At 38.2% G+C, this 576,716-nt stretch overlaps 23 protein-coding genes and 2 non-coding genes across 53 annotated transcripts; 10 read left to right on the top strand and 15 right to left on the bottom strand.

The window, feature by feature from the left end:
* Window positions 1–1,976: 1,976 nt before the first annotated feature.
* Window positions 1,977–8,958, bottom strand: LOC117290002 (UDP-glucuronosyltransferase 2C1-like). The gene is made up of 4 exons (XM_033771213.1): window positions 7,190–8,958; window positions 6,346–6,565; window positions 3,369–3,588; window positions 1,977–2,655 (listed from the first exon to the last, which is right to left on the bottom strand). The coding sequence occupies exons 1-4, from the start codon at window positions 8,108–8,110 to the stop codon at window positions 2,373–2,375; spliced, it is 1,644 nt and encodes a 547-aa protein (XP_033627104.1). The 5' UTR covers window positions 8,111–8,958; the 3' UTR covers window positions 1,977–2,372.
* A 797-nt stretch (window positions 8,959–9,755) lies between these two features.
* LOC117289986 (5'-AMP-activated protein kinase subunit beta-2-like) lies at window positions 9,756–19,134 on the bottom strand. 2 transcript variants are annotated; one of them, XM_033771201.1, is made up of 9 exons: window positions 19,011–19,134; window positions 16,553–16,784; window positions 14,408–14,565; window positions 14,001–14,094; window positions 13,232–13,349; window positions 12,909–13,042; window positions 12,339–12,407; window positions 11,987–12,073; window positions 9,756–10,567 (listed from the first exon to the last, which is right to left on the bottom strand). In XM_033771201.1, the coding sequence occupies exons 2-8, from the start codon at window positions 16,709–16,711 to the stop codon at window positions 11,996–11,998; spliced, it is 810 nt and encodes a 269-aa protein (XP_033627092.1). In that variant the 5' UTR covers window positions 16,712–16,784; window positions 19,011–19,134; the 3' UTR covers window positions 9,756–10,567; window positions 11,987–11,995. The 2 variants fall into 2 exon arrangements, with proteins under 2 accessions (XP_033627092.1, XP_033627084.1); XM_033771193.1 differs by having other exon boundaries at window positions 9,756–12,073.
* Window positions 19,135–22,363: 3,229 nt separating this feature from the next.
* On the bottom strand, window positions 22,364–42,261 carry LOC117296776 (fibrous sheath CABYR-binding protein-like). Of its 12 annotated transcripts, XM_033780238.1 has the most exons (13): window positions 41,844–42,261; window positions 36,000–36,179; window positions 34,766–35,188; window positions 34,559–34,639; window positions 34,136–34,216; window positions 33,518–33,583; window positions 33,167–33,244; window positions 30,160–30,228; window positions 29,774–29,842; window positions 29,407–29,475; window positions 28,611–28,826; window positions 27,468–27,759; window positions 22,364–27,079 (listed from the first exon to the last, which is right to left on the bottom strand). In XM_033780238.1, the coding sequence occupies exons 1-12, from the start codon at window positions 41,958–41,960 to the stop codon at window positions 27,502–27,504; spliced, it is 1,707 nt and encodes a 568-aa protein (XP_033636129.1). In that variant the 5' UTR covers window positions 41,961–42,261; the 3' UTR covers window positions 22,364–27,079; window positions 27,468–27,501. The 12 variants fall into 12 exon arrangements, with proteins under 12 accessions (XP_033636129.1, XP_033635754.1, XP_033635835.1 ...); XM_033779863.1 differs by having other exon boundaries at window positions 34,559–35,188; XM_033779944.1 differs by lacking the exon at window positions 33,518–33,583 and having other exon boundaries at window positions 34,559–35,188; window positions 41,844–42,260.
* A 26,465-nt stretch (window positions 42,262–68,726) lies between these two features.
* Window positions 68,727–72,477, top strand: LOC117296684. Its single transcript, XM_033779749.1, has 4 exons — window positions 68,727–69,085; window positions 69,441–69,678; window positions 70,206–70,353; window positions 70,638–72,477. Exons 1-4 carry the CDS (start codon window positions 68,828–68,830, stop codon window positions 70,807–70,809), a joined length of 816 nt encoding a protein of 271 aa, XP_033635640.1. The 5' UTR covers window positions 68,727–68,827; the 3' UTR covers window positions 70,810–72,477.
* Window positions 71,784–92,809, bottom strand: LOC117296590 (C-1-tetrahydrofolate synthase, cytoplasmic-like). Its single transcript, XM_033779644.1, has 20 exons — window positions 92,609–92,809; window positions 90,004–90,088; window positions 89,651–89,710; window positions 88,714–88,767; window positions 87,868–88,004; window positions 87,208–87,308; window positions 86,692–86,828; window positions 86,168–86,279; window positions 85,591–85,760; window positions 81,798–82,027; window positions 80,670–80,853; window positions 79,546–79,728; window positions 78,913–79,015; window positions 78,240–78,526; window positions 77,635–77,746; window positions 77,098–77,237; window positions 74,941–75,083; window positions 74,581–74,758; window positions 73,887–74,147; window positions 71,784–72,712 (listed from the first exon to the last, which is right to left on the bottom strand). The coding sequence occupies exons 1-20, from the start codon at window positions 92,656–92,658 to the stop codon at window positions 72,623–72,625; spliced, it is 2,817 nt and encodes a 938-aa protein (XP_033635535.1). The 5' UTR covers window positions 92,659–92,809; the 3' UTR covers window positions 71,784–72,622.
* An 807-nt stretch (window positions 92,810–93,616) lies between these two features.
* On the bottom strand, window positions 93,617–126,872 carry LOC117289186. 3 transcript variants are annotated; one of them, XM_033770206.1, is made up of 23 exons: window positions 126,595–126,872; window positions 115,248–115,339; window positions 113,358–113,512; window positions 112,234–112,364; window positions 111,127–111,262; window positions 110,476–110,573; window positions 109,807–109,886; window positions 109,566–109,595; window positions 107,935–108,109; window positions 107,235–107,419; window positions 106,615–106,716; window positions 105,687–105,758; window positions 105,022–105,072; window positions 104,782–104,846; window positions 104,270–104,410; window positions 103,514–103,730; window positions 102,026–102,072; window positions 101,615–101,656; window positions 101,206–101,395; window positions 99,863–100,105; window positions 99,496–99,617; window positions 98,641–98,760; window positions 93,617–97,788 (listed from the first exon to the last, which is right to left on the bottom strand). In XM_033770206.1, the coding sequence occupies exons 1-23, from the start codon at window positions 126,698–126,700 to the stop codon at window positions 97,629–97,631; spliced, it is 2,760 nt and encodes a 919-aa protein (XP_033626097.1). In that variant the 5' UTR covers window positions 126,701–126,872; the 3' UTR covers window positions 93,617–97,628. The 3 variants fall into 3 exon arrangements, with proteins under 3 accessions (XP_033626097.1, XP_033626079.1, XP_033626087.1); XM_033770188.1 differs by lacking the exon at window positions 126,595–126,872 and adding an exon at window positions 120,345–120,709; XM_033770196.1 differs by lacking the exons at window positions 109,566–109,595; window positions 126,595–126,872 and adding an exon at window positions 120,345–120,709.
* A 205-nt stretch (window positions 126,873–127,077) lies between these two features.
* LOC117292869 (glutaredoxin-related protein 5, mitochondrial-like) lies at window positions 127,078–129,456 on the top strand. Its single transcript, XM_033775042.1, has 2 exons — window positions 127,078–127,411; window positions 128,294–129,456. The coding sequence occupies exons 1-2, from the start codon at window positions 127,141–127,143 to the stop codon at window positions 128,470–128,472; spliced, it is 450 nt and encodes a 149-aa protein (XP_033630933.1). The 5' UTR covers window positions 127,078–127,140; the 3' UTR covers window positions 128,473–129,456.
* Window positions 129,457–130,469: 1,013 nt separating this feature from the next.
* LOC117291200 (hyalin-like) lies at window positions 130,470–151,477 on the bottom strand. 2 transcript variants are annotated; one of them, XM_033772802.1, is made up of 16 exons: window positions 151,252–151,477; window positions 147,635–147,880; window positions 145,925–146,173; window positions 145,331–145,570; window positions 144,403–144,648; window positions 143,035–143,277; window positions 141,872–142,111; window positions 140,989–141,228; window positions 139,944–140,192; window positions 138,669–138,781; window positions 138,314–138,372; window positions 137,696–137,850; window positions 136,947–137,109; window positions 134,946–135,001; window positions 134,320–134,437; window positions 130,470–133,571 (listed from the first exon to the last, which is right to left on the bottom strand). In XM_033772802.1, exons 1-16 carry the CDS (start codon window positions 151,340–151,342, stop codon window positions 132,962–132,964), a joined length of 3,318 nt encoding a protein of 1,105 aa, XP_033628693.1. In that variant the 5' UTR covers window positions 151,343–151,477; the 3' UTR covers window positions 130,470–132,961. The 2 variants fall into 2 exon arrangements, with proteins under 2 accessions (XP_033628693.1, XP_033628700.1); XM_033772809.1 differs by having other exon boundaries at window positions 147,635–147,877.
* Window positions 151,478–155,105: 3,628 nt separating this feature from the next.
* Window positions 155,106–160,564, bottom strand: LOC117300998 (microtubule-associated protein 10-like). Its single transcript, XM_033784877.1, has 3 exons — window positions 158,475–160,564; window positions 157,289–157,480; window positions 155,106–156,091 (listed from the first exon to the last, which is right to left on the bottom strand). Exons 1-3 carry the CDS (start codon window positions 160,423–160,425, stop codon window positions 155,307–155,309), a joined length of 2,928 nt encoding a protein of 975 aa, XP_033640768.1. The 5' UTR covers window positions 160,426–160,564; the 3' UTR covers window positions 155,106–155,306.
* Window positions 160,565–173,379: 12,815 nt separating this feature from the next.
* LOC117301202 lies at window positions 173,380–180,268 on the bottom strand. The gene is made up of 4 exons (XM_033785109.1): window positions 180,049–180,268; window positions 177,252–177,356; window positions 175,792–175,995; window positions 173,380–173,777 (listed from the first exon to the last, which is right to left on the bottom strand). The coding sequence occupies exons 1-4, from the start codon at window positions 180,104–180,106 to the stop codon at window positions 173,524–173,526; spliced, it is 621 nt and encodes a 206-aa protein (XP_033641000.1). The 5' UTR covers window positions 180,107–180,268; the 3' UTR covers window positions 173,380–173,523.
* An 8,686-nt stretch (window positions 180,269–188,954) lies between these two features.
* On the bottom strand, window positions 188,955–189,314 carry LOC117298028 (protein yippee-like 5). The gene has a single exon (XM_033781256.1). It carries the CDS (start codon window positions 189,312–189,314, stop codon window positions 188,955–188,957), a length of 360 nt encoding a protein of 119 aa, XP_033637147.1.
* Window positions 189,315–194,164: 4,850 nt separating this feature from the next.
* LOC117295438 (probable ATP-dependent RNA helicase DDX28) lies at window positions 194,165–203,051 on the bottom strand. Its single transcript, XM_033778098.1, has 12 exons — window positions 202,916–203,051; window positions 201,786–202,058; window positions 201,144–201,269; window positions 200,628–200,828; window positions 199,896–200,046; window positions 199,043–199,149; window positions 198,405–198,515; window positions 197,984–198,080; window positions 197,643–197,794; window positions 196,119–196,211; window positions 195,374–195,526; window positions 194,165–194,568 (listed from the first exon to the last, which is right to left on the bottom strand). The coding sequence occupies exons 1-12, from the start codon at window positions 202,982–202,984 to the stop codon at window positions 194,461–194,463; spliced, it is 1,641 nt and encodes a 546-aa protein (XP_033633989.1). The 5' UTR covers window positions 202,985–203,051; the 3' UTR covers window positions 194,165–194,460.
* Window positions 203,052–204,635: 1,584 nt separating this feature from the next.
* Window positions 204,636–208,268, top strand: LOC117298006 (sphingomyelinase C-like). The gene is made up of 4 exons (XM_033781224.1): window positions 204,636–204,702; window positions 206,755–206,799; window positions 206,955–208,124; window positions 208,243–208,268. Exons 1-4 carry the CDS (start codon window positions 204,636–204,638, stop codon window positions 208,266–208,268), a joined length of 1,308 nt encoding a protein of 435 aa, XP_033637115.1.
* A 1,422-nt stretch (window positions 208,269–209,690) lies between these two features.
* On the bottom strand, window positions 209,691–212,938 carry LOC117296398 (protein CEBPZOS-like). 3 transcript variants are annotated; one of them, XM_033779313.1, is made up of 4 exons: window positions 212,851–212,938; window positions 211,019–211,173; window positions 210,772–210,816; window positions 209,691–210,293 (listed from the first exon to the last, which is right to left on the bottom strand). In XM_033779313.1, exons 2-4 carry the CDS (start codon window positions 211,125–211,127, stop codon window positions 210,181–210,183), a joined length of 267 nt encoding a protein of 88 aa, XP_033635204.1. In that variant the 5' UTR covers window positions 211,128–211,173; window positions 212,851–212,938; the 3' UTR covers window positions 209,691–210,180. The 3 variants fall into 3 exon arrangements, with proteins under 3 accessions (XP_033635204.1, XP_033635195.1, XP_033635209.1); XM_033779304.1 differs by having other exon boundaries at window positions 212,825–212,911; XM_033779318.1 differs by having other exon boundaries at window positions 212,841–212,911.
* A 6,027-nt stretch (window positions 212,939–218,965) lies between these two features.
* On the top strand, window positions 218,966–223,400 carry LOC117296328. The gene is made up of 5 exons (XM_033779194.1): window positions 218,966–219,225; window positions 219,818–219,848; window positions 220,543–220,617; window positions 222,498–222,590; window positions 223,055–223,400. Exons 1-5 carry the CDS (start codon window positions 219,106–219,108, stop codon window positions 223,270–223,272), a joined length of 537 nt encoding a protein of 178 aa, XP_033635085.1. The 5' UTR covers window positions 218,966–219,105; the 3' UTR covers window positions 223,273–223,400.
* Window positions 223,401–224,247: 847 nt separating this feature from the next.
* Window positions 224,248–230,299, top strand: LOC117297988. Its single transcript, XM_033781199.1, has 2 exons — window positions 224,248–224,454; window positions 224,663–230,299. Exon 2 carries the CDS (start codon window positions 224,675–224,677, stop codon window positions 230,297–230,299), a length of 5,625 nt encoding a protein of 1,874 aa, XP_033637090.1. The 5' UTR covers window positions 224,248–224,454; window positions 224,663–224,674.
* Window positions 230,300–233,024: 2,725 nt separating this feature from the next.
* Window positions 233,025–246,908, top strand: LOC117295723 (zinc transporter 6-A-like). The gene is made up of 10 exons (XM_033778444.1): window positions 233,025–233,302; window positions 237,386–237,522; window positions 238,667–238,751; window positions 239,055–239,163; window positions 240,165–240,245; window positions 240,931–241,110; window positions 241,468–241,587; window positions 243,147–243,297; window positions 244,329–244,442; window positions 245,055–246,908. The coding sequence occupies exons 1-10, from the start codon at window positions 233,050–233,052 to the stop codon at window positions 245,610–245,612; spliced, it is 1,788 nt and encodes a 595-aa protein (XP_033634335.1). The 5' UTR covers window positions 233,025–233,049; the 3' UTR covers window positions 245,613–246,908.
* Window positions 246,909–254,887: 7,979 nt separating this feature from the next.
* LOC117300249 (adipocyte plasma membrane-associated protein-like) lies at window positions 254,888–270,365 on the top strand. Of its 4 annotated transcripts, none has more exons than XM_033783980.1 (10): window positions 254,888–255,055; window positions 257,644–257,739; window positions 259,740–259,841; window positions 261,354–261,469; window positions 262,713–262,805; window positions 263,305–263,421; window positions 265,862–266,033; window positions 266,339–266,473; window positions 267,506–267,695; window positions 269,948–270,365. In XM_033783980.1, the coding sequence occupies exons 2-10, from the start codon at window positions 257,654–257,656 to the stop codon at window positions 270,152–270,154; spliced, it is 1,218 nt and encodes a 405-aa protein (XP_033639871.1). In that variant the 5' UTR covers window positions 254,888–255,055; window positions 257,644–257,653; the 3' UTR covers window positions 270,155–270,365. The 4 variants fall into 4 exon arrangements, with proteins under 4 accessions (XP_033639871.1, XP_033639894.1, XP_033639887.1 ...); XM_033783987.1 differs by lacking the exon at window positions 254,888–255,055 and adding an exon at window positions 255,761–255,791; XM_033784003.1 differs by lacking the exon at window positions 257,644–257,739.
* A 3,099-nt stretch (window positions 270,366–273,464) lies between these two features.
* Window positions 273,465–349,211, top strand: LOC117291346 (77 kDa echinoderm microtubule-associated protein-like). 6 transcript variants are annotated; one of them, XM_033772996.1, is made up of 23 exons: window positions 273,465–273,546; window positions 294,950–295,132; window positions 299,231–299,269; window positions 302,867–303,071; window positions 310,277–310,345; window positions 314,843–314,871; window positions 327,026–327,152; window positions 327,876–328,025; window positions 328,266–328,338; window positions 329,274–329,300; window positions 331,854–331,955; window positions 332,762–332,857; window positions 333,351–333,485; window positions 335,203–335,205; window positions 336,276–336,375; window positions 336,928–337,076; window positions 337,900–338,028; window positions 338,917–339,051; window positions 340,050–340,206; window positions 341,197–341,294; window positions 343,076–343,259; window positions 345,414–345,544; window positions 346,116–349,211. In XM_033772996.1, the coding sequence occupies exons 1-23, from the start codon at window positions 273,504–273,506 to the stop codon at window positions 346,239–346,241; spliced, it is 2,490 nt and encodes an 829-aa protein (XP_033628887.1). In that variant the 5' UTR covers window positions 273,465–273,503; the 3' UTR covers window positions 346,242–349,211. The 6 variants fall into 6 exon arrangements, with proteins under 6 accessions (XP_033628887.1, XP_033628893.1, XP_033628916.1 ...); XM_033773002.1 differs by lacking the exon at window positions 335,203–335,205; XM_033773025.1 differs by lacking the exon at window positions 299,231–299,269 and having other exon boundaries at window positions 273,466–273,546.
* An 8,394-nt stretch (window positions 349,212–357,605) lies between these two features.
* Window positions 357,606–370,688, bottom strand: LOC117291337 (TNF receptor-associated factor 3-like). Its single transcript, XM_033772983.1, has 9 exons — window positions 370,606–370,688; window positions 368,942–369,307; window positions 367,320–367,656; window positions 366,467–366,544; window positions 363,340–363,417; window positions 362,368–362,586; window positions 361,212–361,428; window positions 360,359–360,696; window positions 357,606–359,521 (listed from the first exon to the last, which is right to left on the bottom strand). The coding sequence occupies exons 2-9, from the start codon at window positions 369,196–369,198 to the stop codon at window positions 359,294–359,296; spliced, it is 1,752 nt and encodes a 583-aa protein (XP_033628874.1). The 5' UTR covers window positions 369,199–369,307; window positions 370,606–370,688; the 3' UTR covers window positions 357,606–359,293.
* A 91-nt stretch (window positions 370,689–370,779) lies between these two features.
* On the top strand, window positions 370,780–391,524 carry LOC117291327. The gene is made up of 6 exons (XM_033772973.1): window positions 370,780–370,914; window positions 379,276–379,367; window positions 384,119–384,169; window positions 385,102–385,168; window positions 390,924–390,983; window positions 391,096–391,524. Exons 2-6 carry the CDS (start codon window positions 379,282–379,284, stop codon window positions 391,237–391,239), a joined length of 408 nt encoding a protein of 135 aa, XP_033628864.1. The 5' UTR covers window positions 370,780–370,914; window positions 379,276–379,281; the 3' UTR covers window positions 391,240–391,524.
* LOC117297930 lies at window positions 375,080–376,415 on the bottom strand. The gene is made up of 2 exons (XM_033781122.1): window positions 376,244–376,415; window positions 375,080–376,194 (listed from the first exon to the last, which is right to left on the bottom strand). Exons 1-2 carry the CDS (start codon window positions 376,413–376,415, stop codon window positions 375,080–375,082), a joined length of 1,287 nt encoding a protein of 428 aa, XP_033637013.1.
* Window positions 391,525–400,238: 8,714 nt separating the features above from the next.
* Window positions 400,239–460,231, bottom strand: LOC117289430 (kinesin-like protein KIF26B). 4 transcript variants are annotated; one of them, XM_033770572.1, is made up of 13 exons: window positions 460,050–460,231; window positions 432,162–432,396; window positions 420,120–420,323; window positions 418,351–418,444; window positions 417,592–417,789; window positions 416,219–416,383; window positions 412,504–412,741; window positions 411,640–411,802; window positions 404,656–408,976; window positions 403,921–404,099; window positions 403,055–403,083; window positions 401,935–401,982; window positions 401,011–401,097 (listed from the first exon to the last, which is right to left on the bottom strand). In XM_033770572.1, exons 1-12 carry the CDS (start codon window positions 460,169–460,171, stop codon window positions 401,970–401,972), a joined length of 5,961 nt encoding a protein of 1,986 aa, XP_033626463.1. In that variant the 5' UTR covers window positions 460,172–460,231; the 3' UTR covers window positions 401,011–401,097; window positions 401,935–401,969. The 4 variants fall into 4 exon arrangements, with proteins under 4 accessions (XP_033626445.1, XP_033626454.1, XP_033626463.1 ...); XM_033770554.1 differs by lacking the exon at window positions 403,055–403,083 and having other exon boundaries at window positions 400,239–401,097; XM_033770563.1 differs by lacking the exons at window positions 403,055–403,083; window positions 460,050–460,231 and adding an exon at window positions 436,883–436,967 and having other exon boundaries at window positions 400,239–401,097.
* Window positions 440,946–441,018, bottom strand: Trnas-aga. Its single transcript has one exon. It is a non-coding gene; the product is annotated as a tRNA-Ser (tRNA).
* Trnas-aga lies at window positions 441,116–441,188 on the top strand. Its single transcript has one exon. It is a non-coding gene; the product is annotated as a tRNA-Ser (tRNA).
* Window positions 460,232–576,716: the final 116,485 nt, after the last annotated feature.

The raw sequence follows: 576,716 nt of genomic DNA, 5'->3' as shown, positions 1-576,716 counted from the left end.
TTTTATTATCATGGGAATCTGTTGACCCACGGTGGATGGTTCACATTGCTTTAGTGATCTGAAATTTTATACCATTAGCAGCTCCAGTATATGATTCATTCATATTTTATTTCACTTATTTTACCTATTCATTAAAATATTATGTTTCTCTTCAAAACATTCCATTAACATGATAGAGAAGGGACCAGTTTGTAGCATCAGTGAAACAAGGTTGAATGATACAAAATAACCATGTGGTAGTCACCATTATTAGAAACTCCAAAAGGTGTCAAATTCTTTTTATTTTTTTATTTTTTAAGTCATGATACATGTTTTGGGGAAGAGTTGTGAAGAACAAACTCATTTCTATCCTGTAGTTTGTAATAAACAGACCATAAAACAAGTGTGGAAAATGCTTAAATATTATTTTTATTATTATTACCAATACCAACCATGGATCTTGCGATAAATTACTAATCAAAATACAAACATACTCTTAATAAAACCATTTAAGTGAGATGCAACTAATTTAAAAGACACTGTAGGCATACCAGTAGAACAACCAATAGAAATAACGTACATTATGCAGAAATTGTAAATCACAAACAGAATTTGTCAGGGTACCCTTATATTTCAATGACGACTCACTTTATAGTCCCCCTGTAATTAAGAAGTAGAAGATGCAATTTTGAAAGAATTTTTGTACAAAAATGAATATTTATTGAATAGTAGCACGTGTAAATAGTTTTAATTGATGCAACTGGTACACATACATGTATATATTTTGTATTTGAACTAATTATGCAATTATTAAACAAATCATTTATAATTCTTTTTTATAATCCAAATGTTTATTTCAGATGATCATGTCAAATAATATTGTTTTAAAATGTGGAGAAGCAGATGGATAACGCTTATATTTTGCACACAGCACCTAAAATGTCAATTTAAAATGGAAGACAATGGTATGTTTGTATTTATGCTGATCTTTGTATATTTTTGTTATTTCTAAAGAAGTGTTTTTGTTTTTACTTTGTTTCGTCAAGGTGCCAACCCAAAGCTTACTGTGTTTTATATTTTGAACTTTATTTTGTAATCGCAGTATTTTGACAGTAAATTGTCATGCTGCTTTTTAATTATTAAATTCAGGATGAATATTCTGAACATTTTGCAAGTTCTGGTTAATATTAAAACGGTTTTATAAAATTGGAAAAAAAATTACTCTATTTGGGCCAAAATCACAAGCAGCAGTTTTATCCAATTCGGGCCAAAAATTGCAAAAATCACAAGGGGCAAGTCCAGCTAATTTATCGAATTCGGGCCAAAAATCACAACGGGGTAAGTCCAGCAGTTTTATCCAATTCAGGCAAAAAATTGCAAAAATCACAAGGGGTAAGTCCAGCAGTTTTATCCAATTCAGGCCAAAAAATTATCAAATTTGGGTCAAAAAATTGAAAAAATTACAAGGTCATCACATGGTCCAGCAGTTTGTGCCTAACTTGGGCAAAAAAAACAACAACAAAAACAACACAAGGTCCAGCAGCTTTAATCCAGAGCTTCAACATTGAAGCTAAACAAAACAACCCTTTATTTGCTTAAAGACTATCTTTCTACAAATGTAAACAAGAATAAACTGTACATAATAGTTAACTTAACTTAAGCAGCAGTTTTATCCAATTTGGGCCAAAATTAAAAAAATCACAAGAGGTAAGTCCAGCTGTATTATCCAATTCGGGCCAAAAATTGCAAAAATCACAAGGGGCAAGTCCAGCTAATTTATCGAATTCGGGCCAAAAATCACAACGGGGTAAGTCCAGCAGTTTTAACCAATTTGGGCCAAAAATTGCAAAAATCACAAGGGGTAAGTCCAGCAGTTTTATCCAATTCAGGCAAAAAATTGCAAAAATCACAAGGGGTAAGTCCAGCAGTTTTATCCAATTCAGGCAAAAAATTGCAAAAATCACAAGGGGTAAGTCCAGCAGTTTTATCCAATTCAGGCCAAAAAATTATCAAATTTGGGTCAAAAAATTGAAAAAATCACAAGGTCATCACATGGTCCAGCAGTTTGTGCCTAACTTGGGCAAAAAAAACAACAACAAAAACAACACAAGGTCCAGCAGCTTTAATCCAGAGCTTCAACATTGAAGCTAAACAAAACAACCCTTTATTTGCTTAAAGACTATCTTTCTACAAATGTAAACAAGAATAAACTGTACATAATAGTTAACTTGCGGGTACATCCATGACTTTTGTATTGAATCTCTTTTGAGGGAGTGCTGGCTCTGAAAAGAGCCGGTTGGGAAATGAGCCGGTTGGGTCTCAAGTAAAAAGTAAATAGTTGCACTAACTGAATGACATTCTTTTTCAAGTTGAGACGTCTGAGAGCGTGCAGTCTACTCACTCTTTAGTTTTCCAGTTTTATTTCTACAGCACATAAAACGACACATCGCCCTCATGACAAAAAATACCACGCAAACCAATACCAACAAAGCACTACAAAGGAAAGCAATGACATCAATGGAATTCAGCTGGAAAAAGTTCAAATCCAGTGATTTGGGTCTGAGATGGGCACCGCCATATTTGATGCTGACCTCTACCCAATCAGCAGCTCTGTCTCTCGGGGTTGATGGTTGGTCTTTGAAGATGCGTGACCACTTCTCAGCGTTTGCTTTATACCTGCATGAAAGATGAGGCACAGTATTCCAGAATTAGTAAACAATCAAAGGATATGTCATCATTGTGTTTGAAATATAGTTATTCTATTGCCAAGCTCTAGTCTCTCTTTATGTTTTGTTTTAATGTTATATCACATTGTGCTCCTTGGGGTTAAGTTGGCACCATGATGGCAATGACGCACAAGGGCCATAACAATGATTATAACACAACTCTTGCTTGTTCTGTATTCTGGTCGGCTGAAACGCAGTCACGTGGGGTGAACTAATGATAGTCTAGTGACTGCGCGCGCATATGTTTTGCAGGAATAATGCCCGCTGGGCACTAGTCTTTGAAAATGGTGCCTGGTTACAATAGTGCCTCTTGACGCGAACCATGAACACCAACTAAAAAACTTACTTTCTTTTCTAAATTTCTTTTCTTATTTCACATTCAAGACAGAGGTGTGTTATAAAAACACATATTGACTGGCATAATTTGGTAACAAGTGATGTCTTTTCCCCCTCGGGCCTGTGAGTGTCCAGAAGAGGGACCTTTTCCCCTTAGCCTTCGGCCTCGGGGGAATAAAGTCCCTCTTCTGGTCGCTCAAAGTCCCTCGGTAAAATAGACGTACACTAGTTACCCCATTGCCAGTCAATATGTGTATACTATCATCACACATTGATACAAAAACAAAACATCAGAATAAACGTTGGAATCATAGTGCAATCGCTCACCGTTTATCCTCCAACACCTCAACAATGGCCTCATGAAAGATATCCTCTGTGATGGTAGTTATGTCAACCCCTTTCCCCAACTTCCTCGCCTCGATCCTCACCAGTATGTCAAATTGATCCCCAACCATCGGCAGAGCGACGATCGGCACGCCATGGTAGATGGCCTCAAAGACACCATTCAGCCCAGCATGGGTGATCAGTGCCCTAGTTTTGGGATGAGCTGCAGCGGAGTGAAAAAACAGGATTCAAATTGAATTCAACATATTTTTTCAAAATGTACTGGTAGGCATAAAAAACTTACTACAGAAACTTTGTGCCTTGAAGGAATGCAAGTTGTACGGGAAATAGCCTAAGCAGCAATTTATGTGCCAAACAAATTTCAAGAAAACTGAACGAGATCAGTTTCTGCCGTTCATAAATCCTCTCTGAAGGTTAAATTATGCATGGGAATTTGACATATTTTTAAGGGTTTTTCTAAATTTGTTGAGAAAGGCTGTGGGACTCGTGTGGAAATTCTCATGCGCACATCAGCCCAGAGATACACCAATATTGCCTCCAAGTGAGAGTAGTCCAAACAGAGAGCCCAGATACTGTAGACCAAACATAGAGACTATTTAGGGTAGACCTTGTGAGGGTACCAGAGCCCAGTGGGAGTAGTCCAACCATAGAGCCTATTAAGGGTATGCCTACCATAGAACCAATCAAGGGTTGGCCAACAGTGAGCCAAGTGAGCATAGGCCAACACAGAGCCTATAGGGTAGACCTACCATATAGCCTGGTGAGGGTAGGCTAACCAGAGCCAAATGAGGGTAGACCAACTATGAGCCCAGTGAGGGTAGGCCTACCGTAGAGCCTAGTTATGGTAGGCCAACCATAGAGCCATTTGAGGGTAAACATACCATAGAGCCCATCAGGGAGGGTAGGCCTACCATAGAGCCTAGTGAGGGTTAGCTAACCAGATCCCAGTGTGGGTAGGCAAACCACAGAACCCAATGAGGGTAGGCCAACCGGAGAGACTAGTGAGGGTAAACATACAGAGCCCATCAGTGAGAGGGCCTACCATAGAGCCTAGTGAGGGTAAGCTAACCAGATCCCAGTGAGGGTAGGCAAACCACAGAACCCAATGAGGGTAGGCCAATCATAGAGCCTAGTGAGGGTAAACCTACAGAGCCCATCAGTGATAGGGCCTACCATAGAGCCTAGTGAGGGTAAGCTAACCAGATCCCAATGAGGGTAGACCTACCATAGAACCCAATGAGGGTAGGCCAACCATAGAGCCTAGTGAGGGTAAACCTACAGAGCCCATCAGTGAGAGGGCCAACCATAGAGACGTGTGATAGACCTACACCATAACACCCAGTGAGGGTAGGCCAAACGTAGAGCCTAGTGAGGGTAGACCTACCATAGAGCCCAATGAGGGTAGGCCAACCATAGAGCCTAGTGAGGGTAAACCTACAGAGCCCATCAATGAGAGGGCCTACCATAGAGCCGTGTGATAGACCTACACCATAACACCCAGTGAGGTTAGGCCAAACGTAGAGCCTAGTGAGGGTAGACCTACCATAGAGCCCAATGAGGGTAGGCCAACCATAGAGCCCAATGAGGGTAGGCCAACCATAGAGCCTAGTGAGGGTAAACCTACAGAGCCCATCAGTGAGAGGGCCAACCATAGAGACGTGTGATAGACCTACACCATAACACCCAGTGAGGTTAGGCCAAACGTAGAGCCTAGTGAGGGTAGACCTACAATAGAGCCCAATGAGGGTAGGCCAATCATAGAGCCTAGTGAGGGTAAACCTACAGAGCCCATCAGTGACAGGGCCAACCATAGAGCCGTGTGATAGACCTACACCATAACACCCAGTGAGGGTAGGCCAAACGTAGAGCCTAGTGAGGGTATGCCTACCATAGAACCCAATGAGGGTAGGCCAACCATAGAGCCTAGTGAGGGTAAACCTACAGAGCCCATCAGTGAGAGGGCCAACCATAGAGCCGTGTGATAGACCTACACCATAACACCCAATGAGGGTAGGCTAACCATAGAGCCTAGTGAGGGTCTACCATAGGACCCAATGAGGGTAGGCCAACCATAGAGCCTAGTGAGGGTAAACCTACAGAGCCCATCAGTGATAGGGCCTACCATAGAGCCGTGTGATAGACCTACACCATACCTCCCAGTGAGGGGTAGGCCAAACATAGAGCCTAGTGAGGGTCTACCATAGAGCCCAATGAGGGTAGGCTAACCATAGAGCCTAGCGAGGGTCTACCATAGAACCCAATGAGGGTAGGCTAACCATAGAGCCTAGTGAGGGTCTACCATAGGACCCAATGAGGGTAGGCTAACCATAGAGCCTAGTGAGGGTAAACCTACAAAGCCCATCAGTGATAGGGCCTACCATAGAGCCGTGTGATAGACCTACACCATACCTCCCAGTGAGGGTAGGCAAACCACAGTACCCAATGAGGGTAGACCAACCATAGAGCCTAATGAGGGTAAACCTACAGAGCCCATCAGTGATAGGGCCTACCATAGAGCCGTGTGATAGACCTACACCATACCTCCCAGTGAGGGTAGGCCAAACGTAGAGCCTAGTGAGGGTCTACCATAGAACCCAATGAGGGTAGGGCCAATGGTTAGCCCAGTGATCGAGGGTAGGCCAACCACAAAGCCTATTGAAGGTAGACCTACATTATACTTTTTATAGCTAAGTGACGGTAGGCCAACCATAGAGCCGAGTGTTCCTCCATGGGCCAACCATAGAGTACAATGAGGATATGTAGAGTTAAAGTTTATGTTAGGGCTTGGATTCAAATTCAGGTTCAAGTAACAGGATAAGAGTTGAGGGTTTTAATCAAAAATAAACTGAGTGACAACTTTCCTGTTTGAAATTTCAATTCACATGTTAACCTGCATCAACCATTATTAATAAGATACGGAAAGATCCCCTTCCCCCACCTCCACCCCACCCCGACTCACCCAGTAAGTCGTTTTGCGGTAGCCATTTAACCAGCTTGGTGTTGTTGGCCACATTAGCTGGTGGTTCTCCCTCGAACTTCCACACCACCCTCTGGGGTAAACGCGCAAAGGTAGCGGCCAGTGATGCACACTTGGTGGCGTTTATGGCGCTGAAGTATGAGCTAACTGTGAAAACCACAACACCATGCTCACCGGATCCATTCATGAAGTCTTCAAGCTCCTGTTTGTTAATGTTAACCAAAGGAAAAGAAGCCAGGGTTAACTATCCAGTGGATCAAGGACACCTTTAAGATGTTCCGCTGAAACTATAGGTTTTGAAAAGGAAACATTTTGTGTACAGAAAAGTTTCCTGGGATAGCGACAGTATACTTTTGTCTGCCAAGCTTTTAAACTATTTGTATTGCTTTGAATGCAGATTTAAAGGCACAAATGGGCACCATTTGGTAAATGTCAAAGATCAGACTCTCACTTGGTGTATCCCAACATACGCATAAAATAACAAATCTGTGAAAAATGTTTGGACTCAACAGTCATCAAAGTTGCAAGACAATATTGAAAGAAAAACACCTTTGTTGCAAAAATGTGTGTACTTTCAGATGCCTGATAAAAGGCCTCAGGCCTGAAGTCTAATATTTGAGTAAGAAGTAAGATTTTTTCTCAAAAACTCAGAGGGAGCCTTTTCTCACAATGTTTTATACTATCAACAGCTCTTCATTGCTTGTTACAAAGTAAATTTGTGTGCTAAAAAATGTAATTATCAATAGTGTCCATTGCATCATAAAGCTCATTTCATTAGACTATGGATTAAGTTTCTGAACAATACATTACATTTGATTTTACCTACCGGATCTAAAGGTTCCCCTGGTGACGTCGTGAGCCCGCCGACAAGTATAACATTCGGTGTTAGAGATCTTGGGAAATCAACCGAGAAGTCCGAGTTCATCAACCAGATCTCAGCCAGTCCAAACGATCTGAAAACACTCGTCTCAGGTCGGATCCCATGCAACCTCTTCAGACTCTCAAACGGTGCCAAGATGGTGTGGTCATACAGCAGGGAACTTACTCCATACGCAATGACATTTACGAATCGTTCGTAAATGTTCATTTTATCCGTGTACTGCGTGGCTATTTCGGGTATGAACGCAGGATTGCTTGGTAAGCCCGCAAGTCTTCCGTGCGCCATCGGCATGATTATCCCATTCATGACATTTACGTATCTCAAATTCAGTTTCTGGGCTATGAGTATGTAACATGGGTACACGACGTCCCCTACAATGATGTCGAAGTGGGCATTTCGCAGTCTACCCATCAAGGCATCATCGGATAGGGTGGCATTGCATTCACCTGCGAAGTATGAATTAACACTCAATGCTTTGGCGCCAGCCGTGACTGCCGTGTTTAACAGCCATAATTTCAACCAGCCCCACGTGCCGGTCAGCTCGCCTTTTACACTCGACGATCCGTACGCCGCCAAACTTTTCTGCATATCACTTATGGAAACCGTTGAAGAAAACGTCTCGAACGTGAAGATGTCGGCTAAGCTGCTGTTTGTCCGGTGGCCGAATACATCACTGATTAGGAAAGTCACACTATGGCCCCGTTTGACCAGCGTCTCGGCAATGATCGAGCCCGTGTAGAAATGACTGCCCGGGCCGCCCACTCCAGAAATGAACAAAATATTAGATGCCTCCGTAGAATAGGGAAAACAAAACATCGCTATGGCAAAGAGAGCCATTTTGCTCGACAAAGACGAGAGAGTAGCCATATTGACTTTGCTCAGATAATCTCAGCCGATGCAGTGAGCAACCTTTTGAAATGAGATGTCGCGTTACGCCTAGGAAACATCGGCATTAAACCCACTCGCCGTGTGAATGGGGTGATGAATATTTAACACGAACCACTATACTACCAGTATCCACACATTTCTACCGTGGTATCACCATGGAGCTATAAAAGGAACATCGCTCCATGGTATCACGTACCAGCATGTCTGACTGCTTCAGGAAGTTGCTATACATGTATCTAGTTTATTGCTCCAGATCATGATATATCTGACTTGGGTTTATTTTCTATAACATGACATGAACAAATGTGAACTGACATCAAACAGATACCCGTATGATTCACATCCACTCAAGCAAAACGGAAAACTATTTAAAATGGGCAACAATCTGCAAATTGTACAACATGAACTAACTCTGTACATATCTTTTTCAAAGACTGAACGACTCGTCATGAAAAATACACTGTTCAAGAAAGACAAAACAACGATTATTTTGTCATCAATACGAGACAGTTGCATGTGGAATTGAAAAGACCAAATAAAGCATGGTCATTCAGATTTGGGGAAACTTTTCGACAAGTTACACCATCAATTGTACAATCACTCCAACCAGCAGAAATGACACCTCGAAATTAATCATCACTCACCCAACGAACTTCGTGAATGTTTGTATAAATATCAGTGTATAGGCCTATATTTACATAACGCCATTTACTAAACGTTTATGTTAGTACCAGCAGATTCGAGATGATATTATCAATCTTACATTGGGTGCGTTCGTTTAGCTCCCCTGGGTCTACCCCGGTGCGTGGCGGTTTTTTTTCCCAGGACGCACGTGGGTAATTAACTGCACACATTCGTCCTGGGAAAAAAAACGCCACACGTCGAGGTCGACCCAGGGAAGCTAAACGAACGCACCCACTGATGATACTTGGAGGGAGGGAAACCCAATGCTGACCCCGCCCAGTTTTCAAAGGCAAGCCTTTTCAGAACCTCAAGCTTGAATAGCTTTGGTACCAGCCAATCTTTGATCATTAAAGCCATTGGACACTTTCGGTAAACAGAATTGTCCAAGGCTCACACTTCGTGTATCACAACTTCTACATAAAATAACAAACCTGTGAAAATTTAGGCTCAGTCGGTCATCGGAGTCGGGACAAAAAAAACGGAAAACCCACCCTTGTTTCCGCACGTTACGCCGTGTCATGACATGTGTTTAAAATAAATCCGTAATTCTCGATATCGAGAATTGATATTGTTTTAATGTTTTCTCAAAAGGTAAAGCATTTCATGGAATAATATTTCAAGAGAAGTCTTTCACCATTACCTTCTGTAAACCCTGTAAGTTATTTGTAAATCTGTGAAATTGTTTTTTCTGTACCTAAAGTGTCCAATGGCTTTAATCCACGGTCACAAATCCACTCAAAAAAATTCCATTTTGTTTTTTACAAGCTGCAAGCGAATGCTGCAGGAAAGTGTTGCTATAGTGACCTATTGTCTTCTGCATAAAAATTACCTTTGACATTATTCTCGAAAACCAAAAGGTTTGAACTGAGCACATGATTCAAACTCAAGTTGACTCTCTCACCAATGTTAAATGGAGGCAGTGTATATAGGAAACCCTCCATATGTCACACCAACTGCAAGATTTATTCACTTAAAATGTTGGCTCTGGACAACATATTAAAACATGATCTGTTCAAATATGAATATATTATAGAGTGCAAAAATCAAACAGAGACTTAGAATGGGTAGGAAGCTAACAATGAACTACACTGTATCACAAGAGTTAAACCACTTCAAGTCACTTAAGGACAACACATTTTATTTAGAGTGACTGGGAATAGGGCACTATGCTACATTGTTGACAGTAAACCCTCGTTTATAAAAAGCAATATTCTGCTTTCATATAAAGAATAGATTCTGAAGTCCCAAATCTAATTTTCTGCTGTATCTTTGTTTTGCTGTCCTCTTGTTACAATATATAGAGGTAATTTGGTCAGTCCAAACAATCTTGTTTATAACAAAGTTCGACTGTGTATACTTGCAGTTTAAACCACTGTTTTATTACACGAAGGTACTTGACAACAAAACTGAACAATCACTCAAACACATTGCCTTTGAAATTTGCATATAACGGAAAAGTATTTCAGCAAAGAAACAACTAAAAATGGTTATTAATTTTGTACGGATAAACGAGTTGGCACATCTGCAAACTATGGCAAACATTGGCAATGCATGTGACCCACATAAACGATTTGATAAACAACTATTCATAAATACCTCGGACAGTTTCGCTATTCCTATTTGTGGGGAGCGCGTCACGTGGGGGTGTTTAAACGGTTGATAATAACCAGCTGGAGCTGTTTATCCGGTTGTTTTCTGATACTACACGCTAGTCTTGAACGGGCGATGCGGGCGCTGTTGGTGAGTTGGCCGCTGTGTGTAAAAGGAAAAGAAAAAGCGTCTTGCTCCAAGACTATATGTGCACGAATGCATATCCGAAAAGCTGTCTCGAATGCACACCCTTTCAAAATAATGTAGACAGATTTTGGAAGTTATGGTTTCCTGGAAATAAGTTGTAACCCAGACCAGAGAACATCAAGTGAGAATATTTCATCCCCGCTTACAAAATGAAAAAAAGGAAATATTAGATTAAGTGCACAACATGATAGATCCAAGTAGAATCATGAGTAAAACTAGAAATTGATTTATTTACCCTTAACACCTAAAAATGATTTAAGTATAATTGCAGAATATAATGGTCACCAGAGTATTCCGACAAGATTTAGCCGACCTATAAATATTGCTTTTTTTTTTATCATCTGCAGTAAATCAGGATTCAATTGTGTACAAATACCTTATCTCAAACCACCTAAAACCCAAAACAACAATTCTTTTATAGAGCGAAATATATATACACTATTTATAATTTCATCAATCTATCTTGTCACTTGATGGAAAATCAGTGCTTCAATTTGATAACACATGAAAACTGCAATTTCTGTAACTGTCACAAAACAAATGCGACACAAAGACGATTTCAGGCAGATGAATTCAAGAAAAGTAGTCATTATTCAAATGGTCATTGCTGTTGACATTTTCAAAACGTTTCCGAACCTAACGCGCAACAGTTCTTGATAAACTAGTCTAGCAGATCACGGAATGTCTATTTCCAATATGGATTGTTACGCACACAGAACACTGCAGGCAGGGCTCTTTTCTTTTACTGTTTTTTTTTACCAAGTGGCCAATAAGTTTTGGAATTTGGAAGAACATTCTCAGACTGAAAGGTTTTGTAATCTCTCTCTCAATTGTTTGTACAACTGCCTGCCTGCATTTGATATAGACTTCTTATTCCAGATGAAACTACATGACGTCACTCTTCACGATATTAAGGGTTAAATTTTACATTCAAACAGCAAGTAAAGCACTTGCTATAAACTTCAGATTGTTTGTTTTCTTGAAAATGGCCAAGCCGGCCGAATATCCTGAATGAAACTATGACACTTTTCATCAAAGGTTAAGTAAAACAACTTATTCCCTCTTTGCCAAAAGATACTCAACTCTGCAGTCATTCAACACCAAAATACAAGAACTTAATCAAGATGCGAGGCTTAGGTATTTAAGCAATTGTCATTTAGATCTACTGTCCCACATCCTACAAAATCCTACATACATCTTCCTCAAAAGGATTTAAGGGGATTTCAAACAATAAAAATTATTTGACGTCACTGAAAGCACCATTAAAAAAACTGTGTGATCACTTTGAAAATAACCACCATTCTATAGTCTCTGTTAACAATGCTATGTTGATTTGACCTATTTTATTTATATATATACATAAAGCAAACATACTTTAGCTTTTTATATAGGCTTGTAGAGAAGGGTGGTGACGTATTTTTTCCGGTAACGATGAGTTGCACTAAGCACCATAACACCATCCTGGAGAAATCCAACAAAATAGAGGAGGAGAAACATGAAAAGCAGGGATCAATATCTTGCTTAGTTTTCTGCTTATGCTCACAGTGCTTAGAAACAGGGTCAAATTTCATAAAGCTGTTAAGCTGAAAATACTGTTTGACAAATTCCTTTGCTAAGCAAAAACTTAGTGGGGCACCAGCCACAACAGGCAAACTTACTGTGACCTGTTTCTGCTCGGCAAACATATTCTGTGCTTACAGGATTTATAATATAACTTTGAATTTACCTTTATTGACAACGCATACAGGTGATTTAACATGACATGATTAGGTTCAGGTAGAAGTGTCGGCTCGTACTGCAAAAGAAAAAGTCAAACAAATAACATCACATGTTTTAAAAAAAAGAGCAAAACTTGTTTCAACAAAGATTGAGCAATTTTTTTCTCTGATTTGGCTGAAACTGTTTGCTTAAATCCACAAATGCAACAAAAAAGGCAGAGTCTTTCTTAAAGGCTTACTCATTTAACCTTCAAGAAAGACTCTGCTAGGGTCGAAATATCCGGCCACTAACTACTTATTTGCATTTATACAGTAGGTCCTTTGGTCGGTATGCAGTTTCCAATATCTAAAGGTTTCTAATTTCTAACTAAATCCACACAAGCAATCTCTGTGGTCTCTTTGGTAAGACACTGGGCACTAGAATTGCAAATGTTGCGGGTTTGAATCCCACCTAAGTAATATGCCTGTGAATTTTTCACAGGACTCGGGAAAGTTCTGAGTATGCAGTGCTAACACACATTGGTGTATATGGGTAAAACCCCCAAAATATAAAATATGAATAATAACATTATTCGTACCTGAGCACCAACGTCTTTATTGAGTAATACGTTAAGTAAATGAGGAGGAAGGATGGGCGGGCCTCCAACACTGCTTTGCATCTCTCTGGTTGGTATCTCCTGACCGTATGTACCAGGTGGGGAGCCAGACAAATCTAGACAAAACAAAACTACACTTATTACTTTTACATTTTAAGGTTAATTTGAGGTTTTACAAGGTGAAAATACAATCAGTGGAGGGTTTGTGGTTAGCGCCATGGAAATTTTTTGTTGAAGATTGTATTAAATGGTGGATGCGCATTGTGCAGAGGTGCGTTCTGCGTCTACAACGGGTCAATACTCACTTCTGTGTTTTGTAGCACTTGTTGAGGAGTCAATGTCTAGCGCTTCAAACACCTCAAAGTCTGTATCTTGCACCTTGACCACATTATTCATTGCGCCAAACTCATTGGCTCTAGTTGGCTGCGGAAGAGAAACGATTTGAAATTACTGTCAGGTCAAACAAAATTTGAGATGTGTCCCCCCCCCCCTCCTGACTTTATTCATAATTAAGCACATATTCAAACACTTCTCAACGTGTTTATATCACATGTTTGAATGGCCACATGATTTCCTCTGAACCAATCAGAATGGATAAACTGTCTCAGGTATTTATGAATGACAGCTAGCTTGGCTAATAGAGTTTTGAGTGGCCCTGATTAGAGTTGAGTGGCCTGAAGAAAGTTTTAAATTATTATTAATATTATTAGTTTATTAAAAACAATCAAACTTGACAGCCAGAGGCTGAATTGCGTTTAAAATTACAGGGCATAAGAAAATATATACTATTTTTAAAATTACAGAAAAACATTACGAAATTTAAAAATATTTATTTAAGTACAATTTTAAAATACAAGATATTCAAAGACTAAAATATAATAATACTTTCCACCAGGGAGGCATAACACACTTCTAGCTACAAACTCTGTTAAGTTCTACTGTTATTTTAATATTTTTAAATTTAAATCTGATCAATTAATCAGGTAAACCTTTAAAAAGTTGTTCACACTGTACTACAAATTTCTCGCTGGGAGAGAAAAAAGTTTCCTTGAATGTAAATTGATGTTTTCTTACCTGTTTGGTATTGTGTTGCCATTGGCCATCTACAAAGTACTTATATTGATGTTCACCCTCTGGTAGGTCTATTATGGTAGTAAAATCTCCATGGCTGCACTCAAACAAACAAACAAACAAAAACAATACAACACATGAATTATAGATCACGTAATAATACACATCTGTAAGACCATAGAGGTGATCTGCTACTTAAAAAAAGTTACACTCAAACACTCTAAAATAAATTGACACAATTTAAAAAATGTATTATTCACAACTGAATGGAAGAAATGTGAACAGTTTTTAGTACCCCACATTGCAAGTTGGGAGGTGGTGTTTACTAGCCCTTAGCAATTTTTACTAGACAATGTACCCCGCGCTAGTGTTAAGGGCGAGACATACATGTAACTCTGGGTCCAACTTACCTTTTATTCAGAGGTATTTTTTTACTCCAATGATTAAAAGACCCTGAGATGAAGACATTCTTTCCTCCACCTTCCCACTTGAACACCACCGGTAAATGTTTATTGCTCATCTGGGACTGCTCCATCATAGGCACCTCCGACTTTCGGTTCAACATTTCCTGTGAAGACAACCATTCAAAATAGTCCATGACGGAGATTTACAAAAAGTGTCTGTTTCTTGTGGCAAAGAGAAACAAAATATCAATCCAAAGGGTTTCATAATTTGTGCTTGTCAGGGACAGATATTGATCCTTAACCCCCACATGACCAAACTTAGCATATATACAAAGGCCAACAGATTGGCTAATGCAAATAATCATGATAGGGAACATTTAAACTCACTGGACACTATTGGTACTCAAAATAATTGTTACCATAAAAATACTTGGTAACGAGCAATGGAGAGCTGTTGATAGTTTAACACATTGTAAGAAACGGCTTCCTCTGAAGTAACAGAGAAAGAGGTAATTTATCACTCAAATTAAAAGACTTCAGCTGAAGCCTTTTATGATGTATCTGAAAGCACACAAAGTAATGCAACAAGGGTGCTTTTTATTTCATTATTCTCTTGCAAATTCGATCGCCAATTGAGCCCAAATTTTCACAGGTTTGTTATTTAATAAATGTTTGGATACACCAAGTGAGATACTGGTCTTTGAAAATCACCAAATGTGTCCAGTGCCTTTAAAGGGCCTTGGTGCAAAGATAACCCCTAAGGCCAAATAAAACAAAATACCAGTTGATCGTCCGGATTTTACTATTTACTATTTACTATTTTTTTTTCAAGATGGCCTCTTAGTATTTCAAATCAAACATGCCACCAATTCTTCAGTTTGAACCCATTGCAAACTTATTTTATACCTATTTGTTGCATGAGGACCTGTGTTAACACTATTACTGTATATGTATTAACAGGGTCGGATTTGTATGAAACAGACGGTTACACATGTTTGAGAACATCACAGGTTTTTTTCCCCGTTTTGTTCCCCACAAAAATTGAAAAAAAAGAAATAGTAAAATAAAAGGATGCGGCCCAAAAAAGGATGCGGGCAGGGACGATCAACTGGTATTTTATTTTATTTGGCCTAATCTTTACATCATAAACAAATATAAACAAACTCATACTTCAATAGAACGGTAAACTTGAGGGATACTAGATTGAGAATGCTGATTGTTGTAATTACAATAATCCACAGTCATTGACTGTGAAGGTCTACGCCATAGTTGGATGTAATCTGCAGCTGCGACAATCATCAATTTGGGTGCAACAAAGTAACTTTATCACCAGACTCGCCACCATGGGCAGTGCAGCGCATCAGGCCTGTATGCTTCGTTTTTGAAAAGGGGAAGGGCACCAAGGCATGTTCTCCTTGGTGAAGGACACCCTATGAGGAAGTTGTTAATTTCTACAGGAGGGTTGCAAGGGCACCGAGAAAATTACCAGGGGGCATGGAGGCAATCGCCTTTGTTGCCTCCAGGAAGTATCAGGCTTGCCATCAATATATCTCATCACTAACCCCTGGAAGTGATGCACTGAATAACAAAATCCTGATTGGCTACTAAAAGTGAGTGCTCTCCTCTGCATGCAGCCTTTTAAATTAATATTTGCGAGCTTGTAGGGCGCTTAATACTAATGTTACTTAATACGCGCGTGTCTTTGGTTTTGACGCAATCAATTGAAAATGAATCACTAATTTACAAGGTCAGCCTAGGCTGCATACACTTAGAAATGTCACAAGAACTAACAAGAATGAAAGTGGACCCCTTGCTCTATGACTTGAGTTCATGCCCCTTTTTGCGGGCTACCACTGTGAGCGTACACTTAGAGTGATTTGTCCACGGGATTTATTAAAATATTCAATATACTTGAATACTTCCAAGTTCCAGTTCCACTTCCAGGGGTTATGATTGGGCAAGTTGTTCTGGGAAAGAATGGTGCAGCGAGATCATACACCACTGGGAACGTGGTTGCTTAATTTCTTGAACATTTAACAATTCAAGTTGAAATCACTGTCTTTGGGCCAATGCTCTTGATTGGATAAAGCATTTATAATCATATCCCTCAAACAGTCCAATCAGTCTTTTTAAGATACACTAAACACTCACATTTAATGATCCCGGCGGTAAGTCAAGACTATCATCTAATGATGACTGCTGAAGAATTCCCGTCTTGCTGGGAACAAAGTCAAAGGTATTTGGGGATTCCTTTGTTGGAGATAAGGGTCCGGCATCCTTGCCTTCCCTTTTAGTGCCGGTGTTCCCCATGGCGTTCTTAAGGCAATTCTTGGTTGCTTGACAATCTGATTATTCCACTTCTTTGAACTGTCTGGGTCTGAACCTGTGTTGAAAATAATGATGAACTGCATAGATCAGGTTACATCAAAACCAGTAAGGTTTACACGTCAGTGTATTAGAAAGCGATCTTTAAAAATCGTTGGGATACCTACTATTGAGATAAGCTTTTAATAGTGGTAAGACATAATTTCAGTAAAAACATGAACAATAAAGATGTCATGTCTAAATTTTGGTAGTATTTTTTGCTTTAAATAATAAGTTTTCCCGAGTACAACCTTCCGATGCCACAATCATAAAGAATTTTCTTATGACAAAATTCACCTAACGTTGTTGCCACATTTTACCTAACCTTGTTCTGCCATTTAGTTTTGATTATTTGGACCTTAAATAAAAGTTATTGCTCACTATTTTTAATTTCTGTTGAGTCTTTCCTTGTTTCTAAATTCTAGTATGCCTTGCAACATTGTCTTTCAAACCATGGTACACACACCTGGGCAAGTATGCGGGTGTATGCGTCATTCCAACCTTCCGATATCACAATCAAGGAGGTTTTTTCTTAGGACAAAACCCGGAGCGTTCTGTCGTCTACATGGATGTATTTTTTAAAGTATGGTCGGTACAATACCACTAACATTCCGCACACTGTGATTGGCTGTTGATTTGCAAACAAAATTCAGCCATAGTATATATAGCAAGGCTTTGAACATGCACCGCTTTATGGTCGCTTTATGTATCGGCTCCACCCACATCCCAGTCAACCATTTGCATCGTGATTGAATATGCATGACTGGGGTCAATCCAAAATGGCTGCCCTTTGTGCACACTATAGTGCACACCAAGGAAAGTAATTTTGAAGTTGAAAGTTATTTCTTCAGATATCTTTTTAAAATGTAATTTATTTCCATCCAAAAAAACACCCAAGTGGAACTGTTAAGATAAGAGCTTTGTGATCTGGTTTCTGGTTTAAAGCGATGAATTGCTTGTATAATTTTGTAAGGAGTGCGATTTGTCAAATGAATGGGGTCAACAAGCTGCACACAAGATGGATCCAGACGTACGTGTGGCCATGGAGCTCCATGGTGTGCCCACGGATTCAGAGAGTTGGCCATACACACAGGTGGGGCTAGCACTAAGTATCAGTGTGAAATGCTATATTAATCATAATTTTCGTGAGGATAGAGGGTTGTGATTATCGCAACTGGCATCCGTGCAAAGTGCTAATAATCATTTGGCTGTTGATTGTGTTTACTGACACAACCTTAACAAAAAGATAAAATCAGATCAGATCAGATCATCGTCCAACATTCCAATATCTGCTGAAATGAAGAAAGATTCCAAGCTAAATAATTCTGTAATTATTTGATTGAGCATGATGATTACTCCTAAAACTATGAGGTTCGTTCCGCTATCGTCTCCACTAAAGTAACAGAGACGTCAGCGGCCGGAACGAATCTCATCATTGTTTACTTCTAAAAAATATATTATAAGGCTCGGAAAAGTTTCCGTATGGCGCCACCACTTTTTCATTCGATATGAAATAATATAGTATCTAATTTACCTCAATGAGATATCCTTTTTTGTAAAAATTAGTGAAAAAGTGGTGGCGCCATACGGAATGTTATCCTAAGGCTCCCCCGTGGGAGCCTTATACTATAGTTATAGTTTCTAGAAGTAATCATTATTATGCATTCATATAGTTCTAGGACTGGAGTAAATGATGATGAGAGTGCTACTGCTGCTAGCCATTTCAGATTTTGGTTGACATGTTTATCCATCACTTATCATGTTTTGCCGTCAAGTAGTCGGAAAAGTTTCTGTATGGCGCCACCAGTTTTTCATTTGATATGAAATAATATAGTATCTTATTTACCTCAATGAGATATCCCTTTTTGTAAAAATGAGTGAAAAAGTGGTGGCGCCATACGGAAAGTTATCCAAGTAGTCTACTATCATGACTATAATCCGTTATTTTAATGAAACTATCGAAATGTGGGTCCAAAATTGTTGATCACCATCTTGGGAGACGCAAATTGTATGTGCCTTGATCAGGACAGAGGTCAGAGGTGGATGAGATGTTTACAAAAACAACTTGCTTGTTGTGCCACATTTTTACCTCCGACTACACTAGATTTTGTACTCATGGTACTCTTTCACGTTCCTTGCTCTGTGCGGTCACACACACCCACTCACACTCACAGACACAGGCACATTGTTCATACATTTTTACTGATTTATAAACTCAACAATACACAAATATAGTGAAATTTACCTGAGATTAGTTTAAAATGTTGAACATGGCCATGATCGCTTCCATTTTGATGTTGGCTTCGGTTGACCTTGCCCTTTATGTTTTAGGTGGTTTACGTTCGTTCTAGAGATCCAGTCGTTGTGCACAGATCACAAAGCATGCAGCATAGCAGCGCTACCAGCTAGATGAAGTCCCTTGACATATTAATGGACGAATCGCTTGTACCGATCAAACCATTTTTGTGATAGGGAAGCTATTAATTTTTGGTAAAACAGAATAAGGTTTAAACTTCCAAATACAAACTAAATTGACTTTTCCACGAGAAGAAGAAATAAGACAAGATGGCAAAAATAAATACGTGAAGTAATAATTGTTTTGAATGTATAACAAATTTAGTGACTGACCAAGTAAAATTAGTTTTCCCTCCAAAGCCATGATGAACTTGACCTGGGGTGCAAACCAGCAATGAACAAGTGCACACACCTACTTTTTAGCAAGAGAAAACATGGGAAGGGGACATTCAGTGGAGCAGAAAAGTTCTCAAATAATTGGAATCTACCGAGAGTAAATCGGAACGAGGTATTTGTTTTTTTTAAGGGTTTTTTTCTATAAAAATATATCAATCACGCTATCCATGCCATAAAACCGGACTGGACAAAATTGAGGCTAAATTTCCGCATCGGTCGGTGTAGAATTGAAGTGCGCCCTCTCCCGATCCCCATGCAACGTTGTTTACATTTTACCATGATTACAATCTTTCTTTCCTATATGTGCATTACAAAAACGTAACAATCCCCTGTCAAAAAAAATACAAATTAACAAATAGTTTTTGTAAACGTTTTCGTAGTAGATTCCCATTGGTACGGCTACATTCACTCTTTTTGGTTATTTGGCGCAATAGTTTGTACTGAAAATGGAGTGGATTCCTATGAGTTTGTAAAAAAGAATATACAACAATTCAAGTAGTCCTTTGATTTGCTTTTTCTTTTTTGTTATCATGCAAATACTTAACTTTGTAACAACTATCATGTCCACTGTATTTCAGGAATATTCCAGGTAAGTTTTATAAAACTTTAATCCACGTAATAAAAACTAGATAAAATGATTGAAAAAATCTCACATTCCAAAAACGTGGGCGGGGTATTTCACCATTTATCACCTCTTCACATATTTATTTATACAAGTGAGGCTTACTGCGTAAAGGGCCTGGTCCTTGTTCTATGATGCTTATAATAATTTAAAGGGGGTAGTAGTTGAATGTGGAGTCATTCAATTCTTGTATGGATCCGTTGACTAAATAAATTTTCAAATTCGAAAGAATTCCTCTTTGAGAAGCACTTTGGGGTCCTAAGGAGAACAATTCTGCCCACAAGGTTTAGTTTGAACCCATATATTTATTATTATGTAACTGGCATACAGATCCTTGTCATTTGATTGGTGGAACTTACTTCACGTGACATTCACTATTACTCCCATCCGCACCGGCGATCAAAAAGACCTATTCGCCCATGGGGAATAGCATTTCCCATTCAACAGTTAGGATCATCCTTGTTCCTAATGTTTTTGAGCAGTACAGTGCCGCCGCGGCTGCTAAAACAAAGGAGCACCTGTGCAAAAGGTTGTGATCCGATTTGTGCATTGTTGTCGCTATGCAGCGCTATATGATTTTTGGTTGTCAGTAATTTGTGTGATTTTTCATCATGTTATACATGTACTTTTAAAATACATCAAATGACAAGGATCTATATGTCAGTTTTATAAAACAAATATTGAGTGGCTCTAATTCGTGGAATGGAAGGAATATTATCGCTCGGTAAAATTTGGACTGTTCCATTTCACTCGGCTTCACCTCGTGAAATGGAACAGTCCAAATTCTACCTTGCGATAATATTCCTCCAATTCCACTCTGAGCCACTCAATATTTGTATACTATGGGCATGTAAGAAGGAAGATCCTTCATACTAAGCATGTAGGAAGGAAGCCTTCCTCCATGCTATGGGGTACCAAAAAACATTGTGGGAGCAGTTGTTCTCTATGACGCCAAAAGTGTGTGCAGGTAGTAAAAGGTATCAGCCAACCAAAGGCATTCTAAGCTAGGCTACAACATGGTTCCATCATATGTGCTCAAAGCTTAATATTGAAACTGAAATATAATAACCAATTAAAGACTGAAATATAACAAACAATATTTAGGCTTGTGTTGTGGATATGCCTGGTTTAATTTAATTGAAGACATGACAAATAAATTCAACATTTTTACTCAAAAATCTAATAAATGAAACGTTCTACCTAACTTTTGAATAATTCTTGGTGTGACAATATTGTTGGTATTTATAAGGCATGAGTGTTTATTGTTGACAAGCATTGTACAATAATGTGCTGGTTATCATGTCTTGTTGTCATAGAAACAAGGCGTCTAATGGATAATGGCCATAAGCCATAACATTGAAGGAGACTTAACTGAAATATACACCGGTCTCTAGGCCAGTGTTTTTAGTGCTTCCCCTTGCAAGGTAAAACTTCTAAGCCTGCATAAGGTCTGACCACATCACTCCGAAAAACAAGCATTTCTGCTGACAAAAACGTGTTTGAATGTTTCAAACTTATGAGGTGCTTTTAGAACCAGGCAAGACACATTAGAAATAGTCACATACATGATGTACCCTCCACTGACCCTTTCAGCCAAGCTCAGTAAAATCCACTTCATGTTAATAGTCATGTATTGGTACTGGTTGGTTAACAATTAAACTACTTTTAAAATAACCAGAGAGAGTGGAAACACAAGCAAGGTAAAAGGCATTTTGGAAAAAACAGCAAACCTGATGAAGTGTAAGGAAGTTGGTGCTGCAAGTTGCAGTGCATAGATGAACAACAAAAGTAGTTACATGAAGTCATGTACAACATAGAATAACAACAAAACGACCAACAGGGCCCATCTACATAGAGCTGCGTAAGCAGAGGATTATGCTCAGCAACGTTCCACTAAGCGAAAACAAGCAGGATACCAGTCACATTTTGTACATATTAAATGCTTTTTAGCTGGTAAACTTATTCTGGTAAGCATAATTTTGTGGTGCTTAGCAACCCTTTTGTGCTTAAGCAGCTTTATGAAATTTGGCCCTGATTGTAAACCATTTTGTTAAACCACAATATTGTATACTTTGAATGAAACTGTACCCTACAGTGAGTCACTCTGCTGTCATGCCTTGTAATCTTAACTAATTTCTACAATATAAATGATTGGTTGGACTCATTGTGCCACACAAACAGATTTTTTTTTTACAGTTGCAGTGAGATAGCTAAAGACACCATTAAATTTTAACTCGAAGCAGAAATTCAAAGCTACAAAAAATTACTGTATTAACAATGGAGGATATATTCTCCAGGATGCTTAGAAGGCAACCTTTATTCTTCAAATTTAATTACTCTTCAAATTTAATTATCCACAACAAAATCATGAAGGGGCAACACTGACAGTGTTTAGTGTGGTGCGTTTAATTTCCAATTTATATTGTAAATGCTTGACCTTGAATTTGTTTTCCTTTTCAAGAAGACAAATTGGATAATACATAGTGGGTTCAAGGCCAGGACACATCTTTTTTTCCCCTTTTTTCTTTTACAGTAGTGTGGCTTTACATTCTACAATACATGAAGGTGCTGTCTTAATTTTACATTTCAATTCATCTGATGTTTTAAAAACCCTGCAACCGTTCCAATGTCCAATAAATTACATTCATAAACCACAATTGTTCTTTAGCCATGTTAGTACTCAATTTATGTATTTCTCAAATCAAATCATGCATACATCATGAAAGGTGGCCTTTTTTTTTACCTCATAAGAATTTTTCTCAATATGCAATTAGCTGATGAATTTTAGTGCATACAAAAATTCAACTGGCTACATTCTACTTGAACTACCCAATTTTATAAACAAAAGAATCCTAGTACAAAGCTCAAATGAAGCTTAAAAACAGAACATGCAAAAAGAATAAACACAAATAAATAATTGTAATGACTTATTACATGGTTTAATTAACTTATCAACATAAAAATGTGATCTACTATTAGTGGCAAGACTAAAGATTATTCAGAGTACATTTTCACATTCAATTTTATTCATCACGAATCTCAAAGTGGGGGGAATCAAATAAGTTCAATTTATTCTCTTACCCAAGTGGTGTTTATTTTAGAATTTCATTTTTTTGGGGGTGTAAAGTCAGTACAATTACATTTTGTCCAGTACTGTGTACAAACAATTGAATTTGTCTTTGGCATTATAACGAGGAATATGCCTCATCAGAACCTTCAGTGAGAACTCAATTCAACAAATTGTTTGTTACCTCGCCCACTCTATTGTCAAGCATCAGGGCCCAATTTCATGGAGCTGCTTAAGCAGAAAATACAGCATACAAATTTAACGCTTAGCAAAATTATGTAGGATACCAGTCACAGATCGAATAACTGCCAAGGTATTTTAGCTGGTAGTCTTATTCTGGTAAGCATTTAATTAAGTGCTAAGCAATGCTATGAAATCAGACCCTGGTTGTGTTTAACTGTGCTGTAGGCCAATCTTTTTTTCTGTACATCAAAATTGCCAATGTTGTAGTGCTTTTCATTTGGGAATTTTTCTTCTTCTAAATTGATTCAAAAAAAGGGAATCCTAACAACAAAATTCAGAAAAATTGTTGAGGATGGCAATTCTATACTACACGAGAACAAATAGCATGATGTACTGAATCCAACAAGATCAGGTGACACTAGTGTGTGAAGGGTTAACGCATTGCACGACCATCTCTGAGAGTTTCAAAGAAGTGGATTTTTTGGTACATGAATTTTATACACTAAAGTAGACTGTGTGTAAAATTGTGAAACCAGCAATTCAAAATCGTTTCATGGTTGATAATGACAAAATCGGTAGCCATGGGTATTTGAATGATTAAACTTTAGCTCTAAACTGTATCAATTGAAAGATTTATAATTTAAATTATATATAAGTTCATGAAAATTGTCATCCTTAATAGGAAGTCTTGATCAAATTATGAAGTTTGGACATACTTCTAATATTTGTCCCCCGTCTTGTTAGTTCTATTAACCCTAGCAACATAGCCCATTAAACTGCAACACAAGGATTTGAGTGATTCCATGTTAGGCATGAGGGAGGGATACACTTCTATCCACAGGTTCTTTTCAGGAAGATTCAAAAGTTAAGAAGTTCAAGGTTTTTGCAAATTAAATGTAATTTTCTATTTTAGAGTGTTTTACAAATAATGCACACAAAGGCACAGTGGATACACAAACCCATCTAAACATTGTTTCATGTATTAAGCCTCGGCAGAATTTACAAATTAACATTAATGTATACATCATCAATTATTAAAGAATTTGGACAGGTGCAAAAAACATTATCATATCCCTGGTTGTTTAGTTTTAAATAAGGATTAGTTTCTTTAGCACACAATCTTTAAGTCACAATCAATATTTTATACATTAAAGGTTCAAATATTTGAGTATCTTTAAATAAAAGAAATCCTACTACAGAGACGAAGGCTTAAATAAAGAATTGATTTGTTCGATGCAACAGCAATAAAATTACAAACTACTTAACGTTATTCGTGAATGATTGCAAAAATTATGATGGTTACTTTTTTTTCATAAACAAAAAGTCATGAAAAACAATATGTGAAATACTAGTACTACATGTATAAAGTTCATTAATTACATGCAAAAAATAGATAATGGCTTGACGTTACGACCCTCGCAGAGTCTTTCTTGAAGGCTAAACAAAATTTATAAACAAATATTTGTTCCAAATTGCATGAACATTAATCAGTGTTGCACTGTGCCCATAACTTTCATTTGTTCATGAATATAATTTTGTTCTCTTTCCCTTGTTCGATATGGCTGTAACTTTGCCATTACTAAACCCAAACCTCATCCACTGCTAAAAGAAATGCTCAGCTGAGATTCCTGTTTCCGTTTTACAAACATGCAACATGTTCATTTAAAAAAAAAGAAGCTAAACCTATAGCAAATTATTTGTCTCATTGCTTCACTCAGAATTTGCAACAACTACACCATTCAAATTAAAGAAGTCAAATTTGGATGTAAACCCTTGGAAAAGGTTGAGGTACCAGGTGTTTGCAATTCTCTGAGGTGATGAAGAAATATTGCAACTTGTCATGCAACAATTTAATTGATTGCCAACTTTATTAGAACTAATTGCATAACTAAACCGTTCAAATAGCCCGACTGTGGACGGCTTCAATCACCTCTATTTTTAGCATTAATACCATTAATATTCAGCTCGTTAAAAGAATCTCATTACAAAAGAAGTTTATATGATGATTTGGAAGGCACTGGTAATGTGAGGATAAATAAACAAAATTGTAATTAACTATACTAGTTTTACTTGTTATAAATCTTTCTAAGATAATTAAGAGTAAATGACTTAATGCTGAGTTGCGAGTGTAAACTCAATTATGTGTTTGCTGCACTATTGGCCCAATACACCATTTTAGACCCTTATCATGCCGTCTCCTTCTTGGTCATGTTCCTTGTATCAAATAACAATAATGAACGCTAATAATCATTTTGGAACCAGACTATTTTGTTCTTCCAGCCTCGGTTTGGCTACATTGATATCATTGGGACAAAGTCAAGATGGCTGCACCATGATAAAGGTCTATAATAACCTTGGTTGCCCTATTAAGGGCCTTAATGTCCTTGTGTGTTATACAGTATGTGCTCATTTCAGGACGAGCAGAGTACGCTAACCCTATTTTTACGACCAACTGAACTCCCAAAATGGTGAGCCTAGCAGACAATCATGTGTCACTGGTGCATGGGGTCAATAGAAATTTCTACATATTAATGCATACTTTAACTGTACATATAAGGGCCTTGTCACACACAAGGCAAATTTTACAGGCAACTGCAGTGCATGCTACAGGACCACTTGGGTAGCACAGGAGTAAATATAAATGTAAATAGATTCTCTTCTTTGATATTGCCTGGAACAGGTTGCCTGTAAATTGCCTCGTCCGACATGGCCCTTAGGAAACTAGACCCGTTCTAACTTCATTTGTGTGTGAACAAGGTTTGAATCAAACTCTCTAAGAGATTTTAGTGGAAGTTCTGTATTTTACATTAGAGTACAAACTTGGTTTTATATCCTTACCAAATTGAGTCGATTAATTTATCTCATGCAAGGTATGTACAGTTAAACATGACTGATAGTAAACCAAATAATTTGTACGTGTAGCAGTCGCTCATCGGAACATTAAGTTTCAACGCTGTATGTACTGCAAAGGTAAACAACTATTCATTTCACCGAATGACCAGCAAGGAAAAGTTTGGTTCCGTCCCACAATGTGTAAATAAGCATAAATAAGTATATATTATGTCAGTTTCCCTGTTCTCAAGATGAAGTTTATGCTCATTTCTACCGAAGCATACAAAGATCCAAACTTTGTATTCATGTAGGCTTTGTTTGGCTAAACAGATTTTAAAATACTGGAGTACAGAACTGTTGGCATGTTTAAATGTTACTAGAGCTTCACAGAGGCAATTGCCTCCATGCCCCCTGGCCATTGCCTTTAAGTCCCTTGAAATATTCTGGCGCTTACAAAAAACAAAGAATCCAGCCTGATTGCATTTACACTAGAGATCAAAGATTCAACAACCCCATTCCCCCTTGTTCATATAATATGAAAACGGACATTGGCTTTACATGCTTATTGTACAGAGCAGCATTTAGATATACTGTAGGGGACAGGGATACCTACATCTACATAAATGACTGTTGTCATCTTGACTCAACCGACCAAATCCAAGCTCAGTAACTAAACAAGTGGCAACAGAAATAAACAGCAGTAAGACAAATTCACCGCTTAAATTTCCTCGCTCCCAAACCAGTCAAAACCCATTACAACATAACTTTATTTTTCTTCTTCTTCAGCAATTACACTGTTCCATATTGGGAGTTTCTCCATCACAGGGGAAGAGGGAAGTACTGTTTACAATTTTGTACATGTAGTTGGTGCATGCTTGCGTTAACTCAGCTTCAAGTACCTGTTTGATTCATCAGAGAACTGGGTACAAAAAGACAAAATGGAAAGAAACAAATCAGGAAATTACATCTAAACAAACTGGATAAACAAAATTTGGCGGTAGAGGTTAACTATGCTCAACTCTTCAACCAGTTAGCGATGCAGATCTTCAAATGTTTTTACTTCCTAACTAAAACTGACAGGACTCATTTCTTGTAATTGCCAGAATTATTTTTCCTTCAGTGTACCTCAGCCAACTGGGGCCATGTTCAGAACTTGGCTGGAGTCTCGTTACGTCCTGGATGAGTGTGCCCTATATAAAGCCACCTTCAAGGTTATCAACGATAAATTTATTTGTCTGAAAATAGTTTTCAATATCAACACACTTCCTCTTTAAGAGAGGACATAGAGAAGAATGCCGTTTATATACCTTTTTAAAATTTATAAAATGCTGATCGAAACATTTACTCTGCGACCTCTACTACATCGGTGCCGTTGGTCTCTGCTGCAGCTGCAGCCACCTCCTGTTTCAAAGAACTGCTTTCCTCTGCCTTGGTTTCCTCTTCAGCAGCCTCATCACCACCGGGTCCGATGCCATTGGTAACCTCTGCCTCAGGCTCGGCTGCTGCTGGTGCATCTCCAGCAGCGTCTACTTCGGGCTCCTCTGTCTTAGGCTCCTCAGCTGGTGGGCTGGGTTCAGCAGGTGTTTCTTCTGGTGCAGCCTGAGGGATCAGAACAAATTAGAACTCATATGAATACATTTTTGTATTGTTATTATTATTATGGGGGTGTGCTTTGGGCAACCTTATGTAATGCAGCCTGAGGGATCGAAACAAAATTAACTCTTTTGTATTTTGGGCAACTGAAGTAACTCGGTAGATAAATCCTTCATCAGTCAATCCTTTACAGTCGAGGGTCAGAAGGTTGCACATGCGATAACTTTAGGCTGTGATGGTTTAGTTTTCAGTCTAGTTGTAACGATTTTAATGGATTATACATTGGTATTTTTCTGCAGTTAATTTTTGGCAGATTCATATGTTCAAACAGACAGATCATCAAGGAATGGTTTAAATTGAAGCTGACCTATTTCATTTTTAATCAGTAACTCTTTCTGCTGCCTATATCTCCCCAAACTACTAACAATATAAAAATTAAACAATTAGAAGTTAATCATTATCATTACCGTTTATAGAGTTACAAAACTTGAATTGACTTGTCAAGTAAAAACAGAGCACCCACACTACATAGTGCTGTTTGGGCCGACATTTCTTCCTTTTCTCAATCTAATCAGATTGCTCTAGAATTGCAAAGGTTGTGGGTTCGAATCCCACCCGAAAACATGCCTGTGATGATGTTCACAGAGTTAGGTGAAAGTACTGATTATAGTATACAATGCTAACACACATCAGTTGGTAAATCCAAAATTAATAGTCCTTATTTCCGATGCACATTTCCATATACTAAAAGTTTACATTGTTCTGACTGGTCCCCCACTCAATTTTTGCTTAGCAAATGAATTTGTCAAGCAGTGTTTTTCTGCTGAACAGCTTTATGAACATAAGCCCTGCTATACCTCAGCCGGCGTCTCCTCAGCAGCTGGGGCTACATCATCAGCAGCGGGTGTCGGCTCTACTGCCTCCTCTTCCTTTGCCACCTCCTCTTCCTTGGTTTCATCAGCAGCAGCTGTGACCTCCTCGGGTGTCTTGGTTTCAGTCTCCGGCTCGACCTCGGCTGGGCTCTCTGTTTTCACCTGGGCCTCTGGTGCTGGTGTTTCATCCTTGGGTTCTTCCTGTTATAAAGACAAGGGATTGTGCTATAATGATCAGGGATCAAGGCTTCTAAGAGGAGATGATACATTTGGTGGTTGAGACGGTTGGTGGAGTTTTGTAGAGTACACTCCTTCCGATCATCAAGATACTGATCAGAAAATTATGTGAAATGTCATCAAAATCTGTGAATTTGTTGAAGCTTTGCTGTGTTAAAACTCAAAAGTAATTAAAAGAAGTCCACAGAAATATTCATTTGGTTGTGGAAGGGACAGAAACGTGTACATGTGCCGGTTTTCAGCTACTGCTAAAAGAGATAGAGCATAATTATTAGCATTTAGTGTGCACAATACATGTTGCTATCAAATTGCTCATTGAAATCATTCCCTGTATACCTATATGTAAACTATCCAAAATATTTTTTGAATTTCAATTCATTTATTTTACAAGGTTACTTACTAGAAATGTCTGCGCAGCAGATTATTATAAAAGCAAGTTAACTATTAAAGCATTGGAAGTAATGTGGTTAACATAATACTGGCAACATAACCCCTAGCTCTAAAACAGACAAACAGACAGAAGCAAAAAAAGAGCAACAAATACTTTGACAGCTTCAGGTTCGCTAGCTGGTGATGGCTCAACAGGGGCGGCTTCAACTTCTGGTTTCTCTTCCTGTTAAATGCAAGAATAAACAACGCAAACTGAAGGGCAATAACAATTAAAAAAGCCGAACTGCAAAGAAAACCAAAAGCAAAAAAAAAAGGAGAAAAACAAACAATCTTAAGGGAGAATTAATAGCTTACTTGATAAAACTGTACCTAAAAAAATATAAAAACAGTTTTTCTGTAATGTAAAAAAACATTGCAAAACTAACTACATGTACTTGTTATCCAATACTCTTACAGGCAGCAGAAAGAACCCCTAGCTCTAAAACCAACAACAAACATAAGCAAAAAAGAGCAACAAATACTTTGACAGCTTCAGGTTCACTAGCTGGAGACGACTCAACGGGGGCGGCTTCAGCTTCGGGTTTCTCTTCCTGTTAAATGCAAGAATAAAAAAATGCAAACTGAAGCGCAATTAAAACAAGGAAGCTGAACAGCAAAGAAAAACCCAAGCATAAAAGCAAACGCAAAAAAAAAAAAGGAACAAAAAGCAAACAAAAATTAACTGTACCTAAACAAATAAAAATATAAAAAAAAACAGTATTTCTGTGATGTAAAAAACCTTACAAAACTAACTACTTGTTTCTCCAATACCCTTATAATCAAACATAATACAGTGCCTGTGACAGGCAACAGAACCCCTATCTCTAAAACAGACAAACAGACAGAAGCAAAAAAGAGCAACAAATACTTTGACAGCTTCAGGTTCACTAGCTGGTGATGGCTCAACAGGGGCGGCTTCAACTTCTGGTTTCTCTTCCTGTTAAATGCAAGAATAAACAACGCAAACTGAAGCGCAAACAAGCCACATATAAAGCAAAATCAACCAGCAAAAAAACCCACAACACAACATTGAACAAAAGGGAGAATTAAAATGTACCTAAAAATAATGTAAAAACAGTTTTTTTTTAGTAATGTAGAAACTGAAAAACATTTACAAACTTACTCGTATTCAATACTCTTATATAATAAATACATGTTTTTGTTTTGTTTTTTTAAACTGATTATGATGAACAAAACGCTGATGATCAACAGTGTCCTCAGGGACTAGATACTGATGCCTCAGCGATTTCTATAAAAAAATTGTTTATGATCGCGGGTAATTTGTTTTAGTTGCGCAACCACCATGCTACCAACTATAAACCAACTTTTAGTGCTGCAACGCACACCCGTTCTCAAGGGTTTTGAGTTGCACAGCTTTGTATTAATTTATTAGATTCGTGGAGGCTCCCAATACAAATGCACAAAGTTGGGGCTCGTCATCTACCGACTTAAAAACTGTCTGGAAGTCATATCATGTATCTAACAGGAAGAACATTAATGCTAAAACCAAACAATGTAAGGGTCAGTTGAAACCATTACATCGAGAGTGAAACTGTATCATGTCCTGAACTAAAATAAATACAGATCAGGGGTCACTGGGGATCATGATCGAAACCAATTTGTATATATTTTCCCACAGACTTATCTTTACAAAAGCTTTGATTAAAACCAAATCAATCTGAAACTGTACCGAAACTTTATTCCCCAATTTTTTTTTAAGTGGATGGATAATACTTGATATAGTTCTTTTTACATCCCCTTAATTTAGAATGGCTGAATTTGTGATGATTGCGGAAGAAAATCAACATTGCTTTGGTGCACAGAACATTCCCATGTGCAAATTATTTTAAGTAACAAAATTCATCAACAAGTATTCATCGTGGCTGGGCAATCTCTGCCAACACAATAATGATGGGAACAGAGATTGTACGCAATTTAAACATGACCATAAAACTTAGCCCAGACCGCAAGAATCTTTAATGAAGGTCAGAGAATGTTAAGGTCTATTTTGATTCAGCCGAGGATGAAAGTTGTTTGCACATGAATGTTTCCCATCTGGATTAGAAGAATGTACATTATAACCTATAGAGAGAAAAACTATGTCATGCTGAAGTGATGAAATGTATAAAAAGGATTGCCTCGCTTAATTCAAGTGATTGGTTGACATTTGTGTTCAACTGTGTTGGTAGGGAGAGAGAACATGGTATTTTCATTTTACATTAACTTCCATTTTCCTTTTAAGGACATAGTGTAGGATCTGTTAAATATCAAAGTTAAAAAATACTGGTAATCTAATCATTTGTATTTTATCTGCTCTCATAAAAAATTTAAGCTCAAAGTGTCAACAAGTAAAAATTATACTTTAGCCCCCACCCCCCTAAAAATAATCCCCCAACAAGACCACCACAACAACATATTTCTGGGGGCAGGCTTCTTAAAATATGAACCTCATTTAAGGATGTTAACATCATGTTTGTATGATACATTCTTGAAAACTAGGGGGGTTGGAATAAAAAAGTCCTCTTCCTTAATCTACTGTCTCAACATCTCTTTAAAGCACAACAAGAAAATGGAAGTGGCTGAAAATTAAAGGAGGTAGTATTTGTGGGGGCTCGGAAGTATCTTGTGAAGCCTGCTCTTCCTCCACTGCCGTTTCCGCAGTGGCTTCCTTGGCCGCAGGCTTCTCGTCCTAGTAAACATACCAATACCAAAGCCTACTCATAAATCATGTATGATTAGGATCACATCCCATTCCACAGATGGACACCAGATCCCTTCGGGGTGGAAGCTGTTGGTTTGTAAATCCTACGCCTCGATGACAGCGAGAGATAGATAGAGAGCGAGGGAGCTAGCCGAGTTGGGCTGGCCAGTTTCTTTGTCGGAATGTAGAGGGATCAGATATGCAATCAGGAGATTGCCCGATTTGCTTCGTTTACTACGCAAGTTTAAAGGTCACGCAGTGGTGTTTTTATGGGAGAACTGCCAACAATTTGCATCTCACAATTAGCCAGAGAGGTTTTGTACAACATTATAGGAGATATTTGAAATACATCATCAAAAATAAGTTTCCATACAAGGGTTCTCCCAGGTTTTGTTTTTTTCTTTAAAAACTTTGGGGTATTTTGGACCCAAATGTTTGTCTTTGGAATATTTTTTACTTGGTGTATAGGAACCTATCTTGTACCAAGTAACATGAGATGACAATGTTGTGGTTCTCATTGAAGTTTTGTTGTGTTTATTTCAAATCTTATATCAATCACATGCTATTGATTATATTAGATTTTCATTTCTGACGCTTTGACAACTTCAGGGACCATGATTTTTTGGTTAGTCTCAGGGGATCAAAGTCTGCCAAAGATAACATATAAAACCTTCACAGTTTTTCAGTTATCGGTCAGCTAGATTGAAGAAAAAACACTAACTTTTGCTAATTGCCTAATATTCTAGCTTTCTTCTTAACTCTAAAAAAAAATGTGAAAAGGTAGTTTTGTTTGTAGCGTTTGTTTGACATTGATACGTCATGCAAACACTCACTACACATGACATGCCCATCAATGGGCTCACCCATTGGGAAATTAAATTGCCTCCAGTGGAATTGTTTTGAAGGCTATAGTTATATACGCTAATAAACAGCTAATCTTCAAGTAATTTAAAACTCTCAAATGGCAGAAAAACTACCTCCATGGCGGTGTCAGTCATTGATTAACCTAATCCAGACAGCTAACCATAGCCCACAAATATCTTTCATGTCAGTATTACTGAGTGACTAATTAACCAGGCAATCATTTCCAATTCCAAAATTTCATAAACCATGCAAGCAAATTAGAAGGTGATATAAAGCAAGCAAAGAAACAAAAAAAGGGTGTGTAATATACTTGTGTTGTGTCTGTAGTCTCCGCTGCAGCCGCTACTGGTTCCTCCTTGGGCTCAGTAACTGTCAAGGACTCGTCAGCCTGTGTGTAGCATTTGGCAAAAAGATGCAAATCATAAAGCAGTGCTAACAGCCAAATTAACTGATTGTTTATTAATTTCCAACAAGAGAAAAACAAGTAATTAAACTGCCTCAAAAACAGGTCTAAGTGGCACTGTTTTGTTTACTTTTTGTTGTGTGTTCGATCTTGGTTAGACATTTTAAAAACATGAACAAGTATAAACTGAAGAAGAAAAAAAACTGTTGAAGAAAAAATGTGTGAAAACCAGTCAAAAGCAACAAAAGGAGCATGTACTTGTTCTGGGGTTTGTTCATCTACTGTTTTGCTGGCTTCTGGCTCAGATTGCACTTCGGCTGGTTCCTTTGGGAATACAACAAAAAAGAACAAAACAATGAAGCAGAGAACCTGTTAGCAATCAGCCAATTAAGAGCAACACAAAAATCACTCATTGTAATTTTTTTGGAAAAAAAAAACCCAAGTTAACAAGAACAATGCAACAAATCATGCTTACAAATGGGATAGGATGCATGCTCTATGTAGCATTGTGACAAAATAATGTGAAAACTTGCCGAGTGTGACCCCACAGGGCTGTCTGCGTGTACTTTAGGCGCAACATATTTTTTGACGCCCCGATTACTTGTTTCGTTTCTCATTCACAGGTAAAAGTTTTGTAGTCAGCCTATTTTTAAGTTTGCTGCAAATTCGGACCCCTCGTATCCAGATCCCCTACAACAGCTAGGAAAGAAACATTCAGCCTATTGCTTGTCTTACTAAACTAAGGACTATAATTTATGACTGGGATCTGCTAAAAAATTCAATTTCAATTTGCAAAGGACCATTAAACCTGCTCTAACATAATCAAACGAACTCAACAAAGCAGGGCAAATCAAATCAAAAGAAAAAGTGCAGTACTTGTGGTGTTTCTTGGACCTCTTCTGTTTTAACTTCTTCTGGTGCAGGTGCTACCTCAGGACTCTCTATCGCCTTCTCTTCCTGTGATGGTGATATTAATAAATCAATTAACAAGCGTGCAGGTGCAAATAAAAGGAAGATAAAGTAACTTAAAACTGCCATGTTTTAATGTACATGTATGCATATTAAATTCAGAGCTGTGGGATTCTGAATAAACTTCTGCATTATGCAAAAAACTTCCATGGAACAGGACTTCAATAAGGCAAGATCTAACCTTTGTATTACAAAGAAGTTGTCCTATGAAATCGAGCAAGTGGTTAAAGCAACAAATGTATGCATGTTTCAAATGTATGTTTCTGTAAACAAATGATGTGACTTTCAACATTTGTAAGCATTGATCAATCCGAGGCTACATGTAATTACTTGTGGTGCTGCATCCTCTTGTCTGTTCTCTTCAGGTTCTGGGGCTGCTTCAACCTTGCTTTCTGCTGGTTCAGGGGCCACCTCTTCTTTGGTTTCTACTGGTTCTGGTTCAGGGGCCAATTCTTCTTTGCTTTCCACTGGTTCAGGGGCCACCTCTATTGGTACAGGGGCTGCCTCTTCCTTGCTTTCTACTGGTTCAGGGGCCACCTCTTCTTTGGTTTCTACTGGTTCTGGTTCAGGGGCCAATTCTTCTTTGCTTTCCACTGGTTCAGGGGCCACCTCTATTGGTACAGGGGCTGCCTCTTCCTTGCTTTCTACTGGTTCAGGAGCTGCTTCTTGTTTGTTTTCTACAGGTTCAGGGGCCACGTCTGCTTTTGTTTCTACTGGTTCAGGGGCAACCTCTTCTTTGTTTTCTACTACTGGTTCAGGGGCCACCTCTTCTTTGCTTTCTACAGGTTCAGGGGTCACCACTTCTTTGCTTTCTACAGGTTCAGGAGCAGCCTCTTCTTTGCTTTCCGCTGGTTCAGGAGCCACTTCTTTGCTTTCTACTGGTTCAGGGGCTACATTTTCTGTGCTTTCTACTGGCTCAGGGGCCTCTGTTGATTCTGTTTTGGGGGGTTCTACTTCAGACTGTAATTTGAGGTTAAAAATAAAATGCAACAAAACAAATTATTTTTTTCAGTCAAGCAAAGCAAACAAAAACAAAATATTCAACACATACACACAAAATAAAGCAAAACAAATGTGAAAGTGGGTGTCAAAAACCTAATCAATTTGAATTGTTGACAGCTTAAGGTTTTTTGACTTTATACAAAGAACATTTCTATTAGACAACTAGGTCTTGAAACTTAAACAAAATGAATATGCCATAATTACTTTGAAAAGACCAAATAAATTATTCCTCTTTTAAAATTACTGAACTTTGAGAATGACATTTGGACTTGGCAATCTGAAATATGCATCAGTAAATTTTAAGAGAGAAAAAAAGAGTTTACTGGCCAGGGGTCTATTGAGTATTCCAGCCCTTCTTATGTCCTTATTAAACATTCAGATGGGAATAGTGATATCACTATCCAATTTGTAAACATACATAAAAAAAGGATAGGTCTACCCACCACAGAGGATTCCGCCTCTTTTAGAAAGAAAACATAAACAAGTAACTCATCGTTTTGCCAAGAACTGAACTGGAAAATCACCACAGTTTTCATTTTCAAGAAACAGTTTCCTATTAATTAAATGGCTTTAAGTTGGAAGATGAAAACCTACAGTGGACTGTCTCACAATATCCTGACAAAATTTATTGCTCGCACAAAAATAATATTCAGATGCTGGGGAGTTTTCTTGTTGACATAAAAAACTTGAATAAAGCTATCCAGTGTAAATGCAAAGATATCTGTTGTTGCCAAACCAGAAGGCAACTTTGAAGACGCCATACATTTACCTGTGTTTCAGCTGCGGCCGGTTCCTCTGTTTGCCTAGTCTCTTCGCCAGTGGCTAATGTGGATTCAGCTGGAGTTGTGTCTTTACTTTCTTCAGTAGTGCCTTTAGTCTCTGCTGGAGTGGAGGCTACAGCAGCAGGTTCCTCTGTCTTGGTCTCTTCGGCTGCTGCCGGACTTTCACTCTGAAGATAACGAAAAAAATAATGAAATAATAAGTTCAGTGGGAAAAACAAATTGCAATCATGAACTAAGAAAGGTTTTTGGTAACACCATGTGAGTATCTCTTTGGAGTAATGTTGGTTCTGGAAAAAAAAACAGTGGTTAACGACTTAACGTTTGGATCAGTATGCTCTGATCCTCTTCAGACCGTCTTCAGATCATCTTCAGATTGTCTTGCAATCATGTTAAAACAGACATGGTAGTCTTCCCCTTGTTGCGATTTCAAAAAATTTAAATGGCCTCTCGGATTTTCCAGTGTACATAAGTGCACTTTTGAAAATAAAACCGCATTCCCCTTCTCATTCAAAGCTACAATGTCCCACCTGGGCCTTACAGTATTTCACAGAACTTCTGAACATCTTAACATCTTCTTAATTGTAGTGCTCACTACACAATTTCTATTCCATAAACCCTGCAGCAGTGTAAGTTTGGGGAAATGTGTGCTAACTTTCTGGCCCAATATCATAGAGATGGTCAACAGGAAACTGTGCTGAGTAAATTCCTGAAGCAAAAACAAAACAAAAAAAACACTGAAAAATTAAAGCTGGAAACCAGTCACACACAGTATTACCATTACGTTGTGTTTGACTGGCGGACTTATTCTAGTAAGTCAATAATATTTAATGCTTAAAAGCAGCTCTGAAACTGGTCATGAAAAGGAATAATCATACAATCACATAAAAATGCCGTCCTTTTCAGTGTACAGTCACACATTTTTTACAAATGTCTACAATTTTAAATTGCACTTAACAATAGTTTATAACCTACAAAAAGTACAAGAACTGATGCTTGATTCAAAAGTTGGATTTATTTAATTCATGAGTTGGAATTATTTCTCATAACAAGCTGGAATGCAATAAAGATAAAGTCAGCCATCAACTGGCTGTACACATGTACATTACAGAGCAAGGACCTCATTACCCCTTTAACAATGTGGATCTCCAGATATGACCTTATCAGTCAGCTTTGCTAATCACTTCACTTATTACCAGCAGTCCATGGGTTTTACTACATGTATGTAGCATCATCATAAAGTAAGCTAGCATCAAGGTCATCACATGTCCATTCTACTAGAATACATACCAGGATTTGCCCAGGTTTCTTTTTTTAGACTCCCAGAATTTTGTTGTTTAGACTCCAGGAGATTAGTATGGAGGTAGAATTGGACCTCCATGCTTAAAGCCATTGGACCCTTTCGGGCAAACAGAATTGTCCAAGGCCCACACTTTGTGTACCACAACTTCTATATCAAATAACAAACCTGTGAAAATTTAGGCTCAATCGGTCATTGGAGTCGGGAGAAAACAACGGAAAAACCCACCCTTGTTTCCGCGCGTTTCGCCGTGTCATGACATGTGTTTAGAATAAATCCGTAATTCTCGTTAACGAGAATTTATATTGTTTTGCTGTTTTCTCAAAAAGTAAAGCATTTCATGGAATAATATTTCAAGAGAAGTCTTTCACCATTGCCTTCTGTAAACCCTGTAAGTTATTTGTAAATCTGTGAACTTTTATTTGTTTTTCTGAACCGAAAGGGTCCAATGACTTTAAACTATGCAAGGTCATCCTACCTCCATGGTCATCCTAAACATGCAATCAAGCCACACCCTGTATAGCTCCTTACTCTGTGCATAGAACGGACCATGGACCTTTCTCTGTGCTCTAATATTAGCAGTGATATATCCCAAACACTTATTTCTGGTGAGAGTTCTAAAATAAAACAAAACAATTAACAAATTCATTTCCTTTTCCTTGTATTAGCATGGAGCAATAACATGGTATTAGTGAGCAGTTCGCAACAACTAATTCTATTTTCCCAGTTCTAAAATAAGTTTCGTTTTCCAACTGCTATTTTTATTGTCTCTGATCTGAGCCAGTGCCATAAAGCAACACCCAAACATCTGCTGCTATACACAACAAGACACAGCTAAAACTCATTTAGAAACATATCAGGAGGAGCAGGATTGTCAATAATATCTCTGGACACACTCTTGATTTGAAGAAACAGAGATGTCTTGGCAATCTTAATTGATGCCCCACCAAGATTACAGTTTAATTCAGGGTAGATTTACGTGGATCCGTTAGGTCCCATGGTTGGGTGTAGCACCGCTCACTGATGGCCACCTCAGGCGACTGGTATAAAGTCAAAGATCCTTGCCAGTTTACTTGTTAATTTTCTACAACATGTGTTACATTTAGTCACAGGTTGTACAGCTGCACCAAATGAAACAGATTTTAAATTTGAATACAAACCTAGAATCAATGCAATTTACACAAAACTGAAGCGATCTTAATTACATTACTGTCACGTGTAGCCCGTGGCTCTATTGTGCGCCTATGCAACATTAGAAAATCTAAATCTGGTGTAAGAAGAGAGCCAATTATTCCCTGGAATGTTGCTAAACCTGTTCTGACTGCTACTTAAAGACAGTGGACATTATTGGTAATTGTCAAAGACCAGTCGTCTCACTTGCTATATCTCAACATATGCATGAAATAACAAACCTGTGAAAATTTGAGCTCAATCGGTCATCGAAGTTGCGAGATAACAGTGAAAGAAAAAACACCCTTTTCACACGAAGTTGTGTGCTTTCTGATGCTTGATTTTGAGACCTCAAATTCTAAATCTGAGGTCTCGAAATCAAATTCATGGTAAACTACTTCGTTCTCGAAAACTACTCCACTTCAGAGGGAGCCGTTTCTCTTAGTGGTTTAAACTATCAACCTCTCCCCATTACTCATTACCAAGTAAGGTTTCATGCTAATAATTATTTTGAGTAATTACCAATAGTGTCCACTACCTTTAACATGACTAAGGGCTGCCATTACAGTATAACTACCATTTTTCTTGATTTTTAAAGCAATCAATTTATTTTCCAGTAACTTCCAAATTGAATTTTAGTTTAATTTATAGTTTACTATATGTTTGACAACACTGTTGTTCAGTGTAGGGCTACATATACTGTAGAGGTATGTAGCTTTTTAGCGTAAATACAACATTTTACACTAACATTCCCAAAGTTTGTTCAACATTCATGATTAAGCATAATGTGAGTGCATTTATGCAGGAGCTTTCGCCTAATATGAGGGAGAACTGTGAAATGACTTATTTCATACAACTTGGATCAGGGCTAAGAACATACCTCGGAGTTCCTTGTTAAAGATTTACAAAACACCACATTTTACGCATATCACAGATTTAAAAAAACAAATCAGATGACTTTGATCATAATTGTCTGAACGTGCAACTGTTGTAATAAAAATTCAAATTCTAATAAAAGCGACCTTGATGTTGTTTATCAATACAGATATTTAAACAAATAAAGGACCATTAAACCACAACATCTGTGTTTGAGTTTGACAATCATAAGGGCCACAGATGGGACAACAAAAGAATAATGTTGACATTACAAATGTAACTCTGTCACATAAAAGTGTTGAGAAATGTTTTCCCACCCTTGATATTGTCCGTTGGGTTTCTACATGTATCTTCTTGTGGTCAAACCAGCCCCTTCCCTCCATTCCAGGTCTGACAATTCAAGGAGGCAAAAAAGAAGGCGGTTGCCTCCATGCCCCCTGGTCAATGCCTGCATGCCCTGGACATGCTCTAGTAGTAGCAATTAGTTAACAATTTCCTCATAGGTTGCCCTTTACCAAGGAGGACATGCCTTCGTGCCCTTATCCTTTCAAAAACAAGCATACAGGCCTGCCACACCCCCCCCCCCCCCCCGATCTCCATTTTCGTTGTTGACCCACTAATAATATTAATATTCCCAAAGTTAACCCTTTTTCTTAATTAAGATAATTCTGTAAATCAAGACCTAAGAAAAAGAAGTCAACTCAAATTGACATTTGCACCAATTGATTAGAATTAGAAGTTGAAACACAAGTGTCCAGCAGCCACCATAGCCTCCAAGCACTGGACTAATTGGATTTGTATATTTTATTAAATCTGTCATGGAATTCACTGGTGACCTGACACCCTTCAGATTCACTACCTGCTGTCACAAAGGTGAAACGATCATGGGTACTTCGCTTCTTTCACATTTTAAAGTCTAGTGTAGGTTAGTCAACAGCTCTGTAAGGGTAATTATTTGATGACTGCCTGTTTTTATGCCACTTAAACATCGACTTTTTTGTTGAGCAAGTTAAGAGCCCTTTTTTGACATGATATCATAATAAAAGAAACTTTAATTAAATAAACCATTTTACTACAGTGAACTATTTCTCTAATAAGTTTTTTACATCTACTGTTTCCTCATCTAACATTTCCTCCGAAAAAAGAACCCCCCCCCCCCAAAGTTTTAAACTTTTAAGAACTTACTTTCCATTCTTTAAATGCCAATCTTAAACTTCTTCCTCCAAACCCAATTATATGTTTTTAACACATTTGATTCATCAAAGATCCATTCAAATAATATGTTCAGTTGTTAGGGTCAGAGGAGGATCCAAGGCAAGTCTCAACAGAAATAACTACTTGTTCACAGCGATACACATACTTGCCAATTAAAAATTCCTACTCAGTGAATCATTGTAAAGGTCAGTTTATGGTTTGCTTTTTGTCATTATCATGAGGTAATAGTTACCGAGTTTATTATTGTGGCATTGAAATTTTCTTATTTAACTTTTTGTTTTATCGTGAAGGTTTTTTCCCAAATCCTTTACATATTTTCATTTTAGTTTTTCAAAATGTTATAACATTGTTTTTTTTCTATCCAAAAGATATTTTCAACACGTCTTGGTCTGTTTACACACCACACCTGCCTATTATTTCTCTTGCCTCACCACAGCAATTGTCTTAAACAAGATTCCAACTCCTCAAAGATGGCAGTTTTGTAGCTGTTTTTTTTTCCTATTGTGTAGGCTAGATGTGGTATGGGGGGGGGGGGATAAATACAAAGTAGAGTTGGAATATAACTTTGCAAATTTTGATCAAAGGTAAGATTTTAGGTTATACTTTCTTAACTTGTTTCTTTTTTCACCTGATTTAAACAAATTTGAATTGTCATGTCTGTAACCGCAGTTCTTCTAGCTCAGACATAGTCATAGCAAAAGCTTAGGTATGCCAGCATTCTTGGTGCCTCACCGTAATAATATTATGACTACCGGGATGTAAAAGGAACCAGGCAACAGAAAGAGAACACTCTGACTTTAATTGGACAAATCCTAAAGAGTAAGACCTAAGATAAAATCTGGGGAGAACAATTGAAATAGCGTTATGGAGATCTTGTTCCACTTAATTGTTAATCAAGTCAATGGGTATGGATAATGGTCCCTATTATTTTGTATATTGGACGGGGGTGGGGCCAGGTTGGGGGATGTGTAGCATTCAAAAGTAGTTTTCAAGAAATGTCACAAATTTAACCAAACACTTTTCATCTTTCGTAAGTGAACTGAAAAACTAAACCAAAAGACAGGTTGGCTTTAAAGGTTGACACCCACTGCATGAGCAACATATTTTCATCGTTAATATTGGTGCAGTTCCATCCAAACCAAGGGACCACTCATTCAATATAAAAAAAATTACCAATCAATACAATCATCAACATTTATTCGAATTTCTGTTATTCAAAAGTGAACACATGGAGCCTAAAATGCACACCAGAACATGATCCAAAGAGACTTACATTTTGCTCCTCTTTCCTCTTGATCTTATCCTCCAACGTATCCACTCTTCGGTTCAAGGCAGCGATGGCGCCCCAGATAGCATTCAAAGTATCCTGAACTTTTGTATCAACCTCCATGACGACCCTTTTTTTTACAAAATACTCCTCGTCACGATGTCAATGAGCAAACTAAGACCGAGATGCAAGTCACAAACTTTATGTTTCGATGGAGAGTCTGCCGATACAAAAAGTCTCCTCAAAAAGTCACAAAGTTCCTCACCCAACGATGGTGTTGTCCTACTGATGACTTTCATCAAGTTAAACAATGCTTGGATCTGGGCCAGCTGTATACTGACTATAGACGACACCAGGAGCCAGTGCAGTCACATGACACTCACCTTACCAATGGGATGATGCACATGATGCTATTCATCAACTAATAGACCCACAATACATGCTGCTGCCAGCTGGTCTAGGAGTGGTCTCTTTATTTGGTATTTTATAACCTTTATTTCATTACCATTTTTTCCCCCTTTTTTTTTGTTTTTTTGGCGAGGGTGGTAATCAAATTCCCTTGCATCAGCTGGGTGCGGCTGATGATAAGAGATTTGCTTTGATGTGTTAATATTTACAGCATTTTTGGAGGTTTGGTTGTGGGTTTTTTTCTTCACAGATTGGTTCATGTGCTGGTTATTTGTGTAGTAGTCATCCACATACACAGTGAGGAGGCCAGGTTTGACAACAAGGGGTGACCAGGGAGAGAGGATGCGAGTTTCACATTCCAAGGAGCTGACTCAAGGAGGGGTTGACATGGTTTTTTTGTTGGATGGTGGCCAAGCATAGTGATGCAGGTTGTTTTGTAAGATCGTGAGCTGAAGGCTGTGGTTACGCAAGATGAAGGGAGCGCATATCATCTCCCTCATTTCATCATCGCTGACATTGATACATTCCCGCATGATGATGCCTTTGTGATATGTGCCTAGTCACAAGTGAGTCAAAAGTCAACTTGACAAATGCTTCAAAGTAGTAAAAATGACTACCAAATATAAATAGGAGACAACCAAAGAAGATTCACAAACATTTATGTGATCACAGGATGCCTAATTTACAATCAATGGCGATCCATTTTTCCTTCTCATATCTTGAGTGTACATGATTGAACCAAAGTTTAAACCCACAAACACTCAGAAACAAGTCATCATCAAGTCGAGGGCCATGTAGAAGTTTTAACCTGCCCAGTGATTTTTGTCCAGGTATTTTGATCCAGCATGCAGGAGCAAGTACTACTCTTATTATAGAAGTTTAATAATATGTATTGAACATTTTGTTTTTAATTTCTCTCTGAAGTAATAAATTGTAAATCCTGTATGGGTGGCTAAAGAAAGACATGTAAAGTGCATCATGCCTCATATTGGGAGTGGACTGGGAAATATTCATGCAGCATTTCAATTCATGAGTAAAACAAAAAATCCTAATTGGAAAATCATCTATCCAGTATTATTGTCATTTGATATTCCAATGTTAATGAAATTAAGTTCAAGACCAAGGCTGACTCAACAAACATCCAACCCACAAAATAACATCAAAAGACCACAAGTCTGGTAAACCAACCAAATAATCCACAAGAGACTCCAAATTCAAAGTATCTAAAAACCACAAAGTCTAGTACTCTTCAAGACAATTGAATACATTGTGAACCTACACATTAAAATATATTTAGGCTTAATCATGTGTTTCAGTATTGGGAAAAAGTTCATACAACAAATTTTCTGGAGGTTTTAAAATCTGTGAGCTTTCAGATTAAAACAATTCATGCACTTTAATCCTAAATGAAAAATACACTGTTAAAACTGATGATCTTTTTATACACAGCAAGAAGTTTAATGCAGACAAAGCCTAGTCACAAAACTGTGTTATTTCTGTCTGGTTTGTGACCTTTCAACAGTCTGTAGGATCTCTGTGTAAAATGTAGCTATTTGAATCCATAAATCTAACACTTACATTTAAATCTGAAATCCACAAATGAAACATACTTACATGATGTTTGACACCAAGCATTTTCAGATTCTTGTACGCTTATCTCGTCTTCAGAAGAAGAGTTAAAACAAAAAGCAAGATTGATGGTCTGTCCCAAAGAGTAAATTTTTCCAGCAATAAGTAGTTTCAAGAGCGGACCCATCTATTTAAGGCAACCTTGAGAAATATCCCATAATTTCTGCTCTTTTGAATAATCTCATTCAGGAATCACCACTGGCAAAAAAGTGAAGGTGGCGATGTGAGTTTGACGTACCGAAGGCACTTATTGAAACTATTTGTACCCTGACTTCATGCTGATTTAGCTTTTCTTTTCTAAACAGTCTCGAAATCAGCAATAATCATGTTTAGAAATTTAGCAATTAGACTCTAGGAGAGCTGTATATTGTATCAACAGGGGCCAATTTGACGAATCTAGTAAGCACACAATGATCTCCGATTAAAGTTTCTTAGCAGAGAAGGATCACTAATCACAACAACATGTGGTGAATACTGTTTGTGAAAGGGCTTGACGAACCTCTGGGCTAAGCGAATTATGTGTGCTCAAACCATACATCTGCTAAGCTGTTCTCTTAAATTGGACCCAGATCTCACGCAACGCACAGATTTCTTCCACCAATTTCCTTGGGTTTCTTTTAAAATGTCAAGAGATGTACGAATTATAACGTGAAAGAGGATTTAGCTGCACCAGTGTGCGCACACATTAGCACAGGGACTGGTGGGTTATTTTGGTGAGGACTGACAGGGGGCTTCAGATGTGTCATGGTCTCTGGACTAAGCTGGATAAAAAATAAAGTGCCAAAAAATTTGGCAGGAATGTTACCCACTGTGCAAGCTATTTGTGCATTTGTTCTGAAAAGAAAATGGTATTTCAAAAGGATTTTTAAACGATAAAACGTACATATTGTATCTCTATTGTAGGTTTTTCAAATGAGTACAGATCACCCAAAATATTGGGAAGTTCCTGCCGCCCCCCTGCCCCACGGCAACATGAAACTATTTACTCAGGTTTTGCACTCAGAACAAATATCCAAATTGGTTATTGAGGATTCAGGAAGGACCCCAAGCCCATGACATCCGGCTTTCTCATGTCACAACCACTCCACCGTAAAGAGCTTATTAAGTGCAGTGAATAATGAGAGGTCGAGTATGTCTTGGCTCATCTTCCTTTCTTCCAAGGAGGAAAGGATGTGAACATTAAAGTCACCTGGAAATATAATTTTTTTTCTTTCAAACATAAGAGTATATGCTTACGAACAATAAAACAATTTTTTTAGTAATTGTTTGTCACGATTTGTATGTTTAAAAAATATATAAAGTTGTTTGGGGGGTTGACTCCGCCTACCCCTTTTGTGACGTCAATCGAGGCAGACTTTGCCTGCAATGCGTATAGTAAACACACGTGCAAAGTACATGTACATCCAAGTCGTGAGTTGGTACATTTCAAAAAGGGTTTTTCTGCATTCAGCAGCAATACACCTGGTCGGCATTGCCGGAAAAAAACGTACAAACTCAAGACTTGGTCTGTACATGTACTTTGCAATTGTGTTTACTCTACACATTACAGGCAAAGTCTGCCTCGATTGACGTCACGAACAGCGCCCTCTCGAGTCGGGGTCTACTCTTAAATTTGTAAATAACATAAGAACTGATTTTTTAAAACCTTAGTTAACTGTTTATTCACATTCCACTCATCAAAACACATATATTAGTGACAAAAGCTTTATTTTGAAAAAATACCACTTCCAGGTGACTTTAAAGCTGAGCTCTCATTCTAACACAAGTGTGCACATCTAATCTGGCACCGCGGAAGGTCATCGGTTCGAATCCCACCCTTAAGCAAATTGCCTTTTTTTTTTTTTTTTTTTACAGGACTTGGGGAAATACTGAGTATATTTATAAAGTGCTTCATACACTTCCTGTATAAAATTAAAAAAACAAATAAAATTGTTGTCACCAATCCTTACAAAAAGGACATACCCAAAACAAGTCCATTATGTATGTACTCCTTCCTACATTACGTGTTAAAAAAGTAAATATGTTTCACACATTTTTCTAGATTGAATTAACCCCCTCCGATGAAAAAACTGAACAAGCTGGACTCTGACAACAATTGCTCACCTGAGTGCAATTTTTATAAATAACACCTTCACACCATAAGACTTAACCTTATTACAGAGACTGCTATCTGTTTGTTGTCAGTCAACATCAGTGAATATTATAAACACAGGGCCCATTCCTGAATGAACATGGCCCACAGTGTACAGGGCCCATTCCCGAATGAACATGGCCCACACACAGTGTACAGGGCCCATTCCCGAATGAACATGGCCCACACACAGTGTACAGGGCCCATTCCCGAATGAACATGGCCCACAGTGTACAGGGCCCATTCCCGAATGAACATGGCCCACAGTGTACAGGGCCCATTCCCGAATGAACATGGCCCACAGTGTACAGGGCCCATTCCCGAATGAACATGGCCCACAGTGTACAGGGCCCATTCCCGAATGAACATGGCCCACAGTGTACAGGGCCCATTCCCGAATGAACATGGCCCACAGTGTACAGGGCCCATTCCCGAATGAACATGGCCCACAGTGTACAGGGCCCATTCCCGAATGAACATGGCCCACAGTGTACAGGGCCCATTCCCGAATGAACATGGCCCACAGTCTACATTATGTACATTTTGTACCCTTAAAAAAAAAACATTCTCTCTTGTAACCTATTAACTTTGGAATAGTCTCCCTCCATCTCTGCACTCTGCTTGCTAGAGTCACTTTATTTTGTCAAGAAGCTGCGTTCAAAGTTCATAAAACTATTTGTAATGTAACAAGCAGTTAATGCAATGTAAAAAAAACTACTTAAAGTCACCTGGAAATAGAATTTCTTTTTCCTTCAAACATTAGAGTATATATGTTAATGAACAATAAAGTAATTTTTTGAGTAATTGTTTGTAATGATTTCTATGTTTAAAAAATAGAAAAAGTTGTTTGGGGGGTGACTCCGCCTACCCCTTTTGTGACGGCAATCGAGGCAGACTTTGCCTCTATCGAACACACGTATGTTCAAGTACATGCAAGTCCTAGTCGTGAGTTATCTTTTCGAAAAAAGGTTTATTTCTTGCATTTTTCCAGCAATGTCGACCAGGTGTATTGCTGCTAAAATGGGGGCAGTTTGCAAAGTGGTCCGGTCCGACGTCTTTTCCAGCGCTGTAGAGCAAACACTTTGAGCCGTCATGCTTCAAATATTGCGCCTCAGTTGACCTCATGAACAGCACCCTCTCGGGTCGGGCCTACTTTTAAATTTGTTAATAAAATGGAAACTAAATTTTTAGAACCTTAGTTAACTGTTTATTCATATTCTACCCATCAAAACACATATTTAAGTGACAAAAGCTTTATTTTGACAAAGTACCACTTCCAGGTGACTTTAATAATAAAAAATTACATGGATACAGATTTCCTGGCCTGCTTTTATGACTCTCTCCCCATCCCGATAAAAGAAAGAATAAGACAGGATGAACTGCTTTCCAATTAGTCATACAGCTAGCAAATAATTTGAAAGGATAGAAGATAAGTATTGTTTTTAGGCCTTCCAGTTTCTAGGACACTACAAACCAATAGTATGCAGAATAGGTTTCAGTTTCAAGTACATTGACCTCAACATGGTGACAGTTGGAAACATTCCCAGAAAGACACGAGAATAAGATTAAGTTTTTATTTACTTTAGTGATCAGTTTATTCCATTTCGTTTCACTTATTTAATTCTGCTTGTGAAGCCAATGATTCTCAGAAAAGTGAACTTTAATATCTAGACTAGCCAAGAAGCACATCAAAAGAAGACAAGGAAGGAAGTTTCAGTTTTAGATGTGGAAGGAAAACCCCAGAGATTTATTCCAAGGATCAACATAATCAAGTAGGGACTTAAGGACACTGGACACTATAGGTTATTGTCAAAGACCAGTCTTCTCACTTGGTGTATCTCAACATGTGCATAAAATAACAAACCTGTGAAAATTTGAGCTCAATTGATCGTCGAAGTTGCGAGATAACTATGAAAGAAAAAAACACCCTTGTCACACAAAGTCGTGTGCTTTCAGATGCTTGATTTCGAGACCTCAAATTATAAGTCTGGAACCCAAATTCGTGGAAAATTACTTCTTTCTTGAAAACTATGTTACTTCGGAGGGAGCAGTTTCTCACAATGTTTTATACTATCAACTTCTCCCCATTACTTGTTACCAAGTATGGTTTTATGCTAATAATTATTTTGAGTAATTACTAATAGTGTCCACATCCTCTAATACAGAATCAAAGATGTTATGTACAAAAGTGCACACTATTTAAAATTGTATGGAGGCATTTAAGAAGGAAGGTACATGTATACTCAATTTCCTTTCATCGATAGCACAAGTTTCCCCCTGATCACGTCTCTGTAAAGATATACTACAAAGAACTATACATTGTTTTCATTCGCCAAAAGAGGGCGCTGTTCACATTCAACAATTGAAATCCCTCAAAAAAATACACACAACAAGCCTAAACAGCTACCACCAACAAAGAGGTTTCAGATTGCAAATAAGTGTTGGCCAGGTAAAAATTTAATCACAAAATTAACTGTAACTTTCTCTATCATCATAAAAAAAAAATCACATTTGCAAACTGCTATCAATAAAGATTTTATTTTTATTTTTTTTACTACTGAACATAAATTTAAAATGAACAAATTATACCTCATTTAAAAGTACATACTCTTACTTGGCCGATGACATGTAGGCCTACATGTCTTCCATTACATGGAAGAAGTGATGTTATTAATGTGTATGGTCCCATGTGTAATGGTTTTGCCTCGCAAAACAAAAGTTGGTGTGTTCCTCTTAAAGGCAGTGGACACTATTGGTAATTGTCAAAGACTAGCCTTCACAGTTGATGTATCTCAACATATGCATAAAAAAACAAACCTGTGAAAATTTGAGCTCAATTGGTCATCCAAGTTGCGAGATAATAATGAAAGAAAAATAACCATTGTCACACGAAGTTGTGTGCGTTTAGATGGTTGATTTTGAGACCTCAAGTTCTAAACTTGAGGTCTCGAAATCAAATTCGCGGAAAATTACTTCTTTCTCGAAAACTACGCAACTTCAGAGGGAACCGTTTCTCACAATTATTTTAAGTAATTACCAATAGTGTCCACTGCCTTTAAAAAAGCCATTCTAAGAAGTATTTTTCTTAAAATAGTTTTCTACAGAAGAAACTGCAGTGTGGACCCGTCATGTGGCCAACCTCATTCGTTGAATCCAGACTATTAAACAAATGATTGTATTGATGTATGATTGCTAAGATTACGATGATTCTAATCCCACGAAACCTGGTTGAGTCTATCCATAGTCATCTTCCCATAAATGATTGAGGTACTTTTTGTAGAAAAACATAATGTCCACAGATTTACATTAAACCTACATGGTTTGAAGAATATGATGGTAGAAAGCTTCCCTAAAAATATTACTAACTGAGGTGCTATAGTTTTTGCAAAATAATTAAAACAATGTCACAAAAATACGTTTTACGAGCTAAAATAATTTTTGTCTCCTGCGACAACAATTATTTTTGTGACTAACTGACTTGTTTGACTCATTTCTCAAAAACTACAGCACCTCAGCCAGTTTTAAGGGAACCCTACTATTATCATTATCTTCAAACTGTGTAAGTTTAATGTGAATCAGTGGACATTGTGTTTTGTGTCCTACCAAAAGTAACCATCCCCTTTTTAAAAAGCATCGTGTGTGATAAGATATATTCATTAACTTGATGAATATGATACATCTTATCACACATGCTTTCAAGCCTAGCCATCAATCTAGAGAAATTAAATAACCTGTCCTGTCCCCATTCCAAAATAAAATCTGTGTCTAATGATTCATACAAACAGATATTTAATTACTCAAACAATCACTACACATTTATCCTTTAATGCATTAACAGCATTTTAAAATACATTTATTCGCCTCGTATATTATTTAAAGCAACGGCAATATATTTGATTAAAAGATGGCTGCATTAATACCACTTTATGTGTTTCATATATTATTTTAAAGCAAAGGCAATATAAGAAAGGGGTCAGTAAGCTTTACTAGCGAGGCGTGTGATCATGTGTCTCACAACGGTCACAGTGGGGCATCTTGTCTAGAGTAGATTCAATGACGAGATTGAATCCCACAAAAGCAAATAGCAGTCATTTTCAAGATGAGTTGGCTATGACACAGTCTAGCATCATGTAAATTATGCACATTTTGTATTCGATGTCTGCACATTGCTCACTGTAACATTATCTCCCAATACTAGTCTGATGCTTCAAGTTGCACCCTTGCTATTGATTTGAGGAGCTTTTTGTTGTGGCTCTGCACATATTTTAGTCCATGGATTTTAAAGTCATGGATATGGCCATATTTTTATTCTGTTGATTTAAAGACAGTGGACACTATTGGCAGTTGTCAAACACCAGTCTTCTCACTTGCTGTATCTCAACATATGCATAAAATAACAAACCTGTGTAAATTTGAGCTCAATCGGTCGTCGAAGGTGCGAGATAATAATTAAAGAAAAAAACACCCTTGTCACACAAAGTTTTGTGCTTTCAGATGCTTGATTTCGCGACCTCAAATTCTAAATCTGAGGTCTCGAAATCAAATTCATGGAAAATTACTTCTTTCTCGAAAACTACGTCACTTCAGAGGGAGCTGTTTCTCACAATGTTTTATACCATCAACCTCTCCCTTTTACTCCGAATCAAGAAAGGTTTATGCAAAAAATAATTTTGAGTAACTACCAATAGTGTCCACTGCCTTAAAGTCCCTTCCACAGATATCATAAAAATTACATTTAGTTACTGTACCAAGTTATTGGGTCTCTTATTGATTGAACCTTAGCCTCTCAAAGAAAAATGTTATTTTTGTTGTAAAAAGTGTTCAAAGGTCAAAGTTCAAGTTGTGATCTTTATTCAATTAACTAAATTAAAAAATAATGAATAAGCTGGAACTCCAGGATGTAAAGTGTTGTTTTTTAAGATGGAGTGAGAGTTGTTTTCCACCAATGTCATGCCAATACCAAACATTACATGGAGCTGATTCATTGAGAGTGACTATAGCAAAATCACAAATATCTCTCTTTGAAATTTGACTGCACTTCAGCCTTTGGCTGCCATGGTCTTTGTTTAAAAAAATCATTTCAAATCAAATCAAATCAAATCAAATCAAATCAATCCTCAGAGCCTGAAAATCCCAACATGTAGTTGCAGAGAATGAATTCACAAAGATAGTCCTAACTTAGTCCTAGGACTCTTTAGAAGTTATTAAAAACTTAAGGCTAGTCCTCAATTAGGACGGGATATCTCAAGATGAAATTATTCTTAACTCAGGCATGAGAATGGAGTTTCAGAAAAAAGAAGGAAAAGTATTTGGTAAAAAAAAAGAGACGAAATTGCGATGGCGAAGCCTGCGAGCGCAAAGCGCGAAGCCCTTACGGCGTGGGGTCCGGGGGCCCCGGAAATTTTTTAGGTTGTAGATGCTCTCTGGTGCATTCTAGGCCCTTTAAGAGACATTTTGATTCATTAAATTTATCTGGAATGGTAAAACAAAATGCAGTACATCACTATCTGTCCAATGTTTCAATTCCTTAAAAATGTAATAAAAATTCAAACAATTTTGAATTCTTACAAGGGCTTTGTTTTTATTACAGTTACCAATACTCAAAGTCAAGTAATGACACATCCATTTAATATTGATTCACCACAGTTTGTAACTTCAAGCAATTTACACTATTGGTAATAAACATCTTGAAAAGAGTTGGGAAAAAATAACAAAAGAAAAAGAAAAACACTCATTTTTTAATATTTATGGTCTCCTTCCTGGTGCCTTGTTCTTTGAAAGAGCTTCCAAAGCCTTCTTTCGGGCAAATGCCGCTGGTTGTGCAACAACATGTGTAGCAAATAGACTCGCACAAGTCGCAGTTAGTTATTTTGTTTAACACTAGCATTGTGATACACATCGCGCGCGCCAACCACACACATAAAACACACAGAGGACTTGTTCTTCACAGTCTACAGGATGTAGTGAGAATTTGGCTGACTGCACAGTGCCCCGCGTGTATGAAAGATTGTATTTTACGTATCACGTCTTGACAAATTCTCCATACATGCGCATTTCGGTGATGTAAACAGTGAGGATCCGAATATAAGAAACACTTCGACGTCTTTTTGTGTACACATATTAAACACGGACGAAACGAGAAAGCGCACTTCCTTTCCATCCGGCATCAATGAATTAAATATGCATTTTCTCGGGAAATTTTCACAATATTTTTCAACATTTGACCTTAACCCACCTGGACCTACCCCCCAAATTTTATATCAAATTCACATTGAACTCGGAGACCACATATTTTGAAGTGAAAAATCCGGAAATCAGGAAAAATCTGGAAGATTCTCATGCCTATTAACTCTTTGTGAAATCCACCCCAGGTTAGCCGAGTGTTTCACAGAAGTTTCTGTTGTTGCTGGCCAAAGAAAGAACAGAAAATGAAGAAATAAGAGTTGTCTCTTTAATTGTTGACTGGAAAATTGTAAAGCATACCTTGGTGAGCCAGCCACCAGACAATCAAAGTGGCAGGTGAACTTTAAGGGAATGTTCTCCTGAGGAGAATAATGAGTCAGGGATCAAAGGAGGGATGGGGGAGGATGACGCAAAGAGGCTTCAAGAAAATGTACAGAGAAGGCATTGAACACTATGATACTTGAAGAGGGTATAGTGCACAATGATGCACACCTTTGTAGAAATATGAGGGTTTAAGGAGAATTCTCATTTGCAACGAGTGCAAAAATTTTTCGGACATACAATATCACCTCAAATAGCTTTGTTTTTACACATAATAATAACAATTGGCATTTATAATGCACACAGACCACTCTTTGAGATGCTCTCGACGCAGCGACACGTCAGTAGAGGGCAATGTGTATGCAGTCCCCATTAGGTGAGTCTTGAAGGAAGTTTTGAACAAAGCCAATGATGGAGACCCTAAGTAAAACAGGCCCTTTCATTTATGTGGACAAAAGTTTGAGATCTATTAACAAAGGAATCTGGGTATTTTGACGCATGAATACAATAGGAGTGTTGATAAAAAGAAAAAATGGTCCAAACAATGTTTAGACCAAATCAACACTCCCATTGTATTGACAAGAGAAGTCATCAATTTACCAGGATGACAAAGTTATGGGTATTTGTGTGTGTGGGTAATTGAATAATTTATGGAACCTTCATGAACTATGGGTCAAGCTTCCTTCCTGCTTGACATGTATTACGTGCAATGTAGATGATGTACATGTTTACCTGGAAATGTCACATGGCACCCACATATTTTATAAAACATTCCAGAGTTTCGCTTTGATAACCAGATTGCAAAAAGCAATGTAGTTTGTTTTTCAGGACCCTGGTAAAATTGTGTAGAATAATTAAAAAATCATGCAATTCATTGTCAGGCAAACCATCATTATTGATTTTAACACTGCCTTTTGCAAGTTAGTTGTCAGTGGGTAAACAAACCAATGTGTGAACATAAAATAAGTGACATAAGCTAGTTTTGTTATGTTATTGTTAGCTATTTTTTTTAATAACTATTGTTTTTCCTTATTATTTTTTCCTCATTTCGGTTTTTGTTTTAAATTACAAAAAGTTGATCATTTTATACAAGCCAGTTGGGACCAGTTGGAGAGAATTTTGACTGGTCCTCGGGTGTTTTAACTGGCATTTGGCCAGTGGACCACAAGGAAGAATGCTGGTAACACCCGTGCAAGTTACAATATAATTTTTACAAAAAGTTTTTCTGATGAACACCAAAAACTAATCAACTTTTTGCATTTTCTGCTCTGACAGATACACCCCTTGTTAACAGGCTGGAAATTTGGTCACTGGTAAATGACAAAATGAGTTCAAGGACTGACCTACTTCTAAACATTTACCAAGGGCAAAAAATCGGAAATCGGACTGAAGCCCAGTTCATACTTCCTGCGAATGCGATACAAATTTTGCCGAAACAAATTGGCAACAAATAATTCACAACAGTTGAAATGTGCTCATTTGCTCACGAAACATTTGCAGCGAAAACAGCAATGTGACATTTAAATTCCCTTCGCATTCCCTTTTGCAGGAAATGAACCAGGCTTAAAGTTGGAAGAATATCATGCCTGTTCAAAGGACCATGGGTGTTTTCCTTTAAGATGTAATGAATAAATTCCTGCAATGATAAGGCAGGGACTCCCAGTTTGTTCTAATTCACTTTAACCTTGGGACTTCCCCAAGAAGCTATTTTACAGGGAAAAACAAAATTAAAGGTGCGTTTCCAGTTTCACAAGAAATTGTTAACCTCTATTTTACATTGACTTATGAACTGATATAAATGTACATTGTCCAGACATACAATTGCTTTTTCATTTACAATCACAGTCTTTCTGCTACCAAAAGCAATAATTTCTGTAACACAGAACATGATGTGTTTTAGGATTGCCATGATGTGTACAAAGCGACTTTATTTATTACTATTAGAATAGGACTACACATCTCCCATTTGCCACAGGGGATCTCATCAACTCAGCTGCAGCTCTTGTCAATGGCATGTAGCAGAGTGTCCACTAAAATCACACTTATCCCAGACAAGAACATTTTCCCAAGGACAAAGTACATGTACGTAGTAGTCCCTCCCCTTTATGTACCAGATAGAGCAAGGACCCAATACATTCAGCAGAGTTTTTAGATGGATTGAAAGTACTTTAAGGTTTTTTATCTACTGCCTGGAATGGTCATCATGTTGTACATTCTCAGAAACAATTGAGCATGCGAAATTTGTAAAACTAAATCATCCATCACACTTATTATTTGATCAGTTGGGTTCTTCAATGCATACAGAAAGTATGTGGGGCCTATCTGGGGGCCTAATGTTGACACTAATCTATATGTGCAGCATATTCAGACTTCAGACTAGAGTTCACTTCAATCTATGCATAATGTGAAGGACCATACAAACTTTCCATAAGAGTCATTTCAAGAGAAGGTTTAGGTCCTTATTGGCTGAAACATGATGACATACACATACAAGACGCCATGCCGACCTTACAATTTTGTATGTACTCCGTCATAAATTTGAAACAGGTCCAAATCATCCAGCTCAATTACACTAGGCAATGCTGTCATCGCAGAAGCATATGTTGGAATCTAAGCACTCTTGCAATTCAAATGGGCATCCGTGTATCATAAAACATATTGAAAGAATGCGCATAATATTGATGTAAATGTTTAGGCCTGCAGTTACATGTGTGCATGAAATTTTTCCTACAGCATACATGTACTTTTCCATTTTCTTTTGCACTTGGAAAGAAAAAAAGAGTTCCTAGAGCCTTCAAACACAGGTGTTCAATCATTAACATGTATTGTATTGTAGGTACCAATACTTCAACTTTATTTTCAAGGACCAAATAAAAAGATAATTTGTAACAGTAACAGTATTTATGGTTATTTTCTCTCTCTTGAAAATTCAATGTTGTACATCTCACCATAGTAGGCCTATGCCACAGATGATTTGTGTAATCCTAGAGTGAGAACCCATGCCCTTTGGAGAATTGTATTCTTTATCGTTGTTAATACTTGGCTTTAAATAGTTACTATTTGTTTTCTACACTGTCTGTGTGTACACCCACAATTGACCTCTATTCATCATCAGATGTGTGTCTGGTTCTAGCACTGTTACATAACAACCATGTTGGTCTGTGTGTAGTGGCACTGTCTGTGACCATTACCTCTGTAACAATTGTCTCGCTCACCAAGGTCCTAAGTATTTGTTATTTTTCAGCTGGTTTCCTGAGAGACAGAAAGTTCCTTGCATTTTTGAAATACCAACGTTTATTCCTATTGCACTGGGGGAAAGAAGAAAACTTACACTAGTCCACAAACTGCTCTTGTCCAATGTAAGACACTCCCTGCCCTACTAAAAAAAACAGGGCAGGGAGAATCATCCCCAAAGCTTATTTCAAAGTAAGGCCTAATGCAAAATAGCTTACATATTATGTACACACAAATATTCATTGTGGGTTTCCCACAATAATAAAAATGCTTAAATTCCCGCTAAAGAAAATTAATTTTCTTTGTTTCAACTTGGATTTGGACAAACAATAGGCCTTTTAAATACAAGATGAACAGATGACTTTAAAGCATTGAGGCGGTTCTCCAGACTAAGCTCCGAGGAATATATACCCAAACCCTTAGAACTAGACAAGTACCTGAATGATTTAACATACAAATGAGATTCTGTACCTGACCATAGGTTTGCAAATAACCTCTCATGGGAGTAAGTTGGTCAGAGAAATACTTTAAAGATTGACATGTGGGAGGTAATTTGTGCTTATCCCCATAGTGATTCCAAATATGGGTACACATATTTTATGATCAAGACTTTTATGTTGTTGAAATATTCCTACAAACTTAAAGCCATTGGACCCTTTCGGTTCAGAAAAAAAAAAAAAAGTTCACAGATTTACAAATAACTTACAGGGTTTACAGAAGGCAATGGTGAAAGACTTCTCTTGAAATATTATTCCATGAAATGCTTTACTTTTTGAAGAAAACAGCAAAACAATATAAATTCTCGTTAACGAGAATTACGGATTTATTTGAAACACATGTCATGACACGGCGAAACGCGCGGAAACAAGGGTGGGTTTTTCCGTTGTTTTCTCCCGACTCCGATGACCGATTGAGCCTAAATTTGTACAGGTTTGTTATTTGATATAGAAGTTGTGGTACACAAAGTGTGGGCCTTGGACAACACTGTTTACCGAAAGGGTCCAATGGCTTTAATCAAACATTAACTTCAGAAAGGACATTATTGTCAATAATAGCAAAATCATCTGTCAATCTTTGCATAGCAGTCAAGGTCTGGTATGCTGTAAATAATAAATAAATTTATGAGAAGTTGAATGCTATTTATGTACAGTAACACTCAATTCCATGTATCTTGTTTGCATTCGGCTTTATCCATATTTTTGGAAAGTATTTTCATTTTAAAGGACTGCTCGCTACCCATAACGCTCAATGCTTCAATCCAAATGTATCCCCAGGACGATGAATTTGTATACAGTCAACAAGGCCATCCAGCAAATTTGGAAACAGATGTAAAACTTGTTTTGCTTTCTCCGGCCATTTCTTTTGTTTTTCCTCTTTGCTGTGCCCAAATTTGGGGGCAGTTTCTCCCCCCCCCCCCCGACCCTTGTGTTTAACGCCTATGGAACTTCAAGGAACCGCACAGATTAATTTCCTTTCTCCATGGTTGAACTGATTAAATTTCTAGAAGAAGCGCCGGGCTGTCGCATTACTATGGCCATATTCAAATTGACACCTACATGTACAACCATGGCTACGACTGTTGCTAAGGGTGTTGCCAAGGATGCACTTATTCAACGTATCATGATATGGAAATCTAGCCATAGCCATAACTGTAAACCACCAATTCAGACACTGCCTACTATATGGGAGGGGGTAACACTGAGTAGAAGTTACAAAATCATCACCAACTTGTTCCCAATCCTTTTTACCACTTGGCAGCTTGCCCAATGTAAAAAGGTTCATGAGGACACCCCTTGATGAACTACTTGGACTGTATCGAAACAACCAAACATTGATATTGAAAAACCACTAAGGTTTCCCTTTGGCATTATATGAACTGATAGTGATATATGTAGAAACGATCTATTTATTTGATTATCACTTCCTTGCAAAAACTTTCCGGATCCTGTTACCAGACAAAGCCCAGGCACCCCCTCCAAAAAAAAGGGAAAAACTTTTTTTAAATTACGCGCTAAATTATTTTAAAGAAATTCAACAAATATAGTACACATAGCCTGGTTAATGTTTGAGCTTCTAGTGACTTCACAGAGATGCAAGTTTACGGCCATGCACTTCTTCCTGTAAACCGCCCTGGCCACTTTTTTACAAAACCCTGGTACAACAGGATATAAACCTGAGTAATCATTGTACTTGGTCCATAATACGAAAGTAACGTTTTCAAAGGTCCGGTGTCGCAGCATAAAGAAGTACCATGCATGTAGGCCTACATGGATCTTCCCAGACCAACTCTTTTTTTGTCGCAGGTACATCTGATGTGAGTTGCATTTTAAAACAAAAACAGGTGTAATCTTTTATTATTTGCTGAATTTAAAGTACGATGACTCTACTGCAAAATCAAAGTTGCAACTTTGTAATTGAAACAGAAGATACAGTTTTTGCCTGGGTGACCAATAACAATGGACAAGCTGCACAGACAAACATGTAGCAGACGATTTGTACTGAAAGGGGCCACTGAGTAATTTTTTTTCTTTCGGGTTTAACATTTTAAACAAATAAAATAATTTACTGTGAACTGAATTTTTATTTGAAGTTTTTTTGTTCAACCCCCCAAAATAAAAATAATGATTATTCTGAATGAACCGTCGGCAATATTTGTCAACTTTAGCACTAGCAGCTCATTAAAACTGGTTTCTAGTCCATTAACACACAGTGTATATTTAAGTCTCTGTTGATTATTACAGCCAGCAAAGTACTACAGTGTCCTAATCAGATGAATCTACTGCAAGTGCAAACCACACCTCACTGCAAGGTTGGGGACAGTCCAACCATTCCCTATGGTCAAACCATAGTCAAACCAACCCATCAACAACCCTAATCCAATCTAATCTTTAATCAATATTGTTATAATCCATGCACATAATCTTGTTATCACTAAACAGTACTCTAGAATACAGTCACTTCATTAGGAATGCAGGTATTATTACATGTAGGTGTTAATTTAGGGGATGAATACATAAATTGGGAATATTATTAATGTGTAATGTACTGTACTATTAATTTTATTAGAATTTCAATTCGCAATTTTAAGTGGTGGCATCACCGTGTAATTTTTCTTTGAAGAATTCAAAACAAAATATTTCAGATTTGAATCTCTTTAAAACACTGGAAATTCCAAACTTCATGAATTTACAATCAAAATTTCAACAATTGCAAACATTTGAATCAAGCAATAACCCACGGATGGCGCAACAAAAAGTGGCTGATTCAAATAAGTTTTTTAAATGTAATTCTTGTGGGAAAAAAAACACAAACTAGTAATTGTAAAACACCACTTCAATGCAAGTTCAGCTTCCTTAGGTTTACAATTAACAAAAGTAGAAATAAATGTGTAAATTATATAATAGATCTACTAAAAAGTATTCTACAAATATGTTCACTTCGTCCTGCATTTAATATCAAACTTCTTCTACTTTTGAAACTTTGACCTGTCATATTGTAACTGGGCTGCCTCATCAGAATCAAATTACACGGGTCGACGTTTCAAGGTGAAAAGCATAATAAAGTCCAGAATAATTTATGTTTGATTTAACCATGTGTACACTATGGGCAGCAATGAAAGCAAAGCAATCAATGCAGAAACAATAGACACTCTATTACTAGTCTATGTATTGCCTTTCTGTACGCATACATAATTTACATCCCCAAGTATTTAAATTGTACAAGGTAGTGTAGTAATTTGCTATTTAAAACTGTTAGCATAATGAATTGTAAAAACTTCAGGAGCTTGTTATCAGGATGTGACGGTTAAGATTTCAGTTGTACTACGTAAGATCACACTGTGCAGACTTTTCAGTGCAGACGGTATAAAAAACATACATAATTTACACATGTATGTTCACACAGTGTGTACAAACTTAACAATGAGAGGAATTTGGGACTGGGAGGGATTTTGTTTTGGAGGGATATGGTTTCTTAATATTTTTAAAAATAATAATTATCATTATATTTTGTTTTAATTAATTTTTATTTTTTAATACCTATTTTATTATTTATTTTATTGAATTTTATTTGTCTATCATTGGTCTGTTTTAGTTTGGTTACTATTGCCCATAAAATTTTTTTTTTTTTTTTTTCAATTCAAAGCACAATGCCTGTAGAAGAAATTAAAGGTTCGTAATTTATTGCACTTTTACTAGCATTAAGACTGTGCAGACTAGGCCTAGAGTGCAGAAAGAATAAAACAAAATAAGATTCTACTATACTTGGAGGGATTTGGGGAGGATTCTGTTTAAGAGGAATTTGGTCTTTAATTTATAATACTTATTGTTCTATTTTGTACATATTTGTTAAATTTTTTTTTTAATTAAATAAAATAATAAAAAATGTATACAGTAATACACATATTTTATTATTTATTTTATTTTATTATATTTATCTTATATCATTGGTCTGGTTTTGTTTTGTGATTGTTTTGGTGTTTTATTTAGCTTGGTAAAAAAATAGCTCAAATTCAAAGCACAATGCCTGTTTCTATAGAGAAGCGATGAAAGGTTCATCAATATATATTGCACTTTTGCTCGTGCACAAGACTGTCCTCAGAGAGAAAAGAAGGTAGCCATATGTGGAAAGGCGATCCCTAGACACAGCAGAAAAACTGGCCCCTGACTCTTCAAGAAAATAATCAAAGAGCAAGCAAAACATTTCTTCGGTGGTATAAATGCATTACAAGCTAAGCATACTCAACTGTCATCAAATGGTTGGGTTGATGATCAATCACACGCGAGTGTCATTTGAAATGTACACTCCCTACAAATGGTTCCACTGCAATTATTGTTCATCACAGCCATGGAGTGGTGGCTTTAACATGTACCTTTGGGAATACCATGCTCTCTTCTATCACTTGGAATCAGCTTTTACATTTGAATGGTCATGGGTGTTAATGCCATCAACCTCTAAAAGAGATGCCTTATAAATAATTAAATAGCAATAAGGCCAGGTAAAAGAAAAGAACACCATTTGATCGTCCTGTTTCTTTCACACAAAGAGAGGAAATGACCGCCCTGTTTTTCCAAGATGACTGTCAGATGGCCACCAAGCCTCTAAATTAAAATGGCCACCAACTTTTTAGTTCAGAATATTTAGCTGTTGCTATGTTGCTTTGGGCCAACTTCAACCGTTTGATTCGCCATTTCCTATAACGTATGCATAAAAAAGGATGCGCATCATGCACAACACGAAAAACACAAGCACCCAAACAACATGTAACATTGTACCGTTTTGTATAAAGAAGAAGGCAGGCTGTTAAAATAATTAGTGCAACGAGTTTGATCTATGGTTTGATGTTGGCCTACCCATTGACTTATTAGGTAATTAAGTTAATCATTGAAAGGAATGGTGAAGGGAAACTACATGAAAAATATTGTAACTTTTTAGGGGGGAACTTTATTGTTAAAGACGCAACTTCAAAACAAGGATGCAGGCAGGAACCTGTTTTGTTTTACTTGGCTTACTCTTTTCAAACATTGTGGCCACTATCTGTGAAAATATGCCTTCCAGTTCAAACAATAATTTGTTTTTCACCAAGTGTAAACAAAGGCAATAAAAGGATCAACATAGTACCATGCTTTATTGGTGGCATTATGTGGTTACCAAACACACTGGACAGTAACGGAGTCAGTGATTGAGCAAACTAATGACCATTAGTGAACTATTTGAATTTTTTTTTAAAACAATTTAGCCCAACAACTGAAAAAAGGGTTCCCGTGATACATCTCTGGCTTTACATTATCAAAATAAAATGTTTTATTTTACTTAATTGAAATTGTATTGTCCATGTAAGTGAGCATATATTAAGCTCTGGTTATATATTCTCAGCAAATTTGGGTCTGGTTTTCACATCCTGTCAACTAGCCCCTCCTGTTTTGCATGATGGTTGATAACAAAGAATCAGCATTAATATGCTGGAAAGTATAGTATTAGTAGACCAAAAGAAAATCGTGGAACAGCCTGTGAAACTTTAATATCACAGTTGCTCTCTCCCAGTCATTCTCAATTTAACGTGGATCAAAACCTATTCCCCCAGGCACTGGTCAAAAGATCACACTACAACAATCCCTACAATGAGCAGTAATAACCACCATGACATTAGACAAAAACTATCCTGACATAATTTGTCACCTCGTTGTTACCCATTATACATTACATGTTCCCTTAGGCTATGTGTGGATTCTGTTATAAATACAGTATAAAAAGCATTCTGGTGGCTGGTGTGACACTGACAGGATGTGAATTTCGCATTGGGGTATAAAGAATAGTATTTTTTTCCTTTCCTCTTTTACACTGATGTGTTTTAGAGCACTCTCTACTTCGTACAGTACAGGCATGATTGATATTTGGACCTGGGAAAAAAGTAGTACATTTTATTGATATCGAGTACAAGGGCAGACCTACCAGTACATGAACATGGTATTAGGCTTTAATAAATTTTCCAGGCTATTTGATCACAATTGTTTTATTTTTTTACTAGGTCAAAAATCAAAAATCAGACTACAGTAGGAAAAATATTATGCCTGTCCAAAACTCCCCCACCAGTCCTGTGAATCTAACCTGAGTGGTATCATTCTTGTTTGTCGTGTCATTTGCCAATATTATTACAAGTACCAGCAAGCTCCACTGTGTCTTCATCATTCACCAACAGATGAAGATTATTACGTAACTTATGATACTTAAAGGCAGTGGACACTATTGGTAATTGTCAAAGACTAGCCTTCACAGTTGGTGTATCTCAACATATGCATAAAATAATAAACCTGTGAAAATTTGAGCTCAATTGGTCAACGAACTTGCGAGATAATAATGAAAGAAAAAACACCCATGTCACACGAATTTGTGTGCGTTTAGATGGTTGATTTCGAGACCTCAAATTCTTAATCTGAGGTCTTGAAATCAAATTCAAGGGAAAATTACTTCTTTCTCGAAAACTATGGCACTTCAGAGAGAGCCGTTTCTCACATTGTTTTATACCATCAACCTCTCCCCATTACTCGTCACCAAGAAAGGTTTTATGCTAATAATTATTTTGAGTAATTACCAATAGTGTCCACTGCCTTTAATTGTTAATTTCCTTTTGTAGGTGTTCAACTAACGAGGTCGAACACCTTCTGTTTTCGTTCAGATTTGTCATTCTTCATCGTCTCATTTTTCCCAACAATCTCTTGTTTGCAAACTAACTCAAATTGAAAAGTGCTACAAGAAGAGAACAATGAAACTTACAACATTAACAGATAATAATGTTGAAATGATGCTCTGAAGTCATGGTTTTATGTAATCACATAGCCCAAGAAAGTATGTGGTGTCCTGCGACTTGTGGTGAAATGGAAGTAACAAAATTCAACGGAAATGCTGATCCTCTTTAAGGGAAGATTGTGGTTTAAAAAGTCAACTCTCTTATTAAAAAAAATAGTAATTTAGGCCTACATGTCATTTTAGCAATGATATGTGGAGCATCTTAAGTGTATGGTATTTATTATTTCACAATAAGTTTTAATGACACATTTTCTTAAAATTGGAACGAATCATTTCTGTAATCTTCTGAAAAAACGGATGGTGACTGAATGATGACTGATACTCCAAAGATAGAGTTATAAAATAAGAACTAGAGGGCGCAGCCTTTTTGTGCGGCCATTTTGTAAGTTGACACAACAGCATTGCCGAAAACGTTCAATAAACACAAACTCCAACGTGTACTTCATATTCAACGCGCGTACAGAATGACGTGCGTGTCTCCTTGCGGTCCCGTCACGTTTGTGCAAGCAGCATCACTCTAGTTCTTATATATAACTCTATGTTCGAAACCAACATGATCCATCTTCATACACTAGTCTGTCCTATGTCATTTCATGCACCTTGTCAAACAATTCTATTTCCTTCTCATTTCTGTGCCCTTCCTACAGATATGAGCTTCCTGTTATAAGCAAACCTAAACTTAGGAAAATATGGTTTTCCTATCCAACCACGGGTCCTTCCTCTATGGGTAGGGTCACACACTAGGAACACACAGGGTGAATCTTCACATATCATACATATGTAAGTTGGTTGAACCCTGAAATCCAGAGCAGGATTTTGTGGCGAGATCAGTTCCGGTGCAACACTTTGGAAACATTGTCATTGGAGGAGGCAAAGTGATATCATTAAAGCTGGTCCAAAGTCCTTGTTATAAACTGAGTATTGAGTACTCGTGTCAACATGCACAACTTGTGTGCAATCAGGGTACATTCACAGCGATCATAAGATCGACACCACAGCCCACCTTTAATTTTACAGCTCTGTTGTAGACCAAAGGGCTATAGGCCACGTAATTTACAACATTCACAAACGGTGATTCATAAATACTACTCTATCTTGCAGTCTTGAAGTTCAGGCTGCACCAAACAAAAACAGACCAGACTATCATACTAAATTATGATAGTAGCGCGGCAAACTTCAGCATGCATTTTTACACTTGATCTCTTGAAATCCAAACGGAATAACAGCTGCCCATGGGAAAGGCAAACAAATGTCTCCAAGAGTAAATTTTTGCTGTATGTTTACTCTGTCTGAATACCATCAATTCCAAATAGCAATACATAAAATTGTTACAAATAAATCAGATGTCCTTGCTCTATTGTATGATCAAACAAAAATTGTACAACTTACCCCCAAAATCGCAAAAGATTTGTAGTGTAGTGTATACTTTATTTCTTCATTTTGATAGGGGAAACAATTCAACTTTATAAGGAAATAATGTCAGAAGTCATAATAGTATTGCTTCAATTTATTTTAATATAATGTAATAACTTCATTTATAAGTGGAATGGCCTTATATAGAAATACTGGTATTATTGTTATTATGGTTCAATTCTAGACCGAACATCTGGCTGCAAAATAATAATAACACCTATCTGGGCACATCAAACATTTTAAAGGTACTGTCATACTTTGGAAATGAACCTGAGATTTCAAGTGGGTTGTATTTTGTCTGTTTGTTTGTTTGTTTATTTGTTTGTTTGTTTGTTTGTTTTGCTCTGTTTGTTTTCATTTTAGATTTAGTTTTTTTTCCCCATTACACATAGCCTTTAGTCAAGGCGCACGCGGCACACCGGATAGCACGCACAGCCCCAACAATTTAACGCACGAAAAAAGACTATCACCGCGAGCGGCGAAGCCGCGAAGTGCCTTCAACAACTCGTTTCGCGGGCCTTATGTTTTTCTTTACATTTGCCAACGATTTTGGCGGGAGAAAATGTAACGAATTTGCATCGAACGTTCTTGAGACGTCATGCAAATAATTGTGGCTTCTTACTGGCCAGCAACTCACCACGCTAATGCATCATGCATTACATTTTCTCCCACCAAAATCGTTGGCAAATGTAAAGAAAAACATAAGGCCCCAAAACGAGTTGGTAAAGGCGCTTGCGGAGATAGTCTTTTTACGTGCGTTACATTTTTGGGGTTGTGCGTGCCATCCTGTGTGCCACGTGCGCCTTGACTAAAGGCTACATTACACATTGATCATGGAGCTTAGCTTACCATTTCATTCATCAGTGATGTGAATGAATAATTATATTGTCATCATTTCTGAAATAGTGATCTTTGAATCACCAATACATTTCCAGCCTTCAGACATTTGTACTGTCATTGCTCTAATAAAATATGGACATTGTCAAGAGGGGCTCAAGCAGTTTTGATGAAGGTAGGATGTTTTTATCATCAAACGTATGGTAATCAACTACCAGGAGACATGACATCAAATGAGTCATTCAAGGTTTGATTACTATATTTTACTACAAGTCTTGACGAAAGATGGTAGAAGTGTCAGCCAAACGACAGATGGGCCTTCCAGGAAAATTTGCAAGAAAACTCTTGAGACCCAAGCCCTTTGTCTACTTTTTGATGTTGTAGCCTAGCAAGGAGCATAATTTCGTGTTGAGTAGAATAATATAAATACTGGATTTGATCATTTTTATAGGTTTGGATTTTTATCATGGGATTTGATTAACAGTCTGACCATGTAGGTACTACACTAGCCACTGGCAGAAGCAAACCTATACTATAGCCATCCAACCATGATGATGCCTCTAATGTACACAAATCTTTACACAATGGTCAGACAACAGACATGTCTACAAATTATGAACCTCTATTTTCCACACTGTTGAATGCTTTGTACAATATTGTGCAACATTGCAAATCTCCCACACATTACACACAAAGGGTAGTGATAAGCCAGTAGTACTAGTAGTAGTACTGTACTAGTGCTAATCTAACCCACTAATTCAATACACATACCCCTGAGCCCTGACATACATTTTATTAATGTATTGTCTGTCTGCTAAATACAAATTCACTCATTTGAAAAAAAATACTTAAATTCAAAACTTTGGGAAACCAATTACACTACATCCAATGTAAATTTTGTACACCATGTTTTGAGTTTTGAAGTTGGTACACAAACTTTACGCAAATTGAATTTGACACCCTTTTCAACCCACGCACCATCCCTGAACCCCCCCCCCCCTCCCTGAAATTGCCTGTTGAATCACTTAGGACTATGGACAGTAGGACCATATCATTACAATTGATTGAATTACAATACAAGTTGTAAACGGGATCACCCACCCAGTCAGGTCAGTGTTGCCCAACCATCCAGCCAGGTTGGGTTTTCTATATTATTATAATATTAGTTAGATAGGCCAACTTGTTGGGCTGTATATGGCTCTCATCTTAGTTGCCATTACATAATCATAATGGTGACTATTATTAAATAAGAGCACAGAGCCAAGGGCAGAGAATAAGAGTGATGTTAACAGAGAGCAAAAGGTTTTCCATAGCCCAACCTTGCTTGGAAGATTATTAAAAATATTAGCTTGGCCATGCTAACTTTATCATAAGGCCCAGACACATAGTTTCATTTGGAGGGGGATGACTTGTAAGCGCGTCTAATCCAATCGTTCATCACCGTTGCGCTACGGCCCAATCCCATGCTATAATAAAATTATCTGAAACAAATTGTTTGTATTATGAAGTGTGTAATTATCTGAAACAAATTGTTTGTATTATTTATGAAGTGTGTTTTTGTTTCTTGTCGTCCATATAAAATGAAACTGCTTTTCATGCGTATGAGCGTAGCGAAGTAGTATGAAATAGCACTGTTCCCAGAGCTACACACACAAAGGATATTTCCTGGAAGACTTGGCACAAATCAATACCTCAAATATGTTATTACAGTATTACACAGTCAATACTTAACGAAAAAGTAAATTGGCAACTTCAACAGTCCCATTTGTCCATTTATTTTTAATCATAGAAGGAACCTATTTATTAATATTAAATCCCAGTCTTGAGTCTGTCATCTATGTCTATTGAAATAAACCGGATTAACGGGTCCTAATAACTAAATTAAAGAAGCCAGTAATTTGAATACCCCAACTGTCGCAATACAATGAAAGACACACAATGACAATACATGGTCAAACACACAAACCATCAGGCTAAACACACTGACTTACCTGAGCGTTCTCCTCCACCGCCGCGGCCGGTGCTTCGCCCGTCTTTTTCAGCCCCGTGACCGTTACCTCACCCCCCGCCGGAGTCGAGCCATTTTCATCCACGGGCGATCCACCCCCTACTTCATCCTGGCCTCCGGTAGCCATATTGTAAGACTTGTTCTTTTTACTCATTTTCCCGCCCATCTTGAAAAATCTATCTGGGGTTTCTCCTCTAAATGTGAAGAATTTTGTCAATATTTACCAGTGAAATCTGTACAAATTTGAAAGACAGTACTGTCAAAATGTGTAGACGGTTCACGCACGTGGAATGTCTTTTCATACGGTCGTTTTACACATAGCCAACACGTACGTTGCGAAATATCAGCGTGTACTGTAACGTAATCAACTGCATGTACATGAAGCGTGCCAATGGCCGACGTCATGCATTGGAAATTCTTCTCCGCTTGCTTTAATGATGCTACCACCTATCCCAATTCTTCCAAAAACCACACACTTTCAGAAGACAGACCGCGTAGTTCAAACTCCTCTTATTTTGTGGTTTGTCGTCTGCAGCTGCCGGCCAAGATTATGGCCCTGTAGTAGTGTGGTACTGGTAGTGTGTACAATTTGAACAGGAAATATCCTGCTGCTGTGTGTGGGGTGAGCGCACGGAAACTAATCAACATAAAAAAGGAAGAAAGGGCGCAATTTTTTGTTGCCGTGTTTAGTCTTCCTCCATAGTTTTTACTCTCGGAGAGAACTATAACTAGAGACGTTGTGTTTGATCAGATGTGTTTGCTCGTTGATATCTGGACTTTTTTATTACGCTCAATGTGTGTTGATTTGGGCGGGTTCAAATGCTTTTGTTCGTGGACTTATAATATTGATGAAGATCATTCTCTGGCTTTATATAACGTACCCAACAAATTTATGTAGACAATTTAAGTTTATGAACTTCCATCCTGGAATTCTAGACGAACCGAGTATTGTTGTTGCAGTGAGAAAACTATAATATACAATACTTGACCTATTTTATTTTATTTTGTAACATTTTATTATATATACATAATTAAAAACATTGATGAACCGCCAGCACTTGTTTTTATTAATTACACCGCGGCATTCGGAAGCATATTAATAAAAATTAGTTGATTTTGTAACTTTTCTCCAAGTGTAAGCAACACTGGTGAGTCTCCACCAAAAGATTGCATACGTATAGCGTTTTCATCCCCCCCCCCCAAAAAAAAAAAAAAAAAACTATAGAAAAAAACTAAACTAACTGTTAAATTAAATTGTTATTTTTTAAACGAAACCAAGGTAACTTCAAATTTGTGAGTACATATTTTTTTGTTCAACCACAAATCATTTAACATTTTCCAGACAGCTTCCCTTGTGATATATTGTTTGATAATTAAACTTGTGAATTTTCTATTTTCTTTATAAATGATGCAGGTAACCTTGTCTCGGCTTTCAGAACACCGCTCAGGCAAAACGAGAAAAGACATACATCCTTCAAGACCTCCAGTAGCCTTCCCGTCAAACTAAAAACTTAAATAAATATGAACGCTAAAAAGAAAACAAAACCAACTTCGTCGAAATCTCCCGTAAAGCGTCAAGGAGCCAAACTGAAATCCCCCGCCAGAAATAAAAAGTCCAAGTTAGATGTTACCATGGCAACGAGTGTTGTTGCTATAGTAACTCGACATCTTCAGTCAGCATCGAACGAAGTCAAAGCGGCATCTATGAGCAAGTACATGAGGAATCAGTTTGCATTTTATGGAGTACCAAGTCCGAATCTGACAGATATTTTCAAGCATGTGAGTTACTTTCCACAGTCTCCTTTTTTGTTTACTTGAAGGAAAACAATTCACAAAAGATGTCCCAATAATAAGGTCTCAGGAAAGTTGTCCAGATCTTTTACAATTTAAAGGTACTTTAAAAATGGGCTTTGAATATTTTTGATCAATTTATTGTTTAAATACTCCTTCAGACTAATGTTCAGTTTTGTTGTTGTGTTTTGTAAATCTCTCACTTTCTTACTAATTGTTTAATAACTTTGTTTAAACATTAAAATGTTGCTCCACATTTTCTCAAAATCCTATAGATGTCCGACAGAACACCACTTTTGTGTTTTCATAAAATATAATTATCATTTTACCGTCTCCTCCAAAGAAAATTCTTGTAGAATCTCCCGCCATTACCGACCCAGCAGCCCTACGTAGCATCATGATTTCATTATGGAACGAACCACACCGAGAATGTATGCACGTCGCCTTGAAATTCGCCATGAAATATCAGGCACTTCTCAAGGGTGAAAACGCCGCAGAGTGCCGGGCGACGATGCGGTGTGTAGAGGAGATGATCACAACTAATAGCTGGTGGGATTCAATCGACAACATATCACCTAACCGTAAGATGTAGTTTTAAGAGGAAACAAAAAACCTCAAAGATAGATGAATTACTTTCAAGAAAAAAGTTTTCTCGTTTGTTCAAGAAATTTAATTTGTTTTGGAGTTTATCTGAAAGCAGTCAATGTAAACTGTTCCAAAGTGATGCTTTTTCTTGCAGTACATATTTTTCTACATTTTGACATTTACAATAAAACAATTTTTGAGTATGAATATAAGATTGCAGCCAATACGATGATTGTTTTTTTTTTATGAAACCTCAGCCTGTGTTTATTAGTGTGGACTCGGTTGAGAGGAAGTAATGAGCTATTTTAATTGGGCTGGACTCATCTTATCTGGAATAAAAATTGCGCCACAGGCAAATCGTTTCCCTAGAAATCTGATGTTGCTCTCTCTACCACTTTAATCTTAGATCTTATCTTTGTTTAAATTATTATATGCCTATAACTGCAGTGCTTAACAAACAATACCCTGAATTATTCCATTGCCTGTCTTATTTATTTGGGGCTTTTCTTCAATTGATATTTAGTTGTTGCTTATCTGGCCAAGGAGCAACCAAACGTAGTTAATCCCATTCTAGAGACTTGGATAACTCACAGCAACATGTGGCTTCGTAGAGCAGCGATCCTGTACCAACTCAAGTACAAGGAGAACACTGACCAGGACAAACTATTCAGGTAAAGATATCTTATGTCAAACATCAGTCTGGATGTCTTATATGCTTCCTCTATTTCCCTGTTTTTGTTATATCTGTGCACAATTTCATAGAGCTGCTAAAGCAGCAAATATTTCTTGACAATGTGCTGCTATGCAGAAATGAGCAGGATAACAGTCACAAACTACATGAGACATGGTAGTGTTCCTGTTAAACATCATTTTGCAGTACTTAGCTACTTTTTGTGCATAAGCAGCTCTATGAATTTCATGGTTGGATTAATAAATACACTTGATTTGCTTTTAGATTCTGTCTCACATGTTGCCATGAGAAGGAATTCTTCATCCAGAAATCCATAGGATGGGCCCTTCGCAACTACTTCTACACCGCTCCCAAGGCAGTCAAGGATTTTGTCAAAGAGAATGAGGACAAATTAGCTAAACTCAGCAAGCGAGAGGCTCTCAAACATGCTAGGTGACTGTCTCCAAAAGCATGGTAGAGCTACACGGAGACTTAACAAAAGGTCCTTTAATCAGATAGCTTTTTCAATGATTGTGTAAAAAAACAATTAAAATACTTGGTTCAATAACGAACATAATTGTTATTCTAGTAGCTAGATCAAGGCACTTCACAACATTATTACCACTGTTCATCAGGCACACTTTTAGATCATTCCTCAAACTTTCTCACCCCGGGAGCATACAACCTCTAAACTAGCATTGAGGGGTTCACAGTACTATCTCAGCCCTATCAGGCTCCCATTTGTACACCTTGATGAAGATAAGCAATTATGGTTAAGTGCCTTGGTCAAGATCAGAAGTGTCATAACCTGGCATTTTAAATACTTTTAAATCATGGTTTCTCTTTCTGTGGATATAGAGCCTCTTAGCAAAGTTCATGAAATATTGATTGTGCCCTGAATTGGTTAAATTTACACTTATTCACAAATATCAGCACATTATTGGAAAACATATTGACAATCAAAGTTCATTTTGCACTCATGACTAGTGCACTGAGCAAGATTAAAGGTAGGGTCATTGTATGTTTTTACGGAAAGTAATATTTTTTATAGGCAAAAATCTCAAGAAAGATACAGTAAAAGTCTACTTGTTGAAAACAGCAAAAAGAACTATCACAGTATTTTCATTATGGATGTTGAATCCACCCAAGTATGGCGAGGTGCCACCACATCTCTGGAATTTTGAGTCCTCAAAAATTGCCTTGAGGTCACATTTTTCAGATTCAAATTTGTTGACGTACCTTCATTGATTTTTAATCAATGGGGGCATTTCAAACAAAAAATGTTCGCAGGATGCTTCCTTCAATTACAATCTTTATTAAAAGGAGATTTTCAGACAGAAAGTGTCACAATAAATTTCCGCGGTCATCACCAAAGTATGGCCCTACCTTTAGAGTAAAATCTGTGACTGAGCCCAAAATGTGTGCAGCATGTAAACTGGTTGATGCATTTTTTTTAATTCATTGTTTGGAATGTCTTGACAAACCCTACATTCACAGAAGTACATTTTGAAAAATGGTGGAAATACAATGTAGAGAGGCTTGTAGCAGTGCAATGTCCTGAGTTTGACCTGTCACTGAAAAACAAAGCAAGTGGTGTAACAATTTGATTACACAGTGCTGCTTTAAATTTTTCTACATCATAGATTTCATCTATCCCTGATGAACTTTATTAAAATTCTTAATAATATAAGATCTTTTTGTAGACCCAAACCAAGGGCATATAGTGACTGCAGTCCAATTCCTTAGTCATACTTCGTAAGTGTCAAACAAATCAGAATGTGTACTTTTTGTTTGCACAAATTTCTTTTTTGTAAACTCATCATCCACTTTTAAATGCCTCAACATAATCAAATTGACTATTTTTGTATTAAAAAATTCAATATTTCAATATATTTTTGTGCTTACATAGTTACAAATTATCTAAAATAAACACGAGTAAGTTTATTTAATGTATCACTTTAATTACAGATGATTACCATAAAAAACAAACTTTCTTGAATGTAGATATTATATAGATCAAGGAAAATCATAAACTAAGGAAATAATAAGTAGAACCATTCTGTGTATACTTTGTGGATATTTTCATATTTGTTTAGAATAAATTCTCTTTTATAAAAATTACTTTTTCCCTGACCAACTAATGTTTTTTATTTTAAGGGGCTGTCTTAGACAAGGCTGTGTGATCTTTATGCAAATACCATGACAGCTTTGCATGAAGAACAAGTCTTCCTGCGATAACCTCAATGCAAAGGTCAAAATAGCTCTTGCGTTTAGAACAAACCTGTGATGACCTCTGTTTCAGGGTCGATGTCAATGTCAAAGAAGCAAGGTCTGGTTGGGAGGCCAGGCATAGTGCTCATCTGAAAAGGACAAAACAACAAAATGATGGTGAAAATATTTACATAACTTCCTAACTATACTCCCACGACCGATCACTCATTGTTACTTTACAGGTTTCATGATTCACAATAAGCAGTTTGATTTAATAACTATCATAAACTACAACAAAGGAAGCAATTGCAAAGATTCTGCCTTGTAAGGGCCTTAGAGTGCCTCACATGGTATGAATTATTTAAACTAGAAAGTTGCTTAAGTCTAGCAAATTTTACCAGTGGTAACAATTGTACTATACCCATTGCAACCAAGGTACTGTACCCATAGCAAAGGCAGCTTCTTGGTACCTTTAGGTATAGGCAGAATCTATTGACTACTTTTGCTCAGGCTATGGTATACAAATGTTGAGTGGCTCAGAGTGGAATGGGAGGAATATTATCACAAGGTAAAATTTGGACTGTTCCATTTCACGAGGCGAAGCCGAGTGAAATGGAACAGTCCAAATATTACTGAGCGATAATATTCCTTCCATTCCACGAATTAAAGCCACTCAATATTTGTTTTATATAACTGACATATAGATCATTGAAATTTGATGTATTTTAAAAGTATAACATTATGAAAAATCACACAAATTGTTTGACAACCAAAAACAATATAGCGCCACATAGCGGCCAAAATGCACAAATTAAATAGCAATCGGATCACAACCTTTTGCACAGGTGCTCCTTTGTTTTAGCAGCAGTGTGGCGGCGCTGTATATCTGCTAAAAAACATTGGGAACAAGGATGATCCTAACTGTTGAATGGGAAATGCTATTACCCATGGGCGAATAGGTCTTTTTGATCGCCGGTGCGGATGGGAGTAATAGTGAATGTCACGTGAAGTAAGTTCCACCAATCAAATGACAAGGATCTGTATGTCAGTTATAAAATGAAAACTATGACTCCCTCAGTGATCACCAGAGTGTTCTATTTTCCTTATCCAAGGATCACCTCGGGTGTCATAGTTTTAACCATAGCACTCAAGCAGTTAATATTTGTGTACTGGACACAATTAATTCCTTGAACATCAAGTTTGGAAAAGCTAATCAACTAACTTGCTAATGATGAGGAAAGTAATAGTAGGGGGGTTATCTTCATCACAGACTGAGTTAAATTAAAGATCAGAAATGATTGATAGTAATAATCACATACTCACCGTTCCTATGAGTGGATACAGGAAACCTGCCCCCACACTCGCCCTTACATCTCTAATTGGCAGTGTAAATCCTGTGGGTGTACCTTTCTTTGTCGGGTCATGTGACAAGGACAGATGTGTCTTGGCCATACAGATCGGGAGGTCATTGAATCCTTGGCTACGGTAGCGGTCAACCTTTTTCTGAGCTTCTTCCGAGAGCTCTATACCGTCGGCACCGTAGATTTTACGGGCGATGATGGCTATCTTTTCCTCAATGGGGAGCTGACAAGAAAATGAAAAGTGTGTTACATTCATGCTGTTTCAATGCTGTATTTCAGGAATTTATCTCAAACACTGAGATGTGTGAAGATTTAATTAAAATATCTGCTGAGATATTTATGAGAAAATCACTTCACCAAAGGTTGACTGCCCTTCACACAATCCCAAGTTTAAACTTTTAGAATTTGTTTAAGATCAAGAAGATCGCATACTCATTTAATTCAATTTAATAATGAAGACATCGACTATGAAAACTCTCATCAAACCAATAAGGAATCCACAACAAATAATTTGAAAGAACAAATAAAACAGTGATAAAATACATTTCACATAACAAAGCTGATCGTGTGAGCTAAGAACAGTCACACACAACCATGTTCAGAAAAATACCCAGGAGACAACAAATGGGTGAATTTAATGATAATATTCTACCAACCTTTAGGTCATACAAGAACTGGAAGTTACTTGGTTGTTGGCAGGCCTTCTCCAAGGCAGATGCAAGCAAGGCTGCCCCTGCCCCGCCCTGACTGAAGTGGGTTGCCACAACAGCATCATAAGCCCCTGCCCCCCTGGCCAGAGTCTGGATCAACTGCAACTCATTGTCAGTGTCAGTCCTAAAATTGATCAAAGAAAATGTTTGAAAAATCAAGAAATACACAATAAAAGTCACATGTGAAGGTTTTATCTGAATACAGTGTTTACTTGTTGATAAAAACTGTCAAGGTATTTTCACGAGGTGACAGCGGTAACCAACCGGATCTCTGACAGCAGCACTCCCAAACAGAACTCAACTTACCCAAACCTGTTGATGGCCACAACACAGGGAACACCAAAGAAGGATGCATTCTCAATTTGTTTGCGTAGATTACAGAATCCTGCCTCAAGCAGCTCAAGATTCTCCTCATTGTACTCTTTAGGGAGTGGCTGACCTGCTACAACCTGCGCAAAATACATCAACACACCTCACTTTATTGTTAATCTTATATTAGTCCCTACCTTATTGTGTTGATTTTCCAATTTGGGGAATTTTCCTCCTTGATAAAAAACTAAACGCATCTTTTGGTTTTACCCATATAAACTGATGTTTGTTAGCACTGTATACTCAGGACTTTCTTGAGCTATGTGAAAATAAATCACAGGCATATTACTCAGACGGGATTCGAACCCACGACCTTTGCAATTCTAGAGCAGTGTCTTACCTCCATTTATTGTCAACTTTATAATAGTTCCTACCTGATCGTGTGGGTTTTCCCATTTGGGGTTTTCCTCGTAGATCTAAAAACTACAATTTCTTCTCATTTCCAAATTACCATTCTGTTATATGCGCTTGTGATTTTGGATGTGTTTGGAAACTCAAAACAAATTACGGACCAGTCCCTTTGAATGGCTATTTACAACAGATTATTATTATAATTATATACTATTAAATATTTCTCGTAATAAAACCAATGATGCCTCATAAGTGAACTGAATCACTGTAGCTCGCAACCCCATGAGGAAACCTGTAAACAAGAGTGTTTGCTGTGTGAACCACAAATACCGGGTAGGCCTATTACCCCCTTCCATGATGAGTATTCTGTGTTCTTTTACATATATGTACACTACCAATCACACTACCGCTTAATGTCCCATCCAAATGACAAAGCAAATATGCTAAAATATCTAGCTTCAGGACACAAGTGGCACGACCGGGACTCGAACCCTCACTCTGCTGATCAGAAACACCTGAGCTTGAATCTGGTGCATAAAGGCCCATTCACACGAGCGCTGCAAACGAGGGTCCCGTGCGATTTCATAACATCGATGTTATGAAATCGCAAATCCACGTCGTGTGAATGCTATGTATGTTACGAAATTACCTGGGTCCCGTGTTGTTCATAACACAGATCGAGACCTCCTCCAAAAAATCGCATCGATGTTATAATCACGGGGAGCCATCGTCTGAACCGAATGCCTGCGATCGTAATGAGGGACCGCTGCGTTGACACGTGAAGAACTATGGAGAAAGAAATGGGCGAACTATAGCATGCATATGTACATGTACATACATGTACATGTATATCTGCTCAACGCTGGACTACGATCCGTTTGGCTGGTGGGTTTTGTGGCCGGATGCTAGACCAGCCCAAACCTTTTCGATGTTTTAATTCACCATTTGTTATGTCTCATCAATAATTTCATATCTAAAAAACATTTTCATTTAACAATGTAGCGTTTTTAACGTCCAAAAATCTATTTGAATCATGGAATTTTGTGTTTTTCTTCGACTCGATCATGACTCGACGTTGCTGGATCGCTGCATTTCAAGACAAGCTCAAACCTTGAAGCAAAAACATCGTTCAATCGCAAGCAGAATACGTCATTTGGCTAAGCTTTTCGATGTTTTAATTCATTATTTGGTATGTCTCATCAATAATTTCAAATCTAAAAAGCATTTCCAGTCAACAATGTAGTATTTTTAACGTCCAAAAAGCTATTTGAATCGTGGAATTTTGTGTTTTTCTTTTTCTAGCTTCGAAAACGTAACCCCCTTCCCGCCGGCCGACGGGATGAGAGTTACGTTATCGCAAATGTTTTTAAAATATTCTACATTTTATGTGACTTAACTGATTTCAATGAAATTGATTTATTTTATTCCTTTTAACTGTAAGGTTTTTGTTTTAACTCAAGCCTCTTGCTTGTAGACTTTTGTCCATGCAGTAGGCCTACCCAAACGAGGGACGTATGTTTACATGTGTGTGTGTGCGTGTCGTGTGAATGCTCGCTAAAAAAATCGCACGCGGTAAAGGTGACAGACGGCTGGCGCCCTTAACCAGGGACCCGCGTTTGCAGCGCTCGTGTGAAAGGGGCTTAACACTCAGCCACATCACACCATTAGTAAAAGTGTTAACCGCTAAACTCTGACTAATGTTGTAAATGAACAAAATACATTGAAACAGGAAACATAACCCACCGTAGGTCCCCCACCATGCATCTTGAGTGCTCGGACAGTGGCTACCAGGACAACAGCATTAGGCTGAAGCCCAGAATATCGACACTTGATGTTGAAGAATTTCTCCATACCGATGTCAGCACCAAAGCCTGCTTCAGTAACTGCATATACAAGAAACACAAAAGTTTGTATAAGGATCACTACTTGATGGTACCAATGTATTATTGGTTCAAATGCCATCTTAAAAGTAAGAATCAACATTCAATGGCAAAGTTGGGGTTAATGCAGCATACCAAAATGGTTTTAAACTTTTGTTTTCCTTGAAAGCAAAGGTGACTCCTGAAGTGATATGCATCTGGGCAGAATAAAGTAATCCCATATCACAACTCCAAAAGAAACATAATAGATCAATCCATCATATTCCACATCTTAAACAAAAAAAGTTTTATAAATAAATATATTATATTGTTATAATTTGTAACTTATGTCTATCTTCAATGAATGCAACACTACCAATTGGCTTAACAATCTCGACTATTAACTAAAAATATGACTTACCTACAAAACCATCTTTTCCAACCAGTTTCAGCGCAATCTTGTCAGCAAGAATTGATGAGTTACCATGAGCAATATTAGCAAACGGACCTGCATGCACAAACACAGGGGTACCCTGTGTGTGTGTGATAGTAAAGGGAGTGCACAAAACATTAGTAACATTGAAAATATGCAAGTCCACCAACTTGTACATAACTTACATTGTATAAAGATCATGGTCATGGTGAAAAACTTTCCCCCCCCCCCAAAAAAAAAAAAAAAATAATAATAATAATAATAATTTTCCTAGAAATGATATTGCTGAAATGATAGTAAAACAATTAGTGTTGATCTTGCCAGGCCAAAACCCGATTGAAAATTTTAAACATTTAAGCGGTTTTCCAACTATTTCCTCATGACCTAGGGCCATGAATGCAATTGCCTCTGTGAAGTAGCACGTCTGCAATATAATTTCACATTTCCACACATAAAAAAAACCAAAACTCCCCAGAACCTTTTAATCAGCCAGTCTAAATGAGTACATGTAGTTGAAAGCTGAAGAGTTTTCAATCCCATTTCAGGACAGAAGTATGGCATATTTTGAAAAACTTTCTTTGACAAATGCCTACCTCTAACGTCTGCATAAGGTTTGGTCGGATGGCATCCTTCATCAGAACAGTCAAGGCACCACTCACACCAACATCCTCAGCCGTCACAGGGTTCCCTGACTTATCACTGGCTATCACAATCCTACCAATCCTCTCCCTCATGTCACGCAGACTACTAGTCAGAGCAAGAATGGCCATGATCTCACTGGCTACCGTGATGTCAAACTGAGTTTCTCTTGTAATGCCTTTTTCCGTTGGTGACTGGCCGATGGTGATCTTGCGGAGATAACGGTCGTTTGTGTCCATCACTTAAGAAGTACAGGAAATAAATGCAATCAATTCAAATTAATTGTCGTTGCCAAAGCACATAAAAACTGGTTCTTGGTGTAGTTTTGGAATTCACATAAAACTTTTACAAAGTGTAGTGTATACACGCAGCAGTGCACTTGTATGTATCACTGCAGTGACCCTTATGCACCACACGGAATTCACAATTTTCACCCCTTTGGGAGTCAACTCTTTTGTGTACATTTTGACCTCCGAAATGGCGGATAGGATGTAGTGCGTTTAATTGTGCCTTACATCATGAAACGGGTCCACAAGCTCTAGATGGAGCCACAACCATCATTCCATGATAATTTAATTATAAAACTTTCAAGCAGGCACTGTTTAAGTATTATGAAATATTACCTACCTCTTTGCCAAGTGAGTGTTGATATATCAATGTCCAATCGAGAAAACTTGTTAATCTCATCATCAGTCAGATCATCAGGATTTGTCTTATCAATACCAAGTTTCTGAGAAAAACAAAAAATTTATTCAGAGATAATCTCTCAGAATAAAGATGCTACTTTGGTGCATCACGGCGATACAATATATCCTACACTCACTTGAAAGTTTTAAACTTGCAAAAATTTGAGCAAAATGTTTGACCACATTGATTTCAATCAGTCATAAAAGAAGTTGACCGTGTGACAATACCCCTCAGGCTCACTCTATAGACCAATCCATAAGTGTAAGTGCCATGTGAGGCACCCTTCTTGCTAGGTGTCTTGGAGCGCAATGTATTGTACAAAGACTTTTTAATTTCTGTATGTTTCACTTTTTTATGTGAATAAGGGGGTCTTGCTTAGCTTCCACAACACAGTCAAGAGAATAAACGTGCTACTATGGTGCATCACCGAAATATAATTTTAGGCTCACTTGAAAGTTTCAGAAAAGTTAGACAAATACATTGAATACATTGGTTTAAATAAATCCAAGTCATTCAATTAAACATGAGGGATTTCAACTCACTCGAAGAAAAAAATCAAGAACTACATGGTACCTTTAGTCTGTTCATTTGGATCGGTGAAAACTGTCTGACTCCGTTCTTGGCTGGCACTAATCTGCCATAGAGGGCCTTATCTGTCTGCGTAGCCTCGTGGTACATTCTGGCATCGATGGCTGCAGCCAGGAGGTTGTTAGATGCTGTGATTGCATGAATGTCTCCAGTCAGATGCAGGTTGAACTAATGATGACAGATTCAAACAGTAAAACTTTATGAAACAGTACAATTTTGTTTATTATGAGAAAAACAACATGGTGATCTTGTACCTGAGAGCTTATACATAGGATTCGAACTGTCTCTAGCCACTGGGCATTTGTTCTGGTGATGCAAAGATTGCAGGTTCGAATCCAAACCGATTGATTTGCCTGTAGATTTTGTTTTCTCACAGAACTTAATTGTGCAAGTACTGAGTATACAGTGCTATAATACACACCAGTGTAAAGGTAAACACAAACTATATGAGATTTTGTAGTCGGTATAATGTTAAACAATGTGGTTAAAAACATACTCCGAAATAGCTGGCATTTATAACACTTAGTTCCCCAAGTACACAAGTAGTTTGAAAATCTATTTTTTCATAGTTTCATTTCATAAAAACTAGAGAATTGGGAATGATTGTACTCATTGCAATACATTTATGTACTATCTTGTCTTATCGGAAGTAGCAGAATGAATGACTGATACACACAATAAGATTAGACTCATAGGTTTGCAATACATTTATGTACTATCTTGTCTTATCGGAAGTAGCAGAATGAATGACTGATACACATAATAAGATCAGACTCATAGGTTTGTTAAGGGCCTGTGAATTAATCAGGGATGAAATTTGACGAATGTGAACATTCTTGAAAATGGCTCTTTATCCATGGTTCCCCATTACTCTAGACGTTACAATTCCAGAGGGAAAGACACTGAAAACTACAGGTTTGGATACAATGAGGTTTACTGTTTTCTCCCTTTGATGTCTGCTTTACTTCTTTCAAAAAAATTTAAAGGCTCAATGAGATTTTGAATTTTGTTTGTTTACTGAATTCAGGATAAATAACGTGTCTGATCATGTCTGAAACTTTCCTCCATAGTCTCATTGATTGCCACTGCATCACCACTCAACAGCTTACCTCTTCCATAGGAATGACTTGTGAGTAACCTCCCCCTGCAGCCCCACCCTTAATGCCAAATGTTGGTCCCTGTGACGGCTGACGTACGCACGCAAACACATTCTTATTGATGTGTGCCCCCAGGGCCTGACACAGCCCAATCGTTGTGGTGCTCTTCCCTTCCCCAAGGGGGGTTGGGGTGATTCTGAATTTGGGGAAAGGAAACAATACTAACGTTTTAAAAGAAAACCTCTGAATAGTTTCAGATATAGATAAAAGAATTATTTAAAACCCTATTTGGAAAATGATACAATGACTGAGGTGACTACATCTACACGTAATTTTGCACACTACTACTGAAAAACAGTCTTGTTTATATAGTGTTCATCTATACCGGATGCTTGCTTACAAGAGGGCAACATTTGGGGTAAAATTTTGGGATCAAACAGATGAGGGAAGACTTTAAAAGAGTCATAATAAATTTAAACTTGAACTTGTGAGTTACCATTACTTAAAAATTTTTTGTAAAACATCTTTATAACCGTTCTTGTTACCCCCCAAAGGCAAAATTGTGCATAAAGTGTGCCCTCTTGCAGTCCAGTATTGTCTCCCTTAAGGACACAAGAGTTAAGGACGGGCACTTGAACCCACATTCTGTCAATCAGAAACACAGGCTTGATGCTTTACTTTTAAAAAGAACAAGGGCACTTATGCGAAAATCTTCATGGTAATGGACAACCTCTACAAGGTGATTGCAATTTCCTCTCATGCCTCCGTGATGCACGAGGCCTAAAACACATCTAAAGTCTGGGCCCGATTTCATAGAGCTGCTTAAGCACAAAGTTTTGCTTAAGCAAAAAAATCCTTGCCTAGTAATATCAGATTACCGGCCAAGACTTCACTCAATTGTTATGCTAAGTAATAAACAGCTAAATACCAGTCACAAGCAATGTATACGGCACGAAATATTGGCCAGTAACATGTGCAAAATAAGCGAGCTATTTTCGTGCTTAAGCAAATTTTTTGCTTAAGCAGCTCTATGAAATTGGCCCCTGGTGTGTTGATGACCACATCTCACTACACCATTAAAAGAATAACTTAGATTTAGTATCCATGCATTCTGTGATATCGGTAATTGTAGTGACTTACCCAGCAACAACAACATATTTTCCATTAGGTTGGTCTTTGAGTCGATCCAGTATGCGAAGAGAAACTTTGGCCTTCTTCTTGCCGTAGAAGTCAATCTCTGAAGGCAAGAGACATAACTCCTGAGTGATCTCTGCAACATCCTTCGGGGTTTGGGCTCGTGAGATATCGATGTCTGACGGTATAGGAGATAGAGGTGTAATCGGGAGGTATCGAATCTTCCATTGGTCAGTCTGGAGACAAAAAAATTTAATTCAAAAGATTTGAATGTTTGGCGTTTCTATTTTTTTAAACAGAAGGCAATTTTGTACCAAAAGTGTTCAAAGGAATGCCAACATCCATTTCTTAAACACTGTCTTAATGTATGCTTTCGTATTCACATTCACTAGTCTTTTTTAAGTTAATTTTTTTTCCAGGCAGCACACCCCATTGGTGTTTGCACCAAAGAACGCATTCAGTAGTGATATTTTTAGTTTATTTTCTAAAAAGAAATAATTGGTCCAATCAGGGAATTTCGTCAACGAAAATTGTCTACAAATACCCCAACCAAGACATGTATATCTAAAATATTTTAAGACAGCTAAACTTCCGTTTTAGTTTTAACAAATAATAATTTCAGCCCACCATGTTGGTTATTACATCAGATTAAACGTGTATCTGTAGAAGTAACTGAATGTCGTTTGAATACCGAGTAAATTTTGTGATAGTTTGGTTGTTAGGGTTTTTTTTTTTGCTGGTGCCCAGAGAAACTTCATACTACAGTTATTATGCAGTCTTTAGTCTGCATAACCAAGGGACTAATATAGTTTAACAAATGTGGGCAGATGTTGAGGGTACCAGCATTTTGATCAAAAGGTAAAAAGGTAACAATTGCAGAGCTGTTAGGATAGCTGCTCACAAAAACACGAGACATATAACCTTGGGATTGGGCGATTTCGGGCTGTAAAAGGATTTGTTATGAAATAAATATGGTAGAAAAGATGTTTTAAAAGTAGAATGTAATGAACCATTCATACACCCCTCAAAATTGTGTGGTTTTCATGATATTTCGTTAACTGTCCATAATGCTGTCGAGTCAAAAATTGGGTTCTACAAAATGGCGATCGTGTTAGTTAAAAGAAAACCATTGCGTGAATCAATATATATTCTACTTTAAACAATTTTCCGACCATATTCATTTCTTAACAAATGCTTTTTATAGCCCCCAAAATAGGGTCATTGTTTGGTTGCTGTCAATGTAATGCTGATTTATAAGAAAATTATCAAGAAAGATTGAGAAAAACACTTGTGCAAGTTTCAGTTGAATACAGTGTATACCTGTTGAGAAAAGAGCAAAATATTTTCACAAGGGTATTTTCACAAGAACATTGACTCCATCAAAAATTATCGAGGAGACAGCGGGTACCAATAACATCTCTGGCTGCAGCATAAGTGAACGGACACCAACCCTCAGAAATCTGAGAAATTAATCTATCCAGAGATTTAAATGTTAATTTTGACTTCCATCAAAATACGCATTGAGACAAAAGTATTTCACAGAATACTTGCTACTATTACCATCATTTAGAACAACTAAGCTTTCATATGTGACAAGTTCTACAAAAAGCAGTCGCTTGTCGCACAACCCACTTTCCAGTACAGGGCTGTTGAGTGATGGGATGGGGAATTTTTTTCAATTTTTTTAATGTGGTTTTATGCTTCTTTAGGGTCTATATTTTCACATTTTCTGAAAAAAAAAAACCTTTTTGTTCATCCCCTAGACCTCAATAGTTGATGTTTTTATAACAGGCCGTTTCCTCAGTATGGGTTATTTTCAGATTGTGACATAATCTATTTCAAAAGGTCATAACTTTTGAACCAAACATCACACAAGTGTGTAAGATATGTCAAAGTGAAGCTTGTTGTATCCTCTTTTTCAGCTATATATAAACCCAATAAGTCAATTGTCCCCCTTGTGACTCAGTCTTGCAGAGCCCATCACTTATAGAAATTACAAAATTATTGTTCAGTATGACCCTACCTTTACGATGAAAATTTATTATTTTAAAAAATAGTTGTTTTTCTTCATTAAAAATTTAGAAACACACAATCACAAACTAGAAAGACAAGACTCTTATTTCTTTGTGTGTTAGTTCAGTTCTTTGGTTATAAAATTATAAACCAAATCACTGGCACCGTTTATTGTTAGGTTTTGAATACAAACGCTGTGGCCTTATAGTACTGGTGACCTTTGTAACAATCTTTTATTCATAAGTTTACGAAAGTCCAAATTTTGAGAGCACCTTTGGAAAACGTTTTGAAAGAGTAACAAATAATATTGGTGACCTTTATTTTGATTTGAAATTTTGATTAAATTTGATGAATTTCTCTCATTAATAAGTGAAATGAGTTAAAACATGATTTGTACAAACATACGATACAAACATATCATTCATGGTTTGACACAAGCAAGTTTTTTCACAGTCAAACTTTGCTTATATCTCCCAAAAACTATCCCACACAACAAAAAAATTACATCTTAAATGAAGCCCTTGTTACAGCCCTATTTCAAATTGAAATCGCTATTATATTAGTAATTATTTCCAGTAATCATGGAAAATGGCAAAAGATCTTTGGAATTAGAAACAAATTTAACACTGAATCTTTTCAAGGTCATCAAACAAAAACAAAAAAATCACTCATTTTATGAGTATCAGCAAATCACAACGTGAAAAAAATATGTTAGTTTTTAGAAGTTTCAAAAAATTAAGACTTCATCCGAGTGGTTTAGAATTGTAACTACACTGTAATCGGCGGTCAGAATTCATACATTAAACGATAAATGAAAACACGAAGCAGCAAAATCAAATTAACATTACACCAATGCAAGTCACTGATACAAGATCCAGTTGAGGACATTTCAATTCCTACATTTCAAATTATTACAGAAAAACCAGGAAGCTCATTTGGGGTCAAAGCAACTCAACACATTGTTCAACATGCCAAGCAAACAATAATTTTTTGGTTGCTATCAGCAAAAATACGGCACTAGTTAAACAAATAGTTTCTGACTGGAAAACTTGTTTTTTCTTTCTCTTTTCTTGAATGGGTAAAAATTGGCTTCACACTAGTTTCTGCAAATTAGCACCTCTAGGCTATATACTATGGCTTGGGTGCCTGGGCTTGACAAAACAGTTTGAATACTACTGTAACTACACCATGTGGTCAATACATCTACACTTAAAGTTGGGATGTGAAATGTTTAAACCGAGGAAAAAATAACAAGTGGAAATCTGTTTCAAAATTTCAAAAGTTTAAACAATAATTTAAAGATATAAATAATCCCTCCCTCCTTCGGAATTATTATCCTTCTTTAAATTATGTTTATTTGTTTAAACTAGAAGTTCTGACGATGACAAGTTCTGATATTGATCAATTTGAAGGCACCTCGCCATTTTTGTTACCTCTTTTCAACACTTGGTGGCAGCAGACAGGCCATCATTTTTGACAATGTGTGCTGGCTCAGTTCTTACAATCCAAGTGATAAATTTCAAAATTAAATTGAAATGTAATGTTCAGAAATTTGTATGTCAGCAGATAGTTTTACCTTTAGGTTTGAAGAATGACAAAATAACAAGTAACAAATAAATGTTCTACAAAATTTACGAAAAAAAAATCCGGTGACGCCAGGCAAAAATATGCATATGTGTGAAATGTGATAATTTGGTAGTCTGAATCTTAAAGGGTGCCCTCAATGTGGATTCTGCATGTGACTTGCATCAGCTGTGGGGATGGGGGGGGGGGCTTACTGACTAACATTTGCTTTGGTTAGCGTCCTCTTAGCGCCCTCTAGCGTGTTGCTCATCAGCATGGCGACAGTCATGGGGCCAACACCACCAGGCACTGGGGTGATCTGAGATGCGACTTCCTTTACGTCATTGAAATCGACATCGCCGACTAGACGGCGACCACTCTTTGCAGTTTCATCTAGGGGAAAGAAACAAAAGTAGGGGATGGTTAGACAGCAAAGGGGCTAGTTACTCAGACCAGGGGCTGGCTTCTAGACCAATTTTAGTGGTGGGCTCTAAATTCAATTCAGTCCACCAAGGGCGAGCAGTCCACCAAAATTATTCTTGTTTAGATATGGGGCCATGTACATTCTGGGGGAAATCTGTGCTGGGCAGCACAGTAAATTTTACTCAGTATGCTGGGCGAAATTTGTTAGTTTTGGCCCGCCCGGCACCACCCTCTGTGGCTACAACACTGACTCGAACCATTGGCTAGTCATTCAAAATAATTCAGAGTAATTCAGTTACACAGACCAAGTGCGAGTTTGATGTCCCCACAGCGATTTTGGGCCAAAGGTAGGGTCAATTTAGGGATTGAATATTTACCATCAATGAAGTTGATTCCACAGTCAATGACCACTGCACCGTCTTTGATCCAGTCTCTCTTCACCATGCGAGCCTTGCCGATAGCTACAACAACAATATCAGCCTCTGCAACCTATTAACATGAATTAAGGCAAGATCCACAAGAAATTAGTTGGGTTGTCAGGGCTGAGCGGTCTATGGTGGTGGACTAAAGTTCTGTAATTTACAAAATGTGGGGCCAAGTTCTGGCCTGGTCAGTCGCCACACTTGTGTCCTTGAGCAAGGCACTTTATAAGAATTGCTTCTGTCCACCCAGGAGTACAAATTGGTATTGGGAGCTTGGGAGTAACCTGTGTTGGACTGGCGTCTTGCCTGGGAGGAAATGAAATATTCTGAGATGTTTAATGCCAAGAAAACCTGGATATAAGATCAGCTTGATCAGCCATTGGCTCAGGACAGTCTTTACAACCACAAGAAACGACATGTAAAGTATTTACATGAATCATTGGTTTTCTGGAAGAGAAAATTACTTTAAATTGACTCACCACTGTGGCAGGAACCTTGGTGCGGGAATGGCAGACGGTAACCGTAGCATTGTGACCACGAAGTAGGTCTGACATCGGGGCACCGACTATCTTGCTACGTCCCATCACCACAGCTCGCTTGCCCTCAACTTCGACTCCTTCAGAAAATAGCAAAATTTCAAAATGAAACGTCTTGTATAATCAAGAGTAGATGGAGTAGAAGGGTAGCAGTCCTGGGGTCGATTTCACAAAGAGAATAACTCGTCCAAACTCGTGATAAGACTAGACTAGTCTAAACTCTTTGTGAAATCCACCCCAATACTTCACAGAGGTAACGAAGGTGATGCCTCCATAACCCCTGGTCATTGCCTCGATGCCCTTGAAATACTCCAGTAGAAATTTACAATTTTGACAATTATTACAACGAAACAAAAAGTACAAAAACAAGTAAATAAGAAAACAAGAAATGGATGGCAGTGATGACTTGGTTCTGATGAAAATATAGAACAGAAAAATTCCCATGAGAGTTGTACATACCACTACGCCTCAACAGCACCATGCATCCTTTTGGTGTACATGGAACGAAGCAGGAATCCAGCTCTCCCCTTGCCAATTTACCAGCATTGTGCACATGCAACCTAACAGAGGGAAATGTACCCATGAAACAAAAGTTTTTATGATGGTGACTTTGTGTTCACATTACAAGCAGGTCATCCTGTTGACGCAGCCAACGTCATCATCACAACAAACTCAGTTGGGCTATTTAGAATGTGAGTCAATGTGTTTTGTGTGTTTATACAGTGTAGTGCACAATGGGAGACTTTGGGACGCTAGGTGGCAGCAGACTTACCAGGTAAATTTCCATTGTTTACGTAGTTCTGAGCGTGTGCACATGACTGAGAACAATGGATTACACTTGGTAAGTCTGCGGCCACTAAGCGTCCCAAAAGTCTCCCATTAAGGCGATGCAACAAAAATTATTTTTCTGTAACACGGATTTACGCGACTCTCCTGAAAATATTGCTCTGTGATTTTCACGGGTTTTTTTCTCTCAAAAACTTGGTGACTAATGAGGCTGAAACTTCTACAGGTAAATTATATTACATAAATCTTCATTCACAGCGAGTAGGGATTCATGTCATGGCCAACAACTTGATCTACAAAAGGTATCAAAACACCTTTAGGGATGCTACTTACCCATCAACATCTTTGCTGGGAATGACAGCATTGGCTAATGTGTCTTGATCCATTGGGACGTCAGAGTCTGGTGGCATCTGGACAATGATTCCATGCACTTTGGGATCATTGTTTAACTCGTTAATCTTATTCAGGGCCTAAAGAAAAGAGAAAATACAGCAGATTTGTACTGCAGATTAAAGAACAATCCACACTTTATATAGGATTTTAAGCATTGCATGGTGACTGGTGAGGTATCAATATATATTTGGTTTGCGGTAACACCATGCGTGTATCTACTTGCCAGGTAGCGTTTGTTCTTAGAGAATTGTCTTGCTTTATTCTACTACCGCAGAGTAGATGTTCGGGGGTTCGGTAGACTTCTCAGTTCTGAAAATAACTATCCTGCTTTTTTAACTTTTACCTTAGAATAATAGAATTAGGCTTCGCTTGTTCCCTGGCTGTCCTGGACAAATCCAAATGGGTCAAATTTCTCCTCCAACAGACTACAGAGGGCAACAAACATTGTGTGCTCCATGGGGAAATCAAATCAAATCAAATCAAATCAAATCAAGCTGAGTACTTAGTATAATGCATTTAATTGTTTAGATCAGAAGTGAATTAATATTAAGGCCGGGGGCGACATCAGTGACACAATCGACTATTCCTATCAGCGTGAATTCAACTATTGTGTCTGTGGCAAACACTATGCCACAATGCATCTTGGGAACTTAAAATTAGCCGCCACTAGTGTCGAAGTTGCGACTATTTGAGGCGCGACTAGTCGCCCAGGCCTAACCTAATTACTATCCAAGGCAGTACAACTTTATCTAAAATCAAAGGAAAAGATCCTAACAGCAATCTTACCTCTTGTATTGTGATTGATCTTGGAAGCTTGTAGTGATTTGCAGTTATACCAATCTGTAATAACAAAAAACAACCATTATTTATAGTCTTACAATACATAGTGCACGTATCTACCAAGGTATTCCAGGCGCTTGAACAACAGAAACATTTTAGCCTCCGAGAAAGACTCTGCTAGGGTTGAAATGTCAGACCATCAACTATTTTTTACATTTATAACCTCGGTCATTTTGGTTGGTAAGTTGTTTGCAACAGCTAATTCTATTTTTTTCTCAGAAACATTTTAAGACAGTTTTGATTTTTCATATGAGACTGGTTTTTGTAGGACCTTTTAAGGGTTTACAAGTTTACAAGATACTGTGGAGAATTCAGCAGCCACTGCAAGAAACACCAAAGCAAACCTCTTTTCTTAACGACCCGTGTAACTGGGTTTTTTTACGTGCATTACACGACACAAGGCAACTATGGCTTTACTTCCCATCTGTAGGATGAAGCAATAATGACTTATATCTTCCTCAAGGACACAAGCGTCAAGACTGAGACTCCAACCCACACTCTATGCTATGCTGTACAATTTGTTCACGTTTTTACTTGTATGAAATAAACCAATTGTGACCATCCACCACCAATAGGCTGTAAAGTTGCACTTGTAAATTGCAGAGCCTATTAAATTGTTTGGGTTTTCAAGAAATCTTTGAGAAATCTGAATAAAAAAGTAGGTGGCTTTGAGAAATCATAACTTCGTCAAGAAAAGTCTGATTTAAATGTGGATGGTATCATTTTGAAGCTGATTACACACTCTCTCCAAAAGTGCATTGAGCCCATAACAGTAAAAGTGTCAACTTTACAGCCCATTGGTGGTGGATGGTCACAATTATTTAAGACATCTTGCTATAATAGGCAAAACCGAATCCATTATTTCTTTTTATACACTATTTACCTCCTCAGCTGCTGCCAGCTTGTGCTTGATGTAGCGATTAGAATCATCACGGTCCCCAATCTAAAAGAATAAAAGTCAACAATCCAAAAGGTAAACAAGCAAGGCACATTGTTTCAAAATGTTGAGCCTTTACTTCATCTTAAACTGGGTTCTTCTCAAAACCAACTCTTGGAAGATGTCATTTTGGACCCCAAAATATTATTGTTGATACTGTTGTTATGACCCAATTATAGTCGGTACGATCCAACCATAGTTGGGACGGCCCACTTCAAGTTAGGATGATATTATAATATGGAATAACAATGCAGAAGTCTTGGCATGGTTGGCAAGCACAAAAGTTAAATTGTAAATACCTGAACAATCGCAAGACCAGGTGCAAACCCTGGATTCTCAGATTTGAGTTTGGTCACCTCTTCCTTCAGCTCAGCTCGATACTCTCTGGTGAAAAAAAAATTCTAAAATATAAATTCTGAAAAATTTGTGAACTGCAATATTATACACATAATGAATGTTTATGAGTGCAATGGTGCGAATATGTTCATGAGTTGAAAGATGGAATGTTCTATTCAACGAGGCGGAGCCGAGTTGAATGGAACATTCCAGCTTTCAACGAATGAACATATTCGCACCATTGCACGAATGAAAAACATTCATTATTTGTTTTATATAACAACCAAGTAGATCTTTGTCATTTTGATTGAAAGATACAACTTTCAAAACAAACAAAGCGTAGGCCTACAATTTTTAATTGTAGAATCAGAATGCTAGTATTAGTAATTTTACTAATATTATTCCTTGCAGTAACACTGCTGCGTTACAAACACACGCGCACGCAGTGATGTTTTTACTCAGCTTTTTTCGTTCCATCCGAAAAGTACCATTGCACGCTGGCAGCGTGCAATGGTACTTTTCGGATGGAACGAAAAAGCACGGTGAGTGACTCAGCGTGCAATGGTACTTTTATTTGCTATCACGTGACGGACAATCCTCCAATCAAATGGCAAGGATCGGCTTGGGTGTTATATAATAAATACTAGTGGATAGACGTTGAGACTTCTCAGTGTACAAATTTTTAAAACTGGACATCCCGACAAATCAAGATGTAGAGAACGACAAAGGCGTCTTAATAGATGGTAAATTTGCATCTGGGATAACGAATATTAATTTTGGTTTTACCCTAACAATGATGTGTGTTAGCACTGTATACTCTATACTAAGGCTTTAAAAAAATGCCTCCACCTTTTTCCCCTGCTGTTTAGGTCAGAGTCAAATGCATTTTGTAATTCTTCCATAAAATAAAATATTTCGTTATGAAACTAACTTTCAAAAGTGTTTTATGTTCCGATTGGATTGAATGCATTGTGCATTGAAGTGGATTTGCTGACCATGATCACAATGCAGCCATCTTCCAAGCAGGAATTTGAAGAGATCCCTTGAAAACAAACAACAAGTTTTGTTTGTTTTTAAGGGAATCTATAACCCGGTGTGTAGAGAGTCAATTAATTTATCTCAGATGTCTATCTACAAATATTCGTGTGTGATCTGGGAAGGCCAAAGGTCCATTACCTTTAATCGTTGCGTTATTACACAATATTTGTGCAACTGTACATTGAATTTTAATAAGCAGACATTCAAAGTAATCAATACCCTTTCCCAACACCCCCACCCCCTGCCTCCAAATCAGAGCGAATTACTGTCTTTTTAACAGGGAGTGGATAGCTTACCAGGGACAGTAAAGTAAATTCATCCAAAAGCTATAAGCCACAAATACGAAAGAGAAAAAGCAGTTTTTTCAATCCGAATATGAGTTTAGCAATTGGTTTGACTTTTGAATTGATTTATGTGGAAAACTTTCCATATCCAACTCACTTTTTCACTCTAAAAAAGGCAATAACTTTAGTAAATATTGATTTTGTAATGACTGAAAAAGTTGCGGTTGGAAACGGAAAGTTTTCCTGAATAAAAACTAGGTGCCGGTGTCTCAGGCCAAGGAAATCTGTCTCTCGGAGATTCTGTCCCGCCCATTGGGAGATTAAAGCGGGCTGAAGGAAGACGGCTCAAAAGAAGGACCTTACTAGAGCAAAGTTGTACACCGATTGCCATACGAGGGGACGGCCGGTGTCAGATGCAATCGTGTCCGCCATGCAATACTGTACGCTCCGGACACTTTTGCGTATGCAATCGTGTCCGGGGCTATGCAAAAATGGTCCGGTGGACGTACATCGGCTGTACATGTATGTGTGCGCATAAGCGAGCGTGCATGCACTGAACCTACGTATACATGCACCATGAATATTCATGTATTTTATGATTGCAGCGAATACCCAACGGCCGAACATTTCCCATGTCATTCATGACATGCACTTAGCTTGTAAAAAAATGGCGAACGTGTTCCATCGACTAAGCCTTAAGGCAAGGGCTTTAATTTACTGCAAGGACGGTTTTGCACGGGGGCAGACACAACTGAATGTGCATGTGTCCGGGCGGACACGATTGCATTGCAAAACCGTCCGGTGGACAACATTGCATATGCAATAATTTCCTCCGGATAGTATTGCATAGAGGACATAATTGCATTCGACACCGGACAGAATCTCTGGGGGCACAGATCACCTGCTGCCGAACCGGCCGAATCTGACTGCCTGTGCAGTGTGAGTGTGCCACTGTTCATGCTGTTTGGGACTTTTTAGTTGTTTTTGTTGTTGATAAAAAAAAAAGTTAGTTTAGCAATTTTAAATATTATCATAAGTTTTTGGTCAGATTCGGCAACCTTTTCCCCACAATAAATTCTACAAGTCAACTATACAAACGACATAATGACACTGAAAAATACTTTGACCCGCGCCCAGGCGATTCCCGGGCAGCATGCAGAGTGAGCCCAGAGCAGAGACCACCCCCATATTTTTGAGACACAGGGGGCCGAGCAAGTCGTTGTACTGAAACTGACGTGATACTTACGCCGATATAGCTTTCCCGTCAATAATCTTGCCTCGTACGTCTCCCGACATGATTGGGATAAGTATATCACTGTTTAATCTTGAAATGAAGAATAATTTAAAGACTTCACCAAACAGTTATCTTCAGTCCCCCAGCTAGGTAAGGCAGAAACCGCAGAAGAGTGAAACATGCGCGACTTTTGTCAAACACACACTTGATGCGTGTGCGCCCTGGGAAAGTGCGCCCTCTTTTTTTGTTAATGGCCAACTTTAGTAATTGGCAAATGACATAAACCAGTTGCAATGTTTTTTGTTGGTGTGAAAGTCTTTTCCACAAGTGCTGGTACTTATGTTTTTCACATTCAAGCACAGTTTCAATGAAAGTAGAAACTGTGTCTGATAAATTTGCTTCAAATATTATATCATGATGTAGTTTTCCTCTGCCCTTGTTGAAAGAATGATGTTGTCATACATGTCCACTTAACTGAAAATTGCTATGGGTGGATTTCACAAAGAGTTCTTAATTGAACTTAAGTGAATCAATCTTAATTGCTAACCGAAGAGTGGTGCCACAATACAAATCACTAATGGTAATACTGACAAATCATCTTAAGATGGACCATAAATGTTTATCGAGCCTGCTCTGGCCTGCAAGACAGAAATAGCAAGCGAGAGTGGAACAATTCTACAAAGAGAATTCTGTACATAACAAGATGAACTTTTTCTTGAAAATTATTGGAGGAAAAGAACTTACCCTTCCAAAAGGCAGCAGCTTGCATAACACATTTCCTGGAAATTTAAACATTATTCAGGACTTAATCAGGTTTTGTATTCTTCCGATTTCAGATTTTTTTGCCCTCTGTAAAATAAGCAAAACCCTGAAAATTCAAAGCTGTACCATACATAGGTCAGCCCGGGAAAATCATTTGCATTTTCCTACTTTTTTTTTCCCCAAGGGACATATATCAGGCTAGCAGTAAAGATTTAAGTTAGTTACACTAAAACAAATTAGAAGAAATACCGACAAGACTCCAGTGAAAACCATAGTCTTTAATTTTACAATCCATTACACTTCATCAGTAACCTTTGATGTTTAAGTACCAGTACTCATTAAACCTTAAAACTCTTTGTCTGACCATGTAGGTATAGGTTACGTTACTGGGACAGACCAATTATTGCTAGAGTAAGCACATCATCAACCAAATTATGGTAAGCATGCAAAGTTATGGTAAGCATGTGAATGCTATGTCACCCAAAATGCACCCTTCTGTATATATAGCCAAGGTTATTGTGATGAAGTCGGGTGAATTGGGCGAATAGGGTGTTCAATACACAATGTGCAACTGCAAAGTTGGAACAGTCGCAGCTATCTGTCTCATTGCATACATATCAAAGAAAACTAAAACATCATCTGTCAAATTTGTATTTGTAATGAACTTATATCAACCTTCCTTTGAATACTGCTGTCTCTGATGACATCAGGTACTCTGTTTATTTTGGGTAATTATATTTCTGTACTTTGTTCTTCCATTGTTAAATATTCTGTCTATCAAACAGGGAAAAACTCAAAAGCATCAAGCCTCAATCTTTCTTTCCCACAATATTACGACAAGATCAGATAATTTTGCTCATATAAGGTGTATAATTAATTCTGAACAATTATACTGTAGCCTATGTACCTTAAGGCCCGATACTTCACGGAGGCAATGGAGGTGATTGCCCACATGCCTCTGGTTATTGCCTTTGTGCCCTTTATACCCCAGTAGAAATTTACAATTTCCTCATAGGGTGTCCTTTACCAAGGAGAAAATACCTTGGTGCCCTTGCCATTTCAAAAACGAAGCATACAGGACTGTTAGTGTGAAATTAATGTAAGTGTCAACCAAGTTTTTAGTTTTTTTGTTTTAGTTTTTTTTTTTTTTACATCTTCACTTGTTTATTACAGATTTAAACGCTACATTGGAAATTTATTGGACAATTCTTTCCCTTACACATTGATAACTATTTAGCATCAAAAGCAGCATTTTATGCAAAATGCATGATCATTAAAATAAATCAAGGCACTTTAATTAAAGACAATTAGGTCTCACCAGTAATTCAAAATGTTTCCATAGGAATACAAAAATACAATTTTTTTTTAAAGCAAAGATGAGCATTTCACCACTCAATTACCTTTGTGACAACTTGTTGTAAACAAAATAATAAAGTTTGCTGCAAGTTCTACAAAAATCTACAACAACAAAAAGGAAATTGGTCTGTCCATAATGGCAAGTTCCAAGACAAAGGCAACAGACATTTTTTAAGGTTATTGCAAATAAATTTTATTACAAATAACCAAGGTGTGGATGTAAAGTTGTCAACAACAAAAAACCAACTTAGTCACTATGACCTAGGCCCAGATTCATGAAGCTGTGAAGCAGAAAATACTGATCAGCAAATTTCTTTGCTAAGTCCCAACAATGTAACCATTAAGGAATTTTGGCTGGTAACCAGTTTCTGCAAATGTTTGTGCTTATATTATGATAGAAAATCATGGATAAGCAAATATGTATTTCATAAACCACTGGATTTGCATTGTTGCGTCACTATTCTACTTACAAAAACCATCGACAAGCTAGCACGCCTTTGCTTTGTTCAATAGTAGTGTTTACAAAAACAGAACTTATGCTAATGGCAGCTCCGTATACACATCTGCTAACAGGCTTTACGAAATTGGGCCCAGATGTACTATGTTTTAAGAGACATAATAAAATAGCAACTGCCCATCCTATCACCATTATTACACTAGATGTGAAGTTGTGAATAATGCCAATAATTCATTTTACTTGAATACCTTTGGCAGAAAATAAAATATCTTATTAGTAATAACTAATACAAATGTTAATACCAGGCACTGATTCAGTGCTTTTTACTCTATGAAAAGTAGCTTAATCATTATATCAGTACGAAAAATAAAATTCTCACATAAATTTATATGTAAACCACTAATGCTTTCAGTTTCTTAGGTTTGTTACAAATGCGTCTACTTCAACAAAAATTAATTTATCTACATCATTCAAAATGAAAAGTGACTACAGATCCCTACAAAATAAAATTTATATACATTTCAACATAGCAATCAAGGTAGGGTCATAGATTGTGTTTTTGGTCAACAGAATGCAGATGTATACAACAAATTAGCAATAATGATAGAATAACAGTGACCTGTTGAAGTTTCAGTTGAATACAGAATCTACTTGTTGATTGTTGACAAAACAGCAAAAATTTGTCTCAGTATTTTCATAAAGAGTGTTGAATCCATCCACGTTCAACCAGGAGAAAGCAGGTTCCAATCAAACCTCTTGCTGCAGCATTCACAAACAGAAAACCTGAATATTTGACTTTTAAAAAGTTGTTGTTCTGACCACAGGGCCACTTCAAACAAATATATTTCACAGGACGCTTACTACCATGACCCTACCTTTAAATTGCTTAAATCTTCCTATGGCAGCTTGAAAATATTTCAAAAATAATAACCCAACCAAATAACAAAACACCGACTCCAAAACACTCCCATACATTTGATTTTCAAGGCACAGAGACCAATGGTCAAACTCTACATAAACCACCACCATTGTGAGACTCAAAAGAGGCCTGCCGTCGATTTCACCAAACTCTTCCTAACTTAGGATTAATGCTAGGACTTAGGACGGGTAAAGTTTCATATCTTAAGACACTAGGTTGCATTGAACCCATCCTAAGTTCAGACAGGTTACTCGTCCTAATTTGAGGTAGGATTCATCCTAGCGTTTTGTGAAATCTGCTGCAGATTTTTTTCTGAATCTCACATTATACCATGACCCCCTACTCACAAAATATACAAATAGATTATCAAATTTTATACAAATCCCTCCCACAAAATGTTTATTAAAACAAAATAATAATAATAGTAAACAAAGGAAAAAAATATACCATAAAATATAATAAAATATAATATAATGATGAATAATTAAAAATCAATCAATCAATAAACAAACGAGTGTCAAAGACTCCTTTTTTTCACTTCATCTTTTCTTCCATTGTTTTGACTTGATAAACAACTTGTAAATTGTAAATTTCGTAGTAAATTGTTCCTTATTGGTTTGTGATCACCATGGGAGTCATGGAGAACTAAGTCGACTTATGATTGAGTTTTTTTATCATTTTGTGTACTTCCTTTTGAGAGTAAGAGGGGATTTGTAGCAACTCTTCACATTTGGTAGCTTCTCCTGAAGCCCCAAATAATGTAAGCACATAGGTGTATGACCCATGGGGGCAGAGGAGGGCAACCACCCTCCAAATTTCAGGTAAAACAGTGGCGAAAATTTTGGCACAGCATTCTCAAAAAATGAACAGAGAAAGCAAAATACACTTTCACCCAGTATGACAAGTTGGTACTAGTGTTTTTATCTGTGTAAGATTTTGGGCAAATCAATATTCAAGAGTTGTACCTACATGTACACCACAAACTGTTTTCAAGTTCTCAAACTGGCTCCAAGGTTAATTTTTTTTGGTGATCCACTCATTTTCAAACAGAAGAGTCCTTTTGAGAAAGGGAAACAAATAAAAAGTCTCTAACCTCACGTTAAAATGATGTAAAAATGCCACTGTGTTTATACCATTCAAGTGCAATTTTTGTCAAAATCCAAACACGTTCGATGATGTCGTCGATCAAATTTATGGCCTGTAGATTTTTGTACAGACAACTTTCATTTCATTCTTGAATTTTGATTTTGATTCAATCAGCATTTTTGTATGACCATATAGGTGGCGCAGAAATTCTTCTATGGAATGACCATATATTATTGATGTCAGATGACCTTATGTTTGAAATTTTGTTCTAAAAAAGTATAAAATAAAAATAGAGGACATTTTACAGCATTTTAAACCAAGTTCCATGGCAAGCATGGTTGCCCATGCACTCCACCATGACAAGCATGGCTAGCCATTACTGAGTCCATCAAACTCTGCTGCTGGGTTTTAGATAGATACGGATGAAGACAATATTTCTTCTTGACCTGGTTCTACTGATCCTCTTCATTATCATCGTCTACAAACTCCTCGATGTTGGATGGGATGAGTTTCTCTAAGATGGTCTTGAAGACCCCGAGGCATCCTAGCAATCCTGAGGTGTGATTGGTGTGCAGCCACACCTTGCGGTACATATCCATGATACTAAGAAGCCTGAAAGAAGGAAAGAGAATGATGTTCATGGTTGTGCTACTCACAGACAGCTTTCAGAAAGGATGTGTGCTTAATACTACCTTGTCAATATGCCATGTGAATAGTTTGTAATTCCACAAGCATAGCACTTAACCCTAATTGATTATGTTAATCTGTAGAGGAAGGGCCGAAGACTGTATGTTTGAGCTGAGGACTGCACTCAGCAAACTGACAGCCCTGGAATTTCATCTTTTAGAGGGCAATTATAATAATAATAATAATATCGAAGTCTTATATAGCGCACGTATCTACCAAACAAGGTACTCAAGGCCATTTTCATATTGCAAAGGGAACTCACATTGGAAAAACTGAAAGTCTACAGCAAACTTTTGAAGGGGCACCAAGGCCAAGACCAGGGGGAACAGCTGGAGGCAATGGTGTGTGGTAATTCTAGGCCTGAACTGAATATACTTGAATTGGTATGAGGCACACCCCTATCATTGGAGTTCACCATTTTAAAGTTTTGCTCTCCGTTTTGGGAGTCAACTTGTAACCACAAGAAATTATGGGAAGTTTGTAAAAAACGGGTTGCCTAATATGCCTGATACACTGTTCAACACACAGGAGCAAAGACTCCCAAAATGGTGCAACCATGATTATTGTGATGATGGCGTTTCGGGCGAGTTGGGTGAAAATGTTGCTGGATTTTGTCAGCATGAGGAAGGAACATAGGGCCTTTTCCAAATATCGGCTTGGGGTGTGTCTCCAGTTTGGTTTCGGACATCAATTTTGGAGCATTGTGCGTTTTACATGGTGTTTCCAACATCAAACGGAGCCTGGAGCCAGAGCCGAGGTTTGGGGTTAAATACTCACTTGTTTGCACAGTCCGTCTTTGCTGTAGCGTTGGCATTGGCCATCCCTACGTTGATAATTCCAGACCCTGCTGTTGCAGCGGCAGGCTTCTTGCCTGCTTGTACTAACACATGTGTCACCCTAAGTGAGAAGAAATACATAACCAGGTCAATATAGAAAGGGATACAAGTGTCAGTCTACACCAAGTAAGAACTGATCAGAAATCATGGGTAAAAAAGGGAAACAAAAAACTTTTAAAAAGCAAATATATTATGTCAAACATAAAACAATCGACCCTCCTATTATCAGTGTTTTTGAGACTACCATACTATACTGTTGTACGGGTGCGCCAAATTCTAGATTGTGCCCAGTTCTAAATCATAACACAAGAGGATTGATAATCTGCTTCAGGTGTGACAGATAAGATTAGATTAGATTTGGTTTGGTGCTATTTATATACAAGTATACAATAAAATTGCGTTGGCTCTCGTACTCAAAAATACATAAAAATATGATAAATAGTATACTTAGAAATCTTAATATCAATACACGCAAGTAAATTAGTATCAAAAACAGCAACTTGTGAATCAGGGTAGCTGACTCTGGTATATCTGTAGTTAAGTTTAGTTTAGTTTATTACCTTTATTGCACAAACATCAAAACACATTGTGGTGCAAAAGGGAAACCCCGAACAGGTTCGCAGGCCCACTAAATGGGGACCCTTGATCACTCTTTAGAAGACAACTAACAGACAGAGACAACAAACAGCAAAAATAACTGCAGAAAGATTGAACTATCTATATCTAAAGTAAAAATAGTGACAAAATCACTATCAATATTACACAATATATATATATGATTTTTTTGTGTACTCACCTGGTAGCCCACAGCATGATGTCTGACGTCATCTGAAGCTCTACCAGAGAAAACTCCTGCACTGGGGTCTTCTTGGCCGTCGAAAGGGACAACTGAACTTTGCGGATGCCTTTCATGGTTTTCTAACATACAAGAGAGAACATTTTGTCAATGGAGAGCTAAATAAGTACACTGGGATTTGCCCTTCAAGACAAATGCCAGAGCCTTTTCTTTCATTAGTTTCTTGCAATTTCGATGACCAATTTTGCCAAAATTTTCACAAACCTGCCTGTTTGTTATTTTATGCTTATGTTCGGATACACCAAGTGAGAATACTGGTCTTTGACAATTACCAAAGGTGTCCAGTTCCTTTGAGATAGATTATTACCTGCAAGACTTCTGGTGTGACATGTTCCAAATCCACAGCATCTGGTTCCTTAATAAACTGACAGAGGAACGTGCCGACTGGGTTAGGGATTTTAGACAACTGCCCCTCTGCCATGTTCCATGCTGATCGAGTCAGTAAGGTCTCCACCCTACCAAGCTCCATGACTGCGTGACCGAGGACACTCGTGCTCTCCAGGAAGAAGTGATAGTTGAGGAGCTCGGCTAGTCTGTCGGTGACAAAGTCCTGTGTAGACAAGTGGGGGGAATTTAGTGTGAGGTCATGGTACTCGGACTTGTAAACAAAAAGGTCCTACCATTCTTCAACAATTGCCATTCATAAATAGCCCAGGGGTGGATTTCACAAAGGTAGTCCTAACTTAGGACTAGTCCTAGGCAATGCTAAGAGATAGGACCAGTCCTAAGTTAGGATGAGTTACTGGTCCTAACTTAGGACCGGTCCTATCTCTTAGCATTGCCTAGGACTAGTCCTAAGTTAGGACTACCTTTGTGAAATCCACCCCTGGGGTCGATTTCACAAAGAGTTATACAAATTGCATGGATAGTCCTAACTTAGGACGAGTAACTGGTCCTAACTCGAGATAAGACTAGTCCTAACTCTTTGTGAAACCCACCCCAGTTATGTTAGGCAGTCCTACTGGGCCCAATTTCATGGCTCTTCTTAACGCCGAATTCTGTGCTTATGATCACCATTCTGCACTTGCAAGGCAAGCATCAAATTTCTGCGCTAGCTGTGTAAGCGTAGATAGCCTAGTAATGTGGAGTACGCATGCACACAAGCCAAAATTCCCCGCTTACCCGTGAGTACAGAATTCCCTGCTTCCGCAAGCGCCGATTTTTTGCTTATGGTTATTAGCAGAGCCATGAAATTGGGCCTTGGTTGGAAGGTGGTCACATGTCCATTTAAGACTGGTTTGAAACAATATTGACGTAGTAAGAAGACTGCCGATACAGTTGGTCGAGCGGCAGCACATTAATCTGGAGGTTGCAGGTTCAAGTCCTGCTCTCATCCATATTTCTTTCTTTATTCAACCCAAAATTACTGGGAAAAAATCACAGGTTTGTTGTATGGTGTGTTAATTGAACACTTGAGTATGGACTCCTCTAAAAACCAATGATCTTGAATCTCTTTGATGGCAACCTGCCGTCGGTTTCACAAAACTCTTCCTAACTTAAAAATTAAAATTAGGACTTAGGACGAGTTAAGTTCGGTAACCAAAGCCATTGAAATAATTCTAGCGTTTTTTTTAAATCGGCTGCTGGCTCCTACTCCTTATTCTAGTAAGAATGCAATGCACAATCACAAATATTTATATAAAATCTCACCATTTCCACATTCTTGTTCCAAGCGAGTCCACCAGCCACGGCAAAGCCAGGGAAGCTGACCGTGGGTTGATTGATGAACATAGACCCTGACCAATCTGTGACCATCAAGCCAATGGCATTTGAGGACTGACCCGCTGCAGTAACAGCGTTGTAAACATTGCGGATCATTGCTTCAGGACAACCGGAGATTCTGATAATGGATTAGATATACAATTTGTGGAATTACAAACTTTGCATGGTGGAGACACAATCTAGTAAGGTTTGCAGTTACACAATGTACAATGAGTAGGATTTGAAAAATTACATTGTGGGAATACAATCCCTGCTAAAAGTGTTATAAATTTTCATTTGTGTTTTTTTTTAGTTTGAGTGTCACAAAACAATAATTTTTTTTTATGAAATAACTCACGTGTTCCATGCTGCAGTTCCTGGACAAACTGTGAAAGCCATTCTGAAAAGTGAAAATAGAAAAAAAGTTATAATCAAGTTTCATTTAATATTGCAGGTACACCATGTACTTCATCTCTGTTGATGAGCTGATGGCAAGAACTAATGTCAGGATCTCTACAATAACTCATTTTTAGTTTAATTAATTACCACTTTTTTACTGCAATCTTGTCTAATACCTTAAATGAAAACTTTCTTGAATCGTTACAAAAAAATAAATCTTTAAAATGACCATCATAACTTTCAGAAATCTGTCGAAATAACTACTTAAATTTAAATATAAAATTTGGGTCCAAATCAACAAAAAATTCAAACGTGGCGTCTTAATAATTCAGTGTGTTGAGTATATTTTTCTTATGGAAGGAAAATTTACCCTGACTCGGTGAGTTCTTTGCAGGCAGCATTGAAGTCATAGTCAACCTAAAAGGACAGAACACAAACAATTTCAAATCATTTTTTTGGTGCACAGAACTCAAAATTTACACTACACTACAGGCCCGAGGCCAGTGATTTTAAAAGCACTGGACACTATTGGTAATTACTCAACATTCTTGTTAGCATTAAAACTTACTTGGTAATGAGCAATGGGGTGCTGTTGATAGTATAAAACATTGTGAGAAACGGCTCCCTCTGAAGTAACGTATATATATTTTTTTGAGAAAGAGGTAATTTCTCACTCAAATATCAGAAACTTTCAGCCTGAAGCCTTTAATTACTCATCTGAAAGCACATTAATTTGTGCAGCAAGGGTGTTTTTTCTTGCAAATAAGGGTGTTTTTTCTTGCAAATTCGATGACCAATTGAGTAAAAAAGAATTCCACAGATGAATTATTTCATGCATATGTTGGGATAAACTAAGTGAGCATACTGGTCGCTAATGTCCAGTGCCGTTAAAGCCATTGGACCCTTTTGGTAAACAGTATTGTCCAAGGCGCACACTTCGTGTATCACAACTTCTATATAAAATTTAGGCTCAATCAGTCATCGGAGTCGGGAGAAAATAACGGGAAAACCCACCCTTGTATCCGCACGCTTCGCCGTGTCATGACATGTGTTTAAAATAAATCCGTAATTCTTGTATATCGAGAATTGATATTGTTTTACTGTTTTCTCAAAAAGTAAAGCATTTCATGGAATAATATTTCAAGAGAAGTCTTTCACCACTACCTTCTGTAAACCCTTACAAAGTTATTTGTAAATCCGTGACCCTTTTTTTTCTGTACCGAAAGGGTCCAATGGCTTTAAATGAACGTAAAAGTAGCTCTGAAACAATTCACACAACTGAAATCTAATATCAATATCTGAACTGCTGTAAATGTGTGTGGTTCATCGCAAAGAAGTTCAAGTCTACAAATCTTCTACCTCAGTACCACACTAATTGTTTATTCTACCTGAAGTCATGCTAACCAGTCCACTGACCGTTCAATGAACGGTCATGAGTTCAAGACTCTAGACTGATCCACCAGAACTTCAGGATCCAAACTGCTAGAGTTTTTATTAATGGTATAAACCACTTTGCTATAAAACATGACACTTCCAGAGCTAAAAACCTGAGCCATTGCACTGTGGTTATCAAGGTGCACCGGTGAATCCCCACATGCCCTAAACACTAGGGTCATACACTCAAATTGTGGGCAAATAAAAGACAACAAACTAAATTAAATATACATTTTAAATGTTTTAGATTACACAGCAGAATTGGAAAAAAGTTTAAGGGTCTTGTTTCAATTCACCATGCTTCAACCAAACTTACAGACTTTAGATCTAGAGTGCCCCCACCCCCTGTGTAATAGCAGAGTTTTTGCGCCAGGAGTGTCATCATTGACAAAAATGGCATACTGGAAATGAACGACATTATTACCTTGGTCCCATAATGCATAGCCATGCTTCCAGTGGGCAGTTGTGTAACGGGACCAGTACTGCAGTCAAGGAGATTGGCACAGAAGCGAACTTGATGATAGTCCTTAATCCCCATCAGATGAAGTCGATCAGGGATGTCTAGCTCGGCAAGGTAGGGTGAAGTCTCTGTCGAGGACGCCAGTAGCTTCTTGACTAACTTTGAACCAAGGCTCACCCATCTAGACATGATAAAATAAAGTTACTACATAAGAGAACATTGTCTATCTTTGCAAGTTATTGGATCAATAAAGCTAGTTCCTAGCAGTACAAACCGTTGCACTATCTTGCAGGAATTGAGTTAATCACTAGCTGGTCTTAAAAACACTAGCCCAAACACCTTGGCCCAATTTCGTGGCTCTGCTTAGCGCCAAATTCGGCACTTACGATCACCATTCTCCTCTTACGTGCAAGGTGGACATAAGCACAGAATTCCCTGCTTCCGTAATCGCAGATTCTTTGCTTACAGTAAGCAGAGCCATGAAATTGGGCCCTGTTGTCATACTTCAAGTCAGGGTGTCATTGTGACAACCACATTTTCTAGAAAGCTCCAAAAAATACGGACAAATAATACCGTGCAGAGGCACAGAATTTTGTAAAATCAAGTAACCAGGCAAACAAAAATCACTTGTGATAAATAAGTATTGCTGTGGAAAAAAGTAGTCAAAATTAACTTATCAAGGGTGCATAAATGATTAGTTGATTTATGATTCCTACTGACTTGGTTGATCCGAATGAGGTCATGATCTGCTTGAAGACTGCCATCTGTTTAGGTGTCAGCTCCGACTCGGAGTCTATATCCAGGCTTGGAATGACTGCCATGTGTCGCCATTTACAATAGATCTCAAGATCCAGTAACTCACTGCCAGAAACAAAATTAATATCATTAGTGCAGTTTGAATGGGTTTTATAAAATTGCTTTTCCATTTTTTTGAAGCTCTTGGTAAATGGAGTTTATTGATCAAGAGTGGTCTCTAAAGTATTATCTGGTCCTAAATTGCTTTAATTCAACTCCAATTGCCATTTGCATTACAGTGCTACAAACAACATGCAAAACACATTACTTTGCTTGATGGTTCTTCAAAACAATACCATAATAGTTCCCCCTTAAGCCAAATTTAAAACTACATAGATAAATGATAAATTTCCTCATAAACAAGCAGTAAAAATGATGGTAGTGTGTGTAAAACCAATGGGCGACCATTGCTGTACATATTTCATTAAAATACTGACCTTTCTGAGAAGGGCATGACTCCTTCAACTTCTTCACCATCAGATGCTTTCATGTACAGATGAAGCTGCCAAAATAACAAATGCCAAAGGTTCAGAAAGGTTCAACAAAAGTGCAAACAAATACATTATCATGTGATGATGTCAGGCTATGTGGGCGAATCAGAAACATTTACTGGTATCTTTTTATGAATATTCATACATGAATATTCATATATTAAACAGAGAAGAATCACTCCATACCTCATTGAACTTCAGGAGGGTTAATACATTAACCACATGCATAAGGAAGTCCTGAAAAACAAACACAAAAAAAAAAACATTGAGTTTTTGCATCACAACAATTAACAAGCAAGACTGTGTGTGTTTCTTGTCAAAAATCTTTCTGGGTCCCACAGGTGTGGTCCTCAGGCCTGAAACTACAGGGAGGCCATGACCTCTGTTGCCCTGGTCTTGGCCTTGGTGCCCCTTCAAATGCTCCCAATTGAGTTTTTCAAATGAAAGTGCCCATTTCACTATGAAAATGGCCTCGCCCTTTCAAAGATGACATTCCAGGTCCAGGTACTTTTAAGAACCTATTCAATCTGGAAGCTTCATTGTACAGTTGATACTGCTGTCAGTCAGAAATAATTACAAGTCTGAAAAACCATCACACAAAATATTATGTTTTTTCTTTCTCAGATATGAGAATACCTTATCAAACAAAACTTTCAGAGCTATGGCTCAAGTCAGAATTAGCGGCTATGGCTAGCTGGGCAAGTGAACAAGTGTTGAAGCTTAGGAGGCCCATATCAACACTCTTAGCAGCAGCCACAGCAGTAGCCACTGCGGCTGTAAATACTCTTCCCAAGAAGGCACTCAAAATCTGCGATACAAACAAAAAGGACTCAATTTTAAGAGACACTTACTAATTTAGGCACTCTTCCACATGAGATATCCAAAGACACACCACGGTACTGCATATCAGGACTGTCAGAAATCTATAAAGGAATTCATGAAGGATATAACTTTAGGACATAATCAGGGCCCAATTTCATAGAGCTGCTAAGCACGAAAATTTGCTTAGCATGAAATTTCTTCCTTGATAACAACAGGATTACCAACCAAATTTCCATGCGATTTTCAGGATAAGCAAACAACAGCTGATCACTAGTAACAAGCAATTTGCAACAAATAGAATTTTTTTTGGTAATCCTGTTTTCATCAAGAAAGAAATTTCATGCTAAGCAAATTTTTGTGCTTAGCAGCTTTATGAAATTGGGCCCTGGTTTCAAAGTTGGAGGGGGAATATCCAAAAGACAGCAGGGCTTACAGCTCACCAGACGAGAAGTTTTACTGAACTGACCAGTATTTATTGTACAAGACAATCTAGTCTGATTCTGGAATCAAAATGAGTTGAACAAGCTCTAAGAGAAAATCTATCTCATTTGTCACATGTATGAGTGTACATTGACATTCTACAGATTTTCAAGAATCAAAATCAACATTTTGTTCACACAAATATTACATAATGAGGTAACCTGTCGTTATTCAATAGACCTTATAATGCATTGACGTCATCCAGCGGCCATCTTAGTGGAAAAACAATGATGAAACAACCGAAACGCACAGATTTGTACATGGGGCGCACAGGATTGGCCAATGAACAACCTCCTTTTGACCTCTAGGTGAGGGCGCCCTACTGAAATGACGTCATGTGCATAAGGTCTATTGTCCGTTGTTAGTTTCCAAACCCAATGCTACAATCACTGGCCCTGGGCCTGCGGTTCAGTGTTAGTTTCGAGCACTGTGTTATAACAATACACAGCAGTTGAAAATTTGCATTCAAGAACTCACCTGAACAGCAGGGATACCATCGTCACCAAACAGACGTATCAGCTGCATGAAGGTGCAGCTAGCATTCCATAGTCCAGTGAAACCAGCGCACTGGATCATCATCTAAAGGAATACAAACAAGGATAGACTACTGGTTAAAGGAACTGGACACCTTGTGTGAAACGGGTGTTAGGTGTAAGAACTTTTGGCAAGCATTGGCACTTGCGATTGGTCATTGCAGTAAGGGGGGGTGGAGCTTAATGGATCAGTCGTGTCTTGGCCAAGTGGTCTAGTTCACTGGACCCAAGTAGCAGTTGTCAGCAGCAGAAAGTGATTTTGAATCCCCGTCATGACACTTTCGCCTTGAGCAAGGAACCTTACATAATAACTTCGGAAAAAAGGTAGTGTACTCTGCCAGGCTCATATTGGATGACACCCAACCCTAAATCCTTACAGTAGTGGGGGTAACCCTGTTTCAGCCCTTGATGGGTAGGTGGAAGTGTGTCCCTGGTAGCAGTTGACAGCCCAAATCAGTTAATTGTAACGCTCACCTTGACGTGGCCATCCAGCCATGTGAGTTGGGAGATATCTCTTAAATTTTTGGTTTCTAAAAGTCTATTGTTCATTAACCAATTACATACCTTTTTATCAGAAACATTTATTCTGTAGCCGTCCTTTCCCTGGAATAGATGCGGTACAAACTGACAGATGATATATGGGTCTGGATACTCGTTCCTTGCAGCACATTCTAAGACACACTTAAAACCAAGTTCCCCAAGTAGAGGTCCATGTATGCTCCAGATGTCAACCATCTGTTGAAGGCAATCTGTTAAGGTAGACAGGGTAACAGATAATTGTACAAATGAACATGGTATTTTGATGTAACAAATTCGCAATAAATAATTTGCAACTTGAACAACATACAAATACATACAACAGAGCATTTACAAAGCGCCTTTTTCGACAAGATCATAGCGCTATAAAGTGAGCTATTACATTTGATACAGATATTAAGTTTTAAGAGATTTCTTGAAAATTGGCAAAGAGTTACATTTTCTAATGGATACTGGGGGGTTGTTCCACATTTTAGGTGAAAGTCTGGTTGTGAGCAGATGAGGGTGTTCTGATGGTTGAGTGTTCAGTTAGGTTTGTGGTGTCGAAAGCTGATCGCAAGCTTGAATGTGTTCAACTCAAAAACATTCGCTTCTTGCATTTGCAGGAAGTATGAACTGAACTTTTCGCCCCTTCCATAATGTTCTCTCAAGAAGGACTTCACATGCTTTGATGAAATTTACAAGACACCCATTGTTGTTTCTTGCAAGCTGAATAAATGACTTTTACCTTCAGGCCCTGTAGTCCCAGCTATAACTCTTATGAGGAAATGTGGTTTAAGTTTCAGTGGCTCCCCTTCTTTCTTGATCATACTCTTCGGTCTCGGCCAAAGAAGCTGAAACTTTTCATCTGTGACTGGAACGAGTTGAGCAGGTTCCGACTGTTTCAACAAATTTGCCAGCTGCTGCTTGGTGAAATGGAGAAACAATTGCATGAATTATTGAATGATAGTTGAGAGAACAATTACAATAATTATTGAATGTAGTTGAGAGAGGCCACTTAGAATGAACTTCAAGTATCAACATCATAGAAACTTTAAAAAAAGATCCAGGAAAATGATAAAAGTGTCAAGATCTGTTGAAGTCTGCTGTGAAGCAATTTTGGTTTGGATTTTGTTTAATTCTGTGTTTGTTTGTTTGTTTGTTGGGGGCGAGTTGGAGGGGGAGGGCCAAAATTGCAGCTTTTTTGCTGTATTTGTCATTCAGTATTGACTACAGAAACCGTGTATGGTAAACAGATGCTGCATTCTCCTGCTGGTAATTTCAAAGTCACCATCAATCTACAGTACATTTAAGCCTGGTTCATTCTTCCTGCGACTGCGAATGCAATACAAATGTTTCGCTGCAAATATTTTGCACGAGTTGAACACAGCTCAACTCTTCCGAATTATTTGTTGCGAATTTGTTACGTCAAAATTCAGAATCGTGCTGTGGCAGTAGCATTTCGCGTTCTCAGGAAATATGAACCGAGCTTTAGGCAATCGTTGAATGGTAAATAGTGGGAGGGTAAAGATTCACAATTCCCAAAATCGAAGCAATTCAATCTTTATCAATCTGATGAGTTGAAGCTGCTACACTAGACAATTTGCATGCAAAGAACCCATTGCCATAAACATAAACACTGAATACAAAACTAAAGCACAAGGATCAAGTCATTGGCCCAGAGATGTTTGTTAAATGCCCAGCAATACACAAGGGTTTGTTCAGGGAATTTGCAACATACCACACTTCACCAAGATGGTAATTAAAAAGCTTCAGCTTTTTCCATTACAAAACTTCTTTCTATATTAATTTGACACAAACATACTTGAATTACATTTAAAAACCTGGAAAATGAGGCTACTGACAAATAAACCATCAACCTACAAACCAAACTGTAACATGTGAAATCTGGGCCTACTTGCCGTAGCTCAAATGTTAAAAGGCATTGGACACAATGGGTAATTGTCAAAGACCATTATTCTCACAACATATTATGTATAAAATAACAAACCTGTGAAAATTTGATTTGAATTTGTAAGTGCTGAATTCCCTGCTTTTGTAAGTGCCGATTCTTTGCTCAATGATAAGCAGAGCCACGAAACTAGGCCCTGATTATTCAGTGATTAGCCCTCCTACATTACAACCAGCACTTTTGTATACAGAACCGATTTAGCCCGCAATTTACTCTACAAGCCCCTGTGGTCAGCGTTTTCCCCCTGGTTTTGTCAATTTCCAGAACCTATCACACACTTCCTAAACTACACATCATCACTCCACAATGAATTTCTTAGATTGCACTGCAAGCCTCAACCACCTCTAAGAAATAACGGGTTAGCTCGGAAAAGGGACAAATTGCTAAATTTAAAGGGGAGTGTTTACCGTATCTGCTGCACATTCCTCGATCGAGTCCTGAATGGGCAGGGGGGATAGTAATAGGACAATAGTTATAATAAAAACAATTATTATTTGCCGGTATCCATCTAGATTTGACGCTCATGGCGTGGTACAAAACACCCACCCCAAAAAATTCACCACAATAATGATGACCATAATGAAATAGTGTACAAATATAACATGGTTTGAGAGTGGAAAGCTGGTTTGAGGGTGGAAAATTGAGCACCTGTTGTAAGTCATCGGGTGATGTTGGCGTTAATGGCGTGAGAGGGGTAACACCTGCTTCTTTAGTTCCATTACTCTTCTCTGTCAGAAAGAAATAAAACCACAAAGGGACAGATGTTTAATAGATGTTAAATTTTCATCGGGAATAAAGAATATTATAATATTGGGTTTTACCCATACACCGATGTGTGTTAGCACTGTATACTCAGTACTTTCCCGAGTCCTGTGAAAAAATATCACAGGCATATTACTAGGGTGGGACAGATGTTGTTTATTTTAAAATAATTATTCACCTTTTTTTTGTCAATAAATACTCTCTTTGCAGAATGCCTAAGTCTAAATGTCATGATTGTGCTGGTACATATGTTATTATATCAGGCTAATATTTGAGACATTTAAGCAAACGAACAAACAAGTTTATTTTACTTTATATTTTAATGTTTCAAGAATAAATACTACGTCACCACTTATCATTTAACAAATTTATGGTGTTCCCGGTTGAGCAAGGAAGCCTGTAAATTGTCAATAATTTGGCAGATAAAAATATTACTCTCATAGTCAAAATATAAGGGAGAAGTTTTTAGCTCATAGCCCAGTGGTCTTAGGTTTTTTTCCCAGCGAACTGGCGCCCTCAAATTACAAACCACATCCAGAAAGTGAGAATTCTTACTTTTCACATCTCCATTGGGCAGTGATTCACCTTCTAATGCTGTCTTCAACTTGGGTTTGCTCTCTGCTAATGACATCGGTGTCTTGGTTGCATATTTCCTGAAGATGATAAATGAAAATTAATTATTTGATTTCATATACAAAAATAATACAGAATTCTTGTGACTCAAAAGATGCAAAAGAGATCATGTTGGCTCAGTGGTTTTATTCCCTACCTTGCACCTCTGTGGACCCCGGTTCGAATCCCACTTCAGACCAGAACCTTGGGTGTGAATTGAGTGTTCAGTCTAAGCCTGAACGATATCGAAAGTTTTGACTGGCGATATAGCGTTGGGTAAATATCCCTGATACGATATAACTATGAACATTTTCAGCCTCCTTTGGCGATACCTGAAGAGAGACCACCATGGCTAAATGGGAAGGATTATACAGAGTCTGTGAGTTGAGCCACAATATATATATATTGAAAGTCAAAATGACAATCGTTGTACTCTGGTTTCGCAGCATCAACACTAACATATTTGGTCTTTCCTGTGTGGGGCGGTTCGCTGACTCGCACTAACGCTATTTAGAAACTCTTTGCAGAACATTTATAGCTTTTGGCATTATTTCATGTATACAGATTCTCCCTTTATCACTATTTCTTGCTTACCCCTTCTTAGCCTTGACTGTTGTCTTAGCACCTTTTCTGACCAGCTCTGACACAATAGCAACATCTCCCCTTGATACTGCATCATGTAAAGCAGTGGCGCCATCCACATTGGCAGAATTTATGTCAGCTCCTTTCTCTGATACAGGGACAGAATGAAATAATATGCAGGGCTCAAAATTAACACTGGACCACAGGCATGACAGGCCAAAGGCCAGTCATCTTAAGGTCTGGGCCAGTAAACTTAAGATCGTGCAAGACCAGCAGTCTTGTGCCATCAACAATTTACACTTTTAATTTGAAACACAAGCATCTTCCAATTCCAGTAAGTATTGAAATATTTCCCATAGGATTAATGAGATAAATCTTGTCTTCGTGCTCGTTCCAAAATATCTCAAATGTGAAACTCTGTAGATAGTGTTCCTCTCAATTTGGTTCTGGTCTTGCAACAAATTTGTCTCATCCAATGAAAGTTTTGCATTAGAAGCCCTGCAATCTTGGGGATTTCCCGCCTCCCCCCCCCCCCCCCCCCCCCCCCCCCCCCCAAAGTTGGAGCCCTGCTGATGAGCAGCTTTGTACACCCGGCCTTCTCTAAAAAAAAAATACAAAACATTTTGACCCAAGACGGACCTTCATCAAGGCCATATACACCAACTCTGGGCCCAATACACTGACTGACTCACTATCTCAACAGGGTTCCAGTTACAAAAGGGTATATAAATCATAGTTTTTTGGTTGGTAATCTTAATCGTGAGCGTACAAAAGGGTATATAAGACATAGTATTTTGGTTGGTAATCTTAATCGTGAGCGTACAAAAGGGTATATAAGACATAGTATTTTGATTGGTAATCTTAATCGTGAGCGTACAAAAGGGTATATAAGACATAGTATTTTGGTTGGTAATCTTAATCGTGAGCGTACAAAAGGGTATATAAGACATAGTATTTTGATTGGTAATCTTAACCGTGAGCGTACAAAAGGGTATATAAGACATAGTATTTTGATTGGTAATCTTAACCGTGAGCGTAGTTGTTGTGTGCTTAGCTACATTTTGTGCTTAACTCTCTGATATTGGATCCGGGTCTAGTTTTTTCTTAACCTAATCTTACCACATAGTAGTTTAACTGTGTCTAAGTTCCCATAGGAGGCAGCCCAGTGTAGCGGTGTATTACCAGTCTCTTCATCATCAACATCGTTTATATCGATTCCTGCTTTCAGTAAATTAGTTGCTAAAACCAAGCTGCAAAAAGAATAGTAGTAGTAATAATTAATAGTATAATTTTATAGAGTTTGAAAGGAAAACTCCAAGAAATACCCTATGTGCTCTACAAACTTTCGAACCATGAAGAACTATGTCAACAAATATAAAATTAAGTAGGATTAGAAACTTTGCATGGTGGAAATACAATATGGAAAGGTTTGCGGTAACACCATGTAATATAAAAAATAAAATTAAAAATCACTAACAATAGTAACAAGATAACACTTAATTTTTCCTCTCAAACTTTGCATGTAAACTTGAAAGTACACCACTGCAAAGTATTTTCTATCTATTACTTTATAAACACAATAACATAAAATTAATAGTAGTACTGGAGTCTTTTATAGCACACATATCCACCAATAAGGTCCCCAAAAGCAAGGCACTTGAGAACGAGAAACACTTTTTGGACAGGTTTTGAAGTTGACAATTTATGAAAACCCAATAGGTTGCACCTTTTAAGAGTTAACAAGAAACTGTGGTGCATTGGCAGCCCCTGCCACAAACACTGTGGCAAACCCCTTCATAACAGCAATAGTTGTAACTGTTTTTTTTAAGTCACCCGACTCTACAGCTTTCCCATCAGAAAGGCGAAGAAAAAAATTGTTAATTGTCACCAAAATGCAATGTTTTCATTCCCATACTGCATTCCGACAATGCAAAGAGTAACAACACAAATCAATGTGTTAGGCCGTGTCCGAAACGGAGACTTTGTCTCTGACTAGATTGCGCATGTCTACCTACTCTTCAATACAGGCAGACAAGCTGATCTAGCCGAAGCTGAAGCCGAAGTCGCCGTTTCGAACACGGCCTTAGTGACCAGCTTGAAATAATCCGTCAGAAAAGAAAAATTTATCATAATTATAAGTGTGATTTCACCCTTGTTGCCTCAGTTAAAACTAAAGTTGTTGGATCTACAGACATCAATTTAATCCGTTTAGCCCGTTTTTACTGTTTTTCTGCTGTACTTACTTTGACTGAGCCACAGCTTGCAGCAGAACATCGTGATAAACACGAGATACCTGATCCGAGCAAGATTTCTCGTACGCTGTGTTTTTGTTCTCATCCAGGACGGAGGGATCGGCTCCAGAGATAAGCAAGGCACGGACTACATCTGCATTACCAAGCTGTTGAGAACATCATGTCAGGATCAAGTGATAATTATTATTATGCTTTCTATAGATAAGTTTCCAATGGACGCCATATTGCATTTTGGGGTTTGCAGGCACGCCAAGCGCTTAAATAATAAACACAGCACGTTTGGCATGCCGTTCTCACAAAAAACAAATGCCTGATGGCTGGAATACGTCATTTTGTAACATATCTACATAAAGACACTGGAAACCTTTTGTAACTTTCAAAGACAAGTGTTATCCCTTTAGTGTATCCCAATATATGCATAAAAAAACAAATCTTTGAACATTTTTACAAAAGAATAAGAAAGGAACAAATTTTGCCAAAATGTGTGTGTCAGAGATGCCTAATAAAAGGCTTCAGGCCTTAAGTCTTTTTTAATATTTTATTTTAATAACTTTCTATTTTAATATTTAAGTGAGGAAATACCTCTTTCTCAAAAACTATGTCACTTCTGAGGAGCTGTTTCTCACAATGTTTTATACTATCAACAGCTCTCCATTGCTCATCACCTAGTAAGTTTTTATGCTAGCAATTATCTTGAGTAATTACCAATAGTGTCCAGTGCCTTTAAATTTAGACGTGTATTATATTGGCATTCAGTGTGCACAACACATGTCAAGTGCAACTGTTTTGCTAGATTGCTGGATGAAATCCTTTCCTGCAACAGCTGGCCATTATACCAAATGCAGTGAAACCACACATCATTGTAATTGGAATGATTTGTCAACAGCTGATTCTGTTTTTTCGGACTCTGTTAAAGGAAAGGTACATGTTTTGTAATCACTCTTAAAATTACTGTAAGTAAAAATAAATTGATTTTTGGGGTTGAACAAAGAATTGACTAGAGTGGGATTCGAACCAACGACCTCCGGATTAACGTGCCGGCGCTCTACCAACTGAGCTATCTAGCCCTATATTGGCGGTGTCCCTATTCTGTCAATATCTTTGTTCGGGGGTGCCAGTCAGAAGCCATACAACCGTTAACTGCCGTGTAGCCAGGGATCACACCCAAATTACGATACAACCTGGGAAGCGGCAGCTAGGGGATCACCTTTAGGGGATGCGACTTTTTGTTTCAGATATCAATATAAACCACAGGGGAAACTGACTGGATAAATTTGTAAATGATTTTTGGGGTTGAACAAAGAATTGACTAGAGTGGGATTCGAACCAACGACCTCCGGATTAACGTGCCGGCGCTCTACCAACTGAGCTATCTAGCCCTATATAGGCAGTGTCCCTATTCTGTCAATATCTTTGTTCGGGGGTGCCAGTCAGAAGCCATACAACCGTTAACTGCCGTGTAGCCAGGGATCACACCCAAATTACGATTATATTGATATCTAAAAAATAAATTGGTTAGAAGCCTTCAGCAGCTTTCTGAGAAACATTTCACCTCCAAACAAAACAATGTGGTTATGTAAAAAGATATTAGTTCTTATGCCCCAAAAGTTTGAATATACGAGATTCAATACTGTAGCACTGTTTCTTAGATTGTGTATTCCTATTAAGAATTTTAATTTTAAAATTTTCCTGCAAGAACATATTCGCTCTGGAATTCTTTTATGATATTTCAAATCACAACCACATTTTGAAATGAAACTTCCACATTTATTTTATACATCTACATCTATATCGGATTAAAACAATTGAGCAGTTCCAAAAACCAAAAGTGTATTTTGCCTTTAAGTTAACTACCCAAGTACTGTATATTTGTTTTATTACCTTGGAGGCCAGATGCAGCATTGTACCCTGCCCTGGAGTAATGCTGTTCAAAACGCTCTCAAGTTTATCATCATGTTTCGGTCCTTTCACACCTGAAAAGTCAAATTCAAATCAACAAACAATTAACCAGCTGAAAACTTGAGAGAGGCGGTTTTGTGTGTGCTCAATGCACACTGTCCTAAATGTTCCAACGGCTGGAACAGTTGTGCCACATCACGCGATACGTGCGAAGCGCACAGCAACCTCCATATAAAGAGTTGTTTACCCAAGGGCCTTACCATTTTATAGCTGGAGAGGTGTTGTATTGAAAGAAATCATTGAACAATTATAATTTTTGCATTTATTTTACTTTTAGACCATTAAGTGTTAGTGTTGATGTTTTTTGACCGAAAAGGTATTTATGAATGTGAATCAAAGTGAGTTGAATCAGTTTTCAACTAGTGGTTTAAACCCGCCGAGGCCTGGCAAGTTGGCGAGTTGACGGCAAGTAGTAGGACCGAAAGGAAATAAATAAACAGGCTATGACCTGGTAGATTAATCTTGTTTTTCACGGAGGGGTATAGCGTATGAAGGAAAGGTGGTCAGTGAGTTTACACATATGAAGATCACACATTAAAGCAGTTGCGTACCGCCCAAATGAGATGTTTTGAAATGTTCACATGACTGGTTCAACACATCAAACAAGCCCCCTCCAATATAACATTGTATGATGTTTTTCCCGCTTGCCCCCCACAAATGAAAATGTCTGGTTACACGTCATTGATTAATATGAGAGTGGGTGTGAGTCTGCTTAGTTTATTTGTCATAATAGAGGTGTAGGTATAAAGGGCTCTACAGGATGAGAGAAAGTACAGGCTGGATTAGCTCTCTTAGAATGAATGGTTTGTTGACAAAGATGAATGTTTGCTATGCTAGTTTGTTTGCGTGGTTCAACTACTGTCTGTGTCCTTTATGTGGTCTGGACATAAACTGCGCCAATAAAGTATCTAAACACTTACAAATGGTCAGATTTATTGGAACCTGAAATAGTACACAAACAAATAATTGTTCGTTTCTATTCACCGTTAATTTCTGCACGTTTTGACACATCTTGTGTTGCGCTACGATGTTGTTTGGTGGATTTATGGACACTTGAGTGGCTTAAGGTCGAATTTCAAAAGTTGCAAAAACCCCTATTCACCCCAATTCCAAAAGGGAACTCACATAAGCATCACACTCGGACAAAATCAAGACAAAAGACACAAACTCGTTTCGTTTACATGACCATGAAATTAATTGCCGTATCTTTAACTCTAAAACTGCTGTTATCCTGTCCTCCATTCTTGGTATGTCCTCCATCACTGTCCTGAACGGCAAGGAGTCGTCTTCTCATACTCTCAATGAGACCTCTGATCTGTCCCTGGTCAATCCCCTGCCATTTCCTGATCAGGATGCGTCGCAAACCCCTCAAGAGTGGTGTCAGGCTTTATGGACTTGTTCACTTTCTTCTTCTGCTGCAGAAGTCACCCTCGGACGGCCACTCATTGGCAGGTCGTCCACATTTCCCTGAGCTTGGTAGCGATTCCACCATTTACTGACCGTCGCTGGTGACGTTTTTACCTGATGAGCTGCAGCTCGCATCGACGTACCGGCTTCTATCCTGTTTGGTCGTTTGAGCCATCTTTCCTGTTATCTTGAAACACCCTTCCCTGTCTTACCATTGTTGTATGCCTCCCATCTTTGACCCCTTTGCTTGGTTACTGACAATTATTGGTGAGTATGATCATCGCAACCGATTTATCCAAAACGCGACCAAAAAAACATCATTTATAAAAGGCGAGCAAAAGAAACGCCGATCTTACTCGTCACAATGCAACGATTTAGCTTGAATAGGGGCTTTTGCAACTTTCGAAATTCGACCTTAAGCCACTCAAGTGCCCGTAAATCCACCAAACAACATCGTAGCGCAACACAAGATGTGTCAAAATGTGCAGAAATTAACGGTGACTCGAAATGAATAATTATTTTTTGGCAAACTGTTTCAGGTTCCGATATATCTGACCATTTGTAAGTGTTTAGATACTTTATTGGCGCAGTTTAGAATAGAGCAGGGACTATGCATGAACAGTTATCTAAAACATTTTACAAATGTGTTACACTGGTGCACTTATCTCACTTGAATGAATAACAGTTCAGTATTTCAAATGAATGAACCATCAAAGCAGTAAAATATATTAATTCTAGTTCATTTGTGATGTATTCATGGCATGGGTGTGTTATAGGTAATGTTGCAGAATACTCCAAGAAGAACAAGGCCCAGTTTCACAGAGCTGCTTAAGCACAGAGGGCAGTTTTAAAAGCACGGAAACAAATTATACCATCATAAGTGCAATTTGTGAATGGTATCCTGCATAATTTTGATTCTGCTAAGCAACAGTTTCTCCGCTCAAGCAGCTCTATGAAATTGGGCCCAGAATTCAAAATTTAACTCTTTAGAAACCCTAGCGGCGACAAGCGAATTGTAAATGCCTATTGATTTTAAAGGCTATGGGCGCTTCTGAAGGGGCACCAAGGCCAAGACCAGGGCAAAACGAAATGTCAAGCAGTGTGCTAATTAACAATTAGTCTTACTATGAACTGTACTTCCAACTTTAACTTCTCTCAATATCAGATTGTGTTTTGTTGAACAATATAATTATCTTGGCCCAAGAGTATTGAGTAAGAATACATTCATGATGATCTGGTGTTGATTGTTGATATATCTCTCAGATTCAGATTGCATTTTGTTTCCATAAATTCATCATTTGTTGTTACATGTTCTCTGTGTTTTTCTTCTGTTTAATGTCGGCAGGGTCATCTTGGGCCTTTAGCGCACGGCAACAACCCTGCAAGGTTTTGAACGGACGTTTCAGAACGAGTCACTACTCTTTTATCCCCACTTATAAATGCACTTTTATTCAAAATCGTTAAAAAAATATATACAGACACTTTGACAGTTGAAAATTTGAGGTTTGAAATATTTTTTCCAAAAACTTTGTGAAGATTCGTTGCACGTGGGTTGTGTGTACGTGCGCACGCTTAGAAATAGATTACGGTCGCGCGCTTAGAAGAAGGTTACGCGCTGTTACTAATAGCTATGAATTGCGTTCCGCATGATAATTTTGCAAGCCTGACACGCGGAAGCCAGCCGGTTATAAACACTGGTCATAATCAATCGTTTAAACACCCCCACGTGACGCGCTCTCCACCAATAGGAGTAGAGAAACTGTCTAGGGTATTTATGAATGCTTGATAAAAGCTGCTAAAAATAGGATTCAAACTGCCTCCAGGCAATCTCGGTATTCTAGTTGGCACACTGCTTTAGAATTGCAAAGGTCATAGGTTCAAACCCCACCCGAGTAATATGCCTGTGATTTTTTTCACAGAGCTTGGGAAAATACTGAGTTAACAGTGCTCACACACATTTGTGAACACTATATGGGTAAAACAGAAATTAATACGCTTTATCCCCGATGCAAATTTCCATCTGTTAGATAATAGGCATAGTATTATTATATATTAATTATTATTTTAAATCTGATCATTATTATTCTGGGCCCACAGAGTATTGATCGGGAACAAGCACTGCCCATATGTTGATCTGTAGCCTGTGCATGTACAGTAGCTTTATGTTTGTCTATAGACCGATCCGACACGCACCGGGCGCGCAAGTGTTTAGCACCGCGCGACATTGCTGGGGTGTACATGTGCCCAGTTTTGTGCACAAAGACATGAGGAAATCACGTTTCTTTTTACTCTTTATAGAAATTAAATGTTTTCCTCAACGAATAACAACATTTCCTTAACAGGACATCATGATATACCAATGTCGATCACTGACCACAAATATTTGCAATAAAATATAAGCCGAATCGTCTTGAAAAAGATGATTGTCTTAGGTGAGTTTAGGGTCACAGATGCAGAAACTGCATAATAGTCGCTAAAATGCATTACATCGGCAAGGTGTTTTGTCAGAATTTCAATATTTTACTTTCTGCTGAATTTTAAAAATTTATCAAGAATGTAGTACGTTGTTATATCAAGCAGCCATATCAAGGAAATTTCATAGATTGTCCAGGAAGACATTCAATTCCCATAAAGAGTGAAAGGAAAACGATTTTCTCGTGTCTTTGTGCACAAAACTAGGCACAAAGACTACCCAGCAATGGCGCGCAGCGCATGGCGGCGCCCAGCACTTGCGCGCCTGGATCGGTCTATAGCTCATAGTATAAACACAAATAAGTAGTCTGGTGTTTACCCAGTGCCAGGAGTGTGTAATGCAACAGATTGCCAAGGTCGATATTCTTTACAACACAATCTTATTTGTCACGCATCAGTAAATAAAAAAAATTAAAAAGGGTTTTGTGGAATGGTACATGTCCAAATACAAGCAGAACAAGCACAATTAAATTATCATTTTTTTTATCATGAGTTGAAATTTAATTTATTTTTGCTTTATATTTATTTCACCATTTGTTTATTAAGGTCAGTCTAACTGAAAATGCTTATTTATCAAACATTTCTTACAATGTAGGATAGACATTTTATGTTTATTTGATGGTCAAAATGTTTACTTATTTTCAAAGTTTTTACTTTGTTGCTTTGTATAATAATCTTAAAGTTTAGGAAAGTTCCAGCCTCGGTTTGGTAACATTGATATCAATGGGAGAAATTAAAGATGGCTGCACCGTGATAAAGGTACCCATGGACGGAAAAGTTTCCGTATGGCGCCACCACTTTTTCATTCGATATGAAATAATATTGTATTTAATTAACCTCAATGAGATATCCCTTTTTGTAAAAATGAGTGAAAAAGTGGTGGCGCCGTACGGAAAGTTACCCTTTTGTTACACCATGGAAACATATTGGAGATGTTCTAAAGTCATCTTCCAACAAAATTACAACGGAATTGGCACAGTTAAAAAAAGAAAGCAAACTATCCTTAAATAAGAAAGAGTCAGTTAAACCTATTGAATTGAAAAGAATCACAGACAGACAACAATTATGTATTGATCACATCCACATACAATCACAACCACTTGGTATTCATTTTAAAAATTCCAGCAATGTTGACCTTACCCCTTCGTTGAGCTGCAGCAAAATCCCTATCAAGGGTTATATTCCTACCACCAACTGAACCAGCACAGCTGCTCTTTGTAGGGAATTTGTAGCTGTTGGTGGCAGAAACGTTTGCCTGTATCTCTGATTCTGCAGACATTTTGAATTCTTATTTTCTAAGTGTAATTGAGGACACACCCATCCACAGTCCACCATGTATTCAGATAATAGTATACACTTTCAGTTGCCTGCGTGGAGGTTTTTACAGCACATGCACACACCATGAGATTTCCCATGACATGGTTGGTTTGATAACAAAAGCTTGTTTCACTTCAGTGGTTTATCAAAGAGCAGCAGGATTCCATAGCTATACACTAGGCCTATTTTGTACAGTATGTCTATGGTCTATTGCATGTGTGTTACACTGTAAATACGAGCACAGCTTCAGATTGGTCGTCTGCTTGCTCATAGTACAATCAATGAACACTGCTTGCAGTATCGCAAACCTCATACTTAACATGACACATGTTCATGTACACGTCACAGAAAGATAGTGTTGTTTACATAGATTCAAATGTATTAATCCTCACTTGGGAGACAAAAATTACATTGACAAATAAATTATGTAAACAAAGACAACACAAACGATCAGTAACAAAAGGATAGAACTTTTAAAAATACATTTAATACAAACACCTACCTCCATGGTACAATCCTAATCCTTTTTTTAGGCCGCATCCTTTAAAAAAAATTATTAACTTTTTTTGTCTTTAAAATTTTCTGTGTAATTCTCATTAAATCTTTTTAGGACTTTTAACTACAAAATGTAATGTAACTAAAGAAATGAATTGATGGCCAGTTCGAATTAAAATGCTTGGTGGCCACCTTTAAAATAAATAAAATGTAATAAAAAAAAGGCCCTTGTCCTCCTCTTTTTAGGAAAAACCAAGACAATTAACAGGTATTTTTGTACTTTAAGGCTTTAAACAATTGAGTACTTAAGGATAAACCCAGAGCCATGATATGATAGCTCATTGCTCCAACTAGACTTGACTCATGTCCCAATCCCGTGCCATCTCCAGGAAACTACTGTTTTGAGATGCTTTGCATTCCCAAACCTGTTCCGCATGCGGGACAGGGACTTGACGATGTCGCAGTCGCCTGATATGTAAATGTATTCACTTATGAATATGTAACATTGTTACGTGATACGTTTTGACCAATCAAACGCACCCAAAATGAAGACTAGTTCATTTGTCATTTGTGGGTTAAGTACTTAGTTGATGATTGAAATACATTTTTTTAATAACCAATTAATTATAAAAAAGAAAGCACTAAATGTTCATTTGAATTTGAGTAATATGTTGTAACATACATTGGGGTCGGTTTTTTTCTTAAAATTTGAATTTTGGGAAGTGCAATAAAACGACTTACGACACCGACACCCCCTTGCCTGCTAATGAGTTTACCCGCCCCACTGTCTTCCACACTGTGATGTCACAGAGTATAATGAATATTTTACCGGCGGGCAGCGCTTCCACGCTCCCATTGGTTTTGTACATCTCCCCATTTGGGGAGATTTTCCTATAACAACGTGCAGAGTAAGAAACGACATCGTCAAGTCCCATTCTCGGGACCACATTTTGACGGCGAGCGCACACTGTACTGTGTATGCTACGTGTTGTTATATAGTAAGTTTGGGTATATGCTTAGGGACCTCTCACACGAGAATGGGACTTGAATCAAGTCTATGCTCCAACTGCCCATTGTGACCATTTGTAAGCTGCCGGAACAAATGAGCTGTCGTATCGCTGCCGTGTTCTAATCCTTTATTGCAAAAACCTAACAATTAATTGTAGAGTTGGTCTGAAATTTGGCATGTAGTGGATTATGTAGATTTAACTCTATTGCACATTAGAGTTAATTCATAGTGCCTATATGAAGGCTCTTGTTTAAGTCCAATTACTCCACTTTCTTGCTTGAATAGTCTTTCTGGTGGGTGGGTGTCATCATAATAAATTCATAGATAACTTAAGACCGATTCATTTGCATTAAACTTAAAGGCACTGGACACTATTGGTAATTATTTAAAATAATTTTTGGGGCATAAAAACTTAATTGGTCATGAGCAACGGAGAGCTGTGGATAGTACAAAATATTGTGAGAAATGGCTTCCTCTGAAGTAACATGGTTTTTGAGAAAAAGGTAATTTCCCGAGTAAGTATTAAAAGACTTCTGGCCTGAAGACTTTTTATAAAATTAGCTATCTGAAAGCACAACATTTTATGCAACAAGTTTGTATTTGGGGTTTTTATGATGTGAAATTAGTTATTCATCAAAACAGTCGCTGACAGTTCTGAGATGTTCTGAGTGACTAAAGACTTAAGCTTTCTTTTTAAACTATCTTAAACAATAACATTTAAATTAGAGTCCTAAACAATTAGTTTTTAAAACAGTGATTTTCTATACAAAAAACATGTATTTTTGGTCACAAGGCTAAATCGTCAATTTAAAAAAACGGTGACTACAGTAATAAGATTTTGTGTGAATGAAGGTACATGAAGGATATTAAGCAAGTGATGAGGTCATGAAACCAATGAAAATCCATTGTGGTAGGTCATGGCTGAGTACACTGGACTCAAGCTCTGGTGATTCTGATCAGCAGAGTTTGAGTTCAAGTCATGATGCTTGTGTCAAGACACTTCAGTGTTTTAGACATTTATTTCAATATTGTCTAAACACTGTAGTGTCTTGACACAAGCATCATGACTTGAACTCAAACTCTGCTTAAAGATTACTGCTTCATCCTTCGGATTAAATGTAAAGGTCCAAAATGTAATACACCTTAACAAAAACCAGCCAGTACACATCATTAAAGGCAGTGGACACTATTGGTAATTACTCAAAATAATTATCATCATTAAACCTTTCTTGAGCACGAGTAATGGGGAGAGGTTGATAGTATAAAACATTGTGAGAAACAGCTCCCTCTAAAGTGACGTAGTTCTCGAGAAAGAAGTAATTTTTAAACGAATTTTGAGACCTCAAGTTTAGAATTTGAGGTCTTGAAATCAAGCATCAGAAAGCACACAACTTCGTGTGACAAGGGTTTTTTTTTCTTTCATTATTATCTCACAAACTCGACGACCGATTGAGCTCAAATTTTCACAGGTTTGTTTTTTTATGCATGTTGAGGACTATACATCAAGTGAGAAGACTGGTCTTTGACAATTACCAATAGTGTCCACTGCCTTTAAGAGAAGGGGTTCACTCTGGTGCTTTGAGATGCCCTCGAGTCAAGGCAGGGGTGATGAGGCTCTTATATAGAAAACCGAGTGCTGTTAGTATTATTCATTAGTAAATTTTTATTATTTTGTCTGGTTTTCACGGATGACTAAATGGGATAAAGTTGGATACTAAAAGGCCTGTGTACACACATACAATGAGACTTAAAAACGCCTGGGTAGTGTGTCGTACACAGCAGTAAATATGAAATCAGAGCTCTGTGACAAAGCATACCTCAATGTATTACCATGTTTTGTTTCAAAATGTTTCAAACTTTGTGTAGGAATGACCACATTACTCTACATGAATACATTATCTATGAAAAATATTCATATTGACAATCACAATTTTTAAACTGTAATGTTTTGGATAACCCTTTGCATACTAGACATTAGTTTCAAGCTACCTTCCAGTAACATTTAAAATGTACAATATCTTTGTCATCCCTTAGCTTTGGTACTGAAGGTACCTGAGAAAAACCTGTTCTTTTGTCCAAGTTGTATTGAGTTGAATTGTGAGCATACATTGTATATTTTAGACCCAGATGGTGACACATAATTCCAAGGTGACAGAAAAATGATGACATTGACCATACATTGATGATTATGTGCATACATTTGATGTTGAACACCCGAAATGTTCAATCAGTGAGTTTTGGGCAATTTCAGGGACACTTGTCTCAAAATCCATAGGCCTAGTACATGCACCCCTAAAAATAAATTTATGATGAGTGTTGAATTATCAGAAACCAACTTGACTAACTGTTAAAATTTGCATTGTGGTACATGTTTCAGATTTTTGCAAAACGCTAACAGGCTCTCAAAAAGCTACATTTGTTCTCATGTTACAGATTTTTTTTATTGTTGGATACAACCCCCCCTCCCCCCCCCCCAAATGCAATGTCATTTTCTAGGTACATGTATAGGAGTACCCCAGGCCAGGGGAGACAATCACCCCTTCCACTGGGTGTTTGGCAGGGGTCAAAGCCTTGACATTTTGTAGGTATCTGGACTGAATATTGTTTTTAAAAGTGTTTTCCTAAATTTGAATGAAGGACACATATATTTTAACACCATTTAGTTTAAATTTTTAATTCACCATAATGTGTACACACTTTCCGATTGTTGCATCCCAGATGTCTATTGTTCTTTCTTTTGTCCCCTACAGTCAGTGTACTTACTACCCTGCATTACTTTGCACACATAATTCCATGTGGAAATCCCTCTATTTAGAATTCCCCTGTGAGAACTACAATGCATCGTCCTTGGGAAAAGAAAACAAGGTAGACAAAGGAAACGATGGGAAGACAACGTTCACTGAATGGGCCTGAGTTTCAGTATCTCACAAAGATTAGCGGAGGAATGCATTGAACAGCGCAAAATTGTTGAGGAGTCAAGAATAGAATATAATTGAATAGAAGCTTCTTTTCTTTTTTTGCCACCTTATTAAAATGGTTGGATTTAATACACTCAAGAATACAAAGATAAAATTGCAAAAAAAATACCCTGATGATGCCCTGCTCTTGGCCTAGGTGTCTCTTCAAAAAATTCCAACATACTGGAAGATTTTCCAACTGAAAGTTACCTTTCCATTAAAAAAAATGGCTTTACCCTTGCAATTCCAGGCCTGCATGCTAAAGGGATTTGACAGAAAATGTTTGTTCATTTATTAGACACAATAGAGATTTGTTTTAAAAGTCGGTCACTGTAAATTAATTGTAGTTGAGTTGGCACCGAATGACCTGGTAACCAATGGTAACATTGAACACTGACCATGACCATGAAGTGACAGGAACACCGGATGGAGCTAGTCATACAATCTGTACTTAGTGCATGATTCAGGGCTAGAACTGGGGGGGGGGGGGGGGGTCCACGGGGCTTGCAGTAGCTAAATTATCTTACTGGACCAGAAAATGATGAAAGACCAGAATCAAAATGTAGACAAATCTGATAACTTATCTCGTTTTTCTATGGTTACAAAATACTTCAATACTCAACAAAATTGAAAGTTAGTATAAATTTAACTATTACTTAGCAATATTTCTGGATCTCCTGGATCTAAAGTACATACTAAAGGGGTGGTTTACTGGGTGAAACGAGTAGGGTGGCGCAATCCTTTATATGCTGTGATTGGTTACTGGTTGTAGAGTAGAGTTGGGCAACAGCCAATTTAAATTGATCCCTGTCTTCTAACTACAGTCAGTATGTCTTCTATGTGCTGTGGAAGGGTGTTCCACCCAATTAAGGTTCTTTGCATACATATGAGAATATATTAAACAGTTTTTGTTGCAGGGACTTTGGGTGAATGATGCGTGTCTTGCAGAGCGGATGACCTGACACAATTGTTTGCATTGGACGTTGGTTTGGCAAGGCGACCTGCGATAACATACGGGAGGAGGGTTACGTTACCGCAACTACCTGTGATAGGGCTACAGTTTATGTGAAAAAAACAAGATTCTAGTTGCTCTCCTCCGCTGCCAAGGGTTCCAATAAGCGATACGCCGATAGTTGGAATTCTGCTCGTTCTTGTTTCATTTGCGATTTACTGCTCACTCTATTATTAACTGTAATCGGTGGTTATTAACTGAGCACCCGATTTGAACGGATTCAAGTTTTTTCTTTGAGTTCTTGAGCAGATTCACAGTACTCCATGGTCGTATTAATGATTTAGTTATTATGATACACGAGTTACATAAGTTTACCTGACTGAGTAAGTGATAGGCCTAAAATCTTTTTATTTAGAGTGAAGTTATTCAATTCAATTTCAAATCAATGACAATGGAACAAAAAATTAACAATGTCAATTCAAAAAACATGTCAATTGGATATAAAAAGTAAACAAGTCAAAAGTTATATTGACATCTCTCTCTGGATGGCAATGAGTTTCACCAAAGTAAATGAGGAGTAAAGTAACAAGTTCAGTCTATAGTTTTATTAAAAACATTTTTAAATTTGTATGAACAAATTAAATAAACAAAACTACCTACCATTTGAATGTGTGTTTCCGCCTATCACTGTGCGTAACACGTCGGTCCGCCCCCTTTGCACAGCCTCACGCAAATGTTCATGTGTTTTTGCATTGTTCAAATCCATGATTGCAAATGTACTTTTAATGCACTTTCTGTCCTACAAAAAGCACACAATTATGCATTTTATGCAACTTCCTAGTCGTAGAGTTCAGCTGTCTCTCAAAGTCAAATCAATAATTAGTGACTGGATTCAGAGCAGAAAGTACAGATATATTGAGAACCACGTCAACACGGTCAGTCGGTGGGATAGAAATGTTGTTTAGCCCAGGCCCAGGAAACTTTGTCGCATACTGTTAATATAATACCTTTTCATGAAAGTTTCAACTCATGTAAAATCTGTCGCTTTTATAGACTGGTGCGACGAGGCAGCTGTTATAGTTTTCCGTTTAAATGGCAAGGGTACCCGCCCCGTGTGTGTATTATTTATTATACAATATTTTTTTGAGCCGTCTGTGTGACATTCTCTTAATTATTTACACTTTTTGTGACCATTTTACCTACACAATGAACACTTTTGCCAAATTATTTGTTAGGTCATGGCGTTCAGAAGCCAACCAAAGGTTACTACTGCAGAGATTCTACGCGGCGGGCGGCACTGGTTCAAAAGAAAACTTGGACAGACTTGTGAAGAATGAAAAGGTTGTAGTTTTCATGAAAGGTGTTCCTGAGCAGCCGATGTGTGGGTTCAGCAATGCTGTTGTACAGATACTGAGAATGCATGGGGTGGAGAAATATGACAGCCATAATGTACTGGAAGATGAGGAACTCAGGCAAGGTAAAGATATAGATAATAGAATGGAAACGGTTGTTATCATATCATTGTTTATCAAATGATTGATTCCTTCTTTCTTGCTTGGACGTTCAAGTTGAATTGAAGTTTAGTTTACATTTATTTTAATGGTTCTGAAACTTCAATCATTTATTGATTAATTAATGATTGAACTTGAAGATGGCCTTTTTTTTAAATTCACCCAAGGCCAAGATCCTAGTTATTTTATTTAGCCTAGTAAGCGTTTTCTGAGCACAATTTACTAATGTAACGATTTTAAGTTTAGTAGACTAAAATAGGAAAACAAATCAGGTCTTGTGTATTATTAAGCTGTGGCGATATCACGATATTATCGAGTATCGCGATATTAGTTTGGAAACGATTTCGATATCGGATGGATTTGGTTTTAATCGAAATATCGATATATCGCGATATATCGCAATATATCGTGATATATCGCGATATCGATTAAATATCGTGATGTACTTGCTAGCTGAGACATCTTGCACCCCACATGTTTGGAGTAAAACCAAAAGAATAGGTCATTAGAACACCTCTCTTATGCCATTACTGTCTCTTCTAAAACTTTCACTTGGAGTTTGAAGACTGATGATGTCAAATTTAATTAATCGCGATTTTATCGAATATCGCGATATATTGTCGGCGATATATCGTGAATAAAATAAATCGATATCGCCCAAGCTTATTGTGTATGAGTATTTCTGTTTCAGTAAAGGATCAATCTATACACTGTCTGTCTATTGGAAATTGTATTGAAATTTGAGCCCCGCTGACTGCAACTAAAGCTTTGATTGCAGAATTTTGTGCAGTTACTCAGTGTGTCATTTACCTTGTTGACTATTAAATTAATTCACTTTACCTTTGTAGGTATAAAGGAGTATTCTGACTGGCCGACCATACCACAGATCTATTTCAACGGTGAGTTTGTTGGTGGCTGTGACATCATGTTACAAATGCATCAAAGTGGGGATCTCGTGGAGGAGCTTCAGAAACTGGGTATCCATTCTGCCTTAGTCGACAATCCCGATGCTGAGACCAAGTCATAACCAACGTAGAAAGAAGTCATAGAAACATTGAGAGAGTTGAACTCGTAGAGTCGGAAACCTGTCGTCATCACAGAGAAGCTGACTGAAATGCATGGACTGGCAGATCCCCCTAGAGGCAGGATGTGGAGACACTGCTACACACTTGTACATCCAAACTGGCGACTACAGCTAGGGCTGTCATCATGGGTGTGTTCGATTAGCTTCCCTGGGTCTACCTTGCGGTGCTCACTCAGGTGAGCCCCTGACAAGAGCTAAACATATGATCACTCACCCGATTGAGGTCATATACCTGGGGCCAGCCCCCAAATGATTGACCCACTCCATAAGCATGGCACTGGGGGCTGACCCGGGTGAGCCCCTGGAATGACTTCAAAGCTATTCAAACGCACCGGGGGCAGACCGTTGTCGACCCAGGGAAGCTAAACGAACGCACCCTATGATATAGGACCTCCTGAGCAACTGTTGTAGCCAGAACTGTAGACGCCAAACCGAACACGGCCTTAGTTCTGTGTACACTACCATACATTGGAGTTCCTTCTTCCAGGGGCCTTTCTCAAACCCCAGCTGGGCTCCGTGTCCCGCTTGGGCTCTGCGTGGGTAGTGGAAACACAGCTCGGAGTAGCGTGTATTTTCGCACAACGGACAGCGCATCAAAGCCCCTTTTTCCTTCCCACAACGCCTTTCGACATTTCAGAAAAATCATCCAGGCAGGAATCGCGATAAGGTCTACAGAGCCAGAGCCCAAGCTGAGTTTTGAGAAATGCACCTAACTCCGTATTGTATTTTATAATAATTAAGTCTTAATTGTTATCAAAGAATCTGATTTTGTTTTAGGACAGCCATTGAGGCATTTACATTTTGTACAAGATTGAAAATGTCTTATATTATTGAAAGTGCATTATTAACATCGTCTCCTGACGATGACTAGAGCAAGCTAGTCGAAACGTTGAGACCAATTTCAGAACTGACTCCACGGCAGTACAGTTAATTACGATCCTATAAGCTAAAGTAGTAGTCCAGTCTAATTTCTATACCATCCGCCCTGGTAATAGTTAAAAAGCAGGACAGTTCTTTTCAGAACTGAGAAGTCTCCCGAACCTCCGATTATCTACTCCACGGCAGTAGAATAAAGCAAGACAGTTCCCCTAAGAACAACTCTACCTGGCAAGTAGATACACACATGGTGTTACCGCAAACCAAATATACAACACAAACCGTCCTATACAAATCCAACAGGCGCACAAATCTGAAATTATATAGCGGCATAACGTATCTGTCACTCGGTGACACTCAAGGCGCTTAAACACAAAGTAGTTTTCTGCAAGGTATTTGGGTCATTTGAATTCTGGGACCTACTCCTTTTACACAGTACTATATCATGTAATGGTACATACAAGGTGCCACCTGCTGTGGCACACATGCTGCCAATCAAACCAGAAACAACAGGCGCGAACCCCTTCTCTTCAGTCAAAACTCTTTCATGGAGTATTGTGAAGGAAAACCAACCAAGAACCAAGACTTTGGTCACAAGTGCACGGCCTGTGAGTGGCTAGATATGGTTGCATATATAGATGCTCTCCAGTAACTGCTTTGTCAGTCCATATGTGTATAATTTATAACTCTTTTTTTGTTTTAATAGATGGTAATTTGCATTGGGATAAAGAATATTATTTTTTGGTTTTACCCATAGGGCCTATACAAACTATATACACCTCGGAACTTTCCCAAGTTTTGTCCTCTAGCCACTGGGCAATCATGGTGGTCTAGTTGGCAAGACACTACACTAAATTTGCAAAGGTTGTGGGTTTGAATTACACTAGAGTAAGATGCCTGTGATTTTTGCTTTCACAGAGCTTCGGAAAGTCCCAAGTATACAGTGCTAACACACATCAGTGTATGCAGGGGTGTATCAATAGGGAATGTTTTTGAACCAAAATTATATTCTCTCTTTTTTTTATTTTATTAAACTACAAGGATTGAGACATTTCAGACTTGTATCAGATTTCAAAGTTCTTATTTTATTGCCAGCTGAAAAGAAATTGCTTTTATTTTCCTCAGATTTAATAAATAAATCTGCCCTTTGATTTAATTTCAAGCACTGTTCTCAAATATTTCAGGGTTATCAAAAGGTGGACAAAGAGTATTATTTCAGCATATCTCCTAAATGTTCTAGTTTCAGACCTTTTTGTAAGAAATGACTCTCTGACCCCTGTTTGTTATGGGCAAGTAATTGAGGTTCAGTATTAAATGTTGAGGTTTGGATAATATTTCATTCAAAAAATACACAAATTTCATTTTACTTGGATAAACAAATTTAAAAGGTATAAATGAATAACGTGATTAAATAATAGAATGTTACGCTTAAGTTGAGCAAAAGTTGATTATTTGTGGTGGATATTTTGATAATAAATATAAGTAGTACATGTAATGGTACAAAAAGGGTACAAAATACTAGAGATATAAATGTTGATTTTAATCTGTGATGTTGCATAACTTACTGAGTGTGCATGATACATTAACTTTGTGAACATTGCTTTATGTGCTTATGTTTTTGAGAATATGGTGAATAACTGAATACTTAGTCATGCAAAATCATTATCAATGCAACAGTTTTAAACCATTTAACCATTGCTTTCGGTGTGATTTTAAAGTAAACTGTATTCCTGCTCATCCTCTAAACTCGGGATAATTCCCAGAATGGGTTCAATAAGTGTTTCGTGAAGTTAAGGAGAATGGACGAGAAAGTGTAGATTCGTGAATAGAATGTACAAGCCGAAGGCGAGTACATTGTAATCACGAATCTACACTTTAGAGTCTATTCTCTGACTTAAACTATTTCCCCAATTGGTTATGTGACAGTGTCAATGAAATGGATTTCTCAATAGAAACAACACTAGATAGTCTATCTAATTTCGTATACGTTTTGAAACGACGGTTGGTCACATTTTATAATTATTTCATCATTAATAGGCATGGGTAGTGCTTGCAACATTATCGAGTACAACGTCAGTGGAGTTTTCCTCCGTCATCTAAAAATATTTAATATTTAAACATTGACAATACTGAATGGCCCCTGAATGTTACTTTCGTTAGCTTGCCCTTTCAAGGTCTGGAATTCCTTTTTTAGAGAAAAGGAAAGGCAAAGGACACATCCATTGGAAAATCTTAAAGTCTCAAGTCTGTTGGACATTTTTTTAAGGGGCACCGAGGCTAAGACCAGGACAACAGAGGCCATTCTTCAGAGTAATTAAAGGCCTGCCTTGTAACAGAAAGCAAGTTTCGTCCCATGTTTTAGAATAACATTATATTTATCCACATGAAATGCTTTACATAAGTATTGCTGTTGCTGACTTACAAGCAAGGCTGAATACCATTTCATTTTTCAGGACAATGGTCTGAATAATTCAAGCTTTTCTAGTTGAATTACAAAATGCACCTCAGATAGTTAGCCTGATAATCACAACTAAAGTACATAACTTTATACAATCCTTTGTAAAGGAAAAGCCAGCAGTTCAAACAGCAGTTTTCCTATAAAAACATTTCTTTTAAAATTTTAGTTTAAACTCAGTACTTGGTTAATAATACAATTTATCTCGGATAATTGTCATACAATCACAATTAATTAACGCAATCTCCGAATGGAACTTCAATAGTTTTGAACTGATGATCAGCTCAACAAGAAGAGTCCCCAGAGAGGTCCTCAGTTCAAAACTGAAACTTTCATCAAACCTCAAGTCAAGGACACCATTTGAACAAATGTATGGCGGGACGTAAGCAAGAACGGTTACAGGTAAACAAATTTGTTTAGGGGACAAAATTCTTTTTCCAATATTGTCGACCAAATGAAAAGAAGTTCCTTGGACACACACACCTATGTAATGAAGCTTTCTGGCACTTGCCACATTGGTTCACCACTGATTTGCAAAAACAAAATTTTACATGTTGGAATGGTTTTTTTTAAATACACGATTCAATGGGCTTGGCTGAGCCCATTTTTTACCTACAGTCCCTGATGACCTGTGAGTGAACTCACACCCCAAAACTGGGTACAGACAGGTTCTACAAATATTTAGGCTTCAGTAATACTATCACGATTACCATTTCTATAGAGCTAAAGACTTTAAGCTATTTCTCACTGCCTGCTTTCCAACAGTAATACCCTCGCCCCCAAATGCAGAAGAGGGGAACTCTCAATTAACAGAAAAATGTATATAGTTTTCCCAGGGTTATCAATTTTTCTTTTACAATGTAAAGTTAAAAATTGTAAAATACCCACCATCCTAAGCTGATTTTATGTTGTCAAATATTTGTTTAAGAAGAGTAATCAATACAGAATACAAGTTGACTGTCATTTTTCTCAATAAAGACTTATGTTGATCAATAAATGTAAATACTGAGACCATCAAGGTATTCATCAATACTAATAGAAGGATTTACATTTCAGCATAAAATAAGCCATGTAGTTTTGCGTGCACTTCTATGAATATTTTCAAATAATAAGCGACTCATCTTCATCGTCCAGCATGATAAAATTTCCCTCCTCCCCAAAGTTAGTTGAAGCAAAATGTGATGATCTGCTAACTAAGCTTGGTGGTTTCGCTCCAAGCGGCGTTTGAGTCCCGCCACCATCAGCCGCAATCCTTACTTCATTTGATGCGCTTTCATTGTACTCGTCACATTCAAAGACAGGATTGCTTATCGTGCCATCATAGGAGGATGTCAAATCCGGAGGAATTGCATCATCGGCCAGAGCAGTGCTTTCCAAGTTCAACTGTGTACTCGTGCCTGTAAGATTACTGTCGTGTATCTGCAGTTCGGTAGAATGATCTGTACCCTGGAAACTAGCAATAACTGTCCCACTGTCGGGGGTGGTAGATGTATTATTAGAATAAAGCCTCTGGTCCACATAAATGGAGGAGTGATTTGTATCATTCCAGTTCCTCGGTTGCTCTGTATTACTTGTTATATCAAATTCAGAATCTGAACTTTCCCCCTCTTTTTTCTGGCCGGAAAAGCTGTCATCAGTCTCATTTCTATTATTATTTTTAGTGACGATGCTTAGATTAACAGCTTGATTTTTCCCATTGGTAGCAGATTTACTGTAAAAGAAAGAAGAAAATAAAACTATTCAGATATCTCCTCAAGAAAATAATATTTTTAAAGAAAATAATATGGGTAAAACCAAAAAAAGTATATTCTATATCAACAATGATCATCATCCTTACTCCCAGTTGGAAAGCTGAATTGTAAAGGACCTGGGGTGGATTTCACAAAGAGTTAGGACTAGTCTTATCTTGAGTTAGGACGAGTTACTAGTCCTAACTTAGGACTAGCTGTACGTTTTTGATAACTCTTCAGGACTAGTCCTAAGTTCGGACTAGTCGTAACTCTTTGTGAAATCAACCCTTAGAACACAGCCAGATTTTTGTTTTCAGGGGAAGGAAACCAATGGCCTAGAATTGTTCAACAGGTTATAGAGTTGGGGCTGTTGCACCAGTCACTCCTCTGAATAAGTGTCATAGTGGGGCAGATAGGGGGAAATGATGCCTTTGATGATACAAGAACAGTTTTAAACTTTGCTAGATTTTAGGTAATTACAAGCTGTTTACAAATGTGCCAATATGGCTGTCATTGTTTGTTGTTCTACCTGCAAAATGAATAAATTTCAAATCTGTGATGACCCCAGCCAAATAGTTTTTTTTCGTGACATACTCCAACTGTGTGCCAATTTCCATGCTAAGTTCTATCATCCAGGGCACAATCCCAATCGCACCTGCTGTAATATCATTCTATTACTCTCTAAAAATGTTTTTCATGTGTGTGATAAGCATAAATAGAATGACTTACAGTTCCATCATTTGTTTAGTATGTTTCCTGCGGATGAGTGCAATGATATATGCAGTGATGGCAAAGATCAGCATGAACACCCAGATGATACCTAGGATGACAAACACAAGCTGCTTCCCTGTAGACATATTAAGAGAGAGATTTAAGGGGGGAAAATGACTATGAAATCTATTTCTGCAAAAACCAAACTCAATCCACTTTACATTAGTTACTCAGTCCTAAAAAATCATTGTACTAATAAATACTCGGTACTCGGGCCAAAAATATTAATAAGTTTCTTTAAAATGAAAGTTACGCGTCGCAAACAGTAGCTATAGATTAAGAGGACACGATCTTTTGGCTAACTTTTCTCCCTTTTTAGATGCAAGTAAATGTGTTGATTTATTTTTGAGTTAAAACTGAATCTTTTTATTAATACATCAGAAAGATACATTAAATTCAATACATGTTTAAAAGCTGGGCTACTAAAACTTTCTGAGGGTAAGTAAAATGCTCAGTTTACTATTCTGGTGGGCTACGAAATTTTAAGCTCAGGGTCTGGATTTCTGGAATGTTTTTTTTTTTTTTTTTAGAGTTCATACCTCTGTCTCTTCCTATTACTATACCATAACATGGCAGCTACTCACCTGTGAGGGACACAGTCATCTGACATCTTGTGCCGTAAATGTTTGGGCTCCTACAGCTGAGAAGACCAGAAAAACAAAGTGTGAATTATTAATTCTAAAGCATTATCACTGTGTATATAAAAAAAAGTATAGTTACTTTAACTAGTTGCACATAAAAGACCTTTACAATACTGCAGGGCTCGATTTCACAGCGAGCTAAGATTCATCTTAACTGCAAATTACTGCAAAGTGTGATGTCACAGTACAAATCACTATGACGACACTGACAACTCCTCTTTAGATGAATCTGAGTGCTTTGTGAAGTATTTTCCATTTTATTTTTTTGTCCAGTTACAACAGGGCGAGTCAAAAAGAAGTTGATCGGAATTGTTTTTTTTCATTTTATCAAAAGTTCAGGATAGCATATATTTAACAAGCACTCTCTCCTGCTCATTAGGAAAAGGGAATAAAAGAAATCGATCAAGAGGAGTTATGTCTATTTTGGTAAAGATACTCATTGTGCAAACTGTCCACAGAATAGGCCTACTACGAAAAAAAACCACAAAATAAGAATGTAAGGAAAGCATTTTAGCTGTGTAGATTCGGTCAAGCAAGCATTAAAGTCCCATGGACAGCTACAACCATGAGTGCTTTCAGTAAAACAGGCATAACTTCTCTTAGAAATGATCAATTTGTTTTATTCTTTTGTTCAGATGAGCAGGACAGAATGCTTGTTTATTACGTGCTCCCCTTGGGTTTTGAAAGTATTTGTTGTTTTGTTTTGTTTTTAAATCATAAATCTCAGTCAACTGTTTTTTTACTCACCCTGTACAACAAAGAGGGCAGCCCCATATGGGGAAAGGTGGCTACAACAATACACCTAATTTCGTTATCACAATACTCTGGACTGCTCTACCTTTCAGTTTGGGAGTCAATGTCATGGTGCAGTTTTGCATGTATCATCTAAAATAGGAGAGATTTGAAAGTTAATCCCACAGGATTGTAATTAGGGACAAATCAATTTTATGATTTAAAAATAAACCCCAAGCAATTAGCATTAAAACCTAATTGATTTAATTTTAAATCCAAAATAGTATTGGTCCCTAATTACAATCCTTTTGATTAACTTTTAAATCCTTCCCATTTGTTTGTTTGTTTGTTTGTTTGTTTGTTTGTTTGTTTGTTTGTTTGTTTGTTTGTTTGTTTGGTTGGTTGTTTGGTTGTTCGGTTGTTTGGTTGTTTTATTTTCCAAATAACACAATAAATATTAATGATAAAAAAATATACATGCAATAGGTACAAAGGGTGATACAAAAGGGGCACCAGGAAAACGCTTAGGCTTATACAGGGCATGGTCCCTTTAGATTATAAATTAATTGGTTTTAGTTTATAACAATAACAATATTAATTAATGAAATGAAAGTACAGAGAAAGTTATAATGCATACAGCAAACATAGCACCCCAAAATGAGAGTGTAGGCGATGTGGCTTTTACATGCATTTCTATATATAATATTTACTTACAATTTGAAACCCAAAAATGGTGAGTTGCTAGGCAAACAGTTATACAGCCATGTGTGACATTTGTACATGTAGTCAATACCAAAATATTCAAATGGTTTCAAAGGTACATAAAGAAGAAAAATAGCTGATTTACAACGTGCCATGGTAAAGTTGGGCCAACGCTTCTGAAGTCTTGTGTCCAAATTAACGGCTTTTGCAGAGGCTAAATGCAAGCATATTTAATTCATGAAAAAAGATAGGTAAATTTTCTTGAGTACAAGGGCTACTCGTTCATAAGAAGTAGGATTTAATGGGCTTTCCAGGCAATTAAATCACAGCTTTTGTTATTTTTCTGAGGGCAACAAAAATCGGAAATCGGACTAAAGTAGGAGATATCATTCCTGTATATTATGGCCAAAACTAAAAAAGAAGAAAACAATTTTTTTTTCAATGTTGTCATTGCGGCCATCAGCAGCCAACCTCCATAGCCATATCCAAAGTCACTTGGCCAAAACTTACTAGCAAATGACAAGGTTTTGAGCGTCTATCCCACATACACCATCGTTGAGACAATAGCCAGTATTATCTTGACAGGTTGCAGTGCACCTCCTCCCTTCAGCTTTACACGTCATATCTTTCGGACACGGTAACGTCACACATTCATCTAAAACTTCTTTAGATCCTGAGAACAGACATTTCAACAAATGAAAAAAAGGGTTAAGCTGAAGGTAACTTAACAGCAAATTAAACTTTCCTATATCCAAAAGAAAAATTTGCTGTTTCAAGAACAACAATAAATGCTAATTTCAATATTAGACTTTAAAAACATTCACAAAGTACCTAAATTTGTATTCTGCAAGTTTTTAAAAGAATCTTTCCTCCCAAAGAAAACATTGCTGTTTCAAGGAAAACGATTTAATACTACTTTCATAATAAGATTTATAGGTAACATTAACAAAGGACCTAAATTTGTAGTCTTCAAATTTTTGAAACAAAATTCTAAAAATTTAGCATAAAAAGATGCCAACATTAGGCCTAAAAAGCAAAAAGGAGTGAAAAAAGCAAACTCAAAGCCTCTTATTTTAATGATGCCTGGCTAATATACTTGCGTACTACCTTTCTCAAAAATAATAGCAATTAAAATATGCTTGGTTATCATCCTCTTTTGCAGTTGCACATCTGCCACAAACAATATTCATCACCCCCAATGCAAATTTAACAGCTATTAAAAACTAAACATATTAACAAACATAAATGTGTTTGATTACCATCCTCATTTTCCAATTGCGCCTCTGCCACGTTGGTAAGTTCACCACTTTGTATGGCGTTTAAAACCGTATCAAGTCGGTTATGTTGGTCCTCGAGGCTCAAAATAATTGAGAATCCAATACCAGTGTAGGCAACTACGCCACCTTCCTCTGCCCTGTTTAAATAAATAAAAAACTGCTGTTAGTCTTAGATTTTACCAGGACCCAATTTCATGACACTAGCTATTAATCAGAAAATAATGCTGAGCAAAGAAATAAACTGGGAAAATTCTAAAATAATCTGTGACCCCATAAACTATGTTCAGATAGTCTTTCTGCTATATAGCTTTACAATTTATTTGGATCATTTTTTATTTTTTATTTTACAGAAGTTACTTACTTAGTAGGCTTAATAAAATGGAGTCCTCAAATTTGAAGAATAAAATTTATGTAAACAAGAAATTTTAGAAATGTTACCCCAAATATAACTCAAAGTCCATTTAGCCTACTAGTCTGTTTATTTTATAAATTGCACTTGTCTGATCACTATAGTTTGTGTAGCTAAGATTCTATATATCTAGTGGATTATCTCAATTACATTTTTTATCATTAGATTGGTGAAAAATTTACATTCCATACCCAAACTTGTCTATGTGACTACCAAGCATTGTGTCATCATCAGCAAACACCCTCACCAGCTGTGGGGGAAAGGAAGAAGAATGGTTTACATCTTGTAAAAGAAACTTGTTATTATATTTGCTTAAATTGTGCATTTCATAAATAATAACAACATACAGTACATACATATATAAAACAAGATCAAAGCGCTGTAAAGTGACAAACCAACGGAACTTAAATACAGCATATGATACAAATAAGTTTTGTATCATTACGAGATTTCTTGCGAAATTGGCAATAAACAAGTCCTGTTTGTAAAAAATTTAAAAAAAATAACTCTCAAGTATTTTTTTTTTTTAGGAGCAAAACAACTCACATCGTTTACAATCGCTGATGACAATGCCTGAAACTGTTTGGAGGTGTTATCTTGCAGAGCATCCGTGTAGGCAAAATTGAGTAGAACCAGTATAATAGATAGATAGTGGGAGTCTGAAATTAAAGATCAAACACTTCTTTTAATTAACAGAATGTACGCAAATCAACTGTGTCACAACTAACCCATTAGGGTTCTGGTTGAAACAGACAAAGAAAACACACTGCAGAACAAATTTGCATTTAACCACTGAACACGTTTGGTAATTGTCAAAGACCAGTCTTCTCACTTGGTGTATCCCAACATAAGCATAAAATAACAGGCCATGTGAAAATTTGAGCTCAATAGATCATCGAAGTTGAGAGAAAGATGAAAGAAAAAAACACCCTTGTCGGACGAATTTGTGTGCTTTCAGATAGGAATAAAAAACTTCTGGCTAGAAGTCTTTTATTATTTTAGTGAGAAATTACCTCTTTCTCAAAACCTATGCTACTTCAGAGGGAGACGTTTTCTCACAATGTTTTATACCATCAACAGCTCTCCAATGCTTGTTACCAAGTCAGTTTTTAAGTTAATATTTGTTTTGAGTATATACCAAGCGTGTACCTTCCCTTTAAAGGCAGTGGACACTATTGGTAATTGTCAAAGACTAGTCTTCACAGTTGGTGTATCTCAACATATGCATAAAATAACCAACCTGTGAAAATTTGAGCTCAATCGGTCACCGAACTTGCGAGATAATAATGAAAGAAAAAAAAACCCATTGTCACACGAAGTTGTGTGCGTTTAGATGGTTGATTTCGAGACCTCAAGTTCTAAATCTAAGGTCTCGAAATCAAATTTGTGGAAAATTACTTCTTTCTCGAAAACTATGGCACTTCAGAGGGAGCCGTTTCTCACAATGTTTTATACCATCAACCTCTCCCATTACTCGTTACCAAGTGAGGTGTTATGCTAATAATTATTTTGAGTAATTACCAATAGTGTCCACTGCCTTTAAGACAACCAAGATTTGTTTACAAAATAATAAGTGATGTATTTTTGTGGCTAGTGTTTTAACTGCAAAATTCACACCTCAGAATTCAATAAATTGAACCCTCAAAACTCACTAAATTCAACCCTCAAAATTATAGCCATAAAATTCAGTGAACTAAGTCTTAATTTTATTGAGTTGCTGATTCCAAACAACCTTATTGCATGTTTCATTTACATATGTTTTGTTACTGAATAATTAATGCATTTCCAGACCTTAACCTTAAAAAAATTCTTGATATCTACCTGGGATTTCTTGTACTACTATTTCAAATGAACATTCAGCTTGGTGCCCTGCTTCATCCTGAGCAACGTATGTGACTTTGGTGGAGCCGAGCGAGAACCAGTCTCCAGGCTTGTAATTGCTCCGAAGTTGGACAGATCCCGAGTTGTCCGTTGCAGTTGGTTCAATCCAAGATACTCTTACATCTTCTTTCTCTTGGGTGAGATGGATACTAGACTCTGGGCAATACCTTATTAGCGGACTCTCATTGTCTGTACAAAAAGAGGAGACAAAAAGAATATAGAGAAAAGCAATCCTAAGAGAACCTATTAAACCAATTTCTCTAGTAGATCTTGGTGCTTCTGTTAGTTGTGCTATGAAGATTTAAATGATGCTTTTCATTTGTTGCACAAGAAGAAGTGAGAAGAAGAATAAATATAAAGGCAATGATAAGAGAACCTTTAAAACCAATTTCTCTTGTGGATCTTGGTGCTTCTAAAGTGGTCCTGTGAAGACTTCAAGGGTGCTGTTCATTTAACAATGAAAATAATGATAGTCTACCTGACTTGAAATAGAAGGGTTTTTTCCCAGGATTTCTTCTTCTTCACAAAGAGGAAATTCAATTGCTTATGCATTTAAGTATGAAGAAAAAAAAATTAGAAAAATTATAACAAATTTGACCAAATAACTTAACTTCAAGGAAGGAAGTATTTGGAAATAAGAATCTTGGGAAAAGCTTAATAGAACAGAGGAGAGGATAGAGAACTAACTAGAAATGTACCTTTAAATACTTTGTATATTTGGGTTTTTTAGCGTGGTTTGGTAGCAATTTGAACCACATGTTGTTAACAAGCTTCACCTGTACAAATTTCTTTTGAATTGAACTGAATTGAATTGACATATTCATCATCTAGTATAAAAATACATGAAATTTAAGTTCCAATTGTATTGCATTATGTAAAATATTAAAATGTAGACATGTTATACTATACATACCAAGGAATACAATAACACTTATAACAAACACATTTTATTTATTATAAATTTATCATGGTTGCAAACACACACCTTCAATAGTAATTAAGAAACTACATGTTGCAGTAAAGCCCATGTTGTCTGTGGCTGTATACACCACTCTTGTCTTCCCCAAGGTGAACTGAGAGCCAGATGGGTGGGTGACTGTGAGAGATGACATGCCCTGTGCGGATTCAACGGTAGGTTCAAGCCAACTTATAGTTGCAGAGGCTTTCCCTGTATCGGCTGGTCGGTTGATATCATTCGGACATCCCACTAATGCAATAGAGTTACCTGGATTTGGAAGTTCAAACAGATTTACAACATTTGTTAGATTGTGGGTGTTGAGGCATTACTCAATAAAGTATCTATCTATAGTCAGTTTGTGGACACACTATGTTACATCTACAATTGGACAAGCCTGCTCTAGTCATCGTCAGGAGGTTACTAGAGCAGGCTAGTTGAAACATTGAGACCAATTAAGATCTGACTCTGCAGCGGTGAAGTTAATAACAAACCACTAAGTAAAAGTAGTCGTCTTGTCCAATTTCCTACCTTCCGTCCAGGTAGTAGTTAAAATAAGCATCACAGTTCTTTCAGAACTAAGTAACTGAGTAGTCTCCATAAATTTAGAATTGCAATTTTTATTTCATTTTTTTTTTCAAAGCTTTTTTAAAGGGTATAACTTTTAACCTGTTTTTTTTGTGCTAAAAGCTGAATGAGTTTAACTAAAATAATTTTTGGTCTACTGGCTGCAGTACCGGTCAGCCAACATGCCAAACCTAAAACCCAACACATCATGGTACCTGCAGCAACAAAAGCTGATATAACTTGCAATTTTTCATCTCACTAGTGTAAACCTTGAAGGTAAAGGAGTGTGTGTCTACTTCTCACCCGAATCACAGATTGTCAAAAAGGAGGAAACAATAATACATACCCATTAACCTCTTATAGTAAGTGAAGGCAGCATTACTGGCAAGCACGGCCAAGAAGTCATCGTCGACTGACTGACTGAGACGACATTTTCCCTGGTCATCGATGTCAACAGAGCGACATACAAACGTTGTCTCCATAATACAGGCTCGGAGGCATTGCTCCACATCCAGCAACAAAATAAGATCATCTTGACCGGGGAGGAAAAATCCCTCTGTCCGTGTGAACTGATTGAAAGGGAATCCTGTAAGATTTAAAATACACAATTGAGCTCTCGAGAGAAATGAAAATTGTCAGAAGTAATTTTTCAAAAAATGTTTACAGCGTGGACTGAACAAAACCTAAAAGAACATGTTTGAATAATTCTAGGATGCAAAAACAATGTTGGTTCTTAAATCAGCCCCATAAATTCTTAGAATAAAGTTGATGTTTTCTGTTGTTCAGAGAGTGGCTTTTTTGAAAGTGTCAAGGCTGAGTAGTTAAGAGCACCTAATTCAAACTCTGGTGTTTCTGATTAGCAGAGTGTGGGTTCGTATCCGCAGTCGTGATGGGACGTAAAGCCGTTGGTCTCATGTGTTGTGTAGTGCATGTAAAAGAACCCAGTGCACTTATCGAAAAGAGAAGGGGTTTGCCCCGGTGTTCCTGGTTGTGGCTGCTTTATGCGCCGTAGCACCTTGTAAACTTTTATACGGTGCTAAATAAATGGGTCTCAGAATCCATCACTGCAATAACCTATCTTTCTGAAAGTTGTATATACTCAGCGCCTGGAGTACCTTGTTTGGTAGATACGTGCGCTATATAAGACTTCGATATCATTATTATTTATTCATTAAAAAGTTAAATGAATAAGAGATTCAGAATTCGTCAGCTCAGAACTGTAAGACAGTTCGATTAATTTCATAAACATGAATTTGAATTGTTTAGAGTTCTGGTATTATGTAGTTTATGAATGAAGAGTAGTTGTTTGGCAAAAAGAAATGTTAATTTTCAATTTTGATTTTTTTTCTTCAAGTTTATAAAAAAAAATTACACTTTCAATTATTACATATGAAGTGGGTTATATTTACTGGTTCATTTATCATAAAATAATTACAAAACAAACCCCTGCATAAAAATTATGAACAAATAATCATAATTAAAATCTTATTACTTATTTGTAACACTTGCCTGTGACAATGATGCTGAAATTGCAGAATCCTACATTTCCCAATGAATCTACAGCTGTGTAGCTGACTGATGTCCGACCAGTTTCAAATGCATCTCCTGGTTGATGACTGGCTGTTACTGTGATGTCACGGTCTTCCAATGAGATGATTGGCTCCTGCCATGCAATGAATATTCTTGATTGGCCAATCAGCAAAGTTTTGATGATGTCATCTGGGCACATGGTAAATTCAACATCCCTCACATCTATGAGAAGGAAAAAACACAGACGTTTTAAAGGCAGTGGACACTCTTGGTAATTACTCAAATATAATTGTTAGCAAAAAAAGTTACTTGTTAACGATTAATGGAGAGCTGTTGAAAGTAAAAATAAATTGTGAGAAATGACTCCCTCTGAAATACATAGTATTTGAGAAAGGAGTAATTTCTCACTGAAATTTTAATCTGATTTCAAGACCTCAGAATTAGATTATGAGGTCTCGAAATCATGCATCTGAAAGCGCAAAACTTGTGCGACAATGGCATTTTTTTCTTCCATTGTTCTCTCACAACTTCGATGACCAATTGAGCTAAAACTTTCAAAGGTTTGTTATTTTGTGCATATGTTGAGATACACCAAGTGAGAAGAATGGTCTTTGACAACTACCAACAGTGTCCCTGAATGTTGATAACCAATAAACTTACATGTAGTGAAACTAATGATTGTTCTGCAAAAGAAAAGGGAAGTCATCCTCAGCAAATTTCTCTGCTGGAAGTTTGCATTTTTTGTTTATGTTATTATTTGTGGGTTTTGTTTTTAGTGGGTCCTTTTTTAGGGGGGGGGTGTATTTCTTGGGAAAGACTGAATTTATAAATGTTCCCAGAATCGCTCATGAGTTACAGAGTGTAAAGATGGCCAAGGCAGAAATATTCCCCTTTTTTCTGAAATGCAGTAGTTTTTGAGAAACGATGAAGTTTGACCTCAATGTTTGAAAACAGTGCAGACATGCATCATGGGGGTCTTTACTATTGAATCTGAGCTTAAAGTATGTGTGGAAACAGGTCTTTGAAAATTACTGATTTTTTCTGCGAGTTTTAATAACAATGTCATTGCTTGGGACAAGGGGTGCAACTGCATCTTCATTGAATGCTACCTTTGATAAAATGTTGTCCGATACGTAGCCTCAGTGATGCATTTGTTCAGAATTTTACTTCTAGTTGCTTTTCTAATCTTCTTAGTTATTAAAGTCCCCTTTTCTATTAGTCTTGGTTCAAGACTCTCCTGTTACTATCACAAGAGGGGGCACACTCACCTCTTGTGAAAGTGGTCTATGGAGAGATATTAGTAACAAGAGAGTGTTGAACCAAGACTCATTTTCTATCAGTACCTACCTGTTACTTTCACATTGAATTCACAGATTGCCTCATTGCCATAGGAATCCGAGGCAGTATAACGCACAACTGTGTCACCAATTCTAAAAGAATCACCAGAGTTAGAGTAAGATGCAAGACTGAAGGATCCTGAATTGTCTGTCACTTCTGGAGGTTGCCAAGTGACGACTACTGTGGGTTCCATCGATGAAGACAGTTCTGCAGCAATGTTCGATGGGCAGCTGAGGAATACAGGTCTTTCGTTATCTAATAAGATAAACAAAAACTCAGAATTATATGCTGAATGAATTTAAAGCTAATTTATAAATATCTGGACTATGAGTATTACTTGTACATGTACAGAGTATGTGCTGCCCATGTCCGCCAATAAATTATATCGTATTTTGATATTGTGTGTTGCCCATAAGTGTCATAAGCTATCCAGTACAGCATGTGCCACCAATGAGTGCCATGTGCCGTCCATGAGTGACATGTGCCACCCATGAGTGCCATGTGCCATCCATGAGTGACATGTGCTGTCAATGATACCATGTGCTGTCCATGAGTGCCATCTGCCGTCCATGATACAATGTGCCGTCCATGAGTGCCATGTGCATTCCATGGTACCATGTGTCATGTCCATGAGTGCCATGTGCCGTCCATGAGTGCCATGCGCTGTTCATGATACCATGTGTTGCTCATGATACCATGTGCCACCCATGAGTGCCATGTGCTGTCAACAATACCATGTGTCGCCCATGAGTGCCATGTGCCGCCCTTGAGTGCCGAGTGCTATCAATGATACCATGTGACTTCCATACCATGTGCCGCCCATAAGTGCTATGTGCCGTCCGTGATACTGTGTGTTGTAATGTCCATGAGCGCCATGTGTTGTCCATGAGTGATGTGCTAACCATGATATCAATATTTAAATATAAAACAAACATACCTTCAACTCTAACAACAAAAGAACAGGTCTCTTCCAGCTGAGAATTAACATCCCGTAGTTGATACAGAATGACCCAGGTTCCCACAGGAAACATGTCTCCAGACTCATAGTTCTGATCGAGTACATCCACCAATGGGTCAAAGTTACGAATGAGCGGTTCTGTCCAAGTCACTGTTGCATAGCTCTTTCCAATATCTGTATCTTGATTTATGCTTTCAGGGCATTCCTGTAAGAGGCCGACTGTGGAAGGAGAACAAAAATGTGTATATCTGATGTTTTTATATAGTCTTATATCTACCTAATGAGGTAATCAAGGCGCTTAGTATATACAAACTTTCAGAAAGATAGGTTATTGAAGCGATGAATTCTGAGACCCAAAGTTTCTCCCAAAGACCAGTAGAGTTTACTTTTCCAAACGTCGGGCCTACAGGATTTTTTTCTCAGAACCAACACTTCTCCCAGAAGACTATGGTTTTACTGGAAAATTTACTACTATCCTTGGACTCTGTCTTTGCAAAAATCTAAAAGCCTTTGCCTTACAATGAAACCTTAAAAAAGACTTTTTACCAATTTGACTTTGCAACCACCACTTACCATAAACAGTGATATCAAAAACACAGGATCCGATGTTTCCAGAAAAGTCGGTTGCACTGTATTGTACTCGCCAAATGCCGTCTTTGAATGGCTGATCTGGTCTGTAATTGGATGTGATAGTCACCTGACCTGCATTGTCTGTAGCTATTGGTTCAATCCATGTGACTAATACGCCGAGCTCAGGATCTGGCGAAACTTTAGATCTTGTAAAATCCGTTGGACAATTTGTGAATACTGGTAGCTCGAGGTCTGCAATGGACAGATTCAATGGCGCAGTATAAGAAAACAGAAACAATTTTCGAAGCTATGTTTGAGTTGAGAGCTTTGAAGCTTAGTGGCAAAATTAAGCAGTGTCAAAAACAAAACCCACTAAGAATAAAAATATAGTAACAATTAGTTTTAATTGGAAATTAGAAATAATTGGTTTATCTTTCTAAATGGACCAGTAATATTACCTTTGAGGCTAATTGCTAAATTAATACACCCTTCCAGACAGTCACTTCCATTCCATTTTATACAATTCAATAAAGTTCAGGGTAATTCAATTTACCATTTTATTATTTGTGTCACTTTCATAATTAAGAATGCAAAATAAGTATTGTGTGAAATGTGCCTCCTTGTAAACTTGAATATGAGACTGCAGTATTTGTTTCTCAAACTTTAAATCGAGAGACAAAATTCATTATGGTTGAGACACCACCAATTTATAACTGATTGCTAACATTGGTGATAGTGTACACAAATCACCCTATGAATAAAATACAACCCTTTTTTAAACTCAATAAATTGTGATCATCCACCACCAATGGGCTGTAAAGTTGACACTTTCACTGTTATGGGATCAATGCATTTTTTGAGAGAGTGTGGAATCAGCTTCAAAATGATACCATTCACATTTAAATCAGATATTTCTTGACAAAGTTATGATTTCTCAAAGCCACATATTTTTTTATTCAGATTTCTCAAAGTTTTCTTGAAAACCCAAACAATTTAATAGGCTCTGCAATGTGCAAGTGCGACTTTACAGCCCATTTGTGGTGGATGGTCACAATTGTTAGCAATGAATATGCTATGGTAATGTCTTCTACCGCACAATGAGCGTTTCTCAACCAAACCACACATCCCAGTTAGCTTAATACTACTTAGTAGAAATATTTTGATCCTTTTCTATAAAAAACAGTTTGAAAGATTTGAGTAGGTGTAATTGGGGTGCACCCCCTGCCCCCCACGTCCTTTCTCATGCACACCACTGATTGTTTGCGCAATTCAAATGCATTTAGTACAGCACGAAAATGAAGTGCGAATGCGCAATGCATAAGACCAGTCGTACCCTTTGTGAATTTCTGCAGCATGAAATTTGGAGTAGGGGTTTAGTTGGCATGGTTGGCCATTGTAAGCCACCCCATTGAGTCCAAAAATTAAGTTTTGTTTTAACTGCAGCCCCTAATTATGAAACTGAAATGCAATAGTGGACAATTTAAAAACAATTCAACATTCGATATAAATTGGTTGGTAAAAATGTTCAAGGGCAAACTCTTTCCAAAAAGATTTTCTTGTTTTACCATGGCTACCTCCATTCCATGGACGGTTTTACTTGATCCACACCCAAACCAGGGAAACAAACGAAAATGCTAAAACTGGGTTTCGAGGTATTTTAGCTTGGTGTTGTCAATTCAATAATATCATAGACGGAAAGTCAACAATATTTACCTTTTACTTCAATGACAAATGAACAATTTATCGTCACTTGCAGCGTGATGTCGTTCAGCGTGTACACCACCGTTGTATCCCCGATGTTGAAGGCATCTCCGGGCGTGTAGTTTGTGACTTGAGTGACGGTCGTTGTACTCGTCCCACCCTGTGCAATTGGGGGATACCACGAAACTATTGCGTACGTCGTGCCTTGCTCTGTGCCCGTTATGATGTCGTCCGGACAGCCATACAGTTCTGGTACTACTGTATGAATTATGACAACAAAATTACAGACAAAGTAAGCCCAAAGAATTGCAAGATATCGAACAAATGTAATGGTTGAATACTTTCAATTTTTTGTTATGAAAGTTCACCCAATCCAGAGAAAACTTTCCTCAGAATTATTGTCAAATTTGAGAACACACCCTTTGAATTGTGTCCGCCATGCAATACTGTCCGCTCCGGGCACTTTTGCATATGCGATCGTGTCCGGGGCTATGCAAAAACCGTCCGGTGGCCTACGTATGTGCAGCATGAATATTCACGGATCTTATAATTGCAGTCAATACCCAACGGCCGAACATTTCCCATGTCATTCATGACATGCACTTAGCTTGTAAAACAAAAATGGCAAACGTGTGCCGTCGACCAAGGGCGTTTAATTTACTGCAAGGAGGGTTTTGCACGGGGGCGGACACAACTGCATATGCAAATGTCTGGGCGGACACAAGGGCATATATGCAAAACCGTCCGGCGGACAGTTTTGCATGTGTAATAATGTCCTCCCGATAGTATTGCATGGAGGACATAATTGCATGTGACACTGGTCCCTCCCCCCAAAAAATAATAATTGAATCAAAATTATATGTTAAAAAAACACCCTCGTAGCGATTTGTTGCATTATTGATGGTTGGTTCATGGTTGATTTTGGTGCCCTTTTCGAAAACAATGTGGTTCAGCTTGGGCTCTTGCTTGATCTTCGTCAGCTGAAAATGTTCACTTTCAGTATCGGGCTTCAAATGCGAACGAAACCAAACCTGAAGAATGTTGCCAAACCTGAATCCGTGGTTTCGAAAACGCACAAATGTTTTTAAAACACCCTAGATGCACGCGCCACTGCATGCAGTATTGTTTTCTGTATTAAATATAGAATTGGCAACTCCAGAACTTTTCCCAGATTTTTTTTAAGAATACAACTTTTTAAATAGATTTAGAAGCAAACACATTTAGTACAAAATGAAGACTGCCTTCCGCTGGCATGGTCAGAGGTGACCTTTGATCGAGTTTATTTCGGACCGTGTTGACCTGTTACCTTCCTACGTTTTGATAGGGACAACCGGACAATCGAACGAGGGCACATCCAAGGAGGAGTAATTGTTGGCATTATCAGATTAAATCTCACGGGTCATAGGTTTTTTTCTTTGACAGAAATATTTTGGTTAAATGCGAAACAAACAAGCAAACACACAGCTTCAAAAAAGACTTTTTAATCCCACGAAGCTTGCCTTTTACATACAGGCCATTACACGAAATCACAAGTAGGTGATATGGGGCAAGCTTTTAATTTCGAGGCCACAATGTCATATAGGCCCCTAACGATGAATAAATTGTGTTGTCGGCTGGACGTGTGACAAAGAACCATTGAAAGTATTGCAAATATCCCCATCCGTGTTTTTTGGTTTGTTTAGATGATCTTCCCTTGCAAACTCCCTCAATGGGATATAAATACCTTAACACTAAACTTAAATTGATGGAATCATAAAGACTGGGTAAAGAGGTTGACTAACACTTAAAATCAACACCCGTCCCCTTTACAGAATTTCTATTGTAAGTTTGACTGAATGGAAACCCATCATTACAAACTAAATCTTCACCATCTTTACCCGTTGCTGCACCAATGTACAACTTTCATAGATGGCTGTAGATGCACCTTCCTCGTATAAAACAAGACAGGGCTAAAATATGAGTGTGGGTCATTGTAAATATAAAGGTCTAAAACTTCGCATCAAGATCTCAATAGGCTTGTTAAAATGGTGGCATGTCCACCTTTTTCACACAGAGAAATAAAAATGTGTTATTTGGGGGATTTGGGGGATTCGGAGAAATAGGGGAAACGGGCACACTTTTCATGTCCATGCCACCCCGCACTCAACATTGTGACTCTTTGTGAAACCCGAAAAACAAACTGCAAACTTAAATGCCTGCCTAATACGTTCTTCTGTGACAATGCAGTTTCAGGCCTATATCACTTGAGTCTTGTGACTCTTCTAGAAAACGCAAAATGCAATCATCACTCAGATAGGTCCCTTCCTTTTTGTGATAATTTGTCATTTTTCATACATTAAAGACACTGGAAACTATTGGTAAATGTCAAAGACTAGTCTTCTCACTTGGTGTATCATAACATAGTTATGCATACAATAACAAACCTGTGAAAATTTGAGCTCAATCGGTCGTCGAAGCTGCGAGATATTAATGAAAGAAAAAACACCCTTGTCGCACTATGGTCACACAAAGTTGTGTGCTTTCAGATGCTTGATTTAGAGACCTCAAATTCTAAATCTTAGGTCCGAAATCAAATTCGCGAAAAATTACTTCTTTCTCGAAAACTACGTCACAGAGGGAGCTGTTTCTCACAATGTTTTATACTATCAACCTCTCCCCATTACTCGTAATCAAGAAAGTTTTTATGCTAATAATTATTTTGAGTAATTACCAATAGTGTCCACTGCCTTTAAAGTGGCTCTTCGTGAAAACGGTGGAACAGAAACCCTTTGGGTGTCCTTTCGTTCTTTCATTCTTTTAGAATATAAGCTTTGGAGTCCGGACAGATCAAAACTAATTGTTTTAACCATTTCTCAAAAACTAATAGCATTTCTGGCAATACTAGGCCTAATTCATAAAAAGTTTTTGCTCATGATCTTTATCTTTATATAGGCTAGAATGTAAATTGCAGTGCAAATCTGTTACGCAAACACATTATTTATTCTTCTTCGATGTTACCATTTTTTGCACATCCCTTGGTAATTTTGTTCTATGACAACCTAATTGTTGCTCTGTGATGGGCCTGATGTTAAGTTCACATGTGTTTTTGCGGTAATAAAAGAAAAGGGTTTATGTCCGAAATACTGAAAGGGCTAGTTTATGGCAACCGTTAAAAAGTCTATGCCAGTAAGCATCTCAGTATCCGTAAAATGTTCGCAATGAGATCATAATTATTGACATGCAGAACAGGGGTCAACTTTACGCAAAGCATGTGCTTGGGCTAACCATGGTTTAGAAATTCTACCTCCATGGGCTAACCAAACAATACAATGCTTTACTGCTGATTTGTGCTTGCAGAAAATAGATACGCAAGTGTTTCTGATAAATTGATGCTGGAATATGACCACCATTTGTTATTCACTCGTTAAAATGACCTTACACGTAATTGTCCGAGATTGGTAATAGCGAATGACAAAGTGGCTGTAGGATAGATAAATTGTTTGCCGAAATGTGTCAACTCTATATACCTTAAATTTGAGTTACATTTCGAGTGTTTGGTCAAGAGCAAACGATACCAACAATAGCATAGAACCAACACCAAGTTTCCGAATACATGTAGATCTGTTTGTACCGTGTTTAAATATACATACCCTGGCAATGTGCAGTTGGTGGTAGCCTCAGCACTCCAATAATCAACAGCAGCACTCTGAATCCAAACCGAATTGAGTCAAGTCCTTCCATATTTCCAAACGATTGCCAAACATACAGTCTACGCCAACTTAAAATCCATATATCCTGAACGATAAAATATAATCATGCCTCCAGATATGAGAAATTACTCCTGACAACTGAGGCGCAACCGGTTCGTACCATGTACCCATAGTCGTACACCGTGCAGTGCTTAGCCGCTAGAATTTTGAAGTCATTTAGCATCACAAAGGAGTCGAATTCAGCATTTTGGAATTCTGGTGAGCATTGTCTGCCCTTTTCTCGAGAGGACAATATTCGGCTCGATGACAGTAACCGATTTCGGGACAAAGAATTTTGTTAGGGTATATTTTTACCTGATTCAACTTCAAGGCAGGTGTTTTGGTGGTGCGGGGCAGTTTGTTGCGACGTGATTTTGCGATGTTTTTTTTAAATTTTTTTTTAACAAAGACAAACTTAACATTGCGGGACTTGAACCCGAAACCTCCGAATTGATGTGTAGTTGATCTTTTTTAACTTAGCTATAAAGCCATAGTGTATGCAGTCTCCTATTTTGTTTAACCAGTCAGAAGCCACATTTAGCCAGTCAGTTTCCCTTGGAGTGGTAATAGCTTTGTGAGAAAACTAGCACAACAAACTTTGGGTAGCGAAATGATATCGATATTTTCCTGTCTTTTATACACGGTATACCAACACGCAATCGGTACCACACCAAAGAGTATGGAATCTTTTAATTATTTGTTTTCATTTCTTTTTAAAGGCACTGGACACTCACTTGGTGTTTCTCCACATATTAAATGCATAAAATAACAAACATGTGGAAATTTGAACTCAATTGGTTGTCGAAATTGCAAGAGAATAATAGAAGAAAAAACACCCTTGTCGCACAAGTATGCTTTCAGATGCTTGAAGTTTGAGACCTAGGACAGCCGAGGTCTCGAATTTAATTCAAATATTTTAGTGGGAGTTACTTCTTTCACAAAAACTACGTTACTTCAGAGGGAGCTAATTCTCACAATGTTTTATACTATTGACAGCTCTCCATTGCTCGTTACCAAGTAAGTTTTTGTGCATCCACTATAGACAAAATTATTAGTCTATTGTCAGTGGTTTTCAGATATCGAAGGAGTCACACTCGGTAAACGTTTCATAATTGGAACCCACTGTTTGTTTCAATCATTCTTAGTTGTGAATATACCATTAAACTATAGCCTGTGAAAACTTTATTTCAAAAAGTGGTAGCGTTTTCTTTAGTTAAAGAGCGGTTATGTTCGCGATGAAAGGATAATTTGCACTTGAAATAAAAACAATCTAAGAAACGTTCCGGTCAGTATAACGCTTCTCTCAGATTCAAATTTTGGGGGGTAAGAAGTTGCATATTTTTCATAACCGTAAAGTACTCCGAAGTTAAAAGTTTCTCAAAATACATTATACTATATCCAAAAGTGCTGTATACTTCTTATCAAGTGAGTTTGTTATGCCATAATTTCCATAGTCATTAGGCCCTACACCAAACGCCAGACGCTTTTAGCTTCACCAGCGACAAAAGCAAAATTGTTTAGGCCGGCTAATTCCATTTCACACACAGTTTGGATCTTTGCGGTTCCTTGTTTACCATAAAGCCACAGGGCATGTGTTTTGAAATGAGTTTTCCTTTTATGCGAGAAACCTTTTTAGATGAAAGGGTCGCCTAGCCTTTCTAATAATTTGCACAGACTCACGATATCGGTATTTCAAACGTCAAATTCGTTCATATTCACAAACGTATGCAGACTTTTGAGCCATGGGCCGGAAAGCAGAAAATGCCCTGCGACGTGAAACAACACTCGCCATCATGGGTAGCAAGCGGTGCAGTTTTTACAAACCTTTCACAAACTGAGAGTCAGTTTCATAGAATCGGAACTTAATAACAAACTTCATTGTTGTACTGTTGTGTGGGTGAACCTTGGAGGTTAATGTGAACCCCGAAGTCAAGAATCTTATTTCAGAGTTGACAGAAAACTAAACCATGAGATTGTAAAGTTGTGCTGTTGGCGTAGAAGATAAACCTTGTACATATTAAATAAGACTTAAAGTTGCATGGTGGAGAAATTCAAGATATAAGATTTTTTTTTAAATGAGGCTATGTATAGATAAATCTCTTTTGGGTGATGGCGTCTCCTGACGGCGGAAAGAGAAAACTGTCCGACAGTTGGTTGTTGAGCCCGCCACCATCACTCAAAAGAGACTGATTTACATGGTGTCACCTCTATTTTTCTTATGTCTGTGAATAAAACAAACCAACCCATTCACTGTATAAATGGTTTAGTCACTTGCAAAATTAGTTGCACTAGTACACCTTTGGCAACTGTCAAATACCAGTAATTCTCACTTGGTGTATCCCAACACGTCCATCAAATAACAAATCTGTGGACTCAATTGGTCATCGAAGTTGCCAAAGAGTAATTAAATAAAAAACTTCTTTGTTGCAAAACATGAAGGGGAAGGAGTCGCGGCATGTCAACAAAAACTGTAAAAGGTCATAGGATTTTTATAATCTTCATTACTTGACAAAAATACAGTGGTCAAATACAGTGGTTAGGTTAGAATTTAAGATTTTCCTATGGAAGTGCCCATTGCAAAACTAAAATGGCAAAGACTAAGGGCATGGATGCAATGGTCAAGTGCCTCTCTGTGGAGTATCTGTGGACAAGATATGTTTATGGAATCTCAGTCCAAACTCATAAAACTTTTGAAACGTAGAACTTGACAATTTGATTTCCTGAGCCAAAAGTGACAGGGAACAAATGTCAATCCAAATACATTTCTCACTTTCCTATGCTTGGCACTGTCCTGTGCTCAAAGGCTTAATGAAATTGCGCCTAGTTGGTTAAAAAATGATCAACATAAATTTTACTTTATGGGTTGTCTTTACGTATAATGCTTTATATATGAACAGAACAGCTAACCCAACCACAGCGCAATTTGTTTTAAGAACTGACCAGCTGACACATACAAAGGTAAACAATATTGTATTGAATTTACCCAATATGTGTACAAACAATGCTTTTCATACATTTTTTGTTGAGTTCCAGTTATCCTGATGTGAAAATATACAAATCTAAGAAAAAATCCCCCCAAAACAAAAACAACTCTTTCTTAGAGTAACTACCACATTGCTGAAGCTTTGCATGGTGTGGATAACAGGAAATCACTATCACCAGTAACCAGTTAAAGGAACACATTGCCTTGGATCGGTCGAGTTGGTCTTTGAAAAGCATTTGGGACCGTTTGTAATAAAATGCATATGACTAGAAAGATATTTTAAAAGTAGAATATAATGATCCACACAAGTATCACTCGAAATTGCGTGGTTTTCCTTTTACCTCGTTGACTGTCGGCCATTTATGGGAGTCAAATTTTTTGTGTGGATCATTGTATCCTACTTTTAAATCATCTTTCTAACCATATGCATTTTATAACAAATGGTTACAAACACTTTTCAAAGACCAACTCGACCGATCCACGGCAACGTGTTCCTTTAAGTTTACTTGGGGGTGCAACCACGTATACATTTCTGTTGGGGGTCTGGATCTGAAAAGAGCCATTGTTGTTGTCCCGACATTACAACACTTTGACATTTCAGTGTAACTACTCGTCTTCAAGAGAAACCAGCCAACTGTTCAAAATGTTAAGATCCAAACATCTCTTTTCAGAACCAACACTTCTCCCAGAAAGAGATTTACATATGGTTGTACCCACAGATTTGTAAATATTTTTAAAATTGTTAACGACCTGACGTTTCGACCCTAGCAGAGTCTTTCTTCTCATGTTAGCTTTTGAGAAAGACTCTGCTAGGGTCGTTACATCAGGCCATTCACTACTTTTTGCATTAATACCATCAGTCCTTTGGGACTGTAAGTTGTTTGGAACAGCTAATACTATTTTTTCAGTAATATAAATATAAGAGCTTAAATTTCACCCAGCTGAATGAAGAGACCAAAGAATCACCCCTTGATTAAAATGTATTACTCTGATCACTCTCATGATCTGAATCACTGAAATCATCAGAATAGTTTTCTTCTGATTCATCCTTATTTGTCCAATCCGCATTCTGAGAATCCTCCGTCTTGAACTCGGAAGAAGGAACAGTCGACCGGAGACGGGAATCCTCTGAAAACAAGCTTGAGGACCTCATCAAAGATGTTCTCGGTTTAGGAGTAGGTGGTGTTGGTGAGCGCTCGTAGTCTTTATGAGGATCAAGAGTTGCTGCGGTATTGACAGACAGAGTCGACGTCTTAGAAGTCCTCCTGACTGGCACTGGAGAGATGCTTGAGAGTTTGGGTTTGGGAATACTCAGTCGCCTCTTCTGGAGATTAGTTGCTACGTCATTGGATAAAGGCATCAAAGAGGGCAGAGGATTTAATGGAACCTGAGACTTTGAGGAACTTCTTGAGCTGCTTGATGAGAAGGTCGACTGCGCTGAGTGATAGGACTCTGACTTGTTTGATGCGAGAGGTTCCAATTCTTGCTCCCCTGTCGACGCAAAGCGGTCCGAGTCAATGAAATCATCTGAGTACTGTACATCAGGCACCTCCTCGGCATGACTTACATCTACCTGGCTCGGGTCCTCTGATGGGATACCAGGAACTTGGATTGTCTTGGGATGTTGGTTGAGACTAGAGGAGGAGTAGCTGGTGCTGTAAGAATCATCACTTTGGCTGTCTATGTCAGATTCCTGTAGTGAAGCAGTCGGTAGATACACATCTATGCTCCTTGCACTCTTGTCACTGCTGCTCAAGTCTAAATACAAAAAACAAAAACACACATACCGGTACAGTAAAATGATTTTTAAATGAAATATGAAAATATTTTATCTTGACCATTTCACACAAACATGAACATCAGTGTACCTTGCATGTTAAAGACACTGGACACTATTGGTTATTGTCAAAGACCAGTCTTCTCACTTTGTGTGTCTCAACATTATGCATAAAATAACAAACCTCATCAAATGTTGTCCATCAAATGACACAAGAATGATCTGTTTTGTTAGCTTTTCAATGATATTTTCACCACTGAACAAAGTACCCACTAAATCACTTTTTAAAAGGAATGATGACTCATTGTGTGATCAGCCACAGAACGTGACTTTGGATTAATATATTTCATATGGTACACCTGCACTTTTGTAAACCATCAAAGTATCCAAAAATAAACTCTCTAATTCTCGTCCATGCTCAATGGTGCAAATCAATTAAAAAAGCTAAATATTTTAAATAAAGAAAGGGGTAGAAAAAGGGCAAACAAATTTGGACAACAATATGCAATGCATGCCAAATGTTTGTGTGAAGTCACTGGACGAAGAGTGTGATGCTGAAAGCTACTTTGGCAATGAACTCAAACCTTTGAATAGAAGTTCCATAGAGTTTGCAACCTCTAAAACACAAATTTCATGTAGTAATAAAAATGAATAGAAGTTCCATAGTGTCACTATCAGTTGTACATGTGTACAGTTATAACAAAAATTGGGTAGATTAGACAAATTGCGACCTAAAAAGGACATGTTGCCTTGGATCATGCGAGGTGGTGTATGAAAAGCATTTGAAACCACAGGGCAAAGACAGAATTTCCATAATACATGTAAGCATAGAACAGTTATTTAAGCACTTTGTAATCAATTGTGCATGATTTAAAATGCAAAAATGGACTTGGTCTTTTTGGTTGGTAAGTAGTTTGCAATAGCTAATTCTATTTTCTCATAATGAAAAATCAACACTTAACCAACAACTATCATACAATTGTCTAGACACCAGACCAGGCTTAGAATACCGAAGGGAAACCGAAACGCAGAGAGGGTAGTGACTTCGTGGAAGGAAAATCATAATGGCAATAAAATTATGGACAGAAGGAAATTTATGAGATAACCTTAATTTGTTTGTGTTATAAAGGCTACAAGATCAAATTTAAGTGGAAATATTCCACCATGTGTTTCTTTACCTTTTGGTTCAACCGATGAAAACTGCGTGTCAGGAAACTCCCCAGCATTATCCTCCAAATGGCGTTCTTTATCTCCCCAAACAAATGTACCCTCTGTGAGTTTGCGAGGCCGAGGTAATGGTGGCTTTGGCTCAACGACTGGCTCCTCGATACGACCCTTCGTATTAGAGACCTCTGTGCGCATATGCTGGTCTGGAAATTGGAATAAACAACAATATTTAGAAACTGTAAACAGCTCAGCAAATTTCAGATCAGTATTTAGCTCTTCAACAATTTGACAAACAACTTGAAAAAATACCAGTTTTTAAATCTCTGTAGACGCACCAAATTCTGTGTAAAGTATCTTGTCCACTGAGCTAGCTGGATTTACCTTGGTTATGGTGTGGTAATTTTAGTTCTTTGCACTCTCAAAAAGATGAAATTCCAAGCCTACTAATTATCAAAGGCACAATTGAACGCCAGTTTTTTTCAGCTGCAGGGGTATTTGCCCCCCCCCTTTCGTTCTTTGACACTCCCCCCAAGATGGCTGAAATTGAACTTAACACAAAGAAACCATTGCAACCACATTAAAGGCAGTGGACACTATTGGTAATTACTCCAAATAATTATTGGCATAAAACCTTTCTTGGTGACGAGTAATGGGGAGAGGTTGATGGTATAAAGCATTGTGAGAAACGGCTCCCTCTGAAGTGCCATAGTTTTCGAGAAAGAAGTAATTTTCCACGAATTTGATTTCGAGACCTCAGATTTAGAACTTGAGGTCTTGAAATCAACCATCTAAACGCACACAACTTCGTGTGACAAGGGTGCTTTTTTCTTGCATTGTTATCTCACAATTTCGATGACCGATTGAGCTCAAATTTTCAAAGGTTAGTTATTTTATGCATATGTTGAGATACACCAACTGTGAAGGCTAGTCTTTGACAATTACCAAGTGTGTCCACTGCCTTTAATGCTATGTTCACATTACCCCAAGTTTGTGTTAAGCTTGCACCTCCCCCCCCCCCCCAAGAAAAGAAAGAAAGAAATACAAGTCTGGTGCATTTTTCAATAAAAATGCCAAAAAAGTCTTCCCGTCATCTTAATAAACAAAACATGCCAACTGTTTCTTTAGCCCCACTAGTGTGGCCAAGTGTGAATCCTTGGCCACACTTGTTGGGCTGCTGTCTGTTGTGATTTAACTAACCCTTCATTTGCTTGCGTTTGATTTTCTTGGGAGAAGTCTTCGTCTCTTCTGCCTCAGGAACTGATTCAGTCCTTGGAGTGTAATCAACTCTCTTCTCATCCTCAAGATGATGAGTGATCTCTGTTGAGACATTGAGATTACTGACTTCATCGATAAAATCATCATCATCTCTCATTGTCATCCGCTCCTTCTCCATTTGCAATGTCCGCAACCGCGCCTCTTCCACTTCCAGCTCCTTGAGGAGTTCAGGGTTGTTTTTCTTCAGTCTCAGTTTCTGTGAGTGCGTCATGCCGTAATGGAGCTTGGTCTTGCGCTTGCTGTGGACCGGCTGTTGTCTCAACCATCCTTTTGTTGGTGGCACCCCTCGAGGAGGCTTGGTGCACTCTTGATGCTTATGGCGGTAGGGTTTCTCCTCTTGAATGACCGACTGTGGCTTACTAATGAGAATGTTTTCTTTCCCTTTTGGAGATGAAACAACCTCTGCTTGAGGCTTGTGTTTTCCTAGGGGCGGTTTTTGAATGAGTTCTCTTGATACGGGCTCATTCTGAAGGACATTACCGTGGAGTAGGCTCAGCTCTTGGAGCAGTGCTGCCAAGATTGGCATCTGAGATTGATGACGTGAATCCAGATTTAACTGACACCTGTTACATGTTTCTGAACCTTGAACTTGGCGCGCTTGCTTTAGATCTGGCTGATCTCTCCTATGCTTCTTACTGGTTTCAATTATTTGAGAGTTTTCTGTTGTTGACTTCCGATGAGTTTTGCGAACACTCCACCTCGGGGACAGAGTTGGATTCTGAGAGGGCAGAGTGTAATGCGTCTCTACCTCATGAATGACTTCCTCGGAGCATGTTCCGCTGGACATTGTACTCAACTCCTCACTCAAATTATATGCAACTTGTGATTTCCTGTCATTATTTGTGTTAAGATAACCTCTTTCATGTATCTCCCTGTGATTTCTGCCCAGTGTTTGAATGTTTATCCCAGAGGTAATTGGCGAGTCCTCATTGACAGTGTTAAAATACAAAGGGGGTGGACAATGGGTATTGTTCACAAAAAGGTCGTCATTCTGCATAAGCGGCATTGACCTTTCAACTTTGTGCTGGTGATGTCGTTGTTTTGTGGTATTTGCCATCTTAGTGCCTTTTTGATCACATTGATTTGCTTTCTCCGATTGAAAGTCTGGACTATGATCAGCAGTGGATACAGCAATTGAAATAGTCTTCTTGGTTTGACCTTCAACTTCTAAATCTTCAAGAATGACATCCTTCTCCTTGATCTTTGTACTTGCATCCTCCACGGACACGGTAGTTACGACATCAGTGTTGGTTTTTCTTGGGGTAATGGCTAGATCTACATGTTCTGTCCGCCTTCTTGTTATAGCAGTGTCTGGAATATGTGGCATTAGACTCACACCCATGCTGAGCAACCGATACCTCAACACTATCCATCCTACTTCACTGCCCATTAAATTATACAACTTGTAACTATCTCGGTGACCATGAACAGACGGTATGTCAATGCCGTTTCGTTCAATATCTCCTGAAATTTCTTCCATCGTTTTCTGCAAGGAAATTGTACAATTAGCGACCAATTTTGAAACCTCTGGCCACACATCAATAAGCATAACGTAGAGAGGGGTGTTTCTCAAATATGCAAGCAATGTTTCAGGGTTCATTTTGAGGAGACAGGACTTGCATTTATTGACACAAAAGTTACCCCTGTGATCTTTAAGCTCTTGGAGTTGGGCTGGAATACTGCCAAAGGTTCCAAGGTTGATCTTCTCCTTGATATTTCGGACCTGATCCGGGTCAACATGGTGAAGGAGCAGAGTTGGGAAGTCGAGCAGACGAAACGCCACGGAGGGCAGACGACACACGACGGTAGACGAATGGATACGCAACGTTTCAACCGCCAGTTCCAACGAAAATAATGTCTCGTTTGAATCCATTGTAAAAGCTATAAATGTAGGAGACCAAATTGTACTACATTGGCTGTAAGGTTTTATGTTTTGTAGACAGATTTCAACGAACAAGAATAACTTCACGGTCTTCACGGTGACACTTGATTTGGAATGTGCGCCATTTTTATTGAATTTTTGGGTTGTTGACGCAAACTGTACAGGGCGCCACCATTTGACAACTCCTGTACGAAATTAAAGTGTACCGAGCAAAGATCGTATAGCGCCGCGTAGCGGATACGATCTTTGGTATCGAGGCTTTTGATGAAGATGTAACCAATGAATTTTGTGCTAAGCTCTGCATTTTGGTGTTGGTACCAATTGCCTTGGATCGGTCGAGTTAGTCTTTGAAAAGCGTTTGTAACCGTTTGTTATTAAATACATGGTTGGAAAGATGTTTAAAAAGTAGAACACAATGATCCACACAAGTATCACTTGAAATTCCTTTTTCCTTTCACCTTCAGTCAACGACCGTCATTCACGGTACTGTAGGAACATCAACACATGCTGTGCACCTCTCGTGAATGCCGGGGGTAGGGGTTCCTAGCTGTAAGTTCCTTGCCTTGATTGTAGCCAATTCAATTTTTTTTAAAATAGTTTAGCATTTGGCTCAGCCCAAACTGTTGATTAAACAATCGCATAATTAGCCCATGTGCAAATTTAATAATTATATCCATGTCCCAAACCAAAATGCAAAGGCGCCCTATATTAATAAAAGTCCACTAAATGTGAGCTCAACCGGACCCAAACAAGCATGTGTGCGAATAGAATTATAAACCTAACAAAAAAACATTTTGTTTAATAACAAAAATGTTCCATGAGTCTGATCGATGTTCTCATATAATCATAAATCCTCCAAGGCTAAACAAATACAAAGTAAATGCGTTTTGACTTGCCGAAATAAGCTTCTACCGTTACTATGGCAACGTTTTGAGTTGAATAATCAACATTATTTAATTCAACAAGCTACGGATCGGAACGTGCAGGGCAGATTGCTTAATCTTTCAACAATGTTACCCTATCAAGCTGGTATTTGATCACACAATTTCCTTTTTTTTTCTGAAACAAAAGTAGCAGATGTTATGCCTACATATTTTAGCATTTATTTAAAACAGGTGAACAGCCATTATTGCTAGATACAGACACCATAACTATTAGTGTCACTCAAAACTACAAGACCAGTTGTCAACATTTATAGTCATATCTTTACATTGTTCAGTTTCTTGTTAGTACAGCAATATTTTCAGTTACTGATAGAACAGACCTTTGTTCTTCAGTTCGCCGAACTCATCAACACCAACAACATGTTGCAAAATCTATCAATACTAAGCGCACAAAAAACACATTATTTTGCACATTGGTAGGCCTAAGCACGATATAAATGTTTTGAAGGGAAAGTACACGTTTGGCAATTGTCAAAGACCAGTCTTCTCACTTGGTGTATCACAACATAAGCATAACATAACAAGCCTATGAAAATTTGAGCTAAATTGGTCATCGAAGTTGCTAGAAAATGATGAGAGAAAAAAACACCCTTGGTGGATGAATTTGTGTGATTTCAGATAGGAATTATTTTAGTGAGAAACTACACCTCTTTCTCAAAATCTATGCAACTTCAGAGGGAGCCGTTTCTCACATTGTTTTATACTATCAACAGCTCTCCAATGCTCGTTACCAAGTCAGCTTTATTAAAGTTAATATTTGTTTTGAGTAATTACCAAACGCGTATACCTTCCCTTTAATAAGATTGCACCGCCTTTCAATCTCACAGCTTTAAAATGATGCCTTCACTATTGAGTAGTTTAACAAATGAAAGTGCGAATAAGATAGTTAAAGGCACAGGGACACTTGGTATTGTCGTATTCACTCGGGTGTAGCCCAACATAATGCATCATGAAAATAACAAATCTGTGAACATTTCGACTCATTAAGTCATCGAAGTTAATAATTGTTGCATTACTTTGTGTGCTATAACAGGTGCCTTAAAACATTATTTCAGACCCGAAGCCTTGTAATATTTGAGTGAGAAATTACCCGCTTTTTCAAAAACTACGTTACTTCAGAAGGAGATGTTTCTCACAATGCTTTATACTATCAACAGCTCTCAATTGCTCGTTTTTAAGTACGTTTTTATGCAAACAATTATTTTGATTAATTACCAGTGTCCAGTGCCTTTAATGATGTGACCTATACCTTTCGATACACAACTTACTGTCACTTTAACTTTCTACAATTAAAAAAAAAAGAGTTTGCAAAATGCTCACTAATTCAAACTAATGACAGTGTATGGACCCGATTTCACATTTTGAGACTGGAGGTATCTATTTGTAAAATTATTGTAACAAATGAGTATACAGTGTGTTTAATGACCCGTTGCACCGAAAAGTAGGACCATCGAGAGGCAGCACCCCTTTTCATCCACTCACTTTGTTTTTCAGGACTCTAGAGTTCGCGACATGAACATTTGTATACAGTCTCAAAACATAAGGCTCTCTTCCAGCAGAAACGGAAAAAACAAACTCAATAGAAGGTGCGTTTTACAGATTCTTTGTGATTGTTATCATTATTCAAGAATCAAATATTGAACGAATGCTTTTGCATAAAATGTAGGCAATTATTTTGATTGTCAATGCAATGTCAACAACAAAGAGTTCATTTTCGCTACAATGTTCAGTTTGTAAACGTGGCGTAATTTGTTTGCTTATAATGCAATATCTTTATAGGTTTAAAGACACTGCACACTATTGGTAATTGTCAAAGAACAGTCTTCTCACTTGGTGTATCTCAACATATGCATACAATAATAAACCTGTGAAAATTTGAGCTCGATTGGTCGTCGGAGTTGCAAGATATTAATGAATGAAAAAAATACCCTTGTCACACGAAGTTGTGTGCTTTCAGATGCTTGATTTCGAGACCTCAAATTCTACACTTGAGGTCTCGAAATCAAATTCGTGGAAAATTACTTCTTTCTCGGAAACTATGGCACTTCAGAGGGAGCCGTTTCGCACAATGTTTTATACCATCAACTTCTCCCCCTTACTCGTCACCTAGTAAGGTTTTATGCCAATAATTATTTTGAGTAATAACCAATAGTGTCCACTGCCTTTAAAGGCACTGTACACGTTTGGTAATTGACAAAGACAAGTCTTCTCATTTGGTGTATCCAATCATAACCATGAAAAAACAAGCCTGTGCAAATTTGGGCTCAATTGGTCATCGAAGTTGCGAGAAAATGATGGAAAAACACCCTTGTTAGACGAATTTGTGTGTTTTCAGATAAATAAAGGAATAAAAGACTTATAACTATATAGAAGTTTTATTATTTTAGTGAGCAATTACCTCTCAAAAACTATGTTACTTCAGAGGGAGTCGTTTCCCACAATGTTTTATCTATCAACAGCTCTCCAATGCTCGTTACCAAGTCAGTTTTTAAGTTAATATTTGTTTTTTAGTAATTACCAAACGTGTACCTTCCCTCTAAAAGAAACAAGGCTCATAAAACTTCCACTCAGTTGGAATTTTTGTTTTAGAGTACAATTCAACACCGTCCACTTCATTAGTCGTGAAACTCGGATCGATGTATTGAATCCGCGGTTCGTCATTGCCGTGTAATCCCACCTTTACTCCGCCATTCTCGGCCGTCATCCAGAAGCGTTGAGATTCGTCGAACTTAACATCCAGAGGTGCATGCGAATCTTCTATTGCAAGACCGACATCACGTTTAAACTCTGGCAAAATATAAATTTACAGAAGGACTTGTTATCGGACGTATATCACTTAATTCACTAAAGCCGTTGGACACTTTCGGTAAACAGTGTATCACAACTTTAGAAAAAGAAAAAAAAACTGTGAAAACTTAGGCTCAATCGGTCATCGGAGTCTGGAGAAAATAACGGGAAAACCCACTCCTTTTTTCCGCACGTTTCGCCGTGTCATGACGTGTTTTTAATATAAATCCGTAATTCTCGCTATCGAGAATTGATAATTGTTTCAATGTTTTCTCAAAAAGTAAAGCATTTCATGGAATAATATTTCAAGAGAAGTCTTTCACCATAACTTTCTGTAAACCCTGTAAGTTATTTGTAAATCTGTGACCTTTTTTTCCGTTCCGAAAGTGTATAATGGCTTTAATTTCCAACATGTGTTATGCTAAATCATAACGAACAATTTTTAGAAATGTCGACCTAATTTAAATCATCTCTGTTTTTCTATATAATAGAAACACATTTTAAAAACAATACATGCAGATATGTATACGCAACCAAAATTACAATTCCCGATAGGGTTATTCATTTTACACCCAGTCACTCTAGTTTCCTTAAACTTGTGACACTTTAGATGTACGTAGAGATTTTAATTTCCGATTCGCACTAATTGCTTTCAAATTAACCTGGAAACACAATCACTCATGTTTGCAAACGTTTTTAATCTTAATCGCGACCCTCAAATTTCGAATTTCGAACTTCAGTTTTTGCCTCTCCCATAAAAGAAATTGTGTCGTAGTCTATGGTACTCGTTGTTTCTTATCGTGTTATATTTTGGCGGTAATATTGCATCTTGTATTATTCATTGAAATCTTGGCCGAATAAATAATAATGATAATAATAACAGTACAAATATATAAAGAGTGTAAAAACTCACCAACAGTGAAGACCTCAATCAATCCTTTCATGAAGCGCATCTCAATCAAGTTACTCACTGGATTGTTGAGAGTAAAGTCCAACCTCACGGGGAATGTGATATCATCCAGGGAGACGAGTTCCATAGAACTCATTTGGTAGGTGCTACATGGCGATGGAGGAGCTTCATTGAATGCCGTAGTAGGTTCTGTCAGTATTTAATCAAAATAATGCCAAAATATCTTGAGAACTCAAAATATTTATAGTTTTACTTGATGAATTTCAGCTATTTATTTACAACCTTGCATCTTAAAACTGAATTGAAATGTCTTTTGACGTTACACATAGTAAGAAACTATACCCAGTATTATAGAGGCAGACAATATTACTCGAGTTAACATGCATGTATTTGACCTCTGTGTAAATTCGAAAACTGCTTCCAACTGCATGCACACAAATAGATAAAGTTTTAATAACAAGGACATACCAAGGCCCATTTCCAAATAAAGTACAAAATACCCATCGTAAAGAAACAGTCAGACACAAATCAGGAACTTTCTTGTAAAGGATTATCGATATGACTCAATGACACATAATAACAACTACTAAACTATCTGAACTATTCTGTAAAGTCAAATGAATATTGAGTTAAGATAAGACTGTATATTGAAGGGTACAATAAAGGAAGAAAATAGTATAATCAACGAGGAGAACAGGTAATTTAGTTGAACATACCTAAGCTGTTACCATCTCCCGGACCACCTGTTGGCGCTGGTTCTTCTGATAAAACAAAATCATGAATTAGGAGTCAAGTGCCAATCGGCAAATTCAGTTTGATAGACCGATTGCGCTCCAATGTTTACATGTGCTCACGTGACCTGAGATGTGTATAGAAAAACACAGCTACACAGTAAAGACATCACAATCGGCTGTATTTTCGACAAATAACACTTTTAACTCAAAGCGAAGCCCTTGTAAAGTTGAATGTTGTGACATTTGCTGTTTGATAAATTTAGTAATCTACTACAAAAGAGGTTTATGATTCGGAGAGTATGGTTCGACTACGTAAATACCGAGGTTTGAGCGAGCTCACGCGCCGTGGGTTTTGCGTTGTGCACGGCGTGAAGTCGGGCTGTGCCAAGGGAGACCGCCAAATTGTCCGACTCTAGCTGACAGCTACCACTTCTAATCAAATATATGAGGGTGAAAATAAAGGAATTTGCAGCTTCTCAGGAGATTGTTATTGCAAACATTGGCAGCAAAATCATTACAAGGGAGAGCAATGTAAAACCACACTTTCCGTGCACAAACACATGACATCGTGTGAACATTCTCGTAGAATGTTCTAGTTGGTGGAACTGTGTCACCCAATTACTGGCATTGTTCAGCCACCGGTAAGGTCTCATGGTACAAACTACAGAATGTTTTTCAGTGATTTTGAGAAAGAAAAGCCTCGATTGAACAAACAAAAGCAACAATAATCATGTCTTTTTAACGCACGTTGATATGCACTAGGCCCCTACGCCGTGTTTGTTGATGTGTAACACCCATCTCATGTCACGTGACGTTGGGTAGCGCAATCGGTCTATTGTTTTTATTTGTCGAGTGCGGTGAGGTACACCCGTATTCCCGTATCTGAAAAACAAACTTCAGGAATAAAGATGGAAATTATGTAATTTTTTTAAAGGGTTCGTATTATTAGACAATAGTTTTGTTTACCTTGTCCGCAAGGCGTCTTTTTTTCGAAATCCTCCATGCGCAGCGACCGTTCTCTCCAAATCGCACTCGGTATGGAGTCAACCGTGACGTCATGTTCATGCCACCTGGAGGAAAATTCCTTAAAGATTTGTTGTTTTCTAATCGTTAGTGTACAGCATGCATCAAAGAGGATCAAGATCATGTTTCATGTCTATGTAGGCAATCGTTTATTTAGATTTTGACCGCTTCTGGTCACTTTACAGCTCGGAATAGTGGAGAAAAAGTTACTGAGCTCATTCCGCCTTCAGACCAGTTCATAACTTGACAAATCGAAGCACGTTTCCTTGATGCAGAATGGGCAAAGCAGTGCTTCTAGAAGTTCACTTTCCCGTTATGAACCGGTGTCAGATGCAAGTGTGTCCGCCATGCAATACTGTCCGCTCCGGACACTTTTGCATATGCAATCGTGTCCGGTGCTATGCAAGAACCGTCCGGTGGAAACTGTTGTATGACTGATGTGCGTGCGTATAGCGAGCGTGCATGCATGCACTGAACCTACGTATATACAGCATGAATATACACGTGTTTTATGATTGCAGCGAATACCCAACGGCCGAACATTTCCCATGTCATTCATGGCATGCACTTAGCTTGTAAAAAAATGGCGAACGTGTCCGTCGACCAAGGGCGTTTAATTGACTGCTAGGGCGGTTTTGCACGGTGCGGACACAACTGCATATGCAAATGAGTCCGGGCGGACACAATTGCATTATGCAGCAACGTCCGGGCGGACACGATTGCATATGCAAAACTGTCCGGCGGACATTATTGCATATGCAATTATGTCATCCAGATAGTATTGTATAGAGGACATAATTGCATGCGACACCGGAATTACATTCAGCTTCAGTGTTCCCGGGATGTACGATTCAACCCAATGGAAAGTGAGACATGGTCTTTCAAAGATTGCCATGCGCTGTTATAGGAGCAAAATGGCAACTCGAATTTAAGTAAGAATATACAATGGACGCCGCCACTCATGTCAGCAAGAAACCCCTTTGACGATAGATCATTGCTGAAAAGGACCATTGCTTACAATGGTATAAGAGCGTTTTACTTTGATAGATGCTTTTGCATCGGGGATAAAAAATCTTAATTTCGGTTTTACCCTTTTTAGAGCATTGTCATACCAACTAGAATCGTAAAGGTCGTGGGTTCGAATCCACCCGAGTAATATGCCTTTGATTTTTGTCAAAGAAATCTGAGGAACACATTATCGGTGTTAGGGTTAAACCGAAATTAAGATTCGTTATCCCCGATGCAAACAAAAAACCACAGAGGATTAGTATACAAATATTGACTGCTTTGAGTGCCATGGTTAAAACTATGACTCCCGAGGTGATCCCCGGAGCGTTCTATTTTCCCGAGGCGAAGCCGAGGGAAAATAGAACGCTACGGGGATCACCAAGGGAGTCATAGTTTTAACCATTGCACGCCGTGCAATGGTTAAAACTATGACGAGTAAAAGCAGTCACAATTTGTTTTATAACACCCCAAACATTTCTAAATATTGTACATTATTAAGTTACAAACCTGAATGCTACAATCCACGGACGACGCGAATACAAAAACTTTTACTGTGCTGCATGTAGTGTCGTGCAATCCGAAATGGTTACAGACTATTAATTTATCATCCTCGTACACGCAACGGACGTCTGGGTACTGCACGCCGTGTGCTAGTCTTCGGACTAGCGCACGGCAAACCGACGCACTATCACACGGCCGTCGTCTAGCAAAACTAAGACATGTCATGTGACGCGCTCTAAACCAATGAGCAGGCAGTATACTTGTAAGGGGTGTTATAAAACTATTGGCTACCAGGCTAGGCGCTCTCGGTTTAGTGACAGTGATCTAGAATTATAAATGGAATTTCATGAATAATAATGAAGTACAAGCCGAAGAGGGCTTGCATTTCTTCTTACGTGATGGCATGCGAACCACACAATACATTGGAAGGTTGTATTGTTATTCAAAAGTCCAAAGGGAGATGCCCGTATATCCCCGGACAAGTCATGAGGCTTCTTTTCTGAACTCATAATTGTTGTTTGACCAAACAGAATAATTATTGGGAGTGTTCAAAACCCACTGACTTGTACTTCATTATTATTCATAGAATAACAGTTATATTTCATTCATTCATATAATATCAAAATCACCAAAAACATTTAAACATGTTATTTGTTCTTCTGTATATATTTAAAGACGCATCAGAACAAGTTTTACCTTTTACTGCGATTGAAGCAACAAGGCATACACACGTAAGAAGTAACACATAGGACGCCATGGTTGCAGCCAATACTACTGGGCTAGCGTCCAAAACAAGAATTCAAGATCCCAGCGTTGTCTCCAAAATTGTATGACTCTGTGTGCAACCAGTGACTCACGAACAAATTTGAGTGGTTGACCACCACTTTCGCTTGCAGTAATGACTATTTTATCCCGAAACCAGAGTTTCATCAACTCTATATATATACGGCTATGGGGAAACTTCACGCGAATCAATTAGGACAGTTCCTACCATAAAAAGCCGTTGCCACAGCAACAGGAAACAAGTCTTGCTGCCAAATTAACTTATACCGCGAACCAGCCTGGACCTCGTTTAATTGCAATTAGACAAACGGTCGCTTATTGAAACTCCCCAGAAACTATGTATATTATGAAACCATTGTCATAAACGCGTATGCGCATATCCGGTGATAACTTTGTTCTGCTCAGCAGAGGTCGTTGATGCTAATTGCACCATGCAGCCCGATGAATTTGGCTCCATTATCCTCCTTCCAATTTAGATCTATATTTAACTATTCGCGTCTTTCAAAAAAGAGCCCGGGTGAAATTTTAAAAAAAGAGACACACTGAATGTTAGCGCCTATATGGGCAGTTAATTGAATTATGGTCAGTTGCGAGCTACTGTTTGGAGGAAACCTCAAATTGAACTGCACATCTTATGAGCTTTCAATATTGTGACACCCGGTATATCTATACTCAAAATCCTCATGTCTGGTCTTTAGTAATTTGGATACCTAAAATTGGTTGCGTAGAAGAAATCGGAGACGAAAATAATCACCTTTTTTCAATCCCTTTAAAGAATACCTTTGTTTAGAAAATGCCCACGAGTCCGATCGATGCTCCCTATTGTGAAAATGTATCTCTTCTTCAATTTAATTACCCAACATTCGGTGGCTGCAACTATAACTATGGAAACGGGTTGAGTGTAAACCCACCATTTTAAAGACTCTGGACACTATTGGAAATTGCCAAAGACCAGTCTTGGTGTATCTCAACATATGCATAAAATAACAAACCTGTGACAATTTGAGCTTGATTTGGTCGTCGGAGTTGCGAGATAACTATGAAAGAAAGAAAAAACACCCTTGTTGCACAAAGTTGTGTGCTTTCAGATGCTTGATTTCGAGATGTCAAATTCTAAACTTGAGGTCTCGAAATCAAATTCGTGGAAAATTACCTCTTTCTCGAAAACTATACGTCACCTCAGAGGGAGCCGTTTATCACAATGTTTTATACTATCGACCTCTCCCCATTACTCGTTACCAAGTAAGGTTTTTGCTAATAATTATTTTGAGTAATTACCAATAGTCTCCGTGCCTTTAAGTCGATCCAAGGTAAGCTGTGGAGCGTGCGGGGAGGTTTGGAAAGATATTTAGAACGGGCATTTCATTACAGCGGAATTTTAAAGCGTTATTTACGTGATTTAGTTTTTCTTTCTTATATGCTCAGAGTTTATTCACTAAAGTTATTCACAGTGACAATCCAGGTATGACTAAAAACTACAACAGCTTAGGTTATTGCAATGTTGGCTATACATTTTACAGCAATGCACTCAGTATCAAACCAAGAACACATAATGTTTGTTTCAATTTACACGCAGTCAACACCAAACAATACGATCAGATCAATAGTAACAGTCCAAATAAGATTAACGGTAGATTTTAAAAAGGGCAACATGGCCTTTTCAAACAGCAATAGCCGCCAGAATGTGTTCTACCTTCCGAGCGCAGAGACTTGCCTTTCATACAGTATCAATGGAGAGCGCAATTTTAGCTGCCTTGAAGTTTTTGTTTTTGTTGCAAACCACCGAACTCAACTTGCAAAACTGTCAGCAGAAAATACAATCATTAATTTCAAACCAAAATCAACATTTATCTGGTCAGCTCAGCATATCGAGCCACATAATTGACACCTCACATAATAGGCCTACACTAGTTGTATTATAAACTATAATTCATAAATACCTCAAACAGTTTCGCTCTTCCTATTGGTGGAGAGCGCGTCACGTGGGTGTGTATAAACCTTTGTTTATGACCGGTAAAAAGTGTTAATTCATGGGCGTGACACGCGACCTTGCACCTGTTCTTATAAGACAGTTTCTTCATTCCTATTAGACCATAGGGCACGACACAGGAATCCTAACTTCCAGAAAGTGAATTTCGTTTCATTCCAGCCTGGTACACGGTGAAAATAATAATGTCTTAAATGGAAGATGCGATGATATATCACTTATCAATAATATTGGTCAAGAGCAACGGCTGAAACAGTTCATAGATATAGAATTAAAATAACTAGTTCGGCCGCGCGTACATACGCGCCATTGCCTGTGTAGAAAAAGTTTTTGTTCGCCATGGACGCGGTAAAAATTTCACGTTCGAAAGGCGACGCGCAAAAATGAACACGGGAGATAGGCCTTTGACGCACTAAATGTCACGTGCTGACGGCAAAAAGTCACGTGCTGACGGCAACGCACAGAAAATGTACACGGGAGATAGGCAATGGCGGCCCCCATGCCAGAACCCGCGTATGTACGCGCGGCCGATCTAGTTATTCTATTCTATATCTATGAAACAGTTGTGCCGCATCACGCGATACGCGCGAGCGCGCACAGCATTGCCTTATAAGGAGTTGTTTACCCGAGGGCGGCGGAGGGCTTTACCATTTTCATAGCTGGAGGGGTGTTGTGTTGAAAGAAATCATTTAACAATTACAATTTTTGCATTTTTTTATTTTACTTTTTGACCAAAAAGTGATGATGTTTTTGACCGAAAAGGTATTTATAAAAGGGAATCAAAGTGTGTTGAATCGGTTTTCAACTAGTGGTTTAAACCCGCCGAGGCCTGGTTCTTTATAATTTACCTCGACCTCGTCTCGGTAAAATTATTAAGAACCAGGCCTCGTTGGATTTAAACCACTAGTTGAAAACGTTTTCACCACACATTGATTCCCTTATTGTTTGTACAACCACATAACAACGAACCAAAGACACATAGGCTATTGGTCGATAATAATAAAAAGTATGAACAGTATACTTGGTGCGTCTTCTCATTGATGAGCATAAATAGTTATATCCACAATCTAAAGCCATTGGACCCTTTCGGTTCAGAAAAAAATAATAAAAGTTCACAGATTTACAAATAACTTACAGGGTTTACAGAAGGCAATGGTGAAAGACTTCTCTTGAAATATTATTCCATGAAATGCTTTACTTTTTGAGAAAACAGCAAAACAATATAAATTCTCGTTAACGAAAATTACGGATTTATTTTAAACACATGTCATGACACGGCGAAACGCGCGGAAACAAGGGTGGGTTTTTCCGTTGTTTTCTCCCGACACCGATGACCGATTGAGCCTAAATTTTCACAGTTTTGTTATTTGATATAGAAGTTGTGGTACACAAAGTGTGGGCCTTGGACAATACTGTTTACCGAAAGGGTCCAATGGCTTTAATTCGCGACAATCATAGCAATACAAAGACTATAAGCATTAAAATAAAAATAATATATTCCCTTTTATAGTTAGTAAGTTTACAAGATAAGAGTTATTTACTCTAAGCATATTTTTAAGGTCTACAATAAAGCATTTATTATTGAGCATTTTTAATACTCAATAAGTGATACCGAAATAACAGAAAATTTAATTCTAAATTTTGAGATGTTACTGTTTCAAAAGTAGAATAAAAAAAAAGTATCGACAGGCAGTGCCCCTATTCATCCACACTCACTTTATTATCAATGATTCTGTGATTCGCGACAAGGTGCCGAGATCGTTAGTATAACAATATAATCTGGGCATAGTGATAAAAGCTTTTTTCACTAATATATATGTGTTTTGATGAGTGAATGTGAATAAACAATTAACTAAGGTTTTAAAAAATTAGTTCTTATCTTATTTAATTTACAAATTTAAGAATAGGCCCCGACCCGAGAGGGCGCTGTTCGTGACGTCAATCGGGGCGCGATTTTTGAAGAGAATGCTGCACAGCGCTGAAAAAGACGTCAGACCGGACCACTAGGTACTATTGCTCTTGTGAGTCTGACCAGCCATGCAGACTGACCCCATATCTTTGGTTGTTTTGCTGCATCCAGCAGCAATACAATTGGTCGGCATTGCCGGAAAATGCAAGGAAACAACCTTATTCGAAACGTACAAACTCACGACTGACTTACATGTACTTTGCACGTGTGTTTACTTTACGCATCAAGGCAAAGTCTGCCTCGATTGACGTCACAAAAGGGGTAGGCGGAGTCAACCCCATAAACAACTTTATCTATTTTTTTAAAGATATAAATCGTTACAAACAATTATTATTATTTGTTTATTGTTACTAAACATATAGGCTTACTATTATGTTTGAACAGATAAAAATTCTATTTCCAGGTGACTTTAATTTGTTTGACTTTTTTGGCAATCTTAAGCCTTACTTAAAGCATGGCTGATAAACCGTCCACTCAGTTCGAGTTATTGTCTTAGAGTGCAACTCAACAACGCGCACTTGATTTGTCGTGAAATTCGGATCGGTGTAGTGAAGCAGCGGTTCGCCATTGCGGCCGTGTAATCCCACCTTTACCTCACCATTCTCGTAAGTCACCCAGAAGCGATGAGATCCATCAAACTGAAGGTCCATGTGTGCATTCAAACCTTTAAGACCAACACCCTGACCACGTGTAAACTCTGGCAAAATATAAATTTCGTGAGTATTTGTTTTCTTGCGTAAGCATTAAATACATTAATTTCCAACACGTGCTATCCATGTAATGCTAAACCATGATTTTTTTTATAGAAATATCGACCAATTTTAAATCGTCTCTGTTGTTCTATTAGGACAACGTTTTAGAAACAATACATGCAGCTATAGGCCTTATGTTTCTTCACAACCAAAGTATATTACATTATTCATTACACCCAAAACTTGTGCCTCTTTAAAGGATTTGGGTACTTCTTCAAAATGCCCACAGATTTACATTAAACTTACAGGGTTTGAAGATAATGATAGTGGACAGCTTCCCTTCAAATATTACTAACTAAGGTTGCGTAGTTTTTGAGAAATTCAATTCAATTCAATTCAATTCATTAAGGTTTCTAAAAAATATCACAAAATACACGACAGAAGTTAAAAAGACTTAAACTGGCGTGTTTACATTCATTATTGTTAACAATTACAAAAAACAACAAACTCTGACTTAAAAGAAGAGAAGAAAAGCTCCAGGCATGAATGCACATAAAAAGATAAAAATTTGAAAAAAAATTGATAAAACTGAAAATTCATTTTTATTATTAAAAATTACAAAAGACAACAAACTCTGACCAAATTTAAAAAAGAAATTGATCAAATTTGAAAAAAAAATTGATAAAACTGAACCCAACTGTTAGAGATACTTGTTGATGAAATCAACGATTATTATACAGTCTCACTAATGCTGGAACACTAGACATTTTATATCTCTGAGTTCTCATTAGGGGCAAGTGAATGTTGTGTGAGTTTCTCAGTCAAGTGCGGGAGAGTGTTTGGCGTTCAGGGGGGAACAAATCTCGGTGTCGTGTTGAGATTGTGATAGATTTGGCAAAGTTTGTAAGTATTTCAGTTCTTCTTGATGCAAGGGAGGGAATACCAATATCTATCAGGAGATCCTCATAATGATGCCGGTCAGGAAACATGATGATTCGAAGAGCTCTTCGTTGTACCCTTTCAATACTAAACAGACTGGTGACTTGTTAGATTACTGCTCCACACAGGAGCGCCAAACTCAAGTAGAGGACGGATGTACGCAGTATATATTTAGATAAGATCATTAAGAGGGACACCATTCCGCTTCAATTTGCTTAAGATGTACAATCGGCGAGATGCACGCGAGATCATTTGTTGCACTTGAAGATCCCACTTAAGATCAGATTGGACTATCACACCAAGCAGCCGCAGTGAAGACACAGATTCTAAAACTTGATTATCCATTGCGATCACAGGAGTAGGGATGTCACTGTGTAAGAAGCTAACTTGAATGACTTTACATTTTTCAGCCTTGGGTTTCATAGAGTTAGTATGGCTCCACTCTGACACAGCATCCACATGGGTTTGTAAATCACTGTTTTGTACGTGACTTGTGGGTGATTTCAGCAATTGTTAGGTCGTCGACATATTTCCATCTTTTTCCGGTTGTCATGGCAGCATCATTTATCATAATTAGGAAGATCACTGGCCCAAAAGAGTAAAACAAGTCACAACATAATTTTGGTCGTATGAGACCAAAATTATTTTAGCATGTAAAATCCCCTTAACCAGTTATGATATTATACCAAAACCATAGCATAACCGGTTAATACGTTTTTACATGCTAAAACCAAAACTGAGACGAAAATTATTACTTTTACACATTTCTCAAAAACTACAGTACCTCAGTAAGTAACATTTCAAGGGAAGCTTTCTACTATCATAATCTTCAAACTGTGTATGTTTAATGTATATCTGTGGACATTAAATAGATGTTCGTGGAGATTTTAGTTTTCGATTCGCACTAATTGCTTTCAAGTTAACCTTCAACACTGTAAATGTTTGTTTATTGCAAACGCTTTTAATCGGAATCGCGACCCTCGAATTTCGAATTTCAAACTTCAACTTTGACTTTCCCATTAAAAAAAATGTGTTGTAGGCCTATCTTCCAAAATAATGTGTAAAGAGCGTTATACTCACTAACAGTGTAGACCACATCACCGTTCACTCTTCCCATGAAGCGCACCTCAGTCAAGTTAGCCTCTTGATTCTTGAGAGTGAAATCCAGTCTCACGGGGAATGAGATAGTTGTATGATTCAACAGGTATAACCTGACGTCACTGTCACTCGTATGGTAGGTGTCACATGGCGATCGAGGAGCTTCATTAAACGCCGCAGTAGGTGCTGTCAGTAAATAATCAAAACAATGTCAACATTTCTCGAGAACTAAAATTATTTATAGTTTTGCTTCATGAGCTTCAGTAATTTGTTTACAATACCTTAAAGGAACACGTTGCATTGCATCGGTCGAGTTGGTCTTCGAAAAGCGTTTGTAACCGTTTATTATAAAATGCATATGGTTAGAAAGATGTTCTAAAAGTAGAATACAATGATCCACACACATTTGCCTCGAAATTGCGAACTAACACTGTCGACCATTTTTGGGAGTCAAATTGTTGACTCCCATAAATGCCGACCGTGTTTGTCGACGAGGTAAAAGGAATGCCACGCAATTTCGATTGATACTTGTGTGGGTCATTATATTCTACTTTTAACCCTCTAGTCCCTGCACCGCCCGAGTTTCTGAAAACCAATTTTTCAAGATTCTTGCAGTAAACAAATGGAATCGTAGTTCAATTTTTAAAAGATAGCTTAATATTTATGCACAAATTTTTACCCTTTCGGTAATGTTTGTATAAAAGTACAAGCTATTGTGTCCATTTTATCTTTACAAAAAAATATTCGAGAGCCGATTATTGTTCCCAATGGGAGCTTGTACTTTTATACAAACATTACAGAAAGGGTAAAAAATTGTGCATAAATATTAAGCTATCTTTTAAAAATTGAACTATGATTCCAGTTGTTTACTGCAAGAATCTTGAAAAATTGGTTTTCAGAAACTCGGGCGGTGCAGTGACTAGAGGGTTAAAACATCTTTTAAACGGTTTCAAACGCTTTTCAAAGACCAACTCGACCGATCCAAGGCAACGTGTTCCATTAAGACTGAATTAAAATGTCTTTTTAACGTTACAAATAGTAATAAATTACAGAGACAGGCAATTACTCGAGCTTAATTGCATGTACTAAACCTGGATTAAAGACACTGGACGCTATTGGTAATTGAGATAGTCTTCTCACTTGGTGTAGGCCTATCTCAAAATATACATAAAATAGCAAACCTGTGAAAATTTGAGCTCAGTCGGTCATCGAAGTTGCAAGATAATAATGAAAGAAAAAAACACCCTTGTCACACGAAGTTATGTGCTTTCCGATGCTTGATTTCGAGACCTCAAATTCTAAATCTGAGGTATTGAAATCAAATTCGTGGAAAATTACTTCTTTCTCGAAAACTACATTATTTCAGAGGAAGCCGTTTCTCACAATGTTTTATACTATCAGCCTCTCCCCATTGCTCGTTACCAATGAAGGTTTATGCTTACCTTGTCCGCAAGGCGTCCTTTTTTCGAAATCCTCCATGAGCGGCCGACCGTCCTTTCCAAATCGCACTTGGTAGGGAGTAACCCGTGACGTCATGTTCACGGCACCTGAGGAAAACTATGTACATGTGAGTCACTTTGTGTTGGTGCACACAGAACTGCATACATGAAAAACGATCAAAATCCTGTTTCAAATGCCTGCATTTTCTGAGGCATATTTTGATCATTATTTTATTGTCACTTATGCCTACAGAAGAACAATGGAGAAACTACTAGTTGCTGAGCTCATTCGGTATTCACACTACTAATTCGTAACTTCCATTTCGGCAAAATGGGAGAAAACAGCGCATGTAAATTGTTTGTGCAACTAAAATTCGTCTTTCTAACTCATCTCTAAGATATGAACCACTTTCAAGCTCAGATTCAAATGTCGTGGTTTAAAAATATTGGACTATGTGTACTCGAAATAACTTCGTGTACTCGAAATTATTTCCGATGTCAGATGCAATTGTGTTCGCCATGCAATACTGTCCGCTCCGGACACTTTTGCATATGCAATCGTGTCCGGGGCTATGCAAAAACCATCCGGTGTCGCATGCAAATATGTCCGCTATGCAATACTATCCGGAGGACATTATTGCATATGCAACCATGTCCGCCAATAATGTCCGCCAGACGGTTTTGCATATGCAGATGTGTCCGCGCGGACGCTGCAGCATAATGCAATTGTGTCTGCCCGGACACATTTGCATATGCAGTTGTATCCAAGTGCAAAACCGTCCTTGCAGTAAACGCCCTTGGTCGACGGAACACGTTCATTTTTGTACAAGCAAAGTGCATGTCATGAATGACATAGGAAATGTTCGGCCGTTGGGTATCCGCTGCAATCATAAAATACGTGAATGTTCATGCTGCATTTAAGTAAGTTGAGTGTATGCACGCGTGCTTACACACGCACATACATGTACATATACAGTCATGTACATGTCCACCGGACGGATTTTGCATAGCCCCGGACACGATTGCATATGCAAAAGTGTCCGGAGCGGACACACCGGCGGACATGTACATGACTGTATATGTACAGTATGTGCGCGCGTAAGCGAGCGTTCATGCGCTGAACCTACGTATTATGCATTATGAATAATTCACGTATTTTATGATTGCAGCGAATACCCAACGGCCGACATTTCCCATGTTATTCATGACATGCACTTAGCTTGCAAAAAAATGGCGAACGTGTTCCGTCGACCAAGGGCGTTTAGTTTACTGCAAGGACGGTTTTGCACGCGGATACAACTGCATATGCAAATGTGTCCGGGTGGACACAATTACACTATGCAGCAGCGTCCGGGCGGACACGATTGCATATGTAAAACCGTCCGGCGGACGTTATTGCATATGCAATAATGTCCTCCTCCGGATAGTATTGCATAGAGGACATAATTGCATGCGACACCGGCTATAATTGAGCGCTTATAATTATGTTTTTGAGTGCATGGGTTATTTGGGTGCACAATAAATTATTTTGCGATCTTGGACACATTCAAGGGTATGGAATTAAAAACTCAAATGGTTTAAAAGTATTTATATTAATCAAGTGTCGCTTCAGCGGCTATTATAACAAATCAACTACATTGCATTATTGATTGAAATAATCCATTCTCGCGGTTGATCAGTTTGAACATTATTATTTACGTAATCTGCGTTTCAAGCGGCAGTGAACAAATATATGCGGGCATTAGAATATAATTTGTTGGATACTTAAAGGCAGTGGACACTATTGGTAATTACTCAAAATAATTATTAGCATAAAACCTCACTTGGTTACGAGTAATGGGGAGAGGTTGATAATATAAAACATTGTGAGGAACGGCTCCCTCTGAAGTGACGTAGTTTTTGAGAAAGAAGTAATTTTCCACGAATTTGATTTCGAGACCTCAAGTTTAGAATTTGAGGTCTCGAAATCAAGCATCTGAAAGCACACAACTTCGTGTGACAAGGGTGTTTTTTTCTTTCATGGTTACCTCGCAACTCCGACGACACATCAAGCTCAAATTCTCACAGGTTTGTTATTTTATGCATATTGTGAGATACACCAAGTGAGAAGACTGGTCTTTGACAATTACCAATAGTGTCCAGTGTCTTTAACCCACAAGCAGTTTATAAGCACCTGTTCATGAGAAACAGTCTAATAAACCACGCAAAAAGATTACACAATAATGCAAACGGATTACTATTTCATGCCAACAATTTCAAATTACTAAAGCATAAAGGGATTACCAAACCATGCAAAATGATTGCTGTTTTACGATTTTGGGTACTTTTTCAAAATGTCCACAGACTTAGATTAAACTTACAGGGTTTGAAGATAATGATAGTTGAAAGCTTCCATTCAAATCTTACTTACTGAGGTGCTGTAGTTTTTGAGAAATGAGTAAAACAATGTCATGAAAATACGTTTGTAAATGACTAAAATAATGTACGTCTCATGAGACGAAAATTATTTGCATGACATTGTTTTACTCATTTCCCAAAAACTACAGCACCTCGGCACGTAGTATTTTCAGGGAAGCTTTCTACTATCAATATCTTCAAACTGTGTAAGTTTAGAGTAACTGTGGAAATTGTGTTTTTGTCCTACAAAAGTTAGGCCTACATAGACCCTCAACTGAATTTATTAACATAGCTTGGAATTTTGAATGAGTATTTTGAATTGAATCAAACATTGCGAATGGTTTGCTAAACCGTTCAAATGGATCACCAAATCAGTTTAAAGACGCATAAGAACATATCTCACCTTCTACAGCAATTGAAGCAACAATTACACACGTAAGAAGTAACACGAAGAACGTCATGGTTGCTGTGAATACAACTGTGCTAACGCCCAACCATTGACAACGATAGTTGAAGATCCCGGTGCTGTTTTTCTAAAGAGCAATCAGTGACTCTAGAAACAATAGTCACTAATTCAACATGTCTTTTTAACTGTTGATTATCCAAAGGTTTCCATTGAAAACATGTTTACTGGTTGCCTACCAGTTTGCTCGTTAGACCCATTGACTGTTATGTTTCGGCAATTAGGCAAGCAAACGACGCGGATCAAACAGTTGCATGAGCAACCGTTGCCACAGCAACAGAAAAAACCCTTGCTGCATGCCCAATTTAATTTTACCGCGAGCCAGGTTTTTATCAAAACTCTAAGAAACTCTGTAGGGAACCATGTCACAAATGCTTATGCGCCCTTTTCGCTGGTAACCTTAATTTATTCAGCTCAGCAGAATTCGTTCATGTCAGTAATTGCATCATGCAGCTCGATTAATTTGGCCCCACTCCTCCATAGACCTCAATATTGTTATGTCCTTCAATAAAAAGCTTGGATGAAATTTTCTAAAAAGACTGAATGGCAACTCCATAGCGTGTGAGAGCATTAAAGGGATATTGAGGAAGAAAAGGGGTCACGTTCAACTTCTACAAAAACAAGACGTGTAAAAACTTGCTGATTAAATTTGTTGGGTACGAACGTTGAGTAGCCTACCTTCTTAATATGTTGGGCTACGTGGCGAGTTGGCTATGTATAGGCCTACCGAGAAAATAATTTGTACCTTTTAAAAAAAAGGTACTTAAAAGTTGCTTTAAAATATCTGCCAGTGAAAGCAACTTAAGTGTACAACACATTTTCCTCGCCAAAGGGTCAAGTTTTACCTTGCGAGTGACTGAAAAAAAGCCGGACATGCTCTCTTTGTGGTACAATGTTGCACGCAATTGGGTAAACTGCTCCTCGTGGAAACATTTTACCCATAATGCAAAGTATACAATGCACACTGCACTGGGTGCGTTCAATTAGCTTCCCCGGGTCGACCCCGGTGTGCTCATCCGGGTGGCGTATTTTATTCCCAAGACGAACGTGGGCAGATACCCACATTCGTCCTGTAAAAGTCGCCTATTTTTCCCCAGGACGAAAGTGTGTAGATAATTTCCCAGGTTCTTCAGATAACCAAACTAAACTTTTTCTGCAATTTTTCAAGTAAATAAAATACCTCCCATGATTGTTTGCTTGGTTTCCCCAAAAGTGTAACCTTCTTACAAACAGTAGATATCTGTTTTTGATTTGCATCCATGGCTGTTCATAGTTACCCAACCAGGGTTGGCAAAAACTCGGGCTGTGTGACGTTACAAAAGAAATAGTCCATAGGCCTTCATTATGGTGGTAACTTTTCGCTTCTCTCAAGTGGTTTAGTCAGCTCGAAATCTTTATGAAATCTGCCAGTACAGCTCGTCTTCATAAAGAAGACATGGTGAATACACTCTAAATAGCAAACTCGAGTGCGAGTCCTAGAGGATGGTTAACATGAAAAATGATGGTAGATTTTTACTGCAAGTTTGCAATGACAAGCAAGTAATAACAAGGCATTAAAGGGTATATGTACTTTTTCCTAACATAAAACACAATGTCTACAGAATCAGATGTACATAAAACTTACACAGTTTGAAGATTGTGATAGTAGAAAGCTTCCCTTGAAATTTACTTAGGTGCTGTATTTTTTAAGAAATGAGTAAAAGTGATAATTTTCGTCTCAGTTTTAACATGTAAAAATGTATTAACCAGTTATTGCTATGGTTTTGGTATAATTTCATAACATGCTAAGGGGATTTTACATGCTAAAATAATTTTGGTCTCAGGAGGGATGTACCAGAACCTAAACGAAAGGACGTACGGAAACCTTAAAATTTCTACACTTCACTCAATTCAATTTGGCGGGTTGAACCCAACCAACGTCGCACAGTGGGCCAGGCCGAAACCAAAGTGCGCCAAAAAGGGTGAAACGTGACCCTGCTAGTTTTAATTTTTTCAACACTTTTGAGGTTGCTTATACCCCATGGGACAATTTTATGGGGAAATTAAGCAAAAAATATATATATTGACTTGTCATGACCTCTTAAAGGTATGCAAATCCACAGAAATTGGCCATAAAATGAAAATAGTTGCAGAAATCTTCATAAAGCAAAATTAGACACCTTGCATTGAGTTACGGAGCTAAACTTTCACTTGGCTCTAGTTCATATTTGAAGGAAATTAAATCAGTTTTTATTTTTGTTGAAGTTTTCTATGAATAAATACTGACAATTGTGTCAACATTGACATTAAATTTACGTTTTCTGTGTTCAGCAATACGGAAACTAAAGATTGCCGTCGATTGCTGCCTAAAGTCTACTCATTTCTAATAGAGCAACTTGTTTGCATCATTTTGGTACCAAATTTAGCTGCGACAACCTGCGATACACGGTTTTAGAGCAGTTTTTCTGAAGCGATCACTGTACGTTTTCGCCCCTTTTCTGATTATTACATATGGCGCGCTCCACTGAGAAACACGACACCCAAGCAAGGCTGCGCTCGCCGGAAAGGTGCAATATGATACCCCTATTTATGTCTGATTGCGCAGTTGAAATTTTAATGTACTTGGTGTCTCGTATGTTGTGATGAGGGATACTGCCGCTAGTTGTCTTTAAATGTATCTGTCAGCTGTACCACAGTGCACGATGGCGTCCTCATCAAGAAAGCGATTATTTGAAGTTGTTAGTTCTGTTGATGATGCATCAAACATTGAAAACTCTTGTCGTGGTTGCTTAGAATTATTCACAGATGCAAGCAATTAGTCACAATTTAACCGCGATAAACAGTCCATTACATCAGGACCAATCAAAAATCGGTATTTTGCTGACGTCATACTCCGATCTAATTATCACCATTGGATTCTACGGGTCGGAAAAGCTAAGTAGGTGAACCTTCATGCACAAAACTTAATGATTTATATTTTTGGCGCACTTACATCCCATTCTGGCCCACTGTGCGTCGGCTCTAAGCTGTCCCACTGCACACGACTATCTCTTCTGTGGGAGGTATGCCCATCCTTAGTGCGCCACAATTGGACAATAGGGATACAGGTTAATCTGGGCCTGGTCGTGGTGCGCCCTTCAGACCGCCTCTCGGACAATAAAGATTTGCATACGTTCCAGTAATGAGGGGACAGGCAGTGCTGCTGGTGCAAGAGTATCGAGTGACCAATCAAAATTCTGGTTACACGCCCGAGCATTTACCATACGTCCTATTTAGGTTTCCGTACGTCCTTTCGTTTAGGTTCTGGTACATCCCTAGGAAGACCAAAACTATTTTGTGACAAATGTTTTACTCATTTCTCAAAAACTACACAACCTTAGTTGTCTTTAAACCCTGTAAGTTCAATGGAAATCTGTGGGCGTTTTGAAAAAAGTACACGAATCCTTTAACCTGTTCACTAAAAGTAGAGTTTGAGATACAGACAACTGCAACCCAGGCCCCTCCAATCACAATAAAATCATATAACGACAATATCTTAGCCACGTACCTGAATTTTCAAGCCCTTTGGGATTATTTATGAAATCATACAAAAAACATCCAAACCAAATGTACCTGTACTTTTTTTCATGAACACTGTTCAATGCAGTGTGAGGATAAAAAGCAACATCCTAAGTCATAGTGTATTCTCGGCCTTATTTTTGAAAGTGTGCACGCTTGATTTTGTTTTTCTACAATTTTTTTAACCCCACATGACATTCCCTAAAGGCACTATTGGTAATTGTCAAAGACCAATCTTCTCATGTTTGGTGTATCTCAACCAGACCTGTGAAAATTTGAGCTCGATCCGTCATCGGAGTTGCGAAATAACTAAAAACGGAAAAAAATACCCTTGTCACACGAAGTTGTGTGCTTTAAAATGCTTGATTTCGAGACCTCAAATTCTAAACTTGAGGCCTCGAAATAAAATTCGTGGAAAATTACTTTACTTCTTTCTCGAAAATCACGTCACTTCGGATGGAGCCGTTTCTCAACTTGCAACCAATTTATGCTGATAATTATTAAAAGTTCATCAAGGACAGATTGGAACTTTGCACCATTATAGCTTTCAGCATTATTGATGAAATAATTAGTAAATTAATCAAACCATTCCTTCCTGAGAAATCAATTACTATAATTCACTGGCCATGGTATAAATGAGATTGCATGTATTTAGGGCTCCACAAAGTTGCCATAAAAAAAAAATGCAATCAATATCAGCCCTAAATACTTCAAGAAATAATAAACTACACCATTCGGAACCACTCTACCAGATTTTATGTTTTGTGCTCAATGTTCATTTTGCTCAGAACTTCTAGATGCTTTCGGACATCAAATACCTTTTTGAAAAGTAACTCCTTTCTGTGTGCAAACCAAAGCGCAGTAATTTCAATCATAAAGTAATTGAGATCAGAGGTCAGTTTTATCTGTTTCAAACATCAGCTCTTGAAACCAACTAAAATTGGTAAATTTTACTAAATTTTCTTCACAGACAGGCACTGGACACCTTCGGTAATTGTCAAAGACTACTCTCACTTGGTGTATCTCAGCATGTGGATAAAATAACAAATCTGTGAAATTTGAGCTCGACTGATCATCAAAGTTGCAAGAAAACAATGAAAGAAAAACACCCTTGTTGCACAAACTTGTGTGCTTTCAGATGCTTCATAAAAGGCTTCAGACCTGAAGTCCTTTGAGTGAGAAACTACCTCTTTCTTAAAACCTAAAATACTTCAGAGGGAGCCATTTCTCACAATGTTTTATACAGTTTTTATCAACAGCTCTCCGTTGCTCGTTACCAAATAAGTTATTCTGAAAATTATCCTGAGCAATTACCAAAGACAACTGATAATCTTAAGTCCAACTTAGTTTGTAATGATTACAACATTCTTGTAAGGTCCCTTGGGGAATAATTTGTACTGGAACATTTTGGGGCAATGACCAGCCAGGGGTAAGGAGGCAAATGTCTCTTTTACCTCCCTGAAGTGACTCCAGGATTTGTCCTGCCTATACAAATGAAATACTACTGTATTTCTTGGTAGGCATTTTGTTGGTCTTGATTGGAGACGTTTGTTTCGTTTACGTAGTCGCAGATAGTCATAATAGAATTTACTAGAGAAGACTTACAGATAAGTATCAAACAAACAATAATACCACCAGATTCATAAACTTGCTCAGTCTGTCCAGGCCAGTCCACGTTGCCCATGACAAACGAAAAAACCAGTCTTGTCAATCAAGTCTAGAACTTTGAAAGAAAAGTAACCAGATCAAGTAAAAATCAACAGAATGGTATACAATCTCAATCAGCTTCTTAATTTAATTACTCAATTGGAAAATTAAGAAACACATAAAATCTAATGACATCTAAAACAGTAAATTAACAAAAAGGAAATTACAAGCGGAAAAAGGTGAAAATTATCACTAAAATTTGTTATGGTTCATTCTTTGTTACAGTGCAAAACTATGCACATCGTACAAAACTATGCACATCGTACATGATATATATTGCAACATCCCTTATTTAATGTACACACCAAAGATTGTTTGTTCCCAAATGCACCAATTGCATAATAATCACAAAAAACATGAAGTCACAAGGTTTTTGTGACAAAATGTGTTCATGCAAACACTTTTTAATTGCCTGACGTAAATGTGTTTATGACTACACGGTTGGAGAGTCATGGAACTATTATAAGGCCAACACAAGGCTAACACACACTGGCACTGAGTGCACAAATCATTCCTCACAGTATGACTGCAATTAGTTTCACATTTTTAGTTGTCATGTAATCAACTAAACTGCCTAAAAATGTACCTTTCTTTCAATTCAATTACTTCCGAATTCACACCAACTTGTCGTCTTCGTGAAGTACCTCTCAAACATAAAGTTGACAATAAAACAACGAATGTGTCTTCAAATAATATAAACAATACTTTTTCCGTCATTAATTAAATATTAATTATACACTTCAAAAAAGACTGGTGCACAATACGCTCAAACCTGTCTTTAACTAAACAATGCCACAACTTGTACCAGTCAACCAGAGACTTCCTAAGGTAATTGTATAGACATGCTGTGGCAACATCACAGCCTAAGTTTTGCCAACCAACGTTGGAAAACTATGGAAAGCAATAAATGCAAAGCAAAAACATATAGCTACTGTTTGTAAGAAGGTTACACAAATATTCAAACATAATGTTGAATTTTTTGGAAACAAAGCAAGCAATCATGGGAGGTATTTTATTTATTTCATGGTTTGCAGAAAATGTTTGATTTGGTTAAAGGATTCGGGTACTTTTTCAAAATGTCCACAGATTTACATTAAATTTACAGGGTTTGAAGATAATGATAGTGGAAAGCTTCCCTTCAAATATTACTAACTAAGGTTGAGTGAAACAAGTCACAAAAGAATTTTGGTCACATGAGACCAAAATTATTTTAGCATGTCAAATCCCCATAACCAGTTATAATATTATACCAAAACCATAGCATAACTGGTTAATAAGTTTTTACATGCTAAAACTGAGACAAAAATTGTTACTTTTACTCATCTTTCAAAAACTACAGCACCTCAGTAAGTAAAATTTCAAGGGAAGCTTTCTACTATCATAATCTTCAAACTGTGTAAGTTTAATGTAAATCTGTGGACATTGTGTTTTTTTTTAAAGGAAAAAGTACAGATACCCTTTAAAACATATGATAACAGATTGAGTGCTTGATTTGTTTATCAACAATGGAAAGGCCTATTAGAAGCAGTTTGATGCAGACTTTCAAGTTGAAAGTCTGCATCAACCTTAACCTCTTAACTCTAACCTCTCAACCCTGACCTCTAATCTTCTTGATGTATTTAAATTTTACAAGGTGTTTGGTGATACCAGCCAGCTACTGCTCCCGAGTAACTCCTTCTGACACTTAGACAGGCTTGATACTTCATGAAGGCTGTCTCCTCTCCGTGCCCCCTGGTCATTGCCTTGGTGCCCTTGAAAAGGTCCGGTAGGGTGCCCTCTACCAATGAGAAAATGCCCTGGTGCCCTTGGCCTTTCAAAAACAAAGCATTACAAGCCCAAGTTCAGAAATATTTCCCTTAGATTATTCAGTCTAATGAGTTATGATGCCATCTGATGCATTTTTCTATCATGCAATACATGTAGCTGGGTAAGTGTTTTGATGTTTGTGTACAGACCTAGGTAAGAGCATAAAATGTTGTACAGCTGTATGGCAATTATGTAGCAGTGTTTTTTTTACCCCTTTCAGTAAATGTGCCAACTTTTGCGAGCATAACGCAAATATGCAAGTATGTAAATGTCAACACAAATGTGATATCTCTGTGAAAATTTAAACCTATAAATGGTTTCTAGAAATTCATGAACAAGCCTCAAACAAGTGTAAATTCAGGATGCTTAAAAAATGTGTGCTTCTGGTGGAATCTAGATTAAGTGCTCTGGTCAATAGCTCTCTGATCTCCCCACTCCATTGAGGATCCTGCGTCCCACAGATGGTTAATTTCAAATAAAAAATAAAATAAGACACAAAAGATAACTTCTAGATTCAGATTCACAGAGAATGGCTTACTCTGTCATCGTCTGTGTAAGCCCATGGTGGTCCAACAATCTTCGGAACTCGAACCAACTCACCAGTCCTCTTTACCAAACCATAAGATACAAAAAATCTAAATCGCCCAGAGATAATTCTTACTTGCGAGTATTTGTGTGAGTATCTTTTATTCTTTGTTTTTAGGAATTTGAGCATGTTTTTTATCTCTCTGTGAACTTGAATAAGCTCAGAATAATAATAATATTATTCTATTCACACCCATGCAGCTTAGTGCTGGCCATACATGTACAAATGATGTGGACTTAGTATATCATGTAGATTATTGCAAAATATATTGGGGGTTTTCCTTATAGATTGATGTGAGTCAGTGACAACTACATGTATACCTCAAACTGCACTTTGACATGTAAAGTGGTTCCGTTAAAAAAATGCAAGCAGCAGGACATTTTAGCACATAGTGCTCTCAGCTCTCTATTTGAAATTTAGGGCCCAAGGTTTGTTATTTGTAAACACATGACCCATGACTTGTTACAATATGCCTGAAAGTCTGGGTTTTCCAACATTGCACAAGTCAGCATGTGTACACAAAATTTTCATTTATCACAATTATAAAATTAGTCTCATCTTAAAAATATATTACATGATGCAAATAATCATTACAGTATGTTTAAAATCAAGCACCTTGCAAAAATGACAGCTTATTCTATCCTGTGTGCAAAGTGATTGACATAAAAAAATGTAAATTATCCATATTGTCCATGGATCCCACATTAGTATTTCAATCACACTACACTCAGTAGTAAACATGTAGATGTACATATGTACATGTAGATAAGATTTGAAACTACATGTACATGTAGGTGTACCATCACACAGCCATGACATGTAATTCATCCTTGCTGTATGTTTACATAATGCTCAAACATCTCCATGCAGTTTTATCACTTATGATAATGATGTCACTCTCTGTATCCATGGCTACACGGTGAACAAAGCACTTTCTACTGACAAAGCCATACTTTTGTTCTTCCTACAAAAGGCATCCATCCAGTGCAACATGTGATTCAGACAGTTCAATCCTTATCTGAATGACGAAAAATCTTTCTAGAATAGCAGCTGTGCCATTCACGATCTCTATCTTCACTTTAAACAGACTCAAGTCAGTATTTCCTAAACATCGTGGCTGTCAGTGTAGCTTCAATGTGGTGCAGCATGGCGGGGATTCCAAACCCTTTCATGATTTCATCTTTCAAAGGGACATTTAAACGGTCGATGTTCATATTTCTCCTAGGTGTTCCTCGATTCCTTCGCTCTCCGTGATGAGCGCCCTCTCTAAGATAACTTTCCCCTCTTTATAGCGTTGGCTCTCCTCCGTGGCAAACTCGTAGATCCAACCAAGTTTGGAGTCGCAGTTTTTACAGAAAACGTCACGAACGATGTGTCTCCCAGTGAGCATGACACGGTCCTGGACCTCACTGAAGGATAGATTGACGACCTTCTTGAAGAGGAACGCTCTACCTGTTGAGCCAGTAAACCGTGTTGACATCAACTCAATCCTGTTTGTTAGAACGGTGTCACAATTTGCACAAGAGAATAATCTCGTGCCTCCAATATGCTCAAGAAATATCCTCCCCATGTTGTCTGGCTCCTTTGTTATCTCCAAATATTCTGGGGGGAAAAAATTATAATAACGGCCATCATTTACACGTATAGGCTAACGCTATTAATTGTTTCTAAAATGCTTATTATTTTAGGTACTTCTAGCTATGTTCAACTTAAAAGGCCCAACCATGGAGGAATAAATCATACAAAACAAGACCAACGCAAAATCCTTGTAATAGGTTTATTTACATGCATTTACCATTTTACAAACACACAGGACTTAGGGTGTTACGCCCCATCCAAAGGATGAAGCAATTTAAGCAACTTGCTTTTAATGTAAAGACACATAGTGTCAAGCCCAGGACTCAAAACCGCTCACACTCTGCTGATCAAAAACACCATAGCTTGAGTCCAGTATGCTTGACCGCTCGGCCACCAATAAAACATTTATCTATCAGGAAAAAAAAAACTGACGAAAAAAGCTATTGTAGAGAGGACAAAAGGATTTGATAGTACAAAGCATCGTTCTTTAGGTCAAAATTGCCTGACATTGTTGGGTGAATTCAATAGACCTTAATGCACATGACGTCATTTCAGTATGACGCCCCCGCATTGAGGTCAAAAGGAGGTTGTTCATTGGCCAATCTATGTGCGTTTCGATTGTTTCGTCACCGTTTGACCTCAAAGATGGCGGCTGGATGACGTCAATGCATAAGGTCTATGCTTTATGCGTATGAATGGACTATAAAAGCCAAAAATGTTCTTATTGTATACCAAAACCCATAAACATAACAGGATTCTTTAGGGCGGGTAGCTGTGATGTGTCTCTACATGATCAAGATAAGCAGCAACAGAAACATTTTTTACACAAAATGTGTACAATCCCTTCATACGTGTAGTTGCATACATTATTTCAACAGGCATCATTCAATCAGTTTTCATCCCATCAAGGCACTTTTCTTCGTCTTGACATTCCATTCAAAAAAGCCATGTTAGATTCAGTTAATTACTACTTCTTGGTGCATAAATTACCTGTATTTTAAGATCAAGCTGTAGCTTCTGCCTTTGAGATGCGTTCAATCTGACTCTCTTGAGCTACAATGTATCATGGAGGTAGTTATGGACAGCCGGAATGAAATGCTGTATTCTGCAACCCACTGACGTTATATGCAAAACATTGAACAGCTGATTGCTAGATGTGAAGGCCTATAGAGGCTGTTTGCTGAAGATCTGTGCATACACAGTACCTGCACACAACAGGGTACAGAGAATGAGAGATTACACATTGATCAATATTCATTTCTCCATGCAGGCTGAGTGAATAGAGCCATATAGGCCTAGAGCTTACTAGGGCTGACAGTGACATACTCAACATTGCTTATGTATAAATGGGTTGATGGACTGGGTGGCAAAATGCAAACACTAGGGAGTGGTTGGGTTGGGATGGGATGGGTAGGGTGACAACTTGAATAGCTTATTAAATTGCTTATCAAATGTCTGCTTTCCAGAAGAGGGTTGTTTTGCCAGGCAAACATTGAGGTCCTAATTGACATATTTTTTTAATGGAAATTTAAGTTTAAAAACATCAACTCCCAAAAACAGCACATCATTGGTTTTTAGTTTTTTGGTCAGCCCCTTCAATTACATGAACAAAAGCGTATTGCTGTGGGGCTCTATCCAATGTTGCAACATGAAATACATATGAGCACCAGTTCAGCAGAATGTCTTGATCTCAACTGCAATAATCATTTTCTGCACTGATCTATTGTTTTATAATATTAATAACAGCAGGCATTTAGGCAAAACTAAATAATCACTGCGCAGTTGTTTTGTGTGTTTGTTTTATTGCACTGCTGATTAAACACATTTACATGACGTTCAGAGGAGAAAAGATTCTTTTCAAAAGAAGTCCACATCCTTGGCAACTAATAACTTCTAAAGTTGTGTGTCTTTTGATAATTCTACCTCCATGATTTGGGTGAGGGGTCCATAGTTTTATGGGTTTGCAACAGAGGGCACGTTATTGATTCATAATACAATCAACTGATCCTGAACTGGTCAAACAGGTGACGATGTTTTTCTTAAAGCCGCTTCACTGGATCATGGAGGAAGGAAGAGAAGGAGCTCGAACGAAGGGACTTCAAAAGTCGAACCCTTGTTACCGCGGTCGTTTAACAACACCTCGTAATCATCCACATACCTTATACAAACAATGGGCAACCTGCTGCTATGTGAGTTGGCGCGTGCGCACTTGGTTCTTCACTCAACTCTCAACTATGGTGTCGTGTGTCGTATGGATATAATACAAAAATTTTTTTTTTTGTTTGAGACCTGATAAAAATTGTGTACACTTTCGCCCCTAAATCGAAAAACACAATTGAATACCAACCACCCTCATGTGCTAGTACCCAAATTTTGAACCACTGCTAGCTAGCGAAAGTCACAAAAAATGTACAACTATGCCATGATGTTTTCGTGAAACACCACAAATGGTAAATGAAAACGTGTATATTCACAATTCTTGTCTCCAATGATTCAACTTAACACGAAGGCAACGGCGCAGTCTGGCGGTACCACACCTTCTGTACGAAGAGATCTAATCCTGCTCGTTAATCGGCCGTCCAGCTGGAGGTCTCCTATCTTTTTCCACTGGTCAGACAGGGGCATTGTCAGGCTGTTTTTTTGTTACTCTGCGGTTTTGCGGGTCGTTCGAGCTCCTTCTCTTCCTTCCTCCATGACTGATTATTCTTGTTTTTTTTAGTTGACTTGGTGAGTTATGACATTGTTAAAGGAATCCATAAGGTTTATCGCGATTCAGAACCACAATGCATTATGGGTAGGCGGAGGGGTCATTCGACGCTGCAGTGTAGTTGTGCACGACGTGCGCACGCATGTTCAATATCAGTAAATCTTTGGGTAAAATGATGATAACCATTTTGGTGTCAAAAAGATAACATTTTTGTTTTCAATTCAATTCCCTTTTATAACATTGACAAAACACAACATGAAATAATAATTCAAGACTGTATTAAAATATCCTTGCTCTTGTTTGCACGCATGTCTCTAAGCTATGGCCATCCCCATTGCACTAACAACACATACAGCAGCAGTACCATACACACATTCATTAAATAAACACAACAACATCAGCAACCCATCCCATACTACAGTTAACAGTCCATGAGTCAGTCAGCATGCATAAACACAGCACAGTACAGGAAGGAATGGAATGCTGCCACCAAAATCGAGTCATCTCTATATGAGCTCTCTACGTACATTTGGGTGGAAATTAGTCCACAATTACCTTATTTTACAAACCAACTCGTCGCAATAACCTACCTTGATATTCCTTCAGCGTGGTACACTGCAAACCGTTCGGGAACAATACTAAAATTCATGCACAAAATGCCCAGTTCGAGACCTTTAATTATTAAAGAGAACTGCACTTCCGCGGACAAAACATAATGACGTCATGGGGTCAACAGCTGATTACCACGTAAGTGACACGGGAATGCAGCACGCATGCCCGTGTAATACTATGTTTGTAACTTTGGCCCAATCGGAAGTTAATATTTTTTATTACTGATGGATGGATAACAATAAATTTACATACAAAATAATCATTCCATTTTGAATACAACAAAAAATGTACTCAATATTATTTTAGTATTACAGTCATTTCCTAACCTCTTACAAAAACGAAAGTAAAACGGATTTCTTTTTGTACATTAAGATTTGTAAAGTAAGCAGCTAGGATGACATAGTTTATAATCATTCATCATAAATTAAAGTAGTTACTTTCAAACAGCTCATTTCTGGAAAAAAAAATCTCCAAAATTTGCTTGAGAAGATTTGTTACACTGTTGTACTTAAAAATACAGACTTTTTTTACTAGAAAGATATCCAAAAAACTGTACAACGAAAGCCTTATTCTGGCCCATATAAATCACAACATTTCAAAAAAGTAAAATGTTGTCACTCTGTTGCTCTCTCTTGGTGAAAACAAAATATTTTTCTAATCAGGACACTCTGGGATAAACCCAACCATTTCTGGGTTGAGTACTACAGAAGTAAACCGATTAAGTTTTTGTAGGCATATGTTTAGGACTAATCAGAGTTTAACAGTTATCAGGTTGAAAATCGAGTTTGCAGAGTTCATATCGATCAAGTACTGGTATTAGGCAATCTGGGGGGGGGGGGGCAGCGAGTTTGTACACCATTGGAAACAAGGTTGAGAGGAGGTCGTAATTGAATGATAAAAAAAATACATATTCATTAACTATACTGTCCAAATCAAGACAAACAAAAAAACTCCACAGGACAGTAAAACTTAAATGAAATATTGTAAGACACAAAGAAACAGGAACAACCAATCCTTTGAGAGCACTATTTACAACTGATTTTATTGCAAAAAAACACAAACGATTACATGAACAATTACTATAAATGTGTACAAATGTATTAATTTGCGCCGTGGCTGCAATACAGGCCGGTAACCAGGGCTACCCCCCCCCCTACTTTCATAAGGACTCTATGAATCAGAAAATGAGTGCACCACAAAACTAAATCGAATCCCCAGCAGTGACACTTGTGTCTTTAGGCAAGACACTTAACCATTGCTTCGTCCTTCGGATGGGACAAGAGGCCATGTGTTATGTAACGCATGTACAAGAACCCAGTGCCCTTTTCGAAAAGAGAAGGGGTTCGCCCCGGTATTCCTGGTCGTTTCAGCAGCAAATTGCGCCACACCACCTTTACATGGTGCTATCAAAATTTGGTCTCATAATTCAAACGAAGTCCCACATCTGGCAGGCAATACTGTATGTTATAGCGCCAGGAGCGTCACTGGGTGACGCACATGTGCGCTATATAAAAAGCCACAATTATTATTATCATTATTATTATTATTTATTTTATTTATATTATTTCGACAGTTATATTATTCCAACACAAATTCTGTCATGTACAAAGATATGTCTTAGGATCATGGTGCGTAATGAGTAAACACATAAGCAGCATCACCACTGACATTCAAGCTGTCTCTTGAAGACAAGCAAGGTACAAAACATCAAGACCAAACCGGCTGTTTTTAGAGCCAACACTCCTTCAAAAGAGATTTATTACATGGTTGTACCTGCAAGTTTACTAATATTTATAGTTTATTCTTAGTGAACACATTGTTAGCGTAAGAACATGTTGGTTTCATCATTGTCAACCAGTCTCCTTACATGCTTCTGCTTGATGTTAGCATCAACTCTAGGAAGATTCTCCCGAACTCTTACAGCTCTCTGAAAAACAAATATAGTTAATTGATTAAAATTTGTAAAATTCTTAAATTTGGTTTAAACTAGACCAAATTTCATTAAGCTGTTAAGCAGAAAATATCACTTGACAAATTTGTTTGCTTAGCAAAAATTAATTGGGGCACCAATCACAACAATGTAAATGTATTGTAATTTTGCCTGGTAACCTCTATTTCTGGTAAGAAGTACTTTTCTGAGCTTAGCAAGTTTTTTGTGCTTACAGGCTTTATAAAATTGGGCCCTGGTCACTTGTTACCGAGCACACTTGATGGTCTAGTGATGAGACATTTGCTATAGAATGGTGGGGCTGTAGGTTCAAACCCCACCTTAGATGTATGTCTGTGGTGTTTGGGTTTTGTACTTGCAGGAATCGGGAAAGCACTGGGTATACGGTGCTAACCACGGTACACACCAGCGTAATATAAACACTAAATAGTATTCTTGTACTCTTTACACATTTTGAAACATTTGCATTGTGATTAAGGTAAACCTTTTAACAATCTACCCAACCACCTTTTTTCAATTCTTGGATTAGTTTACTGTAATTCTTTCAAGAAAACAGAAACAATTTGTAGTGTTTAAATTTCTCTGTATTTGATTATCAAATTAGATACAAAAGCTTTTCCTGAAGTGTTTCTAATGGGCCAATTTGATCATGCAGAAAAGGGTAAATTCTAATAAAATTAAACACATGTAGTAACATTGGGATTTTACAGTACAATCCGCGGAAAAGTAAAAATAATCCAAGTTCAACATTTTATTGACAATGACTTCTAAAGGTATATTTTACCTCAATGGCTTTCACCAAGTCCACGTCCCACTTCTGCACAACAAAATTAGTCACATGTCCAATGCCACTGCTGTTCACTCGCCCCACCCTGCCCACTCTGTGGATGTAGTCTGACATGAAAGTCGGAAAGTCAAAGTTGACGACGTGCCTTACCTGTTACAGATTGGTTATAGAAAAAATTACATTTATGTTTTTTTTTTTTTTTACAGTATATTTGTGACCAGGTGGTGTTTTTGAATAAAAATTTGCCAGAGCGGGATTTGAAACAAAATTGCGAGCAGGCGGCCTATCAACTGAGCTATCTAGCCCTATGTTGGTGGTCTACCTATCAACTGAGCTATCTAGCCCTATGTTGGTGGTCTACCTATTGTGTTAATATCTTTGTCTGGGATGCCAGTCAGAAGCCATACAACAGGTTAACTGTCATATAGGAAGAGGGGATGACAGTCAGAAGCCATACAACAGGTTAACTGTCATATAGGAAGAGATCACACCCAAGTTTATGATACAACCTCAGAAGCGGCAGCCAGGGGATCACCTTTAAAGGGGATGCAACTTTTTGTTTCAGATGTCATTCAAGTACGAAAGACAAGGCAAATTTACATGGTACATTTTAAATGATTTGGGGTTTAACAAAGAAAAATATACTAGAGCAAGATTTGAACCAACGACCTTCGGATTGACGTGCCTAATTAAAATTTGTATACTTCTATCTCAGAAATTAAATGAAGGGATTGACTTTTACCTGGATCATGTCCATGCCTCTTGAACCGATGTCCGTGCAAACCAAGACATTACTAACTCCTGTTTGGAAAGAACTTACTATCCCAACCCGTTCCTGAGGACAACAAAAAAAAACAGTTCAATAATAATTCAACAAAATACAGTATTTCTACATAAAGCCAACCCTTACACAATACTTAAACACCATTAATTCATTGATAACAGGGGGAAGGAGACAAAAACTGCTACCGCTGACTTACTGAAGAACAAACTGTATAGAAGGAGCAATTTAACACAAGAGCCATATTCAAAATTACTTACGAAGTACTTAATGCTTATGCACACACTAGTGGAGCTTCTTGTACGTGTCTGTCTCTTTGAATGGTTTTGATTAAGCCTGGATGACTAGTGAAATTTACTACTCGATTATTCGTGCCTCAAATAGTCGGGACTTTGACACTAGTTGCAATAATTCCCAAGATGCATTGTGGTGCAATATAGTAAAGTTCATGCTAAAAGGATTGAAGGATTGTGTCACTGATGTCTGATTGTGTTTCGTAAGTAAATTATATTGTTGTGAATAGTCGTGAGTGAAAAATTTGGTTCACCGAGCAGGAAGTTGCGACTATTTTTGTAGTAGTCATATAACTGAGTAGTTGAAAAACGGTAGTCGCAACTCTAGACTAAGCAATCACTAGTCGCGACTTCGACACTAGTCGCACTGTTCGCCCATGCTTAATTTTGCTGAACTTCTGAGGAGGGGTTTCACAGAGTGGAATTCCAGTTGGCTAAAAGGGTTTTTATACCTTTTGTAGATCACTGTAGAAATAAACCACCGCTCACTGTGAATAAAGATGTATCTTTTGTCATTTACCTGTAGAAGTTTAACCTTCATTAGTCGTAAAGCTTTTGAGAACAAATCAGGGAGCAATGTTTTCAGGAGAGTCGAAATCTGTTGTAAATGCTAAAATAATTATCATGGTTGTTTTACTAATTTCTAAAAAACTAGACCATCTCAGAAAGTAATATTTAAAGGGAAGCTTTCTACCATCATTATCTTTATAGGCACTGGACACGTTTGGTCATTGTCAAAGACCAGTCTTCTCGCCTTGTGTATCTCAACATATGCACAAAATAACAAACCTGTGAAAACTTTAACTCAATTGGTTGTCAAAGTTGAAAGACAATGATGGAAGAAAAAACACCCTTGCCACACGAAGCTGTATGTTTTCAGATGCTTGATTTCGGAACCTTAAAATCTAATGCTGAGGTCTCGAAATCAAATTCAAAAACTTAAGTGGAAAATTACTTCTTGTTTAAAAACTACATTAATTCAGAGGAAGCGGTTTCTCACAATGTTTTATACCACCAGCAGCTCTCCTTTGCTCATTACCAAGTTCTTTTATTGCTAACAATTAACTTGAGTATTTACCAATAGTGTCCAGTGCCTATCTTTAAAACCTTGTTAAGTCTAATGTAAATCCATGGACGTTTGTGTTTTGTGTCGTCCAAAAGGACCCCAACCCTCTAATTCATGAAAACATACCTCTGGATCCATATCACCATTCAACCTCAGCACTTTGATGTTACTCTCCTCAAGAAACCAGGCCAGCCAATTACATGTAGTGATCTCATTGCAGAAGATCATGACAGGCACTCTCTGCTTACAATCCCGAGTCACAATTCCTAAAATTGTTGCTGAGAGGAAAAAAGAAAACTCAGTATTTGTATACTTCACATGAATGTCATTTGGACCATCTCACAGATATTAGGGATCAGTATGTTTTAACAACAAGGTACTTTTCTTTGTGTATACTTTTACATTAAAGAGTTTCCCAAAATGTTCTATGTTAACCCAAATGTGTAAAGATACATCAGTTAACCAACCTGCTTTGTCTTGAGAGTGTAACCGAATGAATTTTTGGTTGACATGCGGCATGATGCGATGAAGGTGAGGAGTTGCTATGATCTCCAGAGCTGTCTCCTGGAAAAAAACATGAAATAATATCTTACAGGATTTGAAACTTTGCATTGTGGAAGTATAACTAAGAAAAGTGATTGGTTCTGAAAAGAACCGGTGGGTTCTGAAAAGAACCAGAGGTTAATGACTCTGCATTCAGCATTTAAGAGCCTCTATTTCTTTTCAGAACCAATCACTACTCAAAAGAGACATTCACATGGTGTCACCGCAAACCTCTCTTTATAGTTAAAGGCACGGGACACTATTGGTAATCTTTTAAACTAATGTTGTACAAAATTAAAAATTAAAGTGGTATGATATAAAATAGTGTTGTAATATCAGCCTTACCGGCAGAATCTCTTTCAGTGTGTTGGCTGCTTGTTTCGGCATTGTAGCACCAGTCAGGATCATTTGAGTCTCACGCAGTGGTTTCTGTTTAGAATGAGGCAAGGTGCTCACCTACCACATGAAACAAAGAATGTAAAAATAATATAGTCATTGAAATCTTTAAAACCATCTCTGACCAATATGGGTAGTCACAGAAAGTTAAACTCTTTCAAGCTATGCCACTTGAAGGCACTGGACGCTATTGGTAATTACTTGAAATAATTGTTAGAATAAAAACTTAATTTCTTGGTAATGAGCAATGGAGAGCTTTTGATAGTATAAAACATTGTGAGAAATAGCTCCCCCTAAAGTGACGTAGTTTTTGAGAAAGAAGTAATTTCTCACTCAAATATTAAACGACTTCAGGCCTGACGCCTTTTATGACTTCAGGCCGAAGCCTTTTTTTATTTGAATAATGGTTGAATCATGCCAGGGGCAGTACTTGGATTGGGTTTTCGGTCCCTACCCGACTCTGTGAGTTTTCCATGGAATATTTCTCTAGGGTTTTCCTCCCACATCTAAAACTGAAACTTTCTTCCCTGTGCTTGGCTTCACACCAGAGTTAATGAAATGAACGGAAACTGGGCGATCTTACTCACATGCATCCTCCCAAGGATATTGAGAGTACTCCTTGAGAAACTATCGTCCAACATTGTATCAGCTTCATCGATGACGATGTGAGTCACACCCTCAAGAGATACAAACTCTGCCGATACAAGACAAAGATACATCAGGCATTGCTTAAAGGCACTAGACACTATTGGTAATTACTCATAACTGTTAGCATACAAACTTACTTGGTAATGAGCAAATGAGAGCTGCTGATAGTATAAAACGTTGTGAGAAACAACTCCCTCTGAAGTAACATAGTTTTTGAGAAAAAGGTAATTTCTTACTCAAGCTCTTTTTTTAGGCATTTGAAAGCACACAAATTAGGTGCACAACAAGACTGATTTTTCTTTGAACATTTTTGTGCAACTTCAATGACCAATTGAGTCCCAACTTTCACAGATTTATTATCCGATGCATATGTTTGGATACACCGAGTGAGAATACTGGTCCAAGTTGTCCAGTGTTGCCACATACTTTCAAGAACTTGACTTGGTACAGCATGCGCTTTACATTAGTGCCCTGGTCATTGGGCCAATAACATTGACATTTTCTCAGCTCCCTGGAGAGTATGCAGCCATGAGCTGCCTAATGGCGCTTGTGGCTTTTTCATACACAATACCAACCTCTACCCGTGCAGGTACCTTCCCCTGGGTAAAGAGAAGCAGTTATATAGTAAAGCGTCTTGCTTAAAGACACAAGTGCCATGACTGGGATTCGAACCCACACTCTGATGACTTAACCACCAGAACTTGAAATCGATGCTCTTAACCACTCGGCCATGACACCCTACAAGAAGATGAAAGAAGCCATAATGCCTCTTGGGAGGCAGGTTAGACCTACCCCGTCTGAGACAATTCAGGATGGGTCCAGGTGTACTGATGAGAATATCCACCGGTGAGAGGAAGGTATTCTTGAGTGTCTTGGTTACCTTCTGGCCATCTAGATGTCTTACATTTAGACTTGTATTTGCCAACAATGTCTTGGCAACAACCTGTGATGGATGACAAGGACTTCGTTGTTAGTTTTTTTTCATACACATATCTTAACTTTTGCCAACAACATCTTGGCAAAAACCTGTGATTGATGACAAGACGGACTTTTTTTTCTTTTTTCTTTTCTTTCATCCACATACCTTAACTTTTTTTGTCCCTGCTCCCTTAATGAAATCTCACACAACCTCCCCTTTCAAACACTGTTCATATCTCTTGAATTCATAGTAAAAAGAATACAGATATCAAATATTATAAACTACAAGGAAATATGACTGGGTTAATTCCAAAGAATTTGAGGTTGAACAAAGAAAAATCTACTAGAGTGGGACTCGAACCAAAGACCTCTGGATTAATATGCTGGCACTCTACCAACTGAGCTTTCTTTAGGGACACCACCAACCAGCTAGATAGCCCAGTTGGAAGAGTGCTGGAACATTCATCCAGAGGTCATTGGTTCGAGTCCCACTCTCGTAAAAAAAATTCTTTGCTCAACCCTACATCAAAAAGAAAACAGAAAGACGATCAATTTTTCAAATGGTTTAAAGTTATTCTCAGCTGGTTCACAGAATCATACACGAACCTTGGTTTGTTCGGCAAGTTCCCACGCTGGCACCAGTACCAAACATCTCGGTCGCCCGGCTTTTGCAACTGTACCATTTTTCGATGTATCCAACAGCAACAGATGTATGATGGGTAATAAATATGTCATGGTTTTGCCGCTACCTGTTTCAGCTGCACATAAAACATTTCTCCCTTGTAGAATAGATGGAATGGCAGCAGCCTGTAAAGTCAAGGGAATGGAACATTGCATCACAGAAAAAAATACGCATTTTATATGAGTAAATAGAATTAGCTGTTGCAAACTGCTTATCTACCAAAAGGACCCATGGTTATTGTAAATGCCAAAAAGCATTAAAATGGCCTGACGTTTTGACCCTAGTAGAGTCTACCTCAAAGGCTAAAATATGATGAAAGTTGATTGTAACTTTCGGTTTAATCTCTAGGCATTTGCAGAACTATTTTTTCCCAGAAGCACAGAATCACACAAAACCAAGGATTGCTGAGGAGAAATAGACAAAGGGAAACAGCTTCTTACTTGAATTCTTGTCGGTGATGAAACCTCCATCGACTGAAGCGTTTCTAATAGGGTCTTATTTAGCGTCAGACTCTCAAAATCAACTGGTTTACTGGAGCCATCCTCACTGTCCTGCACTGATGGATTCTGTATCAATCAAGATGTTAACAAGTTTACCAGCAATTAAAATGGACGAAAAAGGGAAAAACTTACGCTCACACCTTTGGTAATTGTCAAAGACCAGTATTTGTTTCTTAGCGAATCCCAACATTATATGCATAAAACAACAACTCTGTAAAAATGTTTGACTCAATTGGTCATCAAATTTGTAAGAGAATAATAACACACACGCTTGTTGGTATTAAATACCAAAACTGGGAAATACATGTACGTTTAACATGCTTAAATTATTTTCCAGAAATTGTTTTTAAATTCATTTAAAAAAAAAAAAACAGCACCTCAGCAAGTAATATTTTAAGCTTTCTATCATCATTATCTTTAAACAATGTAAGTTTAATGTAAATCTATGGAATTTGTGTTTTGTGTCTGACAAAACGTTCCCAAACCCTTTAAAGCAAACCTGTGTTCTTGAATAAAAAATAAATAAAATAAAGAGCAGTTCATGTACTTAGATATACAGCGTCTCACCAAAAGTTAACTTACCCCTCTGTAGGCAAGGATAGTAAAATGATCCCCACACGACCCTTTGTGTTTCCAACCATCGCTAGCGAGCTTTGGGGGTATAAATTTATCATAAGTTTGATTCTGATAGTAGTTAAACTCCTTCCTCTTGGCGAAGATTAATTCTTTCCCTGGACGAGCATTGAAGACTCGTCCTCGCCACTTGATGGCGCCCCTGGATTTCTTGATGGTCTCTAGTTTGGTGATGATTCCCTTGGGGACCTGGATTATGTTTGGTCTTTGAGTCACGGAACTCTGGATGTCAACAAAGGAAGACAACAGTTGTTTTACTTGTTTGTTACACAGGTACTTCAAGTTATTTCTTTTCAATAGGGATTAGGGGAGAACCTGACAATGTCAGCATAACCTCATATATTTATAGTTTTGAATTTGTGATCAACCATCAGTCTCAACTGTCCAGGGTGCTTTAATATAAAACAGGGTGCTTTATGAATTAGTTGCGATAACGTAATCCTCCTGCCGACGGCGAAGCAGGAGGGTTACATTATTATTATTGCAACTATACTATTTATGAATATGATTTATGAGACCTATAAATCGGATCCTTTTATATTACCACCATGTGTTACAGGGCAGGGTGCTGTACTTACTTCTCTAAACATCAGTGCGACTTGCACATCACATTTGTATTTCTTTTTGTATGCAATTTACCGGGGGAGGAGTCCAACCTGGCTGGGCAAGAGGAGGTTTATATAAACTTTAGGAAAAGTTTCCGTATGGCGCCACCACTTTTTCATTCGATATGAAATAATATAGTATCTAATTTACCTCAATGAGATATCCTTTTTTGTAAAAATTAGTGAAAAAGTGGTGGCGCCATACGGAATGTTATCCAAACTTTAATTTAGTTACTTTTTTAGTGTTATTAATTGTGAATTTATAACTAAAATTATAAATTATGAACATTTCACTTCTTGTTTCAGTCTTTTAACCCTAGTTTCACCATCAACACCACTCGCACACTTTATTAAGGATGCGAAGTAAAAGCACACAGCATAGTTGAGTGTCCATATATAACTAAGTAAGAAGGACAAGTTCGTTGTTGATGTTGGGAATAGATTTTTGAATGGTTTCAATCAAAGTGTACTCACCAAGTGCACCTGAGCTGAAAAAACTCTTATCGCATCCCGGATAAGGAGTATGTTGGATTTTTGCAGCATTTTTACGAGTAAATCACCGATATTCCAATAACGTGTTCTGATTGTTACAACATGTTTCTGTTCATGGAGGCCGCCATGTTTACAGGAGATTTTGCCTAACCGAACATTACATATAGAGGGCGCCGTCTCGCCCAAGCATTAGTTATTATTTTTTACACAGTGGATAGGCTTGCGATAATAATTCCCTGAGGTTAAACAAAACTTAAGTTTGCAGGAGTCGATCTGTTTTGTAACAATGCCGAGCCAAGAATTGTAGTTAATTTTGTCAAATTCTGTTCAAAATTTGGCAGATCAGCCGTATAGAAAAATTGTTGCTATTCAGTTAGCTAATTATATATAACCACCCCCAAGAAACTCGGTGGCACGCCCAAATAATTGCTATTATGTTATATTTGCATCGGGGATAAAGAATATCAAATAATTGCTCTTTCCAAATCGACTTGCTACCAGTTTTTAAGTATCTGTTTAATCCCGAAGCCAATACCGGCAGGACAAAGCCTTAAACCAAATTATATCATGTCTCCTCAAAAGTTGAAGCACAGAACCCACACTTTGTGATAAATTGTGATTACACCCAACCTGTTAAAAAAATATGATTTGGAAATGTCATTCACACACCTTACCCAATTGCCTTATTAATTGTTACTTGTATGAAGTCCAGTGTTTATTTGGTGACACAAATTGAGAAACTTGGCCATAATTGAGGAATTCGATTCAATGCATTAGGTCAAATCAGATGGGAGAACATTGCACACCATGAAATACAAAAAATTCCAACTAATAAAACAATTACTGAGTAAAAAGTGACGCGACACTAGGGCAATTTTGTTAACTACTCAAAATAATTGTTATCATAACCGTACTTGGTTACGAGCAACGGAGAGCTGTAATTTATAGCATTAACGGCCCCTTAATTCTGAAGTAACGTAGTTTTAGAAAAAGCGGTAATCTCTTAATTAATATAATAATTGTTTGAATTTAACAAAAGGTGAAGCCTTTTTAGGCATCTGAAAGCACATGTTTTTTCTTTCATTATAATTCTCTTGCAACTTCGATGACCAGTTGAGTCAAAATTTTCACAGATTTTGTTAGGTTATGCATAATTATGTTTCGATACAGCAAGTGAGAATAGTTAACTGTTTCTTGTAAGTCACAGAACATCTGAGGTGCACACCTCATTCGTTAGGACTCCTTCCCATTCTCTTTGCTTAACGGTAATTAAGGTTTTTCCTGATTGAATACTGGTATATTGCCCAAGTATCCAAGTAACCTGGACAACACCTGGTAATTATTACTTTTATGAAATTTTATAGTCATCGGTTTGATATTATCAATCGAGTCCTTTATACCTGGCCACTCGACACTATCAATAACAAAACACTCTTTGACTTAAATGCCATACAACTGATTATTTACTTACCCTCCAAACAACAAAGATCAACCATGTCGTGACCAATCAAAGGAATGAGATAAAAATCTGACTATAATCACTTTAATAAGTTATGTATTTCAAAGCTCTTATCTTGTCCGGTTGATATCATTTTAAAGTCGCATGATATTACGGTACACTTCATTGATAGCTTTGGTTGAAAGAAGAACAGTGGTCGAAATAACAATTTACACCCCTTTTGCTACTAGCCGCATTCACACAATGATGAAGGCATTGAGCTATGTGTTGTTGATGCTCATGTGGATCTTTTCTGGCCTGGCTCAAGATGGTGAGAAGTATAGCTTGTTCGAAGCAATTTTGTTTGACCTTTCAGTTATTGAAGGACGAGAGTGATATTAATATGTTTGCTAAATTATCAGCGTTGAACTTTGTAACTTAGTTGGAACATTCATGTGCGTGACTATAGTGGTTGTCGTGACTTTAGTGACGATGGGTTTACATTCACACTCGTCTCTAGAACTCTTTACCACCATCCATTAGGTCATGCACCAGCATATCAACATTTAAAGGCAGTGGACACTATTGGTAATTGTCAAAGACTAGTCTTCACAGTTGATGTATCTCAACATGTGCATAAAATAACTAACCTGTGAAAATTTGAGCTCAATCGGTCATCAAAATTGTGAGATAATAATGAAAGAAGAAAACACCCTTGTCACACAAAGTTGTGTGCGTTTAGATGGTTGATTTCGAGACCTCAATTTCTAAATCTGAGGTCTCGAAATCAAATTCGTGGAAAATTACTTCTTTCTCGAAAACTATGGCACTTCAGAGGAAGCCGTTTCTCACAATGTTTTATACCATCAACCTCTCCCCATTACTCGCCACCAAGAAAGGTTTTATGCTAATAAATATTTTGAGTAATTACCGATAGTGTCCACTGCCTTTAAGCAGCAGCTAAAAACTCATCTGATGGGGTTGCTTCTAATTATATAGTTCCTTCGGTTTTGTTGTCTTCATTATCATGACTTCCTTTTGGCGCCTTGATCATTTATTATTCACCCGAACTCAACCTGTGAATTCTTTGCTTTGATTTTTCTTTACAACAAAGCAAGCGTATGAGTATTAAATGACTTTTTTTACAAACCATCCAGCCATACGTCGCTATTCCCACTCCAAGATGAGTCCCTCCCACCTTTCATTTACAACATGGAACAACAATTTCATTAGCAATTATACTATATTTTTTTTCGAAAAGTAGGTCTCTAAAACTATAGGCCTAAAGGCAGTGGACACTATTGGTAACTACTCAAAATAATTTTTAGCATAAAACCTTACTTGGTGTATAACGAGTAATGAGGAGAGGTTGATAGTTTAAACCATTAGGAGAAACGGCTTCCTCTGAAGGGACGTAGTTTTTGAGAAAGAAGTAATTTTCCACGAATTTGACTTCGAGACCTCAGAATTAGATTTTGAGGTCTCGAAATCAAGCACCTGAAAGCACACACCTTCGTGTGACAAGGGTGTTTTTTCTTTCATAGTTATCTCGCAACTTCGACGACCAATTGAGCTCAAATTTACACAGGTTTGTTTTATGCACAGGCCCTAATGTTGCGAAACACCAAGTGAGAAGACTGGTCTTTAACAATTACCAATAGTGTCCAGTGTCTTAAGCACCTGCACTTTAAACTTCCGGGTCAGACCGTGACTTCAGAAGGGACCTGAATCAGTGTCAAAATTACAACATAATAGTTCAAGCTGACGCAGTATCCGATTAAAAAATGGCTTTGGTTTTTGGATCAATCCAACTGTTTTAACTATTCCAGCTAGAAATGCTCAAACTAAGTGAAAATATCAGTTCAAAAGGTGGTCACGTTTTAGAAAATAAATTCGCAGGAAATCTGGTGAAGTATATTATGTCAAGCTAGGAAGAATAATCCGTGATTGGAATACACAATCTGAGAAACGTATCTAACAGCCAGAAAAGTTCCTCAGCTAATTTTGGGGATAAATAAATAGATAAATTTGTCCATAATCACATTGACTTATTAGTGAAAAGATTCTGAAAATGCTCTATAGGCCAGGGGTGGATTTCACAAAGAGTTAGGACTAGTCTTATCACGAGTTAGGAATAGTTACTCGTCCTAACTTAGGACTATCACATGCAATTTGTATATCTCCTAGGACTATTCCTAAGTTAGGACTAGTCCTAACTCTTTGTGAAATCGAACCCAGGTCTACTACCGAAAGCTGCTTTACTGCCAACCAAGTCCGATTTAATTGTCATTAAAACTTAAAGAGTGGATACCAAACGTGTACCTTCGCTTTAGCTACTTTTATCCCCCAAAACATAAAAAACATGTATGTTTGTCTTTATCAGATTTTGAGGAGTGCCCTGAAACTGAAAGACCATCTGTATGGATTGGTAAGTTTTGTTTTGACATATTTTAGGTGTGGTATTAAAGAGCGACGTTTAATTTGAGAAAAGTATGTGGTACATATAAATTTTGACAATTAATGAAGGTAAAAAAAGCGTGTGACATTTTAAATTTAACCCCCAACAAATTGTTAAATTTTCAGACAATGCTCCTGATTGTCAAGCCAACTCAACCTACTGCGACCATTTCGGTTTGGATTACATGTGCACAAACAACATAACAGACGACACCAACGCGTGCTTTGGAGGAACCAAAGTGATGTGCCTTTACCCACCCACCACGCCCCTAGCAGCACCCCTGCCGGCCACCACCCTAAAAGTGATCGCCTACAACGTTTGGGAGCTGAAATATCTAGTCTCGCAGATCGGGCAGAGAGAGCGAACCTGCCGCATCCCCCATGAACTCTTCAAACAACAACCTGATGTGGACGTGATCGTCTTCGAAGAGATGTTTATGGGTGGCTGTATCGTGAACGTCAACAACTCCCTGACTGTTCGTGATATCCTCACAGACTACGGGTTTGTCCACTACACACGGACCGTTGGGGACACCGAGGCGCTCCTACCCTCGTCACGAGCAGCTGTACTCGCAAAGCGTAACACCACGGCGGATAACGGCGGTGTCTTCATCACCTCACGATGGCCCATCATCAAGGAAGAGCAAATGGTCTATGAAAACTTTGACAAGACCACTTCTGATGCCCTGGCTGCCAAAGGCGTGATGTATGCCCGCATTCAAAAAACTGTCGATGGATCGAGCAAAACTTTTAACATCTTTGGCACCCACATGCAGGCAACCGAGAAACCGGACTCCCCAGGAGTTCGAGTTCTTCAAGCTCAAGAGATGCATAACTTTATGGAGCAAATGAAGATCCCTGCTGATGAACCGGTGCTCTATGCAGGCGATCTGAACGGGGACTTGATTGGTAAACAAGAAAACGCCTTAGCAATTATCGCTGCTCTGAACTCGTCTATGCTAGAACGTATAGGACCGATTACAGTCACCTACGATAAAGAAGACAATGACAACCTCGACCCCATCATAGACAGCCAAAGCCAGTTCTTGGACTATGTCCTTACCAGCAACGCACACGAGCAGCCCTCCAAGGCAACTCTCGAGATCATTCGCCCCCGGAGTGACGACGCCTTCACGGTGTGCAGAAAATGGCGCTTCTTAAAATTCTTCCAGTATCCTCATTCGAAAGACTGTGGAGTGACCAAAAGGGTGACGGACCTGTCTGACCATTACCCAGTAGTGGGCATACTGGATTATTCGAAGGATGACGTCACGTTCAGCATGTCTACATCTCCAGGTACGAGCGGCACAAATGAAGGCTCGTCTTCCGCAACGAAAACTATTTTTGGCGCACTTTTGATGATTGCACTGCATGTGTTTAATTAATTACCATTTTTAATTTGATTACATTGTAGAGTATGTTGTGTTTGCAGATTCTTAACATTTAACTTGGCAAAAATTTACTCAAGTATACAACGTACATCGAGTATTTTCGAGTACATCATGTAAATATTAGTTCTCTAGGGGGTTCGACTAGTGTGCTTTAGCCCTCCCCTGAAAATATACAGATGATTACAGTTCTGCCTAAACAAATCCATGCTAAGGAAAATTAGATGAGGCCAATGGAAAACTTGTGAACGCTAGGTGGCGGCAGATTAACCAGGTAAGTTTCCATCGTTTACGTAGTTCTGAGCAGGCGCACAATACCGAGAACGATGGATTTACCTGCTGCCACCTATTGTCCCCAAATGTCTCCCATTAAAAAATTGTATGAAGAATTGTGACGTAGTATTTTGAGCCTTGTGGCTTAACTGTTTTGCAGTGTATGGTCGGTCAGATTCGGAGCTTGACAGACTTAATATAAGTGGCCCATAAGGTTAAATCCACTCCAATATTTTGTTGTATCATTGATCTTTTGCAAACCACCATATCGTCTGATGTGATGAAGAAACTCCGTGCAAAGCTTCTACTACATCTTTGTCATGCGTCTGGAGCTGGTTAAACATTGTCATAAATATTCTAATCACAAAAATTAAGTATCCTTGTACACTTGTTTATGGATTATGCAAACGTATTTTTTTTTTTTTTTTTTTACTTAAAGACATTGGACACTATTGGTAAATGTCAAAGACCAGTCCTCTCACATGCTGTATCTCAACATTTGCATAAAATAACAAAATAATGAAAGTAAACACACCCTTGTCACACGAAGTTGTGTGCTCTCAGATGCTTGATTTCGAGACCTCAAATTCAAAATCTGAGGTCTCAAAATCAAATTCGTGGAAAAATACTTCTTTCTCCCGAAAACTATTCCACTTCAGAGGGAGCCGTTTCTCACAATGTTTTATACTACCAATCTCTCCCCATTACTTGTAACAAAATAAGGTTGTATACTAATAAAAAAAAATTGAGTAGTTAACCATTAGTGTTCACTGCCTTTAAAAGGCAAACCAAGAAAAGGAAAGGTCAAATTACATTAAAACAATAGTTATTTCGATAGGTTTATTAAAATCTTATTATTATCATATTCAAATCCTCAATCTGAAAAATTGCATTAGACCCAATTAAAAACAAATAATCATTTGTCTAAGTTTGTCTCAATAAAACTGTTAAAAATACATTAAAAGAAACCAAAAATTGTAAACCACTAGGGAAACAGATTTGGTAAATTGTAAATGGTTTGGGGTTGAACAGAGAAAAGTTATTAGAGTGGGACGCGAACCACAACCTCCAGAATAACGTGCACACGCTCTACCAACTGAACTATCAAGCCCTATTTGGCAGTCTCCCTATTCTGTCAATATCTTTGTTCAGGGGTGCCAGTCAGAAGCCATACAACCGTTAACTGCTGTGTAGCCATGGATCACACTCAAATTACGATACAACCTGGGAATATTGGTTTGGTTAATTGGGGGGGGGGGGAGCCCAAGGCAACTGGGTAAACTTCATCAAGAATCTTGTCAGCAATTCCTAACAAACCTCACTTTTATCTCATTCCCACATGCTGATTTATGGAACTGACTAATCTTTTGAGTCATGCACTAACATGTGTAATTATTGAGTAATAGCACAAATAATTATACAAAACCTGAAAAGGTCATTAACAGTTCCATTTTTAAGAGGGAAAGGCCATTATCATTTGGCAAATGGTACTTCCATTAGAAAATCTTAAAGTCTATGGAAACTTTGGCAGGGGGCACCAAGGCCGAGATCAGGAGCAACAGAGGCCTCCGTGGCCTTTATGTTTTTTCAAGCCTGTTGATGAGCCAGCTAGATGCAAGAAGGCACTTAAGCAGATCTTAAGCAGAGTCTACTTGGTTATTGTTCGCAGGTAACTATGGTGTAATAGATCATCACGACGATCCAGTTTCAGATCCTGTGTCAGTGTCAGTCAAAATTCCCCATTGCCTGTAGTCATTGGGTCTGGCATCCTTTATCTGTCCCATCTCAGCTGTCCTATAGAAGACTGTGAGAAGATCAGACAGATACAATAAGCTTAGTCAATCACTAAGAAAGTCATTAGCTAACAGGCCTGTATGATTCGTTTTTGAAAGGGCAAGTGCACCAAAACATTTTCTTCTTGGTAAAGGGCAACCTATGAGGAAATTGTAAATTTCTACTGGAGCATTTCAAGGCAATGAAAATTCAAATTAGTTGAATTAAATTTATTTATTAATTTTATCACAGTGTACAAGTAAAAGCCAAATTGTTTTCCCTGTGTGTATAAAAACATTCAAATTCAATACTGATTACATAACAAGAGGGCATGAAGGCAATCACCTTTGTTGCCTCCATGAAGTATCAGGCCTGAAGCTGACCTTGTGGCTGGTGACTCATTTTTGTGTTTTTCTTTTCCCTCCATAACATGGACAGCACTGAAAATGTTATCATACAGCACTGCAGGGCAAACTTAAAATATCACATCGATTTAACATATTACTCACGTTCCAGCACGTATGGATGGGTTTCATGCATGCGTCTTCTGTATTCTGCAGAAAATTATAAAAAGACATAATTCATGTTAAACATAGTCTTTTGAAATGAACAAACTGTATTACCAAAAAAAATACTAAGAGCATAGAGTCCCACTGTGATAGTACCATGCAGGTTTGGATATGCTGGCTTTGAGTGATAGTGTTCAGGCACACTTGTTTTATCCAGGTTGTCTTAGTATGGAATCCTAATATTTACCTTGGTTGATATTCATTTTGTGCCACACATAGTAAGCACCTCCAAAGCAGACTACTTCAGCAGCAATTAAATACTTTGACAAGCGCCACACCACTGCACTTCCAAACATTGTTATCACAAAATAGATGGGCAACCAACTTCTCAAATCTGCAGATCTTGAAACAAAATTAATACATGAAAGTGTTATTTATTTTATGCAGCAAGTTGAAGTATCAAAACAGTTATCACATTAATTCACTATATAATAGTAACTGCTAGTGACCTTAGCATAATTTGAGGCAATAAAACAAACAAAGTCATTGTCAGTCTTTTTCTCAAAGTCAATTGCAGTGAATGAGGAAGTGTCGGTCACACTGAATGTCAGCCTACCACCCAATTATTTGTGTGTCGCCGTGGTCCAATGGATGGTTAGATTGGGGGATGGACGGCTCCGTGTAAAACAAACAAAACTAGTCTGTGATCTTATCTAACAACAGTGATGTCGTCCAGCAAATTTGTGTAGCAAAACAATTGCGGATTAGAGTGAACTTATTTTGTGCAAACTGACATGGCTGAATGCGAATATTTTAGTAGCAAATGTTGACATTAGTTGAAGAATGCCAGTCAACCCAACCCCTTCAATCAGAAGCGCCCTGACTTATGTGATAATTGCTTTACGTCGCTCAACCATTTAATTTTATTTACACTTGCAACTTTGTTAGTGGGCGACTGTGTCAGGAACTAGTTGTTTGGGGCGACTTTGTAAGTGAGAGGGCGACTTTGCTAGGGGGTTACTTTGTACTGGACGACTTTGCTGGGGGCGAGTTGACTGGTTTCCCATTTGAGTAGCAGCTGATACATCTGTTTTTTCATTTTGCTCTGTTGTTTTATATAAAAATTAAAAATTAAATATTAATCATTCACTGCACTGTGTGCGTGTCTCCACACACACACACACACCCACAAGCTAAGATCTGTCACACTGATGTTAGCGATGATACTGACACTAATAGTGTAGACCCAGTGACTGGGGCGCTAGATTCCATTTTTCGAAATTTTGACATTATCGGTCATCTAGCGCCCCAGTCACACTGGGTCTACTGAGTGATAGTGATAGTGTCACATTATCACTATTAGTATTAATGTGTATGGACATGGTGGCGGCGGAGTGAACCTCCTGACCCGAGTCATAATAAGCATGGTCCACAGTTAGACCCAGTAACTGGGGCGCTGTACTCCTTTTTTCGAATTTTGACATTATCGGCTAGTACGACAGAAAATGTCAAAATTTCAAAAAAAGGAATACAGCGCCCCAGTTACTGGGTCTACTACACATAGTACTCCCAACCATAGAGTAAGTCCCAACCCACCCTTCCCCAGGCTACGTGCCCTATCGTATCTTCTATCTAGCCTACTTAAAAAAAAAAATTCTACGACTATGAGAACAGGCCAAACTAGGTTCTAGAGTTAAAACCAGACATTGAAAAGATGAATGGAGGAAGCAAAGGATAACTTTCCGTATGGCGCCACCACTTTTTCACTCATTTTTACAAAAAGGGATATCTCATTGAGGTAAATAAGATACTATATTATTTCATATCGAATGAAAAAGTGGTGGCGCCATACGGAAACTTTTCCGAAGCAAATAAGACAGTGGATAACTTTCCGTATATGGGATGGCGCCACCACTTTTTCACTCATTTTTACAAAAACTTCAAAAGGGATATACCAATCAGGTAAATAAGTTCCTATATTATTTTTTATCGAATGAAAAAGTGGTGACGCCATACGGAAACTTTTCCAAGACAGAAGTTTATAAAGACTTACTCTATTACGAACTAACTTTTTCTTACTAAAGTAAATAGCCGATTAGTCCGGCCAGAATGAGTAACCTTCTTGATGAAAATTTCATGTTTTGACTGCTCATCGTATAATAGTCAGGTCACCACAAACGTAAAGCAGGCAAACGTGCACAAATGAGCTTGGAGACCAGGTGACCGGCTAAATTAGAGCGACCTCTCTAGGTCATCTAGAGCCATTCCTTGCCTGGGCCGGTGTCGCATGCAAAAGTCCTGTATGCATACATGTACTATCCGGAAGACATTATTGCATATGCAATAATGTCCGCCGTACGGTTTTGCATATGCAATCGTGTCCGCCCGGACGCTGCTGTCCCGGACACTTTTGCATATGCAGTTGTGTCCGCCCCCGTGCAAAACCGTCCTTGCAGTAAATAAAACGCCCTTGATCGACGGAACGCGTTTGCCATTTTTTTACAAGCTAAGTGCATGTCATGAATGACATGGGTAATGTTCGGCCGTTGGGTATTCGCTGCAATAATAAAATACGTGATTATTCATGCTGCATATTAAAGGTTCACTGCATGCACGCTCGCTTACGGTTTTTGCATAGCCCGGACACGATTGCATAATGCAAAAGTGTCCGGAGCGGATAGTACTATTGCATGGCAGACACAAATGCATCTGACACCGGCCCCTGTCTTCAGATGTTCAAGCTATTACTAGGGCCATCGACAGAAGGAAATAAGAAATACATTTAGAAAACAGTTAGAAAAAAACACACCGAGTAAAGTAGTTTCTGTTCGGGTGGCCGACAAGAGTCAAACTTAACCACAGTCGATCTAAATGTCAGCCGAGTGCTTTGGTGGTTTGACTTTTGCTTGCTGTTCAACTTGAAGACGTCTTATTGTCAGCTCTGCCACAATACACACGCCAAACCCCTCTAATTTTTGAAGTATTTTTGATGTTTATAATACCATGATCAAGAGGCAAACCACAGCCAACGCCCTTCGCGAGATGGAGCTTGAGAAGGGAACTATAATTTTGTTATAAAAAATATAATAATATTATGCGGAAATTTGTTTCAACCTAAATACCAACCAAAAGGTTGAATAAAAAATGATCGCAAATTGCCTGACATTTAGGCCCTATATAGAAGAGTCTTTTTCGAAGGCTCTGCAGCCTAGGGTCAAAACGGCAGGCCACCAACTCAGAATTCAAATCACTACTCTTACACTACACACACGTCGCCGTTCGCCATGAAGTGCGGAGTGGAGCAGGGGGGGGGGGGGGCACTTCACTGGGGTCTCTGACCTGACCACAGTTTGCTGACCACTTCTTAACCACCCCCCTGGATTTTATCATCGAGCTGGGCCCAATTTCCTTGAAGCGGTAAGCAGAAAAAAAGTTAGACCCCCTCGTTTGTTGGCTCCATTGTGGTGCAACTGTAGCTTCTTTTCAGTCAAGTAAGCAACATGGCCGATTGAAAGAGACTAAATTCCCGAAGGACACACGATTTTAAAAATACAACGTAATGGGGGAAACAAAATTATTTTGAAGATGTGTTTACAATTCCTCTATAGATGTTATTTTGGAATCTAATACTTATAGTGGGCATATGATTTAAATGATATTGTTGGCTCGGCGCCTCAAAGACGACCTCGGGTTCCGGTTTAGAACCAGACATAAACCCTTGTTCCCATTGGACTTTTTCAGTGCTTTTTAATAGCAAATAGAAACGTTCAGAAGACACTGTTATGAACGAAAAGACGGTATAATGCCACATAATGTGATATGCATTACAAAACTTTGTTGAAAAAGTATATCCTGCTACTTTTTAAATATCAATTTTAGAATTTCAGTAATTTTCCTGAGTTGGAACGAACATTTAGAGAAAGGGTTTAAAGGCTGTGAGTATACCCAATCTTTTTAACGAGTATCCTGCTATACTTTACTTTATAAAACCAGTTTGGAAGTTTGGTGTGTGTAGGCTACAAGACCAACATAGACTCCCAGGGACAAATCTTTGAAATTTTAAGTAAAAATTACTTGCATTCTTTCTCATTTTTTTATTATGTTTTTTTATTTTTTTAAATTACTTTTCAGGCTTTGTTGATGGAGCGCAGTCAGTCCGGTAAGATAATGATATTAACGCAGCGATTTGTTTTACATAAAAATAGTTATTGCCGTGGAAAGGGGATTTGATTTCCATGGTGCCTCATAGTTTGTGACTTGAGGGATTGCTGGTGAGGTTTCGATAAGGACCAGAGCGAATAGCGACATGGACTGAGGGCAGGATTATGGCCGTGCTGTAGCCCTCTTCCACCTTAAGCGCAGAATCGGCACTTACGAAATCGGGAAATTCTGTGCTTACGCAAGCGTATACTATTTCACGGTGAATTTTGGCTTCTGCGCGTGCGTATACTCAATGTTACCAGACATTACTAGTGGTAATCTCTACAAGGTTAGCGCAGAACTTCGGCGCTTGTACGAAAAGCCTTGTCCAAGGCTTTTTACGCAAGCACCGGTGTCGCATGCAATTATGTCCTCTATGAAATACTATCCGGAGGACATGATTGCATATGCAATATTGTCCGCCGGACGGTTTGTCCGCCCGGACGCTGCTGCATAATGCAATTGTGTCCGCCCAGACACATTTGCATATGCAGTTGTGTCCGTCCCGTGAAAAACCATCCTTGCAGTAGATTAAACGCCCTCGGTCGACGGAACACGTTCGCCATTTGTTTACAAGCCAAGTGCATGTCATGAATGACATGGGAAATGTTCTGCCGTTTGGTATTCTACGGAAGCCCATTAGCGCCAGTAAAAAATAAATTTCAAATCCGTTATTACGGATTAGCAATCCGTTATTACGGATTAGCAATCCGTTTTTACGGATGAGCAATCCGTTATTACGGATGAGCAATCCGTTATTACGGATTAGTAATCCGTTTTTACGGATGAGCGCCGTTATTACGGATTAGCAATCCGTAATTACGGATTCATAATCCGTTATTACGGATTCGCAATTTGGACAGGGAACTGTCCGCCGTTTTTTTAGGAATCTTAGATCCCGACGGAGTTAAGTGTAAGGAAGATGCTTCAGAGAATTATATAACTGTCCTAAGAACAGTGATTATAGAAGACAGTTGTAGTTCTATTAATTCTGGGTGACCCAATGACTTACTAAGTCCCCAGAGTGAAATAAATAAAAGGATAAAAATCAAACTAACATCACTTGGTTGGCAACATTGACATTGATTACATCTGAGTAGTTTTAATGAAATACATCAAGTCGAGTCTCCACCGTGAAGCATTTTTTGTCATGATATATCTACATGTATCCATACCCTTCAAATTTCCGAAAACGCTCGTTATTTGCTTAACAGAAAAACTATGATTTCAAGTCCAATAAACCATGATGGAAACATGAACAGTTGTTTTTATTATTATTTTTTGTTGAACATTTAACATTTAACATGTAACGTTGCAGAAATCGGTCCCTAAAAACAGTACACATTGCCCTGGATTTGGCGAATGTTATGAAGTAAATTTAAATGGTTGGAAAGATGTTTTTAAAGTATAATGTAATGACCGCACACAATGCCATTTGTGTGATTTTCTTTATACTACGTGAAGTAAAACTGTTCGTAATTTGTTGGTGGTGTCAAATCTTTGACTCCACAAAATGGCGGACGCCATTCGATAGCTCTCGTCAATCAAACCACTGCACTCTAGGCTGAGTAACCAGCACATAGCGCCCTCGGGGGATCCTCGAGGGAATCCGTAATAACGGATTGCTGATCCGTAATAACAGATTGTGAATCCGTAAAAACGGATTACAAATCCGTAATAACGGATTACTAATCCGTAATAACGAATTACTAATCCGTAATAACGGATTACTAATCCGTAATAACGGATTGCGAATCCGTTACTGCAATCATAACATACGTGAATACTCATGCTGCATAATATTATGTAGGTTCAGTGCATGCACGCTCGCTTACGCGCGCACATACATGAACAGTCATTATACATGTCCGCCGGACGGTTTTTGCATAACCCCGGATCGGACATTATTGCATGGCGGACACAATTGCATCTGACACCGGCCCTCTCTGAATTCACGAACTGCATACTGCACGGTGCAGTACAGTGCTTGATACCGTGGGGTCAAACCATGGTTTTTCGAGGTTTTTGAACCTCGTACAAACGAAGCCGCAACGTCATTACGAGGTCGAAACCTCGAAAAAAACATGCTTCGACCCCACGGTATTAAGTACTGTTATGTACCGTATGCGGTTCGTGAATTCAGAGCGGGCCGGTTCTTGCGTAAAGATCCTTGAACAAGGCCACTTGCACGTAAGCGGAGGGAATCGTGATACAAAACGCGGAATTCGGCGTAAGACCAGCATGCAACTCATTCAACAGTAAGCGCTTGTGCAATGGGTAGCCTATTGCGAAATTTACCATGCAGCTACCCCCCCCCCCATTCCAAGAAAGATTAACAGTTAATTATGTTAATTATGTTAATTATTTTGCAAAATTGTTTTTTTTTCTTTTTCGGGATAGGTTGTCTCGCCGTATCTGAAGTGAGTTGCTCACTAACTGCATGCTACTATCAGATGGCTGCTCCGTTCGGTAAGTCTGGACTGAACGTTTTCATCCGGTAATTTTGTTTAATCACCCTTGCAGTTATTTATTGATTTAGTCGTCGCTATGTGTTTTCTTTTTGTAAATTTTAAATGAGAGCTTTTTTGTATTTGTTTTATATTTTGATTATTTGAGACCCAAAATTGGCATATTTTTAACTTCGGTATACACTGCTTTTTTCTAACGTGATAAGATTATTTGACCATTGATACCTTTCAATGGGGTGAAAGCTTTCAGATTTGTATAAACTAAAACTTTGAATGAATACAAAAATATATATAAACATGAGGCATTGACGCACGTAAAAGAACCCAGCATACACATCGAAAAGAGAAGGGGTTCGCCCGGTGTTCCTGGCTGGATTGGCAGCATATTGGGCCACAGCACCATGTAAACCATTACATGGTGCTATAGAAAAAGGAGTATAAGTAGTTCTCATAATTCAAACGAAATCCCACAACACTAGTCCCTTGCAGCTAACCTCAAGTTCTAAATCTGAGGTCTCGAAATCAAATTCGTGGAAAATTACTTCTTTCTCGAAAAATATGGCACTTCAGAGGGAGCCGTTTCTCACAATGTTTTACACTATCAACCCCATTGCTCGTTACCAAGTAAGGTTTTATGCTAATAATTGTTTTGAGTAATTACCAATAGTCCACTGCCTTTAAGGAAATATCAAGGATAAATTCAAAATACTTCGACACCAACTTTTGGGGACTCATGAACCAGCCTGTTAACAATGTCAACTGTCAAGTCGGTGAACAAATTTATCAACTGCCAAGCAAAGTGGGGTGTCACAATCTCATAAAGCCTGTAAGCAACAAAAAAATGCTAAGCACCGTAAAGTATTGCTTTTAACAGAAACAGGTTACCATCCAAAATAAATTACAGAAGTTAACTGTTGTGACTGGTGCCCCACTGATTTTTTGATTAGCAAATAAATTTGTCGTGCAGTATTTTCTACTTAACAGCTTTATGAAATAATTGGGTCCAGGTCCTTGAGGGGGGGGGGGGGGGATAAGGATATAGGCTTCTGCACACTATTCGTTTACTGTATGTATATCATCCAGGTATTACATCCAACGACTAACAAATACATCCCCCTTTCTGTTGGTTCGATTGTTTGCACCTGTATAGCTTCGACACAAGCAGTATAGCATTCTAGGTGTATATTCATCAAGCTAGATGTCGTATTGAAAAAGATTAAAGTCCGGAACGATACACATAAACCATGCATAAATCCTTATTCAAAACTTCACCACATGACATGTTGATCAGTGTGGGGTTATTCCTTTATTTCCACATTCACAAATATTATGTATGTTCTATGGTGGCCTCATATTCGCTATAATTCATGGCGAACTCAAAAAGGTTTACGCCGTAGGCGACTATTGTATTGTATTTTACTGTATTGTATTTTATTCCAAAACTGGAACGAACCACATGACCCTGAAATAAAATGTGCGACCGAATGTTTTGAATACATCAGCGGCTGCTCACAATGCTATGTTTGAAAAGGTGCGGCACGAAAACAAATGTTTGTCAGGGGTTGCCAGTGTGACATGTCATTGCTGCTGCTTCAAACCACGAAACACTGTGTTAGGCCTACACGAAATACTTTTCTTGTAGTTCTTGACGATTAGACCCACTAATATGCTTCGATTTCTGGCAATCACCGTGGCGGTGTGCTCCTTGTTTGTTCAAGATGCACAAGCCACCGCAGTAGCCAGCAACACTCGTCGTGAGATCGAGTTGGAGGAAGAACTTCTAAGGGTGAGTTGGAGAGTGAACATGATACCCACGCTTTGGACTATTATAATCAAATATCATTGGAGTCTTATAAATAGCGCACGTATCCACCAACAAGGTGCTCAAGGCTCTAGAACCATGCAAAGAAAAAACCTTTTTTTAAACATGACATCAATTTATAATGTATTTGCTAAAAATATATTGCACCACAGAACATTGTAACCATTAAAATTACAAGGTCCATAAGGCAATCACAGTGCAGTTAAAAATACATGGCACTTTGTATCCTTTATTGGCAAAAAAAAAGCGCGTAGGTACGGTTAATTTTTAGAAGCTTTGTTTGCAAGATAGCGAATGATCGGCCTGTTTGTGAGTAAGTAAAACTATCCCAACTTATTATTATTATTTAATCATCAAAAACTTCTGTAACATAAAAAAAAAAAGGATTCAATGTCGCAACAGCGGGTTTTATGTGTGATGAGCTCTTTCCCTACCCCCATACTTCTCGGTCCTCCTTAAACCTGCTCACTACCCCGACTCATTTTCTTGATTAACTTGTTCAGGAACTTGTGTCGCACTCCCGAAATGACCTGCCTTCTTTATTTATTTTATACAGGCTTTGGAGACAGAGCGCACGGTCCCTCCTGGTAAGCTAAAGTTAACAGAGTAACATATAAAACGCACGTGTGTAATATCTAAACTAACTGGCCAGGCAACCAAAACGTACCAAACAAATAACGCAAGAGAACACGGCGCAAACACGAATGTCCAGTTCCCTTTACAACAATACTACCCGCACCAATTACGTTACTTTTACTCAAAAATATTGGTCGACAATAATTCCACCACTCTAACACACAACCCTCGATGCGCCATCCAACTTGAGCGAATTTGTTTTTGGAGGGAATGCTATTTGCACTTGTTTATGTGTTTGTTAACAGAAATACCAACCTCTTGGCAATAAGAAGATTCGTTGTTCATAGAAATCAAACCGTCTTAGTGACGTGCCATCAGGATATTTAGTAATATGACATGAAGTATCACATGTCTGTGTCACTAGAATAAATTCACAATGCACAAGTAATTCAAAGCATTTCACAACTGACGAGGTGAGAGCAATCGGTTTATCTAAAGTCATTCAGATCTGAAGGTTAAGACAATTGAAATTTTCACAATTTTTTGAAATTATGTTATAGTCAAGAGACCACTGAAACAGCCTTTGAAACACGGATGACAGTTCTTTAGAGCAGGATTTCGGGATTCTTCCAGAAACACCGTCATGCGAAATGCTGTAAGTGTAGGCCTAATTATAACTTCTTCGCAATGTTTTCTTGTATTTAGCTTGTCTCCAGATAACTGAGGAAGTTTGCATACAATCTGCATGCTACTATGTGATGTCGTCACCTTGTAGCGAGGGTATGTACATAAGATTTAATTCCACACATTTCTGTATTTATAAACAATCCATATGTTTACTATTGTTTAATCAAGATTAATCACTTATTTTTTAAACTACTTTTCATTTGTCTATGCTTTATTGTTACTATTATTTTGTTTTTCATTTTGAAACTCAACAATATTTTCATTTCGTAAGAAGACAGAAGCTCATTGTTAAAATTGTTAACAAAATGGAGCACAGAGGGGAAATCTGACTTTTTTTTACATGTTGAGAATTCGGTGCCCTAACCCATGCATTCTATGTTGGGCCTACATCCTATAACGGACCCTAGCCCTCGTTGTTGGCTGTTATGGCTCTCTTTGAAATGCACGGACCACTACTGGTAATTACTTACATACAAACTTACCTGGTGGCGAGCATTAAAGAGCTGTTGATATAAAACCATGCGAGAAACGGCTCCCTCTGAAGTAGCATTAGTTTTTGAGAATGAAGTATAATTTGCACTCAAAAATTTGTGATGGCATCTGAAAGCACACCAATTTGTGCACGCACGGTTGTCATATTACTCTCTTACAACTTCGATGACCAATTCAGCCGAACTTGTTCGCAACATTGGTTATGTATATTTGGTTTGCGGTAACACCATGTGTGTATCTACTTGCCAGGTATACGAGTTGTTCTTAGGGAACTGTCTTGCTTTATTCTACTGCCGTGGAGTAGAGATAATCGATCTACTCCACGGCAGTAGAATAAAGCAAGACAGTTCCCTAAGAACAACTCTACCTGGCAAGTAGATACACACATCGATCTACTCCACGGCAGTAGAATAAAGCAAGACAGTTCCCTAAGAACAACTCTACCTGGCAAGTAGATACACACATGGTGTTACCGCAAACCAAATATACATTGATACCTCACCATGCAATGCCTCAAATCCTACAAACATTGGTTATTTATACATAATGTTGGGATACATCAAGTGAGAATACTGGTCGTTGGCAATACAAACGTATCCGATGCCTTTAAAGGCAGTGGACACTATTGGTAATTACTCAAAATAATTATTAGCATACAACCTTACATGGTAATGAGTAATGTGGAGAGGTTGATAGTTTAAAGCATTGTGAAAACGGCTCCCTCTGAAGTAGCTTAGCTTTCAAGAAAGAAGTACTTTTCCACAAATTTGATTTCGAGACCTCAAGTTTAGAATTTGTGGTCTCGAATTCAAGCATCTGAAAGCACACCACTTCGTGTGACAAGGGTGTTTTTTTTTTATTTCATAGTGATATCGCAACTCCAACCCCAATCGAGCTCAAAATTTCACAGGTTTGTTATTTTATGCATAGGTTGAGATAAACCAAGTGAGAATACTGGTCTTTCACAATTACCAATAGTGTCCAGTGCCTTTAACATTGGTCTTGTGACACGACCGATGTTAAAGCCATAGAAACTTTCGGTAAACAGTATTGTCCAAGACCCACACTTCGTGTATCACAACTTATATATAAAATCACAAACCTGTGAAAATTTAGGCTCAATCGGTCATCGGAGTCGGGAGAAAAAAGCGGGAAAACCCACCCTTGTTTCCGCACGTTTCGCCGTGTCATGACATACGTTTAAAAGAAATTTGAATTTTCGATATCGAGAATTGATATTGTTCTAATGTTTTCTCAAAAAGTAAAGCATTTCATGTAATAATATTTCAAGAGAAGTCTTTCTCCATTACGTGCTGTAAACCCTGTAAGTTATTTGTAAATCAGTGAACTTTTTTTTCTGTACCGAAAGTGTCCAATGGCTTTAAAAAATAACAGCCCAGCAAGTTGGGTCATACAGACCCGTGTCTCTGATATGACCTCATGATAATAACTCTGTTTTCATTTATTTAATGTATGCCTAGACACCATTTTCGCCGAAGTAAATTACACAAACGGAGAAGCATTCTTTGCAGTGGATGTCGAAACAGACAGAGTTTTTAAAGAAACGGTTCCAGGTAATTCAACATAATTGCATCAATAAAATAACCTAAAACACGTGCTCTTCTTGTTTAAAGTAGCAATTTTTATATTTAGAAGGCATATACTTCTTATTTTTACCTTATTTATTCATGTTGTTTTCCCTGGCCTTTGTATTATAATAAAGTAACCGCAAACAAAAATGTACGCAAATTGGCCTTAAATGCTAAAAATAAAATAAAAATGAGTCAGCATGTTTCGAGCTCCAACACTAAAACATAAGTGAAAACATCATGGGGAGAGTGGGGGGGGGGGGGGGGGGGCACTTGTTTCATGTCATTCCGATACTTGCAGATGATGGAATGTGGGCCACACAAAGTATTGATTAAAAAGTTGTTATGTGTGTTTACAACAAACATCAGTTTGCAGAGAAAAAGGCAGCTGAGTTTGTAGCCAAAATTGAGCAATTTAGAGGACCTTTCCATGATTATCTCTCCATCAGATTACAACGTAGATTCAGCACATACGTCAGATAGCTTCGTATTGTGCGACAACGGCAAGAACTACCAAGTGACAGTAAGCGAAATCATCCTTGGCAACGAGGACACCAGCATCAAAATTAACAAGTTTTGCATGCTGGAACGCCTCGACGAATCCATCAGCTGGAGTGAGCTTCAAGAGGTGCTCAGAGCAGGATATCACCGGCCACCTCGCGGGTGAAGCGGAAGGAGATACATGGTGATGGGAACGATTGTAAGGCGCAATGCGCACAATCAAAAATATATATTTTTTTCATTTAAATTAAAGGCAGTGGACACTATTGGTAATATTACTCATAATAATGATTAGCATAAAACCTTACTTGGTAACTAGTAATGGGCCACGAATTTGATTTCGAGACCTCAGATTTAGAATTCGAGGTTTCGAAATCAAGCGCCTTGAAAGCACACAACTTCGTGTGACAAGGGTGCCTTTCCTTTCATTATTATCTCGCAACTTCGACGACCGATTGAGCTCAAATTTTCACAGATTTGTTGTTTTGTGTACAAGTGAGAAGACAAGTCTTTGACAGTTAACAGTAGTGTCCAGTGTCTTTAAACACACTGTGAATCAAAGAAGACAAGTCTTTGACAGTTAACAGTAGTGTCCAGTGTCTTTAAACACACGGTGAATCAAATTAATTGAAATGTAACCGGTGTGCACTAACAATTTATTTGTGACCCAAAATGCTAACCTATAGGCCCACATAGTTATTACACTTTCTCCATGAGGTTTACTGACTTTTTCTCGATCAAAATTGAAAGGTGGAGGGGATGATTTTCAAAGCTATTGGTTTATTGTTTGCGGTTGTAGGCGTATAGGCCTTTTATTATAATAGGCCTGTTCAGATGTTGTTGTTTTTAAGTTTGGGAATTTTATAAATAAAAGAACGCATCGAAATAGGTTCACCATTGCTATTTTCCTTGATTGTTTAGGCCTGTATTGATTTTAAAATTCCCCCTTTGGGATTGTGGCCGGTGTCAGATGCAATTGTGTCCGCCATGCAATACTGTCCGCTCCGGACACTTTTCCATATGCAATCGTGTCCGGGGCTATGCAAAAACCGTCCGGTGGACATGTACATGACTGTACATGTACTGTGCGCGCGTAAGCGGGCGTGCATGCACCGAACCTACGTATAATATGCATGTCAGAAAGTCTCCGCAACAGGACAGTTTTCGTTATAGCGCCCTCTCTTGAATCAAAATCTCCAATGTTTCCATGATCATACCAATCGCCATTTTACAAGTCCAAATCCAAACTAATCACGTAAATTCCTCAAATAATTCCTAAATATCCAGGTTAATCCAATCATCGAATCACTTCTATTAATCACCAAAGTCCCGTGCGTGCATCCTAATCGTGAGTACTGTTTTAATTATTACAAAGGGTGATTTTAAGGGAAGTTGGTTTTCCATGTAATTCACGTTTCGATTTGTTTACATCCACATTGTGACAATGCATATAAATGCATGTAGGCCCATATCATAGCGTATAATGTATAACGATGATTACTGTTACCAGCCCAATATGTATAATTGATTGGGGTTAATTTCTGCTTTCTCTATAGAACCACGGGTATATGATCACCAATAAATCAAAGTTCAAGTACACCTTCTTTTCATGGTCCTTCGAGCCGGATTCGAACCAGCGACCTATGGCTATGGCTACGAATGAAATGGAGACCGAGAACATTAACCAGACAACCCCTCTCGATGATACCCATGCAGTTACCATTGGCGGTGTTACTATTCCAGTTGCAAGTCCAGCTACCAGTACACATCCAGTCCCAGTTACTGTCACCATCGTCGAGACCTCACCTTCCTCTACCGGGGTTTGCAGCACAGCTACAGCTGCAGCAGTTGGACTACAGACAAGTGCTGTTACCGTCCAATCCCGTTCTCGGTCCTCTCGTGACAGACGTATGCCGGCCCACTTTCAGGACTTTGTTATTGACCACCATCCTTCAACTTCCGGCAGAACAGATGAACATAGCGTTGTAACCACACAAACATCTCGTTCACGGAGGAGTTCTCACTCATCGAACTCACTCTACAGCGGACAGTCCCGTCACAGTAAATCTTCCTTCAAGTCAATACTGAGTGACTCCCAATCAGCGAAACTCAAACAGCAACGCAAACAGGCTGAACTGGAAGAGATGAAACGCCAGATTGAGGAAGATCAATCAGCAGATGAAGAGTTACAAAGGCTAGACGATGAGGCATATGCCGCACGGATACACGCAGACGAAGAAGCCCTTGCGGCTCGTAGACGTGCCGAAGAAATTGAGCGAAATGCTTTTCGTCAGCGCGAGTCTCTGAACACACGACTATCAAGACAAAGAAGATTGCGAGAAGTGGAACAACAGCTAAATGAAGCACGACTGATCACAGCCATGGTCAACAGTGATCCAGAACCAGAGATAGAGAAACAGCATCAAACTGTGACCCCATCTTCTATCAACCAAACAACATTGTCTGACTCACCAACCCAGGGTCAAACAATCACAGTCAGTGCTGAGAATACTCACATAGACAACTTGAGTGATGTCCCTACATACAGCAATACTGCAGCTCATAAGCACAAAGCTGAAGTACACGTAGTTGATGTCACCACTCCGTCTGTTTATTCTCCATCTAAAGTAACACCACCGTCCATGCAGCCGGCAGTTACCAATCCCTACCCTATGACTGCACCAACACAGTCGGTTGGTTGGGCACCACCTTTTCCAAACCCCTTCGCACAACCTTACCCGGCTCCATCACATCCAATGGGGCCAGCTCCAGCACAAATGATGATGCCGAACTCCACGGAGATGCTGATTGCCTCTTCATATGGCATACCAAGGCCAGTACTACCTACCTTCAGCAGTGGAAAGGAGAAAGACTTTGCCCTCCTAAAAATGGCACTCGATAACCTGATCGACGTTCATCCCCACTTAACCGAGCCGTACAAGTACCAGGTTTTGCTGGGTAAACTCAGTGGGAACATCAAGAGGTTAGCAGAAGCTTTCATCCATGAAGCCAAGCCATACACTGCAGCTCTGCAAGCCTTGAAAGAAAGGTACGGTCAACCACGGCAGTTGATACAGAGTGAAATCAACTCCATCCTGAGTATGCCCCCTGTGAAGTACAACGACAATGACGCCTTTGAGAACTTTTCCCTCTCCGTGCATTCATTGGTAGGGATGCTTAAATCTCTGGAGGGAGAGAATGGCTATGAATTAAAGTGCGGTTCTCATGTCGACCGACTCCTAAGCAAACTTCCATCAAGCTACAGAGATAGATTTGTGGAGCACTGCATTAGTAGAGACATAATTAAGGTAGACTCCAACAACACCTATACCCTACTCCACTTTGTAAACTGGTTGCAAACGAAGTCCCGAGCGAGGCGAATTGTCAGTCAGGCTACTGCTATCCAGAAGAGTGACAACCCTTCTACTGATAAGAAGGATAAACACTTTCAGAAGAGGAATGCTCCTGCAACAGCAGTATTCGTCACAAACGAAACACCAATGATGCCCCCATCGACGAACACCACTTACTCTGGACAGAAGGGCCCAAACAGACCCAAAGCCTACTGTCCCAAGTGTAACGAGACAACACACTACCTCAACAGCTGTACAGAGTTTAAACAGTTGACAACCGAACAGATCATTAACTGGATCAAGGAAAAGAATAGGTGCTGGAGGTGTGGGCGTTCCCACAAGCCAGAAAACTGCACCCTGAAGAAACCTTGTAACACCTGCAAAGAACAGCACCTGACTGCCCTCCATGCTGCCATCCAGAGCGGAGCTAGTAAGGTTTACGTCACAGAAGCAGTAACGCAAGCCCTCTTCATAGACCAACCCTCCCGACCACATCATATTATGCTAAAGGTGGTAAAAGTTCTGCTTCATGGACCAGGAGGGATGATAGAGACCTATGCCATCCTTGACGACGGTTCAATGCGAACCATGATCCTGATGCCAGCTGTTCAAGCGTTGAAGCTTTCTGGGGTAGAAGACAACATACTCCTGGCTACAGTGCGCAGTGAGCCATTCCTATGTGCAGGAAAATCAGTTAACCTGCAAGTGTCACCCAGGGACAACTCTGACGTCAGATATCCTATCAATGGTGCCTTTGCTGCCAACAACTTGTGCCTCTCTGAGTACTCGTATCCTGTTGAAGCCCTCAAGAAACGATGGTCACACCTTCGTCAGATACCCTTGCCTCCGATCAATAAGGCTTGCCCACTAATCCTGATTGGTTCAGACTATGCTGATCTCATTCACCCGATACAACCAGTTCGATTTGGCCCCAGAGGAGCACCATTAGCTGTATGCACAAAACTTGGTTGGTCTCTACAGGGTCCAGCCAATCTCCTTCAAAGCCAATCAGAAGAGCAACAGTGCTTGTTCACGACAACCCTTCAGCCAACCACAGATCTGCTTAAAAATGTTGAACGACTCTGGCAAGCAGACATCCTACCCTACTCTGAAAAGCAAGTCACTCGCTCGAAACAAGATAAGCAAGCCATAGCGACACTTGAAGAGAAAACCATCAGAATAGAGATTGACGGAGTTCAGCGCTACGCCACTCCTCTACTTCGCACCAAAGACGACAACAAATTCAGAGCTACTAAGGAAGCCGTCATGCAAAACCTGAAGCGGAACGAAAGACGCCTCCAAAAACACCCAGATAAAGCTGAAATTCACAACAAGCTTATCCAAACCCTTGTCGACACAGGCTTTGTGAAAATCATCAGCAACGAAGAAGCTCTGAAAACTGAAGAGTCCTGGTATATTCCGCACCACGTAGTTGAGCACAATGGAAAACACCGCTTGGTATTCAACTGCTCTTACGAGTATGAAGGCAAGATCCTCAACAATCACCTACTACCAGGGCCAACACAAGGTGCTTCACTGCTCGGCGTATTCCTGCGATTCCGCCAACACCCTGTTGCCATATCTGGGGATATTCAGGCAATGTTCCATCAAGTGAGACTACTCCCTGAAGACAAACCTCTCCTTCGATTTGTATGGCGTAAGATGAACCGAGACGTTGAGCCAGATATCTACGAATGGCAAGTTTTACCATTTGGCACCACGTGCAGCCCATGCTGTGCCACATTTGCACTACGCAAACACGTCAGCGATGACAAGGATGTCTGCAGTGCAGTTGACCAGGCATTCTACGTCGACAATTGCCTTGACAGTAAACCTACCATATCCGAAGCAAAGGAGCTCGTTATGAAGATGCGAAAGCTACTCTCAACTGGTGGTTTCAACATCAGACAATGGGCCAGCAACATCCCTTCAGTAGTTGATGAACTTCCATCTAATGCCAGATCTGAAGGCTACGAGCTCTGGTTAGCCTTTGGTCAGAACGACTTGTCCGAAGGCACCCTTGGACTTCGATGGCAATGTTCAACAGACGAACTCAGTTATAAACACAGATCAACTGAGTACTCGACGCTCAACCTACGAACTATCTACAAGATTCTTGCTAGCCAGTATGATCCAATTGGCTACATTTCTCCCTTCACAGCACGTGCTAAGGTGCTAGTGCAAGACCTTTGGAAGACAAAACGAGACTGGGACGACCCTCTGGAACCAGGAAAGATCCGTGATCAGTGGCTCACTTGGGAGGAGGAGCTCTCCGACCTTCCTCTGGTTAAACTGCCGAGATGTTACACCCCGCCTGATGTCAACACAGTGACTTCCAATAGAGAACTACATGTTTTCTGTGACGCATCTGAACGAGTATACGGATCAGTTGCCTACCTCCGCACTGAAGATGACAAGGGGAACGTCAGCGTCAGTTTTCTCATGTCTCGATCCAGAGTGGCACCGAAAAGACAACTATCGATGCCACGACTCGAGTTATCAGCAGCTCTCACTGGTGCACAACTAGCCGATCTCCTTCGTAAGGAACTTACCCTAGAGATCAACAAGGTCACCCTATGGAGCGATTCGACCACGGTCCTGCAGTGGTTGAAGTCAGAATCATGCCGATATAAGGTCTTCGTTGGTACTCGTGTCACCGAAATACAGACCCTTACAGATGTGCAGGACTGGCGCTATGTGGACACCCAGAACAACCCTGCCGATGACATTACCAGGGGTAAGTCACTCAAAGAACTGAGTGAAGAATCCCGATGGAAGACAGGCCCACTCTATCTTCGTCAACCTCCGTCTCACCGGCCGAAAAGTCCAATCACTGACCCTACAGAGGATGCAACAGAGCTGAAGAAAGCAACCTTCTGTGGTAAGACTGCCATTGTAGAAAACCCATTGCAGCCCGATCTCCATCAGTACAACAGCTGGGACGCTCTGGTAGAGGCTTTCAAACTATCCCTTCACAGGGTGGCCAAACCTGGAGATGACACAGCACAGTTGCGGGAGGACATCGAAAGTCTTCTGTACCAAAAATGTCAACTTGAAAGCTTCCCTGAAGAGCTGTCTGCCTTAAAGGCCAAACGAGGAATACCGTCCGGGAGCAAGCTCTCACAGTTGGACCCAGCCTATGACGAAACCGCAAAGCTCATCAGAGTTGGAGGACGACTACGTAGGGCAGAAATCCTCTCCGATGCTGTTAAATACCCAATCGTCCTTGATCCTCATCACCACATCACCAAGCTGATAATACGTGACTATGACGAGAAGCTTCTTCACTATGGTCCAGAACGTATTCTAGCTGAATTAAGACGCAAGTTTTGGATACTCCGGGGAAGGGAGGCAATTCGTCGTCATCAGCATCAATGCTTTGAATGCCGCAAATGGCGCGCAAAACCCGAAGTACCAAAGATGGGTGATCTTCCTCCGTCCCGTCTCCGTCTATTTAAGCCAGCCTTCTACTCTACCGGTGTTGACTGTTTCGGTCCGATGCATGTCAAGATTGGTCGCCGCTCCGAGAAAAGGTGGGGGGTGATCTTCAAGTGTATGACGACCAGAGCTATTCATATAGATCTCTTAGAAGGCCTGGACACCGATGCCTTCTTGATGTCCTTTCGGCGCTTCATTTCCAGACGAGGGAAGCCCTATGAGTTGCTATCTGATTGCGGAACCAATTTCAAGGGAGCTGAAACTGAATTACAGGAAGCATTCCATGCCATGAAACCTGACCTTGCTGCACAACTAGGCGACCAGAAAGTGAGATTCAAGTTTAATCCACCCAGTGCACCTCACTGTGGGAGCGAGAGATCAAGAGTATTAAAGACGGTCTGAAGGTTGTAATCAAGGACCAATCAGTCACCGAAGCCGTACTACGCACCGTCCTGATAGAAATTGAAGGCATCCTCAATTCCAAGCCATTGGGCTACATCTCATCTGATGTTGCAGACATCAATCCCATAACTCCGAATATCCTACTGATGGGACGCCATGACCCGTCACTTCCGCAAGTAGTATACCCTGTCGACGAGCTGATAGGACGACGCCGAAGGCGCCACAGCCAAGTACTAGCAGACCAGTTCTGGTCACATTTCCTGAAATACTACCTGCCAAGCCTCCAACTTCGCCCAAAATGGCAAAAGGACTGCCGTAACCTCACCTGTGGCGATGTTGTCATGATTGCCGACCTTCAGCAGCCTAGAGCTCATTGGCTAGTTGGTAGAGTCATCGAGACACTTCCTGGAGTTGATGATCGCATCCGAGCAGCCAGAGTTAAAGTCGCTGATCGCGAATACACCAGACCCGTTGCGCGTCTGATACGCCTACCTGAGATCACCGATAGTGAAGACCCCTAGAGTTGGACACCTATCGTGGACTTTTGAAGACTTTCTCTGTTTGATAAAATTTAGAGCCTAAATTTGGGGTGGCTGTCAGAAAGTCTCCGCAACAGGACAGTTTTCGTTATAGCGCCCTCTCTTGAATCAAAATCTCCAATGTTTCCATGATCATACCAATCGCCATTTTACAAGTCCAAATCCAAACTAATCACGTAAATTCCTCAAATAATTCCTAAATATCCAGGTTAATCCAATCATCGAATCACTTCTATTAATCACCAAAGTCCCGTGCGTGCATCCTAATCGTGAGTACTGTTTTAATTATTACAAAGGGTGATTTTAAGGGAAGTTGGTTTTCCATGTAATTCACGTTTCGATTTGTTTACATCCACATTGTGACAATGCATATAAATGCATGTAGGCCCATATCATAGCGTATAATGTATAACGATGATTACTGTTACCAGCCCAATATGTATAATTGATTGGGGTTAATTTCTGCTTTCTCTATAGAACCACGGGTATATGATCACCAATAAATCAAAGTTCAAGTACACCTTCTTTTCAATGCAACATGAATTATTCACGTAGTTTGTGATTGCAGCGAATACCCAACGGCTGAATATTTTCCACGCTTGTAAAACAAAAATGAGAACGTGTTCCGTCGACCAAGGGCGTTTAATTTACTGCAAGGTTTTGCACGGGGCGGACACAACTGCATATACAAATGTGTCCGGGCAGACACAATTGCATTATGCAGCAGCGTCCGGGCGGACACGATTGCATATCCAAAACCCGTCCGGCGGACATTATTGCATATGCATAATGTCCTCCGTATAGTATTACATAGAGAACATAATTGCATGCGACACCGGTACTGTTTGGCAGGAGAGATTCAGTTGCCCCCGTACCCCCACACCTCTAACAAAATCAACAAAGTACGCGGCGAACGGTGTACAAACTTCTTCTCAGCTCCCTCGTTTGAAACATCCTCCTCGTCAAACGTTAATGATTTCAAATGGGTGCAAAATCTCACGACCAAACACCCACTGGGCACCGTGGTAATTACTCAAAATAATTGTTCGCTAAGAAACTTACTAACGAGCTATGGGGAGCTGTTGATGGTAAAACATTGTGAAAAACGGCTCACTTTGAAGCCACGTAGTTTTTGAGAAAGAAGTTAATTCTCACTAAAACATTTGAATTGTATTCATTCTCTCACATCGACGACCAATGGGAGACTTTCTGGGACGATAGAGGGCAGCAGACTTACCGGGTAAATCCATTGTTCTCAGAATTATGCGCATGTTCAGAACTACGTAAACAATGGAAATTTACCCGGTATGTCTGCTGCCACCTAGCGTTGGAAAGTCTCCAATTGATTCGAAATGTTCACATGTTTTATTTCCTGCCTAATACACCATGCACCAACCAAGTGAGAATACGGGTCTTTGACAATAATGATCAAGAAAATGGCCGCAACATTAGAATTACATTCGAAGGGATATAATTATTAGCGCACTAACATTCGAGCCAGTCGATGTTGCGCCTATGCTGGTGACTACTATAATACAAAAGTCTGCTTCGCCACAGAACTTTCTATTGCAACGTCACAGCCCGAGATTTTGCCAACCGAATGGGAAAACTATATAGTATGGAAAGTAATAAATGCAAACGAAAAACAGATAGCTAAAACAGGAGATATATCTGTAGTAAAAATTAGGAGAACCGGGCAGAACAATTTTGCCCTGGAGATTCGGTCCCCCATTTATGATGGCACGTGCACCAAATCTTCTGATAGAACCCTCTAGGAATTATAGTATCTTCTAATAGCACCCTCCTCCTCCTGTGAGCTAGACCAATCTCCGGTGGACAGATCCTGGGATACCCGGCCGGCCCAAGAGGAATTCCTTCCTCCATTCAATGGGAGACATTACAAGCAATACAAATTCGACAAATTTAACGTGGCTCAGCAGCGTGCATGGTTGTTGATGAACCAAGGACTACAATTCTATGACATCTGGCTGTGTGCCAAACTCCATGATGGCAGAAAAGATGCACGCAAACAGGAAACTTTCAGAAGTTTTCCTTTTCGCAGTGTCAGCGCCCTCTCGTGACTAAGTTTGTTGATCCCAAAGCCAAAAAGAAAACTGAACTTTGATTGGTCCTTTGGGCAATTTCTATCTGTTTCTATCCAATGAAGTACACGTTCACTTATCATTTCGGTGTATTACTCATCAAGGAAACATGGCGGCGCCCACGTCCCTTGACGGCAAAGTGTCCACGTCGGAGCCCGAAAAAGATCAATTACGAGGAAGATACGTTCCAAATAATATGACAAAAGGTGGACCAAGAGGCTTTCAAGAGTACGGAGGAGGTGATCCATTACAACTGGACCAATTTAAAATAGATATAGACGCGTACGACACTTCAATGGACATCGCTTCGGCACCACAAGTGGCGACAACAGTTGTTGGCATTCCGGTCAGCTCTGCATCAGGTACGGACGGGATTACTCTTTATTTAGAACTATTAATAATAATATTAGGAGTAGTATTCTATCTAGTTAGGTTAAAAAGTCGACAACGACGACAACAAGTTCAGAGCAGCGACAACGCCGACAACAAGTTTTAAATACCCCAAAAACGGCAAAAAAACATAGATTAGGCACTGATCCTAAATCGTTAATATTATAGTACTATTTATAATGCAATATTGCCATAACTCATTGAAAAATTAATATTTTTCTTAAATATTTTCAGGGTGACGTCTCCACTGAATGGACAATTGAATGTTAGGCCCAAAGTCTTTAACCTAAGTGACCTTTGAGATATGAGGTCAAATGTCATCCATTGATGACCTAAGTCAAGTTGAGAGGTCAACAACATCAAGCGTTCAAAGGTCTAATTGCCATTCGAGAGTTTATCTATTATTCAACCTCTGATCATCAAAATGGATGTATTTACTATTTGATGATCAGAGGTTGAGTATAGATAAACTCCTCAATGGCAGGAAAACTTTGTTACATCAGTGGCGGCCATCTTGTCTTAAAGGGTCTGGCGGCCATTTTGAATAAATTAGTTGAAAATGCAAAAATAATCCAAAAACGTCATGTCTGGTATCAAAATGATCAAGACATGACTCAAATGGAAAACTATGGCTGAAAAAGAAAAAATCTACCTATTTTGTTTAAACAGATTCCCTCTATAATACATACAATTACATCACTTGATTTTATGAATTAAAAAAACAGCCTAAAAAATGTGTTTAAATTTCAGAAAGAATTCTTTCCAATAAGGCTCGGTATTGTGAGATTTAAAAACAAAATGTCAAATTTTGTTTATTTCTCAGGCAAATGCCACTTTTTTTACCAAATTAATATTATGGTTGGTTATACTGGGGGGGGGGGTATTTTGCTTTTGATCATACAGTAGAAAGCATATTGTGCACGATAATTGCGCAAAAAAAACTGGCCGAAATGGTGTGAGAAAAAAAAAAAAAAAAAAAAAAAAAAAAACTAAAAATTAATAGTCTATTTTGTGTGCCACAAACAAGGCTAAACTCTCTAGAAACTACTTAAAAAATACTGTACAATTTTCATGACTTCACATATATTTTGTTTACAACTGAAAAGTTGGTGGTTGGCTGCAAAATTATTTCCTTTTATTTCAATTTCCATTCACAAAAACTAGCTGTTAAAATAAAACATCAATGTTTACAACTATTAAAGATAGGACCAATCAGGGGCCGAGCAGGTGATCACGTGACCACAACTCGGCAGATCGGGTGAAAATATCTTGAGAAAATGGCTCAATAATCTACGCCATCCTTGCTTTATAATTAATTTAATTCAAACAAAAATCATTCATGTATCAAATAAAATAGTTTGTCTCCCCTTTTTGGATATTATTTATGTCCGATGAACCAAATAGCAGATGTTTATTGCCATTAGAACGCTGACAATTTTCGGGAGAAATCAGGAAAAATCGTAAACAAATCGGCTCACTCAACCTTGACACACAGAATTGTGGATCAAAAAAAAATATGTGCGGCGCCAGATATGGCCATGAAATTCGGTATACAGTAAGTTAAGAGGTTATAAAAGGTGTACAAACCTGCTTTAGGTGCGTTCATTAATCAGCTCAGACCAAAATATGCGTCCAACTTGATGGACTTTTACAAAAAAAATTGCTAACTTTTGTTCTAATTGACGGATCGATCTCGATCAAAGACATAAAGAAGGGCGACCTCTTGCGGTGTCATGGCTAGGGACGAGGTTGAAATTGATGATTCCAGAGCAAGCCATTACAAGCGATTTAATGTAAGGGGGCGAGCGAGAGTTTTAAAAGTGATCACAATTTCTAGTTACAGCGACGCGCAGCGGAATATCCGGTATTTCCAAGTGCCTACATAGATGAATATTTAATATTAGAACTATGTCACAATGTGTGCTTTGTAATAGACCCAGTAATGGGTACCGGTCACTTCGGCACCTTGCAAACTCGGCACCTGCAAACTCAGCACCTTGCAAACTCGACACTTACAACATCGGCACCTTGCAAACTCGGCACCCACAAACTCGGCACATGTACAAATACAAACTCGGTACTCCTAGAACTATTCTGGTTTCGTCCGGCTATCGTCTCCAGTAACCTCGTCATAGGTTTATATCTCTCACGCGTCAAACGATCATGGTTCAATCATTGTTCAATCATTGTTCAATGAATTTTGGAATCAGAAATCTCTCTTTATTTTTATTGTAATCTCGCCAAAGTTAGGCTCTATGTGTCCTTTGATATTTCAATGTCCGAGGGGGCGACCAGAGAACCCACTCTGCAATCTCAAAAAATGTTAAAAGTTATAAATTCTTACCGTAATTCAGTCCCAAAATACTCCGTGTTACCACTACACTACAAATGCTGATTGTCCCCGAACTCGGCCGAACGCATCACGAAGTCACGACACGTGACGAGCGTGCTCGTATTATTTTTTTCCCAGGACAAACGTGGAGAATTATCGCACACGTTCGTCCGTCCTAGAATAAACAAACAAACACTCGATCCGTGCTTTGTGTACAAAACATATAGACACACATCTAGGAATCAGAGGTCTGGTTCCCAGACACGTGTCCATATGTTTTTGTACGCAAAGCACGGATTGAGTGTATTTTTATTCTAGGACAAACGTGTGTAGATAATTCTCAACATTTGTCCTGAAAAAAAAATAATATGCGCACGCTCGTCACGTGTCGTGACTTCGCTATGCATTCGGGATAACCAAAATAGTTCTAGGAGTACAAACTCGGCACCCAGTTCGATTTTCACACTGTGATTTTCAGCCCCCACTCCAATAAAAAGTGTGATCCTGTTATAAGTTATTATTTATAACACTTATTTTAATTATCGTACAATTTACCAGAAAGTAGAAGTGACGTTTAGCACGGGACGGAAAAAATAACAATGAAAGGATCATGTGCACCAAACGATCTTTGATCTTTCACGCACAGAAACCAGTGTCGCGACTGGTCCGTCGGTAAATCAGTCCCTGATTACGGCCAGCGCCTTTCGGCAAATCACGCTCTGTTTAAAGAAAAATTTCATTGAAAACCATTAACCAAATTAAAAAAATGTTCCAAACCCAAATCATGAAAAAAATTGCGCCGCACTTTCACCGACATGGACACAATCAACATAAACATCATTTTAAAAACTTGTAGATTCAGTGAACCATGATTGAATTCGGTGCGGCGCCACGGTAAATTTCCTGTGGGCCCAAATTTTCCCGAAAGTTCGGAATTCTTATCAACCCCCATAACTAGTGATTTTGCCATTAACAGCATTTACAAAGCTACTAATTATCAAATCCTTTTTTATTGTGTTATTACATGTACGTTACTTTATTTTAACCACTTAACTCTTTCGAGGTTATTTTTGCTTGGTGCCAAGTTTGTTAGTCAATATTATAAAAGGCCGATGCCGAGTTTGTATGGTGCCGACATTCTTGGTGCCGAGTGGGTGCCGAGATTGCAATGTGCCGAGTTTGCATGGTGCCGAGTTTGCAGGTGCCGAGTTTACGAGGTGCCGAAGTGTCCGGTATTCCCAGTAACTAGTAAATACTAAATAAAATAGCTAAAGTTTATAAATTTCTAAAAGATATCAAACATATTGTCAACACTAGACCCTCGCCTCGGTCATTACTTCTAGAAACTATAAGGCCTCATAGGGGTAAAATATTTTGGACCTCCTTAACGCTATACGTTTTTAAAATCGATTTTAAAATCGGCGATTATTAAACATTGTCAGAAACGACCCCCTTTGAAGTAATGTAGATTTAGAGAAAGAGTAGCTTAGGCATCTGAAACACAAAATTCTATCCAGCAAGGGTAGTTCATTTCATTATTTTCTTATAAATTTGACAACCAATTGAACCTAATCTTTCACTGATTTTGTTTTTTGTGCGTATCTGGGATACACCAAGTGAGGATACTAGTCTTTGACAGTTACCCTAAGTAAAACCAGTTTTTAGCAGTAATTCAGAGTTATATAACGCATTATATTTTGTTAACTGTTTTTATTTCTTGAAGACTTACGACAGAGAGCAATTCTTAATGGTGGGTCCAAAGACTACATCACTGGACCAATTCAGCCCTTTGCCAGGCCTCAACAAGGAACCTTGTCCAAGCTAGCCCAGGAGTTTCTATCAGTTATTGGTGAAAAGGAAGTAAGTGTAATGTTCTTTTTGTATACACTTATACTCAGTTATATATGTAATGTCTTACTGTTTGTAAATATGTGAACCGCTCTGTGAAAATGAGTCAGATGTTGACTATTTAAAGAATTGAGTCATAGACGCGTGACCTCTGGCGTTACTCGACAACCATAACATGATTCGCGGGCATACCGCCGCACAAAACCTTTGTGTTTCGGCAGCCAGCTGGAAACTACACAAAATCTTACCATGACTACGCGTCTTTTTGCCCGGCGAAATATGGCGTGTACATTGTTTTGTCAAAACAGAGGGCAGTTTGAATGTAAACTTAGGTCACAACGTCTATATGTGCGGCTTGACAGAACACACCAGCAGCAGTTATTTGGTGTATGTCTAAGCTTTGGGATGTATCGCGTTGCTGAGTTACTCCTGTTTGAAATTAGCCAATGTACCATTTTTTGTAAAAACGAATTACAAGTAAATTGATGTTTTAATCTACCATTGTGTGCAAAAGGATACAAATGAGACTAAAGTATGATCACAAAATTGTTGTATTCATAGCTTTATTGTTCTGAAGTGTTCTGAACGTTATCATGCAAATACAGATCTTAAAAAGTAAAAAAAAAAAATATACATTTACTAAGTATTAAACCACAAGGGAAACTGTCAGGTGAGTTAACAATAATTTTGGGTAAAACTTGACTATAGCGGGACTTGAACCCGAGATCTCCAGATTAAAGATGCTGTGTCAGATTTTTTGCCCCAAACATTCAAAAAATAGATTTTTTTTTGAGTGAATGGTAATTCAAAGAGTATCACCCGCTCTAAAAAAAAAGAAGTTTAACTTTTACTTTTAATGGTCAGGAACCATGACAAAATTTGAAACGTTTCTTATAAAACACATAGGAATTGGTCACGTGATATATTGTCGGGATCTCGACAAAAACTAATTTGGAGCACTTTATTTCACTGCTACTAATAATTGGCGGACTTTTTCGAGCAATTAATTTGTTTCTCATAATTATAACTAAAGTGTACTTTTACAAGCAAGGTGATCAATCGCCAAATACGTTTTAGTTAGAATTAATTACTTCAGGACTCATTTTGATGGAAATTGAAGTAATGTTTGTGATTCTATTTGTTGTTTCCTTACCAGGCAAAACGCGTGGTTCTTTTGGGAGTTGTTAATATTACCTGCATGATTGTGCTCCTATTATGGTGTCAGTCAACCAACAGTATGGGTGAGTAGTGTAATTATCATAAATATTATTATAACAAATCTGACAATATAAAACAGCATTACATACAATTTATGTGAATACAGTTATGGATTCAATACCCATAAAGAAAAATTATCTTCTCTTACACATTTGTTTTCCTTCTCATTTAATTCCTGTCTAATAAAATTATTTCTGTACTAGTAAAAATGTTGAGACCCAAGTCCAGTTGTCTTTTGTTTGTTTTTCCCCCAAAAATTCCATCCCTGATTAAACTACTTTTTACCGAGCCCATTTGTAATTTCACCCTTTCTCTTCTAATAACAGCATTGAGCGCTTACACGTTTCTGACAGTATGTGATCTCATGCTCCTCATAACGTGCCTGATTAGCATCTGGGTAGCCCAGCAGAAACCAGTCTCAGTATATTCATTTGGGTGAGTTAAATTGAAGTATTAAAACAATAGACCCTATTCACAGCGCGCAGTGCACAAACACGCGTGCTCCTGTCCCCTATTTCGTGTGTCAAAGTGTGAACAAAAGGATGGCACATGTGTTTCCGCACCTCCGAACTGAGTACCTCTGGCATTTCTGCCTTTTTGGGGAGTCCATGAGCGCTGCCTATTGTGAATAGGATCTATACTGTCAGTCTGAGCTGCCCACAATATTTGTTTCTTGATCTGCAATGTTATGCAAGAGTTTTGAAGCTCGACCTCTCCATGACTGTTTATTGAGCATAGTATAGTTGCAGGAATTACATCCATTTCGTGTGAGCAAAATAATTATTTCTTTTTATTTTATAGCTGGGTCCAAGGGCACTGAAACATGTGACCATCATGCAATGTACAAAAAGGATAATTGAACTCTCGCAGTCTATCGCGCAAATTGCCCAGTCAGTTCTGCATGTTGGGCTGTGCATAAAAACTTCACCATTTGACCTCTCTATAGCGCGCAGTGCGGACTGATTGACCATTCTGTTAACTGGTGACGGCATCTGTGTGTCCTTTTGAGCGCTCTTCTTTCTAATTCATTTTCTAACTTTCACTGGTGTGTTTTGGCTGAGAGTTCCTGTGCACCATTCTCAAGTTCAGGTCTTTGTTACAGTGTGGGTTTGAGGCATGGGTCTTTTCCATTGTGCTTTTGAGTAAGATATGGCCCTTTTCAAAACCATGGCTTCGGCTTTGGATTCAGCTTCCGGCTTCATCCTCTCGTCTGAAGCCCTGAGCGTATATGCGCAAAGCATGCACAATTGTCGAAATAACAGCGGAGCCAAGCTATCCTGAACCGAATCCAAAGCCAAAGTCGTAGTTTTGAAAAGGGCCTATGATTGTTTTTACCTTTTGGATGAAGTGTTAAGCTGTAGGTCCTGTAGGTAAAAGAAAGGGCCTAGTAAACTCATCATTTTTTTATTAAAGTTAGTATCTCTATTTCTTTGCAGGTTTGAGAGATTTGAAGTGCTTGCGGTATTTTCCTGTTCTATGTTGGCAATATTTGGGGCAATATTTATCATGAAAGAAAGGTAAATAAACCAAAAGGAAATATTGATTATGTTAGTACCTTGGCCCTTATGTTATGTTTTGTGCAGTTGTATTTGACTAAGGATTCGTCATCACATTTGGTTAAAAAAAATAATAATTAATAGTAATAATTTTGGCAGTGAAACTAAAAATATATACAAAGAAAAAATATGAGATCCCAGAAGCAAACCATATCACAGTGCAAAGAAATCATAAAATTGAAATTTCTTCAATTGAAATGAATGAGGAATTTGCACGAAGCGAGTTCGACTGGCCATGTAGCTTTCTCATTTTATTGGTCATGGTGGTTGTGGGCTTGTGGCGTGTCCTGGCTATGCAGTTAAGAGCACCGACTCTGGTGTTTCTGATCGGCAGAGTATAGATTCAAGTCTCAATTGAGGCACTTGTGTCTTTGAGCAAGACACTTAACTATAATTGCTTTGTCTTTTGGACGAGACATAAGCCATACGTCCTGTGCACATAAAACAACCCATATCATTTACTGTGGAAAGCCTGGTGTTTCTGGTTCACATAGCCCTTGATTACAAGTCTCCTTTGGCTTTGAAGCTACAGTGATTAAGTTCACTTATGAGTAATGATTCTTAATTCAAAATCAAACCAGCACCTTTCAAATTGTTCTCACGCTCTTCACTTCTCTGACTATTGTTTCTTTTTTTTCTGATACAGCACGGAGCGATTCTTCCAGCCAGCTGAAATCCACACTGGTCGCCTGATGCTGGGTACCGGTCTAGGATTCATCTGTCATGTAATAGTTGCATATGGAGCCAATAATAAAGCATTTAGGCACGTCATCGAAGCAGCAAGGTCCAGTTGGCTACAGGAACACTTTGCAGATATAAGCAAAAAGTAAGCTTTTAATAAACAATTTTCATCTCTGTTGATATGCGTTTGGGTTCCAACCTCAGATTCAAGTTTTGGAGCATCAAACTTATATCTTTTTTTTTACATAACCACATTACTTTGAAGCAAAATGTTTCTCAAAATGCTTTATAATATCGAACGCTGCTGTTAGCTTCTAAACAAAAGTATTATTGCCAATTACCTTAGGAGTGATTAGCAAACGTATACAGTCCCTTTAAATGGTCTCTGGTTTTGTGATAAGAAAGATTTTTATACATTTAAACAAATCCCTATAAAAATAAATGATGTGGATTGTTTGAGAAAATTCTGACACATGTATTTTTCTCCCTTTAATCTGTTTAGTTTTTGTGCAGTAGTTCCTGGATTTGATCGTCTACTTCTTCCCAGAGTCAATCCATTCATACTGATTGCCTTCGCTGGAGCTCTGTCTCTTTTCATTACAAATCTACTTATTGATGCAAAGTAAGATATAGAAATATTGTTTTTAGTATTGTTTTAGTCCAGAAGACTAAAACATTAACGTCATATTTTTATTATGAAGAGTGGACCAATTCCTATACCCCCACTTACATTAAACACAGCATTCAGACAACTTGCATGGCCTATTGCAGCAACCAGAAACAAGGAATTTTTCAGGTCTTGAAATGCTGTCCTTGTCTTCGACAAATCAACATATTTTCCCTAAAGATTGATACTGGCTTGAAATTCATTATCAGCTTTTTGATAGAAATTTATCAATAATTTGTTTTTGAAACTTACCTATCATTAAGAATCTATGATGATTTAAAGGTTGGGCCATTGATTGGTTTTTGTTACCATAAGGCTGATTTTCGTTGGTGCAGATTTTAAAGAAAGATCCAACAGAAGAAAGCTTCAGCTGAGCACAGAGTCTGCTTGTTGAGAAAACGGCAAAAAGGGTCACAGTATTTTCACAAGAATGTAAAATCCATCCACGTTTAGCGAGGTGGTAGCGGGTACTAGCTGCATCTGTGGCCGCAGCATACAAAAACACTCAGAAATCTGAGAAACAATTCATGCATGAAATGTGTCTCTGATTCAAATGTTTTTATTGAATTCTAATCAATGGGGGCATACAGATGAAATAGCTTCACAGGATACTAACTACCAATACCATCTTAAAACAAGTAAGCTTTGGATACAAATTACACCCTTTTTTTGGGGGGGGGGGGGGACATAGTTTCACCAAGGACACCCACAGCAGAACCGGGTGGCCATTGCCCCCACTTTTGAAAAGTGAAGATTTTGCCCCCTCCCCCCACTTTATATTGAGCTTTTACAAAAAAAACAAGGGTTTGCTGACAACACCTTTATATTTCTAAAAATAATCTTATTTAAACAACAAAAAACAGCAAAGAATGTCAATCGTAATAATAATAATAATAATAACCCGTTTTTATATAGCGCTTTTCACACCCGTAGGGCGTCCCAAAGCGCTTCACATTATTACCCCTGGTCACTGGGCCTTAATTCACTCCTTAAACCATCTCAGCTCCCTGGTGGGGAGTATGCAGCATGTGCAACATTAATATGCGCTACTCGGCTAAATCAATCACAAGAACCATCTCTGCCCTCACAGGTACCCATTTACCCCTGGGTGGAGAGAAGCAATTATAGTTAAGTGTCTTGCTCAGGGACACAAGAGTCACGACCGGGATTGGAACCCACACTCTGCTGAACAGAAGCATCAGAGCTTGAATTCGGTGCTCTTACACCCCGTCGTAGGCGCGTTGATTGCCATCCCGGACAATCAGCCCGCTGTAATAGTGCTTTTTCTACTTTATGAACCCAACATAACCTGTGTGCATTAATGCATAATTGGAAAAAACACATTAGGGAACAAATTTGCAGCGCCCCCCCCCCCCACTTTTGAAAGTGTTCCGCCGCCGTTGACCAAGGACACCGCTTGAAATAGAAGAAGTAAGAAATTTCAAAGTCCATTCTATTTCCTTTCGCTTTAAAAGATACTAACTTACTGAAACTCTACCATGTTGTCCTTGCAGCAATTATTTTATCGCAGACTCCCTAGCGGCGTTTGCGATAGCTTTAATGATGTGTGGAACCATGTTCCCAATGAGCGTCTATACTGGAACTATACTACTGCAGACATCTCCTGCTCACATCATCGGCCAACTGGATAAGAGTCTTAGAGAGGTAAGTGTTTGCCTTAAAGGCACTGGACACTATTGGTAATTACTCAAAAATAATTGTTAGCCTACAACTGACTTGGTAGCGAGCGATGGAGAACTGTTGGTAATTACGTGGGAGAAACGGCTCCCTCTGAAGTAATGTAATTTTCTTACTCAAATTATGAAAGGCTTCAGCTGAAGCATTTTATTATGCATGTGGAAGCACATAAAGTTGTGCATCAAGGGTGTTTTTCCTTTTATTATTTTCTTGCAACTTTGATGACCAATTGAGCCCAAATTAGTACAGGTTTTTCGTCTCATTTTATCCGTATGTTGGGACACATCAAGTGAGAATACTGCCGTTGATTTCACAAAACTCTTCCTAACTTCAGATTAATCTTAGGACTTAGGACGAGTCCCAACCCTGCACTGTAGCACGCAGACCTTAAGATTAATCCTAAGTTAGGACGAGTTACTCGTCCTAACTCGAGATAAGACGAGTTCTAACTCTTTGTGAAATCGACGGCTGGTCTTTGAAAACTACCAAACGTTTCCAGTGCTTTTAAAGGGTGTGTCTTGGCCGAGCGGTCTAGTTCACAGGTGTTGTCAGTAGCAGATTTGGGGTTTGATAGGCTCTTAACCATAATTGCTTTGTAAAAATAAAATGGAAAGGAAGTGCATTCTGCTCTTCCAGCAAAGCTTATAGTAGCTGATATCTATACCTACACCCTTACATGCAGACTGTGAAGGGGGTAACCGTGTTTCTGGCGTATGAGTAGACGGCAACAGGTCCCTGGTGAAAGTTGATTTGGGTTGACAGCCCAAATCAGTTAATGTGTAGTCCTCGCATTGAAGTGGCCGTCCGTAGCCTTGTGATGTAAGGTGATCTCTCATAGGCCTAAAAGATGAACAATTAATAAACTGTTGTCATTATCATAACGGGCCTGTGGCTGTACATGAAATAACAAACAGTTACAAGAAATCATATGTCTGTCAGACATATTCTTTAATGTTGGTTCCATAGTCCTGTGTGAAATATAATTGTCTTCTTTTCAGGCTTCAACTCTGGATGGTGTGTTGGAATTTCGTAATGAACATTTCTGGACCATCTCATTTGGAACAATAGCTGGCTCGCTTCAAGTCCGAGTGCGCAGAGATGCAAATGAGCAGGTTAGGTTTTCCTTCTTGTTTTTCTTTTTTGCTTCTTTTTTGGGACTGTCAGAAGGGATGGGAAAAAACAGCAATACACTTCTTATGATTATTTGTGAAAAATTATTTATAAAAGTTGGGGGAAATTACACAAGTCTCTATCTTACATAATTAAATACCTCAGAGAGTTGATGGATTCCAGTTGGTCAAAACCCCTTCACATATATGGCTTGGTCCAATTGGTTAGCCCTTAACACAGTAAAATTGCTATTATTTTTTACTTAATGGTAGTGAAACCAAAATACAAAAGTGCCCTGTACAATGACCCATATGACTGAAGATACCTTTGTAGGAAAGATTAACACATGTTAAGTTATATATGTGGAAGGAAAACCCATAGGATGGAAAACAAATGATATCAGATAGGGATTGAAAACAAAATCCACATGCAAGGCTCCAGTCTGCAGTGGGATTCGAACCAGGGTCCATAGAGGTGAAGGTAAGGGAAAGGAACCACTGAATTAACATAAAGTCATGCAACGAAGACTGAGTCATCACAATGTTAATGATTCATTATGACCCCAAAACAAAATATTTCCTAACAATTCTATGTTTGTATTTTCTTATTTATAGATGGTCCTTGCTCATGTTGCCAACAAATTGTCTCATCTCGTCACTACTCTGACCATCCAGGTCACCAAGGATGACTGGACTCGGCTCACTCCAATCTCTTCATTCCCTGGCGAGGCTCTCTCCACAAAACTACCCCCGCCTGCTCCTCTCAATGCAAACTTTCTTGCCAGCAACCCGGGCATAAGCACATACTCAGCAGCTGCTCTGCCGAAACCGACCAAAAATCTTTACGATTTCCAGCTACCCACCACCCCAAGTAGAGCATCGAGTACACCGTATGGCACACCAAGTCGAGATCTGAGTTTCTATTCGGACATTGGTCCTATTTCATCCTACGGGGCAATGAACACTCCTGCAGCGTACGAGGATTCCAAACTCAAAGGGATTTTGCGGACTGGTGGTGTTGGCATGAGAACAATGCCACCTAACATGGCAAACAGCCGACAGCTTCCAAATGCCAGGAGTGCTGTAATCGATGTGAACAATTTGGGCACGGCAAATCTGTACACACCAGGGACGCTTTTGTCGCAACAACATGATATGAGCTTTGATAGCTGATAAAGTTGGCAAGCTTTTTATCAAATCAACCAAGTTTTTAATAGTGAAAGGAAACTCTCTGATTACTGTTGTAAATAAAAGAGATTGTCTTAACCGTTGTACAGAGAGCAAGCGAAGAACAATTATGTATTTTCGGTTTACAAAGAGCTCGTCCTTAGTTATAGTAGCTTGTGTTTGTACATCTGCCATTAATATAGTGTCTGTCAAAGCCATATCATTCATTCTTTTTAAGATATGGTTACTGAAATGTAGCTTGAAATGCACTGTTCCAGAACAGTTTATGATACCTACAATTTCAAACAAAATTCAAGGGTAGACACCTACATGAAATCAAAACAAATACAGGGTACATCTACAATGAACAAAGTTTATTTATTTTTTATTGTATTTTATTACACTTCACACTGGCAAAACACTAACAGGAATTAAAAGATACAAAATAGAACGGACTGAGAAACTAATTACCAATTAACAATCAAAACGGTAAAAAAAGATTTCAAAACACTATGAGATTGTTTTTACCCTGTGTATCTTCATGTTAATTTTTCAATGTTGAGACAAAAGGTCAGACAAATGAAGACATCTATTATTTGGTTAACAGAGCTAAATGCCCACCGTAAAAGTGTCAAGAAAAAACCTTCTTCAGTTGTGTAGAAACAAAGTGATGAAATTGTCGGCTGAGGTCGTCATTACGAAAAGGAGTTGCAACAAGACCTTGTTTTTTCCCACATGCTGTTTCCACCTTGTATTTTTAGTGTAAATCGCAAAAGTGTAAACTTTTTGATACTTTTTGTTGTTGCTAAATGCATGTAGGCTCATGTGGTAATGTGTCGTTTTCAGGTTTTTTTTACAGTATTTCTGACCACATGGGTGAACCAAATTTATGTGGTGGAAAACAAGTAAAACAAATTGTGGTGTTTTGTCGTTTTTAAATTGTTGTTATAATTATAATTATTATTATATATTTATTTGGCCATTTATATAAGAAAACAAAATACAGGCAGTCAGAATAAGATACACCTGTATTTGTGATGTAAGGAAATTGCTTTCAAAAGCACCCTTATGTGGTCAAAAATACTGTCACTAATTGAAAGAGGAAAGGATACTTTTAGGATCGCATGAAAACAATTCTTTTGTTTTTCCCTTCTTCTGTTCATGATATACAGTTTTGTGATCACTCAAAGCATCCCATTTTGAACTACTTAATTTGTACTCACTTTAAGTCAACAATTTCCTTAGCTTCTTTCTCCTCCGAAATTGTAATAAAAAAAGGAAGCATTTTTCCGTTGTATGTGACCCCATGTCTTTGTGTTGTTTATTCATTCAACATAATGGTTTATAAATGGCCATGCAAATGGTGAACTGCACACTTTACAGTAAAAAATAACTGTCGTCAAAATGGAAAGGCGGCAACACAAAAAACAAAACAAAAACTAATTACAAATTATTTAATTTAAAAAGTTGATAAAAGCCTGAGGAAGACCTGATACAAGGTGGGGGATATAAAACATAAGAAAATGAGTATACAAACAGGGTGGCTTAAAAATTGATCGAAGCAGCAAAAACATGATAAACTAAAGACACGACAGTTTACCCGCAGGTCACTAGTTTCCTTTGTGATTTATCTGCAGAGATATGCAACGTTTATCGTGCGTGATCTCTGTGTGAACATTAATTAGTCCAAAGGGCTTCTGGAATTCGGTCATTTTAAGCCTTTTCTGAAAAGTCTCAGCCAAAAAATGTACCAGTAAATTAAACGAAGAGCATATCTGTCGTTATGTTTAAAAGAAATCGTTGCAACTCAAATTTTAAAAAGAGAAATTTGCAACGATTTTTTTCCATACAAAACGACAGATATGGTCTAGTCTTCATTTCAATGTACTTCTACATTATTTCTGTCAATACTTTTCAGATAAAGGCCTAAAAAGACTGAATTTCAGAAGCCCTTTGGACTAATTATATATTCAAACCAAGTTCACGCATGAAAAATCACGCCAACTCGTGCAGATAAATCACAAACTTATAGCCCAGAGCACTTTGGTTAAAGGAACGAGGTACCAATATTTGAGCACAGGAAATGTTAGTGGATAACATGACATAGTCAGATATGGATTTCTGCCAGGGACGCATGTCCCTGGGACGCTGCGTGTGACGCATGGACCCCCAACAAAGAGGCAAAATAATGGGCTGGATCAAACATGGAAATGGTCATTACCATGATACTAAGTAAAAAATATCAACCGCCAGACAAATTTTCTGCTGCATTAGGCCTGCCAGACACCCTCTCCCCCAAATATTTAGTGTACAAACCTATGGGTTGAAATTAATCAGTTGTCAAATTAGCTCAGATTTACATGAAACTTTGTCTAACTGTTCCACTATGGCTAATATGAACACAAACCAAAAATTAAATCCATACTCCATACCGTTTCCGAGAAACAGCCTCTTAAAATAATTTTATGCTAAAATCTCCCCCTTTTGGAGCTCCGACACCGCGCGTCGTGGTGGTATTCTTTTCAAACGGTAACAGCCCGTAGTTTAATAACGACACAAGCTGTGTGGCTGAAAGGTGTATGCTATTTAAGTTGTGGCCCTTGATTCATAATTTGGCTGCATTGGGCCTGCCAGACACCCCCACCCCCGGGGTTAAACATTGGAGGAACGGAACCAATTTGAAAACTAGACATTAGGTGTTTGTGAACAAACACAAAGCTGTTCCGTGTTCTTTTGCTTTGATTATGTGTTAACAATACCAAGGAGTCTATAACTGAATGTTTGAAAAATACTGTACACTGTCTTGAGTTACGGTGCCACTTCATGGGGTCACGGTAACCTAAGGCTAATCTCTAACGCCCAAGGAGTCTGTAACTGAAAAAAGTTAGAAAATCGGTTGTATAGTACTTGGCGTATGGTCCCACTTCCGGTTCACCCGGACGTAGAGGCCAACATGGGGTCACGAGTTTTCATAGTCAATATTAATGTCAAGGAGTCTGTAAGTGAAAACAAATTGAAAATCGGTTGAGTAGTTCTTGAGATATGGTCCCACTTCCGGTTGACCCGGAAGTAGAGGTCAAATTGAGGTCACGGTTTTTCCAAATTTTTCTCCTTTCCCCAAGGAGTCTTATAACTACAAACAGTCGACATTCTTAAAGAAGAATGTCGTCTTCCTGTGATAATTTATCTCGGGATGTCGACATCCTAAAAGTAGGATGTCGTCTTCCTGTGATAATTTATCTCGGGATGTCGACATCCTAAAAGTAGGATGTCGTCTTGCTGTGATTATTTATCTCGGTATGTCGACATCCTAAACGTCAGTTGTCATCTTCCTGTGATAATTTATCTCGGGAAGTCGACATTCTAAAAGAGGAATGTCGTCTTCCTGTGATAATTTATCTCGGAATGTCGATATCCCAAAAGTAGGATGTCGTCTTGCTGTGATAATTTATCTCGGGTAGTCGACATCCTAAAATTAGGATGTCGTCTTCCTGTGATAATTTATCTCGGGATTTCTTTTGTTGAAAGGATTTTACTTGTATACGTTTTGTTAACTAGTATTACATTTCCAACAATATTTAAAATATTCATGGTCATAAACTACGTTAAACTAAAATAATGGACGAAACAAAATGTCCCACGTAAAACTCCATAAGGTTTGGAACATAATGGTCCCGCAAGTTCAAATACGCGCGAGACTTGCTTAGTCTACACAGAAGGTAATAAATCATTTATTACAAGCAAATGCAATCGTACGGAGCTCCATGAGTGCCATCCCACTTATTGAGATACTGACATAATTTATCTCATCAAGACGACTTATTTCGTGGTATAAGTTAACTTACCGACATATTTTATCTAGCTAAGTCGACTTATTCAAAACAATCAGTCGACTATTAGCAACATAGTTTATCTCACCAAGTCGACTTAGATAAAACAAAAGGTCGACTTGCTGACATAATTTGTCTTGCCAAGTCAACTTACTGAGAGTACTAAGCCAACTTACCGACATAACTTATCTCGCCAAGTCGACTTAGATAAAACAATAAGTCAACTTGCTGACGTAATTTTTTTCAACAAGTCGACTTACTGAGAGTACCAAGTCGACTTACTGACATAATTTACCTCGCCAAGTCGACTTAGATAAAACAATAAGTCAACTTGCTGACATAATTTATTTCAACAAGTCGATTTACTGAGAGTACTGAGTCGACATACTGACATAATTTACCTCGCCAAGTCGACTTAGATAAAACAATAAGTCAACTTGCTGACATAATTTACCTCACCAAGTCGACTTACTGAGAGTACTAAGTCGACATACTGACATAATTTACCTCGCCAAGTCGACTTAGATAAAACAATAAGTCAACTTGCTGACATAATTTATTTCAACAAGTCGACTTACCGAGAGTAATAAGTCGACTTACTGACATAATTTATCTCACCAAGTCGACTTTATAGATAAAATGGCAAGTCGACTTACTGACATATTATCTCACCAAGTCGACCTAGATAAAATGATAAATGGACTTACTGACATAATTCATCTCAACCAGTCGACTAATTAAGAAGTTTACTTATACACAGCCTGCACACGTTGCAACGTGTGTGTATTGAGATTGCGAGTTAGGGCCCGCGTGATCGCTAATAATGTGTGGCGTTTTTTGTGCCTGGGATGCAGAAAAATAACCACAATCTAAGACTTGAATCAAGTCTACACCTCGTCCAACTCCGATTGTATTAGTCAATTCAGGCATCCTCTTCAATTTTATTTTATGTAACAAGCAAAATTATTAATTTACTGATTTTATTTAAAAAATGGTAATGGCTGTTAGCAAACTGCGTCCAACTAACACTACATGGTGTAGTACTTGCAAAATAGTGTTACTGGCCTGACGTTTTGACCCTACTAAATGGCTACGTGAGAAGAATGAGACAATAAATCATGAATTCAGTTCAAAAGGATAAAAGTTTGTTTTCGTCATATTATTCATCAAACTATAAGCCTTTACACAATTAAAATCTTCACAACAAAATGTATAATGGAAGGTACCAGACAGCACGTAACGGAGCCGAGTTGAAAAGTAACAATACCAAAGTGCAACCATCAGCGATTGTCAAAAGGATAAAAAGGTTGCTGTCGCCACAACCAACCCCTTATATTCAACGAACCATGTGAATCTATTCACAAAACCTTGTAAAGAATATCCATGCATAGATTTGTCAGGTGCATAAAATTATGTGCCACTATTGTACCATCTGTAAGTCAACTTGTCGATATAAATTATATCAGTAAGTTGACTTATTATTTTATCTAAGTCGACTTGGTGAGATAATTTTTATCAGTAAGTTGACTTATTACTCTCAGTAAGTCGACTTGGTGAGGTAAATTATGTCAGCAAGTTGACTTATTGTTTTATCTAAGTCGACTTGGCGAGATAAATTATGTCAGTAAGTCGACTTATTACATTCAGTAAGTCGACTTGGCGAGATAAAATATGTCAGTAAGTCGACTTAGTACTCTCAGTAAGTCGACTTGGCGAGACAAATTATGTCAGCAAGTCGACTTTTTGTTTTATCTAAGTCGACTTGGTGAGATAAACTATGTTGCTTAGTCGACTAATTGTTTTGAATAAGTCGACTAAGCTAGATAAAATATGTCGGTAAGTTAACTTATACCACGAAATAAGTCGTCTTGATGAGATATATTATGTCGGTATCTCAATATGTGGGATGGCACTCCTGGAGCTCCGTACAATCGTACAATAATAGAAAACAAAAACTAAAAATCAATGCAAAACACATGTAGGGGATGGAGGGGCCCATAAAAAGCAAACCTTAACGAGTACGGACCACCCACTTTTTTCTAACGAAGAAAGCAATGTAAGCAATTCTATTTAGTGGGTGTAATCTTATGTAGCGGCAAAACAATTCAAATTTACAGGAAGAACAAACACAAAAACAGTTAGCGTAAAATAAAACTTAACCATATATTTAAATGAAACAGATAAACAAAATACCCAACATCATAATAAAACATAAAAGGGAACACTAGTTGATTGATAAAAATAAATACTAGAGAAAATGGGCCCCATAACTCTTGCTGGGAGAAAACCATGTCGAAATATACCATTGTTATCCATTAGAGACGTTTTGTAGTCACTTTGGTTGGGGAGCGAGGAATCTAGCAAAAACACACGAAAATCCCATGGCTGGGACATCAGTTTATACACCAGACAAATCTATTATATGGATATTCTTTTGAATATTTTATTTTGTGCATATGGTCCGTGATTCATGGTCCATTGAATATAAGTGGGCGGTTGTATCGACAACAGACTTTTATCATTTTGATCACCATCAGCCCCATGTATAATAAACTTCAATGGCTGGCGATTGCACTTTTGGTATTGTAATTGTTAAACTCCGGTTCCATTGTGTGCTGTCCGTTACCCTCCACACATAGAGTTTCTTGTGAATAGTAGCTGTGTATGATTCATGGTTCGCTGAATAATGTGGCAATAACAAACTTTTATCATTTTGAACTGAATGCTTGATTTATTATCTAAAGGTAAATTCTTGAGGCCAGTAAGAGTATTGTGCACGTACACCATGTAGTTTTTGTTGGAAGCCGTTTGCTAACAGCCATTTATGTTACCCTTTGAAGTAAAATCAGAAAATTTATAAGTTTGCTTGTTGCATAAAATTAAATTGAAGATGATGCCTGAATTGATTTTTACAATCAGAGTTGGACTCTAGACTGACGTGTTGGACTCCTTGAACACTCCAAGTGGTTCAATAGGTAGTGCAATTCCAATACTTATGCTGATGTTCTCATGATGTCAGCATCAACGGGAAGTTCCAACAACTTTGTCCCCTTGTACAATTAAGTATGCAAATATGGGTCACGTGGTTAATTAATTACGATTCGTAATTGTTTTTGGGGTCGGTGGTTTGATGTTTGATCTAGTACAAGTTGATTTCACAGAACTCTTAACCACCAAACTCTGCGCTTATGCTCACCATTTTTCGCTTACTGTGTTTTTAAACATCATCGTGTCATGCATGCACACAGGTTATGTTGGGCTAACATTTGAGAAAAAGCAAAGGCAACACTATCGATATAAAGATAAGAATCAAACTTAAATATTACAAAAAGAAATATAATTTTAGTTTTGGGGATACAAAAATATTGATTTCGGACGGAGATTCGAACTCCCTATTCTCAGATGTGTAGTCGCGACTGATGACCACTAGGCTAGAAGGTCACGATGTAAAAATGGTGGGTTTTTACATGTGTGCATCAACAGAGGGATTATGATCCGGCGAAATAGGTCTCGTTTCATGATTTTGCGACCATTGTCACTAAAATATATGAACTGCTAACGCCTATAACTATTAAGTAGGGTTGAAATGTAGTATTAGATGCCTTAAGGGGGTTTTTGACGACGACGTCGATGTCGTCAAAAACCCCTATCTAATTACGCACGTTCGTTTTAACGAAAACCTATGCACAGAGTAATTGGTCCAGAACGCGGTTAGAAAAACAAGGACAAATTTAACGCACGTTCTAACGAAAATCCCAAACCTCCGTACTTTGTGCGTGTACAGAGTAATGTGTCCAGAACGCGGGTAGGAAACAAAATAGTATAGACTCCTCTCCAGAAGTAAACAACTCATTGAGGTACATACTGTGTTGTATTACCAAAGAGAATGTTTCACAATACAAAGTGACTGCATCAAGTTTACAAATTAAAAATTCAAATGAAGACCACGTGGTTAATTAATTAAGAATTTTAACACTTTTTTGTTAGAGTAAAGCTTATGTTCTAAGCTTCAATTTGATATATGATTTAACTCTTTTATCCTCATACTTAAGGAGACGGGGCCTGAACAAAAACGCTGTACAAACGCTATGGGGTTTTAGGCGGAAACAAAGAATAATAATAATAATACAAATAATAAAAATCTCGACGAAAACAACACCTGTTCCGACGGTAGGTCGGAACAGCTAATAAAAATCTCGACGAAAACAACACCTGTTCCGACGGTAGGTCGGAACAGCTAATTACCAATAGGCCTAATGCACTGTTCTTAACACAGGACTATCAGCCGCCACACAAAATGTTTTGCTTCATTAGGCGCGACCCGACAGACACCTACCCTCCCCGGGTTTAACATCAAAGATCAAAACATTAAACATAAACTTGAAACCAAGTTGAAATGATCAATTACACTATTCTTTGACCAGTAGTATCAATCACCAGACGAAAGTTTTGCTGCATTGGGACGGCAAACACCTACCATCCCCGGGTTAAACATCAAAGGAACCACCTGAAACCAAGTTGAAATGACCACCAATAACACTCATCTTAATACAAGTATCAACTGCCAGACAAAGGTTTTTCTGCATTGGGCCCGGCAGACACCTCCCCTCCCCCGGGTTTCAGAGGAACCTCCTGAACCAAGTTGAAATGATCAATAACACTATTCTTAAAACAAGTATCAACTGCCAGACAAAGGTTTTGCTGCATTGGGCCCGGCAGACACCTCCCCTCCCCCCGGGTTAAACATCGAAGGAACCACCTGAAACCAAGTTGAAATGACCAATAGCACTATTCGCAATACCAGTATTAACTGCCAGACAAAGGTTTTGCTGCATTGGGCCCGGCAGACACCTCCCCTCCCCGCGGGTTTAACATCGAAGGAACCACCTGAAACCAAGTTGAAAAGACCATAGAGTAATAGCACTATTCTTAATACCAGTATCAACTACCAGACAAAAGTTTTGACACCTCCGCTCCCCCGGGTTAAACGTCAGAGGAACCACCTGAAACCAAGTTGAAATGACCAATTTATTGGTCATTTCAACAATTGGTTCAGGGGGTTCCTCTGAAACCCGGGGGAGGGGAGGTGTCTGCCGGTGTGGCGGTTTCAGTCTTCCGCCGTGTTCAGTTTTCCGGGTGACGTAGCCGGACATTTCACCACGTTGTTGGAACGGTTTAAGCTTTCCGGCGTGTTCAGTTTTCCGGGTGACGTAGCCAGACAAAAATACAGCCGCGAGTACCCTGGCGAGTAATGTAGTGGTCTTGGTTCCAAGACCATTGGTGTTGCGCGGTCACACACAACCAACGTTCCGATTATGCACGGCAAAACCTATACGCGCTTGTAATGAACGAACGCTAGCGGGCGCTATGTTTATCTCATTTAGATATGGTGAGAATTAGAAACACACTGCTTGTGCCACACCAAATTCTCTTATACGATAGATCCACGTGTTTGCCGCTCGTTGTACTCGTGGACGCCGCGGCATTAACGGTAATAGAGCGGTAGTTGAGAAAATTCACACTCAAAATCCACTCGATTTTTACTCAAAATCTGTGATACCTACCTATTTGAACGATTCCAAGTGTAGTGCTATCTGCAACTTCCGAAGCATTAGATCGGTAAGTTTCATGATGCAGAACGTTGCACATGGTTTTTCAAGGAAGCGAAAGGTTTTGATATCAGTGGTGCTGGGGCCAAGGATACGGAGTGGATTGGACCGATTTATGGGGCTAGTATGGACCGGACTCGGAGGACCTCATACCATGGAGGTAGAATTCTAAATTCTACCTCCATGCTCATACAAACTACAAAGCATTCGTTTGGGACAAAGCATGATCGAAGATAGTTGCGATAACGTAACCCTCCTGCCGACGGCGTATTTTTGAGTGATATTGTAGGATTCATTAGACATTGAGGATCAAGTTCGTGTTTCTAGATTTGTGTCATGATTTTCAAAAGTGGTAAAAATGTAGTTGCGATAATCGTAACCCTCCATCCTCCCGACGGTCGGAGACCGGAGGGTTACGACACAAGACTGATATTATCGGTGTAACTAGCAGTTTTGTAACGTCGCACTTGCTTGGCAACAACCAATCAGCGTGACCCAACCATGTGGGGGTATGGAGCAGCACACGGTACTTACGAGCTGTATAGTTTGTGCACACACGATGTTCATACAGTACATGTACATGTACATGTACATGTACATGCCTGCATGCTGCGCAAGTACCGTGTGTTGCTCCATACCCCCACATGGTTGGGTCACGCTGATTGGTTGTTGCCAAGCAAGTGCGACGTTACAAAACTGCTAGTTGACCCCGCTATGGATTATGTATATATTCGGTCAGTCTTTTGGTAAGTTTTTGTCGTTTTTTCTGCCAAATATTTTCATGATGTTGTTTTAAGGGTTCCAGATGACGTTGTCATACAATAAAGATCAACTCCATGTGTTTAGAATGTCTGTCATGATTTTGGAAAGTGGAAAAAAAGGACGAATCTGATCACGAGTCTGGCAAAAACTGGTCAAAACTGCTAGTTACACCGATAATATCAGGCTTGTGTCGTAACCCTCCGGTCTCCGACCGTCGGGAGGATGGAGGGTTACGATTATCGCAACTAGTAAAAATGGAGCAAATCTGCTGACTATAGCTGTCGAAATTGTACGTTTTTAACCATTTCCGCCCTGCTCACATTGCGTCTGCTTCGTAAAACCCTCCGGCCGGCTACGCCGTCGGCAGGAGGGTTACGTTATCGCAACTACATCGAAGAGGACTGTTCCTTTCCCATCTCGTTGACATTGGTCCTCTTCTATCTTCGGTCTAATGGCGACTCAGACTCAGAGCCCAACAAGCAGGGGTCGAAAAAGAAGACTCTCTTTCAAAAGAAGGCTCTCTTCCTACTGCAGATCTAGACAGTGACTATCTGTCATCAGTGCAGTCTTGTATTGTTAATATAAGGGAATCATATGTGTGGTGAAGAGGTTTTCAAGTAGTGGTTTAAACCCAACGAGGCCTCGTTTACCGAAACGAAGTGTCTGTGTGTCTGTGTGTATCCTGGTGTCATGTGTTTTCAGTAGGATAACAGGAAAATTGTTCACAATCGAAAACTGAATGTTTTTTTTCAAATCATGTATCCAATTTTTTAACAAAAACACTTACACACTTCATGGTGTGTTGAAATTTTCAAAGTTTTGGTTTTACGTTGTGAGAGACAGTCCGCCATTAACAGTGCTATGCAAGCACGAAATTGGAGCAATGTCATATGTTTTCACACCTTTCATTGGTTGGTATTTTATTGAATATTCAGAAGCTAGTATGGCGTGCAAAATAAATCAAAAATATAATTCAACATTTTTGTCCTAAGGCATTATGGCTACTATATTAGAATCCAGAGATATCATTAGGCATGAAAGTAAAACACCCCACCCCCTTGAAGCACACACACTTCATAACAATCTGTTTTCCCCCATTTCAGACCAGTAATGTTTGGTTTCAGGAGATAAGAAACCAATCTATGATATTTTCTCTTTAATGTAGACGTAATATTTATTACAGTATGCAGTTAATCAAACAAGTTTTTGTTGTCATTTCACTTAAAATATATCTTAATTTTTTCCCGATATTGGCACACCACAGAATCCCAAATAGTAACCACCTCACGTGATCCATCTAGTGACTAAAGTAGAATGAAACTCAATCTAGCAGATAGTAATTTTGTTTTGAACTTTCGAGATTGGATGATGTTTCTTTGACTCATTTGAATGTTGGCATAATAATGCACTAGTGATTTGTACCAAAAATCAATCATTTTATAAATGTTTGAGCATAACCAACGACAGGAAACTTTATTCTCAGCATGATTAAGCCTGATGAAAATACAGACCGTGAGTAATCTGCATAGCTTCTGTCACCAGTACAATCTCGCAGTAAACGGGAATCAAAGTTGGGGTTCGAAAACATATACATGTATATGAGGGTCGATAACGTATGACGCTACGATATGTTATTGGATCTCCTCCCTGGATACCGCATACACTAGCAACATTTACATGGAAGAAAGGAGCTGACAGTCTTTTGTTTACAATCCACTTCTATTTCGATCTATGAAAACTAGGGAAATAGAAGCAACTTCCATGACATTTCATATATTTATTTTATTAAGGATGTCTAACTTTGATCTTGTTTTCAATACCAATCATCCTTAATAGCAATACTAATATGGAGGGTGCAAGAAAAAGAAAGACGAAAGCTCCTGTTTCCAGCAAACCCTCAGTAACAACGCACAATAAGGTGTCAAGCACTAGGTAAATAATATGACTGAATATAATACTTATAAATATGACTGTGAATTCTTTCATGTTTACAGAGAAGATGGAGTGTTCTCCGTTACCAGCGGTCCGCTGGCCCTAGCGTCAGTTTTAAAACACCTAGGAGTCAGTGAAAATTCTGTCCAACCAGTTTGGCTGGCCAGTATTACGCAAATTACTGCGTTGATTAAAAAAGTTGAGGATTCATTCATTCATTCATTTAATGGTTTATTAAAATTCTATTCAATTCGCTGCCAGCAGCAGAATTACATGAACAGTTACATAGTTAAAAATTTTGAGTAAAATATTACGTACATTACCATTTAAAATTGCCTAAATCTTACACAGAAAGACTGAGAGGGAGAAGTACTGTACACTCCTATAGGGAGGAGAACAGTTACTTAAAATTAATTAATTAAACATATGAGTTACACATTACAATCAAAATTAAAATGGCGTAAAAACTATAACACTCAAAAACGGAGATTATTTAGAAAACAAGGATGTAGATAAACAACAAACTAACACTAACAGGTCCAACTGGCTCTATATTTAAACAGGGTGTTGTGTCTTTGTTGCTGTGTCTGTTCTTTGGAGATAATTATATTTCAACGTGATAGAGTCAAAGGTTGTGTGTGGATTGTGGATTTTGTTGTCTGGTTTGAAAGTCTCAATTTGTATTTGCTTCGTGGGTTATATTATAATTGTTTGCTTTTTAGAATACAAGCCTGGAAAATAGAGTACAAAGTTCGGCTCAAATTCAGTTCATAAAAGCTGGTCCGGACTCTTGTGTACAATGTGGTTACAGCTTTTTTTCCCCTTTTATTTACTGGGCTATACAATTTGTATTCCCGTCCAAATTCCAGAAATTTGTTTTTGTATGAAATGGGTTGGATTGTTATCGTCAAAGCTGGTAGGGTAGGTCACTTCAAATTCCTGTTGGTTAAAATCCTAATCCTAAAAAAAAAACTAAATTAGCATTGAAGTGTCTGTTAATTCCTGTTCCTGAAGTTGAGGTGATTTTTTGCAGGGTGAAAAGTGTAGCTCTTTTGTAAATATCATGACTAGAATAAAACTTAAAGGGATTGTATATTCATCGATATATTTAGCATGTTTATTTTAGCATGTTTATTCTAGTTAATCACAGCACATTTCAAAGCTGGTTAACAGTTCGAAAATAGTATAGGCTGTTGCAAACTGTTAACAACAAAAATAAAATGGTAGAAAATAGTAGAAAATGGCCTGAAGTTCTCTATCAGGCTATAAAATTTCGTAGAAAATTTCTAATTTGCTCTTTTGACAAAAATAACATTCCTTTCTTTGTTTAAAATTTTGTTAATTATGTTTACTTGATAACAGTTGACTCGGCTTACTAACATATATGAAGTTTCTAGAACCAACTTTAACAATTTAAATATCACACCTTTTTCTGTATGTGATATTTTAAAGAAAAAGAGCCATAGTTCATCCTTTAAAGACTGCCCTTAAGGGGAATTACCTGGCAAAACTTTGTGAAGTACAACAATACTCCATTCAGTTGGCTCCAGTTGATGCACACAAGTTTAGGAAATGATCTGAAACTTTCTCAGGGATTTGCTTATTTGATTTTGTATACAGAGTACAGTTTAGAGGTTAATACAGGATTGGTGGAGCTAACAAAATAGTCGCAGACAGTATTATCCTTTTGTGTATCAACCATGATGTACATGAACAAACCTTGGCTTATTCTGTTGTGTGGATCAGCATTTTGGTTGTAACAACTGAATGCAGCTGTTGCGTTTTTAGTTAGGTTTTCCAAAATATGACTTTTAAAATGTATGATTTCCAAAATATAAATCCAATATGAACTTCATAATTAGTAAGTATTCAGACTAAAATTAAACATTGATGGATTTTTTGTCCTTGCCAACCCTGTATAATACCTTTGTGTACAACCAACCCTTGAAAAATACATTTTTTTAACTATCAACATTTATATTCACTTTGATCTTTGACAGCTCATCATGGAGTCAGTGTTTTCTCTTCTTTGTTTTTATGGTTGCTACTTTGGGTGTGGTTATTTACCTCTTGCCATGCCCAATTGATCCATCGCCTTTGATGTAAGTCTAAATTAATTCATTCAATAAAAAATTACCATTTTCTGAGTCATAGTTAAGTGGGATCTCTTACGAATCCCCCCCCCTCCCCCAAAAAGGTGGGAAAAAGAAAGAAATCCAACTAACAACAACAACAACACACTGCAAAAGTAAGTTTTAAGATTGTCAGGAAATAATTCAAGACAACAAATTAAAGATTTCGCTTACTCTGCTTCTGATGTGCCATCATTTTAAACAGAAAAATGGTAAGAACAGAAACATATGAGCGAAAGTGTTGTCAACCTGTGCGTGTGTTTTTGTTTTCGAATTTGCCACACTAACTTGTATATATTCTCTAGTCGTGGACATGCTAGCACACCACCGCAGCTTACAAACTTAAATAATGAGTATTAATAGGTCAAATACTCAGAACCCGGTGTGGCGGTTTCAGTCTTTCGCCGTGTTCAGTTTTCCGGGTGACGTAGTCGGTCATACCAGCACGTTGTTCGAACGGTTTTAGCTTTCCGGCGTGTTCAGTTTTCCGGGTGACTTGTCAGATACCGCCGCGAGTACCCTGGCGAGTACTGTAGTTCTCTCAGCAGTGACCCCCACATTGTTTATATTACGATTCTTTTCTGTTTAGTCACATAATCTCTTGCCCCATCTTTACATGCATTCATGGGTACAACTTTAGGCAGGTCACACTCTGCTTGCATAAAAAACAACTCATACGATCCACGCGTTTGCCGCTAGTTGTACTCGACTCGTGGACGCTGCCATGACAGCTACCGGAGGGTAACGGATGACTCAATACGGCACTAAAAATGGACTACTTTCGCTTGCTGTGCGCAGGCATCGCATGACGTAACGCTACCGTATTTGGTCATTCGGAAAACTGAACACAGCGGAAAGTTGAAACCACCACACCGGTTCTATACTTCTTGTGAATGCAATACGAATTTGACGTCACTAACTCACAACAGTTGAACTGTGCTTAAACATTGGCTGCGTGATGTCAAAATTCTCTTCGCATTCGCATTCTCAGGAAGTGTGAACTGGGCTTTACTTGGAGTATCCGAACATAATATTGCACAAAAAAATAACAGAACTGTAAAAATTGACCATCAACAGGTTTGTAATAAGCCATATTGCTTGATTTGAATATTGTCTGGTCTGGTATAATGAAGAGCTTGATCACAAGTTACCACATTTATTTTTAAATTTTTAAACTATAGAGACAGTTGCTGTGTCACATGATTTTGGGCAAGCTTTTGCGTAGTTCCGTAAGAGACGGTAAACACCCATACAATTTTTTGAATGAAGGTGTATGGCACAATGTTACCATGGTTGCTATATAAAAGCTTGCCCCGAATCGAGTGACATAGCAACTGTCTCTATAGTCTGGTGAATTCAAATTTAAGTGGTAACTTGTGATCAAGCATGTCATGAACCAGACAATATTCAAATCTAACACGCAAATGGTTAATTGTCTCTAGTCAAATCTAATGTTTGCTTGATTGATTGAATGACTTGTAGATTTCCTGCCCCTCCTGCATTAGAGGGTACTCTTGCACCAAACAAGTTACTGCAAGGAACTGAAAACATTCTGGAAGGAAGACTCAGTGGACCTGAAGCACTAGAGATACGCGATGGTAATGAATAAACATTATAGCTTTGTGGTCAACCCCTTGACAATACTGTACTTCAATTTCTCACTTTTTATACTGCACTTGGCTCTATATCTAAAAAATTACTTTTGACATGACTTGATTGTTTTTGTTTTTGTAAATAGTCTGAATTATTTTAATAAAGCTTAGTTTCTTATCGAAGCAAACCATCTGGAAGCATTTGGGCAATTTTTGTAGTCTAGATAAATAACAGGTTGTAACCATTTTCTTTACACTTAAAAGCAATACAAGTGGTAGTGCTTTTGATAATTGCCAAAAATCTGGAGCGGTTATGTCCATGCAGGAATAATAAACCGGAATTGGATTACATGAGTTGAGAAATGTTTTTGAATCCCTCTCCAAACCATGTTCCTTGGATAAGAATTTTTTCTCAAAATGTTATTCAGTTATCAATAGCCTCAGTGCTTCTTACCAAATAAGTTTTTACAGCCATTAATAAGGGAATCAATGTGTGGTGAAGAGGTTTTCGTCTAGTGGTTTAATCCCAACGAGGCCTGACGTCGATTTCACAAAATTCTTCCTAACTTAAGATTAATCTTAGGACTTAGGACGAGTCCCAACCCTGCACTGTAGCATGCAGACCTTAAGATTAATCCTAAGTTAGGACGAGTTACTCGTCCTAACTCGAGATAAGACGAGTCCTAACTCTTTGTGAAATCGACGGCTGGTTCTTAATAATTTTACCGAGACGATGTCGAGGTAAATTATCAAGAACTAGGCCTCGGCGGGTTTAAACCACTAGTTGAAAACTGATTCAACACACTTTGATTCCCATTCATAAATACCTTTTTGGTAAAAAAACATCAACAATTTTTGGTCAAAATGTAAAATAAATGCAAAAAATTATAATTGTTCAATGATTTCTTTCATAACAACACCCTCCAGCTATTAAATGGTAAGGCCCTCCGGTAAACAACTCCTTATATGGGAATGCTGTGCGCATCGCGCATATCGCGTGATGTGGCACAACTGTTTCAGCCGTTGCTCTCGACCAATGGGAATGAAGAAACTGTCTTATCGCGTGTCACGCCCATGTTTCAACACTTTTTATAAACAAAGTCATAAACAAAGGTTTATACACACCCACGTGACCACTCTCCATCGATAGGAATAGTGAAACTGTCTGAGGTATTTATGAATATTGGATTAATTACCAAAGATTTACCCTCCCTTCAGAATGTTTTTTTCTCCTTTTCTATCTATCCAGGTTTTCTGTACACTGGCACATCAGATGGACAGATTGTCAAGATCAAAGGAGAGGAAATTACAAATGTTGCAAGATTAGGAGTCCCACCATGTGGTAGGGTGATAAAATTGTCATTCTTTTCATTGAAATGTCAAGACAATGCAATATAAATTTTATATAAAATAATAATATAATATCAAAGTTTTATATAGCGCACAGATCTACAAGGTACTCAAGGCACTAAGTATATACACAGTGACACTATCAGAAAGATAGGTACTGCAGTGATGTATTCTGAGACCCAATTATTTAGCACCTTATATAAGATCACAATGTTACTGTAGCCTATGAGAAAGACTCCACTATGGTCAAAATGTCTGTATTTCAACATTAAAGTGAGAAATTACTTCTCTTTCAAAAACTGTTACTTCAAAGGGAACCGTCTTTCACTATATTATATACTATCGACAGCTCTCCATCGCTCATTACCAAGTAAGTTTGTATGCCAACAATTATTTTGAGTTTTTTTTCCAATAGTGTCCAGTGCCTTGAAATGTGAAAAAAGTGTGGAATAACTGAAAATCTTTCATGTGATCTCTTTGATTGAGTGCAGGATTAGAGAAAGATGAACACACCTGTGGACGTCCTCTTGGAATGAGATTCCACACAGATGGATTTCTGTATGTTCTGGATGCATATCTTGGAATTTATAAAGTGAATGTTGACACAGGTAAGTCATAGTGGATACTGTCTAGTTTGTATGTTACACTTTTGTTTCACCATGCATGTGTGTGGTTTTTGCAAGCTTGTGTTTTTTGTGGCCTGCATGTTTTTTTTTCTGTAGCTTGTTGACTCCATGGTCATTTCTCTTGTGTGTGTATGATTGGCATGGTATTCTACTTACTTTAAGCAAATTGTCTGATTTTGTGGCTCTTGGAAAAATCAGTATTTTTAATTAAATTGACTGAAATTTATCATAGCGTAGACCACATGTAGGCCAGCTCTTAAAGCCATTATACACTTTCGGTAATCAGTATTGTCCAAGGCCCACACTTCGTGTATCACAACTTACATAAAAAATAACAAACCTGTGGAAATTTAGGCTCAATCGGTCATCGGAGTCGGGAGAAAATAATGGGAAAACCCACTCTTGTTTCCGCGCGTTTCGCCGTGTCATGACATGTGTTTAAAATAAATCCGTAATTCTCGCTAACGAGAATTTATATTGTTTTAATGTTTTCTCAAAAAGTAAAGCATTTCATGGAACAATATTTCAAGAGAAGTCTTTCACCATTACCTTCTGTAAACCCTGTAAATTATTTGTAAATCTGTGAATTTTTTGTTTTCTGTACCGAAAGTGTATAATGGCTTTAATGTACTCAATTAAACTTTCAAACTAAGTCAATACTGGATTGACATCCGACGGACCACCTTCCTGCCTGATAATATTTTCTGATGTTGTGTTTCTCTTTATAGTTTGCACATTCATCATGATTTCCTTACCAACACAAGTTACTAACTTATAATATTTTATTGCCTCAGAATTTTGTATTATTGTTGGTTTTTAAAAAGAGCTGGTTAAAGTACCTGGCGGCACACATGAATACAAATCTAACCAGCCGTGACAACCAAAAAGAAACAAGTAAATAACACCAAAACCAACACAAAACACAAACTTGAATAACACCTAAAATGAAAAAAAGTACTCACAAAAGGAGTCACTTGGGAACCTGTTCACAGATATTTTACTTGAGTCTTGGTTTTCTTTCTTTTGAGGCTATTCTCTGAAAACACCTTGTGGTCCTAGCAAGGTCATCTGCTCAGTGTTGTCATAACATGCCTGTTCAAACACAGTTTTGTAGTAAAATCGATGGGGTGCATTTGTAGGTTTTGAGCTTCTTTGGTATGAGATTATTGTTGAATTTCTTTCTTTGTAAATAGCTTTACTAAAGTATTTAACACAAGATACATAAGTTTGTTACCAAGGGTTGTTATGTATGGCACATTATAAATGTTTGTGATCATTATTAGTGGCATGTCATGGCTGTGAGTGGTTTGGCACACGTTGGACTAAAGCTCTGGTGTTTCTTACCAGCAAAGTGTGAGGTAGAGTCCTGGTTGAGTTGTAGGTCCCTTGTGTTATGTTATACCCATTAATAGCAACCCGTACACTATTAAGAGAAGGGGTTTGCGTCGTTTTTTTCTTGTATGTTTGGCTGCAGATTGCACTACAGCGCATTTTAAACCATTTCATGGTGCTATTTAAATTACAGTCATGATTCTTCCTACTTAAGTCAAAATGATTTCCAATTTTCTATGCCCGTTGTAAATACTGAACAACTATGATTAATTAACCTGAACAGTCCATTAAAGGCACTGGACACCTTTGGTAATTGTCAAATACCAGTCTTCTGACTTGGTGTATCTCAACATCATGCACAAATTAACAAACCGGTGAAAATTTGAGCTCAATTTATCGTTGAAGTTGCAAGATAATAATGAAAGAAAAAACACCCTTGTTGCACGAAGTTGTGTGCTTTCAGATGCTTGATTGCGGGACCTCAAAATCTAATTCTGAAGTCTCTAAATCAAATTCATGGAAAATAACTTCTTTCTCAAAAACTACGTCATTTCAGAGGGAGCCGTTTCTCACAATGTTTTATGCTATCAACCTCTCCCCATTACTCGTAACCAAGTGAGGTTTTATGCTAATAATTATTTTGAGTGATTACCAATAGTGTCCACTGCCTTTTAACCCTACACCAAATAAACAAGTAGGTCAGCCCTTGAGCTAAAAATATTCCATGGACTAAATATAAAGCCAGCATTTAGAAAACAAAAACAGGCGCTTTGAGATGCACTCGAGTGTGATAAAGCATATGATTGTTATTATCAGCTGGTATGGAATTTTCAAATGCATTAATCTGCATGCTTTGAATATTCTATTCTATTTTGTTAAAACCACAATACAGAAACAATGGATATACATTGATGAGAATGACAAAAGTCAATTGTACTATTCATTTATTTGAAAGCAACAGAATTGAAAAAAGAAATCTCTTAGTTACAGGATATCTATACCTGACTGTTACTCAAGGATTCATGGAAAGTTTTACCTGAAATCTCACTTTCGTTTAATTTTTTTTGGTAAATTTTATCCTTTTTTGCAGGGAAAGCAGTGCAACTTCTGTCTGCATGGGACCCCATTGCGGGTGCGCCATTGAAATTCCTGAATGATCTTGATATTCAATCTGACGGCATCATTTACTTTACTGATTCCAGCCAACGTTGGACTCGCCGTGAAAACATTTTTATTGCACTTGGAACTGAACATACAGGAAGGTAAGGGTACAGAGCCATCAACATATTTTAGCAGCTGGTACCACAAGAATTTAATAGATGGAAATTTGCACCTGGGATAAAGAATATTAATTTTGGTTTTACCCATACGCACCGTTGTGTGTAAGCACTGTATACTCGGTACTTTCTCTGAGGTCTGTGAGGAAAAAAAAAAACAGGAACATATTTATGCAGTGCATGCTTAACCATGGAGCAAGGACCTTATGGTTTTACCCCCAAAAAAAGATCTATGGGAGTTATGTAGTGACCATTGATATAATTTAATTAATATATATCTTTCTCTGCAGGTTATTTAGATTCAACCCAAATACGAGAGAGATTAAAGTGCTGATGGATGGGCTTTATTTTGCAAATGGCGTACAGTTATCTCCCGATGAAGATTTTCTGTTGATGGTTGAGACCACCAAAGCTAAGATAACAAGGTAATTCATTTACTATTTTAAGATAATATTTACCAATTCTACAAAGAGCTTTCTGTCTGTACGAGCTTTTCACTGTTTTTGTTGAAAGAACTTTAAATTGTTAGGGGCAATCTTGATTTTTAACACCAAGTCAGGTATCGTGTTTGTGAGGATTCTTTTAGCCATGTCAGAGGATCTTTATGTGAATGGGTCGCTTTACTTCTTTACCCAATCTGTGTAGGAATCACACTACAGATTGTGTTTAAAATACAGTGAGGTCGATAATGTTTTGTTTTTGGTCAATCCAATACATTCGTGCTTTACAGTTCATAGGGCACACTGGAACTGGCAGGAATCTGTGGACCAGTGTCATAGGGAAATCTGTCCCCCGAAGATTCTGTCCCTCATAGGAAATTAACATTGGCTGAAGCAGGAGGACTCAATAAAGTGCGCCATCAGAAGAATTTTGTACACAGTTAGGCATTTGGAGAGACAGAATTTCTTGGGGGACAGTAACTTCTGACACACGGGCAAGGCTCTCTTACTACTGGTGGCAAATTGCAGCCATTTAGCATGCATTAAACCACTTTGCATTTAATGGTGCACCTGCTATGGACAAAAAAATAAGTACTTAACAATTCATTTTGTGTGCAAACAAATCTTCTCTCCACCCAAGTGGATTTTGTATTGAAGTTATCTGATACAAACCACAATGGAAACCGACTGGGTAAATCTTATATGATTTTTGGTCGATCAAAGAAAAATTGGCTAAGAGTGGAGTTTGAAGCAAGGACTTCTTGATTATTGTACAGGCACTCTAGGCCTTTGGGACCACTAGCATGAGCATAGGGGAAGCCAGCTCAGCAAAGCCCTGGCATGTTGATCTGGAGGTCATTAGTTCAAACCCTGATGCATTTAATGTTTCCTTGTTCAACGCAAAAAAAACTTAAAGCACAATGTTCTAGATCGCTCGGCCACAAGAAAGTTCTTGTTAGTTTTCTTATTACTCAACTTTGAACTTACACAGTAATTTTTTCTTTCATTGATGAACAGGTATTACCTTAAAGGTCCCCGAAAAGGCCAATTTGAGGTATTTGCAGACAATTTACCAGGGTATGGTGACAATGTACGATCAAGGAAGGCTGGTGGCTATTGGCTGGGATTAGCTTCCATACGGAAACAACCATTTTCTCTACTTGATTTCTTTGTTGCAAGACCTTGGCTTACAAAACTTGTGACAAAGGTACAAAGCTTTCTTTTCTGTTTTAATGTGCAAGCAGTTTTTATTTTACTGAAAATTCGTCTGAATATGTTTTTCTTTCATGACATGTAATGTATTGAAGTTGATTCTTTAGAAGAGACCACGGCGCTTGCGAGGCCTGGTGTTTTGCAACTGAACAAAAACACTATACACTTATTTATTTATTGCACTTGGTACAGACAAAACAATGTATATTTTACTTTTCTGTCAATGTCATGAAAGTGAAAATAACAGATTTACACTGAAATTGCCTTACAACAATATACGTATGTCTCAAGAAACCCATAATACAATCATAAGCCTTGCGCTATTTTGATTGTAAATTTGCCCACACTCAATTATTTCTTGCTATAGCCCTGAAATGGACTAAGAATTGGAGCACTACAAACAAGATTATAAATTATTCATTCACTCCAGAAAATCAGAACCTGCACCAGGTATTGTTGAGAATTTTTTTCTCTTTACTCATTCATTGAGATACATCTCGCTTTTTGTTCAGTGTATAAAAACGCTGGACTATCTTAAAAGCCGAGTACACAAGGGAATTTGGTGACATTCTATAGATTTGTTTTGAAATGAAGGTTTCTTTGAAACTGGTCACCCTTTTTCTCAATGGATGGAAGATTCCCTTGGGCAACTGTGCTAGGAATACTTGGCTCATCCGTCTGCCACGGCCTGGAAATGGCGAACTGATAGATATTTTGATGTGAAAAGTATAAACATTTGTCACTGATGATTGTTATCATTTTAAGAGATTTATCAGAATCTGATGATTGCACTGGCTGCAGACTCTTTTTGGTGCTCGGCAATTGCTATTCAAATTTTTTTTGTGGCAGGGAATTCATCAAACTGAAGTTATTTGAATTGTGGGTTTGACTGTTCTACAATGGAAATGTCCACTGCTTCCAATGTCACCGCAGGGGCACACGACTCCATGACTGTTATATATATAATGTTGAGCACGATCGGAATGGTTGGTAATGCATTTGTATGTCTGGTGATGCTGCAATATCACACTGTGTTGAACTCAACAACCAATAAGCTTATCCTCCATCAGTCTGTTGTGGATTTGCTAGGATCGCTGGTTTTTCTCCTCCGCCGTCTGCTTGTGTTGACTCCACCAACGGCTGTACCGGATGACCTCTATGGCTCACTGTACTGTAGACTGTGGTGGTCCGAGTGGCCCCAGTATGGGATGTTTCTCACGTCAACCTACAACATGGTTGCTATAACCACGGAGCGATATCTTGCAATGTGCCAACCGGTCAGATATCGTTACATGTTCTCAAACCATCGTGTTAAGTTAATCGTTATTGGAGTGTGGAGTATTGGTTGGACGCCAACTGCTCATCTGGTGTTCATATCGTACCAAGAGAATGAGATATGCCATGCCTCTTGGCCAAACCGTACCTTTCAAGCTGTTGGAGGTACCATCCTATGTATTGAGGAATTCATTGTCCCATTGGCCATCATTATATCTGCATACACCAAGATCATCTCAGAGCTTCATAAACGGTCTAAAGCCAGGGCTGGTGAAAACAACCATGATGCGGGGAGCATGCTCTCTAAAGCCAATAAGAACATTACCAAGACCCTATTCTTGGTGGCTGTCTTTTTTTGCATCTGTTGGACACCGACAGAAATCAACTACATCTTGTACAATCTTGGAGTGCATGATAACTTTGTGAACAGCGTCGTGTATCAAGCAACGAACGCCATGGTGGTGATGAATCTTTGCATCAACCCTATCATCTACTGCTTTACCTATCAGCGCTTTCAGAAACAGGCCATGAAGATAATGTGTTGCGGATTTTGGCGCAGGATTAATCAAGTTGACATCACCGAGGAAATATAACACTGTGAACCTTCAGTAACAGTTGTTGATCCAAATAATGTTTATGCTCGAACATGAACAGTATGCCTAATAAATAGCAATGTTTGTGACAACCTTGCATCAAAAAATTTTGATAGTTAAATTGCAACATTGTTTTAAGAGAGTTAATACCCATCCCAGAACTCTAGTTACGTGTTCATTGCTGGGGCATCAGATTAACCTGCTGATTTTGATGGTTTTTTTTTGTATACCAACACCCCCACCCCCCCTGCCATTTAAAACAAAGACAAGAAACTTTGTGTTTTGTCATTAGAACTTGAGCTTTAATTTGCACCCACATTTCACCTTATGCAGAATCTGTCATTTGACTAATGTAATTTTGTTCCGTCCATCCCTACAGTTCTTTAATTGCAACTCAGTTCTAAAATACGCTCCCCAGTATGGACTTCTCATAGCGTTGGACCAAGATGGCAACATAATTCAAAGTCTGCACGACCCAACAGGACAAAATGTGTCTTCAATCAGCAGTGTATTAGACACAGGAGAATATCTTTATTTTGGATCATACTACAAGAAATTTATCGGCCGATTGAGGGTCAACTTCTAGCTTTGTATACCATGTGCCCAAGTTCATAAAACTGTTAAGCCGAAAATACTGCATAGCAAATTTCTTTGCTAAGAGAAAAATTGTTGGGGTACAAGTTGCAACAATGCAAACTCTTTGGAATGTCGACTGGTAACATGTTTCTGCTAAGCAAGATTTTCTGTGCTAAGCAAGTTTTTTTGTGCTCAAAGTCACTGGACACCTTTGGGCAGTATTCTCATTTGGTATATCACAACATATGCATAAAATAACAAACCTGTGAAATTTGAAATCAATTAGTTGTTTAAGTTGCGAGAGAATAGTGGAAGAAAAAGACACCCTTGTCGCTTGAATTTGATTTGAGACCTCAGCTGAGGTCTCGAGTTTAATTCAAATATTTTGTGAGAAATTATACTTCTTTCTCAAAAACTACATTACTTCTCACTTTGTTTTATATTATCAACAGCTCTCAAATGCTCGTTACCAAGTAAGTTTTTATGCAAACAATTATTTTGAGTAATTACCAATAGTGTCAAGAGCCTTTAAAGGGTTGATGAAATTGGGCCCAGGTCTAGATGCAAATGGTTAAACCTAAAAAGCTTGGTTCCAATATTTTTCAGTTGCCTCTGCATTTATTTCATCCCATATTTTTTTTAAATTGATAGTGGAATAGGTAAACAGTAAATCTCTGTTTTAGATTTTGATGTTTCAAAAGTTAGATTTTGATAAGATGTACTTCTTTTTATAATGCGCCCTCTTTGGAATTTCGGTAATATTGTCAGTATAATTCACTCAAGGGAATGAAACTACATTAGATGGTAGACTTGTATGTGGTAGTAAGATAGCGCCCTCAAGGGCTCATGTGGAGGCAGCTCTCCCAAATCTACTCATCACTCAACTTCACATGTTATTCTTCATATGTACTTGTGTTGTCAAAAGTTGAATTCAGGCTGCGTCTGAACTGGCTGCTACAGCTTCGGCTGCGACTGTTGCCTAAGGTTGTAAACCAAGGGTAGTAATATATGCTTTAACACATTATGACGCGGTGACCAAGCCACAGTCATAGCTGTAGCAGCTAGTTTACCCCGAGTGAGAACACTCGCATGCCATTTTCAAAACTACAGCTTTGGCTGAGGCTCCATCAATTATTAAAGGTATAATACAAAATTGGCAGAGCTGACAAAATGTTGCAGACAGTGTTCACGTTTTGTGTTTTCAACCATGTTGGCCAACATGAAATAACAAACAAAACCAAAATTTGGGCTTTATCCGTTGTGGGAGTCTGGAGAACATTTTTTTAAAAACTTTTGGTTGTAACAACCAAAATTAGCTGTTGTGAGGTTTTGTTAGGTTTCAGATATAGTTTTCTTTATTTGTAAGAATCAATGGTTCTAGTATGAACTTCATAATCGGTAAGCTTTCAGGCTAAAATTAAACATTCGTTTTTTTGTTATCCTTACCAATCCTGTATAATGCCTTAAATAAAATGTGGGCTTTCCTTGCGGGCCTCTAGAGCGACAGAGCCCAAGGGTTGACAGAGCCCAAGGGTTGCTGTGGTTTCTAAAAAGGCCAGGACCATAATTGTCGAGTTAGTTGAGTACTGGAACAGCATCCAAATTTTGAAAAAAATATTTCTGCGTCAAAGGAGAAGGCCAGGTTAAAATGATTCCATCACTCCTAAAGTAATTTTGATAAGGTGTTTTATTTTTATGTAAATTCCCCTTTTGTTTCAGTGGAGTCTTGCATTTTTATTTTCACTTGAAGATTTAGTATGTGGTCATGCAATTTTTCAGTTGATGTTTTTGGTTTTATTGAGTGCAAAAAAAAACACCTAATAGTATGAAATTACAACTTATTTTAGCGATAAAAGTAATCATGTGTACACAATTGTTTTTTCGGTGTGTTTATTTAAACAGTGGAAATTTAAAATCATAATGCAAAATATATGCTTTTAACTAACTTTAAAACAAATTAATGGGTGAATTAATTCAATTTTAAACTTTATTTTAAGCAAACAAATTTAGTTTGAGTCTGCACTGGGTATTTTAGTAAGGAGGTTTTTTGTACATTAAAAATAAGGAGAAGTAATTATTCAAAATGATTTATTTTTTAAATGAAATTACTTTAGTATGTCAAAGATCAGTATATCAATGAAATGTAACTCACTGAAATAGAAATTCACTGAAATAGAAATTAAAGGTATTAACGAATGAATGATTGTTTTTGACTGATTTTGTATGCACTCTTACTTGCAAAAACAAATAAAGTTGATATTTGTTGACAAACTACTCTATCTGACCTCCACTCTATTAAAACATTTGTTCGTTAGAAAGATAATATTGAGAGGATTTGTTTAAAGGGGGAAAATACATATATTTGGTTCGAACACCATGTGTGTATCTACTTGCCAGGTAGAGTTTGTTCTTAGAAACTGTTTTGCTTAATTCTAATACCGCGGAGTAGATTGTTGAGGAGACTCTCAGTTCTTAAAAGAACTGTCCAGCTTATTAACTATTACCTGGGCGGATGGATAGGCTGGGCCTACTACTTTAGCTTATAGGATCATAATTAATTGTACTGCCGCGGAGTCAGTTCTTGGATTGGTCTCAAAGTTTCGACTAGCTTGCTCCTTGCTCTAGTCATCGTCAGGGGAAAATATAATAGACAAACATTTTTAACTCGGGTAGCGGCAATTTGCAGTAAGCAGTGCTTATAGCATTGTGCGTAAGAAGATCTATGAAGTTGGGCTGTGTATTTCCGTGTTCTCACTTGCCTAGCGAATCTGACCCAATTGGGGGACGGACCATGGACCCACAAGGGTCCTGTCTTTTCTCTATGGTTGGACTATTTATAATGAGAATCATGAATGTGACTATTACATGCACATTTTCAAACAATATTTCGTGTAAATCTGAGAAAACATGAAGTGCATGTATTTAACTAAGTACTGCTGCACTGTTGAAGTGAAACAATCTACATGGCACACGACACCCATCTTCGAGTAATTTTGAATTGCCATGTGACCTTTTTGTTTTGACCAAACTATAGAGATTGCTACACTACGGCGCTTAACCTTGACCCACGACTGATTCGTGGTGCACTGTGAAGGCGCATGTTATTCTATGGAGGAAGAATAGCACCACACCAGTTAAAACCGATGACATATTTTTATAGAAAAAAATCAATAACATACGGCTATGGAAATATAAATAACAAGTTACACAACCGATCGGCCTGTATTTATTCCAATCAATGAAAAACCAAAAAATAATGGCATTATTTGCAGACGACGCTCTCGGTCGGCTTCATCGCATCATCATCACAAGCGCGCACGTTGACATCTTCCCAGCAGCCTTTGCGAAATCCACACATCATGGACGTCAATGGTGGGAGCTCGGAAAACTGTAGTGGATTAGGTGAGTATTTTTCACAAATTCTCCCCACTGGTAACTCTAAATTTGTTCGTAAAATACATTTTTTGATAGAGTATGGTCTCAGGTTGGTCTCCACACTGCCTTTGTAGCATTTAAAAGTTTATAAACGCAATTTATAAGCGTATAATTTATAACCGGCGATGTGTTTATGTTGCGATTTCATGCTGTCAAACGAGTCACCGTATTCACGTGCACACACGTACACACACACCACATAATCACCGGGTGGGTTGGCATTGAAATTGTATGGGCGAGAGACGGTGTGTTGTCAATGTGCATGTTTGCATATCAATCAATCAAGATACATAATTTATCACTCTCTGGCATAAAAAGTACACGTGGATGTCAATTCACTATTTACATTTCGTTCATGCGTAGAAATTTTTGACTTTTGACAACGCAATTTTGACCGAACTTTTCTACAAAATTATATTTGGATAACATTCCGTATGGCGCCACCACTTTTTCACTAATTTTTACAAAAAAGGATATCTCATTGAGGTAAATTAGATACTATATTATTTCATATCGAATGAAAAAGTGGTGGCGCCATACGGAAACTTTTCCTTATATTTTCCCCAATAATCTGAAGTCGGAAAAAATACATTTCTGTTTTGTTTTAATTTGTAAAAAGCATGGCAGCTGCTAGACCCAGCCCAGTAACTGGACGGCTGTGCTCCATTAAAATTGACATCTGCGGTTGGTACTACTCCCAGCTAGTGTTTAGTGTACAAATTGGTATGACCGCAGATTGTCATTTTTGTATGTAAAGAAATAGCGCCCCAGTTACATCCGTTGCATACATACTAAGGTCCTACCAGTGCAATGCACGGACACTATATTACGTCCTACCAGCCAGGGCTATGTCATTGTCATTTTGAATAAGGGAATAAAGTGAAACAGCCACACACATGTCGTTGTCATCATGTAATGAAAATTACGATGCTATGTGAGAATGTACTGAACTTAGTCTGATAATACAAAATAATAAAATAGTAGTGAATGACAATGGGTCTAGTGTTTCTTCTGTAGGAGTACAGTGCTTCAGTTACTCTGATTTTAAAAAGATTATTTTTTTTATGTGCAAAATGAAACACTGAAATGAAAAATGTAGCTAGGGATTTGAATTGCTGGATATTTGGCCCTTGGATTTGTATAATAGCAAGACTGCTCTTCATGACTAATTTGGGATTCACATAATGTATTATTTTGTATTTCTTGCTCAATTTTAATGTCATTGGGAAGTCTAAAAGGAAGATAAAGACCAACACATGAACATCAGGGGCCATTGGTCATGGCCTCCCTCCACTCCAATGGTCCAGACTAAAACAGAATAAACAGAGCCAGTTAAATGTAAATGTTCATTTGCTGTCTATCGCCCACAACACCATTAACCATAGATTACTCTGACAACCATTCAGACCAATGAATAAACTACTTGTAGTCTACTCCTATCAATAGTGCTGTTTACTCTACCAATTAATGGCAATTCATTGAGGAGTAAGAAGATTAGATCTATGCCTAGCTGCTGAATGAAACCACATCACAATGATGTATTTAACGCTTGAATTGAGGCTAAGAGGCCATAGTTTGTGTTCCATGCCTTTCAAGACCCATTCAGCTGTATAAACTGAGGAGAACAATAATAGGTTTAAAGTGGAGCATACAAAGGATGGGTTTCTATTGCCTAGTGGTGTACCTTTAACCAAAGCTTTGACAAGCTTACTATTACCATGGAGCTACAGTATAAAAAAACACACCATGCTGTTACTATTTGAGAACCTGGAGCCATGATTTGACAGAAATATGTAGTTTTCATTCATTTCTTCTTGGTGATCATGCACCGCTGGTAACTGCATCAATAGACTGACGACTCTGCTCTGTCTGAACTTTTTCTTGTGAATATTACAACTAAAAAGTTCACCCAAGATGAATTTTTGTTAAAATTATCAATACAGCTCTGATATTCTAAGTCTGATATTAAAAACCTGTCCCCATAAACAATGAGAAAATAGAATATAGCTGATTGCAAACTGCTTACCAACCAAAAGGACCTACATGTATGTATATGGAATAAATTCAAGAAATAATTAATGATGCTTTGACCCTAGCAGAGTCTTTCTTGAAGGTTACCATTACAATGTATGTTAATTCTTTGATTTCCACTATTATACAGTCTTAGTGCATATTTCTGATAGAACAGAACTTCTAGAAAGTTTTTAGGCCTATTTGGTACTATGTCTGTTATTTGTCGGTGAATATTGCTCAGACAGGATAGTCTCCAAGGAGTACCCTTACTCCCTAGTTGCTTTAAAGGGAAGATACACATTTGGTAATTACTCAAAACAAATATTAACTTAAAAACTGACTTGGTAACGAGCATTGGAGAGCTGTTGATAGTATAAAACATTGTGAGAAATGGCTACCTCTGAAGTAGCATAGATTTTGAGAAAGGTAATTTCTCACTGAAATACTAAAAGACTTATAGCCAGAAGTCTTTTATTCCTATCTGAAAGCACACAAATTCGTCCATCAAAAAACACTGGTGTTTTTTCTCTCATCATTATCTCGCAACTTCGATGACCAATTTAGCTCAAATTTTCACAGGCTTGTTAATATTTCATGCTTATGTTGGGATACACCAAGTGAGAAGACTGGTCTTTGACAAATACCAAACGTGTATCTTCCACTTTAAAGTGTCAGAGCATTGACAGGACCTTTTACCTGCATATTTACCTGGAGTGTTTAAAGGCGCATAGCACACACAGGTTGCAGATTTATTATCATTTAATGCTTGACGAGCGATTAAGGATTTGAGGATTTGCTTGGTTAGGTTTAAGTTGTAATGCGATCACGAATTATGCTTGTAAGAAGGACTCTTGGTGTTCGTTTGTTCATTTGTTTATAGTAGACCCACCCTGATCTTAGATACATGGAATGTAGTGGAAGTAGTGACCTGAAGCTGGCTATGGGGCATACCCAGCATTTATGCAGTTATTTTTCAGACGGATGATGAATAACATGTAAAAGGACAGACTTATAGTACACCAAAGGAGTGAAGGGAACAAATAATACTTAAACTTCGGCAGATATCTATTCTTAGTAGATTTTTGTATCAATTTTATTGAATCCTTTCAATAGGCTAATAAGTGTATGCATCATAGGCTAATAAGTGTATGCCTCATAGGCTATGTTTACATGTAGTGTGTGCGTGCCTACATGCAGTCTGTAACACCTCCTTTTCATAAAATAAACCTACTGTGAGCTGACACACATGTTTACCTACTGTGGTACATGTTTGCTTAAATTTTCAAGAATTTTTGTAAAGAATGTTTTTCTATAGATGCAATCATGTAGCATTAGCAGTGGTGGTGAAATGTAGGTCACGGGTATTCCATTATGTAAAATACTATGATGTAGTGGGACACCAACTATGTTGCATGTTGCACCCTACAAGTTAGTAAGGAAAGGTGGTTCCTTGTCATCACTGACCACTAGATATGGTTTTCTTTATTGTTTACTTTTGGATGAGTTTAATTCATGATAGTTGGAGTGAGCAAACAAAGTGTATCACAAACTGCACTTGAGGTGACACAGCACAATTGCAACTGATTATATTCAATACAGCTATTGACATCTTTGATGTTTGATAGTACCTTTAAAAAATACAAGAACGTTACACTAAATAATCACTCTCGGGTCATTTAATTTACATTTTGAAAACTGATAACTGTAAAGTTTAAATTTTTGTTAGTAAAAGGACACGTGTGTGTAAAAATAAAAAACAGGGGAAAATCAAATCAAATGTACTTTCAAGAACATTTGCAATGGTGCCAAAACCAATGATCAGGTCCAAGAAAAAGGACAGGATACCAGTTACAAATGATACATTGGGAAATGTTATTTTGGCTGGTTACTGTAATTGTGGTAAGCATAATTCTGGGCTGCTTAGCAACTTTTTTGTGCTGAAGCAGCTCTATGACATTGCCTCAGGTGAAGTACATCCTGCCAGATAGTGTAACCGGTACTTGTAACTGGTAAATCATGTAGGCCTAATAATTGGCAATGAAGATAAAAATGGAAAACGCAAATGAAAACCTTTGTTTCCCATTAAAGAGTAAACTTTACAGTTATTGTATTCCTTGAAGGTAGTTTTTATTATTATTTCGGAATTTTCTGGTAATAATGACACCAAGGATGGCATCTCATATTAAGTGAACTTAATCACAATGTGCATGGTAGCTTGCAAGCCTGAGAAACCTTTAGACAGGGGTGCTTGCCACATGTATGCAAACTAGAAACACCATGAACTCTTCTGGGTTCTTTTGCGTGCACTACCTATCCGATGGTAACTTTGCTCCCAAGTGCCACAACTGGGACTTGAACTAATACTCTGCTGATTACACTAGAGTTTGAGTCTGGTGCTCTCAACTGTTCAGCCATGGCGCACCATTTTAATTTGTGAAAAATCAACATTTTGTTTGAGCACAATGTATGTAAGTACTCCAAAGTGAAGTGTACATTGTACACGTCTTTGGAGTGTTGATGGTGCCATAGGCCTGAGTATACAAAATTGTTTTCCCATCCAATTATTTACCAGAGGCTGCCAGTTGTCCAAATGTTTGACAACCTTTCTCCTTTTTAAAAAAAACCACACTGTTATGCTGCGAAGCCTTGTTTTGATAACTTCAATTTGTGAGAAATCAACCTTTTACATGCTCCGGTCATGTGTAACGTTCACAGTCACACATTTCATGTTTCTTCAGTTTTAAAAAGTAAATTTAAATGAAAAAGTAGACCACTATCATCAGGGCCAAAAAATACAAATTTAGAATGGCACATGCCCATGCCCTGTTTTTGAAATATATTGGCCTTCAGTAAAATATGGTTCAACTACAAGGTCTATATCATTAGATTTATATAATACTAGTAACTACCCATGTGTGATGATGTAAACATTCTGGTTCAATGTACGTGACTTTCAGTAACATGTGTTTGTGGCTAGCCTAGCTCCCTTATTCCTTGATATGAAACTTCAAGCTGTGTTTGTTTCTTGAGGTAAATCTAGCATTTCTATGGAGAATTTGACTCTCTCCAAGGGTTTCTCAGCATGGGGGTGACTGCTCAGATATAAGTAAAAAATGTGTGTTTCATTTGCCCAGTTCTAATGGGGGCAGTTACTGTACTATTTACACAAAAATGCTTGATTTAAATTTTTACAACTTGTGAATGTAAATTAAAGGCAGTGGACACTATTGGTAATTGTCAAAGACTAGCCTTCACAGTTGGTGTATCTCAACATATGCATAAAATAACTAACCTGTGAAAATTTGAGCTCAATCGGTCATCAAAGTTGCGAGATAATAATGAAAGAAGAAAACACCCTAGTTACACGAAGTTGTGTGCGTTTAGATGGTTGATTTCGAGACCTCAAGTTCTAAACTTGAGGTCTCGAAATCAAATTTGTGGAAAATTACTTCTATCTCGAAAACTACTCCATTTCAGAGGGAGCTGTTTCTCACAATGTTTTATACTGCCAACCTCTCCCCATTACTCTTTACCAAGTGAGGTTTAATGCTAATAATTATTTTGAGTAATTACCAAAAGTGTCCACTGCCTTTAATGTTCTAGAGTTACATATTATTTTGTGTTAAAATTTCAGTTTTTACACTTGACACATTTTAACTGACCATAGTAAATTGTACAGTTTTAGTATTGTGTATGCTGTACCTCTCACCAATGATCATCACTTATCTCCAGGAACTCATCCAAAAATATCATCCAGTGCGTAATCTCCGCTCTAAATGCAGGTCTGTCTTAGTTTGTCCCTCGACTTTTACTAAATTTTATGGGGCCAGAGCTTTTACAGCAACATAACATAAAACAAGCTCAAACAGTGAATTTATTTAAGACAAAGTTAAAAACACATTTATTTTTGCAATAGCCTTCAGTACTAAGCTTGGGTGATATCGATTTATTTTATTCACGATATATCGCCGACAATGTATCGCGATATTCGATATAATCGCGATTAATGAAATTTGACATCATCAGTCTTCAAACTCCAAGTGAAAGTTGAAGAAGAGACAGTCATCAAGAGACAAGTTCTAATGACCTATTCTTCTGGTTTTACTCCAAACCTATGGGGTGCAAGATGTCTCAGCTAGCAAATACATCGCGATATTTAATCGATATTGCGATATATCGCGATATATCGATATTTCGATTAAAACCAAATCCATCCAATCATGAAATCGTTTCCAAATTAATATCGCGATATTCGAAATATCGTGATATCGCCCAAGCTTATTCAGTACTTCTTTCTCTATCAACTAAATTTTGCTTTTGTATTTACTTCACATCTCTATTAACTTTTACTTCTCTATTGATTCATCTCAAAGCGCATAGAGACTTCTCTGTGATTGTGATATGCGCTCTACAAAAATGGTTCATAATAATTGTGGGTCACGATCAGCCCTAGTCACAATGATGTAACCACTAGTGTTCACATCTGATATTGGCTAAAGTTAAAGGATTTTTCAAAATGTCCATAGATTTACATTAAACTTACAGGGTTTGAAGATAATGAAAGTGGAAAGCTTCCCTTCAAATATTACTTACTGAGGTGCTGTAGTTTTTGAGAAATGAGTAAAACAATGTCATGAAAATACGTTTGTAAATGATTAAAATAATTTTCGTCTCGTGAGACGAAAATTATTTTCATGACATTGTTTTACTCATTTCCCCAAAACTACAGCACCTCAGCACGTAGTATCTAAAGGGAAGCTTTCTACTATCATTATCTTCAAACTGTGGAAGTTTAGTGTAAATCTGTGGACATCGTGTTTTTTGTCCTACAAAAGTTACATAGACCCTTTAATGCATAGATTAATGCTAACTAAAGAAACTCTTTGAAATAGGACATTATGCAGGATTACTAACAGTATTCATCATTTTATGCAGACTACTGGTTATTACAAAAATTGGAATGGGAGGATGCACAAATAGTCTACATGCTCTTCATTAGGTTTGGATTTCAAGACAAGAGGGCCAGTACCGGCAGTACTTTAATGTTTTGCTCGTAAAAAAACTGGACCTGTTTTCATCTTTAAACCCAGACTGATGTGGGGGAAATGTTGGAATTCCTTCTACGCTAATCATTGTTCATACTGTTCTGATTTTATAAAATAACAAGCGCAATAATGAATTAAATATTCCCATGATGACACTGATTCAATGCCAACTAGGGACCAATTATTCCAATCAGGGAGAAGTATTTTTAGGTTTATTGATTGGCCTGTGTGACAAATGTCATAATAATGATTCCCTTTGTTTAGAACTCTTTAATCCCACTAAGGTCACGTTGGGAAGAGTACTGAATACTGAAACACACAATCATTGAAATGCCATGGTCTGTCTTATGAGGCAGTTCAATGAGGGTGACTCCCTGTGAGAAATGGTGAATAACAAAAGGGTGTGTTGTTTTAATTAAACACTGCTATTGTTTGCTGAATTCTGGAAGTATTATGTATCATTTTACATTCCCATCTTATGCTTCATAATACAATGTACAATTGAAAAGAAATACCTAAAATAAAAACATTGAATTTGTTTTGTTATAAATGAAGATGAACACATTTCAGTGAAACTAATTGATATAATATTTGCAAACTGTTCACAAATCCAAGGCCCCTTTTTACAAAGGGCTGCAGATTTGCCTGAAATATGAAGGGGCCACTGGAACAAACTTGACATATGACAAGCAAACTGTGATGTAAAATTACTATGGGATATTATTGAATATTCATTTTGTGATGAATTGTGTCTAACTAAAAATGACTTTGAAAAATGTAAGCTTACTAGACATAGTAACTTATAAAATGAAAAGTGAAAAACTCAACACAAAAATGGGCGAAAAAGAAAAAGAGGCATAAGAGAGAGTGAGTCAAAAGTAACTATTTTGTCAGTCTTCTCCTTGTCATTTAAAAGCTGTTCATGAGTGTTCATAGCACAAAAAAAAGAGCATGATATTCTCAGACCTTTAAGAAATTGCAAGGTCAATGTGCTTTATATCTCCAGAAATCCTCATGATGTTGCCATATAAATTTGTCAAAACTATGTGCAAATTGTAACTACACACACTTCTTGAGACTTGAATTAAGTTTCAAACAGACATCCGAAGGCTTTAATTTGGGGTAAAATCAACAAGACTTTATCTCATTCGAGCTCAAATTTTCACAGGTTTGGTTATTTTATGCAGATGTTGAGATACACCAAAGTGAGAAGACTGGTCATAAACAATTACCAATTTAGTGTCGAATGTCTTTAAGTCAATGTTTAAACAAACTTGTTTCTGATATGACATGAGGTTTAAAACACAAGACTGCTGCACTTGATCTGGTCAGGAGTTTACTTGCCCAACACTTGAATCTCGGGCCTACAGTCCAGTGTAAAATTGTATCATTGCAATAACAAGAAATTGTAATAAACAAGAAATATAGGCCCTATAACAAATATTAAAAATTAAAAGTTTAGAACTGACAAATTCTCAGCTTGGCATTTCATTATCAAATTGGCTGCAGGTGACGCTTTTAAAACTGATTTTGGGGGGTTAAACAAAGAATTGACTAAAGTGGGATTCGAACCAACGACCTCCGGATTAACGTGCCGGCGCTCTACCAACTGAGCTATCTAGCCCTATATTGGCGGTGTCCCTGCTTTTAAAACTGATGACAAATTTTTCTGTGGGTGGGTTTGCCAACACAAGTGTGGAGAAGGCCTTGGGATGGACGCAGAGTCATGTTAGCAATATGCAATGAACTTGTCACTGTTAATACGTTTGTTGTGTAATCATGCACATGTCAACATAACCTACCGTTGTGTGCCTCACTGATTTTTAACTCGCCTATAATTGAATGTTAATGCAATAGGGCCTGCGTGTGGCTTTTACGTTTCAGTACCGGTACGGTGAATCTTCTTTTAACTGTATTTTTTAAGTCTTGTTTTGGTAAAAAAAAAATTCACAGAATATCTAGGTCTGCCCCAGACACAAACAAGATATGGTGCACAATACAGGGTGTGTCAAAATACTTTGTGAATTATATGTAAACAAGTATGGTTGCCATAATGTAATTTCAGATTTATCTCCATGTAATTTTTTAAACTACAGAGTACACTTGAAATGGTTTAATAAAATCTGAATTTAGAGGGGGGAATCTGCATACCGTATGACACACCTGAAGCAGAATAGTTCTCCTGTATAGGTTTTTACAATATGATGGTGGGTGAGATTGATAAAACATCTTTAGGCATTTCATTATTGGCAGAGGGAAAATGCATAAAAACTGCAGTTACTTGTAAAAGTAGGCAATGAAATGTTTCATTTGTGTGATTGTACGCGTATGAAAATGACTAATGTCAGGCACCATATGGAAGTAGTAGGGTTCAGTTTGGTAAATTTAATGAAATGACGACTCTGTCCTTTTCTTGTCAGAATTGCACGTGTACACAGTACAGTGTAGTATAACCACATGTCATAAGTCTGGGTCCCAGTCAGAGTCAAAATCAGCATTGAGCCAAATAACATGGTAAAAGTCTAATTCCTTGTCTCTTCAAAATGGTTTATGCAACTACTAAATTTCTATTTTATAGTCGTTGCATTGCCCAATTTTTTGATGAAAAGCTGAAAACATTCTCGGATGAATTTTGTAGGTATTATTTGTAAGTATTATTACTATTCTATTATTTGGGATCTTTTCGGAATGAGAAACTTTATTTGTGTCATGTAGTCTAAGGTGTTTGGTTTTTGTAACTAATTTTTAACCAATTTTGTTAATGTGTTCTTGCAAGCAAAGTATCATAAATCAAGTCTGAGTCTATAGTCCATAGACTCTTTTTCTAGACATTTATGTGTACATTAGTACATGTATGTACTCAAGAGAAATCAGACCCCAGTCAGATGAACCAACTATAGGTCTACATAGTGGATTCCTGCGTTGTACTGTGTAACTCCACAGTTACAGCTTTTACTTCGGTATCAAACAGTATCCACGATTTCCCTTGTTGCGAAGCAAAATGCAACATAATATGTATCTTGCTGCCTCAAAAAATAACAGTTGCTCTTCAAAATTAGCATTCATTGCTCTGTCTAAATATTTTGCTATGCAAAAGTGCCAGACAAATTCGTACCCTGATCAGACAAAGGAAATAATTATGAATTTTTAACTTGTTTTCATTGCGTTGCTGTTCCATTTCTTCCAATCATTTCCTCCTCACCAAACAAGCACTTCCTTGAATTTTCCATGAAGTATTTACATTAAGTTATAAGTTGAAGGTAAAAGATGTTACCATACAAGTTTTCTAAATATATTTATATTTTACTTGTAAATTTACATAAAGACATCACTTAAAATAAAGACATTTAGTAATTATCAAAGACCAGGAACCTCACTTGTTTTCCAAACATGCATGCATACCATAACAAACCTGTGCAAACTTGGGCTCAAATGGTGATTGAAGTTGCATGAATTGAAGATTTGCTTGGTAAAAGCCCCTGCTTAGGGAACATTTACTGTACTTGGCAAACTTTAGAAAACAGCAGCCAATGAATCCCTGATAGCTACATTTAAATCAAACAAAATCAATCAATAATAATAATAATAATAATAATAATAATAATAATAATAATAATAATAATAATAATAATAATAATAATAATAATAATAATAATAATAATAATAATAACGGCTGGAGGGTCAAATTAACGGCTGGAGGGTCAAATTAAAGATTTGCGAAGAGATCTCAGTAGAATAGAACAAATGAATAAGGGTTTATTGAATAGTTCAGACTTAAGGAATACAATTATGACAAAGTACAACGTCAAACGTAAGGGTGTGAGTGTTGTAATAGAGGAGATTAAGCAAAGGGTTAAGGCTAAGGCTGCAAAAGTGAAGAGGTATGACGACAGGGTTAGACAATTTCACCAGAATAGATTATTTAACACCAATCAGCGTCAGTTGTTTAAGGAATTGGATGGGAAGGCTGACAGCACGCAAGCGGTTCCGAGACCAACAGAGGCAAAAACTTTCTGGGGTGGTATTTGGGACAAACCAGTAAAACACAACCGACAAGCGGAATGGCTAACAGATGTGAAAGATGAATTGAGAGGGGTACAACAGCAAGAAGGGTTCCAGATTGACGTGGACAAGGTTAAGAGACAGATAAAGAAGGTGCCAAATTGGAAAGCCCCGGGTATGGACCATGTGCATGGGTACTGGTTGAAGAACTTCCGTAGTTTGCATGAGCGAATGGCCCTACAATTGCAAGACTGTCTAGTACAGGGTAAGGTCCCATCTTGGATGACTGAGGCAAAAACAGTGCTGATCATGAAGGATGTCAAGAAAGGTAACATTGCCAGTAATTATAGACCAATCACGTGCTTACCTGTGATGTATAAACTCTTGACCAGTATGATTGCAGAAGACCTATATCGCCATATGGATGACCAGCAGTTGTTTCCGGAGGAGCAGAAAGGCTGTAAGAAGCGGTCCAGAGGTACGAAGGATCAACTTATCATCGATAAGGCTGTACTGAAGGACTGCAGGAGCAGAAAGACTAATTTGGCAATGGCGTGGATTGACTACAAGAAGGCGTATGACATGGTATCGCACACATGGATAATGAAATGTCTGGATATGGTTGGAGTGGCTGATGCAGTAAAAAGTCTTTTAGGTGAGAGCATGAAGACGTGGCGAACAAATCTGACAGCCAACGATGATAATCTGGGCAAGGTATGCATAAGAAGAGGTATTTTCCAAGGTGACTCTCTGTCTCCGCTGCTGTTTGTTCTTGCGATGATGCCCCTGTCGATGATTCTAAGGAAGGTGAGTGCAGGTTATGTAATGAAGAAGGACGGATGTAAGATCAACCATCTGCTTTTTATGGACGATTTGAAGTTGTTTGCGAAGAATGAGGCCGAGATCGACTCTTTGGTGCAGACCGTCAGGATTTTCAGTGATGACATTGGGATGCAGTTCGGTCTGGAGAAATGTGCTTCAATGACCATGAAGAGGGGGAAGAGGGTACATTCCGATGGCATTGCTCTGCCAGATGGTGCACAGTTGAGGGCTTTGGGTGAGGAGGAGAGTTATCGGTATCTTGGTGTACTTGAATCGGACCATGTCCTTCACAAGGAATCAAAGGTAAGGCTGAAGGCAGAATACATCAGGCGTGTAAAGAAATGTTTGAAGTCTAAACTAAACGGGGGGAACATGATTAAGGCGATTAACACATGGGCCGTGTCTTTGATGAGGTACAGTGCGGGTATTGTCGAGTGGACTAAGGAAGATCTAGATGTCACTGACAGGAGGACAAGAAAACTAATGACCATGCATGGCATGCTACACCCGCGGTCAAATGTTAGTAGACTCTATCTTCCGAGGTCAGAGGGCGGAAGGGGGTTGCTTAGCGTGGCGGACAGTGTTAACATCGAGCGCAGAAGCTTGCATTGTCATGTCAGGAGGACCGAGGAGAGCTTGTTGAAAGTTGCACAAAGGTACACGAGGGCAGACGAAGTTGGGCCGAAAGAGTACAAGAGGGAAAGGAAGGAGGAAAGACATCAAGATTGGAGGAACAAACCACTTCATGGCCGGTTCTTGAGGTGTACTGAGGAAGTGGCCAGCAGCAAGTCATGGAATTGGTTAAAGAGTGGAGAACTAAAGAAGGAAACAGAGGGCTTGATTACTGCGGCGCAAGACCAGTCTCTAAGGACAAATGTAATGAAGGCAAGGATAGAGAAAGCAAACGTCTCTCCTATGTGTAGAATGTGCAATAAAGCAGAGGAGACTGTATTTCATATTGTTAGCGAATGCAGTAAGATGGCCCAGACGGAGTACAAAGGAAGACATGACAAGCTGGCCAAGGTGATTCACTGGGATCTGTGTAAGAAGTATGGTGTCAAAGTACTTGCGAAATGGTACGACCATGTTCCGGAGAAAGTTGTAGAGAACGACCAGGTCAAGATCCTATGGGACTTTAACATTCAGACCGATCATGTTATACAACATAGGCGTCCGGATGTTGTGCTATTAGATAAGACGAAGAAGATGTGTCATCTCATTGACATAGCGGTGCCAGGTGATATAAGGGTAGCTTCGAAGGAGATGGAAAAGATCGAGAAGTACCAGGACCTGGCCAGGGAACTTCGTAAGATTTGGCAGGTAAAGGTAAAAGTTGTCCCCGTGGTGGTTGGAGCACTTGGCACCATTCCCAAAGCACTGGGGAAACATCTAGATGAAATAGGGACAAATGTGAGGGTAGATCTATTACAGAAGGCAGCGCTTTTGGGAACAGCGAGGATCCTGAGAAAGACCCTTGAGATCTAAGGCTACGGGACGTAGCCCGGCTCGAGGAGTTACCGGCACAAAGGAAAATGAGATCTTTCTTTTGCATGCTGTGATAAAATGAAATAATAATAATAATAATAATAATAATAATAATAATAATAATAATAATAATAATAATAATAATAATAATAATAATAATAATAATAATAATAATAATAATAATAATAATAATAATAATAATAATAATAATAATAATAATACTTGGCACCATTCCCAAAGCACTGGGGAAACATCTAGATGAAATAGGGACAAATGTGAGGGTAGATCTATTACAGAAGGCAGCGCTTTTGGGAACAGCGAGGATCCTGAGAAAGACCCTTGAGATCTAAGGCTACGGGACGTAGCCCGGCTCGAGGAGTTACCGGCACAAAGGAAAATGAGATCTTTCTTTTGCATGCTGTGATAAAATGAAATAATAATAATAATAATAATAATAATAATAATAATAATAATAAAGGGGGGGTTGCTTAGCGTGGCGGACAGTGTTAACATCGAGCGCAGAAGCTTGCATTGTCATGTCAGGAGGACCGAGGAGAGCTTGTTGAAAGTTGCACAAAGGTACACGAGGGCAGACGAAGTTGGGCCGAAAGAGTACAAGAGGGAAAGGAAGGAGGAAAGACATCAAGATTGGAGGAACAAACCACTTCATGGCCGGTTCTTGAGGTGTACTGAGGAAGTGGCCAGCAGCAAGTCATGGAATTGGTTAAAGAGTGGAGAACTAAAGAAGGAAACAGAGGGCTTGATTACTGCGGCGCAAGACCAGTCTCTAAGGACAAATGTAATGAAGGCAAGGATAGAGAAAGCAAACGTCTCTCCTATGTGTAGAATGTGCAATAAAGCAGAGGAGACTGTATTTCATATTGTTAGCGAATGCAGTAAGATGGCCCAGACGGAGTACAAAGGAAGACATGACAGGCTGGCCAAGGTGATTCACTGGGATCTGTGTAAGAAGTATGGTGTCAAAGTACTTGCGAAATGGTACGACCATGTTCCGGAGAAAGTTGTAGAGAACGACCAGGTCAAGATCCTATGGGACTTTAACATTCAGACCGATCATGTTATACAACATAGGCGTCCGGATGTTGTGCTATTAGATAAGACGAAGAAGATGTGTCATCTCATTGACATAGCGGTGCCAGGTGATATAAGGGTAGCTTCGAAGGAGATGGAAAAGATCGAGAAGTACCAGGACCTGGCCAGGGAACTTCGTAAGATTTGGCAGGTAAAGGTAAAAGTAGTCCCCGTGGTGGTTGGAGCACTTGGCACCATTCCCAAAGCACTGGGGAAACATCTAGATGAAATAGGGACAAATGTGAGGGTAGATCTATTACAGAAGGCAGCGCTTTTGGGAACAGCGAGGATCCTGAGAAAGACCCTTGAGATCTAAGGCTACGGGACGTAGCCCGGCTCGAGGAGTTACCGGCACAAAGGAAAATGAGATCTTTCTTTTGCATGCTGTGATAAAATGAAATAATAATAATAATAATAATAATAATAATAATAATAATAATAATAATAGTTAATAATAATAACTAATGACCATGCATGGCATGCTACACCCGCGGTCAAATGTTAGTAGACTCTATCTTCCGAGGTCAGAGGGCGGAAGGGGGTTGCTTAGCGTGGCGGACAGTGTTAACATCGAGCGCAGAAGCTTGCATTGTCATGTCAGGAGGACCGAGGAGAGCTTGTTGAAAGTTGCACAAAGGTACACGAGGGCAGACGAAGTTGGGCCGAAGGAGTACAAGAGGGAAAGGAAGGAGGAAAGACATCAAGATTGGAGGAACAAACCACTTCATGGCCGGTTCTTGAGGTGTACTGAGGAAGTGGCCAGCAGCAAGTCATGGAATTGGTTAAAGAGTGGAGAACTAAAGAAGGAAACAGAGGGCTTGATTACTGCGGCGCAAGACCAGTCTCTAAGGACAAATGTAATGAAGGCAAGGATAGAGAAAGCAAACGTCTCTCCTATGTGTAGAATGTGCAATAAAGCAGAGGAGACTGTATTTCATATTGTTAGCGAATGCAGTAAGATGGCCCAGACGGAGTACAAAGGAAGACATGACAAGCTGGCCAAGGTGATTCACTGGGATCTGTTCAAGAAGTATGGTGTCAAAGTACTTGCGAAATGGTACGACCATGTTCCGGAGAAAGTTGTAGAGAACGACCAGGTCAAGATCCTATGGGACTTTAACATTCAGACCGATCATGTTATACAACATAGGCGTCCGGATGTTGTGCTATTAGATAAGACGAAGAAGATGTGTCATCTCATTGACATAGCGGTGCCAGGTGATATAAGGGTAGCTTCGAAGGAGATGGAAAAGATCGAGAAGTACCAGGACCTGGCCAGGGAACTTCGTAAGATTTGGCAGGTAAAGGTAAAAGTTGTCCCCGTGGTGGTTGGAGCACTTGGCACCATTCCCAAAGCACTGGGGAAACATCTAGATGAAATAGGGACAAATGTGAGGGTAGATCTATTACAGAAGGCAGCGCTTTTGGGAACAGCGAGGATCCTGAGAAAGACCCTTGAGATCTAAGGCAACGGGACGTAGCCCGGCTCGAGGAGTTCCCGGCACAAAGGAAAATGAGATCTTTCTTTTGCATGCTGTGATAAAATGAAATAATAATAATAATAATAACCAGATTTTATTTTGCGCTTTTCAAATCCGGAGGACGTCTCAAAGCGCCTCCAACACTATTACCCCTGGTCGATGGGCCTTCATTCATTGCTTTTAAAACCATCTCAGCTCCCTGGGGATGCAGCCTGTGCCACATTAATATGCGATACCCGGCTAAATCAATCGCAAGAACCATCTCTGCCCTCATAGGTACCCATTTACCCCTGGGTGGAAAGAAGCAATCATAGTTAAGTGTCTTGCTCAGGGACATCAAGAAATTGTCATTTGAAAAGTGTCCTACCTGAAACCAGCTTGTTTTGGAGCAGTCTGGCCTGAAACTTTATCTTTGAAAGGCCATTTTCATTTTGTAAGTACTACCATTGGAAAAACAGACATGTAAGTCCGTTAGAACCTATTGAAGGGGGCACCAATGCAAATTACCAGCAGGGCAACAGAACAGAAGCCCATGTAGCCTCTGTGTAAACCCAGGCCGGACAAGTTACAAACTTCTGGCAATTGTGTGTAATTGTTAACTTCTTTTTCAAGTCTTTTTCTTCATTAAACCAAATGGATTTGTCTTGAAAATTAATTATTGAAAAATGTGTACAGTATAAGTGATTGATCCTTTTGAAAGTAAATGAACATCAAAATTTAACTGAATTCCATAGACTATAATGGTGTAGCCATTTTAGGTTTGCATTATAGGATTCTTGCTTCCGTACGTCTTGGTAACCAAATAGAGATGGTGGATTGGTGGAAAGGTTGATAATTTAATTCTTGCTACTACCCTACCCATGTGGGTTAGCAGACAGTGAGAGGGGATTGGTGGTTGCATTATAAAGGTGGGTAGGATTTCTGAAACCTATTGAGCATCAGGTTAGAGAAAACACCTGTTATTGTGAATCGGGACTAAAGTCAAGAGCTTCGCATCATATTCTGCATGCACTCGAATGTAGGTTAAATCCATATATTAAGGTATGAATAGGGTTTATAACAGAGTTTTAGAATCGAAACTAGTGCATTTTCTCATGTTTAGGATTTATTGTCTGTGTAGAATTGAGAGAATTAAAAATAACATTTAAACGGTCTTTTTATTAACTTGGGTAAAAGGGGCTGAGTCGTCATGATCAAAGCATGTCTGTGGCTGTTTATGGAAACTTTGCCAACTCTTACCCAGTTCCTGCACATACGCTTTTCACTATTTTTACAAAGGAAGGGCGCGCATGTGCAGTAAATGGGCATTTAAATGAGTTCATGATCTCATGTACAGCCGACCACAGGCCTGCTTTGGTCATGACAACACAGTTACCACAGGCCTGCTTTGGTCATGACAACACAGTCCCTTCAAAGGGATTTATTTAGTACGACACCAAACGCACAAACTTGAAACTTCTCTGGTAAATTATATTACATACATCTGCATTCATCACAATGAGTGGCCAAAAATTTGATCTACAAAACGTATCAAAGCCCTTTATAAGGAAGCAAATTTTGGCTTTTTCATACAATGTTCAGAGAATGTACACAGAATGCGCTGAAATTAATTGTAGTCTACATGTAGGTATGATGGTGAAGGCAAACCACCTTGGGATGAAGTAGGATATAGGCACCCAGTCTTGCATCTCAGTGCCAGGTCTTAGACAATTAAAACAACCTGAAATATTTCTTATCACTCAACACTTTGTAGAAATACACCTTCTAGAAAAGTTAATAGTAGTCTACATGTAGGTATGAAGGTGAAGGCATACCACCTTGGGATGAAGTAGGATATAGGGCAGCGAGTCTTGCATCTCAGTGCCAGGTCTTAGACAATTAAAACAACCTGAAATATTTCTTATCACTCTACACCTTGTAGAAATACACCTTGTAGAAATACACCTTGTAGAAATACACCTTCTAGAAAAGTTAATTGTAGTCTACATGTAGGTATGATGGTGAAGGCATACCACCTTTGGATGAAGTAGGATATAGGGCACCGAGTCTTGCAGCTCAGTGCCCGGTCTTAGACAATTAAAACAACCTGAAATATTTCTTATCACTCTACACCTTGTAGAAAACACCTTCTAGAAAAGTCCAAATTGCTTTGCTACTTTGCGTTACAATCAAGTTGCGTTGCTTCAGGAAACCAAAACGTCTTTGTGAATATATGTATGAATACATGTGTTTTTTCTGACATTAAAATCAATTAGGGCTTATGGTCATTATCTCCCTACGATGTAGAAATATTAATATTTCCACAATGACAGCTAATTGGTATTTCCTGAATAGTCAGAGAGAGCGAAACACTCACTCACTTCTGCACTAAGGGACTTGTAGCGTTACTGCGCTGACTGTACACTTTGATTTAGGCTCAATGCTAATTGATTTCAGGGTCAGAGGTCAAAGTGGATTGACCCTAAGATGCCTTAGTTCCTGTTTAATGACATAGTTCCTCTCCATAACACTTGGTGCAGGATGCTCTCATTATTTCACTTGGTTAGTGTTTGAATAGACTTGTGGACAAGTCGTTGCATGTCTGCCACAGTGATAGCGTTCCGACATTCTCTCCCGCGAGACTCGCGCTGAGCACAGTGATCTCGCGAAAGCAGTTGTCGATCGCAGAGACCTGAATCATTTACCACCACCATGACTCTACTACAACTGTAACAAACCGGTAACGACTTGTCCACAAGTCTAGTGATTGATATGAACAGCATACAAGCCTGTGGAGTGTTTGTAAAATGTTTGTGAAACATTGTCTCGAGCACACCTTCCCAATGATGTTGGGTCTGTATGATTGATGATTGGACCTTAGAGAATGTATCACAAGTCTGCATTGCCTGACAAGGATCCCACTTGTATACAAACGCCGCCGTAGAAGTTTTCTAATAATACAATCCAAACACAATCCCTTGTGTTGTAGTACAGCATAAGGGGTAACCTAACTGACTTGATGGAAGACCTGTGCCTTTTCTTTTTGTCAGGGCCAAATACAGGACCCAGAAAGCATTGAGTAGTGCCACAAACTGTTCAACTAAGCAAATTTCTGAGTTTCTGTTGCAATGAGAAGTAAAAAAAAAACAGTTTGAAAATAATGGGAAAATTGAAAATCATGACAGCTTTAAAAAAATTAGCCCCTTGTGTTACTCCTTATAATATTTCATAATACTGGGCTGATGGTATATGAAACAGATACTCTGAAAAGGAAAAGCAAGACAAAAAATAAAAAAATGTACAAAGTTTGCTACGTCTCTTGGCATTACTTTATGATAATAAATTAAAACTTAATACATAAGTGTTAACTTTGTCATAGCATGAGTATGTAATGCACAAAAGGTGTTAAAGGGGATCTTAGCAACCTTGAGTGACTCATTAGTTTGTTTGCAATGAGCGGAAATCAAAGCCACTTGAAATCCCACAATTTAGTGGAATGAAAACCCCCAGTTTGCCTAGCTTCATTACTGGGTTTAATACAGGCACCAGTGGCAGTCATGCAAACTCAGGAAATTGGAGCAGGAAATCCCTTGAACTGCTCTCAAACAAATTTCCCCCATCAGTCTACAAGAACCTTTATAGCAGAGAACGAGAGTCTTGTGCCATTAGACAAGAAATATGTTAATGGATCCTTTCCTGCTGTTTGTATACAGAAATAGTTACTGGTACTATGAGCAGTGTGCGTTGTTAAGTCGTGTCAGTGACAGTTCTGTGTTTTGGTTGGACTTTGTATACTTTCTCAATATAAGCAAAGTGGTTGAAATAAAAAAATATGGCGCATGACACGTGGGACTTCGGAAGTGGCAGGGACTTGTGGGATACTTCTGAGTTGTATGAGGTGGATTCCATTGAAGGTGAGGTGGGCGTTACCAAGGGAACCAGGCAGCCACCACCACCTCTCATCAAGTTGGCTCATATGGGCAGAGCTAAGAGACCTAAACCGTTTGGTAAATTTTGCAGTAATGCATGCTAATTATATACAGTATTATGTTAATTTTGGTTGTCCAATGTCAGAGTGTGTGTAATCAATGAACATGTATGCTGCTGGTCAACAATGTTAGCCTACCATTCCCTTTGGCCTTCTTCCGAAAGCTGAATTATGTACAAACATTTCCATGGACACTGAGGCAGTTTTCTCTGTTACATGTACATGTACCTCTCTTGATCATTGCATGTGGTCATTGCATGTGTTCACTTAATAGCCAAATCTGAGAGGTGACCCGTACCCCCAATGGTTGATTTGACATGGAATAACCTCTCTATGAAAATCAAAGATTGAATCATCCCACTTTATTTTGTCCTAGTTGTAGGCCTATAGAACTTTTTGTGATCCCACATTGAAAATTTCTGCTGCAAAAATAACACAATCAACGTTGCAGAAATCTTGTTATTCCTATACAGCATTGAGAAAGCTTTCTTTCCTCCATGGTTTGGCCTAATGACCCATTTCAAGTGACGTCATCATCAGAAAAATCTTGAATGCGCCATACTGGTGGGCAATTTCACTGTGTGTTTTTATGCTGTGTGTCATGCAGTGAAGTGTGCATTTTAGGCGACGCGGCCCACCAACATGGTGAGCGTGGCATCAGTCGCCGCGTGTGACGCGCTTGCAAGGGTCAATAGCATGGCGATAGGAATCAAGCTGGTCTTTCACCTCTGTGTTCGAGCTTAATGGCGTACGAACCATGTTCACGTGCAACATGTAAAAAGCTGTGTAAAACAACACTAGATTGTGGAAGGTCGCGGGTGGGGTTAGATTCCAATGCGGAAAGACTGTGCTTTATATATTACAGTTAGACACCAATGCAGGGAAAACCTCAAGTAACTTATAATTTCTTCTTTTCCCAATATGGAGTTGTGTCACACTGTTACAGTGTAGTATCCCTGCTAGTTACAAGAGTAAAGCTTGTCTTGTATCATCGGGCAAACTAGGTGATGGATTGACTCTAGGAACCTATTGCTTTACAGGGGCGCATGAACACATATTCTTTTTTGATTTTTCATTTTTCTAAAGCTTTTTAAACTAAAACCGTGCTTGAATGAAAATGTCGCTGTTACAGTACAAATCTTTCTTAGAGTGACTGTCTAGAAATATTTGGACACTGAGGTGTCAATTCCATCCCCCATTAAGTGTTGTGTTACTATTTCCAGCCTTTGAAAATTCAGGAGAACGATACACGTACAATCAATAAATGCACACCTCCCCTCGACTGATTCAAAAGCATTCAAATAAATCTGAATGTTACAGCTTTAAACATGTTCAAGAAGAAGCAGATTATACGTCATGTGCTGAGAGAATTTGCCCCAATTTTTCTGTTTATGTAAATATACAGAACCCTTGCATTTAACAAAAATAAATACTGAGCGCCAGTGACCTCATTTCTTTTTCAGAAGAGTTTCTGTATCCTTCTAACCCTGACGTACCAGACTATGGCTTTGATCTATACGAGCGTGTTGCAAAGCTGGAGGGACAGGTTAAAGACCAAGAGGATGAGATCACATGTCTTAAGGCGGCACTTGCCGACGTCGTAAGAAGGTTAACAACAGTAGAAAACTTAAAAAATTCACAAAGAGGTATGTATGCAGGAATCAGTCCGGAGCAGTTGGTCAGAGCACATAGCTGAAATTTGTGTAATTAAAAAAGTTAACAAATAAAATAGTCAACACCCAATGCGAGAGATGAGGAAGGAATATCATTCATAGGCCTGGAATTTCATCTTTGAGAGGGCAAGGCCATTTTCATTATCAAAGGGCGCTTCCATTGGTAACCTTTTAGTATATACGGGAACATTTTGAAGGGACATCAAGGCCAGGACTAGGCCAACAGAGGCTATGGCCTCTGTGGCATCCATGTAATTCCAGGCCTGCATTCAGTCATTAGAACTTTCATTAGCATAGTTTCTTCAAAGCACGCTATTTATTCTGAGCTTTTTTCTTTGCTGGTGGATACAGAGGAGGACTATAACCAAAAACAGAGATTCAAAAATGGGTGTTTTGTGGTTATAGAGGGAGCTCTTTGGTTGCTACACACTGCTGGGGAGAGAGGAGCGGTACGAGGGGGGGGGGGACACAAAGGTTTATTTAGAAGAAAGGATAAGCTTCAACAAGGTTGTTAAAAACAAGAAAACATGTTGTTGAAATTGATGTCACATTTTCTATAAATTCCTGAAGTTGAGGTTTAACAGCTTAAAGATGACCTTTAAAGTTGAATCTTGAAAGCTTTCTTTTTTGGGAGGGTTAGGGATGATCAAAGTTCAGAATCCACATTGGGAAAGGAAAGATGGCGTGGTTGTTTGGATCTCATAACCCACAATAATACAAAGAAGAAAACCCTTCAGGTAAAGGAGAAGGTTCTAGCTGTTACTTGCACTTGCAATCAGGGTAACAACATGTATTTTCAAGGGCTAATGTGAAAATTTAACACACTGTCAAATTAGATTTGTACCATGCTTCGGCATAGAAAGCATCAAGCTTAGATTACACCAGGCAGTAATCATGGTTCTTTGCTTTTCAAGGGCTTACTCGCTCATTTAGTAATTAGTTTCTGTTGCTTGTTCATCAAAGTAAAGTACTTTGAAACCAAAACTAAAATTGACAAGAAGCATATAAGTCATGACATTTTTCCCAAACAAATTCTTACAAAAGGAAATGTTGTTCTTAACATTTGATATATAAATATCTTTTACTCTCATAAAAGGGTTTTAAATCAAGCAGTTCTTTGATCACAAATCACATCATTCAAACTGTTCAATGATTGTATTTTTTGAAAACTTTGCTCAGATTTGTTCCCAATTTTAGCATTTTCAGAAAATCTCATTGAGCCTACAAATTTGCTGTAAAGTCAGAAAGTAGTCACAGTGTATTTCTGGTGGTACACAGAGTGCGTGAACCTCCTGAATGATAAGCATTAGGAGGGTCCAGATCTAGAATAATGCAGAATTCAGACTAGAAAGCCATTTTCAAGGATTTGTCTACATTTTTTTTTTTTAGGAAGAGTTGGCTTTCTGTATCAACCAGTTTGCTTATTAGATTAAAAATAAAAATATGCAATTCTTTTCTCATGGATTTGATCAATCGTTGCATGCGTTATTTTGGTAGAGCAAACTTGTTGGTAGTGCAGGGCAACTAGACATAATATGTTTGGTGACTGTTGCATGAATTAAACAAACACAATACATTTGGTTTTTGAAGTTTCCTTTGAGCATATTTTGTCTTTCGCTGCTTCTGGTGGAAAATTATTTAAGAATGTTTCAATTCTTGTCATGAAATTATTAGTGTCTTCTTTTTGTATCGCATGATGCATGGAAGAATTTACTCAAATGGTTTGGAAGTTTTGCATATATTCATTTCTTTGACTAGCTTCTTCTTCTTCTTCTTCTTATCGTATCCATGACACACAATTTTTTTACAATTTTCAAAAAGAACATTTAATTAAAAAGCATCTACATGTACCTCATGAAATAGTTCCAACCAGTGGTTGGTGAAAATACTGGCAGCCCTCTCAAAAAAAAATGCATTAAATAATTATGCATTTCACATGAATAATAATGCCATCAAATTACCCATATCACTATTATAACGAAGTACACATATACTAACATCATTTAAAAAAAACAGTTTTATAAAAAGTTAGATTTGTGTCAACCCAGATGTATTTTTTTATAACCGATGCTGCACATACAAAGTGGTGGCCAATATTTTTTTGCAGACAATGTACTCCGTATACTAGATTTCATTTGCTGAAACCAACGTTTGAACTTTTGGTCTTTAAAAATCAGAACCGCTACAAAACGATATTTAAGGGTCAATCAATAGAGGGATTCAGACGCAAATTGATATTCCCCAGTAATTAACACACTTTGTTAAACTACCCAGTATTTTACAGGGTTTCTGGTGACTTATTAGACTAGTTCATTATCCACAGACGCGGTCCTAGACTAGGAATAATCCATGACATTGCGCCAGGCCAGCTGCTTACAAAGACAATAGGCCAGCATGATTCATTGTTTTGCCCTGCACGATTTGGCAGTTTTTACATGCAGTTTTGCAGTACTCAGAAGCACCTGTGTGAATTATACGTAGTAGTTGTAATTGTAGAGTTCAACTTGCACTCATGAGTCCAGTTTCAGTTTTGTTTAATGCGGAATATATTGAGGAAATAAAAACTCATGCGGTATATTTACATTTTAAGTTGATTGGGGTTTATTTTTTAGAAACAAGGTTATGGATTTGAACTCATAAAAAAAACACGCAGATTAATCAGATAGTTAGATTAAAACGAAATATTTCTAACCATTTTGAGAACAATATTCTTCACTTTCCACAATTTGTCCTCTATGAATTTGATGTTAAAACCATCATTTAAGAAAACTGAGATCAAACACACAAGTACAATATCATACTGAACAATACTGTTGTTAATATTGCAAGCAAATGTTGTCCTATTTGCACGGTGCATAAATCAGCTTTGGTTAAATTGCCCTGAGCCTAAACAGCAAATTGTACCTTGGCTCCCAATGACCATAGGTAACCAAACATGCTCACTAATATATCTGTCTGTCATACTTATTATTTTAAATAATAATCTCTCTCACTCTGCAGCAACGTTTTTAATTGCATGAATTGTTTCAAGGATTCGACATGACCTTGTACCTGGATTAATTTGCATACTATCCAATTAATGGAATTGCTAAATTTTCGCTACGGGCTTCGTTTGCATTATATCTACATGTACTGTTGCGTTATTTTTTCTGTGTAGCTACCTGTTTATTCCTTTCAAGAATTTAGCTGCATAATATGTGTACAAGTACATCCAGCCTGGAGTACTTTGTCCTTGCTCTATGCTTATCAGGTTTGAAAAATATGGCACACTGCGCCTCTACATGTGATGTAGTTCTTTTGTTAGACCTCTGTATAATATAGGGCCTATTCTGATTTTATCTTCAGTGATCAGATCATCTCTCCATAAATTTTCATTCCTTTCAGGTGGTGCATTGTTCACTGTTTAAATGTACATTAATTGTCAAAAGTACTTGAGTAACGGTGCTTACAGGCTTTACTTTAAATGTTTAGCTACATTGCTAAATATTCATATTCTTTTGTTATGGTGGATTGATGGTACATTTAATGCATGCTATTAGCTAACATTTACAATGTCACTTATGACCTACTTCATGCTTGTATGCTTCCAGTGTGTCTGCTTAAAGTGTTTTGCGAAAAGCCTTCATGTCCGTTCCTTGTCATTATAAACAAAATGTTATGCCCCTGCAATTAAACTAGACTTATTGTTCAAGACATAAAGGTTTTAAATCTGAGTGATCTTTACAACGCATTTGACACACTGGAAGGATCAAGCAAGAATCACTTGTTTGGTATTTTGTGTCCTGTTGTCTTTGCATTGCATGTTTTCTTTTCTTTATTTTACTTAAAGCTGTCCACATACAAGCAAACCGCATGCTTTCAAACTTTCCTACTGCCCCTTACTCAGCCCACCTTGCATGTCCTAACAAACTGATGACCCCCCTACCCCTTACCCCCTACTTCCTCCCCCTGCCTGCCTACCCCCATACCTTGTGGAGCATGCTAGGGTACTTGTCTTCATCGGGGAATGCTGGTTCATGGTTTGAGAGTGCTAACACCAATTCTCTGCACTGTGGATGTGTGATTTTACAGGGGTACCGCAAGGACCTTTCAAAATCAAAGATTATACAGGTAAGATGTCTCACCGATTTCCAATCACTCAACCCTCTTAAAGGCACTGGACATCTTTGGTAATTGTCAAAGACCATTTTCACTTGGTGTGTCCCAATTTATGCATAAAATAACAAGTCTGTGAAAATTTTGACTCAATTGGTCATCTAAGTTGCAATAGAATAATGAAAGAAACAACACTCTTGTTGCACAAATTTGTGTGCTTTCAGATGTAAGAAAAAACACCCTTGTTGCACAAATTTGTGTGCTTTCAGATGTCTAATAAAAGGCTTCAGGCTTGAGGTCTTTTATTATTTTAGTGAGAAATTACATCTTTCTGAAAAACTACATTACTCCAGAGGGAACCGTTGCTCACCATGTTTTGTACTATCAACAGCTCTCCATTGCTCGTTAGGTAAGTTTTTATTCTAACAATTATTTTGAGCAATTACCAATAGTGTCCAGTGCCTTTAACTTTGAAAGCTTATTCCACCCACACTTTACTAAAATTTGCACTTTTTTAAGTAAAGGATTCATACATGTTTTTGTTTTTAAAGATATCATGTGGAGTGAAGTTCAATATGGAGGAATGTCTCATGAATTAAATAGAAATTATGGAAATTGTTTGTTATAACATCATTAAAGTGATTGCTGAACAATTAACATTTTGCAAATCCTGGCTTTTTCAAGATCCCAATACTGTGTCTGTTTGTGAACAGGATCACCCCTCATATTCTTTTTTTAAATAAAGAATTAAGCTTATGTTGACCAACAGAGGGCGCTATTTGGAGGTAACTTTGAAGCCCTGGTGAGAGTTTTAGAAAGGCTGCAAAGCAACAGTTTTTTGTTCTGTATTGGTTGATTTAAACTCTAAAAAGAACTGTTTGAAGCAAACTATGGTTTCTGTATAAATAATTTGTACTAACTTTCTTTTAGAGTATTGTTTATTGTAAAACTGCCCTAAAGGTCATAAGTCTTGTCCCCTTCTGCAGCTAATGACCAGTGGGCTTGATTCATCGAAGTACTATTGCCATAAGAATTTGTATTGTGACATCACTCCTTGCTAAAAGCAGTACAGAATGATACACATTTAAGATCAATCTTAGCTCTTTGTGAAATTGGCCCAGGTTTATTCAATATGGAAGTCGTATAGAATTTACTTTTTATGGAGTATAACAAAATAATTGTTGTGTGCAAATGAGCGCCAGCATGTAAAAAAACCAAGTCAAATGTACTTAATTATTTTACTCTATACTGTTAAATGCAGTGGACACTATTGGTAATTTCTCAAATTTTTTTTAGCATAAAAACATACTTGGTAACAAGTACTATTGCCATAAGATGTTAAATGCAGTGGACACTATTGGTAATTTCTCAAATTTTTTTTAGCATAAAAACATACTTGGTAACAAGTACTATTGCCATAAGAATTTGTATTGTGACATCACTCCTTGCTAAAAGCAGTACAGAATGATACACATTTAAGATCAATCTTAGCTCTTTGTGAAATTGGCCCAGGTTTATTCAATATGGAAGTCGTATAGAATTTACTTTTTATGGAGTATAACAAAATAATTGTTGTGTGCAAATGAGCGCCAGCATGTAAAAAAACCAAGTCAAATGTACTTAATTATTGTACTCTATACTGTTAAATGCAGTGGACACTATTGGTAATTTCTCAAATTTTTTTTAGCATAAAAACATACTTGGTAACAAGCAATGGAGAGCTGTTTATAGTATAAAACATTGTGAGAAACGGCTCCCTCTGAAGTAACATAGTTTTTGAGAAAGAAGTAATTTTCCACGAATTTGATTTCGAGACCTCAGAATTAGATTTTGAGGTCCCGAAATCAAGCATCTTAAAGCACACAACTTCCTGTGATCAAGGGTGGTTTTTTCTTCCACTATTATCTCGCAACTTCGACGACCAATTTAGTTCAAATTTTCAGAAGTATGTTATTTTGTGCATATGTTGATATTTACCAAGAGATTTGACAATTACCAAAGGTGTCCAGTTTGATTTAGCAGCTGGTTTTAATTGAAACAATGCAGGTAATGGTGGAGAATACAATCTAGTCAATTTTGTGATAACACAATGGGTATGAAATCTCTCTTATAATTTGTAACAGTCATTTTTTTTAGAGGGGTATATTTATGGTTTTATCAAAAGGGTGTGATTCAATGGCACCAGATATAACCTTTTTCAGAACAAGTGGGCTTGACTTATGACCATGTAGTAGGTTTCTTAGATTGGCCTCCTTTTGTTGATAGAGGGGGCTATAAACACCCATCTGTCTGATGTTCTTTTTCAGAATAAATTGGTTTGTTTGGTTGTAGAGACTTGTTTTAAGTGTATCTTCCCCTACAAAATATAAAAAAAAAAATCTGTACAAAAAGAGCGACATTGTAACATTTTTAAAGCACTGCACACACATCCTATCCTCACTTCTAATCCGGGCATATAGGAAAATTTACAACAATTTCAGGGTTTCAAAATTTCATGCTGTGTCAATTTTTGTTTTGTTTTTAAAGTTTCAAATTTATGTTATTTTAAAATGTCCTACAGTTAGGAACATACTTACAATTTGTTCATAATTTTGGTAAAGAGAGTGTATAACACCGAGAAAGATATGACATTTTTTTCACGTTTTTAAAATAATTTTCCCACACCCTTTAACTGACTTCATTTGGTCAAGGATCTGTTCAATGAGACAGATGCAAGCTGTTTTGTCTGTTCTGCTTTCTCCATTGTGTCCAATCACTCTCGGACAAATCCTCAGAACACATTAATGGGTGAGGGACAGTGACCTCTAGTCAAGTTGACCTCTGATATCCAGCCTTGTTAGACACAAAAGCGACCATGGTTAAAGGAAATGAGCTATTTTCACTTCGAGGTTAGACGTTTCTAATGGACGAGATTCATAATGGAAATAATCTTTGAGGGAAAATTGAGGATCCGTTGTCGTCGCATTTTAAGTGGAGAGCTAAATTATTTGTGCTTAGGCTGTGTTATCCGTTCAGACAATATGGAAACATGAATCAAGCTAATTATGCTGTCACATTGAATTAATGAGATGTAGGACCTAGGTTTGATGTGATGAACAACATTATATGAATTATGGATGTCAAATGGATGACTTGAATATTATTTAAAGCTGTGTATGATACTAAAAAACAAAACTATTTATTCATTTGTTTTTGATGGGAATTTTCACTGCATATTTTATTTTGTTAAGATATACATTGAAACAGATGTTATAAAGGATATATATTTTTTTATAATGGTAATGTTTTCTTTTTGAGAAACTAAAATATAATTATTTGAAAAAAAAATTTGGTGTATCGATCACCTTCAACGTAGTCTTTTAAAATTGTAAGATAACCAATAATTGGACAGAGAATAATAACTTAATGACTATCATGACTTGCATTGCACCAAACTGCAAAATTACTTTGTGTATGGGTTCAAGGTGTAATTAAGACAAAACTGTACTGAGCTACTTTTTTCATCTTTACATATCTCTGTTACACAATTGTCCACAAGTAAATCAAGAAAAATACTCCCGCTACAAAAAAGAGTAAAGAAGAAAGTTTAGAGCTTGTGTTTGTTTCTTACAGGGTTCCTAGGTCAGTCACCTCTGCCGTCTAGACCTCCTATGTACAATGATGTAGCCAAAACGAAAACCAAAATACTATTATCGCCAGCGACGCCCGAATCACAAAGAAGAGGTAGAACAGGGTCATTTGGAAGCAACTCCTCTAGTAACGATGGCAAACTCAGAAAATGGGGCTCCCAAGATAGTTATAGTTTTCCTTCTTCGGGGTAAGTTGTCACTTTTCTACCCTCTCACCCACCAGCCTTAAACCCCTGACCAATATCTGTGTGAAAATACTCATAATTGTTTTTGATGAAATGATGATTAATTGGGAGACTTTTGGGGAAGCTAGGTACCCTTCTCAAACCTCAGCTTTGGCCCCGACTCAAGGCTCCATCTGCTGATGTCCAAACCAATGCGTGCAATATGCGCTGCTCCACCAGAGCCAGAGCCCAAATCGAGGTTTGAGAATGGCCCCTGGTGGCAACAGACTTACCAGGTAAATTCAGTACTCTCATAAATGTGCGCATGCAAAGAAGGTCCTACATAAACAATGGAAATTTACCTAATAACCTTATGCACTTTTCATACTGTTTTCACAAACGTTAAAATAATTGTTTATTTAAAACAAAATCCTCAAAAAGTTCTTTCCCCCACTCAATGATCTAGATTTTCAAAATCAAAATACAGATTTTCAAATTACAAATCTTGTGTGATACCTGCATGAGTAGTGATAGCGTATGATGTCCAATCCACCCTCCCCATTACCATGTTCCTAAGATACCCTACACTCTGTATCTGTGCTTTGATAAAAAAAGAATGGGCCTACTCGCACACAGGGATTTGTTTGCATATTTTGTGTAGAATATCAACACCCAAATCCTAAACCAAGCTATTGTCAAATTTAAAGCCCCCTCATCCACAGTGAACAGTTTCTTTAAAAATTGAGGGGCAAACACAGGTTTATCCAAATCCAACTGTACAATGTATTCAGTCCTATCTTTAAGGTTTCCTCATCTCTGATAAGCAAAGATGAAATTTTGACACAGATATTTTAAGAAGTTTGTTAAAATGTGCTTTTATCAACCTAATTTGTTGTTGTACATTCATGCATCAGGAATATTGTATGAATTGAATTCTGTCTTCCCTTCTCAGGGGTCAATTTCATAGAGCTGCTCAAGCAAAAAATTTGCTTAAGCACGAAAATAGCTCACTTATTTTACACATGTTACTGGCCAAAATTTCCTGCCATATACATTGCTTATGCCTAGTATTAAGCTGTTGTTTACTTAGCATTACAATTGAGTGGAGTCTTTGCCGGTAATCTGATTTTACTAAGCAATGAATTTGTTGCTTAAGCACAATTTTTTGCTTAAGCAGCTCTATGAAATTGGGCCCAGGTCTTATAATAAAGCACTTTCGACCCCCCCCCCCCCATCCCATTCCCCAATAAATACAGCACTCAGTGCCTCACAACAGTCTAGATCTGTGACGGACCTACAAATAAAATAAACATCTTCCCTTGATGCTTGAATGATTTTGTAATATTTGACAAAGAGAAATGTAATCATTTGTATCTGATGAAGCATCATCCCAATCCGAATCAATTCAATTATCTGAAATTTATATTTGTTATCATGCATGGATGATGCATTGGAATGATCTCATGCAAACTATGTGTGTGTGTGTTGACTTTGATATATCATTTTGTGAACTATTTATTGTCTATTAATAACATCAACAGATTCATCCGTTTTTATTTGAATGTTTTTATTGTTCAATGGAACTTGACAAATAATAAATTGGGTTACAATAAAAGACAAACCACTCTCACCTTTTACTATTGGTTTCATTTTCAATGGACATGTAAAAGTTACAATAATCTATTGACTGAAAATATTCAAAACCTTTTAAGTGTAAATTTTAATTGACGATATCAATCTCTTTTGACGCTACAGAAGACGTTGTCAAGAAAGGACAAATCAAGAAACTAAATTTCTTTAACACTTTTTGAGATTTTGTTATTGAAGGAAGTTCCATTGAAACATATTTGGTTTGACTGTTTTTAGTAGTTTGCACTCCGTGTGTGCATGTGCCTGCCCTGTGCCATGACGACTTCCCATCTTATCCACAATTTCTCTCGGTGAATGGACCTTTTCCTTGCATCATGTGTTTTCATCCTAAGCAGTTTGTTATTCTAGACGGCTCTTCATTTAAAAAAAAGTTCCATATTTGTATTATTTATAGTTATATTGTAGATATCTAGCCTTAGATATTATAAGTATAGGTAGATCTAAAGCCAGTACTAGTAGTGTGTCTAGCTCAGACAGCAACAAAGGCAGGATTAGGTATTAAAGTATAATGAGATATTTAGTAGTAGATGGTAGATAGTAGATAGTAGAATTATGAAATAATAATACTCTGAATTTTTAATAAAAGAACACAGGTACTGTTTGTATTGAATATAATTAGTATGCAGGATGGATATGTAGTTTTTTTTTAGGATGGATACGTAGTTGTAGTCTACATAAGGGTTCATTTTCATGGCTTTGCTTACCACGTTTTTTGGGGCCTTAATGCGCAGAAATCCACAGTAAGCAGTGCCGTGAATCTGGGCCCCGTTTATTTTACTTCTTCTTCAATACAACTGCCATACATGATGTGGCTTCCTTATCGGGCAGAGTTTGTTTGTTTGTTTGTTTGTTTGTTTAGATGATCTTCCCATCAAGGAAACTCGGCAAACTCCCACAAGGGGATATAAACACCAAGCTGGCAACAACCAATCTCTCTCATACAAACATTGGTTTAACGTCTATGATTATGAGTTGCACAAATAGCCGAATCGTGAATTATCTGAGAGTAATATGGAAAGTGCAATGATCTTGACATTAGTATGAATTCAATGTTAAGTCATAAAATTAATGTAAGCAGAAGGGAGGCTATACTAGCAATAAATCCCAGTATGGATATGTGGGTAGTACACCATGCGTTGTACACCATACTCATCAACCAATGGTATACATGGTTTTCTGTAGTCTTGGTCTCAAGACGCTCCAGTTGTATTGTCACGAATACATGCCGTACCCCGAGGAAAGTATCACCCCGAGAAGCGCTCGCCACCAGGGGAATATCATTCCTGCAACCGCAGTTCCTGGGGTGACAGCCATTACCCGAATATAAGCGCCCTCTAGCAGCAGCAATGTTTTTTTATGACTACACAAAAGAAGCCAGGAACCAAAACTAGTGTTTTCCATGTAGTTTTGCAGGTTTTTTTGGGTGCTCTTTTTACATGTCATTTTGAAATCATTTTTAAGTCTTTGGCGACATGTAACAAAAAGCGCTGATTTTTGCTGGTACTTTTTTCTCTGACAGCCATTAACTGAGTTTTGAAGCTGTATGAAAAAGTCCATAATTTTTTTTATATGAATTATTTGATATTAAAGGAAGTTGAAATTACAGAAAGGTAAATGAAGTGGATATTGCACCCTCTCATTGTGATCCTTGGACTCGTTATCTTTCACATCACACCGATGAGCTTTACATGTGTGCTGAATGATGACATCAAGCACCCTGCAGTTACGTACACACAAACAACCTGCACAAAGTACTCCAGCCATGTATTTCCGCTTATACTGTCTATTACTTGGTTTTCCCGCCTTTTCATATCTGGGTTAGTTAAAGGGACAAGCTCAACACATCAAAGTCAAAAGAGGTTTTGAATGATCAGAAACTTTTTTTCGCATGACGATGATGACGACACCAGCTGACTCTGTTTCTTTGAGAGACCAATTAATGAATTAAAAGCTAAGTTATCTACATGTGTAAGTTCCCATTCATATAAAATACATAGGCCTACAGACAATAAAGTACCATATTCTCCCGTATTTAAACTGATGTGGCAAAATACTCCAACCCCTCTTTATATTTGGATGTTAGAATGACCAAGTACAATTGAGGACATACCCCCCCAAAAAAAAAAAAAAAAATATAAAAAAAATATAAAAAAAATCCAACAACAAACAAAAAACACACTCTATTTTTAAAAGACACTCCCCATAGAAAAACCCTTAATAAATATAAGTGATACTTAAAATCAACACATTTGACCCATTTGCTGTTGTGACATAAAAGTGAAATGTCAGTAAACAAGCACTATGATTATGAAAACCAGCAAAGTATTATTTTAGAGTAAATAAACATGAATGCAGCAACTTAAGTATACTTTTTAATTGACCACAGAAATATAATTTGTTTGTACCCCTACACCCATGTTTATTGAGCACTGTGATACTCAGTACTTTTCCATGTTCTGTGAACAAATCTATTGACCACAAAAAGTTTGGTTTGGAAAGTCAGACATCATAATGTGCTTCAGCATCGATTGATTTATCTCTGAAAACTTGGAGTTTACTTTAAAACACTTCATTAAGACCACAGTACAATGTGCATGTAGAGGACACATGCATGCAGAAAACTTTCAAATATATCTGGGGAAGCCAGGCATCAACAGTCTGACTACTTGGTGGCAGCATTAGTTGTTTGAAACTCTTGAATATCAGGTTTGAATTTTCCTATTATTTGATTCTCTTCCCTCCACTCTTCTGGGTATATTCTTTTTAGTACCTATTGATGGCTATATTTTTTACTACTAGTTTTGGAAATTTAATAAGTTTCTTTTCTAATCATTTGTTTAAAACGCACTGCAAGTAGTTTTTTGTGTCCTTATTGTCTTATTTTATCAAGTTTCTGTCTGTCAATACTGGGACATGTTTTTGTGTTCTAAAAAGTAAGTCATACTGATATATAAACATATAGAAAAGAGATTAACACATAGTTTAATACATTTTGTCCTCGTTGTTTGCACATGATAACTTTGCTATGCCATGTTTTTCAGACTAGATTCACATCCCCCATACAGAGAGTGCCCCTTTAATGGTTTAGTCCAGTGGGTCACATGCACAATAGAGTCAAGGCAGGCTTCACTTCACTGGTTCACTGAGGGTGTGCCATCTGTGTGTGTGTGTGGGCAGGCAGGCAAGGCTAGCTGTGTGCAGTATTCACAGTCCTAGGGCGAAGGCTGGTGTACTGTGTGGTTTGTGCAGCTAGCAGTAGTACTCAGTGTATGTGATACTACAGGATTGTTTTGTTGGGCACCACTCATCATACTTTTTGCACTGCTTGTCCTCAGCTTGCTCGTACTAGGCAGCCATTTAGCACAGGGATACACTAAACTGTGGTGGAGGATCAGTTAGTCTCAGAAAGTGGAGTCCAGAGTGTCAGTTGGTAGCGGTTTTCTTCAGCTTTTGGATTATATTTCATCATTGAGGCACTTATTAGTTCAACATGAGTAGACCAAGTAGTGCTAGACCCTCGTCTAGAGCCTCCCCGCGTGGCTCCACCCCTCGGCCTGCTTCAGGGAGACCTCGTAGTAGCCCGGGCAAGAAGTGAGTTTTGTATTAAACTTTTTTTTGTCATTCCCATGTTTGATTAGATTACCCATGACCGATGAATTTAATGAACTTCAACTTATTAATTGGCATGATGATGAATGGTGGTAAGTAAAAAGTTTCCCTGGCGTGGTTGCAATGTGTCTAGCAAAGAAACACTAATTTGGCATTTTTCCAGCAATCAATTAAAACAATCGTACAGGTGTATAGTCTTTGTAGTTCTGTTGCGGTTCTGTGTCAAGTACTTAATAGTGCTTTTTAGTGTAAAGAGTCTATGACAAGGTAGTGCTATGGTGGTGTGGAAGAAATGAAGCAAATTCCACACCATGCAACATTTACCTCCATGGTTTTACATGTAAAAGTTGTATTAATGCCAAAATATTCCCTCAAAGTTGTCGAGCACACTGGACTGTAATCTACTTGTATTACTGATAGCATCTGATAGTCAGCATTACAGTATTTTACAACATTTTATAATGATCCAAGTGTTAGACCTACCATAGAGCATGATTTGGATAACTTTCCGTATGGCGCCACCACTTTTTCACTCATTTTTACAAAAAGGGATATATCAATCATGTAAATAAGTTCCTATATTATTTCATATCGAATGAAAAAGTGGTGGCGCCATACGGAAACTTTTCCCATGATTTTGCTCTAAGGTTTGCTACACTCCATTCTTTGATATTTTGGTAGCACTGTTACATGCAGATTGAAGGGGCCCACCCATTTACAGTTATGTGTAGATGTGTGTACTTGAATGGGATGGCTAGTCTGGTGGTCCTACATGTACAATAGGCTCCTCGCTGTTTGCTACAGGCTGTGGTGTAAACCACTGTAGTCAATTTAAAGGCTGCTTTTCACATTAATGGCGGTGTATGGGAAGTCTGATTTCTTACATTAATTGTATTTCCATTTTGGGAAATTGTTGTCACTGTACATTGTGCGACCTGTATTTTTTACTAAGTGAGAAAATAAAATGGAAAAGTTTCCAAATTCTGCCACCACTTTTTGATTTGTTTTGAAATGAAATAGTAGCTAGAGTTCACTCAATTGAGATATTCCTTTTGGTAAAAATAAATGTGTGAAAAAAGTGGTGGCATGGTACGGAAAGTTTACCAATAAAATAATATGACCATCACTTTTTAAAATTAAAATTGTTTGGATAGTTTAGATGAGACAATTATTTGCATTTAGTATGCTGTTCGAAAGACATTACTGTAGTAGTTTTTCACTAATAACTCATGCTCTGTGGAGTGTGTAGGTAGACTGCTTTCATGGGCAGACTAATTGCAAAGTACATGTATTGACGTGGCAAGTAGGCTATTTGTTAGCTTATGTTATTAATAGAGGTAGCATAAAAGATAACGGTACAGTTGGCAATGGAACATGTAATGCTGGAAATGTACTTGTTTTTTTAGAAGACAAATTTGAATACACTGTGTAGATGTAAAACGCACTAATACAATAACAACAAGTCCAGTATTCGCAATTGAAAAATGTATAGACTAGATATAGATGTATTGTAGATGTACTTAGTGATTTACATATATTCTCCTAATCAGAAAGTCAGGCAAAATAATTGTATACTAGAACGCTGTGATGAGATAATTCAATTTTACGACTACTGCAGTGCAGTGGTTTTCCAAGCAGAGGCAGTGTTGTTTGTAGTATGTGACTTAGGTTTCAGCTATCCCGAGTCTCTGACTAGCATTAATTTATCATTAGGATGAGTAACATGATTGCATTGCAAGGAGAAATTAACACTATAGCTGTCAGCCATTTTTAAAGGCAGACAAAATTTAAGCCAAAGCATAGAGCATAGCCCCCCCCATGGTTTTAGAAGTCCGCACAAATACCGACAGAAAGTGACTCAATCGGCATGGAAATGGTAGCAGGCACATGCACACACGGAGGCAAAGTTGCACCAGCAGCTAAAGCACTGATTAGGTTCGTCACACTTTGCAGTTCCCTTCTTTTTACAGTTCCCCTAGAAAAAGTACCTCCATGACAAACATCCATAATTCAGGGGAGCTTAATGGGGCACGGATACGGTAAGTCTATATTTTTTTTGCCCAGCAGTCCGAGGCGATTCTCATCATACGTCCACTGTCGATGGTCGTTGCCCTCGGACCAGTGAGCAGGTGGAGATGATGGTCAAGTGTTACTGTGTTGGCCATCTTAATCAAGGGTTAATGACTGAATTAATCATTGGTTATTTCATGAATATTTATTGGCTAATTTATGACTATTCTGTGATTTTGTGCAATTGCTTTCAGTAGTATTTTGATGACACTGTAAATTTGTTAGTACTGTGAAAACAAAATTAAACAAAAATTGCATTGGGGAAAGGGGATAAAGAACATTGCTTTGTTTTTTACCCAACACCAATGCGTGTTGAGCATTGCTTACTCGATGCTTCTGAAGTCCTGAGCTGAAATTCCATCTGGGTGCTTCTCGGGTGGGATTTGAACCCACTACCCTCTTGCCCACTAGACTAACAGAGCATGTCCACTGACGAGAGCAATTTTAATAATTTGCAGTGGAAAGCACCGAGTATATGCTGCTCAATGCACATCGTTGTCGGGTAAACAAAATAAAATAAAAAATAAATGGTTAGTGACAGGAAAGGGCTTTTGAGCATCTAAATATTACCCCTAAAATTATTTACGGCTAGACAACATTAAACCATTTGATTCCCCACCCCTCAATTTGTTATTTACTGTACTGTATTATAAAAATATGTTATTTTATAATTTATTTACTGTGTGGTTATTGTTGTTTGTATTATAAAGCTTTTGGAAAATAGAATTTTAAACCTGAATGGTCGGCTGGCCCCTAAAGTTCCTAATTTCGTGTGAAAATCCGTGTGAATTCAAACGGCATTGTGCCAACATTATCTTTAGATCCCCACCAGCTCTGTGCTTTGTTGAGGTTGGCCTGGTATGCTTGAATAAACATGCTCATTCATTGTGGACGATCACTTGGATGTCGGTGCACTGTGTTGGGCTAGTGTAAAGGCCACTGTGATTTCACTTTGATGAATGCAAAATGCCCCCTGATTTTAATGTTACAACTTGAACTTGAATGAAGGAGGGGGCGTTCACTAGTTTTGTTGACTTGTACAATGAAAAAACACAATTTATTTTTAGCTGAAAAGAAATCTGTACAATAGACAACTGACAATAGAATTTTACATGTTTGCCTTTCATTTTTTACTTGTAAAAAGCTCTATTCAACAATTTCAGTACATTGTGCATAATAAATAGAATGCCAGTCTAGGTTACTAGAATGGCAGTCTACGACGGTTCAAATTTTATTGTTCATTGGTGGCTCAACCATGACAAGAAATTGAAATTTTCTGGAAAATATGATGTTAACTCAAATTATTGATGTTCATGTTAATTGAGAATAAAAGCTTTGAAATTATCTGAACTTGAAATTTTTCTGTACGTTGGATTTTCTCATGCTACAAATTAGTAATTTTCAGCAAAATATTGTCCTGTTCAAATTTTGTAATACTAATAGACACAAAATTTCAAGTTTGCTGACGGCCTTTTTCCATCCTACTCATAAGGCAGTCACAGCCTGACAATAAAAATTACCATGTGACAAAAAAAAAAAACTAAGCCAATACTCGAAGCATACACCATAATCATTTCCCATTGCACTCCTCACAAGAACGAATCTATCTGAAATGTATCGTTCATTAAAAAGTAGATAGAGTGCATCCAAAAGTGAAAAAGGAGGCATTGTATGTATTGCTGGTCAGATCAGTCATAAGTCAAGTACATGTACTCTGGACACCAATTCAAGCTGCAGAATTCTATCCTTTTCCAAGGCCTTGTCAAACAGTAGATTGTTGACAAAGCAAACAATAGAAAGTGTAATGACTGTCTGGGCATGTAGACTTCTCTTTTATTGTCTATTGCGGTCATTAGGTCATTGAAAAAACTGAGCATGAAATTGGTAAAAACATGACCCAACTCATGGCACTGCTTACTACTACTCCTGATCTTACACAAAGAGTTAGGACAAGTTACTCGTCCTAACTTAGGATCAGCCTTGAGTTTTAATTGCTCCCAAAGAGCCCTATGAATAGTCCTAAGTGAGGAATATCTTTGTGAAATCGACCAATGGGCCCATAGAAGTATGCGCTTTGCAGGGTGACGTAAAAACAATTTTTATTGTGATTCCCTAACACGTAAACCCCGCAAAGCTCAAACAGGGATATAAGCATCAAGCGGGCAAATACAAACGTTTATACTTGAAAGTCTATGATAATGAATTGCACAAATCAATGAATTGTTCAATAACTGGACGACTACATGTATACGTATTTTAGTCGCCGTAAAGTTAGCTTGGCTAGATTCGAACCTACAACCTTGTGATTGCAAGTCTAACCACTTTACTACAGAAGCAGCACCATACACTTGGTTCCAGGTAGTAATATAAAAATATTAATTTCAATCTAAATGTTTGTTTTATAGAAAATTTGATTACAAAAATTAGCATGGTAGACAAAATTAAATTTTCAAAAATGTCAAATAAGATTTCTTAAAATTAATTAAAACTGGGGCTATCCAGCCAATTAAAAAAACAAAAAAGGGAAGTTAATTTATATTTAAAAAATAAACTAATAAATTGTCCGGCCAATTTAAAAAAGAGCAATTAAAGATAGACTAAAATTAATTACCAAAATATCTGGCCAATTTAAAAAAGGGCAGTTAAGATGGATTCAATATTAAGTAATAAAATGTCACTGTCAGGCCAATTGCCATCCATACTTATGCCTTTTATCTAAGTAATTTTGTATTGCTATTTTTTTATTTGAAGAGATGGTCACAAGGTAGATCAATTCTAATTAGTACATGTCCAGAATTTAATCCGCCTTAGTAAAATGTACTTTAAAAAGTCTATAGTGATTTCGGCCATGACAATAATTGATTCCTGATCGTTTCATTATAAAAGACTACACTCAGAATTTTAGTGATTTGCTATATTTTTGGGAAAGTGAACCAGTGTCACATTTGCCACAACTGTTGAGTAACTAGAAATTAGAACTGATGAGCAGTTAAGTTAAATACTTTGACCTTTAATGTGAAGTAAGAGACATTTGGGTCATGGTTGTAGTTGGGGGGGGGGGGGGGGGAGCTTATGAACACTTGCAGGAAGGATGAGTGTTACTGTCTCTCTGTAGTACATCTATCTAAATGGTTTTTGACAGGTTGTTGGTGGGAGTGGGTCAGGTCTCTTTGGGCAGGTGTAGGTGCTCTCAAACTAGGTTGTGACCCTGGAATGGTCAAGGTCCATTTTACATTTACTCCTATGCCATGTTCTTTCTAACTTTGAAAAGTTTGTTTGAGTTTATAATGTATCTGATTACATTTTTGTATAACTGGTAGTTTGATCACTCCTGCTGCTATTAAAGGCCTTGTCACTGGAGGCAAGTTTACAGGGGGTTTAGAGGTAACTAACTGCAAAGTATCCAAAATTAATAATACTGCTGCGCTTGAGATGTAACAGTGTTTACTTGCTACCTCCAAGTGAATTTTTTGAACGCTTAGTTGTGAAAAAAGTGTCTTTATGGAGGTAGCCTGCTTGCCTGTAAATTGACTTGCATTTCATGGCCGTATTACTTTTGCAGAAAGTGATTGGATAATTATGCAGTTATGCTAACAAAATAATGTAGGAATTAACTTTACGATTTAACAATTCAAACTTGAATCAACCCTTCTCAAAGTTTGGATATTTTCATTTTCATTTAAAAAAATGTGTGTTTTTGCTCGTTGCATTTGATGTACTGATATTAAACTCAAGAATGCATGATAAGTTCTGCAATAATAATAGAGGATGTTTCTGGCATTAGAGGATAATTTTTGTAATGGTGTTATTCAGTATTGATAAGGGAAAAAACATTGTTAAATTTTAATCTGAAAGCTTACTGGTTATGAAGTTCATATTAGAAAATTTTTTTTCTTTGCATAATTTCCTTCTGAAATGAAGTAATATTTGAGAAAACTATCTGAAAACCTGACAAAGAAACAATGCAAGAGCCGATTTCAGTTGTTTTAACCAAAAGTAATGACAATGTCTTCACATGCTGAAAGGTGTGTAAAGATTTCACTATTTTCTCCTGACTCGCACAACGGAATAAGCCCTCATTTTCACAGTTTGCTATTCCATGTAGATTATGGTTGATCACACAAAGTCTGTGACTCTTTAGTCAGCTCTACCAATCATGTTTTATACCTTTAAGAGACTGACTTCCTTATAAATAATTTGACAAGTCGATGTTGTACATTTTACATGTATATGTACTGGGGCTTTTCAAACTATACCCCTGTTGGCAGTTTGTTAATACGAAACAAACAAAATTGGAATAGAGATTTTAAAATTTTAAAAATCGTCCTCTGTACAGTCACATGCAATTTGGCCCTTGGGCCACGATTTGTTGCTTATCAAATACAATAAAAATTAAACAGTAACTTATTTTTTGTTTTGGTTGAGCATAAAATTAAAGCCTTTCTTTGTTTTGTTTATGTTGACAGGCCCTCCAAGGATGCACAATACAATGCAGGTAAGAGCTTTCTATGGATGGTTTCGATTTGCAATATTTAATTATTTCAAATGACATTCATTAACAACAAACAGTTTGTAAAAAATAGAAGTTTGTATATCTTTGAGTCAAATGCCAGGGCCATATTTCTAAGAGCTGTTTAGGCAGAAAATAACAAAATTTGAAAAATTGAATAATTTTCTGCTGAGGAGAAATAAGCGAGGAACCAGGCGAACATGGTAAATGTGACACTGCATTTTGGCTGGTAACCATATTTCTTGTATTCAAGTAACACTCTTTTGTGCTTTTAAAAGCTACTGCTTTGCGCTCTTTGCAATTGAACCTAGATGATATCTTACGGCAGATATTTTACACAATTTTTTTTCTCATACATACGGGTATATCATCAATCACTGAGCTGTGCTACAAACATGTTGAAAATACATTTAACTGACAAGCCCATGACATTAACTTCCTGTGGGCAGTGTTGCATAGCCAGTACTTCTGCACAGGGATGGCAGTCATCATTGTAGTGTACACATCACTCAGTACAGGCTGTGTATCCATGGGGAAGAGTCACTGTTGATGGTTGAGGACATCTAATTAGTGTTAATTAATGTCACACTCTGGTCTTAAACCTGATTAGGTACCCAGCAGACTTGTTTGATTTAAAAGTTGGAACTAGGGAACCACTTGGGAACATTATAGTAATCAATTTTGTGTATGAACATATCATATAAATGATCAAAACACTGGTGTAAAGCAATACATCATGGCTGTAGTTCAGCCCCATATGTTGGTACAGCGGTAGTGCAACAGAGAAACTGACGTCCTACGAGGGCTAGGTAAAAGCATGTAGTTGTAAAGCAATGCAGATTACATGGTGTTTTCACTGGAAGAATGTTTTTTCATTCCATTTCCAAGTGAGTGTTCGTTAGCTCTAAAATTGGTCCTTGCAGTGTGTTGTCATACTTTGCGAAAAAATAGTAAACGGCCTGACGTTTCGACTCCAGCAGAGTCTTTCTCGAGACTTTGCTCACATTTTCAAGTTAAATCATACAGCTTGATGAATCCACAACTGTATTTAAAATGATTGCGGGTGTAGTGTATTTTGCATGACTACTGTCCTACCAATGATCCAACCTTAGTGCATAGAGCATGAGCAAGGCTTAGTGTTATTACCATCAGGATCTGACCTTGTACCCGGATGCTATAGCACGCACACTACACATAGTGTTTACTTGCCTTTGTCGCAAATATTGATTAACATTTTTTTTTAGATCGCCCATGGGCTGAACCAATTATTGGTCGTATTTATGGCAGTTTTATGCTGGAGTTTCCGTGGAGAATTAGTAGTGTTTGACTGTTTGTTTCTGATAACTAATTGACATGTAATCAGCTGTATTTGTGGCAGTTTGATGCTGGGCTGGAGTTTCGGTGGAGAATTGATGCCAAATGCGTAACCCTTTGAATTTGGTTTTGAAGTGTGCGTACATGTAGTACTAGTAGTGTTTGACTGTTTGTTTCTGATAACTAATTGACATGTAATCGGCTGTATTTTTGGCAGTTTGATGCTGGGCTAGAGTTTCGGTGGTGAAATGATGCAAAATGCTACCCTTTGAATTTGGGATTGCAGTGTGTGCACAGTACATGTAGTAGTGTTTGACTGTTTGTTTCTGTTAACAAATTGACATGTGCTGAAGTTTTGTTCTTTGGCATAACCACTCAGGGGGTTGTGATGAAAGACTATTATCCAATTAATTATCTGGCTAGATGCCTATGGGTAGTTTCAGCCTCAACTTGTTTGACATAATTTCTGTAGATGGATGTCCTGAAAATCCCCCAGGCTGGCGTGTGGATCATTGGTGTATTGGCACATGTGAGATAAACCGGTAAAATGTTGATTACACCGATGGTATCATTCTGGTCTCACGAGGACAACTTGTCAGTCAAACTATCGGCAAACCCATGTTCAATTCAATTCAATTCAATGCACATTTATTTTTCGTGTTGACAATGACAATTAAATATACTTGAAACACCTAACAATAAGTAGAATTATGAAGAGATGGATGGCACATAATTCAACAATAAAATGTATTGAAATTTCAAAGATAATATCGAGTGTAATTATCAAATGTTCATCACATGCACCTGTTTTGGATCTAATTAATTGCTCAAAAATATATTTATTTTCCCAACCTCACATGAATTGTTCAATACATTATAATAGGAGAAGTTTTTTTTTTATTTTTTAATTTTTTTATATTTTTTTATAAAGCCTGCAGCATTACCTATGAAAGCTGAATACTTTTGTTTTTTGATTTCAGTCTGTGGAAAGGAGTGGCAGGTCAAGTTGTTTGAAATTCCTCCCACACATATAACCACAGAACTCAACAGATCCTATTCATACTAGCACCCTTCATTGTCCAAACACCCTAAGGATATAGAATGGAATTGCCATACTAGCATTGTTTTCCCACTACCAGCACAGCAGGTGTTTGGGGAGGCTCTTTTCATGACTTACGAAAGAAATTTTAAAAAAGTTTCCTCTGGTTTGTATAGGATGCCAAGAACCCACTTTGTTCTGACTTGGTCTGGGCACTACCTCCATAGGAAGAAGGTCCCTTTTTTTCCTCTAAAGTGGCCACCCGACACATTTTTAAAGATGATCGACTGGACTTTTTCTTCCTTCTAAGATCGTTGAAATCAAAATGAAAAAGGGTAAAAAAAGCAGGTGTCCTGTAAAAAGAGAAGCAGGCAGACGCTAAACAAGTTTTTTTTGGGTGCCTAATCGATACTGTCTGCTACCATCACTTATAGAAATGCGTAGATACTAAAACTGAAATTTATATAATAAGACAGTGTTCATAAAATGCTGGTAGTAAGTTGCTGTATTTCTCCAACTAATCAACTGCATACTACAGGAACATAACAAGCGCTGCCCTGTAAGTAAGGTTTTAAATCATCTGTGGTGTCCGAAGGCCATGCTTATTAACCACTGCTTTCAACAACACTTAGGAGGAGTTTGCATGTTTTTTGAAGTGCTATGTCTAGCCAAAGTATCTGAAGTATCAGTGTGTGGGCTTGGTGCTAAAAGATCATAATTTGCAATTTTTATATTCATAATGATCAAAAGGTAATTAAATGAAAAATACATAAAAATTAAAAGATAAAATAATAATAATAAACAAATACATTTTTTTTACTTAGGAAATGATTTTTTTTTTGGCCGAACAAATAATTAGGAGACCAGTTTTGGTAAATAACCCCATTTACGAGGAGCTCAAAAATGTGGAAAAACATGAAACCCATACAAATTGCACTTATGACCTAATACCTAAATTCCTATGCATGGTATACAATTATCCACTCTCTTTGCCTAGAGGAGAGATGCCATGTAAATTAATATCTTGAATGTTTTGTATATATAATTACGTACAGGGGTTCGGAAGGTGTGCATAACATTAGTAAAGATTGAAAATGTAAAGGTTCTCGCATTTACTCCTTTAAGATGGTCATGGTGGAAAACTTCACTTCACACTCGAAATGCTAGTTTGAGAAATTAGTCCAAAACCTGATGTTTGAAAACCATTTCATCAAGCGTTTCTTTCTACAATTATTTGTGTGAATCCAATAACCAATTGAGATTAAACACTCATACTAAGTCAGAAACTTGTCTTTGACAATTACCAAAGGTGCCTGCATACTAAATCTAAGATTAAGGTGACAAAAGTGTTGAATGCCAATAGTGGGTAGAAATACAGAAGTGATTTTAGCTTTACAACATATTTCAGATCAAACGTCAGAACTTTTAAAATATTTTCCAGATGTTTTCTTCATTTTTCTCAATCCACATTAATATGCCATGCATCTTGGTTTTGAGAGGTCCCTGTACATCAATCAAGGAAACTCCAATCTATGGTAACTCAATACTCCAATGATTCGACACTGAAACCATATACCTGGCCTCAGGTCAGGAATGGATGGTTTGCAATACTCAGGAGATATCACATTGAGGCAAAGCATTATGGAGGGTTTGTAATGGTTAGGAGTAATTTGGGAATGGATCTCCAAGTATTTCATAATCAGAACCACCAATTACTTTCTGGAAGTGTAACAACATTTTACGCACTCCAAACGTTTTGGATTAGTTGTTGGTCAATCTCTTTTACAAATAAAAGGTATAAAAAGCGCAGTGTTTATATGTTTGCTTGTTCATCTTTTTGGGTACCCATACAGTGCAGTCATCTGGGCTCAATTTCATAGAGCTGCTTTTAAAACAGTTGAGCAATATATTTTCTGTTTAAAAACAGGAAATATTGCGAAACAATTGTTTTGCTAATCGAAAAGGGGCAGGATGCCAGTCATAAATGGTTTGCTCATTTGGAGTGGTAGGTGTGGTATGGTTTTTTGGCTGGTTATTTTACTCTTAGAAGCAAAATTATTTTGTGCTGAGCTAATTTTTGTGCATGAGCATCTCTAAAAGAAAAATGGCCCATTGTTGATATTAAGTGCAGCCCCCACTTTCCTCAAGGCTAAATTTGTTAGGGATACATGTACACTACATAATAACAATAACAAGCTGAGCTATTGTTTTTTAGTGATTTACTGAGATCCTTCCTCATAAGAGAATGTTCAGTCTTATTTATTGAATAATTAAACCATATGAGGCATGTTACAGAGTTGAGAATACCTGCACCAATGCAGTCATTAAAAGACGATCAAGGTCTCTCGTGAGTATGGTGCCTTATTATTGCAGTGGAAGCATAGTGTTAGCCAGAGTGGGTGTCTGGGTGTTTTAAATCAATTTGGCATGCTGTTTTTTTGTCATTTACATTGTATAATTTCAAAATACAATTGTTATAGTTTATCAAAATTATGCATAATAGTACATGTGCTTATCAATATGTTTCACTTCTCAGTTTTTTGAAATATTGAGTGAAAAAAAGCACAAGAAAATAAATTTGCCTTCCTGTAATTCCTTCCTTGTAGTTGACCTTAGAGAGGTCTTGACCTCTAAGGTCATCCTTGAGTGCTCATGCACTGAGTGGGCTGATGAATGAAGTGTTTGGATTGGTTCTCTCTCTGATATCCATTCATATCCTACAATAATGTATAATGTCTGCTACAATAATGTACATATAGACTTTAGACCTTGCCTGACGATGAGAAATCCTGGCATTGTGCCTTGCTCTATGTGTAAACTAATAATGTGTGGGTTTAGTTTAGAACCCCTTTACTAAGAGAAAAGTACATTCAACCTGTCGCGTCAAAAGATATCAAAGTTGCATTATCCAATAGTATAATGCCTAATTATGAACAAACAAATATTTTGATAGCAGGTTACAAAGTACAACGCAGGTAACTGAGATAGCTGCCTGCATTGCTCCTGGTCATATTCCTTTCATAAAGCCCCTTGAATGTTTTGATGGAAAAACAGTTCTTACAGAGCCCTTTGGTCAAAAATGCATAGGCTACATATGTACTTCCTGTTCCAAACACTGATGATGCTCAGTGTTGTAGTAGTAGTAGTAGTAGTAGAAAGCAGACAACATTTCCTACATGAATTATACATGGAATTTTAAACTCAACTGGCAACTAGTCACTCCATTCTCAGCTGAATATATCCAAAGTACTTGACGAAGAAAAGGCCCACAGGAAATGACACAGAAGGAAGTGATCAAATTTGAGCTGCTCATGTAGTAAAAAGAATCACTCGTTCTGGTTTCTTGGGTCAGTCACTAATGGTTGTATATTTGACTCTTGTGACTCGTGGCCATGAGAATGACTGGCTAATACAAATGGTTACAAGTTGTTGCAGGGTTTTGCTACTGTGTGTAGAACAAGTTATTGACCAAGACATGAATCCCTACTCACTGTGCATGAAGAGGAATGTAATATAATTACCTGTAGAGGTTTCAGCTTTATTAGTCTTCACAGTTTTGAGAAAATGAGTGAGAATCACAGAGCAAATTTTTCAGGAGAGTCGCGTAAATCCATTTACATGCTTAAATAATTTCCGTCTTACTGAGGCGAAAATTGTTTTTGTGAAATTGTTTTATTCCTCAAAAACTGTAGCATCTCAGTAGCTTTCTATCATCATCATCTTTAAACTGTGTTCAATGTAAGTTTAATGTAATTCTGTGGGCGTGTTGGGTGGCATACAAATTAGTACCCAAACCTTTTAAAAGGTCTTTGAAAGGTTGATCTTTGTTGTATTATTAATTTTTTTAAGGAAACAATTTGTCATTGTTTAAGGAAAAACATGCACTAAACAATTCGCTTCACTTAAAAATAAGCTGTAAAGCTTTCATTTATAGTGTAAAGTTACTTCTGATGTTTATAATTAATTTAGAGGCTTTGAGAAATCATGCTGAAAATATTAGTATGCACAATTAAAAAGCAGAACTTGAAACATGGAAAGCAGCAACCCAGCACCATGTAGGCCTACCCTCTACTTCATGAAAAAAAACCATGGTCATGGCTTATGGTTGTTCTGCATGGGGTGGTTTAGTTGTCTAGTGTCAGTCAAGGTAGCCAGGCATGTCTGCTCATGGCGCTGGGAGCTGTTCTATTAAATACATGTAAGTATTACAGTTGGACAAATCCACAGGCAACTTCAAGTCCACAACCCCGGATGTTTTCCAAGGTGAATGGTTTTTTGGCAAGGCCGGGCATTTCATAGCCAAGACAGGTTAATTGGTTTTGTTTTATTAAAAGGATAATTCTAGGTTTCTCTTTATGCTAACTTATCGCGCCAATATGCGCAAATTATGTATCGATCCTGGTATTTCACAAAGTCTTCAAGAGAAAAAAATTATAGAATGCCTCGGATTGCGCAGTAAAGCTTTTTAAAACCAAGATAAACATCAAGTAGAAAATATTCCGAAGGCATTGTCTCAATTCAGAGTGAATCAGCTAAACAACTCACTAAAAAATTGGGTCTAGAATGCCTCATAGTTTAAAAAAAATACCTGGGGAGAATCCCGATTTCTATTTAGTATGTTTCCATATGGGACAGTTTAGCTGTCTATGGCTGTCTTATGTCAGTCGAGTTAGCCAGGCATGTCTTTGCACCGTGGCGCTGGGGAGTCGCCCAGGCATGTCTGTTCATGGCAGAGCTAGAAGTCGTCCAGGCATGTCTGCTATAATGGCGGAGTTGGGAGTTGCCTAGGCTTGCCGTTGCAAATCACTCTAGAGATTTATGTTGCATTGAGAATCCTTAACCCAGGAAGGAAGCCATTATGTTTATGATTGTTATAAATGCAATACCAGACAGTCCTGCATCCATTAGGCATATCTAAGACTTCACAAGCATTTTCCCTCATAGATATATTGTCTGCGAATGTTAAATTGACTTCCACTTGAAATATGACTTCGAGTAATATAATAAATCCTTTCTATTTTTGACATGCATAGCATTTTGTTTGACACTTTCTATTTTATTGTTTTCATTTTTTTTTCCATCCTTGAAAATACCAAGTTGTTCTCTCTGAGTTTTTGACAGTTTATATGGAAACTTGAATTCAAAAATAACTTCAACCGTTAAAAGATAATACCTCTCAAAAAATAAACTGGATGTGCACACAAATCAAAAGGCGTTGAGATATAGCAATGTTGCACTGAGGGTTTTCGTGTGAGATACAATGTTGGTGCACATTTAAGATACACTTTTGTAAAATAAAAAATTTCATATCAGTAGAATTCTAAAATAAAATTTAACTTAATAATTTTGTTTGTATGGTTTGACTTGATTTTTCGGTTGTCGAAGCGCGCGAGACATGCACAGTCTATATAGTAGGCATAATTGAAATTGGGTAAGGCGCACAAACCTAATTGAGTTGATCTGACCATGTCTGCTGGTCACATCATAGAGTCCCTGCTCTTAGATAATATCAGTGCTCTATCTACCAGGTCTTATAGTTATCATAAATTGTCCTTGTCCATTCATTTGCTGTCTTTGTGTTAAGAAAAATCGTCTGCTTGTGTCAATGAAATGTACCATTTGACGTCATTTCAGTAGTGCTCTCGTTCTTGACTGAACAATTGTTAAGTGTATGGGCCCTCGATCTCAAAGCTTACCATTCATTTTATACAAAGTCAATTTGCATCATTTAGCTCTAGTAATGTGGTTGTAGAAGAGTGCACAGGAAACCTTTTCATTCAGTAATTTTGTATCGCAAAACGGCAAATTTTTCAGACCGAATTTGTGTTGTGCAGAGCGTGAGTAGCAAATGCATGGTGTGTAGCATTTTGCTGCGCAATCAAGGAAAGTTGTTCACAGGTACCCTGTCTATGCTGGTACCTGTTTTTAATCACTCCCAAAAAGAGCTATCCTGGAACACATGAATTAAGTTTATGTGTTTGTAACAAAAATATTGACTTGTAGGGGCTCCTCCAGCACCAGGGCTTGATAGCTCATTTGTAGAGCGCCAGTACATTAATTAGGAGGTTGTTGGTTCATGTCCCACTCAAGCCAATTTTTCTTTGTTCAAACCCAAATTGAAAAGCAAAGCAGTTTATGGAGACGGACTTTTGGTGTGTCAGAAGAGGGCGCGGCCACTTGGTTACACTTGGATACATGTATCTCGGATACAGACACTGGGATATTTGGATTCTAGTATAAAGTTCATTAACACTAAGCATTGTTGGGAAAAGATTCCAGGATAGGGTGCCAGGGTAAGCGTTATGCTACTTCTTACTGCATTCATCAATGTAGGTAGTCACTGAGAATTTGCCTCTTTGCCAAAGCATGGATGAACAATGTGTATTCACATTTCTATTTCTCATTAACTGTTTAAGACTAAATTCATGTAAATGCAAGGTATTGCAAATGTAGGCCATCTGGTTTTGCAATAGAAGTTAGTTACGGATCAGGTGGTTTGAAAGGGAGGGGCGGGGCATAGATAGTGGGACTTAAGAGGAGGACATACTTGGCTCATATGACAGGAATTAAGATGATCAGGTTTTTCTTTCTCCCCCCCCCCCCTCTTTAAAGGTAAAAACAGGTACTTTCTATCGCCCCATGTAAATTTAATTTAGGAACATTAATTAATAGTGCACAGTTAAAGTTGTCTGAAATCATTACTTGTACACATGTGAGTGAGATAAGCTATTTCCAAACTACATTCTGCTGCCAAATCAGCTAAGCTGCTGCCAAATCAGCTAAGCTGCTGCCAAATCAGCTAAGCTGCTGCCAAATCAGCTAAGCTGCAAAGCTCTCCAAGGGAGTGTTAAAGTTACCATTATGCAGCACAGTAGCGCCACCAGGTGTATTAATTCCATTAAATGTCCACATAGATGACTACTGGAGCGATACCATGTAGTGCTACTAGTACATGTCCATTGATTGTGTATGTGAAGATAGCACCAATCAATAACTCGGAATTGATTATGTGACTCGACCTTCGATTGATCATCCTTGCATATATCAAAATCAAACCCACGGTCCATTCTAACCACTCAATAAAATCAATGTTTGTTTGGCTATTAAGGGCCTTTAAATGTGCTGTCTGGGTTAGTATACTTGGTTCAGCCCTGTATGCTTCGGTTTTTTGAAAGGGCAAGGGCACTTAGCTATTTTCTCCATGGTAAAAGAGCACCCTATGAGGAATCTGCAAATTTCTACTGGATTATTTTAACGGCAGCAATGTAATGACCAGTGGGCATGGAGGCAATCGCCTTTGTTTTCTCTGTGAAGCATTAGGCCTGGCCTATAATGGTTTGTCTTTTTTATATAGCAATAGGCTCATGAGGCTCATGGGGTTTGGGCAACTGCCCTACCAAACTTGGGCAAAACAGTGGAGAAAATTAAGGTACAGCAAGAAGAACACTTTGGAGAGAGAAAGCAAAACAGAACCCTAATCTTTGTGTAAAATTTCAGGCAAATCAACCCCTCTGCTCCACTTACCAATTAGTCCCCATTAGCTCCTGTATATTATGGGTGTTTGAACTTTTTTAATGACTGAAAAATATATTTAGGTAGACTTGCAGAGTCGTTTAACGTGTTCCATGGTGCTACAGCAGTATCAAATAGTAATTAAAATAAAAGAAATGGTACTAAAACTGTATTTATATAGTGCTAATGGTACTAAAACTGTATTTATATAGTGCTAAACTACTTTAGGAAAAATTCACTATTAACGCTAGTCGCTATGTGTACAGTGGGCAGTAGTATGCACTAGGTTTTCAGTTGTCTTCGTGAGTATTTAAAATTTTACCCTGAAAGTGCATTTTATATATAGCCTAAATTGTTTAGAATGTGCTAAAAAAACAAACAGTGTCAGGGACAGAAAATTCAAAATAAATTGTTTCCAGGGTTTGGGTACTTTTTAAAGACACAAATTACATACCTTCAAACATTTTCATTAAACTTAAACAGTTTGAATATAACGTTAAAGCCATTATACACTTTCGGTAAACAGTATTGTCCAAGTCCCACACTTCGTGTATCACAACTTATATATAAAATAACAATCCTGTGGAAATTTAGGCTCAATCGGACATCGGAGTCGGGAGAAAATAACGGGAAAACCCACTCCTGTTTTCGCACGTTTCGCCGTGTCATGACATGTGTTTATAACAAATCCGTAATTCTCGCTAACGAAAATTTATATTGTTTTACCGTTTTCTCAAAAAGTAAAGCATTACATGGACTAATATTTCAAGAGAAGTCTTTCACCAATACCTTCTGTAATCCCTGTAAATTATTTGTAAATCTGTGAACTTTCTGTACCGAAAGGGTCCAATGGCTTTAATAGGAAGCTTCCATTAAAATATTACTTAATGAGGTGCTGTACTTTTTGAGAAGCAAGTAAAACGTTCTCACGAGACAAAAAAGATTTTAGCATGTACAAGAGATTTACGCGACTCTCCTGAAAACTTTCAGATTTTCTCTCAAAAATGTTACTACTTATGAAGCTAAAATTTCTGAAGGTAAATTATATTTTAACATCTTCATTCACAGTGAGTAGGGATTCATGTCATGGCCAAAACACTTGATCTACACAAGGTACCAAACCCTTTAAATAATTAAGTTTAAACATTTTGAATTATCTTTTTAGAACAATACTATTCAAAAATAAAAGAGAGAAAAAAAGAAGAGATATTCACATGGTGTTAATGCAAACCTCTCTTAGCTGAATTGTGTTACAATTTAATTACTGAGAGTGGGTTCACATTTATTTGTTTTTGTTAGGGGTATGGGTCTAGTGGAGCTGTTCTCACATTAAGCCATCGTCAGTCCGTGTTACTTTCACAGTTCAATTTGATGTAAAGTGTCCACTAGATGACAGATGGAGTAATCCATGACCGCTATACATGTATTGATGTGTGAAATACAAACAGTATCGGCACTGTCGATATTAAACAAAACTCTGCAGCTGTAGATGCACCTATTGTGGTGACATAATACTCTGGGCACTGCACTGTCATGAGCTTTTGGTTCTGCTCAGTAAAGTGTTCGAACATCGGAGGTTATAAGAGTAAACTATAAATAGATAGTAAACTTGCGTGCACAACCATGTGAAAATATCTTTTGTGGGAATGTTGGCTCTGAAAAGAGCCGGTGTGGTCTCGACGTTTCGAACAGTTCGTCTTCAGGAGAATGCTGGACTACTGGTAGTGGTTGAGCTTAAGTACGGGGTTATGCTGACCAAGTAATTGTAAAGGGTATTTTGAAGGGGATGTTTTTTTAAGATCAAAGGACGCCTGTGGCTGCACATGGACGTGTGAACTCTTACCCAGTTACTGCAGGTGTGTGCCCACCTGCCATATCATATTCATGTAGAGAGCGCACGCTCAGTTGCTGTAGCTGGATGAGACTTCATAATTCCATGTACAGCCACAGGCCAGCTTTGATCATAACATTATCAACTTCCATTTGAGAGTAAGATAATAATAAGTCGAGAGTAAGAGAATAGTTGGGTTTTCTTTTGGAAGACTTATCATTTCTCATCAATAAATTGATAAAACTCTATGCCATTGTTAAAAAAATCTCTTAAAACTTATTTGTATCAGATTTAATATGTTGTAGTTTGGTTCAATTGGTTTTGCTTTTTTCAGCGCTTTATTCTCAATGAAAAGGCACTTTACAAATGCTTTGTTGTATGTATATGTATGTATCTTACCATTCTCTTTTACTCAATATTTGTTTTCTTGTGTTCTGATACAGATGAAGGATGGGTGCGTATCTACCTGAAGGGGCGACCTGTTACGCTGTTTATGCCAACAGAAACCACAAACTACTCGGTCAAAACCAAATCAGAGGCCCCTGCTGAACAGCTGAAACTAGAATGGGTGTATCCTTTTTTAACGTCTTTATTACAGTGAACTAACCTTAGAAGTTCTGCTTCTTTAGGTAACGAGAATCGGGCCCAATATCACGACTCTGCTTACCGTTGATGTGCTTACTGCTTACTGTGCAAGCGCTGCATTGCTGCGCTTACTATGTAAGCCAGAATGCCTTAAGTAACCAGGAGTAGACGCACAAATTTGATTGGTGAAGCACAAAATTCCCTGCTTCTTTAAGCGCCAATTCTTACGGTAAGCAGACCCATGCATTGAAGCCTGGGCCCAGTTTCATGGAGCCGCTAGGGTAACAAATATTGCTTCACAATTTTTTGCACTGACATCACACCCGGTTAATGTCTGCCATGCTCATCATTTTGTGTGTAGAAATATATTGCTGGTGTGCTTGCATACACAGCTAGCACAGGAATTCAGCAGACGTCCTGTAATTGTGCAGAATTCACCTGAATAAGCAGAGCCATGAAGTTTGGCCCAGGTGAATGGGAGACTTTTGGAAGGTCCTTTTTCACAGTTCTCGCTGGTAGTATACGTGCTCAGACCTACACGCGCAATACTGAGCATGTGCGTGCAGAGCCGCAAGAAGGGCTGTTATGTCTGCTGTCGTGTGTCAAAAGTCTTCCATTGGGCCAATTAGAGAAAAGGAGAATTGAAATAAAGGACAGACAATTTAGGATGTATGGTTCCTAGTGATTTCCTTAACTCTGTGGGAACAGGTATGGTTACAGAGGGAAAGACTGCCGTAACAATCTTCACCTGCTACCGACAGGTGAATTGGTATACTTCATGGCAGCTGTGGTAGTCCTTCATAACTTGGAGGAAAACACCCAACGCCATTACATGGGACACAACGATGATGTCAAGAGGTACGTGGTGGCTTCATAACCAAATCCTAGTAACATCCAATTTATTAAGAAGTTTGCAAGAGCTAATTCCAAATTCTTCAGATTTGAATTTCTTAAAAACAAAATTATTTATTGCCAAAGACTTGAAAGAACACTTATAATACCCCAGTTGGGATTCGGACCGGGTCCCAGAGGTGAAAGGCGAGGCAAGATACCACAATGCCAACCTTATTTGAGTTGTTCTGAATCTTTTCTCCGTAGTATCGCCATTCATCCCAACAAGTGGATCATAGCATCAGGCCAGGTGGCTGGACATGACAAGGAGGAAGGAAAGGTAACACCTTCTTTTTCTTCTTCTTTTTTCTTGGAAGTTCTGCTTTATCAATTGAGAGCATTTATGAGATGCCTTGAAATAAATGTATCACTTTGTACATTTTGTGTTTTAATGGTTAACGAGGTGTTGAAGATGCTTGGATGTTTAATACAAAGTTTCTGATAGACGCTGTCTGTACAGGCAACTTGGATTTTGGCTTTGAGCTGCGTCAATCTTTCTGTTTTTGCCTGATGTAGCCAAGTGCTTCGCTAACCAAACATGCAAGGAAAATGATCAAACGTTGGCGTGCCGCACACAGTATTTGTGAATAAGCACAGTTGTGCATTACCAAAAAAAAAAAGAAAAGACTATGGCCTTTTTCAAATCCACTGCTTCAGATTCGGCTCAGGCTATCTGGGCCCCTCAGTAGTTTTGAATAAACTTGTGCTATGCATTCAGGGATTCAAACCAGAAAACCGAGCCTGAAGCTGAATCCAAAGCCAAAGCCGTGGATTTGAAAAGGGTTGCCCATAAAGAGGGCTTGCTTATGGTGACGTCAAGAGGGACGTATCTATTGACATTGAAGTAGAAAAGAGTTACTAGAGTTAACAAATTACAACAGTGTGACAATATTTCCTTTCTCAAGCCTGGTTCATACTTCCTGCGAATGCGTATTTGACGTGAATTTGGTGTCACAACTATCCCTTCGCAGCGATATTCAGAAGTGAGTTGAGCAGAGCTGAACTGCTGCAAATTCGTTGCAAATTTTGTGACGTCAACATTCACCTCGCATTCGCAGGAAGTATGAACCAGGCTTTATGGTCCAAGGGTTGGCACCTCAAGGTATTTTTTCTTCTTTTCTTAACAGTAGATTTTTTAACCGATAACTTTTTACTCTATGATAAAGTGATCTATCTTTCTTTGTAATATATTATGCCATTTTTCATGCTGCATAGAAACAACTGATGAGGAACACGGTGACCGTATGTAGTAAAATCAAGTCATAACAGATATGAAGTTTTTTTCTCCATGTTTAATCAAGCTTCATGCAATTAGGTTTTAATTGCCTTTTTTGTTTAATGTGCGTTCTCCCCAAAGCTCTATTAACCGTAGACTTGAATACCAAGGGACTTCAGCCAAGGTTAAGTTATCGATGTGTTCTGGTTGGTTGTTGGTGGCTTCTTGTCCTCAGCTACTGTAGTAATGGAGCTACTGCTAAATGGAGGAATCAATCAACCTTGAGAGTATTAATGACAATGTAATGCCTACCCCTTGGCTATTAACATGAAAACTCTTAGTGCTTTTTCGCTCTCCCTAAAGTGCTAAAGTGATTCATAAGAGCATTACTCCTGTAGTGGCATCACAAGAAAATGTCAATTTTCCCCCCTCGTTTTTGTTTGAGCATTCAAAGGAACAATTAACCGGTGTACCACTGCGTTTAATAAATGTTTTGTATCACTAAGAAAATCTTACGTTGAAATTTGTGTCACAAAGAAAGTTTTTGTTGTTGTATTTGTCACTGTCAAGCAGTGTAACGACTTAGTTTATGGAAAGATCTCACTTTATAAAAAAAAAATGTAAATTTTGTCCCGAATTTTTGTTTGAGCATTTAAACAAAAAACATAAACTGTTGTTTGTACAGTATTTAAAAACTCTTTTGTATCACTAATCACTCCTTATATATTGTAATTTGTGTCACAAACAAAGGTTTTTGTAGTACTTGTGTCAGTGTCGAACAAATTTGCATCCAAGTTTATGGAAAGATGTCCCCCTTATTTTGAAAATGTAAATTCCCCCTCTTTTTTGTTTGAGCATTTTAACCAAAATAAAGAACTGCTTTAAAACTGTTTTGTGTCACTAATCACTCCTTACATATTGAAATTTGTGTCACATAAAGACATTTTTTAATATAGTACTTGTCACTGTCAGGCAGAGTTTATGGAACGATAGATATCTCCATTTATTTTGTTTTCAGAATCTGCATCAAGCACAGTTATTTTGTTTTTGTTTAAAAAATGCAAATCCCCTCAATGCATCTCTTAAAGATACAGTACAGCTTTTGTTTCTTAAAAGAACATAATCTACCCACCCCCAGCAAGTAGATATTCACAAGGTGTTACCATAAACCAAATATATGGATACTTCACCATGCAATGCCTCAAAATCCTGTATTGACCCCTTGCACGCACGTCACACGCGGCGACTGATCCGCGCTCACCATGTTGGTGGGCAAGTTAGGTTTACGTGTATTAATGCCGCATCGCCTAAACCGCGCACTTTCACTGCAGTACGCACATCATACAGTTATATATAAAAACGTACAGTGAAATTGCCCACCAGTATGGCGCATTCAAGTTTTTGTTGATGATGACGTCAGGTGTAATGGGTCAATAGCTGTTGTTTCTTTAAATGCCGATTCCCATTGGTGTCACTATTAAGCTCCCTACAAACCTTTTTGTTTCCTCTCTGAACTATGCTTGAGAAAATGCAAGGGAGTAAGAGCATTAACACTAATAATCAAAACATGCATTAATCAAAACATGTTTTCACAATATTTTGGGTTTAAACAAAGAAATCTTTACTGGTGCAGGACTTGAACCAACGACCTCCAGATTAGCGTAGCAGCGCTCTACCATCTCTATCCAACCCTATCTTTTTTCAAACCCAAACTATGAAACAAAACTTACCCAGTAAGTTTCCCTTGTGGTTTATTACTCCATATTCACAATATTTTCATAGACAAAATAAATTTAACCCAGAAACCGTAGGTTTAATTTTGTCTTTGTTACCCCAATAACTAAAATATACTCTGTCAGTTTCCCTTTTGGTTTATTAGTATCAAAGTTTTCGGCAGATGAGATTTAAAAAAAGGTTTTTGGCCTTGCTTTGTTAAGTGTAAAATATGGCCCACTCTTTTGACCAACACTACAAATGCTGTATGGTATCTTTAATCAACTCGCACCTTATTAAACACTCGTCTTTAGAAAAGATGTTCCAAGGCAAGCACAGGTGTGGAACCCTTAGCCTCTTGATGTCTGCAAGGTGTCATGTCCAACGTGTGAAAAACGTTGATTGTTGGCACACTTTATCCTGTCACTATTGCTTTGAAAATTTGCAAACAACCTGCAAGTGTTACGCTTGGATGATAATGGCTCTTAGCAAGGAGTGGAGTATGAATAAGTAATGAATGACAGATTGGTTTAGGGGGGGATGTGGTAAGTCTTAGTTTCAGAGCAAGCTGTAGATTATAATGCTTTTTAGTTGTTTTTTTTGTAGTTGAAAGCAAGGAGCGCCAACCTGAAATTGTCTTTTTAAGGTGAAATCTTAAAGACTAAAGGGAAACTTTTAAAGGGGCACCGAGGCGAAAACCAGGGGCAACAGAGGTCATGGCCCCAGGGGCCTTTGTATGTTGTTCCAGGCCTGTAGAATGTTGTAGAACCCCTGCCTAGGCTGTATGGTATCCCCAAATAAGTAAAAAATATTCCAAGTTTTAAAATTGCTGTCTTACACGGATGACCACTTTTCTGTCATTACAGCCCCATGTGCGCATTTGGGATTCAGTCAACCTGACCACACTGCATGTCATTGGACTAGGGCACTTTGACCGTGCTGTATGCTGTGTAGGATTCTCCAAATGTGTAAGTTTGGTCGTGAATATTCATGAGGGATTTTGTTTTTCTATTTGTAGTTGAAGGGAGTTTGTCTTCTCTTGTCATTAACCCCTTTTCTTGTGTTTAATTTTCACCACCAGCCATGGGTGAATATGGTTGAATTTGTTTACTCAAATCTTTTTTTAGTAAACATTTCTGTAGAAAATTATACAAAACTTTGGTTTTGTTTTAGAAATTTAGAATGGAAAACATTGACAAAATGTGTAAATACCTGACGTGACCTGAACTGTGACCTGTTTTGGTCAAATTTTGCGGCCCATTATGGCTGCTACGGGCATTAAGTATTTTCTCTAATGGGTAAACATACATTAATTTGTCATAACTTTGTTGAACGAATTGAAGAGAAAACAACAATCAAACTGTTTATCCTTGCAAATTTTCTTTTAAGTATAATTGCTGAATAGTAAAAATCAGCTTTTTGTTATCCAGTATAGTTTTCAGATTTTCTGAAGTCACTCTCGAATAGAAAATGAGATGACTGACTGGCAATAAAACTTGCAATAGAAAGAATCAATTGACATGATTGTTGAGATGGTTAACTTGCTTTCAAGAGATTGCATCATTTCTCATCATGATGGCATGAAGGGGGAAAAAAAAACACTTTTAAAATCGAAATACTGAACATACAGATTTAGTAAGATTTATGTGATCATTATTTATACCTGTATGTACTATTTATCACTTGTTGTTATCACTAAGCCATTGTTAACGGATTCAGAATTTGTGTAATTGTGGATATCAATCAAGTGTTTGATCATTTTGTCCTTTCATAGGATGGAGGAGATAAACTTTTAGCTATTGATGATTCCAATGAACATGTCTTGTCAGTCTGGAACTGGGCCAAAGAAAAGAAGCTTGCTGAGAGTAAGGTAAGGGTGAGAAACTGGAGCGCCGGCCTCGTTCATATTTTGTAGGCCCTCAAATTATTGTATTACTGACAGATTTGAGAGCCCATTCATAGGGATACTGTGTAAAAATGTTGTCGAATTGAGAGCAAAAACTCTATATTCGTAGGGAATGTTTTGCAAGAGTTAAGCACATTTCAACTTGACAAAATTCGACATACTTTTGACTGGGTGAGGGTTTATGTGAACAAAATGTGATGCAAAACAAGTAAAGCAACTGTGTTTTTCATCGTTACTATTTTGTATTTACTTCACCATTGATACAAGAAAGCAACATTATAAGATGAAACTGTACTTATGATGCAAGACATTTCCTGTTAAATGTGCCCTTTTGGGGTGAAAAGATATTGTCAAATGAAGTCTGAATCAGGTTTATTGTTTATTGCTTAGCTCAAGCAAGCATCCAACATTACTTTGAGACTTACCATTTTTTTTTAAATGATTGTTATTTGTGCAGACTATTGGGGACCCGGTAGTTGCAGCTGAGTTCCACCCCCTGGTGGATAACCACTTGGTCTCCTGTGGTAAAGGACATATTCTCTTCTGGTCACTAGAGAATAACAAACTGACCAAGAAAGCTGGCATCTTTGAGGTAACATTTTCATTTTTTCTAAAGTTTATTCTTTTACTTTACTACAAATAGTCGCTTTGTATGTATTGCCATTGGTTGGTGCTAGATCTTGTGGGGATACATGAATGCTGATAAAAATGAAACCAGTGTTGGGTTTCCTCAGTCCTTTGATTTTTTATATCATGCCATAGTTAATTTTTCTTATTGATATGTTTTATAAAGGGAGGGTATGCCTTTGGTGATTCTGAAAAAAATTACTGACCATAAAAACTTGCCTGGTTTAACAGCACTGGAGAGCTGTTGATATTATAAAACAATGTTAGAAATTACACCCTGTGAAGTAATGTAGTTTTAGGGAAAGAGTAAATTTTGTCACCATCAAATTGAAACTAAGAAAGGCTTCACGCATGACACCTTTCTCAGGCATCTGAAAGCATGCAATTCTATGCAGCAAGTGTGGGATTTTTTCTTGCAAATTAGACGACCAATTGAGCTCAAACTTTCTTATTTTATGTATATGTTGGAATACACCAAGTGAAAATACTGGTCTTAGAAATCACCAAAAGTATATTATACCCTGCCTTTAAAAACATGGCTATAATTGTTAAACAATTTGAAAACAGAATTGAATTGTGTAGAAACCAAGATTAAGGATATATCCTTTTTTGGAAGTGTTAACAATTTGGGAAAAAATGTTTGTCAGTTCAAAAATCATTAACATCAAAATTAAAACCAATACTTGTGACTAGTCCTGGTTTTTGATATATTGAGAAAATCTGTTCTATTCAATTGTCTGCATTATCGTAGAGCTTTCATGTGACAAAATGCTTTGTACTTATTTAGCTAATGTTTTAAATAGAGCAAAGACTTCCTACAGCATGCGTTTTGTGATTAGTAGACAAATAAGATATGTCATCATTATTGTCTCAATTCAGTACTTGCCTCTTAGTCCATTTCTCTTACACCCCAACCAAGCATGAGCAAAACGCAAATGACAAATGAAAGTCCTGTTTGCAGGCATGATAGGGTTCTTACTTTAGTCCGATTTCTGATTTGTTGGCTCATTGAAAAATAATAAGAAAAATTGTGATCAAATAGCCTGAAAAGACTATTAAAGCCTATTCCAATTTGGTTAACCTGTGTACTTGATAAAATATAAGTATACCAAATATCGTGCCTGTGTTTGAGAAGTTGTTGATGCCATTCTTAATGTGTCTTTTCCTTGATTGTCTTATTGACTTAAAGGCAGTGGACACTATTGGTAGTTACTCAAAATAATTATTAGCATAAAACCTCATTTGGTAACGAGCAATGGGGAGAGGTTGATAGTATCAAACATTGTGAGAAACAGCTCCCTCTGAAGTGACGTAGCTTTCGAGAAAGAAGTTATTTTCCACGAATTTGATTTCGAGACCTCAGATTTAGAATTTGAGGTCACGAAATCAAGCATCTGAAAGCACACAACTTCGTGTGACCAGGGTGTTTTTTCTTTCATTATTATCTCGCAACTTTGACAACCAATTGAGCTAAAGTTTTCACAGCTTTGTTATTTTATGCATATATTGAGATACACCAAGTGAGAAGACTCGTCTTTGACAATTACCAATAGTGTCCACTGTCTTTAACTCCTTTAGATGTTAAACTTTATAAAATATGTCTGAGTACTGACCACTCTGATGCTTCTGTCTGTTTCATGTATTTGCCCCCTTTTTTTTAAATCGTGCTTCGTGGACTACAGAAGGTATGTGAATGAGGAGCGGTATATAAGTGCTTGTTGGCATGCAGCCCCTCTTCTGTTATCTTACATCTTAATGCACTTTGTCTGTCTGTCGTTCCTTATAAATCTATCACTGTTGCATGGACCATAATGGGTTGAGTGTCTCTTCCTTTTTGTTCTTACATGTATTCCAATGTTATTTTCTCGGTTCTCAGGGAATCATTTCTTTGTTCTTAGATGGTATTTAAAGATGATGACATTTGCTACTTATAAGACATATCAGCATTATCCATTTTGATGAACTTGAGTCCTGTTTCAATCAGTAAATCTTTGCTCTTTAGTCCCTTGGTATTTGCTGTTAAATTTGGAATTTTCTTTCACCGATCTAGGTCAGTGGTGTAGTCCAAAACAAAACATTCATAATAAAATTCCTGGATTGTTTGGTTCGTTTACTGAGAATTGTAATTGAGAATTGTTTGTAATTGGAACATTTAGGGCTTATTCCAAAACTTGGCTTAGGCCCCATCGCCAGGTCCTTGCTTCATTGATAAACAATGAAATAATATTGAACATTTCAATTGCGCCACAATATGACACTCCTGGCGCAAAAAAAACCCACCAACAACTCTGATATAATATACACAAGACAACCAAAATTCTGAAGATATGGTTTCCAAAATTCATATTTTATTTTGGAAACACTGTACAAAATGTACACTGCTCCAAAATGGATGATGAACCTCAAGCCGAAGCCAAACCCGAGGTTTGGGAAAAGGCCCTGGTTACTTAAAAACCGTCCATTATTGTGAATTAGTTTCTCAGTTTCTAGGTTTCAGTTTTTACAAAAGGACAACAAAACTTCCCTTTCCATTAAACAAGATAAGTTAAAATAAAATAAAATTATTCAAGAAATTAATTCAAACTAAACTTATACTTTGTTTTTTACACTTAACAATCACATTACTCTTGAATACTTACAAAGGCAAATAAATGGTTTGATAAACCTTTTCTTCAAAGGTTTATTTGTGAAGCTGTGGTTGTGTTATTAAGATGGTTTTACTCAAGGTATTAATGAAAATATAATCTCTTGACAGAAACATGAGAAGCCCAAGTTTGTTCTGTGTCTGACGTTTGCCGGCAATGGTGATCTGCTCACAGGCGACTCCAATGGAAATATCTTCATTTGGGCCAAGGGTAAGGTGCTAGCATTTCTGGAGTTTCAATACACAAGGATTGGATTTCTCCATTGAATCCCTAAGTTATTGAAATATTTCCTTTGTCAATGCAGTCCCTAAAGGCACTGGGGTGGATTTCACAAAGAGTTAGGACTAGTCCTATCTCGAGTTAGGAGAAGTTATTTGTCCTAACCTAGGACTAGCCTTAAGTTTTGTATATCTCCTAGGACTAGTGCTAACTCTTTGTGGAATCGACCCCAGGACACACCTTTGGTAATTGTCAAAGACCAGTATTCTCACTCAGTGTATCCCAACCTATGCATGAAATAACAAATCTGTGAAAATTTGGACTGAATTGGTCATCGAAGTTGCAAAAGAATAATGACTGATGAAAAACCCTTGTTGAACTACATGTATGCCTAATGTTTTATCTCCAATTCATTTTTAATTTACTTCATTAATTTTTGATGTCACTCTTTGTAAAATGAATATTTTTAGTCTTCAGACTTAATTATGTTTGGTATTTTTTAATAGAACCAAAATGAAATGAAATGATGCTCTGTCCTTGCAGGTAGCAACCGCATCAGTCAAGCCATCAAGGCCCATGATGGTCAAATCTTCTCGCTATTCATGCTCAAGGATAAACTCATTTCCGGAGGAGGCAGAGATAGGAAGGTGTACGTCTACGATGAATCCTACGAAGTCAAGATCTCACTGGAGGTATGAGTAATTATTATTTTAATAAACATTTATCTTGCCCAATTCATCAACAAATATTAATAACTTTAAACAAAAAGTGAAAAACCAATGCTCCATCGTGTTTAAAGAGTAACATTTTAACAATCCATTTAAACACAAATTAATTATCAGAATTTAAAAAAAACCCAAAATTAATATTCTTTATCCCCGATGCAAATTTAACATCTCTTATAACATAAAAATCAGTTTAAAATCAGCCAAATATTACAAATGAAAAAATGACATGCAAATCATGGGTAGAAATCTGCAATATTTTAAAATGCAAATGGGGACAATCTTAAGACAAAGAGCTCAATAAACAGCAAGGTAGTGAGAAATTTTGTATTCCAGAACAAAAGTTCAACTTACATTCTGTGAAACAAAATTCTGTTTTTGTTAACCTACATGTTTTAAAGCTTACAAAACAAAGTGTTCGTGTATACGTCTTAGTATATATCAACAGACTTGTCAACCCTCTCTGATATGAACTTATCTGATATAAACTTATTCTGGAGATTTTCTTTACAACTCTTTTCCCCACTGAGATTTCTCAGGGTGTTTCCTGATTTCAGGATTTTGTCTCTCTCAAACTTTCAAGTAATGCAGTCACCAAAGAGAGAAAAAGTAGTCCACGTTGTGTCCAAACCGGTAGATTTGTATTTCTGGTGATGCAAAGAACTTATGAACCTCTTAAATCAAAATAGCTGTGGAAGTTCCAGGTCTAGCATAAGAGGAACTCAGGCCTGCGAGAGTGTAAGCCAGATATCAGAAATCTCATCCCTGTGATTTGTATTTTTGTTTGTAGTTGCCTGAATCCACTGGACCCTGCCGTTGTCTGTGTGTGGGTAAAGACAAGGACCTGTACGTAGGGACCACTCGCAATGCCATCCTTCATGGAGAGATCGGTAGTGATAGCTTCACTGCTGATGTAGTGGTAAGTACATGTAACTCTCCTTCAGATTCCAAGGCTCAACACACAGCACTATGGAAACCGGTCTTTAAGTTTACATTGTTGTGACTGGTGTACCACTCAATTTTTGCCTAGCAAAGAAATTCGTTTAGCAGTATTTTCTGCCAAACAACTTTATGAAAGTGGCCACAGGTAAACTGCAACACTTGTGAACAATCGCTGGGAATATAGAGTTTTGACCCTAAAGTTCACTCTGCATTGGCTTGATACTATAGACCCTAATTACAACGCGAGTTTTTCAAAATGTGCATCAAAAGAAGGTACAAGTGTTTACGCACCTCCCAACATTGTGCTTCTACCATTTCTTCCTTTTTGGGAGTCCATTCCTTTTGTGCACGTATTGACACACATAATGGGAGACGGGAGACGCGCGTTATGTCTTAGCCTATTGTCTTAGCTTGACACTATTGTGTCCTTGAGCAAGATGCTTTACTCTAATTACTTCTCTCAACCCAGGGATGGTTTAATTGGGTACCATCGAGGGTAGAGGCGGATATTGTGTTTGAAAAAGCCCTTTGAGTGTCACCGCAGCTCCGGCTGAGAAAGATTGAAAAGGAATGTTGTTGGCCCAATGACCTGCAGCCGATTTCAGAAAAACGCTAGGATTAATCCTATCTCTATTTAGGAAGAGTAATTCATCCTAACTTAGGATGGGTTCGGTGCGTCCTTATGTCTATGGATACGGAACTGAACTCGTCCTAAGTCCTAAGATTAATCCTATGTTCGGAAGAGTTTGGTGAAATCAACAGCAGGGCACTTAAGTAAAGCACAATTATACAGTTATTGTTAAATGCACTATTTAAAAACTAGTTAAAATATTATTATTATTGTTATTATTATTATCGTTTACAGGCCCATACCGATGAGCTATGGGGTCTAGCTAGTCACCCTCATCAGGGTTTGTTCTTGACCTGCGCTTACGACAAGCACGTCATCCTGTGGGATGCTGAGCAGCATCGCCCAGTATGGATGAAGACCATTGATGAGGTAAGCAAACAATATTAACGCACAAAAAATAAGCCAGTGCACTTAATGTAAAGAGAAGGGGCTCGCGCCGGTGCTCCTGGTTTGATCAGCAGCACATTGCGCCACAGCACCTTGTAAAACTTTGATGGCACTATGTAAAAGGAGTAGGTCTCATAATTTAAATGAGTCCTACATACCTTGCATGAAAATACTGAATGTTGAAGCACCTTGAGCGTCACCGAGTGACGGATATGCGAGCTATATAAGAAGCCCCCCTTCAGAGATAGTGGCCACAAGAGGCTTATACCAAAATGCCCATAGTAGCTGCAAATGGCTGTAAGGGGTGACCTTCTTCCATTTTGCATAAAAGAGGTCAAAGTGAAGGCCATGTTCAGATATGAAATTTTCCATCTTAGTATGTTTACATAGTATCCCAATTTCTGAACACAAATAAAATTTTCAGTTTCAAGTTACTTCTGTTGGCATTTTAACATAACAGCAAGGTCTTGTCGTTTTGTGATGATTATACAGATGCAAATGATCTCTTAAAGGCAGTGGCGATATTGGTAATTACTCAAAATAATTATTAGCATGAAACCTTTCTTGGTGACGAGTAATGGGGAGAGGTTGATGGTATAAAACATTGTGAGAAACGACTCCCTTTGAAGTAACCTAGTTTTCAAGAAAGAAGTATTTTTCCATGAATTTGATTTTGAGACCTCAAGCATCTGAAAGCACACAACTTTGTGTGACAAGGGTGTTTTTTCTTTTATTATTATCTCGCAACTTCGACGACCAATCAAGCTCAAATGTTCACAGGTTTGTTATTTTATCCATATGTTGAGATACACCAAGTGAGAAGACTCGTCTTTGACAATTACCAATAGTGTCCAGTGTCTTTAAGGGGTTGTAGAGGATGATAAACTAACAGCTTTAAATTGGAATTTGTAAACTAAAGGTTGACAAAGTGAAACTAACCTGTCTTGATATCCTTGGGTCTTTGTATTAATGGCTTACAGGATCCGTGCCAGTCTGCTTGCTTCCATCCTAATGGTGCAGTAGTAGCTCTAGGTCTGAAGACTGGACGCTGGATGGTCCTAGATGTCCAGAGCCAGGATCTAGTCACCGTCCATACTGACGGTAACGAGCAACATGACATCGTCAGATACTCTCCAGGTGAGGCTTAGCAACTTTGGCATTTTGAACTAACAACTAAGTAGTAGACCAATCAATTTTTGTAAAATTCAATTTCACGTTTTCCCTTTAGGACCAGCTGGAGAGGAGAGCCTCTAGATTGATACATGTAGCTTGGTTTATTTCGTTTTACAATCGTGGCCAACGATTACAATTTACACAAAAATAGGAACAGTGTTTCTTTTAGGAAATCCTTTGGGCGCCAGCTGTTTTTTTTTCCTTCCTCTTTTCCTTGCTCATTGCTGTATCTTTGACTGTTTTTACCGAATTAATGTGCATTATACTGTTTATCTACCCGAGAAAATGAAATAAATATGAATATGAAAATAAAATATATTGGTAATGATTAGTCAATGCATTATGGGGAGGAGTTTAATGTATAGACCCTCGCGTATGACTTCACATGACCCAAATAGCGCCCTCACTGAGGTCAATGAAGACCTATCATTAGATGAGATTTGTGCGCGGCTCGTTCACGTTTCCATTGTTTGATCTCAGTGATGATAGCAAGTGCAAGGTGTTTATAAAAAAAATTCAGTACAAGTCATAATAAATTATTGTTCTGTCATTATGATACACATCCTGAGAGATTTGATTAATCATTCAGTTTGTTTTGGACACTTTTTGTTTTTGTTGTTTTCTTGTGAAAAGCACCACATGATATGTCATTGTAAACTTAAATTTGGTTGTTATTGTGATGTAAATATGATTATTTGTGATGAATATATGATGGTCTGTTTTGTCTGTCCATCGAGCATCTCAAGCTTCGTCTGCTAGAGGATGAGTCCATACACAGTTGTCTGTCTTCTTAATTAACAATTTTCTGTCTGTCTTGTTAATAAATGCATTCATGATTAATTCTAAAGTCTTACAATTTGCTGTATTGTCAAGAAATTTTAAAGTAAGTGTTTGAACTATCTTTCAAGAGGTTTAATATCTGTTTTGTTAAATCCTTTTTTCATCCAATGTTAGATGGGAACTATCTAGCTGTGGCATCCCATGATAACTACATCTATATTTATAATGTGACGGAGGATGGACGGAAATACAGCAAAGCAGGCAGATGCTCAGTAAGTTAAGCATTGAATGTTTGTCTCGTCATGTTTGGACTTGCTGTTTATTCTGTTCCTCCCAGGCGTCTTCGTTTCTTTTGATTCTGGCTTACTTGCTATCGCCAAAATGTACGCAAACTGGGTGGATAGGTCCTTTGTACATGTTGGATCATTCCTTTGGAATCGGTTAAACTCACACATTTGGGATAGTAGCACCGTGGACGCATTCAACGACAGATTGAAATTTCATTTGTTTCAAACAGCTTTTCAGAAGTCTTTTCTTGCTTCCCTTCATCTTACTGTTCCCTCTTCCTTCTTGTCTGTTTCACCTTTCTCTATTAATACTATTTTTTAGGTAGATATTGCGCAATATAAATATTCATTAATATTATTACTCCATTGAGTTGTTTCATTTCAATTCATTTGAGCAAACCATGACAGTTTCCTCTCTGTATTTCCCCTTCTTTAAATGTTTTATTCTTTAAAATATAACACTCATAACCAAGATGATTGTTGTTTACTAACAGACCTGGAATTACAGTAGGCCATATAAGACTTTTCAGGTCTGTTATATTGACCATATGTGTTGTTTTAATGATTGCCCGTGTTGTAAGGATCTTATGTTGAATTGGGTCTTTGATATGAAATTATCTGTTTTTCCCACTTCTATTCATTGGAAAAATTATTACACTCATAATCATGATGCTTTTGTATAAAAAAAACTGCCTGGAATTACAATGAGGTCATGTCCTTTGTTGCCCTGGTCTTGGTCTTGGGGATTTTCCATTGGTAGTGCCCCGGTGCCCCTTTGCAAAATGAAAACGGCCTCCCCCTCTTTAAGAAGAAATTCCAGCTCTTTTATATTGAACGTTATGTCGTTAAGTTTGCAAAACTATCTTTTGTTGAATTGGGTCAGTGTTAGGAAAATACAGGGTGTTTTATTAGCAGCATGGGATCGACACCCAGACTTCAGATAGTTATGACACAGTGTTGTTAAATCAGGGGCCATTTCTTTTGTCAAGGACTCTTTGCAGTTTTGGTAAAAACACTTCAAAATATATTAACCTATATAAAAAACATGAATAATAAACAAAAACACTGGCAAGCGTGTGAAGGTGCCAGCATATTTGTATGGTGTTGTTGCAAGAAAAGAGAACAAATGTTATTTTTTTCCTCTCTTTTTGATGCATCAATGAATAAACCGGAATGTAGGTCGAAAATTTTAAGATTGATTGCAAAAAAAACCGCAGTGATGTCATTTGAACCGAAAGTAACTGTGGCATTCCTAGTTTCAATTCTCAATCTATTTAGTTTGTATTACTGTTTGGGCAACAGTTCTTCTTATATTCCTCCTTTTTAGCAGTTTATATTTTTAAGAATTTAATGAAATTCCTGTTTCTGTTAACAATTGTTTGATATTTATCTCCATGTTAATTGGCTTCTTGTTTTACATCTTTAATCTGTACATCGCGATGAGTGTCTTCTTAGGTGGATTTTGGCACTATAAATAATATTCCTTAATTTTTAACAATATTTTCTGTATTTAAATGTTTTTTATCCTGAAATCCAATAGAATTTCTATTGTATACTTAATAAATAGCGGCAAACCAAATCATCAATCAAACCAACCAATTAATCAATATACCTTTTGTTATTATTAATTATTCGTTATTTATATTTGGTTTCTGTCTCATCCAATCAGGGCCATTCTAGCTTTGAGACTCACATTGATTGGTCGGCAGACTCAAACCCACATTTCCTAAACTTGAGTGTCTTTGTTCTCTGTCTTATCCAATCAGGGCCATTCTAGCTTTGTGACTCACATTGATTGGTCGGCAGACTCAACCCACCTGGTGTCCAACTCTGGCGATTATGAGATTCTCTACTGGAAGGCGGAAAACGGTCGCCAAGTAGCATCTGCCACTAGCATGCGCGATAAAGAGTGGGCTACCTTCACGTGTGTACTTGGTTTCCCTGTCTGTGGTAAGAACATTTGCAACTCAGTCTCTCTTTAAAGGAACACGTTGCCTTGGATCGGTCAAGTTGGTCTTTAAAAAGCGTTCGTAACCGTTTGTTATAAATCAAATGCATTTGGTTAGAAACATGTTTTAAAAGTTGAATACAATGATCCACATAAACTTGCCTCGAAGTTGCGTGGTTTTCCTTTCACTTTTACGAACTAACAAGGTCGTCCATTTATGGGAGTAAAAAATTTGACTCCAATAAATGGCCGACCGTAATAGTCGATGAGGTAAAAGGAAACCCACGCAATTTCGAGTGATACTTGTGTGGATCATTATATTCTACTTTTAAAATATCTTTCTAATCATATGCATTTCATTACAAACTGTTTCAAATACTTTTCAAAGACCAACCTGTCCGAGCCAAGGCAACGTGTTCCTTTGAAGGGTTTTGATACTTTGCCTGACAATAATTCCTACTCACTGTGAATGAAGATGTATGTAACTGTGCCGTTACTAGTGTACTTGGTTTCCCTGTCTGTTTGCAATTCAGTCTCTCTTTTTAAGAAGACATTTCGAGTCAGAACCACCCAAAACTCTCCTCTATACATCCCTGGATGTTATGGGTTCAGTGGTGTGTACAGCCAAATTCTTTCATTTCATTTATTAATGTAACAGGTAAAAACAACACAGTTACATGATTGTAGTATTCATAAAGTACAAAAATGGGCAAGAGATATAAACAGCAGATTACACAATGCGATTACAGAAATTCAAGATGGATGTTTCACCTAGCTGCCTCATCTTCTTGCTAACCTGTGAAATACATTTTCATTTGAACATATTCTTCCACTTCATTGAGCAGAAAAATTTGCTTACCATTATTTATGCAGCTTTATAAAATTTGTCCCATCTCACTTTCATCACAAAGCTGTGAAGCACAAAAAAAAAAAACACCAAGAGAAATTATCTGCTAATTAAAAAGCAAGCAGGGTACCAGTCACAATAATTTGTTGTAAACTACGCCAGTATACAATTGTTACACGCTGTGACGGGGCCCATGGCGTTTTGTACACTCGAGGGGGAAAATGGCACCCGAGGCGAAGCCGAGGGTGCCATTTCCCCTCAAGAGTGTACAAAACCCATGGACCCCAGTCACAGCGTGTAACAATTGTTTTATTATACCTTGTTATAATTGTTATTCTTCTTCTCAAAGTTCTGTTGTCATCTTCAAACATTATTACGACGGACTATTCATTGTTTAACAAGCAGATGTTTCGTACACAGCGCTGGAAATCGACCAACGCTGGGAACGATCAAGGTGATGTACACCGGTGTACATCTTTTTTCATGTTACCTGGCCCATCGAGCCATGTAACATGCGTTTTTGTTGCGCGTCACATGATTTGTTCTCGACCAATCAAACTTCACAATTTGTACAGAGGTATAACAATTTGGCTTGTAACCTTATTCTGCTAAGCTTTATTGTTGACGGTGCTTATCAGATTTGTAAATTCTAGCCAGATCTACCTGTTGGTTTACGGTTCAAACCACAACTGCTTTGGTGTTTGTGACATTGTTTGGCTGTTTCTGTTTATTTGTACTCATTTTTTCCCACTCTTGTTTTACAAGTGGTTGTGGTAATTTGTTTATGTTGCTTGTGTCGAGCACACTTTGTAGTTGTGAGCTTTTTGCAGGTATACTCGTATCAAAGTTCATGTGTTATTTTGTAAAATTGATATTGTGTGGAATCTTTTAAATTTGATGCATAGTTTCTGACACTAGAATTTAATCAAATATTATTATTTTTTTTTTATTGTTACTACAGTATCACTGTCTTTTGTAATCATAGGCATTTTGGAATCAAGTAACTTTATTTGTAGATTTTGAGCTTTTATCACTAATTACAGGATAAATTAATTATTTCTATTAATTAAACCAGACCTTACCTTTTACTCACAGTATTGTAACTCGTTCTTATTTAGCGTTTTTTTTTAATTGTCTTGTTTAAATAATACTGTTTATTTTTTATATTGTAATATTTTTGTAATATGTGCAAACCGGGGTAATGATTTTCATGCTGGCATGCTGGCATGATGAATATTTAATTGATTTGATTTGAGTTGATTTGATCGTTTGAATACTAATAACTGATTGAACTGTTTTTGACTGGCAGGGATCTGGCAGGAGGGAAGTGACGGTACAGACATCAACACTGCCTGCCGCTCTCACTCTGGTGCAATTCTAGCTACGGGGGATGACTTTGGCAAGATTAACCTCTTCAATTATCCAGTTATTCAGCCCAAGGTAGGACACCAAGGGGAGAAACTTTGGTCTTGTGGATTGTTTTGCACAATTTTGAGCCTTGAACAGTGCTTTGAGTTTTGGTTATTTACTGTTCGGCAGCTCATGAATGGGTTATTTTATTGGTGCAATCTTACACTTTCTATTAGCCTTCAGTCTTCAGCTTTGATATTTTGCAGCATTCGAGTGTCTTTATAAACTGATTTGGGGGCTATATTTCTCTATGCAACTATTATTAATTTTGGTTTTATCCTTACACGGATCTGTGTAAGCACTGTATACTCTCCCGGGTTCTGTGAAAACAATCAAAGGCCGGTTACTCGGGTTAGATTTGTACCCATGACCCTTGCAATTCTAGAGCAGTGTCTTACCAACTAGACTATCGAGTATAAAGTGCTTTCAATCATCAGTGTAAGGGTAAAATCCAAATTACTGTTGTTTATCCCTGATGCAAATTTAACATCTATTATATGCACTTATTATTATCTTGCTTTTAAGTTTCATCATCATTTAGTTCATTATTACTTCCCTGTGCAGAATTTGAAGTTTACCCGTCTTATCTTTCTCATTTCAGGCTAATCACAGTGGCTTTGGTGGCCACAGCAGTCACGTTACTGCAGTAGACTTCAACAGTGACGATACCCGTTTATTCTCCACAGGCGGCCGTGACATGTCCTGCATGCAATGGAAGGTGGTTTAAAAAACCACACACCAGCATTCAGTGAAAAGCTCCACGTTTCAATATCGTCAGTTTTCGATATTTTAGAAGAAAAAGAAAACCATTATCTCTAGTGTCTTTAATTTTCTCTCTTTCCTGTGAATGACGAATGGTGAACAGTTGTCCCTTTTTTCTTTCTCTTCTCCAAATCGGAAGTTTAGGATTGTATTCATCAGTTTTTAGAAACAGTCTTCACGTTTTGTCTCTGTACTGAGAGTTCTGCTAGTGTTTCTGAATAATCTACTGAGTGTTTGCACGGAACTTGTGTAATAATTTATCAAAGAGTACACTGCCAACCACACAGAGGCTAGTGTATGCAATCTGAAACATTGGAACGTCCTAACCCATCAAATTCAGCGCACTTAGAGATGCAATGCTTGTCCAAATATTCAATCTTGTTTTCATTTTGTATTTATAAGATTTCCAACTTGACTACAATTATGGTCTTATCCACATAGGTAGTTAGAGTTGATCTCTTTTGATTCAAGACAGAAACCCTTAAAATCCTGTCCTAGAAGGTTAAGTTTTTCCGACAAGAAAAGAAGGGATCAAAGTCCACATTTCTTTGGAATTGACTTAACCTCAATAAAATAGGTCGATGAAGTTGACACCAAGTGTGCAGAATAAAACATTTTCCTTAATCACAACTCCAATTATAGACGCAAGTAAAGTTTACATTTAATAGATGGGTAAAATATCAAAATTTTGAATATAATAATAATAATAATAATAATAATAATAATAACAACACTGATAAAATCGATGTTTTCACTAATTTTGTTTTGCCTTTTGCCCTTTTTGTGAGGGGGGGGGGGTGTTGATAGAGAAATGGGATCAAAGGCAAGTACATTAATGGTACATGTATGTCTTAAGTAATTACATTAATATGTGTTTAAGATTGATCCAGACCAGCTGATGGTGTATCAGAATGTTGCACAAATTACCACAGAGTAACTACCACCTTATACCTTTCGTTTCAGATCCCATGACTGACAATTATCCACTTCCAAGGTCTGTGGTTATTTGTTGCTGATAACATATTATTTTGGGCTGTCAGCCTTTTCAACAATTTGATCAGGGTGTTAACTAGAAGTAATTTACAGAAGGAACTATCACGATTGTGGTTTAGAATGATGAGTTATAGTCATGACCAGAATCTGAAATTCTGCTGGTGACTATCTTCTTAAAACACAGAAGGGAAAATTTCCCAGACCAATGTTTTTGTTGTATTCTCAAACAAAATTATTTTGTACTTTTATTACATTACATAAATTGCGACCACTTACAAAGTTGTCATTAGTTACGTTTCACTTTTTATTTGAAGGTCTCGCTTGTATAATTTGTTTTCATTTTGAAAAATCTGCATTCAAGAATTGTTTTTTTTTGTGACAAGGGTTTTTATATTTGGGTGGTATTCTGTTCCATGGAGTAAACATTTTGAATAAATTTTGTTAAAATTAAGAATGATGCAAGGAGAGAAGTCTGAAGCAAAAGAAAAAGGAAAGAACGTCAGAAAAGAATGTATGAAACCCATAAAATCACATCCATTTAAAAAACAAAATAGAATCATTTCTAGGACATGAAAGTACACTGAATAATTTAAAGTCTTCACTTTGTGTTCTGTGGAAGCGCTTATATACTGAAAACTACACCAGTTGTCACTGTTAATGTTAAACGTTTGTCTTTCTATGGGTAAGGATATTTTGCGCTAAAGACATATGTATTACGATAAAGCAGTCAAGAGTAGCAAGTAGTCTTTTTATTTAATGATCTAGGAAAGGTCCGGGTGGAGTTGGTCGCTCGTCTCAGGTGGCTTCTTATGCTTTAAGTTTGAGAATTTTGTGCTGGGACTGTAAAGGTACAATTATTTTAGTCATATTTTGCAAACTCTTGCTCAACTAAAATAGTAACTGGTATTTTTGTTTCTTCCTTTATAGTTTTGGTGCCGCTGCACCTTTATGGAAATTTGGTGTGTTTTTCATACTTTGCCGACACATAATTTTGGGGGCAGTTTTTTGTTATGATTTTTTTAATGTACACATTTGGGTCAATTTAAATTATATATTTTTTTTCTCAAAAAAGTGTATTTTATCCATTTTGATCATTCTGATTTAATCGTCACCTAAAATGTTCAGATTATTTGGATTTATGAAGAGGGAACCAACATTTGTTTAACATGTGTATCATGATTATGTGAGCTTTGTGGAAGTAATATTTGCACCAAAAAATCAGGAGAATGAGACGGAGTTTGTTTAATGCAACACCACCTTCTATCTTTGAAATTCACTCACAAGTTATATTTCATTACTTGATGCTAAAATGTCTAATTTAACTGATGTCAGCAAATCATGTCCGAAGCAATTGTTTGCTTATGCTTTGTCAATAACTTATGTATTATTTAGGAGATACCATGGTTGGGTCTTGACTGCCCTTTGGAATATAAAGCATTTAAAATGTAGAAATAATTATTAAGACTATTTGCTGGGTCCATTTTATTTCACTGTGGTTAAGTTGTCACAATTTGGTGAAGGGCAATCGGAGACCTTGCCACCATGGCATTCGGTTGAAATTCAAAGGCTCCCTAAATTCAACTGATATTTTTCAAAACCAAGATTAATGAAACTTAGATGGGACTTTTACACCAATTACAAAGTAAAAGATTACTTTGCATCGTGGATTTATCAATCGTATAGTGACAAATCATGTAACCCAAAATATGAGCCATTCTTTGAATGTCAATTGAACGGAAAATAACCAGAGTGTAGGGCAGTTACATTGGAGTTCAGGAACCCTGAGTTCGTAATGAAAGATCCCATGACAAAGCATTTATTGTAAAATATTTACATTGTATCACTTTTCAGCTGTATTTTTATGTGAAATTTCACAGTGAATCTGTATTTCTTTATGGACGAAAAATAAAATATCTACAATATAAAAACACCAGAAACACGACTGTTGTGAAGAATTTGTTGTGCTTGATTTGAACAGTATAATTTAGGAAAGATGCTTGGACGAGAAATTTCAGACTTTTTATCTGAATTCAGATTTTTTATGTCTTGTACATGGTAAATAAAATAGTGATTTTCTTGAGATTTTACAAAGTCATGCTCTATGATATAGCGGCCTATCTCAGAGGTTACTGCTCACAGAAGCTCCTTGCAATCTTTAACTCCAGAGGTTGCCACAAGGTGGGAAAGACAGCATTTCAGAGTACCTGCTCAAATTTGGATTCTGGTTTCAGAATTTTTTGTCAGCCTTGAAGATAAAGACGGCCTTTGTTAAACTTTGCTGACAAAGCTAAAATCATGACCAAAATGTTTTGGCCACTTGACAATAAGCATACCCTCCCCAATCCCCAGTTCAATGTCGTTAACCCCAGCAGGAGCACATTAAGAGCAAACATTGAACGACAGCTAGGGACCCAACGAGACATGGCCATGCGTTTACGCAAAGTAGAGTCCATTTTGACAATGTGTTTGCTGTAAAGTCAACAGCACATTTCTTTGCATTATGACACTCTGTCCAAATATACAAAGTGCTTAGCAGGGAATGTGGTAGGACTGATTTGTATACAATTTCTTTCCAAAACTTACATAGGGCCCAGAATTCCATGGCTCTGCTTTCTGTAAGCGATAAATCATCACGCTTACAGTAGCAGAAACATCCCTCTGTAAGCCAATTTCACAAGATAGTGTAAGGAATACTTCGGAGCGTGGTGTGTAATACAAGTTGCATTGTATACAAACCTACATTGTATGAAGTTATAACGGAGAGTTTCCTCAACTATGGTATAATGACCATTGTCAAAAACTTTGTGTCATGTAAAAACAAGTGCATGTACTTCTACTGCCACAAACGCTTTGGTTTGCATAAAGTTACTTTGTCCCCTTGTCTCGATGTTAAAGGAATTAGTCAAACTGAAACGAGTCCTTTATGCTTACTATCAACCTTTATTAGTCACATTACTCTGTGTACATAAGCAGCATCTATTTATAACATACCACCATCATAATTCAGAAGAAAAAAAACGAAAATTGCACTCAATTGTTCATCAATCTACTAAAAAACAGTTTCTGGCTACAAATTCTGATTAGCAGACTCTGTGAGACTTGCCTATGGTAAGGACCACTCGTTATAACTGCATCATGATGACACCATCGGCTTTTTATGTCTAGTATCCTTACTGGATTGGCCAGAATACTGGTCTTTGACAAATTAGGTGATCATCGGTGCCTTTAAACAAAGTTTTTATTTCAACATCTCAGATAAGTAGGATTTGAAACTGTGCTTGGTGGATGAGAACCAACCTCTTCTCAAAAGAGAATTATGCACACGGCGTCAACGCAAACCAATCATAATATATAAACAAAAACTGATCCGAACTTTTCAGATCAGTTTTTCATGCTTTGAAAAAAACAGCTATCATGCTTTGAATCTCTGCATCATAATAGGTAAAGGTTTGATGGATGAAAATGGGTACAATTTACCTCATTTTCTGTAAAATAAAAAGTTCAAAGAAAATTTATACTAAAAGGTTTACTTTATGGCCTCTATGTTTACATCTATACACTTTGTTGAATTAAATTTTAATAAATCAAATAACCTTTTTTCAATTACTGCTGCACACCTTGTCTTCATTTAAAACAAAATAGCTCCCGTCTATTGTTGGTGTTTCTTTCAAATAACAATATTAATAATAACTAAGTATTTCTCATAGGCTATATAAACTTCCAAGACGTGCATAAAGAGCGATATTGTATATAAGAAACAATGGCAATCAATTGCAAATATTAAGTACAAACTGAATAACAACAATTCTAGAGTTATATTAAAAATAATGTGAACAAATTGAGTCTCCATGGACAGACAGATTGCCTTGACTATTTTGTGGCAAGTCTTTCCAGAGTGAGGCCCAGCATATGCAAGGCAGCCAATCCCCCCATGAATTGTCCCAGTCCTGACACTTGTGTCCTTTAACAAGACACTTAACCATTTCTTCATCCTTCAGAGGTGTCGTAAAGCCGTTGGTCCGGTGTGATGTGTTATGCATGTAACACTTATCGAAAAGTGTGTCCTGGTTGGATTGGCAGCATATTGTCAACCGTTACTTGGTGTTATGTAAAAGGAGTGAATTCAAATATAGTCCCACATACCTTGCAGGAAATACTGTGTGTTTTTAAACGAGCTTTGTGTCCTTTACACGCTATATAAATTATAGCGCTATAAAAATTATAGCGCTATAAAAATTACAGATTATTATAATATTACTATTATGAATTAACGATACAAACATGCAATGTTGTATTTGATCAGAGCAAATGAGACTGGAGGATTGTTATGCATTATTGACATGAGTGTATTAGGACTCTTTGATTCAGGCGGGCAGAGAGGCCGATATGAATAAACAACTTTCACAGATAAATACCAAGTAAAAGGTAATATTTGCTTTCTCTGTCCATTTTTCCTTCTTGTATGCCCAAATTTTCCCCACCGGTTTTGCCCAAATTAAGAAAGGCAGTTGTTCCCCCAACAGACCTGTGGGTTTTGCCCTTGACCCTTTAAATTAACATTACATTTTTAGATGAACAAATCATAGATACAATTAAAACAAGTTGAAGTTATACATACGTAAGTCTTTGATTTTGTTTTGCAAACAGCTTTCTTCATATATAAATATTGATTAGTGTATGTTTTATGATTTGGATTATTTTAAGGTTTAGGCACTGAAGGTAAACCAGACTACATTAAAAAAACAAGAACCCATTACAGTAGGAGTCATGGGTTAAATAAATTAATAAAATTTGGGCAATTAATACACAAAAATATCAAGTAAATATACGTAGTTACAGCAGATAAATCTTATATTCGCATACAACATATAAATCTACTGGTTAACACTTAACACCACAATAGCTTGCTCTATATGCTTCAGCTCTACCTTCACTACACAATACTACATCTGCTGCCATAATTTCACTTGACCCCAACCCCTTGAACGGCCGTAAATAAGATCTAAGGAAAATCACTGTATCTTCACACCCGGAAGTAAAATCAACTAAAATTCAATAGAAACATGGTTAAAAATGTCTGTATTATGGTCCCTGGGGGAAAAATAAGCCGCCCCTTCTGTAAAAATGTATACATGTATTATTATTACACCACTGTGCCACTACATCGGTAATGTACAACGACAATACACATTCAATTTACAAGCTTTTACCGTTGTTTGTTTACGTTAGGTTGAACTATCATTGGGCCGTATTCATAAAAAATAGCAATTGCTTTATCTAGGCTTTTGCTTACCTCTTTATACAGATGTAAGATGTAAGCAAAAGCCTAGAAAAAGCAATTGCTATGTTTTATGAATACGGCCCATTGTCTCTGCATACACGACATGAAAACAAGAGTCATTTAAAGGAAGCGCAGCGCATACCTTTTGTAATTGCAGCTGTTGATAATAGATAACATTTTGAGAAACAACTCCCTTCAGAGGAATGTGGTTTTAGAAAGAGGGATTCCAAATATTTTCAATCTGCGAAATGTTCTCATACATGAACTGTTCCTCAGATTGTGGGTTACTCTTCCCGAGTGGACATCACCGCTCAAAATTGTTCGGTAATATCTCAAAAACGCCACCATCCTTTGAAATTAAATTTGCACGAGTTGGTTTTATTGAACTGTACACATGAATAGGATTAAAACAATTCCAAGAACTAAAGGTAAACTTTGTTTGCCATTCATCAAATTGTATAAAAATAAATCTTCTTCGCATGAATAGTACACTGCAAGTTAATTCAGGCTACTGAAATAAACAAAATATCAGTAGTATGGTAAGTATTTCCGAATATTTTATGATATGTCAATGATTTCAAAGGGCTCTCACACACATGTACACACACACACACAAATATACAGACAATACCGATTATTTATAAAGTAAGTGCTACATACTACATTGTTTTATACAGAAAGGCTAGGAATATGATTTCTTTTATTTTCTAAACAAACTTTTCAAAATCAAAAAATCACCTGTAAAGAGTGATCACATGGACACAAACAACATTCCAATGGCTCAAGTACACAACAGACACAAGAAAAGACTGGATGGTGCACAGAAGTGTATGTGACTAAAACAAACGACATATTCAAAGCCTGAAAGTACAGCAACATCAACTAGAAAACCACAATTGCATCCAAGCAACTTCAACTTCAACATGTAATTGTTTTTCTCCCAGTATAACTGTAACACAACTCCACATCACATAGTACACACTTAATTTGACCAGTAAACCTTTAATATTCTAATCTAAACTTGAAATCTTCAATGCTTGCTCAAACTCAGTATGGAGAAGAATCACAAGCACCGACACAAAACAGCAACTTTTAGACATTTCACCAAATCATGACTTTGAGTGGCCAGTAACTATTGACGGTAACCCGTGGCTGAAGGTAGTTCCAAATGTAATGCAAGCTGGTCCTTGCAACCCCTTGCATTTAGCATCTTGGCAACAAGTTTATACACACCACAAAACAAGTTAAAATCTACATAACAGTAATACACATCTTCTTATTATCCTAGTTGACACAGGCTGACACAATGCCACAGCTTGAATTCATCTGTGATTCGACCAGAAACGTTAGCAAAATTTGTTTCTGGATACCAATAATTTTGTAACCAGAGCAAACTGGCAAACACATTAACTTTCATAACATTAACAAATTGGGCACATCAAACTCATTCAAAATTTAAGCACACCAGACCCATTCAAATACTGGGTATATCGGACCCACTCAAATATTGGGCCCACCAGACTCAGCCCTAAATTGGGCACACTAGAACAGTTCACCAAACCCACCAAAACACAAGTAGGAACTTGACTACAGCTTAGATCAAACAACACAAACACAAAAGCAAACCCAGCTATTTGAGGCCTTAACTGTAGGCCCAAAATTACACAAGAATTATTATTTTATACATTCCCCCTTGTTTTCCTTTCTTCTTTACCTGCGCTTTAAGCACCTTATTAGTTGGATATTGTGCATTACAAATATTCCTCATTATTATTATTATAACCATGCTAACAAAATATCAAATGAGGAAATTCTTTCAATATCATTTCAAAAACATATGTACCGGTATTGATAAACCAGTTTTTTAACACAATACAAACATGTAATAGAACGACAACCACTTATACTGACTTCACAGGCGCCAACAGGATGCCTATTACAAAGCTAACTGCCTGGCAAGTACATGAATTTCATACCCAGCACCTAAAAATAACACTAGGTAAAATTACCTAAACGAAATGGCCCTAATAAAACATCAATATAAAGCCTGTGTCTGACAAATTTCCACCCCAACAAATTGAAAAAACAAAATCCTATCTCATCTTAGATGGAACAAAACACATTCCTTTCCCGATTAATCCAAAGATCAAACTATTTACATCATCTGCTTTGATAAATTTCCTTGACATTTGCCTGCAAACAAAAGATCGTAATTAACTGTACTGCCGCGGAGTCAGTTCTGAATTGGTCTCAACGTTTCATTTCATAACTGACTCCGCGGCAGTACAGTTAATTACGATCCTATAAGCTAAAAGTAGTAGTCCAGTCTCATTTCTATACCATCCGCCCTGGTAGTAGTTAAAAAGCAGGACAGTTCTTTTCAGAACTGAGAAGTCTCCCGAACCTCCGATTATCTACTTCGCGACAGTAGAATAAAGCAAGACAGTTCCCTAAGAACAACTCTACCTGGCAAGTAGATACACACATGGTGTTACCGCAAACCAAATATACATTAATACCTCACCACGCAATGCCTCAAATCCTATATAAGACTATTTTTGTCTACATCATATATTCAACAACTTTTTTCCATCAGTTTTGTATTCTTCTTCTACCCTACAGACTACAGTGACGTCACTTTCTTACAAAAGAAAGCCACAGAGGCCATGACCTCAAAAGTCTCCGTGGAATTCCAGGCCTGGACGTATATATTTTCATTTATTTTAACCACTTCACATCGGTATTGTAGTTATCTTTAAGAAAAATTGGACAGACTTACAACCAACTTTTTTCAATGCAGAACTTAGAGTGTTCCTCATTTGTTTTGCGGACAGTTGGCAGCCGAGAGAAATTTTATCCACTCGCACTTTCCATTGGGTAGCATGAAAATTCCAGAACTAATTACGAGAACCTTTGTCGTCTTTCCTTTGGCAAGTCAGGGTTTCATTGTGTCAATGACATTTTCAAAAGGAAAACGATAACTCAAGAAGCTCAAAAAGTTCCGGAAAAAAAAAAAACTGCAGTTGGGCACATAATTTGTCTTTTTCCAACGTGAGTGAAGTGGTTAATTAATCAATATTTCTCATTTAAATTAAACATCCCATCAAGTTTTTGTGGGAATCATGTTAAAAAAACAACATTACTCTGCAAAAACAAAACAACAAGTGCATGGTTAGTTTAAAGGCAGTGGACACTATTGGTAATTACTCAAAACAATTATTAGCACAAAGCCTTACTTGGTACTAAGTAGTTGGGAGAGGTTGATAGTATAAAACATTGTGAGAAACGTCTCCCTCTGAAGTGACGTAGTTTTCGAGAAAGAAGTATTTTTCCACGAATTTGATTTTGAGACCTCAGAATTAGATTTTGAGGTCTAGAAATCAATCATCTGAAAGCACTAAACTTCTTGTGACAAAGGTGTTTTTTTCTTTCATAGTTGTCTCGCAACTTCTACGACCAATTGAGCTCAAATTTTCACAGGTTTGTTATTTTATGCACAAGTTGAGATACACCAAGTGAGAAGACTGGTCTTTGACAATTACCAATAGTGTCCAGGGCATTTAGTGTGACTTTTGCTAAACATAAAAAAAGTGCACTGGTTTTGTGCACAAACTTTACATTAAAAACTCTATACCTCATCTTGCCCCAGTAGTGCCATTACCAAATGATTAAGCAAGGCTTTTCACTGGGAACAACGCAAGCATTACTCGTCAGTTGATTGAACAGACTTGCCAATCAGGGGCGGCTGGTCAGGCTAGTGCTAGGCCATGCTTGATTAGCTTGGTGGTAGCTGGGCAGGCTTGAGCGAGGTGCAGTTTGTTACTGACGACTGCCTGGCCAGAGATGTCTGTGATTAAAGCTTTGATCAAAGAGGCTCTTTCAAAACATCCTTACTTTCAAAGAGGAATATATGCTTAAGTAAAAGTCAAAAAGTATTCTTCCCTTCTGAATATATAAGAAAATGTGCAGGTGTCTTGAGCAGGACTTTATAGTTTAGTCAGGAAAAGATTGGTTGCTTTTAGCAAATAGTTGAAAAGAAGTTAAGTTTTGATGTTTTCTGTATTGATTTTAAAAGGAAATCTGTTTACAAGGAAGATAAGTTCTGATGTATCATACAGAGAAAGTTCTAGAAGAATGTATTGATGGGTACGGAGCTCAAGGAGTGCCATTCCACATATTGAGTTACCAACATAATGGATGGCACTCCTGGAGCTCCGTAGAAGAGGACAAATCAAATGTAAAAATGATTTACTGAAATTTCCAGCACTTGAGACTTAGAGGGGGTTATTTGAAGAATATATAAAAGAATTTGTCATTTCGCATGTTCATATCATTGTTAACGTTTCCATTTTAAAAAATCGATCACAAAAGAAGCTTTTTAAGCCTTCAAATTCAACGCATCTCCTGCCACTGAACTTTTTTTCTTGTCACTTTCCTTCAGAATCTTTGTGAAATTCATCCAAAGGACAAATGAGGGGAGCGGTACCAAATAGTTTCTTTCTTAAATAATAATAATCACAATGAGAAAGGTTTTGCACTTATTTCTCACTGAGATTTCAAAAAAATCCAAGCAAGGACAGCATTTAAGAATATAAGAACATCAAGACTTTTACCGCTTCTCAAATTCTCAAGTTTTTCCATCTCTTCATTTTTTTGGTTTCTGAACCAAACCATCATGTTTGTTGAGTACTTTTTGTTCCACACAAAACACAATGTACAAAGATTTACATTAAACTTACAAGGTTTGAAGATACCAATGGTAGAAAGCTTCCCTTAAAATATTTTTTGCAGAGGCGCTGTAGTTTTTGAAAAATTAGTAAAAAAGTCACGAAAAGACAAAAACTACTTAAGCATGTAAAACGTATTTACCAGTCATGGTATTTATACCACAGCTTGTAAATACGTACTAAAATTGAGACACACCTTGTAAATTTTAGCTTTATTCATTATACACCGATGTATGTTGAGAAAAAAATTGAGACAACAATTATTTTTGCACCTAAAGCACCCCAGAAAGTAATATTTTGAGGGAAGCTTTCTAATATCACTATCTTCAAACTGTGTGAGTTTAATGTAGGTGTGTGGGCATTGTGTTTTGTTTTACAAAAAGTACCTAAATCCTATAAGCTTAATTCTCTTCTTCTTAAGACAAAGGTCAGGCATTAGTTTACATAGAAAACCACTCTAATGTATATCCAGGTACAGGTGAGACATCTATGGTTTCCCCCTCCCCCAACCGCCTAAAAAAGGGAGGGGTCTTTACACTAAAAGGAATTGAGGACTACAATAATATTTTGACTGCATTATAAAACCTTGTTAATTTTGCTTTCACTCATAATACACCAATGTGTGTTAGCAATGTATACTTTCCCGAGCTCTGTGAAACCATCAAAGACATACAACTACGACGGGATTCGAACCCACAACCTTTGCAATTCTAGGTTTAACAACTAGACCATCATGATTGCACGGGTAGCTAGAAGGCAGATCGAATCCTTCAGTCTAGCAATGATTTAATAGAAGGAAACTTGCATCGGTGGATAAGGAATATTAATCAACCTTGTTGTTAATAGTGCACGTTGCAGTGAGTTGGGTTGCCCGTTCTAGCGCTTTGACTTAGGGCTTTGAATAAGGTTCATGCTTGCCTGGTGCATAGTGCAAACCTCAAGGACAATTTGAACAACATCAGCAGCAACAACAACTTCACACAAAAATACCAATTTAAAAAAAGAAAATCACAAAATCCTTCTGCTGCTTTATGCAGGTAATTTTTGGGGGGACTTGTTTGAGTTCAAAATGTGGTTCTTAAGTTCATTGTTGGACGTCGGTTAAATCTCTTAGATGTCACCGGACCTTCCTGACCAGGATCCAATTTCATAAAGCTGTTTAGCGGAAAATACTGCTGAGTAAATATCTTTGCTAAGCAAAAAATTAATGTGGCACCAGCTGCAACAACTGTGCTAAGCAAGTGTTTTTTGTGCTTATAGGCTTTATAAAATTGGGCCCAGTACCCATATAATAAAGAAGTCTCTTTGATTTTTCAAATGGAAAAATTAACAATTTATTATGAAAATGCGAATGCCTTGAATAGTAAGTTCCAAATTAAAAGATCAGAACATAATTAATGCTAATTGAATTGAATTAAATTAAATTTAATCGACTGTATGGCTTTTGAAAAGCAAGACTGTCTTTGTGAGGCAAAAATCTCTGTAAAATACTTGTTAAAAGAATTCCAACTCTAGACAAAATAAATTTCTGATTGCTGTTGTGAGGGGGTTTGTGCCTTGTGTAAAAAGTAAAAGTGTGTGTTGCAAGTGCTAATTTAATGGGCTGTAATACTTAAGTTTACTTCTAGTTTTTTAGTGGTGTATTTAGGAAAATTATAAATACATGTTTTTTTAGTTTGGTATTCATTTCTTTTTAGAGGTGTATTTAAGAGAATTATAATAACATGTTTACATTTTAATTTTTTTATTACAGCTTTTCAAAGGTGTGTTCAAGGAAGTTATAAGTAAATAATTTTGAAAACAGAAAGAGAAGACAGAAGGAAAAAATATACAGGGAAATCTTGGGAAGTTTACTTCAAACAGTTCCTCATCTTTCAAACCTTATTACATAAAGCTGCTAAGCAGGATTAGTCTGCCCTACGCAGATTCGCGTGGCCAGCGGCTTTACAAAATATGGCAAGCTATAAATCTGAACCCTTCCAAGATCCATGAAGGAGTCTTAAACCAAAGCTTTAATCACGGCCGGACCACATCGGTCACATCTACAATCACCTTGATGAACATTACGTTATCCTTGACGTACGCTACGTCGCTCAGCACAGACTGAGAGACAAAGAGCGGGCATCCAGAGGCGATGTTCATCTCATTAGTGGGGCGCTGGAAGCTAGAAGATGACGGGTCTGGCCTGAAGCTATCTGTCAAATGGCGTCGACCCTTGTCTTGATCCATCAAAATCAACGTCACCTTGAAAAATAATGATAATAATAACAGAGACTTATAAAGTGTATGTACTACCAATAAGGTACCCAAAGCGCTTGAACAGAAAGAAACATTGTTATGTATAAGGTGTCACATCACACTCAACAGCCACTGCCAGAAAAAAACTTGTGCACATCCCTTCTCTTAGGGATAAGGGCAAATAACTGGATTCTGTTCACATATAAACAGCTCAACATGTTTTGAGATGTGCCCCCTCTCCATATTGAAAGTTGATACAAATCAGACCGGCAAACACCATTAAATAAAATCATTTTATGTTTTCTTCCATTGAGCTGGGTACAAACCATGCCTGCAGGAAGTCCAGTCTAGATGGCTCTGTTGCAAACATGTGATGTCACAGGTCACATGGTCTATACAGTGGAGTGATTTCACAGTGTGATTTCAAACCCCATTATTGGGTGGGAATTAAAAGTATTTGGTAAACTTCACAACAATAAATTCTAAGTAATGTTTTGGTTCTAAGCTTATCAGGGATGTGATAGGCTGTTCAGAAAGCCTGAACTGTGAGCTAAAAGCATCAACGCTTGAGAAAGCGCTAAAGCTTGGGAGTGCAAAGCCTGCAGAAAGCCTGAACTGTGAGCTCAAAGCATCAACGCTTGAGAAAGCGCTTAAGCTTGGGAGTGCAAAGCCTGCTTTTAATACATTTATCCACGGTTTTAAAACCCTACTCTGCCATCTTGGGCTTCCATGGTCTTATCTTCATGTTTTTATGAATTAGATCTAACTGGAAAAAAGAGGACGGGGGTGTAAAAAAAAGAAAAACTTGAGAAATAACATCCCTGGCTAATAGACATTACTCACCTTAGGGCTGAATGGCCATGGTAACAAGGCATCATAATCACCTCGCATCACCACAAAAAACAAAGACACATGGGTGCCTTTGCCCATCCCGTCGCCATTCAGATATACGCGCGCGCACATCTTGTAACCGTAGCGACTCGTATAGAATGGCTGGCTGTACAGTGACAGCGTCTTCCCGTTGTCTGCATCCCTCTTGCGTCTTGAGAAATCCTTGATCTTCCAGAGGAGAGTTCCGTCAAAACTTGCCGTCTCCATTACCTGGAATCTAAGGTCATGCTCTGCGATGCGGACGGCGTGCATTCCCATCTGATTCTCCATTGCTGTGACCCGCGGAGCAGCTATAGGTCAAAGGTCATTTACAAGAGGGCAATAATTAGTAAAAAGCCTTGACATGCATTCAGTCACAACAGTTTATATGCAACTGAAAGGGGAAGCTTGCCCTAGAATGAGCTCAACTTGATCAAATTCTAAGGTGAGAACACTTATATTAAAAAAAAAAAAGCTACAGAAAAAAATATGAAATATTTGTTATTTGGAACTTTATTTCAACCCAAAAACAAATCATTACTTCCCCAAAATGGTTATTATCGTGAACCCGTAAAAGCATCTTTTTTCAACTCTCCTAAAAGATGGCTCCATGTTTCCCTTCAAGGTTACTTTACGAAGAAAATTTACATCTTAGATTCAGGCAAGGAATTACACGCAGGACACAGAGGCCATTGCCCCTGGTCTTGGCCTTGGGGGCCCCTTCAAAAGTTTCTCATTGACTTTAAGAGATTCTCCAATGGAAGTGGCCTTGGCCTTTCAAAGACGAAAAACCAGGCCTGTGAATTGTTATTTAATATCAACGTACACACTGCACTTCCACTCAATAGCGATACTTCGGGCCCCGATGACGATCTGCCGGCAACCTGCTGCTCCAATTCTTGCAGTTTGCTTTGGAATTGCTCGTACTTGTTCTGGACAGGCTTGAGGGACTCTTGGAGTGCCATCACTGTCGTCTGCTTGGCCATCTGGTTCATACTGTCCTCCAACGTGTCTATCTTCTCTAGCCTCGGTGCAATGTTTCTCTGCGCACAATTTAAAGCTCACATTTTCAAAAGATTTGTTTCGCAAACAAGACAAAAGACACTGGTGAGGGAGCGTTTAAGAAACACGTAACATATGAAAGAGCCAGAAAGCCTGTCATTTCTCCAGCCATAATTTTTACAAAGCTCACAATATTTCGCTGCGTACAATTTCAAGGGCACATTACAGAAGATTTGTTTCTCAAAAACGAGACAAAATATAACAGTTGTGATGGAAGGTAAAAAAAAAATAAAAAAAATGATGAAACCTAAAATCTTTATGACTGCAAAAAAGCCATTGAACCTGGAATTTCTTCAGGCATAATTTTGTACAAAATCTCAAACAAATGAAACATAAAATCTCACACTTCATTGAAATTGCATACATTTTTGTCTAGTTTTGATATTACGAGTTTAGCTGCTATTTTTACATGTCTTGATTTTATGTGGTGATTATGATACAAAATGTGTTCTTTTTCATATGACCGCTGCAGTATCTTCAAAAATCTCACAAAGTTATTACTCCAAAAAATTGGAGATGTTGAGAGTATAAAACATTGTGAGAAACGGTCCCCTTTGAAGTAACGTAGTTTTTAATAGTAATTTCGCACTCAAAGTTTAAAAGACTTCAAGCCTGAAGCCTTTTATTAGGCATTTGAAAGCACACCAATTTAATTTTATTATTTATCTTCCAACTTAGATGACCAAATGAGCCCAAATTTTCAGGTTTGTTATTTTATGCATATGTTGGGATACACAAAGTGAGAAAATACTTGTCTTTGACAATTACCAAAGGTGTCCAGTTCCTTTAAGCATGTTAAGAGTCTTTTGTTGTTTGAGGTGGTTTTTTCTGTTACCAAAAATTGCAGTATTTTCTAGTTTAAAGAATCACGCCACCCAAGCAACGCCACCCAAGCAATGCTTTCATCTGTCTCTCCTTACCTGCAAATCTCGGATTTGCTTCTCGTTCCTCTGGGGTAATTGCTTGAGGCCTCCGCTGGAGATGTCCAAACTGTGCATCTGGTTTCCAACGGTTATTGCATCAACTTTACGAGACATAGTAGACAACATGGAATCTATCTGGATGATGTTTTGGGTGACTAGCGTGAGGTGATACGCTTGGGCTTCTTTCATGTGGTCATCCATCATTTTACGTTGTTGCTGTATTGATACAAAGGGTGTAAATAGGGTACCAAATATGTGAATTTTTACTAATTTTTACTAAAATACTAATTTTTTCGAGGCACATCTCTTAGAGACAACCACATCTTGACCAAGACACGCTCAGTACCTACCATTTCCCTTATCTTATTTCTCTCTGAATCTAAAATCTTCAAATAAACTTCTTTAAAGTGTCCGACTCTCACTCACTACTGTGAAACTGTGAAACTATCAGCAACCCCCCCCCCCCCAACCATCACCAATTTCGCCCGGCTCCTCACACAATTTTAAAAGCCAGGTGATTACTCAATAATATTGTTAGCATAAAAACTCACTCGGGGTAATGAGTAATGGAGAGGTGTTGATAGTATACAACATTGGGAAAAACGGCTCCCTCTGAAGTAATGTAGGTTTCAAGGTGATTTTCCACGAATTTGATTTTGAGACCTCAGATTTAGATTTTTAGGTCTCAAAATCGAACATAAGTTTTTTATTTCATTATTATCTAGCAACTTCGACGACCAATTGAGCTCAAATTTTCTCAGGTTTGTTACTTTATGCATATATGTTGAGGTACACCAAGTGAGAAGACTGGTCTTTGACAATTAACAATGTGTCCAGTGTCTTTAAGTCGTACATTTTCAAATCTCCATACCATTTCTAATCTGATCTGTTTCTCCCCAAAGCAAGACTTATTTCCAGATAAATATCAGCAATTACTGATAGTGAAAATGGTTCTGAGTTTGTGCTTACCGAAAAGTTACACCCATAACGTTTGAAAAGACACTCAACTGCAGTCAGTGGACAGCTTGTTGTAATGTGTTCATCAATCTGTGCAAAAAAAAAGAGGAACATCCAAGACAAGTGGTAGGGTTAGATTTTGCACATTTAATTTCATGAAGCAATCATCCTGAAGTACTTGTTTGACAGGCAAAGTCTATTTTTCCAAGAAAATATAAAATTGGCAAATATCAAATTGGCAGAACTACATTTCCTTTCAAAGGGAGCATAAGGAATCCGTTTGTTTTCCCAAAACATACAGTTTAGCTCTGCAGATACAACTGGCTTTAAGCTATAAACTGGCATTAACGCTTCCTGATTGTGAGTTCCAAATAACATGTTGTTGATCAGTCTAGCTGTTGTTAAACCTGTCAACACACACAGTTTGAAAATGATACTTACAAAGTGTAGGTAAATGATGGGGAAAATTACAAAGAACAATTGTTAACTTTCCCATGCATTTCACAAAAGTGTGAAGAGATAAAAAAGTGGTTTGTAGCTCAGGCTTTTTCTTAGTTTGAAGTACACCATGTGGGTTATATCAATATCTCTGAGCCTAGGTGTAATTTACAAACTCAATAAGGGTTTCCCTTTCGAGAACATTTTCAGATGGTGTCGCATACATCGCAGCAATACATTGCAGTTTAAATGTGTAGCTTACAGACAAAATGAACACTTAGGATGGTTACTTCTGCAGTTTCTTCTGGAAGTGGATGGTTTCCTCTGTAGTTGAGACACACTCAGTGCAACCTTCAAAGCTATCTGTCAAGCTGGTTGGTACATTCTTAAAAGTGTGACGTCTTGACCAGACTCTCCTCTCTACGTATGGAGAGACAACCTGGTTACAGCTGCCTCTGCAATTGAGTCCCATCGAGAGGTTCTATCTCTCATAGCCGCTGCATAAATATCAGACTATCAAGTGTAATGTGGGTTCCCCATTCTCTGTGGTTTTTAATATCTTGACGCTGGACCTCTAGAAAGAAGCACACCATCTGATTGAGGCTTGGTGTGCAATAGGGCGTAGATTTGTGGCGTCAGTAGACTACTGGTTGTTCATGTGGAAAGAAACACTCCATGTGATCCCTGAAGTATACTGGATATTGACCAGCCATGATCCTCAGCTTCACCCCTGCATGCTTTTGTTTCTTGTAAAAATGTCGCATCAAGTTGATTTTTGAAGGCTGGTCTTGCACTGAACTCTGTCTAACTGCTTGCTAGGTGTTGCTGAGAACGAACAGCCAATAAAGCAAATGACATTTATCAAAATTGTCTAACTATGTCTGTACTGCGGAGGCCTGCTCCTTCAGAATCAAGACTCACTAAGCAACCACATTGTTCAGCTTACAGAAAATACTGGAAATAACTTTCCAACGGTTTGTTAATTCCAAGATGGCCTCAAGGAAGAATGAAGGTGAATTTTCTTGTGAAATATATCATCCTCAAATGAAATATCTACGATAAAAAAAGAAGTTTTCCTGCTCTTTTAAAACAAAACAAAAGTTAATAGACAATGCATCGTATGAGCACAAATCTAGATTACAATAAAGTAAAAACATGGTATCCAAGCCAAAATTGGAGTATTATTTCTCCAGTTATAGTCTATTTCTTATGATCTAAGAAAAATATTTGTCCACCAGTAAAGAAATCCTGGGCAGAACCCTACAGCTGAACTTTCTCCTTGATTTGTGAATACCTTGACACAACTAGGAAATTGGCAGTAAGTTACAAACCACACAGGAAACTTTCTGGGTATAGAAAGTTAGGAAGAAGAACAAAGAGAAATCCATTAGCATGTTTCAAGTAACGATTCTCATATCTGAAGGCTCATATTTAGGAACAAGGGCTGTGTCACACGAGGCAACTTACAGGTAACCAGTTCCAGGCAATCTCCATAAAGGCAAAACATTCATATGTCATTGTTCATATAATTTTCTTGGTTAAAATAAGACATCTTAAGATAAAAGTCACCTGCGCCACTAAAGAGTTCCTTTTGGATGCTTCACAGTTGGCTGCCTCCAAGTAAGTTGCAGGTAAGGCTAGCCCTATGTGACAAGGCCCTATTATAAGAGATTGCAAGTCTTGTTGTTCGACATCTTTTCTACATCTAACAATAGTTATACAGTATTTCCTTGTCTTTCATATATGATGAACTGTCATGTTTTTGATTTGAAAAACGTACTAATTAGACCCTAAATGAGTGATGAGGGAATATTACACAAAACAAATTTAAATGTTTTTTAAAAACAAATACCCCGCCCAATCTACCACAGTCTCAGGTGTTTTGTCAGCGCCAATATTTTCACTAATATTGTTATGGTCTCTAAATCCACATTTGGGCAGCCACTGTGCGGTGAGCCACTTTATGTTTCAACTTAGTCCTGTAAGTGCATATCATTTGTCTCTTCATGTAACTATTTGGTAACTTCATTATTTTGGGTAAGTTTTGCTTGTAAGTATGCTTGGTTGTTTTAAAACACAGGATATGGAACTTCATTTTTTTTTTTATCATGATGAAGTACAATAAATGAATGAATGAATTAGTTCTTCACAAAGTTCACTCTTTAACTTGTTAGATCCAAGCACACTCCACAACCACACTTTTGGGAGAACTATGTCACTTAATTCTTCTCATTAAATCATCGTACCATCAAAACTTACATAAATGTCAGAGCCAACTGAATGAGTGGAAAATCAAACTGAACTGAACCAATGTTGCCTTTGGATGCTCGCTGAAGTAACCATCAATCATCTAAATCGTGTGCTTCAATCAAGAAATAATTAAACTTTTGTAACAGTTCCCTTAAAGGCACTGGACACTATTGGTTATTACTCAAAATAATTGTTAGCATAACAACTTACTTGGTAAAGAGTAATGGGGAGAGGTTGATAGTATAAAACATTGTGAGAAACGGCTCCCTCTAAAGTTTTTGAGACAGAAGTCATTTCTCAGTAAAATATTTGAATTGATTTCGAGACCTCACGTGAGAAGACTGGTCTTTGACAATTACCAAAGGTCTCCAGTGCCTTTGCGCTTACGATACAATGTACACAGAAATCTGCTAACAATGATACTTATTTTATCTTTATGTATAGTACTTACTCTATCTTTATGAACCAAAGTTGTACCACAGTTGTTTGGGCATGAAACCATGAGCTCTCTGCATTTCTTCTCGTGCGACTGAAAAAATAAAATTGACATTTCTAGAGCTTTAAATTTTCACACATTGGTTGAATCGGCACAAAGATGTATCACACCCCTGGTTTAGATAAAATAAATTCAGTTGGGATTACAGTACATTATTCATAAGGGCAACGAAATGAAGAAAAAAAAAGATCATTAAATGTTTTTTCACCTTACTTGTCTGCAACATTTTCATTCTAGGCTAAAAAAAGCAGGCGGCCATATCCAAGATAAAACATGATGAGCGTCTGAAAGTCCCGAGACATAAACACTATGCAGTGATCAAACCAAGCCTTCTTGTCAGTTAAGTCTGTGCCGTGTCTTGACCAGAGCGATATAGTGCACCATACAAAGCGGAGTTCTGTTGGCCAAGTCATCAAGGTGGGTGGGTTCGAATCCCGGTCATGAAATTTGTGTCCTTGAGCAAGACACTTAAAACTAGAATTGATCCTTTTAACCCAGGGGTACCGGTGAGGGATGGTTCTTGTTTATGGTATTTTACCATAATCATAATAATGCGTTTTTACATACTTAACTGCTTGCTGCTCTACACACTTGTCAGCACTTGCTGTATGCTTGCTGTGGAGCTGAGATGGTTTTAAGGAATGAAATAAATGGCCCAGTGACCAGCGATGATAATTATGAAGACATGAGCGTCACTAAGAAGGATCTACTCGTAAGAACCCACTATTTTATTATTATTAGTTGCAACTATAGCCACCACATGTATTATTATGATAACTAGGAAGGTTGTAGTTTTAAACCAAGTTACCTCTTGCTCATTTACCATCAACTCCGTACCACAGAACTGGCATTTCACTCTGCGGAACAAACATTCATCCTTCAAATGCTGGGCGAACTTATGTCTGAGAATTCCAGCCGTGCATCCTTTGCTCCTGTGAATACACTGTATCATCTCGTATTCACATTCCTGCTGTACGTGTGCATCCAGGTTCCTCAACAGTAGCTGCTTCTGGCAACCGGCCTCCCTGTTTGCGCAGTACACATGCAGCTTCTCCAGTTTTTTTCTCGCATGGTTGTCTTTAATGATGTCCTCCTTAGGGAACGATTCTCCACAGTTGGGGCAAGTGACAGTTTCACTTTGAGTCCTGCAGGAGGATAATTGAAAATTTGTTTGGACAAATATTTTTTTTTTAAAGGTTGCATTCTACTATTGATCCCCTGGCTGCTGCTTCCCAAGTTGTATCGTATAAACTTGGGTGCATGATCCCTGAACATTACAAGTATTTACTTCTGACTGGCACTTCCTGGCACCCTGAACAAAAATATTGACAAAATAGGGAGTCTGCCAAAAATATTGACAAAATATAAGGAGCAAGGCTAGATAGATAGCTCAGTGGGTAAAGCTTTGGCACCTTAAACCGGAGTCCGTTGACTGAAATTTGTCTTTGTTCAACCCCAAATTAAAAATGCATACAAATGTTGCCCTTTATTGCCCTTATTTCACCCAAGCTTACAGTGTCAAAAACTTAAATGAACTTTTGGCTTCATCTGAAAATATCTTAGCCTGATCCATACGACAGTTTCTAACTGCAGCAGAAAAGTTCCCAACACCTCTGGGCGTGGTTTCATGGAACTGCTTAACATGGAACTCTGCACTTATCGCCTGTAAAACCCAGAATTCTAGTAGTGCCGTGAATTTGGGCCTTTCTGGTTTTGTTTAAAATAATTATCATCACAAAACCTTTCTTGATTACGAGTAATGGGAGAGGTTGATGGTATAAAACATTGTGAGAAACAGCTTCCTCTGAAGTGACGTAGTTTTCGAGAAAGAAGTAATTTTCCATGAATTTGATTTTGAGACCTCAAGTTTAGAATTTGAGGTCTCAAATCAAGCATCAGAAAGCACACAACTTCATGTGACAAGGGTGTTTTTTTCTTTCATTATTATCTCGCAAGTTCGATGACCGATTGAGCTCAAATTTTCACAGGTTTGTTATTTTATGCATATGTTGAGATACACCAACTGTGAAGGCTAGTCTTTGACAATTACCAATAGTGTCCACTGCTTTTAACATGGAACTCTGCACTTATTGCCTGTATAACCCAGAATTCTAGGAGTGCCGTGAATTCGGGCCCTTCTGGTTCTGTTTAAGGAAACCTTTCTCCGCTCATTGGGGGTGAATTTTTGCGGCTGTAACCAATAATCTGTTTCGGTCATTGGCCAGTGATTAACCAATGGCCACTTCAACTGAAACAGTTGTTGGTTACAACCGCCAAAACGCACCCCTGGTTTACGTTTCAACCTAATAAACGTTTAATTCTAGGCATCACGTTCACCTTAGACACTGTTCAGTTTGAGGTACAAATTGAAAGTTGTCAGAAATGATTCTATCAAAAACAATATCCAGTCTAGTCATGTGCGATAATTACTTGATAGTTCTTTGTAGACATCCAAAGCAGGCTCTACAGCCACATCCTTCCTGCATGGCCCATCGTAACACCTTCTTGCATATTGTGCAGACGAACTGTTCATCGACAGGGTTGATGAATAAATTTTTTTGTATGCCTTCTACCTCAATCAACGATGGCGGAGGTGAAACATTGGGCATAGGACTGAAGCTCACATTGCCAGGAATCGAAGCAGTTTTACTTCGTAAAGGTTCTAAAGATGAAGTGCTTGTTGCCATTGTTTAGGCACACTTGGGCAATAGATGTGGGTTGCTTTTTAAAATGCAATACTTTGAAACTCTTTCTATACATCTGTGCGACTTCGTCAGTAAGATTTGTCTTGTGTACCTAGAGTAAAATCAAAAAGGAAAATAATAACAAAAAAATGAGTATAATTTTCAAGTGAAAAATGTTCACTTCCACAACATTTAATACCACCGGGCTAACCACTCATATCTGACAGAGAATACCGTTTTATCTTATAATTTAGTTCAAACGTCTCATGACTCACTGACAACATCTCCTGCTTACTTCATGCTGATTTTAAAAGTTTACTTGGCAGAGAGAGATTGGGACATATTTCTTGAAGTAGAACTATTTGACTGAGGTACTTTCATGCATGGAGGAGGGGACAAGGAGGGTTCATGTAACTTATGTAGGACTGGAGAGATAGTTTGCAATGTCAGACAATTCCACTGTTTCGGACAACTTGATGGTTTGGACAACTCAACGGTTCGGACAACTCAACAGTTTGGTAAACTCAACGGTTCAGACAACTCAACGGTTAAGACAACTCCACGGCTCGGACAATACAGGGGTTCGGAAAACTCAACGGTTAAGACAACTCCACGGTTCGGAAAATTCAGGGACAACTCAAAGGTTCGGACAACCATGGTTCAAACGACTCAACGGTTCGGACGTCTGGCTCAATAGTTTGGAGAACTCAACGGTTTGGACATTTAAAAGGTTCATACAATCAACGATTCCAACAACTCGATGGTTTGGACAACTCAACAGCTTGTCCGTTCATTCAACTATCAGACAAGCTTTGTTTTGGCATACAAACGTTACTAATCCTTGTTTGACGTTCGATGTTTGACATTCGAATAATGTCAAACAAGAACACGCCAAACAAAACAATTATTGGTTCGACATCATTGACCTGTCGCGGTGAGTCACATCGCGGTGAGGCACGCGGTGAGTCACACGTGTGGCGGCGCTGCGGAGACGGGCTGCTTCAAGAATCCATATTTTCGTCGTGCGCACGAGATAATATGTCATGCGCACAAAATAATAATTGACTGGGAAAACATAATAGTGTGTGTTTGTGTGGCAATCCGAAGATTTGTCTCACCGTCGAGTTTGTTCGAACCGTTGACATGGTCTAGTTAAACAAGAGACGAGTTGTTCGATGGACGAGCTGTCTGAACTTCGTAATTTTGGGCGAACTTCACTCTTCTTTATTCAGCCATTTTAAATTTTAATTTTAAACAAAGCCTAAATTATAGTCATGTTATTGTTAGAATTACAGATAGTACGGGACAACCATCACATCACTGCAGGATCACAAGTGTCAATCATACAAAAAGATTTTTTTAAATGGACACAAAACAATGGAAAAAGGTAAAATTCTACAGTTAACTTACAAAGAAAATCGTCACGCGCACCCAAAGCCTTTCCGGGAAATCCCCATAGTCAACGGACTTACGAAATATTGAAAACAAAAATGACGCCCTCTGTTGTTGGTCGCGACTCAAGGCCGTTTATAACTCGGCCTTTTTCAGCAGGACAGCTAGAGCATGCATGCATGTCAAGACATAAACAACCGGCCGTGTGGTCGGTGGGAATAAAAGTATAAACAACCAGACCGGCCTTTCGTGGATGAGTTTTTCAGTGCGCCATATGTATTGTTGTAAACTTTCTTGATTTGACGAGGAGCAGATAAGCTATATAAGGTATGTCACCAACCACCCATTTGAAATGATGTTAAATTTAGCCCCATGACCATGTGATGCTCTATCAATGATCCACTGCATTTTTGGCATCTGAAATGTCATGTACTCCTACTACGTACCGTATGTACTAGTACTAGTAGTACTAGCCCACCTTGGGGAGGACCAGATTTAGACTATTGAGTCACAGTCACACTAAAGGCAAAAGTTTGTTTTATTGCTGATTATTGTTTATTGGGTGGTTATTGATGACATATCCAAAATCGGACAAGAGTTTCAAGCCAGAAGTGACCTAATTTGCATATTTAAATTAGGTGGTAATTAGCAATCTTTAAAGTCAATTATCTCTAAAACTACTCATTTTATGGACAAGATTTGTGTTAGAGGTGAATAGAAACCTGACACTGTGAATCTAAAAAACATATTTGTATTTTCGATTGACCCTTTCCAAATAACTAGGTCAAAGGTCAAGAGGGGTTAAACATGCGTTTGATTGGTTTTCTCCACTCAAATGCATTGCACATGGTACCATGACAGTGTAATAAATAATTAATGAATTCTTTGGGTTGAATGAGTCCACCCTGTTCCATATGACCTATATAGTCATCATCTAGATCAAAGGTCAAAGGTCAACGTGTCAGCAAAATAAAAATACCACTGTAAAAACACCACTTACTTGCGATGCGTCCTAAACACCACAGCTTGTTTCAATGCGGTTTAGCATCCGCATGTGCAGACTGGAGTGTATCAGAAAATTTGCCAAAGTACTTGCATTTTATGTTTGGTTTGTCATGGAACTCAGCAAGTTGTAAGAGAAAAGTATTTGTCTGTCCTATAATGAAGCTCAGCTACTTATGGATGTCAAGCAAACACTGGGGCGGTAGCTTATCTAATAACCTCCAAGGTAGTTTCTAAGTATAGCAAAATAACCATTGACGGCAGAGAGGACCTATGCTGGTAAATACGGCCACCTATCATGCTCAGTTGGAAAGTGTATGGTGGATGGTGCTCTACATGATACAATTCTTGTGAAGAAGATGGCCACACAACATCAGTATAGTTAACAGTGATCTAAGGAAGTTAATTGAGGCATCAAAAAGGGAGGCACAAGTTGGGAGGAATGGGGGGGGGGGGCAACAGTAACACCTAAAAAGGTACCAGCTGGAGAGGCAACAATGAGGATGCAACATAAACGGAGGCAACAACAACATGGAGGCAACAACAGGGAGGCAACAACAGGCGGGCAACAACTAGGGAGGCACGGGTTGGGAGGTAACAACGGGAGGCACCAGAGGGGGGAGGCAACACCTGAGGAGGTACCAACTGGGAAGGCAACATGGGGGAGGACAGGTCAGAAGGCAACATCAGGGGAGGCAACAACAAGGGGGGCAAAGCAGGGGAGGCAAAAATAGGGGAGGCATCAACAGGGTATTAGGCAACGGGAGGCAACCACAGGGGAGATAATTAGGGGAGGCAAAAATAGGGGAGGCAACAACAGGGGAGGCAACAACAGGGGAGACAATCAGGGGAGGCAACAACAAGGGAGGCTACAGCAGGAGAGACAACAACAGGCAAGGAAACCTCAGAGGAGGCAACATCGGGGAGGGGAGTCAACATCAGGGAGGGGAGTCAACATCAGGGGAGTCAACAACTGGGGAGGCACTGGGGTGAGAGGCAAACATTGGGGAGGCAGCAACTTAGGACCAAAAAACTGGGGCGGCAACAACCGGGTAGGCAACAACGAGGGGGGGGGGCAAGATAAGGGGGGGTCAACACAATAACGGCGGAGGCAACAACAGGGGAGGCAAAAATGGTTGTGGCAACCGGGGATGCAACAACCGGGGAGGCAACTAATACCTCAAGAGCGTGGTGTAAGCACACATGAACAGCGGGTTGGGTGAGGCACACACAACGGACAAAGTTGCTCCCGACGATGCCTGACTCGGATAGAAACAGAGATGGAGAAGCTGAGTAGCTATGACAGAGCAACAAACAAATCAGTGACAGAACAATGAAGTGAGGTATAGCAGAGACGGCAATCACTATTGAGTGCCTAGGGTAGATATGGATTTCAAATACATCACTATCTCTATGGCATCAGGCATTGCATCAGGTAGGCTATGTCTATCGTCTATGTACGGTGGCTATGCAAATTAGGGCAATTCTGGCTTGAAACTCTTGTCCGATTTTGGATATGTCATCAATAACCACCCAATAAACAAGAATCAACAATAAAACAAACTTTTGCAATTTGTGTGACTCAACATGAAAAAAATGTCTAAATCTGGTCCTCTAACCGCTTTTAACATCGGTCTCATCAATGGTAGCCCACCTTGTTGAGCTGTTAATGGCTCCGCTTTTAACATCGGTCTCATCACTGTCACATAAGACCAATGTTAAAAGCGGAGCCATTAACAGCTCAACAAGGTGGGCTAGTACCGTACTACTACTACTACCCTAGCCTAGAACTATAAGGTTCTGCATTCCATTATCGTCTCCCGTCCATACGTACATTGTACTTGTCTCACAACATTATGTAAATTTTGCAAACAGTTCTTTTAATTTAAAAAAATACGTGTAACTTTTTTTCAATGGATATTTTTTTTTATGTTAATTTTTTTTAATTTTGTGTTATTGTTTTTAAGGGACAAACATTTTTTTAGAGTAATTTTTTCTAATAGATTTTTTTAAGGGATGAATATTTTTTATATAAATTTACAGTATATTGTTGATTTTTAAATGGTATTCATTTTAAGCTTTTGGTGCTCTGTGTTTACGATCAACACATAAATTTCATTATTTTTTTATTCAAATTAATTTTTATCTTTAATTATTTGTAATTGTTCATTGATTTTCAAAAATTTAGTTTGTTTTTGTTTTGTTTAGCTTTTTGCCCTTTTGGCTGCCCAACCGTGAGCCTTTATTATAGTTTGTAAAAAAAAAAAAGTATCATTGACCTAGGTAGAAGTAAGTTGAATAAAAAATCCACTCAAAAATCACAAATTTTTTTAAAAATTATAAATTCTTACCCTTTCCCCCTTACCGTGATTCAGTCCCTATCTATTCCGTTATACCACTACAAATGACATGTCCTCTACGTGTCGCGAGGTTACGGCGTGACGATCCGTGCGCGTATTTTGTTTTCCAGGAAGAACGTGGGTAATTGTCTGCACAACGTTCATCCTGAAAAAAAACCTGCGATCCGTGCTTTATGTACAAAACATACGTCCACGCGACTGGGAACCATGAAGAGTGTAGCCTGGTACCCTGTGCAAGCTGTGTGGACATATGTTTTGTACACAAAGCACGGATCGTGTATTTTTTTATGGATTAGTAATTTGCCCTTAAAATCTATGGGTGCGTTCGATTAGCTTCCCTGTGTCGACCCTGCGGTGCTCACTCGGCCAGGTGAGCCCCTGTCACGAGCTGATCGAACAATAACTCGCCCTCTCGTGGTGACGTCATGCACCTCGGGCCAGCCCCAAGTGACTCGTTCCACAATGGGCACTCTGGCTGACCGGGGTGAGCCCCCTGGAATGACGTCAAAGCTATTCGAACGTACCGGGGGAATAATAATAGTGGCTTCTTATATAGCGCTCAGGTCTGGCACGCAGTGACGCTCATGGCGCTTTAACATTATTACCCCTGGTCACTGGGCCTTAAATCATTTGCTGTGGAGATTTCTGCGCAACAAAGTCATCAGGATGGTCAAAAGAGCTAAGGAGAGTTTTTATAAATTGAACGTCAGCCGTTTATAGAAATCCAACCCCAGACAATGGCATCAACAAATTAAAAAAATGACTGGTCACGATACTCGTAAGCAGATGTCCATACCCGAGTTGACGCCTTTTGAAGCTGCGAATGAGATTATTTATCAATTTATATCCACGGCTGAAGACATTCATCATCATCATCATCATCATTCTCTTGATCCATCAGGGGGGACGTAGAGCCACCCAACCAATGCGCTCTGCTACCGAAGTGCGGGAGTGCCATCAGTATTGGTAATTGGAGAGGTGCTTTGTCCCTGTTGTGGGGGGCCGCGCATGCACTTAATGGCCTGGAAGGTTGGACGGAGGTTGTTTTTCCGCAGTCCATCTTCGGCGTTGTCGGCGAGGTCGTTGTAAAACTCCTCGAGGTCGCCCTTAGCCTTAGCTTTAAAGACACCCTACAGTCTGCGAGCTTCGTCAGTGTCACCACGGAGACGTGCTTCATGCTTCTGGTCAAGTACGTCCAGAGTACTTGGAGTCAGCCAAGGACGTCGCTGGGGTCTGCGATTGCCGATGGATTCTGAAGCCGCAGAAGGGATTGATGAGCGGATGGTGGACCAAGCAGGCTCTGGGTCTTCTTCAAGAGCGCCGAGTGCTTCGAATTTGTTGCTGACCGCAATGTTGTACTTTGCTGCGATGCTGGTGCTGCATGTTAGTGAGCTTACATCGAGCCGTCTGGCGGTTGGTTTTTGTGGTTTGCGGTAGACCTGAATTTTGATCACGCCAACAACTAGTCCCTCTGTGCACCCTGTTAACATGTAGTCGATCTCCTTCCTGGTACGGCCGTCATTGGAAAGCCACGTCAGACGGTGGATTTCTTTCTGTCTGAAGAAGGAGCCGACAATTGACAGGTTGGCGAGGGAGCACGTGTTGAGGAGGCGTGCTGAGTTATCATTTGGCTGTCCAGAACCGAAGTTTCCAACAACACGCTCGTAACCTGCACGAACTATTCCGCTTACAGCATTCAGATCTCCGATGACAAGTAGTTGGTCATGGGGTGGAGTAGATTGAATGAGTGGTTCCAGTTGGTTGTAAAAGACATCCTTATCGGCTGCAGAGGCGAGCTCTGTCAGCGCATAGACCACAATGATGGTGATGTGACTGTGTCTATGATGCAGCCGGGCATGAAGGATCCGGTTTGAGACTGGTGTCCATTCGGTAAGGGATTGACTGACCTTGTTATTAAGGAGCAAGGCAACTCCCTCCGTGCGGCCTGTACTGCCCGAGTGGTACATTGTATACTGATCGATGCGACGTTCTCCAGTTCCTGGGATAAGAGCTTCGGTAAGACCAGCGATGCTTATTCGGTAGTGTGTCAGTTCGTGAGACATGGCTTCCGGGTATCCAGCCTTGCAGAGTGTCAGAACGTTCCATGTAGCGACACGGAGACCAGATCTTAGATCGAGTTTTGGTCCCAGTTTGGAGCCCACTATCGGTCTGGCATCGTCCCCTGTGGAGCTTGAGGTGTCAGACACCATTGAATCACGAGATGGAGCTTGTCGTGATGTGGTTCCTAGTATGGGGCCGGGGTAGGCAGGGACTTTATTAAACCCTGGTGTTACTTTGGCGAAGATTCATTGGTTTGGTTGGTGACCCTTGATTATCTGCCTCCTTGGGACAGAGGAGACGTAGAGCGCAGTAGCAGGAGACGACTTCTGAGTTGTCAGAGCGCCCCTCACGTAGTGTCTGACAGAGCGTTGGGCCTCGATGTGGCCTCATCCGCCCCGTCAGCATTGTCGCGGCTGCTGCCCTGCGCCTTTACTGGACCTCGTTCCCAGTAGGGGGTTTGGAATCAGAGTTTTCCTTCTCTTAGGTGGGCTGCCAACCAAGGCTGCGAGCCCCACTCGCCCGAGTTTGAAATCAGAGTGGCTGTCTCATAGGTGGACTACCTCCCATGGTTAACGAGCTCCACCTGCCCGGAGCTATCTGGTTTTGAGGTGCCTATCTGGTTTTGAGGCGCCTTCACACCTCTGCCCACTGTTCGCAACAGGGATCGGCACGTGAAGCCGGGCAGATAGGAGTTTGAATTAGGAGAGGCTCTTTGAGACGCTGATCATGTGGGACATTTTCAGTGGATGAGGAGTGGCTCAATACTCCCCACCGATCCCGATCATCCTAAAACCTTTGAACCTTTGACCCCCAAGACATTCCCAAGCTGGATATAAATCACTTACCTGTGTTCCTCCCTTCACGCAGTCCAATCCCCCCACAGTATCGCCTGAAGAGGGACTACTCATGCTGAACTTGAACAAAAGCGGCGGTCCAGATAACCTTCCCCCTCGTCTGATCAAGGAATTCGCGTACGAACTTGAACCCCCCTCGCTGAAGTGTTTAACTGCTCTCTCAGCTCACGGATTGTACCAGATATATGGAAAAAGGCCATTGTGATTCTTGTGCCAAAGACACAACCCCCAGCTATTGATCAACTCTGACCGATCTCTCTCACGTGCTTCTTCGCGAAGATATTTGAGGACTATGTTGATAAGTGGATAATGAATGATATTGGGAACTCATTGGAAAATAATCAATTTGGGTCCTTGAAGGGTTCTTCGACCACACACTGTTTAGTTAAGCGGCGGTCCCAACCCGCCGTACGTGCAAGTACGTGCTGTCTACTTGCAAAAACGTGGGCAAGATTTGGGGATCCCTACGTGGTGAGTACCGCCTCAGTACGGATTTGGGAGCACGCAGACACGACAGAGCACTTTTAGTGCTTGAGGAACTTTCTCTGCGTCACCCGTACGGATTCATCCCCAGTACGGGTGACGTATGGGTGACACTCATGCCCTCTACAGCCAACGAGCCCGTTGACGTACTCCCTCCCTGCTCTTGCCACTCCCTCCCTACGTTTCCAGAAAAACATGGCAGCCGTGGCCTCCCCAAAAAACGTACGGACAAAAACCACGCACGGTGGGTTGTGGCCGAGGCTTTAAGTTACTTTATGATGTAGGTAGGGAAACTGATAAATTAAATCGGTCAGGTGTTATCATGGCAACAGATTTTTCTAAAGCTTTTGATAGAGTGAGTCACCTAATTGAGGTTGAAAAATTCATCAGTCTTGGCATTCGACATTCCCCGTGGATCTGTGATTTTTTATCTAATTGTTCTCAGTGTGTCCGTATTGATGGTACCCTATCAGACTGGCAAACTACTAATGCTGGAGTCCCGCAAGGAACTAAGATCGGACCAATTGCATTTCTTGACATAATACATGACTGCCAGCCAAACAGTGCAGAAGTTTTACAGTATAAATATGTAGATGATGCCACTTTTTTTTTACCGTTTGGGAAGTTAGACAAATTTATGAAGCCCCATTGGTGCCACTTGACAAGTGCATACGTTTCACTGAATGAGATGTATTTCACAGCACCGCCACTTATATCTTGTGGCCGCCACTTATTGTCTTGCAGCCGCCACTTATTATCTTGCGGCCGCCACTTATTATCTCGCGGCCGCCACTTAGTATCTTGCGGCCGCCACTTATTATCTTGCGGCCGCCACTTATTATCTTGCGGCCGCCACTTAGTATACCGCCACTTATTATCTTGCGGCCGCCACTTATTATCTTGCGGCTGCCACTTAGTAAGTTGCGGCCACCACTTATTATCTTGCGGCCGCCACTTAGTATCTCGTGGCAGCCACTTAGTATCTTGTGGCCGCCACTTAGTATCTTGCGGCCACCACTTATTGTCTTGCGGCCGCAACTTACTAAACTCATAGGGCTTCATAACAGTCAGCCAAGCTTGAACACATTTCGAATGCATCCATCTGTGTCCTTGGTGATTTCCTTGGTCTGTTTGAGTTTTAACAATAAACATGGCAACATCTAACAAGTCAGATTTGTGTTTTCTTCTGAAAAGTCCAAGCTTTCTCAATTCACGCGTTAGGGTCCGCATACTGATTATGATTTTATGATTGGCTGCTAAGACCACAGTATTTCCCTGTAATTTAATCCAAGCTGGAAATAAACTTGTATCAATAAATTCCGTTCCATGTTGTCCAACATTGCAAAATACCGACAACATTTGCATGACTTTACGTCCTTATGAATGACAACCTGTCCCAATGTCTGTTTTCAATTACACAATTTGAAGTTGCGGCTGCAAGATATTAAGTGGCGGCTGCAAGATACTAAGTATTACCAGGTTAGCAGTGAATTGTGGCTTCTGTGCAGGCGTACCTAATGTTACTAGGCATTCTACGCTAGCGTAGAAAGTCGGTGCTTGCATGTAAACGGGGAATCGTGATCGTAAGCGCAGAATTCGGCGGTAAGCAGAGCCATGGAATTGGGGCCCGTCCATGAGCATCATGAAGAATTGTTTTGGCCAGTTCAGTAACCAATGTCAATGAACAATCAAGAACTATTCAAGAGCGCCATGGGGCCATAGTGCAGTGTATCCACCACTCAAAGCCATTGAATGATGGCACCATGGCACAGCTTATCATCACTAAGCTCAAATGGTACCACCATGTGTGTACAAAAACAATGGGTTTGTAAAAGCTAGTGAATTTTGAATGGTTTTGAATGGTGAATCAGCTGAACCATCAGCTGAACCAATCCCTCTGACTAGTTTTTTACTTTCCTATCCAACAGATTGGAATGACGAGTGTTTGTTGTAGGTGTGCTGAGACAGCTAGCATGCTTTGTGGCTGTGGAATAGTTTGTGGAGAGTGCCGCAGAAGGGGGTAAGTACTAGCTCCATTCTTAACAGTAATGGTAGAGACTTAAGATATAAACTCTCAGTTCTTGTACATTTCCTCGCTTTTCTTGTACAACAAAACAGCTATCTGTAAAAATTCACAAGTCATTGTGTGTACAGGTTATTTATTAACTTGTCGCTGTTAACATTTTCAGCAAGTTTTAGTACCTCGCAGTTTCCTAAAAATCACACTAATTAAGTATTTAAACGATTTATCTTTATTAATTTTGGAAGGCGGTTCACTACTTTTTCATGTTTTAACATTTTTGTTTCTAAATTTTAATTATTTATTTGTTTATTTTTTTATTTATTTTTTTCAAGGTTATTGTTTTCTGTGGTGTTGTGGTTTAACTTGTGCTATTTTTAAACTTTAATATTTCATGTGTTGCTGTACAAAAGGATTTTAAATTTCATGTATTTTTATCTATGTTTTGATCCAAATTCCTAAAGGCCAGAGACTTCAAAAAATAACCCCGCCCAAAGAAATAAGGGTAACAAAAGTAGTCAAACAGACCAGCATAATATGAAACAGCAAGTATGTTCAATTAAATTTAATATAAACCATTACGTAAACAAAAATAAGGCAATACAAAGAGGCAGTTAGCCAGTTGTGACATGAATTGAATTTAAACGGGGGGGGGGGGGGGGGGGGGTGGCGAGCAGGCCAGGCAAAATAGGGTTGAAGACCCAACAGCCTCTGAAATACCTCGACTCTCTCGGAGAGAGCTGAAGACCAGTGTTCGCCTATTCTGATGAAAATGTCCCCGTAGATTGTTGTCCTTCCAAGGTACACGATGTGATGAAGCCTGGTGTGGAAAAATGGTCGGCCCCCTCGGTGCTCTCTGCTTTCGTACCGTCGTTGCTTCACGCAACCGGTACAACAAAGTCCGACGACCGCAGCTCGGAGGAAAAGAAAACTCGCACAGTACCCAAGTCACGAGTCTGTGTGTCGTAAAGTTCGACGCTCTCGGGAATTCACGGCTCCGCCTCGTCGACGTGCAAACTCCCCGTCATTGAAGAGCCACCGCAGCCTACTGCATGGTTTCGGCAGCGACGAACTTTACTGGAGGCTTCACGGATTGATCCGTGCAGGAACGGCGAAACTAACACATCACAGTTCGGCAATTAAAAATGCCGCTCCAACGTGGGCATACTCAGAGGGAATTCTCCGCCCACTCTACTCTGCTACTCTGCAGACCTCCGGCCCGAAACTGAAGAATTAAAAATGTGAGGGACGAGGATGGCCGCAATCCTTCCTTATGTAGTGAATCCTGAATTCTCGGCATTCTCCAAACTCTGCGAAGTCCAATATTCTGTTTATGTCTGCAAAACAGGTGTTTGTGTGGCGTACGAAGAAAAGTTCCAACCGATTAACGAGTTTAACACACGTGTGACTGCTCACCCCAAACTTAAAGTATGTGTGCTCGCCCCACTAAGGAAATCTATAACATTCTACACGTATAGTATTAAATACTTAAATAAAGAAACATTACTTCATTGTTACTTTAATCCTAACGCTTATTTACAAAACCGGATATTTACTCTGGACCATTTACTCTGGACCATGACATCTACTTGACAAATAAACCATTCAATTAAATTCAATTCAATCCAAGTTACATGTACCAATCAGTACAGCCAGTGCATTTTGGCACTCATGAAATTTGCCTTTCACAAAGTATTGGGACAGGCCTGATACTTCATGGAGGCAACGAAGGCGATTGCCTCCATGCCCCCTGGTCATTGCCTTGGTGCCCTTGAAATGCTCCAGTAGAAATTTACAATATCCCCTTAGAGTGCCTTTACCACAGAGAAAATGCCTTGCCCTTGCCTTTTCAAAAAACGAAGCTTATGTACAGGCCTTCATTCCGTGTTACATATGATTCTGCAGAATACTGTGTACTTGTATGTAAAATTAATCAAAGATAAAAAAATGACACATGCAGTGAGAACACAGATTTCATGTGTAAATATTGATGGTTGTTGAAATAGTATTGAGTTGAATTATTTGACTCCCAGAGATTTCTACAGATCCAAAGCAGGCACATGTGAAAAAGACTCAGTTAACATGTGTACTCTACATTGACAATTAATTGCAATGCCACACATAATAATTATGGACCATGAATTTACAAATGTTTTTAAATGAAAAATCATGTCAAACAATATGTTGTCTACATGAACATGTACATAGTTGCTTTTAGCCTCCAGCATGATAAATTGGAATTTTGAAGCCATCAAACCATTAACTCTGTCAAAGTGCCACTTTTCCACATGATAGTTCTATGGATTGTGTGGTTGAACCACACTTGTGATAATTGTACAAAAGATACAATCACAAAGGTGAATGGATAGGCCTACAGTCCCTGGAGTTAGATTGTTTGTTTTGAGTTCATTGAGGTGAACTGTTTATGTCACACACACACGCACACTCTGTCGCGGTGTATATAATCCGTATTTTCTAAAAAACGCACACAATTCAACAGAACTTGAACCTCACTCTTGAAGGGGCGCAGCAATATTATAATGAGTAGGGTAGATGGCCTTAGCTTCCGATCCCAACTGGATATTCTTCAGAGGCATAAAACAAGTTTTTATATTAATATTAGGCCTATTGAGAAAGATTCCCTTTCGAGTAAAATGTTTAGGAAATTTTTTCACCTCAAAACAATTTTATGCATGAATGAATCATTTCTCAGATTTCTAAGGGTTTTCATGCCTGGGCCCAATTTCATGGCTCTGCTTACCGTAAGCAAGGAATCATGACCGCTTATGGAAGCCTGGCATTCTGAACTTACCAACAGCGTATTTCATTGGTTAGCGACAAATTTTGGCTTCTGCGCGTGGTTACTCCACGTTACTAGGCATTCTACGCTTACAAGGCTAGTGCAGAACTTCAGTGCTTGCACGTAAGAGGGGGGGGGGATCAAGATTGAAGTGTTGAGTACTGGCAGATTTAATTTGTTTTGTGTGGTTTGATCCATGTTTCAAGTGAAACTACACACGGTATACTGGGGTATGGTTCCATACTGGTGTATGGTTCCAATATTTTGTGTGTGTAACGGGAGATTTTTGCAGCACTTTGAGGTACTTGCCTTAAATTATTTATTGCAGTTGAAATCATGCATCATCAACCCATTTCTAAAAACAATAACACAAATAAACTTACTTTTTTGCTAGCCAGAAAAAAATAAGTTACACAAGCTTCAAACATTACCATGTATTGTACATGTGTACATGAATGTACATGTACATGTATACTGTATGATATTATATTAAAATGTGCCAAAATGGCCGCCTCGACCAAATTTCAATGGATCATATTTCGAAAACGACATGGAGTATGACTTAGCTTTTTTGTATGTGTTCATTTGAGCCACATCCAATCATTCTGGTGAAGTTTCATCAAAATCTGAGAGGGTACCTGGGGACCACTGGTTGATTTGACATGGAATGACCCCTGCGCAGAATTCTGCGGTAAGCAGAGCCATGAAATTAGGCCCTGGTTGGTGTCTGATCTCGAATGCTGAGGCCAGAGATTGGGTTGGGACTCACTGTAACAACGCTGAACACATGAAACATTACTGAATTTGTCATTCTTGTGAAATACCATGACAGTTTTTTACTGTTTTCTCAGCAAGTATTCAGCTCAAAATTTTCACGTTGCCTATTAAATAGAAGACCTTTTTAAAACACATTAAAGGATTTGGGTACCTTTTCAAAATGTCCATAGATTTACATTAAACTTTCAGGGTTTGAAGATAATGATAGTGGAAAGCTTCCCCTCAAATATTACTTACTGAGGTGCTGTAGTTTTTGAGAAATGAGTAAAACAATGTCATGAAATTTTGTTTGTAAATGATTTCATGAGCTGAAAATTATTTTCATGACATTGTTTTACTCATTTCCCAAAAACTACAGCACTTCAGCACATAATATTTTCAGGGAAGCTTTCTACTATCAATATCTTGAAACTGTGTAAGTTTAGCGTAAATCTGTGGACATTGTGTTTTTTGTTCTACAAAAGTTACATAGACCCTTTAAGCACACAAAGATTGAAACAAGAGCTTACAGATTTACACATTTAGATAACATTTTACTTTTGAATACTTTAGTGACATCCTGGATGTAAGGTTCCATTTCTGGGAGTGGAACAATTTCACAGATCTCCATAGTCCACGTTTTACTTTTTGCAATGAAATCGCATCAGTGTAAAAAAAATCACAAATTTTTGCTTTGTGTGAAGAAGTTTCCGTGATCAAGACCTCCTCCAAAAATCGGAGATCAGGCGTGAAAATTTTGCTCGGGCACGGGTACGGGTATGCCTGTAGAGTACATTGACATTTTACATTGTTTTAAACAAGTGGTTAGAGACTTGGAAATGTTGTCTTTCTATTCATTTATGAGGACTTTAGGTTCTTAAAATTAGTACATCACAATTTAAATTGACATTGGAGCGCTTTTTTCAAAAGCAACCACAGAGATTAAACCCCTTTGTGCATTGTCATTAATCATGTGAATAGCATTTCGTACTTGTAAATGATTGTTTGGTACAGAGGAATAAATGGCAGACAAATTGTTAGGCAAGTTGAGAGGTGGTGTTTACTAGACCATAAACAGTTTTTTCTAGACAAAGGCGTGCAGGTGGTGTTTTATTGTTTATATTGTGTGCTCATTCTTCTGAAGTTGTTCAGGCTAAAAGAATGTTTTTTGTTTGTTTATTCATTATTACTGCAGGTTTCTAAGCCAACAGCCAGGCGAAGGAAGTCAGTCTTCCAGGAAATTTGTGTGAGTGTATTTATGTACAGTACCCGCTGCTAAACATAGGATTCGACTGCCTCTAGCCACCGGGCAATCTCGATGGTCTAGTTGGTGTGACCATGGAGGTAGAATGGTGTGACATTGCTCTAGAATTGCAAAGGTCATGGGTTCGAATCCCACCCGAGTAATAGGCCTGTGATTTTTATTACAGAACTCGGGTAAGTACTGAGTGTAACACACATTGGTGTATATGGGTAAAAACCAAAATTAATAGTGTATTTATTATGTTACATTTTGCATCACTGATTCCATTGAGTACAAAATGACTTTTTAATCCCACATGATGTATATTGTAGGTCATAATAATAATGTAATATATTTTTTTAAATAATATAATAATATAATAATATAATAATATAATAATATAATAATAAAATAAAATAATATATAATAATAATCTAGTAATATCAAAGTCTTATACTATAGCGCTTGTATCTACCAAACAAGGTACTCGAGGTGCTGAGTATGTACAAACTTTTGGAAAGATTTTTGGTTATTGCAGTGATGAATTCTGAGACCCATTTATTAAGGATCTTAATATAAGGGTTTACAAGCATGACAAGATCCTACCGCGCACACAGCAGCCACAGCCAGGAACATTCGATTTCGATTTCGAACTTCTCTTTTCGATAAGTGCTCTGGGTTCTTTTTCATGCGTTACATAACACATGCGACCAACGGCTTTACGAAGGACGGAGCAATGGTTAAGTGTCTTGCATAACGACAGAAGTGTCATGGCTGAGGATTCAAACAAGAAACACAAGAGTTTGAATTCAGTGCTCTTAACTGCTCGGCACAACACAAGGTCAGCCCTTGTACTCAACAAAACATGTTCCTACTTCAGTCCATAAGCCATCATGCCTACTTGAAAGAAATTTTAAAACTGTTTTTTCCTTCAGCTGTCCAGACTGCAAGGAGGACATTACATTGCACGTCGAACTTCATGCAGATGTCCAAGCTGAAGAGGTAAGAAGAAAAAAAACATTGCATCTTTTTTTATCAGGTAATAAACCGAAAGGGAAATTGACTGGATAAACATTAATAATTTTGGGGTTACAAACAAAGTTGTCTTGGACTGGACTTTAACCCTCAAACCTTTGGTTTACGTGGTGGTAGGGCCTATATACTCTACTACCTCAGCCAAGGATAGTTGCGTTTTTCCTAATTTTGTCAATATATTTGTTTGGGGGCGGAAGTCATACAATAAACTGCAGTTACAGCCAGGGATCAAGCCCAGGGAAGCAGCATCTCTAAACTGATTCTTTTAATTGTGTTTAACTTTTTGTTCAGTAACTCTCATTCCAAGGTTTAGGAATATTTTTATTTTTTATAGTTTTGTTTCAAAAAAACACATTGACATTGTCAGCATTTTGTTCTGATGATCTACATGTATGTTTAAAACTAATGCCAAGGTTATAAGCTTTTAAAAGGTTTTAATTGTCTACAATGTGAGCATTTTGGCCCATTTCAACCTTATTGCAGAAGTATACAGTCAAGTAGGTCATCTTTTTCAGAAAGGTAGATTACCCGTTTTGCATGTGATTTATGTATAAAAAGTATGCACAAATTGTCATAAAAATTGATGTTTTCAATAATAATGTGCAACCCCAAATTTCACTTTTCTTTTTCAGTGTTAAGCTTTCTTCCTAATTTTTGTTTCCACCCCCCCCTCACATTGGATCAGGATGTTAAAACATTCAATGGATTTATTTGATGTGGAAATGCTGTCTTCAGATTTTCTTTTAATCTATAACAAAATAATTGCTATTTATTCAGGGGATCAAAATGAATCCATGGAGGTGTGCAAACAATCCTCATGTTGTGAAAGGGTTTGGGTACTTTTTTTTGTGCGATACAAAGCACATTGTCCACAGGTTTACATTAAACTCACACAGTTTGAAGATAATGATGGCAGAAAGCTTTCTCTAAAATACTACTTACTAAGGTGCTGTCATGTTTGAGGCATGATTAAAAAAAATGCCACGAAAAAAAAGAAGACTTGCCTCAATGCGCTGAAAATTATTTTAGCATGCAACAACGTATATGCAACTCTTTTGAAATCATTGCCCTGTGATTTTCACCTTTTTTTTCTTCTCAAAACCTTGGCGACTGATGAAGCTCTAATTTACAGGGAAATTATATTACATAAATTTTCATTCACTGTGAGTAGGGATCCATGTCATGGCCAAAACCTTGATCTACAAAAACGATCAAAACTTTTTAATGCCCCTTTTGGTAACAATTTTTTTCTCAGCCTTTTGATTGTTTTCTCCCTTAAAAAAAAAAAGAAATTATTTCTTGCCATCCTTCCCTAGTGCAGTGTTTCACTGTTAAACACTTTTTTATGCAAAATGTATGAATGTTCCTATGTGACCATGGGCTGACAGCTTCCCTTTAATTTCTAAGAAGCTAAACAAAGGCCCTCCTGAACCGTATGCATGGTGTGCACGTACACCTACTTGTTCCTTATTGCTGCACGATAGCATTGGAATCCTTTTGTATTCAATCTAAATGTGGCCCATCTGCATCTGTACTAAAAATAAACCTTGTAAAATGAGAGCAAGGAAGCATGAAAGTTGAATGTTCGCATCACAGAGCTAGTGTATAAATAGCTCTATAATGCGACATAGGAGAATAAAGCAACCAGTGCCTGAAAAGAATGTTATTATATTTGTATACATAGTAATGACAAATTAACAATAACTAGTTCCAATGACCTAACCACCAGGGCCCAATTTCATGGCTCTGCTTACCGTAAGCACAGAATCGGCGCTTACGGAAGCAGGGAATTCTGTGCTTACGGCAAGCGTATTTCACGGGTTAGCGGCGAATTTGGGCTTCTGCGCGTGCGTACTTCACGTTACTAGGCATTCTACGCTTACAAGGCTAGCGCAGAAATTCGGCGCTTGCATCTAAGCGGGGAATCGCGATCGTAAGCGCATAATTCGGCGGTAAGCAGAGCCATGAAATTGGGCCCAGATCTTGAATTCAGAGCTCTAAACTGCTTGGCTATGACATTTACATCATAGTGGTGCACAACACATTATGAGTACGAGACATCAACAAATGCAGAGATGCTAAGTTCAGAGATATTTCAAAGCCCCGCCCCCCACCCCTAAAACAAAACAAAAAAACATTTTGGGAGGCCTTTTTTTTTTACCTCAGATAACGGAATCGCTTCCCCCCAAAAAAAATGTGTTCCAGGAAAAACCCAAAAGTATGTCCAAAGTCCTCCACGCTAAAGACTTGTGCCTGTTATGTTGAGTCTCAATTTTGGTGGAGCGAATTCAACGAATTTGCTAAACGAATCGAGACAAACTGTGGTGCAGTACAAGTTTTGCGCTCTGCAGAATTGTCAAATTGTCAGCTGAATCTGCTGAGAGAGCAAAAGCATGTGCAATCTGCAAGTTTGCGCTCTGTATGTGCAAATTTAATGTTATCGATTGCGTTTCGTTTTTGTTTACCCACTAGCGCGATATGGCAATCTGTGGTTGCTGTACAATTTGCTAAGGCACATAAGGCTAAAACTACCATGCACATTTTTGAAAAGTTTATTTTCTTTTTTAAGTTTCCGTTATTGTTGTTTACCTTGAGAAATATTTCCGTAGTAATTTATTTTTCACCTTGAGCAAAACTTTGTTTTGTTTTCTGATTTGTTGGCGTTGGCCCACCTCATCTGGCTGATTCTCGGCAGATCAGCTTCAGATCCTTTGCAACATATAAAGCAATATATTTTGGTTTAACCAGGTATTGTTTGTTCTTGGAGATCTGGGCCAAATTTCATAAAGCTGTTAAGCAGAAAAAAATTCTTAGATTTTTTTTTTCGCTAAGCAAATAATGAGTTGTGAACTCGTGGCACTATTGAAATCTCTATGGAAATTGGGCTGGCAAAATTGTGAACTCACAATCTTTATGCAATTGGGCCCTGTTATCAAAGAAAAGTGATTATTTGTTTCCCCACCAAAACTTATGTCATTAACACATTTTATCTTTCAAGGATAAAATGCTTTATACACAGGGCGAAAGTGTAGTTACACATGGTGCGTGTGCTGCCAAAGTGCGGTTAAAATTGTACAAGCTTAAGGGGTAATTCCCTTGTGTGCAGGGATGCACGGCCAGGTGCCGTGCACTAATACTGAGTAACTTAGGTAATTTGTTCGCAGGCAAATATGTTGGTATGCCTGGGTTTTTAATTACAGTCCTCTGTGCATAAATATTGTGTGTGTTTTCAATTAGCCAATAGGGTGTTTATTAGCGCGGGAGTAGCTTTCACTTCAAAGTCACTTTGTCACTGCCTTTCGAAGTGAAGAGGCTGTGTGAGTTTTATACTCACACAATATAATTAATTTCCCTCCACTCCCACCCTAAAGGTCTTGTCAGTAATCTTAACTTGTCATTGCGGTATGGCGTTTTTTATGGGATTCACACAGTGTTTCTGTTTTGGGGGTTATAGTTGCAAGTAAATGTAGATTGGGCATGCAGATTAATGTTTGGCCAGGTGCCAGTTAACAAATGTAACATTTGTGTGCCAAATAAGTAATAGGGGCGTGGTGCCCATTAATGGTTGTGTCACGTGTACATTGGAAGAAGAAGCCATGTTGGCCAGATTTGTTGTGGTGTGGCAATTGTTTGCCAATTAATTACTTCTGGCGTGGTGCCCAGTAATGGTTGAGGTCACGTGTTCATGGGAAGAAGAATCCAGGTACTGGGCAAATTTGATGAGTGTTATGTGGGCAGAAGAAGCCAAGTACTGGCCAAACAATTGTGGGGTCATGTGTACCCTAAGCTAATTTTATGTGTGTGACTGGCTAGCCATAAGTTTTTTGGCAACCTTCACAATTTTTGTTTTGGAAATAAAACAGTTTTCAGAGGCTGTGGCAATCAATCAAAATATAATTTGTCTGCTTGTTTTATTCGTATCTGAGTATAAAGATGTATTAAGGATAGTTCAATAATTATTTTATTTTATTTTTTTTTTTAAATGCAAAAAATTGATCTTCAGACTGCAATGAATATTTGTTGTTAATGATCTCAGAAAAAAAATTGACCCAATGTCACCGTCTTAAACCACTCTGCACATGTAGTATAAACCTCTCTTGAACAGCACTATGTTGTGGATATTACACAAACACTCACCAGTTCTACTTCTGTGTTTTACACTGATGAGTGATAATACTGTATACCATGTGCTGAGTCTTAGAATGTTAGTTATTGGGGTTCTTCCACCCCCCCCCCCCCCTCAATAGGATTGCGTACATAGTACACCCCGCTTACCACACATAAGTGTGAATGTCAAACCAGTCATATTTTGTTCTTTATCCTTAATGCATTAATTTAATAGGATAAGTATACAGTGAACGAAGCACTTGAAAAGGAATTTCTAAAATCGGCACTATAATGAAGAAAGAAAAGGAAAAAAAAGAAAAAAATTTGTTTTATCTAGTTCGTACAGATAAAACCTGATGAACAACAACGCTTGTGTCAGTACGGATGCATTTTTGGGGTAAGAATTGCTTACTTCATTATTTAAAGACACTGGACACTATTGGTAACTGTCAAAGACCAGTCTTCTCACTTGCTGTATCTCAACATATGCATACAATAACAAACCTGTGAAAATTTGAGCTCAATCGGTAGTCGAAGAAAAAACGCCCTTGTCACACGGATTTGTGTGCTTTCAGATGCTTGATTTCGAGACCTCAAATTCTAAATCTGATGAGGTCTCAAAATCAAATTTGTGGAAAATTACTTCTTTCTCGAAAACTACTCCACTTCAGAGGGAGCCGTTTCTCAAAACGTTTTTTACTATCAACCTCCCCATTACCCGTTGCCAAGTAAGGTTTTATACTAATAATTATTTTGAGTCATTACCAATAGTGTCCACTGCCTTGTACACTATTGGTAATTTCTCATAATAATTGTTAGCATCAAAACTTACTTGGTAACAATCAATGGAGAGCTGTTGAAAGTATAAAACATGGTGAGAAACGGCTCCCTCTGAAGTAAAGTAGTTTTCGAGAACGAAGTAATTTTCCAGTAAAATATTTGAATTTGATTATGGGACCACAGAATTAGATTTTGAGGTCCCGAAATCAAGCATCTGAAAGCACACAACTTTGTGTGACAAGAGTGTTTTTTTCCCCCATTATTATCTGGCAACTCCGACAACCAATTGAGCTCAAATTTTCAGTTATGTTATTTTGTGCATATTATGATGAGATACACCAAGTGAGAAGACTGGTCTTTGCAGTTACCAATATCGTCCAGTGTCTTTAATACATTGCGTCTTGAAATAATAGGTGCAAAACCAACTATGATTTTCAGAGAACTTCCTTATAGTAAAATCTGTTCAACAGGGAACTCCCCGAAAAATAGATCAGCACGTTCAGTACAGTTGTGCAGGCAAGAGGCTAACTGATAGGATGTTTGAACTTGATCAGATGCAGATGAAGCTATCTCAGCATGATGATGATGAAGCGGTGTGTGTTTATGGTTGCTTAAAGTATTTAACAAACCAGTGGACAGATTTTTGGACAGGTTTTATCTTGCAATCTGTTGGGTAGTCTTTCAATGCAGATTTTGTATTCATAGTAGATGTTAAATTTGCATCGGCGATAAATTTACATACACAGTAAACAGGGCACCTGCAAGAGAATTTCTTAATCTCTACACAATAATGATAAAAAATAACACTAAACACTTGTTTTATCTTTTTGTACAGGTGAAACCAGATGAAGGACCACGTATATGTCCTTATAAATGTTATGGATGCACTTTCTGGGTAAGGATTGCTTATTTAATTCAAAATTGTGTCTTGAAATGATTGGCGCGCAACCAACTTTCAATGCGATTTCCTTTGTGTAATAAAATCTGTGGTGTTTTCTTTTCCACAGGGAACTCCCCCAGAAATAGATCAACATGTTGGGTACAATTGTGCAGGCAAGGTGTTAACTGATCGGATGTGGCAGCTTGAGCAGATGAAGATGCAGCTATCTCAGCATTATGATGATGTAGGTACGCATGGTTATGGTCGCTAAGAGTATTTAAAACTAGTGGACAGGTTTTGTTGATAGTCTTTATCCTGCAATATAGTCTTTCCATGCGGTTCTTGGACCGCTGTGGTTCACGGTGTACACCTACCCAGTTCATAGCATCATCTTGAAACACAAACTGAACTATCATGTATATGCTGATGACACTCAGTTGTATTTCTCTTTTAAACCATCCAAACATTTTGCTGATGAGAGCATCAGTCGTATTGAAACGTGTGTTGGTGAAATACGTGTTTGGATGCAAGACAATTTCCTTAAACTTAAATCCATTGGACCCTTTCGGTTCAGAACAAAAAATAAAAGTTCACAGATTTACAAATAACTTACAGGGTTTACAGAAGGCAATGGTGAAAGACTTCTCTTGAAATATTATTCCATTAAATGCTTTACTTTTTGAGAAAACAGCAAAACAATATAAATTCTCGTTAACGAGAATTACGGATTTATTTTAAACACATGTCATGACACGGCGAAACGCGCGGAAACAAGCGTGGGTTTTTCCGTTGTTTTCTCCCGACTCCGTTGACCGATTGAGCCTAAATTTTCACAGGTTTGTTATTTGATATAGAAGTTGTGGTACACAAAGTGTGGGCTTTGGACAACACTGTTTACCGAAAGGGTCCAATGGCTTTAATGATAACAAGACTGAATTTATAATAATAATAATAATAATAATAAGACTTGTAACGCGCACATATCCACCCTGCTGGGTGTTCAAGGCGCAGTAAAACCAAAACAAAAACAAAAACAAAACACAAAGAAAAACAGACACAACAAAATTAGTCATTGAAAACCTGTGACATAAGATAAGTTTTGAGAAGAGACTTGAATTTTGCGGTACAAACACAAGATCGAAGATTAAGTGGTAGAGAGTTCCAGATGCGTGGCGCGGCTGAAGAAAAAGACCTGTCACCCCATGAGTGTCGAGACTTGGGTTCAATGAGGAGAAGCATGGAACTTGATCGAAGATTCCTTGATGGAGTGTAAACTTGAAGCAGTTCAGAAATATAGTGGGGAGCCTTGCCATTTAGAGCTTTGTGGACAATGAGCATCAGCTTGAAGATGATTCGTTGAGAGATAGGGAGCCAGTGTAGTTGTTTCAGAATGGGGGTGATAGAACAGGATTTTCTAGACAGTGTCACAATGCGGGCAGCAGTATTTTGGAGCCGTTGAAGTCGGGAAATCTGGTTGTTAGGTAGACTGTATAGAAGAGCATTGCCGTTGTCAAGACGAGAAGTAACAAATGCATGAATGACCTTTTCAGTGGCACTTTTATCCAAGTACTTGCGAATCTTACCTATATTCCTGATGTGATATGATGATAAACGAACAATATTGTTGATGTGTGGCTGAAGTGTCATCGATGAATCAAAAATAACCCCCAAGTTCCGAGCTTTTAGTGAGGGAGCTATCCGAGCATCACCGATGGAGATGTATGGCACTGAAACCTTAGTTAACTGTTGACGTGACCCAAATAAAAGGAACTCTGTCTTATCATCATTTAACTTCAGGAAGTTTTGTTGTGTCCAACGTCGAATCTCTTGGATGCATTTCTCAAGTCTTGCAATAGATGCATTGGCGTTTTCTTGAGAAGATTTAAACGTGATGTATAGCTGAGTGTCGTCTGCGTACACATGGTAATTCAGATTAAATTTGAGGATGATGTCACGAATCGGTAAAGTGTACAGCGTAAACCACTGCGGGCCGAGTACCGACCCCTGTGGCACAGAGTAGTTCAAAACAACAGGGTCGGATATTTATGATACTTGGTTCACGCCAACAACTCTCTAAAGTTACTATTCCCCATATTAATATAGGTGACTCCGAAGTTACCGCTGTTACCAAAGCTCGTAATCTTGGTGTGATCTTCGACTCTTCCATGACACTTAATTCACATATTTCTAGTATTGCACGTTCTACAACATTTCACATTCGTAATATAGGCAAAGTGAGGAAATATTTAACACAAAAAGCAACTGAGCAAATAGTCCACTCCGTCGTCGTTTCCAGACTTGACATGTGTAACTCACTTCTATATGGTCTTCCTAATACTCAAACTGAACGACTTCAGCGTATTCAGAACTATGCTGCTCGTGTTATCACCTTAAATAAAAAGTCCTGTCATATAACTCCGATTTTGAAAGAATTACACTGGTTACCCGTAAGCAGTAGAGTTAAGTATAAACTTCTGCTTTTTGTGTATAAATCACTCACCAACAATGCCCCTGCATATATTGATGATCTACTCAAACCATACAATCCTCCTCGCAAACTCCGGTCTTACAATTCTAGTCTCCTTATTGAGCCCATATCCAATCATTCATGGGGAGACCGATCTTTCTCACATGCTGCCCCACGCCTATGGAACAAATTGCCAGCACTAGTAAAATCATCTGTTTCTTTAACACAATTTAAGAAAAACCTTAAGACACATCTTTTCAACCAAGTATTTGAGAAAATGGTTTGATTTCTACCCTTCGATGTTTTCTTTGATATTGCATTTGTATTGTATTTCTCTTCAACATGTTCTGGATTTCTTCTTAGCTTAGGCTTACGTTTCAATTTTGGTTATTGTACATGTAAATATTATTCTTTGTATTTAGCGCCATGAGCACTTTGATGGATTTGTGCGCTTTATAAGTTCTCATTATTATTATTATTATTATTATTTATCCATATTATATTTGAACAGAATAGCATAAGTGTTGGGCTGGTTCATGGATACATACAGTATAGTATATGTAAGATGAATAGATGAACAGTTCAAGGTCGTCACTCAAGGTTGTTTGGAGCCACTCCCGATCCGCCATCTTGAAAAGATAACTGAAATAGCTTTTGCCCCATCGAAAATGGCAAGATACATTTCCAGACAAAGTGCTAAGAACGTTTGTTCCCCCCCGTGTGTGCTTATTTCCCGTATTGACTTGGTCCCTGCAGCTGAAGGTTTAACTGTTAATGTTCCCCTCTGCTACCACCGTGATGTTCCCCTGAACATATACTTGCCAGGTGAGGTGGGTTCATGTATTTTAGCTTTATTTAATTTATTTTTCACTTATTAAAAAAAAAGAAGTTTATTATAGCCTTAGTAATGTCTTAAGTTTCAACCGTTAATATTTAGTCCCTGGCTGGTCTGGCTGAACTTTTTAAACTTAAAAAAGTTTTTAAACTTAAAAAAACTTTTCTGGAGGGAATATTTCTAAACTTTTGTTTATGCTTGTTTGATATCGGGTTCTTTTCTTATCCTTTGTAGTTTCTTGGAATTTTAATGTGTGTTGTTGTAAGTTGTAAATTGCATTGTTATTAATTCATCTTTTCACACAGCATGAAAAGAAAGATAACATTTTCCTTTGTGCTGGTAACTCCTTTATTTGGGCTTTGTCCCGAAGCCTTAGGGTCGCGTCACACCAGGCATTTTACGGGCAACCAGTTCCAGGCAATCTCCAAGAAAGAAAGGCATTCCCATTTGAATGTTAACATTTTTCTTTTGTGAATCGTAAGAAAAAGTTTTAAAATTGACTCGTGTGCTACCAAAGTGGTCCTGTAACATGCACTGTAATTGGTTGCCTTCAAGTTGCCTGCAAGAGTTGCCTCCTGTGACAAGGCCCTTAGACCTCAAAGGTTTTTCTCAGGATCCTTGCTGTTCCCAAAACGCCACCTTCTGTAACAGAAGCTTTTGACCACAATGGGGCCTATACTTTCACTTTCAACTGCCAAATCGTACTAAGTTCCCTGGCCAGGTCTTGGTACTTTTGGATCTTTCCTTTCTCTTTCAAAGCTACTGGGGAGATTTTTAGTTTTGCGCAAAATAGAATGACTATATATCGAAATTGGGGACTATATTAATCAGAAGTGTCTTTTTTGTCTTCCCAAAAGAAGATATAAACCTTATATCAGCAACTTTTCCTTGCTTCTGGATGACATTCCAAGGATTTGTGAGAGGAGTGTAAATACCTTTGTAAAACTTAAATGGATGATCATGTCATGTAGATTTTTGTATTTTGTACACAAATTTAGTTTAAATGATAATAAAAGTGTCTGGTTAATGTGGTTAATCTTGACAAAATCATGTTTTTTTTATTTTGAGTTTGTATTAATTTTGTATGTTAATATTCCTTAACTAAGGCTTACTCAGGAAAACTGATTGGAGTGCACATTCCTCTTGAAACATGCGCGATCCTAGAACGAGGGGGGAACAAGATTCATGTGAAGAGTCTAAAGAAACGTTGGTATGATACAATTTCAAACGACTCCTTTTCTTAGATGAAGGGCTAGCTGAGACATCAGGGGCTAAAACTTGCACAAATCTGGCCCATGCCCAATAAAAGAAACCCTGAAAAACATACAGGCAAAAACAAGAACAGGACTTTACCACACTCTTATCAGATTACAAAGAACACAAGTTGTTTATTCATACAATAATAAAAATGTAGGAGCCCAATGCACTATAACAATAACAGCATGAAGGGGGGGGGGGGCATGAAGTACAGTTGTCTTGCATGGATTGTTGCATTATAAAGTTCATAATTATTATGGACAACAAACAAGCCTTCAGGAAAAATCATTACAAAATTAACAAAGTTTCCAGAAATTATAAAACACAATATCATTTCAGTTGCTCAGACAGCCTGAAATTATTTTAAGTTAAAAACAAAAAAATGCTAAAATTAATAACACATTTTGGTATTAGTTTTTGTATATACAAGTAAAATACAAGCAACAGAGGGTTTTGTCAACAGTGTGGTAAGTTTGCGTGTCCAGCCAATAATCGTACCTTCGTTCTTGATAATTAAAAAGTCCACTACTAGTAACACAAGTTGACTATGACAACTTAACAAGCAGTGAAGGATAGAATTGCAGTATTTTTAGCATAGCCTAGTTGCACTATTTCCCAAAATATATTTTACGCAACGACCCAAACAGTTACGATGATGTTGCCGTCACATGTACATAAACAGTCTGTGCTTACGCGTTCAACTAATAACTTCAAAATGACCCTTTTTCAGCATTGAATGTACAGACTTATTTAAGCGGCCATTTTTATATCGATCAGATGAAATTCAACAAGTTTCTTACCAAGTAGGATTTGAAGCGTTGCATGCTGGAAATAAGATAGAGTAAAGGTTTGTAGTAACACCATGTATTATGTTAGATGCTGCTACCGCAAACCTTTACTTTGACAGTTTTTTCCCAACATGGCTGTATCCTTTTTCCAAGTTAATTTGGGGCTGTTAAGTAAGGTTTACAGGCAAACAACTTCCTCTTTTTTCATCATTAGTGCAACAGAAAAACCGGAAAACATTGTACAGTTTGATTGTATGTTAGTTTCCTCCTTTTGCAACAAAAAAGACTTTATGTTTGGTTTTAATTTACCTTGGATAATACTGTACCTTCAAACCGGGACTGTTATTAGGTACATTCAAATGAATTAAAAATTACTACTATAATAATACAACACTGAGTGTGCCTTAGCAACCAAGCAAGATGCGTAACTGGTATAAAGTGTTTCTGCATGGTTGTGGACACATCAAGTTGTTTTTTAAACTCCATCTACAAAACATTTACATTTTAACTGTACAACTGTACACAATAAAATAGGTCCTGGCGCCATAAATAAACGCTTTATAAATCTGTATTCAATTACGCTATATCCATTTTAAACCTTAACCCTCCGATGACGAGTCATCCGTTTATTGAAGCGTTTCAATATTCAATACTAATCTACCATTTCCTTTTTACATGAAAATAGCAAATCTTCTGGTTTTTAATGTACACAAAAAAAACACCTCTCGTTCATACACCCATGATACAGTTTACCACATTCCCTCTCTTCGATACACAATTAATAATAAACATGAGTCGATTTACATTTTATAAACACACTGGGTAATTTAATCAATGGTACCCTGTTCTAGTAGTTTGTTGTGCTTTGATTGGATACATTATATTACCAGATGGCAAGAATGTTAACGAACGACCCATTTTTCTCTTTACGTTAATAAATACAACAAATGATTTGTCCTTATACAACCAAATTCTGTTAATGTCTACTACTATGTTTGACATTTTCACTGGTATTCGGTAGTTTACCAGCAAAACTTTTGTATCATTCTTTATAGACACCACTTCAACTGAATCTAGAACGTTATTTCTGTATAATTTTAAGAAAACCATTTTTGGGGTGGTCGTGTCAGTTTTTAAAAAGTCAGTGCATCTTCACACAGCAATACTCACATTAAAATAATCCCAAGAGTACCAAGCCATCAAAATCTACATTATTAACAAGTTGATATAAATTCATTGACAGGATTTTACAGATTCTATCAAAACAAACTTAATTTAATAAATCACTTTCTCGCCATAAAACGTCACATAATTTAAGGCAATATTTTTGCATCTTTAATACATGTTATTTACAAAATGCTAAAAAATCCTATAAGCTTATACAATCTTCTAGTATTTATCTTGCAGCCTGGCTATATAAAGTCTAGTTGCCTCTGCATACCGAACTGACCATTCTGACTTCATAAGTATAGAGTCAACCACCCCTATCTTAACGTACTCAAACCAATAAATGCATACCGATCCACCTGAATCAACAATTTCCTTCCATTTAGTAATCACTTTGTATTGTTGCAAAATGTGATCTGTTTGGCTTTCAAACGAATGGAAGAACTTTAATTTGTTGAATCCTACATTTGGTTGGAACAGAGACATGTGTTATTCGATCGATTAGAACATTTGTTTATTCAATTGTCGATTAGACCACAGAGTCAATACAGTCTGTGTTGTTGGTACTTGTGTTGTTTGCATTCATGAAAAAACGGGGAAATGAGTTTATCTGAAAGATCAAGTAGTGGCGAGTTTAATTTAATAAAATCAACACAAGGGCATCAATTACAAGGAAGCCTTCACACATGGTTTACATGTACCTCTATAAATACAGGGTTCAAAATTCACATGTCATGAACTTTGCTTGTGTGGCATGTGTGGTTTGAACTTGGGGTTAAATGCATTTGTATGAAGTGCAACCCCCAGTTTTATGAGTACTGATCATAATACATACTGTACTGATTGTTTACACTCTTTAAAAAGAATTATATTTTGTTTTCAAACTAACTAAGGTAATACGCCTCTCTTAATATTTATGCATGAGGTACGCCACAATGCCAACTCAAAACGAGGCGGACGTGCCCCCATAGCCTCATTTTGGGTAAAAATTATGACGGCATCCATAAATATTAAGAGAGGCAGATAGGTGTACAAGTGATTCACCTTTAAGAAATGTTAAGTATAATGGTTCATGACGACCTTCAAATGGATGCCTGATGCAATAAATTGAGTGATCCATCCATTTATAGGAACCTGTCATGCTCTGCTAGTATAACAAATTCCTGAACAGAGGGCCCAAGTTTTTGCAGTACCTCACAAAAACCCTGTGCAGCGCAGAATTACGTTAAAAAAACGTTCCAGGAAATCTGCAAAACATAATTTCTTCCAATTTTGCTTTGCAATTTTTACTGCACTTGGTGATTTGTTAAACAAGTCACTAACGGATCTGCAAAATTTTACTCTTTTTTTCAACCACCACCTTTTCATTTCGGGGATGTTTCTGAGTAAAGTCATGTATTCCTGTCCTCCAATTTATGAAGCCATTATCAACAAAGAAAAAAACTAACCTGTGAAAGATTCATCCTATGAGCTAGGTTCTATTGTTTTAGGAATGCTTCATCATGAATTGAACCTCCTTAAAAAATAACATTTTTCAAGGAAGTAAAGTAAACTTGTTTCAATAAACATCCAGTCTTAAAAACAACTGAGACTGTGAGGGGAACTTGATACATAGGATGGGCCAAAACCCAAACCCAATAATCCAAGTGAACTTTTGATTAATTATTTATTAAGTACCTTCAGTTTAGTGACATTGGACACTATTGGTAGTTGTCGAAGACCAGTATTCTCACTTTGTGTATCTCAACATATGCATAATATAACAAACCTGTGAAAATTTGAGCTCAATCGGTCGTCGAAGTTGCGAGATAATAATGAAAGAAAAAACACCCTTGTCACACAAAGTTGTGTGCTTTCAGATGCTTGATTTCGAGACCTCAAATTCTAAATCCGAGGTCTCAAAATCAAATTCATGGAAAATTACTTCTTTCTTGAAAACTACGCCACTTCAGAGGGAGCCGTTTGATGTTTTATACCATCAACCTCTCCCTATTACTCGTTATCAAGTAATGTTTTATGCTAATAATTATTTTGAGTAATTACCAATAGTATCCACTGCCTTTAAAGACCTTTAAAGCATATTGGAGAAAGCACCACATGAAAAATCAAGGCATGATATTATGCAGATGAGGTGCAGGAATATCACCACGCCCATCCTGTCCGGTATAACAATATTGTTTTGTTTTTTTCTTCTTTCATGTGGTTCGAACTAAAACAAAACAGCATGCCAAACACAACTGAACCACCTCCCTGCATGAACCTAAATTGAACCAAACCGTTTCCAGGAAACTACACAAAACTGAAATACTATTAAGCTGAGCACCAGGGTCCATTTTTAAAACTTCCTCTGCCCTAACTCCTTCAGTGCCTAGGTCGTACATGTGCGATCTATTTCATGTATTCCGAAAGTTCAACCAGTCGTACATGTACGACCCAATATAATGTACGTGTTTATCACAAGAGGGCATTATCACTCAAGAAATACTATTCACTTTGGGATGTACCAATGCAACACAAATCACCAAGAAATTTTGTGTTTTACTTACAAAAAGAGAAAATTACACACAATTTCAAAACCCCTCAAAAAGCTGGGCAATTTAGGTTCAAAACGCAAACACCCATAAAAAGCAGGCACTGAAAGAGTTAAGTAATGTTGAAGTGATCAGTCCATACAAGTATCACCAAATGCAGGCCTGTATGTTTCGGTTTTGAAAGGGCAAGGCCACCAAGGAATGTTCTCCTTGGTAAAGGGCACCTATAAGGAAACTGTACATTTCTACTGGAGCCTTTCAAGGGCACCAAGTCAATGAGCACTGAGGCAATCGCCTCCATGGAGTATCATATCAGGCCTGCAAATGACTTGTCATGTTATAGGCTCTGGATACACCCTCAAGATAATGATTGCTCTTTGGTACCTCATTCCACCTGTTCACACAAGTCAATGGTACAAGTACATCATTATTGATTGCCTCAATCAAATGCCAATTAGGATCCTGTCCTGTAGGTCTTCTGTCAAGCAGCATTAGTCGATAGAGTACTTGGTACTTGGTAGCTTTTCCTCGCGACACTTCCGCGATGGAACTTGACAAGGAGTTCAGGAGAGTGTCGTCAAAGTTAGGCTTATCAGTATCATCCGAGGTGAGATTACCATCCAATATGCATTCCTCGTATATGACCATTGCACCTCCAATATTTCTCCAATCCAAATAAGCATCAAAAGGTGACTTCAAAAGAGAGTGGGTTAAGTTCCTTGTTTTAGAAATGCATGATTACCTAGCACAGTAAATAACGTTAACAGAAAACAGCTTTGCGAGTCTGTGGGGCATATCTGTTTTTTTATCATGTGAGAATAGTGACCTCGGGGTCAGTGGTTAAGTTGAACAGTAACACACTAGGTGATGACATCAACTCCTTAAATCATGTATGTAGTTATGTGTGAAAGGCTTCCAGGCTGCGTTGTGCATTGACTATTCCAGATGGGCCATAGTTCAGATGATGTTGAGTGATACAAGTCAATAGAGGGCGTCATTAATCACTCTTCCAAGATGGCTGTCTCTTTCTCCATGGTCTTAGGGAACTGGGATGAGCTGGGCTCCATCTCTTCCAAAATGTGTGCTGCAGAAAACAAAAAAATCATTTTTAGAAACAATAAAAAATCTACTTTTTATTTTATTTTAAATGTGATAATAAAATGTGTTCAATTTTGTTTGCTGATGTCATCACTCTTATGGGTGTTGAGAATCTTTGTATCTAGCATTTCCCTGTTGAAATGTGTCTGCCCCGGATATCCACCATTTTAAATGATGATACTTGACCCAAAGGACACGAGGAACAAAGTAATTGTTACAGGTTGGCCTTTGACAGTCAAGTGCAATGGAATGTTGAAAACTATGAAAAATATAAAAACTTATTGACATTGCTTTCACCATAACAAGACCATCAAATATGATTAATTTCTTACAGGTTGATTCAGACCTTTATTTTCAAATAGTGTAAGTGGGATGCTTCTCCTTCATAATCCTTAAAATTAAGAGTGGATTTTTTTTATTTTATAGTAAGGGAAAAAAACAAAAGCATTATCTACAGTATAGGGAATGATCATCTGTCGTGTAACAGTTAAAACAGACAAAACACCAATTTAGTCCTTCAACTCAATATGCAAATCATGAAACTGTATGCTTAAAATTCAACACGAACAGTCAAATTTTAGAAAGTGGTCTCTTAATTTCACTTTGTTGTTGAAAACGGTTGATGTGTGGAGTGCAAAGAAGCTCTCCTCAATAAACTAAAAGAGATCATTTTTTTGGTAACGCAGTTAAATGATAAACTAGAGAAATGGAATTACTTAATCCTTCAACCAACGACGATGTGCTTTCCCTTTAAAAATGTAACTTAAAGAAAGGAGAAAAAAACAGACGTTGGAGAGAGTCGAGTGTGATTGATAATTCTTACCTCTGACTTGGGGCCTTTTATCCTGTCCTCTGCACTTAAAGAATCACTCTATACGTCCAAGCAGTCACGGACAAGTAGAAAGAGTGAAGAGCGACCAGGAGCAATGGAGAAAAGAGAGGGAGAGAGAGAAAAATAAAGAGGAAATGAGCCGTGAGTTGATGGATGGAAACTACTCCAAATTATCAGCGATTTAGGAAACAAACAATCATTGGGTTTGGAGTGTGTGTGTGTGCAATGGGTGAAGTGGTGTTGTGTTATGGCACTTAAAAACAGTGTAGTGCATTTGTAGTGGCTTGCATTGTGTAGTACACCCTTGGATTGCTTGCAAGGAAAACCTTATCACATTAAAGTTAGATTGGATTGAAATGGAGGCTGCTCATGGAGCTTTGTTTTTTTAAACTTCCCTAAGAATCTAAATTAGCAAGCATTCAAAATCATTTAGAATAATAGTTAAAAGAACAACACACATTTGTGACAATCATTTGTGATCATTACAACTATTAATGCAGTTTTCTTTCATGCACTTATTGTTAGACTAAATCAAACAACTGAATAAAAGTAAAACAAAAGCCTGTGACGACAGTACAATGTAACAGACAAGAGGAGCTTATCAAACCATGCGATTCCAACAAAAAAGATGAAATATCAAAACAAATAAAAACAAAATAGGCGAAAAACACCAATAGGCAGAGCAAAAATAACTTGAAAAGCAAAGGGAAAACAAACTCAGCTTCAATCCAAACACATATATTGAGGAGTACAAAGTCCGGCCATGGTTCAAGATATATCACATATTCACTTCGTAGAATTTCACCAATGTTTGGAATGGCATGACAATAGGCCGTACCTATAGTACTGATTACTGGGTCAGAGTCAGTCTGTAGATAGTTATCGATTAACTGGCAACTAATTTTAGTTTCCAAGTCATGTAGTTTTAATGTCCACCATGTGCGTTTAAAAAACAACCAAAATATTTATATAAAAGATGTTGCCAAAATAAATATTGCCAACTTTACACCATGTGATGTCAGGTGGGAACTGACATGCCTCTATTGAACCATGACACGACTGTTTGATTTTTAATATTTTGTGTTTACTAAGAATGCTTTGACTAACGTACAAAGTTGTCTGCTGTTTTGACTCCAAGTGCTTTGTAGGTTGACAACCAGGCAAAATAAGGACAGAGTAACAATAAAGACATGGAGAGAGGGAAAAAAAGAGATTTTTAGGATGGATGAGAAGGTGGAAGATTTCTTCAAAAGAGGACACCAGATAGAGTACAACGATACAACGATTAAGAAACAATATAAAGATGAGAAAACCAACAATTCCAATGTTGATTTATTTAAATTTTTCTCCTTTTTATCGCAGGTCTCAGGAAAGTCTGGAGTATACAATCAAACAAAAACAGTATTCTTTATCCCTGATGTAAATTTCCCGTCTGCTCAAATTTTTGACTGATTTTATAATTATTGTACATTTTTGTTCACTGCTTTAAAATTGATTATCAAAAGCTTCATTTCCAAAGATTCTACAAAAGATATTGAGCAAGAAAAGAAGAGATATGGTCCTCTTCTTCAGATTCATGTCATAGCAAAAAGTTTAGGTAATTTTTTTAGATAATTCTCTTGCGTGACATGGGCCCCTTTATAACTCAAACTTGAAAAGACACGTTTTCACTCTTTTTGAGAATGGATGGACTCATTTCCAAAACAGAGGTTTGCAATCTGATCAAAGTTTTACGGTCCAGAAGAGAATAAAATGGTTTGATTTGATTGTTTTGAGAAATGATTTCATAAGGGTAATGATCATTTCCAAAACGGTGGTTTCCAATCTGATCAAAATTTACAGTCCAGAAGAGAAAAAAATAGTTTGATCTAACTGTGTTGGGAAATGATTTCATAAGGATGATATTTTTGGGGAAAATGCAAATTTGGAAGTTTTTAACAAAGATTTCCCGCTACGCAACTGAAAAGCTTGTCTCACCTTTATTGCATCCGGTCGTTGTTGTTGGATCTTCTGGACATCATCTACTTCATACACTTTAATCTCGACACCCTCCTCGTGACATTTTGGTCTCGGTGATATATCTTTCCATCGGTTGGTTTTGGTCTGGTGACTGTCCGTGGCCGAGCGTGGCGGGGCACTGCGACTACGTCTGGATCCTGAGTAGGAACAGTGGGATAGGTTTCAATTTTCACGTTTCAGTTTTAAAACGGCACATAGGACCAAGAAAACTTTCTAAAAAGTTGGCTTGATTCTTGTTTATTTTTCTGTACTTCAAAATTTTTTACTTTGAACATCACAAGTCAAAAGGTTAAAAATAAACTTAAAAGATTTGTTGCAAAACTAGTTTAGTTTAAATTTTTAAGAAACTGTGCTTTGAAACAGGATCCGCCGACAAATTTTAAATCACGTATTTACTTAATTATTAATTTGTCACTGTTTTTACCGGAAAGCCCATTCAGTTGTCAGAGAACCTGTGCTCTCCAGGGCCCTGGAAGCACATAGAAAACATAGAATTAATCAACATTTACATTTATAAGTTGATCACAAAAGTTCATGAGCATGCTCATACAAAAATGTTCCATAGAATTCTATCAAATGCTTTATCTTTACAACTTTAAAGAGCAAACAAATTTCTATGAAATGTACATAGTAAGAGAACTTTTTCAAATCCTAGATAGACTGCTATGATTGAAAGTTTACATTGACCCTTACCAGGAAACTTCTTTTTGGGCAGCTTGGAGCTCTTGAGTCGACCACCGGAGCATTCACTCATTGAATCATGGCAAGAGGACCCACTGGCTGTTGCTTCACTGTCTCTCAGCATGCTCTCATAACCGCTGCTCGCTCCACCGCCAACTCGGCACTTAGTGACGTTGTTAGAGGGGAGGCAATCACTTAAAGTACTGCTGTTATCACTTCCATGTCCGCTACTTGATCCATGGAGAACCCGGGGTTTGGTCACGGTGGAGTACGGTGAGAGGATGGAACGCTTAGATGGTGTGGGTACGTTCTCACTGGATGCAATACCGCTGTCGTTGCTCCCGTCAGAGGAATTGGTCAGTCGGTTTCCAGGCTGCAGCTGTGCAATGCTGCTGTTCACATTCCTCAGGAGTGCCTGTTCTGTTGTTGGTCCAGTGCTGGTTGGAATCTTTGAACCGGCCACTGCGGCCGCCGCTGCTGCTGCTGCAGCTGTTGATTTGGTTAACGACGGCGCAGACTTACTTAGGGTTTTGTTCCGGACTGGTAGGCTCGAGGTACCTTGCGAGGAAACTTTCTGCCCTGCCTTTGATGCTGATGGACTGAGCTTGCTGCTGTTGCCTTGGGGGATTTTACTTGTCAGTGGGATAGTCTTTCTGGAAGACACTGAACTGCTCTTGCTTGTTGTACTTGCACTATCATCACTGCGACTTGACTTTGAAAGCACCGATGAGGCCTTAGACTTGGAAGACGATTTAGCATTTAGTGCATTCTTTTGAGAGTTGACAGAGGTCAAGCTTGTGGATCTCATGGGAATCTTACTTTTATCAGTCTTTGACGGAATTAAACTTCCCTTCAACGGCCTACTCTCTGTTTTGCTAGTACACTTGCTTGGTGGCACAGGTATCCTGCTGGAGTCTGTGCTTTTGTTCACAGAGTTTTTTGAGTTTGTGTGTTGAATTTCTGATTCTGAATGAGGTAGGTAAGAGTTCACTTTGGGCTTCACAAGGCCTCTGTTTGGTTTGCATGGTACTTGGGGTGGGGTCATTTGCCCCTGGCTGTCTGGTTCCGATGAAGGACACTTCAGACAACTTTCCGCATCTTCCATTGCCTCTTGCTCTGACTTTGCATCAAAGTCTTGATGTAAGGCATCCTTAATTAGTGCATCATCAAGTTCCTGAGAGAAACATGGGTTGACTTCAACCTCAAAGGCTGGTGAGGAGCAAGCACCTATGGCAGGGGGCCGCTCCGAGCTGCTCATTAAAAGAATATCGGCTAATTCCTTAGTCTCCTCCGACAGTTCGTATTGCTGGATTTTGCTGGCAATATAGTTAAAGTGACAATCTGAATCCATTTCTTTTGCATCAGCCCCGTCCGGGCGCCTTAAGAGTGAGATATCCCGTGCCTGGCTGTCCGAGTCTCTGCTGATAGTGTGGAATTTATATTCCATTGCTTCTTTTGCACGTGAGATTGCAGCACTGAGTACTAAGGGAGAGGGTTGATGGGACAGCGATCGCTGGCGAGAACTGCGGGCATGATGCTGGGGGCTTTCATACTTAGAGGAAGGCTCCGATCTTGTCGAGGCAGGTGTGGGGTTGACTGAGCTCGATTCCATGGGAATCGGATCACAGCGTTTACGAAGTGGGGATGTATGTACTCCCTTCGATTCGATTTCAGCCAGTTTAGTAACCGAAACCCCTTTATCCTGCGTGCTCCTTAGTGATAAGCTACTCTGAGAGGATTGGCTCACAACAGACTCATTGATCTCCCTCAAGTGGGACATTGTTCTGTTACTGCTGCCGTTTTTTTGATTCGGCAGCATTTGAAAGTTTTTTGACTGTTGCTGTTCAGGAACTACTCCTTCCATTCTTTGCCACACTGGTGACTCTGCCTGACGGTCCGGTCTGGTCTGAATTGCATTCGGGGTCCCACTTGGCCTATAATTTAACCCTGAGAGAGGACTGTATGCTTGTGGCGTCCCCAATCCCCGTTCAGTTCTCAAATGTAAACCGTTGGTGAATCCTCGGACTTGATGATTCAGATTGAATACTTGGTTTCCCGCCGCCCCGCCTGAGCTACAGTTCCAATTCCTGTTAGCGTCCCTCAGGCCGGGCGGACTGCCGTTTTTTGAAAGCCACTGAGAGTTGGTGGAATTATCAGTGGTGGATTCCCCGGTTTCATCCACAATTGTGTTATCGTCATCTTGCTCCATGAAACTTGCCGGCCGCGACGTTGTTGAGAAGGTGGCATCCGTTGCATCGCTGATACAACTGAGTCTCCTTAGGGGATGGTCGATAGCGAGATGCTTTTCCCTCATCACAACTTGTTCACCATTGATGGTCATGTAGGTTACCACTGTAGCCTCCTCATCCATGTAGCTTTGATTTAGTTGCATATCAGGCATGGTGATCTCAGAGCCGTCTAAGAGATCATCATCCAAGAGAGAGATATCATCCAAGTTGAGACTGGAAATTACATACATAGATTTGATGGCTTCCAGGTCGTGGCTAGCCAGGGAAATTGAATCCAAGTTTTCGGAATGATGCTCCGAACGCCGCCTTCTTCGGATCTGCCTCTCCCCGTTATTCTCAACAATCTCTGACTCATCATCAGAGTAGACATAATGGCCGATGTTACCCATGCTGAGATTTGCTCTGTCCTCCATACCTAAAAGCAAGTATGGTTCATTGACGCAACCGTTTACGCTGGCCTCGTTTAAACTCAGAGAGAAGTTTTCTGAGAAGGAATCAACAGAGCGATGCTCCATCTCCTTGATGCAGCAGATTGCCTCCGATCCCATGGGAAGGTCATCCAAGGTCATATTATCGTCAAAAGAGATAGCTCCAGTTGTGTCCTGGGAGACGAAGCTCATCGTGTCTTGCTCTGAGAAGGCAATAGAGAAGTCGTCCTCTGACACCTCTGAAACGGGCTTCTCTAACATATCAGAAATATTATCAATAGAACCAAGACATTTCAAGATGGTGTCTGTATCAGAGCCACCAAGGTTACTGTGCATCAGCATCAACCTTTCTCTTATTGACATCTTCTGATTGATGCCCTCAAGGAAGTCTCCATCCTTCAAGCTTTCTGCACCAGGGGTTTCTGGCTCAACTGCCTTGAGCTGGGAACACAGACTCTTATCCATATTACGCAACTCAGACAGTTCGTCGTCTTCATCGGATTCCATGCAGGGCTGCGAGGGCTTGTTGATTTGTGGTTTTGGAGAAGGGGGCGGGTTCTTGCTGGTGGAGTAGTTGAGGAAGAGTTTCGGTGGAATGATTGGAGGTAGGTCTTTATGTTGGGCCATTCCAGCTTGAATTCTCTTCTCATCATCCTTGGTCGTTTCCTTTTCTCTGGGCTCCTCTTTCGAGGGTTCTTCATTTTCATTCTCAACATCTTCTTCCCATTGAAGACATTGAACCTGGTCAAGAACGGTCGTTGTTAAGTCATCTGAAGATGCTGTTTCATCCGGCGTTTCTTTTTCTCCAGCTTCATCTTCCTGACTCTCTAGTACTGTTGGTAATCCCAGCTCTTCTGAACCTCCCTGTGTCTCCAAACTAACAATCATATTCAAAGCAGGAGTTCTCCTTGGGGGGACAAGGGGCTTAGTGATAATATTCGACCTGGTTTTGTTGCTATGTATTTCTGATGGGGGTCGTAGTCCACTTTGTTTCAGTACTGGCTTGCAAGTGTCGGGTTGTTTGGTTGAGCTGTCATTGGTAGCTTTGTGCACATCTCCTTTCAAGGGTGAAGCTGGTGATTTAGGTCCATGGTTAGTGTTCTCTGAGGTTGTCTTGGGTGAAAGTCTTCTGGACAACGGCAACGGTAGCCCACTTTTCTTAACTGGACTCTGCCTACCCTGACTTGAACAAACAGGAATTTTGGAAGTTGGAGTTCCCTGATCCTGACATGATTGTTCTGGTGAGGAAGATGTCCTGCAAGGTAACTGAGGTCTTGCGGGCTCAATCACCTCATATATAGGGGATTCTCTACCATCCTTTACAGGTGTCTCTGAGTCCTTTGGTATACAGGGCGTTTCTAAACTCTCCTCTTCGTCTGACTCAATAATTGGAGGTCTCCAAATTGGAACATGAGAAGGGGGTCCTTCATTGTCTGTAAGTTCCCTGTCGCTTAACGCTACTCCGTCCGGACCGCAATAAATAACGGTATCACAGGATTGCTCACTGCTGGACAGATACTCTGGTTCACTTTGGTTGAGGGCGTTGGTGACTTGCATGCCGCTGTTTTGATGCCTGGAGTGGAGTGGTCGAGCGTGACGACGCATACGCCCCTCGTCACATGAACTCTCTCCACCTGATGAACTAGTACCAGAGTACTGGAAAAAAAAAAAAAAAAGAGAAGAATCATGAACATAAGTTGGAAAATCAGGAGTAAATTTCTTCATATATTTCAAGTTAATCCTTTGTTAATTGGTGAAGCTGTACTTTTGAACTAATCTGAAAAAGGTTAATAGATGGTAAACACAGTTTTTTGCTTTACTTTCAAAACTAACGTCATTTCTTTATTCAAAATGTGGTATACACCGTGAGGTAAGCATTTGGGAATAAACAAGAAAAATCACTAAAAAACTTTAAAGAAATAGTTTGAAATATCATTATTATTAATTCTTGAAATTGACATACAAAAATTTACACTTCCAACAATTTCCCGTACAAGGCAAAAAATTTACAGAAATCACAAAGGGGCAGACCAAGAGCTGTTGTTCACAGTTTGAAACATTGAGAAATCGCTTTCCTAATGCGCAGCTATCGTGTTGTTACAATTAATCAAACAGCATAAACATTGTCAAGAGGGATTGGGGCCTTCCTTATGGCAAAGGAGTAGCAGTGGAGACAGTGGCGCCACGGCTAAGCCTTCAGAGTCACAAGATAATAAATCAATGCCATGGAAACAGTCAGAAAAAAAAAACAGTTGGGGAAAAAAACAAATTTCATATTCACCCTCTGGCTTAGGTTTAGTAACTTGAGGAGTTGTTAACTTAATTTACTGAAAATCTCTGGTGATGGATAAACAAGTATGCATTGAGATTTACATGAAGTGACAGGGAATTTAGGAGCGTCTTAGAGAGGAACAACATCTCCTTAACTGATTGTGTGTCAGTAAAAGGAAGAATCTATTTGATATGGTTATAGTTCCAGCAAGAACGTATTATGCCATCAAGATTCAGGCACATCAAATATGAAGCAAACACGGTTTGGCCGCAAAGGATATGGTTTAGGAATATTATATCTGACCGGTCTAATATGAGATCATGGAATCATTGCAACAATCAATATCTATTTTGGGAGCCTTAAAAAACACAAATTCAAAGAACATCTGATGCAGGGACCTTCAGCTCTTGACAAAATGAAACAATTCTTCAAGTGCAGGCACCAGCTGACTTCAAAGTGAATTAATGACATCAGTTTCAGAATGCCTTTATTTTAAATGTTATCATTTGTAGCAGGCTTTCGAATCTGTATTATGCATGAAAAGAAATGTTCCTTTTTAGAGAGAAAAGAAATCAAATTCAGAAAAAAAAATGATGAAAGAAATAACAAAAACAAAACCTAATATTCTTGTTCGTTGTGATTATTATTGCTGTCAAGAAAAACTGAATCTCTCATGTTTTTTTTCTTCTTTTGTAAAATGTCACAAAAATCAACCAAAAAACCAACGTTTTGCACTCAAAAAACAGCATTCCCAAATACCAAAGTTGCACATTTTCTTGTGACTGACATGGCTAACAAGTTTGACTATGTATATCTAATTTTACAGCATTCGTTACACCAGTGATGATTTATGGGCAATAATGAGGCTTGTGTTGCTTAATGGGGTAGCCCTAAAGGCATCCAGAATCCAGAGTATGAAATATTCAATCAATCAGCTAGGAATCCTGCCACAGGAATCCTTACCGTCTAGAGACCCAGGCGCTGTATGCTGTTATACATCATCAGCATCAAACTCCTTTTTTTCGTGGACTCTTCTTTTAATAGAGACATGTTTTTTTGGGCGATGATTACCAGCAGACACACCAGCAGTAATCCAGTCACAGTCTCTCTCGACATCATTTATTTGTTCTCGCTCTCTATGCTCCCCCTCCCCCCCACCCCCTTTTTTTTTTCAATCAACTACATTTGGTTATAATCATTGTCCGGCATTCATGCTTAGGACTTAGCAATAGTACAGCTACAGGGCATAGGTGTGTTTGCTTCTCCTGGTCCCATTGATTAAGAGCAATGATTGCCTTGACATTGTGTGAGCCGCTGTACTCCATTCGTACTAATACGTACTTAGCGAGCAGAGTTTTTTTCTTCGTGCTCATAAGACATTCATCCTAATGATCATGTTGTAAAGCTTTTTATCGGGGGAACCCAGTGGTTCCTTCCGAGTCCAACCACACAAGTAATGGGTAGTCAATTTCTCTTAAGTCGTCTTCCGCAGCGCTATTCAATGAGACATTCCACGTAATTTCTTTAATTTTGACAAATTGAACATATTTAAAGAGTTCATATCGGCAGGAAAACTTTCAATAGGTATAAGTGGAGAGAAGACCTATTGCTAAACAAGTTTTACTACCATCCACGTTTAGAGGTGACAGCGGGCAAACCACATCTTTGGTCGCTATCATTTGATACTATCAACAACTGCAGTGCTTCTCACCTTATAAATGTTTACAGTGATTAATTTGGGGCAGTATTTACCATTCTAGTGCCCTACCTTTCAATTTATCAATAACTGAGATTACAATTTACTATACCATAAAAGAGAAATTGAGAGAGCATTAAAAAAAAAAACTAAAAGAGACCATTGCTGTCGACCTTAATTTCACTATCATGTTTAAGGAAACTGAATTGACTTTATGTTAAATTTTAAGCCTTTGAGAAAGACCCTGCTAGGGTCGAAACGTCCGGCCTTTAACTACTTTTTGCATTGATACAATATGTCAGTATAAGCAGTTTGCAACAGCTAGTTCGATTTTCTTTCGGTTCTAATTACCTTGGATTTCTTCTTCCTCATTCGATGGATCCTGGAGGAGAGCTGTATGGTATTGAGTGTCTCAGAATACGTCTGGAGTGCGGCTGATACATGAGCTATCATCACAGTCCGGCAAGACAAACTACCCATCGCCTCCCGCAAGATTCTCGTCAATTTGCTGTCCCTGTAAAACAAAACAAAAAGTGGAAAACTCAAGATTTAATGGATCGCTTTTAGTGCATTTAGTAGAGGATGACTTTTATTATTTGATGGTTTTTCACTTTTTATGAGAAAACAGTAAATATGAAATACAAACTTAGAAATTGATATAAAGTGGGACAATATTATAGGCTGAAATTTGACTGATAAACAGTTTCCAGATGTTGTTTGAGGAAACGTTGTTCACACTTCCGTCAACAAACACACAATTATTATTTGTCTTTACAGAAGGAAGGTCAAGCATTGATAAAGTTGGTGTGTCATAAAGCAAAAACAAACTTGATATTAAGGCAACTTCCAAGTGAGTGAGAAATAATTCCATTTATGGATATGACACAAAACATGTAGTCAAATGTTGAAACTGCAAGTGACACAACTTGGTACGATGCCGAACACTTCCTACTATCGTAAGATTACACAAGTGTTTCATGTAGTATTTGGCTTATCTCATTTCCTTCATTACTTCCTATAAAGGACGATTGATAACATATATTATCTACGATGAAGAGAAGAAAAAATAACCTAAAAGGACCCTTAACATCCTCTGGAGAATCCTGCCGTATTCAATAATCCAACACCGCGAATCTGAATTTAACTACATGTAGTTCGATCTCTCAATACAAGAACTTGGAAAGTGTATCTGGTGTCGCGTCAAGCTCTACTTACTTATTAGGGATGTGTTTCTGGTTGTTAAGTAGAGCGAGTATAACCTGCCCCAGAGCCGAGTAGGAGAGAGCCACACCGTTCACAATCTTCCCACCGCTTTTGTCTCCGCTCCCGAGGTCTATCAAGTGAAGGCGACTGCGACCACCGATGACACCACCTTTGCCTGATTTGTCGATGCGATACTGGTAGACATGAAGCGTGAAGAGCATGTGGGAATACTTGCTGTCTTCTGGGTCCTCTGTTAACGTGAGGGAAAGGCGGGAAAACTATTATCAAGGATTAAAACTTTAAATTTTAGTGCAAATGTCGACTTTTTATATAGTCTCTGCAGGCATATTTGTTTCATGGAAAAAAGTAGGAACATTTTTTTTAGTACAAAGGTTGCCCTACATCTACATGCACACATCGTGTTGGCTGTAAATGGAATTAACAGACTTTTAAATTATTCTAATTTTTCCAAGGTCAAAACAAAATCAGAAAAAACTCTTTTAAGGCTCTTTAATTGCTTTGACTGCCTGGTGTTTGCTGGGTGCCCATTTTACAATGTTGCTACATGCATAACCAAAAGTGTCTCAGCAAAGGTGGATTAAAATATAAAACACGCATACACTTTTTCTTTATACTTTTTAAAACCAATTTGCTGAAGCAATAAACTCATACATCAGAGCTTATCATTCTAAAATTATTTTAGAATAATTGAATAAAGGAAAAATGCTCCTTTTAAAAGCAAGAAAACCTCAATTGCCTGACATTTTGAGTGACCATTTTGCAAGAAATATTCAATAATGATTATTAAGTTTCACTTTTTATTCTTTATCTGTACTTGACCCATTTTTGTTTTGTTTTTCGGTTCCCCTTTTTCCCCCCATACCTGTGGAAAATCAATAACATCATGTAGAGCACCCAACAATCAGGCCAAATCAAATGCAGTAAATACAATGTAAGCCAAATAAACAGTGGGGGGTCTAATAAAAAAAAACTTTCTGCTGACTGGACTGTTACCCCAGGACTCCCAAGAATAATTACAATTTCGCAAAAAGCCTCTGCAATTTCCATTAGGAAAAGCTTCCAATTTGCAGTCAGAATCCCCAGGATTATACACAGGATTTGGTTCCCCTAGTATCACCTTTCATACACGCGGCTGATATTTTTCTAAAAAGTTTTTCAACCTTCTGAAATTAACGCTGATTGATTTGGCATCACTGTCTTTGCACTGCTGCGTCTGAACACAATTCTAGGGTTTTTTTTTATGTCCCCATTCATGCAGAAAGAGCCTTCTTGGGGGCCGGCTCTTTAAATAGCTTCACAGATCAGCTGGTCGTCCGTAATCAGCCCAAGCTGTACCATGGTTTATCATTAGACAGTGATTAAACAAACAAAACAAGACGACTTGTTAACAGCTACAAGATTTTGATTTACACAGTTGTACACCGAAGGCGCTGACGATGTTATTTTCAATTCCGTATTTGGTGACCGGTGTATGTTTGTTATGCGATAATGGTTTACTGCCAGAGATGCGTGTGACAGAACTACAAATCAATATATGACTATACAGCTACGTTTTTTTTTCCCCTTTAACAAGAAACCATCAACCTTAGAGGAGGAAATCATTGCTGTATTGCAGGATGTGTAACCTTCTGGTGTTAGAGTAGGTCATACAAGTTGCAAGAGAATAATCACAGAAAAAACACCATTGTAATGCACAAATTGGTGTAATTTCAGACGCCTAAAAAAGGGCTTCAGGCCTGAAGTCTTTATAGTAAAATATTTGAGTGAGAAATTACCCTTTCTCAACGACCATGTTACTTTAGAGGGAGCCTTTCTCACAATGTTTTACACTATCAACAGCTCTCCATTGCTCGTAAGTAAGTAAGTTTTTTGTGCGAACAATTATTTTGATTAATTACCAATAGTGTCCAGTGCCTTTTAATATATAAACCAATGGCATACTGTATATATTCAACTATTTGATTGTTCTGACCAGAAGCAAAAACATACTTTTGTGTTGCTCATTTCTATGACAAAGATTTAATCAGTCATTTTTTGAAAGTAACTCTTAATCTGATCCATTTTTAGCATTTTAAAGGAAGTAGTTCAACCAAATAATCCAGGAAATGCAGTTTCACTTCCAACTAGAAAGAGGCTAGACAAATAACTTGTCAAAAGAAGTTTCCTGTAATTGCACAATCAGAGTAGTTTTAATGGATTTAATGGTTGTAAATCAAAACAATTTTATCCTGCCAGAGCGGGTGAATCAATTACATTGGAAGGGGAGATGGTGAAGCAATCAAATCTCTTGAAAACCTGTCATTTTTTACAGAACATGAATAAGAAATTTGAATTGGTTCACCAGATCCATTGCACAAATCATAATGTTCATACAACTTGTGCAAACAACATTTCCTAAGTTGAACCCAGCAGCCCACAACAAAATCAGAGTATATTTCAGAAATCACTTAAATTAAAATAAAGAAAAGTCTTTCCATTTTCTCTGAGAAAAAAGGTCTGACTCCTGTTCGTAAAAGTCTCCTTCTTTTTTCATACATCAGTTTTGACAAAGTGCCGACTTCCATGTACAGTTTCTCACTCACATCTTTCAAACGAGGAGCTAAATGCTAACTGATAGAAACTTGTGAATCACACATTCCTGCGTCGGTGGTGAATTCTACGAGCGTGGCACTAATTAACCGCTTGAAGATACACACAACTTGGAATAATTGACAGATGTTAAATCATGGAAAGAGACACACTGTCCATGCTCTGTCAAACAGTCCTAGGCAGACGGCTTTTTGTGTAAGCAACATTCCCATATATGGTCACTTTTGATAGAGGAATGTGTTTTTTTTTATCTGAAGGAAGCTTTTTTTTTTCTGAGGAAAATGTTCTTGTGAAAACAAAAATAGCCTTTGATGTATATCCCCTACAATTAAGGATTCAGGAAACAGTACTCACAATGTATTTAAAGTTCGGTATTGGTAGTGATAGTAATTTATCTGTTACACCCAGCTTTTTGTGTAAAGCAACATTCCCATTATTTGATAACTTTTGATAGAGGAACATTTTTTGGGGGTCAGAAGGAAGTTTTGAGGAAAGCGATTTTGTGAAAACAAGAATACCCCTTGATGTATATCCCCTACATTTAAAGATTCAATTCAATTCAATTCAATTTATTATAAACATCAAGTCAACAAAAACATGTAAATTGTTATCCAGTGTGCATCATACGATAACAAACACAAAAATTGTAAAATAGAAAGGAGGAACTATTAAAAGATAAACGGGACAAAACACACAGTGACATAGATATAATGTTCCAGGAAACAGTACTCACAATGTACAATGTATTTAATGTTTGCAATAGTCTGAACTGTTGCAACCGGTGTGCTTATAATAGATCCTACTAATATACCACACAACAGGAATATGTGAGTGGTTTTCCAGCCTCCAATGTTGACTTCTTGGTAAAGAAAACAACAACTGACTTTTTGTCCTTGGGAAATTAAAGAAAAGGCCTACACTCTCCATGCAAAGTCAAACTAGGGCTTGATACATTTTCTCGCCAATAACCCCATTTCAGACAAAGGGAAGTGAAGGACAGGTTATTGCAATCATCAGTTTGTATAGTCGCGGGTTAAACTCAATTGGATTGATACAATTATTTCAAGAGTGACTAATGCTGTTACTGCGCACTACTATGGCAGAAATGAAAGTTTACCTTTGCTGGCTTTGTTCATCCTTGCAGCTATAGCAGCATCTAGGTAGAAAGCAGCCTTCTCTGCATTGGGCGCTCTTAGTTCATTCTGATTCAGTAACTGTATGCCACAGATTGGGTCTTCTTGAAGGTATAGGGCGGGGGACGTCCCGCATCCATTATTGCTACCTGCAAGAACAAACGCAAAACAATGATTAGAGTCATACCTTACGGACATTAAATATAAATACAATTTTGCGCTTTTTCCATTTCAGTAATTCAGCTTCAAATTGATAAAGGCAAACTGATAGGAAAGTGCTTAAGACCGATATCCTGCTTTTGTTTTTTTGTGTTTTACTTTGCAGAAAGTTATTAAGCAAAATTTTCCGCTTAAGCGGCTCTATGAAATTGGGCCCAGATGCTAAGCAGCTCTATGAAAAGCCAGTCCAGGGTTCTAACAGTCCAGGGGTGGTGGATAAAGCCAAAGCTTGTCCCATGTGAATATTGTGGGAACTAACCTCAGCCACTTCAGGTCTTCTGGTCTAATTCTAGCTTGAGGCTGTATTTGAATTGCTTTCTGATCCCAGTTGAGTCTTGTGGTCTTACCCATGCATTGCTATGGGGCATAATGGTTTGTTGTTTACTTGGGTTCTCAATTGTGGACTTTTTACATAAGGGGATGTTTTGAAACCTGACCTCAGGTTTGAGAACAAGGATTTTGTTTTCATCATCCCAGCAATTATTTCTTCCCCTAACTGATTCTATTTGGAAAAAAAACCTGTGTATGCCAATGTTCCTTCTATTGGATCTGATGTAAGTAACTTGAGCAACTATTGCTCTATATATCTACTGTAAGAATGAAATTACTGACAAAACATTTGCGATGTGATCAAGCTAAATGTGTCCTTTACCTGAAATATTATTATTGAGAAACAAGCCAAAACGGGTGAAGTAAAATAAAAAAACTAAAACTTCAATAAACAAATTGACTTTAAAAACAAAACGTTTTTTTTCTACATTTCGTTCTCTCTCATCTCTTGTTTCTACTTTCACAGCATTCAAACCAAGGTACATGTGTCAACATGGGTTTTTATCAGTACTAAAGCATAGATTATGCTCTTTTCAAATGTATACACAAATTCTCTGTAAAAACTAATAATCAAAAAGCCACCTGCATTTTTCAAAATATGATTTGACAAACTATTAACCAGAAAGTTACTTAAACTTGTTCAGAATATTTAGATAAATTAGTTTGTCTTCTGTTTGTAGTGTAGTCACTTTAAGTCCCATCTGCCACTTCAAGACTTGAGATGAGAGTTTAACTGTGAGTTTTGAAGTTTGATAATACAATAATGTTAGAAACGTCTGTCATTTAGTGATGAGACATAACACTTTACCATTTGCCTGTTCCACCAGCAGATCTCGAAGGCTTTCCTGTTTGCCATACACCTCAACCGCCGAGACCCGGACCGAGAACCTCGTACTTGTTCTCTCCTTCTTCTCATTGATGAGTTTGAAGAGCCAAGCGATTGCGCAGGGGATGATCCCTAGAGTATGATTTGACTTATCACTACCAACCATGGTATATGTCTTGCCTGTAATGGGATGATGTGGAAAAGGCATGTTAACCGACTGCCTCCATTAAAAACCATGCAACCTTTTACATTAATATAAAGAAGAAAACCATTTACCAGTGATACTTCCAAAATAATACTTGAACATGAAGAGGGATGAGAAATTTGTATCAAATTTTACCCATTTGCCAGTGGAAATGGAATTTCTACATTCTTCATAAATGTGGACAAATAATAATAATAATAATAAAGACTTGTAATGCGCACATATCCACCCTGCTGGGTGTTCAAGGCGCAGTAAAACCCCCCCAAAAAGGGGGTGTGAACCTTGGATGACTAAAATTCTATAAATAGTGACAAGTATCAGAGGGAAGCGAGGGATTCAAACTTTCACAGTCTGAATTGATAACCATTTATGATAACTTATGACATTTATGATAACTATAAAATAATGATTCTCAGATTCAAAAGAGATTAAATTTTTTCTTTTGAAACTTGGCCTCTGCAAAACTAAATTTGCGAGTAGTGTAGCTCTGAAACCCTGGTCATCGCAATTGTGATTTTTCCCCCGTTTTTACTTACCCAGATGAGAGTGTCCATAGCAGAATAGACATCCATCAGCTCCATTCACTACAGAGGATACAATATCAGATACACTGCCTGAGCATACCTCAGCCTGAAAGTAAACCATACACAATGAATTTAGATATCAAGTGGAAGTTTATTATGGTAAAGAAAAAAGTACAGTTAAAGCATATGGGTGTTATACCCAAAGCACGTTGTCCCACAAAAATATATATAATATATTATACAAAAATAAGAATAACTAGACATGATTGCATTTGTGCAAAAATGCAAAGCTGTTTCGTTAATATTATTTTTGAATTACTTAACTGAACTTGAAATTCTTTTTTTTGTATTTAAAGCAGTTATGACCTATGCAGCCTATTTAAAAAATAATTTAGATTATACCAAAATAATAAATAAATAACAAACTCAAAACCTTTCTGTTTACGCTGACTTTTGAAAGCAGTACGAATCATAGTCAGAAAATGTACTAACTTAATGGATACATTAATCTTTGTTATTATGTGGTGTCAGATCTGAATGAGCTTAAATTGATCCAATACTTACTTTCTGTTTTTTTTTTTTTATTAGGTTGTCAGAAATTAATTATCAGAAACGTTCTTGGGGGGAACGCTTTTTAAAAAATTTTTATAACTGAACTTATTTGGTTTTTATTTATATAAAAACAATTAAATATACATTTTCCATCGTGGCCAAGGGCTGAATTAGGGAAAAGAAAATACCAGTAAACAGAAGAGAAAAAAAAAATTAAAATAAAAATGAACCTTAGTAGTGATGACGCCAGAATTTGTTTTACAACTTTGCGGAAGAATGATAAACCTTTGTGTCTCTGCTTAACTGTTGGAAATACAGTAACCAGAACAGCACTTTAAAGCGATTGCAGTAAACAAATCCAAACAACAAACAAACAATAACATAATATTATTATCTGCTCTGACAGCTTATGATACAGTCAGTGCATGGAAATCATGGATTAGCGCGACAGAAAAGCCCCCTTCCGCAAAATTGACAAGCCACGTCCTTTCGAATCACCAATGTGTGAAATCTGCATCAATATTCAATGAAATAGAATCCCCCTGCCTGAGAATTGTGGCCTGCTCATCAATGCAAATCACAGAGTAGTAGTGTTTCTTCTTTGATGGGAATGTTTCCCCAGCCGTCCTCGGTCCCTGTCTGTCAGTAGTGTGCATAAACACACACTACTACTAGCCCCAAAGCCAAGACTATGGAAATATCAGCTGCACGAAGGGCCCTGATCTTTACAAAACAGATCGGGCAACCTCAAGTTATGATTTGATGTTTGATTTTTTTTTTACGGAGGAAGGATTGTGCAATTTCAGCGTTCAGCTTGATCGGTGTTCGTGATAACCTGAAGCAAGAATGGCTTGGTACTCTATCACCATGAGACCCAGAGATATTATTGCTTCATGGGTCAACGTCTCGCGACTACACCAGCGAGTAGGCGAGGGAACTGTGTGCATGGAATTTTTAACGCCTGATTCTGTGTAGATCTAGACACTTGGTTATTTGTTATCTCACCATGCCAAATCTCAAAGCTGAGAGAAGCTTTGAGGAAGCGAGGTGCAGAAAATAGTGTGGACAGTAAAACAATGCTCGCAATACGATTTTCGTGTTTTAAAAGTGACCTGTGGCATTATTAAATGCATTACATTATAAGGTTTTGATTATGATGAGTGATGGTGGGATAGGTCAAAAAGAAAACTTGTTAACACTTTAACCCAAGACTTAAACACAAAGCTAACCTGTGATGACTCTTGTGGGAAGATAGCATCAAAAGCGAACATCTTTGGTGCAGCTACACCTGCCCTCCGATTGGCCGGTGTGATGAAACCCGACAGGAAGGTTGGGTCAAACAAGGTCACTTGCTTCTTCTTGGTGTCCACAGTAACGTACGTTGAATTGTCGCCAGGATTACTGGATGGGATAACCCTAAGCATGACTTTAACCTAGCAAGGAAACAGATAAATTGGGACTAATTAGTATACAGCAAGTCTTCCTTGAACAAAATGCCACATGCCTTTTAAAATAGAAACCGACTTGAATTGTGCAGGCAGCACAAAAGAAAACGTACATGTTTATAACACACCCACTCCTCACAACCACAGACAACAACAAAAGCGAAACCTAAAAATATGTTCCATCTTTTGTTGAATGTGATAACAAACAAGATGAATTTGTGCTATCGACAACTTCACAGCTATAGTCATCTATATTTAGAGGACTGTAAACATTCATGATGCTTGCTGTTAAAATTTTGTCACTTTTCATCATTCAAGGAAAGCCCACAGTTGTGTGAAGCCAGCAGACCATTAAGTGCGATTCAGATGAAATTTGAAGTAATTTACGCACAAAGAATCGGGGAAGGACACAGAATGGGGCTGATGTCGCCCCCGGTGATTTGACAACCTCTCTTCTCTGCTGGACAATTTTTACAGAGCAATAACCTAATTTATCACCCCAATTATTGGCCCACAATAACCTAGCTCTGACACAACAACCTGCAACAACATCAAAGTGAACAACAAAATAACAAACAATTGTATTCTTATCAGCAGCTGGTTGAATAAAATCAAAATTGTAGTTGAAGTGACATTTGCTTGAGTTTTATATTTGTATTTTAGTCAAATCTAAAACGTCATCTGAAATTTCTTAACACTTGCAGCACCAGTTTGTGTCAAGTCAACCATTAAAAGTAAGTCCACTATTCCAAACATTGATAAATGAAGTTCAGTGTTTTACCTAAATCTGTTTAAAATGAGAATTATACATAGGGCCTACTAAGGGTCAAAAGGAATTGTTCCGTTCCGTTTTCTAAACAAAACTACTATGGGTTCTAGTTTTGTATATTGGTTTTAAAGTTGAACGTTCTTCTAAAGACAAGAAACTGGCATTTAAGTCTATATTTGCCTACTGGTAAGCATGGAAACTAAATAAAATAAATATAAAACACACACTTCAATGTGGAAACCTGCAAGATGTCAAAATCCAAATTATTGCATACCTTTGTTAGCATAAATATTTCTTTAATTTATTTTATATATATAATTTTCATTGTATTATTTCCAGAAATTTTGATAATACACACCAATTTAAAATGGAGAGAGACGTCTAGAACTGCATGAAAGAAGTCTGAATATATTGTACTTCAACAGTATTAATAATAACAGATACATTCTTCAAAGTATTTGACAACATGGTGCTTATCCCCTGAACTAATAATAGGCTACAGTCATTATGGGGTAGTTTGACTGACCCCCCAACCCACAGCAGGAGTACGCCAGTGAAACACTGATCTCATTAATGGATTGTGAACACACCGCACAGAGGTACGACAGGGTATTACAGTGTTGATGTATGACTTAGATACAAGCAAAGTCGCTCGAGTACGCTTCAATACGACTTGAATCAACAACTGGTGGGACTTGAGGTCGCCAGGTAGTAGACAGCAGCGACTGCCAGCGAGGAGCTACGCACCCGGTGTGCGTGCCCAGAGAGTTCGTACGACCTGGATAATGTTGTTTGCACTACAGTTCTGCCTTATTAATTTCTGATTTCTAGTCCAGTCATGCAGCTAATTCGTCTCTATTTACCAATAAGGCTGTCTACGGTGAGGTGTTCCGTCAATACAAATACGCTGCGACATTTCACAGTATGGCTTTAATATATTGTATTTATGTTGGATGGATAGCAAAAACCAGGCACGCAACACCTCTAGAAAATTATCATTGTTACCTTCCCAATAAATTTGCCTGGTCTTTAATGACAACTTGAATAAATAACGGACCTTGGGACTCTTGTTTGAGAGGGCAAGGCCATTTTCATTATGATTTGTCCAAAGTGCATTTAAGTTTCCATTTCCAGTGTTTCCCTTTAACAGTGGTCCTCTGGCTTAGAACACTTAAGGACCAGGCAAATTTCACTCCAAATTATCTGCCTTGCTAGTTCTAGAAATATGGACCAATGAAAAAGGTAATGGACTAGTGAACTGACAAGCTGATTGGTCCTTTGGGGAAACTCTGGTCAATAGAAAACTTTTGAAGGGGCACCAAGGCCAAGACCAGGGGCAACAGAGGCCATCTGTGGCACTTGTGTCATAATCACGCCTGCAATTACAAACTGGCAAATGTGAATCATCATAGACCCCTTTACAGATAGGCCGGAAGTGGTGATTATGATGCATTTTGGGGGAGTTTACGAGTAAGCTATGCACGTTTTATACGTGACGAACATCCCAAAACATCGCATCCTATCCCAGAATGCATTGTTTTTTCCTATCTGTAAAAGGGGTCTATACAGTCTGTCATTTTAAAATGAAAGCAATATGTTGCATCTTGCAAACCCAGCAGACATAATCATCATGTCACTTCTAATTTGTTATCAATGGATCCCGAGTAATAATACTACATGAGTATTCCAGCAGGAAGCTACGGCCTCAGTGATGTCACTCACTTCCTTTTGGTATAAGTGGGCTCACAATTCATGGACAGTGAATGCACTGCTGATGATATACTAATGGTTCATTTCCTACAGTGTGTCCCAAGAATAGAGCCCTGAGGGGCCCAGAAGAAACAATTGCCTGAACAGTGATTCATTACGTATGGATTACAATTTTTTGTAATGGGCTGCCTGTTGTTCGCTGAGAGTGACACCGTGACAACGATATGGTACTTCAAAATGATCAGGAAATCCTGTGCACAGTTTAAATAACATTTATGTGTTTCTGTTTAATATCGTTTGCCAAAAAATTATTACACTTTATGAGAATGATTGTTCCCTGCAGGGACATTGACCCATGTGAACAATCATAGTTTATCCGTCAGGTTATAACCCCAGTGTAAAAATGGAGAACTCAAATCCACAATGTGTGTTGTCATAAAGTAATGCACTGATCAAGTGAGTTTGGCATCAAGGAAATTGAAAAACGATTTCACAATAGTACAAAAAATGCAATAAATTTCTGAAAGTATCCACAGATTTTAAATTGGATAGAAAGATTCAGAAAAGACAAGATCTCCTAGCTTTGGTGTAGTGCACTACTGGAGAAAAAGCAAGGCTTTCAAAACCTGGTAACAAATTGTTTGTTACATTCGTCTGTGGAAATACAGTATTGATGAAGACTTTGAGCAGTGTCCTTTTGCAGATTCTGAGTATTATTTGAACAGCATGAGAGCTGCCCGTTCCCATGGAAGAGAAATTTAATTTCACAACTGTCAAACGTTTCCTGGGGTGGCAAAAGAAAATTCCCATTGATGAGAACGTTGGTGGGCTCAGGATGTCTCTTGTATATGCTTGGCTTAGTCTGACGAGGGCAATTGGTTTTTATTGTTGAGACTCTCTCATGGTTTATAATACACTGAAACGGCACGCAGCAGCCCCTTAAGTACCCGGCAGGTATTTGGTTAAGCAAAGAGTGTGTATGAGAATTTTGGAAAACCTCTCGGGCACAAATCTTGACTTCCGAAATGCCAAAATAATTCATTTGACTGATGGAATTCCATCTGGAACAAGGGAGGCTCGAGGGGTAGACCGTGCAATACAGATCAGCTGACTAACCCCCTTGTGCTGAGCAAACAGCCCTTGGAGGGAAAAGACTTTGCACTGCGTGGCTTCGAGGAGTGAAAGGAATTGGATGCAGTCACTGCACTAAAGGAATTCAATTTTGTACAATTGAGGTTGTTTTGGATTTAATGAAAACTTGGGGAAATATATAACTAGCCTCAATTCACGCTACCGGTGGAGGGGACATATTGACTTGGTTAACGACAATCATTTAAAATATATATTTATCAATTGGATTTCCACAAAACGGTATGAATTTCCGGCTTTCATTTTTAGCCCTCCCCAGGAATGTTATCACATTCTACTCCGAACCACTTCAATAAGTCTTTTTTTTATTATTGGTAGCCCATGGGTGGGGTATCGCTTGCTCTGAAGCATTTAAAAGGCGAATACAGTTTATGAACCTTGAAAGTCTTCCTAACAAAAGTTCTGAAATGCCATAGGTTGTGGGTGTATTCGTGGAGGAATTTTCATTCCTTCCTCAGGTTTATTGAAATTAAATCCACTGAGAGGAAATCAAAGCATTACTGTTACAGTACTATTATGATTGGTAACATGTGACACGATACACACCAGTGAAACCTGTATCGTTTTATTACGGATTTCAACAATGTTCTTTATGACTTATACAGAGGAGAGGTTTTAGTTTTTTTTTTCTGCGAATAAAAGAGAGGGAAAGTATTTTCTGACTAATATAAGGGGCACCTGGCAGGTCACAATGAAACCCATTCAGCCATTGTTCAGGATGTACAAAAGCGCTCAGAAAAAAAGTTGTCAAAAAATCGTGTAACCATCATTTGTTATATTTGGCAGGGTATACACAAACATAGTGCAGTGTGTATGTATATTTTTGGACAATCTCCAAAACACCATTACATTATATAAGTTGGCACACTTTTGTACAAAGTTATTGTTTGAAAAAACGATCCCTTTCCAAACTGTGTGTGATGTATTTTTTTATGTAGGTTTTGTAAAGGTTTTTTTTTTTCAGAAGCGTTTCAACATGTAAAAAACTCTTGGTACATGTTGTCAATGTTTGTTCCTTTCAGTTCATTGTATCGACAACCTTGAAGATAAGTTTCCTTTCCGAGAAAAATAGGGGAAAAACACATATTAAAATATTGACCACAATGAAAAACATTTTCTTTCACATGCTAATATTTATTGAGGATTTTGCCTGACAAGTCATCTTTGTACTCCATAAAGAACATAGAGCTTTATGAAGTGAATTTTTGTCTTAAAAGATCGTTAGTGAACGTCAATTTTCACCACTGCCATTTCCCATCACCAGAAACAGTCATTATTTACCCACAGAATGAAAAAGAGTCTACTCCAACTTAATCATACATGGCAGCCAAATCAATATCACTACTGTACGCTATTTTTCTCTTTGTTCTTTGGGTGGAGTGTTGATTAGATATTAATGAACACGATCGAAGGCAACATTTTGTCAGGGGGGGAAATTTCAGATGTGTTGCACATGTCTCATGTAATTAGGACACGTCATCTCGTTTTATGTCCGTCAACGGAGTTGAGGCATTATAACCACCCCAAAAAAATGTAAAAAAAAGGAGGGGGGGGGGGGGAATTAGGTCAGACTGATGAATTACTTCAGTACGCTATGATACAACACTTCCCGAAACCCGCCTTTACATGGATTTATTACACAGGCAATTTGTGTGCATTGATGCACCATGGTACGGTAATGAATGCATGAAAACTCCTGAAGAGAACTCGTGTTAGTAACTTCCTTAGAAATGAGTCAGCCATTTGTGTTAAGGGAAATTACAGGGTTTTTTTTTAAGCTGAGAGTAAGTTTTGAAACCAACTAATTGGTTTGAAGTATCAGAAATGTTGGATATGAGGTGTATCTTTTTTAGAAAAAAAATTGTAATCAGGTTTGATGTGATCTTATGTCTCTGCTTTGATTACAGTTAAAAAGGAAACGCTAGCAGGAAACAATTTCATATTAGGAACTTGTTGGGTTAAGGGAAAATATTTTTGGAATGAGAAAAAAACTCTTTGACCTCACAGGGCTGTTTGCATTGAATGTTTTACAGGAATTCAGCACAAGTCAACTGATGCAAAATATTCGTTGCAAACTTGTGAAATAAAAGTTTTATCGCGATCGCATTCACAGGAAGAACAAAACAGGCTTTATTGGATGAACTTCTAAAACACAAATTTTGAAACTGGAATTTGAATGGTTTGGGGTAATTGGTAATAGCTTCCAGGTTGTTCGTGAAATAACAAGATACCCAGAGAAAGAATAAAACCCTGCATAGTATTAGGGACGGGTGTTCGTGTTGCCCTCTCAATGGGGAAGCCCACTGCATTATCTTACTTTCCACTCAACTTGACGATTTTCAATCACAAAGGGCCTAACATAATTATTAATATCTCTGCATACCGATGAATAAACTGCCCTGCAGTCCAAAACACTAACCAGAAAAAAGGGGAAAAAATGAAGTTAAATACTTATTTAAAACTATTTTCCTCTCATCAATCACAAATACAAAATAATTTCTTCTCGGGTTGTTATCCAATGCTTGCCAGGTAATCCAAATACTTCCACACAGCCGTAGGTTACAGCTCATTCAAGATTCCAAAACGGAGTTCCGGTTTTATTCAATGACGGCCTCCTCCCCAATTCCTTAATACAGGGCCCTAAGGCACAGTAGTGGATAAACCATACCCCATGAATGAACCAACAATATCACACAAAAAAAGACATACATGTAAGGTGAAATCTCCTAAAATGTTTCCATTCTTCGATCCATAACCAAAAAAATTCTCAAGTATGTATACATTTTCTTTTTTGCAACTAGGGCATGACACAAGGTCAGGCTTGTACACTCTATTTAATGAGAATTCGGGCATAATTCTCTTCAGGGAAGAAATAGAAGATGGAGGGGAATGGTCAGATTGGAACTTAATATCATCCTGGCCTAGGTACATCACTTTACCTCTAGCCAAAATTATCTAATGAGTGCCAGCCAGTGTACTGAAACTGCACCTCAAATTAACTATAGTCAAGTTTCTTTTAAAACAGAATAAAGAAACATTTAGATGATTAGTTGAAGAAGAATTCAACAAAAAAAACTAATTTAAAGACGACTAGATCAACAACAATTGATGCATCTTTAATCAGAGATGAGTCCTGAAAGTTTGATAACAATTGTCTCTCGCTGTAGAAACGAAGCTCCCTGAATTTAGGCCTACATTTTGTTGGTCACGACACAGGCCAAATTTGTGACGGCAAGTTTGCCTCCTTCAAGAAACTCTGAAAGCAAAGGGAGATCAGTGAAATATCCTGACAAATCACATGCCTGTGTGTTAGGGCTGTAATGTATTTATTAATGTACATTATTTACGTATGTCATAATCAAACATCTCTGTCCTTGCTCATTGTTTACAATGAATGAATCCAAAACCATAACTATTATGACTTACTTTATAATATTTTACTTTACTTTTAGCAAGGAATATCAAATGTAGAATTGTTTTTGTTTTGTTTTTTCCTCCAAAGTTCTTCTTCTTCCTTTTAGTTTTCAATGTATCAAGAGGTTGGAACCACAATGACAACTGATGATGCCAATTAGGCCCTCCAGACCAACCATTAGAATACTTATCTCTGTAGTAAAGGTTCCATATGGTCAGTGCCAAGTCTAAAATACCCTGCCTGGCAGCTTGGGTCATCCTCCTCCAGGGATCCAGGTCATCTGACCTCCTGATTAACTGACAAGAAGAAGACAGCCTAATCTTCACTCACTGAGTGACAGCAGAGAGCAGATATTTTGCTCTCATGATGATATGATTAAGGGAGACAGTAACACAGTCTTTGGATAACACTGATCCACAGACTGCCAAATTAGACATGCTGGGATTTTTCATATTAATTACAAACGACTTGATACCCAGCTTGGTTGTTGTGAGTTTATCTGAATGGTTAACACTTCAGAGATGCTTTCTCTATGGTCAAAATCAAGGTTAATCTAGTAATAATAATAGTGAAGATACTGACATCATTGCACTGAAACATAGCATCTGCAGGCCTGATACTTTGTTCTTTTTTTGGGGGGGGGGGGGCAAGGCAGTTTTCCTTACATAAAGGGCAACTCTATTATGAGGATAAATTAACATTTCTCCTGCACACACATTGCTAGGGGCAACAAGGCAATGGCCATTGACCAGTACCATTGCTTCCATTTTAGATTAGCTCTGCTCTTGTTATAGAAACATATTCTGTGCAGTTTGTACAATTTTCTTCAAAATAATTATTACAAACTCCTTCATGTCAATTAATGAAACAACTATAACAACAACAATTATCAGAAAATATCAGTGAAGGATGACCCTTTTTTTTGAAGTGCATTTATCGATTTGTCAGTTCCCCCATTTATCCGGATAGCAGAAAATGTTTATATGTCAGGCGCTTTACTTTTCATGTACACCAACTGGTAAATCAATAACAAGAACAAGTCAAGGGTCAGATAGATTTCCCAAGAGTACATGACAAGCTAGCCCCATCGAATTCAGAGGCATGTTCCACAAATATACACCTCCAGTCCACACATTGAGAGATATCACTGGGAAAGGAAGAGCATATGTTTCTTCCACCTTCCACTGCTCAGACTTCTGTCCTTAGGGTGGCCAGCCCCGCTAATGGTCAATTCCCCTCAATCAGCAAGCATTTTAATCTCTGAAGTGCTTTGATAAACAAATACGGGTAATTCATGGGGAAAGTGAAGAGAGGAAGCTGTAACTTTCCTGAGGGGGGAGGAAAGGTTTTGAAAACTAGGAAATACTGGGACAGGAAACTTCACGTCAGCCAACCAGCCCCCCCCCCCCAAAAAAAATACTAGTGCCCAGAAAAGGAAGAGGGGGAGGATTTACATCATTTCTGGGTCGGAATCAATAAGGACGGTCTTTAGTTCGCTGATTGGTTTCTTATCGGTTGTAGTTTTTTATTAAGGGCTTCCTGTGTGAAACCAAAATATCAATCAAGGAGTTTACTCGCCTCTAGAAAAATATTTTGTTAGCATTTTGTCCATGCAGGTCAAGCCGATTGATCCCCTGTTGAAATCAAAATGTACATTAAGGAATTCACCCCTGAAATGGTGGAAATGGAAGGTGAACATTTTTCAAAGGTGCTTCCCGCGTGAGCAAGGGGGGTCACTATTTGAATGTGCTTTGCTACTGAAAATCACATTAATAATTAATCTTCACAATGCTTTAATTTGCTACAAGTAAAAATCACCTCAAATTGTTGTCGTCTTCTCAATTAAAGAGTTTTGATTTTATTATAATAATAAAAATATATAAAAATGCTCAAGAAAGAACGTATTCTGAATATTTACAATTCCCTTAAAACTAACAGAAACAATCACTTAATTCCACTAAACCTTCAAGTCTGTGTATTTTGAGCAAGAATAGTGAAGTATTCACAAACTGCAATTTTGTTTGTTCTCAAATTGATTAATATGGATGCAAACACAGTTACATTTTGATAATGTAACCCAGCAGCCGTCTTTTCTTCCATAATTCATTTGTCACCATACGAAGGGGCGGCAAAGACATATTGTGTCACTCATTTTGGATACAACATGCAGAGCTCCAATGTTACCAAACCCAGACACCAGTGCACAGTCTCCACACAGCCAAGCAGACTTCTCGGAACCAACCAGTGTTCAGTTGCCAAGGTTTCATATACCTGACTGCTCCATGGTCACTAAGGGAACAATTAGTTGTATGTGACCTACAATTTTGTGTACAAATGTCTTCCGCCTCATTTGCGTCATCAGAATCGTTGTTTGCTGCATGGCTGTGCATGTCGCTGGAGGTAGCACCAATAAGACTGTTGGAGCTAGAAATGACCAGTGAAATATACAAGGGTAGGATTCCTGGCTAGGGCAACACAGTGTGTCCTTTTCCTTTAACAAATACCCTCGGTTGGTGTTCCTTGCTCTATGGTGGTTGCAACGAAACAAGCGAGACACCCACAAGAATCCCAGGGAGAAGAAAACAACAGGAACAATAAAACATCCATTAGTCACACACTTCAGTTTTTTTTTCTGGGAACTTGAAACCGATTATCTCTCGGGTGAGCATTTCAAGAAAACCCGCGCCGAAAAAGAGAAGGGCACAAAAAGACAGGGGCATCGATCCGCCACTCTTCAGATTGGAGAAGGATCTGAATGATGCCTTCCAAACAAGCAGATTAACAAGCTTTACTCCTAAGCACCGTTTCATTTTGATCATCCAAGCTACACCAGGACCAAAAGCCCCAGCAAAGAAAAGAAGAGGGGACTCGTTGGCACAGATTAGCACTAATCTGTGTCAATAACAGCCTTGTTTAGGGGGCAGGTTTGGGTCAACAGAATGAAGTTGAGCCTTGTCCATCAATATAAAGAGGAGGAGACCAGAGGGAGGGGATTTGGGGATTCATTGGGGATCTACTATTTGTTCTCTGGTAGGCTTGTTGACAGTGTTTGACCCCCAGGCTTATTGTTGTGGCATTGTTCCATTGGAAGAAAGTCAGATGGATACAAATGGATGCCTATTGACCCATTCTGACAATGTGACCATCTAATACAGTAAGTAAGAGACCCTTTTACGTGATTGACAGCCGACGAGAGCTCGTTCAGTTTTGTCCCAAAAACTTCTCAACAAGTTTCCGGGTCATTCAGGGTAAAGACCGGATCTGAATGCATTTGGTCTTTCTTTTTTTCTGGCAACAATCCACAGAGAAAGCAGTTTGGTATGTGTAACAAAAGATCCACAAAAAGATCTTAAAGGAATGTTTCAGAATTGGAAGAAACAAAAATCATGAAGATCACAGATTAACATAAAACTTACACGGTCTAATGATGATGATAGAAGAAAACATCCCACGAAATACTATTGTCTTAAATGTCAAATTAATAATCTTATTTCGTGTTTGGAGTTTATCGCTCAGTAAGCGTTTTATTAATTTTTCTTTTTGCATCGATGTCTTGCAAAAATGTGAATCGGTTTTTTCACTATTTTCTCGGGACCCAGATGGCCGATTGATCTCAAACTTCTACAGGTTTGTCAGTTTATATATCTGGTGGATTACATTAAGTGCTGACACTGCCAGCAACTGTTTTGTCTGCAAAACCAATTCTGTAATGTTCCTTTAAAACAGAACACACAACAAAATTCATCTCATTCTGTACACAAACTCATTTAAATACTTATTGAGCAAATGGGGTTAATGTGTATTGGATTGAAATTACCAGGCCTCTTTGAAAGGGCAAGGCCATTTTCATTTTGCAAAGGGAACTTCTATTTGAAAATCTTAAAGCCAACGGGAAACTTTTGAAGGGGCACCAAGGCCACAAGACCGGGGGCAAAGGAGGTCATGGCCTCAATTACATTATTTTGTTAGGGGTAATTCTTTTATCTGTTTGAGTATAAAACTTCTAACAATTTAAAATTCACAAGACAACACTTTAAATTTTTGTCACCAAAAGACAACTGTTTGCCGATACAAAATCAGCCAGACTCATTTGGCTAGGATCTTTCAAGCAGAACTGATTGCTTCTTATGTTCCGTGACATTTAGACGTTCAGGTGAGTTACTGATGGATACTATTTACACAGCACAAGATCTCTAGACTAGTCCGCATCGTCATAAGATTACATCCACCTGATGAAGCTCTGGCTTCTCATTCCAGAACGGCAAGGCCACTCTTCATTAGAAAAGCATATTTTCCAAAGCCCAGATATGACTGACTGGAAAAAGAGGCATGATGGCTTCAAACAGCGGCCCAGATACAGGCGTTGGCTACACTGTGAAATCACAAGCTGGTTTCATGATATCCAGATCCCTTGCCAAAGTGTTGCTATTTAAAAATGGCATTCAGCTTTTATGGTCAGTTTGGTAAAAATTTTTTACTTGCAGTGAGTCTAGGGTTTCATTTAGCTGAAGTAAAAACAAAAACCTTAAAAATTAGATGTACAGAACGGCACAAACAGAAATTCTTTCCGCCCTTATGCTTACATTTAGCATTTAATTTTAGCCCTTGAATTACACAGAGGACCCTCAAGCCTTGTCTTGGCCTTGGTGCTCCTTCAAAAGTTTCCCATAGACTTTAAGATTTTCCAATGGTATAAGTGCCCTTAAAAAAATAATGATGGACTCGCCATTCTAGGCCTGGAATTTCTCCTACAGTATCTACAGAAGGTTAATCCAAAACTTACCTTTCCGACTCCAGGATTGTCTTTGACCCTCGACACATTGCGTAGAAGCGAAGGGGGTGCAGGGGGCGGCGATCTAGAAATGATCTGGCAGAAATTTGTTGGGAATATCGGTGGCTCTGGCTCCCTCGCATGAGGGTCGGGTATAAATGTCTGCTGCCGTTGCTGCTGCTGCTGTTGCTGCTGCTGTTGTTGTTGTTTCCTCTTTTTCGAGCTGAGGTTTAACTTCTGTGCTGCCCTGTTTTTCAAAAACACAAACGATGATGAGTTTCAAAAAATAATTACGAAGTAAACAATATAGCTCAGCAGAAGGCAGCTCACGCAGTGAGGATGTGACTCTTTACTTCAAATAGCAAGTTATAAACCACAAGGGAAACAGACTGGTTCAATGTACATTATTTTAGGGTCTCAACATTACATAGCTGAGAATATTATGTGATACCAGGGGTGGATTTCACAAAGAGTTAGGACTAGTCTTATCTCGAGTTAGGACCGGTTACTCGTCCTAACTTAGGACTATCCATGCAAATTGTATATCTCCTAGGACTAGTCCTAACTTAGGACTATCCATGCAAATTGTATATCTCCTAGGACTAGTCCTAAGTTAGGACTAGTCCTAACTCTTTGTGAAATCAACCCCAGATACAACATAGTACCCTTAAGCCAATCAAATACCCCCAAACCAAACTAAAAATACCCGACCATTGCACTGCGCGTAACTATATCTGACAGCAGGAATCATTATCTTACCACAAAGTTCCCTAATTGTGTTACTATAACACTACCATTTACCCACCGTTAACTGAAGCCAGGTATCAATGGGACGTTCCTAAGATGATTACTGTTCACATTTGTGCCCTATCACGTTCACTATACAGCGTTCCCATCAATAAATCCCCAGGAACATACCTGGGGTGTAGCTCATTTGGGTACTATTGTAATTGGATTGGTTGATGGAGGGGCTGGTCAATAGATTATCCTCCATGTCCTGGCAGGCCTGTACACCCCCCCCCCCCCCTCCCCATGCTTAGTTTTTGAAAGGGAAAGGGCATCAAGGCACTTTCTCCTTGGTAAAGGGCACCCTATGATTAGGAAATTGTAAATTTCTACTGGAGCAATTCAAGGGCACCAAGACAATGACCAGGGGGCATTGAGGCAATCATCTTCACTGCCTCGGTGAAAATCAGTAGGCAAGCTACAGATTTCATAAGAAAAGTTGTGTTAAACTTTGACTTTGTAGAAATGTGTGGTGCAACGAGTTAACGATCAGTATTCTTGCCACGTCTTTAAAGTTCAGAGTTGTACAGTTAATTTGACCATCCCACACAAATGTTTGTTTTATACGATGTTAAGATAATTGCATGGCCCATGGTGTGAAAAGCTACCCTTAAAAATGTCAAACGGTTGCAGTTTCTTGCCAATCAAACTAGAAATAGATCGGCAAGACTAACAGAAGACACTGACAGTTGTCACACTGACAACTGCCCGATTAAACATTCCTGTTTAACTAGCGTTTCACATTTCTTTGCATTAGCGGACGGGTAATAATCTATACAGCCATTCAGAATGTGTTAACAACTGAGAGTCAACATCAGTCGCAAACAAACTAACCCATGAAGTGTTCTTGTAGATAAACACTAGAAAGTACTTACTCTAACATTGTGCTACCTGATGCGAACATTCTTGGCCTCGATACGAAATCTCCCCCAATTCAAATTATTCCGAGGGGACAAAAAGTCCAGCACCAATGACTAAGTTGCAGCTTAAAGCAGAGAATGTAAAAGAAAGTTGAAAAGTTCTCCGAGCTGAAGCTAACCCCATTACACAAGGCAATATCAAGACTCTCTCTCTCCCTCTACGGTCTGCGTCAGGCTGCTTCTTCAAGAAGATAAATTTCCAGAGCTAGTACCCAGTCGACTGGTCATGTAGCAAATGAATCCAGACCCTGCGCAAACCATGCGCATCCACAAGATCGTTAGGTATTCATGGAATGCTGGGATTATAAGCCATAAATCACTTCCACAAAATGTCACAGTCACACTCCACTGAGCCCCCCATGGCCTACGCAACCTACTATCTCCCCCCCCCCCCCCCCCCCAGCAAATTTATGGCCTCGCAATATTTCCTGTATATAAGCTTGTATATGAATGAAGAGACAAATATACACATATCCAAGGTTCACTAATCTGTCAACAGGTAGCTTCCATCATTACCGAGTCTGCATTGACAAGACTTGCAAGGCAACAACTGCATTCAATATGCTAAATTGGGCAATTTATAACTTTATAATCAAACTTTACCCAATAGATTTATCACTTAGCCTGAACTAATGACTCTAAATTACAGGGGAAAATGGTGGAAAATGAATTAAGCAGGTGTTAAAAGTAGGTTATCTTTACAATAAGAGATTGCCAAATAAGTAACTGAGTTGCCAATTGGAACTGTATCAATGAGACTGAAACAGCTGTAACTGTGTGTAGCGTTATTGGTTATCTCTTATAAAAAGATACGCCCATCTATTTAGAGTGTGACTATTGCTCTATCAATGTGTGTTTCCGCGCAAACAACAGAGAAACATTGCGTGTTTTCTTCGCCATTTGTCACCCTGTTATCTCTGTTAAGCCAGACAGATGAGCCCGGCTGGCTCCAGGGAACCTATCACCGGTCCCCTGCATCGTCAGTGAAGGACGGCCGAAATAGCTCGGTACTCCACCTTAGCAAACAAACCCGGGCTAATATCTGGGTCAATATGACACTGATAAGAGCTTCCTAATTACGTGCACCAGATGATGAACTTTGAAAGATACACAAGAACAAGCCCATAGTAATCATTGTCAAGTTGTTTTATTGTTGCACATGTAGGCAAAGCACATGTGTGTACACCACACAAAAAGGTCAAGTTTGTTGAACACTCAACTAGTCTGTTATTATTTGTCTATTTAGTCTCGCTATGTTTTTGTTATGTTACCTCTCTTCTTCCTTCTTTTACAAACATGGAGGAAATTATTTAAAACATCCACAGCACCCTCAAACTAATACAAAGAAAATAATCAGTAGCATTAGTGGCTTCTTATGTAGCATTCAGATCAGTTGCTTATGGTGCTCCAGCATTATTACTCCTGGTAACTGGGACTTTCATTTCATTCTTTAAACCATCTCAACTAAAAGCCCTCATAGGTCCCAATTTACTCCTGGGTGAAGAGAAGCAACCATTAAGTGTATTGCTCAATGACAAAAGTGTCATGACCAGGATTTGAACCCACACTCTGAACGATGACTTAGCCACCATAACTTGAGGTCTAACTATTACTAAACCACTCAGCGATGACATGCCAATACTTGATGGACATCTTAAAATCCAGTGCCTTTAAATATTTAATGAGGAAGATTAAATGCCCCTGGTTAATGAGGCTTTACATCATTGAAGTTGTTTACTGCTTTTTTTGGTTGATGAAAGTTCAATATACCCCCCCCCCCCAAAAAAAAAAAAAATATTCCAAGTGACTTTTCAAATATATTTAATTAATTTGACTGATTTGAAAGAAAAAGCAGAACAAACCTTGAGAAAAAAAGTGCACAATAACATCGAGCAAAAAATCATTGACATTTCCCCTTTATTTTGAAGCCTCAATGAACGCTCGGCCTAATTTCATCATCATTTCCTACAAAGATTAAAAACTTATTGTCCCGAGTTTGAAGGACAGAAACACCCCCCCCCCCAAAAAAAAAAAACACCCAATTATTGTTACCAGTGAAGTATCACATTATGGGAGTATCAGATAACCTATATTCAATGCATTTACTCTTTTATCAATTTATCATAGCTACTGGAGTTCTTGAACCTATTTACAGCTGAAAGAGGGAGAGAGACTATTATTGCATTATCATTTACTTTATACATGTTTGTGATAACCCATCAACTATTGCAATCGATGCTACTAACCTAGATTAGTTTCACATTATGTCAGGATACTAAACTACTACAGCAAAAGTAAGAAATCTGCTTCAAGGTTGTTTTTGTCGTTGTTTTGTTTGTTGTGTTCCCCCCCCCTTTCTTTTTTAGAGGACTGATGTTTTTACCAGTAAAATCAAATCACCCTCTTCAGTATTTCAAAAGGATGGACCCTTTGTTGTTTTCTTTTATTAATAATTCACTGAAATCTGTCACTCCGCTTACAGATAAACAAGAAGCTTGCAGCCAGGCTTTAGCAGAAGCTTCAATTTTTTTATTTTTTTATTATAGTTTTTTTTAAGTTGATGGAATAAACTTTTCATCCACAGTTGAGTTCCAGCCTAACCTCAAGTCCTACTTGTGAACAATAATGAGCTGTTTTTCTGCCAATATAAACTTCTCTTCTAGTATCTAATTTATCTTTCCCATAAAAACAGGAGGAATTTACAACTGGTCCCCTTTCATTCAACAAGGTTGCCCATAAATAAATCGAGGAACAAATTCATGCAAACTGTTTTTAACAGCTGAGTCACCTGTAGCGTACATTAAAATAAACTTTGGCATGTTATGAGCAAATGCAACAAAGAAACAAACTGTGACATTAAGGCAAATTGCCACCACGTCGTAATTTGACACCACTTTTATAGTTCGAGATTCCACAACTTTCTCACTCCATGGCTGTATGTTACCATTTGCAAACTTCATCCAAACTTTTGGGTGCTTTATTTTGAAAATAAATCTTAACCAAATTAACTGACACGGTTATACTCACATCTGGGACCATATCCCAAATCTCACATTCTCCGGTAAGCTCAACATGAGATTGGCTAATAGTTATGTCCTCCTCTAACAAGCTCAACCCTATATTCCGAAACAGTTGAAGCAAGCATTCACAGTTGGGAATCAGCTACTCCAAGTTAACAGAACAAGCCAACTACTACTAATGTACGCCTACAGTAGGTGCACACTAAGGTGAACCAGTTTGTTGATACACACTTGCCATTGAGCTGTGGCAGTGATCACCAGCTGACCGATAGCCCCTCCTACTGTTTGCCTGGCACCGAAGCTCCATGGCTGAATGACCCACCCCTAAACAATATCCCCAGTCAAAAGATCCGCCCTCCTGAGGGGCTATTCACAATTTCACAAGTCATTTGATCTGGTCACACACAACAACACAAGCAAGGAGTCTTGCTCATAGAAGAGGTACCAGCCCCATTATGGGACAATTCAATTGCTTGGCAAACAAGCCAAACAGAGTCCCCAATCGTGTCTGGATGGTTCAGTCATACTATTTGCCTGGGCAAGAATGAAAGAAACCCCCCTTTGCCACAGACAGTTGTCTCCTACCGGAAATCCTCGGTGCCTCAGCACAAAGACCGTTTTATGGTCTGCAAATATGAACATGCACCTAATCCGACATATTTCAATTTTTATTATTGCCGATATCACGGTTCTTATATGCAATAAAACAGAAACTGACGGGGCAAACTTTGTTCACTAAGGACTAGGCCAGACCGGGTGGAGACAGGCAGTCTCATGGGGACCCTTTCACACCTAATTCAGCTGTTTATTCTTGAACTCACTGTGATCAATTTGTGTAATTTGATTTCAGTTGTCAGTGAAAACGCAAGTTTTCTTGAGATGGTCTTGCAAGTTCAAGGCACTTCCCAAGTTGCTGTTGTTTCTGTAATTATTTGTGTAAACCCCCAATCCATGATTCACTGTCAGCCAATGTGTAGTGACCAAAGATCACCAAGCCAGTGGGAGTTTTGAATTTGCATCAATTATCTCTTTACAGCATTATCTTTGCATCAAGTACATCACCTCACATGTAACTGAGGATTAGTTTTTTGCTGCTTGAATGGAAGTTAATGCTGGTTTAATCACATCTGTCTCTCAAGATTATGCATTTATAGTTGTTCATGCAGTCACATAGAGAAAACCAACATACCTCGTCAAGATAAACTCTTTGCAAATGAATGTACAAAAGTGGAATTAAAGGTATATGGTCATTGTTTCGTTTTTGTTAGTAAAACAGAACACTACACAACATTTTGCAAAACAGTTTAATAAAATAAAATAAAATAAAATGAAATCTCCCTTAGTATATACCTTTGGTAACTACTGCAAAAAGTCGACCCCAAAAAACCATACTGGTACAGAAGCAGTGCAGCTGTTCAAACTGTACAACATTTGAGAAACAATTATCTTCAAAAGAATGTGATTTTATTTAATCGGAGAAACTTTTCAGCATGGAAAGTTTCTACATGAAAAGTTTCTCAGATTTTGTTTTCCAGTAACAGATTAATTTTGTTCCTGCGTGGACTCAAGTTCTCCTCATTTTCGGCGATATCACGGAAAAAAATACAACCTTTTGAAAAGAAACTTTCACAGGTTAGTTTTATTGTACATATGTCTACATTCCTATGAGATTAAAACAATAAAACAGTTCCAAAAACCAAAGGTTTACTTTGCCTTTAAAAGAGGGCAAAGTTCTGCTCAGTTGTCACAATCTGAAACTTCTACATGAAAACTACTCACTAATTATGGAACATTCCAATATGAACAAGTCACAAACTGTCCACAAACAACATCAATCACTCAAGGGATCCAGGTTTTCCTGCCTTCAGCTTTGATGACAGTGGCTTAGGTCAAACATACTGTCAGAACCAGGAAAGAGTTCCCCAGTCATGAACTTGTGTTAAAGGGCTGTGTTAAATGGTTTTACTAAAACCTTTTTTAGATCCAAGTTTTTTCCCCATGACACAACTCCCTCAACACTCACTGCGAATGAAGATGTATATAATTTAATTCACCTATCTACTATAGAAGTTTCAGCTCCATTAGTCGTCAATTTTTTAAAGAAAAAAAAGAGAACAAATTACAGAGCAATGTTTTCAGGAGAGTGGCGTATTATACGTTGTACGTGCTAAAATAATGTTCGTCTCTTGAGACAAAAAATATGTTGTGCCTTTTTTTTTTACACTAATTTCTCAAAAAATACAGTAAGGGAAGCTTGTGTTTTGAGTACCCAAACCCTTTAAGATTACATATTACAAACAACATTTCATAGTAGATTTAGAAGAGCACATGTGTTCAGCAATTTGTACCATTGTTCAGCAATGTGTACCCCAGTGTTCAGCAATTTGTACCATTGTTCAGCAATGTGTACCCCAGTGTTCAGCAATTTGTACCATTGTTCAGCAATGTGTACCCCAGTGTTCAGCAATTTGTACCATTGTTCAGCAATGTGTACCCCAGTGTTCAGCAATTTGTACCATTGCTCTTTGATTGATGTTCTAATGGTGGAATCCCAGTCTACTTTTACCAAAATGTATGGTTTCATTAAATTTGAATTTACGAACAGCAGCTAGGCCAGGATTTACTTGTTTATGTGTACTGTGAATAATACAAGGTTGAAGGGGTTAATCAGGACTTGTTTCATTTAGCGGGGTTAATTTCTCTGACAAAATATAGCCACTGGAACAACTTAATCAACAAATCAAGACATTTCTAAGCTTTGGGTACATACAGTATGTGTTGTCTCTGACAAATTAACAACTGCAGTTGAATAATTATGCAAATGTTTTCCTTTATGCCTTTAGTTTTTTGCATTTCACTGCAACACCGTCTGAAAAATGTGAGCAGACCTTTATTTCTTTACAGTATTAACATAAACAATTTTGATGTGATTCTGATCATCTACTCCTCCTAAGTAACAGACAAAGTCGGAGGAAAAGATAAGGCCGATGGTTTTAACTCCAGAGCAAGAGAGTTTCTTTGCTCTTCTGGGAGTTCAAGGTACTGGCGCAATTACGGATCAAAAAGTACAGGTAGTTAATCAGAATGGCTAAATGGACATATCAGGGTCTCTTAAGGTATCAATGCATGATTGGCCTTTTTAGTGCAAACCAAGTCAAGCATGAAATTTGGTTATTCAAGTAATCCCCCCTCCTTTTTTTTTTTTTTTTTTACATTTTGCTAACTTTTAAAATGATCTAACTTTCAAAATTGGAAACTCGAAAAAAAGGAATCAAACAGATTAAACATGGTGGGTTGTTGGCCATAAACATATTAGTAACATCTTTCCCCTGAAAAATGTACAATTGATTGTGAAAAAAAGTAAGCTTTATTTGTAAAACTGCTGTGACAAACATGACATGATGACTGAAATAAAGTTTGAACATGAATGCGGACAAATAATATTGGATCAAGAAAAACTCCAGGTACATGCGTTTAACCTTGTTAGATAATGTCAAAATAGCATTACTGTACACTCCCCTTCAAAGAAACATGTAAAAAAAATAGTTCAGCTGGGTTTTTCTTGTGGACAAAGAATATCATTTTCTTTCGACGTAAACTATTGAGGCCTACAGTGGATATCCATAACATAAATATTTTGAGCAAAACGTCTTCGCATGATGAATAACGTGATAATGTCCGAGAGCCGAAGGGGAACATTTCCATATTGGGTTGACCTACTTGCCTGACCTGTGGTAAAAACATAACTCATAACACCTTTCACGCTCTCTGTAGTCCCAATCTAATACTAGATTCAGATGAAATCAATTCATCATTGCTTTCTATATCAACATTCTTCATGGAAACAGAATTAATCAAAATTGACAAATGTGGAAATGTCTATTTTTAAAAGAGAGGTGCTTTGGGCCTGGAGGGAGGCACACACAAACTAGTTCAGCTTTAAATAGATGTTAAATTTGCATCGGGATAAAGAATATTAATTTTTTGGGTTTTTACCCATATACACCGATGTGTGTAGCACTGTATACTCAGTACTTTCCCCGAGTCCTGTGAAAAAAATCACAGGCATTTTACTCGGGTGGGATTCGAACCCACGACCCTTGCAATTCTAGAGCAATGTCATACCAACTAGACCACCGAGATTGCCCGGTAGCTAGAGGCAGTTCGAATCCGAGATTGCCCGGTAGCTAGAGGCAGTTCGAATCCTAATAGGATTCGAACTGCCTCTAGCTACCGGGCAATCTCGGTGGTCTAGTTGGTATGACATTGCTCTAGAATTGCAAGGGTCGTGGGTTCGAATCCCACCCGAGTAAAATGCCTGTGATTTCTTTCACAGGACTCGGGGAAAGTACTGAGTATACAGTGCTACACACATCGGTGTATATGGGTAAAAACCAAAAATTTATAGATCAGCTTTGGTTTGTAAAAATATGATTATTATTTTTGTTAAATGAGTAAAACTTCTGATTAGGCCCCGAAGTAGAGAAAAGAGTGCATATCAAGTACTTGGTGAAAACAATTGAAATATTCAATCATGCAGATTATTTTATTATTTTAACAAGCTTTAGTGAGACACATGCCCTGATGCCCTATACCAAGTAGCTTTAAAAGCAACAAATATTGCTTAACACATTTCTGCTATGCAAAAATCAGTAGGACACAAAGGTCACATATGGTACGTGTGACATGGCATCTTACCCGATAACCTTCATTTTGCCCAGCGAAAATCAAAAAGAGCTTCATGCTCAGTTACTTTTTCTGCTTTCCATGCACTCTATGAAATAGGGCCCAGGTGGACTCGATGGTATTAATGTATATCAGTCACACAGGAAGTTCATTCATCATTATTTACCAAACTCGACAACAAAAATGATAGATACAAAAGTTTTATGAGCCATGACATCGAGCAGTGCTCTTTACTTATTCATCAGTTTGTTAATTTCCTTCTGACACAGTCGTAGGATGCGGAGGCGTTATGCGACGAAGCTAAAAAGAAAGTGCATCTCAAGTAAAGTGCACTGCATAGCCATTAGCACTGTAGGCCAGTCAACCTGCCACGCAAGTGAAATACTACTCACAAAAAGGCTTCAAAATTTTACCACGACTCAGATATTTTTTTAAAGAGTTGAGATGCATACATTTTGAATCAAAAATATATTTTATCTGTGATCCTTCTATCTGTTTTTCCACTGTATTAGTCTGTACACAACTTTCACAACTTCTTCCAGATAGAACAACCTTTTCAAAGACTCTTTGTACCCAAACCTGTTCAAGCAAGTAAACAAAAACAAAGCTCAAACTCCACTTATTTGCAACTTCTATCCCAACACACTACTTTCCCTTATAGTCATACTTCATACATGTACACTTCAACCCCAAACCCATTTCCCATACGACTTGACACAAATTGCTATTGGGTTCTTCTATCACAGCCAATCAGCCAAATATTTCAGTTAGTTACTTCTTACATTCTACATGTATACGCTTATCAAAATTCAGGACAACCACATGAGTAAGTCACCCACATTGATGGCAATGTGAAATCTCTTGCTTTGGACTGGATGTACATCAATGATGATACCTCTTCAATAGTAGGCTATAAAGTGCTTGTTTATTCCCAAAACATCCTCGCCTCTGTGCACACAATAATTATTCCAACACAGCATCTTGAAGGTCAATCACAACCACTTAAAACCATTTTCCCTCCCCCCACTCCTGACGGATTTCTCTTTTTGGATTTTCATCATTTTGGCAGCAACAGCTTCTCCTGGGGGATGGCCATTGTTTGTTCCTCCTAATAGGGAGGCTTGCGTTGATGATAACTTGGATCAACAAAGCATGCAGTCAATTTGCTCCTCCTCATCCTTCTAATTGGGTGGCAGTTTTTTTAATTTACCTTTAGGCCCAAGACTTCATCCTACGAATCAACCTGACTTGTACTTTTTTTTTCCTCCACAGGCAGAGACTCTTGATTATAAATAGACAAAGTCCGCAGTGCATGTTTGTCAGGTTCTCGGACCACAACCATATATCAAAACCCACCAGAGACAGCGAACATGTCCAAATACCCGCAATCTGTTTCAGTCACCCTCAAACCTCACTTTCAAATTTGACAGTGTGATAAGAATTTCAGTTGCAATTCCATCACCCTATAAAATGGGATCTAGTTGGGGAGATGGCCTTAGCTTTTGATCAAAACCGGACCTTCGTCACAGGCATGAAAAAGCACAAACAAACTCATAAAACTAAAAAAGGAGCAATGTATTGCAGATCAATTTATTACAAAAGTAAGTATATTGCAAGTTTGGTCGAAAGGACAATTTAGTTATGGGCCTTCAGAATCTGGACTTCAGAATCTAGCCACACAACATTAATTCCTTCCAGATTTACAGGGACAATAATAATTACTATGCAAAGGAAAGAAAACCTACAACAATATTGCATTTCAAAACTTCGTGGCAATTGAACAAATTGTGCGGATGTGTGTTTTTTTATTTCCGCCGGCTGCTCTCCCCACTTCAGTCTCCCTCCATACACCATCCTTTTCCTCTTCAGTAAAACAAATTTGTTTGAGTAAAGCACTATCATTGCACTGTAATTTGCCTTTCAATCATAATGCATTTTGTTAATGGATTCTCTCACAGCTGATGATGGGGTCCAGCAGAGCGTGAGTAAAAACTACCCAAGCGGAATCGCTGTGGCATAATGGACAAGATGCCTCCTGGGATACACAGAGGTGTTATCAAGAGGACGGGATCATTTAGACAAATGACAGACAGACAGAGAGTAAGACTGACAGACAGAGGCACAAAAGCTTATGGGGTGGCCTGTGGCGTGTACACCCCAAAGCCTTCTCTTCCTTCCAAAAAACAAAGTTAACACTTCTGAGAATAAGCATGGGTACTTCCACGAACACAAAGGAAGTATCTCCTATCAACTTTAAAAAGACCACAAAGGAAAGTTTCTGTTATTCACATTGTTTTATCTTTACTTCTTCCCTCCCCCACAGAATTAAAGGCTTAGATGAGATTTAATTAATTCAATTTGACAGTACTCTTGAAGTAAACAGAGGGGATGAAGGGTTGTCAGAATAGTCTGGTCTGAGACGACAACCTCTTATTAATGAACATCTGGACAGCAGCAGGCAGTGGAGTGAGAAACAAACAAAAACCCTTGTAAGGAACAACCCCTGGAGAACACAAGATGGTGCTGAGGAATGAGAAACAAAACAAAAGGGAAAGGAGCAATGTCAAAAACCGCTAGACCAGAATGGAAACATGATCTGCTTCAAATGCTTCCTCCCAGATGCCATGACCATCACTATGACAACCAATGGATGCGGCGAGGAGACCGCGAGAGATAAGAAGCGAATTGGCGTCTTGTCCCATGATGGAAGAGGATCAGACCTCCTTATTAGCCCCCTATCACTAGACAACAGTGTCATCCCACTGATTCCGCCACATCTTGGGACCCGGTCCGTTAAACAAACAATGGGGGGGAGGTTCACTGCAATTGACAGATGAGTGTGGGGGACCTAATGAATTGCACTCTCTGTTTGACATGGAGACTGACGGACTCAACAATATTACTGGAGCACTCTGTCCACATCAAGCATTGGTAGTACTGAGTTTCACCCATCCTCAGGAAAGTATAAACAATAAATCACAGCGAATCTAGTACATATATATATATAATGATCAATCACACACGACTAAATTGTCCCACTTCTCTGTGTGTAGATTTTCTTTTTGGTTGAAATGAAATCTTGGCATCCGTAACCCTTAAGGGTTATAGGGCTCACTTTAGTGCAAAATGGGTTGTCCGAATTATAAAGTACATGTACAGTGTGTGAATAAACTGGAACACACATCTGAACAGACCAGGGCATGCATGTTGTTTTCAGAGTTGATGTCTGACCCCCATAATGTCCTACATTGAAATAATAGGAAAAACATCTCCCAAATTGCCTTCCCCAATCCCCTCAAGGGTACGTGATTCTGTGCTAAAATAACTATCAGTGCAAACATAACACTCACAAGCTGTGAAAAGAACTAGGTCAAGCAAAGACATGTGACCATCATGAGGAGATGCTATTTCTACCATAGGCTCAAACTAACTCCTTTTCCAAACGTGTCTACATACTTGACTCTCTAGGTTTGTATAGCAATGTTTTGCGCTACTCTTTAAGTTGTACAGTGTCATTCAATGACATTCCTGCTCTAATATAACGATAACAAGTTTATGGCATGAATTGCTAGTAATTAAGTCCATAAAAGTCTTCAGTACTTGTGTCAATAGTTAAAACTGTCGCCAGATTTTTTCTTAGTTTGTTGTTGTTTTCCCCTTCTAATTTTCCTTGTGTATAGTTGTTTTATCAACATGAAACTTCTACGGGAATAGGATGTCAGGTCACTGATTGCCCAAATTTCTCAAACCCTTTTCCCCAGAAAGAGTTTTCCAAAGTCGGTAAATGATACATAACCTTCACTAAATCAATAATGTAGGCTACTTCTTCTCTCTGTTTTCGCCATCTCTATTGGCAAGTCAGCAATATCATTCTTCATAATAAAATATCTGAATGTAAATTATTAAAAAAACATTTTTTTTAAATCATTACGATACCACAAAATCTGATTTCGAAAATATCTTTCAAAAAATTCCAAAATTTTCTTGACTGAAAGTGAATAACCTGCACAAAACTTCCAGGTGGCACAGGTAGTAATAAATATTGTCCAGGGGTACATGTAGCAGACCACTGTGTGTTGAAGGATAAGAGCATATATCTCTGTCTTCCGTCAAGTGTAATTTACCAAGCCATGACAAACAAACAGATCAATCAGTGACACTATATAAACCATTCCTACAAGCAGTTTGCAGTTCTCATCACTTTAATGGTTCTAGCTCCCAGGTCCCTCACACAAAAACTGAAAAAGTGCAACGAAGGGTGATCTCTCTGATGTTCGGGAAGAAATAAAAAGTATCAACCGGGTTCTCCGATGTTCTGAATTCAATGTTTAGTATTAAGAAACTGAAGAATATTTTTTTGGAGTGATGCACATCGGGTGCACCTGTTTTTGGCCGCTCTCGTAAACATATTAATCAAGGACGGCCAATTAAGTCAAATTGAGTAGTCCAGAGACGCAAAACGTATGTCTGGACATTTTTAAAACATCTGGATTGTTCATTTAGCTCCATAAAATTATGACAAGATGAGGTTTTATTGGCGTAGAGGGATTTAAATGAACACCATCAGTGAAGATTACTGTATTTGTCTTATTTGAGAGAGTGAAAAATTCAGTTACAAATCAACTTGATGGATGTAAATCATGACAAAGTCAGTTAACGTTTCAATCTTGCAATTTACAAAGAAGTGTGACTATAAATAGAAATCCATCTATAGGAAGAAATTGATGTCACTTGTTTTGTTAACTTTGAAAGGATGGAGTTTTACAATACTTTGTTTGACCTTTTCACCTGTATTGAAAATTGTCCCAATGTAACCTGCCCACTAACAGATGAGGGAGTAAGGATTCTTCATAATGGTTCAGAACAAGATGGTATTCCTTTTAGAATAACATCAAAACAAATTCAACACCAAACAAATATGTTGAGGGTGAAAAAATAACATCTTGAAAATGTGTTTATAAAAAATATACCCCCACAGGAGCCCAGGTAACACTCAGGGTTTCTGATGAGTTTTATTCTAGGCTCATTGCACTGTTGAACTTTATGAATTGGGTACATGCGCTAGAATAATTATACGTGAAAAGAAAAAAACGTTACAAGACCAAACTCCCGACAGAGAACTCCTGTACATCAGGGACCCTGAATATGTCACTGCACTTAGGTCGTGTTTCAACCGATCCACTGTTTCCAAATTAGCAATCACAAACGAGAAAGTTTCCTAATTTAGACTTGGGTCCCATCGGAGACCTGGCCCCTTCAAGTTCACTGTCCCGTTAGACAGCTCAGTGCCTTACGCCTTGCCTTTCCCTCATGGCTAACTTGACTCTGACCCTACCAGTGAAAAAAAAAAACACTCACAAACTCAAGACATCCTCATTGGGACTTGAAAACAAACTTTGCAGCTGATAGATGTTAAATTTGCATCTTGGATAAAGAATAGGTCGACAGAAAGGTCTCTAAAGGACTGACAAATGAAATTTTTATGAGGACACACTGTTCAGTCTACTAGAATATTATTTTTTGATTTACCCCTAGGAGCCTAAACCCATATGCCTTGAGTACTCAGGAAAGTACTGAGTATACAGTGATAAACACTGCACACACATTGGTGTGTCGGTTAAATAAAAATAACAAATATTCCCTGCATTGTTTTAATACCAGGGTATTTTTTATATATTTTGTGTATATCACTGGTAATATTGACCCCTTCCGTGATGCACAGCGCACTATACACACCTATCTTGTCCTCTTTTTTTGGTCTGTCAAATTGCACACACAGAAATTTACCCCTAACCATTGGCCAGGCGCACATTTTAGACAGGTGCATTTCGCATCTGGCTATAAGGGGTCAATGATGGCGCATTTACTAAATTGAATTTTCATCTTCAACTCAAAAGTGATTGCAATTTTTTCCCCTTTGTTTTCATGTTCAATGTTTTGTGTCATTAGTATGGGGGGGGGGGATCAGACAAAAGTTCCTGTAAATGTTTGATTAAAAAGAATTTTTAAAAGAAATTTCAAACATGTGTAGTAGGGTATGATATCCACACTACAACCCATGAATAGTACTGTTATAGTTATTTATTTATTAAAGTTCCAGACTCATCAATAAAAACCAAACGCAGATTTGGTGAACCAGTTCCTCAGTGACGACCCAAAAACAACATGAATTATGACTAACCACATAGTTGCCAATCAGTCTCCTCCCTCAACCTTATAAACATGACCGATAAAAAATCAACATGAATCGTCCACCAGGGATGTTCTGTGTTTCCAAAAAAACTCAATTACTAAAATGCAGATTACGCTGGATTTATGTAAACATGAAATGACATACTCTCAAGCACGTAAACGTATCTCAGTATTTATGACGGCAGTCGCATTAATGCTCCCCCAGCATTTACAAAAAACGTAGTCCCCGCACAAAGTCTACCCTGAGCATTGAAAAATGAAATAATTGTCCCTCTCCATTTAAGGAGCGACGCTGTAGCACTTTGCGGTGCAAATATACAAACTTGTTTGGCTATAAGTCAGTGACAAATCTGCTCCGAGCGGGGTTTAACTACCTTACACATCTGTCAGTTTGCTATCTTTAAATACTGGCTCAGGAAAAACGGGGGGAAGGAAAGATGGATTTAAAATGCATCAGTCAAGCTTTTAGTCAGCTTGCAGATTTTTTTTTTCTCATCTTGCTGATGCGCCCTGAGCGAAGAAACGGGGATGGGAATCTACGGTGCGAGTTTGCAGCTCCACCTCCCCCTTCATCTGATGGGATCCATCCAAGCGGGATAAATCTCTCTATGATTACCCGTCATTCAAACTAAGAGGAGTGGGGGAGTGGGGAGGAGGTGTGGATAAATCATTAAAAACAACTTCAAATCAAGAAATACCCGGCTTGAAGAAAAAAGGCAACTATTGCTCTCCAGGGAATTCCTTTGTCCAGCTATTATGCATAGCAAACAATTTAGACTGAACTTATTTTGTTCAGGGTAATTAGTTTGCTATGCATAATTGCTGTTTTTTGAGTAGCAGCTGATACAATTTGTGCAGCATTTTGCTCTGCTGTACAAGGGAAATCGTTCACTGATCTCTCTCCCCCTCCCTCTCCCTCTCCCTCTCCCTCTCCCTCTCCCTCTCCCTCTCCCTCTCCCTCTCCTGTTTTTAAATTATTTGCCACCGAGATAACCAACATAAATGACTTTGGGGAACACCAAACAAGTCTGCCATGGCTTTTTTTGTATAGCCCTCCATCCAAAACCATTGTGTGTTTTTATTGCTCCGAGATGTTTTCTCCTTTTCTTTCGTTCTTTACTTGAAGTAAGTTACTTATCTCTGACACTAACCAGTCAACCAGGACATCATAAAACAAGTATAAAGTTCACACAAGGTAATTAACTTGATAAAAGAGTAAATTGCAACCCTAATTAGCTGGCTTAATCGCCTCATGGGAGACACTCAGATGTGAAGAGTGTGGATTAATTGCCCAAGTCTCCATTGCCACCCAAATAAATCACTGTATGAATCAACTTCACTGACCTGACTCAAATAGGTTGTGGTTGGCTTGACCTTACACTGACCAGGTCAATTTAGGACCATCAATAATGGGATAGGAAAGGGATAAAGAATCAAGTTTAGCCATAAATTAGGATGTAACTTAAACACTTGCCACCCACACTGTTGCCACCCATGTTTTTAAAACAACAGAGAGACAGTTATTTAAAAAAAGGAAATAAAGCAGAATTTGTGTTTTCTAAAATGTCAACATCTGAAGAAAAACAAAATAACAAAATTGAATAATAAATCAATTTTGAAGATACAATTTGAAGGCTCAATTTTTATTTGAAAAAAGTCAAATATTACAATTAGTCCAAAAATTTTGTCTGACAAGGCAACTAACCTTCCATTGTAAAGCTCCTCAAAAAGGTCAGTTAATTTGAAATGGCAATCTTGTCTTAGTAATTACCAACTGCGAATCACAAGGATTTTCACGTCCAGCTTTACAGGGGGGGGGGGGGGGAGGTAAATCCAGAAGGGGCGAAACAATGATGGAGTCAGCGTTCTTGTAATCCATGTTACTATCACATCATTGTGAGCAACAGTGATGACAACTTCCTCTCACCCACTCGCCATACATCACTAAACCAAAGCCTGGACCAACCATTAACACAAATCATCTCATCATCATCACATCTCACTGCCCCCCTCTATCAACCACACCTTCTTGAGGACCAGCCCAAATTGAGGTACTCAGCATGGATGCATTATGGACCTCTACCAATGCAAAGAGAGTAGCGTAATCCACATGACTCATATGTGTTCAGAGAGGATATTACCAAGTGATGAAAAGAAACTGATAAAACTGTTGAAACATCATCAGGGGATTTTTTAGGTCAAAGAATACAGAGGTGATTACAGTTTCATGCCATGATTGAAGGATATGGTTACTTTGACTGTTTTCAGTGAACTATTTTCCTTGTATAGCCGAGAAAAATGCTACACAAAATGTGCAAGTTGCTACTCAAAAAACATTACTTGCTACTCAATATTGGCATTCACTGTGCACAAAATCTGTTCAGTCAAAATATTTTGCAATGCATAAATCGCTGGATGAAATCATTCATTGGATGTTTGCCATTATGCTAAAAAATAAATAATAATAATAATTATAAAGACTTAAAGCGCACATATCCACCCTGCCTGGTGTCCAAGGCACAGTCAAGCCAAAACCAAAACGTAAGAAAACAAGACGCAACCAAATTAGTCCTTGAAAACCTGTGACATGAGATAAGTTTTGAGAAGAGATTGAATTTTGTGGTACAAAGACAAAATCTGAGGATCTGAGATTAAGTGGTAGAGAGTTCCAGATGCGTGGCGCGGCTGAACAAAAATGCTGTCTCTCTTTTGACTCTTCGTGGAATGGACTCACTGACCCAACCTCAGTGATGAGTAAAGGACAAGTCATCTTCAATCAAATCTTATTGGATTGAAGATTTTAATCAGGCCATTAATGAATCCATGGTATAAAGGAAAACAAAGCACACCACAAACAAATTGATCTAATAATAGCTGAGCGGCTCATAATGAACATGAGCATAACTGACTACTGTCAAATTTGTACTGCATGCGTTCAGTAAAAGTTATCACCATATAAATGAACAATGCAAATAAAGTATCGTTTTAGTCATTCTAACTTCATGGTCAGGTCAAACAAAGCAGACACTTTAGAATGAGGTCTGATTCCTTCTCTTTTTACTGAGAAGGCAATTCCTTCTTTTCTTTATTTTTGTAGGTTACACCAATCACGCTAGTCACTCCTACAAAATGCCTTATATTTATTCAAGCAACCCAGATCACTTTCTCTGACAAGAGAGTTGTTTCAATCGAGGCAAGTTAATCCGCCAGAATCCATCCACACATACACATTTGGGTCCAAGGGATACTAACATCTCCAACGTCTCAAATTTGAAGAGTGTTATTTCTGAATCTTACACGCACTTCAGTGCTCACTTGGCCGTGAAATTGTTCACAATGACGCCTGATGAACAAAAAATGAGTCAGAATCTGTAATCAACAGTTGCCATGATATTTTGCAGCCCCCATGCAGTTGCGGACTTTGACGTCAGAAATTAATGAGGCATTATTTATAAGCAGCTGAGATATTTCTCCTCTTAATCTGACCAATTTGTCAACAATCTCTTATCAGTGTTTGATCATAAACATGGCTGAAATAACGCACTCAGATAATCACGAAAGTATTAAAAAAGCAACAAATCGTTGGGTTTTTCTTTTTCGTTCCTCCTTATTTGGTCTTAAAGATATTTGAAGAGAGTGAATAACTTTACAAAATCCAACAAATAAATACAAAAGATCTATCAATACTGACAAGCAACACAAGCGCACTTCAATTCCCTCTAAAATATTAACCACTTTACAATAACTTTCTCGCCCATTCATACCTCTCAACCTTAACCTGACACAAAGAAGTATCAGTTTTCCCTCCGAACCTTTTAGCTTCTTTCCCTTTTACATAAAGCCAGGAGTTGACTGAAAAAAAGCTGAATAGAAACGAAATGAATTTGCGTCATCCCTATCAATATCATTACATTGAGTTTCATCTGATTCAATATTTGACCAGCGTATAGAGTGTCATCTTGGGTCTCATCCTGAGTGGAATTTCAGCCAGGCTCGTGTAGGAACTTGAGGTATATCATCCGACAGCGAGCGACACCGCGTCTGAGTTGATGTACAAAAGCATTATCACATTATCGGATCGCCAACGAGAAGATTCAATGATGCAATAAATAATAACAATAATAATAATAATAATAATAATAATAATAATGAGAACTTATAAAGCGCACAAATCCATCAAAGTGCTCATGGCGCTAAATACAAAGAATAATATTTACATGTACAATAACCAAAATTGAAACGTAAGCCTAAGCTAAGAAGAAATCCAGAACATGTTGAAGAGAAATACAATGTACATGTATATATTGGTAGTATTTCTTTTTCACAGAAGGAGTGCATCACATAGAACCTGACTGCAACTGTTGTATGTACTATTTGGTAAAGGTTTGCGGTAACACCATATAATAATAATCTCTAAATGAGTTGGGGTGGTTCTGAAATGAACACTTTCAACTCGACGTTTCAGAACCACCCCAATTAATTTAGAGATTATCATTGTAATGGTGTTCCGCAAACCTTTACTATATCTGATTTCCACCATGCAAAGTTTCAAACCCTAGGTGTGTACAGTACTACTATTTCACTCCTGAAAAAATAAAAAATAAACATTACACAATAATTTTAGGGCCTTTATATCTGCCACTATTCCTCCGTAATCCACTGCATGGTTTTGTCAACATTTTTTGTGTGTAGAGATAGATTTCACAGATTTCACAGATCGGAGTATTATTGATGGATTTCTGAGTCGTAATAGCCCAAACACTTCAGGGACATTGTGTAGGATTAAAGGTTTTGCAATGTTTGCTCATACATCCATGCTAACAAGTGATGTATCGATCCTGTAAACAGTTGTTGTCACTTATAGGATTCTTTGGATGAGTCATGTGAGTTGAAGACAGGTTTGGATTTCCTTTAGCAAGACAACGCTTCAAGAATACTTTACTCTCTCAATATCACTGTCTTTGACTCGAGCACACAGTACAAACCAGATTAAGCAGAACATCATTTGGGTTTTTATTGTAAGGTCAGTGCTTTTTGAGTCTTATGGGGAAAAAAATCCACAGGGCCCAATTAGTGGCGCAGAATTGTGACGCTTACAGCACCCTGTAATTGTACAGCACAAGTATGTATGGGACCTAAGCACAAAATTCCACGATAAGCAGATAAATTAAACTGGGCCCAGACCTTGAATCTTGCATAATGTTGAGAGGCTAGTCCAAAGATAAAACCAAAACAATATTTGTGTTGTGCCCGATGCAATCATTATATCAATGAAATGTTTAGCAAGAAAACTTACAGAAACACAATTTTTCCGCCTTTTCTCTAAAAAGGCTTCCTAATTATAAGTGTTTTATTTGTCTTTTACTTGGTAACAACCTCAGTTCAACTTTTAAGACTCTTAGAGATTCGATCAAAAAAATATATTTGCCCGAAAAGCATCAATCCGATTTCCCACAGATCTACATATAATTGACCTGTTGCATCCAAAGAGTGTTTTATTAAAGTGGACAAACAAGAAAAATTGTGTTTTACCAAAAACATTAGTCCAATTCTCTGGAAAGTTCCTATGGCTAATCTTCTCAAGCCAAAACTGCCTGTAGCCACTTTATCACACACTCAGCAGTAGTGACTTAACTTTTCAATGATATTATATAATACATATCTGCTGGTGTAAAAAGAGCAAAATCCCCAAGTAGCAGAATCCAGAATCCCCAACAGATTGTCCGCCTCGAGTGTCTGCAAACTTTCCCCTGCACCATCTGATCACAGAACAAGGACCCTTGCTTATCTTTACAAGCCATACCTGCCTCAAGGCTCCTTCAGTTAGTACCTTAAGCCAAGGGATACTGTTTTGGGGTTATCAGCGCAATGGCCCAGGGCTAACTGGAAACACTGTGCTTGACGCTAAGCTCTCAGGTGCCATGCTGAAGAAGCTGTTGGCATGGGCGGTTTGTAAAAATAATGTGAAGATAACAAGATTCAATTATAGAGTCTATATCCTTGCTCTATGATTCAATGCATTGCAACTCACAGGCCAATATGCTTCATTTTTAAAATGGTAAGGTCACCAAGACATTGTCTCCTTGAATAAGGGCAAGAGGAAATTGTACATTTCTACTGAAGCATTGCAAGGGCACCAAGGCAATGACACGGGGGGCACACCTTCTTTGCCTCCGTGAAGTATCAGGCCCTCATTCAAAAACTCTCTCAAAGTCAATTCCATTTTTTGAAACCTTTTCAGGTAAACCAACAATAATAATGAAAGATCTGTTTATTAACCATAATGAAAGTCTGTGTGTTCTTTTTGGGGTGTTGGCTAAGGGGGAAGACATAGTGACAGATTTCCCCCCCTCACAATGGAAGTGATTATTTCCAATGTCGAAAATCAACACACTAAAACAGAGAGCATGACTTTAGGTGATAGCGATATCTCTGCATGTTGACAAAGAGATTGTGTGGCGAGTGTGGCTATGACCGACCACACAGCACGCATAGCCCACAGGGACTCATCAAAACACCACCTAGTCAGAGAGAATCGACCATTACTGACTTTTACTGATGATCATGGATTTGACAAATGGGCTTGAACTTTGCAAATACTTGTACCTGGATGCTCTCTGTTAAAGGCTTACGATTTGTTCAACTTAGAAAATGCAGATCCAGATAATGATTTTCATTTTGGTTATTTATCTGATTCTCGATGAACGTTCTTGATTGATAAAGCTTTCAATTCAAGAGGTTGGGTTCAAACTAAACTCCTTTTTAAAAATTTTGTTCATTGAAGTATCAGTAGTCCACCTTCAAATCCTTCAAAATAAAAGTTCCAGAAAACCTGAGGTCCGAAAAAAGAGACTTGAGTTAACATTGACATTAGAGACTAATGCTCTGAAGTTAAATACTGACAGTGAACTGAGTGAACATAGTTTATTTGACATGGAAACCCCGAAGAAACTCCATCGCTTCATTTTGATAAGTTCAGGTTCACCCACTGAATAACACTTGAATCCCGAAATACAGACAATTCATTTCTGACTTTGGTTTCAAAAAGAAAATTATCTGCCAAGTATCTACAAATTTTACCTGTCAGTAGTCTAAATGGAGTCGGATTCTGGTTACAATTAATGTTGTTCCTAGCATTTCATCAATACTCCCCGCCCCACTGGAACAAGCTAACTGCTCCGAATGGATCACCTAACTCAATTTCCTCCGTGTAGCAATTGGGGGGCCTTGCTAGCCCACTTCAAGTAAACGCCAGCAGCACAAAATCAACGCTAAACTGATTGACTGCTTAATTTGGTCCAATTTGCCCAAGAAAAGAATCTGTTTGCATGGCCCAGTTTCAGTGTTATGCCAATCAAAGCAAAGCAGGGGAGGGTTTGGATTCTGGGTACGCCACGTACGGACCCTGCAGTCTCTCCTAGACTGATGGGGCGAGTGTCTGATCTAGAGGGATGAAGTGTACCCTCTGGTCAAAAGACACAAGCCTGTAGTAATCTGGCATTCAGTCTGCTTTGGAGTGCAAATGAGTGGCAAATTTACCCTGCAGCGTGCACAAACTCCCTGCCAGCTGTTTGGAGAAAGTGAGGCCTGTAATTTTGATAGCCAGGCCCCTCCAGAAATATAAAATTGGTTTATTGATGATGTATGGTCTGGCTTACCTGGAGAAATGTATCTGGGAAACGGGTCTTAAATGAATTCCACTGTTAAAGGCAATAGTACTACAAATCTCTATAAAAGCCCAGAGATTGATTGTGCATAACTTTTTCGTTTGAGTAAAGTTTGATGAAATTATCAGTACCAACTACCAAACGTCTTTTGAAGTTTGTTTACCTTTGGTCCATATACTTGCTATTGTTTTTGAGAAAATGTACAGATCCCAACAGGTAATGTGTAACTCCAGTTTGTAGAAAAAGTGTGTGAACTCACCATACCATAGGACTATGACATTATTAGTATACACAAATTCTGCTTGTAAACAATAAAATCATGCTTCAATTTGCTCACATTTCTACACTTTTTCACTCTAATTTTGTTTCTCTGTCCACAAACTAAGCATGTACAGATTTTACCTTAACCATAACCAACTAGTTAAGTGAGATAGATGGAGGCTCACAATAAAGGCCCTTATAACAATCTTTGTCCTATAGTCCTAGGTCTTTCGATTTCATTCTAAACTATTTTAAAACTCAGTACACATGACTTCCTGATCCAGAAGGGGAAAAAGGTGCTCGGCACTATTTATGTGTGCCCTACAAAAGGTCTACAGAGTTGTGTTTGCAGATGTCATAATTTTTCCATTACAGGAACCATTCGCACATTTTGACATTAAATTTGTCTTTCTATGCACTCGTATTATTGCCTTAGCGCACTCAGGTAAAAGCAGCACAGATTTGTGATTTTAGGGTAAGATTGGAAAAGGGTACGAAGGTTGTCTGAATTTGTAACAATATTGTTGCGTGTTGTTTTTGTGAACATTACACCATTACACCAAACACAAAGCGAGCTCAATTCAACAAAAAGAGAGCCCCACACTTGTTCTGTATACATTTACTGTGAATCTCAATATTTTGGTTTCTGCATTTTTGGCGGGAATTCAATGGTTTGTTTTCTTCTCCAAACTCGAAACTACGCACATAGACATAATGGCAGACGTTCAGGCAGAATGGCAGACAGCCAAACATGCCCCTCATGAAAAACTTGCTTTACATCAACAAATAAATAACTGTTAAACTCATATATTTTCTTCGCATGTGGCCAAAAGATGTGTCAACCCAGCTTAAGTCCTGTCAAACTTCGCTGTAGGTTCCCGTTATTATTTCTCAATTGGGCACTCGACCGAAGATGACGCTTCTAAACGTTTTTTTATTCCAAATCTCTCTCAAGTACTGAACAAAGCGTAACAAAGGAGACAGAACAACAGACAGTGTCTCCCGCTTACAGACGGTGACTGGGAACAATAGGTAGCCTTGACAGGTTAAGGTGTCGGCTTGCCTTTACCTCTGCCAGACATAAGGAGTATCCATTCAGATCATTACGGGACAAACATACCAGGGATGCAAGCATGCATAGGGTCGGAGATTCTTCTCTGAATGGGTCCATTCCAAGTTACTTTTGTGTCTTGTTGCTCCATCAATGCGTGTCTCATCTCAAACTCTCTCTTTCCTTGTGTGTGTGTGGGGGGGGGGGGGCAGTTGGCTCTAACAACCAATGAGAAAGTAATCAAGCCTGTCTGGGGGCCTATATCCACCAATCAAGCGTGACCAACCGAAGCCAATACTTGATGGGTAGTCTGCTGGGATTTGAGACTCAACTTTGCCCTGGATTACCTGCTCCAGATTAACTGCACTGGATTACCCAACTTCACACCCTGCCGCAAACTCAAGAAAAACTACTACTGAAGGCAAACATAGTTCAACTCAATGTACGAAAGTAACTTTACACATCTAAACTGGCCTATCCACCTACTTGACAATATGAAATAAAACTTTGGTGAAACCCTTAGAAAAAACCCAAGTCCATTATCATTATTTATTTAATGGGTACAAAATGTATACTTGCAAAATTCTCTGGAAAATAAACTACTTCTGTTGCTAGATCCAACAGTTTAACCACTCCTTTAAAGAAGCGTAATAAATTTTAGAGTCTACCAATTAAATAGTTTTTATTGCTTACAGATTTAACCCAGTACAAATTCTTAATGCGCCAATGCTTAACACGCCCATCATGGAGATACGCCTGTGAATTTTAGCACTTCACTGAAATTATATATCCACATCAAAATTCATAGGATTGTAAAAAAAAAAAAAAAAAAGTGCGGTTAGACTTCCTGGACACTTCCTTTGAAACCCGTACAAGACCGTGTGCTTTGAAACCTAAAGCCTATAAGTAAAAGAGAAGGGTCAAATCCCTACAGAGGAAAGAAAATACGACCCAGAGAATGTGTCCCTCACTGACCAAAGCTAGTGCTATTGACCACTCAAAGGCTACTATAGTCTCCTGGTCCACGGGTCAAACTAAGGACATATTGCATTATTCTGGAAGCATTTGGGTTTGTCCCTCTTTCATTTAGCTGGTGTAAAATAGGTCAATATGACACCTTCTGGGAGGAGAGAGGGCAATCTCCCGATGGTCTCCCCATTGAGGGGAAACTCAATCCAGGGGATGTTACACCTGATCAGTTCACAGGAAAGGGGTTAAGATTTTAAAACCTGTCAGGGTGACTTTTCATTTCTCCGAGTTTTAATGTACAAACAAGATGCACTGTCAAGATCACTGCATATGTTGCTACTGTGAAGGGAAAATTCGGTCCTTTCATGGAAAAACTAAAAAATGACATTTTGAGAAAAGCAAGTACAGCTTTTTGCCATAAAAAATGGAATGAAAGTGTAAAAAGAGGCACCAATGCGACGTATTCACATTTGTACATGAAGTGTTTTTTTTTTTTTTTTTTTCCTTTGAATGTTCTCAAAGATAAAGTGTGCTTTAAAAGTGCTGTGATATATTATTAAATTATTACATAGTATGCCCCTGAAACTTTGAAATGGAAAACAAAAAAAACGCCCTCAAATTACCCAGAAATGATCTGATATAGAAACAAACACTTTTGATTAAGGCTGTTTTGCCACGCAAGGGCTGACTTGTTCTCAACCTCAAGTAGGAAATGTAACAGGGGAAAAGCTGAAGATTTGAAAATTGGTTTGATTAACATCGAGTCTTTGATTATCGTTTCACCCTTAATTGCTGATGTGCATGCAGGCAGTGCGGTCATGTGCTAGTGTAAGTTGCACTTTGCACTGCCAGCGGAAATACATACAAGTACTTTGACATACATATTCATGTTGGTGATTTGTACACAAACATAACTCAAACAGCAGGGACAAAGTAATTACACCATGGCTGTCCAAATCCCTTTGGGTTTTTGTCTCTCTTCATTTTTTGACTGTCCTTACTATGAAATGGAAAGGAGATTTGGATGATGGATTTGATGAACAAAGTATGGCTTGAAATGTATCTCGGTGGAACATTTTGCAAATTGAAAGAATATCTGAAAGCTGTCTGAGGCTCGGCTCAATCTATGAAATGAGAAACCAGGGACTACTTCAGAGTAATGGCAAATATTTCAGCCTACCCAGACTTTTTTTTTTCCTCCTTTTTTTCTTCTCTGTTTCCTTTTTTTAACGTAGGCTAATAATCAATTCCATTACTTAAGCAAGTTTAGCATATCCATGTAGCACAATATCCGTTGAGCAGAAATAAGCCAAATTTGAATATGACGAAAATGCACGTTTTTCCCTCTATGGCATCACTTAGGGAAAGAAAATTACAGACCAACAAATATGAGACAAGTTCACCAAAGTCCAGTCAGAGCCTACATCTTAGCAAAGCAAGAAAAAAACGTCTCCACTCAATTTATCACGTTTACAAAAACCTCATAATAACTTAAAGAAATACAAATAAATACAAAAGTTTTCGGACTGATTCCGAGTGCCTGATTAAACTTGAGCCTAGTCCTCCCTCAAGTGTGGCTTGCTCCAGACGGCTAAATGATCATCTGCAAGATAGACACTAAGTATTGCCTACAGGGGCTTGGCAAGGGATATTAGCAGATGCTGCCTGCCAGCTTTGCGTAATTACAACAGGATGTAAAAGCAAATCTACCAAGGATTACTCGTCCACTACCGCAGATGGAAAATACTACGGTAGCAGATTAGTCTTGTGTTGGCCACTGTAAAACGTCAGCAGTTATACTCATCAAAATCCTGAGCCGGCCGTCTAGGCGAGCGCGCAGGTCGGTAAGGAGTTGCGAGACGGCCATGGCAGGAGAGGGTTGGTGAAGGCGTTAACATTCAGTTGTGGCAAAAGGGCAAAGTAATTTGATTTTTTTTAAATCATCGTATTTTTATAATGCCGCTGTCAATTTGGGAATAGGAGACTTTCCAACGCTAGGTGGAAGCAGACATACTGGGTAAATTTCCATTGTTTACGTAGTTCTGAACATGCGCATAATTCTGAGAACAATGGATTTACCCGGTAAGTCTGCTGCCCTCTATCGTCCCAGAAAGTCTCCCATTGGAACGCTGATTACTGTGACCCCCCAGCACTGCAGACTATTTTTGTGATGTTTTAGTCTTGCTCGACTGACTGCAACGTTTATCAAACAAAACATTTGGGCCCCTGTACACAGTCTAAATAAAAGGTTTGTGTTTTACTTTGCCGACATGTTTTAAGACATTCCTTTAACCATACATACAGGACACTTTCTATGCTTTAACAAACATCTGACATAGGTTTCTTACCTTGCGAAGAATGAAGCAGCAGCCGAAGTACCAGCCATGTTGGTTCCCGCAGGTACAGGGATTCCATTGCCAGAACGCAGACCAGCAGGACTGAAGGCTGGTCCGATACCTCCCGTAGACATTGCTAAGCGGTCAGTCTGCTGCTGGTGCTGTTGTAAGTGTTGTTGTTGTTGTTGCTGCTGCTGTTGTTGCATATGCTGTTGCTGCTGTTGCAAATGCTGTTGCTGTTGCTGTTGATGTTGATGTTGCAAATGCTGTTGCTGTTGCTGTTGATGTTGCAAATGCTGTTGCTGTTGGTGTACATGTAAGTGTTGTTGTTGCAAATGCTGCTGTTGCTGCATATGCTGCTGCTGTTGTTTAAGTTGCTGCTGCTGCTGCTGTTGTTGCATAAGCTGTTGGTGCTGGTGATGCTGCAGGTATGTCATACCTTGAGGTAGGTTCTGGGAGGCTGAGGATCGCCCACCAGACATTTCAGGCATGGCACCTTTACTCGTTGGTTGCCCCCCGTAGTTTGCCTGATGGAAGAGAGAAAAGGAACAGCATGTGACAATGTTTTTTTTTTTTCTATAATCAAACAAACAAATTTGGTAGTCTTTGGCTGGTGTATCAATTAAACATACTTTCTGGTGAAGGCCAGACATGCTGATTAAAGTCTACCACCACACTATCTAGGCTAACCAAACACATACCATGATAAATAACTTTGCAAAACAAAGTGATAACGAAACATATTTTCAGTAGTATGCATCGTTTCATTTGTAAGATTTCCTGGTGCAAAAATTTCCATCAAAACGTTGCGACTGTTTTTGTTTATTTATGAACAGATTTAACAGCCAACCTGCACAAGTTCGAATTTAAAAATAGTTTGTTATTTCTACCTTCGTGGTTTTTACTGAAAGCAATACCTTAAATTTCGGAGCACAATCATATGGCAAAATTTAAAGAGAGTAGGCCACTACTTTTGCCACATAGATGAACTTGGATTAAACCTACATGTACAGTGCCTTTAAGCAAATGAGTATTTGTAAGTATTGAAATAAGGTATACAACCTTTGAAGGGAAACATATGACAATCTAATGAGAACTCTTTTATGTTTATGACAACTCTTATACTCTACATACATAGTTTAGATTTGCTGTCAAACTAGCATCTAAAAAGAATATTCATATTGAGGAACTAGACATTAATTAATATTGATAAAATGACAGTTTCATTTTGTCAATATTAATTACAGTTTTTGTGCATTAGATCTGTACATACAAATATGACAGCGTTGCTATTTTTCATTGTGGCACTTGAGCATTATCTTTCAAGTGGAACATTCACAGAAGTTAAAACTACATGAGGGAGGGACTTAAGAACATTTCCTTGAATGGAAAAAAAACCTTAATTTAAGCTAAAACAGGAGGAATGAACACTTACTACACAAAATTACTATGAGACTGAACTGGTCAACAGAGGGGGCTACATAAAGCAGCTTAAAAAGAAACAAGTACAAAGTACACAACACATTTTGTATGGGTGCAGTTTATGCGTTCTCAGGTTGCCTAAATGATGTGAAACCTTATAACAACCTTTCTTCAAGTAAAGTCCTTGCTCTTTGAATTAGATAATCATTGATGGTACTCAGTATTCTAGATTTGTCATTATAAGTTATTTGATGTTGTCATAAATTATTGTCTCCAAAATGCAGACTAGTATCCATCACAGCTTTGACAAGAGTCAAGAGACAGATATTTCATCTCCGACACCTTTCAAGAAGTGAAGCAGCTGATATCAATAATCATCACTGACACCGATATATCGCAACTGCTCGCACAACTCCGCACAAAGTGCACCAAGTTTGACGAGAACAAGGGTGCGAAATCCAGTAACCCAACCTCTGGTAGTGTTAAACCATCAAGTGTTGAGTAATTGCATTCGGTGTTATGATATACAAACCAGCATGGCTGTAATTTATTATTTAAGAAGGATGGATGTTTTGTTATTCATGGCGGTGGTGTGAGTTCAAAACCTCTACAAATGATGTGTTAAAGTTTGTCAACGCAGTTGACTATGGAGAGACTGATTGTGAAAAGTGAAGGACTTGTACATGTCATTTCTAATGTCTAATGTGTCCTGTTAGAAGTTTACACATGTTGTTTGTTTCAATTATCAATCACTTCAATACTTCAATTAATCAGTCACTCATCAGGCATATATATGTAGAGTGCCATAACCCTACTTTCTTATGACATCTTTTCCATGACATCAACGTATACTTATTCCTGAAATTCAAGTTGTACCAACAACAAAAACAACTGCTTTCAAAGACCCTTTCGGGAAACAAACACGTATACAGATCTACGGTTTATGGTTTTTAAATCAAACCTAAAACTGCTGTAGCATTGGACTTCTCATAAACTACTTCTGTACACAACAATGTTGTTATGTTTTCATGTGAAGAACCACTCTTAACATTAAGATTAATTCAAGTTTCTGGACTTCACGATAAAGTCATGAAAAGCTCACATGATGTCACATGATGACACATGATTAAACCCGGAACTGAGAGGAGAGAGTTTGCATTGAACAATTCAATTTTACAACCCCATGCATAAAGCCATGTGAAGTTAACCATTCATTTGTGGTTACCTGACAAGTTTAGTACCTTTTACAATACCACAGTATGCAAATTATCATGTTCTCAAACTTATTTCAATTTTAATAACTTTTTGACACACTTCACTTGGAAAGTCACCTTTGGCCTCACAACAGATGAAAAAATGTCAAAAGTTTTGTTCTCTTACAAATCAATGCGTGTGTATCTTTTTAGGTCTGCTGAGGCCCAATGATTCAAAAAGAAACTAGACATTTTTGACAAATCAACAAAGACATCGGCAAACTTCACAGAAATCGCTGTTTTTTTTTTGTTTTTTTAATAAGATCAAATACTAACCATTGTTCTTTTTTTGCATAAAAATGTTGTGAAGTTTTTTTAAGTGATTCCATTTTTGTTTGTCAGAATTTATTGTGTAGGCCTAGACCTATGACATCGCTGCACGGTTGTTTGATTTGTTTTCTCCAAGAATAATGTATCTAGTAAAAATAGAATTTGAAAAGATTTGATCTTCATTCACAGTCTTACTTTGAGCTATTTTCTCAGTTTCAGTGTGAGCGAGACTTTCATAGTCTATATAGAAAGCAGGCCAGGGCCGACATTTAACTTCACAAAAAAACCATATCAAGTATAACATTCCTAGAAATAACATAAAAGGATTAAAGTGTAAAACTGACAACCACAAACAATCCTTTGAATGCAATGAAACTGATTTATTCCATAACTGATTTATTTCAAAACAGCCGAACAATAAAACAAATTTGAGACCCTGTAATCAATTCCTGAGCACCTTTTCACAACGACAACTATAAATGCCAAAAGGCAAAGTTTCCCTCAACAACTAAATTGACTTCACACAACCAAAAAGTAATCTATAAACCCTATGACATGGGCAATTGAATTCATCTCAAAGAAAAAAGGGGGGAGACAACATCTCTGCAAGGCGTATCTCCAGAATCAAGGATTAACAATCAAACAGACACCATTCCCTCACATTGTCACAAATATAGGTTGCTTTCCTCACCTCTAGAAATGCCCACAATATCTGGATCATGGAATATGAAAGAAAAGAACAAAACAATGAACATAACAAGAGAATCTCCCCAAGCTGTGATCAATCATGGATCAATCAACTACATGTATCTGTGCCCTGGGGCAGTTTTTCAGGTCCATTTCTTCCCAATATCTGGTTCCCAGTGGGGGTGAGGATGGTTCACCAGAAGGTAATCCTTTGCTTTAACGCATAGATGGGTCCCCAATGGCCTGCAGGGGTTTAGGCATTATTTGTGGGGTTTGCACAAAAACTGTCACTCTAAACTCCATGTAAACGCATTTTAAACCTCTTCATGTGTGTCAATGTTTAGAACTAACCACTGGTAAAGAAACACATCAAAGCTTAAGATCAAACCATTTGGCCTTCTCCCATATCCCTAAATCTAAAAGACTACTTATCTTCTTTCATTTTCTAAACTACCTTTACCACAGCCTATTTTGATGATTTTGTTGAGCAGGTCTAACCTTAAAAGTGTCTATACCTTAAACAACATTCATGATCCAATTGAACACAGCTATAGATCACTAAATGATTCATTTATATGCGAGCATTATTACCGGTACCTGAACCAGACGTTCTCAATCAAAAGATGCAAATTTCTTTGAACTAAGACTGTGACAACTGTGAAACTGATGCTTCCCCAAAGTATTGCATCAGGTGTCATATTATCACCCAATGGTTCCTTTTGATTAAGGACCAAGGAAGAAGGTATCAATCAGGATAAGAGTGTATCCCAATGGAGATGAGGAAGCTAAGCCCAAAATGTACCCACGAGCCAATGAATTTGTAGGGGCAAAAATTCTAGTTTAAGATTAACAGGGGTGGGTTTTCTCAGTCGTAACAGTTAACAGTTTCGGTCAACAGCCAGTGATCAACCAATGGCAAGTTCAACCGTAACAGTTATTGGTAACGACTAGGCCTTAATTGTTACGACTGTGAAAACGAGCCCCAGGAATAAAGAATTCATAGATCAACACCATAGCATGTTTAGGTTCTTACCATCAGGTCATGATCTGATGCCAACAATCCAGATTGCAGCGGTTCTTGTTTGGCTTCATAACAATCCGTGCTGAATGCAAACTTCCACTTATATCAGTTACACTATTGTCTATTTACAGACAAAGTTAAAACCCATACTCAAGCTGCATGTGGAATCACAGCCTAACCGGTACGCTTGTGTCCCGTTGCATAGAATCCTCTCAAAAATGATTCTGCACGTAGCTCAAAAAAAGAAATTGTTTAATGTCAAATAATAGCCCTCCAAGGGACTTTACACTTTGCTGGTAGTGCGTAACGCCTTTTGTCAATTTACTTGCTGCATGAGAATGAGCTTAGCCATAAAACTAGACTACGGTTATCATTAAAAGAAAAAGTCATAAAAAATCCATCGTACAAAGCTCTGTTGAAAACCGACGATGCTTCAACTTTGCGGTCGGAAAACTCTCAAAGCTGTGTGTGAAAGAACGCGAAACTGAGTGATAGAACAATGTTGGGTACTTCATCCATCACTTGAGATAAAACACCGTGACTGCATTATTCAACGGTTGGATTATTCATCTTTGAATCCTTACGCAGATCTACACTTGAGGAAACTATTGAAATGTTGCCAAGTTAAGTCTCTCATTTGTTAAATCATACCACAAAATCATCACAGCCTCACAGAGATAAGCGTACTTCTCTGCGGTGTTTTACAAAAATTTGGGAGCTACCTTGTCTGACGTTTTATCGATCAGTCTTCTATTATTGCACCATCATTTCAGAACCTTTCATGGGGGGTTAGACAGGATATGAGAAATTCCTCATTGGACGTATAAAAGTATCGTTCATTGAGTGGTATTTGTGGTTCCTATGTCTTTTTGGCGTTGCTTTATTTGTTCTTTGTTATCTTTCTCACAGGCAGTCTGAAAAGACAGTACTTTAAATTACAAAATATATACCGACTGATTTACCAACAGAATGCACATGACAAGCGAATACATTTGTGAAAGCACAAGGTAGTTGCTGAGGCTATCATGGTTATAAGGCAGAACAAACACATTTACCTTGGTAAAAGGTAATGATCCATAGTATTTGTATGCAATTCAAAGTGATACATGTGTCTGAGTATTTTCTATACTGTGAGAAAATACCTTCATTAACTTCCACTACTCCTAGAATTGAACTTGCAGGTTCTACGGGTTGTGCGCCAACATTTTCTTGCTATAAAAAATTTATCTAAAAAGGATCTTAATGTTCAGTCATTTTAGTTGTCTACTTTAGCAATTACAGCATTTGGTTTGTTGAACTTGTTCTGAAAGACATTGCTTGAGAAATGTTTGCAATTCATCTTAACAATGACATCAAGTCAGTAGGAATACCTGGTGAGTTAACAAATTTGTTGACGACATTGACAACAAATCATACGAGAGCCAATTACTGCTCCCACTTTATTCTTTGATTCATTTGCCCACGCCAGTTTTAAACGATGACAGCTTTCAACAGCTACAAACTCAAGCAATCCACCCCACCAAACAAGCCAATCAATAAGATCAAGTAAAACAAACTGAAACCATCCAGTCATGTTTCTATGGAAACAATCAGGTTACCTAGGTAACCATATAATACTCATAATACTTTCAATCTTCCAACCAACAGGTCTGTAGTAAGTTTCAGAGACACCTAGGCGCTAATAAACAAAATCAAATCTGCGTCCATGAAGCTCCTGTCAAGAATTTAGTCACGGTGTTTGGAGAAGAAATGGCTGTTGTATTTGCGAAGAAAGTCAGGGCAGAGCTCTCAGGTGAGGAGCTATCTGAGCAGGGCCCCTCAGGCCATCATCCCCCCAAGGATGGTAAGGTGGGTCTTAGGATGAAGATGCAAAATCGATGAGGTCGGACAATGGCTTGGGTATTAATCCCACGCACTGAGCCAACGCAGTCCACACTGAATCAGAATACCAATTTAAAGGTATGCTATTGCTTTCATCATGCATGCCGACCTTAAAATGTCTACACCGCAACGAAAATGTATCCCATAGACAACAGCTAAATTAAAATATGCAACGATTCTTAAAATTTGCTTTGTATTTATTCCTTAAAAATCAATCTCCTCAATTGGTTGTCTGAAGTCCTTATTTCACGCCATACTAATCCAATTAAGTTTTTGAATAAGCCGCTGCATTGTATGAAACCCCATGGGACCTTGGTATACAATGGCCATGTCTGTTTCACTGGTTCCATTGATCCAGTATACCAGGCCTTCAAGAAAACCAGAACTTCCTTCCATTTGACAACCAAGACAAATCACTTGAAATGAAACATCCATGCACATCTAGAAGATGATGCTACGCTTTTTGTTATGATGAGAAATTCTGATTAAGAAATAGACATTACCATAAGAGATGGTGCTTTTAAGATATTACCTTCGCCATTCAGCATTGCGAGGTCGTGATGTCAATTGTGTGCAGCCATTATTACTTTGTCCCTTTGCACTTCAAAATGACAGTAATACCGAGGTCTGATGCGACGTCTGTTCAGTACATCTGCCGGACGTAAAATCTGAACACACACACTGTAGCTATCTCAAGCAAATGAAGATTACCACTTTAATTTTTCTATTTATCTCTAGAGGGACTCTTTGTTTCCTTATTCAAATATAATTAGAGCATTCTATCTCTCTAAAGAAGTTAAATAAATAAATCTCCAAATGCCATACCACTTGCGTCGTTTGTTCTCAATTAGGACTGACTCAAAAACAACAAACTTGTCAGGAGTAGGCGACCAGTTAAAAAATAGAAACAATATGAATTGATCTGTGGTGTGAGGGAAAATCTACCAGGCAGTCTGATCTGGTTGTCTGGTTACTTAATTGGGTCTACTAATTTGAGTTTTCGTTCATTATTCTTCCCCAAAGCTGCGTGTTTTTAAATTCCAATCAATGTTTGTGTCTCGACTGATACACAAGACAAGGAGACAACTATAATAATCTAAAAATCTACTGGTAGTGTGGAACCACGTCTCTGCGTGGATGGTAGGTCGTCTTGAAAAATGCACATGAATGAATGTCAGGAAAAGAAAACAATGAACGATGGCAGATCAATAATGACAAGGTTATGGGAGCTTGGGAGTGGACCTGAAGAGTCAGTTAAGTGCTGGTCTGGCGTCTACGTCTCGCTCATCTCTCGTGCAACACACAATGATTAGATGATATTGGCATTGAAGGGAGAGACTGGAGTAGAGAGAGAGAGAGCGCTGCTGGTATCTGGAGTTATGAGTCATTTTCATTGAAGGGATTGGGGTTAGGTTCAAGAACATGCTAGTTCTGATTCATTACTGGGTGGTAGATGGCTTTGAAAAATGAAGGGGGGACCCTTAACGCTTACAAACAAGACTTTGAAATTCAAGGGCAAATTCAATTCCAATTCGGTTTGGGTTAACATCTCTTAAGAGCACCAAGGGGGAAATGGAATACGGAAACGATCAGAGAGTTTCTTCTTAGGGTTGCTTGTACAGAGTAGCGAGTACACCAATGAAAATGTTAAATAAAGATACGTGCTTGTAAATAACATTCCCTTTAAACAATACAACAACCAGCCAGTGTGGAAAACAATATTCCAATGCTTCTAGTCTTGCATGTTTTAGTGTTTGATTATTTTCCAAATCTGAAATAATAAATGATAAACAAACGTACACAGATGACATCAACATTTGTGTTTAACAATTTAACCCTTGGAGCTCAATGATATCAAATCACACAACTCATCAGCAGTATCAAAAGCATTACTTTTTACAAGTGCTTTGATTGAAAACGAAAAGGGTCTAAATATCAATTATTTAAAAAGCAAGTTAAATTTGATTGTTTTGTAAGGCAACCTGTTTTGGTGGTGTTTTTTTACCCGAGAGATTGGTAAACAAAGGCATTGGAGTAAAGTAACCACGCAGCTGAAAACGCTAAATGAAATTTCTCATAGTATCATACAACTTAAATCTTTCCTGTTTATTTGTGTTGATATGAAAATGAAAAATACAGCAGTGAAAATCTATAAAAACAAATTATTAACTAATAGGTGATTTTGTCGATGCTCAGGGTTAAAAACCACCAACACTTCAAGCAAATTATCCAGCTCTTACCAACCAAACACAAACAAAACACCCACATTACAAGATCTGCCAGAATTTATTCAAAGGTTGAATAAGGTTGCACCTGTGATTGAAGCCATACACTAAATTGCCCTTTATATTTAATATCAAAATTTGCCAAGGCGAGTTTACATACACGATCAAGGCCGGCTGTAAATATTTTAGGGGAATCGTCTTCTTCTTTTTTTATACACTGGATGCGTACATGTACCTTCTTGTCTCAGGAACTCAAATTTATTATAATAATCTCCTCCGAATACAATTTCCATTGTACATGATGAAGACATATTTGCCAGAGGGATCAATACACAATGCAATATGTAATCTCCACCATGCCCTGTCACATCCGCAAGTGAATTGACCTCCCCAATATACACTATACACAGAAGGTTTTTGCTCAATTTAACACATTCATCCCGCCTGAAGAAATATTAATTTGTCAGCATTGCTAGTTGCCACCTACGCCATTGGTTAACTCTGTAATGCCTCTCTCTCCGTCGGAAACAAACAGTTGGCTGTATATTGGGATGGACTATGTAGTGGTTTTAACAATTACAGTTGTGCTGTCTCTCCACATCTCTCTCTCATCCACTCATATTAGGATATTACACTTAATTTCATTACTGAGCATGGTGAATTTAGACCATTTAATCATGCCGAGTTAAAACGTACAGCGTCGCCGTGGAAAACCCATTCCAATTAACAAACACACGCTTTTGGATAAGGTAGACAGATTCTCAATGCCAGTGAAGGAGTCCAACGCGCGTATTTGGATGATATCAGAAAACAAACAACCAGCTGAAATTGGTGGGGAGGAACGCGTTGTCGTTGGTTGAAACAACGTCCTATTTGGGTACTTTTTCCTTATCATGTTGTCATCTGGTTATGATGTCATTCTGGTGTCTATCGTACTGACGACATCATGGGGAAAGACGGAGGGATCGTGTTTTAGATTAGTCACTTTTAAGTGCATTGCCATAAGTTGTGCCAAAACCCAAATAGTACATTCTATCTGAACATATTTACAGGGTTTAGACAAATGTTACAGTACAGGCGAGGCAGGTAGGCTATTAATATCAATGTCAATCTGACTGTTACTGTTGCATTTCACCTATCAATAACCTAACCTAAGTACATTAAAGATAACACATCAGGCCTACAGAAAAAATGTCTTGAGAGTAGCATCACTAAAGTAGACATTTCACAAAATGATGAATTTATAACTATATATTTGTGAACAATTATAACTAATCCTAAACTTAAATTAAGGCTTTGAAAAACAAGCATTTTTTGGGGGATGTGAGAATAGTTCTAGCTATGTGTTTTTGATATGATTTGGTAAAATGCGCTATGAAGAACTTTATTAAAATATGATTTAGTCAGTGGTTTTAGAACAGAGTGTTTTAGTTACCTGATTGTCTTCAGGTGTAAAAAATAAACAAACAAATAAAATTAAAATAAAAACACTTCAAATGTCTCAATGAGAATTGAGACTTCAAAACACACCCTTAATTAGCAGAACCTTTTTTTATTTTTAAAGTGCTCTTTTATTTGGAGGGTTGACTTGACAATCTTTCAGGAGATTTGTTTAGTCCCAGCATGGAGGAAGAACATAGATTTTCTTCCTCCATGGTCCCAGGGTATAAACCCCGGCTTCTTTAACACTGAAGTGTTTGTATTGTAGTAAAGTGAGCCACTTGTCATGTGGATAAACAGTTACATCTGAAAAGACTCCCAAGCCCGCCACATCTAAAAGGGCAAACTTGTGGGGGTCAAGTATAAGGTCAAAGGTGCTAGCCTCAGATTCAAGGATGCATGTCCACAATTGGTATTGAGGAGAGATTGTTAGCAGAGGAAGTATTTACGATGGTAATCTGCTGTAACCAGGAAACAAACAGAAGCGAACCAGTGATTAATGATAATTCACAGAGGTGCCTCCATGCCCCCTGTTCATTTTCTTAAAATGTTCCAAATCAAATTTAAACTTCTTCTAGAGGTGCCCTTTTAAAACTATATTGCCCTCACAACAAAGTACCTGGGCTAAAGATGGTAAGGAAACCTTTCTGCACAATAAAGCCCGGTTCATACTTCCTGCAAATGGGAAACAAATTTTGACGTCACCAATTCACAATGAATAATTCAAAGCAGTTGAAATGTGCTAAACTCCTGCGAAACATTCGCTGCAAAAACAGCCAAGTGCCGTCAAAATTCACTTCGCATTTGCAGGAAGTATGAACAGGGCTGAAGAAGAAGAAAAAATAGTATTGAGAAAACAGTCTGACAGCAACTCTTTAATATTTTGGTTAAATGGAATGTCTCTTTCCCCTTGGGAGTATTAATTGTAAGCCACAGTGTTGTGGTACACCATGTGTGATATGCCAGATGAATTTCAACAAATACTCAATCATGTCAATAAACTTGACAGCAAGATTTACAAGTTGCCAAATTTGATAATGTGTCACATGATTTTGATACACGTTTAATTTGTTTTGTTGCCCACGAACTTCAACATTTAATTACAAAAGTGCAAGTCCCACTGGGGAAACAAAAAAGTGTCAATGCACTGTAAACAGAGTTTATGTTTTAAGAATGTTAAGCCTTCTTAATTCACTCCTGATAATTATACAAGCAAAGCAAGGCATTTCATTGGTACAGTGTGGGTCTGAGTTTGTGTGGACTGCGTGTGTATCCAACCTTCAAAGCTCCCCCTTTTTAAAAAATTAACAACGACCTGCTGCTTCTCCTTGTAACATTAGTCTCATCAGAATTCCGTTCGGTAGACACAAAAACATTCTTCCAGTCCGGGATCCTTTCTTAGTGACCCACCAAGGGTATTGTGTTAAAATAATTGTTAAGTATAACCCAGCAATAGGTCTTAAGAAATTAAAAGCCCTGAAAAAGAGACGCACAAATAATGCAGTCCTTGTAATCAACTTGGAAGTAGACGGCCATTTTACCAGAGGCGATACAGCGGTATTAATTACGGTCAACCGAGGGCAGCAATTCATACCCTATAAGCTGCCATTTGTACCATTTTATTTTGCAGCCAGTTCCCCGGGCAACGTTCAGAGTGTTCTTTGTTGCTCACCCTGGACAACATTTGGGTACAGATGAACAAGCTGTCACAACATTTACATGCTGACATGAACATGTTCAGGTGCAACGCAGAAATTTTAAAATGTTTGACCATAAAAAGGTGACACAATACACCTTCTCATATCATATTGACCCAGCTGGCCTTAGTTAAGTCACTTTAATCCAATTGAGGAAACAATATAAAAAAAATTGTTTAACTGCGATCTTTATAGAAATTAATTGGCTCAGACTTTGTCACCGTGCATTTTATCTCAAAATTTATGATGGTACAGCTTTAAATTTGTTCACACTTTAATTCAATAACACGATTTGGTGTCTCGACAATCAATATTGATATTATTTGTTAATATCAATCGGAAGTTTATAAAATAAAACAGTTGGGGCGTGTGCCATAGAGAGTCCCTGCAGGTTTTTACTACATCATGCTGGTACACAACCAAAGAAACGAACCACATAGTCAGAGAGTAAAATAAAGCTATGGGTTATTGACCTGATATGTGTTTTACCACAGTAATCTCCAGAGCACACATCCACATGATAATCACAAGTGCATGTCTACATAATGGGTGCTTTATCAGGAATTACTGGGGATGAATGAAGATGCATGAAGCTTTAGAAAAGCTGCTGCTTAAAAAGCCAACCAGTGAGGAAGGGGTCTGCTATGGGACTGTTTAACAATGATTCACACTGCATAAATGATACAACTTAAGGCACACGTCTTTAGACTAGTTTTTGGCAGACACAATGATCAGCCTGTTTCTTGAATATTAAGGAGGCATAACCAAAGTACAAGAACAACACTACAGCATCTTAATGAACCGTAGAAGGGCACAGTTCCATTGATGCAGACAGATCAAAATAGTTTCAGTGCTTAAAACACCCCCAAGTATCTGTTTAGATGTTGCTCCATCTGATCCCAAACAAATAACAAAGCCATCAAAGGAAAACAAACCCCCTACAGAAAAAACAACAACACTCAACGGGTGAGGTCAATTCTGAAATCCGTAACCCCAACACCAGTTGCCCTTAGTTTCTCTAGTGACTGGTCAGCGGTACCATGTAAGTTTGACATTTCACTGGGTCCACCATCTTCTAGTCCACATTTCATACAAAATAATATGGAAGCTTTTCAACATGAACTAGCCAGCCAAACCACTTGAAGTGAGATTTGATTGGTCCTACTCCAAATCCTAGAATTTAACATTTAACTCATAACTACATGTAAAAGTTCAAAGCAAATCCTTGCAGGGATAGTAATATATAATAGCTATTTGTTGACCTAAAAGCAATTGACTATTGACCCTCAGTTTTCAAGTTAGTTTTTTTGTCAACTTACTCTAGGGTCTTTTTCTCCTATATACTTTACCTGAATCAATCTCTTTGACTTGGGCGTTATGTGCGTTCTCCTTTGAGAATCTCTGTCCATTGAAACTGAACTCCTTGCGTTATTGGATAACATGGTGAAATACAGATCCCAACAATAAATTCCAAATAAATCAGAAAGAAAGGTAATTAATTTCCTCTGTGTAAAAACGCTTGGTTAACAAAAGCCATCGGGTTGTTTGTCAACAAGAATCAGTTGTCAATGCTTTACAACTTCCCAATTCAGCTCAATTCGGCAATTCCCTGCTCTCAGTTGTTAAATCCTTGTCAATGTCAGTTTAGTAGACCAGATGATGGAAGAACAGCTTTCTGCGCATTACTTCAAGTTTCATAGGCACCAAATGGGAGTGTGGCATAAATGCAGAGCTCCAAAACTGTCAACAGATGCACAATGGACACACAGACTCCACAGAGCTGTTTCAGTGAATTAGTTAACCATGAGACAGATAGACAAAAGGTTTGCCAATGATACGTAAGCTAGGGATCCATGGTAACATCAATAGTATCCATCAGAGGTGGTAGTAGACTCATGGTTTAGCGTCTGCAGATGAAGACATGTCAATTCACTCATGGTCAAGTGCTCAGTGAGTAATCCACACAGAATCACACACACACACACACACACCATGCTCATGAGCTTAACAGGAACTGGACTCGAGAGAAAGTCACTGCTATGAGTAGACTTCTGAATTCAGGGCTTGATGTATGGGGGTCCCTTCATCATCATCCTGGAAACCTAATCAATGAATTTCACGCCTGTCAATCAAAGGCTTTCTGGCCCACACACTTCACATAACAAAGGTCATTGTGTTTGATCAGTGGCAAAAATTGGACTAAGAAATAACCACAAGACAACAGTGGAATTATTAGCCCTCCACCCTCAGCTCTCACATCAGGAGCCCCTGTCAACAATCGTTATACACAAAGGTGTTGTAAAACCAGAAACTGGTCAACGCCATTCATTCCTCCTCACCCCATGATAGACTGTTGGCAGGAGCATTCAGCCTCAAGAGGAAACTTAACTGCAAGCTGTGAAAGATAGTACAAGACTCTGCCACAATGGGGCTGTTTGCTTTGACTCTGGTGTGATGAGGAAAGTTAACCCCCAATCCCCCATGTTGTTGGACACACACGTTTTGCTATTCAGAGTATCAAGTTTGCAATGAAACCACAGACCTGAAATATTCATGACCACTTCTCAGCATCGATTCAAGAGAAAAATGTTACAAAGAATGTTTTTCTCCAGAAACCTTTTAAAAGGAAAACTGATATTACTCAAATAACTGGTTACTGAAGTGATTTAATTTTGCTATTGCACGTGTGGATATTGTTATCCAATTTACGCAGGCAATATCATGTTACCTGGAAACACTGCTGACAGAAAAGAATAGGTTGTTCTCGTCTATTGAGTTATATGCAGCCAGTATGCAACACTATTGTTAAACTGCTTTTAAAATAATCCATAATTCCATTACTAATTAGTTTCAGTGAACAAGGTGAAAACCAAAATGTATCATGGTTGTGTTAAGGATGAGATGAGAATCCAAGTTTTTAACATTCATAGTTCATTTTGTCACACATTATCATGCAGAAAATTCTCTTTAAAAAAATGTGGATATTTCAGCTGTCAGTTCATTGCTTTTAAGCTTTGTCTTTTGTTTCTTCACTTGATTATCAAAACCAATAATGGCTAAAGACCTTCACATGTCATTGACACTAATGAAACTAAACCAGAGACCCACAGAAAACAGTCTGGTCCCGCTCTAGTGCAATGAGAACCAGTTATTTATAAGGCTGTTGACTACAGGGAACGATACAAAGATGGTTGAAGCATTTTAAGAAAAGATTTGGAAGGCGCCCTGAAAGACTTTCAATTAAACATTGAACTCAATTAAGCTTAATGTGGTCTCATAATGGCCAACTTCGATTGTTGAATAATTGATTTCAGTGGGGCACATACACCACTATGAAACCTTTGCAAATAATTGCCAAGGCATTGACTTCATTCACCCTTTAAGTGCTGTCTGATCGTTTCTTTTATCTGAGGCTTAACTAGAGCGACTATAACGAGATTAGAGGGGTGCGAACTGGGCGGATTGAGGGGTTCTGCAACTGACTCTACTCCCCTGGTGATCCGACCAATTAAAAACCAGCCCTGGCCAGATGGCTCCTTTCACTTCAAGAATGTTTTGGCAAGAGCTAATCCGATATTGATTTCGCTCTTTATTATCATCATCTTTCAATAATTACTCTTTAATTATACAGATACCCTGGTGTTACATAACAAGTTGACTTGCTTGTGTGTAGGGTGATTGTGTGTGTTCGTGTTACAGCCCCCACAACAGGTCACACATGCATATTGCAAAGGCCTCCCCTATACATCGGTTTGTAATTAGAGACCAGAGTGTGAAGGACTTTTATTATATCAATCAAGTGTTCATGGCTCATGTAAGTATTTTATTAGTACATTCAAGTACTTCAAAGTGGCCCAGTTGCCAACCGACCACTTAAAAACAGAAATCTCAGGCCACCGATCAAAGGAATAATTTGTTGGATCTTAAGATTCAATGTATTGTAATGCTGGTCAGTGTTGAAGCCTTTTGACACTCAAACAAACAGTGCAATACAATAAAATGGATTCTATTTTAATTTGTTAAAATGTTTAGGAATCACAGTTTGCTGATCAGTTACTTTCTCTGATTTTAATTGAACAAAACTGTATGTTGTTTTGTTTTTTACCTTTATTCATCAATGATTCATAAAATATTTTTTGGGGGCCACTTTTCATTGATAAATATATCGTCCCTTTGCTATCAAGACTATTCCATGGTTATTAATTATTATATCATTTCTCAATCTGTCCTCCTTTTTATAAAGGAAATATTTACAATGGGAATTGATTTTAAAATTTGCCTTGTCCCATTATATTTGTGAGGCTTTTTTTACATGAAAGTGAAAGAGTACGGGTGAATTCAAACAGAAACGAACAACAAAGAATTCCTTCCAAGAACATGTTGTTGTTGTTTGAAAACAGTCGATTTTAATGTTTACCATGTAAGTTATCTATACAGACGCTATTGTCATTTGTAGTTTATTCATTTCAATGTCACAAATGGCAAAGTGTAACCTTATCTCGTATTGTTAGTTTGAGTGTCTGCCACATCGAGAAAACAAGCATTCTCCAGATTCAGACAGACAAATCCCCTGCAAAGTAAACCGACAATCGCAAACTCAAAATTAAACCAAGGGCCGGCATTCTAAACATGGCTATCACCTCCCGCCCGACCGACTCGAGGAGATCCTCCAACCCTACCCTTGTCTCGCCTCAACACCACCACAAGAAAGATAATCCCCGGAAGTCAGGCTCATCCAGTGCCAAAGGAACATCTGTAATCCTGTCTCAGAACGCTGAGCAAAGACACCACCCAACACTAGAGTAGGTTAACGTTGCCCTAATGGTCCCTCTTCATCGATACGGTTCAAGTTCGGGGAGGCCGGAATATCCCCTTTCCATGCGTGCTTCACACTTCATGGTTCAATACCAATTTTGCTAATGCAAACAGCCCGTAGGCGAGCGTACTGCCCAGTTACGTTTAGAGTCACCCTCAGTTGAAACCAGAGAGGGCACAATGAAACCCAAGCCAATTGCGACACTTTTGAGTAGACAGTGGCGCATTATCGTCAAGTCACTGAGCAACCTAGGCACTGAATCATCATTTGAAAATCTTCTCTTTTATTAGGAATTCAATTCTCAGACAACTCTGCGGCTTAAAATACTGTGGAAAAACACATCTACAGCGCCACTTCCGCTTTACAGATGAGCCACACTCCGCTTTAAATATGAACAAGTTATTGAACAAGAACATTTAAAATATTTGATTTGATTTCACATTTTGGCTAGTCTTTATTACTTTTTATCACAGCGGCTTTGAAAACATTTCAAAGCAATCTGTGCCAATGTCATTGAACATAATTTTACTTGAAACATGATCATCAGGAATGGGGGGAGGTGAAAACAAATTTAAGTTATTTTGTTTATACTTTAAGGCCCACTTTACAAGAGTCTGAACCTTTTTTTTTTTTTTTTTTTTTTTGGGCAAAACACGTTCATTCATTTATTCACTCATTTATACAAAGCACCTGTTAAAGATTTAACAGGTTGCTGATTAGTCATGTTTCTTGGAAATTTGATGATTTACATGAAAGTCCCCAGCCAAAACCATTACAGTAACATCCAACTACAATCAATGTTAGAACATTACAAAGTCCACTAACATTCATAACAAACATCATTTAATTTATGCTTTTAAAGTAACCATGATTTAATTTAATAATGTAAAAAAAAAACATTCACCAACATCCAAAATATGATGATGCGAAATGCATCAAACAAATTCTTTTTAATTTGATGAAAAATATTTGTTGATTTATATTTGCATGGATGTTTGTATTCTACTTTAAAAACATGTGTCCGACCATATTGATAGCATAACAAATGCTTTTTACAGCCAAGGGTGCCCGATCCAAGGCACTGTGTCCCTTTAAAGGGAAGGTACACTATTAGTAATTTTCAAAGATCAGTCTTCTCATGTGGTGTATCTCAACATATGCTTCAAATAACAAACCTGTGAAAATTTCAGATCAATTCGTCATCGGAGTTGGGAGACAGCTCTCCAATGCTCGTTACCAAGTCCCTTTTAAGTTAATATTTGTTTTGAGTAATTACCAGATGTACCTTCCCTTAAAAAAAAAGTATATGAAAGTTTTGTTGTTGATTTCCACATTTGTATAAATAAAACCTGGTATTGGAGTAGCTCTCATGGTGCTACATTGACAAACAAAAGATATATAAAGAAAGAAAGGAAAACACAAACAAACAAAAGTTGACTAAACATTTATTTGCAAACACATGTTTCATCATGCACAACCAACATCTACAATTGGTGAAATCCATTCCAAGTATTTTGTCCTCCTTCTTGCCCAAAATTCCAAGACATGCCCCGGGTCTTCAGCACACTACCTAACTCTTCCAGACTCCGCTAAGCAACAGTAGATAACTGGGCAGAGATTGAGCGACTTTATAGTCTGGTAACAGGGTTTTCAAGATGTAATTCAAGACACCCGGCTCGGATGACATAAAAACGAAGCAACGCAGAGCTCGCTTCTAAGGGCGGTCATCTTCGTCTTTCATATGATGAGGCAACCTTGATATATCTCTAAGTGAAATTATGTATCGTATGGCAATATTGATTACTATGCATCACTTTATATCACTCCCAGCTGTCATATCTACACTCAAGGAATGCCGCTAAATCAAATAACATTATTGTTGCTTACCATTTTAAGAAGATGCTTTTTACAGAAGGTTTTCTGGGGCACCTAAACAAAATACTTTAAAATTTTGTTTTATAGCATGGAAACTGTGTCAATTGATAAACAAAATTGAAAACAAGATGGCATTGCAGACAATTGGGTCAACCACCCCAGAATGCCATACTGTTGAATTCTGAAAAGAAATACAAAGAAGAATGTCGGTAGGGAAAAAAATAATCATGTTCCATTTTGTCAAATTTTGATGACTCAGTTTTTTATTTTCATTTTCATTTCATCACAGGGAACAGCAGCACTCAATATTCCCCGGTCCAGTGTGTGCCTGTGTGACCTTATGGAGATCAATACTAGCAGCACAAATTCAATTGAATCTACACAGTGTGGACGCCGGATTTGAAAGAAGCCCACCGCCACAGACCGATCTGTGAACAAATTCTGTGACAGGGTTTTAAGAGCGGTGCAAGAGAGATATACACAGAGAGAGTCTCAGAGAGAGAGAGAGAGAGAGAGAGAGCTCTGTTAAGGCATGCCTACATAATGCAATTCAGGGCTAGTGAGCAAAGAGACAAATGCATCTTGAAGGATGTGTAGGGGGAACGCACGACCCAAGGTGACACGATTACCTCATCGATGATCGGGTCCAGCGGTTACACACAGACAACAACACCGCCCGCAACAGCGGCCGGCCGCCGTGCAACAACCGCGGCCCCAAACATAATATCAATCGCTATCGTCAATAATATCAGTTTCGAGTTGCACAATGCAGCAATTTAGAACGGCAAGTATTGAAAGCAAGTTTGCATTGAGGACAGTGAACTAGGATAGATGTGGAAAGCAATCCTTGTGGACACTTTAACAGATGGGACTCAATTCCACCCAATATTATGCCCTTTTGATAACCTCCGTTTCCTCTTTGAGGGCTACCGACACTCTCAAACAGCCCTTTTAACCATCCAGTGATATCAATACGGAAGATCCATTTCAACAACCTCAGTCAACCCAAGGCCATGTAGTGTACACCAGTGACCTCAAAATACATCACCCATTGCTTTTTTGTTCCCCCACTGTATCAAAATTTGAAAGTTTTATGTAGGTAGTTTTAAAAATTAACCCATTGTGTTTGCGCACAGGCCACATCAAACATGTAATGGTACACAAGCTATTCCCGGTTTGTTCAAGTACAGAGTCCAGGCTCTGTTATCCATAAAACTCAATAAATTGTACAGGCCATTTGCCGACTAAATATTCCTCATACAAGCTATTGTTCAGTATGATTGATTTGCAGCAGCCAAATTGTGACAATTTGTACTGAAGCATTAAATTGGCAGAGTATTTGAAGCTTTTAAGTTAACCCCACTCCCTCTCTTTTCCTCATCAAAACAAAACCTGAGAAAAATCTCCTTTAATTCTTACACAGGGCAGTTATGGGTGGTCAGTGCCGCTAGATTCCCAAGACGGATCGTTTCTTTTTCTGTTGTGACTGTTTCTGACGATTAACCCCATTCAGAGTGAATATTAATCCCTGGTATGTAGGACCGAAATCCTTGGCTAACCTTGTTGTCACTGACTGGACAGTGGTTTTTTTTTTATGTTTAATCCCACCTTTTATGTTTGGTGAAAAGTCGGGCTATACATCTGAGCTTGTACTGGTATCAATATCAATGGAAAACACTCAGATAATCCTGAAGTGAGACGAGTCTCTAGTCCATCAGTGCGTGAGAGACACCATTGTCTTACCATGCAAATACTCAGGTCCTCCTACACTGGACTTGCAGAGTGGAGAGACCTGGGACTACGGTTGTTTTGTTAGGCATTTCACTCACTCGTACAAATTTTGCCAGTAAATTTGAGCTAAATGGGCCATTCAGCATATTTCAAAGTCTACTAACTGCAGCCTGACATAATGCATTAGAGCAATAAGTTGTGGGTTAATGAACGGCAGGGGGTAATATATGTTACGCTTAAAGTAAATGGACCACCATCCGAGTTTCAGGAATGGAAACAAAGAAGTTACCACAGACTCTTTATCCGGTGTCTTTCTTAAATTCAATCAAGTTCTAACAATTACTTTTGCCATTTATCTTATGTATTAAGGCTGGGTCCTGTAGTGTAGTGGGGGGGGGGGGCTACAGGAACCATCTTCGTCATTCTAGAGACGACTTAAGTTACCTCACATCTGGGTTGTTAAGCCACTAAGACTTTGAGTACAATCAGCAATTATTTAAGAAGTAAAGCCATACCCAACTGTTTCTAGGCCTAAATTCTGATAACGGAAAAAATCATCTTTTTGTAGCTCAACCGAATTGAAGAGATGGTCTTATACAATTTATATGCCCTATTTTATTTTGTTCAGTACTGTGCATAGCTTTTTAATGCAGTGGGTGACTCAAGTAGAGGCTCATTAGACTAAAATAACACACTTATATGGGGGCAGAATATGATCAATTGACATGACATTTCAAACAGGACAACAGAAGCAATGACAACAATGCTTTGTCATCTTCCTTGATTACATTATTGGGATTAATAACCACAAACTGGGACTCCAGTGACTTGACTTAATTCCAATAAATCATAGAATCAACAACTTAATTTGAAAAATAGCTTTGTTATTCCGATCTCATTTTGGTTGTTTTTGAATGTATTAGATGATTTAACCACATGAAGAATTTTCAGGGTCATTGAGCCAAAACATTTTTTCAGAACCAACACACTTCGCACATTTCTCCTGTTTATATACTCACAAGTATCCCATCAAAAAGGCTATTCTACAAACATCCAATCAAACCTAGTCATTTCCTACTGGAAATGAAATGAATTATCTGTAAATGCATCATATTTCTAATAAATCATAGTACAGACACCTGCCAGACTGGAGTGTAAAAGGTAAACAGCCCCCCCCCCCCCAATCTTCTTCCTCAGCCCACACTGATGACACTTACCAGTGGATGATGGTCAGGGAGGCTGCGTAGATACAGATCCATACCTGCTGAAATTCTAGATCCAAGCTTTAGATAGGAACCAAACTATCAACGTGGGCAGCCAACCCTACTACATGAAGGTCCCCAAGCTGAAATCTGCCACAATTTTCTCTTCTTCTTTGGTATTATGTCTCCCAGCCACAGCTTCCAATTCTGGTCACGCTCTCTCTCTCTCTTTGAAAGAAACAACTTCAAGTTATTGACAAAGTTGTTTTATTCAGTTGTGATGAATAGTACATCCTGGTGAGCAGCGTGTAGATTTTGTGATCCACTTGCAGGCATTGACCCCTTGTATTCAGGGGTGTAATAGACAAATTGGCAATCCCCCAGGCGCACCCAAGGTGACAAGCAGTGATAGACAGGGAGATAAACCAAACTCTTTTTTGTTGTCAGTGTCGACTCCCTAGCTCCATGAAAAATAGCAGTAAAAAAAGTTTACACTTTTTTGTTTAACATCAAAATCTCCACTCAAAGATGAGGGGCAACATCCACAGAGAACCACATCCTTGATGTCGGTGCACGTTTAATGATCAAATCCAACTTGCGAGCTTCAAACAAAAACTCGGGAGCAGTTTTTTGTTATGTTGACACAGAGAGAAACAGCGCGTCTATCCATGCACAGAGGACTGAATGCGTCCTAACATCAACTTCTCCTTCCTGTCATCGTCTTAACTCCGCTGTCCTCTGGTTGGCTCCAAAGTCTGATGACTATCGTTCTATCTCATCATCTGTACTGTCTCCATGCCTCTATTGGTCTGCACAAACTATTGTCAGCAATTACAACTCAGGTCTTTTCTCACAAGCACATTGAAGCATTAAGAGAGGAGGTCTGATCCATTGTACACGCACACAAGGCAGCTGCTATATACTCCAGACCACTGGCAGTGGTTGCAAGGCATTAGAATAATAGCGAATTAATTTAAGTATTTGCGTCTTATGTTTAGAGAATGTGCCCCTGCTGGATGCCTATTTAATAATCCACAGTCTTAGTCGCAGGCCATGTCATCTTCAGAATGTATTAAAACACAGCACATGAAAACATTGTCATGGTTTAATAGTGGCAATAGTTCACCCTCCAAGAAAGTCTGTTTAGAACTACCCCGTGAAGTGACAGGAATAATAATGGTAGCTTCCTCACGATACTATTGGCTATACTGAGAGAGCGATGATGCTCAGCTCTCTCCAGCACACTGTGCTGGTGTGTGCGTGTTTGCAGTACAGTACACATGTACATTGTAGTTCATTGAAAAGAACACCAGTATCAAGACACTGAGGATGATTTTAATTCTGCCCTAAGCAGGCAAGATTGCAGCAGCTATTAAAACCAGGCGGCTATCCAAACTCACTAGGAAACGGTGCACAATAAAGGAGGGGGGAAAGGAAGACAAATGACAAGTGGCTATACAGTAGGAAATGGCTGACAATATTGATGCAGTGAAAGACTAATGTGCCCAATGCTAATATGGAATTGCATGCCAAATGAGAAAAGTTAGATGAGAGATCAAACAGACCCAACTGACAACAAACTAGGACTGAGGCGCTGCTGTAATTAAAGAGACGAGCCTGTGTTCTTTGGACAACCTAAGACAAAATGACTGATATTATCACCAAGTTGAATGAAAGCTATACAGTAGGAGTGCAAGACTTTGGTTTCATAACTTCTGACAATAATGAAAATGATACCCAGGGCTGATGATTGGATTCGCTTACTTCTTTATATAAACAAAAATATACATAAAACTTGAGCCAATTCCAAAGACACAAGGTCAGTGAGACTGATACAAAACATCCGAAATAGCAAATGAATGGAATGAAAGTCATTAATAGAAATCATATAAACTGTCCCTGTTTTGACAAGGGAGTCCCCAAAAAATCAAATCAACTGATTCTTTACATTCTTTACGACACAATCTCTAATTCCATATAAAATTTAAATGGAGCATTAGTAGTATCCAAGTGGTCTTTCAACTGTGTTATGGACTACAAACAAAACTAACAAGCAGCTCAAATTCTCCCTGCTAGTTACTCTTTGACATTTGTTCACATTCAAAGTTGAAACAACGAATCATGGGAAGTCTCCAACGCTACAATACAACTGCAGTGTATTTTTTGGACTACCCTCATTATGGCCCAAATTGCCATAGATGAATCATTAAGGCAGGATACCCGATACACAAGTACACAACCCTAAGTGGGCGGCTTGTGGAGACAGGGCAAATATTTTCTTAACTGAATCAAACATGGAGTGCTAGTTATTCCGTAAACTGCCCATTCCACGCTGATGGATATCCTCCTGTTACGGAGGAAGTTCAAAAATTAACTCTTTTTTAAGCTTTACCTTTTTGTTATGTTAACTATAAACCTTATTTAATAAATGATTACAGACAAGGTGTATTTATGGAACAGTGATAATATTAAAAACAAATTTAGAAGTTGTACCTCGACCAAGCGTTAGCAGTGCAATGAAAACAGATCACAATTTTACTGAAGGAATCATTTACTTCAGGAAAAAACATAAATGACAACTATAAAATGCTTGTAATTCAACAAGTCTGCTGTTATTTATGGAAAGAAAATACTGATTCATCTATGTAAACAAAAACATGACTTTGTAATTTTGTAAATACCTTTAAAGTGAGATGAGGGTTAACAAATATATTAAAAAAACATTTAAAAAAGCAGAGGCCCTAATTAGTGTCATTGTTTTTGGCATCTTTTGTTTGTTCTTCCTTGGTCTTTTAGAGTTCCATCAAAAGGAAAAGGACAAATCAATGAAACTATGTACAATTTAATTTAAAAAAAGGTTTGAAATAGCAAGCAGCTGTGAAGTTGATCTGATGGAACTAGAGTTAACCACAACAATAAGAGAGCACTTTGATGACCTCCCTAAAGAATCTCTACAATCAAAGTTAACACATGTAGCTAAAGATTTGAGTAAAATAAAAATAACAATAATAATAATACCTGAGACTTGGAAAATGAAAAAAAAAAAATCAATGAAAAGACACGTTCCCATCTGATAACAAATAATATATTTGGAGCAAACTATTAAATCGGCGGTATCAATACAGGTGTCTGAGTGTAGCTGACACACTACGCACACAATACCATAACATGGACATGCATAATGCACACCCAACAAATTCATCAACACACAAATGCCAAATCTCTAATGCTACAGACCCAGCACGTTTCCCAAGGTTCGTCAACCACAACAAGACGCCCATTCACACACTCCAAGAAAAGAAAGAAGAAAAAACACCCACAACAACAGCCAAAGCAAAACAAATGTGTAAAAAAAAAAAAAAAAAAAGGATACAAAGGGCATTTCAAACTTCAATGGACCACGTATTCATGTTGGTCATTAATCACACAGGCCCTTAATGATGAATCTTAAAGTCTTCCCTCGGAAATGGCTTCTGTTAAAGACGAGCGGCCGTCCTTAACGGAGTAGGGAGCTTAAGTACATACTAGTCATCTGTTGTTTTATTATACCAGTTTGTTTGCTCCCCCTGCTAAGATAAACACAATGCAATTTACTGCACCATTAATATTGTATATTTTTTGAAAGACAAAAAGTTCATATTTCTCCTGATATGCACACCTTGTCGCTCAGAGTTCAATGGATTAGTCTGGTTCCCGAACAACCCTGATATGCTTTCAATTGTTTGTAGACTTGGATTGGTTTGTTACTTCTTTGTTTTTGATTGATGTTACCACTTACCTGCCCACTGTTCTGTTTGATTTTACTTTGAAATCCCAAAATTGAATTGTAAAGTGGGGAAAATATTGATATTCACTTTGAGATTAAATAATTAATAGAACAAAATGTGTAGGAAAAGGAATGTCTTGTCCACAGCAACAGAAGCATGATGTGTCTTTTAAAACATTTTAAATTATCTGTTTGTGCAAGATCCATTTGGAGCATAACAAAGGGCAAGTAATTGAACATAAATAAATAAATAAATAAATAAATAAATAAATAAATAAATAAATAAATAAATAAATAAATAAAACAAGTTTAAAAAGGCGTAGATATTTCGTCTAAACCAAGAAATAAAATAATTAGCCCGTAGGCTAAGTGGGGAAATAAAGAGCGCAATTATTTTGACTGAAGTTTTTTTTTCCCTTTTGAATGGCAGATCAGCCACATATCAGAGTTCATTTCAGTTCAATATAACATCAAGGTTAGATCCTCTGTCACTTTCCGTTGTTTGGATATCACTTAAGCCACATGGGACAGAATACTCATGACATCTTCATAGATTTCCCAAACTCTCCCCTTCTCTCTCTTTATCTCCATTTTCGTAAATCCTGCATTAGCAACTGGTTACCGGGCACTGCCAAGATCATATGTCCACTCCGCCTTTTCAAATATTAAAATATGAAAATATTAAATACGGGCAAACAAAAAGAGAGAGACCAAGGGATTCCAACAAAAAAGAGGAGGAAATAACATCCCTAGGGTTTGAAATTGAAACCCCTGTCACATTAATCTGATTTAAGGAGGAGGGGAAAAAACCATAATACTGGCTTGAAATGTTGGTATCGAGACTTGGCAACATGATCTGTGGTATACAATGGGATGGAATTCATGCAGCATCACTTCCCATTTGATTCCACTGAGACTATCCCTAGCCTTAATGAATGATTTCACTGTTTTGGGGGATGGGGTCTTGTATTCCCCTTGGCCAGGCAGCCCAACCCCACTCATCCCATCCAGCTATTCCAGGCAGCGTAGAAGCTTGATCCCAGGGGGTAACTCCCTGTCCTGTTTTCATCCCGCAGTTAAGGACGTCTGTAACAAAGCAGCTGAAAATGAGCCAACTGATGACAACTTGAAATGAAAACCCCAGCACAGATGGTATCAAGATGTGTGTTTGCCTTTTAAGGTGGACCGTACAACTTGCTCTAATTAATTATTTACAACACAAAATACAAGGAATTTGTCGACTAATTGGCTTGGACAGAGATGAACAGAGCGCAAGATTACCCGAGAGAGAGAGAGAAACAGAGAGAGAGCGACAAAAACAATTTTGACAACAAAATCTGAGACAAATGCTTTCGCTCCAGACCACACACACTGCAATATTGGAAATTCGGCGTCACAATACAGAACACCACTTTCACAAATCTATAAGAGGTATCACCAAATACTCTACGTTTCCAGAAGAGAGCAAACCTCATCATCATGACCCCCCCAAAAATTCATGTGCAAAAGTAAGGGAAGTGTGGAATAATATGAGTCAACAGGTTCGAGCACCACGGGTAACAATAGCCCATTACAGAGCCTGGTTACAGTCCCACAAAACGTGGAGTCCAAAAAAACGTGACAAAATTAAATTCTGGGCTGGGAAATTCTAGAGGGTTTAGGACAAATGATACAGTGGCACACACAATGGGAACAAACCACAAAGGGACAGAGGGGAGATGTTGAACAAAATGCCGCCAAACCGCAATTTGGAACGGATCGGATCCAGCGTGTGCGGGATTGGATTACAATTTGAGATTCTGGCAGTGAATATACAAGGGCCCAGACACAACATGCCCCGGGCCCGTAAAGTCAAAAGGTTGAAGAATAAACAATACTGTGAAAGTCACTGTCTCAGGTAAACAGGGTTTATGAATGGTAAACAAATTAACAGCAGTTATTGTTGAATGGTCACAAGGGAAACAAAGACTTGGATCTCGCTAATTTTATAATTTCTTGCTTTTTCTTTACGTTGTAATGGAACGAGAAAGGGACAGCAGGAATTTGGTAATTTTTCTGAATTTAAAATAAACGTTTCACACAAAAACTGATTTTGACCAAAGTGTTACTTCTTAAACTGAAAAATCTGTAATGCTGCTAGAAATGTGTTTTTATTGATAAGTTCTAGTAAATTTGTCTTTGTTTAACGCCAAATCATTTACCATTTACCCAGTCAGTTTCCCTAGTGGTTTATTTTTCAATAACAAATAATTTTACATTTTTTGATTGGGTATAGCACATCCATTAAACCCACTACTAAGTACAACACACCAACCACCTCAATAATAAAACATCTAGTTGATTTGGAAAAGAGTGACCCAAACGTCATCTCCTTTTAGACACATGACTCAATCTAAGCCATTCTCCATCTCTCGCCAATGTCATCGGGTGACAACCCAAGCTAGATGGTGCATTCCGTGGGTGTTAGTCACGAGAGCACGTCCCATCCCTTTGTTTCATATATTCTTGGAGTGGTGGCCCGTCCCGATATGAAGATGCTAGAGTAATGAGAATTGAAGAGTACCGAGATATAAAACCGGTAACCCTAGACATCACCAGGTATACATGAGGATAAATGGCTTCCATTCAACGACTCCAGAGTTAGATTACACTTTCTCCACTTTTACCTGGACACAGGAGAATAGGAACCAGCCATTGCACATGGCAGGCAATTTTAAAGCTTCCCTCAAAATTGGTCTTGATTAATGTTGAGCTGGCACTTCAAGAGGGATTTGTTTCCTACTAACTTGGCTTGTAAAGCTCTAGCTTAAAAGGTCGGTGACCAGTGCATATGCTGGGCTCCGTGTCACATCACCTATGCATTGTTGGGCATCCTTGGTTTAACCATAAACTTCAGCTTCTCATGCTCCAGAGATTGTGGAGAACAATTTTTACACAAAGCATTTTTACTGGTTGCATGTTTCTGCTTTTAAAAAAGAATTGTTTCGTGTTTTGCATATTAAACAGCTCTAAAAAAAAAAATTGCCCCCACCCTCCACTATGAGAATTTGTAGGTTTTGTTAAACAAAATATTATCAAATGTTTTGGAAGTGCCCCTCAACCTAACCACTTTATATCTGCCCCAGTCAAACCTGAGACCGAGGGGCTAGAAAAACATCAAACTGCATACATCCAGGGGTTACCTACACTTTGTGGCGTGTGATTTCATAAGTATGAATATATGAACTATTACTTTAGCATCTCTTTACAAACCTGAAATACTGCACGTTTGTGCTTTTAGCTATCACCGTGTACATAGCTACAGGGAAAACAGCAGTTCCCTGCCATCAACTTGTCACACGTGTGAATACACTTTCCTCCTTAATTTAGAGAGAAGTTCATTCATTGCCGAGTCATAAAAACAGGTCGTTTCTTCAAAGAGACGCACGTTTTCTTTAATGAACGTCCGAGCTGCTATGTAACCGTGGAGCTAAAACTCAAGAGCTTTTCATACAGATGCGCCTGTCGTATTATGAGCATCAGGGGGTGATAGTATACACTGATGAGCACAGATGGAACCATAAAAAACCTCAAATTCTTTGTTATTAGACCAGATTTATTGATGCGTTACTAGGCAACTGTGGAAGTCAAAAAACAAATGAAATTTCCCCCCCCCCCCCCGACAATCTTATGAGTCATTTTGTAATCAGACCCTTAGTGCAGAATTTCCAGTCTTTATAAATTCATTGAAACCCCAAACGGATCAATTTTAATGCTCTTGATTAGGCAAAAGGAAAACAAAATCCATACTGTAAATAATAAATAGCTAAGTCGTTACCTTTATTTAGGTCGCGCCAACTGTGTAGAATCATTTCCTTGTAAATGAGACTTTTCTACCATCAGTCGAAAACAATTCTTAAATTTCAGACAGATTGTGCAGATTGTTTCAGAAACAGAAATGAGCTGTCACATTCCCATTTGGACTAATCTGTGACAGGTATTTCTCTGTGGTGTTCAGTGACACCATTTAGGAAGGAAAAGGTACATCTGTGGCTGACAATTCCTCCTCGTTTAATTTCGGTTAACTTCGGTGTCCAGTTATATTGCTCATACTACTTGTGTTTTATAAATGAAACCAAATATATTATAAATCACATCGAGGAACGGATTATTTCTGAAATGATGACATCCTGGAAGGACAATACCATCAATAACAATTTCAGATTCCAATGTCTTGCTCCTCAAGTATCAACCAGAAATAGATCACTGCTGCTCTTTCGTGAATGAAATCTCTAGCTGCAAATAGGGTCACGTAAACATTCTAAGATCGTTTACATCAACAATTCAGACACTGGAAATAGGGGAGTATTCTTTTATGATGACAGGAACATCAAGGCAGTCAATATCAGGTGTAGAAAATATATTTATATTGGGGAGGGGTTTCCAAGATAAAGACATGGTAAATTGTATGCTAAGTATCGCATGCCCCCATTTCACACCTGATCTATATTGCCAATCCATTTCATAATAACCAGATACAATCAATCCATTCTCCTTGCCCTAATAATGTAGTCTTATGAACAATGGTTAACCTAACAAAGAAAACCCAATTTTTTCCTCAGACTCTGACCTTGAATTCCTTCCCTTTTTTTTTTTTTTTTTTCTTTTTTTCCTCCTCCAAAACAGGAATCCATTCTGTCTCAGAGCAATTTTTATTCTAAAGCTACAGCAGCTGGCCTTAGCAACTGATCATACGGCTCGGTTGCTATTTTGTTTCCAACTGCCATTTTGTGTTTGATATTACCTGGGCTGTGTTCAGTTCTGGGCGGAGCCTATGGCATGTGCAGTACTGCCACTTCAATGAGCTTCGTTACATTTCACAAAGAAATTAGACGCCAACGTAATCAGTTTTTATGAAGGATGCGGTTTTTGCGGCATGCTCTCACACCAGAGTGAGAACAATCTGTGTTACGTGCACATGGCAAACTAGAATATCACATGTCCTCGGTAAGCCTCCCACATTCTTCCAAATTTTCATTCATGTTGCTGGAGAGACTTCGGATAATGATAAATGTTTGGCTAATTTGACTAGGAAAGGAGAGTAGCCAATATTTCAAACTTCAACTGTAGCAGCAGAATCATTGTAATGCCCGAATTGTTCTTACGCTTACATCTTGCTTAATTTGATTGGTCTCTTGGGGTACAGCACCTTGAGGCTCTCACATAAGGCCATTTAAGACTTCAATATTATTATAAGACAGTTTCAGATAAATTACATGACACAACCAGGTATTTAATGGAGCAATGGTGAAAATATCACACAAAAATGCTTAAGGCATTGTGCAGTTTTGTTTGAGGTGAAGTGTAATTAAAGGGTTATGCTAAACATAGTTCATCAAACGTTGTCATCTTTTGTTAATGAAAAGGTCCCAGTATTATCCCCCATCAAACCACATTTAGCCTTCAGTTTGATTATTTAATTGCTATTTCCTGCTCAATTATGACATGACCTTATCAGAAATAGAAATAATGAACATTAAATACTTTTTCAAGGTCTCTATGCACATTAACTCAAATTATTTGTGTGGGTAGCAATCAAAATAACGTGAAGTTAATTATTGCCTACATTACTGTCAAACCTAATGATGCGTAAACATCATCAAAAGAAAGCTTGACACGTAAAAGAGAAAAACAATTTCAACAGGTAGGCCTACTACATCAATAATATAAATGATTCTCATTCAACTTGATTGATCTTATAATTACAAGATAAAAATAACAACTTAGGAACCGTTCTAGTCTGATCAAACGATGTACCTTTTGTCTCAGGCAAAACGGTAGTACTTGTTTTATACATTATTGACCGGATTTTTAATATTCATACAACAAATGTTATCAATCATCAAGGTTTGAGTGTGAGTGTGCGGACTGCGCGTGTGTGTCAGTGTGAATGCTAGGGGCCATTCACCTTAATTCCTTTTTATAGTCTTCTGTGACACTCCCGGCAGCCACGAATGTCCAATGGACCATGGACAAATATGACACGCTAGCTGGCCAGTGCCCCCATATTTGAAAAAAGGATAACTTTCTTCATTCACAACTGAAATTATAATGGTGTCTAAATCTTTGTTGTTTACTCTGCACTGCCCTTTTAGTGGACAGCTATATTCGTATGAACTAAAGTGCTCAGTTGGTTTTTAATTGATTTCAATGTTTTAATATTTTATTTAATGAGTAATTAATATAATGGGCGCCGTGAAAGCTAAACCATTACCTCCTGATAGTCATGGTTCATAAATAATTTTAAAGGGCGGGTAATATTGATAATAAAAACAATACAAGATGTTCCAGGCCCTAGGAAATTCAGCCTGCAGGGAACCAATCAGATAATCTAAACATGAATACAAATAGGTTTGAACTCCTGGGCGTAGGTAAGCATTTGATGGTTTTCATCTTCCATATCTTGCTGAAATCCAATTGTACTGACGGTAATGTTCATTTCCAAACACCAGTTTAAAGAAATTAGTATTCAAAATCAACGAGTATAATCTTAATCCTGTATTACATGTAACTTGCAAGACATCCTAATAACCGCGGAGTACCGTCCACCATCTCGGCACACACACTCAGTCAGTGGGTCAATGGTACCTACTGAAGAAAAGAAGAGATAAAAACCACCCAGACATCTTGGCAGGAACCATGACTGTGCATTTTGAGTGCTGTCTCGGCAAACACACTGCCGCCTCCTCAGGTGGAGGGACGCAGGACCCAGGACGGGGCAAGTGCTTCTGAATCGCCTCATACTCATTATCCGCCTCTTGACATGGGAACGGCTTAATGAAATGTAAGCAAAATAGGAACTGTCAAAACACATTTGCAATTATTTTGCCAAGTGTGTTGTTTGCTAAGGAATGAAATCATTTCTTGGGTGAAGGGAGTGTTGTTACTGGTGCAACACCATCCATCGGGCTCCCAGGGGTAATCTTAGTGGAGGAGGAGGGTGGAGCCCGCCTGGATTGTCTACAAATAGGCTAGGATTGAAATTTAAATACGAGGGAATCAAATTTGCGCCTAAAACTAATCCGATTAAGTCCGGCTAAATTTTCTTTTTCGTACAAAAAAACCCAAAATTCATCAGGGCCTGAATTTTGTGGATTCATCATCGCCCACTCCGAGGCCATGAACAATAAGGATTGAGGGCGCTCTTCGGTCTGATATCCTGTTATTGGTTTAATGCAGTTCGCATGTTTTGAGTTTAACAAAATAACACCAGCGAGCAAGCTTTAGACTTGATGCATGCTGGAGGGATATGACATTAGACCTATAATGTATAGACTGGATCTCCTAATAAACATCCCCATCATTTAACAACTATTGTGTATGAATTACTAAAAACTGAGCAAGTATTAACAGTATTGGAATATTTGGTTGGTCAGGTAGGGAAACGAGGACAGAGCAGACTAGGTCACATAAAACAAAAGTACCCTTCATTATATTGTGCAAATTCAATACGCATGTTCAAATGTGCATCAGAAGAATCCAGAAGAAAATGAAGTACAAACTGGAAGATGGTAAAAGTTTGACGACAACTTCAGTACGTTCCCTTTATCTAAACGCAAACTTGCTCACAGAAATAACTTCCTTGGTGAAATCTGGCTTTTCTATTTTCACCTCATGAAATGGAACAGTCCAGATTTCACGTTGTGGTTATAATCTGCAACAATGCGCTCAATAATAATAGTTGGGGGGGGGGGGGTGGAAATAAGAAGATGTTTGACAAATGACAACTTCTTGCTCTTTACCATCTTCTTGAAGATCAAACACTTCAAACATCTATGAATATTGCTCTAAGCTTAAGGAACAGCTTGAGGGCTACAACTTAAACCAACTCAAACTGAGACTTTCTAAACTGATAATTTGTTTTTACAAATGTTACAACCTTTCATTTACTCCACCTAAATATAGCACACACTCCCATCTAGCAAATTTACAACATGAACATAAAAAACAGGCACCCTCGTCCGCGCCACAACCCCACGGCTCACTGAAACCTCAAATACTGTTACACTTGTTCAAGTAAATCAAATTATTCGTCGATTCTTGAGGCACTTTTATAAATACTTTCCCTCCCTCTTTCTCTTGCTCCCCTCCCCCGAGAGTGCCAAAATAGGATAACGCGAGGAAGACACAGTAACTTGGGCAAATAGCTTTCCCTTGGAACACAACTTCTAATGCTTTAATTGGTGAGAATGACACCAGTTCACAGCAGATGAACATACCGAATTGTGATTTTTAATGCTGTTAACACCCAGTGCAGAACCAACAATGTCCACGGGCGTCCATTTTAATGCTATGACCATTCGATTTGGCTGACAGTGCTCCAGTAAAGCATAAGAATTGAATTCAATAAGGGGAGACCAGGTGAGCTTGGCTTGTGTGAATGCCTGGCTTTTTTCCGCTCATCCAATCACCAATTAGCATACCAACGCACAGACTTGATTCACCATAAATGAATAGTCCTGAAATAAATGGACATCATTGGAGCCAACTTTTCATGATTTCTTTATCTCTTTTGCATATTCTATGGATTCAATGATTTCAATGAGTCACTTTTTTAACTGAACAGACACAAAAAGACAACAACTCTAGGAATACAACAGCCAGCAACTTCTATAGGTCTTGGCACTCGAAACATTCGAGCTGGTAAAAAAAAAAATCACAAATTTCTTTGCCTTCCAGAAAAAGACTCTAGACTAGGGTTGAAGCGTCATACCATCAACTATTGTTAGCATTTATACCATAGGTCCATTTGGTAAGCAATTAACAACAGTTCATTCTATTTTCTCAAAAAGTCAACACTTGACAACACCAACGCACTGTTAAACAGTCATGAGTTCCCAAATATGAATAAATCACAAACTCAAATTAACTAATGAGACCTATCAAGTCAATCAACTTTACTGAAGATAAAACATTCACACGGTCAATGCTGATAATATGAAACACAGCAATATTCTCACCGACGTTAATTAGGCCCCCTCAGTCTGTAAACTCAATTTTGTGCAATTAAGAAATTACTTTAAAACTTCCTTTTAATTGCAATCATTGTTCTCAAACATAGACCCAGTTGACGCTGTTGAGTAGGCCTACAGCATGTCTAAATAAACAGTAATTACACCCAGTACTAGTCGCTGTATTTTTTTTGTATAAACAATCAGTATCAATAATATAGCTGCAGAAACTAGTTATAATTCTCTACCCCTTTGCTCTCTACTTTAAAGCAGCAATTATTGTTTCTATGGGAGAAAAATAGCGTAGTAAAACTCGCCAGTCCAACCCTAGTTTTTAGGGAAGCCAAGAGCATCCTTCAACCAAACCATTCACCGCCACACAATAAATAAATCATTCTGATATGAAATCTCCTTCCCAGCCTTACAACAGCTCATAAAGAGTCCCTTGCAAATGAACCTACCTCACATGATCTATAACCATTTGCTTCTTGCTGCTTCGGGTCATAAAGAAATCTGGAGGTTTTACCAGAAATTATGTATAAACATTCGGGAGGAAATGGAGTGGTGATTATTCCCCATTTTTATGAGATCACCTGTCACAAGGTACACTGAAATCCATTTCTCAGACTCTGATATTGAGGCCAGGGTAAATTTAAAGTAGGACAACTATTTATTGAAACAATGAGCCCTGGCCATGCACCCCCCCACCCCCACAGCTTGCATATTGTGGGTTTTTTTTCTTTTGAATTGGGTAGAACGATGACACATTTATCGGTAAATATTGCATTTGAAATCTCTGTGGAAACTGAGGATCCTTATCATCGTTGTCTGAAGATATTTCAGGTCAGGTTTAGTTTTGTTCAGAAAAAATAAACCAGTGCAGTTGACTCACAAAACCAAACCTGTAATTTTCATTTTGTATTAAAGGGTAGGTTAAGCAAAGAATTTTCAAAAGCCAACCGCCTTCTACATTACAACTTATCTAATTTCCAGTTTCTTCAAGCAGATAATGAATCTGCTCTTGTACAAACTGTATATCGGAAAGCTTACAAGAAACAAAATGATGTTTATGAAATCATCAAAACCTGACTATTTTGTACCAAGTTTTTTTTTAACCCAATCAAGGTCCCAATCCAAGTAAAATCGGCCCAATAATCAGAACATGAACAATTTCTTTCAAATGAACTTTGTGATTGTTCTAGTTGTGACCAAAATAAAGTTAAGAGATCAGCTTTGAACTTGCCCATAATTTGATTCAAGATTTGTTTCAAGATTTTTGGTCTCACTTTCTATTAAAACAAAATTGTTGCATTTCAAGCTTTTATAATGCATGGCATTACTATTAGACGCAGGCAATTTGCCACTGGTTTCTTCCCAAAATTGTACCCCTTTGGTACTGCTCCCGCCACAGATGCCTTTCCAGTGCTGAGTGATGCATTGTACATAGGACACTGGTAGTGATAGTGTGGAAATTGAAACTTATTTCTGAATATGAAAATCACAAACAATTAATATATCATTTTAAAACTTACAAATTCTATTTAAAAATCAGAAAATCACAGTTTCTTGAAGAGAGACTGATGTCTGTCACCCAAGTACCCTTAAAGAACCACTAGCCGACTTCACAAACTGAAAACAAAACAGACGAGCAATATAGCCAGTCTAAACCAACACTCACGGATGTTACTCTTTGTGTACACTCTCTATAGATAGAGGGTTGGATGACATTGGTCTTGCGCAGGCTGCCTGCCAAAGAGAGCCCTCGTTGGTGACACACTTCACATGAAGTTACGATGAATCAGAATCATGTTACCACTACCCATAATCCCCTCTCCCTCCCTCTCCCAAAGACAATACATCACCACCTCCGCTAATTTAATGAGCGGGACGCATCAGTTTGCATTGGGTTGATCAGTTTGCACTGGAATGACTGAGATGGGGATAATGATGATGATGATTATGATGATGATGACAATGTTGAATGGTGATGATAATTTTCTTAGCATTCCCCTATTCTGACATTACATTTAAAGGGTTTTGATACCTTTTGTAGTTCAAGTTTTTGTGTTCATGGCATGAATCCCTACTCACTGTGAATGAAGATATGTGAACTGTCGAAGTAGTTGAAAGTGAAAATCACAGAGCAATGTTTTCAGGAGAGTCACGCAAATATGTTGTATATTATGCTTAAATAATTTCCGTCCCCCCCGAGACTAATAATATTTTCCTGACATAATTTACTCATTTCTCAAAAACTACAGCAACTCAGCAAATAATATTTTAATAGAAGCTTTCTTCCATCATTATCTTCAAACCGTGTAAATCTGTTGACATTAAAATAAAAGTCAAAATTTAAAGGCGCTATTCCATCAAGATCATAGCGCAGTATAAAGCAATAAACATAAACAAAGGTGAGTCTTTAGGACTTTACAAAATGCAGATAGGGTGACATTGTGTTTGTGTCAAACAAAAAGTACCCAAACCCTTTAAAGCAGTGATGGTCATCTCTTTGTTTTTAAGTTTGCATAAATTTTTGAAACAATTTTGCAGACTTTAAACCAGTAGACAGTGACACATTCAAGTACTTTATTGCAATACCACTTTCCAATAGTATGGTGGGAAAAGGAACAGTGACGTCATCATCTCTGTATCCTCAGTACTATTCAATTAGGTCTGTATACATTAACTGGACAAGCTAAAGATGCGCTGGACTAGTCATAAATTGCATTTTCAATCGAGAAAATTGAGCGTTGACTGAGTCGGTACAGACTACCTGCTTTGTGCTTTGATTCAAACTGATCATTTTTAACAAACTAGAATTTTCTTTCTTTGAATGGCAGCATCACTCTTACAAAAAAATTTCAAAAAAAAAATAACTGGAAGGAGTTTCCACATGGTCTTTAGTCTCTTGTTACTGTCCTTGCCCTGTGGTCGTTCATCACTACCAATTATTTCCAATCATCTGGGGAGTTTATCATGCCTCAGAATAATTAGCAACGTCTTCTCATTTACCTCAATGATGATAAGGGTCCCCCATAAGCCATTTTGAGAATAGGTGGACATAATACTACAACACTATTTGGTTTGGGTAAATTTGACCGTCAACACCCAAATCCCACGGTGCACTCATAATTATGTCCACCATATCTCAAAAAAGGCTAAATGACACAGAGGCCTAATAGAAAAGATTTATACTCATTTATAGTGTGCTTCATCCTTTTTAGAGAATAAATGTGAAACTCTCTATGAAATCTTGTTACCACCAGAGAATTTGTTAGTCTTTTGAAATCGTAAATAAATAAGGACTAATAAATCAACATAAATAATAAGCCTGATGATCAGATGACCAGGCAGACTGTGTACACGGTAAAGCTGCCCGGATGTACACTACGGCCATCTGGTGTCAGGGTAGGGTTTCCGTACTCTCTCCTTGTTAGGAATTCATGACCCTCTCCCAAGCGAGGGCCCACACACCTGCTCCATGCCGTCCCATAATCCTCAGTGCATCCATGCAAAGAAAAGATCCATCATCCATGGTCATCGGCCGCACGACTCTTTTTGGTTATACCATAGAGGAATCCGTGGTCCTCTCTCTACGGTTATACCTAGGACACCCTAGTAGTAGTATCATCCAATATGGCCATTGATAGAGTGTATGTAATTAACATGAGGTATGCAGGGCTTAGGTTTTTAATAAGAAGATGATTAGTTAGACAATTGCGTTGGGATTATCTTGAGAGATGTTGTGAAGTATCAAGAACCGGTACTAATTGATGAGCATACCAACTGCAATCTGAAGTTTCATTCTGATTATGGTTTTCAAGTTCATGTGATTAATGGTGCCAAGTTTAGCGATACACAACACATAACAAATTATAGTAGCAAATATAACCCACACCTGGCCCTTGAGCTTTACAAAATGGAAATAGATGGCTCATAAATCTTCACACTCTGTTGTTGCCTAAAGAGCAGCTTAAACCTTTCCAATCTCAACTAACATCAGCACTCTCCTAGTCAATAAAACCTATTCCAAGAAACGTTAAAACTCTTTTAAAACTTCTCTCTTTTAAACCATCAAACAAAGTCCTTGTGCAAGTTGTGGGGAAAATTTTGAATACTGTCCATCAACGGGCACTATTAACCAAACAACTAGATTCCCTCAATGTTTGTATTAAACTCACCACCCCAGAAGGCTGGCCATGATTCAACAATAAAGCACACACTGTCAGACCAGATTTAAAACTATAACAATAAAAAAAGCACTCCTTGTTGATCCCAAGGTAAATGTCACTTCATTTTAGGGACTGTATTGAGTTGATTCATTGGCGAGGTCTTCTGGAGGGAACACCCCTGAGTATCAAGAGGATGAAGGTTTGAGAGTTCAAAAAGCCCTCAATTTATCTGCACATTATGGTCTGACCCTTGATGCTTAAATCAAGGTTATGAAAACCTTGTGTTATTATTCAGAATGAAATTGGTGTTAGGGTCAGGGGAAAGGAGGAAACCCTTGAAGAGAACGGAGGAAGTCTTGAAGGTTTTATTGGGCAGTAATATTGGGATAAGGTTGGGTGGAGTTTAATTTCAAAGGATTATCAAGAATCCAGAATCATAAACAAGGAATTTGTTTTGAGAATCTACGTCATGAATGAGAGACTCAAAAGACAAAGAACAAGACTAGTATTTACTGGGGGAAAACATTTAACTTCATGTTAATTTCAATCTTTAAGGTTATTTGCGGCCCCCCCCCCCCAAACCTACTGAAATAGTACAGATTACTAATGAATAGCAGTCCAGTTCCAAATAATCCTATGAAATCATGGCACATGGTGGTGCTTCCCTTTTTAAGAAAATTAGAAATGTGTACAACGAGAGAACAATACTGAGTGATTGGCTAATACCACAATGCAATCAAACTGACACTGACAGACTTTGATAAATATTTGGATTGAACAAATTCCTAGTCCACTTGTCCGATCAAGGATGAACAAATGAAAGTTATCCTGCATCCATGGAGGAAAACAATCGATGATGAGACAACAAGGTCTACTAAGCTGGCAGCAAACTGAAGGCAGGCTAAAGCATGGAGGAAGAAAACAGCTTCCTCCATGGTTTTAAAGTAAACCATAATTTGGCCTTCTGTCTAAAACCATATGACCCTCTGTCTAAAGTATACAGGTCTTGACAAGAACCACTGAACCATGCCTGCTGATAAAATAAATAAATAAACCCCAAACTTGGCCCACACTAAACACATTTCATGTTTAAAAAACTTTAGGTGCCAAAAGTCTCCTCTTTCCCTCCCCAGGAATGTCACACTTTCCAGGGTCACCATCTCTGAACAATGCCCCCCCTGACTTGGGGTGATAATTAGCCCCTCCACCAACACCTGTTAATTTTGTGGATTCAGTGTTTGGTTCCAAATTACAGGAAATGAAACATTGATGTGGGCCTGATCTGATTTCATGATAAATGGCTCCAACTTAGCCTGGGTGATAAATCAGGATTTTTGTGTGTTTATACCCCTCCAGGAAATAAATCAATTGTTGTAAACATTTGGTGTTTTAAATATAAGATTGAGTGGGGGCAGCAAATTATTGTGGCTGACATGCTGGGATTAAGAAGTCAACGAGATTACTCACACCATGGATGAAGGGCTCACACCATGAATAGACAATGACGGAATGAATTTACATGGGAGAAAAGTATGGAATCAATGGAATTATTTGCAGCATTTAGGATTGCTTCTTCAAGAATTGTTTACTTTTCCCCTCTTTCTTTTTCATATGAAGATCGACCACCCTGATAAAATTTGACATACATGACAAAGCAAAGGTTTTGTATCAGCGTATCAGCACTACAATGAACTTCCTCAGTCAAAGAAGTAGGCCTACATCTGTACTCAGTGACTCAGAAGTCCAACCATAAAGAAAGATAAATGAAACTTTGCACCTACCTTTTGGTATTGCGTTATTACATTTCCAAGCTTTGAGGAGTTTCCTTTCCACTTAGCACCAAGACTCTCCTCCAGATATTGCTGAGCTTGTATAGCGACTGGCACTGATGAGGGTGGAAGACGACTAGCAGCAGGCAGGGTTCCTTTCCCTTGACGTGACGACCGATGTTGCCCCGACCCGTTATTGTGTAATTGTTGGGAGTACAGATAACGCTGTAAGGACGCCAAATCACGGGACCCGACTAGAGCCGGAAGGTTACTGAGGGACGCAGCCTCACTTTGAGATTGTGCCTCCTCTAAGGATTGGACCATAGCGACAGCTTCGTGCTTGAGCTGGCTGAGCTGTGTGGAGCACACTTCACACTGGCTACCGTTCCAGGCTTCACGGAGGGACTTTGGGACGTGCAGTCTGTCATAAAGTGTAGACGAATCCTACAGACACAAAATAGAATATTTAAAACGATTAAACATTATAGAAACATAGATATGTGACCAGGGAAACAGCTTAAACAATCAATGCATTTCTGTTCATTAGTAAAACAACAAAAGTTGAAATCTACAACGAGAACCTTTCGTCCTAAATATTAGTATTCTTTTTACCATGTGAAACGTAAAACTGGCTGCCTCAAAACTATCTCTTTTTCAAGTTCCTTAGAGTTGAAGTAGTTGACAAGTTACATGAAAAACACTACTGCAACACATTTCCAGGTGATTCTCCGTACAAAACGGGGGAAAAAATGTTACAAAGCCACAAAGGGTTAAAACTTTCAGACAATCAAGTGCCTGTTGAAGAGTAGAAACTTGTTGGCTTTCACTGGCTTCATGTGACGGGAGGCCTAAAAAACATAAACGTTAACAGTATCATTCAGCTCTCATGCAATAGCAGAGCACCAGGCTAGAGAGACTTTTGTACGGAGCCAGGAAATGTTGTTGTGGTATTCCAAAGATGAAACGCAAATGCTGAAACCTGCCAATGCATATATACCCGCAGCATAATGATCCCACGTGCAAACATATGCATGATTTGCTGAGGTTGTTATGATCTTGCGTTTGGATCGTTCAGTAACCGAGAGCGAGTTGTCAATCAGACTCTTAACAAAGTCTTTATCTCGATTGGTAAATTTTCTGATTAACTCAGGTGAGAGAGGCATATTGGTTCCCGTATTTATAGTGACTATAAAAAAAAGTGCTTCAATCCCCGGAAAAGCCACTTTATGACAGAAAGCCGCAGAGAGTTTTGGTGGGAGTTGCCAGTTGGGGGACAAAAGGTTGTTGCGGTGGTCTGGGTAAGGGTTGTGGCAAAATGACCCATGATGAAAAGCTTTTAATCAAAGGTTGTTACTGTTTGTTTGCAAGAGGATTGGTTATCAAACAGGGAATTAAACCTCTCCATAAAAGCAACACAGAATGCAAAACAAGAAGGTTCTATCAAAGACTTAGTGGAAGTAAAAGGTAGAAACTTGTTGGCTTTTACTGGCTACAGACAACATGTCATCTTTGTGACTATTAATATAAAAGCCCAGGCAAATCCTACAGCTTAAAAGACAACCATGCAGGAAGTAAAATAAGTTTACTCTATGGGACAACCAACTACTTTTTAGTCTTGTGCAATAAGTAAACACAAACACTAATTGATGAACACTGCAGAATCTAGTTGCAATGATTGTAACCATCGGGAGGATGGAGGGTTAACAATCATTGCAACTAATAATAAAAATTAATACAAAGTTCTTATAAAGCGCACATATATCCTAGGCACAAGATCAAGGCGCTGAACAAATAGAGAATGAACGAAAAACAAATTAATGGGCTCTGAACAGTTCAGTCTTCAAAAGTTTTTTTGAGTGTCATGATTGAGTCAGACTGGCAGAACTCTGGAGGGAGTTTGTTCCACAGGTGAGGGCCGCTTGAACCAGAGGCACCCTGACCAACCACTTTCTAGGCAGAATTAGGAAACTTTTAATCATTTATAATGAAGTAGAACTTGTTCACATACCCGAGACTTTGAAGTGACTTCAGCAGACATATTACGCCCAGTGACAGAAACTTGCATCTCACACACTGACAACTTTCTTCAAACAAGAACCATCCACCACATCAAAATATTCAGCAATTTAAAAGCTAAGAAAGTTCACACATTGGTTCGTCAACAAAAACACTTTACACTGGCAGTTCTTGCAAGGTAGTAATCCACTATCCACAGCATCAGTCTAGGCATGAGGAAACCATCCAAGTGCAACAACACAATTCCCACAAGTAGTTTTTTTTTTTGAAGACAAGAGGTTAATTATTTTTGGTAAGGAGAAACTTAACCAGTGAACTGTACTAAACAAGGATTCTGAAGTGTATGGTGGTTTATGTACACAAACACACACAGAGTGGTTCTGTAATACTGTAACTTGGAATGCACAGTGGTCACTGACACTTCCTATACCTTGGGGCCATACAGCTTGAAAAGCTTGACCAATGTGGACAGTAAAGTAAACAAACTGTTTGGCTAAACAATTAGCCTGATTAGTATAGTACCACTGGCCATGGACTGGCCAGCGAGCTGTATGTACTAAGGTCATGTCCAGCCAAGTTAAAAGGTCACCATTCCTTCCTATTCAGAATTTAAGACCATGTTTCTTGAACGGTTTTAATGAGACAAAATATTTGTTTTTGTGCAGCAGTGACAATGTAACAAGTTTGTTCAATAAACAAATCAGTAATCCCAATCACAAATAGTTCCACATCAAAAACCGAAAGGAAAACAGAACAAGCATTATCAACGTTTTTATTGAACCTTGTGCAGAGTTCAGAGGTAAATGTGTAGACTAAAAATTTTAGAAAGTTATTAAAATGGGAATCTTTATGATTCTATTTGCGTCTTCATCATGTCACAATATTTATGCTTACGATATTTTCATGATTATTCAGTTTATAAAGCTAGGTAATATCCTATCACACAATCTGGACCAGTGTATTCATAAGTCCTACGATAACAGATCCCTAAACATATTGGTAATTGTCAAATACTGTCCGACATTGTGTGACCCGAAAATAACAAACCAGTGAAAGATAATGCTCAATCAGTCATTAAAGTCACACAAAAAAACCTTATAATGTTTTCAAACATCAAGTCTTGGAATCTAACGATCAAAACTAACTGTTAAGGGACTCATTTCTTTAAGAAACAACAAAAAAACATAGCATTTTAGAGAAAAATAATTAAAGGGAAGTTTTCCACCATGACCATCCTTTTGCACATCTGTGAATCTTTGTATTTTAATCTTACCATTTTACGAAGTTGTGCCCACTCCTTTAAATAGGAATTGACCATTTACTCTTTCTGGGACAAATTAGCAAAGAAATACCTCCTTTTATTTTACTGAAAGCTATCACACCTGGTTGGGTCAGCCCACAATAATTGGGTCAAACTATTGACCCCAGGGGGTGTCCAAGCCAATAAAAAAGCCAATCTAGGTCACCCTTAAGCCCTGTGATATCTGTATTACATATCATTAGAAAAACATATGTTTCATGTTGAATTCTAGTACTTCCATGTCGAAGGAAAATTCTGTACTATTTTATTACTCGGGAAGTTTTTTGACAGGCAGCTCCGGATGTTTAGCAATGAACAATACCATTGGCTGTTTAGATCAGTAATCCTAGTTTGATTGGTGGCTAAGGTAAAGGCACAGGTGCAACCGGCCAATCAAACACTGTTGCAATTTTTAGTGTATATACAAGTAATTGAAATTGTGTCGGACAAGACTCGCGTTTGTTGGGTAGTTAATAACGACTATTCTGTCATGCTTTAAGCTGAGAGGCGCCAGTCAATCCATGCTAAATCTAGTATCAATGCAGTTCCTGCAATCATACTTATATGTAGCAACTGCAAATTTAAACTCATTTTTCATCGAGTTGCATAAAAGGGGCCATTATTTTAAATGGTTACTTCAACTATTCATTTCCGATGTGGAGGAAAAGCCTTGGGAAATGTGTAATATGCAATTGAAATTGAAGTAGGAAAAAAATAACTTAACGTGCATGCAGGAAAGCTTGTTAGATACAGATAATATTGCAGCCTTAATGTTAAGGCGTCGTTTTTCGGTATTCAACTTTAGTTTCTTGGGTTCCTGCATAAATACAACCAGCCCCTTAGGCCTCTCTATTGATTTGGTATTCCAAGGTTTCAAAATCACAAGATCACAGCGCAATAACCTACTTCTTTTATATTTTAACTCGATTTTTTTGTTCATTGGTATTTTGTACAAATTGGGCCTCCAGCATTTATTAAGCTTATCAACATCCTTAAAAAAGGGTATTATTTCAAACATATTTAATATTGGACTGCTCAATCCAGAGCTCCTCAATTCTTTTCAATGGGCTAAGATGACCAAAACTCCTGCAAAAATTATAGCCTACACGTTTTACTAAATACATTAAAATAATTCTCCAGGGATTTCTTGTCAATAATACTGTGAGAAACATCATAAACGTGACCCATGAACAATGATTAGTCCTAAAAATCGGATGTTAAGAAATTTGTTTAGATTTAATAAATACAAGCAGGGGTGACTGCAGGAAAACAATAAGCTACTAGACAGACATGAAGGGATGATTGTGTGTGTATACATTAGTCAGGAGCTGACCGGATCCAACCGGATCTAACCGGTTCCAACTCAATCTCTTCAAATTTGTTAATAATCCAAAAAAGAAAGTGACCTTGAGAGAGATCAATCTGGAAATGTTTTCATCTTCTTAGAGGATGCAGTTTGGACGTGCAGATAGTTACAAATTGCAAATGGAAATTCACTTTTGGCTGATAGTACAGTATCATAATCTCTAGACTGCGTCAAGATTCCAGTACTGGATACTTCACATTTCTTTTCTCGGGAGTACGTTCACTTGATGTCAAGGAATGTACTATCGAAACAAACCTACAATTTTTATTTATTTTTTATAATTTAAGTGAAAAAGGGTTTGGTTGTTTTGTGTCCTAAAAAACAAACAGCATTCCAATGCTGTCTCCATCATCCCTCCGTTTTTGACCATGTGATAATATTTTTTTTTCTCTGGCTGCAAAATTCAAATACTTCTAATTACTACAACATTCAAGCATTTTTGGGAACTGAACAATTTCCAGATGTTTACAGAATGATTGGTATGAGTACCAACTAATCTTTGGAAGAAATGCTTGTAAAAAAGTGCAGAACGATGTTACCCGACAACACAAAGTACAAGAACAATTTTGTTACATGATGACAGAAGTAGAACATTGTTACCCGATGACGCATTCCAAGTCAAACATTGGAACATCTGTAGGTTAGTTATTAGTATTTATACAAGCATGTCAGACCTGGAATAACACTGAGGCCATGGCCTGCAATGCCCCCTGGTTTTGCCTTGGTGCCCCATGTGCCCCATCAAAAGTATCCCATAGATTTTACAATGGAAGTGCCCTTTGCAAAAAGGAAAAGGTCTTGCGCTTTCAAAGATGAAATTCAAAGCCTTGCATGTGTACAAAAAAGTGTAAAGCAGTGTAAAACAAGCACATTCAGTGTAGCATTTTTATTTTGCTTTTTAGACAGAGGTAAATTTATCTAATGATTCTTTCTATTCCATTCCACAACCTGTTCTCTCTGGTGACAGCGATTAATACTTGCTGATTATTTCAGCAATGTGTCCTGTGTGACGTAAGTATGGTCAGGTTGAGTCAGTTGCTTCATTCACATGGTGTTTAATTAATTGCCTATCATGGGTCAGTTCACACTAAAAACTTGAGTGATAACTGATGTGGAAATGTCAATGGCAACAGTCACATTATACCTCCCAGTTCACTCTATGGACTACATGGGACTACTGAAGTCATAATGACTAAATGGAAAATTAATCTAAGGTTTTGCATTTGGCGATGCATAGTATACTCAGTGAGATTTTCTTACTTATACTGGAGTCAGCTTTTATTGACAGACTGTGCCTTTCAGTTAGGGAAGAAGAACAATTCTTGTCCTCCTTAGTCTAATTTTTCTTCTCCACATTGTTAATTTGAACGTTTGTTCATTTTTCACAATTATTTTTAATGAGATGGTTTTAATTCTCCCCTGTGTAGCCTACACTCTTTTTACTCTGTGCACTCGACTGTGAATTGTGGAATGAAAAATAAAATAATAAGGCCGAATAACAAAGTCTTTGGAAAATGTTATTTACTTATATATTTATTTGTTTATTTAAAGCCATTGGACACTTTCGGTAAACAGTATTGTCCAAAGTCCCACACTTCGTGTATTACAACTTATATATAAAATAACAAACCTGTGAAAATTTAGGCTCAATCGGTCATCGGAGTTGGGAGAAAATAACGGGAAACCCACCCTTGTTTCCGCACGTTTCGCCGTGTCATGACATGTGTTTCAAATAGATCCGTAATTCTCGATATCGAGAATTGATAATTGTTTTAATGTGTTCTCTAAAAGTAAAGCATTTCATGGATTAATATGTCAAGAGAAGTCTTTCACCATTACCTTCTGTAAACCCTGTAAGTAATTTGTAAATCTGTGAACTTTTATTTTTTGTTCTGTTCCAAAAGTGTGTAATGACTTTAAAACCGTATTCATTTAGGATAACCCATCCAGCAGAGATAACCATTTTGGGGCCCTCGTGATAAAACAATTTTCTGCCATACAATTTTCTGCCATACAAAGTAAAAACGATTTTCAACTTTTCAACTGGAAGTTGGAACCATAACTTTTAAACGAATCATTTGTAAAAAAAAACCACAAAAAAAACAAAGGTGTCTCTGGTGGGAATCCGGACAGGAAACTTTCTCAAGCATTCTAGAGTCTTCCAGATCATTGAGGTTTGCCTGCTGGTCAGAGGCCAGCCAAATTCCCTAATTAGCATAGGGTATCTTAATCCGATCCCCAATTACTCAAACAATGTAACTCTTACACTAGGGTTTCACAACAACTCATCTCAACTCTTGCCCCGCAGTTGACTGGAATAACTTGTCAGTTATTTTAAGAATGGCTGGTATAAGAAAGAAGCCAGACTAAACTTTTCAGAAGAGAAAATGACTGGCAGCAAGCAGCAATGTTTGCTCTCTCTGATTGGATTGGTTGAGATTAGGGCTTCCCTGGCTCTTGTTGTTATCTCTGCTGAATTCACACTTTGGGTTTTGGACACACCAACCATACTCTCTGACCAGGGTTAATCAGTCACAGAACCTGATGACTGGATTAATCAGTACAGGAATTACATGTATGTGTTGCGCTGACTGACAGGCTCCACAGCCTATGACAAGTGACAGGATGACGGACAGCTATAGCTCTACACCACGGAGGATTTGGAACCAAAGAGAGATGCAAAAACAACAAGTGATGTGTAAGGTTCTCTTCAACATTACAACATTTCATTTCCTGCAAGACAGATTTCTCACATTATCGTCGTCGTTGTCATGAAGCATTATTATTGTTTGAGCATCAGGCAAACCAGAAATTGGAGCTGACATGTAGAAGGATGATCGAAGCTGAATAGAGAAAACACAACTCAAAATGTAATCAGTCTGCGAGCCAGTGATGTGTAAATGCTCGCTAAAATATTGAAGAGTTCACCTCTTCTATTCTTCTGATTGCAGACAACCTGCACTCTTCTCTTTGTAGACACAACATACCTACCTTCTTTTTAATGTCTCAACCAATAACTAATCGGCCAAAGTTCAATCTTATCTTATTGCATTAATTCCATACAAAAAATTTCTGATTAGATCAGTCAAGAATTGAGGGATTCTTATTTTTTAAATAAAAAATGCGTCATCAAGAAAATGAAATTATTGGCATTTGTTTAATCATGGTGAGTGCCAATATCCGTTTGGTTGGGTCATTGGGCATCACCCGCCCGTCATCTTGATCTTGTATGCGAGTGTAAGAGATGTTATCAATTTGGACACTCGCCCTGCCTGGTGTAATTCCATTACTTTGAAGTCACACAAAAGCCAATGATGAAAATATACGGTGGACTTTCAAATGAACCCAATTAATTAAAAACTCGCCAGTTTGAAAATGTCTCGAACTTGACCAAGTTTATGTGCTAGCGAACACAAAGAAGTTAAGCGCAAAGACATGTGAATTGTAAGAAATATATGTAACAGGCCAGGGATTTAGCTCTTGATCTAGGCCAACAGACTTTAATTACAGAAGTGCCCTTTGCAAAATGAAATTGGCCTTGCCCTCTTGAAGATGGAATTCAAGGCCTGATATTCTAACAATTCAAGCTGAAAAAAAATTCTGATCATTTTAGCGATAGAAGTTCTGATGATATGTTTGTCAAGATCAATGAAATTAAAAAACATAGAAAGCTGAGCCATGCTTTAAATAGAGACTGGTTTTGAGAAATGTCACAGGATGAGCGATGTCTATTTCTTGAATACACTCTCCACCATGGGGGAAATGTCACCGTGACAGATACATTCAATTCACTTGATTCCCGAGTCAATGTTGACCATCGGTCATCACAGCCACAGTGTGTAAATGGCCGTGATTCTGTTTCCATCCCTTGTGTATCTTATGCCATTGGAACCGCTTTTTCCATATCCGAGGGTAAATGATTGTTCCCACAGATTGTACACAAATCCTTCGTGACTAATCCGGCCGCTGAAACATAACACTTCTGTCGGCGGCGGAGAAACGACGAGTTTATGGAAGTGGCCACATAAAAAAAAGAGGGGGAAAAGAGTTGTATTTGATGAGGACAGGGGGGAACAAATTAGAGTTTCCTGTAACGGAAAATGAAAACCATTCAGTGTTATCCGATAAGAAATAAAGTCATCCCGAATTATGTTGAACCAACAAAGGGAAAAATAGGTTGACACTTCAGTCACGTTTCTAGCAGTGGACTTCTTGTTTCGTTCATTAATACACAGTTTGAGTACAATCTTATTGCAGTGTTGATACACGATTAAGGCTCCCTATTCAAATCTGCAGTCTCATTTGTAAGACATTTAATTACATTCAAATGAAGAACGTAAAAACTAGACCAAAGGTCACAAAATCATTGTTTATTGTGTGATACACAAATCTACTTAATTTCAACACAACACATTCAGTTTTAAAATGTCCCCTTCATTTTTACAGGTCTCTTATTGTTTTGTTGAAGGTCAATTCTTTGAAACTGAACAAAAACTGCCCCTCGTTTTTCACACCAAGGAACAAAAAACACCACCCCTCCAAAGGAATCCTTACCATGGAACCCGCAGTGAGTTTCTACAAGTGCAGCAGGCCACAGGTCCTGATTGTGGGCACCCTTTTCTTTCCCAGTTGGGTCATTTGAGTCTCAGAGAGAGACCAGGTGAGGGGCCTCTGGCGATCAACGGAACCGATCTTTACTAAATTTCAACCAATCACTCACTGTAGCCAAAGAAAGTCTGTCATTCCAAATTTGTGTCTAATTTTAGGTGTTTCTGATCGGCATCTTAGAGGGCATGGAGCCGTTGAGGGTGAGCAGCAAACTTGAAATGCTCCACACTTCCCACCCATGGTGGGATACAAAGAAGCGGTGGTTTTTTGGGGGATCATTGCAATTTGCTGTAGGCTGAATGGGTTGAGTGAGGTTTTGAGATGGCTGCTTGCATGCTGCTGGCCTTCATGTCATTTGCCTTTTTGTTGCATGCCAGCGTTAGGGCAAAGTTAAAGGGCTGCCTGAATCAATAATATGTCACATTGAGGTAAAAATGTGCTTTGGGGATTTTGTTGTCTCCCAAACAGTATATTTGTTATGAACAAAATTTTGTTTAAGTTACAAGTATCAGTGGCAAAGGAAAATGGTGATTTATACCTTTTGATTCCAGCAACTTTGGAATTTCTTATAAAACGACTTTTGCCTCCATTCAAACAAAAACTTTTCTTTTTTTCTCAGATTATTTAAAAGTGTTCACGCTCATTTGTTATAAGATGAAGTGACCAAAACCAGCCCAAAAGATTTGACTTGTCTCCTTTTTAGAATATTTATCAGGAAACTTCATTGAATAAATATAAAAGTATTTGCTGGGGAGGAGGGGGTAGTAGTATTAGAAAGGAACTTTCAATTTTGAGTGTACATACATGTACTTCATGTCATGTACCTGCAACAAAAATGTACCACAGACGAAATTGGCAAACTCAAAAGACAAACAAGTTTGAGAATAATGTATCATTAAGCACATCAGTTTCACATACAAAATGCAGTGCCAAGCAATTGGAACCAGGCGAACGTGATTGATGGGTGGTCAGTTCGCAGACAAGTGTTGAACCGCATTGAACTGCATGGCCGCACCTTCCAAGAGTTTTTGGTTTGTTTAATTTCCTGACACCCTTAAACGATGACTTTTAACGTCTAGATCAGGTCTATGAGTCACCTCAAAGAGGTAGGAGTACTTCACTATATAATCCACAAACTTCTCAGAAAATGGTGGTTTCAAATTGAAAACAATAGCCCCCATTCTGTTTCCCTGGCTATTAAAATGAGACGTTAATCTTATCATTATACTAGGGAGGCTTTAAGTGGAGTTTTGTTCGGGACAAGTGGACTGCAAAATACCAATAAAAATATCTACAACAGCCTTGCCCCTGGCATCAGACCCAGTCACAATGCCCCTATAATACCCACAATTTGGAACCAGCCTTTTTGCATTGGAGGGTATCGCTGATGATGAATGGACAGGCAGTCTTCAAGTCATCAGGACCCAATTTCTTAAAGCTGTTTAGCAGAAAATACAACTTGACAAATTCCTTTACTAAGCAAAAATTGAGTGGGTCCCTGCTCTATGGGCCCCAGTCATAACAATGCAAACTCGAGCTGGTAACCTATTTCTGTTAATTAAGCAATACTTTTCTATGCTCAGCAATTTTGTTGTGCTCCCAGCTTTTTAATATGAACGTGGGCCCAGTCAGTTTGGATGTGATTTACGTCCCTTTTTAATCCCCGTGGAGAAAATACAAAAGGGTCCATTTTGGAGAATGATGAATGAAAATGTTCTGACCCCACGACCTTTACTTTGAGGAAAGATTGAGGTCGGAGGAGGGGGGTGAGAAGTAGTCACAGGTGGTGTAGAGAGTGTGTCAAAACAAACTCAAATCATAACTCTCCCAAAACAGCTTAAAACATTAGTAAGGATGCTGGAGGGGGAGGGAGACTTTGTGGTGTGATTTCAAGTCAGGGTACTTAACTTAGGGTCAGAGGTTAACCACAGCTTGCCCCAAAGAGACACACACAAACAACCACATACAGTACCCCCATTACTCTATGCACAGATTAGAAATCCCATTCTATCATACATGTATCTATTCTAATAATTGACACTAGAAAAGTGGTTGGAGCCCCGTGATACATTCAGAGGAAGATGGAGCATAAATTCTGAATTTAAAAAGAGCAGTTTTAAAAAGTACAAGCCTCCACAAAGTTATGTGAAAAGTTAGAGGCCCAATCTTGTTATTCCCATCTGCTAATTTTCTTTTGAAGGACATCGCTTCCGGTGCTTGTGATACTTAGTCCTATCCGTGGTCTATACACCCCCTACCCGGACACCATGGATTTGTAGCAATACCAGGCCACTTGATGCTTCAACAATACTAAGAAGTGCATAAGATCCTTAAACCAAGCCTTGTGATTAACAGTATTATAAAGCATTGAGGGGCGCTCTCAAGTGGTCGAGGAATGCACCCTCTTTTTTAGTCCCATCTTGAGCTAAAACTTGTAGGTTGTTTCTTTTGTGAACACCTGAACAGCGCAGCAACAACAAGGCCATTGTAGGGAATGGCGGAAGTCCATTAAAATAGTTAGGGAAGTTTGTTGGGTACTGGCACAGGTAATGTGCATGTGGAGACATTTTGAACAATGAAATCTTTGAATGCATACCTATTATATGGTATTGTCCATGAACATATAGAGCAAGGGTTAAATATGCATAAACAGCATATTTTGAGGAAAATTCAAGTGTACAAAACCTCAACTATTTGTGTGTGGATGTTGGAACAATGGCTGTACAGATCAAACAACAGAGTACCACAGTACAGGAATAACCTTATATATAACCTAATGCAATACCTAAATATCTGGACCAACACTGGAGAAAGATATGAATTATTTGAACTTTTTTCATCATTAAACAAACATTTAAAGCATTTTGGGGAACTAAGCTCTGATGTTTCTGATCATGACAGTGTGGGTTCGAGTCCCGATTGTGACACTTGAGTCCTTCAGCAAAAAAGCTCAAGCATCATTGCTTCGTCCTTCAGATGGGACATAAAGCCATTACAAGCTGCTTACATAAATGGGTCTTAAATTTCCAAACATAGCACTCATACCTGTGGAAATATTTCAAAACAGTGAACATTTTGAGGTGCCATTTAGGTGTGAAAAATGGCACATTGTTGTTGTTTATTAGTATAATTTTGACTTATTTTCAACCCAAGTTTAAAGACACTGGACACTGTTTGTAAATGTCAAAGACCAGTCTTCTCACTTGGTGTATCTCAACATATGCATAAAATAACAAACCTGTGAAAATTTGAGCTCAATCAACGTCATGGTTGCAAGATAATATTGAAAGAAAAAACACCATTGTCACACAAAGTTGTGTGCTTTCAGATGCTTGATTTCGAGACCTCAAAATCTAATTCTGGGGTCACAAAATCAAATTCTTGGAAAATTACTGCGTTAAGTCAGAGGGAGCCGTTTCTCACACTGTTTTATACTATCAACCTCTTCCCATTACTCGTTACCAAAGTAAGATTTTATGCTAAAAATTATTTTGAGTAATTATCAATAGTGTCCACTACCTTTAATATTGAATATGTGCCCAACTATGCACAGTTTAGTACCTGCTCGTTTTCAATGAGAAGCTGCACTCAGTGTGTATTACTCTCGGCTAATTAACAAGAACATAAAGACATTGAATAAATAAACCAATATATCATTCCAAGAAATATCCATAATTTTTCCAATTAGCAATCGACTCAGTTGAATGCCCTCGGTAAACAATGGCGGTCAATAAATTTTGAGAAATAATCATCGGAGCAATCGAGTAGATGTAAACAAAGTAGTGGCCCAACAAACAGAGTGTTTTCATCTATCCATGCTTCCTGATACAAGATAGATGTAGATGGATTTATAGATGTCTGACTCAGCTTTTTCAAAAACATGTTTACATTTGTCATTTGAAATTGGAAGATCTACAAATTTTTTGGATGAGTTGACAATCAAACATTGCAGTGTATATTTTACTCTTCTTGCGTAAAAAGGTTGAATAGAGAGAAAACCAGAGAGCAAAGGCCTATATTTTGACCTTGCACTAAGTTAAGTACTCACTTCACTGAAACAAATGTAAAATGAACGACCGAATGTTCGATAGTGTTTGACTAATTACATGGCTAATTGTTTTGAGAGTGGGCCTAATTCATTTCCTGTCATAACAAATCGATTTTTGTAAGTTACCAATCACAATGAACAATTAGTCAAATGAATCAATTTTTTTAAGACAAAATATTATTGATTGGTCATTTCATAGTGTATTGACTAGTCAGGATTTTTTATTGTAAGGTAGCATTTTTATTTGTAATGTTTCGAACCCTAAAATAAGACAATGGTAAAAGTCTGTATACTAACAATTACATATTGTGGAAAATGTGGAAAAGATACTGAAACCGACTGCCAGTTTTTCACTCATTATGACCAAAAATGGGATCTTATTTACAAAATAAGATATTAATTTATGAGTGAAAAGGAGGTGGTTGCATACAGCATTTTACCCAAATACATACCATCACAGCACACAGAAATCCATTCCAATTCAGTATTCAAGATAATATTCCACTGAACAATTGTTGATTTTATACCATTAGGGTGTCTATAGTTGGGTTCTTGCACAGGGCCAGGTGAATCATGGACCCTCACAATCCTAGGGTGAATGACCAACCTTTAAAAAAGAAGGAGCCCAGGAATAATCATGTCGATCCAGTCCCAACTGTACCATGGATTGCCAGTCTTAATAGCTGGGGATAATCCTCACAAGGCAATAACTAGGAAATGAGAAGTTGTAGCAGCGGTGTGTGAGCTATAAATATCATGCCCAAGCAGGCAGCTAGGCATGGAGGAACTCACCAAATCTTGCTCACATCTTTTTGGTGTTCTACAATGATGAATTGACAGTTAACCACAGACAGTGAATCACAATCACACAGCAGAGTATTACAAAAGCCTTGGGCTGGTCGCTGGGAGGTACCCCCACAGCTGGTTATAGGGCCACAGGTCCAGGAGAATTATCCGCCCCTGGCTGTTTAGGAAGTATGGAAGAAAAAGATACACACTTTGACGACACGCCCCTCCGGTGTAAACAGAACTCTCTGAACTCATCAAAAGTGTTAAGTTGTCTAATCATAAATCTGTGAGGAGGAAGCGTGGAGATTATGTACAAATCACTGGGATTTGCCGCTCTCACATATGACATTCTCTCTCACATATGACATTCTCGTCTTGACCTCAAAGTGGGCCTGGATGAGTGAAATAGAATTGGTCACATTGTGGATATGACAAGGCGTGCTCTGTGCTACAGTAATTGGGGTGTATCCCCATGCTGTAGCCAGTTGACCGCAAAAGGTTACACGTCCTAACAGCTCATGTGGGAACTCATGGAGTGCAGATCAATCTGAATCACTCAGTGTCAATTTGGGCAATCTAAAGCTCAAATTGAACAATTTAGTTGAAATAATACAAAGGGGACACACACAAAAAAGGCAAATGCAACAACTGGTCGGGGATTTGGTTCAAAAGCACCCCGGAGACAGAGGACAAACAATGTCTCGGTTAAACGAAACTGACAGCTCCAGAAACTCAATATAAGGTTATAACACTAGGTGGATACTCTACACACATTGAATACACTGCAAATTCCCAAACCAAACTTTGCTTAAGCGGGAACGGTCTACTACGAACTGACCGAAGTGTAAATACAGCTATTGCTCTACATGGTATAAAACAGCCTAATTAAGCTTGCATAGTCTAACATTGTCAAACAACTTAAAGAACAACTTTAATTTTTATGGAGCTGGGCGAATATTCTCAAGCCCTTGAAAGAGGGGAGGACCCAATTCTTCCCTATTTCTCAGCAATTTGTTGTGTACAGGATGAGAGTCACTGCTGACAAAAACTTACTGAAACTGAGATCCAGATCTCAGGAGGTATGCCTACATTGAAACAATGACGGTACCCCCTGGAGCCATACATTCAAGGAGCTTTAGGAATAGTATCCTGATTACTACATGGAAGAAAATTTGTATTTTTTCTTCCTCCATGATGCTAGAGAAGCAGACCGAAGAGCCTGACTTATTTCATCTCGATAGAAAATACAGCTTTTTTTTTTTTTTTACCAGGCAGACTTCAAAAAGTCTAAACTTAGAGAAAAGTCTGAACTTTCTCCTCGCTGTGTGTCCAACCTGATTGAGCAGACATCTTGCGTCTCCTCCTGCAACAATCTGGGTGAGTCCTATCCCCTGTAGAAGGTTGTACAGGAAAGCCGTTAATAAAACTCCCATTATGAAGAGGAAAGTCTCAAATTAGTCATTACACCCAGGGTCCAGTGTCTGATCCCAGGCCATGCCAATCCACCTGCTGTAAGGGGCTACATGAGGTGTGTGCCTGTTTTTGTTTAAAGGCACTGGACACTTTTGGTAATTGTCAAAGACAACTAAATTCTCACTTGGTGTATCCCAACAAATGCATAAAATAAAAAATCTGTGAACATATGTGAAGAGAATATTGAAAGAAAAAACACCCTTATGCGCAATTTTGTGTGCAGATGCCTACTTCGAGCCTAAAGTCTTTAAATATTTGAATGAGAAACTTCCTTTTATCTAGAAAACTATGTTACATCAGAGGGAGCCGTTTCTCAACAGCTCTCCATTACTCGTTACCTAGTAAGTTTTTAGCTGACACTTATTTTGAGTAATTACCAATAGTGTTCAGTGCCTTTAATACCAAAGAGAGAAGGTTGGGGGGGGGGCAGAACCCTCCATGCTGGCCTGCAGAGCTAACGAGGCAGAGGAGTGGCTGCAGATGGTGCGACTATATCTCTCACTGCAAGGTCAGACGGAAATATCCACACTATGATTTCATAGGTTACGGCAAATTAAAAGCTTATTTAGGATTATCTAATCGTGACCATGAATTTTCTATTAATGGCATTGTTCATTTGTTGAGACGTGTTGGTAAGTTCTGTAGTACTTAGATAATAAAGACAGGCGCAGAACTTATCATTCTGAAATTTTAAACGACAGTCAACTTAGATATTTACAAAAATACTTGCTAAAAAAATAGTTTGAACATTATTTCCCAACCTATCCTGTAACACTGTGGTCCCTCCCCCATCCCCTTCTTAGAAGTCAAAATAGTCCTCACTTATCAACTTTATCAGTATTAACACATCCGTAATAAAACAAATCTGTCAACAGTTCTGCTGCTGCCATGTTTTTCAAATCAAGTTGATGGTTTTTCTTGGCAGTGACCCCGTTTATAATGAACCTATGTGTAAATGGCTGTTGTTTTCCTACATAAAACCTCATTATATCTGAAAATTACAAAAACATGTATTATTTTTAACCAATGTTTCAATAAAATATGTCCCTCAATCCACGACCACTGGACTCCTTTATCACTATTAACCAAAAAGTTCCTTTATAACTTCTCAATGTTTTCTTGCTCCATGGTTGCATCAATAGGCCACAGATTGCTTTTAGACACTGCTAGTTCAAGAAGCCAGTCTACCTAGTTATCTTCACCTGACATAATGCACTGATTAGCAGTGAGCTGTAAACATTTTAGCTTCTGTCATTAAGTGATTATTGAAGCCAAGCAATGGCCAATAAAACTGACACCTTACCTCATACAGCAACATAAAACATTTTTATGAAGTGTTGCAAGAGTTAATTTTTTAGTTTTCTCTTGGGATGTGCATCCTGTGGTTTAATTACTGCAGTATTCCAGACACCTGTTGTCCTCACTCACATCTTCTTCAATTGACTTGGTATTTCAATCATTCCTCCCCCCCCCCCCCCCCCCCCCCCCCGCCAAATTCTAAACAATAAATTTCCAGTTTGGGCAAAAAGGATTGGCTTGGTTGAAATGTTGAAAAAAAAAAAGGATTGACAACTTTACTACAGTAATTTCCAACTGAACTGAATTTGTTGTTCACGCTGCATGTTTTGTGTATGCGCCTCGACCGGATTTGGAATACATGCAGGTCACATAAGTGTATTATTAATATTAAAATTTAGGTTTCAAGCAAATGTGGACCAGTAAAATTAAAGGTAAAGTCAGGCTGGCAACTTCAGTGTTGAAAAGTATCCCTTTGTAATATGAGTATTTGTGAAAAAGCTGGGAGGATTAGTGAAATGGCAAGAAAAATTAACGTGTTACCTATCATTTAAATAAAAGATCAATAAATAGTTACACAACTAATTAACCTGGATATATGATACTGAAGAATGGAAAATGGACAAATAGTTATATGGCCAAAGAAGGGTTAAAAATTCTACTCTTCAATTTAACCTCCAAAAATTGAACATTGTTTGTATACTCTATTAATAGGGGCATGTAAATCTGTCCTAGTTCCACTGAAGAATATTCCTTTGAAAAATATTCAAATTGTCCAATGATAACTTGACCTTGTTTGGGTGTCTCAAACCAGTAAACATGTGCAATTCCAACTTCGGAATGGTCTATTTCTGAAGTCCATGTTTATGACACTTGTTTAACGTTTGTGTTTTTGTTCCCCTCATAAAGTCACAAGCTAATTTACACAGCCTACATATCACCACATTGTTATTTCAGAACAGTCTAGTCACACTTATCGCTGATTACAATGAATGCAAAAATTGATGTAGGGTCACTGCAACTGTTGACACTGTTCTATTTTTTTTTTCTGAGTGTTATTATGTTTTTTTCCCCCTGTTTGCCCCATATTGAAATCATCAAAATATTGTTGAAATGGAAACTTTGCGGAGTGCGAACGCTGCGTGTTTTCATGAATTGGGTTGCGGAATTGGGTCACAGAAGTGCTTTACACACAGACCGCCATTCACAGAGGCCTGGATTTGCTGTTCAAGTTGGTAATTATTTTCAACAAAAGTTCTTTTGTTGTGTTTCTCTGAGCTTTTTCTCCAGTTGGTGGTATTATTGATATTGGGATCAACAAAAACCAAGGTTCCTTGGGACTGCTGAGATTAAGTAAAGACCAAAAAACCCTGAGTCTTAGAATCAACATAACTCTTATAAGGGTCCAGATTGAAAGGCCTTACATAGGGACCTAATGCAGTGTAACTTTCAAGACCTTGTGGGGTACAGGGAACGGAGGTTCTCTGTTTGTTATCATTGCCTTGGTGAAGGGTCAGAAGAAGAACCAATAGATATTCAAACTATTTTCTAGCACATTCTATTCGTATTTTTAACAGTTTTATTAGTGTAAATACTGTTATCATAAATATAATTTGTAACACTGTATTTTTTTTTTTGGTATATGTATGGTTTTGTCGACAAAGCAAATTTTCATTTTATGGACAATTAACATTTAATTGAATTGAATTGAATTCAATTGAATTAAATTGTTCAAGATTCACTGTATTTTTTTGGGGTATATGTATGGTTTTGTCGACAAAGCAAATTTTCATTTTATAGACAATTAACATTTAATTGAATTCAATTGAATTCAATTGAATTCAATTGAATTCAATTGTTCCAGAAGACATGCCCAAACAGGAAAAACATTCTGGCCTTATAGTTACACTACATTTATTTTCTTGGGTTTGTTATGAACATTTCTTAAATTGCTATGAAAAAGTTCTGTTTTTATTGCAGTAGTATTAAGGCCTAATGCATAAATTTTTTTTAAATTTAAGGGAGAGATGAATTGAATGGACTGACATTTCCAATCATCTAGTGCCAGCTTGACATCGAGCATATGGGCCGTGTCGATCGATATAGAATTACTCTTAGAGCTGACCACTTCATGGCCGCCGAGTGAAGAGTCAACCCCTATATAACAAATGAACAGGTAAATATTCCTTCATTTGCACAGGGACCAGCAGTGTCATAATATTGACCAACCGTCAATGAAACTTGGAATGGAAGAAGGGGGAAATAAAGGTTTAACTTCGGCCATGGAGGTAACTACACGCTTTAGCGTAACCTTGTTAGGGGTTGTGGGTAAACACTGTTGAAGAAACACTATGGGCACGTGATTAATAATCTGATCACAGATCTGATTAATGCAAGATGAAGCTTGGTGAGAAAACCTCTTTTGAGAATTGGACAAAATTATTAATAACAAATAATTACTTTTGGTGTTCCACATTGGACATTGCTAAAAATTGTTCCATGTTGGGATTTGCTCATATGTACCAAATAACATAACTTTGGTCAAAAAAATATTCATATAAAAATGATAATTCACCAGCAATGTAGCCATAATGAGGCCGCGGTAACATTCCCCCCCCCCCCACAATTTGCTAGTAGGTGGTGCCCCCCCGCCCCCCACACACACAAGCATATCCGCCTGCAACTGTGGACCTCCTTTTGTCCCTCTTTTGTTTTATACATTTTTGTTGGCAACAGCTCCCGTTGGTTTGTACATGTTTTCCAAATGTGGACCTTTCCCGAACCGTGTACCCTATTAATATCCTCTTTTGTTATATGTCCCCAGTTAAATGTGTATACATACTCACAAAATCCAATACATGTAGTGCCCCCCCCCCCCCCTCCATGAAGTTATCTTGGCTATGCCACTGCCGTTCAACAAATTCCAATTGTTTTGGGTACATCTTATGATGGACAGAAGGGAAAAAACTACCATTGTTTAACTCCATGGCTACCATCGTTTAAACATCACTTTCTACCTAGGCCCAGTAATACATCATTCATGAGGGGCGACGAAATATACACAGAAACTGACCTGTGAAGACTTCAGCTCAAGGTTGGACACCATGGCAGACCATGTTCATATTTTCAAAGAACCCCGACCCCAACTCATTGTGACTAGATTGAAGAACAAAGAAATTTGATTTTTTTATTTTCAGGTTTTAGTTTCTCCTCTTGGAAGGAAACACTTCACAGGGCTAAGAACTTGAAGGATGCCTTGTGTAAATCAGCACCAGCTCTTATGAGCCAAAAGTGTTTTCTCCCCACGAGATACCCGAGAAGAAGAAAAAATTAAATTGCTGGCAAAGAAACTCGAAGTGACCAAAAAATTGTGTTCAAAATCCGCCACTAATCAGAGCAAACACCAGAGCGCCAGTTTTCAATTGGCGTACTCTCAACTGCGAAATTTGAACTCTAAACTTAAGAGCTCATCAAGAGGCCCGAGAAATTGAGGACCTTGTGCGATGGTGCTGAGTGAGGAGTACCACTGGTGGCCATAAGTGAACCCTGAGTGATTGCACAGGTGGGGGATCAGGGAACCGGTTGAGTCGGCCAGCGAGATAATGGATTGATGACTTCTTTTGTTCTTTTGAGACCCAGCCGTTGCTGGGATGATGACCCGATGACATCATCTGTTGGTTGAGGAAGAGATCATCTTGGAAGCAACCTCCAGGTTAAGGCTGGAGGGCTATTTGATTCTAGATGTGAAAGAGCGACTATTACTAGTTTTACTGCTGTCAGATTAATCGTGGCTAAAGGAACCTGAGCGCATTTGACGTTTGTTTGCTCTTGGATTTTAAGAATTTAATCATTGTTAATTCAATCACATCTCATCACAGCTGTGTTTGTGATGCCATTTTGGGAGCTTTCATCTGTCGCCTGAATTTCATTAAGACATTTTTAGAAGAAGTTAAAGAAGTTTAGAACTTCTTAAACTTTAGCGTAACAAAATAACGGCAGATGGCATTTATTTTCTTCATGTTTACTACTCCTTTCTTGTTTTGTTTTAATCTGTACTTCTTTCTAAGGAGCATTTCTGGACAAATTTCTCTCTAAATAAAACACGCCCTAAAAATTAAAAGCCTTACTCCAGGAAATGAGGCCTGTATGCTTTGTTTTTGAAAGGGCAAAGGCACCAAGGCATTTTTTCCTTGGTGAGAAAAGTGTGAATTTCTACTGGAGCATTGCAAGGGCACAATGACAAGGGGGCATAGAGACAATCAACTCTGCTGTCTCAGTGAAGAGTTAGGCCTTGAAATCCATTGATAACATTCAAGCAAAAATGGTTTATAAAGAGAAGTTTGGCATTAAAGCATCCATCTGTGTTTACTTCAACCACATGCATCCCTCCTCAATCCTCAGTCTCTAAGACAGAGACGCCAACAACAAGAAGACATATCCGTTATCACATCCACAAGATCCATGTTCAATGTACACAAGAATCAGTCAACGCTAATGAATAAAAACCTTTTCCTTTTTTTTGTATTTAAACTTCGGGAGATCGCCAATCCGGCCAACGACCCGATGACATCATCGGGATACATTTTTGATGGGTGTAATCCTGGGGGTTAATGAATTGCTGTGCCTGGTCATTGACCGTGTAATGAGGGGCTTTTATAAAACTGGGGACTCGGCTCGCAAGCCTTTAAAATGTTGATGAACTTCCGAGAACAAATGACCCTTAATGATCATAGTTGTTCCCACTCGGGGGAAATCCTCCACACTTGAATGTCTGTACAGATGAAGAGATATATCCATAACGATTATGGTTTTCAGAACCATACACCTTAAAGGCAGTGATGGACACTATTGGTAATTACTCAAAATAATTATTAGCATAAAACCAAGTGAGAAGACTTATCTTTGACAATTACCAATAGTGTCCACTGTCTTTAATCTTCCGTCTTGTCGATAAGTTTGCATTTGAATGAGATGGTCATGATGTTTACCCCCAAAAAATGAATAATTTTATTTTTTAAAGATTAAAAGATTTTATTGTCATGATAAAAAAACATGAAATTTGTCTTCCCTGTGTTAAGGAGACTATACAATATTAAATTAATAAATAAGAATTTAAAAGGAAATGTTCAATTTTTGCAGGTACAACCATGTATAAATTTCCTTTGAGACGAGTGCTGTCTCTTTATTGAGGCAAACTTTACATCTATCAAATCCTAAGCTAGTAAAATGGGCTAGTTTGGTGGTCTGGTAGTAAGACATCTAGCATGACAAATGTCTTGGGTTCGAATCCAACATGAGTGATATGCCTGTAGATTTTTATTTCACAGATTTCTGGATTCAGGAAAGTACTAAGTAAACATATACAGTGCTTAATACACATCAGTTTAAGGGCAAAATCCTAATAACATTCATTATCCCCGATTTAAAACTAACACCAGTTTAATCATTGCATTTCCCTCTCTATATAGGATTCAAACAAATTGATAAAAAAAAGAGGGAGTTGTTATAATTATGTCCGTCAGTTTTTCCGTTAAAAATGTACACTCAGATGAAGAAGCACTCAATGTCTGAGTGCTTTCATTTGATGCACTTCGAACATGAGTGAATTGATATGCCCAGTACTGCATGACAATATGGGCTAATGCTAGAAATACAATTACCAAATTATAGAAAAATAAACTCCATATTTGTTTTCGGTCCAGAAAACTTCCCCAAACCATGAAAAATTTTCTGAGTCAGCCCAAATTTAATTATACCATATAGTAAGGAAGGGTTTGTCTTTGATGTTCCAAATGAACAATGACCATGTTTAAATTAATTAATAAAAAAAGACCAGGCCTTGGCAGTAGTCGATAAGCTACAGCCAACTACTCCTGGTTGGTAGGCGACCAATTGATGATTTATTGCCCACAAACCAGTGGCACAGAAAATTTACAAAGAGCCAGTCTTGTGTACATCAATGAAGCCTGTAAGTCGGCGGCTTCAAAGGGATTTCATCTCATTGAAGATTTGTAATTTTCCACCTCCCTGTAGTCATTTAGACCACGATATAGACAGCTGGATAAGTCCAGCATCTTTGTTTCTTCCAGTAATAAACCTTCAACGGTTTGATAGATGACTGTGAGTTTAAGGGCAAGGCTATTTTTTTTTATTTTTTTTTTAATGCCCCATCATGAGAAACTGTTGTACTCAAGTCGGGGGAAAATGTTAAGTGAAAGAGATTAATAGCTAGCGGCCGTGTACAAATATCATCCCCGGTGACAAGGACCCTGGTATGCGTTTTTTAAAGGTGTGAGCCTGGAAGCAGTGTGTTCCGAGACGGGAGGAAGATAAATCTGAAGAAAAAAAGCGGTGCGGTGATGAATCGTTTGTGAGCATGCCGCCCAATGCGTCTGGCGGCTCTACCACTCCAGTGCACGTTTGTCACTTCTGGAGCTTTTGTGTTCACGCATTGATCTGGCCACCCATGAGTGGTCGGATCATTTTGTTTCATGCCCCTCGTCATTGATCATAATCAACAAAGGATCTAGGGGAGAGATGCCGGCCTGGTCCCTATCTAGCTGGACAGGCATGGGTTATTGGATTTCCCCGTTTCCCCCTATTTTGTTGTTGTCTGCCACATCTGTGGGGAGCCCACTTGCCATGCGTACAATTAGCCACACTCAATTGCACAATCCAAATAGGCCTGCCCCACTGAAGTATACATATCATTCTTACATTTAGTCCTATTTATCATGGATTCTCTGACAACTGCAAACTCAAAATAAGCTTTTTGACACCCCCCCCCCCCCCCCCCACTTTCAGATCTCCTTTTGAGAATTTCCAACCTACTTATGATGAGTCAGATTTCTAGTTTCTGGAAGCAGATTCTAAAATCACACCATTACAATTGTTATTCAGGTGTTCCATATCCTTGTATTTTGTGAAAGCGGGTGTGATGTCGATGATTAATCGCCACAGACGAAATCAACTGAAGCATCAATCTCTGCCTTGCTATGCAGGCACAATGAATGAGAAGCTATGCATACACTTGATTATAATTTTGTTTGTAAAGTTCTGAGAAAAACTTTCATGAGCTGCAGTGTACCATGCTTCTCCTGAATAAACCCAAGTCTCGAAACTCCAGGGGTGACAGGTCGTTTTTCTTCAGCTGCACCACACAACTGGAACCCTCTACCACTTATTAACCTTAGATCTTGTCTTTGTACCGCAAAATTCAAATCTCTTCTCAAATCTTATCTTATGTCACAGGTTGTCAAGGACTAAATTTAGTTGTGTCTGTGTTCTTTTGTTTGTAAATACAAAAATAATAATTGGCTTGTAATGCGCACAAATCCACCCTGCTGGGTGTTCAAGGCGCAGATAGTACTTTGGTAATTTGGCTGGTAACCATATTCTGGAAAACATAATTTTGTTGTGCTTAGCTTTCTTTTGTGCTCTCGTGACTGCCCTGCATTCACCTGCAATAATCTCACTCACATTAGTACCTTACACCAAGGAAACTTTTTATTCGGCAGGAAATATATAAAAATATTATCCCTAAAGATCCCAGTCACTTATCTCCAAACTCTTGATGGAAAAATCATTCTTGCACTCTCGAACATTACACAGACAGGAACATTGCCAGACGCCAACTATAGTTTCAATTATCGTTTTCAAAGCCAGCGTAATCCACAGAGCAATGGTACAAATAACAACCTATTTAATATTGCAACATTGCACTCACGAACCTGCAACACTCATCATGCGTAAGATAATGTCCCTTTACTATCGAGACATAATTAAATGCATTGTGCTTTAAGTGGTAGTTTATGAAATAATAATAAATGAAAAGGAAAAAAATCAATTGTACTTCATCATCCTCTTGGAATAATCCGGCACCAGACACGACTGACTGACAAAAGCCTTCTAATTGGTCACCCTACCATTCATATCCATTTACTTCAAAAAGGAGAAAAAAAAACACAAACAAAAGCTAAACCCGCTGAGGCATGTTTTAAAGAGTAATTTTCTTCTGTGTTAAGAATAAAAAAACACAGAAGCCCTGAAGCAATGGTGTGTAAAACATGCACGGACATTCATTCTGCACTGGCACTTAGCGATAAAATTAAAAGTCCTGTGTTTACTTAAATTAAGGTCGAAATGCTCGCAGATGAAATATTCAACAGAAGATTCCACAAACAAAGAGTGAATAATCCTCATGACAAATACACTCTTGCAATTAAGATTTCCCAGACAGCAATTGTACAATTGCAACAAGTAATATGACTACATCACGTCATTAAGGCTACGTTGCTGCGGAGCGGGAGAGAATGTCGGCTACAATAACAGAGAGCATCCTGGGTAAATGGCTTTCCTGGTACGAGTCTTGAAGCGTTCCAATCTAACTTAATTAAAGTGAGCCATCTTTGTTTATGGCTTGAACTCTATCATGCTTCCGTCTTCATTGCTTATAAAGTGGATGCTGCTCTAACGTCGCATATCAACAAAGAGTAAGTATCAGCGATGGTGGTGTTTGGTGTAGCAATGTAGAAGTGTTTGAAGGTTTGTCTTAATTGCCACAACAGAATTAGCACAACATTTATATATTAAGTACTTCTTTCTTCAGAATAATTATTTTTCAAAACTGTGACTAATTTTGCACAGCCATCAAATTGTCCTTTTCTACAAATGTTTTGAATGACAAGAATATTTCACAGCTTTACAATACATGCATGTCGCAAACAAAATAGAATAATTGAAAGAAAATGAATTTTTTGTTCCATGAAATGATTCATACAACAAGCCCAGGGAAGAACATTCTATTGTTTGCCTCACCTATGAGAACGTAACAGCTTTGGCTATTCTTCAAAACTGTTCACCTTGAAAATGCCTTTGGAAACAAAAATTGTTAATAAATGTTCAGACACATTTTGATTAATAATGCACTGTGTACAAACACAATGGGTCCACACTCCTGTACAGACACTGCATGAGGTGGTTTCATTCATTCACACAACCTTGAGACACTTGGCCCAACGTCAACTCAACTACTATTTATTTTTATGAATGAAACAGAAGGTTGTGTGACATTGAGACCCAAAAACTACAATCACCATGCTGTATGATTTCACAACTTTGGCTAACAAAGGAGATCGATTTATTAATTTACAATCAAAATATTGAGGGAAACCATTTAATAGGGATGTAAAACTGGGACTGTGTTTTTGCTAATGGAAGTAATCTATAGTAATAATATGTTTTGTAAAGGAGACAAATATAATTGCTAGTGCAACCTTCATCTAAAAAAGCAATTGCAAAAAATTATTTTAAATAAACAATGTTTATGATGATCAACTTCTATTTTTGGCAATTATGCGTAACATTTCAATTTACGTGGTATAAAAGGGCACTCATAAACATTAGATGGAAGAAAATAATTAAACTTTTCTCTGCCTGTAGAAAAATTAAAAATCCTGTACAGTTTCAAGAACAATATTTCCCCCTGATAATTCTGCTGCCACTCAAGATTTAAGTTAACCTGATTTTATTACATTTGTTTGTAAAACGTTTTCAATTTGTATTGTTTGAAGCTTTGCATGGTGTGGAGAAATAAGAAGAAACTATAAATTAATAGTGAAGTTGCGGGTACAACCATGTGTATCTCTTAGGGGTAGTGTTGGCTCTGAAAATAGCCGGTTTGGTTTCTTTTCAGAGCCAACACTCACCCTAAGAGATTTACACATGGTTGTACTCGCAAGTTCACTATGTACTTATAGTTTCTGCTTAATTTTTTCAGTAGTTGTGAGAATCTGGTGTTTGAGTGTATAGCAATGACCAAATTTATCAGCAGCTAACTGATTGCATTATTTCAACATTGAAGCATTTTTTTTTTTTTAAATCATCCTTGCAAATCATTGAGATGTTTTCTTCAAACACATTTAACATTTTCATTCAGAGAAAATAAATTGTGTCAATCATTTATTAATTAATGACAAAATGAGGATGTTGATTGGCAAACTGCATATCAGACTAAAATGACTCATAATATAAATGCAAACTGTTGTAAATGCCTCATTTTTTTAAAGTCTAGCAGAGTCTTTCTCATAAGGCTAAACTAACATAACTGAACACTAACCTACGCTGTGTGTATTCTTTATTTGTGGTTTAGGGGTTTTGGGGTCCCCCACCCCTCCCCCTCCCTTTAAAAATTATTTAAACAATTTAAAATGTAAATTGGTGGTTAAATTAATTGGCATTTGTCTGCCAATAAAAGGTTATATAGTGAAGCTTTGATTTCTTTATTCATTCACTTAATTTCAATTCTGTCATTATGGGTCATCCGTGGCATAACAGCAACAAAACAACTGAAATCATAAACATTTTAATGATAATTGCAGTTATGCCATGAAAAATTAATAGAAACCGATTAGTTTTTGGTGAGGCATTTTCTGGAAGTAACTGCATACCATGGTTTTCACATAAGTGGTCTAAAATCATCATAGGATGAGAGCTACAGTCCAGAGAAAAAACACAACAATGATCCATGCCAACTACAATACAAGTTCAGATAAATGGTTATGCTGTAACTGTCTTAGTACTGGCTTCTACAGTGGTCTAAAAACCACTCAAGGAACAGTGAAGTTGTAAAGCGCCCTCTATAGTTAACAGTCCACTAGTGCTGAAATACCACAGGAGTGTGGAGAAACAACCCACTGCTGCAATAAACCCTGTAACTTATGACATCACAAAATAGAAAAAAAAGCATGTGCAGCCAAATGGAAGAAGACGTAAAATTTGATATTATTTCATGGAAATTGCATTGTTTTTCTTTCCTTTTTCTTCTGCCAAAAATGGCCCGACTTTTCGTTTCTTTTTCTTCCCAACTTTTGATATGAATAAAAGGGGGCATGTTTAAAAATCTTTAACCCTTGAATTTGTGTGGAAATTATTAAAATGTGAAATTTTCAGATTTAGAAATTATGTTTCTGATACCTTGGAGTGACGTTTATTATTGTTTTTGAAAATTTAGCTAATTTTCAGTGTCTGATTTTTAAACCATTTAGTTTTTAAGTTTAAGTTTTGAATGAGAACTATTGTTGACTGGCTTTTAAAAAAATGTGTTACTGTCAAAGATAATAACACTTAACTCTAATAAGTATTTCTGTTTTTGATGCACAATATCTATGACAAGAATTCCAAGGAAACTCCTCTCCTTCACTGCATGTCCACACCCCCTCCAAACCATTTCACAGTTAAGGCACGCTACGTGAGAAGTGACAAATATAGTGATACAGAAAGCCTGTGGTTTTCTCCTCTGCAGGCATCTAATTCTGAGCATTCTTTCACACTCCGGTCGGTAAAAGCGCTCTTCTCCTTTCAGCAGATGAGACCGCTCTCCCTCCGAGTCTGCCTCCTATCAGATAAACAACATGTGCCCACGATGGCCCATCACCACGTCCGAACATTCTTAAGAACCCGCATCATCTCCCGAGGTTTTCTTTTTTAATCCGACCACACGTATGATATTTACATTAAGGAAAACACAGTACTGACCGGAAATTTAGAAGAGAAGGGGTTTTGATCTTTGAATTCTGCAATTTAGAGAAAGGTTTTATGATTCACACATTCTTGGGAGACAGTCAGTCTAGGTACAGACGAGAGTTTGGGGGAAGATGGGACTGAAGAAACAACAGTGACAGTGACTGAAGAGCCAATCAAAAACTGGTAAAAAGTGACATGAAGCAGGCACATGATAACCTTTTAGAGCAAGCTTACCCCCCCCCCCTCCCAAACCATCAGTCCTTCTCTAATACAACCTTGAGCAAAGGAATGGAGCTATCCATCTAGCAAAAAACATCAATGTGGCTGAATCTTTCATTCCTTAGAGTTGATTCTTTAGCAACATTCTCTTTCAAATTGGTAAGATTAAAAATGTAGAGTATCTTTTTGACAAGAAGTAGCAGGACTTAAGCTTCTCTTTTAACAAAAATGAGGAAGAAGTAATTGCTTGGTTGCAACAGTTTCAATTTGCCTTTATCCTTTTATAATTCATGAAAAAGCTGATAAAGTAAAAGTAGACTTTTCACAGAACCTGTTTTGGTTCTCCAACTCTTCAACACTCTCACTTGTAACAATTCAATACAATGAGAATGCCTATCGGCAAAATACCACCCCCTTCCCGCAAACTTTAATGCACTCACCCAACTAAGCTACTAAAGCCACAGCGAAAAACTCAACATATTTCCCTTTTAAAAAGCACTTCAACTCCTCAGTTTAACAAACACGGTTAACTCTTGAGACTGTCCCTACACTAACAACACAGTGAGAGGGCGTTACGAGTATGTGGAGAGGACAACAATCAAATCAAATGTCTTCAGAATTTGTAACACTTCAAGAATGCTTTGAGGAGGCCGCCTGTTCCAAGTATCCATTGAAAAGGTGGTGTTATAAACAGCAACAATACAAGGAGGACACTAACGCAAACCGCCACCGAGCCAAAGAAAAACAATGTCCGAAATGCCTTGAGATCAGACGCTGGGGTGAAATGACAATAAAGAGTCAAGCTGTGTTGATTTTGTTGATGGTAAAAGGGTGAGAAAACAACAACAACAAAAATATCAGACAGGAAAATAGAGATGCAGAATGATGCGGTATAAGTGGCCGAAGAATCAAAAGAGTCTTGAATGACCTGAAATTCCAACTGTCAATTCGCTCCTCGTAAAAAGACTAACATAAAGCATGGGTTGAATGGTTTAGTTCAATAGCCAAGGCTCAATTTCACAAAACACTCAATTTCATCTTAAGACAGAATGTCAACATCGCTAAAGTGATTTGAATTGTGACATCACAATTTGCAGTTAAGATTGAAACACATCTTATGGCGTTTACACTTAAAAGTTTTTATCAGTGTAAATGTTTTGCTTATTAGTCTGAGGGTTATTTTGAATGTTTAGGTATTTTCTTCTTCAGATAGAAGTAACCACCCCATTCCTTTTCGTTGATTTTATTTGTAACTCATGAGAAGTTCTGTATTTATCTGCAATTCATGTTGTTTTAATAAACCATTATAAAATGAAATGAAGATCAATATTAATACGTCAACATGGTCAAGTGATTAGTTTGCCGAGTTCCCTTGATGGGAAGATCATTCAAACAAACAAACAAACAAACAAACAAACAAACATTAGCTTCTTGTAAAAACGAGCCCTATACTTGGAAAGAATGATTCAGAAATTCCAGCCCCAAAATACTTTCACACATTCCAACAGACACTTAAATTCTCATTTCAGCGATAGCAAAGTCAAGTACATTATTTTGATTCAACTAAAATGTGGTATTAGCGCCCTCAGTGTTGAATTTGCATCAACTTGTAAAAGTTGTCTCCTCTTTGCTGATAGCCACAACCTTATTGTTTAATGTAGGCCCCCAACTCACCTCTGGTCATGGTAGGTGTATTCTATAAACAACAAACCTTACTCAAATTTCGTTTCTGCCTTTTTGTATTCATGGCATGAATCTTTGACTTTTGAATTTGCAAACAAAACTGAAGTACAGTCCAATTTGGATCAAGAAATTAAGTCAGTTGTGTCTTGGCCGAATGATGTAGAGCATCAAACTCAATGTCGGATGGCCGTTTTATCGGACTGTGAGTTCGAATCCTGGTCCTGACACTAATGTCCTTTATAGGCAAGACACTTAATAAATCGCTTCTCATCAATGAAGAGAAAGTGTGTACCTGGGAGGGCAGGAATTGTTGATGAGAATGATATGATCTCTTTGGGCATCCATCTGGCTACTGGTGCAGCATACTCTTAAGATGTTGAGATGATTTTACGCAAGTTTAAGACCAAATAAACAGGCTATGTAACAGTGTAAGGTGCTTTGATACAGAAATGAAAAACTCCCTACTACATTACTATTTTATAAAAATACAGCATATGAAAACATATTGTATTCAAAAGAAATATGACAGCAAGTAAAAGCTCATTATTTTTAAGAAAATGAGAACAGACATCCTGTGTGCTCAGTGCTCGGTGAATCCTTGATAGCCTAGACAATTACCTGCGTAATTAATTTCGTCTCCTTGGTCTCAGAGAGAAAGTACTTAGAATAAAATTGCTATATAAATGGAATAAACATATGGGACACTTAAAATGTATTTAACTGTTTCATCAGTGCAATTTTACCAACACTCAGAAAAAAATCTACTTAAACTGCTGCATAAATAGAGAAAAATCAAGCAGATTACTTTGGGATGATAAATGCCAGATTGCAAACCATATCTTTTTATCTATTTAGTAAAAATTAATCAGTTCTCCAATGCAGACTCACAGCTGTTCGGTTAATTCTGAGGCAAGCAAGGCAGACCCCCACCAATGTAATAGTAAAAAGTGTAAACAAACATGAATTTATTGACACTATATATCAGCAGGAATGCTTTGATCCTGTCCTCCTACCGCCAAGCCAAACAATCATGCAGATGTCTCTAGCAGAAAACTGACTACAAGTTGCAATGACATGACAGACATCAAATGGAGAAGTACAACATGAGACAGGGGGACACCTTATGTAGAGCAACTTACATTAAAGGCACTGGACACTATTGGTGATTCCACAATTTGTTAGCATAAAAAGTTACTTCACTTTATATTGAGCAATGGAGAGCTGATGATATACCGATAGTATAAAACATTGTGAGAAACTGCTCCCTCTGAAGTAACGTAGTTTTTAAGTAAGAGGTAATTTCTCACTTAAATAATTCAAGACTTTAGCTGAAGTATTTTATTATGCATCTGAAAGCCCACAAGTTTGTGCAACAAGGGTGTTTTTTCTTTTATTATTCTCTTCCAACTTTGATGACCAATTGAGCCCAAATGTTCATAGGTTTGTTAATTTATATATTATGTTGGGATACACCAAGTGAGAATACTGGTCATTGACAATCCAACATGTCCAGTGCCTTTAAGCTTAAACATGATTATTTGTGTAAGCTCAATGCCTTCACCAACATACTGTTTGGAGGAGCATACACTCTGCTAATCTAATGTTGAACACAGACTCGTAGCATCCAAAGTGACAAACATGTACATATAAATCTTTCAAATATTTACATGTAGACTTAAACATTTGAGACATTCCTTGTTACTTTCGATTGGAAGATACATGTCCAGGAAAAACAGATGTGATCTTGGGAGCAGGCAGATAATTTACAGGCAAGAAAAAAGGTTGTCTTGGACACTCCTTTATATTTAACAAATATAACCCTTAGCAACAGAAGCTCAAACTAATCTGCTCCAATGAAAGAAGAATCTTGTGTTGTGGATGTCGTAAGATTAAAAACGTCATCCTTGCACTTTTTGAGAAAGTGAAAACTGCCTCTAGCTACCAGGCAATCTTGGTGGTCTAGTTGGTAAGACACTGCTCTAGAATTGCAAAGGGTTCAAATCCCACCCGAGTAATATGCCTGTGATTTTATTTCACAGAGCTCTGGAAAGTACTGAGTGTACAAACCAAAATTAGTATTATTTATTTTTGATGCAAATTTCCATCTATTAAAGTTAGTGAGACATGTGAAACATCATCCCATGATAAGAGAGAGCTGTTTATGTAAGAGATGCAGATTTATTTATTCGTTAACTAACAAGTTGTGTCTCTGTCTCTTCCTTCTAAATCAATGACGACTTGAAATCACAACACTTGTCTGCAGAGAGGGGGGGACTGAGTCTCGATCTCGTCCCTGCCTTGGGGCCCCAAAGATACCATCAAAGAAGACGCAACCACAAAATTCTCTGGACTTATGACAGGGAGAAACAAACAGAAATGATGTTCACTGTATATAGAGTTGCCATGGCCAACCCCGGGGTCCAAAACCAGATAGGGTTTCAGAGGGTGCCGTGTGTCTGCATAAAAAATAAAAAAGACAAAAGCGAGCCGGCAACTTGCAGGGATGGAAATCACTTAGACTAGGAGACGAGATCCGATGGCGAATGTAGTGGAAGATTACCAAGCATAGCCAACAGTAATGCTTTCTAGGGGGGAGTCATTGGTTCTGATTAATTGGCACAGAGTGTATAGCTCCTTGTAACATGAGAGCGGAAATTCCAGCACAGGGGGACTGGAACGATCCCCCAGAAATCAATGGTTTAATTAAAGTTGGTGACATTTGCGGTGCAATTTCAATCATTCAAGGTAGATTATTAGTTGTGATGGATGTGTGAAACATTTGGTATTGGCGGCTGTATTGTGTTGTAATTGTCGGCAGTTTTGATAGGACAATAGTGGGGTGTTTAATGTGATGATACAATATGGTTGCTGCCTGTTAACTGTTTTTATCACTTTGTTTAATGAATAGCTGTTGCAATACATTTGCTGTTAAAAAGACTGTTAAACCTGTGACATCACATGTTCATAAAAGAGTCACAACGCAGAGACATCCTGCAGGCATGGTTTGAAAGAAAACATACAAATTTATGGGGATTGCACTCTCTGATTTTTGATATAAAGGAAGGAGCTCATCTCAAAGCTAGCCTCTTCAGCCATTATTATTGAATTTATGTGGAGTAAGGACACAAAATGTAAAGTTTTACCAGTGTAGTATCTTGCCTGCCAGGAAATGCTGTGGATTGTACAAAGATTGTGCAGATACATCTTCCAAGATTTTAACAATGGCCTACTAGATTACTCGCATTTCTTAACACTTTGTTAAAATGTTCCACAACTTTGTATTCCCCATTTTCTATTTGCATAGATAGAGCAGGTTGTCTTTGCTAAAGCTGTTGATACAAATTCTTATTTCCTATAAAGTATGAACTGACACAAACAAAAGCAAAATGCTTACACAGACCTTACAGCAAATACTTGGGAGCACTTTAGGCGTTGAATAAGGTGCACGCTGGTCTAGCCAGCCAGCGATCAATTTTGATCAATTTTGATCGCTAGCTAGACCAGAATGCACCTCATTCAACAGTTAGCACTTGCGCAATAGATATTTGCGAAAAAGGTCTATGGGCAACAAGCTTTCTGCTACCACAGAAGCATTTATACTTCCCATAATTGTGGAGAGCCAGCGCCATGAAATTGGGCCTAGTAGGGGTACAGGGAATGAGTCAGTGGTGGAGACTGGGGCACAAGTTGTCACCAGACACCGATATGAATTAATGGACTCAGGGTTGGATGACACTGTATCTATATGATACCCTATAGGATCATCCCAATTCCACTCCACTCATCCCAATAATAATACCTCCGAGGCTTACACAATAATAGGATGTAGCCGAAGTGAAGATCTTACATCTTTAAAGAAAGATGCACATTGTGTTGGTTGCCTACTTGAAATCTGGATTTCACAAATTGAAAAATGTTTTCAAGATGAGATTGATGGCGTTTATCTCATCATTATCTATACTCAATGGAGCTGAATTTAAACCTCTCCACACAGAGCATCAATGAATAATAATGGCTTTGTTCATAAAAAACACATTCAGAAATTAAACCAAATAAATTTTCAAAATGCTCTTGAATAAGTGCGAGGGTTAAACTTGGGCATTACTCTTGTGAGAGGTACTTTGTGTTGAAGTTGAGGGTTGACATTGGTACACCAATGTTGTATTTCCTCACTGCACCTTCAATGTCATCTCTTCATAAAAAGTTTAGTTTTGTTTTAATGTATTAAAATATCATCTGCCCATGGCATACAGTATCTTGTTTCATTCGCTAGCCTATATTATGATGAGTTCAGAAATAATGTTAACAAAAAATGGAGCCTTTCAGCTAATGAGTAATGGAACTGTAAGACTTGGGTTACAGCATTCCAGTATAAAATGTACAAAACACTAAAGAGAGAGGGGTATTTTAAGACTGTAATCAGAACAAGGCAATGGTTAAACCATATATCGAAAGTAATCAGGATTGCTTTTGACTTTCACTCTCATAGATTAAAAACAACCTCATAAACAAAAAACTGCTCAGCAGCTTTCACTTCTCAAGGTTTCTGAAAATCCATAACATTTTTATGTGACATTTATAATACTTCAGGCATCCGGCTCTTTCAAAACATTCTCTGGCCCATCATCCCGATATTTTAAAGATTTATTCCCTCTCCCGCTTGTAATAACCTGACCGTCCGATGTTTTCCTTAAACTGAACTCTTTATTACCAATTACCCTTCAACTTGAGCCCCAAATAAGGTGAATATGTATGATGAGGATGATGGGTACAAGCTGAACCCATTCTTGTCTCTTTTTGCCGATGAATACTTGATCTTCTGTGTCTCGCAAGACCACAAAATTTATTGCTGCATCTGGCGTTGGTGATTTTCAGCAGAGCTGCCCTGAGCCGAGTGTGTGTGTGTCTGCCTGTCTCTGGTCAACTCTTCAAGTATGAAATAGGAGGTGATGAGATAATGCTATTTTTTATTTCATCAAGTGGATAAACTTTTGACCCTAAATATTTTCAGAGCTGTGCCATCACAGTTTATGTGATGTCAGAGCTGGACCCTGTGATATGGGGCTGGCGAGATGAGCGAGCGGCAGCCATGGCAAAGGGACATCCTGAAATGCTGTTGGGCTACATTGCTTGCATTGGGAGGCCAGACACCACAACATTCTTAGCATAGCAAGATGTGGAACACTGATGGATGACTGGATGACAGTGATGCATGGCCTAAGAAGATTTCTGACAGCTCCAATCCAGCTACTTAAAGACTGTAACAAATGTTGCTCATGTCTCCAAACATAACCGACATCATCTATCTGTGGGCCCAAGCAATGTCATAAATCTTGCCAGAGAAACACATGTATTACACATGGAGCAAGAATGCAGAGCTGCCACAAGCAATACTGCCCCCATTGTGCAGGTTTCGTTACCTCCATGGTTGGACACAGATCGGTTTACCTTTAGAAAGGTATGAGATTGATAAAAACCAATTTATACCTCCATGACTAAACATTGAGGTGGGAAAAATTCTGCATTGCTCCCGATAAGGAAGCAACCACAACCTTATCTGATAAATATGTGCAAAGTTGATTCAATAATGTAATCACCACATAAATACCAATCCTGTCACATCAACAGCATTTCTGGTTTTCATTGAGAAAAAAAAAAAGCTCAACTTTGAGTTTGTTTGGTTCAAAATTAAATAAAACATCTGTGTTTATTAATTACTTCTTTATATTACATTGTTCAATAAAGGAAAATCACCTCACTCAAAAAGACTTTAAGTATCACAGAAAATCTTTACAGAAATCTTAAGAAAAATGTTGAGGACAATCTACAGAGTCGAAACACCATCGCTAAAAATCTACAAAATTATTAGACCAATGGTGGGAGAAGTCTAAAGAACAGAGTAAACAAAAATACCAATGTTGTGAGAAAACTACAGAAATTAAAAGACCAGTGTTGTATATAAAAAAAAAAATAAATAAAAAAATAAAAAATTATCAGACCAATCAATGTCTTGACAAATGCACAGAGGTAAAAATACCAATGTACAAAAATCTACAGAGTTATTTGACTAATGGTTGTGTGTGAGAAGTCTATGAGTCAAAAAGACTTCGGTTGTGAGAAATCAATAGTCAAAAAGACCTAAATTTCTTCCTCAATGAAAATACCAACAATGTGAGAAGCCTACAGACTGAGTTAATAGACCAATAGTTTGAGAAATCTACAGAGATAAAATACCAATGTCATAAAGTCTAGTGGATAGTCCTGATGAGATTAACAGCAACAATTGATCCCACAAAACAAGCTGGGTAATTAGACAGAATACAAATGCTCCCAATAAAATCCCAACAATGGTCCATATGTGCCCCCAATTTTTTTTTATCAACTGCACAAGTTTTCGGGGGGGGGGGGGGGGGGGGGGGGGGGGGAGACAATAATTTACAATATTTTGCCTGGACCCTTCTGCTGAACTGCCAAAACAAAACACAATTAGACCCTGTCCCCTCACCCCAGACGAGGTCATCTCTCTATAAACCTATGAACCAGACTATAAGCATCTGGTGGAAGAGTAATGAGTGGTGGCCTGGGACCAGACAGAGCCAGTCCCCACAAATCATTGGAGGTCCGCAGACAACAAGGCTCAGGGGATTATTTTACTCCATACCAGGCATTACTGAACATGTGGTGACTGGTGATGGCCATCGTTTGTCATTCTCAGATCACTTTTAGGACCCAGAACTTCAAAATTGTTTTACAATCACCAGTTCTTTTTCTTCAAAAAGGTTTGTGCTGCAGAAAAGAAACAAACTGTTTAGTTTAATGGACGGACAAAGTTGCTGTTATCCCATCGAGTGCACACTCGTTCAAACGCCAAAGGATCAACAGGCAGCTGGAAAGTCTCGTTCTGAACAGATTTCCTCAGTCTATAAAAAGAGAGGTTACCAAAGCCATAAACTTATCAACCCCTTTTCGAACAAATTCAAGACAAACTTTAAAATCAAACGGTTTCACAGCAGGAATCTATAGGGTCACACTAAAAAGATTAATTTATTTCATTGAGAATAACAAATATTATGTTAGTCTTAACCCTGACATTGATGTGTGATAAGCTCAGTGTTTCCAGAGTCCTGCAAAGGGCTAGAAGCTTTTTACCTCTAAATAATACTGCTGCCTGAATGCTTAAACAGTCGTGGGTGAGTATCCATTTGCCTGAATCTACAAGTATGTTCATTCATTCATTTGTGTTGACAGACCCTGACTTCTTGTGTGATGATGAAAGATTGCACCCATTTGAAACTGAAACCACGGACACCAAAACTAAAACAGAAATTGAAAAACTTTACCTTTAAGAGGCACTGGACACATATGGTAATTGACAAAGACCACTTTTCTTGGTGTATCCCAACATATTCAAAAATAAAAAATCTGTGAAAATTTTTACTCTAACGGTCATCGAAGTTGCAAGAGAAATTAGAAGGAAAGAAAAACACCCTTGTTGCAAAAACTTGTGTACTTGACGATGCCTAAAAAGCTCTTCCTGTACTTATGCAGTCACCAAGGAGACTGAGATAAAGCATAGAGCAAGAAAAAAAGTACCAAGCAGGAGAACTTGCATCCAACAAATACAAAGAGACAATTGAGAGGACCAGAAAGGGGTTTAGGTATTGGGTAGAGACAGATACAAACAAGAGATGACAAAAGGTATACTTTCTGGCACTAACAGCAGCGATGAAGTGTAATTGCAGTTACTATTTTTAAACCCAACACACAACAAATCAACCAAAACAAATGCTCATTAGCTGAAAGTAGGGTTTTTTTTACAAGGGAAAGTGCACTAAAGAGACTCTTTAGTTGGCCATTCCAGGGGTAACCAACCATGTAATATCACTGTGGTGGTGCACTATCAGTGACATCAGAATGGTTGGTATCTCCAGACCCTCAAGCAAAATGTTTCTTAAAAAGTCTGTTTGTTTCACTTGATGGTCACCACCAGCTTCTTGTCCTTATACTCTGTATACATAGAGCTCTAGTCTTGTGGTGAGTAAAAACAAATTACGACCAAGTTACTTTTGCTGAAAGTCAGTTCCTTCATAAGAGATTTCACAAACTAAGCCCCTCTCACAATAGGAAGTTTCCAACAAAGTTTGGTTGGCATTCTCACACCTTTGACGAATTTGGAACACTAGGTGGCAGCAGACCTACCAGGTAAATTCCGATAAGTTCCCCAACCCTGACCAACTCCTGGGGAGTAGCCATTTCACGGGTATAGCTAGCCCTACTTGGGAGTAGGGTTAAAAATGGATTCTCCATGGGTAAAGCTAGATAACCCCCTGAGTTGGCATACTCAATGCTCATTAATTTTCCCGAGTAAAATTTATATCAAAGAGAAAAAAGAACGTGACGTGGTGTGGTCAAGTAAAAACATCCTGGAATTAACTGGGGTTTATTTCCTGCGAATTAACTCTGTGGTGTGAAAAGAGTTATGTTAGTGATCTCCTTTATGCGGCAACCATAGAGCGTCTCAAAAGAAAATACGGATATGAAACGTAAACACATGGGCCGAACCATTGATTGAAAACTGAATCCAATACAAGTAAACAGACTCACCAGCATGAAGCAAAAAGTTTACACACTTTCATAATATTTACTTAAGGCTGTATCAATTTGGGAAGTACTCATATTCGCTCTGTTTTTGAGGCCCTTGGCACACTGTCCTTCCATTAAACAGAGGCATGGCACCATGCCGAGTCTGGTCCTATCAAGAGTGTGGTCACAGTGTGCCTTTGAATTTCTGGAGCGACGAACTTGGAAATTAGGCTAAATTCAACACATTTTGGACAACGGGAAATGTAATTGGAAATGGCAACATTTGGAGTTATTGACCTCAACACGTGCCTGGTATGAGTTAAGGACCCAGCGTGGAACCCTGGTGCGCTGACAGACCCCACACAATTCTCCTCACACCTCTGCCTTTGATGTGGTAGGCATGGTGCCTTTCTTTGACAAGCGGTTCCTCGAAGGGAGATGAACTAAATCTATTTCTTTACTCTGAGTCATCAATTGGTAATTTTGCTAGCTCAGAAAAATACTCACACATGTCAATTACTTGAGTAAAGATTTTAGGAAAATGTAATAATTCCAAGGGTTTTACAATTGATAAAACTTACTTTGATTTTAGATATTTATTTGATTGTTCATTACCCCCTTTTTTTTTAATTCTATTACTAGTATGACAAATGAAAAACAAATAATCTGACATATGACCAAACAAATTAGGACATGATGTTTTTCTATCTCAGCAAAGAAGCACATCTCATAGATCTTTATCTCACAAAGAATGAGCATTGCAATTTGTCATTGCCTTAAACTCTACACAGCTTCCACATTCCCTAGTAACCAAATGGAGTTCTATTCCAACTATAGGAAATCTCATTGCCACGTGTTAGGTAGTTCAGAACTTCTCACCTTGACTTAAGCTGACAAGTCAAGCAGGCAGACCTTCAAGCTATATTATCGCTAATGACAATTTTCTCAAGATTTATGAAACGGGGAGAGAGTCAGAGCATGACCATCCTTTCTAACTAGAAATGTACCGGAATGTCCCTGGTGTGGGGGTTATCTGTTTTTGAGATCCCGTTGGGCATTCAAATTAACATCTCCAGAAAATGTGAGAGGTGTGAACTCAACTGCCAAGTGGTAAGGTTTGCCTATAATGAGATAATGAATCTAGAGGCAGCTAATCCTGTAGAGGGAAGGTCCCACAGGGATCACTTATTGGTCCATTCCAGGTAAATGCTAATTTAGTTAAGGGTCTATCACCTAGGTGACCTGCTGAAATGTTCAATATGTTTTCGTCACCTCTACTACTATTTAGCAGAAATCAAACAGAGAAAAAGGAAACAAGTCTGTTTGACCAGTACTGTTGTATTAAAGCATGTATTAATCTTAACCTTTGAACTGTAGTGTAATGAATCTACAAACTTCATCCAAAGGTCAAAGATACATGTCACTGGATAAGTATGTACAAGGAACATATTAAAGTTGGCTTTAGACAAAAAACTGCAACCCCCACCACAACAGGTCATCACAAAGTTCAAAGTTTTACACAATTCTTCAACCTAAGAAAAGTAGTGAATAGCGCATTAAGTATTAAATGTACTTTTTGTACGGCACAAAATACAATGCCCGCAGATTTACATTAAACTTACACGATTTGAAGATAATGATGGTAGAAAGTTTCCCTTCATTTTTTTTTGGAGAATTGAGTAAAACAATGTCACCAAAATAATTTTTTGACTCAGTGAGACAATAATTATTTTAGCATGTACAAGGTATTTACGTAACACTCATGAAAACATTGCTCTGTGATTTTCAACTTTTTGTCTCACAAACTTGACGATTAATGAAGCTGAAACTTCTATAGGTAAATTATATTACGTACTTCTTCATTCACAGTGACTAAGGATTCATATCATGGCAACAAAACTTGATCAACAAAAGGTATCAAAACCCTTTAAGCTATGTGCATTTCTACCTCAACTCTGATATGGTGACATGCAGGTAAAATAAAAAAGCCTACGAAGACGGCCAGGTTCAAGTTGAAGTCAATTTCCTTAACCTAAAATGACAGTTATTCTAAGTGGTCTTATCACAACTGGAATAACAAAACAACACCCAGTATACATTCAGACTAAGAGTATCAAGACATTCTAAGATGGATCAATCAGCATCTGCCTTACAATAACACAGATCTACCACATCAGGTGAGATGAACGAAGGGGGCTTTAGGGTACCAGGTGGCTTCGTTGTGTGCAACCACTGGAGGTAAAACTCTGGTCTGTTTGGGTTCACTGCTTGAAATAACCATTAAAGGTAAAAAGGGTTTCCTTAAAGCCATTGGACACTTTCGGTAAACAGTATTGTCCAAGGCCCACACTTCGTGTATCACAACCTATATATAAAATAACAAACCTGTGAAAATTTAAGCTCAATCGGTCATCGGAGTCGGGAGAAAATACTGGGAAAAACCCACCCTTGTTTCCAGACATTTCGTCGTGTCATGACATGCGTTTAAAATAAATCCATAATTCTTGATATCGAGAATTGATATTGTTTTAATGTTTTCTCAAAAAGTAAAGCATTTCATGGAATAATATTTCAAGAGAAGTCTTTCACCATTACCTTCTGTGAACCCCGTAAGTTATTAGTAAATCTGTGAACTTTTTTTTTTTTTTTTTCTGTTCCAAAATTGTATAATGGCACTAATATTCCTTGGCAAAGTTGAAATGGAAAAAGTTCACAGATTTTAACATTAAATATGTGCTTCAAGTTAATCCTGGGGGAATATCTCCAACTGAAATATTATTGAGTATACATCGGTGTATGGGTAAAAACCAAAATTAATATTCTTTATCCCCGATGCAAATTTTTAAACACCTCTGAAAATTTTTTGGTTTTGAGAAGTTTTGATCTTGCCAGGCAGAAACTTTGTGTTTGAAAATCAGTGAAAACATAATGGGGGTCACTCACTGTTTTGTTTTGACTCAAAGATGACTGCTTGAGCTTAAACTTCTGCAAAAAAAACATGCACTTGAGAATTTTACCAAAGATGTAAAGATATCTAGAGTTTAAAAAAAGAGCTAAATAGTAAATAAAAGTATTGGCAATTTGAGGAAAAAACCCTATGCAAGTACATTAAAAAAAAAACATGCCAATCAAACGGGGAAAAAAAGTTAAATAAATTGTGGTCACAAATGAAACTTTGTACTAAAAAACATTTGTGGGCAGAGGGGCAATATCGCTGTTATGGTTTTGTGATCATACCCACTCATTAAACTTCACAGACTGTCAAAGGTTGAAACGTTTGACTAACACGTTTCCAAGTAAAATCCCATATGACGACACAAACTCCTTACGACAATAAACACGTAAAATACACACACACGTTTTTCTAATTCCTTCCAGAATGAATACACAACTAAAAAACCGCAGATTCCACAAGAGTTCAACAATCTCATTCCGAGCCGGACTTAAACTCCTCTTTCAGAGATAAACAACATTTCACTCTGAATTAAAAAAAAATAGTTGATTATAAAAAACTGGTGACTATTGCTAGCACAGACAGCCTGACTGCAATGACTGTCATTTACCATTCTCGAAAAGCTCTTCATAAGCTGTCACATGTGACCTCTGTGGCAAAGGTCAAGCACCATCCAAGTTGTAACACTTAATAATTTTTGTCAGAGGGTTCTGGTACCCAAAATATTTGTTAGTTGTCAAACTTTACCAATGCGGACAATACATGGTGGATATCTTCTTCAATTGAACTTTGGATACAAATGAAAAGTCTGATGAGGAAATTTGATGATATCTGTCAGGTCCTGATTGCAATTGCTGTTTTGACGCTTTTGATAAATGCCCTGTGGTTATTAATGGGAACTCTTAAACTTTAAAGGAATGGTATTTTTCTTTTTAAAAATATTTGGGATAACACATTTTTAAGTTTTAAATTGGTTACATTTCCTTTGGTAAAAAGTTTGTAATTACACTCACCATTACATATTTTTTTTCCTAATAATAAAAGGAAATGAATTTTTGAAACCGAGTACTTTATGAACCAATCCTTGATTTAATAAACTGATCTCTTTCAAAAATCCACTTTTTACTTTCCGTTCAGATCGCAGTTAAGTATAACATATGTTGGTCCTTTCTAAGGAGGGAAGTGTTGACAAAATTTCTTCTGGTGAAATGCACCTCAAGTCTGACTTAAACCATGATTGTAAGAAGGTAATAATGTTTTCAATTGGACTCAAGGGGAGTGTTTAAATCATAAAAAGTCTGCCTAATCAGAGTGTGGACTTTGGGCCAATAAAGGCTGAAGAATGTGACCTGGCCTTTCGGCCCCGCACGCGCTGACTTCATTCTCCCTTTTTTTTTTTTTTTTAAACTCCCCCCCCCCCCCCCCCCCCCCCTAGTTTATTTCCGATGAGAATGACAGCCGGGCGATAACCGTCAAAATTGCAGCGCTGAATCCAATACATTAAAGTTAATGCAAGAGGGTTAGGGAGGTTAATGCAGACAAGAAGAGATAGTTGGATTCAGTACGATGCGATCTGCCGGGCTAAATTATCCTTCCAATTTGATGGAATACAGAGGTTTCGAACAAACTGGAACACTCAATCGCCTCCGGGTATACAAAGAAGAAAGGAGAACCAAAAAAAACCTCATGGATTTGTGGAAAATTGTGTCACACAACCTATAATACAGCTGGATTGAGTCTTATGCAAAGATGGCTTGTCGCTGTTAAAAAAGAAGTCAAGTTTAGTGGGTCAGTGGAAAACGGGATGCTTTCATGCGCAGAAGATTAACCATCTGGAACGGACGCATGTTCCTTGTTAGGAGCGTCAAACCTGTTCCATATGTGAATCAACTAGAGTAAGACCCCCGAAAATGTATCTAATTGTATGTCGGGTATTATATGAATCATCACTGCAAAAACCTGAAATGGCGAATGTTGTATGTTTGCGGCATAAATCTGGTTGTGCATAATGTAATGGGTAGTGAAAACACCTCATTAAGGAACTGAGTGAAAGCACAGGTACATTTCGAGTGAAGCTTACAATTTAATGAGTTTATCTCATAACATCTTGCAAAGAGTTAGAATGTGACTGGCGCCGCTGATTAGACAACAAGGAGGCTCAAATGGGGCATATTAACTCAGGTCTCTTTAAAAGAAAACATCAAATAAAATGCGTCAATATTTTCAAGCCTTAGTGACTGTTAATGATTCATAATTTTCTAGATTTGTTCCGGCTCCTTTCGCTGATTCTAAAATGCACTTTTTTTTTTGTAAGTTGGTACAAGTCATTATTAAGTGATGATGAGAATTTAAAAGAAGGGTCCACAAAGTATAGGTGGCACTAGATCCTCATTGTCTTAAAAACAAGAAAACTTGTTATGATTTATGAAACTGCTTACCAACCAAAAGGATCTATGAAATAATGCACAAAATAGTTAATGACGTTATGACCCTAGCAGCGACAAACATGAGCAGGTTACTAATTTATTTACTAAACCAACTTTCATTGCTTGTCTAGGTCCCTATTTGATCGACTGACAAATTCTTTGCTTGGTCTATATCTTTGCAGATCATTTATCATTTCCCACCTGTAAATTCCTTGGACTTTATTTTTTATCAATTGGTATGGAATTCCATACAAAGCTTTCAACGACAACCTTGCCAATGGCAGTCCGTCTGACAAGCAGTCTCTCTCTCGCCCCATGTGCCCGTTGGAATCCAACAATTCATGCCCACTGTCACGAATGACTTGGCACTTCAATGTCTCTTCCCAAACTACAGGGCTCATCAAAGGGAAGTCTCGCTCTTTGCCGACGCGCAGTCGTTTTCAATGAACCACCTTGGTTATGGTTCCCCAACACCATTCTGATGGCCGTCTCAAAGAGGCTGCTTCCGGTTGGAAATCCAAAACTGCACATGGGCTGGATTCTCTTCCCCCCCCCCACACATTTATCATTTCAATTAAATGCTCCGATCACATCGATGTCTAGTGTAAAAATGCATTTGAAATCAAGGAAGAAGATTGATTTGGAATATCAAATGTAAATCCTCAGGCTTCGAACGCATTCACAACATAGGTCTTTAAATTTGTCCGGTTGGTGCAAATCAGGTAATTAATGCAAATCTCATTAGAGTGTGTTCTCATAGTGCAAGATTGAAGTACAGGTAAATTCCATTGTAGAGCAACGAAGGGGCTTACTGGAAATGACTTGCTAAGCTGGGAATTCATCACAGGCGCTGCTTATTGGTCAGTAAAGTAGAGCTTCCATTTGAGGCCTTTGAATCATCTGGATAGGACGTAACAGGTGCAGTTTGACAGAGCTGCTTAAGCAGAAAATATTGCTTAACACTTTTCTGCTTAGCAAAAATGAGTAAATGTAGTGACTGATGACAGTGCTACATATATATCTGCCAAACATATCTTGTTACTTGCATTCAATGTTTACAAAACACATTCTGAGAATTTTTAAAAGAGAAAAAAGGCATCCAAAACAGGAAGGGACTTTTGTCTATAATATTTATTAAAAATAAGTAAATGAAAGGAAGTTGAAATACAATTTCTTTCCCATCACCTGGCTCGGCTTGAAAGAGCAAATAAAATAATTATTAATATAACGTCCATCATTTCTCAACAATGTAACCCCTGCGTGGCCTTTCATTCAAATCCTACACGAATACACGCACGCCCCGGAAATATTCCAAATACCAATCAAATTCTGTGACACTTGATTCCTTTGTGCACAATACTAATTGTTGGGTTGCTATTGTAACTTCTGTCAAACTTTAAATTGGAACATAAAGCCTTTACAATTGTTATCAGTGAATAAGTGTCAATCAACTGTTTTATAGTGAGATAGTTCGCTGACTTGAGTTATGGGTTATTAATATTATGTAGACAGAATCTATTTGAGTAAATTAATTGACTTGCATAACTTTGAATAACTGTAACTCATTGATCTGGGCCTAATTGAAGACCTGTTAGCACAGAAAAAAACTTGCTAATAGCAGACTCAGGTAGACATATTAATGCCATGAAGTTTAAATTGACTGGTTCGCCAATGGTTTGCTGAGCAAAGAAATTTGCTAAGCAGTGTTTTCTACCTAAATTGGAGATTAGTCTTTAAGAAAATGTTGATGATTTTTTTTTTTTTTTGGGGGGGGGGAGTTGAACCAACACACTCCGGTTTAATGTGCCGGCACAGTAGGGCACCTTGGTTGAAATCCAACTGAAGTTAATTTTACTGTTCAACCCCGAATTATTTCAAATTTACCCAGTCAGTTTCAGTTTACCTGGTGGTTAACAACTTGATTTTTAAAGGAATGTCAAACAATATTTGGAAGAATTGTGTTAGCAAATAAGGCATCACAACTATGTAAAATTAAAGACAGAATGTTACAAAATAGTGAAATTCTGAATGACTCTTTTGGAAAATCTACATCAAATTGTGAATTTTATCAACAGATTGCTATAAATGTTATTATTCTTCAACACTAGCCGACACGCTAATCTAGTTGTACAGTATGTAGCCGAAGTCACCATTTCGGACACAGCCTCACTTACAAACAGAGGTTTATGGATGTACGACTGGAGTAATCAGCTCAGTGGTCACACTCCTTAACTACTCCCATTTCTGCTTAAACCATCCTTTTTATGGGGAGAGGTAGTATATAAAATTGTGAGAAACGGCTCCCTATGAAGTAATGTAGTTTTGGAGAAAGAAGTAATTTTCCACGAATTTGATTTCGAGACCTCAGATTTAGAATTTGAGGTCTCAAAATCAAGCATCTGGAAGCACACAACTTCGTGTGACGAGGGTATTTTTTTCTTTCATTATTATCTCGCAACTTCGACGACCGATTGAGCTCAAATTTTCACAGGTTTGTTATTTTATGCATAAAGTTAAGATACACCAACTATGTGAAGGCTAGTCTTTGACAATTACCAATAGTGTCCAGTGTCTTTAAACCTCAGTTTTATTAAAGAATCTTCAAGGGCAAAAGCAATGGTAAGTCTGTCTTGACCACCCATACATGAATTAGCCAAGCTTTCAGTGAATCCAGGATCTGACCGTCATGATGATGAGTCAGTCCTCTTGAGGACTGGATGACCGTCACAAAATAAGACATTGAGGCATAAAACATTCGGTCAAATTTATCTTCCCTCCATGACTTATTACACCATATTTGCGAGGTGATTGTCGTGTGCATGCAGATACTAAAAAGTACCAAAAACAGCATTTCGGATAGACCATGACAAAAAAAACCACAAGCTTGACATTTCTACAGAGAAAAAACAACTTCTCGTTCAACACCCACCTGGCCAATTTGATCTCAATCAAGCAAACAGATTAGGCACAGTAAAGAAAGACCACCGTGACACCCTTCTGTTGTCCTACCCACTAAAAGGATTAGAAAAATTGTCACTATAAATAAAACTGGAAGGGATAAAGTGGCATGCCCCCCAAATCGCACATAATGATACTATTAACTAAAACCATAAGATAAATACTCACCTGGGGGGGAGCTTCCAATATCTCCATGGCATTAGTTACACCGGATAATAAGATTCCAATCTGGAGTTGGTTACCTGGCAATGGGCGACCGGGGATAAAGTGAATGTTCCGGGTGTTTTGAACATACCGGGGTTGAAGCTCTGCGTGTTATGTACCCCTAGAACCAAGGGCACTCCAATCATCCAATGAGTTTGGCTGGTGTGAAGAAAAAAACTGGTTCACAGCAGATCGGGGGACCGGGCGGTCGCTGTCAATTATCAAACAGCATATTTGTCCAACCCACCTGTATAAGCAACCCTGATCAAGCCATCACTGTATTTTTTAACACAAGCAACCACAGCCAACACAAAACAGCGACTGGAAACCCGGGCCACAGTTAACACGGCTTCTGGAATAGCTCACAATCTCTTGTGCCCTTCTATTTTTTATTTTTTTTCCAGTTTTGGATAGAAAAAAAGTTAAAAACCTAGTATGTTTTGTCCAGGTTTTTGTTCTTTTAGCAAACACTGCTCTGAAATTGGGATTGCATCAAGTTTATATTGCACTCAAGCTGTTTGAATATACTTGAGGGTAGATAAATAATGCGGGACAAGGGGGGAAAAAAAAAAAAAAAAACCAAAAATAACTAAATAAAAAAAAACTGACAATTACAGCAAAACAGAAAATTTACCATTGTCAATGCTTCGTTATTCAGACCAGTTTCCAGAACTGTGCAGCGCTAATCGATCACTGAATCCGACACAACAAACGCCCAGACAGCCACAGTAAAAACACAGTGCATCAATCTTGCACGCACGCTCGACAAAAAAAAAAAGTCCATTTACAGTCAGCAGCAGGGAATTCCTCCGCCCGCAAGCCATGTGCACTTTGATGGAAATAATTGCCTGGAAGCATGCGTATGGGGGGCGTGTCACGAGTTTGATTAATCAATATCAGTTCGGATTGACACCTGCCATGTTCAACTCGACTCTTGTGACAAGTTTACTTAGAATCAAATACTACAAAGTGTTAATGAATTCCACTAAAAACAAGTACATCAATCATAACGCATTTTATTTTATTCAAGCCTACACAACGCAAACTTGGACAATCATTTTTGCTCAGTTTAGTTAGAATCAAATACTTCAAAGTGTTAAACAGTTCCTTTAAAACAAGGAGACCAAACAATATTTATTCAGCCTATATACATGGCAAACAAGGAATACTATTTTTGCTCAGCAAGCTCCCTTTAAATAAAATCAAAAAAGGGACTGGCTCCTCCCCTTCTATTTTGACCCCATTACTGTTTGATTAACCCAGGTTAATTGGGCCCCACTAGAATAACAATACCATTAGGAATTTACTTTTGATGGGTGAGGGGTCTTTTTTCCCGCCTAATTGGAGAAATGATTTGTTAATTTGTCTGGAGTCAAGCCGCCATAGGTGAGACTTCAATACATCATTTACCACCATTCAATCAGTGACGTGGCTCACTTAAATATCAGCAAGACTCATGGAATTCTCATCATGTAGTACGATTTAATTTGTGAAAACGTAAAAGCTAAGAATTGGACTGGGATACCTTTTTTATTGGCCTTAGAAAACAAAATTTACTTGTCGCTGGTGATTAGGGTGTCTTTTAACATGTGCCCCAATAAGTTTGCCTTGCCTGTGGCCCATTGTCAATTCTGTAGTGAGGCAAGAAAAAGCTTGAGGGAATTGATGGCGAACTAATCTCTGAATCCATCAGGGTTGTCAGGGTGCTGTGAAATATCGGTTGTGTAAATCTGCCATGCTCATCAAAACGTTGCTCTTAATCAAAACAATTTATGCAAAAAGGCTCAGTGGATTTGTTGCATGGGTTGGCTTCCTCCCATACAATTACTTTTCGTGAAAAAAAAAAGCATTTTCCCCCTAGAAAAGACACTACTTTTGTTATCAGTTACTGCATACATTTAAAGGTAATTCTATATGTTGTTGAATAGAGAGGAGGTTTGTCTTTGGCTCATTGTAACATCAATTCACAAAGATTTCAGACATTTTTTTTTTTTTTTTCGGTTCTTCAATTGCGAGAAGAAAAACAGTTTCCCGTTATTTTTTTTGTTTTGTTTTTACTACATATGGCAAATTAAATTCCTAGAGTCTCAGAAAGGGAAAATGTCCTCCCACTGTTTTCTAAAAACCACAACGAAACATCAATTCACAAAGATTTCAGACATTTTTTTTTTTTTTTTTGGTTCTTCAACTGCGAGAAGAAAAACAGTTTCCCGTTATTTTTTTGGTTTTGTTTTTACTACATATGGCAAATTAAATTCCTAGAGTCTCAGAAAGGGAAAATGTCCTCCCACTGTTTTCTAAAAACCACAACGAAAGTCACTGGGAAAAAGTGAGGAATTGTTTTTTTATATTTTTAAATAAGCATTTTTCCGTACAGTAAAACTTCATAGACTACAACACAAGCTTCGTGCAATTGAAAATTCTGAAGCAGACAGTAGGGTAATGCCCTGTATTTTCTAACCCCCCCCCCCCCCCCCCCCGCCACAATCAATGCATATTGGTACAATAGAAAACTAGCAATTTAAAAGAGAATTCTTCAATGAGAAAGAAATGGAACATTCAGACTTGAGCTACTTTATATATTATAGTTTTCCCCAACAATCACTTATCAGCCGTTTAACTGTCTCTTTTCCAGCAATGCACCATTGGGCATTTCTGCAAACAATAACAAGCCCCCAGTGACAAGAATGCCCCTTTAAAGTTCACATTCCATCAGCACCTCATGGGTAATGAACTTCACACCTGTGTAATTATACTCCTCTTGCTAATCTTAAAGGGGCTCATCAAGTTCATCAATTCCCGCCCACTTCCGAATCAACACCACATGGTTAAGCCTGCACTTTTTCGTACAGTCAACACACGCATATCCAGTCACAAAGTTTACAATGAGATTATACAAGCTTTGATTGTTGTAAAAGCTTAAAACAACCTGGAAAAGTTTAAGTTTTTCTGACAGAGTGGATCCACCCGTTAAAAAACGAATCCGGGCCGATTTTGTCAATGAGAATATCAACACCATTGGGAAGTGTCTTGTTGATATAAAGTACTGTATGTTTTAAGGCTCTATCACCTGAACAAACAGGGTGGCACACGTACACTATGTTCCCTTATGCGGGGCCATTGTCAAAAATCATATAACAAACCGGAACGAAAATGCAGACATCTCTTACGCATACCCAGTTCATTCATTCATCGGCAGGTCACATCAAGGCTGACTCACATTCCACAACTTCAGGAAAGTCTTTTTTTAAACGGAGATTATCTCAAGTTTAAATCACAAAAGTTCCCACCTTTGGGTTAAACATTGTGTGTGCACTTATTTAATATATCCGCAAGCTATCAATCCAAAGATCTAATAGTGGGAAAAAAACTCCTCAACTCCTCAAACAGTGAGGAGAGAAAATGAGCTCCGTTAACAAACTGATACTTGTATTAGGCCTGCCTAAACTCAATAAAGGAGAAGGGTTACCACATTAATCCTAAAATAATCAATTCAAACCTAAACAACTCTCTGGTAAATATGACAGAATAGCTTAGGGATTACTTGATTATCAATGTATTAATGCGATTATGGCTTCGGCTGTTTGCTACATGGAAATCACATTACAAACGTGTAAGAATTATGATAAGATTATTGACGCATGTCATAAAACTGTTAAGAGGTGTACTCAGCTGGAATCACAGGTGAGACTACAACATGAAAGACATGGTGGAGTATTGTTCTGACAAAAGAGGACAAGAGTTGCACTAATTCCCTTTGAATGCCTAAACATGCACAACAATAATTAAATATTTAAAAAGTATGCTGGAGTGTAACAGTGTTTCCACTCTCTGCTCAATTATGTGCGAGACAAAAGAACAAATATTTGTGTCGGTGAGGCACTAATTTGTATTTTACATCAAATTGTAAACATGAGTTGTTGTTGTTGTTGTTTTGGTTATTAGTATTAGGTAAAGTAGTAGTTACTGAGTAGGGATTCTGGAAATTACTTTATATGCTTTAAACCATCTTCTCCTAAAAAAAACCCAGACGACTTGAATAAAATCCACTCTTCCCAAACTGATGATGACACTTTCTCAAAAGTTACTCTCTTTTTTTTAAACAGATTGCTTGAATAAATGTTCTCTTCACAAACTAATGATGTCACTTTCTAAAAACTGTTTTTGTTTTTTGTGAAAGTGATTTCAGCACAACTAACATTTTGATTTCTGATATTTGTAGATCCTTGTTCTGATATCTAATCAAACAACCTATTAAAAAATTCACCCCGGAATAACTCTCTGCCCCACATCTGCCAAGCTATGAGTAGAATCAGACTTCATCCCACCCACGAGCAGCGAGAAAGCGGCAGTCAGCCAGCCAGCACCACCAGATTCCTTAATTTATTCTCTCTCTGCCAAGCTCCATCCACCTCAGCTGAAATTATTGCAATATTACAGTTGACTCGTTTGGTTATCAGACATCTCCTGTGTGCCATGGATAAATCAAAACGCTCTACACTCACCGCCTCTGGGCAAACGTATTAAAGCTTACAGACCCTGGCTCTGTTTCTGCCTCAAGTACAAACCCAACGAGCTTAGAACTGGAGTTTGTTTGGGACTGAGAAGAAAAAGAAAAAAGTCCACTTTGGAAATGATTCTGGTAGGATTTGAGATCACCAGGTAATCTCGGTACTTGGACTAGAAATGGATTGTGTCGTAGATTGATATTTTGGACGCTGTTGGGTTTTCTCAGCCAGTAGTTGTACTTTTTTATTTTGAAGAGTATCAAATTCCAGAAATTCTGCGAAAAATTTCTGTCTGCTGAAACTGTATTTTGTCGTCATTATCAATGGGAAAGTTGAGGTTTGTTGCTGATGTGTTTCACATAATTACACTGTACAGAGAGTAAGCTTTTGTCCAGCTGTTACATACGAAAGGTTTTCAGCTTTCATTTGAAATGTTATCTTTGTAGACTTACATTACTACATTGCATGTGTGTAATACAGGCTAAATCTAAATCATACAAGAGTAATGCAGTCATATGAAATGGAAGTAATTTCTGTTCAGTATACATTGCATTCCGGGGCGTCAACTTACAAGCTACTATCTAGTAAAAGCATCTCACATGCTTGTTGCATTCTACAAAATTACATGCTGTCTAGAATGACCATGATGAGAAACAATTGTCTTTCATTGACTTGAGTCAAGACTATTGACTTGTTCTATCTGCACAAACTACTTATCATACAAGCAGGGCCCAATTTCATAGAGCTGCTTAACCGCAAAAAGTAGCCAAGCATAACAAAATTATGCTTACCAGACTATGTATCCAGCTAAACTACCATGTCGCATGTACAATTTGTGACTGGTATCCTGCTCATTTCTGCTTTGCAGACAACTGTCAAGCCATATTTTCTGCTTAATAAGCAGCTCGTTAAAAAATCAGGGCCTGATTTACTCATGATGACAGCCTAGACTCTCTTCAAGTAGTTCATTACAACAACTGCAAACATGATATTTTCTAACCAGGTTCTCACTTTATAAACCCTCAATTGTATCAACAATAGGCCTAAATAGCGTCACAGGGGAACTCCACACATCGTCAATCACACACTTGTGAAAAATTAATCTTGGGGAAATAACTATTATTGGGCGTTGAAAGGGCTTGCTTCCCCCGAGGTGCTGCGGGGTACATTGGCTGTTTGACACTCTTGCCACTTCCCGCTACCCCTGATGAAAGGAACTTTTTTCCATGTGGGGTCACGCTCAAGTTAACTCCCGCAAAACAATTATTTAACCCTTTTCGGTGTTTCTTTTTTCAAGTGTTGGCACATTCTTCTGCGGTAAGTCATGATTTATACACTCTTAAAGGGACGGCTATACTGGAAAGAAAAATGATTTCTTTCAATTGATTTTTACAGCTTATTCCCGCAGGGAAAATGTAGAGTTTCTTAAAGGTGCGATAAAAATATGATATTTTTCTGAACAAAAAGTTGAATTGATTTTTTAAATTTCTTTTCTATAAAATTATTACTTGCATTTTGTTATATTAGTTGTGAGAACTAAAACTTGTCAATTAATGCACATTTCAAAATACCAACTATAGAGGGGGAGGGGTCTTTATTAGTGAGTCTACTGTGCTTGAAAGTGAGAAAGAGCAATTAATTAAATGGGAAATGCAACTATTGACACAGCAAACACACATACAAAGAAACATTTGGCAAACAAACATATTAGATATTTTCTATAAAAACGTTTACACCTATGAGACCAAGACTGATTGCACAAAGGTGTTTGCTAATAATAGTATATAAAACAACACTGTGTATCTATTTTTGAAACTGGAAATAAACACAGTGGGGTCTAGCAATTCAAACATTAATTAGTTTATCAAATTAAATGTACATAAATGGATGGGAATCCACTCATTATGTTGTGTCAAAAATTCAATATTTGAAGTGGAGTGTTCATTAATGGTGCGGCTAATCATCGCACAAATGCAAGATAAGGCTTTGAAGTTGAATAGATACTACGGTACATAATTATAAGAAGTGCTGCATACTGTAATACTAATATACATGCATGACATGGGTTTTTAGCAGAGTGTGCACTTTGCATTGCTAATTGAGTGGTTTGGAAATCTACAGTCCATCCACCTGTACTGGAGAGACACCCAATAACATGCAGGTGCAGCTGCCGGCCCGGCCCATCCTCACACTGAAACCTGCTCTTTAGTGCAAGCATACCTTCACTTGATGGGCCAATGTACTTAACCACATCCTATCTTCCTTAAAGGTAGAGTTATAGATTTTGTTTAATTTTTTTTTCTCAACCTAATGCTGATTATAGGCATAATGAAGAAGAAAGGAACAACAACACTTACACGTGAAAGTTTCAGCTGAATACAGTGTCCACTTGCAGAGAAAACAGCGGCAACCCGTCACAGTATTTTTTAAAATTAGGAGTTTTCCGTGTTCAGCAAGGTGACAGCAGGTACCAACCCCATCTTTGGCCGCAGCATTCATAAATGGACACCAACCCTCAGAAATGTTAGTTTTGGCAGATAATTATTTGACTCGTTTGTTATAATGGTCAATGCTAATTAAAACCTCATTATAGTTCATTTTCAGCCTCCCCCAGAATTAAAGAGTGCACATGAGAACAATTGCACTCGCTCTCCTTTATAAAATACTTTTTAATGAAATTACTTTTAAAACTATTTTTTTGCATCAAAAAAAATGTCTCTATAACTAAATAATGTGCATCACAAATATATTTTTTAAATATTACAGACATTTTTTACTCAACAATTTTTGACTCACCCTCCTGAAACTGTAAAGGCAGGGTTATTAGTTAAAATTTGCTGTGTTGTTTTATGAGGGTTTTAATAAAATAGCCATGAGCTATAAAAAGTGTTTCATCAATCCATGACCCTAAAATGTACTAACAGATAAACTGCTACAAGAAGGGAATTTGTCTGTTTGTCCATACGTACAAACACTCATCATAAATGAAAAAAACCCATAATGATTGATGTGCCATCATCCAAGACCACTTCCACATACACACAAACTCATTGTGCGTAATTTAAAACCGCCTAATAGGTTTTACCAGTCGATAATCTCCCTCCAAAATGTCAATATTGGGATTAGCTAATTAACCATGCAGAGATTTTAATGATCTCAATACTCCCCCCATCATCCCATCCCTCCTCTCTTACGATCATTAGTAATTGGTGTAACCCACTGTACATTAATACGTCTCTGGCTTGCTGTGTGCGTGCGTAGCTTTAGCACGCGGATAGTCAAGGTAATGTTTGATTACATTAGCCCGATCATGCGTCATGTGACAAGAATCAATGTTGCTGAATATATTTTCTTCAATGTTGCCATGATAAAAATGTACCCTGCCAGGCATTAATTTTTTTAATATTATATCCTCATCTCCATCATTATTTTTTCTTTTGGTGCAATTTTTAAAAAGTGCATTATTTCAATGGAAATGGTGCAATTTTGTCTTGCCCCTTTCTAGCATGTGTCACTTTTGAGTGAGTCTGTTACATGAGATATCTACCGTTCTGATCTTAAGAAATCAGCATCTTGATGAACTTAAGGAGGAAGGAAGGAGTAAGTTATCTTCCTTTGAGGCGCCAAGTGTGACTAAACAAAGAGAAGATTTAAACTGTTTCACATTTTCACATTGTGGTCACCGTATCTCAACAATAAAAAACCATCATTAATCTCCTAAACCTGGACTGTAGAGTTTGTTCAGCTCATCATTCTGTTTTTAGCAGAGACAAATTTCAAACACAAAAACCTCTTCACCAACTCAAATCTAATGTACCCTTATAAAGCTGTAATTATTCCTTTCAAAATGCATGTCTTTCAAACCAAAATCTTCTCCTTCTCCTGAAATTACGTCACAAATCACTGCCGGCTTCTTGTGGTTTTGTTGAAGTTATTCATCATCAATAAACTTTACTTCGATGCAATTAGAAGATTTCATGAATACTTTTACATGATTAAAAAAGCATAGAGGAAGGAGCATGTCCTGAGGTCATTAAATGTGAACGATGGGACTCACACATCTTTAAGATAAGAATCGGAGGAGGAAGTTTAAAGGTAAAATTACCTCATTCAGTTAATGAGTTTGGTTAAATAAATTGATAAGCAACATTAACATGGATTTTAGTCCAAGCCCTGCAGATCACCCCTCATGGTTAAGAGACCCAATTTCATGAGTTCTCTTGCTTTCAGTATAAGGAGGAATAGGAGCAGGCATGATATTTGGTCCTTGGAAAAAGTAGGAATATTTTATCACATAGAATTTTTGAGACTTTTTTGAAATCAGAAAAACAGACTTAAGTAGGAATAGAATATATAAGTAGAATATTATGCCTGTATTTTGTAGGGGGTTGCCATTATTTACTGTTTTTAATCAAAACTTGGCATATGGAGGTTGGGTTCAAAAAACGCTTTCCGGACATTCAACACTTTTTTTTTTCTTCAAAATTAAGATAATTAATTTAAACTTCAAAAGCTCTTCAAACTACAAACAGTGATGTCTGCATTTCATCTCGAACTAAGCTTATTAGCAAAGTTAGTCTTTCCCTCCATTCTGCAAATAACCTTCTCTCACCAAAAAAATAAGGAGACATTAATCATGGGATCTGTCCACAGCAAGAGGAAAAACCGCTTTGGTTTGTGACCACATGAGGTTCTTGCACTTAAAATTGGATTGCTGCAACCCCTCACTCCCCTTCATGGTTGTCTTGCTCATAACAAAACAGCGAAATGAAACCGCTCGTTTCTGCAATCTTGATCCGATGTTGACTTTAGCTAACGCAGAGATCGAATCAGGAAGCTCCATCTGATTGGCACTAGGATGAAGCACTTCAAGAGGGGAGGTGGGGAGGGGGGTGGGGGGGTATAGATACACAAATAGTGCTAGGACTTGGGTCCTGTTAATATACAAGGTGAAGATGATGTGTCAATCTGAAGAGATAGATCAACACTCAGTTAATTAGACTGATGAAAAATGCCCCACCAGCACCAGAGTTTTCTTAAAGATGACCGGGAGCTTTCATTTAGGTGTTTGGGGACAATAACAATGTCAAGATGTCGTTCTGAAAATAAATGCTTGGAAAGGTCAATGCCGAGGATAGAGCTCTCTTTTTTTAATTTGATTAACAAATGTTGGAGATGTGATTTGAAGCCACAGTTTGCTGAGATGTAATTTTACAGTTCAGAGATCTGGCTGAGAACTATCAATAACTCTGCAAGGTCATGTTGATAGACGCAAGTATGACAGCGTGACAACCCTTTTCATTCTCAAAAAGACAATCATTTCATTCTAAATGAAGCCAGGCGTGGCAATAAATGGTATAAAGGATGGCAACGACTTCTTTGCAATTTCACCTGCAGTCCTTCCTTTGGACATTCAAATCAAATTCTTTGGGTACAAATATTTTCTTTGCATAATAATTTCCTCTGTCTAATCATATGAACAGATAAACATATCTAGATAATATCTTCTGAAGAAAATGTCCGCCCAAAAACTTGTTTATCTATTCTGTAATTTATCCTCCCTTTAACTCCCAAGTTATTGACCGCCCCATAATTTAAACTCCTATGAGGTGAAGACATTTACACGTACATTACAGCGCAAAAACAAAATACTCCGCATGCCAAGACCCTGTTACATGGATCACTATACGAAAAATTTTGGTCCATATACACGTATTGTGCAGATGTACCCACTAATACCCTAAGGGTAACAATGACCTCCTTATAAGAGAAAATGTCACCTTGGCCAAGTTAGTCTCTGATCGGGTCACTACCCCCAATTGGGAAAGCCATCAACAAAATCTGCATAAAATATCATCCCGGGCGTTAAGTACTAAAATGGGTCACGGGTCCCAATTGGGCTACCCCCAAAAAACATCCGAGTGAGTTCAAGTTTGAAATTACCATCGGTTCCATTCTTGATTTGGCCAGGGATATCTTATACATGAAGCGCGGCTCAAGTACGCCGACCAAGTGTGACAAGTGGAAAATAAGAACTCCCCAAGAGTGGAGACGGACATGTTTGCAATGTAGTGTGAAGGTAAATAGAAATCAATACTTCAACCATTATTCATCTGATATTTTTTTTTATTTTGCGCTTTCTTCAATGGGAGCCTTTGGTGTCTTGGGTTTTGGAATGATGTCACAAAGTAGGTTACGCCTTATAGATGTGTCCATCAAAAGGCAAACATTGCAAAAAAGGGATATTCAGCTCTTGCAGCACAGAGTAAATAATATATGTGGGTCGTTGACTTGACTGCGACACTTTTGAGCCAAGGAAAAGGTATTCTTCATTTCAAATAGTCTAAGTAGTGTAGTACGTTTTAGCACTTGAAGTTTCTAATCAAGAACAATACAGATTGAGGTCATTCATTTGTGTTTTTATAAATCCATTATGGGAAAGACTCTGCCGGGTACGAAACGTCAGGCTGTTCATTTTTTTTTTTTTTTTTGCAATTTACACCATAGGTCCTTTTGGTTGGTTCGCAGTATGCAACAGCTAATTCTATTTTCTCGTATAATTTCATAGAAGTACAAACCCTAATGTTACTAAAAACAGCCATACTTCACAGTCCAACTACTTCCCCCATCACTTGCAATATGATCACAATTACTATCTCCTCCTATACACAGTCCGAGTACTGAGTAATATAGGTTTAGCAGAACCACACAAAAAGCTCACATTCTCATTGATAATTTTCATCAAAAGGTATTCAGTGGATGAACATTGGAGCCAGATCGAATGTAACAAGGGCCAGCCAATGTTCAGTAACATCATACATCCTCCAGTGTCATATGAAACCCTATTCTCATGTCCTCCTCATTGTCGGACTGGTAACTGATCAGCTATTCATCCCCAACTGCATCCAAGAATCTGGGATTCCATACGGTCATTGCACCTGAAACCATTTGGGCTTACCGAAGAGTCATGTTTCAGCTCAAAAGTTCAGTTCATGTATAAGAAACAATTTATTCTTAATAAATTTCCACCAAGTGCTGGAACTTCAATATTTTCCTCAAGTATCCTGTTATATTACTAACCCCCTTACGGCTATACTAGCCGACCCTTCCCTTAATTCAACCCCCCTTGAAATGGATCCCCGTCTACCATGCTCATCTCATCTCAGAAATGCAAAGTTACAAGTCTATCAAATCATGATCTGACAGTCGACTACAGTTCAAAATACTGACGGTAATTCTCACATGCGCACTTGGACATCAAACAACGTATGCATAGCTTTTTTTCCCCCGCCATCTCAGCTCCAGAACTTGTCACTTTGACGAGCTGTTCACGAGGCAGGGACGATCGGGTTTCAGGGCCTTGCCCTATCAAGTTGTGGTGCGCACGTACATGGTCTTATCTGGAGGCAGAAACCAGACCGCATCCCAGGGCAGCGGCTCCGATTTCAGAATCATGTTTTGAAAAGGTTTTATTTCACACTGGATTCTATCACTGCAATTTGCAGCCTGGTATATTGTCCCCAACATCAGGAGGGAGAGACCTCCAGAAAACATTCTCAGTTAAGAGATAGACTCAATGTCTGTTTACAACCAAGGCACAGTATACTGTGTCATTATGTTGACTGTGTGAGTCACATTTAATTTAATTTTCACCCCAAAATATTTATATCCAGCCCTGTAGACCCATATCTCCTTTCACATATTTTTCAAATTGGGGTATGATTTGGAAGACCATTCTTACCACCATGAGACAATAATCTCGCAAAGTACCCCAGTGGAAGATTTCCTGAAGCGCAAGAGGCTTGACGATAGAGTACCAACTGTATTGATGGACTGTTTAGGCGTACTTTTTATTGGGGTCAGTAAAATCAATGAACACATTTAATGTTTCAATTTCATTATTGGCTAAGATTTCATTTTCCTTTTAAATATGGCCTTATATCTTCAAAATCCGATGTAAGTATATAGTAAAAAGTGATCAGAGATATAGCAGCACAACCAAGGGGAAACTGTGAGTGGACATCACAAACCCTAATATTCATAGACTCCCAAACCCCTGGTATACTTGTGCAAATCTTGAGGGCAATGGACAACCCATCTCAACCATTCTCATCAAGAAAAGAAAAAAATGAAGGTAAGCAGTTCGGAACACGAGACACACAAAAAACAAGGCTGAAGATGAAGCGATCATATTGCCTACCTGGTTAATGCTCTCATCAGGAACTATCTTTATAATTAAATTGGTGACGATGATGGCATGGACTCTGCATCCCCTAGAGAGGGCTACATCTACACTATGTGGTAACTGACACGCCCAGGCAATACGCTCTCCAAGGAGACGTATCTGGTTTTAAGTTCCCCCTCTCTGTTTAAACGTTGTCCGATACGCTCCGACGCTTGTCTCAGGATCGGGGAACAAGCTGATGTAAGTTGAAACTAGCTGATAGTCACAAATTTAAGCAATGATCTGCCAATATTCAATATTAGCTGAGATCCTATGAATAATTTTGGAGGTGACAAATTCCTATACACACAGTCGTTAAAGAGGAAAGTCATTCTCCACCAGTTAACAGCGGCAACATTTTCCTACATCTTTCTTTTAAAGATTTGTAAATTTTCCCATTTTTTTGTTGTTTCTGTAGGTTGAAAATAGTTGATACTCACAAATTTAAGCAATGATTGGCCAATATTCAATATTAGCTGAGATCCTATGAATAATTTGGGAGGTAACAAATTCCTTATAAACACGGTCGTTAAAGAGACAAGTCATTCTTCACCAGTTAACAGCGGCAACATTTTTCTACACCTTTCTTGTTAAAATTGTTTTTGTTTTTTTCTTGTATTGTAGTTGTGTTGTGATTGTTTGTTATTTTTTTGGAGGCCTTTATTTGTTACATATATACAAATGTATTAAGATTTAAAACACAAATAATTGGAGTTAATCAAAGTTTCAACACCCAGTTGTCATCAGCTTAATTAGCCAACATGTGTATAAAACATCCTACAGTCCTACGAACTGATTGAAAATTTCTTTGTTGCGAGAAATTGATTCCAGCTAATTAGCACTCGACAACGAAGAAAATATAAATGACCGGAACCAATATGGATGATCTGTCATTTAAAAAGAATCAAACCCCCATCATTAGTGGGTCTGGCCACACGACTTAAAAAACATCCACCCCCAACCTTTATATCTATAGAGAGATGTGCCCCAATCACTTCCATGGCCTGTTTTCCTAATGAATTCCAATAATTACAGACCCGTCAATAGACAGGGGATGAAATAGAATTAACAATCAATGAGGCTCAGACTGCTGCAGGGCAAGTAGAAACAACATTTGTATCTAACCCTTGGGATCAGCTGATCACTAGGTAATCAGCTCCCAAGAAGGAGAGCATGCACCCCTAATTTTTCTTGTCTGAAATGCTACCCCTCTCTTCAATCAGTAAAAATAAATGATTCAAAATAATATCTGAAAAAGAGAAGGAGCATTGTTCTGCAAAACTGTTTAAAATATTCTTTAAAAATATCAATCCCTATAGTCATATTTGCCTTAACTGTACAACTATGTAGTAAGTTTTTAAAATAGCGCTTTATCTATGAGGCATCTCAAATTTCTGATCATGTATTTTTTTTTATTTTTAGACAGGTATCAGGTCAGGAATTACCTGGAGGCTGTGGCCTCTGCTGCCCTGGTCTTGGCCTTGGTGCCACTCCAAAGGTTTCAAATAGACTTAAAGATTTTCCAATTTAAGTGCCCTTTGCAAAATGAAAATGCCATTTCCCTCTCAAAGATGAAATTCCAGGTTTGGGATATGCTAGATGTATTCTTCAAGACCGCTATTGACTTCGGCCTTATTAATTATAATTCATTAGAACTAAGGAGGAAAAACCAAGATGACTATATACTGTGATAGAAATGATAAAGTTTCATCAAAGTCAAAAATGTTTAGTTTCTCAAGAAGAAAGGGAGAAGTTTACAAGGTAAAAAGAACAGATTTGGCCTAAAAATAACAGGCTGATCAGTAGAAGTAACTATAGTCATTCTCAAAGCCAGCTAAGCAACACAGCTAAGTGACACAGCTAATCAAACAGCTAAGCAACACAGCTAAGCAACAAAGCTAAGCAACACAGCTAAGCAACACAGCTAGGCAACACAGCTAAGTAACGAGGCTAAGCAACACAGCTAAGCAACACAGCTAAGCAACACAGGCAACACAGCTAATCACAACTTAAATCCTAATGTGGTTGAGGAGAGAGGAAGAAGCTGGTTAAGTTTCTCACGAATGAAACAGTTGCCAGGAGCTATCGAGTAAATTATAGCCATTATGAATGTGCGCTAAACAGAATCCAATTTCATAAACCAAGCACTGGGAAACTGATACCATCTCTGAGTTTTCTTCTCAGGGGTTGTCCGCTATGAACCCTTCAGAAAAAAAACTTTGATGAATGAAGTGAGGCGAGGTGGATTTAATGAGGGTAATGAGATAATTAAGTGTCTACTGGCATGCTTGAGTGAGTACGTATTTTTAAAGTGACATTTCACCCGGACTAAAATCCAACCCTCCTTCCCAATTGTGGAATCAATACGCTGTTGACATGATGGGGTAAATTAACCGGGATTGTTATTTACTTAGGGAGGAATGAGGAAAAACATTGAGGGAAGGTCACATGTGAACAGTTCTTGAGAAAGATGTGTGTACTGTAACTTCCATCTTGGATTTATTAGCATCAAAACGAAAAACATTTATTAGCAAAGCTCTGCTAAACACATTATTAACATTAAAACATTATTGTTTTCATTGTTGATCTTCATCTTCTAAAGGGTGGGAGATACTGTTAAATAATGCTCTTAGTTTAGTTCTGCCATTTTTTCTGACAACCTGGAGGTTTTAAAATTAAAACATATTTTCTAATCTTCTTTATTGGTTGAAAAAAGGGTAAAATCAAAATTTGATTGACTTATTCTGGCTGTGAAGCCAAAGATTCTAAGATACTTGAGCTTAATCATGTTTGAAGCCAAGGACCCTGTATGGAGATGACAAGGAAGGAAGTTTCAGTTCTAGATGTGGAAGGACAAAACCGCAGAGAATTATTCCACAGAACAACCCGATCCCCATAGCCGCCCCCCCCCCCCCCCCCGGCAGGATTGGAACCCCAGTCAAAGAGGTGGAAGGCAAGACAACATACCCCCAAGAACACCCTGTGAACAAAACTTTGCTGATATAAAACTTACTATTCATATTTGTTTAAATATCCTTGGTGGTAATTCAGTAGATATGATTTATGAAAATTGCTCTAATTGGTTTGAAGGAGACTTGTGATGGTTTAGGGCCTCATAAAACCTTCAAATGTCTGCGTGAATCAAACTTAGCATGTTGGGGGCGTAAAGCATTCCCAATTAGTAATTGCTGATGATTACTGGACAACAGAAATTGACCTCAGAAGCCTGGAACCACCCATGGAGATCTCATCTTAAGAGTCACACCTTCCAAGGCTCTAATATTTAAGACATAAATCATCTCAGGCCCCGCCTATATGTGGGAGAAATAACAGTCCCTTTTCAAGACTAATTTGCAGCCCATTGTGCCATTTTGAATGGGTAATATTTCGAAAGCAGATCCCTCAAACCATTGTTAAAAGACCAGCAGAAATTTGGGGGGTTTAAGGAAAGATTTGAGGCAAACACAGTGCCACACACAGGACTTGTCATAATTTCCTTTGAAAATAAAAGTAGTAAAGTTTCACAAAACTTTTTATTTTGGTGAACAATTTGTTGATACATTATGGGTGTTCCACTGTCACCGAGCTATGTTAATCCTGTATGATGCAAGTGGAAAGAGTTCACAGAGGAAATGTAGAAGAAAACTTGACCACAATCAAAGGTGATTGTTAATGCCATTGAAATGGATTAAAACTTTCCTTTCATCTGATCCTATTAAAAGGAGCCTGATCTTTCCTTGATGAAGGCTTGTGTTTGTGATCAATCTTGATCAAGGAGTTTGTGGAAAGAAAGGAAGGTACACTGTACAGAGAATTTGAGTAGAGGATTTGGGCAGAAGATTGCAGTTGAAGATTGGGGTGAGGGCTGGGGCAGAAGATTGGGGCAGAAGATTGGGGCAGAAGATTGGGTCAGAAGATTGGGTCAGAAGATTGGGGCAGAAGATTGGGGCAGAAGATTGGGTCAGAAGATTGGGGCAGAAGATTGGGACCGAGGGCTAATGCATAAGATTGGGAAAGAGGATTTAGAACTATGAGGGTTCGGAGCAGAGTATTAGGACCGAGGTTTGGGCAGAAGATTAGGGAAGAAGTTTGCGGTAGAAGACTGGGGTAGAGGGCTGGGCAGAAGATTGGGGAAGAGGATTTAGAACTGTGAGGGTTCGGAGCAGAGGATTAGAGCTGAGGGTTGGGGCAGAAGAATGGGGCGGAGGATTAAGGCAGAAGATTTGGGCGGAGAAATGGAGCAGATGACTGGGGCAGGGCAGCCCATATTTAATCATTGAAGATGCATGGACAGATACAAATAATTTATTGGAATGATTAATGATGTTTACAACCCAAAGGGGAAAGAAGACCTCGCTCTCAATCTCATGCCTTCAAAGCATGGCTCATTACCTGGTATTGCACCACTGACTGACAAACTGGCCAAAACCAATTAATGGAGAGAAATCACAACATTGTCCTTGCTTTGGGTCATCCCAAGTACCCTGTGTGTGGATGTAATAGGGATTAAGATCCAACCCACAATGAAAGCCAGGCCAATTAAGGACCCTACCAGACAAAGTTTACCCGAGGTATTGGGCGGTTAGCCTAGACGAATCAATGCCCGATGCTGAATGCGCAGTATGATCAATCGTCTTATCCGGATGATACACTTGTTTGTTATACACACACATTGTAAGGAAATCCTTGATCCAAAGCTTCATGTAACCCAATTTGTGGTGTGGTGTACTATAAGCGCATTGAGATGATGGGATAGTCAAGTAATGAATGCTTTGGATTTACCTCTTCTTTTTACACCCACATCTTCTTTTGCGTTAGATCATGGATCACAACAACAGTAATTAATGTCGGTGCTGTTGTGAAACCTACTGGTAGGTTTTTTGTTAAAAAACACTTCTGGTGCTTTTCAGACGTATCTCATCTCGTCAAGCAATTGTGATAAGAAGTTTAACTTAAATGTCTGCATGCTTCTTACTGCATGCAGACATTTAAGACATTTTCTTTGCCAGGGAGAAGACCTAAACGATTGCCTACAGATTCTGTTCGGTGGTAAATAAATGGACAACAGAATGGTCTGAGATGGCAGCCAACAGCATCTCATAATACTTTGTTTTCTCAGAAAGAAAAAAAAAGAGAACAGAGTATGGAACCAAAGAATTTCAATGGTACTATCATACCAACCCATTTTGTTCAAAATTATAAGTTATAAGTGGAAGAATTTGTTAATAAATTCAAGCGCACTGAGCATTCATGAGAGGAAAAAAAACTTGATACCGCTTGCAATCAAGTGATTTTTGTCCTTGGTATTGCAAGGCTAAACAATAGATTACGGTAAAAGTTTCTCCCTGTAGGCAAACAATGCTGTGACATGTTACTACAGCCCAAGCTTCATATCTGCAATGCCGGGATTCCACGAATACCTGTGAAATTGCCGCGATAAGCTCCGTGCGATACCTAAGTGGTATGGAACGGGGCTCACACCGGGCTCCAATTATGTATGTTTCATTTCTGCGTGTTATTTTAAGCCAACGTTTCATTCTGGTGAGATGCGACTTTGTTGCAGATTTAGAGATCGATTGAAGAGGAGGAGCAGTGTGGCATTCTGATGCTGTGGGTATGATGAGGAAGAAAAATATGAAGGAAGAACCATAGAGAGGGTTGAGAAGGAGAAACTGAATAGGAAGGGAATGTCATACAATTCTCCTTGAATGAACTTAAAATCACTTCATTTTTTTTTTTTGTAATCTTGTTTGAGCTACCACTGATTGTTCCTGTTACAATTAGCCTTAGTGAGATATGGTGGACACTAAAGGAGTGCATCATTTGGTTTGGGTGTCTATGCAAATCTACAGACAAATTTACCCAAACCTAATAGTTCTGACCCTATTTCAAAATGGCTTATAGTGCTGGATGTGTCATCATGATGTAACTCCAAATAAAATATATGTAAGCCGACATAACTATGTTTTACAAATGTTTTTGTTTCTTTAAGAGTTTCACAAATGTACAGCAATTTGCTACAAGAGGAAAACAAGTCACAACAATCCATAGGCACTTCCTTTGGGATTTAAACTCAAGCCATGACAGTTGATTACTTCCAGTCCACACATATTTGAGAAGTTGTTCTCCTTCCCCTTTCCAAGGTTTCCATCAAGCTTATTTATTTATTTCCACTAGAGAATGGAAGCCAGAGATAAAGCCATATTGGCTTAAGCTTGTCACTTTCTTCTTTTTACTCTGGGGCTGTATATTTTGTCAATGTAATCTCAATGACCTTCCTGGATGGTCATTTGGTCAGTTATCTAAAGTGTATCTGATATCTCTGACTGACCCTCCAGCTATCCCCGCACTGTTATGCTTCATAAGTCAGTTATGCGTTTATCGCTCTAAGATATCACTCTGCGATTTCCTTCTGCTGCTGGGATTTTATTCTCTGTTTTGTTATTTTGCTTATAGGTCACTATTGTCTCATCTTAGAAACCTCTTTAGATCAGGTAACATTTTTGGAGATTATCAATTTAAAAAAAAAGGTTGGTTTTTTTTTTCTGAAAACTTCAATTGAAATGACACATAAAAAGTTTTTTTGGAAAAGAAGAAATTATTCCAAGCCTTTATTTAGTTTTCTGTGGTCAAGTCCAGGAATTTTGTGTATATATCAGGCTTATTTTAATTGATGCAATCAAAATAATAGATTTGAGAGGTCTTTGAATGATTTGAGTACCGGTACATTTCTCCTGAAGACCAATGCCTAACCCTTGTGTGACTCAATGAACATGAAATAACAAACCTACCTGTGAGCATTTAAAAATAAACCTGCTTTTCCCAATTTGGAAAGCATGCTCCATTTGTGAATACAGCATGAACACTCATCGGTGAACACTGGCTGAATTATTCATCCAACCAATTTCCCTCTCCACATTTGTGTAAGTTGTGTCGTATGACAAACAAACCGAGAACAGCGGCACTTGATATGCTAAACAAAAGTCAATAAATAGCACTTGCTGGCATCAATTATTACAAATATTAGAGCGAATATTGGTTGGGTCAGAAAGGTGCAAGTCATTACACTGTAACTTGTCAACTGGTGCCAAGGGATTTGGATATGAGTGATGAATGACCCGAGACTGGATGCCAGACTTGGTATGGGAAGAGGTATTTCCTCGGTTTCTTTCTCATGGTTTCACTGAAAGTAATTTTCGGTGATTTATGAGACGCAAGTGTGAATTTTTTTTTCGGGATTCCAAGCCTCACTCCTGCCATGTAGGTCTTCTGAAAAATTTGTTTTCAACTATAAATGGTCAATTAAATATTTAATTTTATGAAAAATAGGCCTATTATATGCCTTTACCAGGTGTAGGAGATAATTTATCTTTGCCGTTTTCCACGGTCCCGAGTAACAGCACATCTGTTGTTGTCCATAACAATATTCCTGAAATAGTTGGCTGGTTTCAGATTTCTGACGGCACATGCTTTATAAATTGAATCAATTTGTGATTGGATTTGTTCATGTATGTTTGTACACGCATTCCACATTAGAACGGTAACTCATATTTCAGCAAATATGTAAACATCGTTTAGTATTATTACGATTATTTTTTTCTTCCATCAATTGAAAGTTTGATAAGCGTACATTTAAGTACTATGGCCATTGTCAACTGTCCAAAAAAAAAAAACGTATCCACACACTGTGTTACCAAACACAGGCCTACATGAAATGATAAATCTGTAAAATTTTAAGTTCAATCCAACATCAGAGCCACAAGAAAACAGCAAAAAACACAACACTTATAGGTTTTGTACCCTAAGTGTTTTACAAAAACTAAAGTTTTTAGGGCAGAAAAACTTCCAAGCACGACAACTTTCAGTCAACATGACAACTCACATTTGACAAACTGTTTGTCACAAATATAAGTTTCTGTCTTAAAAAGGTAAAGAAATCTCAACTCTGAAAGCATCCTGTTCACACATATGTTACTTAATTAACAGAGTTCAAAGAACTTGAACTACAAGCTGCAATGCACCCTGAAGTGATATTTGTATAGGAAAAAAAAGCAGGGAAACATGTTTTTATTAAAACCCGCGCAAGAATCAAGTCATGAAATATTTAAAACCCAATACAAGTCTCGGGTAGAGTTGCAAGTGTTGGCCCTTACCACTGTATGTTGCAAATGAACCATACGCCTGAAACACAATTCCACCCAGCACAAAATAAACAGATTACATCTTACAACTCTCAATCCACATTAATATCGCCTTCCTTATTAAAAGCAATGCCCACTGGAGATTTCCCAAGTTTTAAAACGTCTGGCTGCGGTTGAGTGCAGTTTTTATATACAGCAATGCCTTTAATTTGAAGGGGATTTCGACATGGGCAAATTTACATGCTCTGTTTGCTAAACTTGTTAGTCCGGGAGAGAACAAACTTGTACAAAACAGGCCAGGCCTGCATAACTAAGTCTGGATCTTCCCTGCAAGGGTACAGGTGACAAAATATATTCAATATAAACAACAACCACGGGCCACCCCTGGAATTTCATTCCTGTACGGGGCACTTTCACCCAGAAACATGTACTTCCATTTTGAAATCCAGACTATGTATGGGAGTAATGTTGAAGAAGGAGTAATGGAGTAACCAAGGCCGAGCTGGGAGCACACCTCCAGGATCCCAGGTAAAAAATTCCAATCTTGACAGGGGGTTCTTGAGAAAGGGTATCCACATATTCTAACCCCCATGCCCAAATATCCCATTGGCAGAGATGAGAATTAGAACATATTAAGCTGTAATTAGAGCTTTGATGCTTAGAGCTACTGCATAGGCAAGGCACCTGTACCTAATAAGACAATTTGGATCAGATGGGTGGTTTTTATCTAGGTGAGGAGGGGAGGAAACTTGAGAGAAGAGGAGCAAATGAATCTCATTTGTTATTTCTCAGTTAAATAATCAGGTGGAGATAACATTTGAGAAAATAATATATGATGTAGGCCAAATTTCTGACTGCTTTTAAAGCAGAAAATAATGTCTGCTTAGGAAAAGTGAGTAAGATACCAGTAACAAGTGTTTGGGCTAGTAACTTTTAGGCTCGCAAGCATATTGTCTTGTAAGCATATTTTGTTTTGCTCAGCGACTTTCCGTGCTCAAGTAGTCCTATGAAATTGGGCCGTGCTTGATGTCCACTAGGTCAGTGTCACTTGAGCTCCCATTGAAAACCTTAACGAGCGAGCTTAGAATGGAAGTACTGGGGACAAGGAAAGAGCGGAACGGGTTTAAAATAAACTACAGAGAAACCACCGGAGCTGAGGGTTGAGGCAACTGTTCTGAATTTACTGAAATAAGCAATAAGTAAGACTTGTAAAGCGCATTTTCCAGAGATACAATGCACTGCTAAAGAATGTTACGAAACAGTCAGTTTATTGGCGAGAAAAAAACATTTAATTAACACTCGAAAGTCTGGAGTGACTGAGTTGAATGAAGTTGCAACTCAGAAACTGTGGTGCAGCCTTCATGCAGAGTCTAGTTCCCCTACCCCCCCCCCCCACCCCACCCGAATTAATCCACATGCGCATTAGTGCGATCATATGAGAGAACAGGGCCAATCACCTTCAGACCCAGCACCCAGGCTTTTGACATCACAGAGAATGGGCGAGTATCAGATGTGCTCAACACTCAATCTCATACATTCACTCAATACAGTCCATAATAAACAAGATCCATTGTGCCCGCTATTTACCCTGTGAAACACCCCACAATGGGTTGTTGGTGGAAATACAATAAGGGTACAATGGCCGCCGAATTCCCCAGACATGTTCATACAACAGGGTTGTGCACTTTTCATGATCATGTTACATATAAGCCGGCCGAATCGTATGGATAGTGATGGTGTTTCCCCCAAAGGGTTACCCAGAAAACAAAATAACTGGAAAAATACCTGCTAGGCATACTACACACTGCGCCATAGTTTATATATATAAAAAATAATGGCAAAATTGGTCAACAACAGCACTATGGGTTTTAAGTGACCATTTTGGCAATCTCAGGTTCAAATGAGGTTCAACTGCTCTCATTTTATAAATTTTCAAAAAAGACAAGTGTTTTAACATGAACAATGTAAAAACATAGAGACAGTTTCAAAATTTTATTTTTCAATACATTAGTTTCTTTTGAGCAGGACACGGTCAGACCTAAATGATCTACAATTCTGATAAATTGCAAGAGGTTTGCAAAACATCTTTACACCGCAGTCAATTCATAAGGCCATAAATCTCTTTTTATGGACATAAACTTCCGAAGAATTAAGCAAGCTACTGGCGTTGTAACATCCACATTAACATCAGATAGATGAAGCAAATGATTAGTGCATTCCATGCCAAGAGCACACCAGTAAGACTTAATGGCGTACAATTGCATGTAACATCATCAGAATACAGAGGCTGATAGTAATATTACCACATACCTTTAAAAACAAAATAGTATGAGTTTTGAGGGTTTTTAACCCGAGTAGAAAACAACATCCTTAAGATAACCTCAACTTTTAACTTAACTGTTAAGGGTCTGAGTTAAATACACAAAATATGTAGATTCTCAAGGCATCAAAATGAATGTGTTTAATTGGCTCATCCCCCCACCTGCAAACCCAGATTAGTTTAAATGTAAATCAATGCAAAGTGAGAAAGCAAAAATGAAAGGTTATTTTTGGTAATGTACTTCAGGGAATTGACACCTCATGATGAGCCGAAACTGGTACTCTGCACTACTCTGACCCTAATAGATCCGTTATTGCCTTAAAATAACCTGACACTACGTTATCATCTCCTCAACCCTCCCTCCTCCGCCAACGACGACAAAATGTACAACGTTCCAAACAATTCCGCCCCATCCAACACAGATATCAAATGCCTAATGTTCCATGCTCTGCTGCCCCTCCCACTCAAATCATCTCTCAATGAACCCCAAGAGGGAGAGAGAGAGAGTAGAATAACTACTCTAGGACTCTTGTGTACCAGTAAGCTCTGAACCAACTATCAATCACTTAATGTTGCGTGCCAAATTAGACTCCTGTTGTATTCCTGATGCTCAAGTGTCTTTATTTGCACTAATGTTTGATAATCAATGATGTTTTATGCAGTGGCTGAGCCCTCCTCTGAACATCAGTTGCAGCACTTTGCAAAAGGTCACCATACACGATCATTCTGGAACCTGTGTATTTATTGACGACTAATTTTCTCATGTTAACCCCCCTAGAGTACACGATGAAGTCTTACCAGTTAGAAATTGCCTGGCTTTTAATTTTCCGGGATGGAAACGATAATAAACAAGCTTATAAACTCATTTGTCAAAAGCGAGCGGTCGCAAGATTTAGTTAAAATCAGGATAACATTCATCGATGAGAAAGATGATGAGTAGTAATGAAATAATGGTGATGTGAAACTTATTCAAGATGCGGGCCTGGCGCAGGGGCTAAAAACGGCACAATGTCGAGAAAGATTCTGTTCTGTATTCATTAACAAATTTGTTTCTGTTCAAAACGTCATGCCAAAAAAACCTGCAAATCACCAATGCACTTTTTTTAATTTAGCAAGCGGATTAGAAAATGTTGTTTGAAATACATGAGGAAAATTGATCATAATGATGACTAGGTACTTGACCGAGTTTTGTAGAATATACAAATAAAAGCAACCAAACAAACATCATAACAAAAACGGTAATGTGCAACACAGCTTGAGTATCATGCCTACAGAAAAAAAGATGTACTTAAATAAATCAGTTCAAAAGAATGAAACGAGAGGGGGAAAAAATGAAATTTCTTTTGGGAAAAGCTGTGCCTGATCCATCTTAGAACTGGTTAAGCAGACTGTGGCATTTCCTCACCTTGGTGGCCTGCATTAATAGGTTTTACTGTATTCAATTGGCCTAGTTGTATTGAACAGTTCATGGACAGTAGGACACACCCACACAACCAACATTATCTTTTTTAATTCACCCCGTATACTCCCCTCAACGATGAGCAATTCTTGACATGTACGACTCATAGCCGATGCGTTTGAAAGAAAGTGACTGGCATGTGGTAATGCCACTTCCAATCTGATGGAGCCTAGGCTACCATTATTCTACTGATGAGAAAATAATTCCACGTCGAGTCTTGGGAGCATAACACTGTACTCTATTAGCCATCAGGACAGAACGGGGGAGAATCCAAACCCCGCATCGTCGCAACTCATTTACAGAATGGATCAAGAAATCTAGGTCTATCCTACTTTTTATGGATTCACAGTTTGATGTAATCTGGTAGCTTTTTATTTCATTATGCTTTACGCTGACATTTAAATTGTGCAGTAGCTGAACATGTACACATAGCTTTCACTATTAGTCAGTGCCAGATCCGAGTGCCTGCTCCACGCACACTTTCATTAGCAACATGAACTACATTCAGAGGTAGAATGGACACAACCAGGTCACTGTAATTGGATCAATGGAATAAAAGAAAACTGCGCTTGTGACACCTTGTAGGCTACACAAACACAGTACAAGTTATTTTGCGCAGACTTTATTTTGAGAGGTGACTTCTTTCCTCGATGTTTTCCTGAACAGAAAAGTCGATCCGAATTCAGAGGTGGAAACTTATTAAACCACAAACACAAGACTCTACTAACGCAGAAGTAAAAAGAAAGGGAGAAACAATCAAATGGCACAAAGTACAGCAACCAAACATCATCACATCCCGCAGGACATTCCTGTACCATTCGCCCCCCAACAAATCTTGCGCCTGTCACAAAGAAATTATCACTTCTTATTGATTTCAATTTTATCTTGCCCATCCCGCAGGAGAGGGAGGCAAATCGTGGACAAATGAAACGGAACCCGTGACAAACTTCTGCAGGTGCAAGAATCAATCCTAGGCAGGCAAAAGCGGATGCCAGGTAGACCTCTGTCAACCGACTGATGCCCCTGCAAATTTAACCAGTAGGAGCCACATAACTGTCACATTTGTGATTGGGTTTAAAGCTGAACTGTGTGGGCACACGCTGCTAAAGGTGGAGTCCCAAACTTGTCTTTAATGTTTCTGTGTTGGATGTCTTGGTTAGGAAGTTTACAGCAGAAAGTTGGAATGAGGAAATTGTGCGCTCAATATACAATGGCGTAAACAGACATTTTCTTGGGGGTATTTATTGTATCAAACCAGCCATTTGTGCATTTTTGTATAGTAAGCGAGGGGGGGGGGACAAAAGCTCTGAAGGGGGGGACGTGGCTGCTTAGCCTTTGTGCCCCTTCCCCTTTGATTCAGGCTATGTCTCTATAAAAACCTGCAATATTCTGCTAGCATTCAAAGCCACCCCAACCAGCAATTCTTTTAGGCTCAATAAATCAATGCAGATTGTGTAAATGGGGCTGGGGAATTTGATTCAGTCAGTCAGCATTATTGAACTGTATTTACCTTTGATCTGATCAAGTTCCATCCAATTAAATTATTGCATACTAAAATGTCTGCTGTAACTTGAAATGTTTTACTAAACATCGTTTTCCATCCCTAATGGCTGATAAAACCCCACCAGAAAACCACAACTTATGTACCGTGGTTTTAAACGCCAGGTACTTCCGTTCACTTTGTTCTGCATGAATCACCCTTAATCTCACAAAGTACCTACCGGGAGAACTGCACTTTCTTCGATAAAAGATGAAAATTAATTTCCCACATATGATCCAGATGTTTAAAATGACAGGCCCAAATGGAACAGTTTATGCCCTAGAAGTCCACTTTTAAAAAGAAAACACACACTTTACACACAATAAAGTCCTGTGTACTGAAGCTTAGATTTGTTTTTATTATCATAAAACATCGATTTGAACAGAACACCTTTTGTCGACTCCTCATCACAACGCTGGACTCTCAGTCAGTTCCATTAGAAATATTTGTTTACAGAGTCAACACCTTGCTCAATGTGGGCAGTGTCTGGACATAAATGCGCTGGTTGTCATTAGACCCAATTGTTGTTTATTTTCACAACTCATCCCCAAAATAAGGGACAAAACTTAAAAATCCACCTTATTATGCTATTTAACCACAAATACCCAAAGGGGGTAAAACCCCAAACTTCGGATCACAAATTGCTGAATAAACATGATAAGATTTCTCCTTCAAATTACGCAAACTGCTCTCCCTTCTAAGAATTCAAACAAAATTTACAACATTCCTGGGAGATCTGGGGAAAATTGTTCTATACATGACTCATCAGCCCCCAATATGGCAATGCTTAAAGATTCAAAGGCTTTTAAGAATACTTCCTTCGGATTCAGAGCTTTTAGCGAAAATAGAAGGATCCCACAAAAGTCTCTTTTTTATTTCCTGAAATCAGTTTCCCACAGACAGGGATGGATGAGCACAAATTTTGTGAGTACTCTCTTGGGTTCAGCCAATTTAGTGGTCAGAGCCCATTGCATCTGAAGATGATTACAAACACATTTCCATTAATGGCTGATTGGTGTACCAGTGCTCAGGTCAGTGAATCTTCAGCCCTATCAGGATAAAACACGTCCATCCGGTAATCTTACATCTGTATTATTGTTGAGTTGGTTTTCAAGTTGTGCATTTTTATTGTGGTAATTTTGTGCCGCCTATAATGGAGTGAAGATGCTACGTTTTATTTTTCAATTTGTTTGATGAAAGTTTTCTCAAACTTTAGCCACTCATAAGCCACATTTAAGATGAAAAACACTAAGGGCAATCAGTGAGTGACAATCAAGCATTTAGGATTTTTTTTAAAGATTTTATTTGTATTTGTTAAAACCGTCTAGGTTTTAGGATGGAGGGAACATGCACCAGGCAAGGAGTTCCAGAGAGATGCAAAGCGAGAGTGCTGGTTACAGACAGGGGCTGCTGGTTACAGACCTAGGGTGGGAATGAGGTTGTTACTAGGTTGAATAAACAATGACTTTCACTCAAAACAGCTGGTTTCAAGGAAACATCTTTAACATGTGAGACAGGAGAAATGAGAACTGATGCAAATACTACATTTCTTGGGCAACTTTTTTTCAGAACGCAAGTCTATATTGTCCTTTATGCCATTCTATACACACCTTCTTTGATCTATCTACAGTTGTTACAGCTTCTCAAATGGAAAAGTTGAAGTACAGTAATATTTTATTGTGCATAAAACCAAGAAATTAATTCTCCCTGTTGTTTTGGCTTCAAAAACTTGTCTTCAAATGCCACACGACTTGGAATTTAGACAAGTTGTTTTAAGGAAATTACACCCCTCCCCACCCCCATATTTTGTTTATGGACGAGAAGCGAAGCAGTTTAAATTATTCACAACCAAAAAATGGATCCATGCCCTAATCAGATGGCAAACAAACTGTATGGTAGTAATCATTGACATTGAGTAACTCCACTTTTCCAATTAACATCCTCTAGAATAATTCACGGCACAAAAAGTGACAGTGAACTGCAGAACCAGCTGTGCATACGTCAACTGATGATCAACTATAGCGGACCAGGTCCATCCGTAATCTGCTCCCAATCACACAGATAAAATTATCAAACCATCACGAGGTTCGCACCAAAACTACAGATAATCAGTTACATCAGATATCCAGAATCGATTGATTACAACCGCGCAGTGGCAAAAGCAAAAGAAAAGAAAAGAGCAAATCCTTGACCTTCTGTGGAACCTTCTCCGCGGCTAATTGCTTCACTTTTAATTTGAGTTCCTTTCCCCGTAATGTTTCCCATTCATTGAGCTGAGACTCAGGATATTCAAAACATCCTTTGCTCGCTGTGTCTTGATCAAAGTACAGGTGCACCGTTAACGTCTGCAGCTGGGATGAGTTCAAACTCCTTTACACAAAAACCTTGTACCAAAGTGAAACTTCCATTCACTCAATCGCTCTCTTAGCTCAATATAATATGCATTTGTATGCAAAGTTCCGGATAGCACAAGAGAAAATCTTAAATTTCATAATAAACCTTTGAGTATTCTAACAGGGGTCCTCTAATTTATATTTTGTTCTCAAAACCATTTGATATGCTGCCCACATGAGAGATTGTGTAGGTTCGTTTTCAAAAGATTTTTGCTGCGTTAAGCGATCAATACCCAGACAGTTCACAGTTCTTTGTGTTTATGGATGGAGAAAATGCGAATACCTACATGTGACAACAACGTATTACCTCTGAATGGCTGGAGTTCACTCACAGCAGAGAGATAGAGCTTCAGACTTCCCACCGTTCCTTCAAAACTGATTTTGTTTGCTTTCTATAAGACTTAGGTGTTGCTCTAAGCTTAAGGTCGATGC

This window comes from Asterias rubens, chromosome 1 (genome assembly GCF_902459465.1).
Source record: "Asterias rubens chromosome 1, eAstRub1.3, whole genome shotgun sequence".
Taxonomy (NCBI): Eukaryota; Metazoa; Echinodermata; class Asteroidea; order Forcipulatida; family Asteriidae; genus Asterias; species Asterias rubens.
This window is presented reverse-complemented; position numbering and strand designations above follow the sequence as displayed.

What these genes read in the sequence shown, in the direction of transcription:
- LOC117290002 (XM_033771213.1), bottom strand. Translation starts at nt 8,110, where the DNA reads ATGGCTACTCTCTCGTCTTTGTCGAGCAAAATGGCTCTCTTTGCCATA. An exon ending in CAGGGGAACCTTTAGATCCG is followed by an intron (nt 6,566 to 7,189) that starts GTAGGTAAAATC and finishes ATTAACAAACAG; the next exon opens with GAGCTTGAAGACTTCATGAA. An exon ending in ACCGCAAAACGACTTACTGG is followed by an intron (nt 3,589 to 6,345) that starts GTGAGTCGGGGT and finishes ACTCCGCTGCAG; the next exon opens with CTCATCCCAAAACTAGGGCA.
- LOC117289986 (XM_033771193.1), bottom strand. Translation starts at nt 16,711, where the DNA reads ATGGGGAACACCGGCACTAAAAGGGAAGGCAAGGATGCCGGACCCTTA. An exon ending in TACCGCCGGGATCATTAAAT is followed by an intron (nt 14,566 to 16,552) that starts GTGAGTGTTTAG and finishes TTGTCTTCACAG; the next exon opens with GAAATGTTGAACCGAAAGTC. An exon ending in AAGTGCTACAAAACACAGAA is followed by an intron (nt 13,043 to 13,231) that starts GTGAGTATTGAC and finishes TGTTTTGTCTAG; the next exon opens with ATTTGTCTGGCTCCCCACCT.
- LOC117296776 (XM_033779863.1), bottom strand. Translation starts at nt 41,960, where the DNA reads ATGGAGGTTGATACAAAAGTTCAGGATACTTTGAATGCTATCTGGGGC. An exon ending in AAGAGGATGCAGCACCACAA is followed by an intron (nt 34,217 to 34,558) that starts GTAATTACATGT and finishes TCACCATCACAG; the next exon opens with GAAGAGAAGGCGATAGAGAG. An exon ending in ATGAACAAACCCCAGAACAA is followed by an intron (nt 33,245 to 33,517) that starts GTACATGCTCCT and finishes TGCTACACACAG; the next exon opens with GCTGACGAGTCCTTGACAGT.
- LOC117296684 (XM_033779749.1), top strand. Translation starts at nt 68,828, where the DNA reads ATGAACGCTAAAAAGAAAACAAAACCAACTTCGTCGAAATCTCCCGTA. An exon ending in TGACAGATATTTTCAAGCAT is followed by an intron (nt 69,086 to 69,440) that starts GTGAGTTACTTT and finishes TCTCCTCCAAAG; the next exon opens with AAAATTCTTGTAGAATCTCC. An exon ending in CGACAACATATCACCTAACC is followed by an intron (nt 69,679 to 70,205) that starts GTAAGATGTAGT and finishes ATTGATATTTAG; the next exon opens with TTGTTGCTTATCTGGCCAAG.
- LOC117296590 (XM_033779644.1), bottom strand. Translation starts at nt 92,658, where the DNA reads ATGTCGGGAGACGTACGAGGCAAGATTATTGACGGGAAAGCTATATCG. An exon ending in CCAAGGTTCCTGCCACAGTG is followed by an intron (nt 86,280 to 86,691) that starts GTGAGTCAATTT and finishes TCATGTTAATAG; the next exon opens with GTTGCAGAGGCTGATATTGT. An exon ending in AACACTCACTTGGCAAAGAG is followed by an intron (nt 78,527 to 78,912) that starts GTAGGTAATATT and finishes GTACTTCTTAAG; the next exon opens with TGATGGACACAAACGACCGT.
- LOC117289186 (XM_033770188.1), bottom strand. Translation starts at nt 120,483, where the DNA reads ATGTCTGCAGAATCAGAGATACAGGCAAACGTTTCTGCCACCAACAGC. An exon ending in TGCTGCAGCTCAACGAAGGG is followed by an intron (nt 115,340 to 120,344) that starts GTAAGGTCAACA and finishes TTGACTTTTCAG; the next exon opens with GTGTGAAAGGACCGAAACAT. An exon ending in CCCTCCTGAAGTTCAATGAG is followed by an intron (nt 104,847 to 105,021) that starts GTATGGAGTGAT and finishes TTATTTTGGCAG; the next exon opens with CTTCATCTGTACATGAAAGC.
- LOC117292869 (XM_033775042.1), top strand. Translation starts at nt 127,141, where the DNA reads ATGAACACTTTTGCCAAATTATTTGTTAGGTCATGGCGTTCAGAAGCC. An exon ending in AGATGAGGAACTCAGGCAAG is followed by an intron (nt 127,412 to 128,293) that starts GTAAAGATATAG and finishes TTACCTTTGTAG; the next exon opens with GTATAAAGGAGTATTCTGAC.
- LOC117291200 (XM_033772802.1), bottom strand. Translation starts at nt 151,342, where the DNA reads ATGGAAGGACTTGACTCAATTCGGTTTGGATTCAGAGTGCTGCTGTTG. An exon ending in CAAAACCTTGTCATTTGCTA is followed by an intron (nt 135,002 to 136,946) that starts GTAAGTTTTGGC and finishes TGGTCTTCTCAG; the next exon opens with CTGTAGGAGCCCAAACATTT. An exon ending in ACTAAACAAATGATGGAACT is followed by an intron (nt 133,572 to 134,319) that starts GTAAGTCATTCT and finishes TTTCTTTTACAG; the next exon opens with TAAATCTGCTACCAATGGGA.
- LOC117300998 (XM_033784877.1), bottom strand. Translation starts at nt 160,425, where the DNA reads ATGGATTCAAACGAGACATTATTTTCGTTGGAACTGGCGGTTGAAACG. An exon ending in CAAACGCAAGCAAATGAAGG is followed by an intron (nt 157,481 to 158,474) that starts GTTAGTTAAATC and finishes TCCAATTTCCAG; the next exon opens with ACCAGCATATGCGCACAGAG. An exon ending in TTCATCGGTTGAACCAAAAG is followed by an intron (nt 156,092 to 157,288) that starts GTAAAGAAACAC and finishes TTTTGTATTTAG; the next exon opens with ACTTGAGCAGCAGTGACAAG.
- LOC117301202 (XM_033785109.1), bottom strand. Translation starts at nt 180,106, where the DNA reads ATGACGTTCTTCGTGTTACTTCTTACGTGTGTAATTGTTGCTTCAATT. An exon ending in TGCTTCAATTGCTGTAGAAG is followed by an intron (nt 177,357 to 180,048) that starts GTGAGATATGTT and finishes AGTTTTCCTCAG; the next exon opens with GTGCCGTGAACATGACGTCA. An exon ending in TGATGTGGTCTACACTGTTA is followed by an intron (nt 173,778 to 175,791) that starts GTGAGTATAACG and finishes ATATTTTGCCAG; the next exon opens with AGTTTACACGTGGTCAGGGT.
- LOC117298028 (XM_033781256.1), bottom strand. Translation starts at nt 189,314, where the DNA reads ATGGGGAGGATATTTCTTGAGCATATTGGAGGCACGAGATTATTCTCT.
- LOC117295438 (XM_033778098.1), bottom strand. Translation starts at nt 202,984, where the DNA reads ATGCTGCAAAAATCCAACATACTCCTTATCCGGGATGCGATAAGAGTT. An exon ending in ATGGTGATATGGATCCAGAG is followed by an intron (nt 196,212 to 197,642) that starts GTATGTTTTCAT and finishes TGTTGTCCTCAG; the next exon opens with GAACGGGTTGGGATAGTAAG. An exon ending in ACTTGGTGAAAGCCATTGAG is followed by an intron (nt 194,569 to 195,373) that starts GTAAAATATACC and finishes TTTGTTTTTCAG; the next exon opens with AGAGCTGTAAGAGTTCGGGA.
- LOC117298006 (XM_033781224.1), top strand. Translation starts at nt 204,636, where the DNA reads ATGATGAAGGCATTGAGCTATGTGTTGTTGATGCTCATGTGGATCTTT. An exon ending in TTCTGGCCTGGCTCAAGATG is followed by an intron (nt 204,703 to 206,754) that starts GTGAGAAGTATA and finishes TGTCTTTATCAG; the next exon opens with ATTTTGAGGAGTGCCCTGAA. An exon ending in AAGACCATCTGTATGGATTG is followed by an intron (nt 206,800 to 206,954) that starts GTAAGTTTTGTT and finishes TTAAATTTTCAG; the next exon opens with ACAATGCTCCTGATTGTCAA.
- LOC117296398 (XM_033779313.1), bottom strand. Translation starts at nt 211,127, where the DNA reads ATGTTTGGAAGTGCAGTGGTGTGGCGCTTGTCAAAGTATTTAATTGCT. An exon ending in CAAAATGAATATCAACCAAG is followed by an intron (nt 210,817 to 211,018) that starts GTAAATATTAGG and finishes AATTTTCTGCAG; the next exon opens with AATACAGAAGACGCATGCAT. An exon ending in CCATCCATACGTGCTGGAAC is followed by an intron (nt 210,294 to 210,771) that starts GTGAGTAATATG and finishes ATCTTCTCACAG; the next exon opens with TCTTCTATAGGACAGCTGAG.
- LOC117296328 (XM_033779194.1), top strand. Translation starts at nt 219,106, where the DNA reads ATGCTTCGATTTCTGGCAATCACCGTGGCGGTGTGCTCCTTGTTTGTT. An exon ending in AGAGCGCACGGTCCCTCCTG is followed by an intron (nt 219,849 to 220,542) that starts GTAAGCTAAAGT and finishes TCTTGTATTTAG; the next exon opens with CTTGTCTCCAGATAACTGAG. An exon ending in GTCGTCACCTTGTAGCGAGG is followed by an intron (nt 220,618 to 222,497) that starts GTATGTACATAA and finishes ATGTATGCCTAG; the next exon opens with ACACCATTTTCGCCGAAGTA.
- LOC117297988 (XM_033781199.1), top strand. Translation starts at nt 224,675, where the DNA reads ATGATCACCAATAAATCAAAGTTCAAGTACACCTTCTTTTCATGGTCC.
- LOC117295723 (XM_033778444.1), top strand. Translation starts at nt 233,050, where the DNA reads ATGGCGGCGCCCACGTCCCTTGACGGCAAAGTGTCCACGTCGGAGCCC. An exon ending in CAGTTATTGGTGAAAAGGAA is followed by an intron (nt 237,523 to 238,666) that starts GTAAGTGTAATG and finishes TTTCCTTACCAG; the next exon opens with GCAAAACGCGTGGTTCTTTT. An exon ending in GCAGAGATGCAAATGAGCAG is followed by an intron (nt 244,443 to 245,054) that starts GTTAGGTTTTCC and finishes TCTTATTTATAG; the next exon opens with ATGGTCCTTGCTCATGTTGC.
- LOC117300249 (XM_033783980.1), top strand. Translation starts at nt 257,654, where the DNA reads ATGGAGGGTGCAAGAAAAAGAAAGACGAAAGCTCCTGTTTCCAGCAAA. An exon ending in ATTGATCCATCGCCTTTGAT is followed by an intron (nt 259,842 to 261,353) that starts GTAAGTCTAAAT and finishes AATGACTTGTAG; the next exon opens with ATTTCCTGCCCCTCCTGCAT. An exon ending in TAAAGTGAATGTTGACACAG is followed by an intron (nt 263,422 to 265,861) that starts GTAAGTCATAGT and finishes CCTTTTTTGCAG; the next exon opens with GGAAAGCAGTGCAACTTCTG.
- LOC117291346 (XM_033772996.1), top strand. Translation starts at nt 273,504, where the DNA reads ATGGACGTCAATGGTGGGAGCTCGGAAAACTGTAGTGGATTAG. An exon ending in GGAAAACTGTAGTGGATTAG is followed by an intron (nt 273,547 to 294,949) that starts GTGAGTATTTTT and finishes TTTCTTTTTCAG; the next exon opens with AAGAGTTTCTGTATCCTTCT. An exon ending in CTTAATGGGGCACGGATACG is followed by an intron (nt 310,346 to 314,842) that starts GTAAGTCTATAT and finishes TTATGTTGACAG; the next exon opens with GCCCTCCAAGGATGCACAAT.
- LOC117291337 (XM_033772983.1), bottom strand. Translation starts at nt 369,198, where the DNA reads ATGGCAACAAGCACTTCATCTTTAGAACCTTTACGAAGTAAAACTGCT. An exon ending in GTTATGGGTGTAACTTTTCG is followed by an intron (nt 362,587 to 363,339) that starts GTAAGCACAAAC and finishes GTATCAATACAG; the next exon opens with CAACAACGTAAAATGATGGA. An exon ending in CATGGCCATTCAGCCCTAAG is followed by an intron (nt 359,522 to 360,358) that starts GTGAGTAATGTC and finishes TTATTTTTCAAG; the next exon opens with GTGACGTTGATTTTGATGGA.
- LOC117297930 (XM_033781122.1), bottom strand. Translation starts at nt 376,415, where the DNA reads ATGCTGACGGGGCGGATGAGGCCACATCGAGGCCCAACGCTCTGTCAG. An exon ending in ACCAATGAATCTTCGCCAAA is followed by an intron (nt 376,195 to 376,243) that starts GTAACACCAGGG and finishes GCCCCATACTAG; the next exon opens with GAACCACATCACGACAAGCT.
- LOC117291327 (XM_033772973.1), top strand. Translation starts at nt 379,282, where the DNA reads ATGACGAGTGTTTGTTGTAGGTGTGCTGAGACAGCTAGCATGCTTTGT. An exon ending in GGAGAGTGCCGCAGAAGGGG is followed by an intron (nt 379,368 to 384,118) that starts GTAAGTACTAGC and finishes TTATTACTGCAG; the next exon opens with GTTTCTAAGCCAACAGCCAG. An exon ending in CAGATGTCCAAGCTGAAGAG is followed by an intron (nt 385,169 to 390,923) that starts GTAAGAAGAAAA and finishes CTTTTTGTACAG; the next exon opens with GTGAAACCAGATGAAGGACC.
- LOC117289430 (XM_033770554.1), bottom strand. Translation starts at nt 460,171, where the DNA reads ATGTCTACGGGAGGTATCGGACCAGCCTTCAGTCCTGCTGGTCTGCGT. An exon ending in ACAATCCTGGAGTCGGAAAG is followed by an intron (nt 420,324 to 432,161) that starts GTAAGTTTTGGA and finishes TTTCCTTGCTAG; the next exon opens with GTTAAAGTCATGCTTAGGGT. An exon ending in CTATGGACACTCTCATCTGG is followed by an intron (nt 417,790 to 418,350) that starts GTAAGTAAAAAC and finishes ATCCCATTACAG; the next exon opens with GCAAGACATATACCATGGTT.